The sequence below is a fragment of the Rhinoderma darwinii genome (assembly GCF_050947455.1).
Source record: "Rhinoderma darwinii isolate aRhiDar2 chromosome 12 unlocalized genomic scaffold, aRhiDar2.hap1 SUPER_12_unloc_12, whole genome shotgun sequence".
NCBI classification, from domain to species: Eukaryota; Metazoa; Chordata; class Amphibia; order Anura; family Rhinodermatidae; genus Rhinoderma; species Rhinoderma darwinii.
The window spans coordinates 1-452500 of NW_027461865.1; the positions used below are offsets into that span (position 1 = coordinate 1).

The following is a 452500-nucleotide window of genomic DNA, read 5'->3' on the forward strand; positions in this document are numbered from 1 at the left end:
CTATACTGACTGTAAAGTGCAGCGTGCGTTACTATACTGACTGTAAAGAGCAGCATGTGTTACTATACTGACTGTAAAGTTCAGCATGTGTTACTATACTGACTGTAAAGTGCAGCGTGTGTTACTATACTGACTGTAAAGTGCAGCATGTGTTACTATACTGACTGTAAAGAGCAGCGTGCGTTACTATACTGACTGTAAAGTGCAGCGTGTGTTACTATACTGACTGTAAAGAGCAGCATGTGTTACTATACTGACTGTAAAGAGCAGCATGTGTTACTATACTGACTGTAAAGTGCAGCATGTGTTACTATACTGACTGTAAAGAGCAGCGTGCGTTACTATACTGACTGTAAAGAGCAGCGTGCGTTACTATACTGACTGTAAAGTGCCTCATGTGTTACTATACTGACTGTAAAGAGCAGCGTGTGTTACTATACTGAATGTAAAGTGCCGCATGTGTTACTATACTGACTGTAAAGAGCAGCGTGTGTTACTATACTGAATGTAAAGTGCAGCGTGTGTTACTATACTGACTGTAAAGTGCAGCGTGCGTTACTATACTGACTGTAAAGTGCAGCATGTGTTACTATACTGACTGTAAAGAGCAGCGTGTGTTACTATACTGACTGTAAAGTGCAGCGTGTGTTACTATACTGACTGTAAAGAGCAGCGTGCGTTACTATACTGTCTGTAAAGTGCAGCATGTGTTACTATACTGACTGTAAAGTGCAGCGTGCGTTACTATACTGACTGTAAAGTGCAGCGTGCGTTACTATACTGACTGTAAAGTGCCGCATGTGTTACTATACTGACTGTAAAGAGCAGCATGTGTTACTATACTGACTGTAAAGTGCAGCGTGTGTTACTATACTGACTGTAAAGTGCAGCATGCGTTACTATACTGACTGTAAAGTGCAGCGTGTGTTACTATACTGACTGTAAAGTGCAGCATGCGTTACTATACTGACTGTAAAGTACAGCGTTCGTTACTATACTGACTGTAAAGTGCAGCGTGTGTTACTATACTGACTGTAAAGAGCAGCGTGCGTTACTATACTGTCTGTAAAGTGCAGCATGTGTTACTATACTGACTGTAAAGTGCCGCATGTGTTACTATACTGACTGTAAAGTGCAGCGTGTGTTACTATACTGACTGTAAAGTGCAGCGTGTGTTACTATACTGACTGTAAAGTGCCGCATGTGTTACTATACTGACTGTAAAGTGCAGCGTGTGTTACTATACTGACTGTAAAGTGCCGCATGTGTTACTATACTGACTGTAAAGTGCAGCGTGTGTTACTATACTGACTGTAAAGTGCAGCGTGCGTTACTATACTGACTGTAAAGTGCAGCGTGCGTTACTATACTGACTGTAAAGTGCAGCGTGCGTTACTATACTGACTGTAAAGTGCAGCATGTGTTACTATACTGACTGTAAAGTGCAGCATGTGTTACTATACTGACTGTAAAGTGCAGCGTGCGTTACTATACTGACTGTAAAGTGCAGCGTGCGTTACTATACTGACTGTAAAGTGCAGCGTGCGTTACTATACTGACTGTAAAGTGCAGCGTGTGTTACTATACTGACTGTAAAGTGCAGCATGTGTTACTACACTGACTGTAAAGTGCAGCATGTGTTACTACACTGACTGTAAAGTGCAGCGTGCGTTACTATACTGACTGTAAAGTGCAGCATGTGTTACTATACTGACTGTAAAGTGCAGCATGTGTTACTATACTGACTGTAAAGTGCAGCATGTGTTACTATACTGACTGTAAAGTGCAGCATGCGTTACTATACTGACTGTAAAGTGCAGCGTGCGTTACTATACTGACTGTAAAGTGCAGCGTGCGTTACTATACTGACTGTAAAGTGCAGCATGTGTTACTATACTGACTGTAAAGTGCCGCGTGTGTTACTATACTGACTGTAAAGTGCAGCGTGTGTTACTATACTGACTGTAAAGTGCCGCATGTGTTACTATACTGACTGTAAAGAGCCGCATGTGTTACTATACTGACTGTAAAGTGCCGCATGTGTTCCTATACTGACTGTAAAGTGCAGCGTGTGTTACTATACTGACTGTAAAGTGCCGCATGTGTTACTATCCTGACTGTAAAGTGCAGCATGTGTTACTATACTGACTGTAAAGTGCAGCATGTGTTACTATACTGACTGTAAAGTGCAGCATGTGTTACTATACTGACTGTAAAGTGCAGCGTGCGTTACTATACTGACTGTAAAGTGCCGCGTGTGTTACTATACTGACTGTAAAGTGCCGCGTGTGTTACTATACTGACTGTAAAGTGCAGCGTGCGTTACTATACTGACTGTAAAGTGCCGCATGCGTTACTATACTGACTGTAAAGTGCGGCGTGCGTTACTATACTGACTGTAAAGTGCAGCGTGCGTTACTATACTGACTGTAAAGAGCAGCGTGAGTTACTATACTGACTGTAAAGTGCAGCGTGCGTTACTATACTGACTGTAAAGTGCCGCATGTGTTACTATACTGACTGTAAAGTGCCGCATGTGTTACTATACTGACTGTAAAGTGCAGCATGCGTTACTATACTGACTGTAAAGTGCAGCGTGCGTTACTATACTGACTGTAAAGAGCAGCGTGCGTTACTATACTGACTGTAAAGTGCAGCGTGCGTTACTATACTGACTGTAAAGTGCCGCGTGTGTTACTATACTGACTGTAAAGTGCAGCGTGTGTTACTATACTGACTGTAAAGTGCAGCGTGCGTTACTATACTGACTGTAAAGTGCAGCATGTGTTACTATACTGACTGTAAAGTGCAGCGTGCGTTACTATACTGACTGTAAAGTGCAGCGTGTGTTACTATACTGACTGTAAAGAGCAGCGTGCGTTACTATACTGACTGTAAAGTGCAGCATGTGTTACTATACTGACTGTAAAGTGCAGCGTGCGTTACTATACTGACTGTAAAGTGCAGCGTGTGTTACTATACTGACTGTAAAGAGCAGCGTGTGTTACTATACTGACTGTAAAGTGCAGCGTGCGTTACTATACTGACTGTAAAGTGCCGCATGCGTTACTATACTGACTGTAAAGAGCAGCATGTGTTACTATACTGACTGTAAAGTGCCGCGTGTGTTACTATACTGACTGTAAAGTGCAGCGTGCGTTACTATACTGACTGTAAAGTGCAGCATGCGTTACTATACTGACTGTAAAGTGCCGCATGCGTTACTATACTGACTGTAAAGTGCAGCGTGCGTTACTATACTGACTGTAAAGAGCAGCGTGTGTTACTATACTGACTGTAAAGAGCAGCGTGCGTTACTATACTGACTGTAAAGTGCAGCGTGCGTTACTATACTGACTGTAAAGTGCAGCGTGCGTTACTATACTGACTGTAAAGTGCAGCGTGCGTTACTATACTGACTGTAAAGTGCAGCGTGTGTTACTATACTGACTGTAAAGTGCAGCGTGTGTTACTATACTGACTGTAAAGTGCAGCGTGCGCTACTATACTGACTGTAAAGTGCAGCGTGCGTTACTATACTGACTGTAAAGAGCAGCGTGCGTTACTATACTGACTGTAAAGTGCAGCGTGTTACTATAATGACTGTAAAGTGCCGCGTGTGTTACTATACTGACTGTAAAGTGCAGCATGTGTTACTATACTGACTGTAAAGTGCAGCGTGTGTTACTATACTGACTGTAAAGTGCAGCGTGTGTTACTATACTGACTGTAAAGAGCAGCATGTGTTACTATACTGACTGTAAAGTGCAGCGTGTGTTACTATACTGACTGTAAAGTGCAGCATGTGTTACTATACTGACTGTAAAGTGCCGCATGTGTTACTATACTGACTGTAAAGAGCAGCTTGTATTACTATACTGACTGTAAAGAGCACCATGTGTTACTATACTGACTGTAAAGAGCAGCATGTGTTACTATACTGACTGTAAAGTGCAGCATGTGTTACTATACAGACTGTAAAGAGCAGCATGTGTTACTATACTGACTGTAAAGAGCAGCTTGTGTTACTATACTGACTGTAAAGTGCAGCGTGTGTTACTATACTGACTTTAAAGAGCAGCGTGTGTTACTATACTGACTGTAAAGTGCAGCGTGTGTTACTATACTGACTGTAAAGTGCAGCGTGCGTTACTATACTGACTGTAAAGTGCCGCATGTGTTACTATACTGACTGTAAAGTGCAGCGTGTGTTACTATACTGACTGTAAAGTGCAGCGTGCGTTACTATACTGACTGTAAAGTGCAGCGTGCGTTACTATACTGACTGTAAAGAGCAGCGTGCGTTACTATACTGACTGTAAAGTGCAGCGTGCGTTACTATACTGACTGTAAAGTGCAGCGTGTGTTACTATACTGACTGTAAAGTGCAGCGTGTGTTACTATACTGACTGTAAAGTGCCGCATGTGTTACTATACTGACTGTAAAGTGCCGCATGTGTTACTATACTGACTGTAAAGAGCAGCATGTGTTACTATACTGACTGTAAAGAGCAGCGTGCGTTACTATACTGACTGTAAAGTGCCGCATGTGTTACTATACTGACTGTAAAGTGCCGCATGTGTTACTATACTGACTGTAAAGAGCAGCATGTGTTACTATACTGACTGTAAAGTGCAGCGTGCGTTACTATACTGACTGTAAAGTGCAGCGTGTGTTACTATACTGACTGTAAAGAGCAGCGTGTGTTACTATACTGACTGTAAAGAGCAGCGTGTGTTACTATACTGACTGTAAAGTGCAGCATGTGTTACTATACTGACTGTAAAGTGCAGCGTGCGTTACTATACTGACTGTAAAGTGCAGCATGTGTTACTATACTGACTGTAAAGTGCAGCGTGCGTTACTATACTGACTGTAAAGAGCAGCATGCGTTACTATACTGACTGTAAAGTGCAGCGTGTGTTACTATACTGACTGTAAAGTGCAGCATGTGTTACTATACTGACTGTAAAGTGCAGCGTGCGTTACTATACTGACTGTAAAGTGCAGCGTGCGTTACTATACTGACTGTAAAGAGCAGCGTGCGTTACTATACTGACTGTAAAGTGCAGCGTGTGTTACTATACTGACTGTAAAGTGCAGCGTGTGTTACTATACTGACTGTAAAGTGCAGCGTGCGTTACTATACTGACTGTAAAGTGCAGCGTGCGTTACTATACTGACTGTAAAGTGCAGCGTGCGTTACTATACTGACTGTAAAGTGCAGCGTGCGTTACTATACTGACTGTAAAGTGCAGCGTGCGTTACTATACTGACTGTAAAGTGCAGCGTGTGTTACTATACTGACTGTAAAGTGCAGCATGTGTTACTATACTGACTGTAAAGTGCAGCGTGCGTTACTATACTGACTGTAAAGTGCAGCGTGCGTTACTATACTGACTGTAAAGTGCCGCATGTGTTACTATACTGACTGTAAAGTGCAGCATGTGTTACTATACTGACTGTAAAGTGCAGCATGCGTTACTATACTGACTGTAAAGTGCAGCGTGCGTTACTATACTGACTGTAAAGTGCAGCATGCGTTACTATACTGACTGTAAAGAGCAGCATGTGTTACTATACTGACTGTAAAGTGCAGCGTGCGTTACTATACTGACTGTAAAGTGCAGCGTGTGTTACTATACTGACTGTAAAGTGCAGCATGTGTTACTACACTGACTGTAAAGTGCAGCATGTGTTACTACACTGACTGTAAAGTGCAGCATGCGTTACTATACTGACTGTAAAGTGCAGCATGTGTTACTATACTGACTGTAAAGTGCAGCATGCGTTACTATACTGACTGTAAAGAGCAGCATGTGTTACTATACTGACTGTAAAGTGCAGCGTGCGTTACTATACTGACTGTAAAGTGCAGCGTGTGTTACTATACTGACTGTAAAGTGCAGCATGTGTTACTACACTGACTGTAAAGTGCAGCATGTGTTACTACACTGACTGTAAAGTGCAGCGTGCGTTACTATACTGACTGTAAAGTGCAGCATGTGTTACTATACTGACTGTAAAGTGCAGCATGTGTTACTATACTGACTGTAAAGTGCAGCATGTGTTACTATACTGACTGTAAAGTGCAGCATGCGTTACTATACTGACTGTAAAGTGCAGCGTGCGTTACTATACTGACTGTAAAGTGCAGCGTGCGTTACTATACTGACTGTAAAGTGCAGCATGTGTTACTATACTGACTGTAAAGTGCCGCGTGTGTTACTATACTGACTGTAAAGTGCAGCGTGTGTTACTATACTGACTGTAAAGTGCCGCATGTGTTACTATACTGACTGTAAAGAGCCGCATGTGTTACTATACTGACTGTAAAGTGCCGCATGTGTTCCTATACTGACTGTAAAGTGCAGCGTGTGTTACTATACTGACTGTAAAGTGCCGCGTGTGTTACTATCCTGACTGTAAAGTGCAGCATGTGTTACTATACTGACTGTAAAGTGCAGCATGTGTTACTATACTGACTGTAAAGTGCAGCATGTGTTACTATACTGACTGTAAAGTGCAGCGTGCGTTACTATACTGACTGTAAAGTGCCGCGTGTGTTACTATACTGACTGTAAAGTGCCGCGTGTGTTACTATACTGACTGTAAAGTGCAGCGTGCGTTACTATACTGACTGTAAAGTGCCGCATGCGTTACTATACTGACTGTAAAGTGCGGCGTGCGTTACTATACTGACTGTAAAGTGCAGCGTGCGTTACTATACTGACTGTAAAGAGCAGCGTGAGTTACTATACTGACTGTAAAGTGCAGCGTGCGTTACTATACTGACTGTAAAGTGGCGCATGTGTTACTATACTGACTGTAAAGTGCCGCATGTGTTACTATACTGACTGTAAAGTGCAGCATGCGTTACTATACTGACTGTAAAGTGCAGCGTGCGTTACTATACTGACTGTAAAGAGCAGCGTGCGTTACTATACTGACTGTAAAGTGCAGCGTGCGTTACTATACTGACTGTAAAGTGCCGCGTGTGTTACAATACTGACTGTAAAGTGCAGCGTGTGTTACTATACTGACTGTAAAGAGCAGCGTGCGTTACTATACTGACTGTAAAGTGCAGCATGTGTTACTATACTGACTGTAAAGTGCAGCGTGCGTTACTATACTGACTGTAAAGTGTAGCGTGTGTTACTATACTGACTGTAAAGAGCAGCGTGTGTTACTATACTGACTGTAAAGTGCAGCGTGTGTTACTATACTGACTGTAAAGAGCAGCATGTGTTACTATACTGACTGTAAAGTGCCGCGTGTGTTACTATACTGACTGTAAAGTGCAGCGTGCGTTACTATACTGACTGTAAAGTGTAGCGTGTGTTACTATACTGACTGTAAAGAGCAGCGTGTGTTACTATACTGACTGTAAAGTGCAGCATGTGTTACTATACTGACTGTAAAGAGCAGCATGTGTTACTATACTGACTGTAAAGTGCCGCGTGTGTTACTATACTGACTGTAAAGTGCAGCGTGCGTTACTATACTGACTGTAAAGTGCAGCATGCGTTACTATACTGACTGTAAAGTGCCGCATGCGTTACTATACTGACTGTAAAGTGCAGCGTGTGTTACTATACTGACTGTAAAGAGCAGCGTGTGTTACTATACTGACTGTAAAGAGCAGCGTGCGTTACTATACTGACTGTAAAGTGCAGCATGTGTTACTATACTGACTGTAAAGTGCAGCATGTGTTACTATACTGACTGTAAAGTGCAGCATGTGTTACTATACTGACTGTAAAGTGCAGCGTGTGTTACTATACTGACTGTAAAGTGCAGCGTGTGTTACTATACTGACTGTAAAGTGCAGCGTGCGTTACTATACTGACTGTAAAGTGCAGCGTGCGTTACTATACTGACTGTAAAGTGCAGCGTGTGTTACTATACTGACTGTAAAGAGCAGCGTGTGTTACTATACTGACTGTAAAGTGCAGCGTGTGTTACTATACTGACTGTAAAGTGCAGCGTGCGTTACTATACTGACTGTAAAGAGCAGCGTGCGTTACTATACTGACTGTAAAGTGCAGCGTGCGTTACTATACTGACTGTAAAGTGCAGCGTGTGTTACTATACTGACTGTAAAGTGCAGCGTGTGTTACTATACTGACTGTAAAGTGCAGCGTGCGCTACTATACTGACTGTAAAGTGCAGCGTGCGTTACTATACTGACTGTAAAGAGCAGCGTGCGTTACTATACTGACTGTAAAGTGCAGCGTGTTACTATAATGACTGTAAAATGCCGCGTGTGTTACTATACTGACTGTAAAGTGCAGCATGTGTTACTATACTGACTGTAAAGTGCAGCGTGTGTTACTATACTGACTGTAAAGTGCAGCGTGTGTTACTATACTGACTGTAAAGAGCAGCATGTGTTACTATACTGACTGTAAAGTGCAGCGTGTGTTACTATACTGACTGTAAAGTGCAGCATGTGTTACTATACTGACTGTAAAGTGCCGCATGTGTTACTATACTGACTGTAAAGAGCAGCTTGTGTTACTATACTGACTGTAAAGAGCACCATGTGTTACTATACTGACTGTAAAGAGCAGCATGTGTTACTATACTGACTGTAAAGTGCAGCATGTGTTACTATACTGACTGTAAAGAGCAGCATGTGTTACTATACTGACTGTAAAGAGCAGCTTGTGTTACTATACTGACTGTAAAGAGCACCATGTGTTACTATACTGACTGTAAAGTGCAGCATGCGTTACTATACTGACTGTAAAGTGCAGCGTGTGTTACTATACTGACTGTAAAGTGCAGCGTGCGTTACTATACTGACTGTAAAGTGCTGCATGTGTTACTATACTGACTGTAAAGTGCAGCATGTGTTACTATACTGACTGTAAAGTGCAGCGTGTGTTACTATACTGACTTTAAAGAGCAGCGTATGTTACTATACTGACTGTAAAGTGCAGCGTGTGTTACTATACTGACTGTAAAGTGCAGCGTGTGTTACTATACTGACTGTAAAGAGCAGCATGTGTTACTATACTGACTGTAAAGTGCAGCGTGTGTTACTATACTGACTGTAAAGTGCAGCATGTGTTACTATACTGACTGTAAAGTGCCGCATGTGTTACTATACTGACTGTAAAGAGCAGCTTGTGTTACTATACTGACTGTAAAGAGCACCATGTGTTACTATACTGACTGTAAAGAGCAGCATGTGTTACTATACTGACTGTAAAGTGCAGCATGTGTTACTATACTGACTGTAAAGAGCAGCATGTGTTACTATACTGACTGTAAAGAGCAGCTTGTGTTACTATACTGACTGTAAAGAGCACCATGTGTTACTATACTGACTGTAAAGTGCAGCATGCGTTACTATACTGACTGTAAAGTGCAGCGTGTGTTACTATACTGACTGTAAAGTGCAGCGTGCGTTACTATACTGACTGTAAAGTGCTGCATGTGTTACTATACTGACTGTAAAGTGCAGCATGTGTTACTATACTGACTGTAAAGTGCAGCGTGTGTTACTATACTGACTTTAAAGAGCAGCGTATGTTACTATACTGACTGTAAAGTGCAGCGTGTGTTACTATACTGACTGTAAAGTGCAGCGTGCGTTACTATACTGACTGTAAAGTGCAGCGTGTGTTACTATACTGACTGTAAAGTGCAGCGTGTGTTACTATACTGACTGTAAAGTGCAGCGTGCGTTACTATACTGACTGTAAAGAGCAGCGTGCGTTACTATACTGACTGTAAAGTGCAGCGTGCGTTACTATACTGACTGTAAAGTGCAGCGTGTGTTACTATACTGACTGTAAAGTGCAGCGTGTGTTACTATACTGACTGTAAAGTGCCGCATGTGTTACTATACTGACTGTAAAGTGCAGCGTGCGTTACTATACTAACTGTAAAGTGCCGCATGTGTTACTATACTGACTGTAAAGTGCCGCATGTGTTACTATACTGACTGTAAAGTGCAGCATGTGTTACTATACTGACTGTAAAGTGCAGCATGCGTTACTATACTGACTGTAAAGTGCAGCGTGCGTTACTATACTGACTGTAAAGTGCAGCGTGCGTTACTATACTGACTGTAAAGTGCAGCATGTGTTACTATACTGACTGTAAAGTGCAGCATGTGTTACTATACTGACTGTAAAGTGCAGCATGCGTTACTATACTGACTGTAAAGTGCAGCGTGCGTTACTATACTGACTGTAAAGTGCAGCGTGCGTTACTATACTGACTGTAAAGTGCAGCGTGTGTTACTATACTGACTGTAAAGTGCAGCGTGTGTTACTATACTGACTGTAAAGTGCAGCATGTGTTACTATACTGACTGTAAAGTGCAGCATGCGTTACTATACTGACTGTAAAGTGCAGCGTGCGTTACTATACTGACTGTAAAGTGCAGCGTGCGTTACTATACTGACTGTAAAGTGCAGCGTGTGTTACTATACTGACTGTAAAGTGCCGCGTGTGTTACTATACTGACTGTAAAGTGCAGCGTGTGTTACTATACTGACTGTAAAGTGCCGCATGTGTTACTATACTGACTGTAAAGAGCCGCATGTGTTACTATACTGACTGTAAAGTGCCGCATGTGTTCCTATACTGACTGTAAAGTGCAGCGTGTGTTACTATACTGACTGTAAAGTGCCGCATGTGTTACTATCCTGACTGTAAAGTGCAGCATGTGTTACTATACTGACTGTAAAGTGCAGCATGTGTTACTATACTGACTGTAAAGTGCAGCATGTGTTACTATACTGACTGTAAAGTGCAGCGTGCGTTACTATACTGACTGTAAAGTGCCGCGTGTGTTACTATACTGACTGTAAAGTGCCGCGTGTGTTACTATACTGACTGTAAAGTGCAGCGTGCGTTACTATACTGACTGTAAAGTGCCGCATGCGTTACTATACTGACTGTAAAGTGCGGCGTGCGTTACTATACTGACTGTAAAGTGCAGCGTGCGTTACTATACTGACTGTAAAGAGCAGCGTGAGTTACTATACTGACTGTAAAGTGCAGCGTGCGTTACTATACTGACTGTAAAGTGCCGCATGTGTTACTATACTGACTGTAAAGTGCCGCATGTGTTACTATACTGACTGTAAAGTGCAGCATGCGTTACTATACTGACTGTAAAGTGCAGCGTGCGTTACTATACTGACTGTAAAGAGCAGCGTGCGTTACTATACTGACTGTAAAGTGCAGCGTGCGTTACTATACTGACTGTAAAGTGCCGCGTGTGTTACTATACTGACTGTAAAGTGCAGCGTGTGTTACTATACTGACTGTAAAGTGCAGCGTGCGTTACTATACTGACTGTAAAGTGCAGCGTGTGTTACTATACTGACTGTAAAGTGCAGCGTGCGTTACTATACTGACTGTAAAGTGCAGCGTGTGTTACTATACTGACTGTAAAGAGCAGCGTGCGTTACTATACTGACTGTAAAGTGCAGCATGTGTTACTATACTGACTGTAAAGTGCAGCGTGCGTTACTATACTGACTGTAAAGTGCAGCGTGTGTTACTATACTGACTGTAAAGAGCAGCGTGTGTTACTATACTGACTGTAAAGTGCAGCGTGCGTTACTATACTGACTGTAAAGTGCCGCATGCGTTACTATACTGACTGTAAAGAGCAGCATGTGTTACTATACTGACTGTAAAGTGCCGCGTGTGTTACTATACTGACTGTAAAGTGCAGCGTGCGTTACTATACTGACTGTAAAGTGCAGCATGCGTTACTATACTGACTGTAAAGTGCCGCATGCGTTACTATACTGACTGTAAAGTGCAGCGTGCGTTACTATACTGACTGTAAAGAGCAGCGTGTGTTACTATACTGACTGTAAAGAGCAGCGTGCGTTACTATACTGACTGTAAAGTGCAGCGTGCGTTACTATACTGACTGTAAAGTGCAGCGTGCGTTACTATACTGACTGTAAAGTGCAGCGTGCGTTACTATACTGACTGTAAAGAGCAGCGTGTGTTACTATACTGACTGTAAAGTGCAGCGTGTGTTACTATACTGACTGTAAAGTGCAGCGTGCGTTACTATACTGACTGTAAAGAGCAGCGTGCGTTACTATACTGACTGTAAAGTGCAGCGTGCGTTACTATACTGACTGTAAAGTGCAGCGTGTGTTACTATACTGACTGTAAAGTGCAGCGTGTGTTACTATACTGACTGTAAAGTGCAGCGTGCGCTACTATACTGACTGTAAAGTGCAGCGTGCGTTACTATACTGACTGTAAAGAGCAGCGTGCGTTACTATACTGACTGTAAAGTGCAGCGTGTTACTATAATGACTGTAAAGTGCCGCGTGTGTTACTATACTGACTGTAAAGTGCAGCATGTGTTACTATACTGACTGTAAAGTGCAGCGTGTGTTACTATACTGACTGTAAAGTGCAGCGTGTGTTACTATACTGACTGTAAAGAGCAGCATGTGTTACTATACTGACTGTAAAGTGCAGCGTGTGTTACTATACTGACTGTAAAGTGCAGCATGTGTTACTATACTGACTGTAAAGTGCCGCATGTGTTACTATACTGACTGTAAAGAGCAGCTTGTATTACTATACTGACTGTAAAGAGCACCATGTGTTACTATACTGACTGTAAAGAGCAGCATGTGTTACTATACTGACTGTAAAGTGCAGCATGTGTTACTATACAGACTGTAAAGAGCAGCATGTGTTACTATACTGACTGTAAAGTGCAGCATGTGTTACTATACTGACTGTAAAGAGCAGCGTGTGTTACTATACTGACTGTAAAGTGCAGCATGTGTTACTATACTGACTGTAAAGTGCAGCATGTGTTACTATACAGACTGTAAAGAGCAGCATGTGTTACTATACTGACTGTAAAGAGCAGCTTGTGTTACTATACTGACTGTAAATAGCACCATGTGTTACTATACTGACTGTAAAGTGCAGCGTGCGTTACTATACTGACTGTAAAGTGCAGCGTGTGTTACTATACTGACTGTAAAGTGCCGCATGTGTTACTATACTGACTGTAAAGTGCAGCATGTGTTACTATACTGACTGTAAAGTGCAGCGTGTGTTACTATACTGACTTTAAAGAGCAGCGTGTGTTACTATACTGACTGTAAAGTGCAGCATGTGTTACTATACTGACTGTAAAGTGCCGCGTGCGTTACTATACTGACTGTAAAGTGCCACATGTGTTACTATACTGACTGTAAAGTGCCGCATGCATTACTATACTGACTGTAAAAAAAAAAAAGTGACGCCACTCTTCAAATGCCCATTTAATGGCTAAGCGTTCGCGGTTGCCAACGTCATAGTTTCTCTCAGAGGAGGAGAACTTCCTGGAGAAGTAGGCACAGGGACAGAGATGGGTAAGGGACCTGGTACCCTGGGACAAGCCAGCATCCAATCCCACCTCGGAGGCGTCAACCTCCACGATGAATGGCTCCATTTGGTTAGGCTGAATCAGCACTGGGACAGAGACAAAGCACCTCTTAAGGACCTCAAAAGCCTGGACCGCCTCTGGAGACCAGTGGAGGAGATCAGCACGGACCTTTACGAGTGAGGTCCGTTAGAGGCTTAGCGATGACCGAGAAGTTAGCAATAAATCTCCTGTAATAATTAGCAAACCCCAGGAAGCACTGTAATGCCTTCAGGGAGGCAGGTTGGACCCATTCCGCCACAGCCTGAACCTTGGCAGGGTCCATGCGGAATTCATGAGGAGTGAGGATTTGACTCAAAAATGGTATCTCCTGCACCCCAAAACACCCATTTTTCGGTTTTAGCAAAGCGTTTGTTTTCCCGAAGGGCCTGGAGCACCTTCCTGACATGCTCAAAGTGGGAGGACCAGTGCTTGGAAAACACAAGTATGTCATCAAGGTACACTACAAGAAATACCCCCAGGTATTGTCTTAAAATCTAATTTATGAAATTGTGGAAGACCGCGGGAGCATTACACAACCCAAATGGCATGACGACGTATTCTAAATGACCTTCTGCCGTGTTAAACGTAGTCTTCCACTCATCCTCCTCTCTGATGCGGATAAGGTTATAAGCCCCCCGAAGATCAAACTTAGAGAACCAATGGGAATCAAAGGACGGGGATACTTGTTCCTTACAGTGACCTTATTCAAGTTTCAGTAATCGATGCACGGCCTAAGACCACCATCCTTCTTCCCTATGAAGAAGAAGCCAGCACCTACCGGAGAAGTAGAGGGGCGAATGTAACCCTTGGCCAGGCATTCTGGGATATACTCTCTCATGGCCTCACGTTCGGGACAAGAGAGATTAAATATCCTACCCTTAGGGAGCTTAGCTCCTGGTACCAAATCGATTGCGCAATCGTATTCTCTATGAGGAGGTAACACTTCGGAGGCCTTTTTAGAAAAAACATCAGCGAAGTCCTGAATAAACTCAGGTAGAGTGTTCACCTCCTCAGGGAGAGAAATAAAATTAACAGAAAAACATGACGTCATGCATTCATTACCCCATTTGGTAAGATCCCCAGTATTCCAGTTAAACGTGGGATTATGCATCTGCAACCAGGGAAGGCCTAAAACCAAATCAGACGATAATCCCTGCATCACCAGTACAGAGCACTGCTCCAAATGCATGGAGCCAACAATGAGTTAAAAAACAGGGGTATGCTGCGTAAAATAACCATTAGCAAGTGGAGTGGAGTCGATACCCACTACCGGGACAGGTTTAGGCAAATCAATCAATGGCATAGCTAGAAACATAGCAAATTCCACAGACATAATATTATCAGAAGACACTAAATCCACGATGGCACTGCCGGTAGCAGACCTACCCTCAAAAGAGACCTGAAAGGGAAGCAAGATCTTTTAAGGTTTCATATTTACGGGAAATACCTGTTCGCCCAAGTGACCTCCCCGATGGTAACTTAGGCGCGGAAGTTCTTCCGGCTGCTTATTCTTACGCCTAGGACAGTTGTTCACTTGATGCTTGTCATCCCTACAGTAGAAGCAGAGACCATTCTTCCTGCGGAGCTCTCTACGTTGTTGGGGAGACACGGAGGCCCCGAGTTGCATTGGTTCATCCGAGTTTTCCGTGGAAGAACGAAGCAACGGAACCTCGGGAGCCATAATGGGGGAGGCAGAGGAGAAAGCACAAAAACGTTCAAGTCGTCGTTCCCTGAGACGTCGGTCAAGACGTACCGCTAAAGCCATAACCTGATCTAGGGAGTCAGAAGAGGGATAGCTAACTAACAGGTCTTTCAGGGCGTTCGACAGACCCAATCTAAACTGGCACCTCAAGGCAGGGTCATTCCACCGAGAAGCTACACACCACTTTCTAAAGTCAGAGCAGTACTCCTCAATGGGTGTCTTACCCTGACGTAAGGTCACCAGCTGACTCTCGGCAAAATCAGTCTTGTCAGTCTCGTCATAGATGAGCCCGAGAGCAGAAAAAAAAAGAATCAACAGAGGAAAGTTCAGGGGCGTCAGGAGCCAAGGAGAAGGCCCATTCTTGGGGCCCGTCCTGGAGCCGGGACATAATTATACCCACTTGCTGGCTCTCAGAACCTGAGGAGTGGTGTAAAGGATCTGCCAGGTACTACGTCTGTGTATACTCCCGGGATTAATCAGTCGACACCTGAGGCCAGACCTCTTAGACTGACACCGGCTCCCACCAACCAGGGTGGCAGGCTCAGGAGTGGGAGAGCCTATCGCGGCCTGGTCAGTCGGAGTTAGCTCCGCCCCCTGTCCATTTATACCTGCCGTGTTCTCTTCCTCAGTGCTTGTTATTCTTCTTGGATTCCTGGCCCCACTGCTGCCTTGCTCCAGCCTGCTTCTGCCGTGCTTCTGCCTTGCTTCAGTTCTGCTTATCCTGCTTCGCTTTGCCCCTGGCTTGCTTCCTGCTCCGTGCTCTCGTTGGTATACTCCACTACATCCTGATCCTGACTGACTCATTCACCGCTCCGTTTCCTCGCGGCGTTCCGTGGGCTACTGCCCCTTCCCTTGCGTGTTCCCTGTTTGTACTCCCTTGCACTTAGACAGCGTAGGGACCGCCGCCAAGTTGTACCCCGTCGCCTAGGGCGGGTCGTTGCAAGTAGGCAGGGACAGGGCGGTGGGTAGATTAGGGCTCACTTGTTCCCTTCACCTCCTTCCTGCCATTACATAATAACAAGCCAACACGCTTCCTGAGTTTGTTCAGGACTTCGCTGATGTGTTTTCTAAGGAGGCCTCCGAGGTGTTGCCCCCTCATAGAGATTACGATTGCGCCATCGATCTGGTGCCAAGCTTCCTAAGGGTAGGATATTTAATCTTTCATGTCCTGAACGTGAAGCTATGAGGGAGTATATCCAAGAATGCCTGGCCAAGGGTTTCATTCGCCCCTCGACTTCTCCTGTAGGTGCTGGCTTCTTCTTCGTGGGGAAGAAGGATGGTGGTCTTAGGCCGTGCATTGATTATCGGAACATGAAGAAGGTCACCGTAAGGAACCAGTATCCCCTTCCTTTGATTCCGGATCTTTTTAATCAGGTTCAGGGGGCCCAATGGTTTTCTAAGTTCGATCTACGGGGGGCATATAACCTTATCCGCATCAAAGAGGGGGATGAGTGGAAAACTGCGTTCAATACACCCGAAGGTCATTTCGAATACCTGGTCATGCCCTTTGGGTTGTGTAATGCCCCTGCCGTCTTCCAGAATTTTATTAATGAAATTCTGAGAAATTACCTGGGTAATTTTCTTGTAGTGTACCTTGATGACATACTGGTGTTTTCCAAGGACTGGTCCTCCCACGTGGAGCATGTCAGGAAGGTCCTCCAGGTCCTCCGGGAAAATAATCTGTTTGCGAAGACCGAAAAATGTGTGTTTGGGGTACAGGAGATACCATTTTTAGGTCAAATCCTCACTCCTCATGAATTCCGCATGGACCCTGCCAAGGTTCAGGCTGTGGCGGAATGGGTCCAACCTGCCTCCCTGAAGGCGCTACAGTGTTTTTTGGGGTTCGCTAACTATTACAGGAGATTTATTGCCAACTTCTCGGTCTTCGCTAAGCCTCTTACGGACCTTACTCGCAAGGGTGCTGATGTCCTCCATTGGCCCCCTGAGGCCGTCCAGGCTTTTGAGACCCTCAAGAAGTGCTTTATCTCGGCCCCCGTGCTGGTTCAGCCCAACCAAAGGGAGCCATTTATTGTGGAGGTTGACGCATCCGAGGTGGGAGTGGGGGCCGTCTTGTCCCAGGGTACCAGCTCCCTCACCCATCTCCGCCCCTGTGCTTACTTCTCTAGGAAGTTTTCGCCCACGGAGAGTAACTATGATATTGGCAACCGCGAACTTTTAGCCATTAAATGGGCTTTTGAAGAGTGGCGTCACTTCCTGGAGGGGGCCAGACACCAGGTAACGGTCCTTACAGACCACAAGAATTTGGTTTTCCTAGAATCTGCCCGGAGGCTTAATCCTAGACAAGCTCGTTGGGCACTATTCTTTACCAGATTTAATTTCTTGGTTACCTATAGGGCTGGGTCCAAAAATATTAAGGCTGATGCACTGTCACGTAGTTTCATGGCCAATCCTCCTTCCAAGAAGGATCCTGCTTGTATTTTACCCCCTGGTATAATCGTTTCTGCCACTGATTCTGATTTAGCTTCTGACATCGCGCCTGATCAAGGTTCAGCTCCCGGGAACCTCCCTGGGGACAAACTGTTTGTCCCCCTGCAATACCGGCTAAGGGTACTCAGGGAAAACCATGACTCCGCACTATCTGGTCATCCTGGCATCTTGGGTACCAAACACCTCATTACCAGAAACTATTGGTGGCCTGGGTTGCCTAAAGACGTTAGGGCTTACGTCGCCGCTTGTGAGGTTTGTGCTAGGTCCAAGACCCCTAGGTCCCGACCTGCGGGCTTACTACGTTCCTTGCCCATTCCCCAGAGACCTTGGACCCATATCTCCATGGATTTTATCACCGATTTACCTCCATCTCAGGGCAAGTCGGTGGTGTGGGTGGTAGTAGACCGCTTCAGCAAGATGTGCCACTTTGTGCCCCTTAAGAAACTACCTAACGCCAAGACGTTAGCTTCTTTGTTTGTTAAACACATTCTGCGTCTCCATGGGGCCCCAGTCAATATCGTTTCTGACAGAGGGGTACAATTTGTTTCCTTATTTTGGAGAGCTTTTTGTAAAAAGTTGGAGATTGATCTGTCCTTCTCCTCCGCCTTCCATCCCGAAACTAATGGCCAAACAGAAAGGACTAACCAATCCCTGGAACAATATTTAAGGTGTTTCATCTCTGACTGTCAATTTGATTGGGTCTCATTCCTTCCCCTTGCCGAATTTTCCCTGAATAACCGGGTCAGTAACTCGTCAGGGGTCTCCCCGTTTTTCTGTAATTTCGGGTTTAACCCAAGGTTCTCCTCCGTTTCTCCTGGTTGTTCCAATAATCCCGAGGTAGGGGACGTTCATCGGGAACTGTGCACAGTCTGGGCCCAGGTTCAGAAGAACCTAGAGGCGTCCCAGAGCGTACAAAAGATTCAGGCTGATAGTAGACGTTCTGCTAACCCCCGGTTTGTCGTCGGGGATCTGGTCTGGTTGTCGTCCAGGAACTTGCGCCTTAAGGTCCCGTCCAGGAAGTTTGCTCCCCGATTTATTGGACCTTATAAGATCATTGAAGTCCTCAACCCTGTATCCTTCCGTCTGGAGCTGCCCCCATCCTTTCGCATACATGACGTCTTCCATGCCTCCCTCCTTAAACGCTGCTCCCCGTCCTGGTCCCCCTCGAGGAAACCTCCTGTTCCCATTCTCACCCCTGAGGGGGTGGAATTCGAGGTGGCCAAGATTATGGACAGTAGGATGATCCAGGGCTCCCTCCAGTACCTGGTCCATTGGAGAGGATACGGGCCGGAGGAGAGGACTTGGGTACCTGCTCGTGATGTTCACGCTGGGGTATTGATCAGGAGGTTCCACCTTCTCTTCCCCACTAAACCGGGTCCTCTTAGTAAGGGTCCGGTGGCCCCTCATAAAAGGGGGAGTACTGTAAAGGATCTGCCAGGTACTACGTCTGTGTATACTCCCGGGATTAATCAGTCGACACCTGAGGCCAGACCTCTTAGACTGACACCGGCTCCCACCAACCAGGGTGGCAGGCTCAGGAGTGGGAGAGCCTATCGCGGCCTGGTCAGTCGGAGTTAGCTCCGCCCCCTGTCCATTTATACCTGCCGTGTTCTCTTCCTCAGTGCTTGTTATTCTTCTTGGATTCCTGGCCCCACTGCTGCCTTGCTCCAGCCTGCTTCTGCCGTGCTTCTGCCTTGCTTCAGTTCCGCTTATCCTGCTTCGCTTTGCCCCTGGCTTGCTTCCTGCTCCGTGCTCTCGTTGGTATACTCCACTACATCCTGATCCTGACTGACTCATTCACCGCTCCGTTTCCTCGCGGCGTTCCGTGGGCTACTGCCCCTTCCCTTGCGTGTTCCCTGTTTGTACTCCCTTGCACTTAGACAGCGTAGGGACCGCCGCCAAGTTGTACCCCGTCGCCTAGGGCGGGTCGTTGCAAGTAGGCAGGGACAGGGCGGTGGGTAGATTAGGGCTCACTTGTTCCCTTCACCTCCTTCCTGCCATTACAAGTGGGGCCCTAGACGGAAATAGAGCCTACAACTCTCCCGAAAGGAGAAAAAAGTGAGGTAGGGCACTACCAGGGTAGCATCACGCTGGTTGCCCCTCTGAGCCAGGGCTTGGACCTGTAGGGAGAGGCCCTGCATTTGCTGAGCCAGGGTCTCAAGAGGGTCCATAGTTGTGTCAGGGACCAGTTTAGAAAAGGTATATGGGCCTGTGATTATGTAATGACGGGGTAGGGAGACAGACAGGTGAGCCCTAATCTACCCGCCACTCAGTCCCTGCCTACTTGCAGGGCCCGTCCTAGGCGACGTCGTACAACTGGGCGACGGTCCCTACGCTCAATATGTGCATGTCAGACAAACAGACAAGGGTACACAGAAGCTAAGGGAAATGGGGCAGCTGCCCACGGCAATACCAAGAGCAACAGGCGTAGTGAACGAGCCGAGTCAAACCAGTAGTGTAAGGGGTACCAAACGCAGAGCATGAGTGTAGTCAGTAAAGCCAGGGTCAAAATGAAGCAAGGTCAATAATAATAGCAGGAGCAGCAGAGCCAGGAAACAGGAAAGAATCACAGGCAAAGACAAGCAAGAAATGAAGGTATAAATAGACCGAGGGCGGGAGCTAGAACCGTCTGGCCAGGCTGTGATAGGTTCTCCCACTTCTAAGCCTACCAGAGTGGTAGCAGATCGAGTCACTCTATCAGACCTAGGAGCAGGTGCAGACTGATTAACCACGAGCGTCGACACAGAAGCTGTGTCTGGCAGATCCTTTACACCACGTTCCTGTGACCCAATGTGCCACATCACAGCGTATTCAAATCATGGAAGCGTCCGGTCTACATGACTACCGACCGTCATGGTGTGCAAACCTTAGATCAAAATTTCGACATATTACTAAGTAACTCTAAAGGTGGGAGCATTCCTTTCTACAAACCAATTACCTCTGATCATAACCTTGATGAGCGGCGGCTGCCCAATTTATTTTACTTTTGTGGCCAGGGCCCTGACAGTAGTACCAGCGGTACTACCCTGATGGCAGGCCTGTTTGCAGGGGTACTAGCCAACTACGTCACAGATAACCCAAGTTTCAAGACCATGCAAAGTTATGGATTTTTGGCATCCCATGGAATTGGAATATGGGAACAATAGGGAATTCTATCAGTAGGTATTCTTCCTGTTTCTTGGCTAATACTCCTAATCCAATTCCTTCTTCTAGCAGATTTTTTAAAGATTCTTTACATGCGGTGCTTGGATTCGCCACAAGTTGGCAATATTTCGATTCATTGTCTAAAATGGTATGAACGTGTCTGGGATATAAACAGGAATGTAGAACAACTCCTGCTCCGTAAGATTTGGAGGACACAGTTATACGCTGGATATATGGTGAGCACCTCTGTGTTTTCACCGTTAGCCCTTATGTGTATATAATGAACCTTTTAGAAGGTTCATCTTTACCCGCTAAGGTGGAAGGGTTGGTTCCAACGCCTAGTTATGGTGGTGTCTGAGGAAATAAAGGTCCTTTTAGACGTCCCGATACTGACCATGAAAACCAGCGCCAATCGACGATGCAGCGTGTCACAAGGAGCAATCATCGGTAATGTATGGGGGCCAACAATCGTTACTACACCAGACCCCGCACCGATCTGCCAGTCCAGCTGCCTCCGGGCTCCGGACAACACTGCCGGAAGCAAATGGCTCTGATCACTGCATAGCGGCCGTTCGGCAGAACTGCAGCTTGGCCTCTATTCTTTGACAGGAGCCATCTGCTTCCGGCAGTGTTGTCCGGTGCCCGGAGGCAGCTGGAGTGGCGGATCGGTGCGGGGTCCAGGTGTCGGACACGCACCGATCATATACTGATGACCTATACAGTGGATAGGTCATCAGTTGTCAGAACGTGGAAAACCCCTTTAAAGGGAAGGCGTCACGGAATTTTTTTTTTTATTATATAATATTGCTTTTAGTATTTCATTAAAATAAATTGTATTTATTTGTGTTTTTGTGTTGTACTTTTTTCTTTCTTTTACTTCTCTATGGGGCTGCCATTTTTTTTTTCATCTCTGTATCTGTCCATTAACGACGCATACAGAGATGGAATACGGCACATACATCCCCATAGAGAATGAGAACGGGAGCCGTTCCATTCACTATAGCGTTGCCGTCTGTGTGGGAACGGCGCATGCGCCGCTCCCACACAGACCAAAAGGAAGGTCTTTGGTAGAGCGACATCCGGCGCCATTTTCATGTGGACCGGAAGCCACGGCCGTACAGTAAGATGATGACTTCCAGTCGCGGCTTCCGGCCATATGTTGAAGGCAGCGCAGACGCAAGGACTAGGAGCGGCAGGGCGGAGGCGGCAGGAGTAGGTAAGTTATGTTTGTGTATGTGATGTGTGTGTATGTTAATGTTATACTGTCTAATGATCACTGTATCTAATCCTCCTACACTGTGCATTCGCTCAGAAAATGGCGGCACACAGTGTAGGAGGTTTGAACATTCAACCACCTCCTATCTCCTGGCACTAGTCAGGATAAAGGAGGGGGGATTCTGGGAGGACACTAGAGGGAGTGTGTCTACTACAAATTTGCAGCATAAGGCAAAGAGGTTGCTTTACCACATGCCAATGCTGCAATTTTGGGAATTGCTCCCTCTAGTGACCAGCACATGGAAATGTTATAAATTAGAACCTAATTTATAATATTTCCTGACTTGTGAAAAAATAAAAAAAATTAAAACAATGTGTAATCATTTATATATTAACTGTTTAACTGAAAAAAAAAAAACCAATTCTAGCGACACATTCCCTTTAATACTGGAGTTTCATACACCAGTCCTATTAAACAGTTTGCTGGAGTAAGATGCAACACATTTATTAACAGGCGAACTACTCTTAATAAATGTGTCGCATCTTTTAGCTGCAACGCGGCCTGTCATCAGTACTTTCTACATGCTGCGGCCTGCTGTAAGAGTCTGAGGGAATCCGGGAGGGAGAAACGGAGTGGTGAGGTAAGTACATTTTTAAAATGTATTTTATTGTCTGATTGGGGGGGCATACAGTCTGATTGGTGGGGAGGTATGGGTCTGGCACGGACCTTTGCCTTGTTACGCCCCCCAGAGATAAATCTGGGCTGCACTATACATATAGATTTCTGCTATAATTTACATCAGTTACTGGCGTAAATTATAGTAAAATTGTTGGCCATTTCTGCTAAGCCCTGCCCATTTTTTGCCCCCAAAAATGTTGACATTTGCGCATTTTGTGGATTTTCTACGCTAGTAAACTGTTGTAGAAAGGTTAATATATTCCCCCAAAGGCTACAGACCGTTTTACAATATCTTAATGTAATCGATGTGTGCAGCAACGCTTGTTGTCTCCATTCTATGTCAGTGTGGGAAGTAGATGTCCGGCCTTATGATTTTGTGATATGTGATAGACCCAAAATCCCAAGCACGAAACCATAGAAAGCACAGGCCGAACGGACTCTGCCACAATGGAGGGTAGGCCAGACATGACGGGGATAGGAGGGAGGATCGTGTCACAGCCAAAGGGGAGAGTTAGTGGAGGGGGATGGTCTAGGAGAGGGAGGGGATCCGGTGAGGGTTAGCCGGAAGTGCGCTGACTTCCTGGTCTTTTGGTCAGGAGCAGCGCACGGAGTAAGACATCCATCCACGCATCTCCCATCCGGCGGCCACCTTACCTCATGTCAGCGCAGCACTTCATTGAGCAGATGCGGGCGGCGGCTGCTGCATTCGGCCCCGCCTGTTTGGAGGAACAAGCTGCAGCGGTGGCCAACGCTCCGGTACCTTCGGCAGTCTCTCCCTCGCGCCGGGTCCGGCGCTCGCGTCCTCCAGAAAGGCTGAGCCTCGATGTGGCTCGTCGAACTCGGCGCCACAGAGGGAGCCCTGCGAGGGAACCTCCGGCTCGGGCGTCTGGCAGCACAGATACTGCAGCCGGTGCCAGGGTCGGAAGGAATCCCACTTCGCAGCGGAGTCCAGCGGAAGTGGGGTGGGTGCAGCCTCTACTTCCGGTCACGCCTCCACTCGCCAGTTCTACGCCGGGTTCCATGGTTCGGACGGCTGCCCCTTGGTATGTCCCGGCTGGGGGTGGAGCCCCACGGCGATCCGGTGGAAGCAAGGGACCTGCATTGGGCCGCAGGCCTAGTTCGTCTGTTTCGAGGGTGACTTCCGGGCAGCGAGCTGCCGGCCCTCTGGTGCCGGTCGACTACCAGAGAGAGAGCTTGGGAGCCCGCCCCTCACCCACCTCGGTTCCGGCCGTTGAGCACGCCTGTGCGTTCTGCCATGGAAATGGGACCAGAGCTGCCGAAGACCTTGAGGATGGGGAGCTTCGTGGACAGGACGGTCCAGCTGATGGGTCCACAGCACCTATGCAGCTCGGTGAGTCGTTTTCACCATCTTTACCTTTTCCTGCTATACTTATGTCTCCTGTTTCGGGGGAGGGTTCCGCAGTTGAGGAGCGGTTATGTGATGTGGGGTCTGGGTTTGGGAATGTTGGGGGTGGGGGGGAAAGTCTGCGAGAGTTGGTTGGTTGCGTCAAGGAATTGTTAGGCCGGCTCGACGGGACGGGGGTCACCGAGCCCCCTTCGCGGTCTCCTGTGGCGGCATGGGTGGGGGCTGGTAGGGTAGGGTTTAATGCCCCGGCGGCGGTCGCTGCGAGTGTAGGAGCAAATACGGAATCGGTGGCGGTGTCTGTTCAGACCGACTCGGCGGCGGCGGTTGATGGTGTTCGGTTGGACGATAAAGCCAGGGGGAGGTTTATGTGTGTTTTGAAGGACCTTTGGGGGCACACTTGAAGCAGGAAGTTCGGGAAAAAATTTGGAAGGACGAGTACGTGGAAATTTTTTCATTGTTGCCCCTGGAAAAATTTAATCTGGAGAAGGGGAAGCGAGATGAGAGTAAGAAGGAGGAGGAGGAAAAGCGTTGTTACCGCCTTATCCCTAAGACATTTGTTAACTGGTTGCAAGAGTTCGCCATTTTGGCCAGTGTTATTGGTGAAAAGGCTCCGGAATATTGCTCCCCCCTGTTTTGCTATATGGATGCCATCGGGGAAGCACATAGGGTATATGGGGGGGTAGCTTGGCTACGTTATGACAAGCAGTTTAGACAACGGAAGGCGGTTCGGCCCAATATTAGGTGGAACCACGGGGATATTGCCCTCTGGTTACGGGCCAATCCTTTCCCGGGAGCGGGGGGGGGGGCAGCAGGCCAATCTGGTCAATCCAGCTCAGGGGGCAACGCAAAGCTCGAGCTGTGCTGGCAATACAATGAGGGGCAGTGTAAATTCGGTGCAGGTTGCAAGTTCAAGCACCTTTGTGCCCAATGCAATGGGGCGTCCCACGGGGCATCTAAATGCTTGCGCAAGGGAAAATGAGGTGGGGGTGGGGGTTTTAACGCCAGTCATGGGGGTAACGCCAGTGAAGCTGGAAAGGATAGTCAGGTTTCTAAATAGTTATCCGGACAGGGCCAGTGCGCAGTTGTTGTTTGATGATTTTAATGTGGGTTTTTGTATCCCCTCCCCTCCTCACAGGGTCCCCTTTTCCATAAAAAATCTGAAGTCAGCTTACCAGCATCCTGACGTGGTTAGGGAGAAATTGGCAAAAGAGGTGGATTTGGGGCGCATGGCGGGGCCCTTTAGTTCTCTCCCCATCCCGGGTTTGGTCGTCTCCCCGCTGGGGGTTGTCCCGAAGAAGGAGGCGAACAAATACCGTTTGATTCACCATTTGTCTTATCCTAAGGGCTTGTCGGTTAATGACGGGATAGATCGGGATCTTTGCTCGGTCGTGTATACGTCATTCGACGCGGCGGTGCAGTGGGTGCGTTTCCATGGTAGGGGGGCGTTAATGTTCAAGACGGATGTCGAGGCGGCTTTTCGGCTGTTGCCGGTGCATGCGGATAGTCAGCGTTTACTGGGGTGTTTTGGGGGGGGGGGCGGTTTTTATTTGGATCAGTGTCTCCCCTTGGGTTGTTCCATTTCTTGTGCGTACTTTGAGGCGTTTAGCTCATTTTTGGAATGGGTGGTCAAATCTGTGGCGGGGGTGGATTCGATCATTCATTATTTCGATGATTTCTTGTGCGCAACGATCTTGGGGCCCGCCCGTTCCGTGAGTTGGTTCGGGACATAAAACACGATCTGTTGCACCTGTGGTCATTGTACCCGAACTTGATGACGGTGTGGTCGGATATTGTGCCTAGAAAATCCTGGCGTTTGGCACGGTCGGTGGAGCGGATCAACAAAGCCAGGATAAAAGTTAACAGGGCGGTGTCTGCATTTGTTGCGCGGAATGGCGGCATATGTGTTCGGCACTGGGACTTGGAAGCTCGAGTTGGAGCGTATTGGAGTGTAGATGGTGTTCACCTGAATGATGTGGGAATGGATTTGTGGTGCTTGGGCTTGCAGGATGGCATTGGGAGGGCTATTTTGTTGTGGTGGGACTCTCAGGCTTGAGGGGGTCAAGGCCTGTTCGCTGTGGCTGGGGAGTCCTTGGAGTTAGACAAAAAATGTTAAAGCTGATGCTCTGTCGCGTAGTTTCATGGCCAGCCCCTCTCTTGAGGAGGATTCCGCTTGTATTTTGCCGCCAGGTATAATCATATCCTCTGTGGATTCAGACTTCGTCTCCGAAATTGCGGCTGATCAAGCTTCTGCTCCCGAGAACCTTCCTGAGAACAATCTATTTGTTCCCCTGCAATTCCGGCTAAGGTTGCTCAGGGAGAACCATGACTCCGCACTATCTGGCCATCCAGGCATCCTGGGTACCAAGCACCTCATTTCTAGAACCTATTGGTGGCCTGGGTTGCTTAAAGACGTTAAGGCCTACGTCGCCGCTTGTGAAATTTGTACTAGGTCCAAGACTCCCAGGTCCCGACCTGCGGGTTTACTATGTTCTTTGCCCATTCCCCATAGACCTTGGACCCATATCTCCATGGATTTTATCACCGATCTGCCTCCGTCCCAAGGCACGTCGGTGGTGTGGGTTGTAGGAGACCGCTTCAGTAAGATGTGCCACTTTGCACCCATCAAGAAACTACCCAATGCCAAGACGTTAGCTACCTTGTTTGTCAAACACATCCTGCGTCTCCATGGGGTTCCGGTCAATATTGTTTCTGACAGAGGGGTACAATTTGTTTCATTGTTTTGGAGAGGTTTCTGTAAGAAGCTGGAGATTGATCTGTCCTTTTCCTCGGCCTTCCATCCTGAAACTAATGGCCAAACTGAGAGGACTAATCAGTCTGTGGAACTATACTAAAGATGTTTTATCTCAAACTTTCAAGATGATTGGGTCTCCTTCATTCCCCTCGCCGAATTTTCCCTTAATAACCGGGTCAGTAGCTCGTCGGGGGTTTCCCCCTTCTTCTGTAATTTTGGGCTTAATCCACGGTTCTCCTCCGTTTCAACTGGTGGTTCCAACAATACCGAGGTAGATGTCGTTCATCGGGAACTGTGCACAGTCTGGGCCCAGGTTCAGAAGAACCTTGAGGCGTCCCAGATCATCAAAAATACTCAGGCAGATAAAAGACGTTCTACTAACCCTCTGCTTGTGGTCGGGGATCTGGTGTGGCTGTCTTCTAAAAATTTGCGCCTTAAAGTTCCGTCCAAGAAGTTTGCTCCCCGGTATATAGGGCCATACAAAATTATTGAGGTCCTCAACCCTTTCTCCTTCCGGCTGGAGTTACCCCCGTCTTTTCAGATACACAACGTGTTCCTTGCCTCCCTCTTGAAAAGCTGCTCCCCGTCCTTGGCTACATCGAGGAAACCTCCGGTCCCTGTTCTCACTCCGGATGGGGTAGAATTCGAGGTAGCCAAGATTGTGGACAGCAGGATGGTCCAAGGCTCCCTCCAGTACCTGGTCCATTGGAGAGGATACGGGCCTGAGGAGAGGACTTGGGTACCCGCCCGGGATGTTCACGCCGGTATATTGCTCAGCAAGTTCCAATTTCGGTTCCCCAACAAGCCAGGCCCACCTAGGAAGAGTCCAGTGGCCCCTCATAAAAAGGGGGGTACTGTAAAGGGTTTGCCAGACACAGGTTCTGTGTCGACGCCCGGGGTTAATCAGCCTTCATCAGCTCCAAGGTCTGCTCGAGTGGCGCGATCTGTTACCACTCAGGCTGGCAGGCTGAGGAGAGGGAGAACCTATCAAAGCCTGGCCTGACGGTTCTATCTCCTGCCCTTGGTCTATTTTTACCCTCACTTGCAGCATGTTCCTTGCCTGTGATTGTCTGGTTTCCTGGCTCTGCGATTCTTGCTACTTACCTTATTGACCGCTGTTACTTATTGATCCTGGCTTGACTGACTATTCTCCTGCTCTGATTTGCTACTTCGTACTCTCCTGGTTTGTCTCGGCTCGTTCACCACTGCCTGTTGCGCACGGTGTTTCCGTGGGCAACTGCCCCTACCTCCCCCTTTTTCTTCTGTGTGCCCTTGTCTTGTGTTGTCTGTCTTGCACTTATTGAGCGTAGGGACCGTCGCCCAGTTGTACACCGTCACTTAGGACGGGCCGTGCAAATAGGCAGGGACTGAGTTTCGGGTAGATTAGGGCTCACCTGTCTGTCTCCCTACCCCGTTTCATTACACTATGACACCTGATAGCTCTGCTACTTGATAGGAGACAGCGGCTCAGCAGACAGTATCACATATAATATGCTTAGATACAACGGCTTAGCAGACAGTATCACACATGCTAGGCCCAATTAGAAGGTTAATTGTGAAAACATTTCTTATGGTGTTTTTCGATAAAGGTCACTTGAACTGGTATCATTTAAACAGTTAACCGATGAATGGCGCTGTTTATGTGGAATTTACCCTGCGGACTAATGTACCATATAATGTATTAAATTATTTTTTTTAAAAACCTACATTTTGTGGGGTGAATTGAAAAAAAACCTGTAATTCCGCCACTTCTGTTTTGATTTTACAGTGTTCATCGGACGGCATGAATTGCATGATAACTTGATTCTGCGGGTCGCTACGATTATGTCGATACCAAATTTATATAGTTTTATTTTTTACAAAATAATTTGTTTTTGTGACGCTGCATTCGAAGATGAACTGCATAGCTTTTCAATGCAACAGCACTTCATAGGGCGGGAAGGGGTTAAAACCCACTCTCTGAAGCCCCCCTTCAAGATACATTTCAACTAATCTGGTCCCCATGGCAGAATCTGTCTTTCCATCTGGCACCTCCAGCAGACTCCTTTCAGTCTAGTTTGGTTTCTTTTACCTCAGAGTTCCTCTTTTTACCTTTTTTTAATTTCTTCTTTCCCTCTCCCCTTCTTCTCCTTCTCCCCCCACTTTTTTTGAACTATTTCTAACAGGAGCTGTGCACGATTAGAAAAATATGTCTGCTTTCTTCCAAAAACAGCACCACACCTATCCACAGGTTGTATCTGGTATTGCAGGTTTGCTCCATTGAAGTGAATGGTAATGAGCTGTAGTACCACACACAACCTATGGACAGGTGTGGTGCTGGTTTTTGGAGAAAGCAGACAAGTTATCTCATCCTGGACAACCCTTTGTCATGGATAGTTATTGTGCGGAGATGCTCCCTGCATTATCCCTTTTCCTTTATGGCCGCTGATATGTTCTATTCAGCTTTATGGCCTCGGTGGTAAGTACACTGCCAGTCATTAAAGGGTTAACACTTCAGACCACTGTGGGTGACGTCACAATGTATGAGTTGTGCAGTGGTAATAAACTCCTGTAGTAATGATGATGAAGGTGCTGATGTCATAAATACAAATGTTTATGACATAAAGAAGATTCCATATTAGAAGGTTTTACTGCCACATTCAGCGCCATATTGGATGTGACTGAGGACCTTGAGCTTGACTTCCCCACCAATACCGACCTGATGTAATTTGGAGGTTCTAGCAGGGAAACCCTTCACCCCAGACCACTTCTTCATCACAGTGATGCCATCCTGTTAATACGGGTTGTCTGTAATAGAGGGGGGTTTCCAGCAGGAGATCCCCCTCTATTAGCCGGAGCGGAGACAGGTGCTACAAGGAGGCATCTGGAGGACCCGTCTCATCCGTGGATCGACCATTCATTTTAATGGGTGCCCAGGAAGAGAGACATCCGCCTAGCCAACCAGATCAGCCGATTTATGTGTTTTATGTCGTTCGTTCGTTCGTTCGTTCGTTCGTTCGTTCGTTCGTTCGTTCGTTCGTTCGTTCGTTCGTTCGTTCGTTCGTTCATTTGTAATGTCTTTCCTTGAAAATCTGAGAAAACGTACAAATTCTGTTACAAATGATATTTTGGCACCTTCTAAGCCCAGAGGAAGGGCAATCCTCCAGCCATGGTTTCCCTAGAGGTTTCCCCCACAGGGGGTTTTTCCTTTCCTGCGTGCTGGAGGGTGACTCTTCGTGAGTCGGAGGTTTGCCATTTTGGGTTTGGTCATATAATATAATAAAAGTTTTGACCATTTAACACCCAATTATAATGTTTTGTGTCTTTATTTTGCATTCTTTGGTTTGGTGATTGGGATTCTGGGTCTATCACATATCACAAAATCATAAGGCCGGACATCTACTTCCCACACTGACATAGAATGGAGACAACAAGCGTTGCTGCACAATTAAGTGTACACATCCTTACATCAAGATATTGTATTACGGTCTGTAGCCTTTGGGGGAATATATTAACCTTTCTACAACAGTTTACTAGCGTAGAAAATTCACAAAATGCGCAAATGTTGACATTTTTGGGGGCAAAAAATGGCCGGGGCTTCGCAGAAATGGCCAACAATTTTACTATAATTTACGCCAGTAACTGATGTCAATTATAGCAGAAATCTATATGTATAATGCGGCCCAGATTTATCTCTGGGGGGCGTAACAAGGCAAATGTCCGTGCCAGACCCATACCTCCCCCCCAATCAGACTGTATGCCCCCCCCAATCAGACAATAAAATACATTTTAAAAATGTACTTTAAATGTACAGCAGGCCGCAGCACGTAGAAAGTACTGATGACAGGCCGCATTGCAACTAAAAGATGCGACACATTTATTAAGAGTCATTCGCATGTTAATAAATGTGTTGCATCTTACTCCAGCAAACTGTTTAATAGGACTGGTGTATGAAACGCCAGTATTAAAGGGAATGCGTTGCTAGAAATAATGACAAATAGCTGCCCCCATACAGTTTAATGCCCCCTTAGCTACCTCTAGTACAAGTGCACACATATAAAGCGCCAGTGCCCATATAGATAGTGTCACACACAGTGCCCATGTAGATGGTGCCACCCCCCTCCCCCAGGGATTCCACTCCAGGAGGAGCCCCTGCCGTCACTGTCCATATATGGACAGTGACGTAATAGGAGCAGAATCCCTGTTCAGAGCGTCGGCCACGCTGTGGCCAGGGATTGCACTCCAGGAGGAGCCCTTGATGTAACTGTACGTATATGGACAGTGACATCAGGGGTTCCGCCTAGGAGCGGAATCCCCGGCCAGACCATCAGCAATGCAAAGGCAGTGGATTCCGCTCCATGAGTAGTCCCCGACGTCAATGTACATATATGGATAGTGAGATAAGGGGCTCCGCACTTAAAGTAGCGCTGTGCCCGGGAATTCCTCAGCGAGTGGTACTAATACAGAAGCAGGGAGCTGACGATCGCTTACATTAGCATTGGATTCAACTGTATCTGCATCCTGAGGACGCAGATACAGTTGACACCAAAACATACCACCGGCCGCTTGGGACAGCGTAACACCGCCCTGAATCCTGGACTGTCCCGCTGTATCCGGGACGGTTAGGAGGTATGCAGTAATTAGGACTATGCACATGCGCAGATTCCACAGTAAATTCTTGTTCATGAGCCTGCAAAAGAGTTGCTGCTCAGTTTGCCATTAGGGTGATGACTGACAGATAAGGCCTCATTCACATCTGCACTATTGTCTCTGGTAAAATCACGGAAAGCCAATGGAATCCACTAAAGTCAATGGGTTCTGTTGGCAGGTGGCGGTGTCCGTTGTGCGACTGAACCGTTGCTTCCGTTATTCCTTTGTTCTGCACCACTGACGGAGCAGAACAACGAAACACACCAACGCAGGTGTGAACAGGGCCTTAGAGAGATAACTGAATACAGCAGCTGGCCATAAACTGAAATACACTGCAGGTACAGAAGACAAATGGTAGACCAATTAGAAATGTGATTTATTTTGCACAATACATACAAGGCAATTTAAAAAATACAGTGCAAAGGTGTACATAGCCTTTACGCAATCAGGAGGCATATTTTCAGATTCTGCTGGACTTCTCCCATATACCGGCGTTTCAGGCATCCTATTGGTCCACGGTGTCCTCAATGCCCACCCCATTTACTTCTTGTTTAGCCACAATGCCCGCACGCCACAGCAAGCTGACAGTGCCCGCCCTAATGGTATATACAGGGGTGATGGAGATTTTATACCGAGATAATGGTGGGCTGGTACATACACGGATAATGGTGGTTATATATGGGGATGATGGCTGGTATATACAGGGATGATGAGAGTCCCTTATATAACCCCCATTTTCCCTGTATATTACCCCCAAAAGGAGAGATCAGCAGCACATCGCAGTTCAAAACTCATGGAAAACTATTTTATGTTTCACCCATCCCACCCATCGCTGGATGTGGGTATACTAGGACACATGACTAATATGATAATATTTTAATATAGAATTGTACATCCTAGTATAATAGCTAAAGAAAATTAACTTATGAGGCTTAGAGTTAGTTATATGTCAAAATTTTGATCTAAGGTATGCGCACCGTGACGGGCGGTAGTCATGTAGACTGAACGCTTCCATGATTTGAATACGCTGTGACGTGGCACATTGGGCCACGTGAACGTGGTATACAGGTTACATCAACACTTTCATGACGTATCTTGTGGTTCGCGCTTGGGCATTGGAGATGAAAAAGACTGGAAGTCAACATGGCGTTCTGGGCCGGATGAAGAAGAAAAGAGAACATGAATGACTCCAATCTGAGAAGATGTCACCTGTGAGTCACTGAATTTCACTGCACTGTATTCACTTACACTACCGTTCAAAAGTTTAGGGTCACCCAGACAATTTTGTGTTTTCCATGGAAACTCACACTTATATTTATCAAATGAGTTGCAAAATGACTAGAAATTATACAAGGTTAGAAATAATGATTTTTATTTGAAATAATAATTTTCTCCTTCAAACTTTGTTTTAGTCAAGGAATGCTCCATTTGCAGCAATTACAGCATTGCAGACCTTTGGCATTCTAGCTGTTAATTTGCTGAGGTAATCGGGAGAAATTTCACCCCATGCTTCCAGAAGCCCCTCCCACAAGTTGGATTGGCTTGATGGGCACTTCTTGCGTACCATACGGTCAAGCTGCTCCCACAACAGCTCTATGGGGTTGAGATCTGGTGACTGCGCTGGCCACTCCATTACAGATAGAATACCAGCTGCCTGCTTCTTCCCTAAATAGTTCTTGCATAATTTGGAGGTGTGCTTTGGGTCATTGTCCTGTTGTAGGATGAAATTGGCTCCAATCAAGCGCTGTCCACAGGGTATGGCATGGTGTTGCAAAATGGAGTGATAGCCTTCCTTATTCAAAATCCCTTTTACCTTGTACAAATCTCCCACTTTACCAGCACCAAAGCAACCCCAGACCATCACATTACATCCACCATGCTTGACAGATGGCGTCAGGCACTCTTCCAGCATCTTTTCAGTTGTTCTGCGTCTCACAAATGTTCTTCTGTGTGATCCAAACACCTCAAACTTCGATTCGTCTGTCCATAACACTTTTTTCCAATCTTCCTCTGTCCAATGTCTGTGTGCTTTTGCCCATATTAATCTTTTCCTTTTATTAGCCAGTCTCAGATATGGCTTTTTCTTTGCCACTCTGCCCTGAAGGCCAGCATCCCGGAGTCGCCTCTTCACTGTAGACGTTGACACTGGCGTTTTGCGGGTACTATTTAATGAAGCTGCCAGTTGAGGACCTGTGAGGCGTCTATTTCTCAAACTAGAGACTCTAATGTACTTGTCTTGTTGCTCAGTTGTGCAGCGGGGCCTCCCACTTCTCTATCTACTCTGGTTAGAGCCTATTTGTGCTGTCCTCTGAAGGGAGTAGTACACGCCGTTGTAGGAAATCTGCAGTTTCTTGGCAATTTCTCGCAAGGAATAGCGTTAATTTCTAAGAACAAGAATAGACTGTCGAGTTTCACATGAAAGCTCTATTTTTCTAGCCATTTGGAGAGTTTAATCGAACCCACAAATGTAATGCTCCAGATTCTCAACTAGCTCAAAGGAAGGTCAGTTTTATGGCTCCTCTAAACAGCAAAACTGTTTACAGCGGTGCTAACATAATTGCACAAGGGTTTTCAAGTGTTTTCTAATCATCCATTAGCCTTCTAACACAGTTAGCAAACACAATGTACCATTAGAACACTGGAGTGATGGTTGCTGGAAATGGGCCTCTATACACCTATGTAGATATTGCATTAAAAACCAGACGTTTACAGCTAGAATAGTCATTTACCACATTAACAATGGATAGAGTGGATTTCTGATTAATTTAATGTTATCTTCATTGAAAAAAAACTGCTTTTCTTTCAAAAATAAGGAAATTTCTAAGTGACCCTAAACTTTTGAACGGTAGTGTATATGGTCTGCAGAATGCCTGTGTAGGACTGATATCTGTCACTATATGGTGGGAATATTGGTCTTTGTTTTACTACACACGTTTTTAGTACACAATTAAGAGTGTTCACATTATTTCTATATAGTGGAAGTGTAGACCCCCAAGAATTATTTCCTTTGGTGGGTCCAAGGTACCTCAGTCAGACACTGAGTGTACACATCCTTGCATTAAAATATTGTATTACTGTCTGTAGCCTTAGAGGAGAATTTATTAATCTTGCTAAGCCGGTTATCTGTGTCACGGACACAGGGTTTGTGAACCCACTAGGCAGCTCCGCCGTAGCGGGGAGGCAGCTGACCAGGTCACAGTCTAAGCAGAAGTAAATGGCAGACAGTAATGCTTGGGTACCTGTAATAGTCCTGGCGGGGGCTGTGGCTTCAGCACGGATGGAGGCAGGTGCGGCAAGTGGCGCCAGACGTGGCGGGCAGTATTCGATGAAGCGGTAGACACTTGACGTGGCAGATGACACTTGACGTGGCAGATGACACTTGACGTGGCAGATGGCACTTGACGTGGCAGATGGCACTTGACGTGGCAGAAGACACTTGACGTGGCAGATGGCACTTGACGTGGCAGATGGCACTTGAACGCGGGTAGGCACAGGAACAATACGGAATACAGGAACGGTAACAGGGCACGGGTAACAGCTGGAACGGGAGACACTAAGGGACCATTTGCGAGACAGACTGGGAAAGACTAACAACGCTCAGGCAAGGATTAAAAGGCCAGGGGCCTTCTTATAGACCAGGAAATCGTGGCAGTTGATGGTGATGACGATTTCCTAATTGCGCGCGCTGGCCCTTTAAGGCCGGGGGCGAGCGTGCGCGCGCACCCTACGGGACCCAGCCGAATGGAGCGGAAGTGAGCGCTGGCATCTCCTAGGAGGTCGACGGAGGCCAGCGCTCACAGATCCATGGCTGCGGGCGTCGGGAGGTGAGTAAACACCGATGGCCCGCGGCCAGGGGCGCTACAGTATCCCCCCTCTTACGCCCCCTCTTCTTGGGGCCAGAGTGAGAGAGGAACTTTTTAATAAGAGTAGGGGCGCTGAGGTTCTCTTCTCTTGGTATCTGCCTTTCGCTTCATGCGATCGACCGCCAGCAAAATAGAGGACCGGGTCTGTTGCCAGATTTGCAGGAAGTCCCCATATGCAGAGTCAGCAGCGGGTACCTGAGATGAAGTTGATACAGGAAGAGGAACTCTGGGATGTTGACTGTACACGATGTGAAACGGAGTGGAAGTGGTGGACTCACTTGTGTGGTTGTTGTATGAAAACTCGGCCCATGGAAGGAGCTGTACCCAGTTATCGTGCTGTGAAGAGATGAAGTGGCGGAGATAATTTTCCATGATCTGGTTGATCCTCTCAACTTGTCCATTGGACTGGGGGTGATAGGCAGAGGAAAAGTCCAAACTCACATCCAGGAGTTTACAGAGGGCTCTCCAGAATTTAGAGGTAAACTGAACCCCCTGGTCAGACACAATGTGAAGAGGCAAGCCATGCAAGCGGAAGATGTGCTGAATGAAGAGACTTGCCAGTCGAGCAGAGGGTAGGCCGGTCAGCGGGATAAAATATGCCATCTTAGAGAACCGGTCCACCACCACCCAGATGGAGTTGCATCCTGCTGAGAGAGCAAGGTCCGTGACGAAGTCCATAGCGATGTGCTGCCAGGGGGCACTGGGTACAGGCAGGGGTTGAAGCAGGCCGGCAGGCTTGCTGTGAGTCACTTTGTTAGAGGCACACACCGTGCAATAAGAGACAAAGTCCAGAACATCCTTAGGTAGCGTGGGCCACCAGAAGTGACGAGTGATCAGGTCTTGGGTTTTACGGACACCGGCGTGCCCAGCTAGTTTAGAACTGTGTCCCCAGCAGAGAATTCTTTTTCTGTCTGCCAACCGAACAAAAGTTCTCCCCGGAGGGATATTTCTAAGCTGCAGAGGATTGGCGGTGACAACGCAGGACGGGTCTGTGATCGTCTGAAGGGACTCCACCGTGTCTACCGTCTCAAATGATCTGGACAGGGCATCGGCCTTCACATTCTTGTCAGCGGGACGGTAGTGGAGCAGAAATTGGAAACGGGTGAAGAACAGTGACCACCTGGCTTGACGAGGATTCAGTCTTTGAGCGGACTGAAGGTAAGTAAGATTCTTCTGGTCGGTGAAGATCAGGATGGGGTGAGTAGCGCCCTCCAGAAGATGTCTCCACTCCTCCAGGGCCAATTTGATAGCCAGTAACTCCCGATCTCCAATGGAATAATTGCGCTCAGCAGAGGAAAACAGTCTTGAGTAGTAGCCACATACTACTGCCTTTCCTTTGGAGCTCCTCTGGAACAGAAGTGCGCCTGCACCAACAGAGGAAGCGTCCACTTCCAGTGAGAACTGCCGAGACACGTCAGGGTGATGGAGGATCGAAGCTGAAGTGAAGGCTTTCTTGAGGCTAATGAATGCGGACTCTGCCTCTGGAGTCCATACCTTGGCGTTCACACCCTTCTTGGTAAGGGTAGAGATGGGGGCCGTCAGAGAAGAAAAGTTCGGAATAAACTGCCGGTAGAAATTGGCGAAACCCAGGAACCACTGTATGGCCCTTAGGCCTTGAGGACGTGGCCATTCCAGGACAGACTTTAACTTCTCAGGGTCCATCTTAAGGCCTTGATCCGAGATGACATAGCCCAGGAAGGGCAAAGACCTCTTTTCAAAGGTGCATTTCTCTAACTTGGCATACAAGCGATTCTCTCTTAGTCGCAGAAGAACTTGACGAACATGCCTCCGATTGGTCATCAGATCTGGGGAGAAGATTAGAATATCATCGAGATAAACTACAACACACATATAGAGGAGATCTCGGAAGATGTCATTACTCCTGAAATACTGCGGGAGCGTTACACAGTCCGAAGGGCATTACTAGGTATTCGTAGTGCCCATCGCGGGTGTTAAACGCCGTCTTCCATTCGTCACGCCGTCGAATCCGGATTAGATTATAGGCCCCCTGCAGATCTAGCTTGGAAAAAATTTTGGCTCCTCGTATGTGATCAAACAGCTCAGAAATGAGTGGCAACAGGTATTTGTTCTTGACCGTGATCTGATTGAGACCACGGTAGTCAATGCAGGGTCGGAGAGATCCATCTCTCTTTTTAGCGAAGAAGAATCCTGCCCCGGCCGGGGAGGAAGATTTCCGAATAAAACCCCTCTCCAAGTTCTCCTTGATATAGGCTGACATCGATAAAGTCTCTGGCAAGGAGAGAGGATATACTCGTCCACGGGGAAGAGAAGCATTGGGAACCAGTTCAATGGGACAGTCATAATTCCGATGTGGAGGCAACGTCTCAGCCTCTCGTTTGCAAAAGACATCCGCAAAACTGGCATACTGAGAAGGTAGATCGGAGAGTGACTGAGGCAGAGGGGGCACAACAGAACGGACTTGTGACAGGCAATGGCTATGGCATCTGGAACCCCATTGAAGAACTTCTCCAGAACTCCAGTCGAGTGTCGGGGTGTGTAGACGGAGCCATGGCAGACCCAGCAGGATAGGATTGATAGCCTTGGGTAGTACCAGGAAGGAGATCTGTTCTGAGTCAAGAGCTCCGACCCGTAATGTCAACGGCTCAGTGATGAGCATGATCGGATCAGGAAAGGGTAGACCATTCACAGAAGCAACTGCCAGGGGTCTCTCCAGACGGACTGTGGGTAGTTGAAACCGATCCACTAGATCCTGGTGGATAAAATTAGCAGCCACTCCAGAGTCAAGATAGGCGGTGGAAGGATGTGATGTCTGTCCGGTGACGATGGCCACAGGTATCGATAATTTGGAAGAGGTTTTAACGTTTGGAGACGTTCCACCTAGAGTTGCCTCTCCAACCAACCCTAGGTACTGGAGTTTGCCGGTTTCTGTGGGCATTGGCGCACAAAATTACCCTTGAGGCCGCAATACATGCAAAGTCCAGAGGAGCGTCTGCGCTGCTTCTCCTGTTCAGATAACCGGACTGTCTACCTGCATGGGTTCCTCAGGTAGCGCACTAGGAGTGGACAATAGTGGTCTCTGGGCAGGGGGTGCTGGTCTGTGGGCCCGGCTCTCCTAACGAACCTCTTGAGAGCGCTCCCAGATTCTCATATCAACCCGGGTGGCTAACAGGATAAGGGCATCCAAGGTAGAAGGAAGGTCGCGGGCTGCCCGTTCGTCCTTGATGTGAGAGGACAGTCCCTGCCAGAAGGTCGCCACCAGTGCCTCATTATTCCATGCCAGCTCGGCTGCTAGGGTACGGAAGGAGATCGCATACTCCCCTACTGTGGAGCCTTCTTGCTTGAGGGTCAACAGAGTGGCTGCGGCAGAGGATGTTCGACCCGGCTCCTAAAACACGGTACGAAAGGACTGCAGGAACAAGGCTAGGTCCGAGGATACAGGTCCCTGTTGCTCCAAGATTGGGTTCGCCCATGCGAGGGCCTTGCCAGCGAGGAGGGAGATAATGAACGCTACTTTAGCCTCCTCGGAGGGGAAGAGATGAGGCCGTAGCCTAAAATGCACCGTGCATTGATTAAGAAATCCTCTGCATGCTCTGGGGTCACCGTCGTAGCGAGGAGGAAGAGGCAGAGGAACTGAGGAACCGGAACAAACAGGGGGAGCAACAGGCAGTGGCAACAGCCTCTGGAGGAAGAACCGGGGGTGGAACAGCGAGTAGATCCAGGCGGACCAGAATAGAATTCACCGCCTCAAGGAGTTGATCCTGACGAGTGCGTAGGTCATGCATCTCTGTCTGAATCTTCTGTACTGGGGTCTTGGGCTGACCAGCGGGTTCCATGGCCTGAGCGTACTGTCACGGACACTGGGTTTGTGGACCCACTAGGCCGCTCCGCCGTAGCGGGGAGGCAGCTGACCAGGTCACAGTCTATGTGAAAGTAAGATGGCAGACAGTAATGCTTAGGTACCTGAAATAGTCCGGGCGGTGGCTGTGGCTTCAGCACGGATGGAGGCAGGTGCGGAAAGTGGCGCCAGACGTGGCGGGCAGTATCCGATGAGCAGATGGCACTTGACGCGGCAGAAGACACTTGACGTGGCAGATGGCACTTGACGTGGCAGATGCCACTTGACATGGCAGTTGGCACTTGACGTGGCAGATGACACTTGAACACGGGTAGGCACAGGAACAATGCGGAATACAGGAATGGTAACAGGGCATGGGTAACAGCGGGAACGGGAGACACTAAGGGACCATTTGCGAGACAGACTGGGAAAGACTAACAACGCTCAGGCAAGGATCAGAAGGGCTGGGGCATTCTTATAGAGCAGGAAGTCATGTGGGTTAATGATCATTGTTTTCATCCATGGCTGCGGGCGTCGGGGGGTGAGTGAACCCGACGGCCCGCGGCCATGGGCGCTACACCAGGTCAACACCTTGAACTCTTTGTCATGTTCCTCACATCAGTCCTGAACAATTTTTGCAGTGTGGCGGGGGCATTATCCTGCTGTAAGACAGCACTGGCATTAGAGAATACCTTTACCATGAAGAGGTGGATTTGTCTGTAGCAATGTTTAGGTAGGTGGTCTGTGTCAAAAAACAGTATGGGAATATCAAAATAACCACCATAAGTTCCCCATAGAAAATTGTGCCATAATCTGTCAAATCAGATGAAATTCTAGTGTTGGGTCCCAGTGACTCCAACTGAGGGGCTTGCATTTAAAAAAAAAAAAAATCATTATTAGTTTTTAGCATTGGATAAAGCAAAGGAGAAACAACAGGAACCTCTCAGAGAGCGGCGCTGTGCTCCGTATACTGCAGGAGCAGTAGTACAGCGAGTACATAGTGTACAGCGGGGCCGATCACATGACGAAGAGTCGTGTCGTCACCAAATAAGACTGTACAACTAGACTTCCGGTTCCTCATCAGCGCTATACAAATCTATGAAAATCTCAGAAACAGCACCAAGGCGGACGGGAATGTATATTAGCGAGTTTACTCACATGTAGCATCTATGGCCGCGGGCCGTCGGTTCCACTCACCTCCTGACGCCCACAGCCATGGATCTGTGAGCGCTGGTCCCCATCTCACTTCCGCTCCGGTCCGCCAGGGTGACGAATGGAAGACGGCATTTAACACCCGTCACGGGCACTATGAATACGTAGTGATGCCCTTCGGACTGTGTAACGCTCCTGCAGTGTTTCAGGAACTCGTTAATGATATCTTCCGAGATCTCTATAGCTGTGTTGTTGTTTATCTCGATGATATTTTGATTTTCTCCCCAGATCCGACGACTCATCGCAGGCATGTCCGTCAAGTTCTACTATGATTAAGGGAGAATCATTTATACGCCAAGCTGGAGAAGTGCGTCTTTGAGAGGAGTTCTCTGCACTTCCTGGGCTACATCATATCGGATCAAGGTCTCAAGATGGATCCTGAGAAAGTGAGAGCTGTCCTGGAGTGGCCACGTCCTCAAGGTCTGAGGTCCATACAGCGTTTCCTGGGATTTGCCAATTTCTACCGGCAGTTTATCCCAAACATCTCATCACTGACATCTCCTATTTCCACCCTTACCAAGAACGGTGTGAACGCCAGTGTGTGGACCCCAGAGGCAGAGTCCACATTTTTTAGTCTCAAAAAAGCCTTTACTTCTGCCTCGATCCTCTATCATCCTGACGTATATATACAGTTTTCTTTGGAGGTGGACGCCTCTTATGTTGGTGCAGGCGCACTTCTGTTCCAGAGGAGCCCCAAAGGAAAGGCAGTAGTATGTGGCTACTACTCGAGACTTTTTTCTTCTGCAGAGCGCATTTACTCTGTTGGGGATCAGGAGCTACTGGCCATCAAATTGGCTCTGGAGAAGTAGAGCCATCTGCTGGAGGGCGCAGCTCACCCCATCCTAATCTACACCGACCACATGAACCTCACCTACCTTCAGTCCGCTCAACGACTAAATCCCTGTCACGCAGAGTGGCCGCTGACAGGAATGTGAGGGCCGATGCCCTGTCCAGGTCATTTGAAACGGATGACACGGAGTCTCTTCAAACTATCATAGACCTGTCCTGCATTATCACTGCCAATCCTTTGCAGGTTAGAGACATCCCTCCGGGGAGGACTTTTGTTTGATTAGCAGGCAGGAGAAGAATTCTCCGATGGGGACACAGTTCTAAACTGGCTGGGCACCCTGGTGTTCGTAAAACCCGAGACCTGATTGCTCGTCACTTTTGGTGGCCCACGCTGCCCAAGGATGTTGTCGACTTTGTCTCTTCTTTCACGGTGTGTGCTTCTAACAAGGTTACTAACTCCAAGCCTGCCGGCCTCCATCAACCTGTGCCTATACCCAATGCCACCTTGCAGCACATTGTGATGGACTTTGTCACTGACCTTCCTCCCTCAGCAGGATGCAACACTGTCTGGGTGGTGGTGGACCGGTTCTCGAAGATGGCACATTTTATCCCGCTGACCGGCCTACCTTCTGTTCCCCGAATGGCGAATCTCTTCATCCAGCACATCTACCGCTTGCATGGCTTGCCCTTCACATTGTGTCCGATCGGGGGTTTCAGTTTACCTCGAGGTTCTGGAGGGCTCTCTGTAAACTCCTGGATGTGATATTGGACTTTTCCACAGCCTATCATCCCCAGTCCAATGGGAAAGTCGAGAGGATCAACCAGATCATAGAGAATTATCTCCGTCACTTCATTTCCTTACAGCATGATAACTGGGTACAGCTTCTTCCATGGGCCGAGTTCTCGTACAACAACCACACAAGCGAGTCCACCACTTCAACTCCGTTTTACATTGTATACGGTCAACATCCTAGAGTCCCTCTTCCAGTGTCTACTACTTCTCAGGTACCCGCTGCTGACTCTGTATTTGGGGACTTCCCGTAAATCTGGCAACAGACCCAGGTATGAAGCGAAAAGCGGATACAAGAAGAGAGCTGCCGCAGTATCTTCCAGGTACCAAAGTCTGGCTGTCCTCATGGAACATTCGTTTGAGGGTGCCTTCATACAAGTTTGCTCCCAGGTTTCTCGGTCCTTTTGAGATTCGGCAACAGATTAACCCTGTCTCCTATAAACTGCGGCTGCCTCCTACCATCAGAATCCCCAACTCCTTTCATGTGTCCCTCCTGAAACCAGTGGTCCTGAACTGCTACAGCAAGACTTCCTGTTCCACAACTGCTCCCAGCGGTTCTTCTGATGTGTTCGAGGTGAGGGAGATCCTGGACTGCAAGAGGGTAGGAGGAAGGACTTTCTATTTGGTGGACTAGAGAGGGTTTGGTCCTGAGGAGAGGTCCTGGGAGCCGGAGGAGAACCTTGATGCCTCTGCTCTTGTTAAGAAGTTCCTCTCTCGCTCTAGTCCCAAGAAGAGGGGGCGTAAGAGGGGGGGATACTGTAGCGTCCAGGGCCATCGGGTCCACTCACCTGACGCCCGCAGCCATGGATCTGTGAGCGCTGGTTCCCATCTCCTTCCCAGGAGACGCCAGCGCTCACTTCTGGTACGATCTGCTCTGTCCCGTAGGGTGCGCGCGCACGCTCGTGCCCGCTCTTAAAGGGCCAGCGCACGCACATGTAGGAAATCACCATCATCAACACACATGATTTCCTGGACTATAAGAAGGGCCCAACCCATCTGATCCTTGCCTGAGCATTGTTAGTATACCCCAAGTCTGTCTTTCAAATGGTCCCTTACTGTTTCCCGTTCCAGTTGTTCCCGTGCCCTGTTACCCGTTCCTGTATCCCGTACTGTCTTCTTGTTCCTGTGCCTACTAGTTGGAGTCGTGTCTACTGCACCTGTGTCATCCGCCACGTCCTGTGTTAAATACCTCCATCCGTGCCAGAGCTGCGGCCACTGTCTGGACTATCCGGTTACCCTTGTGCGGGACTATGTATTTCTGGGGTTCCCTGTTGTTTGGCCAGCTGCCTCGCTGCTATGGCGGTGCGGCCTGGTGGGTCCACATACCCACAAACCGTGACATCACATAATGCAGTTAGAACACTGCTAATAACTTTTAGTCCCCGCATAACCCCTTTAAGATGCATTGTGTACAAGCAGTGAATCCACCGCACCTGGCCACGTTTTAACCTCCTTATTCTCTCTCCTCCTCTTGTAGGTGTTGGTCCTGAGCCTGGTACTTGGAACCACCATGATTTTCTTAGTGACCCGTATCTACTAATGTCTGGGGACTGGTACGTCATTCTATTTTATCCTAATACTAGATGTATACTGTGATAATACATCACCTGTAGTGTTACTGTCAAATCTTCCCCCTGTACATGGACATAACTATAGCCCTAGTAGCCATAGAAGCTGCTATGGGGCTCTGATGCTGAGGGGGGCACCTTTGGTTGCCAAAACTTCATTAGTTTTTGTAAGGGAAGATCTGCTTTATAGCAGCATAACCCTTCAATGCTGCCTAGCCCCTTCCACGACAACCAACGTGTATATATACGGTGTAGGCCAGGAGGGAAGTATGGAGTGGTGTCACTGACTGAGGTCACTCCATAATTTGCTGGTGTTGGTTGTATGTTACAACTGAAAGTTCACTGCGACGAGCGAAATCGTAGATTACTACGATCCCACTCGTTTAACCCCTTAGATGCTGAGGTCAATAGTAACTGCGGTAACTAAGCCATTAGAAAGATGGGGGTGGCCATCTCTGACAGCCCATTGCCCCCCTGCGATTGCGGGGTGCCGATGGTTGTCATTGCAGCTTGGAGGACTAATGTAGGCCCTCAGGTCTGCCATCTTTGCACCCCTGGCAAGGCTTAATAAGAGCAGGTAAAGAACACGATATACTGCAATACATTAGTATTGCAGTATATCATGCAAGCGATCCAATGATTGCTGGTTTAAGTCCCCTAGAGGGCAAGTAAAGAAAGTAAAATACAGTTAAATTAAGTTTATATATATATATATATATATATATATATATATATATATATATATTTATATATAAAGTTAAAATATTTAAAGTTTAAAAAAAAGCAATGTAAAAAAAGTAAATTAACATAACTTGTATTGCCACGTCCGTAAAAGTCAGAGATATAACAGTATAACATTATTTAACCCACATGGTGAATGCATTAAAACAAACAAAAAATGTCAAGGGCAGAATCACTGTTTTTTGGTCATCTCATCTCCCACAAACAATGGAATAAAAGATGATCAAAAAGTCTCATGAACCAATAAAAACGACAGCTCGTGCCACAAAAAAACAAGCCCTCACACGGCTGCAGCGACGGAAAGAAAACAAAACGTATGGCTCTCAGATAATGGCGAAACAAAACCGCGCGGTGATCTCCATAAAAACTAAACCCAAAAAACAATGGAGAAATCTGCTTTTTTCCTATTTCACCCCACAAAGAAAGTTCTTTCAGTTTCCCATTTCATTAGTACAATAAATGGTGCCATGAAAAACTACAACTCGTCCTGCAAAAATCAAGCCCTCATATGGATATATCAACAGAAAAATAAAAAAGTTGTGGCTTTTGGAAGGTGAGGAGGAAAGAACAAAAATAAAAAAATTCAAAATGGCTGCGGCAGGAAGTGGTTAAGGTCTGATCCCCACAATTGTATTATGGCTCATTGCAGGAGGTGTATATTTAGGGCTTACTAACGGGATTGTATCTTGGCATTTGAGATCAGAAAAATAAAGTAATGGGGGGCTCATTTTTTACTTTGCTAGAGCACGCCCTATCTATCTGCCTCTCACATATCCGTCTCATTTATATGCGAAGTTCTGCAGCTTTTTCTATCACTATGTAGTTGGCTTTGTGAAATTTTATTTTTGTGCTGATTTGGGTTGAAAGCTAAAATTAAAAAGTTATTTTCAGTCAGTTGGTTTGGTGTAAATGTCTGTCACAATACGGCCCTCATCCAGTGTCATTTGTACATCCAGATAGTGCAGCTTAATGTCGCTGATTGTGACCCCCAGCGATCAGATTTAATCTGTGATGGAACTTGAGAAGTGTTGAATTCCCCTGCAGCGCCACTACAGGAGAAACTAAGCATTACACAGTGAAATCAATAAGAGACTTGTCCTTTCTTAACTTAGAATTCCCCAATAGGGTATTTACAATGGGTTTCTTATACCAGACAACCTCTTTAGGTTATAAAGGATTCTTATTTACTCCAGAACCATCTAGTTTTAGAAAAATAAAGTTACATTTCCACCTCTCCATGGTGGTAATCTGTTACTAAGACTTTTACTTAGATGAATTGTGTGCTACAACATTTACTAAACAATTATAGAGAAACATTTACTAAACAAATATTAGAGATTTTCAGCTGCAATATGTAAATATAAAAAAATGTAATATATATTTATTTATTTATTTGGAGGCTTTCCTGCAGTGATTGGTATAATGCAGAGCAGGGGACCGTTTATGACATACCGTAAGCATTATGACATCACTGCAGGCAGTGATGTCATCAGAACAATGGAGGGTGTGGCATCTATAGCAGTGACATCACAATGGCGTGAAGTTCTAAGTACCCCAAGCGCGGTCACATCAGTGCCATATCTCGAGTTGATGCTGATGCTGAAACTTCACTTGGTTTTTCAAAGAGCGAATTTGTGCTACAAAGCGACTACTACATCATCTGTTCAGAGCACTTAAACACCAGTGCAACTTCTGAACATCGTGGTAGATTCCCTCTTATTTGAGGAATCCCGTTTTTCCATTGTTCCTGAATTTAAACATCAAGCCGCCTGCTACAAGGAACAATGAGTTACCGAGAACTCTTGCAGCTTGCAATAGACGAAAGTTCCCGGATAAATCAAGGTAAGTGGAACTTGTTATATCAGATACATTTAGACTAGTTTCACACAAACGTGTCCGTTTTGCGTCCGCAAAAAATGCACCATTTTTCAGTTGCAAAAAGGGATGATTATTGGCTTTCGGACCAAGGGCGGCAGTATTTCTGAAACAGCGCAGTTTGTGAACTGTTCGCGTGCTGCTGTGGTGACAGTGTATCGTGAGTGGACAAATGGCACCATTGGGAATAACGGACATGGAAACTGCAGAGCACCACGTGCCATGTATTTGAGAGGTGAACGTTGGCTACCAGACGTGTGTCTAATACAACAGTTCAGCGAACCCGACTGCGTATGGGGCTCCGAACCCGACGGATGGTCACTGCTCCTATGTAACAAAGGTGCATCAGAGAAAATGGCTTCAATTTGCACGGCAGTATTGGTCTCAGAGCACCGATGATTGGCAAAGGGTTGTCTTCTCCCATAAATCACGTTTTCTGCTTCATCGAAAGGATGGACTTTACAACCATTGCTGGAAAAAGCTGGCGGCGACGTCAGCGTCTGGGGTATTTTTCCATGGTATTCTCTGGGCCACTCATCTTTATGGAAGGCTCTGAACCGATTTAGATATGAATCCATCGTTACAGATCATATCCACCATACATGCTGATTGTCTTCCCTGGAGCAAATGGAAACTTAAAGCAAGACAATGCGACATGTCACACGACTATAAATGCCCGACAGTGGTTGGAAGAGCACGACCAAGACTTCCAAGTACTTCCCTGGCCCCCTATTTCTCCAGACTTGAACCCAATTGAGCATCTGTGGGACCACGCCAATCGTGTTGTTCGCTTTATGGATCCTCCCCCACGCACCCTCCAGTAAATGTGGGATGTATGGAGTCAGCGAGGCTCCACATATGAGACCACTGACCAGCACCTTATTGAGTCACTCCCAGCCCGTCTACTGCTGTCCGTGCTGCACACGCCGGTTACTCTGGATATTAGTAGTAGTTATAATAATGTGACTCGACTGTGTATATATTCATAGTATCAAAACGGTTGTCCAAGATTAGAAAAACATGGGAGCTTTCCTCTAGAAAGAAGGCCACGCGAGTCCATAGGAAATGTCTGGTATTGATCTTTTTTCACATTTTTTCTGTACATAATTAATATATGTTATACACATTGTTTCACATCTAGGCATTGCTGATGGAAGATTAAGATCTGGACATAGAAGGCGTCAGAGTGTGGAGCAGGATGAAGACCATGACAATGTCCCCGACAGGAGACGAAGACGTGGTCAAGTTCCACCGCGCCGTAGGTTGCAGCAAGAAGGAGCGGACAGAAGCCGGTCCCCATTACGACCTGAGCCAATAGAACAGTCTGAAACGACAAGTGGCCGTCGTATTAATAGTGAGACCGAGCTCAGAATTCCTGGAGAATCCCAGCCTGCGTCTACTCCATCAACTACTCAGGAGAGATCCGAAAGGCTGGAGGAACCAACACAAGACCCCAGCACCAGTGAGCCGCTACCAAACCTGCAGCCGTCCAGAGAAGGAAGCAGATCTCCTCAGCAAACATCTAACAGGCTGGTGGAGCCAACACCAAGCACCAGTCAGCTGCTTCCCAACCAACAGTCGACAACAGAGACCACAGACAGCAGACCTGTGCAGAGAAGACAACGTCGGCGAGGCAGGAGAGGCAGGCAGATTGATAGACTCCCATCTCGAACCTTTACTGAAAACGAAGACATCCAGTCCTGCACTATATGCCTAGAGGACTATGAGATTGGAGAGCAAGTCACCGTTCTGCCATGTTCTCACATATTCCATCTGCCTTGTATTGCACATTGGATCCCGACAAATCCATGCTGTCCCTTGTGCCGCGTCCATGCCTTTCAAAGAAAGAGGAGGAGATAAGTACCAACAGCTGTGGTACAGAAGAAACACCAGCAGTACAGGTATGATCACTGACATCTATAGTATTTTTGTGAAATCATGGCTGGAGCTTCGGCACCAGTATATTGCTGAGTGATTATCGTCTGGTCTGATTATTTTTTGTTTTGTCTACAGTACCACCTAGTCTTCTTCATCATCTTCACCTTGGACGCCAGAATCTCAATCTGCACAGAGACCTAATAATAAAAGATCCCTGATGCCGTTTCCCAGAATCCATTTATGTGATACTGGAATTTCCCTTCGGGGATTAATAAAGTTATCTTATCTTATTTTATGCCTGGGACTCCCTTCTATCTTGGATATTTCATATTCCATCTCGGTTGGATTGGCGTTTCGACTACTACTACATTTTGGCCTAAGACTTACATTACGCCTTAAAACTGGTGAGAATGGTGGCGTTCCCATGTTTACATAGGAGCAATGTAGGCCCCAAGATTACAATATTTAGGGTGATTGATATATATTGTAAAAATAAAAAGCACAGAAAAATTACTCTTTTTTTAGGGTATGTTCACAAAAGAAGTGCAAGTCACTTCTTGGGCCACTTTTGGAGCCGTTTTTCCTAGACAATATTGAAAACAGCTCCAAAAACGGCCGTAAATAAACGCTGAAAACCTTGAAAACAGCTCTGTATTTTCAGATATTTTTGAGTTTGCGTGTGAACATACCCTAATTTCCATCAATGTACAAATGAATAGAAATGAATTACTAACATATACACCATCCAGACATAACATTAAAACCACCTGCCTTGTGTAGTCCTCCTCGTGCTGCCATAATAGCTCTGACCCGTTGGGACATGGATTTCAGAAGATCTTTAAAAGTGTCCTGTGGTATCTGGCACCAAGACGTTAGCAGATCCTTTAACCCCTTCCTGCTCCTTGACGTTCTATTCCATCATGTTATGGCAACAGGAGGCCTAACAATGGCCTCCGGGTTTGTCATCTACGGAAGCCTAGTTTGTCCTGCCTTAGGTTTGCTGTCAGTGAGTAACTGACAGCACTTTTACACTGCACTACGCATGTAGTGCAGTGTATTAGAATAGCGATCAGGGATTCCTGACTTCAAGTCACCTAGATAGACAAAAAAAAAACAGTTGTATAAAAAACCTTTTTTCAATATTAAGTCCTTTATTTAAAAAAACAAATTGTTAATTAATAACTATTTTGTGTGGTATAACCATCTGCCTTACACCACATTTTCTGTAATTTTTTCTGTTTTTCACTGAATGTATCAACCAAATTTTACCACTAACATAAAGTTCAATGTGTCACCAGAAAACAGTCTCAGAATCACTTGGATAAATAAAGGCATTCCAAAGTTATTACCACATAAAGTGACACATGTCAGATTAGACAAATGGGCTCTGAGCCTTAAAGGGAATGTGTTGCCAGCAAAACATGTATTTTTTTTTTTTAGATAAACAATTAGTGCATAGGTGATTAAACATTGTTCTAATTTTTTTTATTTTTTTCACGAGTCAGGAAATATTATAAATTAGATTCTAATTTATAATATTTCCCATTGCTGGTCACTAAATGGAGCCATTCCCAAAATTGCAGCATTGCATGTGGTAAAGCAACCACATTGCTTTTTGCTGCAAAATTGGGAAAAACTCACTCGCTCTAGTGAGCTCTCAGAATCCCCCCCCCCTTTATCCTGGCTAGTGCCGGGAGAAATGAGGGGTTTGAACGGTCTAACCTCCTACACTGTGTGTCACCATTTTTTGCGCTAACACACAGTGTAGTAGGTTTACATACAGTAGTAAACACACACTAAAACACGTACATACACAGAAATCACTTACCTGCTCCAGTCGCCGCCGCTCCCTCCGGTCCGTCCTCTCCGTCTGCTGCCGCTGCTCCATGTGCACAAGTCCGGAAGCCGCGACCGGAACTAGTAATCTTACTGTCCGGCCGCGACTTCCGGTCCACAGTAAAATGGCGCCGGACGGCGCGCATTTCAACTTGGACTGTGTGGGAGCGGCGCATGCGCCGTTCACACAGACGGCGTACACCATAGTGACTGCGAACGGGCCCCGTTCGCAGTCCCTATGGGACTGGAGCTGCCGTATATTACATGTCTGTATGTGTCGTTAATCGGCACATACAGAAATGGAGTAAAAAATGGCAGCCCCCATAGGGAAGAAAAAGTGTAAAAATAAAAAAAAAGTGAAACACAAACACACAAATAAATATAAAAGTTTTTAATAAAAGACTAAAATCAAACTGATGTTAGAAATTTTTTTTTTGGTGACACTGTTCCTTTAAGGCCCAACCTAGGCTTCGTCATTAAGGGGTTAAGTCCTGTAAATTGTGAGTAGGGGTCTCCATGGATTGGATTTGTTTTTCCAGCACATCTCATAGATGATCGATTGAATTAAGAATATGGAGGCCAGGTCAACACCTTGAACTCTTTGTCATGTTCCTCACATCAGTCCTGAACGATTTTTGCAGTGTGGCGGGGGCATTATCCTGCTGTAAGACAGCACTGGCATTAGAGAATACCTTTACCATGAAGAGGTGGATTTGTCTGTAGCAATGTTTAGGTAGGTGGTCTGTGTCAGAAAACAGCATGGGAATATCAAAATAACCACCATAAGTTCCCCATAGAAAATTGTGCCATAATCTGTCAAATCAGATGAAATTCTAGTGTTGGGTCCCAGTGACTCCAACTGAGGGGCTTGCATTTATAAAAAAAAAAAAATCATTATTAGTTTTTAGCATTGGATAAAGCAAAGGAAAAACAACAGGAACCTCTCAGAGGAACCTCTCAGAGAGCGGCGCTGTGCTCCGTATACTGCAGGAGCAGTAGTACAGCGAGTACATAGAGTACAGCGGGGCCGATCACATGACGAAGAGTCGTGTCGTCACCAAAGAAGACTGTACAACTAGACTTCCGGTTCCTCATCAGCGCTATACAAATCTATGAAAATCTCAGAAACAGCACCAAGGGGGACGGGAATGTATATTAGCGAGTTTACTCACATGTAGCATCTATGGCCGCGGGCCGTCGGTTCCACTCACCTCCTGACGCCCACAGCCATGGATCTGTGAGTGCTGGTCCCCATCTCACTTCCGCTCCGGTCCACCAGGGTGACGAATGGAAGACGGCATTTAACACCCGTGACGGGCACTATGAATACGTAGTGATGCCCTTCGGACTGTGTAACGCTCCTGCAGTGTTTCAGGAACTCGTTAATGATATCTTCCGAGATCTCCTCTATATCTGTGTTGTTGTTTATCTCGATGATATTTTGATTTTCTCCCCAGATCCGACGACTCATCGGAGGCATGTCCGTCAAGTTCTACTACGATTAAGGGAGAATCATTTATAGCCAAGCTGGAGAAGTGCGTCTTTGAGAGGAGTTCTCTGCACTTCCTGGGCTACATCATATCGGATCAAGGTCTCAAGATGGATCCTGAGAAAGTGAGAGCTGTCCTGGAGTGGCCACGTCCTCAAGGTCTGAGGTCCATACAGCGTTTCCTGGGATTTGCCAATTTCTACCGGCAGTTTATCCCAAACGTCTCATCACTGACATCTCCTATTTCCAGCCTTACCAAGAACGGTGTGAACGCCAAGGTGTGGACCCCAGAGGCAGAGTCCACATTTTTTAGTCTCAAAAAAGCCTTTACTTCTGCCTCGATCCTCTATCATCCTGACGTATATATACAGTTTTCTTTGGAGGTGGACGCCTCTTATGTTGGTGCAGGCGCACTTCTGTTCTAGAGGAGCCCCAAAGGAAAGGCAGTAGTATGTGGCTACTACTCAAGACTTTTTTCTTCTGCAGAGCGCATTTACTCTGCTGGGGATCAGAATCTACTGGCCATCAAATTGGCTCTGGAGAAGTGGAGACATCTGCTGGAGGGCGCAGCTCACCCCATCCTAATCTACACGACCACATGAACCTCACCTACCTTCAGTCCGCTCAACGACTAAATCCCTGTCAAGCCAGGTGGCCGCTGTTCTTCACCCGTTTACAATTTGTGCTCCACTACCGTCCCGCTGACAAGAATGTGAGGGCCGATGCCCTGTCCAGGTCATTTGAAACGAATAACACGGTGGAGTCTCTTCAAACTATCATAGACCCGTCCTGCATTATCACTGCCAATCCTTTGCAGGTTAGAGACATCCCTCCGGGGAGGACTTTTGTTCGATTAGCAGGCAGGAGAAGAATTCTCCGATGGGGACACAGTTCTAAACTGGCTGGGCACCCTGGTGTTCGTAAAACCCGAGACCTGATTGCTCGTCACTTTTGGTGGCCCACGCTGCCCAAGGATGTTGTGGACTTTGTCTCTTCTTGCACGGTGTGTGCTTCTAACAAGGTTACTAACTCCAAGCCTGCCGGCCTCCATCAACCTGTGCCTATACCCAATGCCACCTTGCAGCACATTGTGATGGACTTTGTCACTGACCTTCCTCCCTCAGCAGGATGCAACACTGTCTGGGTGGTGGTGGACCGGTTCTCGAAGATGGCACAATTTATCCCGCTGACCGGCCTACCTTCTGTTCCCCGAATGGCGAATCTCTTCATCCAGCACATCTACCGCTTGCATGGCTTGCCATTCACATTGTGTCCAATCGGGGGTTTCAGTTTACCTCGAGGATCTGGGCTCTCTGTAAACTCCTGGATGTGATATTGGACTTTTCCACAGCCTATCACCCCCGGTCCAATGGGCAAGTCGAGAGGATCAACCAGATCATGGAGAATTATCTCCGTCACTTCATTTCCTTACAGCATGATAACTGGGTACAGCTTCTTCCATGGGCCGAGTTCTCGTACAACAACCACACAAGCGAGTCCACCACTTCCACTCCGTTTTACATTGTATACGGTCAACATCCTAGAGTCCCTCTTCCAGTGTCTACTACTTCTCAGGTACTCGCTGCTGACTCTGCATTTGGGGACTTCCTGTAAATTTGGCAACAGATCCGGGCATGAAGCGAAAAGCGGATGCAAGAAGAGAGCCGCCGCAGTATCTTCCAGGTACCAAAGTCTGGTTGTCCTCATGGAACATTCGTTTGAGGGTGCCTTCATACAAGTTTGCTCCCAGGTTTCTCGGTCCTTTTGAGATTCGGCAACAGATTAACCCTGTCTCCTATAAACTGCGGCTGCCTCCTACCCTCAGAATCCCCAACTCCTTTCATGTGTCCCTCCTGAAACCAGTGGTCCTGACTGTAAAGTGCAGCATGTGTTACTATACTGACTGTAAAGTGCAGCATGCGTTACTATACTGACTGTAAAGTGCAGCGTGCGTTACTATACTGACTGTAAAGTGCAGCGTGCGTTACTATACTGACTGTAAAGTGCAGCATGTGTTACTATACTGACTGTAAAGTGCCGCGTGTGCTACTATACTGACTGTAAAGTGCAGCGTGTGTTACTATACTGACTGTAAAGAGCAGCATGTGTTACTATACTGACTGTAAAGTGCCGCATGTGTTACTATACTGACTGTAAAGAGCCGCATGTGTTCCTATACTGACTGTAAAGTGCAGCGTGTGTTACTATACTGACTGTAAAGTGCAGCATGTGTTACTATACTGACTGTAAAGTGCCGCATGTGTTCCTATACTGACTGTAAAGTGCAGCGTGTGTTACTATACTGACTGTAAAGTGCAGCATGTGTTACTATACTGACTGTAAAGTGCAGCATGTGTTACTATACTGACTGTAAAGTGCAGTGTGCGTTACTATACTGACTGTAAAGTGCAGCGTGCGTTACTATACTGACTGTAAAGTGCCGCGTGTGTTACTATACTGACTGTAAAGTGCAGCATGTGTTACTATACTGACTGTAAAGTGCAGCATGTGTTACTATACTGACTGTAAAGTGCAGCATGTGTTACTATACTGACTGTAAAGTGCAGTGTGCGTTACTATACTGACTGTAAAGTGCAGCGTGCGTTACTATACTGACTGTAAAGTGCCGCATGTGTTACTATACTGACTGTAAAGTGCAGCATGTGTTACTATACTGACTGTAAAGTGCAGCATGTGTTACTATACTGACTGTAAAGTGCAGCATGTGTTACTATACTGACTGTAAAGTGCAGTGTGCGTTACTATACTGACTGTAAAGTGCAGCGTGCGTTACTATACTGACTGTAAAGTGCCGCGTGTGTTACTATGCTGACTGTAAAGTGCAGCGTGTGTTACTATACTGACTGTAAAGTGCAGCGTGCGTTACTATACTGACTGTAAAGTGCCGCGTGCGTTACTATACTGACTGTAAAGTGCGGCGTGCGTTACTATACTGACTGTAAAGTGCAGCGTGCGTTACTATACTGACTGTAAAGAGCAGCGTGAGTTACTATACTGACTGTAAAGTGCAGCGTGCGTTACTATACTGACTGTAAAGTGCCGCATGTGTTACTATACTGACTGTAAAGAGCAGCGTGCGTTACTATACTGACTGTAAAGTGCAGCATGTGTTACTATACTGACTGTAAAGTGCTGCATGTGTTACTATGCTGACTGTAAAGTGCAGCATGTGTTACTATACTGACTGTAAAGTGCAGCGTGCGTTACTATACTGACTGTAAAGTGCAGCGTGTGTTACTATACTGACTGTAAAGAGCAGCATGTGTTACTATACTGACTGTAAAGTGCAGCGTGCGTTACTATACTGACTGTAAAGTGCAGCGTGCGTTACTATACTGACTGTAAAGTGCAGCATGTGTTACTATACTGACTGTAAAGTGCAGCATGTATTACTATACTGACTGTAAAGTGCAGCGTGTGTTACTATACTGACTGTAAAGTGCCGCATGTGTTACTATACTGACTGTAAAGTGCAGCGTGCGTTACTATACTGACTGTAAAGTGCAGCATGTGTTACTATACTGACTGTAAAGTGCAGCATGTGTTACTATACTGACTGTAAAGTGCAGCGTGCGTTACTATACTGACTGTAAAGTGCAGTGTGCGTTACTATACTGACTGTAAAGTGCCGCATGTGTTCCTATACTGACTGTAAAGTGCAGCATGTATTACTATACTGACTGTAAAGTGCAGCGTGTGTTACTATACTGACTGTAAAGTGCAGCGTGCGTTACTATACTGACTGTAAAGTGCAGCATGTGTTACTATACTGACTGTAAAGTGCAGCATGTGTTACTATACTGACTGTAAAGAGCAGCGTGTGTTACTATACTGACTGTAAAGTGCAGCGTGTGTTACTATACTGACTGTAAAGTGCAGCGTGCGTTACTATACTGACTGTAAAGTGCCGCGTGTGTTCCTATACTGACTGTAAAGTGCAGCGTGTGTTACTATACTGACTGTAAAGTGCAGCATGTGTTACTATACTGACTGTAAAGTGCAGCATGTGTTACTATACTGACTGTAAAGTGCAGCATGTGTTACTATACTGACTGTAAAGTGCAGCATGCGTTACTATACTGACTGTAAAGTGCAGCGTGCGTTACTATACTGACTGTAAAGTGCAGCGTGTGTTACTATACTGACTGTAAAGTGCAGCGTGCGTTACTATACTGACTGTAAAGTGCAGCGTGCGTTACTATACTGATTGTAAAGTGCCGCGTGTGTTACTATACTGACTGTAAAGTGCAGCGTGTGTTACTATACTGACTGTAAAGTGCAGCGTGCGTTACTATACTGACTGTAAAGTGCCGCATGCGTTACTATACTGACTGTAAAGTGCGGCGTGCGTTACTATACTGACTGTAAAGTGCAGCGTACGTTACTATACTGACTGTAAAGAGCAGCGTGAGTTACTATACTGACTGTAAAGTGCAGCGTGCGTTACTATACTGACTGTAAAGTGCAGCATGCGTTACTATACTGACTGTAAAGTGCAGCGTGCGTTACTATACTGACTGTAAAGAGCAGAGTGCGTTACTATACTGACTGTAAAGTGCAGTGTGCGTTACTATACTGACTGTAAAGTGCCGCATGTGTTCCTATACTGACTGTAAAGTGCAGCGTGTGTTACTATACTGACTGTAAAGTGCAGCATGTGTTACTATACTGACTGTAAAGTGCAGCATGTGTTACTATACTGACTGTAAAGTGCCGCATGTGTTACTATACTGACTGTAAAGAGCCGCATGTGTTACTATACTGACTGTAAAGTGCCGCATGTGTTCCTATACTGACTGTAAAGTGCAGCGTGTGTTACTATACTGACTGTAAAGTGCCGCATGTGTTACTATACTGACTGTAAAGTGCAGCATGTGTTACTATACTGACTGTAAAGTGCAGCATGTGTTACTATACTGACTGTAAAGTGCAGCATGTGTTACTATACTGACTGTAAAGTGCAGCGTGCGTTACTATACTGACTGTAAAGTGCTGCATGTGTTACTATACTGACTGTAAAGTGCAGCGTGTGTTACTATACTGACTGTAAAGTGCAGCGTGCGTTACTATACTGACTGTAAAGTGCCGCATGTGTTACTATACTGACTGTAAAGTGCAGCGTGCGTTACTATACTGACTGTAAAGTGCAGCGTGCGTTACTATACTGACTGTAAAGTGCAGCATGTGTTACTATACTGACTGTAAAGTGCAGCATGTATTACTATACTGACTGTAAAGTGCAGCGTGCGTTACTATACTGACTGTAAAGTGCAGCGTGTGTTACTATACTGACTGTAAAGAGCAGCGTGTGTTACTATACTGACTGTAAAGTGCAGCGTGCGTTACTATACTGACTGTAAAGTGCAGCATGTGTTACTATACTGACTGTAAAGAGCAGCGTGTGTTACTATACTGACTGTAAAGAGCAGCATGTGTTACTATACTGACTGTAAAGTGCAGCATGTGTTACTATACTGACTGTAAAGAGCAGCGTGTGTTACTATACTGACTGTAAAGTGCAGCGTGTGTTACTATACTGACTGTAAAGAGCAGCATGTGTTACTATACTGACTGTAAAGAGCAGCGTGTGTTACTATACTGACTGTAAAGAGCAGCATGTGTTACTATACTGACTGTAAAGAGCAGCGTGTGTTACTATACTGACTGTAAAGTGCAGCATGTGTTACTATACTGACTGTAAAGTGCAGCATGTGTTACTATACTGACTGTAAAGTGCAGCATGTGTTACTATACTGACTGTAAAGTGCAGCATGCGTTACTATACTGACTGTAAAGTGCAGCGTGCGTTACTATACTGACTGTAAAGTGCAGCGTGTGTTACTATACTGACTGTAAAGTGCAGCGTGCGTTACTATACTGACTGTAAAGTGCAGCGTGCGTTACTATACTGATTGTAAAGTGCCGCGTGTGTTACTATACTGACTGTAAAGTGCAGCGTGTGTTACTATACTGACTGTAAAGTGCAGCGTGCGTTACTATACTGACTGTAAAGTGCCGCATGCGTTACTATACTGACTGTAAAGTGCGGCGTGCGTTACTATACTGACTGTAAAGTGCAGCGTACGTTACTATACTGACTGTAAAGAGCAGCGTGAGTTACTATACTGACTGTAAAGTGCAGCGTGCGTTACTATACTGACTGTAAAGTGCAGCATGCGTTACTATACTGACTGTAAAGTGCAGCGTGCGTTACTATACTGACTGTAAAGAGCAGCGTGCGTTACTATACTGACTGTAAAGTGCAGTGTGCGTTACTATACTGACTGTAAAGTGCCGCATGTGTTCCTATACTGACTGTAAAGTGCAGCGTGTGTTACTATACTGACTGTAAAGTGCAGCATGTGTTACTATACTGACTGTAAAGTGCAGCATGTGTTACTATACTGACTGTAAAGTGCAGCATGTGTTACTATACTGACTGTAAAGTGCAGCATGTGTTACTATACTGACTGTAAAGTGCAGCGTGCGTTACTATACTGACTGTAAAGTGCAGCGTGCGTTACTATACTGACTGTAAAGTGCCGCGTGTGTTACTATGCTGACTGTAAAGTGCAGCGTGTGTTACTATACTGACTGTAAAGTGCAGCGTGCGTTACTATACTGACTGTAAAGTGCCGCATGCGTTACTATACTGACTGTAAAGTGCGGCGTGCGTTACTATACTGACTGTAAAGTGCAGCGTGCGTTACTATACTGACTGTAAAGTGCAGCGTGTGTTACTATACTGACTGTAAAGTGCCGCATGTGTTACTATACTGACTGTAAAGTGCAGCGTGCGTTACTATACTGACTGTAAAGTGCAGCATGTGTTACTATACTGACTGTAAAGTGCAGCATGTGTTACTATACTGACTGTAAAGTGCAGCGTGCGTTACTATACTGACTGTAAAGTGCAGCGTGCGTTACTATACTGACTGTAAAGTGCAGCGTGTGTTACTATACTGACTGTAAAGTGCAGCATGTGTTACTATACTGACTGTAAAGTGCAGCATGTGTTACTATACTGACTGTAAAGTGCAGCATGTGTTACTATACTGACTGTAAAGTGCAGCATGTGTTACTATACTGACTGTAAAGTGCAGCGTGCGTTACTATACTGACTGTAAAGTGCAGCGTGTGTTACTATACTGACTGTAAAGTGCAGCATGTGTTACTATACTGACTGTAAAGTGCCACGTGTGTTACTATACTGACTGTAAAGTGCAGCGTGCGTTACTATACTGACTGTAAAGTGCCGCATGCGTTACTATACTGACTGTAAAGTGCGGCGTGCGTTACTATACTGACTGTAAAGTGCAGCGTGCGTTACTATACTGACTGTAAAGAGCAGCGTGAGTTACTATACTGACTGTAAAGTGCAGCGTGCGTTACTATACTGACTGTAAAGTGCCGCATGTGTTACTATACTGACTGTAAAGTGCCGCATGTGTTACTATACTGACTGTAAAGTGCAGCATGCGTTACTATACTGACTGTAAAGTGCAGCGTGCGTTACTATACTGACTGTAAAGAGCAGCGTGCGTTACTATACTGACTGTAAAGTGCAGCATGTGTTACTATACTGACTGTAAAGTGCAGCATGCGTTACTATACTGACTGTAAAGTGCAGCGTGCGTTACTATACTGACTGTAAAGTGCAGCGTGCGTTACTATACTGACTGTAAAGTGCAGCATGTGTTACTATACTGACTGTAAAGTGCTGCATGTGTTACTATACTGACTGTAAAGTGCAGCGTGCGTTACTATACTGACTGTAAAGTGCCGCGTGTGCTACTATACTGACTGTAAAGTGCAGCGTGTGTTACTATACTGACTGTAAAGAGCAGCATGTGTTACTATACTGACTGTAAAGTGCCGCATGTGTTACTATACTGACTGTAAAGAGCCGCATGTGTTACTATACTGACTGTAAAGTGCCGCATGTGTTCCTATACTGACTGTAAAGTGCAGCGTGTGTTACTATACTGACTGTAAAGTGCCGCATGTGTTACTATACTGACTGTAAAGTGCAGCATGTGTTACTATACTGACTGTAAAGTGCAGCATGTGTTACTATACTGACTGTAAAGTGCAGCATGTGTTACTATACTGACTGTAAAGTGCAGCGTGCGTTACTATACTGACTGTAAAGTGCAGCGTGCGTTACTATACTGACTGTAAAGTGCCGCGTGTTACTATGCTGACTGTAAAGTGCAGCGTGTGTTACTATACTGACTGTAAAGTGCAGCGTGCGTTACTATACTGACTGTAAAGTGCCGCATGCGTTACTATACTGACTGTAAAGTGCGGCGTGCGTTACTATACTGACTGTAAAGTGCAGCGTGCGTTACTATACTGACTGTAAAGAGCAGCGTGAGTTACTATACTGACTGTAAAGTGCAGCGTGCGTTACTATACTGACTGTAAAGTGCCGCATGTGTTACTATACTGACTGTAAAGTGCCGCATGTGTTACTATACTGACTGTAAAGTGCAGCATGTGTTACTATACTGACTGTAAAGTGCAGCGTGCGTTACTATACTGACTGTAAAGTGCAGCATGTGTTACTATACTGACTGTAAAGTGCAGCATGTGTTACTATACTGACTGTAAAGTGCAGCGTGCGTTACTATACTGACTGTAAAGTGCAGTGTGCGTTACTATACTGACTGTAAAGTGCCGCGTGTGTTCCTATACTGACTGTAAAGTGCAGCATGTGTTCCTATACTGACTGTAAAGTGCAGCGTGTGTTACTATACTGACTGTAAAGTGCAGCGTGTGTTACTATACTGACTGTAAAGTGCAGCATGTGTTACTATACTGACTGTAAAGTGCAGCATGTGTTACTATACTGACTGTAAAGTGCAGCGTGTGTTACTATACTGACTGTAAAGTGCAGCATGTGTTACTATACTGACTGTAAAGTGCAGCATGTGTTACTATACTGACTGTAAAGTGCAGCATGTGTTACTATACTGACTGTAAAGTGCAGCGTGCGTTACTATACTGACTGTAAAGTGCAGCGTGCGTTACTATACTGACTGTAAAGTGCCGCGTGTTACTATGCTGACTGTAAAGTGCAGCGTGTGTTACTATACTGACTGTAAAGTGCAGCGTGCGTTACTATACTGACTGTAAAGTGCCGCATGCGTTACTATACTGACTGTAAAGTGCGGCGTGCGTTACTATACTGACTGTAAAGTGCAGCGTGCGTTACTATACTGACTGTAAAGAGCAGCGTGAGTTACTATACTGACTGTAAAGTGCAGCGTGCGTTACTATACTGACTGTAAAGTGCCGCATGTGTTACTATACTGACTGTAAAGTGCCGCATGTGTTACTATACTGACTGTAAAGTGCAGCATGTGTTACTATACTGACTGTAAAGTGCAGCATGTGTTACTATACTGACTGTAAAGTGCAGCGTGCGTTACTATACTGACTGTAAAGTGCAGTGTGCGTTACTATACTGACTGTAAAGTGCCGCATGTGTTCCTATACTGACTGTAAAGTGCAGCGTGTGTTACTATACTGACTGTAAAGTGCAGCATGTGTTACTATACTGACTGTAAAGTGCAGCATGTGTTACTATACTGACTGTAAAGTGCAGCATGTGTTACTATACTGACTGTAAAGTGCAGCATGTGTTACTATACTGACTGTAAAGTGCAGCGTGCGTTACTATACTGACTGTAAAGTGCAGCGTGCGTTACTATACTGACTGTAAAGTGCAGCATGTGTTACTATACTGACTGTAAAGTGCCACGTGTGTTACTATACTGACTGTAAAGTGCAGCGTGCGTTACTATACTGACTGTAAAGTGCCGCATGCGTTACTATACTGACTGTAAAGTGCGGCGTGCGTTACTATACTGACTGTAAAGTGCAGCGTGCGTTACTATACTGACTGTAAAGAGCAGCGTGAGTTACTATACTGACTGTAAAGTGCAGCGTGCGTTACTATACTGACTGTAAAGTGCAGCGTGTGTTACTATACTGACTGTAAAGTGCCACATGTGTTACTATACTGACTGTAAAGAGCAGCGTGTGTTACTATACTGACTGTAAAGTGCCGCATGTGTTACTATACTGACTGTAAAGTGCAGCATGTGTTACTATACTGACTGTAAAGAGCAGCGTGTGTTACTATACTGACTGTAAAGTGCCGCATGTGTTACTATACTGACTGTAAAGTGCCGCATGTGTTACTATACTGACTGTAAAGTGCAGCATGCGTTACTATACTGACTGTAAAGTGCAGCGTGTGTTACTATACTGACTGTAAAGAGCAGCGTGCGTTACTATACTGACTGTAAAGTGCAGCATGTGTTACTATACTGACTGTAAAGTGCAGCATGCGTTACTATACTGACTGTAAAGTGCAGCGTGCGTTACTATACTGACTGTAAAGTGCAGCGTGCGTTACTATACTGACTGTAAAGTGCAGCATGTGTTACTATACTGACTGTAAAGTGCCGCGTGTGCTACTATACTGACTGTAAAGTGCAGCGTGTGTTACTATACTGACTGTAAAGAGCAGCATGTGTTACTTTACTGACTGTAAAGTGCCGCATGTGTTACTATACTGACTGTAAAGAGCCGCATGTGTTACTATACTGACTGTAAAGTGCCGCATGTGTTCCTATACTGACTGTAAAGTGCAGCGTGTGTTACTATACTGACTGTAAAGTGCCGCATGTGTTACTATACTGACTGTAAAGTGCAGCATGTGTTACTATACTGACTGTAAAGTGCAGCATGTGTTACTATACTGACTGTAAAGTGCAGCATGTGTTACTATACTGACTGTAAAGTGCAGCGTGCGTTACTATACTGACTGTAAAGTGCAGCGTGCGTTATTATACTGACTGTAAAGTGCCGCGTGTTACTATGCTGACTGTAAAGTGCAGCGTGTGTTACTATACTGACTGTAAAGTGCAGCGTGCGTTACTATACTGACTGTAAAGTGCCGCATGTGTTACTATACTGACTGTAAAGAGCAGCATGTGTTACTATACTGACTGTAAAGTGCCGCATGCGTTACTATACTGACTGTAAAGTGCGGCGTGCGTTACTATACTGACTGTAAAGTGCAGCGTGCGTTACTATACTGACTGTAAAGAGCAGCGTGAGTTACTATACTGACTGTAAAGTGCAGCGTGCGTTACTATACTGACTGTAAAGTGCCGCATGTGTTACTATACTGACTGTAAAGTGCCGCATGTGTTACTATACTGACTGTAAAGTGCAGCATGCGTTACTATACTGACTGTAAAGTGCAGCGTGCGTTACTATACTGACTGTAAAGAGCAGCGTGCGTTACTATACTGACTGTAAAGTGCAGCGTGCGTTACTATACTGACTGTAAAGTGCTGCGTGTGTTACTATACTGACTGTAAAGTGCAGCGTGTGTTACTATACTGACTGTAAAGAGCAGCGTGCGTTACTATACTGACTGTAAAGTGCAGCATGTGTTACTATACTGACTGTAAAGTGCTGCATGTGTTACTATACTGACTGTAAAGTGCAGCATGTGTTACTATACTGACTGTAAAGTGCAGCGTGCGTTACTATACTGACTGTAAAGTGCAGCATGTGTTACTATACTGACTGTAAAGTGCAGCATGTGTTACTATACTGACTGTAAAGTGCAGCGTGCGTTACTATACTGACTGTAAAGTGCAGTGTGCGTTACTATACTGACTGTAAAGTGCCGCGTGTGTTCCTATACTGACTGTAAAGTGCAGCATGTGTTCCTATACTGACTGTAAAGTGCAGCGTGTGTTACTATACTGACTGTAAAGTGCAGCATGTGTTACTATACTGACTGTAAAGTGCAGCATGTGTTACTATACTGACTGTAAAGTGCAGCATGTGTTACTATACTGACTGTAAAGTGCAGCGTGTGTTACTATACTGACTGTAAAGTGCAGCATGTGTTACTATACTGACTGTAAAGTGCAGCATGTGTTACTATACTGACTGTAAAGTGCAGCATGCGTTACTATACTGACTGTAAAGTGCAGCGTGCGTTACTATACTGACTGTAAAGTGCAGCGTGTGTTACTATACTGACTGTAAAGTGCAGCATGTGTTACTATACTGACTGTAAAGTGCAGCGTGTGTTACTATACTGACTGTAAAGTGCAGCGTGCGTTACTATACTGACTGTAAAGTGCAGCGTGTGTTACTATACTGACTGTAAAGTGCAGCATGCGTTACTATACTGACTGTAAAGTGCAGCATGTGTTACTATACTGACTGTAAAGTGCAGCATGTGTTACTATACTGACTGTAAAGTGCCGCGTGTGTTACTATACTGACTGTAAAGTGCAGCGTGCGTTACTATACTGACTGTAAAGAGCAGCGTGCGTTACTATACTGACTGTAAAGTGCCGCATGTGTTACTATACTGACTGTAAAGTGCCGCATGTGTTACTATACTGACTGTAAAGTGCCGCATGTGTTCCTATACTGACTGTAAAGTGCAGCGTGTGTTACTATACTGACTGTAAAGTGCCGCATGTGTTACTATACTGACTGTAAAGAGCAGCATGTGTTACTATACTGACTGTAAAGAGCAGCGTGCGTTACTATACTGACTGTAAAGTGCAGCGTGCGTTACTATACTGACTGTAAAGTGCAGCGTGCGTTACTATACTGACTGTAAAGTGCAGCGTGCGTTACTATACTGACTGTAAAGTGCAGCATGCGTTACTATACTGACTGTAAAGAGCAGCATGTGTTACTATACTGACTGTAAAGTGCCGCGTGCGTTACTATACTGACTGTAAAGAGCAGCTTGTGTTACTATACTGACTGTAAAGTGCAGCATGTGTTACTATACTGACTGTAAAGTGCAGCATGTGTTACTATACTGACTGTAAAGTGCAGCATGCGTTACTATACTGACTGTAAAGTGCAGCGTGCGTTACTATACTGACTGTAAAGTGCAGCGTGCGTTACTATACTGACTGTAAAGTGCAGCGTGTGTTACTATACTGACTGTAAAGTGCCGCGTGTGTTACTATACTGACTGTAAAGTGCAGCGTGTGTTACTATACTGACTGTAAAGAGCAGCATGTGTTACTATACTGACTGTAAAGTGCAGCATGTGTTACTATACTGACTGTAAAGAGCAGCGTGCGTTACTATACTGACTGTAAAGTGCAGCGTGCGTTACTATACTGACTGTAAAGTGCAGCGTGTGTTACTATACTGACTGTAAAGTGCAGCGTGTGTTACTATACTGACTGTAAAGTGCAGCATGTGTTACTATACTGACTGTAAAGAGCAGCGTGCGTTACTATACTGACTGTAAAGAGCAGCGTGCGTTACTATACTGACTGTAAAGTGCAGCGTGTGTTACTATACTGACTGTAAAGTGCAGCATGTGTTACTATACTGACTGTAAAGAGCAGCATGTGTTACTATACTGACTGTAAAGTGCCGCGTGCGTTACTATACTGACTGTAAAGTGCAGCGTGCGTTACTATACTGACTGTAAAGAGCAGCATGTGTTACTATACTGACTGTAAAGTGCAGCGTGTGTTACTATACTGACTGTAAAGTGCAGCATGTGTTACTATACTGACTGTAAAGAGCAGCATGTGTTACTATACTGACTGTGAAGTGCCGCATGTGTTACTATACTGACTGTAAAGTGCAGCATGCGTTACTATACTGACTGTAAAGTGCAGCGTGCGTTACTATACTGACTGTAAAGAGCAGCATGTGTTACTATACTGACTGTAAAGTGCAGCGTGCGTTACTATACTGACTGTAAAGTGCTGCATGTGTTACTATACTGACTGTAAAGTGCAGCGTGTGTTACTATACTGACTGTAAAGTGCAGCGTGCGTTACTATACTGACTGTAAAGTGCAGCGTGTGTTACTATACTGACTGTAAAGAGCAGCGTGCGTTACTATACTGACTGTAAAGTGCAGCGTGTGTTACTATACTGACTGTAAAGAGCAGCGTGCGTTACTATACTGACTGTAAAGAGCAGCGTGCGTTACTATACTGACTGTAAAGTGCAGCATGTGTTACTATACTGACTGTAAAGAGCAGCATGTGTTACTATACTGACTGTAAAGTGCCGCGTGCGTTACTATACTGACTGTAAAGTGCCGCATATGTTACTATACTGACTGTAAAGTGCAGCATGCGTTACTATACTGACTGTAAAGTGCAGCGTGCGTTACTATACTGACTGTAAAGTGCAGCGTGTGTTACTATACTGACTGTAAAGTGCCGCATGTGTTACTATACTGACTGTAAAGAGCAGCATGCGTTACTATACTGACTGTAAAGTGCAGCGTGCGTTACTATACTGACTGTAAAGTGCAGCGTGTGTTACTATACTGACTGTAAAGTGCCGCATATGTTACTATACTGACTGTAAAGTGCAGCGTGTGTTACTATACTGACTGTAAAGTGCAGCGTGTGTTACTATACTGACTGTAAAGAGCAGCATGTGTTACTATACTGACTGTAAAGTGCAGCGTGTGTTACTATACTGACTGTAAAGTGCAGCGTGCGTTACTATACTGACTGTAAAGTGCCGCGTGTGTTACTATACTGACTGTAAAGTGCAGCGTGCGTTACTATACTGACTGTAAAGTGCAGCATGTGTTACTATACTGACTGTAAAGTGCAGCGTGTGTTACTATACTGACTGTAAAGTGCAGCATGCGTTACTATACTGACTGTAAAGTGCAGCGTGTGTTACTATACTGACTGTAAAGTGCAGCGTGCATTACTATACTGACTGTAAAGAGCAGCATGTGTTACTATACTGACTGTAAAGTGCAGCATGTATTACTATACTGACTGTAAAGTGCAGCGTGCGTTATTATACTGACTGTAAAGTGCCGCGTGTGTTACTATACTGACTGTAAAGTGCAGCGTGCGTTACTATACTGACTGTAAAGTGCAGCATGTGTTACTATACTGACTGTAAAGAGCAGCATGTGTTACTATACTGACTGTAAAGTGCAGCGTGTGTTACTATACTGACTGTAAAGTGCAGCGTGCGTTACTATACTGACTGTAAAGTGCAGCGTGCGTTACTATACTGACTGTAAAGAGCAGCATGTGTTACTATACTGACTGTAAAGTGCAGCATGTATTACTATACTGACTGTAAAGTGCAGCGTGCGTTATTATACTGACTGTAAAGTGCAGCGTGTGTTACTATACTGACTGTAAAGTGCAGCATGTGTTACTATACTGACTGTAAAGTGCCGCGTGTGTTACTATACTGACTGTAAAGTGCAGCGTGCGTTACTATACTGACTGTAAAGTGCAGCGTGTGTTACTATACTGACTGTAAAGTGCAGCATGTGTTACTATACTGACTGTAAAGTGCCGCGTGTGTTACTATACTGACTGTAAAGAGCAGCATGTGTTACTATACTGACTGTAAAGTGCAGCGTGTGTTACTATACTGACTGTAAAGTGCAGTGTGCGTTACTATACTGACTGTAAAGTGCAGCATGTGTTACTATACTGACTGTAAAGTGCAGTGTGTGTTACTATACTGACTGTAAAGTGCAGCATGTGTTACTATACTGACTGTAAAGAGCAGCATGTGTTACTATACTGACTGTAAAGTGCAGCGTGTGTTACTATACTGACTGTAAAGTGCAGCATGTGTTACTATACTGACTGTAAAGTGCCGCGTGTGTTACTATACTGACTGTAAAGTGCAGCATGTGTTACTATACTGACTGTAAAGTGCAGTGTGCGTTACTATACTGACTGTAAAGTGCAGCATGTGTTACTATACTGACTGTAAAGTGCCGCATGTGTTACTATACTGACTGTAAAGTGCAGTGTGTGTTACTATACTGACTGTAAAGTGCAGTGTGCGTTACTATACTGACTGTAAAGTGCAGCATGTGTTACTATACTGACTGTAAAGTGCAGCGTGCGTTACTATACTGACTGTAAAGTGCAGCGTGTGTTACTATACTGACTGTAAAGTGCCGCATGTGTTACTATACTGACTGTAAAGAGCAGCATGCGTTACTATACTGACTGTAAAGTGCAGCGTGCGTTACTATACTGACTGTAAAGTGCAGCGTGTGTTACTATACTGACTGTAAAGTGCCGCATGTGTTACTATACTGACTGTAAAGAGCAGCATGCGTTACTATACTGACTGTAAAGTGCAGCGTGCGTTACTATACTGACTGTAAAGTGCAGCGTGTGTTACTATACTGACTGTAAAGTGCAGCGTGTGTTACTATACTGACTGTAAAGTGCAGCGTGTGTTACTATACTGACTGTAAAGAGCAGCGTGCGTTACTATTCTGACTGTAAAGTGCCGCGTGTGTTACTATACTGACTGTAAAGTGCAGCGTGCGTTACTATACTGACTGTAAAGTGCAGCATGTGTTACTATACTGACTGTAAAGTGCAGCGTGTGTTACTATACTGACTGTAAAGTGCAGCGTGCGTTACTATACTGACTGTAAAGTGCAGCGTGCGTTACTATACTGACTGTAAAGTGCAGCATGTGTTACTATACTGACTGTAAAGAGCAGCATGTGTTACTATACTGACTGTAAAGTGCAGCGTGTGTTACTATACTGACTGTAAAGTGCCGCGTGTGTTACTATACTGACTGTAAAGAGCAGCATGTGTTACTATACTGACTGTAAAGTGCAGCATGTGTTACTATACTGACTGTAAAGAGCAGCATGTGTTACTATACTGACTGTAAAGAGCAGCGTGCGTTACTATACTGACTGTAAAGTGCAGCGTGCGTTACTATACTGACTGTAAAGTGCAGCGTGTGTTACTATACTGACTGTAAAGAGCAGCGTGTGTTACTATACTGACTGTAAAGTGCAGCGTGTGTTACTATACTGACTGTAAAGAGCAGCATGTGTTACTATACTGACTGTAAAGTGCAGCATGTATTACTATACTGACTGTAAAGTGCAGCGTGCGTTATTATACTGACTGTAAAGTGCAGCATGTGTTACTATACTGACTGTAAAGTGCAGCGTGTGTTACTATACTGACTGTAAAGTGCAGCGTGTGTTACTATACTGACTGTAAAGTGCAGCATGTGTTACTATACTGACTGTAAAGTGCCGCGTGTGTTACTATACTGACTGTAAAGTGCAGCGTGCGTTACTATACTGACTGTAAAGTGCAGCATGTGTTACTATACTGACTGTAAAGTGCAGCATGTGTTACTATACTGACTGTAAAGTGCCGCGTGTGTTACTATACTGACTGTAAAGTGCAGCGTTTGTTACTATACTGACTGTAAAGAGCAGCATGTGTTACTATACTGACTGTAAAGTGCCGCGTGTGTTACTATACTGACTGTAAAGTGCCGCATGTGTTACTATACTGACTGTAAAGAGCCGCATGTGTTACTATACTGACTGTAAAGTGCCACATGTGTTCCTATACTGACTGTAAAGTGCAGCGTGTGTTACTATACTGACTGTAAAGTGCCGCATGTGTTACTATACTGACTGTAAAGTGCCGCATGTGTTACTATACTGACTGTAAAGTGCAGCATGTGTTACTATACTGACTGTAAAGTGCAGCATGTGTTACTATACTGACTGTAAAGTGCAGCATGTGTTACTATACTGACTGTAAAGTGCAGCGTGCGTTACTATACTGACTGTAAAGCGCAGCGTGCGTTACTATACTGATTGTAAAGTGCCTCGTGCGTTACTATACTGACTGTAAAGTGCAGCGTGTGTTACTATACTGACTGTAAAGTGCAGCGTGCGTTACTATACTGACTGTAAAGTGGCGCATGCGTTACTATACTGACTGTAAAGAGCAGCGTGTGTTACTATACTGACTGTAAAGTGCAGCGTGCATTACTATACTGACTGTAAAGAGCAGCGTGTGTTACTATACTGACTGTAAAGTGCCGCATGTGTTACTATACTGACTGTAAAGTGCAGCATGTGTTACTATACTGACTGTAAAGTGCCGCATGTGTTACTATACTGACTGTAAAGTGCGGCGTGCGTTACTATACTGACTGTAAAGTGCAGCGTGCGTTACTATACTGACTGTAAAGAGCAGCGTGAGTTACTATACTGACTGTAAAGTGCAGCGTGCGTTACTATACTGACTGTAAAGTGCCGCATGTGTTACTATACTGACTGTAAAGTGCCGCATGTGTTACTATACTGACTGTAAAGTGCAGCATGCGTTACTATACTGACTGTAAAGTGCAGCGTGCGTTACTATACTGACTGTAAAGAGCAGCGTGCGTTACTATACTGACTGTAAAGTGCAGCGTGCGTTACTATACTGACTGTAAAGTGCCGCGTGTGTTACTATACTGACTGTAAAGTGCAGCGTGTGTTACTATACTGACTGTAAAGAGAGGCATGTGTTACTATACTGACTGTAAAGTGCAGCGTGTGTTACTATACTGACTGTAAAGTGCAGCATGTGTTACTATACTGACAGTAAAGAGCAGCATGTGTTACTATACTGACTGTAAAGAGCAGCGTGTGTTACTATACTGACTGTAAAGTGCAGCATGCGTTACTATACTGACTGTAAAGAGCAGCGTGCGTTACTATACTGACTGTAAAGAGCAGCATGCGTTACTATACTGACTGTAAAGTGCAGCGTGCGTTACTATACTGACTGTAAAGAGCAGCGTGCGTTACTATACTGACTGTAAAGTGCAGCGTGTGTTACTATACTGACTGTAAAGTGCAGCGTGTGTTACTATACTGACTGTAAAGTGCAGCATGTGTTACTATACTGACTGTAAAGTTCAGCATGTGTTACTATACTGACTGTAAAGTGCCGCATGTGTTACTATACTGACTGTAAAGTGCAGCGTGCGTTACTATACTGACTGTAAAGAGCAGCGTGTGTTACTATACTGACTGTAAAGTGCAGCGTGCGTTACTATACTGACTGTAAAGAGCAGTGTGCGTTACTATACTGACTGTAAAGTGCAGCGTGCGTTGCTATACTGACTGTAAAGAGCTGCGTGCGTTACTATACTGACTGTAAAGTGCAGCGTGCGTTACTATACTGACTGTAAAGAGCAGCGTGTGTTACTATACTGACTGTAAAGTGCAGCATGTGTTACTATACTGACTGTAAAGTGCAGCGTGCGTTACTATACTGACTGTAAAGAGCAGCGTGCGTTACTATACTGACTGTAAAATGCAGCATGTGTTACTATACTGACTGTAAAGTGCAGCGTGCGTTACTATACTGACTGTAAAGAGCTGCGTGCGTTACTATACTGACTGTAAAGTGCAGCGTGTGTTACTATACTGACTGTAAAGAGCAGCGTGCGTTACTATACTGACTGTAAAGAGCAGCGTGTGTTACTATACTGACTGTAAAGAGCAGCGTGTGTTACTATACTGACTGTAAAGTGCAGCGTGTGTTACTATACTGACTGTAAAGTGCAGCATGTGTTACTATACTGACTGTAAAATGCAGCGTGCGTTACTATACTGACTGTAAAGAGCAGCGTGCGTTACTATACTGACTGTAAAGTGCAGCGTGTGTTACTATATTGACTGTAAAGTGCAGCGTGTGTTACTATACTGACTGTAAAGTGCAGCGTGCGTTACTATACTGACTGTAAAGTGCAGCGTGCGTTACTATACTGACTGTAAAGTGCAGCGTGTGTTACTATACTGACTGTAAAGAGCAGCGTGTGTTACTATACTGACTGTAAAGTGCAGCGTGCGTTACTATACTGACTGTAAAGTGCAGCATGTGTTACTATACTGACTGTAAAATGCAGCGTGCGTTACTATACTGACTGTAAAGAGCAGCGTGCGTTACTATACTGACTGTAAAGTGCAGCGTGTGTTACTATACTGACTGTAAAGTGCAGCGTGTGTTACTATACTGACTGTAAAGTGCAGCGTGCGTTACTATACTGACTGTAAAGAGCAGCTTGCGTTACTATACTGACTGTAAAGTGCAGCGTGTGTTACTATACTGACTGTAAAGTGCAGCGTGTGTTACTATACTGACTGTAAAGTGCAGCGTGTGTTACTATACTGACTGTAAAGTGCAGCGTGTGTTACTATATTGACTGTAAAGTGCAGCGTGTGTTACTATACTGACTGTAAAGTGCAGCGTGCGTTACTATACTGACTGTAAAGTGCAGCGTGCGTTACTATACTGACTGTAAAGAGCAGCGTGTGTTACTATACTGACTGTAAAGTGCAGCATGTGTTACTATACTGACTGTAAAGTGCAGCATGTATTACTATACTGACTGTAAAGTGCAGCGTGCGTTACTATACTGACTGTAAAGTGCAGCATGTGTTACTATACTGACTGTAAAGTGCAGCGTGCGTTACTATACTGACTGTAAAGTGCAGTGTGCGTTACTATACTGACTGTAAAGTGCCGCATGTGTTACTATACTGACTGTAAAGTGCAGCATGTGTTACTATACTGACTGTAAAGTGCAGCATGTGTTACTATACTGACTGTAAAGTGCAGCATGCGTTACTATACTGACTGTAAAGTGCAGCATGTGTTACTATACTGACTGTAAAGTGCAGCATGTGTTACTATACTGACTGTAAAGTGCCGCATGTGTTACTATACTGACTGTAAAGTGCCGCATGTGTTCCTATACTGACTGTAAAGTGCAGCGTGTGTTACTATACTGACTGTAAAGTGCCGCATGTGTTCCTATACTGACTGTAAAGTGCAGCGTGTGTTACTATACTGACTGTAAAGTGCAGCATGTGTTACTATACTGACTGTAAAGTGCAGCATGTGTTACTATACTGACTGTAAAGTGCAGTGTGCGTTACTATACTGACTGTAAAGTGCAGCGTGCGTTACTATACTGACTGTAAAGTGCCGCGTGTGTTACTATACTGACTGTAAAGTGCAGCATGTGTTACTATACTGACTGTAAAGTGCAGCATGTGTTACTATACTGACTGTAAAGTGCAGCATGTGTTACTATACTGACTGTAAAGTGCAGTGTGCGTTACTATACTGACTGTAAAGTGCAGCGTGCGTTACTATACTGACTGTAAAGTGCCGCATGTGTTACTATACTGACTGTAAAGTGCAGCATGTGTTACTATACTGACTGTAAAGTGCAGCATGTGTTACTATACTGACTGTAAAGTGCAGCATGTGTTACTATACTGACTGTAAAGTGCAGTGTGCGTTACTATACTGACTGTAAAGTGCAGCGTGCGTTACTATACTGACTGTAAAGTGCCGCGTGTGTTACTATGCTGACTGTAAAGTGCAGCGTGTGTTACTATACTGACTGTAAAGTGCCGCGTGCGTTACTATACTGACTGTAAAGTGCCGCGTGCGTTACTATACTGACTGTAAAGTGCGGCGTGCGTTACTATACTGACTGTAAAGTGCAGCGTGCGTTACTATACTGACTGTAAAGAGCAGCGTGAGTTACTATACTGACTGTAAAGTGCAGCGTGCGTTACTATACTGACTGTAAAGTGCCGCATGTGTTACTATACTGACTGTAAAGAGCAGCGTGCGTTACTATACTGACTGTAAAGTGCAGCATGTGTTACTATACTGACTGTAAAGTGCTGCATGTGTTACTATACTGACTGTAAAGTGCAGCATGTGTTACTATACTGACTGTAAAGTGCAGCGTGCGTTACTATACTGACTGTAAAGTGCAGCATGTGTTACTATACTGACTGTAAAGTGCAGCATGTGTTACTATACTGACTGTAAAGTGCAGCATGTGTTACTATACTGACTGTAAAGTGCAGCATGTGTTACTATACTGACTGTAAAGTGCAGCGTGCGTTACTATACTGACTGTAAAGTGCAGCATGTGTTACTATACTGACTGTAAAGTGCAGCGTGCGTTACTATACTGACTGTAAAGAGCAGCGTGTGTTACTATACTGACTGTAAAGTGCAGCATGTGTTACTATACTGACTGTAAAGTGCAGCATGTATTACTATACTGACTGTAAAGTGCAGCGTGTGTTACTATACTGACTGTAAAGTGCCGCATGTGTTACTATACTGACTGTAAAGTGCAGCGTGCGTTACTATACTGACTGTAAAGTGCAGCATGTGTTACTATACTGACTGTAAAGTGCAGCATGTGTTACTATACTGACTGTAAAGTGCAGCATGTGTTACTATACTGACTGTAAAGTGCAGCATGCGTTACTATACTGACTGTAAAGTGCAGCATGTGTTACTATACTGACTGTAAAGTGCAGCATGTGTTACTATACTGACTGTAAAGTGCCGCATGTGTTACTATACTGACTGTAAAGTGCCGCATGTGTTCCTATACTGACTGTAAAGTGCAGCGTGTGTTACTATACTGACTGTAAAGTGCCGCATGTGTTCCTATACTGACTGTAAAGTGCAGCGTGTGTTACTATACTGACTGTAAAGTGCAGCATGTGTTACTATACTGACTGTAAAGTGCAGCATGTGTTACTATACTGACTGTAAAGTGCAGTGTGCGTTACTATACTGACTGTAAAGTGCAGCGTGCGTTACTATACTGACTGTAAAGTGCCGCGTGTGTTACTATGCTGACTGTAAAGTGCAGCGTGTGTTACTATACTGACTGTAAAGTGCAGCGTGCGTTACTATACTGACTGTAAAGTGCCGCGTGCGTTACTATACTGACTGTAAAGTGCGGCGTGCGTTACTATACTGACTGTAAAGTGCCGCATGTGTTACTATACTGACTGTAAAGAGCAGCGTGCGTTACTATACTGACTGTAAAGTGCAGCATGTGTTACTATACTGACTGTAAAGTGCTGCATGTGTTACTATACTGACTGTAAAGTGCAGCATGTGTTACTATACTGACTGTAAAGTGCAGCGTGCGTTACTATACTGACTGTAAAGTGCAGCGTGTGTTACTATACTGACTGTAAAGAGCAGCATGTGTTACTATACTGACTGTAAAGTGCCGCATGTGTTACTATACTGACTGTAAAGTGCAGCATGTGTTACTATACTGACTGTAAAGTGCAGCATGTGTTACTATACTGACTGTAAAGTGCAGCATGTGTTACTATACTGACTGTAAAGTGCAGCGTGCGTTACTATACTGACTGTAAAGTGCAGCATGTGTTACTATACTGACTGTAAAGTGCAGCATGTGTTACTATACTGACTGTAAAGTGCAGCGTGCGTTACTATACTGACTGTAAAGTGCAGTGTGCGTTACTATACTGACTGTAAAGTGCCGCATGTGTTCCTATACTGACTGTAAAGTGCCGCATGTGTTACTATACTGACTGTAAAGTGCAGCATGTGTTACTATACTGACTGTAAAGTGCAGCATGTGTTACTATACTGACTGTAAAGTGCAGCATGTGTTACTATACTGACTGTAAAGTGCAGTGTGCGTTACTATACTGACTGTAAAGTGCAGCGTGCGTTACTATACTGACTGTAAAGTGCCGCGTGTGTTACTATGCTGACTGTAAAGTGCAGCGTGTGTTACTATACTGACTGTAAAGTGCAGCGTGCGTTACTATACTGACTGTAAAGTGCCGCGTGCGTTACTATACTGACTGTAAAGTGCGGCGTGCGTTACTATACTGACTGTAAAGTGCAGCGTGCGTTACTATACTGACTGTAAAGAGCAGCGTGAGTTACTATACTGACTGTAAAGTGCAGCATGTGTTACTATACTGACTGTAAAGTGCAGCGTGCGTTACTATACTGACTGTAAAGTGCAGCATGTATTACTATACTGACTGTAAAGTGCAGCGTGTGTTACTATACTGACTGTAAAGTGCCGCATGTGTTACTATACTGACTGTAAAGTGCAGCGTGCGTTACTATACTGACTGTAAAGTGCAGCATGTGTTACTATACTGACTGTAAAGTGCAGCATGTGTTACTATACTGACTGTAAAGTGCAGCGTGCGTTACTATACTGACTGTAAAGTGCAGTGTGCGTTACTATACTGACTGTAAAGTGCCGCATGTGTTCCTATACTGACTGTAAAGTGCAGCATGTATTACTATACTGACTGTAAAGTGCAGCGTGTGTTACTATACTGACTGTAAAGTGCCGCATGTGTTACTATACTGACTGTAAAGTGCAGCGTGCGTTACTATACTGACTGTAAAGTGCAGCATGTGTTACTATACTGACTGTAAAGTGCAGCATGTGTTACTATACTGACTGTAAAGTGCAGCGTGCGTTACTATACTGACTGTAAAGTGCAGTGTGCGTTACTATACTGACTGTAAAGTGCAGCATGTGTTACTATACTGACTGTAAAGTGCAGCGTGCGTTACTATACTGACTGTAAAGTGCAGCGTGTGTTACTATACTGACTGTAAAGTGCAGCATGTGTTACTATACTGACTGTAAAGTGCAGCGTGCGTTACTATACTGACTGTAAAGTGCAGCATGTGTTACTATACTGACTGTAAAGTGCTGCATGTGTTACTATACTGACTGTAAAGTGCAGCATGTGTTACTATACTGACTGTAAAGTGCAGCATGTGTTACTATACTGACTGTAAAGTGCAGCGTGTGTTACTATACTGACTGTAAAGTGCAGCATGTGTTACTATACTGACTGTAAAGTGCAGCATGTGTTACTATACTGACTGTAAAGTGCAGCATGTGTTACTATACTGACTGTAAAGTGCAGCATGTGTTACTATACTGACTGTAAAGTGCAGCGTGCGTTACTATACTGACTGTAAAGTGCAGCGTGTGTTACTATACTGACTGTAAAATGCCGCGTGTGTTACTATGCTGACTGTAAAGTGTAGCGTGTGTTACTATACTGACTGTAAAGTGCAGCGTGCGTTACTATACTGACTGTAAAGTGCCGCATGCGTTACTATACTGACTGTAAAGTGCAGTGTGCGTTACTATACTGACTGTAAAGTGCAGCATGTGTTACTATACTGACTGTAAAGTGCAGCGTGTGTTACTATACTGACTGTAAAGTGCCGCATGTGTTACTATACTGACTGTAAAGTGCAGCGTGCGTTACTATACTGACTGTAAAGTGCAGCATGTGTTACTATACTGACTGTAAAGTGCAGCATGTGTTACTATACTGACTGTAAAGTGCAGCGTGCGTTACTATACTGACTGTAAAGTGCAGTGTGCGTTACTATACTGACTGTAAAGTGCAGCATGTGTTACTATACTGACTGTAAAGTGCAGCGTGCGTTACTATACTGACTGTAAAGTGCAGCGTGTGTTACTATACTGACTGTAAAGAGCAGCATGTGTTACTATACTGACTGTAAAGTGCAGCATGTGTTACTATACTGACTGTAAAGTGCAGCGTGTGTTACTATACTGACTGTAAAGTGCAGCATGTGTTACTATACTGACTGTAAAGAGCAGCATGTGTTACTATACTGACTGTAAAGTGCAGCATGTGTTACTATACTGACTGTAAAGTGCAGCGTGTGTTACTATACTGACTGTAAAGTGCAGCATGTGTTACTATACTGACTGTAAAGTGCAGCATGTGTTACTATACTGACTGTAAAGTGCAGCATGTGTTACTATACTGACTGTAAAGTGCAGCATGTGTTACTATACTGACTGTAAAGTGCAGCGTGCGTTACTATACTGACTGTAAAGTGCAGCGTGTGTTACTATACTGACTGTAAAGTGCCGCGTGTGTTACTATGCTGACTGTAAAGTGTAGCGTGTGTTACTATACTGACTGTAAAGTGCAGCGTGCGTTACTATACTGACTGTAAAGTGCCGCATGCGTTACTATACTGACTGTAAAGTGCGGCGTGCGTTACTATACTGACTGTAAAGTGCAGCGTGCGTTATTATACTGACTGTAAAGTGCAGCGTGTGTTACTATACTGACTGTAAAGAGCCGCATGTGTTACTATACTGACTGTAAAGTGCAGCGTGCGTTACTATACTGACTGTAAAGTGCAGCGTGTGTTACTATACTGACTGTAAAGTGGCGCATGTGTTACTATACTGACTGTAAAGTGCAGCGTGCGTTACTATACTGACTGTAAAGTGCAGCATGTGTTACTATACTGACTGTAAAGTGCAGCATGTGTTACTATACTGACTGTAAAGTGCAGCGTGTGTTACTATACTGACTGTAAAGTGCCGCATGTGTTCCTATACTGACTGTAAAGTGCAGCGTGTGTTACTATACTGACTGTAAAGTGCAGCATGTGTTACTATACTGACTGTAAAGTGCAGCATGTGTTACTATACTGACTGTAAAGTGCAGCGTGCGTTACTATACTGACTGTAAAGTGCAGCGTGTGTTACTATACTGACTGTAAAGTGCCGCGTGTGTTACTATGCTGACTGTAAAGTGTAGCGTGTGTTACTATACTGACTGTAAAGTGCAGCGTGCGTTACTATACTGACTGTAAAGTGCCGCATGCGTTACTATACTGACTGTAAAGTGCAGTGTGCGTTACTATACTGACTGTAAAGTGCAGCATGTGTTACTATACTGACTGTAAAGTGCAGCGTGTGTTACTATACTGACTGTAAAGTGCCGCATGTGTTACTATACTGACTGTAAAGTGCAGCGTGCGTTACTATACTGACTGTAAAGTGCAGCATGTGTTACTATACTGACTGTAAAGTGCAGCATGTGTTACTATACTGACTGTAAAGTGCAGCGTGCGTTACTATACTGACTGTAAAGTGCAGTGTGCGTTACTATACTGACTGTAAAGTGCAGCATGTGTTACTATACTGACTGTAAAGTGCAGCGTGCGTTACTATACTGACTGTAAAGTGCAGCGTGTGTTACTATACTGACTGTAAAGTGCAGCATGTGTTACTATACTGACTGTAAAGTGCAGCGTGTGTTACTATACTGACTGTAAAGTGCAGCATGTGTTACTATACTGACTGTAAAGTGCAGCATGTGTTACTATACTGACTGTAAAGTGCAGCATGTGTTACTATACTGACTGTAAAGTGCAGCATGTGTTACTATACTGACTGTAAAGTGCAGCGTGCGTTACTATACTGACTGTAAAGTGCAGCATGTGTTACTATACTGACTGTAAAGTGCAGCATGTGTTACTATACTGACTGTAAAGTGCAGCATGTGTTACTATACTGACTGTAAAGTGCAGCATGTGTTACTATACTGACTGTAAAGTGCAGCGTGTGTTACTATACTGACTGTAAAGTGCCGCGTGTGTTACTATGCTGACTGTAAAGTGTAGCGTGTGTTACTATACTGACTGTAAAGTGCAGCGTGCGTTACTATACTGACTGTAAAGTGCCGCATGCGTTACTATACTGACTGTAAAGTGCGGCGTGCGTTACTATACTGACTGTAAAGTGCAGCGTGCGTTATTATACTGACTGTAAAGTGCAGCGTGTGTTACTATACTGACTGTAAAGAGCCGCATGTGTTACTATACTGACTGTAAAGTGCAGCGTGCGTTACTATACTGACTGTAAAGTGCAGCGTGTGTTACTATACTGACTGTAAAGTGGCGCATGTGTTACTATACTGACTGTAAAGTGCAGCGTGCGTTACTATACTGACTGTAAAGTGCAGCATGTGTTACTATACTGACTGTAAAGTGCAGCATGTGTTACTATACTGACTGTAAAGTGCAGCATGTGTTACTATACTGACTGTAAAGTGCAGCGTGTGTTACTATACTGACTGTAAAGTGCCGCATGTGTTCCTATACTGACTGTAAAGTGCAGCGTGTGTTACTATACTGACTGTAAAGTGCAGCATGTGTTACTATACTGACTGTAAAGTGCAGCATGTGTTACTATACTGACTGTAAAGTGCAGCGTGCGTTACTATACTGACTGTAAAGTGCAGCGTGCGTTACTATACTGACTGTAAAGTGCAGCGTGCGTTACTATACTGACTGTAAAGTGCAGCGTGCGTTACTATACTGACTGTAAAGTGCAGCGTGCGTTACTATACTGACTGTAAAGTGCAGCATGTGTTACTATACTGACTGTAAAGTGCAGCATGTGTTACTATACTGACTGTAAAGTGCAGCGTGCGTTACTATACTGACTGTAAAGTGCCGCATGTGTTCCTATACTGACTGTAAAGTGCAGCATGTGTTCCTATACTGACTGTAAAGTGCAGCGTGTGTTACTATACTGACTGTAAAGTGCAGCATGTGTTACTATACTGACTGTAAAGTGCAGCATGTGTTACTATACTGACTGTAAAGTGCAGCATGTGTTACTATACTGACTGTAAAGTGCAGCATGCGTTACTATACTGACTGTAAAGTGCAGCGTGTGTTACTATACTGACTGTAAAGTGCAGCATGTGTTACTATACTGACTGTAAAGTGCAGCGTGTGTTACTATACTGACTGTAAAGTGCAGCGTGCGTTACTATACTGACTGTAAAGTGCAGCGTGTGTTACTATACTGACTGTAAAGTGCAGTGTGCGTTACTATACTGACTGTAAAGTGCCGCATGTGTTACTATACTGACTGTAAAGTGCAGCATGTGTTACTATACTGACTGTAAAGTGCAGCATGTGTTACTATACTGACTGTAAAGTGCAGCATGTGTTACTATACTGACTGTAAAGTGCCGCGTGTGTTACTATACTGACTGTAAAGTGCAGCGTGCGTTACTATACTGACTGTAAAGAGCAGCGTGTGTTACTATACTGACTGTAAAGTGCAGCATGTGTTACTATACTGACTGTAAAGTGCAGCATGTATTACTATACTGACTGTAAAGTGCAGCGTGCGTTACTATACTGACTGTAAAGTGCAGCATGTGTTACTATACTGACTGTAAAGTGCAGCGTGCGTTACTATACTGACTGTAAAGTGCAGCGTGTGTTACTATACTGACTGTAAAGTGCAGTGTGCGTTACTATACTGACTGTAAAGTGCCGCATGTGTTACTATACTGACTGTAAAGTGCAGCATGTGTTACTATACTGACTGTAAAGTGCAGCATGTGTTACTATACTGACTGTAAAGTGCAGCATGCGTTACTATACTGACTGTAAAGTGCAGCATGTGTTACTATACTGACTGTAAAGTGCAGCATGTGTTACTATACTGACTGTAAAGTGCCGCATGTGTTACTATACTGACTGTAAAGTGCTGCATGTGTTCCTATACTGACTGTAAAGTGCAGCGTGTGTTACTATACTGACTGTAAAGTGCCGCATGTGTTCCTATACTGACTGTAAAGTGCAGCGTGTGTTACTATACTGACTGTAAAGTGCAGCATGTGTTACTATACTGACTGTAAAGTGCAGCATGTGTTACTATACTGACTGTAAAGTGCAGTGTGCGTTACTATACTGACTGTAAAGTGCAGCGTGCGTTACTATACTGACTGTAAAGTGCCGCGTGTGTTACTATACTGACTGTAAAGTGCAGCATGTGTTACTATACTGACTGTAAAGTGCAGCATGTGTTACTATACTGACTGTAAAGTGCAGCATGTGTTACTATACTGACTGTAAAGTGCAGTGTGCGTTACTATACTGACTGTAAAGTGCAGCGTGCGTTACTATACTGACTGTAAAGTGCCGCATGTGTTACTATACTGACTGTAAAGTGCAGCATGTGTTACTATACTGACTGTAAAGTGCAGCATGTGTTACTATACTGACTGTAAAGTGCAGCATGTGTTACTATACTGACTGTAAAGTGCAGTGTGCGTTACTATACTGACTGTAAAGTGCAGCGTGCGTTACTATACTGACTGTAAAGTGGCGCGTGTGTTACTATGCTGACTGTAAAGTGCAGCGTGTGTTACTATACTGACTGTAAAGTGCAGCGTGCGTTACTATACTGACTGTAAAGTGCCGCGTGCGTTACTATACTGACTGTAAAGTGCGGCGTGCGTTACTATACTGACTGTAAAGTGCAGCGTGCGTTACTATACTGACTGTAAAGAGCAGCGTGAGTTACTATACTGACTGTAAAGTGCAGCGTGCGTTACTATACTGACTGTAAAGTGCCGCATGTGTTACTATACTGACTGTAAAGAGCAGCGTGCGTTACTATACTGACTGTAAAGTGCAGCATGTGTTACTATACTGACTGTAAAGTGCTGCATGTGTTACTATACTGACTGTAAAGTGCAGCATGTGTTACTATACTGACTGTAAAGTGCAGCGTGCGTTACTATACTGACTGTAAAGAGCAGCATGTGTTACTATACTGACTGTAAAGTGCAGCGTGTGTTACTATACTGACTGTAAAGAGCAGCATGTGTTACTATACTGACTGTAAAGTGCAGTGTGCGTTACTATACTGACTGTAAAGTGCAGCGTGCGTTACTATACTGACTGTAAAGTGCAGCATGTGTTACTATACTGACTGTAAAGTGCAGCATGTATTACTATACTGACTGTAAAGTGCAGCGTGTGTTACTATACTGACTGTAAAGTGCCGCATGTGTTACTATACTGACTGTAAATTGCAGCGTGCGTTACTATACTGACTGTAAAGTGCAGCATGTGTTACTATACTGACTGTAAAGTGCAGCATGTGTTACTATACTGACTGTAAAGTGCAGCGTGCGTTACTATACTGACTGTAAAGTGCAGTGTGCGTTACTATACTGACTGTAAAGAGCAGCATGTGTTACTATACTGACTGTAAAGTGCAGCGTGCGTTACTATACTGACTGTAAAGTGCAGCATGTGTTACTATACTGACTGTAAAGTGCCGCATGTGTTACTATACTGACTGTAAAGTGCCGCATGTGTTCCTATACTGACTGTAAAGTGCAGCATGTATTACTATACTGACTGTAAAGTGCAGCGTGTGTTACTATACTGACTGTAAAGTGCCGCATGTGTTACTATACTGACTGTAAAGTGCAGCGTGCGTTACTATACTGACTGTAAAGTGCAGCATGTGTTACTATACTGACTGTAAAGTGCAGCATGTGTTACTATACTGACTGTAAAGTGCAGCGTGCGTTACTATACTGACTGTAAAGTGCAGTGTGCGTTACTATACTGACTGTAAAGTGCAGCATGTGTTACTATACTGACTGTAAAGTGCAGCGTGCGTTACTATACTGACTGTAAAGTGCAGCGTGTGTTACTATACTGACTGTAAAGTGCAGCATGTGTTACTATACTGACTGTAAAGTGCAGCGTGTGTTACTATACTGACTGTAAAGTGCAGCATGTGTTACTATACTGACTGTAAAGTGCAGCATGTGTTACTATACTGACTGTAAAGTGCAGCATGTGTTACTATACTGACTGTAAAGTGCAGCATGTGTTACTATACTGACTGTAAAGTGCAGCGTGCGTTACTATACTGACTGTAAAGTGCAGCGTGCGTTACTATACTGACTGTAAAGTGCCGCGTGTGTTACTATGCTGACTGTAAAGTGTAGCGTGTGTTACTATACTGACTGTAAAGTGCAGCGTGCGTTACTATACTGACTGTAAAGTGCCGCATGCGTTACTATACTGACTGTAAAGTGCGGCGTGCGTTACTATACTGACTGTAAAGTGCAGCGTGCGTTATTATACTGACTGTAAAGTGCAGCGTGTGTTACTATACTGACTGTAAAGAGCCGCATGTGTTACTATACTGACTGTAAAGTGCAGCGTGCGTTACTATACTGACTGTAAAGTGCAGCGTGTGTTACTATACTGACTGTAAAGTGCCGCATGTGTTACTATACTGACTGTAAAGTGCAGCGTGCGTTACTATACTGACTGTAAAGTGCAGCATGTGTTACTATACTGACTGTAAAGTGCAGCATGTGTTACTATACTGACTGTAAAGTGCAGCGTGCGTTACTATACTGACTGTAAAGTGCCGCATGTGTTCCTATACTGACTGTAAAGTGCAGCGTGTGTTACTATACTGACTGTAAAGTGCCGCATGTGTTACTATACTGACTGTAAAGTGCAGCATGTGTTACTATACTGACTGTAAAGTGCAGCATGTGTTACTATACTGACTGTAAAGTGCAGCGTGCGTTACTATACTGACTGTAAAGTGCAGCATGTGTTACTATACTGACTGTAAAGTGCCGCATGTGTTACTATACTGACTGTAAAGTGCAGCGTGCGTTACTATACTGACTGTAAAGTGCAGCGTGCGTTACTATACTGACTGTAAAGTGCAGCATGTGTTACTATACTGACTGTAAAGTGCAGCATGTATTACTATACTGACTGTAAAGTGCAGCGTGCGTTACTATACTGACTGTAAAGTGCAGCGTGTGTTACTATACTGACTGTAAAGAGCAGCGTGTGTTACTATACTGACTGTAAAGTGCAGCGTGCGTTACTATACTGACTGTAAAGTGCAGCATGTGTTACTATACTGACTGTAAAGAGCAGCGTGTGTTACTATACTGACTGTAAAGAGCAGCATGTGTTACTATACTGAATGTAAAGTGCAGCGTGCGTTACTATACTGACTGTAAAGTGCAGCATGTGTTACTATACTGACTGTAAAGAGCAGCGTGTGTTACTATACTGACTGTAAAGTGCAGCGTGTGTTACTATACTGACTGTAAAGAGCAGCGTGTGTTACTATACTGACTGTAAAGTGCAGCGTGCGTTACTATACTGACTGTAAAGTGCAGCATGTGTTACTATACTGACTGTAAAGAGCAGCGTGTGTTACTATACTGACTGTAAAGAGCAGCGTGTGTTACTATACTGACTGTAAAGTGCAGCGTGTGTTACTATACTGACTGTAAAGTGCAGCGTGCGTTACTATACTGACTGTAAAGTGCCGCGTGTGTTCCTATACTGACTGTAAAGTGCAGCGTGTGTTACTATACTGACTGTAAAGTGCAGCATGTGTTACTATACTGACTGTAAAGTGCAGCATGTGTTACTATACTGACTGTAAAGTGCAGCATGTGTTACTATACTGACTGTAAAGTGCAGCATGCGTTACTATACTGACTGTAAAGTGCAGCGTGCGTTACTATACTGACTGTAAAGTGCAGCGTGTGTTACTATACTGACTGTAAAGTGCAGCGTGCGTTACTATACTGACTGTAAAGTGCAGCGTGCGTTACTATACTGATTGTAAAGTGCCGCGTGTGTTACTATACTGACTGTAAAGTGCAGCGTGTGTTACTATACTGACTGTAAAGTGCAGCGTGCGTTACTATACTGACTGTAAAGTGCCGCATGCGTTACTATACTGACTGTAAAGTGCGGCGTGCGTTACTATACTGACTGTAAAGTGCAGCGTACGTTACTATACTGACTGTAAAGAGCAGCGTGAGTTACTATACTGACTGTAAAGTGCAGCGTGCGTTACTATACTGACTGTAAAGTGCAGCATGCGTTACTATACTGACTGTAAAGTGCAGCGTGCGTTACTATACTGACTGTAAAGAGCAGAGTGCGTTACTATACTGACTGTAAAGTGCAGTGTGCGTTACTATACTGACTGTAAAGTGCCGCATGTGTTCCTATACTGACTGTAAAGTGCAGCGTGTGTTACTATACTGACTGTAAAGTGCAGCATGTGTTACTATACTGACTGTAAAGTGCAGCATGTGTTACTATACTGACTGTAAAGTGCCGCATGTGTTACTATACTGACTGTAAAGAGCCGCATGTGTTACTATACTGACTGTAAAGTGCCGCATGTGTTCCTATACTGACTGTAAAGTGCAGCGTGTTACTATACTGACTGTAAAGTGCCGCATGTGTTACTATACTGACTGTAAAGTGCAGCATGTGTTACTATACTGACTGTAAAGTGCAGCATGTGTTACTATACTGACTGTAAAGTGCAGCATGTGTTACTATACTGACTGTAAAGTGCAGCGTGCGTTACTATACTGACTGTAAAGTGCTGCATGTGTTACTATACTGACTGTAAAGTGCAGCGTGTGTTACTATACTGACTGTAAAGTGCAGCGTGCGTTACTATACTGACTGTAAAGTGCCGCATGTGTTACTATACTGACTGTAAAGTGCAGCGTGCGTTACTATACTGACTGTAAAGTGCAGCGTGCGTTACTATACTGACTGTAAAGTGCAGCGTGCGTTACTATACTGACTGTAAAGTGCAGCATGTATTACTATACTGACTGTAAAGTGCAGCGTGCGTTACTATACTGACTGTAAAGTGCAGCGTGTGTTACTATACTGACTGTAAAGAGCAGCGTGTGTTACTATACTGACTGTAAAGTGCAGCGTGCGTTACTATACTGACTGTAAAGTGCAGCATGTGTTACTATACTGACTGTAAAGAGCAGCGTGTGTTACTATACTGACTGTAAAGTGCAGCATGTGTTACTATACTGACTGTAAAGTGCAGCATGTGTTACTATACTGACTGTAAAGAGCAGCGTGTGTTACTATACTGACTGTAAAGTGCAGCGTGTGTTACTATACTGACTGTAAAGAGCAGCATGTGTTACTATACTGACTGTAAAGAGCAGCGTGTGTTACTATACTGACTGTAAAGAGCAGCATGTGTTACTATACTGACTGTAAAGAGCAGCGTGTGTTACTATACTGACTGTAAAGTGCAGCATGTGTTACTATACTGACTGTAAAGTGCAGCATGTGTTACTATACTGACTGTAAAGTGCAGCATGTGTTACTATACTGACTGTAAAGTGCAGCATGCGTTACTATACTGACTGTAAAGTGCAGCGTGCGTTACTATACTGACTGTAAAGTGCAGCGTGTGTTACTATACTGACTGTAAAGTGCAGCGTGCGTTACTATACTGACTGTAAAGTGCAGCGTGCGTTACTATACTGATTGTAAAGTGCCGCGTGTGTTACTATACTGACTGTAAAGTGCAGCGTGTGTTACTATACTGACTGTAAAGTGCAGCGTGCGTTACTATACTGACTGTAAAGTGCCGCATGCGTTACTATACTGACTGTAAAGTGCGGCGTGTGTTACTATACTGACTGTAAAGTGCAGCATGTGTTACTATACTGACTGTAAAGTGCAGCGTGTGTTACTATACTGACTGTAAAGTGCAGCGTGCGTTACTATACTGACTGTAAAGTGCAGCGTGTGTTACTATACTGACTGTAAAGTGCAGTGTGCGTTACTATACTGACTGTAAAGTGCCGCATGTGTTACTATACTGACTGTAAAGTGCAGCGTGTGTTACTATACTGACTGTAAAGTGCAGTGTGCGTTACTATACTGACTGTAAAGTGCCGCATGTGTTACTATACTGACTGTAAAGTGCAGCGTGTGTTACTATACTGACTGTAAAGTGCAGCATGTGTTACTATACTGACTGTAAAGTGCAGCGTGTGTTACTATACTGACTGTAAAGTGCAGCGTGCGTTACTATACTGACTGTAAAGTGCAGCGTGTGTTACTATACTGACTGTAAAGTGCAGTGTGCGTTACTATACTGACTGTAAAGTGCCGCATGTGTTACTATACTGACTGTAAAGTGCAGCATGTGTTACTATACTGACTGTAAAGTGCAGCATGTGTTACTATACTGACTGTAAAGTGCAGCATGTGTTACTATACTGACTGTAAAGTGCCGCGTGTGTTACTATACTGACTGTAAAGTGCAGCGTGCGTTACTATACTGACTGTAAAGAGCAGCGTGTGTTACTATACTGACTGTAAAGTGCAGCATGTGTTACTATACTGACTGTAAAGTGCAGCATGTATTACTATACTGACTGTAAAGTGCAGCGTGCGTTACTATACTGACTGTAAAGTGCAGCATGTGTTACTATACTGACTGTAAAGTGCAGCGTGCGTTACTATACTGACTGTAAAGTGCAGCGTGTGTTACTATACTGACTGTAAAGTGCAGTGTGCGTTACTATACTGACTGTAAAGTGCCGCATGTGTTACTATACTGACTGTAAAGTGCAGCATGTGTTACTATACTGACTGTAAAGTGCAGCATGTGTTACTATACTGACTGTAAAGTGCAGCATGCGTTACTATACTGACTGTAAAGTGCAGCATGTGTTACTATACTGACTGTAAAGTGCAGCATGTGTTACTATACTGACTGTAAAGTGCCGCATGTGTTACTATACTGACTGTAAAGTGCTGCATGTGTTCCTATACTGACTGTAAAGTGCAGCGTGTGTTACTATACTGACTGTAAAGTGCCGCATGTGTTCCTATACTGACTGTAAAGTGCAGCGTGTGTTACTATACTGACTGTAAAGTGCAGCATGTGTTACTATACTGACTGTAAAGTGCAGCATGTGTTACTATACTGACTGTAAAGTGCAGTGTGCGTTACTATACTGACTGTAAAGTGCAGCGTGCGTTACTATACTGACTGTAAAGTGCCGCGTGTGTTACTATACTGACTGTAAAGTGCAGCATGTGTTACTATACTGACTGTAAAGTGCAGCATGTGTTACTATACTGACTGTAAAGTGCAGCATGTGTTACTATACTGACTGTAAAGTGCAGTGTGCGTTACTATACTGACTGTAAAGTGCAGCGTGCGTTACTATACTGACTGTAAAGTGCCGCATGTGTTACTATACTGACTGTAAAGTGCAGCATGTGTTACTATACTGACTGTAAAGTGCAGCATGTGTTACTATACTGACTGTAAAGTGCAGCATGTGTTACTATACTGACTGTAAAGTGCAGTGTGCGTTACTATACTGACTGTAAAGTGCAGCGTGCGTTACTATACTGACTGTAAAGTGGCGCGTGTGTTACTATGCTGACTGTAAAGTGCAGCGTGTGTTACTATACTGACTGTAAAGTGCAGCGTGCGTTACTATACTGACTGTAAAGTGCCGCGTGCGTTACTATACTGACTGTAAAGTGCGGCGTGCGTTACTATACTGACTGTAAAGTGCAGCGTGCGTTACTATACTGACTGTAAAGAGCAGCGTGAGTTACTATACTGACTGTAAAGTGCAGCGTGCGTTACTATACTGACTGTAAAGTGCCGCATGTGTTACTATACTGACTGTAAAGAGCAGCGTGCGTTACTATACTGACTGTAAAGTGCAGCATGTGTTACTATACTGACTGTAAAGTGCTGCATGTGTTACTATACTGACTGTAAAGTGCAGCATGTGTTACTATACTGACTGTAAAGTGCAGCGTGCGTTACTATACTGACTGTAAAGAGCAGCATGTGTTACTATACTGACTGTAAAGTGCAGCGTGTGTTACTATACTGACTGTAAAGAGCAGCATGTGTTACTATACTGACTGTAAAGTGCAGTGTGCGTTACTATACTGACTGTAAAGTGCAGCGTGCGTTACTATACTGACTGTAAAGTGCAGCATGTGTTACTATACTGACTGTAAAGTGCAGCATGTATTACTATACTGACTGTAAAGTGCAGCGTGTGTTACTATACTGACTGTAAAGTGCCGCATGTGTTACTATACTGACTGTAAATTGCAGCGTGCGTTACTATACTGACTGTAAAGTGCAGCATGTGTTACTATACTGACTGTAAAGTGCAGCATGTGTTACTATACTGACTGTAAAGTGCAGCGTGCGTTACTATACTGACTGTAAAGTGCAGTGTGCGTTACTATACTGACTGTAAAGTGCCGCATGTGTTCCTATACTGACTGTAAAGTGCAGCATGTATTACTATACTGACTGTAAAGTGCAGCGTGTGTTACTATACTGACTGTAAAGTGCCGCATGTGTTACTATACTGACTGTAAAGTGCAGCGTGCGTTACTATACTGACTGTAAAGTGCAGCATGTGTTACTATACTGACTGTAAAGTGCAGCATGTGTTACTATACTGACTGTAAAGTGCAGCGTGCGTTACTATACTGACTGTAAAGTGCAGTGTGCGTTACTATACTGACTGTAAAGTGCAGCATGTGTTACTATACTGACTGTAAAGTGCAGCGTGCGTTACTATACTGACTGTAAAGTGCAGCGTGTGTTACTATACTGACTGTAAAGTGCAGCATGTGTTACTATACTGACTGTAAAGTGCAGCGTGTGTTACTATACTGACTGTAAAGTGCAGCATGTGTTACTATACTGACTGTAAAGTGCAGCATGTGTTACTATACTGACTGTAAAGTGCAGCATGTGTTACTATACTGACTGTAAAGTGCAGCATGTGTTACTATACTGACTGTAAAGTGCAGCGTGCGTTACTATACTGACTGTAAAGTGCAGCGTGCGTTACTATACTGACTGTAAAGTGCCGCGTGTGTTACTATGCTGACTGTAAAGTGTAGCGTGTGTTACTATACTGACTGTAAAGTGCAGCGTGCGTTACTATACTGACTGTAAAGTGCCGCATGCGTTACTATACTGACTGTAAAGTGCGGCGTGCGTTACTATACTGACTGTAAAGTGCAGCGTGCGTTATTATACTGACTGTAAAGTGCAGCGTGTGTTACTATACTGACTGTAAAGAGCCGCATGTGTTACTATACTGACTGTAAAGTGCAGCGTGCGTTACTATACTGACTGTAAAGTGCAGCGTGTGTTACTATACTGACTGTAAAGTGCCGCATGTGTTACTATACTGACTGTAAAGTGCAGCGTGCGTTACTATACTGACTGTAAAGTGCAGCATGTGTTACTATACTGACTGTAAAGTGCAGCATGTGTTACTATACTGACTGTAAAGTGCAGCGTGCGTTACTATACTGACTGTAAAGTGCCGCATGTGTTCCTATACTGACTGTAAAGTGCAGCGTGTGTTACTATACTGACTGTAAAGTGCCGCATGTGTTACTATACTGACTGTAAAGTGCAGCATGTGTTACTATACTGACTGTAAAGTGCAGCATGTGTTACTATACTGACTGTAAAGTGCAGCGTGCGTTACTATACTGACTGTAAAGTGCAGCATGTGTTACTATACTGACTGTAAAGTGCCGCATGTGTTACTATACTGACTGTAAAGTGCAGCGTGCGTTACTATACTGACTGTAAAGTGCAGCGTGCGTTACTATACTGACTGTAAAGTGCAGCATGTGTTACTATACTGACTGTAAAGTGCAGCATGTATTACTATACTGACTGTAAAGTGCAGCGTGCGTTACTATACTGACTGTAAAGTGCAGCGTGTGTTACTATACTGACTGTAAAGAGCAGCGTGTGTTACTATACTGACTGTAAAGTGCAGCGTGCGTTACTATACTGACTGTAAAGTGCAGCATGTGTTACTATACTGACTGTAAAGAGCAGCGTGTGTTACTATACTGACTGTAAAGAGCAGCATGTGTTACTATACTGAATGTAAAGTGCAGCGTGCGTTACTATACTGACTGTAAAGTGCAGCATGTGTTACTATACTGACTGTAAAGAGCAGCGTGTGTTACTATACTGACTGTAAAGTGCAGCGTGTGTTACTATACTGACTGTAAAGAGCAGCGTGTGTTACTATACTGACTGTAAAGTGCAGCGTGCGTTACTATACTGACTGTAAAGTGCAGCATGTGTTACTATACTGACTGTAAAGAGCAGCGTGTGTTACTATACTGACTGTAAAGAGCAGCGTGTGTTACTATACTGACTGTAAAGTGCAGCGTGTGTTACTATACTGACTGTAAAGTGCAGCGTGCGTTACTATACTGACTGTAAAGTGCCGCGTGTGTTCCTATACTGACTGTAAAGTGCAGCGTGTGTTACTATACTGACTGTAAAGTGCAGCATGTGTTACTATACTGACTGTAAAGTGCAGCATGTGTTACTATACTGACTGTAAAGTGCAGCATGTGTTACTATACTGACTGTAAAGTGCAGCATGCGTTACTATACTGACTGTAAAGTGCAGCGTGCGTTACTATACTGACTGTAAAGTGCAGCGTGTGTTACTATACTGACTGTAAAGTGCAGCGTGCGTTACTATACTGACTGTAAAGTGCAGCGTGCGTTACTATACTGATTGTAAAGTGCCGCGTGTGTTACTATACTGACTGTAAAGTGCAGCGTGTGTTACTATACTGACTGTAAAGTGCAGCGTGCGTTACTATACTGACTGTAAAGTGCCGCATGCGTTACTATACTGACTGTAAAGTGCGGCGTGCGTTACTATACTGACTGTAAAGTGCAGCGTACGTTACTATACTGACTGTAAAGAGCAGCGTGAGTTACTATACTGACTGTAAAGTGCAGCGTGCGTTACTATACTGACTGTAAAGTGCAGCATGCGTTACTATACTGACTGTAAAGTGCAGCGTGCGTTACTATACTGACTGTAAAGAGCAGAGTGCGTTACTATACTGACTGTAAAGTGCAGTGTGCGTTACTATACTGACTGTAAAGTGCCGCATGTGTTCCTATACTGACTGTAAAGTGCAGCGTGTGTTACTATACTGACTGTAAAGTGCAGCATGTGTTACTATACTGACTGTAAAGTGCAGCATGTGTTACTATACTGACTGTAAAGTGCCGCATGTGTTACTATACTGACTGTAAAGAGCCGCATGTGTTACTATACTGACTGTAAAGTGCCGCATGTGTTCCTATACTGACTGTAAAGTGCAGCGTGTTACTATACTGACTGTAAAGTGCCGCATGTGTTACTATACTGACTGTAAAGTGCAGCATGTGTTACTATACTGACTGTAAAGTGCAGCATGTGTTACTATACTGACTGTAAAGTGCAGCATGTGTTACTATACTGACTGTAAAGTGCAGCGTGCGTTACTATACTGACTGTAAAGTGCCGCATGTGTTACTATACTGACTGTAAAGTGCAGCGTGCGTTACTATACTGACTGTAAAGTGCAGCGTGCGTTACTATACTGACTGTAAAGTGCAGCGTGCGTTACTATACTGACTGTAAAGTGCAGCATGTATTACTATACTGACTGTAAAGTGCAGCGTGCGTTACTATACTGACTGTAAAGTGCAGCGTGTGTTACTATACTGACTGTAAAGAGCAGCGTGTGTTACTATACTGACTGTAAAGTGCAGCGTGCGTTACTATACTGACTGTAAAGTGCAGCATGTGTTACTATACTGACTGTAAAGAGCAGCGTGTGTTACTATACTGACTGTAAAGTGCAGCATGTGTTACTATACTGACTGTAAAGTGCAGCATGTGTTACTATACTGACTGTAAAGAGCAGCGTGTGTTACTATACTGACTGTAAAGTGCAGCGTGTGTTACTATACTGACTGTAAAGAGCAGCATGTGTTACTATACTGACTGTAAAGAGCAGCGTGTGTTACTATACTGACTGTAAAGAGCAGCATGTGTTACTATACTGACTGTAAAGAGCAGCGTGTGTTACTATACTGACTGTAAAGTGCAGCATGTGTTACTATACTGACTGTAAAGTGCAGCATGTGTTACTATACTGACTGTAAAGTGCAGCATGCGTTACTATACTGACTGTAAAGTGCAGCGTGCGTTACTATACTGACTGTAAAGTGCAGCGTGTGTTACTATACTGACTGTAAAGTGCAGCGTGCGTTACTATACTGACTGTAAAGTGCAGCGTGCGTTACTATACTGATTGTAAAGTGCCGCGTGTGTTACTATACTGACTGTAAAGTGCAGCGTGTGTTACTATACTGACTGTAAAGTGCAGCGTGCGTTACTATACTGACTGTAAAGTGCCGCATGCGTTACTATACTGACTGTAAAGTGCGGCGTGCGTTACTATACTGACTGTAAAGTGCAGCGTACGTTACTATACTGACTGTAAAGAGCAGCGTGAGTTACTATACTGACTGTAAAGTGCAGCGTGCGTTACTATACTGACTGTAAAGTGCAGCATGCGTTACTATACTGACTGTAAAGTGCAGCGTGCGTTACTATACTGACTGTAAAGAGCAGCGTGCGTTACTATACTGACTGTAAAGTGCAGTGTGCGTTACTATACTGACTGTAAAGTGCCGCATGTGTTCCTATACTGACTGTAAAGTGCAGCGTGTCTTACTATACTGACTGTAAAGTGCAGCATGTGTTACTATACTGACTGTAAAGTGCAGCATGTGTTACTATACTGACTGTAAAGTGCAGCATGTGTTACTATACTGACTGTAAAGTGCAGCATGTGTTACTATACTGACTGTAAAGTGCAGCGTGCGTTACTATACTGACTGTAAAGTGCAGCGTGCGTTACTATACTGACTGTAAAGTGCAGCATGTGTTACTATACTGACTGTAAAGTGCAGCATGTGTTACTATACTGACTGTAAAGTGCAGCATGTGTTACTATACTGACTGTAAAGTGCAGCGTGTGTTACTATACTGACTGTAAAGTGCAGCGTGCGTTACTATACTGACTGTAAAGTGCAGCATGTGTTACTATACTGACTGTAAAGTGCCGCATGCGTTACTATACTGACTGTAAAGTGCGGCGTGCGTTACTATACTGACTGTAAAGTGCAGCGTGCGTTACTATACTGACTGTAAAGTGCAGCGTGTGTTACTATACTGACTGTAAAGTGCCGCATGTGTTACTATACTGACTGTAAAGTGCAGCGTGCGTTACTATACTGACTGTAAAGTGCAGCATGTGTTACTATACTGACTGTAAAGTGCAGCATGTGTTACTATACTGACTGTAAAGTGCAGCGTGTGTTACTATACTGACTGTAAAGAGCAGCATGTGTTACTATACTGACTGTAAAGAGCAGTGTGCGTTACTATACTGACTGTAAAGTGCCGCATGTGTTCCTATACTGACTGTAAAGAGCAGCGTGTGTTACTATACTGACTGTAAAGTGCAGCATGTGTTACTATACTGACTGTAAAGTGCAGCATGTGTTACTATACTGACTGTAAAGTGCAGCATGTGTTACTATACTGACTGTAAAGTGCAGCATGTGTTACTATACTGACTGTAAAGTGCAGCATGTGTTACTATACTGACTGTAAAGTGCAGCGTGCGTTACTATACTGACTGTAAAGTGCAGCGTGCGTTACTATACTGACTGTAAAGTGCAGCATGTGTTACTATACTGACTGTAAAGTGCCACGTGTGTTACTATACTGACTGTAAAGTGCAGCGTGCGTTACTATACTGACTGTAAAGTGCCGCATGCGTTACTATACTGACTGTAAAGTGCGGCGTGCGTTACTATACTGACTGTAAAGTGCAGCGTGCGTTACTATACTGACTGTAAAGAGCAGCGTGTGTTACTATACTGACTGTAAAGTGCCGCATGTGTTACTATACTGACTGTAAAGTGCAGCGTGCGTTACTATACTGACTGTAAAGTGCCGCATGTGTTACTATACTGACTGTAAAGTGCCGCATGTGTTACTATACTGACTGTAAAGTGCAGCATGCGTTACTATACTGACTGTAAAGTGCAGCGTGCGTTACTATACTGACTGTAAAGAGCAGCGTGCGTTACTATACTGACTGTAAAGTGCAGCATGTGTTACTATACTGACTGTAAAGTGCAGCATGCGTTACTATACTGACTGTAAAGTGCAGCGTGCGTTACTATACTGACTGTAAAGTGCAGCGTGCGTTACTATACTGACTGTAAAGTGCAGCATGTGTTACTATACTGACTGTAAAGTGCCGCGTGTGCTACTATACTGACTGTAAAGTGCAGCGTGTGTTACTATACTGACTGTAAAGAGCAGCATGTGTTACTATACTGACTGTAAAGTGCCGCATGTGTTACTATACTGACTGTAAAGAGCCGCATGTGTTACTATACTGACTGTAAAGTGCCGCATGTGTTCCTATACTGACTGTAAAGTGCAGCGTGTGTTACTATACTGACTGTAAAGTGCCGCATGTGTTACTATACTGACTGTAAAGTGCAGCGTGCGTTACTATACTGACTGTAAAGTGCCGCATGCGTTACTATACTGACTGTAAAGTGCGGCGTGCGTTACTATACTGACTGTAAAGTGCAGCGTGCGTTACTATACTGACTGTAAAGAGCAGCGTGAGTTACTATACTGACTGTAAAGTGCAGCGTGCGTTACTATACTGACTGTAAAGTGCAGCGTGCGTTACTATACTGACTGTAAAGAGCAGCGTGAGTTACTATACTGACTGTAAAGTGCAGCATGTGTTACTATACTGACTGTAAAGTGCAGCATGTGTTACTATACTGACTGTAAAGTGCAGCGTGCGTTACTATACTGACTGTAAAGTGCAGCGTGCGTTACTATACTGACTGTAAAGTGCCGCGTGTTACTATGCTGACTGTAAAGTGCAGCGTGTGTTACTATACTGACTGTAAAGTGCAGCGTGCGTTACTATACTGACTGTAAAGTGCCGCATGCGTTACTATACTGACTGTAAAGTGCGGCGTGCGTTACTATACTGACTGTAAAGTGCAGCGTGCGTTACTATACTGACTGTAAAGAGCAGCGTGAGTTACTATACTGACTGTAAAGTGCAGCGTGCGTTACTATACTGACTGTAAAGTGCCGCATGTGTTACTATACTGACTGTAAAGTGCCGCATGTGTTACTATACTGACTGTAAAGTGCAGCATGCGTTACTATACTGACTGTAAAGTGCAGCGTGCGTTACTATACTGACTGTAAAGAGCAGCGTGCGTTACTATACTGACTGTAAAGTGCTGCGTGTGTTACTATACTGACTGTAAAGTGCAGCGTGTGTTACTATACTGACTGTAAAGAGCAGCGTGCGTTACTATACTGACTGTAAAGTGCTGCATGTGTTACTATACTGACTGTAAAGTGCAGCATGTGTTACTATACTGACTGTAAAGTGCAGCGTGCGTTACTATACTGACTGTAAAGTGCAGCATGTGTTACTATACTGACTGTAAAGTGCAGCATGTGTTACTATACTGACTGTAAAGTGCAGCGTGTGTTACTATGCTGACTGTAAAGTGCAGCGTGTGTTACTATACTGACTGTAAAGTGCAGCGTGCGTTACTATACTGACTGTAAAGTGCCGCATGCGTTACTATACTGACTGTAAAGTGCGGCGTGCGTTACTATACTGACTGTAAAGTGCAGCGTGCGTTACTATACTGACTGTAAAGAGCAGCGTGAGTTACTATACTGACTGTAAAGTGCAGCGTGCGTTACTATACTGACTGTAAAGTGCCGCATGTGTTACTATACTGACTGTAAAGTGCCGCATGTGTTACTATACTGACTGTAAAGTGCAGCATGCGTTACTATACTGACTGTAAAGTGCAGCGTGCGTTACTATACTGACTGTAAAGAGCAGCGTGCGTTACTATACTGACTGTAAAGTGCTGCGTGTGTTACTATACTGACTGTAAAGTGCAGCGTGTGTTACTATACTGACTGTAAAGAGCAGCGTGCGTTACTATACTGACTGTAAAGTGCTGCATGTGTTACTATACTGACTGTAAAGTGCAGCATGTGTTACTATACTGACTGTAAAGTGCAGCGTGCGTTACTATACTGACTGTAAAGTGCAGCATGTGTTACTATACTGACTGTAAAGTGCAGCATGTGTTACTATACTGACTGTAAAGTGCAGCGTGCGTTGCTATACTGACTGTAAAGTGCAGCGTGCGTTACTATACTGACTGTAAAGTGCAGCATGTGTTACTATACTGACTGTAAAGTGCAGCGTGCGTTACTATACTGACTGTAAAGTGCAGCGTGCGTTACTATACTGACTGTAAAGTGCAGCGTGCGTTACTATACTGACTGTAAAGTGCCGCATGTGTTCCTATACTGACTGTAAAGTGCAGCATGTGTTCCTATACTGACTGTAAAGTGCAGCGTGTGTTACTATACTGACTGTAAAGTGCAGCATGTGTTACTATACTGACTGTAAAGTGCAGCATGTGTTACTATACTGACTGTAAAGTGCAGCATGTGTTACTATACTGACTGTAAAGTGCAGCATGCGTTACTATACTGACTGTAAAGTGCAGCGTGTGTTACTATACTGACTGTAAAGTGCAGCATGTGTTACTATACTGACTGTAAAGTGCAGCGTGTGTTACTATACTGACTGTAAAGTGCAGCGTGCGTTACTATACTGACTGTAAAGTGCAGCGTGTGTTACTATACTGACTGTAAAGTGCAGCATGCGTTACTATACTGACTGTAAAGTGCAGCATGTGTTACTATACTGACTGTAAAGTGCAGCATGTGTTACTATACTGACTGTAAAGTGCAGCGTGCGTTACTATACTGACTGTAAAGAGCAGCGTGAGTTACTATACTGACTGTAAAGTGCAGCGTGCGTTACTATACTGACTGTAAAGTGCCGCATGTGTTACTATACTGACTGTAAAGTGCCGCATGTGTTACTATACTGACTGTAAAGTGCAGCGTGCGTTACTATACTGACTGTAAAGAGCAGCGTGCGTTACTATACTGACTGTAAAGTGCAGCATGTGTTACTATACTGACTGTAAAGTGCAGCGTGCGTTACTATACTGACTGTAAAGAGCAGCGTGCGTTACTATACTGACTGTAAAGTGCAGCATGTGTTACTATACTGACTGTAAAGTGCAGCATGCGTTACTATACTGACTGTAAAGTGCCGCATGTGTTACTATACTGACTGTAAAGTGCAGCGTGCGTTACTATACTGACTGTAAAGTGCAGCGTGCGTTACTATACTGACTGTAAAGTGCAGCATGTGTTACTATACTGACTGTAAAGTGCAGCATGTATTACTATACTGACTGTAAAGTGCAGCGTGCGTTACTATACTGACTGTAAAGTGCAGCGTGTGTTACTATACTGACTGTAAAGAGCAGCGTGTGTTACTATACTGACTGTAAAGTGCAGCGTGCGTTACTATACTGACTGTAAAGTGCAGCATGTGTTACTATACTGACTGTAAAGAGCAGCGTGTGTTACTATACTGACTGTAAAGAGCAGCATGTGTTACTATACTGACTGTAAAGTGCAGCGTGCGTTACTATACTGACTGTAAAGTGCAGCATGTGTTACTATACTGACTGTAAAGAGCAGCGTGTGTTACTATACTGACTGTAAAGTGCAGCGTGTGTTACTATACTGACTGTAAAGAGCAGCGTGTGTTACTATACTGACTGTAAAGTGCAGCGTGCGTTACTATACTGACTGTAAAGTGCCGCATGTGTTACTATACTGACTGTAAAGTGCCGCGTGTGCTACTATACTGACTGTAAAGTGCAGCGTGCGTTACTATACTGACTGTAAAGTGCAGCATGTGTTACTATACTGACTGTAAAGTGCCGCGTGTGCTACTATACTGACTGTAAAGTGCAGCGTGTGTTACTATACTGACTGTAAAGAGCAGCATGTGTTACTATACTGACTGTAAAGTGCCGCATGTGTTACTATACTGACTGTAAAGAGCCGCATGTGTTACTATACTGACTGTAAAGTGCAGCGTGCGTTACTATACTGACTGTAAAGTGCAGCATGCGTTACTATACTGACTGTAAAGTGCAGCGTGCGTTACTATACTGACTGTAAAGAGCAGAGTGCGTTACTATACTGACTGTAAAGTGCAGTGTGCGTTACTATACTGACTGTAAAGTGCCGCATGTGTTCCTATACTGACTGTAAAGTGCAGCGTGTGTTACTATACTGACTGTAAAGTGCAGCATGTGTTACTATACTGACTGTAAAGTGCAGCATGTGTTACTATACTGACTGTAAAGTGCCGCATGTGTTACTATACTGACTGTAAAGAGCCGCATGTGTTACTATACTGACTGTAAAGTGCCGCATGTGTTCCTATACTGACTGTAAAGTGCAGCGTGTTACTATACTGACTGTAAAGTGCCGCATGTGTTACTATACTGACTGTAAAGTGCAGCATGTGTTACTATACTGACTGTAAAGTGCAGCATGTGTTACTATACTGACTGTAAAGTGCAGCATGTGTTACTATACTGACTGTAAAGTGCAGCGTGCGTTACTATACTGACTGTAAAGTGCTGCATGTGTTACTATACTGACTGTAAAGTGCAGCGTGTGTTACTATACTGACTGTAAAGTGCAGCGTGCGTTACTATACTGACTGTAAAGTGCCGCATGTGTTACTATACTGACTGTAAAGTGCAGCGTGCGTTACTATACTGACTGTAAAGTGCAGCGTGCGTTACTATACTGACTGTAAAGTGCAGCGTGCGTTACTATACTGACTGTAAAGTGCAGCATGTATTACTATACTGACTGTAAAGTGCAGCGTGCGTTACTATACTGACTGTAAAGTGCAGCGTGTGTTACTATACTGACTGTAAAGAGCAGCGTGTGTTACTATACTGACTGTAAAGTGCAGCGTGCGTTACTATACTGACTGTAAAGTGCAGCATGTGTTACTATACTGACTGTAAAGAGCAGCGTGTGTTACTATACTGACTGTAAAGTGCAGCATGTGTTACTATACTGACTGTAAAGTGCAGCATGTGTTACTATACTGACTGTAAAGAGCAGCGTGTGTTACTATACTGACTGTAAAGTGCAGCGTGTGTTACTATACTGACTGTAAAGAGCAGCATGTGTTACTATACTGACTGTAAAGAGCAGCGTGTGTTACTATACTGACTGTAAAGAGCAGCATGTGTTACTATACTGACTGTAAAGAGCAGCGTGTGTTACTATACTGACTGTAAAGTGCAGCATGTGTTACTATACTGACTGTAAAGTGCAGCATGTGTTACTATACTGACTGTAAAGTGCAGCATGTGTTACTATACTGACTGTAAAGTGCAGCATGCGTTACTATACTGACTGTAAAGTGCAGCGTGCGTTACTATACTGACTGTAAAGTGCAGCGTGTGTTACTATACTGACTGTAAAGTGCAGCGTGCGTTACTATACTGACTGTAAAGTGCAGCGTGCGTTACTATACTGATTGTAAAGTGCCGCGTGTGTTACTATACTGACTGTAAAGTGCAGCGTGTGTTACTATACTGACTGTAAAGTGCAGCGTGCGTTACTATACTGACTGTAAAGTGCCGCATGCGTTACTATACTGACTGTAAAGTGCGGCGTGCGTTACTATACTGACTGTAAAGTGCAGCGTACGTTACTATACTGACTGTAAAGAGCAGCGTGAGTTACTATACTGACTGTAAAGTGCAGCGTGCGTTACTATACTGACTGTAAAGTGCAGCATGCGTTACTATACTGACTGTAAAGTGCAGCGTGCGTTACTATACTGACTGTAAAGAGCAGCGTGCGTTACTATACTGACTGTAAAGTGCAGTGTGCGTTACTATACTGACTGTAAAGTGCCGCATGTGTTCCTATACTGACTGTAAAGTGCAGCGTGTGTTACTATACTGACTGTAAAGTGCAGCATGTGTTACTATACTGACTGTAAAGTGCAGCATGTGTTACTATACTGACTGTAAAGTGCAGCATGTGTTACTATACTGACTGTAAAGTGCAGCATGTGTTACTATACTGACTGTAAAGTGCAGCGTGCGTTACTATACTGACTGTAAAGTGCAGCGTGCGTTACTATACTGACTGTAAAGTGCAGCATGTGTTACTATACTGACTGTAAAGTGCAGCATGTGTTACTATACTGACTGTAAAGTGCAGCATGTGTTACTATACTGACTGTAAAGTGCAGCGTGTGTTACTATACTGACTGTAAAGTGCAGCGTGCGTTACTATACTGACTGTAAAGTGCAGCATGTGTTACTATACTGACTGTAAAGTGCCGCATGCGTTACTATACTGACTGTAAAGTGCGGCGTGCGTTACTATACTGACTGTAAAGTGCAGCGTGCGTTACTATACTGACTGTAAAGTGCAGCGTGTGTTACTATACTGACTGTAAAGTGCCGCATGTGTTACTATACTGACTGTAAAGTGCAGCGTGCGTTACTATACTGACTGTAAAGTGCAGCATGTGTTACTATACTGACTGTAAAGTGCAGCATGTGTTACTATACTGACTGTAAAGTGCAGCGTGTGTTACTATACTGACTGTAAAGAGCAGCATGTGTTACTATACTGACTGTAAAGAGCAGTGTGCGTTACTATACTGACTGTAAAGTGCCGCATGTGTTCCTATACTGACTGTAAAGAGCAGCGTGTGTTACTATACTGACTGTAAAGTGCAGCATGTGTTACTATACTGACTGTAAAGTGCAGCATGTGTTACTATACTGACTGTAAAGTGCAGCATGTGTTACTATACTGACTGTAAAGTGCAGCATGTGTTACTATACTGACTGTAAAGTGCAGCATGTGTTACTATACTGACTGTAAAGTGCAGCGTGCGTTACTATACTGACTGTAAAGTGCAGCGTGCGTTACTATACTGACTGTAAAGTGCAGCATGTGTTACTATACTGACTGTAAAGTGCCACGTGTGTTACTATACTGACTGTAAAGTGCAGCGTGCGTTACTATACTGACTGTAAAGTGCCGCATGCGTTACTATACTGACTGTAAAGTGCGGCGTGCGTTACTATACTGACTGTAAAGTGCAGCGTGCGTTACTATACTGACTGTAAAGAGCAGCGTGTGTTACTATACTGACTGTAAAGTGCCGCATGTGTTACTATACTGACTGTAAAGTGCAGCGTGCGTTACTATACTGACTGTAAAGTGCCGCATGTGTTACTATACTGACTGTAAAGTGCCGCATGTGTTACTATACTGACTGTAAAGTGCAGCATGCGTTACTATACTGACTGTAAAGTGCAGCGTGCGTTACTATACTGACTGTAAAGAGCAGCGTGCGTTACTATACTGACTGTAAAGTGCAGCATGTGTTACTATACTGACTGTAAAGTGCAGCATGCGTTACTATACTGACTGTAAAGTGCAGCGTGCGTTACTATACTGACTGTAAAGTGCAGCGTGCGTTACTATACTGACTGTAAAGTGCAGCATGTGTTACTATACTGACTGTAAAGTGCCGCGTGTGCTACTATACTGACTGTAAAGTGCAGCGTGTGTTACTATACTGACTGTAAAGAGCAGCATGTGTTACTATACTGACTGTAAAGTGCCGCATGTGTTACTATACTGACTGTAAAGAGCCGCATGTGTTACTATACTGACTGTAAAGTGCCGCATGTGTTCCTATACTGACTGTAAAGTGCAGCGTGTGTTACTATACTGACTGTAAAGTGCCGCATGTGTTACTATACTGACTGTAAAGTGCAGCGTGCGTTACTATACTGACTGTAAAGTGCCGCATGCGTTACTATACTGACTGTAAAGTGCGGCGTGCGTTACTATACTGACTGTAAAGTGCAGCGTGCGTTACTATACTGACTGTAAAGAGCAGCGTGAGTTACTATACTGACTGTAAAGTGCAGCGTGCGTTACTATACTGACTGTAAAGTGCAGCGTGCGTTACTATACTGACTGTAAAGAGCAGCGTGAGTTACTATACTGACTGTAAAGTGCAGCATGTGTTACTATACTGACTGTAAAGTGCAGCATGTGTTACTATACTGACTGTAAAGAGCAGCGTGCGTTACTATACTGACTGTAAAGAGCAGCGTGCGTTACTATACTGACTGTAAAGTGCAGCGTGCGTTACTATACTGACTGTAAAGTGCAGCGTGCGTTACTATACTGACTGTAAAGTGCAGCATGTGTTACTATACTGACTGTAAAGTGCAGCGTGCGTTACTATACTGACTGTAAAGTGCAGCGTGCGTTACTATACTGACTGTAAAGTGCCGCGTGTTACTATGCTGACTGTAAAGTGCAGCGTGTGTTACTATACTGACTGTAAAGTGCAGCGTGCGTTACTATACTGACTGTAAAGTGCCGCATGCGTTACTATACTGACTGTAAAGTGCGGCGTGCGTTACTATACTGACTGTAAAGTGCAGCGTGCGTTACTATACTGACTGTAAAGAGCAGCGTGAGTTACTATACTGACTGTAAAGTGCAGCGTGCGTTACTATACTGACTGTAAAGTGCCGCATGTGTTACTATACTGACTGTAAAGTGCCGCATGTGTTACTATACTGACTGTAAAGTGCAGCATGCGTTACTATACTGACTGTAAAGTGCAGCGTGCGTTACTATACTGACTGTAAAGAGCAGCGTGCGTTACTATACTGACTGTAAAGTGCTGCGTGTGTTACTATACTGACTGTAAAGAGCAGCATGTGTTACTATACTGACTGTAAAGTGCTGCGTGTGTTACTATACTGACTGTAAAGAGCAGCGTGTGTTACTATACTGACTGTAAAGTGCCGCATGTGTTACTATACTGACTGTAAAGTGCAGCGTGCGTTACTATACTGACTGTAAAGTGCAGCATGTGTTACTATACTGACTGTAAAGTGCAGCGTGTGTTACTATACTGACTGTAAAGAGCAGCGTGCGTTACTATACTGACTGTAAAGTGCTGCATGTGTTACTATACTGACTGTAAAGTGCAGCATGTGTTACTATACTGACTGTAAAGTGCAGCGTGCGTTACTATACTGACTGTAAAGTGCAGCATGTGTTACTATACTGACTGTAAAGTGCAGCATGTGTTACTATACTGACTGTAAAGTGCAGCGTGTGTTACTATGCTGACTGTAAAGTGCAGCGTGTGTTACTATACTGACTGTAAAGTGCAGCGTGCGTTACTATACTGACTGTAAAGTGCCGCATGCGTTACTATACTGACTGTAAAGTGCGGCGTGCGTTACTATACTGACTGTAAAGTGCAGCGTGCGTTACTATACTGACTGTAAAGAGCAGCGTGAGTTACTATACTGACTGTAAAGTGCAGCGTGCGTTACTATACTGACTGTAAAGTGCCGCATGTGTTACTATACTGACTGTAAAGTGCCGCATGTGTTACTATACTGACTGTAAAGTGCAGCATGCGTTACTATACTGACTGTAAAGTGCAGCGTGCGTTACTATACTGACTGTAAAGAGCAGCGTGCGTTACTATACTGACTGTAAAGTGCTGCGTGTGTTACTATACTGACTGTAAAGTGCAGCGTGTGTTACTATACTGACTGTAAAGAGCAGCGTGCGTTACTATACTGACTGTAAAGTGCTGCATGTGTTACTATACTGACTGTAAAGTGCAGCATGTGTTACTATACTGACTGTAAAGTGCAGCGTGCGTTACTATACTGACTGTAAAGTGCAGCATGTGTTACTATACTGACTGTAAAGTGCAGCATGTGTTACTATACTGACTGTAAAGTGCAGCGTGCGTTACTATACTGACTGTAAAGTGCAGCGTGCGTTACTATACTGACTGTAAAGTGCAGCATGTGTTACTATACTGACTGTAAAGTGCAGCGTGCGTTACTATACTGACTGTAAAGTGCAGCGTGCGTTACTATACTGACTGTAAAGTGCAGCGTGCGTTACTATACTGACTGTAAAGTGCCGCATGTGTTCCTATACTGACTGTAAAGTGCAGCATGTGTTCCTATACTGACTGTAAAGTGCAGCGTGTGTTACTATACTGACTGTAAAGTGCAGCATGTGTTACTATACTGACTGTAAAGTGCAGCATGTGTTACTATACTGACTGTAAAGTGCAGCATGTGTTACTATACTGACTGTAAAGTGCAGCATGCGTTACTATACTGACTGTAAAGTGCAGCGTGTGTTACTATACTGACTGTAAAGTGCAGCATGTGTTACTATACTGACTGTAAAGTGCAGCGTGTGTTACTATACTGACTGTAAAGTGCAGCGTGCGTTACTATACTGACTGTAAAGTGCAGCGTGTGTTACTATACTGACTGTAAAGTGCAGCATGCGTTACTATACTGACTGTAAAGTGCAGCATGTGTTACTATACTGACTGTAAAGTGCAGCATGTGTTACTATACTGACTGTAAAGTGCAGCGTGCGTTACTATACTGACTGTAAAGAGCAGCGTGAGTTACTATACTGACTGTAAAGTGCAGCGTGCGTTACTATACTGACTGTAAAGTGCCGCATGTGTTACTATACTGACTGTAAAGTGCCGCATGTGTTACTATACTGACTGTAAAGTGCAGCGTGCGTTACTATACTGACTGTAAAGAGCAGCGTGCGTTACTATACTGACTGTAAAGTGCAGCATGTGTTACTATACTGACTGTAAAGTGCAGCGTGCGTTACTATACTGACTGTAAAGAGCAGCGTGCGTTACTATACTGACTGTAAAGTGCAGCATGTGTTACTATACTGACTGTAAAGTGCAGCATGCGTTACTATACTGACTGTAAAGTGCCGCATGTGTTACTATACTGACTGTAAAGTGCAGCGTGCGTTACTATACTGACTGTAAAGTGCAGCGTGCGTTACTATACTGACTGTAAAGTGCAGCATGTGTTACTATACTGACTGTAAAGTGCAGCATGTATTACTATACTGACTGTAAAGTGCAGCGTGCGTTACTATACTGACTGTAAAGTGCAGCGTGTGTTACTATACTGACTGTAAAGAGCAGCGTGTGTTACTATACTGACTGTAAAGTGCAGCGTGCGTTACTATACTGACTGTAAAGTGCAGCATGTGTTACTATACTGACTGTAAAGAGCAGCGTGTGTTACTATACTGACTGTAAAGAGCAGCATGTGTTACTATACTGACTGTAAAGTGCAGCGTGCGTTACTATACTGACTGTAAAGTGCAGCATGTGTTACTATACTGACTGTAAAGAGCAGCGTGTGTTACTATACTGACTGTAAAGTGCAGCGTGTGTTACTATACTGACTGTAAAGAGCAGCGTGTGTTACTATACTGACTGTAAAGTGCAGCGTGCGTTACTATACTGACTGTAAAGTGCCGCATGTGTTACTATACTGACTGTAAAGTGCCGCGTGTGCTACTATACTGACTGTAAAGTGCAGCGTGCGTTACTATACTGACTGTAAAGTGCAGCATGTGTTACTATACTGACTGTAAAGTGCCGCGTGTGCTACTATACTGACTGTAAAGTGCAGCGTGTGTTACTATACTGACTGTAAAGAGCAGCATGTGTTACTATACTGACTGTAAAGTGCCGCATGTGTTACTATACTGACTGTAAAGAGCCGCATGTGTTACTATACTGACTGTAAAGTGCCGCATGTGTTCCTATACTGACTGTAAAGTGCAGCGTGTGTTACTATACTGACTGTAAAGTGCAGCATGTGTTACTATACTGACTGTAAAGTGCAGCATGTGTTACTATACTGACTGTAAAGTGCAGTGTGCGTTACTATACTGACTGTAAAGTGCAGCGTGCGTTACTATACTGACTGTAAAGTGCCGCGTGTGTTACTATACTGACTGTAAAGTGCAGCATGTGTTACTATACTGACTGTAAAGTGCAGCATGTGTTACTATACTGACTGTAAAGTGCAGCATGTGTTACTATACTGACTGTAAAGTGCAGTGTGCGTTACTATACTGACTGTAAAGTGCAGCGTGCGTTACTATACTGACTGTAAAGTGCCGCATGTGTTACTATACTGACTGTAAAGTGCAGCATGTGTTACTATACTGACTGTAAAGTGCAGCATGTGTTACTATACTGACTGTAAAGTGCAGCATGTGTTACTATACTGACTGTAAAGTGCAGTGTGCGTTACTATACTGACTGTAAAGTGCAGCGTGCGTTACTATACTGACTGTAAAGTGCCGCGTGTGTTACTATGCTGACTGTAAAGTGCAGCGTGTGTTACTATACTGACTGTAAAGTGCAGCGTGCGTTACTATACTGACTGTAAAGAGCAGCGTGAGTTACTATACTGACTGTAAAGTGCCGCGTGCGTTACTATACTGACTGTAAAGTGCGGCGTGCGTTACTATACTGACTGTAAAGTGCAGCATGTGTTACTATACTGACTGTAAAGAGCAGCGTGAGTTACTATACTGACTGTAAAGTGCAGCGTGCGTTACTATACTGACTGTAAAGTGCCGCATGTGTTACTATACTGACTGTAAAGTGCAGCATGCGTTACTATACTGACTGTAAAGTGCAGCGTGCGTTACTATACTGACTGTAAAGAGCAGCGTGCGTTACTATACTGACTGTAAAGTGCAGCGTGCGTTACTATACTGACTGTAAAGAGCAGAGTGCGTTACTATACTGACTGTAAAGTGCAGTGTGCGTTACTATACTGACTGTAAAGTGCCGCATGTGTTCCTATACTGACTGTAAAGTGCAGCGTGTGTTACTATACTGACTGTAAAGTGCAGCATGTGTTACTATACTGACTGTAAAGTGCAGCATGTGTTACTATACTGACTGTAAAGTGCCGCATGTGTTACTATACTGACTGTAAAGAGCCGCATGTGTTACTATACTGACTGTAAAGTGCCGCATGTGTTCCTATACTGACTGTAAAGTGCAGCGTGTTACTATACTGACTGTAAAGTGCCGCATGTGTTACTATACTGACTGTAAAGTGCAGCATGTGTTACTATACTGACTGTAAAGTGCAGCATGTGTTACTATACTGACTGTAAAGTGCAGCATGTGTTACTATACTGACTGTAAAGTGCAGCGTGCGTTACTATACTGACTGTAAAGTGCTGCATGTGTTACTATACTGACTGTAAAGTGCAGCGTGTGTTACTATACTGACTGTAAAGTGCAGCGTGCGTTACTATACTGACTGTAAAGTGCCGCATGTGTTACTATACTGACTGTAAAGTGCAGCGTGCGTTACTATACTGACTGTAAAGTGCAGCGTGCGTTACTATACTGACTGTAAAGTGCAGCGTGCGTTACTATACTGACTGTAAAGTGCAGCATGTATTACTATACTGACTGTAAAGTGCAGCGTGCGTTACTATACTGACTGTAAAGTGCAGCGTGTGTTACTATACTGACTGTAAAGAGCAGCGTGTGTTACTATACTGACTGTAAAGTGCAGCGTGCGTTACTATACTGACTGTAAAGTGCAGCATGTGTTACTATACTGACTGTAAAGAGCAGCGTGTGTTACTATACTGACTGTAAAGTGCAGCATGTGTTACTATACTGACTGTAAAGTGCAGCATGTGTTACTATACTGACTGTAAAGAGCAGCGTGTGTTACTATACTGACTGTAAAGTGCAGCGTGTGTTACTATACTGACTGTAAAGAGCAGCATGTGTTACTATACTGACTGTAAAGAGCAGCGTGTGTTACTATACTGACTGTAAAGAGCAGCATGTGTTACTATACTGACTGTAAAGAGCAGCGTGTGTTACTATACTGACTGTAAAGTGCAGCATGTGTTACTATACTGACTGTAAAGTGCAGCATGTGTTACTATACTGACTGTAAAGTGCAGCATGTGTTACTATACTGACTGTAAAGTGCAGCATGCGTTACTATACTGACTGTAAAGTGCAGCGTGCGTTACTATACTGACTGTAAAGTGCAGCGTGTGTTACTATACTGACTGTAAAGTGCAGCGTGCGTTACTATACTGACTGTAAAGTGCAGCGTGCGTTACTATACTGATTGTAAAGTGCCGCGTGTGTTACTATACTGACTGTAAAGTGCAGCGTGTGTTACTATACTGACTGTAAAGTGCAGCGTGCGTTACTATACTGACTGTAAAGTGCCGCATGCGTTACTATACTGACTGTAAAGTGCGGCGTGCGTTACTATACTGACTGTAAAGTGCAGCGTACGTTACTATACTGACTGTAAAGAGCAGCGTGAGTTACTATACTGACTGTAAAGTGCAGCGTGCGTTACTATACTGACTGTAAAGTGCAGCATGCGTTACTATACTGACTGTAAAGTGCAGCGTGCGTTACTATACTGACTGTAAAGAGCAGCGTGCGTTACTATACTGACTGTAAAGTGCAGTGTGCGTTACTATACTGACTGTAAAGTGCCGCATGTGTTCCTATACTGACTGTAAAGTGCAGCGTGTGTTACTATACTGACTGTAAAGTGCAGCATGTGTTACTATACTGACTGTAAAGTGCAGCATGTGTTACTATACTGACTGTAAAGTGCAGCATGTGTTACTATACTGACTGTAAAGTGCAGCATGTGTTACTATACTGACTGTAAAGTGCAGCGTGCGTTACTATACTGACTGTAAAGTGCAGCGTGCGTTACTATACTGACTGTAAAGTGCAGCATGTGTTACTATACTGACTGTAAAGTGCAGCATGTGTTACTATACTGACTGTAAAGTGCAGCATGTGTTACTATACTGACTGTAAAGTGCAGCGTGTGTTACTATACTGACTGTAAAGTGCAGCGTGCGTTACTATACTGACTGTAAAGTGCAGCATGTGTTACTATACTGACTGTAAAGTGCCGCATGCGTTACTATACTGACTGTAAAGTGCGGCGTGCGTTACTATACTGACTGTAAAGTGCAGCGTGCGTTACTATACTGACTGTAAAGTGCAGCGTGTGTTACTATACTGACTGTAAAGTGCCGCATGTGTTACTATACTGACTGTAAAGTGCAGCGTGCGTTACTATACTGACTGTAAAGTGCAGCATGTGTTACTATACTGACTGTAAAGTGCAGCATGTGTTACTATACTGACTGTAAAGTGCAGCGTGTGTTACTATACTGACTGTAAAGAGCAGCATGTGTTACTATACTGACTGTAAAGAGCAGTGTGCGTTACTATACTGACTGTAAAGTGCCGCATGTGTTCCTATACTGACTGTAAAGAGCAGCGTGTGTTACTATACTGACTGTAAAGTGCAGCATGTGTTACTATACTGACTGTAAAGTGCAGCATGTGTTACTATACTGACTGTAAAGTGCAGCATGTGTTACTATACTGACTGTAAAGTGCAGCATGTGTTACTATACTGACTGTAAAGTGCAGCATGTGTTACTATACTGACTGTAAAGTGCAGCGTGCGTTACTATACTGACTGTAAAGTGCAGCGTGCGTTACTATACTGACTGTAAAGTGCAGCATGTGTTACTATACTGACTGTAAAGTGCCACGTGTGTTACTATACTGACTGTAAAGTGCAGCGTGCGTTACTATACTGACTGTAAAGTGCCGCATGCGTTACTATACTGACTGTAAAGTGCGGCGTGCGTTACTATACTGACTGTAAAGTGCAGCGTGCGTTACTATACTGACTGTAAAGAGCAGCGTGTGTTACTATACTGACTGTAAAGTGCCGCATGTGTTACTATACTGACTGTAAAGTGCAGCGTGCGTTACTATACTGACTGTAAAGTGCCGCATGTGTTACTATACTGACTGTAAAGTGCCGCATGTGTTACTATACTGACTGTAAAGTGCAGCATGCGTTACTATACTGACTGTAAAGTGCAGCGTGCGTTACTATACTGACTGTAAAGAGCAGCGTGCGTTACTATACTGACTGTAAAGTGCAGCATGTGTTACTATACTGACTGTAAAGTGCAGCATGCGTTACTATACTGACTGTAAAGTGCAGCGTGCGTTACTATACTGACTGTAAAGTGCAGCGTGCGTTACTATACTGACTGTAAAGTGCAGCATGTGTTACTATACTGACTGTAAAGTGCCGCGTGTGCTACTATACTGACTGTAAAGTGCAGCGTGTGTTACTATACTGACTGTAAAGAGCAGCATGTGTTACTATACTGACTGTAAAGTGCCGCATGTGTTACTATACTGACTGTAAAGAGCCGCATGTGTTACTATACTGACTGTAAAGTGCCGCATGTGTTCCTATACTGACTGTAAAGTGCAGCGTGTGTTACTATACTGACTGTAAAGTGCCGCATGTGTTACTATACTGACTGTAAAGTGCAGCGTGCGTTACTATACTGACTGTAAAGTGCCGCATGCGTTACTATACTGACTGTAAAGTGCGGCGTGCGTTACTATACTGACTGTAAAGTGCAGCGTGCGTTACTATACTGACTGTAAAGAGCAGCGTGAGTTACTATACTGACTGTAAAGTGCAGCGTGCGTTACTATACTGACTGTAAAGTGCAGCGTGCGTTACTATACTGACTGTAAAGAGCAGCGTGAGTTACTATACTGACTGTAAAGTGCAGCATGTGTTACTATACTGACTGTAAAGTGCAGCATGTGTTACTATACTGACTGTAAAGAGCAGCGTGCGTTACTATACTGACTGTAAAGAGCAGCGTGCGTTACTATACTGACTGTAAAGTGCAGCGTGCGTTACTATACTGACTGTAAAGTGCAGCGTGCGTTACTATACTGACTGTAAAGTGCAGCATGTGTTACTATACTGACTGTAAAGTGCAGCGTGCGTTACTATACTGACTGTAAAGTGCAGCGTGCGTTACTATACTGACTGTAAAGTGCCGCGTGTTACTATGCTGACTGTAAAGTGCTGCGTGTGTTACTATACTGACTGTAAAGTGCAGCGTGCGTTACTATACTGACTGTAAAGTGCCGCATGCGTTACTATACTGACTGTAAAGTGCGGCGTGCGTTACTATACTGACTGTAAAGTGCAGCGTGCGTTACTATACTGACTGTAAAGAGCAGCGTGAGTTACTATACTGACTGTAAAGTGCAGCGTGCGTTACTATACTGACTGTAAAGTGCCGCATGTGTTACTATACTGACTGTAAAGTGCCGCATGTGTTACTATACTGACTGTAAAGTGCAGCATGCGTTACTATACTGACTGTAAAGTGCAGCGTGCGTTACTATACTGACTGTAAAGAGCAGCGTGCGTTACTATACTGACTGTAAAGTGCTGCGTGTGTTACTATACTGACTGTAAAGAGCAGCATGTGTTACTATACTGACTGTAAAGTGCTGCGTGTGTTACTATACTGACTGTAAAGAGCAGCGTGTGTTACTATACTGACTGTAAAGTGCCGCATGTGTTACTATACTGACTGTAAAGTGCAGCGTGCGTTACTATACTGACTGTAAAGTGCAGCATGTGTTACTATACTGACTGTAAAGTGCAGCGTGTGTTACTATACTGACTGTAAAGAGCAGCGTGCGTTACTATACTGACTGTAAAGTGCTGCATGTGTTACTATACTGACTGTAAAGTGCAGCATGTGTTACTATACTGACTGTAAAGTGCAGCGTGCGTTACTATACTGACTGTAAAGTGCAGCATGTGTTACTATACTGACTGTAAAGTGCAGCATGTGTTACTATACTGACTGTAAAGTGCAGCGTGTGTTACTATGCTGACTGTAAAGTGCAGCGTGTGTTACTATACTGACTGTAAAGTGCAGCGTGCGTTACTATACTGACTGTAAAGTGCCGCATGCGTTACTATACTGACTGTAAAGTGCGGCGTGCGTTACTATACTGACTGTAAAGTGCAGCGTGCGTTACTATACTGACTGTAAAGAGCAGCGTGAGTTACTATACTGACTGTAAAGTGCAGCGTGCGTTACTATACTGACTGTAAAGTGCCGCATGTGTTACTATACTGACTGTAAAGTGCCGCATGTGTTACTATACTGACTGTAAAGTGCAGCATGCGTTACTATACTGACTGTAAAGTGCAGCGTGCGTTACTATACTGACTGTAAAGAGCAGCGTGCGTTACTATACTGACTGTAAAGTGCTGCGTGTGTTACTATACTGACTGTAAAGTGCAGCGTGTGTTACTATACTGACTGTAAAGAGCAGCGTGCGTTACTATACTGACTGTAAAGTGCTGCATGTGTTACTATACTGACTGTAAAGTGCAGCATGTGTTACTATACTGACTGTAAAGTGCAGCGTGCGTTACTATACTGACTGTAAAGTGCAGCATGTGTTACTATACTGACTGTAAAGTGCAGCATGTGTTACTATACTGACTGTAAAGTGCAGCGTGCGTTACTATACTGACTGTAAAGTGCAGCGTGCGTTACTATACTGACTGTAAAGTGCAGCATGTGTTACTATACTGACTGTAAAGTGCAGCGTGCGTTACTATACTGACTGTAAAGTGCAGCGTGCGTTACTATACTGACTGTAAAGTGCAGCGTGCGTTACTATACTGACTGTAAAGTGCCGCATGTGTTCCTATACTGACTGTAAAGTGCAGCATGTGTTCCTATACTGACTGTAAAGTGCAGCGTGTGTTACTATACTGACTGTAAAGTGCAGCATGTGTTACTATACTGACTGTAAAGTGCAGCATGTGTTACTATACTGACTGTAAAGTGCAGCATGTGTTACTATACTGACTGTAAAGTGCAGCATGCGTTACTATACTGACTGTAAAGTGCAGCGTGTGTTACTATACTGACTGTAAAGTGCAGCATGTGTTACTATACTGACTGTAAAGTGCAGCGTGTGTTACTATACTGACTGTAAAGTGCAGCGTGCGTTACTATACTGACTGTAAAGTGCAGCGTGTGTTACTATACTGACTGTAAAGTGCAGCATGCGTTACTATACTGACTGTAAAGTGCAGCATGTGTTACTATACTGACTGTAAAGTGCAGCATGTGTTACTATACTGACTGTAAAGTGCAGCGTGCGTTACTATACTGACTGTAAAGAGCAGCGTGAGTTACTATACTGACTGTAAAGTGCAGCGTGCGTTACTATACTGACTGTAAAGTGCCGCATGTGTTACTATACTGACTGTAAAGTGCCGCATGTGTTACTATACTGACTGTAAAGTGCAGCGTGCGTTACTATACTGACTGTAAAGAGCAGCGTGCGTTACTATACTGACTGTAAAGTGCAGCATGTGTTACTATACTGACTGTAAAGTGCAGCGTGCGTTACTATACTGACTGTAAAGAGCAGCGTGCGTTACTATACTGACTGTAAAGTGCAGCATGTGTTACTATACTGACTGTAAAGTGCAGCATGCGTTACTATACTGACTGTAAAGTGCCGCATGTGTTACTATACTGACTGTAAAGTGCAGCGTGCGTTACTATACTGACTGTAAAGTGCAGCGTGCGTTACTATACTGACTGTAAAGTGCAGCATGTGTTACTATACTGACTGTAAAGTGCAGCATGTATTACTATACTGACTGTAAAGTGCAGCGTGCGTTACTATACTGACTGTAAAGTGCAGCGTGTGTTACTATACTGACTGTAAAGAGCAGCGTGTGTTACTATACTGACTGTAAAGTGCAGCGTGCGTTACTATACTGACTGTAAAGTGCAGCATGTGTTACTATACTGACTGTAAAGAGCAGCGTGTGTTACTATACTGACTGTAAAGAGCAGCATGTGTTACTATACTGACTGTAAAGTGCAGCGTGCGTTACTATACTGACTGTAAAGTGCAGCATGTGTTACTATACTGACTGTAAAGAGCAGCGTGTGTTACTATACTGACTGTAAAGTGCAGCGTGTGTTACTATACTGACTGTAAAGAGCAGCGTGTGTTACTATACTGACTGTAAAGTGCAGCGTGCGTTACTATACTGACTGTAAAGTGCCGCATGTGTTACTATACTGACTGTAAAGTGCCGCGTGTGCTACTATACTGACTGTAAAGTGCAGCGTGCGTTACTATACTGACTGTAAAGTGCAGCATGTGTTACTATACTGACTGTAAAGTGCCGCGTGTGCTACTATACTGACTGTAAAGTGCAGCGTGTGTTACTATACTGACTGTAAAGAGCAGCATGTGTTACTATACTGACTGTAAAGTGCCGCATGTGTTACTATACTGACTGTAAAGAGCCGCATGTGTTACTATACTGACTGTAAAGTGCCGCATGTGTTCCTATACTGACTGTAAAGTGCAGCGTGTGTTACTATACTGACTGTAAAGTGCAGCATGTGTTACTATACTGACTGTAAAGTGCAGCATGTGTTACTATACTGACTGTAAAGTGCAGTGTGCGTTACTATACTGACTGTAAAGTGCAGCGTGCGTTACTATACTGACTGTAAAGTGCCGCGTGTGTTACTATACTGACTGTAAAGTGCAGCATGTGTTACTATACTGACTGTAAAGTGCAGCATGTGTTACTATACTGACTGTAAAGTGCAGCATGTGTTACTATACTGACTGTAAAGTGCAGTGTGCGTTACTATACTGACTGTAAAGTGCAGCGTGCGTTACTATACTGACTGTAAAGTGCCGCATGTGTTACTATACTGACTGTAAAGTGCAGCATGTGTTACTATACTGACTGTAAAGTGCAGCATGTGTTACTATACTGACTGTAAAGTGCAGCATGTGTTACTATACTGACTGTAAAGTGCAGTGTGCGTTACTATACTGACTGTAAAGTGCAGCGTGCGTTACTATACTGACTGTAAAGTGCCGCGTGTGTTACTATGCTGACTGTAAAGTGCAGCGTGTGTTACTATACTGACTGTAAAGTGCAGCGTGCGTTACTATACTGACTGTAAAGAGCAGCGTGAGTTACTATACTGACTGTAAAGTGCCGCGTGCGTTACTATACTGACTGTAAAGTGCGGCGTGCGTTACTATACTGACTGTAAAGTGCAGCATGTGTTACTATACTGACTGTAAAGAGCAGCGTGAGTTACTATACTGACTGTAAAGTGCAGCGTGCGTTACTATACTGACTGTAAAGTGCCGCATGTGTTACTATACTGACTGTAAAGTGCAGCATGCGTTACTATACTGACTGTAAAGTGCAGCGTGCGTTACTATACTGACTGTAAAGAGCAGCGTGCGTTACTATACTGACTGTAAAGTGCAGCGTGCGTTACTATACTGACTGTAAAGTGCCGCGTGTGTTACTATACTGACTGTAAAGTGCAGCGTGTGTTACTATACTGACTGTAAAGTGCCGCATGTGTTACTATACTGACTGTAAAGAGCAGCGTGCGTTACTATACTGACTGTAAAGTGCAGCATGTGTTACTATACTGACTGTAAAGTGCTGCATGTGTTACTATACTGACTGTAAAGTGCAGCATGTGTTACTATACTGACTGTAAAGTGCAGCGTGCGTTACTATACTGACTGTAAAGAGCAGCGTGTGTTACTATACTGACTGTAAAGAGTAGCATGTGTTACTATACTGACTGTAAAGTGCAGCGTGCGTTACTATACTGACTGTAAAGTGCAGCGTGCGTTACTATACTGACTGTAAAGTGCAGCATGTGTTACTATACTGACTGTAAAGTGCAGCATGTATTACTATACTGACTGTAAAGTGCCGCGTGCGTTACTATACTGACTGTAAAGTGCGGCGTGCGTTACTATACTGACTGTAAAGTGCAGCATGTGTTACTATACTGACTGTAAAGTGCAGCGTGCGTTACTATACTGACTGTAAAGTGCCGCGTGTGTTACTATGCTGACTGTAAAGTGTAGCGTGTGTTACTATACTGACTGTAAAGTGCAGCATGTGTTACTATACTGACTGTAAAGTGCAGCATGTGTTACTATACTGACTGTAAAGTGCAGCGTGCGTTACTATACTGACTGTAAAGTGCAGCGTGCGTTACTATACTGACTGTAAAGTGCCGCGTGTTACTATGCTGACTGTAAAGTGCAGCGTGTGTTACTATACTGACTGTAAAGTGCAGCGTGCGTTACTATACTGACTGTAAAGTGCCGCATGCGTTACTATACTGACTGTAAAGTGCGGCGTGCGTTACTATACTGACTGTAAAGTGCAGCATGTGTTACTATACTGACTGTAAAGTGCAGCGTGCGTTACTATACTGACTGTAAAGTGCCGCGTGTGTTACTATGCTGACTGTAAAGTGTAGCGTGTGTTACTATACTGACTGTAAAGTGCAGCGTGCGTTACTATACTGACTGTAAAGTGCAGCATGTGTTACTATACTGACTGTAAAGTGCCGCGTGTGCTACTATACTGACTGTAAAGTGCAGCGTGTGTTACTATACTGACTGTAAAGAGCAGCATGTGTTACTATACTGACTGTAAAGTGCCGCATGTGTTACTATACTGACTGTAAAGAGCCGCATGTGTTACTATACTGACTGTAAAGTGCCGCATGTGTTACTATACTGACTGTAAAGTGCCGCATGTGTTACTATACTGACTGTAAAGTGCAGCATGTGTTACTATACTGACTGTAAAGTGCAGCATGTGTTACTATACTGACTGTAAAGTGCAGCATGTGTTACTATACTGACTGTAAAGTGCAGCGTGCGTTACTATACTGACTGTAAAGTGCAGCGTGCGTTACTATACTGACTGTAAAGTGCCGCGTGTTACTATGCTGACTGTAAAGTGCAGCGTGTGTTACTATACTGACTGTAAAGTGCAGCGTGCGTTACTATACTGACTGTAAAGTGCCGCATGTGTTACTATACTGACTGTAAAGAGCAGCATGTGTTACTATACTGACTGTAAAGTGCCGCATGCGTTACTATACTGACTGTAAAGTGCGGCGTGCGTTACTATACTGACTGTAAAGTGCAGCGTGCGTTACTATACTGACTGTAAAGAGCAGCGTGAGTTACTATACTGACTGTAAAGTGCAGCGTGCGTTACTATACTGACTGTAAAGTGCCGCATGTGTTACTATACTGACTGTAAAGTGCCGCATGTGTTACTATACTGACTGTAAAGTGCAGCATGCGTTACTATACTGACTGTAAAGTGCAGCGTGCGTTACTATACTGACTGTAAAGAGCAGCGTGCGTTACTATACTGACTGTAAAGTGCAGCGTGCGTTACTATACTGACTGTAAAGTGCTGCGTGTGTTACTATACTGACTGTAAAGTGCAGCGTGTGTTACTATACTGACTGTAAAGAGCAGCGTGCGTTACTATACTGACTGTAAAGTGCAGCATGTGTTACTATACTGACTGTAAAGTGCTGCATGTGTTACTATACTGACTGTAAAGTGCAGCATGTGTTACTATACTGACTGTAAAGTGCAGCGTGCGTTACTATACTGACTGTAAAGTGCAGCATGTGTTACTATACTGACTGTAAAGTGCAGCATGTGTTACTATACTGACTGTAAAGTGCAGCGTGCGTTACTATACTGACTGTAAAGTGCAGTGTGCGTTACTATACTGACTGTAAAGTGCCGCATGTGTTCCTATACTGACTGTAAAGTGCAGCATGTGTTCCTATACTGACTGTAAAGTGCAGCGTGTGTTACTATACTGACTGTAAAGTGCAGCATGTGTTACTATACTGACTGTAAAGTGCAGCATGTGTTACTATACTGACTGTAAAGTGCAGCATGTGTTACTATACTGACTGTAAAGTGCAGCGTGTGTTACTATACTGACTGTAAAGTGCAGCATGTGTTACTATACTGACTGTAAAGTGCAGCATGTGTTACTATACTGACTGTAAAGTGCAGCATGCGTTACTATACTGACTGTAAAGTGCAGCGTGCGTTACTATACTGACTGTAAAGTGCAGCGTGTGTTACTATACTGACTGTAAAGTGCAGCATGTGTTACTATACTGACTGTAAAGTGCAGCGTGTGTTACTATACTGACTGTAAAGTGCAGCGTGCGTTACTATACTGACTGTAAAGTGCAGCGTGTGTTACTATACTGACTGTAAAGTGCAGCATGCGTTACTATACTGACTGTAAAGTGCAGCATGTGTTACTATACTGACTGTAAAGTGCAGCATGTGTTACTATACTGACTGTAAAGTGCCGCGTGTGTTACTATACTGACTGTAAAGTGCAGCGTGCGTTACTATACTGACTGTAAAGAGCAGCGTGCGTTACTATACTGACTGTAAAGTGCCGCATGTGTTACTATACTGATTGTAAAGTGCCGCATGTGTTCCTATACTGACTGTAAAGTGCAGCGTGTGTTACTATACTGACTGTAAAGTGCCGCATGTGTTACTATACTGACTGTAAAGTGCAGCATGTGTTACTATACTGACTGTAAAGTGCAGCATGTGTTACTATACTGACTGTAAAGTGCAGCATGTGTTACTATACTGACTGTAAAGTGCAGCGTGCGTTACTATACTGACTGTAAAGTGCCGCATGTGTTACTATACTGACTGTAAAGTGCAGCGTGCGTTACTATACTGACTGTAAAGTGCAGCGTGCGTTACTATACTGACTGTAAAGTGCAGCATGTGTTACTATACTGACTGTAAAGTGCAGCATGTATTACTATACTGACTGTAAAGTGCAGCGTGCGTTACTATACTGACTGTAAAGTGCAGCGTGTGTTACTATACTGACTGTAAAGAGCAGCGTGTGTTACTATACTGACTGTAAAGTGCAGCGTGCGTTACTATACTGACTGTAAAGTGCAGCATGTGTTACTATACTGACTGTAAAGAGCAGCGTGTGTTACTATACTGACTGTAAAGAGCAGCATGTGTTACTATACTGACTGTAAAGTGCAGCGTGCGTTACTATACTGACTGTAAAGTGCAGCGTGTGTTACTATACTGACTGTAAACAGCAGCGTGTGTTACTATACTGACTGTAAAGTGCAGCGTGCGTTACTATACTGACTGTAAAGTGCAGCATGTGTTACTATACTGACTGTAAAGAGCAGCGTGTGTTACTATACTGACTGTAAAGAGCAGCGTGTGTTACTATACTGACTGTAAAGTGCAGCGTGCGTTACTATACTGACTGTAAAGTGCAGCGTGTGTTACTATACTGACTGTAAAGAGCAGCGTGTGTTACTATACTGACTGTAAAGTGCAGCGTGCGTTACTATACTGACTGTAAAGTGCAGCATGTGTTACTATACTGACTGTAAAGAGCAGCGTGTGTTACTATACTGACTGTAAAGTGCAGCGTGTGTTACTATACTGACTGTAAAGAGCAGCGTGTGTTACTATACTGACTGTAAAGTGCAGCGTGCGTTACTATACTGACTGTAAAGTGCAGCATGTGTTACTATACTGACTGTAAAGAGCAGCGTGTGTTACTATACTGACTGTAAAGAGCAGCGTGTGTTACTATACTGACTGTAAAGTGCAGCGTGCGTTACTATACTGACTGTAAAGTGCCGCGTGTGTTCCTATACTGACTGTAAAGTGCAGCGTGTGTTACTATACTGACTGTAAAGTGCAGCATGTGTTACTATACTGACTGTAAAGTGCAGCATGTGTTACTATACTGACTGTAAAGTGCAGCATGTGTTACTATACTGACTGTAAAGTGCAGCATGCGTTACTATACTGACTGTAAAGTGCAGCGTGCGTTACTATACTGACTGTAAAGTGCAGCGTGTGTTACTATACTGACTGTAAAGTGCAGCGTGCGTTACTATACTGACTGTAAAGTGCAGCGTGCGTTACTATACTGATTGTAAAGTGCCGCGTGTGTTACTATACTGACTGTAAAGTGCAGCGTGTGTTACTATACTGACTGTAAAGTGCAGCGTGCGTTACTATACTGACTGTAAAGTGCCGCATGCGTTACTATACTGACTGTAAAGTGCGGCGTGCGTTACTATACTGACTGTAAAGTGCAGCGTACGTTACTATACTGATTGTAAAGAGCAGCGTGAGTTACTATACTGACTGTAAAGTGCAGCGTGCGTTACTATACTGACTGTAAAGTGCAGCGTGCGTTACTATACTGACTGTAAAGAGCAGCGTGAGTTACTATACTGACTGTAAAGAGCAGCGTGCGTTACTATACTGACTGTAAAGTGCAGCGTGCGTTACTATACTGACTGTAAAGTGCCGCGTGTGTTACTATACTGACTGTAAAGTGCAGCATGTGTTACTATACTGACTGTAAAGTGCAGCATGTGTTACTATACTGACTGTAAAGTGCAGCGTGCGTTACTATACTGACTGTAAAGTGCCGCATGTGTTACTATACTGACTGTAAAGAGCAGCATGTGTTACTATACTGACTGTAAAGTGCCGCGTGCGTTACTATACTGACTGTAAAGTGCAGCATGCGTTACTATACTGACTGTAAAGTGCCGCATGCGTTACTATACTGACTGTAAAGTGCAGCGTGCGTTACTATACTGACTGTAAAGAGCAGCGTGCGTTACTATACTGACTGTAAAGTGCAGCGTGCGTTACTATACTGACTGTAAAGTGCAGCGTGTGTTACTATACTGACTGTAAAGTGCCGCATGTGTTACTATACTGACTGTAAAGTGCAGCATGCGTTACTATACTGACTGTAAAGAGCAGCGTGTGTTACTATACTGACTGTAAAGTGCAGCATGTGTTACTATACTGACTGTAAAGTGCAGCATGTGTTACTATACTGACTGTAAAGTGCAGCATGTGTTACTATACTGACTGTAAAGTGCAGCGTGTGTTACTATACTGACTGTAAAGTGCAGCGTGCGTTACTATACTGACTGTAAAGTGCAGCGTGCGTTACTATACTGACTGTAAAGTGCAGCGTGCGTTACTATACTGACTGTAAAGTGCAGCGTGTGTTACTATACTGACTGTAAAGTGCCGCATGTGTTCCTATACTGACTGTAAAGTGCAGCATGTGTTACTATACTGACTGTAAAGTGCAGCATGTGTTACTATACTGACTGTAAAGTGCAGTGTGCGTTACTATACTGACTGTAAAGTGCCGCATGTGTTCCTATACTGACTGTAAAGTGCAGCGTGTGTTACTATACTGACTGTAAAGTGCAGCATGCGTTACTATACTGACTGTAAAGTGCAGTGTGCGTTACTATACTGACTGTAAAGTGCAGCGTGTGTTACTATACTGACTGTAAAGTGCAGCATGTGTTACTATACTGACTGTAAAGTGCCGCGTGTGTTACTATACTGACTGTAAAGTGCAGCGTGTGTTACTATACTGACTGTAAAGTGCAGCATGTGTTACTATACTGACTGTAAAGAGCCGCATGTGTTACTATACTGACTGTAAAGTGCCGCATGTGTTCCTATACTGACTGTAAAGTGCAGCGTGTGTTACTATACTGACTGTAAAGTGCCGCATGTGTTACTATACTGACTGTAAAGTGCAGCATGCGTTACTATACTGACTGTAAAGTGCAGCGTGCGTTACTATACTGACTGTAAAGTGCCGCGTGTGTTACTATACTGACTGTAAAGTGCAGCGTGCGTTACTATACTGACTGTAAAGTGCAGCATGTGTTACTATACTGACTGTAAAGTGCAGCGTGCGTTACTATACTGATTGTAAAGTGCCGCGTGTGTTACTATACTGACTGTAAAGTGCCGCATGTGTTACTATACTGACTGTAAAGTGCAGCGTGCGTTACTATACTGACTGTAAAGTGCCGCATGCGTTACTATACTGACTGTAAAGTGCGGCGTGCGTTACTATACTGACTGTAAAGTGCAGCGTGCGTTACTATACTGACTGTAAAGTGCCGCGTGTGTTACTATACTGACTGTAAAGTGCAGCGTGTGTTACTATACTGACTGTAAAGTGCAGCGTGCGTTACTATACTGACTGTAAAGTGCCGCGTGTGTTACTATACTGACTGTAAAGTGCAGCGTGTGTTACTATACTGACTGTAAAGAGCAGCATGCGTTACTATACTGACTGTAAAGTGCAGCATGTGTTACTATACTGACTGTAAAGAGCAGCATGCGTTACTATACTGACTGTAAAGTGCAGCGTGCGTTACTATACTGACTGTAAAGTGCAGCGTGCGTTACTATACTGACTGTAAAGTGCAGCGTGTGTTACTATACTGACTGTAAAGTGCAGCATGTGTTACTATACTGACTGTAAAGTGCCGCATGTGTTACTATACTGACTGTAAAGAGCAGCATGTGTTACTATACTGACTGTAAAGTGCCGCGTGTGTTACTATACTGACTGTAAAGAGCAGCATGTGTTACTATACTGACTGTAAAGTGCCGCGTGTGTTACTATACTGACTGTAAAGTGCAGCATGCGTTACTATACTGACTGTAAAGTGCCGCGTGTGTTACTATACTGACTGTAAAGAGCAGCATGTGTTACTATACTGACTGTAAAGTGCAGCTTGCGTTACTATACTGACTGTAAAGAGCAGCGTGCGTTACTATACTGACTGTAAAGTGCAGCGTGCGTTACTATACTGACTGTAAAGTGCAGCGTGTGTTACTATACTGACTGTAAAGTGCAGCATGTGTTACTATACTGACTGTAAAGTGCAGCGTGCGTTACTATACTGACTGTAAAGTGCAGCGTGCGTTACTATACTGACTGTAAAGTGCAGCGTGCGTTACTATACTGACTGTAAAGTGCCGCGTGCGTTACTATACTGACTGTAAAGTGCAGCGTGTGTTACTATACTGACTGTAAAGAGCAGCATGTGTTACTATACTGACTGTAAAGAGCAGCATTCGTTACTATACTGACTGTAAAGTGCAGCGTGCGTTACTATACTGACTGTAAAGAGCAGCGTGCGTTACTATACTGACTGTAAAGTGCAGCGTGTGTTACTATAATGACTGTAAAGTGCAGCGTGCGTTACTATACTGACTGTAAAGTGCAGCGTGCGTTACTATACTGACTGTAAAGAGCAGCATGCGTTACTATACTGACTGTAAAGAGCAGCGTGCGTTACTATACTGACTGTAAAGTGCAGCGTGCGTTACTATACTGACTGTAAAGTGCAGCGTGTGTTACTATACTGACTGTAAAGTGCAGCATGTGTTACTATACTGACTGTAAAGTTCAGCATGTGTTACTATACTGACTGTAAAGTGCCGCATGCGTTACTATACTGACTGTAAAGTGCAGCGTGCGTTACTATACTGACTGTAAAGAGCAGCATGCGTTACTATACTGACTGTAAAGTGCAGCGTGCGTTACTATACTGACTGTAAAGAGCAGCGTGCGTTACTATACTGACTGTAAAGTGCAGCATGTGTTACTATACTGACTGTAAAGTGCAGCATGTGTTACTATACTGACTGTAAAGTGCAGCATGTGTTACTATACTGACTGTAAAGTGCAGCATGTGTTACTATACTGACTGTAAAGTGCAGCGTGCGTTACTATACTGACTGTAAAGTGCCGCGTGTGTTACTATACTGACTGTAAAGTGCCGCGTGTGTTACTATACTGACTGTAAAGTGCAGCGTGCGTTACTATACTGACTGTAAAGTGCCGCATGCGTTACTATACTGACTGTAAAGTGCGGCGTGCGTTACTATACTGACTGTAAAGTGCAGCGTGCGTTACTATACTGACTGTAAAGAGCAGCGTGAGTTACTATACTGACTGTAAAGTGCAGCGTGCGTTACTATACTGACTGTAAAGTGCCGCATGTGTTACTATACTGACTGTAAAGTGCCGCATGTGTTACTATACTGACTGTAAAGTGCAGCATGCGTTACTATACTGACTGTAAAGTGCAGCGTGCGTTACTATACTGACTGTAAAGAGCAGCGTGCGTTACTATACTGACTGTAAAGTGCAGCGTGCGTTACTATACTGACTGTAAAGTGCCGCGTGTGTTACTATACTGACTGTAAAGTGCAGCGTGTGTTACTATACTGACTGTAAAGTGCAGCGTGCGTTACTATACTGACTGTAAAGTGCAGCATGTGTTACTATACTGACTGTAAAGTGCAGCGTGCGTTACTATACTGACTGTAAAGTGCAGCGTGTGTTACTATACTGACTGTAAAGAGCAGCGTGCGTTACTATACTGACTGTAAAGTGCAGCATGTGTTACTATACTGACTGTAAAGTGCAGCGTGCGTTACTATACTGACTGTAAAGTGCAGCGTGTGTTACTATACTGACTGTAAAGAGCAGCGTGTGTTACTATACTGACTGTAAAGTGCAGCGTGCGTTACTATACTGACTGTAAAGTGCCGCATGCGTTACTATACTGACTGTAAAGAGCAGCATGTGTTACTATACTGACTGTAAAGTGCCGCGTGTGTTACTATACTGACTGTAAAGTGCAGCGTGCGTTACTATACTGACTGTAAAGTGCAGCATGCGTTACTATACTGACTGTAAAGTGCAGCGTGCGTTACTATACTGACTGTAAAGAGCAGCGTGTGTTACTATACTGACTGTAAAGAGCAGCGTGCGTTACTATACTGACTGTAAAGTGCAGCGTGCGTTACTATACTGACTGTAAAGTGCAGCGTGCGTTACTATACTGACTGTAAAGTGCAGCGTGCGTTACTATACTGACTGTAAAGAGCAGCGTGTGTTACTATACTGACTGTAAAGTGCAGCGTGTGTTACTATACTGACTGTAAAGTGCAGCGTGCGTTACTATACTGACTGTAAAGAGCAGCGTGCGTTACTATACTGACTGTAAAGTGCAGCGTGCGTTACTATACTGACTGTAAAGTGCAGCGTGTGTTACTATACTGACTGTAAAGTGCAGCGTGTGTTACTATACTGACTGTAAAGTGCAGCGTGCGCTACTATACTGACTGTAAAGTGCAGCGTGCGTTACTATACTGACTGTAAAGAGCAGCGTGCGTTACTATACTGACTGTAAAGTGCAGCGTGTTACTATAATGACTGTAAAGTGCCGCGTGTGTTACTATACTGACTGTAAAGTGCAGCATGTGTTACTATACTGACTGTAAAGTGCAGCGTGTGTTACTATACTGACTGTAAAGTGCAGCGTGTGTTACTATACTGACTGTAAAGAGCAGCATGTGTTACTATACTGACTGTAAAGTGCAGCGTGTGTTACTATACTGACTGTAAAGTGCAGCATGTGTTACTATACTGACTGTAAAGTGCCGCATGTGTTACTATACTGACTGTAAAGAGCAGCTTGTATTACTATACTGACTGTAAAGAGCACCATGTGTTACTATACTGACTGTAAAGAGCAGCATGTGTTACTATACTGACTGTAAAGTGCAGCATGTGTTACTATACAGACTGTAAAGAGCAGCATGTGTTACTATACTGACTGTAAAGAGCAGCTTGTGTTACTATACTGACTGTAAATAGCACCATGTGTTACTATACTGACTGTAAAGTGCAGCGTGCGTTACTATACTGACTGTAAAGTGCAGCGTGTGTTACTATACTGACTGTAAAGTGCCGCATGTGTTACTATACTGACTGTAAACTGCAGAGTGTGTTACTATACTGACTTTAAAGAGCAGCGTGTGTTACTATACTGACTGTAAAGTGCAGCGTGTGTTACTATACTGACTGTAAAGTGCAGCGTGCGTTACTATACTGACTGTAAAGTGCCGCATGTGTTACTATACTGACTGTAAAGTGCAGCGTGTGTTACTATACTGACTGTAAAGTGCAGCGTGCGTTACTATACTGACTGTAAAGTGCAGCGTGCGTTACTATACTGACTGTAAAGAGCAGCGTGCGTTACTATACTGACTGTAAAGTGCAGCGTGCGTTACTATACTGACTGTAAAGTGCAGCGTGTGTTACTATACTGACTGTAAAGTGCAGCGTGTGTTACTATACTGACTGTAAAGTGCCGCATGTGTTACTATACTGACTGTAAAGTGCCGCATGTGTTACTATACTGACTGTAAAGAGCAGCATGTGTTACTATACTGACTGTAAAGAGCAGCGTGCGTTACTATACTGACTGTAAAGTGCCGCATGTGTTACTATACTGACTGTAAAGTGCCGCATGTGTTACTATACTGACTGTAAAGAGCAGCATGTGTTACTATACTGACTGTAAAGTGCAGCGTGCGTTACTATACTGACTGTAAAGAGCAGCGTGTGTTACTATACTGACTGTAAAGAGCAGCGTGTGTTACTATACTGACTGTAAAGAGCAGCGTGTGTTACTATACTGACTGTAAAGAGCAGCGTGTGTTACTATACTGACTGTAAAGAGCAGCGTGTGTTACTATACTGACTGTAAAGTGCAGCATGTGTTACTATACTGACTGTAAAGTGCAGCGTGCGTTACTATACTGACTGTAAAGTGCAGCGTGCGTTACTATACTGACTGTAAAGAGCAGCGTGCGTTACTATACTGACTGTAAAGTGCAGCGTGCGTTACTATACTGACTGTAAAGTGCAGCGTGTGTTACTATACTGACTGTAAAGTGCAGCGTGTGTTACTATACTGACTGTAAAGTGCCGCATGTGTTACTATACTGACTGTAAAGTGCCGCATGTGTTACTATACTGACTGTAAAGAGCAGCATGTGTTACTATACTGACTGTAAAGAGCAGCGTGCGTTACTATACTGACTGTAAAGTGCCGCATGTGTTACTATACTGACTGTAAAGTGCCGCATGTGTTACTATACTGACTGTAAAGAGCAGCATGTGTTACTATACTGACTGTAAAGTGCAGCGTGCGTTACTATACTGACTGTAAAGAGCAGCGTGTGTTACTATACTGACTGTAAAGAGCAGCGTGTGTTACTATACTGACTGTAAAGTGCAGCGTGTGTTACTATACTGACTGTAAAGAGCAGCGTGTGTTACTATACTGACTGTAAAGAGCAGCGTGTGTTACTATACTGACTGTAAAGTGCAGCATGTGTTACTATACTGACTGTAAAGTGCAGCGTGCGTTACTATACTGACTGTAAAGTGCAGCATGTGTTACTATACTGACTGTAAAGTGCAGCGTGCGTTACTATACTGACTGTAAAGAGCAGCATGCGTTACTATACTGACTGTAAAGTGCAGCGTGCGTTACTATACTGACTGTAAAGTGCAGCGTGTGTTACTATACTGACTGTAAAGTGCAGCATGTGTTACTATACTGACTGTAAAGTGCAGCGTGCGTTACTATACTGACTGTAAAGTGCAGCGTGCGTTACTATACTGACTGTAAAGTGCAGCGTGCGTTACTATACTGACTGTAAAGTGCAGCGTGCGTTACTATACTGACTGTAAAGTGCAGCGTGCGTTACTATACTGACTGTAAAGTGCAGCATGTGTTACTATACTGACTGTAAAGTGCAGCATGTGTTACTATACTGACTGTAAAGTGCAGCGTGCGTTACTATACTGACTGTAAAGAGCAGCATGTGTTACTATACTGACTGTAAAGTGCAGCGTGCGTTACTATACTGACTGTAAAGTGCAGCGTGTGTTACTATACTGACTGTAAAGTGCAGCATGTGTTACTACACTGACTGTAAAGTGCAGCATGTGTTACTACACTGACTGTAAAGTGCAGCGTGCGTTACTATACTGACTGTAAAGTGCAGCATGTGTTACTATACTGACTGTAAAGTGCAGCATGTGTTACTATACTGACTGTAAAGTGCAGCATGTGTTACTATACTGACTGTAAAGTGCAGCATGCGTTACTATACTGACTGTAAAGTGCAGCGTGCGTTACTATACTGACTGTAAAGTGCAGCGTGCGTTACTATACTGACTGTAAAGTGCAGCATGTGTTACTATACTGACTGTAAAGTGCCGCGTGTGTTACTATACTGACTGTAAAGTGCAGCGTGTGTTACTATACTGACTGTAAAGTGCCGCATGTGTTACTATACTGACTGTAAAGAGCCGCATGTGTTACTATACTGACTGTAAAGTGCCGCATGTGTTCCTATACTGACTGTAAAGTGCAGCGTGTGTTACTATACTGACTGTAAAGTGCCGCATGTGTTACTATCCTGACTGTAAAGTGCAGCATGTGTTACTATACTGACTGTAAAGTGCAGCATGTGTTACTATACTGACTGTAAAGTGCAGCATGTGTTACTATACTGACTGTAAAGTGCAGCGTGCGTTACTATACTGACTGTAAAGTGCCGCGTGTGTTACTATACTGACTGTAAAGTGCCGCGTGTGTTACTATACTGACTGTAAAGTGCAGCGTGCGTTACTATACTGACTGTAAAGTGCCGCATGCGTTACTATACTGACTGTAAAGTGCGGCGTGCGTTACTATACTGACTGTAAAGTGCAGCGTGCGTTACTATACTGACTGTAAAGAGCAGCGTGAGTTACTATACTGACTGTAAAGTGCCGCATGTGTTACTATACTGACTGTAAAGTGCCGCATGTGTTACTATACTGACTGTAAAGTGCAGCATGCGTTACTATACTGACTGTAAAGTGCAGCGTGCGTTACTATACTGACTGTAAAGAGCAGCGTGCGTTACTATACTGACTGTAAAGTGCAGCGTGCGTTACTATACTGACTGTAAAGTGCCGCGTGTGTTACTATACTGACTGTAAAGTGCAGCGTGTGTTACTATACTGACTGTAAAGAGCAGCGTGCGTTACTATACTGACTGTAAAGTGCAGCATGTGTTACTATACTGACTGTAAAGTGCAGCGTGCGTTACTATACTGACTGTAAAGTGCAGCGTGTGTTACTATACTGACTGTAAAGAGCAGCGTGTGTTACTATACTGACTGTAAAGTGCAGCGTGCGTTACTATACTGACTGTAAAGTGCCGCATGTGTTACTATACTGACTGTAAAGAGCAGCATGTGTTACTATACTGACTGTAAAGTGCCGCGTGTGTTACTATACTGACTGTAAAGTGCAGCGTGCGTTACTATACTGACTGTAAAGTGCAGCATGCGTTACTATACTGACTGTAAAGTGCCGCATGCGTTACTATACTGACTGTAAAGTGCAGCGTGTGTTACTATACTGACTGTAAAGAGCAGCGTGTGTTACTATACTGACTGTAAAGAGCAGCGTGCGTTACTATACTGACTGTAAAGTGCAGCGTGCGTTACTATACTGACTGTAAAGTGCAGCGTGCGTTACTATACTGACTGTAAAGTGCAGCGTGTGTTACTATACTGACTGTAAAGTGCAGCATGTGTTACTATACTGACTGTAAAGTGCAGCGTGTGTTACTATACTGACTGTAAAGTGCCGCATGTGTTACTATACTGACTGTAAAGTGGCGCATGTGTTACTATACTGACTGTAAAGAGCAGTGTGCGTTACTATACTGACTGTAAAGAGCAGCATGCGTTACTATACTGACTGTAAAGTGCAGCATGTGTTACTATACTGACTGTAAAGAGCAGCGTGCGTTACTATACTGACTGTAAAGTGCAGCGTGTGTTACTATACTGACTGTAAAGTGCAGCGTGTGTTACTATACTGACTGTAAAGAGCAGCGTGTGTTACTATACTGACTGTAAAGAGCAGCGTGTGTTACTATACTGACTGTAAAGAGCAGCGTGCGTTACTATACTGACTGTAAAGTGCAGCGTGCGTTACTATACTGACTGTAAAGTGCAGCGTGCGTTACTATACTGACTGTAAAGAGCAGCGTGCGTTACTATACTGACTGTAAAGTGCAGCGTGTGTTACTATACTGACTGTAAAGTGCAGCGTGTGTTACTATACTGACTGTAAAGTGCAGCGTGCGCTACTATACTGACTGTAAAGTGCAGCGTGCGTTACTATACTGACTGTAAAGAGCAGCTGTATTACTATACTGACTGTAAAGTGCAGCTGTTACTATACTGACTGTAAAGAGCAGCGTGCGTTACTATACTGACTGTAAAGTGCAGCGTGTTACTATAATGACTGTAAAGTGCCGCGTGTGTTACTATACTGACTGTAAAGTGCAGCATGTGTTACTATACTGACTGTAAAGTGCAGCGTGTGTTACTATACTGACTGTAAAGTGCAGCGTGTGTTACTATACTGACTGTAAAGTGCCGCGTGTGTTACTATACTGACTGTAAAGTGCAGCATGTGTTACTATACTGACTGTAAAGTGCAGCGTGTGTTACTATACTGACTGTAAAGAGCAGCATGTGTTACTATACTGACTGTAAAGTGCAGCGTGTGTTACTATACTGACTGTAAAGTGCAGCATGTGTTACTATACTGACTGTAAAGTGCCGCATGTGTTACTATACTGACTGTAAAGAGCAGCTTGTGTTACTATACTGACTGTAAAGAGCACCATGTGTTACTATACTGACTGTAAAGAGCAGCATGTGTTACTATACTGACTGTAAAGTGCAGCATGTGTTACTATACTGACTGTAAAGAGCAGCATGTGTTACTATACTGACTGTAAAGAGCAGCTTGTGTTACTATACTGACTGTAAAGAGCACCATGTGTTACTATACTGACTGTAAAGTGCAGCATGCGTTACTATACTGACTGTAAAGTGCAGCGTGTGTTACTATACTGACTGTAAAGTGCCGCATGTGTTACTATACTGACTGTAAAGTGCAGCATGTGTTACTATACTGACTGTAAAGTGCAGCGTGTGTTACTATACTGACTTTAAAGAGCAGCGTATGTTACTATACTGACTGTAAAGTGCAGCATGTGTTACTATACTGACTGTAAAGTGCAGCATGTGTTACTATACTGACTGTAAAGTGCAGCGTGTGTTACTATACTGACTGTAAAGTGCAGCGTGCGTTACTATACTGACTGTAAAGTGCCGCATGTGTTACTATACTGACTGTAAAGTGCCGCATGTGTTACTATACTGACTGTAAAGTGCAGCATGCGTTACTATACTGACTGTAAAGTGCAGCGTGCGTTACTATACTGACTGTAAAGAGCAGCGTGCGTTACTATACTGACTGTAAAGTGCAGCGTGCGTTACTATACTGACTGTAAAGTGCCGCGTGTGTTACTATACTGACTGTAAAGTGCAGCGTGTGTTACTATACTGACTGTAAAGAGCAGCGTGCGTTACTATACTGACTGTAAAGTGCAGCATGTGTTACTATACTGACTGTAAAGTGCAGCGTGCGTTACTATACTGACTGTAAAGTGCAGCGTGTGTTACTATACTGACTGTAAAGAGCAGCGTGTGTTACTATACTGACTGTAAAGTGCAGCGTGCGTTACTATACTGACTGTAAAGTGCCGCATGTGTTACTATACTGACTGTAAAGAGCAGCATGTGTTACTATACTGACTGTAAAGTGCCGCGTGTGTTACTATACTGACTGTAAAGTGCAGCGTGCGTTACTATACTGACTGTAAAGTGCAGCATGCGTTACTATACTGACTGTAAAGTGCCGCATGCGTTACTATACTGACTGTAAAGTGCAGCGTGTGTTACTATACTGACTGTAAAGAGCAGCGTGTGTTACTATACTGACTGTAAAGAGCAGCGTGCGTTACTATACTGACTGTAAAGTGCAGCGTGCGTTACTATACTGACTGTAAAGTGCAGCGTGCGTTACTATACTGACTGTAAAGTGCAGCGTGCGTTACTATACTGACTGTAAAGTGCAGCGTGCGTTACTATACTGACTGTAAAGTGCAGCGTGTGTTACTATACTGACTGTAAAGTGCAGCATGTGTTACTATACTGACTGTAAAGTGCAGCGTGTGTTACTATACTGACTGTAAAGTGCCGCATGTGTTACTATACTGACTGTAAAGTGGCGCATGTGTTACTATACTGACTGTAAAGAGCAGTGTGCGTTACTATACTGACTGTAAAGAGCAGCATGCGTTACTATACTGACTGTAAAGTGCAGCATGTGTTACTATACTGACTGTAAAGAGCAGCGTGCGTTACTATACTGACTGTAAAGTGCAGCGTGTGTTACTATACTGACTGTAAAGTGCAGCGTGTGTTACTATACTGACTGTAAAGTGCAGCGTGTGTTACTATACTGACTGTAAAGTGCAGCGTGCGTTACTATACTGACTGTAAAGTGCCGCATGTGTTACTATACTGACTGTAAAGTGCCGCATGTGTTACTATACTGACTGTAAAGTGCAGCATGCGTTACTATACTGACTGTAAAGTGCAGCGTGCGTTACTATACTGACTGTAAAGAGCAGCGTGCGTTACTATACTGACTGTAAAGTGCAGCGTGCGTTACTATACTGACTGTAAAGTGCCGCGTGTGTTACTATACTGACTGTAAAGTGCAGCGTGTGTTACTATACTGACTGTAAAGAGCAGCGTGCGTTACTATACTGACTGTAAAGTGCAGCATGTGTTACTATACTGACTGTAAAGTGCAGCGTGCGTTACTATACTGACTGTAAAGTGCAGCGTGTGTTACTATACTGACTGTAAAGAGCAGCGTGTGTTACTATACTGACTGTAAAGTGCAGCGTGCGTTACTATACTGACTGTAAAGTGCCGCATGTGTTACTATACTGACTGTAAAGAGCAGCATGTGTTACTATACTGACTGTAAAGTGCCGCGTGTGTTACTATACTGACTGTAAAGTGCAGCGTGCGTTACTATACTGACTGTAAAGTGCAGCATGCGTTACTATACTGACTGTAAAGTGCCGCATGCGTTACTATACTGACTGTAAAGTGCAGCGTGTGTTACTATACTGACTGTAAAGAGCAGCGTGTGTTACTATACTGACTGTAAAGAGCAGCGTGCGTTACTATACTGACTGTAAAGTGCAGCGTGCGTTACTATACTGACTGTAAAGTGCAGCGTGCGTTACTATACTGACTGTAAAGAGCAGCGTGTGTTACTATACTGACTGTAAAGTGCAGCGTGTGTTACTATACTGACTGTAAAGTGCAGCATGTGTTACTATACTGACTGTAAAGTGCAGCGTGTGTTACTATACTGACTGTAAAGTGCCGCATGTGTTACTATACTGACTGTAAAGTGGCGCATGTGTTACTATACTAACTGTAAAGAGCAGTGTGCGTTACTATACTGACTGTAAAGAGCAGCATGCGTTACTATACTGACTGTAAAGTGCAGCATGTGTTACTATACTGACTGTAAAGAGCAGCGTGCGTTACTATACTGACTGTAAAGTGCAGCGTGTGTTACTATACTGACTGTAAAGTGCAGCGTGTGTTACTATACTGACTGTAAAGAGCAGCGTGTGTTACTATACTGACTGTAAAGAGCAGCGTGTGTTACTATACTGACTGTAAAGAGCAGCGTGCGTTACTATACTGACTGTAAAGTGCAGCGTGCGTTACTATACTGACTGTAAAGTGCAGCGTGCGTTACTATACTGACTGTAAAGAGCAGCGTGCGTTACTATACTGACTGTAAAGTGCAGCGTGCGTTACTATACTGACTGTAAAGTGCAGCGTGTGTTACTATACTGACTGTAAAGTGCAGCGTGTGTTACTATACTGACTGTAAAGTGCAGCGTGCGCTACTATACTGACTGTAAAGTGCAGCGTGCGTTACTATACTGACTGTAAAGAGCAGCGTGCGTTACTATACTGACTGTAAAGTGCAGCGTGTTACTATAATGACTGTAAAGTGCCGCGTGTGTTACTATACTGACTGTAAAGTGCAGCATGTGTTACTATACTGACTGTAAAGTGCAGCGTGTGTTACTATACTGACTGTAAAGTGCAGCGTGTGTTACTATACTGACTGTAAAGTGCCGCGTGTGTTACTATACTGACTGTAAAGTGCAGCATGTGTTACTATACTGACTGTAAAGTGCAGCGTGTGTTACTATACTGACTGTAAAGAGCAGCATGTGTTACTATACTGACTGTAAAGTGCAGCGTGTGTTACTATACTGACTGTAAAGTGCAGCATGTGTTACTATACTGACTGTAAAGTGCCGCATGTGTTACTATACTGACTGTAAAGAGCAGCTTGTGTTACTATACTGACTGTAAAGAGCACCATGTGTTACTATACTGACTGTAAAGAGCAGCATGTGTTACTATACTGACTGTAAAGTGCAGCATGTGTTACTATACTGACTGTAAAGAGCAGCATGTGTTACTATACTGACTGTAAAGAGCAGCTTGTGTTACTATACTGACTGTAAAGAGCACCATGTGTTACTATACTGACTGTAAAGTGCAGCATGCGTTACTATACTGACTGTAAAGTGCAGCGTGTGTTACTATACTGACTGTAAAGTGCCGCATGTGTTACTATACTGACTGTAAAGTGCAGCATGTGTTACTATACTGACTGTAAAGTGCAGCGTGTGTTACTATACTGACTTTAAAGAGCAGCGTATGTTACTATACTGACTGTAAAGTGCAGCATGTGTTACTATACTGACTGTAAAGTGCAGCATGTGTTACTATACTGACTGTAAAGTGCAGCGTGTGTTACTATACTGACTGTAAAGTGCAGCGTGCGTTACTATACTGACTGTAAAGTGCCGCATGTGTTACTATACTGACTGTAAAGTGCCGCATGTGTTACTATACTGACTGTAAAGTGCAGCATGCGTTACTATACTGACTGTAAAGTGCAGCGTGCGTTACTATACTGACTGTAAAGAGCAGCGTGCGTTACTATACTGACTGTAAAGTGCAGCGTGCGTTACTATACTGACTGTAAAGTGCCGCGTGTGTTACTATACTGACTGTAAAGTGCAGCGTGTGTTACTATACTGACTGTAAAGAGCAGCGTGCGTTACTATACTGACTGTAAAGTGCAGCATGTGTTACTATACTGACTGTAAAGTGCAGCGTGCGTTACTATACTGACTGTAAAGTGCAGCGTGTGTTACTATACTGACTGTAAAGAGCAGCGTGTGTTACTATACTGACTGTAAAGTGCAGCGTGCGTTACTATACTGACTGTAAAGTGCCGCATGTGTTACTATACTGACTGTAAAGAGCAGCATGTGTTACTATACTGACTGTAAAGTGCCGCGTGTGTTACTATACTGACTGTAAAGTGCAGCGTGCGTTACTATACTGACTGTAAAGTGCAGCATGCGTTACTATACTGACTGTAAAGTGCCGCATGCGTTACTATACTGACTGTAAAGTGCAGCGTGTGTTACTATACTGACTGTAAAGAGCAGCGTGTGTTACTATACTGACTGTAAAGAGCAGCGTGCGTTACTATACTGACTGTAAAGTGCAGCGTGCGTTACTATACTGACTGTAAAGTGCAGCGTGCGTTACTATACTGACTGTAAAGTGCAGCGTGCGTTACTATACTGACTGTAAAGTGCAGCGTGCGTTACTATACTGACTGTAAAGTGCAGCGTGTGTTACTATACTGACTGTAAAGTGCAGCATGTGTTACTATACTGACTGTAAAGTGCAGCGTGTGTTACTATACTGACTGTAAAGTGCCGCATGTGTTACTATACTGACTGTAAAGTGGCGCATGTGTTACTATACTGACTGTAAAGAGCAGTGTGCGTTACTATACTGACTGTAAAGAGCAGCATGCGTTACTATACTGACTGTAAAGTGCAGCATGTGTTACTATACTGACTGTAAAGAGCAGCGTGCGTTACTATACTGACTGTAAAGTGCAGCGTGTGTTACTATACTGACTGTAAAGTGCAGCGTGTGTTACTATACTGACTGTAAAGAGCAGCGTGTGTTACTATACTGACTGTAAAGTGCAGCGTGTGTTACTATACTGACTGTAAAGAGCAGCATGTGTTACTATACTGACTGTAAAGTGCAGCGTGCGTTACTATACTGACTGTAAAGAGCAGCATGTGTTACTATACTGACTGTAAAGTGCAGCGTGTGTTACTATACTGACTGTAAAGAGCAGCGTGTGTTACTATACTGACTGTAAAGAGCAGCGTGCGTTACTATACTGACTGTAAAGTGCAGCGTGCGTTACTATACTGACTGTAAAGTGCAGCGTGCGTTACTATACTGACTGTAAAGAGCAGCGTGCGTTACTATACTGACTGTAAAGTGCAGCGTGCGTTACTATACTGACTGTAAAGTGCAGCGTGTGTTACTATACTGACTGTAAAGTGCAGCGTGTGTTACTATACTGACTGTAAAGTGCAGCGTGCGCTACTATACTGACTGTAAAGTGCAGCGTGCGTTACTATACTGACTGTAAAGAGCAGCGTGCGTTACTATACTGACTGTAAAGTGCAGCGTGTTACTATAATGACTGTAAAGTGCCGCGTGTGTTACTATACTGACTGTAAAGTGCAGCATGTGTTACTATACTGACTGTAAAGTGCAGCGTGTGTTACTATACTGACTGTAAAGTGCAGCGTGTGTTACTATACTGACTGTAAAGTGCCGCGTGTGTTACTATACTGACTGTAAAGTGCAGCATGTGTTACTATACTGACTGTAAAGTGCAGCGTGTGTTACTATACTGACTGTAAAGAGCAGCATGTGTTACTATACTGACTGTAAAGTGCAGCGTGTGTTACTATACTGACTGTAAAGTGCAGCATGTGTTACTATACTGACTGTAAAGTGCCGCATGTGTTACTATACTGACTGTAAAGAGCAGCTTGTGTTACTATACTGACTGTAAAGAGCACCATGTGTTACTATACTGACTGTAAAGAGCAGCATGTGTTACTATACTGACTGTAAAGTGCAGCATGTGTTACTATACTGACTGTAAAGAGCAGCATGTGTTACTATACTGACTGTAAAGAGCAGCTTGTGTTACTATACTGACTGTAAAGAGCACCATGTGTTACTATACTGACTGTAAAGTGCAGCATGCGTTACTATACTGACTGTAAAGTGCAGCGTGTGTTACTATACTGACTGTAAAGTGCCGCATGTGTTACTATACTGACTGTAAAGTGCAGCATGTGTTACTATACTGACTGTAAAGTGCAGCGTGCGTTACTATACTGACTGTAAAGTGCAGCGTGCATTACTATACTGACTGTAAAGTGCAGCGTGTGTTACTATACTGACTGTAAAGTGCAGCGTGTGTTACTATACTGACTTTAAAGAGCAGCGTATGTTACTATACTGACTGTAAAGTGCAGCGTGTGTTACTATACTGACTGTAAAGTGCAGCGTGCGTTACTATACTGACTGTAAAGTGCCGCATGTGTTACTATACTGACTGTAAAGTGCAGCGTGTGTTACTATACTGACTGTAAAGTGCAGCGTGTGTTACTATACTGACTGTAAAGTGCAGCGTGCGTTACTATACTGACTGTAAAGAGCAGCGTGCGTTACTATACTGACTGTAAAGTGCAGCGTGCGTTACTATACTGACTGTAAAGTGCAGCGTGTGTTACTATACTGACTGTAAAGTGCAGCGTGTGTTACTATACTGACTGTAAAGTGCCGCATGTGTTACTATACTGACTGTAAAGTGCCGCATGTGTTACTATACTGACTGTAAAGAGCAGCATGTGTTACTATACTGACTGTAAAGAGCAGCGTGCGTTACTATATTGACTGTAAAGTGCAGCGTGCGTTACTATACTGACTGTAAAGAGCAGCATGTGTTACTATACTGACTGTAAAGAGCAGCATGTGTTACTATACTGACTGTAAAGAGCAGCATGTGTTACTATACTGACTGTAAAGTGCAGTGTGCGTTACTATACTGACTGTAAAGAGCAGCATGCGTTACTATACTGACTGTAAAGTGCAGCGTGCGTTACTATACTGACTGTAAAGAGCAGCGTGCGTTACTATACTGACTGTAAAGTGCAGCGTGCGTTACTATACTGACTGTAAAGAGCAGCATGTGTTACTATACTGACTGTAAAGTGCAGCGTGCGTTACTATACTGACTGTAAAGTGCAGCGTGCGTTACTATACTGACTGTAAAGAGCAGCGTGTGTTACTATACTGACTGTAAAGAGCAGCGTGCGTTACTATACTGACTGTAAAGTGCAGCGTGCGTTACTATACTGACTGTAAAGTGCAGCGTGTGTTACTATACTGACTGTAAAGTGCAGCGTGTGTTACTATACTGACTGTAAAGAGCAGCGTGCGTTACTATACTGACTGTAAAGTGCAGCGTGTGTTACTATACTGACTGTAAAGTGCAGCTTGTGTTACTATACTGACTGTAAAGTGCAGCGTGCGTTACTATACTGACTGTAAAGAGTAGCGTGTGTTACTATACTGACTGTAAAGTGCAGCGTGTGTTACTATACTGACTGTAAAGTGCAGCATGTGTTACTATACTGACTGTAAAGAGCAGCGTGTGTTACTATACTGACTGTAAAGTGCAGCATGTGTTACTATACTGACTGTAAAGTGCCGCATGTGTTACTATACTGACTGTAAAGTGCAGCATGTGTTACTATACTGACTGTAAAGTGCAGCATGTGTTACTATACTGACTGTAAAGTGCAGCGTGTGTTACTATACTGACTGTAAAGTGCAGCATGTGTTACTATACTGACTGTAAAGTGCCGCCTGTGTTACTATACTGACTGTAAAGTGCAGCGTGCGTTACTATACTGACTGTAAAGTGCAGCATGTGTTACTATACTGACTGTAAAGTGCCGCATGTGTTACTATACTGACTGTAAAGTGCAGCGTGTGTTACTATACTGACTGTAAAGTGCAGCATGTGTTACTATACTGACTGTAAAGTGCCGCGTGCGTTACTATACTGACTGTAAAGTGCCACATGTGTTACTATACTGACTGTAAAGTGCCGCATGCATTACTATACTGACTGTAAAAAAAAAAAAGTGACGCCACTCTTCAAATGCCCATTTAATGGCTAAGCGTTCGCGGTTGCCAACGTCATAGTTTCTCTCAGAGGAGGAGAACTTCCTGGAGAAGTAGGCACAGGGACAGAGATGGGTAAGGGACCTGGTACCCTGGGACAAGCCAGCATCCAATCCCACCTCGGAGGCGTCAACCTCCACGATGAATGGCTCCATTTGGTTAGGCTGAATCAGCACTGGGACAGAGACAAAGCACCTCTTAAGGACCTCAAAAGCCTGGACCGCCTCTGGAGACCAGTGGAGGAGATCAGCACGGACCTTTACGAGTGAGGTCCGTTAGAGGCTTAGCGATGACCGAGAAGTTAGCAATAAATCTCCTGTAATAATTAGCAAACCCCAGGAAGCACTGTAATGCCTTCAGGGAGGCAGGTTGGACCCATTCCGCCACAGCCTGAACCTTGGCAGGGTCCATGCGGAATTCATGAGGAGTGAGGATTTGACTCAAAAATGGTATCTCCTGCACCCCAAAACACCCATTTTTCGGTTTTAGCAAAGCGTTTGTTTTCCCGAAGGGCCTGGAGCACCTTCCTGACATGCTCAAAGTGGGAGGACCAGTGCTTGGAAAACACAAGTATGTCATCAAGGTACACTACAAGAAATACCCCCAGGTATTGTCTTAAAATCTAATTTATGAAATTGTGGAAGACCGCGGGAGCATTACACAACCCAAATGGCATGACGACGTATTCTAAATGACCTTCTGCCGTGTTAAACGTAGTCTTCCACTCATCCTCCTCTCTGATGCGGATAAGGTTATAAGCCCCCCGAAGATCAAACTTAGAGAACCAATGGGAATCAAAGGACGGGGATACTTGTTCCTTACAGTGACCTTATTCAAGTTTCAGTAATCGATGCACGGCCTAAGACCACCATCCTTCTTCCCTATGAAGAAGAAGCCAGCACCTACCGGAGAAGTAGAGGGGCGAATGTAACCCTTGGCCAGGCATTCTGGGATATACTCTCTCATGGCCTCACGTTCGGGACAAGAGAGATTAAATATCCTACCCTTAGGGAGCTTAGCTCCTGGTACCAAATCGATTGCGCAATCGTATTCTCTATGAGGAGGTAACACTTCGGAGGCCTTTTTAGAAAAAACATCAGCGAAGTCCTGAATAAACTCAGGTAGAGTGTTCACCTCCTCAGGGAGAGAAATAAAATTAACAGAAAAACATGACGTCATGCATTCATTACCCCATTTGGTAAGATCCCCAGTATTCCAGTTAAACGTGGGATTATGCATCTGCAACCAGGGAAGGCCTAAAACCAAATCAGACGATAATCCCTGCATCACCAGTACAGAGCACTGCTCCAAATGCATGGAGCCAACAATGAGTTAAAAAACAGGGGTATGCTGCGTAAAATAACCATTAGCAAGTGGAGTGGAGTCGATACCCACTACCGGGACAGGTTTAGGCAAATCAATCAATGGCATAGCTAGAAACATAGCAAATTCCACAGACATAATATTATCAGAAGACACTAAATCCACGATGGCACTGCCGGTAGCAGACCTACCCTCAAAAGAGACCTGAAAGGGAAGCAAGATCTTTTAAGGTTTCATATTTACGGGAAATACCTGTTCGCCCAAGTGACCTCCCCGATGGTAACTTAGGCGCGGAAGTTCTTCCGGCTGCTTATTCTTACGCCTAGGACAGTTGTTCACTTGATGCTTGTCATCCCTACAGTAGAAGCAGAGACCATTCTTCCTGCGGAGCTCTCTACGTTGTTGGGGAGACACGGAGGCCCCGAGTTGCATTGGTTCATCCGAGTTTTCCGTGGAAGAACGAAGCAACGGAACCTCGGGAGCCATAATGGGGGAGGCAGAGGAGAAAGCACAAAAACGTTCAAGTCGTCGTTCCCTGAGACGTCGGTCAAGACGTACCGCTAAAGCCATAACCTGATCTAGGGAGTCAGAAGAGGGATAGCTAACTAACAGGTCTTTCAGGGCGTTCGACAGACCCAATCTAAACTGGCACCTCAAGGCAGGGTCATTCCACCGAGAAGCTACACACCACTTTCTAAAGTCAGAGCAGTACTCCTCAATGGGTGTCTTACCCTGACGTAAGGTCACCAGCTGACTCTCGGCAAAATCAGTCTTGTCAGTCTCGTCATAGATGAGCCCGAGAGCAGAAAAAAAAAGAATCAACAGAGGAAAGTTCAGGGGCGTCAGGAGCCAAGGAGAAGGCCCATTCTTGGGGCCCGTCCTGGAGCCGGGACATAATTATACCCACTTGCTGGCTCTCAGAACCTGAGGAGTGGTGTAAAGGATCTGCCAGGTACTACGTCTGTGTATACTCCCGGGATTAATCAGTCGACACCTGAGGCCAGACCTCTTAGACTGACACCGGCTCCCACCAACCAGGGTGGCAGGCTCAGGAGTGGGAGAGCCTATCGCGGCCTGGTCAGTCGGAGTTAGCTCCGCCCCCTGTCCATTTATACCTGCCGTGTTCTCTTCCTCAGTGCTTGTTATTCTTCTTGGATTCCTGGCCCCACTGCTGCCTTGCTCCAGCCTGCTTCTGCCGTGCTTCTGCCTTGCTTCAGTTCTGCTTATCCTGCTTCGCTTTGCCCCTGGCTTGCTTCCTGCTCCGTGCTCTCGTTGGTATACTCCACTACATCCTGATCCTGACTGACTCATTCACCGCTCCGTTTCCTCGCGGCGTTCCGTGGGCTACTGCCCCTTCCCTTGCGTGTTCCCTGTTTGTACTCCCTTGCACTTAGACAGCGTAGGGACCGCCGCCAAGTTGTACCCCGTCGCCTAGGGCGGGTCGTTGCAAGTAGGCAGGGACAGGGCGGTGGGTAGATTAGGGCTCACTTGTTCCCTTCACCTCCTTCCTGCCATTACATAATAACAAGCCAACACGCTTCCTGAGTTTGTTCAGGACTTCGCTGATGTGTTTTCTAAGGAGGCCTCCGAGGTGTTGCCCCCTCATAGAGATTACGATTGCGCCATCGATCTGGTGCCAAGCTTCCTAAGGGTAGGATATTTAATCTTTCATGTCCTGAACGTGAAGCTATGAGGGAGTATATCCAAGAATGCCTGGCCAAGGGTTTCATTCGCCCCTCGACTTCTCCTGTAGGTGCTGGCTTCTTCTTCGTGGGGAAGAAGGATGGTGGTCTTAGGCCGTGCATTGATTATCGGAACATGAAGAAGGTCACCGTAAGGAACCAGTATCCCCTTCCTTTGATTCCGGATCTTTTTAATCAGGTTCAGGGGGCCCAATGGTTTTCTAAGTTCGATCTACGGGGGGCATATAACCTTATCCGCATCAAAGAGGGGGATGAGTGGAAAACTGCGTTCAATACACCCGAAGGTCATTTCGAATACCTGGTCATGCCCTTTGGGTTGTGTAATGCCCCTGCCGTCTTCCAGAATTTTATTAATGAAATTCTGAGAAATTACCTGGGTAATTTTCTTGTAGTGTACCTTGATGACATACTGGTGTTTTCCAAGGACTGGTCCTCCCACGTGGAGCATGTCAGGAAGGTCCTCCAGGTCCTCCGGGAAAATAATCTGTTTGCGAAGACCGAAAAATGTGTGTTTGGGGTACAGGAGATACCATTTTTAGGTCAAATCCTCACTCCTCATGAATTCCGCATGGACCCTGCCAAGGTTCAGGCTGTGGCGGAATGGGTCCAACCTGCCTCCCTGAAGGCGCTACAGTGTTTTTTGGGGTTCGCTAACTATTACAGGAGATTTATTGCCAACTTCTCGGTCTTCGCTAAGCCTCTTACGGACCGTACTCGCAAGGGTGCTGATGTCCTCCATTGGCCCCCTGAGGCCGTCCAGGCTTTTGAGACCCTCAAGAAGTGCTTTATCTCGGCCCCCGTGCTGGTTCAGCCCAACCAAAGGGAGCCATTTATTGTGGAGGTTGACGCATCCGAGGTGGGAGTGGGGGCCGTCTTGTCCCAGGGTACCAGCTCCCTCACCCATCTCCGCCCCTGTGCTTACTTCTCTAGGAAGTTTTCGCCCACGGAGAGTAACTATGATATTGGCAACCGCGAACTTTTAGCCATTAAATGGGCTTTTGAAGAGTGGCGTCACTTCCTGGAGGGGGCCAGACACCAGGTAACGGTCCTTACAGACCACAAGAATTTGGTTTTCCTAGAATCTGCCCGGAGGCTTAATCCTAGACAAGCTCGTTGGGCACTATTCTTTACCAGATTTAATTTCTTGGTTACCTATAGGGCTGGGTCCAAAAATATTAAGGCTGATGCACTGTCACGTAGTTTCATGGCCAATCCTCCTTCCAAGAAGGATCCTGCTTGTATTTTACCCCCTGGTATAATCGTTTCTGCCACTGATTCTGATTTAGCTTCTGACATCGCGCCTGATCAAGGTTCAGCTCCCGGGAACCTCCCTGGGGACAAACTGTTTGTCCCCCTGCAATACCGGCTAAGGGTACTCAGGGAAAACCATGACTCCGCACTATCTGGTCATCCTGGCATCTTGGGTACCAAACACCTCATTACCAGAAACTATTGGTGGCCTGGGTTGCCTAAAGACGTTAGGGCTTACGTCGCCGCTTGTGAGGTTTGTGCTAGGTCCAAGACCCCTAGGTCCCGACCTGCGGGCTTACTACGTTCCTTGCCCATTCCCCAGAGACCTTGGACCCATATCTCCATGGATTTTATCACCGATTTACCTCCATCTCAGGGCAAGTCGGTGGTGTGGGTGGTAGTAGACCGCTTCAGCAAGATGTGCCACTTTGTGCCCCTTAAGAAACTACCTAACGCCAAGACGTTAGCTTCTTTGTTTGTTAAACACATTCTGCGTCTCCATGGGGCCCCAGTCAATATCGTTTCTGACAGAGGGGTACAATTTGTTTCCTTATTTTGGAGAGCTTTTTGTAAAAAGTTGGAGATTGATCTGTCCTTCTCCTCCGCCTTCCATCCCGAAACTAATGGCCAAACAGAAAGGACTAACCAATCCCTGGAACAATATTTAAGGTGTTTCATCTCTGACTGTCAATTTGATTGGGTCTCATTCCTTCCCCTTGCCGAATTTTCCCTGAATAACCGGGTCAGTAACTCGTCAGGGGTCTCCCCGTTTTTCTGTAATTTCGGGTTTAACCCAAGGTTCTCCTCCGTTTCTCCTGGTTGTTCCAATAATCCCGAGGTAGGGGACGTTCATCGGGAACTGTGCACAGTCTGGGCCCAGGTTCAGAAGAACCTAGAGGCGTCCCAGAGCGTACAAAAGATTCAGGCTGATAGTAGACGTTCTGCTAACCCCCGGTTTGTCGTCGGGGATCTGGTCTGGTTGTCGTCCAGGAACTTGCGCCTTAAGGTCCCGTCCAGGAAGTTTGCTCCCCGATTTATTGGACCTTATAAGATCATTGAAGTCCTCAACCCTGTATCCTTCCGTCTGGAGCTGCCCCCATCCTTTCGCATACATGACGTCTTCCATGCCTCCCTCCTTAAACGCTGCTCCCCGTCCTGGTCCCCCTCGAGGAAACCTCCTGTTCCCATTCTCACCCCTGAGGGGGTGGAATTCGAGGTGGCCAAGATTATGGACAGTAGGATGATCCAGGGCTCCCTCCAGTACCTGGTCCATTGGAGAGGATACGGGCCGGAGGAGAGGACTTGGGTACCTGCTCGTGATGTTCACGCTGGGGTATTGATCAGGAGGTTCCACCTTCACTTCCCCACTAAACCGGGTCCTCTTAGTAAGGGTCCGGTGGCCCCTCATAAAAGGGGGAGTACTGTAAAGGATCTGCCAGGTACTACGTCTGTGTATACTCCCGGGATTAATCAGTCGACACCTGAGGCCAGACCTCTTAGACTGACACCGGCTCCCACCAACCAGGGTGGCAGGCTCAGGAGTGGGAGAGCCTATCGCGGCCTGGTCAGTCGGAGTTAGCTCCGCCCCCTGTCCATTTATACCTGCCGTGTTCTCTTCCTCAGTGCTTGTTATTCTTCTTGGATTCCTGGCCCCACTGCTGCCTTGCTCCAGCCTGCTTCTGCCGTGCTTCTGCCTTGCTTCAGTTCCGCTTATCCTGCTTCGCTTTGCCCCTGGCTTGCTTCCTGCTCCGTGCTCTCGTTGGTATACTCCACTACATCCTGATCCTGACTGACTCATTCACCGCTCCGTTTCCTCGCGGCGTTCCGTGGGCTACTGCCCCTTCCCTTGCGTGTTCCCTGTTTGTACTCCCTTGCACTTAGACAGCGTAGGGACCGCCGCCAAGTTGTACCCCGTCGCCTAGGGCGGGTCGTTGCAAGTAGGCAGGGACAGGGCGGTGGGTAGATTAGGGCTCACTTGTTCCCTTCACCTCCTTCCTGCCATTACAAGTGGGGCCCTAGACGGAAATAGAGCCTACAACTCTCCCGAAAGGAGAAAAAAGTGAGGTAGGGCACTACCAGGGTAGCATCACGCTGGTTGCCCCTCTGAGCCAGGGCTTGGACCTGTAGGGAGAGGCCCTGCATTTGCTGAGCCAGGGTCTCAAGAGGGTCCATAGTTGTGTCAGGGACCAGTTTAGAAAAGGTATATGGGCCTGTGATTATGTAATGACGGGGTAGGGAGACAGACAGGTGAGCCCTAATCTACCCGCCACTCAGTCCCTGCCTACTTGCAGGGCCCGTCCTAGGCGACGTCGTACAACTGGGCGACGGTCCCTACGCTCAATATGTGCATGTCAGACAAACAGACAAGGGTACACAGAAGCTAAGGGAAATGGGGCAGCTGCCCACGGCAATACCAAGAGCAACAGGCGTAGTGAACGAGCCGAGTCAAACCAGTAGTGTAAGGGGTACCAAACGCAGAGCATGAGTGTAGTCAGTAAAGCCAGGGTCAAAATGAAGCAAGGTCAATAATAATAGCAGGAGCAGCAGAGCCAGGAAACAGGAAAGAATCACAGGCAAAGACAAGCAAGAAATGAAGGTATAAATAGACCGAGGGCGGGAGCTAGAACCGTCTGGCCAGGCTGTGATAGGTTCTCCCACTTCTAAGCCTACCAGAGTGGTAGCAGATCGAGTCACTCTATCAGACCTAGGAGCAGGTGCAGACTGATTAACCACGAGCGTCGACACAGAAGCTGTGTCTGGCAGATCCTTTACACCACGTTCCTGTGACCCAATGTGCCACATCACAGCGTATTCAAATCATGGAAGCGTCCGGTCTACATGACTACCGACCGTCATGGTGTGCAAACCTTAGATCAAAATTTCGACATATTACTAAGTAACTCTAAAGGTGGGAGCATTCCTTTCTACAAACCAATTACCTCTGATCATAACCTTGATGAGCGGCGGCTGCCCAATTTATTTTACTTTTGTGGCCAGGGCCCTGACAGTAGTACCAGCGGTACTACCCTGATGGCAGGCCTGTTTGCAGGGGTACTAGCCAACTACGTCACAGATAACCCAAGTTTCAAGACCATGCAAAGTTATGGATTTTTGGCATCCCATGGAATTGGAATATGGGAACAATAGGGAATTCTATCAGTAGGTATTCTTCCTGTTTCTTGGCTAATACTCCTAATCCAATTCCTTCTTCTAGCAGATTTTTTAAAGATTCTTTACATGCGGTGCTTGGATTCGCCACAAGTTGGCAATATTTCGATTCATTGTCTAAAATGGTATGAACGTGTCTGGGATATAAACAGGAATGTAGAACAACTCCTGCTCCGTAAGATTTGGAGGACACAGTTATACGCTGGATATATGGTGAGCACCTCTGTGTTTTCACCGTTAGCCCTTATGTGTATATAATGAACCTTTTAGAAGGTTCATCTTTACCCGCTAAGGTGGAAGGGTTGGTTCCAACGCCTAGTTATGGTGGTGTCTGAGGAAATAAAGGTCCTTTTAGACGTCCCGATACTGACCATGAAAACCAGCGCCAATCGACGATGCAGCGTGTCACAAGGAGCAATCATCGGTAATGTATGGGGGCCAACAATCGTTACTACACCAGACCCCGCACCGATCTGCCAGTCCAGCTGCCTCCGGGCTCCGGACAACACTGCCGGAAGCAAATGGCTCTGATCACTGCATAGCGGCCGTTCGGCAGAACTGCAGCTTGGCCTCTATTCTTTGACAGGAGCCATCTGCTTCCGGCAGTGTTGTCCGGTGCCCGGAGGCAGCTGGAGTGGCGGATCGGTGCGGGGTCCAGGTGTCGGACACGCACCGATCATATACTGATGACCTATACAGTGGATAGGTCATCAGTTGTCAGAACGTGGAAAACCCCTTTAAAGGGAAGGCGTCACGGAATTTTTTTTTTTATTATATAATATTGCTTTTAGTATTTCATTAAAATAAATTGTATTTATTTGTGTTTTTGTGTTGTACTTTTTTCTTTCTTTTACTTCTCTATGGGGCTGCCATTTTTTTTTTCATCTCTGTATCTGTCCATTAACGACGCATACAGAGATGGAATACGGCACATACATCCCCATAGAGAATGAGAACGGGAGCCGTTCCATTCACTATAGCGTTGCCGTCTGTGTGGGAACGGCGCATGCGCCGCTCCCACACAGACCAAAAGGAAGGTCTTTGGTAGAGCGACATCCGGCGCCATTTTCATGTGGACCGGAAGCCACGGCCGTACAGTAAGATGATGACTTCCAGTCGCGGCTTCCGGCCATATGTTGAAGGCAGCGCAGACGCAAGGACTAGGAGCGGCAGGGCGGAGGCGGCAGGAGTAGGTAAGTTATGTTTGTGTATGTGATGTGTGTGTATGTTAATGTTATACTGTCTAATGATCACTGTATCTAATCCTCCTACACTGTGCATTCGCTCAGAAAATGGCGGCACACAGTGTAGGAGGTTTGAACATTCAACCACCTCCTATCTCCTGGCACTAGTCAGGATAAAGGAGGGGGGATTCTGGGAGGACACTAGAGGGAGTGTGTCTACTACAAATTTGCAGCATAAGGCAAAGAGGTTGCTTTACCACATGCCAATGCTGCAATTTTGGGAATTGCTCCCTCTAGTGACCAGCACATGGAAATGTTATAAATTAGAACCTAATTTATAATATTTCCTGACTTGTGAAAAAATAAAAAAAATTAAAACAATGTGTAATCATTTATATATTAACTGTTTAACTGAAAAAAAAAAAAACAATTCTAGCGACACATTCCCTTTAATACTGGAGTTTCATACACCAGTCCTATTAAACAGTTTGCTGGAGTAAGATGCAACACATTTATTAACAGGCGAACTACTCTTAATAAATGTGTCGCATCTTTTAGCTGCAACGCGGCCTGTCATCAGTACTTTCTACATGCTGCGGCCTGCTGTAAGAGTCTGAGGGAATCCGGGAGGGAGAAACGGAGTGGTGAGGTAAGTACATTTTTAAAATGTATTTTATTGTCTGATTGGGGGGGCATACAGTCTGATTGGTGGGGAGGTATGGGTCTGGCACGGACCTTTCCTTGTTACGCCCCCCAGAGATAAATCTGGGCTGCACTATACATATAGATTTCTGCTATAATTTACATCAGTTACTGGCGTAAATTATAGTAAAATTGTTGGCCATTTCTGCTAAGCCCTGCCCATTTTTTGCCCCCAAAAATGTTGACATTTGCGCATTTTGTGGATTTTCTACGCTAGTAAACTGTTGTAGAAAGGTTAATATATTCCCCCAAAGGCTACAGACCGTTTTACAATATCTTAATGTAATCGATGTGTGCAGCAACGCTTGTTGTCTCCATTCTATGTCAGTGTGGGAAGTAGATGTCCGGCCTTATGATTTTGTGATATGTGATAGACCCAAAATCCCAAGCACGAAACCATAGAAAGCACAGGCCGAACGGACTCTGCCACAATGGAGGGTAGGCCAGACATGACGGGGATAGGAGGGAGGATCGTGTCACAGCCAAAGGGGAGAGTTAGTGGAGGGGGATGGTCTAGGAGAGGGAGGGGATCCGGTGAGGGTTAGCCGGAAGTGCGCTGACTTCCTGGTCTTTTGGTCAGGAGCAGCGCACGGAGTAAGACATCCATCCACGCATCTCCCATCCGGCGGCCACCTTACCTCATGTCAGCGCAGCACTTCATTGAGCAGATGCGGGCGGCGGCTGCTGCATTCGGCCCCGCCTGTTTGGAGGAACAAGCTGCAGCGGTGGCCAACGCTCCGGTACCTTCGGCAGTCTCTCCCTCGCGCCGGGTCCGGCGCTCGCGTCCTCCAGAAAGGCTGAGCCTCGATGTGGCTCGTCGAACTCGGCGCCACAGAGGGAGCCCTGCGAGGGAACCTCCGGCTCGGGCGTCTGGCAGCACAGATACTGCAGCCGGTGCCAGGGTCGGAAGGAATCCCACTTCGCAGCGGAGTCCAGCGGAAGTGGGGTGGGTGCAGCCTCTACTTCCGGTCACGCCTCCACTCGCCAGTTCTACGCCGGGTTCCATGGTTCGGACGGCTGCCCCTTGGTATGTCCCGGCTGGGGGTGGAGCCCCACGGCGATCCGGTGGAAGCAAGGGACCTGCATTGGGCCGCAGGCCTAGTTCGTCTGTTTCGAGGGTGACTTCCGGGCAGCTAGCTGCCGGCCCTCTGGTGCCGGTCGACTACCAGAGAGAGAGCTTGGGAGCCCGCCCCTCACCCACCTCGGTTCGGGCCGTTGAGCACGCCTGTGCGTTCTGCCATGGAAATGGGACCAGAGCTGCCGAAGACCTTGAGGATGGGGAGCTTCGTGGACAGGACGGTCCAGCTGATGGGTCCACAGCACCTATGCAGCTCGGTGAGTCGTTTTCACCATCTTTACCTTTTCCTGCTATACTTATGTCTCCTGTTTCGGGGGAGGGTTCCGCAGTTGAGGAGCGGTTATGTGATGTGGGGTCTGGGTTTGGGAATGTTGGGGGTGGGGGGGAAAGTCTGCGAGAGTTGGTTGGTTGCGTCAAGGAATTGTTAGGCCGGCTCGACGGGACGGGGGTCACCGAGCCCCCTTCGCGGTCTCCTGTGGCGGCATGGGTGTGGGCTGGTAGGGTAGGGTTTAATGCCCCGGCGGCGGTCGCTGCGAGTGTAGGAGCAAATACGGAATCGGTGGCGGTGTCTGTTCAGACCGACTCGGCGGCGGCGGTTGATGGTGTTCGGTTGGACGATAAAGCCAGGGGGAGGTTTATGTGTGTTTTGAAGGACCTTTGGGGGCACACTTGAAACAGGAAGTTCGGGAAAAAATTTGGAAGGACGAGTACGTGGAAATTTTTTCATTGTTGCCCCTGGAAAAATTTAATCTGGAGAAGGGGAAGCGAGATGAGAGTAAGAAGGAGGAGGAGGAAAAGCGTTGTTACCGCCTTATCCCTAAGACATTTGTTAACTGGTTGCAAGAGTTCGCCATTTTGGCCAGTGTTATTGGTGAAAAGGCTCCGGAATATTGCTCCCCCCTGTTTTGCTATATGGATGCCATCGGGGAAGCACATAGGGTATATGGGGGGGTAGCTTGGCTACGTTATGACAAGCAGTTTAGACAACGGAAGGCGGTTCGGCCCAATATTAGGTGGAACCACGGGGATATTGCCCTCTGGTTACGGGCCAATCCTTTCCCGGGAGCGGGGGGGGGGGGCAGCAGGCCAATCTGGTCAATCCAGCTCAGGGGGCAACGCAAAGCTCGAGCTGTGCTGGCAATACAATGAGGGGCAGTGTAAATTCGGTGCAGGTTGCAAGTTCAAGCACCTTTGTGCCCAATGCAATGGGGCGTCCCACGGGGCATCTAAATGCTTGCGCAAGGGAAAATGAGGTGGGGGTGGGGGTTTTAACGCCAGTCATGGGGGTAACGCCAGTGAAGCTGGAAAGGATAGTCAGGTTTCTAAATAGTTATCCGGACAGGGCCAGTGCGCAGTTGTTGTTTGATGGTTTTAATGTGGGTTTTTGTATCCCCTCCCCTCCTCACAGGGTCCCCTTTTCCATAAAAAATCTGAAGTCAGCTTACCAGCATCCTGACGTGGTTAGGGAGAAATTGGCAAAAGAGGTGGATTTGGGGCGCATGGCGGGGCCCTTTAGTTCTCTCCCCATCCCGGGTTTGGTCGTCTCCCCGCTGGGGGTTGTCCCGAAGAAGGAGGCGAACAAATACCGTTTGATTCACCATTTGTCTTATCCTAAGGGCTTGTCGGTTAATGACGGGATAGATCGGGATCTTTGCTCGGTCGTGTATACGTCATTCGACGCGGCGGTGCAGTGGGTGCGTTTCCATGGTAGGGGGGCGTTAATGTTCAAGACGGATGTCGAGGCGGCTTTTCGGCTGTTGCCGGTGCATGCGGATAGTCAGCGTTTACTGGGGTGTTTTTGGGGGGGGGGCGGTTTTTATTTGGATCAGTGTCTCCCCTTGGGTTGTTCCATTTCTTGTGCGTACTTTGAGGCGTTTAGCTAATTTTTGGAATGGGTGGTCAAATCTGTGGCGGGGGTGGATTCGATCATTCATTATTTCGATGATTTCTTGTGCGCAACGATCTTGGGGCCCGCCCGTTCCGTGAGTTGGTTCGGGACATAAAACACGATCTGTTGCACCTGTGGTCATTGTACCCGAACTTGATGACGGTGTGGTCGGATATTGTGCCTAGAAAATCCTGGCGCTTGGCACGGTCGGTGGAGCGGATCAACAAAGCCAGGATAAAAGTTAACAGGGCGGTGTCTGCATTTGTTGCGCGGAATGGCGGCATATGTGTTCGGCACTGGGACTTGGAAGCTGGAGTTGGAGCGTATTGGAGTGTAGATGGTGTTCACCTGAATGATGTGGGAATGGATTTGTGGTGCTTGGGCTTGCAGGATGGCATTGGGAGGGCTATTTTGTTGTGGCGGGACTCTCAGGCTTGAGGGGGTCAAGGCCTGTTCGCTGTGGCTGGGGAGTCCTTGGAGTTAGACAAAAAATGTTAAAGCTGATGCTCTGTCGCGTAGTTTCATGGCCAGCCCCTCTCTTGAGGAGGATTCCGCTTGTATTTTGCCGCCAGGTATAATCATATCCTCTGTGGATTCAGACTTCGTCTCCGAAATTGCGGCTGATCAAGCTTCTGCTCCCGAGAACCTTCCTGAGAACAATCTATTTGTTCCCCTGCAATTCCGGCTAAGGTTGCTCAGGGAGAACCATGACTCCGCACTATCTGGCCATCCAGGCATCCTGGGTACCAAGCACCTCATTTCTAGAACCTATTGGTGGCCTGGGTTGCTTAAAGACGTTAAGGCCTACGTCGCCGCTTGTGAAATTTGTACTAGGTCCAAGACTCCCAGGTCCCGACCTGCGGGTTTACTATGTTCTTTGCCCATTCCCCATAGACCTTGGACCCATATCTCCATGGATTTTATCACCGATCTGCCTCCGTCCCAAGGCACGTCGGTGGTGTGGGTTGTAGGAGACCGCTTCAGTAAGATGTGCCACTTTGCACCCATCAAGAAACTACCCAATGCCAAGACGTTAGCTACCTTGTTTGTCAAACACATCCTGCGTCTCCATGGGGTTCCGGTCAATATTGTTTCTGACAGAGGGGTACAATTTGTTTCATTGTTTTGGAGAGGTTTCTGTAAGAAGCTGGAGATTGATCTGTCCTTTTCCTCGGCCTTCCATCCTGAAACTAATGGCCAAACTGAGAGGACTAATCAGTCTGTGGAACTATACTAAAGATGTTTTATCTCAAACTTTCAAGATGATTGGGTCTCCTTCATTCCCCTCGCCGAATTTTCCCTTAATAACCGGGTCAGTAGCTCGTCGGGGGTTTCCCCCTTCTTCTGTAATTTTGGGCTTAATCCACGGTTCTCCTCCGTTTCAACTGGTGGTTCCAACAATACCGAGGTAGATGTCGTTCATCGGGAACTGTGCACAGTCTGGGCCCAGGTTCAGAAGAACCTTGAGGCGTCCCAGATCATCAAAAATACTCAGGCAGATAAAAGACGTTCTACTAACCCTCTGCTTGTGGTCGGGGATCTGGTGTGGCTGTCTTCTAAAAATTTGCGCCTTAAAGTTCCGTCCAAGAAGTTTGCTCCCCGGTATATAGGGCCATACAAAATTATTGAGGTCCTCAACCCTTTCTCCTTCCGGCTGGAGTTACCCCCGTCTTTTCAGATACACAACGTGTTCCTTGCCTCCCTCTTGAAAAGCTGCTCCCCGTCCTTGGCTACATCGAGGAAACCTCCGGTCCCTGTTCTCACTCCGGATGGGGTAGAATTCGAGGTAGCCAAGATTGTGGACAGCAGGATGGTCCAAGGCTCCCTCCAGTACCTGGTCCATTGGAGAGGATACGGGCCTGAGGAGAGGACTTGGGTACCCGCCCGGGATGTTCACGCCGGTATATTGCTCAGCAAGTTCCAATTTCGGTTCCCCAACAAGCCAGGCCCACCTAGGAAGAGTCCAGTGGCCCCTCATAAAAAGGGGGGTACTGTAAAGGGTTTGCCAGACACAGGTTCTGTGTCGACGCCCGGGGTTAATCAGCCTTCATCAGCTCCAAGGTCTGCTCGAGTGGCGCGATCTGTTACCACTCAGGCTGGCAGGCTGAGGAGAGGGAGAACCTATCAAAGCCTGGCCTGACGGTTCTATCTCCTGCCCTTGGTCTATTTTTACCCTCACTTGCAGCATGTTCCTTGCCTGTGATTGTCTGGTTTCCTGGCTCTGCGATTCTTGCTACTTACCTTATTGACCGCTGTTACTTATTGATCCTGGCTTGACTGACTATTCTCCTGCTCTGATTTGCTACTTCGTACTCTCCTGGTTTGTCTCGGCTCGTTCACCACTGCCTGTTGCGCACGGTGTTTCCGTGGGCAACTGCCCCTACCTCCCCCTTTTTCTTCTGTGTGCCCTTGTCTTGTGTTGTCTGTCTTGCACTTATTGAGCGTAGGGACCGTCGCCCAGTTGTACACCGTCACTTAGGACGGGCCGTGCAAATAGGCAGGGACTGAGTTTCGGGTAGATTAGGGCTCACCTGTCTGTCTCCCTACCCCGTTTCATTACACTATGACACCTGATAGCTCTGCTACTTGATAGGAGACAGCGGCTCAGCAGACAGTATCACATATAATATGCTTAGATACAACGGCTTAGCAGACAGTATCACACATGCTAGGCCCAATTAGAAGGTTAATTGTGAAAACATTTCTTATGGTGTTTTTCGATAAAGGTCACTTGAACTGGTATCATTTAAACAGTTAACCGATGAATGGCGCTGTTTATGTGGAATTTACCCTGCGGACTAATGTACCATATAATGTATTAAATTATTTTTTTTAAAAACCTACATTTTGTGGGGTGAATTGAAAAAAAACCTGTAATTCCGCCACTTCTGTTTTGATTTTACAGTGTTCATCGGACGGCATGAATTGCATGATAACTTGATTCTGCGGGTCGCTACGATTATGTCGATACCAAATTTATATAGTTTTATTTTTTACAAAATAATTTGTTTTTGTGACGCTGCATTCGAAGATGAACTGCATAGCTTTTCAATGCAACAGCACTTCATAGGGCGGGAAGGGGTTAAAACCCACTCTCTGAAGCCCCCCTTCAAGATACATTTCAACTAATCTGGTCCCCATGGCAGAATCTGTCTTTCCATCTGGCACCTCCAGCAGACTCCTTTCAGTCTAGTTTGGTTTCTTTTACCTCAGAGTTCCTCTTTTTACCTTTTTTTAATTTCTTCTTTCCCTCTCCCCTTCTCCTCCTTCTCCCCCCTTTTTTTGAACTATTTCTAACAGGAGCTGTGCACGATTAGAAAAATATGTCTGCTTTCTTCCAAAAACAGCACCACACCTATCCACAGGTTGTATCTGGTATTGCAGGTTTGCTCCATTGAAGTGAATGGTAATGAGCTGTAGTACCACACACAACCTATGGACAGGTGTGGTGCTGGTTTTTGGAGAAAGCAGACAAGTTATCTCATCCTGGACAACCCTTTGTCATGGATAGTTATTGTGCGGAGATGCTCCCTGCATTATCCCTTTTCCTTTATGGCCGCTGATATGTTCTATTCAGCTTTATGGCCTCTGTGGTAAGTACACTGCCAGTCATTAAAGGGTTAACACTTCAGACCACTGTGGGTGACGTCACAATGTATGAGTTGTGCAGTGGTAATAAACTCCTGTAGTAATGATGATGAAGGTGCTGATGTCATAAATACAAATGTTTATGACATAAAGAAGATTCCATATTAGAAGGTTTTACTGCCACATTCAGCGCCATATTGGATGTGACTGAGGACCTTGAGCTTGACTTCCCCACCAATACCGACCTGATGTAATTTGGAGGTTCTAGCAGGGAAACCCTTCACCCCAGACCACTTCTTCATCACAGTGATGCCATCCTGTTAATACGGGTTGTCTGTAATAGAGGGGGGTTTCCAGCAGGAGATCCCCCTCTATTAGCCGGAGCGGAGACAGGTGCTACAAGGAGGCATCTGGAGGACCCGTCTCATCCGTGGATCGACCATTCATTTTAATGGGTGCCCAGGAAGAGAGACATCCGCCTAGCCAACCAGATCAGCCGATTTATGTGTTTTATGTCGTTCGTTCGTTCGTTCGTTCGTTCGTTCGTTCGTTCGTTCGTTCGTTCGTTCGTTCGTTCGTTCGTTCGTTCGTTCGTTCGTTCGTTCGTTCGTTCGTTCGTTCATTTGTAATGTCTTTCCTTGAAAATCTGAGAAAACGTACAAATTCTGTTACAAATGATATTTTGGCACCTTCTAAGCCCAGAGGAAGGGCAATCCTCCAGCCATGGTTTCCCTAGAGGTTTCCCCCACAGGGGGTTTTTCCTTTCCTGCGTGCTGGAGGGTGACTCTTCGTGAGTCGGAGGTTTGCCATTTTGGGTTTGGTCATATAATATAATAAAAGTTTTGACCATTTAACACCCAATTATAATGTTTTGTGTCTTTATTTTGCATTCTTTGGTTTGGTGATTGGGATTCTGGGTCTATCACATATCACAAAATCATAAGGCCGGACATCTACTTCCCACACTGACATAGAATGGAGACAACAAGCGTTGCTGCACAATTAAGTGTACACATCCTTACATCAAGATATTGTATTACGGTCTGTAGCCTTTGGGGGAATATATTAACCTTTCTACAACAGTTTACTAGCGTAGAAAATTCACAAAATGCGCAAATGTTGACATTTTTGGGGGCAAAAAATGGCCGGGGCTTCGCAGAAATGGCCAACAATTTTACTATAATTTACGCCAGTAACTGATGTCAATTATAGCAGAAATCTATATGTATAATGCGGCCCAGATTTATCTCTGGGGGGCGTAACAAGGCAAATGTCCGTGCCAGACCCATACCTCCCCCCCAATCAGACTGTATGCCCCCCCCAATCAGACAATAAAATACATTTTAAAAATGTACTTTAAATGTACAGCAGGCCGCAGCACGTAGAAAGTACTGATGACAGGCCGCATTGCAACTAAAAGATGCGACACATTTATTAAGAGTCATTCGCATGTTAATAAATGTGTTGCATCTTACTCCAGCAAACTGTTTAATAGGACTGGTGTATGAAACGCCAGTATTAAAGGGAATGCGTTGCTAGAAATAATGACAAATAGCTGCCCCCATACAGTTTAATGCCCCCTTAGCTACCTCTAGTACAAGTGCACACATATAAAGCGCCAGTGCCCATATAGATAGTGTCACACACAGTGCCCATGTAGATGGTGCCACCCCCCTCCCCCAGGGATTCCACTCCAGGAGGAGCCCCTGCCGTCACTGTCCATATATGGACAGTGACGTAATAGGAGCAGAATCCCTGTTCAGAGCGTCGGCCACGCTGTGGCCAGGGATTGCACTCCAGGAGGAGCCCTTGATGTAACTGTACGTATATGGACAGTGACATCAGGGGTTCCGCCTAGGAGCGGAATCCCCGGCCAGACCATCAGCAATGCAAAGGCAGTGGATTCCGCTCCATGAGTAGTCCCCGACGTCAATGTACATATATGGATAGTGAGATAAGGGGCTCCGCACTTAAAGTAGCGCTGTGCCCGGGAATTCCTCAGCGAGTGGTACTAATACAGAAGCAGGGAGCTGACGATCGCTTACATTAGCATTGGATTCAACTGTATCTGCATCCTGAGGACGCAGATACAGTTGACACCAAAACATACCACCGGCCGCTTGGGACAGCGTAACACCGCCCTGAATCCTGGACTGTCCCGCTGTATCCGGGACGGTTAGGAGGTATGCAGTAATTAGGACTATGCACATGCGCAGATTCCACAGTAAATTCTTGTTCATGAGCCTGCAAAAGAGTTGCTGCTCAGTTTGCCATTAGGGTGATGACTGACAGATAAGGCCTCATTCACATCTGCACTATTGTCTCTGGTAAAATCACGGAAAGCCAATGGAATCCACTAAAGTCAATGGGTTCTGTTGGCAGGTGGCGGTGTCCGTTGTGCGACTGAACCGTTGCTTCCGTTATTCCTTTGTTCTGCACCACTGACGGAGCAGAACAACGAAACACACCAACGCAGGTGTGAACAGGGCCTTAGAGAGATAACTGAATACAGCAGCTGGCCATAAACTGAAATACACTGCAGGTACAGAAGACAAATGGTAGACCAATTAGAAATGTGATTTATTTTGCACAATACATACAAGGCAATTTAAAAAATACAGTGCAAAGGTGTACATAGCCTTTACGCAATCAGGAGGCATATTTTCAGATTCTGCTGGACTTCTCCCATATACCGGCGTTTCAGGCATCCTATTGGTCCACGGTGTCCTCAATGCCCACCCCATTTACTTCTTGTTTAGCCACAATGCCCGCACGCCACAGCAAGCTGACAGTGCCCGCCCTAATGGTATATACAGGGGTGATGGAGATTTTATACCGAGATAATGGTGGGCTGGTACATACACGGATAATGGTGGTTATATATGGGGATGATGGCTGGTATATACAGGGATGATGAGAGTCCCTTATATAACCCCCATTTTCCCTGTATATTACCCCCAAAAGGAGAGATCAGCAGCACATCGCAGTTCAAAACTCATGGAAAACTATTTTATGTTTCACCCATCCCACCCATCGCTGGATGTGGGTATACTAGGACACATGACTAATATGATAATATTTTAATATAGAATTGTACATCCTAGTATAATAGCTAAAGAAAATTAACTTATGAGGCTTAGAGTTAGTTATATGTCAAAATTTTGATCTAAGGTATGCGCACCGTGACGGGCGGTAGTCATGTAGACTGAACGCTTCCATGATTTGAATACGCTGTGACGTGGCACAGATAGAATACCAGCTGCCTGCTTCTTCCCTAAATAGTTCTTGCATAATTTGGAGGTGTGCTTTGGGTCATTGTCCTGTTGTAGGATGAAATTGGCTCCAATCAAGCGCTGTCCACAGGGTATGGCATGGTGTTGCAAAATGGAGTGATAGCCTTCCTTATTCAAAATCCCTTTTACCTTGTACAAATCTCCCACTTTACCAGCACCAAAGCAACCCCAGACCATCACATTACATCCACCATGCTTGACAGATGGCGTCAGGCACTCTTCCAGCATCTTTTCAGTTGTTCTGCGTCTCACAAATGTTCTTCTGTGTGATCCAAACACCTCAAACTTCGATTCGTCTGTCCATAACACTTTTTTCCAATCTTCCTCTGTCCAATGTCTGTGTGCTTTTGCCCATATTAATCTTTTCCTTTTATTAGCCAGTCTCAGATATGGCTTTTTCTTTGCCACTCTGCCCTGAAGGCCAGCATCCCGGAGTCGCCTCTTCACTGTAGACGTTGACACTGGCGTTTTGCGGGTACTATTTAATGAAGCTGCCAGTTGAGGACCTGTGAGGCGTCTATTTCTCAAACTAGAGACTCTAATGTACTTGTCTTGTTGCTCAGTTGTGCAGCGGGGCCTCCCACTTCTCTATCTACTCTGGTTAGAGCCTATTTGTGCTGTCCTCTGAAGGGAGTAGTACACGCCGTTGTAGGAAATCTGCAGTTTCTTGGCAATTTCTCGCAAGGAATAGCGTTAATTTCTAAGAACAAGAATAGACTGTCGAGTTTCACATGAAAGCTCTATTTTTCTAGCCATTTGGAGAGTTTAATCGAACCCACAAATGTAATGCTCCAGATTCTCAACTAGCTCAAAGGAAGGTCAGTTTTATGGCTCCTCTAAACAGCAAAACTGTTTACAGCGGTGCTAACATAATTGCACAAGGGTTTTCAAGTGTTTTCTAATCATCCATTAGCCTTCTAACACAGTTAGCAAACACAATGTACCATTAGAACACTGGAGTGATGGTTGCTGGAAATGGGCCTCTATACACCTATGTAGATATTGCATTAAAAACCAGACGTTTACAGCTAGAATAGTCATTTACCACATTAACAATGGATAGAGTGGATTTCTGATTAATTTAATGTTATCTTCATTGAAAAAAAACTGCTTTTCTTTCAAAAATAAGGAAATTTCTAAGTGACCCTAAACTTTTGAACGGTAGTGTATATGGTCTGCAGAATGCCTGTGTAGGACTGATATCTGTCACTATATGGTGGGAATATTGGTCTTTGTTTTACTACACACGTTTTTAGTACACAATTAAGAGTGTTCACATTATTTCTATATAGTGGAAGTGTAGACCCCCAAGAATTATTTCCTTTGGTGGGTCCAAGGTACCTCAGTCAGACACTGAGTGTACACATCCTTGCATTAAAATATTGTATTACTGTCTGTAGCCTTAGAGGAGAATTTATTAATCTTGCTAAGCCGGTTATCTGTGTCACGGACACAGGGTTTGTGAACCCACTAGGCAGCTCCGCCGTAGCGGGGAGGCAGCTGACCAGGTCACAGTCTAAGCAGAAGTAAATGGCAGACAGTAATGCTTGGGTACCTGTAATAGTCCTGGCGGGGGCTGTGGCTTCAGCACGGATGGAGGCAGGTGCGGCAAGTGGCGCCAGACGTGGCGGGCAGTATTCGATGAAGCGGTAGACACTTGACGTGGCAGATGACACTTGACGTGGCAGATGACACTTGACGTGGCAGATGGCACTTGACGTGGCAGATGGCACTTGACGTGGCAGAAGACACTTGACGTGGCAGATGGCACTTGACGTGGCAGATGGCACTTGAACGCGGGTAGGCACAGGAACAATACGGAATACAGGAACGGTAACAGGGCACGGGTAACAGCTGGAACGGGAGACACTAAGGGACCATTTGCGAGACAGACTGGGAAAGACTAACAACGCTCAGGCAAGGATTAAAAGGCCAGGGGCCTTCTTATAGACCAGGAAATCGTGGCAGTTGATGGTGATGACGATTTCCTAATTGCGCGCGCTGGCCCTTTAAGGCCGGGGGCGAGCGTGCGCGCGCACCCTACGGGACCCAGCCGAATGGAGCGGAAGTGAGCGCTGGCATCTCCTAGGAGGTCGACGGAGGCCAGCGCTCACAGATCCATGGCTGCGGGCGTCGGGAGGTGAGTAAACACCGATGGCCCGCGGCCAGGGGCGCTACAGTATCCCCCCTCTTACGCCCCCTCTTCTTGGGGCCAGAGTGAGAGAGGAACTTTTTAATAAGAGTAGGGGCGCTGAGGTTCTCTTCTCTTGGTATCTGCCTTTCGCTTCATGCGATCGACCGCCAGCAAAATAGAGGACCGGGTCTGTTGCCAGATTTGCAGGAAGTCCCCATATGCAGAGTCAGCAGCGGGTACCTGAGATGAAGTTGATACAGGAAGAGGAACTCTGGGATGTTGACTGTACACGATGTGAAACGGAGTGGAAGTGGTGGACTCACTTGTGTGGTTGTTGTATGAAAACTCGGCCCATGGAAGGAGCTGTACCCAGTTATCGTGCTGTGAAGAGATGAAGTGGCGGAGATAATTTTCCATGATCTGGTTGATCCTCTCAACTTGTCCATTGGACTGGGGGTGATAGGCAGAGGAAAAGTCCAAACTCACATCCAGGAGTTTACAGAGGGCTCTCCAGAATTTAGAGGTAAACTGAACCCCCTGGTCAGACACAATGTGAAGAGGCAAGCCATGCAAGCGGAAGATGTGCTGAATGAAGAGACTTGCCAGTCGAGCAGAGGGTAGGCCGGTCAGCGGGATAAAATATGCCATCTTAGAGAACCGGTCCACCACCACCCAGATGGAGTTGCATCCTGCTGAGAGAGCAAGGTCCGTGACGAAGTCCATAGCGATGTGCTGCCAGGGGGCACTGGGTACAGGCAGGGGTTGAAGCAGGCCGGCAGGCTTGCTGTGAGTCACTTTGTTAGAGGCACACACCGTGCAATAAGAGACAAAGTCCAGAACATCCTTAGGTAGCGTGGGCCACCAGAAGTGACGAGTGATCAGGTCTTGGGTTTTACGGACACCGGCGTGCCCAGCTAGTTTAGAACTGTGTCCCCAGCAGAGAATTCTTTTTCTGTCTGCCAACCGAACAAAAGTTCTCCCCGGAGGGATATTTCTAAGCTGCAGAGGATTGGCGGTGACAACGCAGGACGGGTCTGTGATCGTCTGAAGGGACTCCACCGTGTCTACCGTCTCAAATGATCTGGACAGGGCATCGGCCCTCACATTCTTGTCAGCGGGACGGTAGTGGAGCAGAAATTGGAAACGGGTGAAGAACAGTGACCACCTGGCTTGACGAGGATTCAGTCTTTGAGCGGACTGAAGGTAAGTAAGATTCTTCTGGTCGGTGAAGATCAGGATGGGGTGAGTAGCGCCCTCCAGAAGATGTCTCCACTCCTCCAGGGCCAATTTGATAGCCAGTAACTCCCGATCTCCAATGGAATAATTGCGCTCAGCAGAGGAAAACAGTCTTGAGTAGTAGCCACATACTACTGCCTTTCCTTTGGAGCTCCTCTGGAACAGAAGTGCGCCTGCACCAACAGAGGAAGCGTCCACTTCCAGTGAGAACTGCCGAGACACGTCAGGGTGATGGAGGATCGAAGCTGAAGTGAAGGCTTTCTTGAGGCTAATGAATGCGGACTCTGCCTCTGGAGTCCATACCTTGGCGTTCACACCCTTCTTGGTAAGGGTAGAGATGGGGGCCGTCAGAGAAGAAAAGTTCGGAATAAACTGCCGGTAGAAATTGGCGAAACCCAGGAACCACTGTATGGCCCTTAGGCCTTGAGGACGTGGCCATTCCAGGACAGACTTTAACTTCTCAGGGTCCATCTTAAGGCCTTGATCCGAGATGACATAGCCCAGGAAGGGCAAAGACCTCTTTTCAAAGGTGCATTTCTCTAACTTGGCATACAAGCGATTCTCTCTTAGTCGCAGAAGAACTTGACGAACATGCCTCCGATTGGTCATCAGATCTGGGGAGAAGATTAGAATATCATCGAGATAAACTACAACACACATATAGAGGAGATCTCGGAAGATGTCATTACTCCTGAAATACTGCGGGAGCGTTACACAGTCCGAAGGGCATTACTAGGTATTCGTAGTGCCCATCGCGGGTGTTAAACGCCGTCTTCCATTCGTCACGCCGTCGAATCCGGATTAGATTATAGGCCCCCTGCAGATCTAGCTTGGAAAAAATTTTGGCTCCTCGTATGTGATCAAACAGCTCAGAAATGAGTGGCAACAGGTATTTGTTCTTGACCGTGATCTGATTGAGACCACGGTAGTCAATGCAGGGTCGGAGAGATCCATCTCTCTTTTTAGCGAAGAAGAATCCTGCCCCGGCCGGGGAGGAAGATTTCCGAATAAAACCCCTCTCCAAGTTCTCCTTGATATAGGCTGACATCGATAAAGTCTCTGGCAAGGAGAGAGGATATACTCGTCCACGGGGAAGAGAAGCATTGGGAACCAGTTCAATGGGACAGTCATAATTCCGATGTGGAGGCAACGTCTCAGCCTCTCGTTTGCAAAAGACATCCGCAAAACTGGCATACTGAGAAGGTAGATCGGAGAGTGACTGAGGCAGAGGGGGCACAACAGAACGGACTTGTGACAGGCAATGGCTATGGCATCTGGAACCCCATTGAAGAACTTCTCCAGAACTCCAGTCGAGTGTCGGGGTGTGTAGACGGAGCCATGGCAGACCCAGCAGGATAGGATTGATAGCCTTGGGTAGTACCAGGAAGGAGATCTGTTCTGAGTCAAGAGCTCCGACCCGTAATGTCAACGGCTCAGTGATGAGCATGATCGGATCAGGAAAGGGTAGACCATTCACAGAAGCAACTGCCAGGGGTCTCTCCAGACGGACTGTGGGTAGTTGAAACCGATCCACTAGATCCTGGTGGATAAAATTAGCAGCCACTCCAGAGTCAAGATAGGCGGTGGAAGGATGTGATGTCTGTCCGGTGACGATGGCCACAGGTATCGATAATTTGGAAGAGGTTTTAACGTTTGGAGACGTTCCACCTAGAGTTGCCTCTCCAACCAACCCTAGGTACTGGAGTTTGCCGGTTTCTGTGGGCATTGGCGCACAAAATTACCCTTGAGGCCGCAATACATGCAAAGTCCAGAGGAGCGTCTGCGCTGCTTCTCCTGTTCAGATAACCGGACTGTCTACCTGCATGGGTTCCTCAGGTAGCGCACTAGGAGTGGACAATAGTGGTCTCTGGGCAGGGGGTGCTGGTCTGTGGGCCCGGCTCTCCTAACGAACCTCTTGAGAGCGCTCCCAGATTCTCATATCAACCCGGGTGGCTAACAGGATAAGGGCATCCAAGGTAGAAGGAAGGTCGCGGGCTGCCCGTTCGTCCTTGATGTGAGAGGACAGTCCCTGCCAGAAGGTCGCCACCAGTGCCTCATTATTCCATGCCAGCTCGGCTGCTAGGGTACGGAAGGAGATCGCATACTCCCCTACTGTGGAGCCTTCTTGCTTGAGGGTCAACAGAGTGGCTGCGGCAGAGGATGTTCGACCCGGCTCCTCGAACACGGTACGAAAGGACTGCAGGAACAAGGCTAGGTCCGAGGATACAGGTCCCTGTTGCTCCAAGATTGGGTTCGCCCATGCGAGGGCCTTGCCAGCGAGGAGGGAGATAATGAACGCTACTTTAGCCTCCTCGGAGGGGAAGAGATGAGGCCGTAGCCTAAAATGCACCGTGCATTGATTAAGAAATCCTCTGCATGCTCTGGGGTCACCGTCGTAGCGAGGAGGAAGAGGCAGAGGAACTGAGGAACCGGAACAAACAGGGGGAGCAACAGGCAGTGGCAACAGCCTCTGGAGGAAGAACCGGGGGTGGAACAGCGAGTAGATCCAGGCGGACCAGAATAGAATTCACCGCCTCAAGGAGTTGATCCTGACGAGTGCGTAGGTCATGCATCTCTGTCTGAATCTTCTGTACTGGGGTCTTGGGCTGACCAGCGGGTTCCATGGCCTGAGCGTACTGTCACGGACACTGGGTTTGTGGACCCACTAGGCCGCTCCGCCGTAGCGGGGAGGCAGCTGACCAGGTCACAGTCTATGTGAAAGTAAGATGGCAGACAGTAATGCTTAGGTACCTGAAATAGTCCGGGCGGTGGCTGTGGCTTCAGCACGGATGGAGGCAGGTGCGGAAAGTGGCGCCAGACGTGGCGGGCAGTATCCGATGAGCAGATGGCACTTGACGCGGCAGAAGACACTTGACGTGGCAGATGGCACTTGACGTGGCAGATGCCACTTGACATGGCAGTTGGCACTTGACGTGGCAGATGACACTTGAACACGGGTAGGCACAGGAACAATGCGGAATACAGGAATGGTAACAGGGCATGGGTAACAGCGGGAACGGGAGACACTAAGGGACCATTTGCGAGACAGACTGGGAAAGACTAACAACGCTCAGGCAAGGATCAGAAGGGCTGGGGCATTCTTATAGAGCAGGAAGTCATGTGGGTTAATGATCATTGTTTTCATCCATGGCTGCGGGCGTCGGGGGGTGAGTGAACCCGACGGCCCGCGGCCATGGGCGCTACACCAGGTCAACACCTTGAACTCTTTGTCATGTTCCTCACATCAGTCCTGAACAATTTTTGCAGTGTGGCGGGGGCATTATCCTGCTGTAAGACAGCACTGGCATTAGAGAATACCTTTACCATGAAGAGGTGGATTTGTCTGTAGCAATGTTTAGGTAGGTGGTCTGTGTCAAAAAACAGTATGGGAATATCAAAATAACCACCATAAGTTCCCCATAGAAAATTGTGCCATAATCTGTCAAATCAGATGAAATTCTAGTGTTGGGTCCCAGTGACTCCAACTGAGGGGCTTGCATTTAAAAAAAAAAAAAATCATTATTAGTTTTTAGCATTGGATAAAGCAAAGGAGAAACAACAGGAACCTCTCAGAGGAACCTCTCAGAGAGCGGCGCTGTGCTCCGTATACTGCAGGAGCAGTAGTACAGCGAGTACATAGTGTACAGCGGGGCCGATCACATGACGAAGAGTCGTGTCGTCACCAAATAAGACTGTACAACTAGACTTCCGGTTCCTCATCAGCGCTATACAAATCTATGAAAATCTCAGAAACAGCACCAAGGCGGACGGGAATGTATATTAGCGAGTTTACTCACATGTAGCATCTATGGCCGCGGGCCGTCGGTTCCACTCACCTCCTGACGCCCACAGCCATGGATCTGTGAGCGCTGGTCCCCATCTCACTTCCGCTCCGGTCCGCCAGGGTGACGAATGGAAGACGGCATTTAACACCCGTCACGGGCACTATGAATACGTAGTGATGCCCTTCGGACTGTGTAACGCTCCTGCAGTGTTTCAGGAACTCGTTAATGATATCTTCCGAGATCTCTATAGCTGTGTTGTTGTTTATCTCGATGATATTTTGATTTTCTCCCCAGATCCGACGACTCATCGCAGGCATGTCCGTCAAGTTCTACTACGATTAAGGGAGAATCATTTATACGCCAAGCTGGAGAAGTGCGTCTTTGAGAGGAGTTCTCTGCACTTCCTGGGCTACATCATATCGGATCAAGGTCTCAAGATGGATCCTGAGAAAGTGAGAGCTGTCCTGGAGTGGCCACGTCCTCAAGGTCTGAGGTCCATACAGCGTTTCCTGGGATTTGCCAATTTCTACCGGCAGTTTATCCCAAACATCTCATCACTGACATCTCCTATTTCCACCCTTACCAAGAACGGTGTGAACGCCAATGTGTGGACCCCAGAGGCAGAGTCCACATTTTTTAGTCTCAAAAAAGCCTTTACTTCTGCCTCGATCCTCTATCATCCTGACGTATATATACAGTTTTCTTTGGAGGTGGACGCCTCTTATGTTGGTGCAGGCGCACTTCTGTTCCAGAGGAGCCCCAAAGGAAAGGCAGTAGTATGTGGCTACTACTCGAGACTTTTTTCTTCTGCAGAGCGCATTTACTCTGTTGGGGATCAGGAGCTACTGGCCATCAAATTGGCTCTGGAGAAGTAGAGCCATCTGCTGGAGGGCGCAGCTCACCCCATCCTAATCTACACCGACCACATGAACCTCACCTACCTTCAGTCCGCTCAACGACTAAATCCCTGTCACGCAGAGTGGCCGCTGACAGGAATGTGAGGGCCGATGCCCTGTCCAGGTCATTTGAAACGGATGACACGGAGTCTCTTCAAACTATCATAGACCTGTCCTGCATTATCACTGCCAATCCTTTGCAGGTTAGAGACATCCCTCCGGGGAGGACTTTTGTTTGATTAGCAGGCAGGAGAAGAATTCTCCGATGGGGACACAGTTCTAAACTGGCTGGGCACCCTGGTGTTCGTAAAACCCGAGACCTGATTGCTCGTCACTTTTGGTGGCCCACGCTGCCCAAGGATGTTGTCGACTTTGTCTCTTCTTTCACGGTGTGTGCTTCTAACAAGGTTACTAACTCCAAGCCTGCCGGCCTCCATCAACCTGTGCCTATACCCAATGCCACCTTGCAGCACATTGTGATGGACTTTGTCACTGACCTTCCTCCCTCAGCAGGATGCAACACTGTCTGGGTGGTGGTGGACCGGTTCTCGAAGATGGCACATTTTATCCCGCTGACCGGCCTACCTTCTGTTCCCCGAATGGCGAATCTCTTCATCCAGCACATCTACCGCTTGCATGGCTTGCCCTTCACATTGTGTCCGATCGGGGGTTTCAGTTTACCTCGAGGTTCTGGAGGGCTCTCTGTAAACTCCTGGATGTGATATTGGACTTTTCCACAGCCTATCATCCCCAGTCCAATGGGAAAGTCGAGAGGATCAACCAGATCATAGAGAATTATCTCCGTCACTTCATTTCCTTACAGCATGATAACTGGGTACAGCTTCTTCCATGGGCCGAGTTCTCGTACAACAACCACACAAGCGAGTCCACCACTTCAACTCCGTTTTACATTGTATACGGTCAACATCCTAGAGTCCCTCTTCCAGTGTCTACTACTTCTCAGGTACCCGCTGCTGACTCTGTATTTGGGGACTTCCCGTAAATCTGGCAACAGACCCAGGTATGAAGCGAAAAGCGGATACAAGAAGAGAGCTGCCGCAGTATCTTCCAGGTACCAAAGTCTGGCTGTCCTCATGGAACATTCGTTTGAGGGTGCCTTCATACAAGTTTGCTCCCAGGTTTCTCGGTCCTTTTGAGATTCGGCAACAGATTAACCCTGTCTCCTATAAACTGCGGCTGCCTCCTACCATCAGAATCCCCAACTCCTTTCATGTGTCCCTCCTGAAACCAGTGGTCCTGAACTGCTACAGCAAGACTTCCTGTTCCACAACTGCTCCCAGCGGTTCTTCTGATGTGTTCGAGGTGAGGGAGATCCTGGACTGCAAGAGGGTAGGAGGAAGGACTTTCTATTTGGTGGACTAGAGAGGGTTTGGTCCTGAGGAGAGGTCCTGGGAGCCGGAGGAGAACCTTGATGCCTCTGCTCTTGTTAAGAAGTTCCTCTCTCGCTCTAGTCCCAAGAAGAGGGGGCGTAAGAGGGGGGGATACTGTAGCGTCCAGGGCCATCGGGTCCACTCACCTGACGCCCGCAGCCATGGATCTGTGAGCGCTGGTTCCCATCTCCTTCCCAGGAGACGCCAGCGCTCACTTCTGGTACGATCTGCTCTGTCCCGTAGGGTGCGCGCGCACGCTCGTGCCCGCTCTTAAAGGGCCAGCGCACGCACATGTAGGAAATCACCATCATCAACACACATGATTTCCTGGACTATAAGAAGGGCCCAACCCATCTGATCCTTGCCTGAGCATTGTTAGTATACCCCAAGTCTGTCTTTCAAATGGTCCCTTACTGTTTCCCGTTCCAGTTGTTCCCGTGCCCTGTTACCCGTTCCTGTATCCCGTACTGTCTTCTTGTTCCTGTGCCTACTAGTTGGAGTCGTGTCTACTGCACCTGTGTCATCCGCCACGTCCTGTGTTAAATACCTCCATCCGTGCCAGAGCTGCGGCCACTGTCTGGACTATCCGGTTACCCTTGTGCGGGACTATGTATTTCTGGGGTTCCCTGTTGTTTGGCCAGCTGCCTCGCTGCTATGGCGGTGCGGCCTGGTGGGTCCACATACCCACAAACCGTGACATCACATAATGCAGTTAGAACACTGCTAATAACTTTTAGTCCCCGCATAACCCCTTTAAGATGCATTGTGTACAAGCAGTGAATCCACCGCACCTGGCCACGTTTTAACCTCCTTATTCTCTCTCCTCCTCTTGTAGGTGTTGGTCCTGAGCCTGGTACTTGGAACCACCATGATTTTCTTAGTGACCCGTATCTACTAATGTCTGGGGACTGGTACGTCATTCTATTTTATCCTAATACTAGATGTATACTGTGATAATACATCACCTGTAGTGTTACTGTCAAATCTTCCCCCTGTACATGGACATAACTATAGCCCTAGTAGCCATAGAAGCTGCTATGGGGCTCTGATGCTGAGGGGGGCACCTTTGGTTGCCAAAACTTCATTAGTTTTTGTAAGGGAAGATCTGCTTTATAGCAGCATAACCCTTCAATGCTGCCTAGCCCCTTCCACGACAACCAACGTGTATATATACGGTGTAGGCCAGGAGGGAAGTATGGAGTGGTGTCACTGACTGAGGTCACTCCATAATTTGCTGGTGTTGGTTGTATGTTACAACTGAAAGTTCACTGCGACGAGCGAAATCGTAGATTACTACGATCCCACTCGTTTAACCCCTTAGATGCTGAGGTCAATAGTAACTGCGGTAACTAAGCCATTAGAAAGATGGGGGTGGCCATCTCTGACAGCCCATTGCCCCCCTGCGATTGCGGGGTGCCGATGGTTGTCATTGCAGCTTGGAGGACTAATGTAGGCCCTCAGGTCTGCCATCTTTGCACCCCTGGCAAGGCTTAATAAGAGCAGGTAAAGAACACGATATACTGCAATACATTAGTATTGCAGTATATCATGCAAGCGATCCAATGATTGCTGGTTTAAGTCCCCTAGAGGGCAAGTAAAGAAAGTAAAATACAGTTAAATTAAGTTTATATATATATATATATATATATATATATATATATATATATATATATATATATATATATATTTATATTTATATATAAAGTTAAAATATTTAAAGTTTAAAAAAAAGCAATGTAAAAAAAGTAAATTAACATAACTTGTATTGCCACGTCCGTAAAAGTCAGAGATATAACAGTATAACATTATTTAACCCACATGGTGAATGCATTAAAACAAACAAAAAATGTCAAGGGCAGAATCACTGTTTTTTGGTCATCTCATCTCCCACAAACAATGGAATAAAAGATGATCAAAAAGTCTCATGAACCAATAAAAACGACAGCTCGTGCCACAAAAAAACAAGCCCTCACACGGCTGCAGCGACGGAAAGAAAACAAAACGTATGGCTCTCAGATAATGGCGAAACAAAACCGCGCGGTGATCTCCATAAAAACTAAACCCAAAAAACAATGGAGAAATCTGCTTTTTTCCTATTTCACCCCACAAAGAAAGTTCTTTCAGTTTCCCATTTCATTAGTACAATAAATGGTGCCATGAAAAACTACAACTCGTCCTGCAAAAATCAAGCCCTCATATGGATATATCAACAGAAAAATAAAAAAGTTGTGGCTTTTGGAAGGTGAGGAGGAAAGAACAAAAATAAAAAAATTCAAAATGGCTGCGGCAGGAAGTGGTTAAGGTCTGATCCCCACAATTGTATTATGGCTCATTGCAGGAGGTGTATATTTAGGGCTTACTAACGGGATTGTATCTTGGCATTTGAGATCAGAAAAATAAAGTAATGGGGGGCTCATTTTTTACTTTGCTAGAGCACGCCCTATCTATCTGCCTCTCACATATCCGTCTCATTTATATGCGAAGTTCTGCAGCTTTTTCTATCACTATGTAGTTGGCTTTGTGAAATTTTATTTTTGTGCTGATTTGGGTTGAAAGCTAAAATTAAAAAGTTATTTTCAGTCAGTTGGTTTGGTGTAAATGTCTGTCACAATACGGCCCTCATCCAGTGTCATTTGTACATCCAGATAGTGCAGCTTAATGTCGCTGATTGTGACCCCCAGCGATCAGATTTAATCTGTGATGGAACTTGAGAAGTGTTGAATTCCCCTGCAGCGCCACTACAGGAGAAACTAAGCATTACACAGTGAAATCAATAAGAGACTTGTCCTTTCTTAACTTAGAATTCCCCAATAGGGTATTTACAATGGGTTTCTTATACCAGACAACCTCTTTAGGTTATAAAGGATTCTTATTTACTCCAGAACCATCTAGTTTTAGAAAAATAAAGTTACATTTCCACCTCTCCATGGTGGTAATCTGTTACTAAGACTTTTACTTAGATGAATTGTGTGCTACAACATTTACTAAACAATTATAGAGAAACATTTACTAAACAAATATTAGAGATTTTCAGCTGTTATATGTAAATATAAAAAAATGTAATATATATTTATTTATTTATTTATTTGGAGGCTTTGCTGCAGTGATTGGTATAATGCAGAGCAGGGGACCGTTTATGACATACCGTAAGCATTATGACATCACTGCAGGCAGTGATGTCATCAGAACAATGGAGGGTGTGGCATCTATAGCAGTGACATCACAATGGCGTGAAGTTCTAAGGACCCCAAGCGCGGTCACATCAGTGCCATATCTCGAGTTGATGCTGATGCTGAAACTTCACTTGGTTTTTCAAAGAGCGAATTTGTGCTACAAAGCGACTACTACATCATCTGTTCAGAGCACTTAAACACCAGTGCAACTTCTGAACATCGTGGTAGATTCCCTCTTATTTGAGGAATCCCGTTTTTCCATTGTTCCTGAATTTAAACATCAAGCCGCCTGCTACAAGGAACAATGAGTTACCGAGAACTCTTGCAGCTTGCAATAGACGAAAGTTCCCGGATAAATCAAGGTAAGTGGAACTTGTTATATCAGATACATTTAGACTAGTTTCACACAAACGTGTCCGTTTTGCGTCCGCAAAAAATGCACCATTTTTCAGTTGCAAAAAGGGATGATTATTGGCTTTCGGACCAAGGGCGGCAGTATTTCTGAAACAGCGCAGTTTGTGAACTGTTCGCGTGCTGCTGTGGTGACAGTGTATCGTGAGTGGACAAATGGCACCATTGGGAATAACGGACATGGAAACTGCAGAGCACCACGTGCCATGTATTTGAGAGGTGAACGTTGGCTACCAGACGTGTGTCTAATACAACAGTTCAGCGAACCCGACTGCGTATGGGGCTCCGAACCCGACGGATGGTCACTGCTCCTATGTAACAAAGGTGCATCAGAGAAAATGGCTTCAATTTGCACGGCAGTATTGGTCTCAGAGCACCGATGATTGGCAAAGGGTTGTCTTCTCCCATAAATCACGTTTTCTGCTTCATCGAAAGGATGGACTTTACAACCATTGCTGGAAAAAGCTGGCGGCGACGTCAGCGTCTGGGGTATTTTTCCATGGTATTCTCTGGGCCACTCATCTTTATGGAAGGCTCTGAACCGATTTAGATATGAATCCATTGTTACAGATCACATCCACCATACATGCTGATTGTCTTCCCTGGAGCAAATGGAAACTTAAAGCAAGACAATGCGACATGTCACACGACTATAAATGCCCGACAGTGGTTGGAAGAGCACGACCAAGACTTCCAAGTACTTCCCTGGCCCCCTATTTCTCCAGACTTGAACCCAATTGAGCATCTGTGGGACCACGCCAATCGTGTTGTTCGCTTTATGGATCCTCCCCCACGCACCCTCCAGTAAATGTGGGATGTATGGAGTCAGCGAGGCTCCACATATGAGACCACTGACCAGCACCTTATTGAGTCACTCCCAGCCCGTCTACTGCTGTCCGTGCTGCACACGCCGGTTACTCTGGATATTAGTAGTAGTTATAATAATGTGACTCGACTGTGTATATATTCATAGTATCAAAACGGTTGTCCAAGATTAGAAAAACATGGGAGCTTTCCTCTAGAAAGAAGGCCACGCGAGTCCATAGGAAATGTCTGGTATTGATCTTTTTTCACATTTTTTCTGTACATAATTAATATATGTTATACACATTGTTTCACATCTAGGCATTGCTGATGGAAGATTAAGATCTGGACATAGAAGGCGTCAGAGTGTGGAGCAGGATGAAGACCATGACAATGTCCCCGACAGGAGACGAAGACGTGGTCAAGTTCCACCGCGCCGTAGGTTGCAGCAAGAAGGAGCGGACAGAAGCCGGTCCCCATTACGACCTGAGCCAATAGAACAGTCTGAAACGACAAGTGGCCGTCGTATTAATAGTGAGACCGAGCTCAGAATTCCTGGAGAATCCCAGCCTGGGTCTACTCCATCAACTACTCAGGAGAGATCCGAAAGGCTGGAGGAACCAACACAAGACCCCAGCACCAGTGAGCCGCTACCAAACCTGCAGCCGTCCAGAGAAGGAAGCAGATCTCCTCAGCAAACATCTAACAGGCTGGTGGAGCCAACACCAAGCACCAGTCAGCTGCTTCCCAACCAACAGTCGACAACAGAGACCACAGACAGCAGACCTGTGCAGAGAAGACAACGTCGGCGAGGCAGGAGAGGCAGGCAGATTGATAGACTCCCATCTCGAACCTTTACTGAAAACGAAGACATCCAGTCCTGCACTATATGCCTAGAGGACTATGAGATTGGAGAGCAAGTCACCGTTCTGCCATGTTCTCACATATTCCATCTGCCTTGTATTGCACATTGGATCCCGACAAATCCATGCTGTCCCTTGTGCCGCGTCCATGCCTTTCAAAGAAAGAGGAGGAGATAAGTACCAACAGCTGTGGTACAGAAGAAACACCAGCAGTACAGGTATGATCACTGACATCTATAGTATTTTTGTGAAATCATGGCTGGAGCTTCGGCACCAGTATATTGCTGAGTGATTATCGTCTGGTCTGATTATTTTTTGTTTTGTCTACAGTACCACCTAGTCTTCTTCATCATCTTCACCTTGGACGCCAGAATCTCAATCTGCACAGAGACCTAATAATAAAAGATCCCTGATGCCGTTTCCCAGAATCCATTTATGTGATACTGGAATTTCCCTTCGGGGATTAATAAAGTTATCTTATCTTATTTTATGCCTGGGACTCCCTTCTATCTTGGATATTTCATATTCCATCTCGGTTGGATTGGCGTTTCGACTACTACTACATTTTGGCCTAAGACTTACATTACGCCTTAAAACTGGTGAGAATGGTGGCGTTCCCATGTTTACATAGGAGCAATGTAGGCCCCAAGATTACAATATTTAGGGTGATTGATATATATTGTAAAAATAAAAAGCACAGAAAAATTACTCTTTTTTTAGGGTATGTTCACAAAAGAAGTGCAAGTCACTTCTTGGGCCACTTTTGGAGCCGTTTTTCCTAGACAATATTGAAAACAGCTCCAAAAACGGCCGTAAATAAACGCTGAAAACCTTGAAAACAGCTCTGTATTTTCAGATATTTTTGAGTTTGCGTGTGAACATACCCTAATTTCCATCAATGTACAAATGAATAGAAATGAATTACTAACATATACACCATCCAGACATAACATTAAAACCACCTGCCTTGTGTAGTCCTCCTCGTGCTGCCATAATAGCTCTGACCCGTTGGGACATGGATTTCAGAAGATCTTTAAAAGTGTCCTGTGGTATCTGGCACCAAGACGTTAGCAGATCCTTTAACCCCTTCCTGCTCCTTGACGTTCTATTCCATCATGTTATGGCAACAGGAGGCCTAACAATGGCCTCCGGGTTTGTCATCTACGGAAGCCTAGTTTGTCCTGCCTTAGGTTTGCTGTCAGTGAGTAACTGACAGCACTTTTACACTGCACTACGCATGTAGTGCAGTGTATTAGAATAGCGATCAGGGATTCCTGACTTCAAGTCACCTAGATAGACAAAAAAAAAACAGTTGTATAAAAAACCTTTTTTCAATATTAAGTCCTTTATTTAAAAAAACAAATTGTTAATTAATAACTATTTTGTGTGGTATAACCATCTGCCTTACACCACATTTTCTGTAATTTTTTCTGTTTTTCACTGAATGTATCAACCAAATTTTACCACTAACATAAAGTTCAATGTGTCACCAGAAAACAGTCTCAGAATCACTTGGATAAATAAAGGCATTCCAAAGTTATTACCACATAAAGTGACACATGTCAGATTAGACAAATGGGCTCTGAGCCTTAAAGGGAATGTGTTGCCAGCAAAACATGTATTTTTTTTTTTTAGATAAACAATTAGTGCATAGGTGATTAAACATTGTTCTAATTTTTTTTATTTTTTTCACGAGTCAGGAAATATTATAAATTAGATTCTAATTTATAATATTTCCCATTGCTGGTCACTAAATGGAGCCATTCCCAAAATTGCAGCATTGCATGTGGTAAAGCAACCACATTGCTTTTTGCTGCAAAATTGGGAAAAACTCACTCGCTCTAGTGAGCTCTCAGAATCCCCCCCCCCTTTATCCTGGCTAGTGCCGGGAGAAATGAGGGGTTTGAACGGTCTAACCTCCTACACTGTGTGTCACCATTTTTTGCGCTAACACACAGTGTAGTAGGTTTACATACAGTAGTAAACACACACTAAAACACGTACATACACAGAAATCACTTACCTGCTCCAGTCGCCGCCGCTCCCTCCGGTCCGTCCTCTCCGTCTGCTGCCGCTGCTCCATGTGCACAAGTCCGGAAGCCGCGACCGGAACTAGTAATCTTACTGTCCGGCCGCGACTTCCGGTCCACAGTAAAATGGCGCCGGACGGCGCGCATTTCAACTTGGACTGTGTGGGAGCGGCGCATGCGCCGTTCACACAGACGGCGTACACCATAGTGACTGCGAACGGGCCCCGTTCGCAGTCCCTATGGGACTGGAGCTGCCGTATATTACATGTCTGTATGTGTCGTTAATCGGCACATACAGAAATGGAGTAAAAAATGGCAGCCCCCATAGGGAAGAAAAAGTGTAAAAATAAAAAAAAAGTGAAACACAAACACACAAATAAATATAAAAGTTTTTAATAAAAGACTAAAATCAAACTGATGTTAGAAATTTTTTTTTTGGTGACACTGTTCCTTTAAGGCCCAACCTAGGCTTCGTCATTAAGGGGTTAAGTCCTGTAAATTGTGAGTAGGGGTCTCCATGGATTGGATTTGTTTTTCCAGCACATCTCATAGATGATCGATTGAATTAAGAATATGGAGGCCAGGTCAACACCTTGAACTCTTTGTCATGTTCCTCACATCAGTCCTGAACGATTTTTGCAGTGTGGCGGGGGCATTATCCTGCTGTAAGACAGCACTGGCATTAGAGAATACCTTTACCATGAAGAGGTGGATTTGTCTGTAGCAATGTTTAGGTAGGTGGTCTGTGTCAGAAAACAGCATGGGAATATCAAAATAACCACCATAAGTTCCCCATAGAAAATTGTGCCATAATCTGTCAAATCAGATGAAATTCTAGTGTTGGGTCCCAGTGACTCCAACTGAGGGGCTTGCATTTATAAAAAAAAAAAAATCATTATTAGTTTTTAGCATTGGATAAAGCAAAGGAAAAACAACAGGAACCTCTCAGAGGAACCTCTCAGAGAGCGGCGCTGTGCTCCGTATACTGCAGGAGCAGTAGTACAGCGAGTACATAGAGTACAGCGGGGCCGATCACATGACGAAGAGTCGTGTCGTCACCAAAGAAGACTGTACAACTAGACTTCCGGTTCCTCATCAGCGCTATACAAATCTATGAAAATCTCAGAAACAGCACCAAGGGGGACGGGAATGTATATTAGCGAGTTTACTCACATGTAGCATCTATGGCCGCGGGCCGTCGGTTCCACTCACCTCCTGACGCCCACAGCCATGGATCTGTGAGTGCTGGTCCCCATCTCACTTCCGCTCCGGTCCACCAGGGTGACGAATGGAAGACGGCATTTAACACCCGTGACGGGCACTATGAATACGTAGTGATGCCCTTCGGACTGTGTAACGCTCCTGCAGTGTTTCAGGAACTCGTTAATGATATCTTCCGAGATCTCCTCTATATCTGTGTTGTTGTTTATCTCGATGATATTTTGATTTTCTCCCCAGATCCGACGACTCATCGGAGGCATGTCCGTCAAGTTCTACTACGATTAAGGGAGAATCATTTATAGCCAAGCTGGAGAAGTGCGTCTTTGAGAGGAGTTCTCTGCACTTCCTGGGCTACATCATATCGGATCAAGGTCTCAAGATGGATCCTGAGAAAGTGAGAGCTGTCCTGGAGTGGCCACGTCCTCAAGGTCTGAGGTCCATACAGCGTTTCCTGGGATTTGCCAATTTCTACCGGCAGTTTATCCCAAACGTCTCATCACTGACATCTCCTATTTCCAGCCTTACCAAGAACGGTGTGAACGCCAAGGTGTGGACCCCAGAGGCAGAGTCCACATTTTTTAGTCTCAAAAAAGCCTTTACTTCTGCCTCGATCCTCTATCATCCTGACGTATATATACAGTTTTCTTTGGAGGTGGACGCCTCTTATGTTGGTGCAGGCGCACTTCTGTTCTAGAGGAGCCCCAAAGGAAAGGCAGTAGTATGTGGCTACTACTCAAGACTTTTTTCTTCTGCAGAGCGCATTTACTCTGCTGGGGATCAGAATCTACTGGCCATCAAATTGGCTCTGGAGAAGTGGAGACATCTGCTGGAGGGCGCAGCTCACCCCATCCTAATCTACACGACCACATGAACCTCACCTACCTTCAGTCCGCTCAACGACTAAATCCCTGTCAAGCCAGGTGGCCGCTGTTCTTCACCCGTTTACAATTTGTGCTCCACTACCGTCCCGCTGACAAGAATGTGAGGGCCGATGCCCTGTCCAGGTCATTTGAAACGAATAACACGGTGGAGTCTCTTCAAACTATCATAGACCCGTCCTGCATTATCACTGCCAATCCTTTGCAGGTTAGAGACATCCCTCCGGGGAGGACTTTTGTTCGATTAGCAGGCAGGAGAAGAATTCTCCGATGGGGACACAGTTCTAAACTGGCTGGGCACCCTGGTGTTCGTAAAACCCGAGACCTGATTGCTCGTCACTTTTGGTGGCCCACGCTGCCCAAGGATGTTGTGGACTTTGTCTCTTCTTGCACGGTGTGTGCTTCTAACAAGGTTACTAACTCCAAGCCTGCCGGCCTCCATCAACCTGTGCCTATACCCAATGCCACCTTGCAGCACATTGTGATGGACTTTGTCACTGACCTTCCTCCCTCAGCAGGATGCAACACTGTCTGGGTGGTGGTGGACCGGTTCTCGAAGATGGCACAATTTATCCCGCTGACCGGCCTACCTTCTGTTCCCCGAATGGCGAATCTCTTCATCCAGCACATCTACCGCTTGCATGGCTTGCCATTCACATTGTGTCCAATCGGGGGTTTCAGTTTACCTCGAGGTTCTGGGCTCTCTGTAAACTCCTGGATGTGATATTGGACTTTTCCACAGCCTATCACCCCCGGTCCAATGGGCAAGTCGAGAGGATCAACCAGATCATGGAGAATTATCTCCGTCACTTCATTTCCTTACAGCATGATAACTGGGTACAGCTTCTTCCATGGGCCGAGTTCTCGTACAACAACCACACAAGCGAGTCCACCACTTCCACTCCGTTTTACATTGTATACGGTCAACATCCTAGAGTCCCTCTTCCAGTGTCTACTACTTCTCAGGTACCCGCTGCTGACTCTGCATTTGGGGACTTCCTGTAAATTTGGCAACAGATCCGGGCATGAAGCGAAAAGCGGATGCAAGAAGAGAGCTGCCGCAGTATCTTCCAGGTACCAAAGTCTGGTTGTCCTCATGGAACATTCGTTTGAGGGTGCCTTCATACAAGTTTGCTCCCAGGTTTCTCGGTCCTTTTGAGATTCGGCAACAGATTAACCCTGTCTCCTATAAACTGCGGCTGCCTCCTACCCTCAGAATCCCCAACTCCTTTCATGTGTCCCTCCTGAAACCAGTGGTCCTGAACTGCTACAGCAAGACTTCCTGTTCCACAACTGCTCCCAGCGGTTCTTCTGATGTGTTTGAGGTGAGGGAGATCCTGGACTGCAAGAGGGTAGGAGGAAGGACTTTCTATTTGGTGGACTGGAGAGGCTTTAGTCCTGAGTAGAGGTCCTGGGAGCCGGAGGAGAACCTTGATGCCTCTGCTCTTGTTAAGAAGTTCCTCTTGCTCTAGTCCCAAGAAGAGGGGGCGTAAGAGGGGGGAATACTGTAGCGTCCAGGGCCATCGGGTCCACTCACCTGACGCCCGCAGCCATGGATCTGTGAGCGCTGGTTCCCATCTCCTTCCCAGGAGACGCCAGCGCTCACTTCTGCTACGATCTGCTCTGTCCCGTAGGGTGCGCGCGCACGCTCGTGCCCTCTCTTAAAGGGCCAGCTCACGCACATGTAGGAAATCACCATCATCAACACACATGTTTTCCTGGACTATAAGAAGGGCCCAACCCATCTGATCCTTGCCTGAGCATTGTTAGTATACCCCAAGTCTGTCTTTCACTTCAGAGACTGTGCACGCGTGATCGGGTGCACACAGCTCTATGCCCTGGCTGTTGCTAACAGCCATGGGCACTGGGCAGAATGTCAGGGGTCAATCTTTTGGCCCCTGAACATGTGATCGCTGTGACAACCAATCACAGCGATCACATGCATTTCTGCATAGAAAACAGTGTGCACTCGATCGCGTGCACACAGCCCTGTGCCCACGCTGTTACCAACAGCTCTGGGCACTGGGCAGAGTATCCGGGACCAATCTGATGGTCCCTGAACATGTGGTCACTGTGAAAACCTATCACAGCGACCACATTTGTTTTATTTTGACTTTTCTGGCAGTAAATCTCCTGCCTCTTTTCTTCTCCTCAAACATTGTTTCAGTTTGAGGAGAAGAAGAGACTCGGGAGAATTGCTGCCAGAAGAATACTGTGAAAAAAAAATACAGTTACACTCATAAAACATTCTCTGTATAGATAGATTTCTATCTATCTATACAATCTATCTATCCATCTATCTTTTTTTCTATCTACCTTTCTTTTATTCTATTAGAATAGGCAGGTAGGGAGTATATAATTATATATATATCCACATATATATAATATATATAGCAATAGCGGTTTATTTTTTTGTTAGCGGTAGTGTAGATATATATAGCAGTTAGTTTGTGTGTTTTATAAAAAAAATAAAAAAAAATTTGTTTAGTTAGTGTTAGTGTTAGTTACGTTATTCGTTATGGCGAGGAAGTTGTTTAGCGCCGAGGAGGCATACGCCATGCTGTGGTCTGAGTCGGAGACCGCATCAGAGATGGCGTCCGAGATGGAACCTGTTTTAGGCAGTGACGATGACAGCGTCACTTCAGGTTCATCTTCAGGGGACGTTGTCCCTGATGCAGTTGAAACTGCAGAACATGAAAGCGCAGGGCCAAGTAGCGCTGTAGCATGGGACAGCCTTGTCCCTCCAGTCCAGGCTCTTGTATGGGCACCTGCCCCATCTTTTGGGCCTAGAATCCATGGATTTACTGCCACTCCTGGCATAACCGTGGACAATACAAATTTTGTCCAAATGGATTACTTCCATTTATTTATAACGGACGACATCCTAAATCAGATTGTCCACGAAACAAATTTATATGCCACTCAATATATAAGCCAGAAACCTTCATCCACCCATTCCAGAGATTGGACGCCAACCAATTTGCAGGAATTAAAAAAAATTTTTGGGGCTCACCCTAAATATGGGTATTGTCAAAAAGCCCTCCATTAGGTCTTACTGGTCAACAAGACCCGCCCAAGCCACCCCAGTGTATTCTGCAGTAATGCCCAGGTCTCGTTATGAGACAATAATGAGGTTCCTCCACTTCAATGACAACGCACAGGCCCCCCCAAGTACCGATGCAAACCGGGATCGGTTGTTCAAAATAAGACCGCTAATAAATTCCCTGAATAATTTATTTCTGCAACTCTACACCCCTGAGCAGAATGTAAGTGTGGACGAATCCCTCCTCAACTTTCATGGCAGACTTAGCTTTCGCCAATATCTACCTTCCAAAAGGGCAAGATATGGCGTTAAGCTCTACAAACTGTGTGAAAGCAGGTCAGGATATACCACCGCCTTCAGGATTTATGAAGGGCGGGACCGCACAATAAATGTTCCTGGATGCCCCCCTGATCTTTCCACCAGCAGTAAGATCGTGTGTGAGATAATGCAGCCTCTGCTTCACAAGGGGTACCACCTGTACTGTGATAATTTTTATTCCAGTGTGCCCGTTTAGGCATTTACATGCTGCAAGGACTGGGGCATGTGGTACCATGCGCAAAAACAGAATTGGTTTTCCACAGCAATTAGTGGGGAAGCGCATGGTAAAGGGGGACTCCTGTGCTTATGCATCCGAGGAATTGCTGGCGGTCAAGTTCAGGGATCGCAAAGATGTGTATGTGCGAAGCACGATTCATACCGCAGGAACAGTGGCAGTGAGGGAAAGAGGGGCAACATCGGACAAGCACAAACCAGTGATCGGGTCCGAATATAACAAGTACATGGGGGGGTGGATTTAAGCGACCAGGTTTTACAGCCCTATTTAGTAAAACGCCAAACTAAAACCTGGTACAAAAAAGTGGCCATTTATCTGTTACAGGTGGCAAATCCACAACTCATCTGCGCTCTACAAAAAAAACAGAGGCAGAGACACATACCTGGATTTCCAGGAAAAAATTATTGAAGGCCTCATATTTGATGTTCAGGACACCCGAGAATGCCCCCAGTCTGAGGATGTCACGCGGCTGACTGAAAGACACTTCATCAGTTGGATTCCCCCAACACCAACCAGAAGCAACCCCCAGAAAAAGTGCCGCGTCTGCAGAAAAGACGGGCACCGCAAAGATTCCCGATATTTCTGTCCCTCATGTCCCTCACAACCAGGCCTGTGCATTGAGCCATGTTTTAAAAAATACCACACTGTTCTGCATTATTAGATTTTAGTTAATTCGTTGAAAATATATTTGCCCTACATTACGTTTTTATTTTTCCCCTGATTTTACTCCAAGGGTGGGGGGTGGATGTCATGTTTGATGTTCTCTAAAGTTCATCTGCTGGAGAGCTCCATTTGCATAAACCTGCAATTTCTTATTTTAGAAAACCCCAAAAAATAAATTCCCATTCTACCCCTAGATGAATATTTTGGGATTTCGGCTTCAAGAGCAGATATTTTGGACGTGTTATAGAAACTCTGTTGAGTTTTGTAAAACCAGCTTTGAAAAAAAGTGATTTGTGAAATAAGCTTCTTCTATCGTCCGCCCTCCTACTTCTCTATGTGATAATAAGGCCCACATATTTGGTATCCCCATGCACGGGAGAAGTGGAACAATGTGAAAGGAGATTAATTTTGTCCGTGGTCCATACCGTGTGTGAAAAATGCTGGTATAAACTGACGCAATTGCTAAATTCTTGCATTTTTTTCCAATTTTGCCCACTTTAGAGAAAGAAATAAAAATGATATATACTGACAAATGCCACTAAAACAAAGCCCTATCTGTCCTTTAAAAAGAGTGTAAAATTCAAAGATGAACTTTATTCACCTGCAGAGTTATAGTCATCTAAAGAAGCGCAAAGCAAAATTGTTAAATTTGCTCTGGTCATTTAGCTGTAAAACAGCCTAGTCCTTAACCGGTTAAAGGTCTGTGTCCATACATACTGACAGTTTCCAATCATCGCTGACTGTATAAGACTGTGTTAGAACATGTCACGACCTGTGGGTATGTGGACCCGCTATGCCGCACCGCCATAGTGGAGTTGTAGCTGGCCAAACAACAGGTTACCATGTCTATACAAAATCCAAGCCAGGGGAACCTGCAATAATCACCTATTGGTACATTCAGGAAAGTTTATGTCAACCTATATGTATAGTTATAGAATCGTAAACCATAAAGGGACAAAAACATATATAAAGCAAGTATATCTTGGTGTATTGACCCCGATATTTGAGCAAGAAACACCTACAAGGTATGGGGTACAATTAACACACAGTAGTCTCATATAGAAAAATACAATCTTTATTCAAAATACATAAACAATAAAAATGAGTCATGCAAAGCATGAACAGGACGTCCCTCTGTGCAGAGAGCAAAATGTAAGCACTTGGTAACCGGCATGGGTATTGAGAGATACAATCCAACACTCAAAGTACTGGATGTCAGGCGCACATGTCAAAATGATCCAGCTGATCAGCATGTGAACGGCAGTACAGCAATCATATATATGCAGGTGACTGGGTATAATGGTCAGTGCGTAGTAACAGAACATAGACAAGCAAGATCAAGAGATGAGTAAACAAGTAACCTACCCATGTGGCTCACTTAGCACAACCAGAGACGTCACATCCCACGCGCGTTTCGGCAAAATGCCTTCGTCCGGGGGTGGCGTCTCTCCAGTGGGACCCTCCATTTACATGCACAGCATCCAATCAGGCATGATAGGGGCGTTACTCATCCAGGCAATGTGTTAGCTCGTACTGGTGTCATGCGCCAGGTCTAAAGATGGCCGACGGCACACTCCTGGCCACGCGCCATCCAGGTGGGCGGGGGATCGATGACGGCTGACGTCGCGAGGCCCCGCCCACTGGGATATAGACGCACGAGCCACGAGATAGCCCAGTCACTCCCCCTGGCGTAAGCGCACAGCTGTACATGCCTGGATATATAGGTGGGTATGGATACAGATTAGCCTGACTGGACGATGTCGCAACAAAAGACATAGTATTGATTTATACATTGGATGAAGTACCAAACTGACAGTATGGCGATGGCGTTATGAACTATAATTCTATCATCGATCATGGTTATATGTCAAGCACATCATTGAGAAATAAATGCATAAAAATAAATAGATTAAAAATATATTTATATTATGTATGATGGTGATATGAAATAAAGTGACCCGAAATTGGTAAAACATTATATGTTGTATGTTTTTATGTGTGATAAAAAAGTGAGTAGAACCTATGTATAAAATTGGTTATGTGAATTCATATAGTATAAGTGTACACAAAACTATGTATATACAAAAAAATATAACTATATATCATGAAAAATATAAAATCTATATATATTAAGTGACATGTATAGATATGCATATTTAGACATATAAATAAATATGCAAGTGCAAAAACGAATAAAAATATAAATAGAAGAGAAATGACATTAGTGAAGAAAAAAGTATACGTACATGGTACAGAAAGATATTCCAAACATGACTGTGTGTGTGAATAAAAGGTGAAAAGCATGTAACCAATGTGGAAACAAAGAATAATAGAAATATATACAACAGATGCATAAAATATACGCATGTATAAGCTATATATAATAAAAATGGTCATAAAATACATTTAGTGCATTTAATCAAATAAATGTATATTTCTATGCAATCATATAACCAAAATGGATCAATATGCATATTATTGTTATATGAGTCATTATTCGCTATATTAGCCACATGTCTTCATATAAATATTCGTACTTCCGAGGTCACCCAATAAAGTAGCGACACAACTATCTGTAGAGAAACTGAAAAATGGAGGGCAAATTAATAACAATACAAATTAAAATAAAATATATACAACGTACATTTATGTTATAAAGAGTGACCCACTGGAGGTCAATGGTCAGAGAAATGGAGCAAAATTCACATTTTCATTTAGTCCAAGTGGACGCAGAGTCCCCAGAGTCCAGATCCACTTTGATTCACACTGAGCCAGTTTTTTTTATATATCGCCTTTACGAATATTTGGTTCGATGCAATCAATGCCCCTAACTTTCAATTTCGTCGGGTCACATGCATGGTGTGTCTTAAAGTGTCTGGCTACAGCTTTTAAAGTTTCTAATGTTTCAATGGCCCCCGCTCCCATGATGTCTCTTACATGTTCTCTAACCCGGATCTTAAATTCTCTGGAGGTGAGACCAATATATATTTTGGGGCATGGCATGTAGCATAGTAAACTACTGCTTTTGTTGAACACGAAATTGAATGCGTAATGGTAAAGGTTTTCTTACCTGCTGAATCAGAAAAAGAGGTCGCCCTCTCAATGTTGGGGCACGCAACACAACTTCCACATGCTCTAAGAGCCCCATTTTGGGCCCCTAGTACCAAATGGGAACTTCAAGTCATTACGTTGATAGCAGCTCTTGACAAGATAGTCTTTGAGGTTTTGTGATCGTCTCGCAGAGATACTTGGGTACTTGGTGATATATTTTTCTATTGTGGGGTCTGTGAGTAAAATGGGCCAAAATAGTTTAATTATTCCCTTCATTTGAAACCAGCGTGATTGGTAGTTTGTTGTAAATCTTACCTGTACTTCAGACTGGCTTTTCGGTTTAGGGAATAAAAGATTCTCTCTCGGAGTACTTTTGGCACGATAGTACGCTTTTTTGATCAATCTTTTGCTATATCCGCGGGCCAGAAAACGATTAGTGAGGTCATAGGCTTGTTTTTCAAAGACCTCAGTAGAGGAACAAATCCTTCTGATCCTCAAGAATTGGCCTGTTGGTACTGCCCGTATAGTCTGTTTGGGGTGAGAAGAAGAAGCATGAAGAAAAGAGTTTACCGCAGTGGTTTTACGGAATACATCAGTTTGGAGGAAACCATTAGAGTCCCGTAATAGTTTAATGTCCAAAAATTCTGCTTGATGTTTATCAGAATCATAGGTTAACTTGATATTGAAGTCATTTTTGTTCAAGTCATGTATAAAAGTCGCAAGTGATGCCGGCGTATCTTTCCAGATGAGCAGGATGTCATCAATATACCGGGCCCAAAATATGACCTGGTCCATTGAGACACCCTGCCCACCCTGGAAAAGATCCCTCTCCCACAGCCCGAGGAACAAATTGGCATATGAGGGTGCACAGGCCGCCCCCATTGCCGTTCCCTGGAGCCGTTAAAAATGAAAAAGTTGTGAATAAGGGCGAATTCAAGTAAGGTAAGTATAAACTTAGAGAAATTAGTTTCCATGTTTCCTGTGTTGAGAAAGAATTCAGCTGCTTTGAGTACGTCAGCATGACGTATACTGGTGTATAGCGACTCAACGTCGCAAAGTGACTAACAACATATCATCCTCTATTGATTCTGTCAACCCATTGCAGAAGATCTGCTGTGTCTCGTACGTATGATGGTAAGCACTCGACAAATCCCTTTAAATTATAGTCAATAAATTTACAGGTTTTTTCTGTCATATTACCCCTACCTGATATGATGGGCCTTCCTGGAGGAATCTTAGAGTCTTTATGGACTTTAGGTAGTAAGTAGAGGGTTTGGATTGTCGGTTCAACTGGTGTAAGTGCTTCGTAAAGCTCCTTTGTGATGGTGTTGTCAAATAGGGCTTTATTCAATATTTTTAGAGAAAATACAGAGAGACCTACAAAACTATTATAATCCCCAGACCTCCCTAAACAAAAACAGACCCCTAAATAAATACAGACCCTAGACCAAACCCCTAAATAATTACAGAACCCAGACCAGACCCCTAAATAAATACAGACCAAAGACTAGAGCACTAAATGAATAGACCCCAGACCAGACCCCTAAATAAATACAGACCCCAGATCAGACCCCTAAATAAATGCAGACCCCAGACCAGACCCCTAAATAAATACAGACCCCAGATCAGACCCCTAAATAAATGCAGACCCCAGACCAGACCCCTAAATAAATACAGACCCCAGACTAGACCCCTAAATAAATACAGACCCCAGAACAGACCCCTAAATCCATGCAAATCACAAACCAGACCCCTAAATAATTACAGACCCCAGATCAGACCCCTAAATAAATACAGACCCCAGACCGGAACCCTAAATAAATACAGACCCCAGACTAGACCCCTAAATAAATGCAGACCCCAGACCGGACCCCTAAATAAATACAGACCCCAGACTAGACCCCTTAATAAATACAGACCCCAGACACCCAAATTAATGCAGAACCCAGACCGGACCCCTAAATAAATACAGACCCCAGACTAGACCCCTAAATAAATGCAGACCCCAGACCAGACCCCTAAATAAATACAGACCACAGACCAGACCCCTAAATGAATGCAGACCACAGACCAGACCCCTAAATATTTACAGACCCCAGACCAGACACCTAAATCAATGCCGACCACAGACCAGACCCCTAAATAAATACAGATACAAGACTAGACCTCTAAATGAATACAGACCCCAGACCAGACCCCTAAATAAATACAGAACCCAGACCAGACCCCTAAATAAATACAGACACCAGACCAGACCCCTAAATCAATGCAGACCACAGACCGGACCCCTAAATAAATACAGACCCCAGATCAGACCCCTAAATAAATGCAGACCCCAGACCAGACCCCTAAATAAATACAGACCCCAGATCAGACCCCTAAATAAATGCAGACCCCAGACCAGACCCCTAAATAAATACAGACCCCAGACTAGACCCCTAAATAAATACAGACCCCAGAACAGACCCCTAAATCCATGCAAATCACAAACCAGACCCCTAAATAATTACAGACCCCAGATCAGACCCCTAAATAAATACAGACCCCAGACCGGAACCCTAAATAAATACAGACCCCAGACTAGACCCCTAAATAAATGCAGACCCCAGACCGGACCCCTAAATAAATACAGACCCCAGACTAGACCCCTTAATAAATACAGACCCCAGACACCCAAATTAATGCAGAACCCAGACCGGACCCCTAAATAAATACAGACCCCAGACTAGACCCCTAAATAAATGCAGACCCCAGACCAGACCCCTAAATAAATACAGACCACAGACCAGACCCCTAAATGAATGCAGACCACAGACCAGACCCCTAAATATTTACAGACCCCAGACCAGACACCTAAATCAATGCCGACCACAGACCAGACCCCTAAATAAATACAGATACAAGACTAGACCTCTAAATGAATACAGACCCCAGACCAGACCCCTAAATAAATACAGAACCCAGACCAGACCCCTAAATAAATACAGACACCAGACCAGACCCCTAAATCAATGCAGACCACAGACCGGACCCCTAAATAAATACAGACCCCAGACTAGACCCCTAAATAAATACAGACCCCAGACCAGACCCCTAAATAAATACAGACCCCAGACCAGACCCCTAAATCCATGCAAATCACAAACCAGACCCCTAAATAATTACAGACCCCAGATCAGACCCCTAAATAAATACAGACCCCAGACCGGACCCCTAAATAAATACAGACCAAAGACTAGACCCCTAAATAAATGCAGACCCCAGACCAGACCCCTAAATAAATACAGACCCCAGACTAGACCCCTAAATAATTACAGACCCCAGACCAGACCCCTAAATCCATGCAAATCACAAACCAGACCCCTAAATAATTACAGACCCCAAATCAGACCCCTAAATAAATACAGACCCCAGACCGGAACCCTAAATAAATACAGACCCCAGACTAGACCCCTAAATAAATGCAGACCCCAGACCAGACCCCTAAATAAATACAGACCCCAGACTAGACCCCTTAATAAATACAGACCCCAGACACCCAAATTAATGCAGAACACAGACCGGACCCCTAAATAAATACAGACCCCAGACTAGACCCCTAAATAAATGCAGACCCCAGACCAGACTTCTAAATAAATACAGACCACAGACCAGACCCCTAAATTAATGCAGACCACAGACCAGACCCCTAAATATTTACAGACCCCAGACCAGACACCTAAATCAATGCCGACCACAGACCAGACCCCTAAATAAATACAGATACAAGACTAGACCTCTAAATGAATACAGACCCCAGACCAGACCCCTAAATAAATACAGAACCCAGACCAGACCCCTAAATAAATACAGACACCAGACCAGACCCCTAAATCAATGCAGACCACAGACCGGACCCCTAAATAAATACAGACCCCAGACTAGACCCCTAAATAAATACAGACCCCAGACCAGACCCCTAAATAAATACAGACCCCAGACCAGACCCGTAAATCCATGCAAATCACAAACCAGACCCCTAAATAATTACAGACCCCAGATCAGACCCCTAAATAAATACAGACCCCAGACCGGACCCCTAAATAAATACAGACCCCAGACTGGACCCCTAAATAAATACAGACCCCAGACTAGACCCCTAAATAAATGCAGACCCCAGACCGGACCCCTAAATAAATACAGACCCCAGACTAGACCCCTTAATAAATACAGACCCCAGACCAGACACCAAAATTAATGCAGAACCCAGACCAGACCCCTAAATAAATGCAGACCCCAGACCAGACCCCTAAATAAATACAGGCCCCAGACTAGACCCCTAAATAAATGCAGACCCCAGACCAGACCCCTAAATAATTACAGACCCCAGACCAGACCCCTAAATGAATGCAGACCACAGACCGGACCCCTAAATAAATACAGACCCCAGACTAGACCCCTAAATAAATACAGACCCCAGACCAAACCCCTAAATAAATACAGACCCCAGACCAGACCCCTAAATGAATGCAGACCACAGACTAGAACCCAAAATAAATGCAGACCCCAGACCAGACCGCTAAATAAATACAGACCCCAGACTAGAACCCAAAATAAATGCAGACCCCAGACCAGACCCCTAAATAAATACAGACCCCAGACCAGACCCCTAAATGAATGCAGACCACAGACCAGACCCCTAAATATTTACAGACCCCAGACCGGACACCTAAATCAATGCCGACCACAGACCGGACCCCTAAATAAATGAAGACCCCAGACCAGACCCATAAAAAAATACAGACCCCAGACTAGACCCCTTAATAAATACAGACCCCAGACTAGACCCCTAAATAAATACAGACCCCAGACCGGACCCCTAAATAAATACAGATCCCAGACTAGTGCCCTTAATAAATACAGACCCCAGACCGGACCCCTAAATAAATACAGACCCCAGACTAGACACCTAAATAAATACAGACCCCAGACCGGACCGCTAAATAAATACAGACCCCAGACTAGTGCCCTTAATAAATACAGACCCCAGACCAGACACCCAAATTAATGCAGAACCCAGACCGGACCCCTAAATAAATACAGACCCCAGACTAGACCCCTTAATAAATACAGACCCCAGACCAGACACCCAAATTAATGCAGAACCCAGACCGGACCCCTAAATAAATACAGACCCCAGACTAGACCCCTAAATAAATGCAGACCCCAGACCAGACCCCTAAATAAATACAGACCCCAGACCAGACACCTAAATCAATGCCGACCACAGACCGGACCCCTAAATAAATGAAGACCCCAGACCAGACCCATAAAAAAAATACAGACCCCAGACTAGACCCCTTAATAAATACAGACCCCAGAGTAGACCCCTAAATAAATACAGACCCCAGACCGGACCCCTAAATAAATGCAGACCCCAAACTAGACCCCTAAATAAATGCAGACACCAGACCCCTAAATAAACACAGACCGCAGACCGGACCGCTAAATAAATATAGACCCCAGACTAGACCCCTAAATAAATACAGACCCCAGACCGGACCCCTAAATAAATGCAGACCCCAAACTAGACCCCTAAATAAATGCAGAGACCAGACCCCTAAATAAACACAGACCGCAGACCGGACCCCTAAATAAATACAGACCCCAGAGTAGACCCCTAAATAAATTCAGACCCCAGACCAGACCCCTAAATTAATACAGACCCCAGACCAGACCCCTAAATGAATGCAGACCACAGACCAGACCCCTAAATATTTACAGACCCCAGACCAGACACCTAAATCAATGCCGACCACAGACCGGACCCCTAAATAAATGAAGACCCCAGACCAGACCCATAAAAAAAATACAGACCCCAGATTAGACCCCTTAATAAATACAGACCCCAGACTAGACCCCTAAATAAATACAGACCCCAGACCAGACCCCTAAATAAATGCAGACCCCAAACTAGACCCCTAAATAAATACAGACCCCAGACCGGACCGCTAAATAAATACAGACCCCAGACTAGGCCCCTAAATCAATGCAGACCCCAGACCAGACCCCTAAATAAATACAGACCCCAGAACGGACCCCTAAATAAATACAGACCCCAGACCAGACCCCTAAATAAATACAGACCCCAGAGTAGACCCCTAAATAAATTCAGACCCCAGACCAGACCCCTAAATAAATACAGACCCCAGACCAGACCCCTAAATGAATGCAGACCACAGACCAGACCCCTAAATATTTACAGACCCCAGACCAGACACCTAAATCAATGCCGACCACAGACCGGACCCCTAAATAAATGAAGACCCCAGACCAGACCCATAAAAAAAATACAGACCCCAGATTAGACCCCTTAATAAATACAGACCCCAGACTAGACCCCTAAATAAATACAGACCCCAGACCAGACCCCTAAATAAATGCAGACCCCAAACTAGACCCCTAAATAAATACAGACCCCAGACCGGACCGCTAAATAAATACAGACCCCAGACTAGGCCCCTAAATCAATGCAGACCCCAGACCAGACCCCTAAATAAATACAGACCCCAGAACGGACCCCTAAATAAATACAGACCCCAGACCAGACCCCTAAATAAATACAGACCCCAGAGTAGACCCCTAAATAAATTCAGACCCCAGACCAGACCCCTAAATAAATACAGACCCCAGACCAGACCCCTAAATGAATGCAGACCACAGACCAGACCCCTAAATATTTACAGACCCCAGACCAGACACCTAAATCAATGCCGACCACAGACCGGACCCCTAAATAAATGAAGACCCCAGACCAGACCCATAAAAAAAATACAGACCCCAGATTAGACCCCTTAATAAATACAGACCCCAGACTAGACCCCTAAATAAATACAGACCCCAGACCAGACCCCTAAATAAATGCAGACCCCAAACTAGACCCCTAAATAAATACAGACCCCAGACCGGACCGCTAAATAAATACAGACCCCAGACTAGGCCCCTAAATCAATGCAGACCCCAGACCAGACCCCTAAATAAATACAGACCCCAGAACGGACCCCTAAATAAATACAGACCCCAGACCAGACCCCTAAATAAATACAGACCCCAGACTAGACCCCTTAATAAATACAGACCCCAGACCAGACACCCAAATTAATGCAGAACTCAGACCGGACCCCTAAATAAATACAGACCCCAGACTAGACCCCTAAATAAATGCAGACCCCAGACCAGACCCCTAAATAAATACAGACTCCAAACCAGACCCCTAAATAAATGCAGACCCCAGACTAGACCCCTAAATGAATGCAGACCACAGACCAGACCCCTAAATATTTACAGACCCCAGACCAGACACCTAAATCAATGCCGACCACAGACCGGACCCCTAAATAAATGAAGACCCCAGACCAGACCCATAAAAAAAATACAGACCCCAGACTAGACCCCTTAATAAATACAGACACCAGACCCCTAAATAAATACAGACCCCAGACCGGACCCCTAAATAAATGCAGACCCCAAACTAGACCCCTAAATAAATGCAGACCCCATACCAGACCCCTAAATAAACACAGACCCCAGATTAGTGCCCTTAATAAATACAAACCCCAGACCAGACCCCTAAATAAATACAGACCCCAGACCGGACCCCGAAATACAGACCCCAGACTAGACCCCTAAATAAATGCAGACCCCAGACCAGACCCCTAAATAAATACAGACCAAAGACTAGACCCATAAATGAATACAGACCCCAGACCGGAACCCTAAATAAATGCAGACCCCAAACTAGACCCCTAAATAAATGCAGACCCCAGACCAGACCCCTAAATAAACACAGACCGCAGACCGGACCGCTAAATAAATACAGACCCCAGACCAGACCCCTAAATAAATACAGACCAAAGACTAGACCCCTAAATGAATACAGACCCCAGACCAGACCCCTAAATCAATGCAGACCACACCCCTAAATAATTACAGAGCCCAGACCAGACCCCTAAATAAATACAGACCCTAGACCAGACCCCTAAATAAATGCAGACCCCAGACCAGACCCCTAAATAAATACAGACTCCAAACCAGACCCCTAAATAAATGCAGACCCCAGACTAGACCCCTAAATGAATGCAGACCACAGACCAGACCCCTAAATATTTACAGACCCCAGACCAGACACCTAAATCAATGCCGACCACAGACCGGACCCCTAAATAAATGAAGACCCCAGACCAGACCCATAAAAAAAATACAGACCCCAGACTAGACCCCTTAATAAATACAGACCCCAGACCAGACCCCTAAATAAATACAGACCCCAGCCCGGACCCCTAAATAAATGCAGACCCCAAACTAGACCCCTAAATAAATGCAGACCCCAGACCAGACCCCTAAATAAACACAGACCCCAGATTAGTGCCCTTAATAAATACAAACCCCAGACCAGACCCCTAAGTTAATGCAGACCCCAGACCGGACCCCTAAATAAATACAGACCCCAGACCGGACCCCGAAATACAGACCCCAGACTAGACCCCTAAATAAATGCAGACCCCAGACCAGACCCCTAAATAAATACAGACCAAAGACTAGACCCATAAATGAATACAGACCCCAGACCGGACCCCTAAATAAATGCAGACCCCAAACTAGACCCCTAAATAAATGCAGACCCCAGACCAGACCCCTAAATAAACACAGACCGCAGACCGGACCGCTAAATAAATACAGACCCCAGACCAGACCCCTAAATAAATACAGACCAAAGACTAGACCCCTAAATGAATACAGACCCCAGACCAGACCCCTAAATCAATGCAGACCACACCCCTAAATAATTACAGAGCCCAGACCAGACCCCTAAATAAATACAGACCCTAGACCAGACCCCTAAATAAATGCAGACCACAGACCAGGCCCCTAAATAAATACAGACCCCAGACCAGACCCCTAAATGAATACAGACCCCAGACCAGACCCTTAAATAAATGCAGACCCCAGACTAGACCCCTAAATCAATGGAGACCCCAGACCAGACCCCTAAATATAAACCCAGATTCTATATTTGTTTGGAGTCTTACTGGTGTTTCCGTTTATAATGTGGGGGTACATGTAAGCGGGGCAGAGTATATAAGGGGCATAGTCAGGGGGTATAATAATGGGGTAATAATAAAATAATCCATAGATGTGTGTTACGCTGTGACACAATCCTTTCTGCACAGGCCGGTGTCGCACTGATATATGGCGTCCTTTCTTATCCCCCTTTTGGTCCACACTCCGCACCTTTGCAGTTTGGGGAATTTTGCTGTGAAGTGTTGTCCTGGTATAATACGGGCACCCTCGCTTCCAGCGGATATGTTTGGGCTCTCCCCTTCCTGGTTCCCTAATTTTAGGTCCTTGATAAATCGCCTCTTGAAACAGAAGAAATGTTCCCCTCGGGCACAACTGCATATTTTTTTATTTCCTGACTTATTGGAGCCTTAACTAATTTTATTTTTTCATAGACGTAGTGATATGAGGGCTGTTTTGTTGCGGGACGAGCTGTAGCGATTATTGGTACCATTTTGGGGTACATGCGACTTTTTGATCACCTTTTATCCTATTTTTTGGGAGGCCAGGTAAACAAAAAAACGCAATTCTGGCACAGCTTATTTAGTTTTTTTCATACAGTGTTCACCATGCGTTATAAACTACATGTTACCTTTATTCTGCGGGTCAGTACGATTCCGGCGATACCTCATTTATAGAACTTTTTTATGTTTTACAACTTTTTGCACAATAAAATTACTTTTGTAAAAAGAATGTATTTTTTCTGTCGCCAAGTTGTGAGAACCATAACGTTTTAATATTTTTGTCGCCGGAGCTGTATGAGGGCTTGTTTTTTTCGGGACGAGCTATAGTTTTTATAGGTACCATTTTTGGATACGTGCGACTTTTTGATCACTTTTTATTCCAATATTTGTAGGGCAAAGTGACCAAAAAACAGAAACTCAGGTATAGTTTTTTACGGGTTTTTTTACGCTGTTCACCGCGTGCAATAAATAATATAATATTTTGATACCTCAGGTCGTTACGGTCGCGGCGATGCCAAATACGTATGGTTTATTTATTTTTTTCAATAATAAAGGACTTGATAAGAGAAAAAGGGCAATTGTGTTTTATTTTATTACTTGAAACTTTTATTGTTTTCAAACTTTTATTTTTTTCACTTTCTTTTACACTTTTTTATACTTTCTTTTACACTTTTTTCACGTTCCACTAGGGGACTTGAAGTTCCAACTGTCTGATGTTTCTTCTAATACATTGAACTACCTACGTAGTGCAATGTATTAGACAGCAAGCCGATTAGGCTTCCCCTTCTGGCGGGGCCTAATCGGCTTCCGTAATGGCAGAGCAGGGGGATACCAAATTTATATAGTTTTATTTTTTACTAAATAATTTGTTTTTGTGACGCTGCATTCGAAGATGAACTGCATAGTTTTTCAATGCAACAGCACTTCATAGGGCAGGAAGGGGTTAAAACCCACTCTCTGAAGCCCCCCTTCAAGATACATTTCAACTAATCTGGTCCCCATGGCAGAAATCTGTCTTTCCATCTGGCACCTCCAGCAGACTCCTTTCAGTCTAGTTTGATTTCTTTTACCTCTGAGTTCCTCTTTTTCCCTTTTTTTAATTTCTTCTTTCCCTCTCCCCTTCTTCTCCTTCTCCCCCCACTTTTTTTGAACTATTTCTAACAGGAGCTGTGCACGATTAGAAAAATATGGCTGCTTTCTTCCAAATACAGCACCACACCTATCCACAGGTTGTATCTGGTATTGCAGGTTAGCTCCATTGAAGTGAATGGTAATGAGCTGTAGTACCACACACAACCTATGGACAGGTGTGGTGCTGGTTTTTGGAGAAAGCAGACAAGTTCTCTCATCCTGGACAACCCTTTGTCATGGATAGTTCTTGTGCGGAGATGCTCCCTGCATTATCCCTTTTCCTTTATGGCCGCTGATATGTTCTATTCAGCTTTATGGCCTCTGTGGTAAGTACACTGCCAGTCATTAAAGGGTTAACACTTCAGACCACTGTGGGTGACGTCACAATGTATGAGTTGTGCAGTGGTAATAAATTCCTGTAGTAATGATGATGAAGGTGCTGATGTCATAAATACAAATGTTTATGACATAAAGAAGATTCCATATTAGAAGGTTTTACTGCCACGTTCAGCGCCATATTGGATGGGACTGAGGACCTTGAGCTTGACTTCCCCACCAATACCGACCTGATGTAATTTGGAGGTTCTAGCAGGGAAACCCTTCACCCCAGACCACTTCTTCATCACAGTGATGCCATCCTCTTCATACGGGTTGTCTGTAATAGAGGGGGGTTTCCAGCAGGAGATCCCCCTCTATTAGCCAGAGCGGAGACAGGTGCTACAAGGAGGCATCTGGAGGACCCGTCTCATCCGTGGATCACCCATTCATTTTAATGGGTGCCCAGGAAGAGAGACATCCGCCTAGCCAACCAGATCAGCCGATTTATGTGTTTTATGTCGTTCGTTCATTGTATTGTCTTTCCTTGAAAATCTGAGAAAACGTACAAATTCTGTTACAAATGATATTTTGGCACCTTCTAAGCCCAGAGGAAGGGCAATCCTCCAGCCATGGTTTCCCTAGAGGTTTCCCCCACAGGGGGTTTTTCCTTTCCTGCGTGCTGGAGGGTGACTCTTCGTGAGTGGGAGGTTTGCCATTTTGGGTTTGGTCATATAATATAATAAAAGTTTTGACCATTTAACACCCAATTATAATGTTTTGTGTCTTTATTTTGCATTCTTTGGTTTGGTGATTGGGATTCTGGGTCTATCACATATCACAAAATCATAAGGCCGGACATCTACTTCCCACACTGACATAGAATGGAGACAACAAGCGTTGCTGCACAATTAAGTGTACACATCCTTACATTAAGATATTGTATTACGGTCTGTAGCCTTTGGGGGGAATATATTAACCTTTCTACAACAGTTTACTAGCGTAGAAAATTCACAAAATGCGCAAATGTCTTTATGTATTTATACGAGAACATATATGGTAGGGCAGATAACTAAGAGTTCATTTGACAATGTGGTTGAAAAAGTGATCGTCGTGACTAGAGATTACCCCCAGTCTATAAATTAAATGTAGGGTTCACAGAAAAGCCGCAAAAGTAAATCCCTCATTCAGACCACCAGGGCTAAGGGATCCCAGACGGTGGATCCAACGTGCCTCCTCCTGTAGTAGCTTGCGGTCCAAGTTTCCTGCTTGCTCTGTTGAGCCAGTGATTGCTAGTGCCGTCCGTCTGTCAACAGAGGAGGAGGCTTGGCCCTCTACTCCTCTCATAATAGGTCATAGACTGATTGGAGACACGTGTGCAGAGACTTGCAGTGAATATATAATTAGGCTGACTCCGCCGCTCGCTGTCATTGGCCCCGATACCCCTGAAGACGCTACATCGTAGCGAAACATGTCGGGGGGGCTTCTACCATCATTTTAATAATTGTCCTATTGCAACTTTAGAATTTAACTATCAATTTACTGGATGGAGTGCTCTGTGGTTGTGGCACTTAACCCTTTCTAATACAGAGTTTCTACGTCTGGCACTATGCTGACAGTTGTCAGAAATGGACTTTAACTTTTAAACTCTATGTAGTCTGTTCTTTTCAAATCTAATAAAGACTTTTTTATTTGATTTTTCATAATAGTTGGAAAACAGGGCATCTTTTTGCCGGTAGGCAACCGCTTTTGAATTTAACTGTTTGACGCCCACCAACTATTGAGGTCCTGCTCCTTGTATTCATCACATCATAGTTACTCTCAGTGGGCGAGAACTTCCTGGAGAAGTAGGCACAGGTACGGAGAAGGGTGAGGGACCTGGTACCCTGGGACAAGACAGCACCCATTCCCACCTCGGAGGCATCAACCTCCACGATGAATGGCTCCATTTGGTTAGGCTGAATCAGCACTGGGGCAGAGATAAAGCACTTCTTAAGGATCTCAAAAGCCTGGACCACCTCCGGAAACCAGTGGAGGAGATCAGCACCTTTGCGAGTAAGATCCGTAAGAGGCTTAGCAATGACCGAGAAGTTACCAATAAATCTCCTGTAATAATTAGCAAACCCCTGGAAGCATTGTAACGCCTTTAGGGAGGCAGGTGGACCCGTTCAGCCACAGCCTGGATCTAGGCAGGGTCCATGCGGAATTCATGAGGAGTGAGGATTTGACCCAAAAATGGTATCTCCTGCACCCCAAATACACATTTTTCGGATTTAGCAAAGAGTTTGTTTTCCCGAAGGGCCTGGAGCACCTTCCTGACATGCTCAATGTGGGAGGACCAGTCCTTGGAAAACACAAGTATGTCATCAAGGTACACTACAAGAAATACCCCCAGGTAGTCTCTTAAAATCTAATTTATGAAATTCTGGAGGGCCGCAGGAGCATTACACAACCCAAAGGGCATCACGAGGTATTCGAAATGACCTTCCAGTCTTCCACTCATCCCCTGCTCTGATTCGGATAAGGTTATAAGCCCCCGAAGATCAAACTTCGAGAACCATTGGGCCCCCTGAACCTGATTGAAGAGATCAGGAATCAAAGGAAGGGGATACTGGTTCCTTACAGTGACCTTATTCAAGTTTCAGTAATCGATGCACGGCCTAAGACCACCATCCTTCTTCCCTACGTAGAAGAAGCCAGCACCTACCGGAGAAGTAGAGGGGTGAATCTAACCCTTGGCCAGGCTTTCCTGGATATATTCTCTCATGGCTTCACGTTCGGGACAAGAGAGACTAAATATCCTACCCTTAGGAAGCTTAGCTCCTGGTACCAAATAGATTGCACAATCGTATTCTCTATAAGGAGGTAACACTTCGGAGGCCTTTTTAGAAAAAACATCAGCGAAGTCCTGAATAAACTCAGGTAGAGTGTTCACCTCCTCAGGGAGCGAAATAAAATTAACAGAAAAACTGGACGTCATGCATTCATTACCCCATTTGGTAAGATCCCCAGTATTCCAGTTAAACGTGGGATTATGCAACTGCAACCAGGGAAGGCCTAAAACCAAATCGGACGATAATCCCTGCATCACCAACACAGAACACTGCTCCAAATGAATGAGCCCACAATGAGTTCAAAAACAGGGGTATGCTGCGTAAAAAACCCATTAGCAAGTGGAGTGGAGTCTATACCCACTTCCGGGACAGGTTTAGGCAAATCAATCAATGGCATAGCTAGAGACATAGCAAATTCCACAGACATAATATTAGCAGAAGACCCTGAATCCACGAAGGCACTGCCGGTAGCAGACCTACCACCATAAGAGACCTGAAAGGGAAGCAAGATCTTATTAGGTTTCATATTTACGGGAAATACCTGTGCGCCCAAGCGACCTCCCTGATGGTCACTTAGGCGCGGAAGTTTTCCGGCTGCTTATTCTTACGCCTAGGATAGTTGTTCACTTGATGCTTGTCATCCCCACAGTAGAAGCAGAGACCATTCTTCCTTCTGAGCTCTCTACGTTGTTGGGGAGACACGAAGGCCCCAAGTTGCATTGGTTCATCCGAGTTTTCCGTGGAAGAACGAAGCAATGGAACCTCGGGAGCCATCATGGGGGAGCCATAGGGGAAGGCACAAAAACGTTCAAGTCATCGTTCCCTGAGACGTCGGTCAAGACGTACCGCTAAAGCCATAACCTGATCTAGAGAGTCAGAAGAGGGATAGCTAACTAACAGGTCTTTCAGGGCGTTCGACAGACCCAATCTAAACAGGCACCTCAAGGCAGGGTCATTCCACCGAGAACCTACACACCACTTCCTAAAGTCAGAACAGTACTCCTCAACGGGTCTCTTACCCTGACGTAAGGTCACCAGCTGACTCTCGGCAAAGGCAGTCTTGTCAGTCTCGTCATAGATGAGCCCGAGAGCAGAAAAAAAAAGGTCAACAGAGGAAAGTTTAGGGGCGTCAGGAGCCAAGGAGAAGGCCCATTCTTGGGGGCTGTCCTGGAGCCGGGACATAATTATACCCACTCGCTGGCTCTCAGAACCTGAGGAGTGGGGCCTTAGACGGAAATAGAGCCTACAACTCTCCCGAAAGGAGAAAAAAAGTCTTCCGGTCCCCTGAAAACCGGTCAGACAACTTGAGGTGGGGTTCAAGAGGTGAGGTGGAGGGCACTACCTGGTTAGCATCACGCTGGTTGCACCTCTGAGCCAGGGCTTGGACCTGTAGGGAGAGAAACTGAATTTGCTGAGCCATGGTCTCAATTGGGTCCATAGTTGTGTAGGAACCAAGGTAGAAAAGGTATATGGGCCTGTGATTATGTAATGTCGGGGTTGGAAGACAGACAGGTGTGCCCTAATCTACCCTCCACTCAGTCCCTGCCTACTTGCAGGGCCCGTCCTAGGCGACGGCGTACAACTGGGCGACGGTCCCTACGCTCAATATGTGCATGACAGACAAACAGACAGGGGTACACAGAAGCTAAGGGAAACAGGGCAGTTGACCACGGCAACACCGTGAGCAACAAGAGTAGTGAACGAGCCGAGTCAAACCAGGAGTGTACGAGGTACCAAACGCAGAGCAGGAGCATAGTCAGTAAAGCCAGGGTCAATATGAAGCAGAGGTCAATAGTAGGAACAGCAGAGCCAGGAAGCAAGAGAATCACAGGCAAAGAACAAGCAGCAAATGAAGGTATAAATAGACCGAGGGCGGGAGCTAGAACCGTCTGGCTAGGCTGTGATAGGTTCTCCCACTCCTCAGCCTACAAGCCTGAGTGGTAGCAGATCAAGTCACTCTATCAGACCTAGGAACAGATACAGGACAACCTAACCAAAAACCTCGCACCAAAGAAATGGCATGTAATGGGGTCCCCTATAGCAATAAAACCTAAAAACGAACCAGATGGGACATATCCCTAAAGAAAATATTGTACTCAATATAAAAAGCACAAAAAATATCTTTATTAAATATAATGACAAAATAGCACAGTAATAGAAAAAGAGAAATAATACAGCATATACGGAGATATATACAGCAGGGTCAGATAGAAAAGACCAAGACAAACAGAATCAACCATGTACTAATGATCGCTCACACGCTCAAATAATATTCAATAATGACACAAGCCCAGGGGTGTATGATGTAAATCCCACATGTAGCCAAAACAGTGTGAAGGTGGCCTGTATAATATCAAAGCCTATACAAATAGGAAAGGGCAGAATAGCTTATGGCAATGTCCATATAATGATAATACGTCAGAGCCAACACAAAAAAGGTGCAGCTAAATAGATATACATAAAATAATGCGTAAAAGGACAGAGCAGTATAGCTAAATAGATATACAATACCGCTGGGTAGAAATCAGCACAAGAAAAGAGTGTGGCTGTTGACGTATATCAATAGATAGTGTAGCTAAAATAGCCATAGAGAAATGCAGCTGCCATAGTTAAACAGTGTAGCCCAAAGATCAGTGCAAGTTTAGCAAAAATACAGACACATACCCTGAGACATGTTGAGAGAGCGTGGAGGATCAGAAGAACTGGGTGAACAAGCGCCTCGACGCGCGTTTCGCCCGATAGACCGGCTTCGTCAGGAGGCTAATTTAAAATGGTACTCCAGGGTTATAAATAAAGAGCATAAAATTAGGCTCACCTGTGATGAGCGCAAATCGGCGCTCGGAACACACGCCCAGTGACGCCCACATCACGGGACGCGCCGCGCGTCAGATGGAGAAGACGCCGCATGGTGAAAATCACCATAGCGACGTAAGACGCTAAGCGGCACTCCCGGATGTAGGCCACACTGCGCATGCGCAACCGAGCGTCTGTGCGGACACCACAGGGGAGACAACAGAAGACAGAACTAACACAATGGCAGTTTAGGAGTGGGACGTAACTACGAGAATGGGATACATACAGCGGAATCTAGTGATAGAGGTTAGATGCAGATAGAGCAGGATATATAAAAAATAAAAATAATGAAATAAGATAAGAAAAACAAGAAAAACAGAGGAAGTGTACTATTAACAGGACTGTGCACAAAAAGAAAAAATAATAATAATAATAGAAAGATGAAAAAATAAATAAGCTATAATCCAATAGATATAGGAACCAAGTGAAGAAAAGAAAGGGCATGTTGATATGAATAATGAATATAATATATAATATGAAAAGTGATATACATTAATGTGGATAGGCAATTCCTAAACATCCTATAAGAGTGAATATATATATTATAAAAAATAAATAAATAAATAAATAATAAAATAGTGACAAGTGAGTGCATATATATATATATAAATACATATTCATGAAACAAAAAGTGGAATACATCAAAATATGTGTTTAAAATAAATCTACTCCATCCCATATAACCCATTATATACAGCAAATAGAAAGCCGACAATGTGAAACCCAAAATATAGTACAATGAAATCCACAGTGTCGGCAATAAATACACACATATAGATACATTAGTGGATGTACAAAATGCTGCAACATCAAATATACAATAAATAAAAATAGAGTACTATACAATGTATATTAGAAAAATACATAGTTATTATATCGTAAGTTGAAAAACGCAGCAATTGCTCCAGAAATTTAGAAACATATACACATTGACAGAAAAAATACAACAAATGTACAATACCCAGAATTACAATATGTGTATAACTTCTCCACTTCTGGTTTGCGGTAAAGGCCAGACACGATCATCGTAGATATGTAGAGGAATAAACCCACTCACTGGACAAGATAAACTGCAATATACAAAAGTAGATATAAAACACAAGAAAAAAACCCTAGAGAAAATAAAATTCACGCATGGTTAGAATTTACAAAAAAGGCCTGAAACTAGTGGCTTCGTTTAAGCCAGATGGAGCTACAGTATTAAGTAACGTGATCCACTTCATCTCTTTTCTCAATAACGCCACACGTACATCGCCACATCTACAACCCAAAGAGATCTTATCAATTCCACGTACCTCAAACCCCCTTGGATTACAGGAGTGGAACTCGCGAAAATGCCGTGCAACAGGCTGGAGTTTGTCAATATCCACGACATTGAGTGCCGATTTGATCTTACTCACGTGTTCCAGCACCCGCACCTTCAATTGCCTGGTAGTCATACCAACATAAATGAGCCCACACGGACAGGTAGCAAAGTACACCACAGCTACGGTATTGCACGTGATGTGGTAGACAATTTTATAATCTTTCCTTCCGCTTGAGCTATAAAAGTTAGAGGTACGTAGAATGTATTTACAGGCAGAACAATGACCGCAGTTATACGAGCCCCAGGGAGGGCCTCTACTCCCAAACGGGTTGGGCGCAGCACTAGGAATATAGTGACTCGCAGTCAGAAGGTCCTTAAGATTTCTAGACCGCCTCCAAGTAATGGAGGGGTAACTGGGTAAGACCCCTGCCAAGTCGCGATCAGTGAGGAGGACCCGCCAGTGCTTTTGCAAAATATCACGAATCTCAGTCCAATGAGGGTTGAAAGTGGTGATAAATCTGACATTCTGATCTATTTTGTGTCTCTTGGGTCTACTCACCAGAAGTCCATCGCGAGTTGAATTTTTAGCTCTTAGGTAGCCTTTCTTAATGACCCTCTGACTGTACCCACGACTCTTGAATCTTGCTGTAAGGTCCAAAGCTTGACGCTCAAAGTTGCTGTCACTGGAGCAGATACGCTTTGCCCTCAAAAACTGGCCCACGGGTATAGATGTTGTAACCTTCGGGTAGTGGGCAGACGTGGCATGGAGGAGGGCATTTGTGGAAGTTTTTTTCCTGAAAATATCGGTAGAAATAAAACCGCTATTATCTCTGCAAATCTTGATATCCAGAAAGTCAACGCATGTCAAGCTAAACTTCCATGTCAATTTGATGTTGATATCATTCCTGTTAAGGGAATCAAGGAAAGATTCCAAGCTAGACGTGGAGCCTTGCCAGATGAATAGAATATCATCTATATACCGTGACCACAGGAGCACTGAATCATGACCCGGAATCTGCTGCACAGTCTCCCACTCCCACAGCCCCAGGAACAGATTAGTATATGAGGGTGCACAAGTGGCCCCCATTGCTGTGCCCTGGAGCTGTAGGAAGAGACGGTCCTTGAATACAAAAAAATTATGTGTTAGTGCAAAGTCGAGAAGGCATAGAATAAACTCAACAAGATCCGGGTCATGATTAGTCATCTGTAAAAAATGTCTAGATGCTCGGATCCCGTGGTCATGGCATATAGATGTATACAGGGACTCCACGTCACATGTGACAAGAAGCATGTCATCCTCAAGATACAGCCCATCAAGACGTTGTAACATATCCGTGGTATCCCTGATGTATGACGGCAGGGTTTCCACACATTTCTGTAGATAAAAATCCACGAATATGCAGATGTTCTCACATAGGCCACCAATCCCTGACACTATTGGGCGCCCGGGAGGGCAGATGACATTTTTGTGCACTTTAGGCAGTAAATAAAAAGTGGGCTTGATGGGAAAGTCCACGGAAAGACCATCTCTTAATTTGGAGTTGATAATATTGGAATCCACACCTTGTTGCAATAAACTATCTAGTTCTGCTTTAAAGGCTAGCGTAGGATCTGATGGTAACCTACGATAACAATGGCTCATGTCTAGTTGACGAAAGGCCTCACATTCATACATCTGTGCCGGCCATAATACAACATTGCCCCCCTTATCAGCTGGTTTAATAATAACGTCCCTAAGTTTTCTAAGTTCCAGAATAGCTTGCCTCTCCTTATAGTTAAGATTACATGATGTACTAGACTCGGAAATACTTTCCAAATCCTTCTTGACTAATTTGAAAAAAATATCCACTGAGGGGCATAAGGTGAAAGGGGGGAAATGTTGAGAGCGGCGGCACAGATGCATGGGAAGTCTGGGATCAGTGTGAGCCTCCTGTTCCTCTAGAAGTGATAGAAGGGCATCAAATGCCTGTTTCTCTGCCGGAGAACCCATGGCAGCACTATAATCCCTTCTACCAAAATGTTTTTTAAAAAGTAGTTTTCTAGAGAAAAGAGCCAAATCCTTGATGGTGGTAAAAAGATCAAATTTACCTGTGGGGGAAAAAAGACAGACCCTTTTGCAGAACATTTATTTGGGAGGACGACAGAATATGGGAAGAGAGGTTAATTACCTTTAGAGCCTCCTGTTTCTCTTGTCCCTGTTGAATACCCCTCTGGTCTTTCTTTTGACTGCCGGTGTTCTGGGGTCGAACAGGGGGTCTCCATCTCCTGTGGCCTGAGGTTTGTCTAAAAAACCGCCACATTCTTCTTCAGATACAAGAGAGGCAGAGGAGACAGAACGGGACAGGGACCAAGCCCTTTTGGTATGCCAACGATAGATTTTATTTGACTGGAAATCACTCAAATCGCGCTGAAATTTTCTGGTTTTGAGATCTTGTATCTCTCTCTCCCACTTTTTCAGCTCCTCCTCCAATGCCTTATCAAAAGTGCCAAGCTCTTCTGTACTAAGAGATTGATGTATCTTTTCCTTAAAGGAACAGTGTCATCACAAATTATTTTTTTATATGTTAAAGATGTTAGTGCTTTATTAAAAACGTTTATATTCATTTGTGTGTTTGTGTTTTACGTTTTCTTATTTTTACACTTTTTCTTCCCTATGGGGGCTGCCATTTTTTGTTCCATTTCTGTGTGTGTCGATTAACGACACATACAGACATGGAATACGGCAGCCACAGTCCCATAGGGACTGCGAACGGCTCCCGTCCCATTGACTGCAGTGTACGGCGTCTGTGTGGGAACTGCGCATGCGCCGCTCCCACACAGTCCTATTCGAAATTGGCGCCGTCCGGAATTTCCTGTGGACCGGAAGTCGCGGCCGGACAGTAATATTACTACTTCCGGTCGCGGCTTCCGGATTTGTGCACTTGCACCAGCGGCAGCAAACGGAGCGGACGGGCCGGAGGGAGCCGCGGCGGCAGGAGCAGGTAAGAGATTTCAATGTATGTTCGTGTTTGTGTGTGTTTACTACTGTATGTAAACCTACTACACTGTGGGTTAGCTCAAAAAATGGCGACACACAGTGTAGGAGGTTACATCGTTCAAACCCCTCGTTTATCCCGGCACTAGCCAGGATAAAGGAGGGGGGGATGCTGAGAGCTCACTAGAGCGAGGGCTTTTAACCCAATGTTGCAATGCTGCAATTTTGGGAACAGCTCCATCTAGTGACCAAAAATGGGTAGTATTATAAATTAGAAATAATTTATAATATTTCCTGGACTCGTGCAAAAAAATAAAAAAAATTTGAACAATGTTTAATCACCCACACACTAAATGTTTAATTTTTAAAAAAAAAACATGTTTTTCTGGCAACACATTCCCTTTAAGGGAATCAATATACTTTTCCAGAGAGTCGAGGGTTCTACGATCTGCCCCAATGAGCAGCTCAATAAGCGTGCGCGAACATTTAGTAAGGGAATCTTCCCATTTCGCAACAAAAGAAGGATCCTCCGTATCCAAAGTGGGGAACACCTGCAGGTGTAGGCCGCGAGGTATAATATCTTTCTGCAGATAATTTTCCAAGGCTGCCTTGTTCCACCAAACTTTGGTGCGTTTTTTGAGAAGATCACGTATTTTAAGTTTCAAGCCCTTAATGTTACTACTTTCTGTAGTCACTGCTGAATTCTCTCCGAATATGGTACCAAGTTGTGTAATCCAATCCTTATCTCTTTTCCTGAAATCCATAAATCCTGAGGTATATTCTGTAAACACAGACAAGAATAGTCAAGACAACCTAACCAAAAACCTCGCACCAAAGAAATGGCATGTAATGGGGTCCCCTATAGCAATAAAACCTAAAAACGAACCAGATGGGACATATCCCTAAAGAAAATATTGTACTCAATATAAAAAGCACAAAAAATATCTTTATTAAATATAATGACAAAATAGCACAGTAATAGAAAAAGAGAAATAATACAGCATATACGGAGACATATACAGCAGGGTCAGATAGAAAAGACCAAGACAAACAGAATCAACCATGTACTAATGATCGCTCACACGCTCAAATAATATTCAATAATGACACAAGCCCAGGGGTGTATGATGTAAATCCCACATGTAGCCAAAACAGTGTGAAGGTGGCCTGTATAATATCAAAGCCTATACAAATAGGAAAGGGCAGAATAGCTTATGGCAATGTCCATATAATGATAATACGTCAGAGCCAACACAAAAAAGGTGCAGCTAAATAGATATACATAAAATAATGCGTAAAAGGACAGCGCAGTATAGCTAAATAGATATACAATACTGCTGGGTAGAAATCAGCACAAGAAAAGAGTGTGGCTGTTGACGTATATCAATAGATAGTGTAGCTAAAATAGCCATAGAGAAATGCAGCTGCCATAGTTAAACAGTGTAGCCCAAAGATCAGTGCAAGTTTAGCAAAAATACAGACACATACCCTGAGACATGTTGAGAGAGCGTGGAGGATCAGAAGAACTGGGTGAACAAGCGCCTCGACGCGCGTTTCGCCCGATAGACCGGCTTCGTCAGGAGGCTAATTTAAAATGGTACTCCAGGGTTATAAATAAAGAGCATAAAATTAGGCTCACCTGTGATGAGCGCAAATCGGCGCTCGGAACACACGCCCAGTGACGCCCACATCACGGGACGCGCCGCGCGTCAGATGGAGAAGACGCCGCATGGTGAAAATCACCATAGCGACGTAAGACGCTAAGCGGCACTCCCGGATGTAGGCCACACTGCGCATGCGCAACAGAGCGTCTGTGCGGACACCACAGGGGAGACAACAGAAAACAGAAGACAGAACTAACACAATGGCAGTTTAGTACATGGTTGATTCTGTTTGTCTTGGTCTTTTCTATCTGACCCTGCTGTATATATCTCCGTATATGCTGTATTATTTCTCTTTTTCTATTACTAGGAACAGATACAGACTGATTAACCACGGGCGTCGACACAGAAGCTGTGTCTGGCAGATCCTTTACAACAAGACTCTGGTTACTATGTGTACCATTGAACACCAGACTCTAGACACTATATATACAGCTGATCATCAGACTCTGGAAACTATATGTATCACTGACCACCAGACTCTGGATGCTATATGTATAACTGATCACCAGACTCTGGATGCTATATGTATAACTGACCACCAGACTCTGGATGCTATATGTATCACTGACCACCAGACTCTGGACACTGTATATACAACTGACCATCAGACTCTGATATATATATATATATATATATATATATATATATATATATTCAAACAGAGAAAGCAGCAGCACTCAATCTCAGTAAGAGAAAGCTTACATATGTGAACGGGTGCCAGCAAGCAGTCCAGATCCTAGGACTGTATCAATATTCAGGAGAAATAAATCTTGCAGCACTCCAACAGGGTGAATGAAAAAAAACGGTGATTTATTCAAGCCAACATACAGAGGTGCGACGTTTCAGTCCAACATTAGGACTTTTTTCGAGCATAATGGTGTGTACAACAGTCATGGTTTCTATAGTGTGCATCAAATACAAGCAATCAAGCTCATTACAATAGTATCACAAATACAAACAGCATTTAGTTACGTGTAAAACAAAAGTTACGGTATCAAAAAATAAAACATTGATACAGAAAGTGACAAGTGACATATTTAATAACATCTAAAAACGTCTATATATTAGAACGACTTAATATAGACCTAATTACAATGTAATCAAATATTCCACAAGATGTGTATCAAGTTACGGCTGTCAGACCACTGACCAATCAAAAGACTGATATTTAATTTATGCAAAGTGCTGGTATGTGTTTGACTCAAGTCCTCCCTATCAGGCATTTATTGTTAGCAGGTGCGCATGCGTCAGGCTGACAGCACCAGCAAGTCACGTCTATAGGAAGTTGCCTGGTTACAGGTAATCAACAAACTCCTGACGCCATTGTGCACACATTCCACTAGCGAGAACCGGAAAGAAGTTCCGCAACACGTTGCCAAGTGACAGGTAACAATCAATATTATTGTAAATAGCTTATCAAGCAAAATGTTTCACAAATACATATAGACACAAAATACATCAAACCACGGAATGACAGAATTGATAAATATTCAGGACATATATATGTCCGAAGATGTCCAGGATCAGCATCAAGAGAAGGTAAAACACCTGTATATACAAATGTATATGTATGAGAGGGAAGCAGCAAGAAAACCAAGTGCAGCAAATAAATCCATTCCTAAAAATGTCATAGAAATTCTATATAGTCGATGGCAGTTATAAGGTATATTAAACTGCGGATAAAGGACTCACACGAAAGGGGAGGGATCAGGGTCCCAGTTATGTGCTCCATGAAAAGCTACACCAAGGTTAGTAGAGCGACAGTATCCCACTCCCGTGTGCCAAGTCCAACCACAATAACCAGCAATCATGGATCCAACCCATGAGAACTCCACAGTAGCTTATTACATCAGTCAGTTTATACACTAATATTTACATTATTGCTGCGCCCCTTTCACATACATTGAAAGAAATATTTTCCAAAACATTAATACATGAAAACTATTCACAGGACATCAAAATATGAATATCCAATTTCCATCTTCCATTTATTCTTGGTCAATTTTGTATCTTGTGGTCTGAAGTGGTCTACATTCACCTTATGATCTAAAATAGAAAAATAAAGTGTCAAAGATCAAGGTATATATATATACATCTCATATAACAAAATACAAAACCAAAAAAAGAATAATAGACAAAAGCAGAACATTGCTAGAGGATGAATGCAGATGTCAGAGATGAGTCTCAGAGAGTAGCCCTAGCGACATTCAATTCAACATTCAGACCTTTCCGTCTCAATGTTTCCAAAAGGAAAATCCCCTTTGATTGACATTTATGTAGTAATACATTCCTATCACCCCCACTCTGGGGAAGTGGAATATGTTCCAAAATCAGACATTTTAAATCTCTTTCGGTATGTCCTAGTTCAAAAAAATGTTTCGCGCATGGCAAATCTCCTTTATGTTTCCTAATGGAATACCGATGGTTATTCAACCTAGTTTTGAAGTCGCAGGTGGTTTCACCAACATATAATAACTGGCAGGGGCACCATAACACGTCAATGATCCAATCAGAATCGCACGTAAAGTGCTGTCTAATGTTGTACTTTCTGTGTGTTTGAGGGAGCTCAAATACATTGCCCCTACACATGAGTGGACAATTGATCCATTTATAGCAGGGCACCCGTTCACATGTGTAAGCTTTCTCTTACTGAGATTGAGTGCTGCTGCTTTCTCTGTTTGAATATATTTGGATCTACTCAGCTGGCACCTTATTCCACTTTTTCTATTGCTGATACCATGGAACAAAATCGGTACTTTGCAGGATATGCCTTCAGCCAACTCTACTGTTTTTACGGAGGAGGACATTGCTAGAATTTTGAATGGAGCAGAAGGGGATGTCTCTTTCTTGAGTGTACCATCATTACCAGATGTAAAAAGAAATTTGGAGTTTGAATCAAAAAAGTTGATCAATGTGGAATTGCATCTCCTTACACTTGGTCAATATTACAAAAACAAGATGATTCCACGTGGTATGCGTCCCCATTTGAAGCCTACAATGCATACTCAACATGATGAATTCCGTATCAAACATGAGCAATTATCAACTAGGTACGCTTTGGATATCATTTTATTGAATATGGATTTTTTACAGAGAGATCTCATTTGGGTAAAGGCTAAAGTAAAGGAATTGGAGAATGTATTACAGTCGCTAGTGTCTGCTGAGGATTTTAGTCTACATATTGAGAAATTACATACTACATTGAGTAAAGCTAGATTGGAGACAGAAACCACCAAGAAAAGAAAATGGTATAGAGACCAACTTGATTATAAGACTGGACACGTTTATTCATGGGACAACTCTAATGATCGTATGGTGGGACTACCAAGGAGGGAACATAAAAATCGGGATATATACAGGAACATCAATGGTGAAGATCGACCTCTTGATCAGACCCAGAGTAACAGCTCAAGCCATACAGATTTTTTAGGAGTCGACAATATGGAAATCAGAAACGAAAACCCACCAGGAGAGCGGGACATAAGAGGCGCCGACGATCTACGGTCTAGTACATATGGTAATACTTTGAAACATCCTAATATTACTACACTTGATTATCTGCATTGGATGAGCTGGTCCATAGCCTCGACCTCACCATTAAACCCGCCGACAAAGGGGGTGCGGTTGTGGTTATGGACTCCAAATCCTAAATTGCTGAAGCTCATAGACAATTGAATGACACTAAGGTCTATAGACTATTAAGTTATGACCCTAGATTTGATATAGAGAGGAGAATTAAAAACTTATTTAGGGGTCTGGGGTCAGTATTTATTTAGGGTTCTGGTCTGGGGTCTGTATTTATTTAGGGGTCTGGTCTGGGGTCTGTATTTATTTAGGGGTCTGGTCTGTGGTCTCCATTGATTTAGGGTTCTGGTCTGGCGTCTGCATTTATTTAGGTGTCTGGTCTGGGGTCTGTATTTATTTAGGGTACTGGTCTGTGGTCTTAATTGATTTAGTGGTCTGGTCTGGTGTCTGCATTTATTTAGGGTTCTAGTCTGGGGTCTATTTATTTAGGGGTCCAGTCTGGGGTCTGTATTTATTTAGGGGTCTGGTCTGTGGTCTGTATTTATTTAGGGAAGTGGTCTGGGGTCTGTATTTATTTAGGGGTCTGGTCTGGGGTCTGTATTTATTTAGGGGTCTGTTCTGGGGTCTGTAGTTATTTAGGGGTCTGGTCTGGGGTCTGTATTTAGTTAGGGGTCTATTTATTTAGGGGTCCACTCTGTGGTCTGTATTTATTTACGGGTCTAGTCTTGGGTCTGTATTTATTTAGGGGTCTGGTCTAAGGTCTGCATTTATTTAGGGGTCTGGTCTGGGGTCTGTATTTATTTAGGGGTCCGGTCTGGGGTCTGCATTAATTTAGGGGTTGGGTCTGGGATCTGTATTTATTAAGGGGTCTGGTCTGGGGTCTGTATTCATTTAGTGCTCTATTCCTGGGTCTGTATTTATTTAGGGGTCTGGTCTAGGGTTTGCATTTATTTAGGGGTCTGGTCTGGCGTCTGCATTTATTTAAGGGTCTAGTCTTGGGTCTGTATTTAGGTGTCCGGTCTGGGGTCTGTATTTATTTAGGGGTCCGGTCTGGTGTCTGCATTAACTTAGGGTCTGGTCTGGCGTCTGTATTTATTTATACAGACCCCAGACCAGACCCCTAAATAAATACAGACCCCAAACCAGACACCTAAATAAATGCAGACCCCAGACCAGACCCCTAAATCAATGGAGACCACAGACCAGTCCCCTAAATAAATACAGACCCCAGACCGGACCCCTAAATAAATACAGACCCCAGACCGGACACCTAAATACAGACCCAAGACTAGACCCCTAAATAAATACAGACCCCAGACCAGACCGCTAAATAAATGCAGACCCCCAGACCAGACCCCTAAATGAATACAGACTCCCAGACCAGACCCCTAAAAAATACAGACCCCAGACTAGACGCCTAAATAAATTCAGACCCCTGACCGGACCCCTAAATAAATACAGACCCCAGACTGGACCCCTAAATAAATACAGACCCCAGACTAGACCCCTAAATAAATGCAGACCCCTGACCGGACACCTAAAAAAATACAGACCCCAGACTAGACCCCTTAATAAATACAGACCCCAGACCAGACCCCCAAATTAATGCAGACCATGTACCGGACGCCTAAATAAATACAGACCCAAGACCAGACCCCTAAATAAATGCAGACCCCCAGACCAGACCCCTAAATAAATACAGACCCCAGACCAGACCCCTAAATAACTACAGACCCCAGACCAGACCCCTAAATAAATACAGACCCCAGACCAGACACCTAAATAAATGCAGACCCCAGACCAGACCCCTAAATCAATGGAGACCACAGACCAGTCCCCTAAATAAATACAGACCCCAGACCGGACCCCTAAATAAATACAGACCCCAGACCGGACACCTAAATACAGACCCAAGACTAGACCCTTAAATAAATGCAGACCCCAGACTAGACCCCTAAATAAATACAGACCCCAGACCAGACCGCTAAATAAATGCAGACCCCCAGACCAGACCCCTAAATGAATACAGACTCCCAGACCAGTCCGCTAAAAAATACAGACCCCAGACTAGACCCCTAAATAAATTTTGTTTGTGCAGGCGCACTTCTGTTCCAGAGGAGCTCCAAAGGAAAGGCAGTAGTATGTGGCTACTACTCAAGACTGTTTTCCTCTGCTGAGCGCAATTATTCCATTGGAGATCGGGAGCTACTGGCTATCAAATTGGCCCTGGAGGAGTGGAGACATCTTCTGGAGGGCGCTGCTCACCCCATCCTGATCTTCACTGACCACAAGAATCTCACTTACCTTCAGTCTGCACAAAGACTGAATCCTCGTCAAGCCAGGTGGTCACCCATTTCCAATTTCTACTCCACTAACGTCCCGCTGACAAGAACGTGAGGGCCGATGCCCTGTCCAGATCATTTGAAACGGAAGACACGGTGGAGTCCCTTCAGACGATCATAGACCCATCCTGCATTGTCACCGCCAATCCTCTGCAGCTTAGAAATATCCCTCCAGGGAGAACTTTTGTTCGGTTGGCAGACAGAAAAAGAATTCTCCGCTGGGGACACAGTTCTAAACTAGCTGGGCACGCCGGTGTCCGTAAGACCCAAGACCTGATCGCTCGTCCCTTCTGGTGGCCCACGCTACCTAAGGATGTTCTGGACTTTGTCTCTGCTTGCACGGTGTGTGCCTCTAACAAAGTGGCTCACAGCAAGCCTGCCGGCCTGCTTCAACCCCTGCCTGTACCCAGTGCCCCCTGGCAGCACATCGCTATGGACTTTGTCACGGACCTTCCTCTCTCAGCAGGATGCAACACCATCTGGGTGGTGGTGGACCGGTTCTCTAAGATGGCACATTTTATCCCGCTGACCGGCCTACCCTCTGCTCCTCGACTGGCAATTTCCTTCATTCAGCACATCTTCCGCTTGCATGGCATGCCTCTTCACATTGTGTCCGACCGGGGGGTTCAGTTTACCTCCAAGTTCTGGAGAGCCCTCTGTAAACTCCTGGATGTGAGTTTGGACTTTTCCTCTGCCTATCACCCCCAGTCCAATGGGCAAGTTGAGAGGATCAACCAGATCATGGAAAATTATCTCCGCAACTTCATCTCTTCACAGCACGATAACTGGGTACAACTTCTTCCATGGGATGAGTTTTCATATAATAACCACACAAGTGAGTCCACCACTTCCACTCCGTTTCACATCGTGTACAGTCAACATCCCAGAGTTCCTCTTCCAGTGTCGACTTCATCTCAGGTACCCGCTGCTGACTCTGCATATGGGGACTTCCTGCAAATCTGGCAACAGACCCGGTCCTCTATTTTGCTGGCGGTAGACCGCATGAAGCGTAAGGCAGATACCAAAAGAAGAGAGCCGCCTCAGTATCTTCCAGGGACTAAAGTCTGGCTGTCCTCTCGAAACATTCACTTGAGGGTGCCTTCATACAAGTTTGCTCCCAGGTTCCTTGGTCCCTTCGAGATCCTGCAACAAATTAACCCTGTTTCCTATAAGCTGCAGCTGCCCCCTACCCTCAGAATCCCTAACTCCTTCCATGTGTCCCTCCTGAAACCTGTGGTCCTGAACCGCTACAGCAAGACCTCTAGTTCCACAGTTGCTTCCAGCGGCCCTTCTGATGTATTCGAGGTAAAGGAGATCCTGGACCGCAAGAGGGTAGGAGGAAGGACTTTCTATCTGGTGGACTGGAGAGGGTTTGGTCCTGAGGAGAGGTCCTGGGAGCCAGAAGAGAACCTCAGCGCCCCTACTCTTATTAAAAAGTTCCTCTCTCACTCTGGCACCAAGAAGAGGGGGCGTAAGAGGGGTGGATACTGTAGCGCCCATGGCCGCGGGCCGTCGAGTTCACTCACCTCCCGATGCCCGCAGCCATGGATCTGTGAGCGCTGGCCTCCGTCTCCCTCCTAGGAGAGGCCAGCGCTCGCTTCCGCTCCGTCCGGCTGGGTCCCGTAAGGGCCAGCGCGCGCACATGAAAACAATGATCATTAACCCACATGACTTCCTGCTCTATAAGAATGCCCCAGCCCTTCTGATCCTTGCCTGAGCGTTGTTAGTCTTTCCCAGTCTGTCTTGCAAATGGTCCCTTAGTGTCTCCCGTTCCCGCTGTTACCCATGCCCTATTACCGTTCCTGTATTCCGCATTGTTCCTGTGCCTACCCGTGTTCAAGTGTCATCTGCCACGTCAAGTGCCATCTGCCACGTCAAGTGCCATCTGCCACATCAAGTGCCATCTGCCACATCAAGTGTCTTCTGCCACGTCAAGTGCCATCTGCTCATCGGATACTGCCCGCCACGTCTGGCGCCACTTTCCGCACCTGCCTCCATCCGTGCTGAAGCCACAGCCACCGCCCGGACTATTTCAGGTAGCTAAGCATTACTGTCTGCCATCTTACTTTCACATAGACTGTGACCTGGTCAGCTGCCTCCCCGCTACGGTGGAGCGGCCTAGTGCGTCCACAAACCCAGTGTCCGTGACAGCTGGCCTCCATATTCTTAATTCAATCGATCATCTGATAGATGTGCTGGAAAAACAAATCCAATCCATGGAGACCCCTACTCACAACTTACAGGACTTAACCCCTTAATGACGAAGCCTAGGTTGGGCCTTAAGGCTCAGAGCCCATTTGTCTAATCTGACATTTTCTAAGGGGAGACATTTCCTCAAGCTGTTGCAGGAAAATTTTATAGGCCAGTTTGTGGAAGACCCTACTAGAGGTGAAGCTCTGTTGGATCTGGTCATTTCTAATAATGCAGAGCTTGTTGGGAACGTCAATGTTCGTGAAAACCTCGGTAACAGTGATCACAATATAGTTACATTTTACCTATACTGTAAAAAACAAACACAGGCTGGGAGGGCAAAAACATTTAATTTTAAGAAAGCCAATTTCCCCAGGATGAAGGCGGCAATTCAGGATATAGACTGGGAAGAACTAATGTCAAATAATGGGACAAATGATAAATGGGAGATTTTCAAATCTACTTTGGGTTATTATAGTGCAAAATTTATTCCTATAGGTAACAAGTATAAACGACTAAAATTAAATCCCACATGGCTTACACCTTCTGTGAAAGGGGCAATACACGACAAAAAAAGGGCATTTAAAAAATACAAATCTGAGGGTACGTCTGAAGCCTTTGTAAAATATAAAGAGCTTAATAAAATCTGTAAAAATGTAATAAAATTAGCAAAAATACAAAATGAAAGGCAGGTGGCCAAGGATAGTAGAACAAATCCCAAAAAATTCTTCAAGTATATAAATGCTAAAAAGCCAAAATCTGAACATGTAGGACCCCTAGATAGTGGTAATGGGGAGTTGGTCATAGAAGATCAAGAGAAGGCAGAGTTACTGAATGGGTTCTTTTGCTCTGTATATACAACAGAAGAAAGAGCAGCTGATGTAGCCGGTGCCAGTGCTGTTAATATATCAGTTGATATATTGAATTGGATGAATGTAGATATTGTCCAAGCTAAATTAAATAAAATAAATGTGCACAAGGCCCCGGACCAGATGGGATACACGCTAGAATTCTTAAAGAGCTTAGTTCAGTTATTTCTGTCCCCCTTTTCATAATATTCAGAGAATCTCTAGTGACTGGAATAGTGCCAAGGGACTGGCGCAGGGCAAATGTGGTGCCTATTTTCAAAAAGGGCTCTAGGTCTTCCCCGGGTAATTATAGACCAGTAAGCTTAACATCCATCGTGGGGAAAATGTTTGAGGGGCTATTGAGGGACTATATACAGGATTATGTGACAATAAATAGTATTATAAGTGACAGCCAGCACGGTTTTACTAAGGACAGAAGTTGTCAAACTAACCTAATCTGTTTTTATGAAGAGGTGAGCAGAAGTCTAGACAGAGGGGCCGCTGTGGATATAGTGTTTATATGAAGAGGTGAGCAGAAGCCTAGACAGAGGGGCCGCTGTGGATATAGTGATTATATGAAGAGGTGAGCAGAAGTCTAGACAGAGGGGCTGCTGTGGATTTAGTGTTTTTGGACTTTGCAAAGGCATTTGACACTGTCCCCCATAGACGCCTAATGGGTAAATTAAGGACTATAGGTTTAGAAAATATAGTTTGTAATTGGATTGAGAATTGGCTCAAGGACCGTATCCAGAGAGTTGTGGTCAATGATTCCTACTCTGAATGGTCCCCGGTAATAAGTGGTGTACCCCAGGGTTCAGTGCTGGGACCACTATTATTCAACTTATTTATTAATGATATAGAGGATGGGATTAATAGCACTATTTCTATTTTTGCAGATGACACCAAGCTATATAATATAGTTCAGTCTATGGAAGATGTTCATGAATTGCAGGCAGATTTAAACAAACTAAGTGTTTGGGCGTCCACTTGGCAGATGAAGTTTAATGTAGATAAATGTAAAGTTATGCATCTGGGTACGAACAACCTGCATGCATCATATGTCCTAGGGGGAGCTACACTGGGGGAGTCACTTGTTGAGAAGGATCTGGGTGTACTTGTAAATCATAAACTCAATAACAGCATGCAGTGTCAATCAGCTGCTTCAAAGGCCAGCAGGATATTGTCGTGTATTAAAAGAGACATGGACTCGCGGGACAGGGATGTAATATTACCACTTTACAAAGCATTAGTGAGGCCTCATCTAGAATATGCAGTTCAGTTCTGGGCTCCAGTTCATAGAAAGGATGCCCTGGAGTTGGAAAAAATACAAAGAAGAGCAACAAAGCTAATTAGGGGCATGGAGAATTTAAGTTATGAGGAAAGATTAAAAGAATTAAACCTATTTAGCCTTGAAAAAAGACGACTAAGGGGGGACATGATTAATTTATATAAATATATTAATGGCACATACAAAAAATATGGTGAAATTCTGTTCCATGTAAAACCCCCTCAAAAAACAAGGGGACACTCCCTCCGTCTGGAGAATCTATGGAATAGCCTACCGCAGGAGCTGGTCACTGCAGGGACAGTAGATGGCTTTAAAAAAGGGTTAGATAATTTCCTAGAACAAAAAAGTATTAGCTCCTATGTGTAGAAATTTTTCCTTCCCTTTTCCCGTCCCTTGGTTGAACTTGATGGACATGTGTCTTTTTTCAGCCGTACTAACTATGTAACTATGTAACTATGACATGTGCCACTTTATGTGGTAATAATAACTTTGGAATGCCTTTATTTATCCAAGTGATTCTGAGACTGTTTTCTGGTGACACATTGAACTTTATGTTAGTGGTAAAATTTGGTTGATACATTCAGTGAAAAACAGAAAAAATTACAGAAAATGTGGTGTAAGGCAGATGGTTATAACACACAAAATAGTTATTAGTTAACAATTTGTTTTTTTAAATAAAGGACTTAATATTGAAAAAAGTTTTTTTATACAAGTGTTTTTTTTTTGTCTCACTAGGTGACTTGAAGTCAGGAATCCCTGATCGCTATTCTAATACACTGCACTACATGCGTAGTGCAGTGTAAAAGTGTTGTCAGTTACTCACTGACAGCAAACCTAAGGCAGGACAAACTAGGCTTCCGTAGATGACAAACCCGGAGGCCATTGTTAGGCCTCCTGTTGCCATAACATGATGGAATAGAACGTCAAGGAGCAGGAAGGGGTTAAAGGATCTGCTAACGTCTTGGTGCCAGATACCACAGGACACTTTTAAAGATCTTCTGAAATCCATGTCCCAACGGGTCAGAGCTATTATGGCAGCACGAGGAGGACTACACAAGGCAGGTGGTTTTAATGTTATGTCTGGATGGTGTATATGTTAGTAATTAATTTCTATTCATTTGTACATTGATGGAAATTAGGGTATGTTCACGCGCAAACTCAAAAATATCTGAAAATACAGAGCTGTTTTCAAGGTTTTCAGCGTTTTTTACGGCCGTTTTTGGAGCTGTTTTCAATATTGTCTAGGAAAAACGGCTCCAAAAGCGGCCCATAAGTGACTTGCACTTCTTTTGTGAACATACCCTAAAAAAAGAGTATTTTTTCTGTGATTTTTATTTTTACAATATATATCAATCACCCTAAATATTGTAATCTTGGGGCCTACATTGCTCCTATGTAAACATGGGAACGCCACCATTCTCACCAGTTTTAAGGCGTAATGTAAGTCTTAGGCCAAAATGTAGTAGTAGTCGAAACGCCAATCCAACCGAGATGGAATATGAAATATCCAAAATAGAAGGGAGTCCCAGGCATAAAATAAGATAAGATAACTTTATTAATCCCCGAAGGGAAATTCCAGTATCACATAAATGGATTCTGGGAAACGGCATCAGGGATCTTTTATTATTAGGTCTCTGTGCAGATTGAGATTCTGGCGTCCAAGGTGAAGATGATGAAGAAGACTAGGTGGTACTGTAGACAAAACAAAAAATAATCAGACCAGACGATAATCACTCAGCAATATACTGGTGCCGAAGCTCCAGCCATGATTTCACAAAAATACTATAGATGTCAGTGATCATACCTGTACTGCTGGTGTTTCTTCTGCACCACAGCTGTTGGTACTTATCTCCTCCTCTTTCTTTGAAAGGCATGGACGCGGCACAAGGGACAGCGTGGATTTGTCGGGATCCAATGTGCAATACAAGGCAGATGGAATATGTGAGAACATGGCAGAACGGTGACTTGCTCTCCAATCTCATAGTCCTCTAGGCATATAGTGCAGGACTGGATGTCTTCGTTTTCAGTAAAGGTTCGAGATGGGAGTCTATCAATCTGCCTGCCTCTCCTGCCTCGCCGACGTTGTCTTCTCTGCACAGGTCTGCTGTCTGTGGTCTCTGTTGTCGACTGTTGGTTGGGAAGCAGCTGACTGGTGCTTGGTGTTGGCTCCACCAGCCTGTTAGATGTTTGCTGAGGAGATCTGCTTCCTTCTCTGGACGGCTGCAGGTTTGGTAGCGGCTCACTGGTGCTGGGCTCTTGTGTTGGTTCCTCCAGCCTTTCGGATCTCTCCTGAGTAGTTGATGGAGTAGACCCAGGCCGGGATTCAACAGGAATTCTGAGCTCGGTCTCACTATTAATACGACGGCCAATTGTCGTTTCAGACTGTTCTATTGGCTCAGGTCGTAAAGGGGACCGGCTTCTGTCCGCTCCGTCTTGCTGCAACCTACGGCGCGGTGGAACTTGACCACGTCTTCGTCTCCTGTCGGGGACATTGTCATGGTCTTCATCCTGTTCCACACTCTGACGCCTTCTATGTCCAGATCTTAATCTTCCATCAGCAATGCCTAGATGTGAAACAATGTGTATAACATATATTAATTATGTACAGAAAAAATGGGAAAAAAGATCAATACCAGACATTTCCTATGGACTCGCGTGGCCTTCTTTCTAGAGGAAAGCTCCCATGTCTTTCTAATCTTGGACAACCGTTTTAATACTATGAATATATACACAGTCGAGTCACATTATTATAACTACTACTAATATCCAGAGTAACCGGCGTGTGCAGCACGGACAGCAGTAGACGGGCTGGGAGTGACTCAATAAGGTGCTGGTAAGTGGTCTCATATGTGGAGCCTCGCTGACTCCATACATCCCACATTTACTGGAGGGTGCGTGGGGGAGGATCCATAAAGCGAACAACACGATTGACGTGGTCCCACAGATGCTCAATTGGGTTCAAGTCTGGAGAAATAGGGGGCCAGGGAAGTACTTGGAAGTCTTGCTCGTGCTCTTCCAACCACTGTCGGGCATTTATAGTCGTGTGACATGTCGCATTGTCTTGCTTTAAGATTCCATTTGCTCCAGGGAAGACAATCAGCATGTATGGTGGATGTGATCTGTAACGATGGATTCATATCTAAATCGGTTCAGAGCCTTCCATATGGATGAGTGGCCCAGAGAATGCCATGGAAAAATACCCCAGGCGCTGACGTCGCCGCCAGCTTTTTCCAGCAATGGTTGTAAAGTCCATCCTTTCGATGAAGCAGAAAACTTGATTTATCGGAGAAGACAACCCTTTGCCAATCATCGGTGCTCTGAGACCAATACTGCCGTGCAAATTGAAGCCATTTTCTCTGATGCACCTTTGTTACATAGGAGCAGTGACCATCCGTCGGGTTCGGAGCCCCATACGCAGTCGGGTTCGCTGAACTGTTGTATTAGACATACGTCTGGTAGCCAACGTTCACCTCTCAAATACATGGCACGTGGTGCTCTGCAGTTTCCATGTCCGTTATTCCCAATGATGCCATTTGTCCACTCACGATACACTGTCACCACAGCAGCACGCGAACAGTTCACAAACTGCGCTGTTTGAGAAATACCGCCGCCCTTGGTCCGAAAGCCAATAATCATCCCTTTTTGCAACTGAAAAACGGTGCATTTTTTGCGGACGCAAAACGGACACGTTTGTGTGAAACTAGCCTAAATGTATCTGATATAACAAGTTCCACTTACCTTGATTTATCCGGGAACTTTCGTCTATTGCAAGCTGCAAGAGTTCTCGGTAACTCATTGTTCCTTGTTGCAGGCGGCTTGATGTTTAAATTCAGGAACAATGGAAAAACGGGATTCCTCAAATAAGAGGGAATCTACCACGATGTTCAGAAGTTGCACTGGTGTTTAAGTGCCCTGAACAGATGATGTAGTAGTCGCTTTGTAGCACAAATTTGCTCTTTGAAAAACCAAGTGAAGTTTCAGCATCAGCATCAACTCGAGATATGGCACTGATGTGACCGCGCTTGGGGTCCTTAGAACTTCACGCCATTGTGATGTCACTGCTATAGATGCCACACCCTCCATTGTTCTGATGACATCACTGCCTGCAGTGATGTCATAATGCTTACGGTATGTCATAAACGGTCCCCTGCTCTGCATTATACCAATCACTGCAGCAAAGCCTCCAAATAAAAAAATAAATATATATTACATTTTTTTATATTTACATATTGCAGCTGAAAATCTCTAATATTTGTTTAGTAAATGTTTCTCTATAATTGTTTAGTAAATGTTGTAGCACACAATTCATCTAAGTAAAAGTCTTAGTAAGTCTTAGAGACTTAGTCTTAGTAAGTCTTAGTCTCAGTGTAATTTGTACTTCCAGATAGTGCAGCTTAATTTCGCTGATTGTGACCCCAGTGATCAGATTTAATCTGTGATGGAACTTGAGAAGTGTTGAATTCCCCTGCAGCGCCACCACAGGAGAAACTAAGCATTACACAGTGAAATCAATAAGAGACTTGTCCTTTCTTAACTTAGAATTCCCCAATAGGGTATTTACAATGGGTTTCTTATACCAGACAACCTCTTTAGGTTATAAAGGATTCTTATTTACTCCAGAACCATCTAGTTTTAGAAAAATAAAGTTACATTTCCACCTCTCCATTGTGGTAATCTGTTACTAAGACTTTTACTTAGATGAATTGTGTGCTACAACATTTACTAAACAATTATAGAGAAACATTTACTAAACAAATATTAGAGATTTTCAGCTGCAATATGTAAATATAAAAAAATTTAATATATATTTATGTTTTTTATTTGGAGGCTTTGCTGCAGTGATTGGTATAATGCAGAGCAGGGGACCGTTTATGACATACCGTAAGCATTATGACATCACTGCAGGCAGTGATGTCATCAGAACAATGGAGGGTGTGGCATCTATAGCAGTGACATCACAATGGCGTGAAGTTCTAAGGACCCCAAGCGCGGTCACATCAGTGCCATATCTCGAGTTGATGCTGATGCTGAAACTTCACTTGGTTTTTCAAAGAGCGAATTTGTGCTACAAAGCGACTACTACATCATCTGTTCAGGGCACTTAAACACCAGTGCAACTTCTGAACATCGTGGTAGATTCCCTCTTATTTGAGGAATCCCGTTTTTCCATTGTTCCTGAATTTAAACATCAAGCCGCCTGCTACAAGGAACAATGAGTTACCGAGAACTCTTGCAGCTTGCAATAGACGAAAGTTCCCGGATAAATCAAGGTAAGTGGAACTAGTTATATCAGATACATTTAGACTAGTTTCACACAAACGTGTCCGTTTTGCGTCCGCAAAAAATGCACCGTTTTTCAGTTGCAAAAAGGGATGATTATTGGCTTTCGGACCAAGGGCGGCGGTATTTCTCAAACAGCGCAGTTTGTGAACTGTTCGCGTGCTGCTGTGGTGACAGTGTATCGTGAGTGGACAAATGGCATCATTGGGAATAACGGACATGGAAACTGCAGAGCACCACGTGCCATGTATTTGAGAGGTGAACGTTGGCTACCAGACGTGTGTCTAATACAACAGTTCAGCGAACCCGACTGCGTATGGGGCTCCGAACCCGACGGATGGTCACTGCTCCTATGTAACAAAGGTGCATCAGAAAAAATGGCTTCAATTTGCACGGCAGTATTGGTCTCAGAGCACCGATGATTGGCAAAGGGTTGTCTTCTCCGATAAATCACGTTTTTTGCTTCATCGAAAGGATGGACTTTACAACCATTGCTGGAAAAAGCTGGCGGCGACGTCAGCGCCTGGGGTATTTTTCCATGGCATTCTTCTGGGCCACTCATCCATATGGAAGGCTCTGAACCGATTTAGATATGAATCCATCGTTACAGATCACATCCACCATACATGCTGATTGTCTTCCCTGGAGCAAATGGAATCTTAAAGCAAGACAATGCGACATGTCACACGACTATAAATGCCCGACAGTGGTTGGAAGAGCACGACCAAGACTTCCAAGTACTTCCCTGGCCCCCTATTTCTCCAGACTTGAACCCAATTGAGCATCTGTGGGACCACGTCAATCGTGTTGTTCGCTTTATGGATCCTCCCCCACGCACCCTCCAGTAAATGTGGGATGTATGGAGTCAGCGAGGCTCCACATATGAGACCACTGACCAGCACCTTATTGAGTCACTCCCAGCCCGTCTACTGCTGTCCGTGCTGCACACGCCGGTTACTCTGGATATTAGTAGTAGCTATAATAATGTGACTCGACTGTGTATATATTCATAGTATCAAAACGGTTGTCCAAGATAAGAAAAACATGGGAGCTTTCCTCTAGAAAGAAGGCCACGCGAGTCCATAGGAAATGTCTGGTATTGATCTTTTTTCCCATTTTTTCTGTACATAATTAATATATGTTATACACATTGTTTCACATCTAGGCATTGCTGATGGAAGATTAAGATCTGGACATAGAAGGCGTCAGAGTGTGGAGCAGGATGAAGACCATGACAATGTCCCTGACAGGAGACGAAGACGTGGTCAAGTTCCACCGCGCCGTAGGTTGCAGCAAGACGGAGCGGACAGAAGCCGGTCCCCATTACGATCTGAGCCAATAGAACAGTCTGAAACGACAAGTGGCCGTCGTATTAATAGTGCGACCGAGCTCAGAATTTCTGGAGAATCCCAGCCTGCGTCTACTCCATCAACTACTCAGGAGAGATCCGAAAGGCTGGAGGAACCAACACAAGACCCCAGCACCAGTGAGCCGCTACCAAACCTGCAGCCATCCAGAGAAGGAAGCAGATCTCCTCAGCAAACATCTAACAGGCTGGTGGAGCCAACACCAAGCACCAGTCAGCTGCTTCCCAACCAACAGTCGACAACAGAGACCACAGACAGCAGACCTGTGCAGAGAAGACAACGTCGGCGAGGCAGGAGAGGCAGGCAGATTGATAGACTCCCATCTCGAACTTTTACTGAAAACGAAGACATCCAGTCCTGCACTATATGCCTAGAGGACTATGAGATTGGAGAGCAAGTCACCGTTCTGCCATGTTCTCACATATTCCATCTGCCTTGTATTGCACATTGGATCCCGACAAATCCACGCTGTCCCTTGTGCCGCGTCCATGCCTTTCAAAGAAAGAGCAGGAGATAAGTACCAACAGCTGTGGTACAGAAGAAACACCAGCAGTACAGATATGATCACTGACATCTATAGTATTTTTGTGAAATCATGGCTGGAGCTTCGGCACCAGTATATTGCTGAGTGATTATCGTCTGGTCTGATTATTTTTTGTTTTGTCTACAGTACCACCTAGTCTTCTTCATCATCTTCACCTTGGACGCCAGAATCTCAATCTGCACAGAGACCTAATAATAAAAGATCCCTGATGCCGTTTCCCAGAATCCATTTATGTGATACTGGAATTTCCCTTCGGGGATTAATAAAGTTATCTTATCTTATTTTATGCCTGGGACTCCCTTCTATCTTGGATATTTCATATTCCATCTCGGTTGGATTGGCGTTTCGACTACTACTACATTTTGGCCTAAGACTTACATTACGCCTTAAAACTGGTGAGAATGGTGGTGTTCCCATGTTTACATAGGAGCAATGTAGGCCCCAAGATTACAATATTTAGGGTGATTGATATATATTGTAAAAATAAAAAGCACAGAAAAATTACTCTTTTTTTAGGGTATGTTCACAAAAGAAGTGCAAGTCACTTCTTGGGCCGCTTTTGGAGCCGTTTTTCCTAGACAATATTGAAAACAGCTCCAAAAACGGCCGTAAAAAAACGCTGAATACCTTGAAAACAGCTCTGTATTTTCAGATATTTTTGAGTTTGCGTGTGAACATACCCTAATTTCCATCAATGTACAAATTAATAGAAATTAATTACTAACATATACACCATCCAGACATAACATTAAAACCACCTGCCTTGTGTAGTCCTCCTCGTGCTGCCATAATAGCTCTGACCCGTTGGGACATGGATTTCAGAAGATCTTTAAAAGTGTTCTGTGGTATCTGGCACCAAGACGTTAGCAGATCCTTTAACCCCTTCCTGCTCCTTGACGTTCTATTCCATCATGTTATGGCAACAGGAGGCCTAACAATGGCCTCCGGGTTTGTCATCTACGGAAGTCTAGTTTGTCCTGCCTTAGGTTTGCTGTCAGTGTATTAGAATAGCGATCAGGGATTCCTGACTTCAAGTCACCTAGTGAGACAAAAAAAAAACAGTTGTAAAAAAAACAACTTTTTTCAATATTAAGTCCTTTATTTAAAAAAACAAATTGTTAATTAATAACTATTTAGTGTGGTATAACCATCTGCCTTACACCACATTTTCTGTAATTTTTTGTTTTTCACTGAATGTATCAACCAAATTTTACCACTAACATAAAGTTCAATGTGTCACCAGAAAACAGTCTCAGAATCACTTGGATAAATAAAGGCATTCCAAAGTTATTACCACATAAAGTGACACATGTCATAGTTACATAGTTACATAGTTAGTACGGCTGAAAAAGACACATGTCCATCAAGTTCAACCAAGGGACGGGAAAAGGGAAGGAAAAAATTTCTACACGTAGGAGCTAATACTTTTTTGTTCTAGGAAATTATCTAACCCTTTTTTAAAGCCATCTACTGTCCCTGCAGTGACCAGCTCCTGCGGTAGGCTATTCCATAGATTCACAGCTCTCACAGTAAAGAAGGCTTGTCGCCTCTGCAGGTTGAACCTTTTTTTCTCCAGACGGAGGGAGTGCCCCCTTGTTTTTTGAGGGGGTTTTACATGGAACAGAATTTCACCATATTTTTTGTATGTGCCATTAATATATTTATATAAATTAATCATGTCCCCCCTTAGTCGTCTTTTTTCAAGGCTAAATAGGTTTAATTCTTTTAATCTTTCCTCATAACTTAAATTCTCCATGCCCCTAATTAGCTTCGTTGCTCTTCTTTGTATTTTTTCCAACTCCAGGGCATCCTTTCTATGAACTGGAGCCCAGAACTGAACTGCATATTCTAGATGAGGCCTCACTAATGCTTTGTAAAGTGGCAATATTACATCCCTGTCCCGTGAGTCCATGCCTCTTTTAATACACGACAATATCCTGCTGGCCTTTGAAGCAGCTGATTGACACTGCATGCTGTTATTTAGTTTATGATTTACAAGTACACCCAGATCCTTCTCATCAAGTGACTCCCCCAGTGTAGCTCCCCCTAGGACATATGATGCTTGCAGGTTGTTCGTACCCAGATGCATAACTTTACATTTATCTACATTAAACTTCATCTGCCAAGTGGATGCCCAAACACTTAGTTTGTTTAAATCTGCCTGCAATTCATGAACATCTTCCATATACTGAACTATATTACATAGCTTGGTGTCATCTGCAAACATAGAAATAGTGCTATTAATCCCCTGCTCTATATCATTAATAAATAAGTTGAATAATAGTGGTCACAGCACTGAACCCTGGGGTACACCACTTATAACCGGGGACCATTCAGAGAAGGAATCATTGACCACAACTCTCTGGATAAGGTCCTTGAGCCAATTCTCAATCCAATTACAAACTATATTTTCTAAACCTATAGTCCTTAATTTACCCATTAGGCGTCTATGGGGGACAGTGTCAAATGCCTTTGCAAAGTCCAAAAACACTAAATCCACAGCGGCCCCTGTGTCTAGGCTTCTGCTCACCTCTTCATATAAACACTATATCCACAGCGGCCCCTCTGTCTAGGCTTCTGCTCACCTCTTCATATAAACACTATATCCACAGTGGCCCCTGTGTCTAGACTTCTGCTCACCTCTTCATAAAAACAGATTAGGTTAGTTTGACAACTTCTGTCCTTAGTAAAACCGTGCTGGCTGTCACTTATAATGCTATTTTTTGTCACATAATCCTGTATATAGTCCCTCAATAGCCCCTCAAACATTTTCCCCACGATGGATGTTAAGCTTACTGGTCTATAATTACCCGGGGAAGACCTAGAGCCCTTTTTGAAAATAGGCACCACATTTGCGCTGCACCAGTCCCTTGGCACTATACCAGTCACTAGAGATTCTCTGAATATTATGAAAAGGGGGACAGAAATAACTGAACTAAGCTCTTTAAGAATTCTAGGGTGTATCCCATCTGGTCCCGGGGCCTTGTGCACATTTATTTTATTTAATTTAGCTTGGACCATCTCTACATTCATCCAATTCCGTATATCAACTGATATATTAACAGCACTGGCAGCGGCTACATCAGCTGCTCTTTCTTCAGTTGTATATACAGAGCTAAAGAACCCATTTAGTAACTCTGCCTTCTCTTGATCCCCTGTGATCAACTCCCCATTACCATTATCTAGGGGTCCTACATGTTCAGACCTTGGCTTTTTAGCATTTATATACTTGAAGAATTTTTTGGGATTTGTTTTACTATCCTTGGCCACCTGCCTTTCATTTTGTATTTTTGCTAATTTTATTACATTTTTACAGATTTTATTAAGCTCTTTATATTTTACAAAGGCTTCAGACGTACCCTCAGATTTGTATTTTTTAAATGCCCTTTTTTTGTCATGTATTGCCCCTTTCACAGAAGGTGTAAGCCATGTGGGGTTTAATTTGAGTCGTTTATACTTGTTACCTATAGGAATACATTTTGCACTATAATAACCCAAAGTAGATTTGAAAATCTCCCATTTATCATTTGTCCCATTATTTGACATTAGTTCTTCCCAGTCTATATCCTGAATTGCCGCCTTCATCCTGGGGAAATTGGCTTTCTTAAAATTAAATGTTTTTGCCCTCCCAGCCTGTGTTTGTTTTTTACAGTATAGGTAAATGTAACTATATTGTGATCACTGTTACCGAGGTTTTCACGAACATTGACGTTCCCAACAAGATCTGCATTATTAGAAATGACCAGATCCAACAGAGCTTCACCTCTAGTTGGGTCTTCCACAAACTGGCCCATAAAATTTTCCTGCAACAGGTTGAGAAAATGTCTCCCCTTAGATAATGTCAGATTAGACAAATGGGCTCTGAGCCTTAAGGCCCAACCTAGGCTTCGTCATTAAGGGGTTAAGTCCTGTAAGTTGTGAGTAGGGGTCTCCATGGATTGGATTTGTTTTTCCAGCACATCTCACAGATGATTGATTGAATTAAGAATATGGAGGCCAGGTCAACACCTTGAACTCTTTGCCATGTTCCTCACATCAGTCCTGAACGATTTTTGCAGTGTGGCTGGGGCATTATCCTGCTGTAAGACAGCACTGACATTAAAGAATACCTTTACCATGAAGAGGTGGATTTGTCTGTAGCAATGTTTAGGTAGGTGGTCTGTGACAAAAAACAGTATGGGAATATCAAAATAACCACCATAAATTCCCCATAGAAAATTGTGCCATAATCTGTCAAATCAGATGAAATTCTAGTGTTGGGTCCCAGTGACTCCAACTGAGGGGCTTGCATTTAAAAAAAATCATTATTAGTTTTTAGCATTGGATAAAGCAAAGGAGAAACAACAGGAACCTCTCAGAGGAACCTCTCAGAGAGCGGCGCTGTGCTCCGTATACTGCACGAGCAGTAGTACAGCGAGTACATAGAGTACAGCGGGGCCGATCATATGACGAAGAGTCGTGTCGTCACCAAAGAAGACTGTACAACTAGACTTCCGGTTCCTCATCAGCGCTATAAAAATCTATGAAAATCTCAGAAACAGCACCAAGGGGGACGGGAATGTATATTAGCGAGTTTACTCACATGTAGCATCTATGGCCAGGGGCCGTCGGTTCCACTCACCTCCTGACGCCCACAGCCATGGATCTGTGAGCGCTGGTCCCCATCTCACTTCCGCTCCGGTCCGCCAGTGTGACGAATGGAAGACAGCATTTAACACCCGTGACGGGCACTACAAATACGTAGTGATGCCCTTCGGACTGTGTAACGCTCCCGCAGTGTTTCAGGAACTCGTTAATGATATCTTCCGAGATCTCCTCTATATCTGTGTTGTTGTTTATCTCGATGATATTTTGATTTTCTCCCCAAGCTGATATTTATACGCCAAGCTGGAGAAGTGCGTCTTTGAGAGGAGTTCTCTGCACTTCCTGGGCTACATCATATCGGATCAAGGTCTCAAGATGGATCCTGAGAAAGTGAGAGCTGTCCTGGAGTGGCCACGTCCTCAAGGTCTGAGGTCCATACAGCGTTTCCTGGGATTTGCCAATTTCTACCGGCAGTTTATCCCAAACGTCTCATCGCTGACATCTCCTATTTCCACCCTTACCAAGAACGATGTGAACGCCAAGGTGTGGACCCCAGAGGCAGAGTCCACATTTTTTAGTCTCAAAAAAGCCTTTACTTCTGCCTCAATCCTCTATCATCCTGACGTATATATACAGTTTTCTTTGGAGGTGGACGCCTTTTATGTTGGTGCAGGCGCACTTCTGTTCCAGAGGAGCCCCAAAGGAAAGGCAGTAGTATGTGGCTACTACTCGAGACTTTTTTCTTCTGCAGAGCGCATTTACTCTGTTGGGGATCAGGAGCTACTGGCCATCAAATTGGCTCTGGAGAAGTAGAGCCATCTGCTGGAGGGCGCAGCTCACCCCATCCTAATCTACACCGACCACATGAACCTCACCTACCTTCAGTCCGCTCAACGACTAAATCCCTGTCACGCAGAGTGGCCGCTGACAGGAATGTGAGGGCCGATGCCCTGTCCAGGTCATTTGAAACGGATAACACGGTGGAGTCTCTTCAAACTATTATAGACCTGTCCTGCATTATCACTGCCAATCCTTTGCAGGTTAGAGACATCCCTCCGGGGAGGACTTTTGTTCGATTAGCAGGCAGGAGAAGAATTCTCCGATGGGGACACAGTTCTAAACTGGCTGGGCACCCTGGTGTTTGTAAAACCCGAGACCTGATTGCTCGTCACTTTTGGTGGCCCACGCTGCCCAAGGATGTTGTGGACTTTGTCTCTTCTTGCACGGTGTGTGCTTCTAACAAGGTTACTAATTCCAAGCCTGCCGGCCTCCATCAACCTGTGCCTATACCCAATGCCACCTTGCAGCACATTGTGATGGACTTTGTCACTGACCTTCCTCCCTCAGCAGGATGCAACACTGTCTGGGTGGTGGTGGACCGGTTCTCGAAGATGGCACAATTTATCCCGCTGACCGGCCTACCTTCTGTTCCCCGAATGGCGAATCTCTTCATCCAGCACATCTACCGCTTGCATGGCTTGCCCTTCACATTGTGTCTGATCGGGGGTTTCAGTTTACCTCGAGGTTCTGGAGGGCTCTCTGTAAACTCCTGGATGTGATATTGGACTTTTCCACAGCCTATCACCCCCGGTCCAATGGGCAAGTCGAGAGGATCAACCAGATCATGGAGAATTATCTCCGTCACTTCATTTCCTTACAGCATGATAACTGGGTACAGCTTCTTCCTTGAGCCGAGTTCTCGTACAACAACCACACAAGCGAGTCCACCACTTCCACTCCGTTTTACATTGTATACGGTCAACATCCTAGAGTCCCTCTTCCAGTGTCTACTACTTCTCAGGTACCCGCTGCTGACTCTGCATTTGGGGACTTCCTGTAAATTTGGCAACAGATCCGGGCATGAAGCGAAAAGCGGATACAAGAAGAGAGCCGCCGCAGTATCTTCCAAGTACCAAAGTCTGGCTGTCCTCATGGAACATTCGTTTGAGGGTGCCTTCATACAAGTTTGCTCCCAGGTTTCTCTGTCCTTTTGAGATTCGGCAACAGATTAACCCTGTCTCCTATAAACTGCTGCTGCCTCCTACCCTCAGAATCCCCAACTCCTTTCATGTGTCCCTCCTGAAACCAGTGGTCCTGAACTGCTACAGCAAGACTTCCTGTTCCACAACTGCTCCCAGCGGTTCTTCTGATGTGTTCGAGGTGAGGGAGATCCTGGACTGCAAGAGGGTAGGAGGAAGGACTTTCTATTTGGTGGACTGGAGAGGCTTTAGTCCTGAGGAGAGGTCCTGGGAGCCGGAGGAGAACCTTGATGCCTCTGCTCTTAAAAAGCTCCTCTCGCTCTAGTCCCAAGAAGAGGGGGCGTAAGAGGGGGGATACTGTAGCGTCCAGGGCCATCGGGTCCACTCACCTGACGCCCGCAGCCATGGATCTGTGAGCGCTGGTTCTCATCTCCTTCCCAGGAGACGCCAGCGCTCACTTCTGCTACGATCTGCTCTGTCCCGTAGGGTGCGCGCGCACGCTCGTGCCCTCTCTTAAAGGGCCAGCGCACGCACATGTAGGAAATCACCATCATCAACACACATGATTTCCTGGACTATAAGAAGGGCCCAACCCATCTGATCCTTGCCTGAGCATTGTTAGTATACCCCAAGTCTGTCTTTCACTTCAGAGACTGTGCATGCGTGCACACAGCTCTATGCCCTGGCTGTTGCTAACAGCCATGGGCACTGGGCAGAATGTCAGGGGTCAATCTTTTGGCCCCTGAACATGTGATCGCTGTGACAACCAATCACAGCGATCACATGCATTTCTGCATAGAAAACAGTGTGCACTCGATCGCGTGCACACAGCCCTGTGCCCACGCTGTTACCAACAGCTCTGGGCACTGGGCAGAGTATCAGGGACCAATCTGATGGTCCCTGAACATGTGGTCACTGTGAAAACCTATCACAGCGACCACATTTGTTTTATTTTGACTTTTCTGGCAGTAAATCTCCTGCCTCTTTTCTTCTCCTCAAACATTGTTTCAGTTTGAGGAGAAGAAGAGACTCGGGAGAATTGCTGCCAGAAGAATACAGTTACAGTTACAAAAAAATACAGTTAGACTCATAAAACATTCTCTGTATAGATAGATTTCTATCTATCTATACAATCTATCTATCCATCTATCTTTTTTTCTATCTACCTTTCTTTCTTTTATTCTATTAGAATAGGCAGGTAGGGAGTATATAATTATATATATATCCACATATATATATAATATATATAGCAATAGCGATTTATTTTTTGTTAGCGGTAGTGTAGATATATATAGCAGTTACAGAACCGATAAAAACACAGGGACATATACAAAAACACCGAAAAAGGCCATACTTACAAATGGACACAGCCAGGCCAGAAATGCTGATGAAAGGGCGAGCAGGTGCTTTAAATAATAATAGCCACTCCCACTAGTCTTGAGGGGAGTGGTGTGTGGTGCATGGGATGTGTAGTAAGAAATAATAAATGAATAGTGTGTGTGCAAGTGTAATACTATAAGTGAAATATAGGGGGCAGTAATAAATGAAGTGCCTCAATAGAAATAAATGGATAATGGGGTGCAAGTGAGTGAAACATGGAGGGATAGTGTGTACGTCATGAGGCACAACGTGTATAGCCAGGTAGAAGCCTATTTGTGACGCCTTGATAATTCATAGAGCGGGCTACCCTGCTTGCTATGCCAAACAACAACACACCATGCTCTCCCAGCATCAAAGACCCGGCTGTGTCCAAGAGAAGCGAATATACATAATAATGAAAAATACCTGGGGTATTGGTAATCATTTTGGCCAAAAGGACGCAAGCTCGCAATCCACGACAAGGATCCCCAGACTTGCGAGTTCATTTATTATTTCTTACTACACATCCCATGCACCACACACCACTCCCCTCAAGACTAGTGGGAGTGGCTATTATTATTTAAAGCACCTGCTCGCCCTTTCATCAGCATTTCTGGCCTGGCTGTGTCCATTTGTAAGTATGGCCTTTTTCGGTGTTTTTATATATAGCAGTTAGTTTGTGTGTTTTATAGAAAAAAAAATAATAATTTGTTTAGTTAGTGTTAGTTACGTTATGGCGAGGAAGTTGTTTAGCGCCAAGGAGGCATACGCCATGCTGTGGTCTGAGTCGGAGACCGCATCAGAGATGGCGTCCGAGATGGAACCTGTTTTAGGTAGTGACGATGACAGCGTCACTTCAGGTTCATCTTCAGGGAACGTTGTCCCTGATGCAGTTGAAACTCCAGAACATGAAAGCGCAGGGCCAAGTAGCGCTGTAGCACAGGACAGCCTGGTCCCTTCAGTCCAGGCTCTTGTATGGGCACCTGCCCCATCTTTTGGGCCTAGAATCCACGGATTTACTGCCACTCCTGGCATAACCGTGGACAATACAAATTTTGTCCAAATGGATTACTTCCATTTATTTATAACCGACGACATCCTAAATCAGATTGTCCACGAAACAAATTTATATGCCACGCAATATATAAGGCAGAAACCTTCATCCACCCATGCCAGAGATTGGACGCCCACCAATTAGCAGGAATTAAAAAAATTTTTGGGGCTCACCCTAAATATGGGTATTGTCAAAAAGCCCTCCATTAGGTCTTACTGGTCAACAAGACCCGCCCAAGCCACCCCAGTATATTCTGCAGTAATGCCCAGGTCTCGTTATGAGACAATAATGAGGTTCCTCCACTTCAATGACAACGCACAGGCCCCCCCAAGTACCGATGCAAACCGGGATCGGTTGTTCAAAATAAGACCGCTAGTAAATTCCCTGAATAATTTATTTCTGCAACTCTACACCCCTGAGCAGAATGTAAGTGTGGACGAATCCCTCCTCAACTTTCATGGCAGACTTAGCTTTCGCCAATATCTACCTTCCAAAAGGGCAAGATATGGCGTTAAGCTCTACAAACTGTGTGAAAGCGGGTCAGGATATACCACCGCCTTCAGGATTTATGAAGTGCGGGACCGCTCAATAAATGTTCCTGGATGCCCCCCTGATCTTTCCACCAGCAGTAAGATCGTGTGGGAGATAATGCAGCCTCTGCTTCACCAGGGGTACCACCTGTACTGTGATCATTTTTATTCCAGTGTGCCCGTTTAGGCATTTGCATGCTGCAAGGACTGGGGCATGTGGTACCATGCGCAAAAACAGAATTGGTTTTCCACAGCAATTAGTGGGGAAGCGCATGGTAAAGGGGGTCTCCTGTGCTTATGCATCTGAAGAATTGCTGGCGGTCAATTTCAGGGATCGCAAAGATGTGTATGTGCTAAGCACGATTCATACCGCAGGAACAGTGGCAGTGAGGGAAAGAGGGGCAACATCGGACAAGCACAAACCAGTGATCGGGTCCGAATATAACAAGTACATGGGGGGGTGGATTTAAGCGACCAGGTTTTACAGCCCTATTTAGTAAAACGCCAAACTAAAACCTGGTACAAAAAAGTGGCCATTTATCTGTTACAGGTGGCAAATCCACAACTCATTTGTGCTCTACAAAAAAAACAGAGGCAGAGACACATACCTGGATTTCCAGGAGAAAATTATTGAGGGCCTCATTTTTGATGTTCAGGACACCCGAGAATGCCCCCAGTCTGAGGATGTCACGCGACTGACTGAAAGACACTTCATCAGTCGGATTCCCCCAACACCAACCAGAAGCAACCCCCAGAAAAAGTGCCGCGTCTGCAGAAAAGACCGGCACCGCAAAGATTCCCGATATTTCTGTCCCTCATGTCCCTTACAACCAGGCCTGTGCATTGAGCCATGTTTTAAAAAATACCACACTGTTCTGCATTATTAGATTTTAGTTAATTCGTTGAAAATATATTTGCCCTACATTACGTTTTTATTTTTCCCCTGATTTTACTCCAAGGCTGGGGGAGGGAATGGGTGGGGGGTGGATGTCATGTTTGCATGTTCTCTAAAGTTCATCTGCTGGAGAGCTCCATTTGCATAAACCTGCAATTTCTTATTTTAGAAAACCCAAAAAAATAAATTCCCATTCTACCCCTAGATGAATATTTTGGGATTTCTGCTTCAAGAGCAGATATTTTGGACGTGTTATAGAAACTCTGTTGAGTTTTGTAAAACCAGCTTTGAAAAAAAGTTATTTGTGAAATAATCTTCTTCTATCGTCCGCCCTCCTACTTCTCTATGTGATAATAAGACACACATATTTGGTATCCCCATGCACAGGAGAAGTGGCAGAAAGTGAAAGGAGATTATTTTTGTCCGTGGTCTATGCCGTGTGTGAAAAATGCTGGTATAAACTGACGTATTTGCTAAAAAATTGCTAATTTTATTTTGATCCATCTTATTCAAGAAACTTTCAGAAGAAAACTGGACAGTCTAAAAATATGATAAACCCCTTGAAGGAAACCTTGTGGGGTCTACTTGTGTGAATGAAGTCATTTATGGGGTGATTCTAATGTTTCAGCAGCATTAGGCCCCCCAGAAAACAGTATGCGGCTATAAAGTCAAGTGCAGAATTCCTGGACCAAAAAGCCTCCTTTTATGCCAAGCCCTGGCACATGCCCGCACAGTGAATAAGGCACACATATTTGGTATCCCCATGCACAGGAGAAGTGGCAGAATGTGAAAGGAGATTAATTTTGTCTGTGGTTCATTTTGTGTGGGAAAAAGCTATCATAAACTGACGCAATTGCTAAATTCTTGCATTTTTTTCCAATTTTGCCCACTTTAGAGAAAGAAATAAAAATGATATATACTGACAAATGCCACTAAAACAAAGCCCTATCTGTCCTTTAAGAAGAGTGTAAAATTCAAAGATGAACTTTATTCACCTGCAGAGTTATAGTCATCTAAAGAAGCGCAAAGCAAAATTGTCAAATTTGCTCTGGTCATTTAGCTGTAAAACAGCCTAGTCCTTAACCGGTTAAAGGTCTGTGTCCATACATACTGACAGTTTCCAATCATCGCTGACGAAATGCCTTCGTCCGGGGGTGGCGTCTCTCCAGTGGGACCCTCCATTTACATGCACAGCATTCAATCAGGCATGATAGGGGCGTTACTCATCCAGGCAATGTGTTAGCTCGTACTGGCGTCATGCGCCAGGTCTAAAGATGGCCGACGGCACACTCCTGGCCACGCGTCATCCAGGCGGGCGGGGGATCGACGACGTCTGACGTCGCGAAGCCCCGCCCACTGGGATATAGACGCACGAGCAACGAGATAGCCCAGTCACTCCCCCTGGCGTAAGCGCACAGCTGTACATGCCTGGATATATAGGTGGGTATGGATACAGATTAGCCTGACTGGACGATGTCGCAACAAAAGACATAGTATTGATTTATACATTGGATGAAGTACCAAACTGACAGTATGGCGATGGCGTTATGAACTATAATTCTATCATCGGTCATGGTTATATGTCAAGCACATCATTGAGAAATAAATGCATAAAAATAAATAGAGTGAAAATATATATATATTATGTATGATGGTGATATGAAATAAAGTGACCCGAAATTGGTAAAACATTATATGTTGTATGTTTTTATGTGTGATAAAAAAGTGAGTAGAACCTATGTATAAAATTGGTTATGTGAATTCATATAGTATAAGTGTACACAAAACTATGTATATACAAAAAAATATAACTATATATCATGAAAAATAAAAAATATATATATATTAAGTGACATGTATAGATATGCATATTTAGACATATAAATAAATATGCAAGTGCAAAAACGAATAAAAATATAAATAGAAGAGAAATGACATTAGTGAAGAAAAAAGTATACGTACATGGTACAGAAACATATTCCAAACATGACTGTGTGTGTGACTAAAAGGTGAAAAGCGTGTAACCAATGTGGAAACAAAGAATAATAGAAATATATACAACAGATGCATAAAATATACGCATGTATAAGCTATATATAATAAAAATGGTCATAAAATACATTTAGTGCATTTAATAAAATAAATGTATATTTCTATGCAATCATATAACCAAAATGGATCAATATGCATATTATTGTTATATGAGTCATTATTCGCTATATTAGCCACATGTCTTCATATAAATATTCCTACTTCCGAGGTCACCCAATAAAGTAGCGACACAACTATCTGTAGAGAAACTGAAAAATGGAGGGCAAATTAATAACAATACAAATTAAAATAAAATATATACAACGTACATTTATGTTATAAAGAGTGACCCACTGGAGGTCAATGGTCAGAGAAATGGAGCAAAATTCACATTTTCATTTAGTCCAAGTGGACGCAGAGTCCCCAGAGTCCAGATCCACTTTGATTCACACTGAGCCAGTTTTTTTTTATATATCACCTTTACGAATATTTGGTTCGATGCAATCAATGCCCCTAACTTTCAATTTCGTCGGGTCACATGCATGGTGTGTCTTAAAGTGTGTCTACAGCTTTTAAAGTTTCTAATGTTTCAATGGCCCCCGCTCCCATGATGTCTCTTACATGTTCTCTAACCCGGATCTTAAATTCTCTGGATGTGAGACCAATATATATTTTGGGGTATGGGCATGTAGCATAGTAAACTACTGCTTTTGTTGAACACGAAATTGAATGCGTAATGGTAAAGGTTTTCTTACCTGCTGAATAAGAAAAAGAGGTCGCCCTCTCAATGTTGGGGCACGCAACACAACTTCCACATGCTCTACAGCCCCATTTTGGGTACCAAATGGGAACTTCAAGTCATTACGTTGATAGTAGCTCTTGACAAGATAGTCTTTGAGGTTTTGTGATCGTCTCGCAGAGATACTTGGGTACTTGGTGATATCTTTTTCTATTGTGGGGTCTGTGAGTAAAATGGGCCAAAATTGTTTAATTATTCCCTTCATTTGAAACCAGCGTGATTGGTAGTTTGTTGTAAATCTTACCTGTACTTCAGACTGGCTTTTCGGTTTAGGGAATAAAAGATTCTCTCTCGGAGTACTTTTGGCACGATAGTACGCTTTTTTGATCGATCTTTTGCTATATCCGCGGGCCAGAAAACGATTAGTGAGGTCATAGGCTTGTTTTTCAAAGACCTCTATAGAGAAACAAATCCTTCTGATCCTGAAGAATTGGCCTGTTGGTACTGCCCATATAGTCTGTTTGGGGTGAGAAGAAGAAGCATGAAGAAAAGAGTTTACCGCAGTGGTTTTACGGAATACATCAGTTTGGAGGAAACCATTAGAGTCCCGTAATAGTTTAATGTCCAAAAATTCTGCTTGATGTTTATTAGAATGATAGGTTAACTTGATATTGAAGTCATTTTTGTTCAAGTCATGTATAAAAGTGGCAAGTGATGCCGGCGTATCTTTCCAGATGAGCAGGATGTCATCAATGTATCGGGACAAAAAAATATGACCTGGTCCATTGAGACACCCTGCCCACCCTGGAAAAGATCCCTCTCCCACAGCCCGAGGAACAAATTGGCATATGAGGGTGCACAGGCCGCCCCCATTGCCGTTCCCTGGAGCTGTAGGTAGAAAGACCAGTTAAAAATGAAAAAGTTGTGAATAAGGGCGAATTCAAGTAAGGTAAGTATAAACTTAGAGAAATTAGTTTCCATGTTTCCTGTGTTGAGAAAGAATTCAGCTGCTTTGAGTCCGTCAGCATGACGTATACTGGTGTATAGCGACTCAACGTCGCAAGTGACTGACAACATATCATCCTCTATATTGATTCCGTCAACCCTTTGCAGAAGATCTGCTGTGTCTCGTACGTATGATGGTAAGCACTCGACAAATCCCTTTAAATTATAGTCAATAAAGTTACAGTTTTTTTCTGTCATATTACCCCTACCTGATATGATGGGCCTTCCTGGAGGAATCTTAGAGTCTTTATGGACTTTAGGTAGTAAGTAGAGGGTTTGGATTGTCGGTTCAACTGGTGTAAGTGCTTTGTAAAGCTCCTTTGTGATGGTGTTGTCAAATAGGGCTTTATTCAATATTTTTAGAGTAAATACAGATAGACCTACAAAATTATTATAATCCCCAGACCTCCCTAAACAAAAACAGACCCCTAAATAATTACAGACCCCAGATCAGACCCCTAAAGAAATGCAGACCCCAGACCAGACCCCTAAATAAATACAGACCCCAGACCAGACCGCTAAATAAATGCAGACCCCAGACCAGACCCCTAAATAAATGCAGACCCCAGACCAGACCCCTAAATAAATACAGACCAAAGACTAGACCCCTAAATGAATACAGACCCCAGACCAGACCCCTAAATAAATACAGACCCCAGACTACACCCCTATATAAATACTGACCCAAGAATATGCCCCTAAATCAATGCAGACCGCAGAACAGACCCCTAAACAAATACAGACCCCAGACTGGACCCCTAAATAAATGCAGACCCCTGACTAGACCTCTAAATAAATGCAGACCCCAGACTAGACCCCTAAATAAATACAGACCCCAGACCAGACTCCTAAATAAATACAGACCCCAGACTAGACCCCTAAATAAATGCAGACCCCAGACTAGACACCTAAATCAATGGAGACCCCAGACCAGACACCTAAATCAATGTAGACCACAGACCAGACCACTAAATAATTACAGACCCCAGACCATATCCCTAAATGAATTCAGACTACAGACCTAACCCCTAAATAAATACAGACCCCAGACTAGACCTCTAAATAAATGCAGACCCCTAAATAAATACAGACCCCAGACCCCTAACAAAATACAGACCCCAGACCAGACCCCTAAATAAATACAGACCCCAGACTAGACCCCTTAATAAATACAGACCCCTAAATATAAACCCAGATTCTATATTTGTTTGGAGTCTTACTGGTGTTTCCGTTTATAATGTGGGGGTACATGTAAGCGGGGCGGAGTATATAAGGGGCATAGTCAGGGGGTATAATAATGGGGTAAAAAAAATAATAAATAATCCATAGATGTGTGTTACGCTGTGACACAATCCTTTCTGCACAGGCCGGTGTCGCACTGATAAATGGCGTCCTTTCTTATCCCCCGTTTGGTCCACACTCCGCACCTTTGCAGTTTGGGGAGTTTTGCTGTGAAGTGTTGTCCTGGTATAATACGGGCACCCTCGCTTCCAGCAGATATGTTTGGGCTCTCCCCTTCCTGGTTCCCTAATTTTAGAACCTTAATAATTCGCCACTTGAAACAGAAGAAATGTTCCCCTCGGGCACAACTGCATATTTTTTTATTTCCTGGCTTATTGGAGTCATAACTAATTTTATTTTTCATAGACGTAGTGGTATGAGGGCTGGTTTGTTGCGGGACGAGCTGTAGCGATTATTGGTACCATTTTGGGGTACATGCGACTTTTTGATCACCTTTTATCCTATTTTTTGGGAGGCCAGGTAAACAAAAAAACGCAATTCTGGCACAGATTTTTTAGTTTTTTTCATACAGTGTTCACCACGCGTTATAAACTACATGTTACCTTTATTCTGCGGGTCAGTACGATTCCGGCAATACCTAATTTATAGAACTTTTTTATGTTTTACAACTTTTTGCACAATAAAATTACTTTTGTAAAAAGAATGTATTTTTTCTGTCGCCAAGTTGTGAGAACCATAACGTTTTAATATTTTTGTCGCCGGAGCTGTACGAGGGCTTGTTTTTTGCGGGACGAGCTATAGTTTTTATAGGTACTATTTTTGGATACGGGCGAATTTTTGATCACTTTTTTATTCCAATATTTGTAGGGCAAAGTGACCAAAAAACAGAAACTCTGGTATAGTTTTTTACGGGTTTTTTTTTACGCTGTTCACCGCGTGCAATAAATAATATAATATTTTGATACCTCAGGTCGTTAGGGTCGCGGCGATGCCAAATACATATGGTTTATTATTTTTTTTCAATAATAAAGGACTTGATAAGAGAAAAAGGGCAATTGTGTTTTATTTTATTACTTGAAACTTTTATTGTTTTCAAACTTTTATTTTTTTCACTTTCTTTTACACTTTTTCATACTTTCTTTTACACTTTTTTTCAAGTCTCACTAGGGGACTTGAAGTTCCAACTGTCTGATGTTTTTTTTCTAATACATTGAACTACCTACGTAGTGCAATGTATTAGATCTGTCAGTTATTCACTGACAGCAAGCCAATTAGGCTTCCCCTTCTGGCGGGGCCTAATCGGCTTCCGTAATTGCAGAGCAGGAGGCCACTGTGTCTCCTGTTGCCATAGCAGCAGTCGCCAGTCCTGATTGCCTGTCAGAGCTGGTGATCTGCTAGTAACCACTACGATGCAGCAATCGCTTTCGATTGCTGCATCGAAGGGGTTAATGGCAGGGATCGGAGCTAGCTCCGGTTCCTGCCATTACAGGTGGATGTCCGCTGTAACATACAGCTGACTTCCACCACTGATGACGACGGATCAGCTCCTGAGCCGGCGCCATCTTGCCGGTGGCTACGGAAGCCAATCAGGCTCCGACGCCGGGCGGATCTTGACCGGCTTCCGTGCTAGGCAGACCGTAAGGCCAGTATTAGGCCTCCGGATGCCATTGCAGCCACCGGAACCCCGGCAATTTCATTGCTGGGGTTCCGATGAGCTGCAAACACCTTAAGTGCAGCACTCGCGTTTGAGCGCTGCACTTAAGGGGTTAATGGCGGGGATCAAAGCTAATTTCAGTCCCCGCCATTACAGCCGGATGTCAGCTGTAAGATACAGCTGAGATCCGGTGATGATGGCACAGACTCAGATTCAGAGACGGTGCCAAACATTTGGCGTATGGATACGGCAATTTGCGGGAAGTCATAGCTTTCCATGGCGTACCCATACGGCAAATGTCGGGAAGGGGTTAATGTAAGGATGTGTACACTTAATTGTGCAGCAACGCTTGTTGTCTCCATTCTATGTCAGTGTGGGAAGTAGATGTCCGGCCTTATGATTTTGTGATATGTGATAGACCCAGAATCCCAATCACCAAACCAAAGAATGCAAAATAAAGACACAAAACATTATAATTGGGTGTTAAATGATCAAAACTTTTATTATATTATATGACCAAACCCAAAATGGCAAACCTCCGACTCACGAAGAGTCACCCTCCAGCACGCAGGAAAGGAAAAACCCCCTGTGGGGGAAACCTCTAGGGAAACCATGGCTGGAGGATTGCCCTTCCTCTGGGCTTAGAAGGTGCCAAAATATCATTTGTAGCAGAATTTGTACGTTTTCTCAGATTTTCAAGGAAAGACAATACAATGAACGAACAACATAAAACACATAAATCGGCTGATCTGGTTGGCTAGGCGGATGTCTCTCTACCTGGGCACTCATTAAAATAAATGGGCGATCCACGGATGAGACGGGTCCTCCAGATGCCTCCTTGTAGCACCTGTCTCTGCTCTGGCTAATAGAGGGGGATCTCCTGCTGGAATCCCCCCTCTATTACAGACAACCCGTATGAAGAGGATGGCATCACTGTGATGAAGAAGTGGTCTGGGGTGAAGGGTTTCCCTGCTAGAACCTCCAAATTACATCAGGTCGGTATTGGTGGGGAAGTCAAGCTCAAGGTCCTCAGTCCCATCCAATATGGCGCTGAATGTGGCAGTAAAACCTTCTAATATGGAATCTTCTTTATGTCATAAACATTTGTATTTATGACATCAGCACCTTCATCATCATTACTACAGGAATTTATTACCACTGCACAACTCATACATTGTGACGTCACCCACAGTGGTCTGAAGTGTTAACCCTTTAATGACTGGCAGTGTACTTACCACAGAGGCCATAAAGCTGAATAGAACATATCAGCGTCCATAAAGGAAAAGGGATAATGCAGGGAGCATCTCCGCACAAGAACTATCCATGACAAAGGGTTGTCCAGGATAAGATAACTTGTCTGCTTTCTCCAAAAACCAGCACCACACCTGTCCATAGGTTGTGTGTGGTACTACAGCTCATTACCATTCACTTCAATGGAGCAAACCTGCAATACCAGATACAACCTGTGGATAGGTGTGGTGCTGTTTTTGGAAGAAAGCAGACATATTTTTCTAATCGTGCACAGCTCCTGTTAGAAATAGTTCAAAAAAAGTGGGGGGAGAAGGAGAAGAAGGGGAGAGGGAAAGAAGAAATTAAAAAAAGGGAAAAAGGGGAACTCTGAGGTAAAAGAAATCAAACTAGACTGAAAGGAGTCTGCTGGAGGTGCCAGATGGAAAGACAGATTCTGCCATGGGGACCAGATTAGTTGAAATGTATCTTGAAGGGGGGCTTCAGAGAGTGGGTTTTAACCCCTTCCCGCCCTATGAAGTGCTGTTGCATTGAAAAACTATGCAGTTCATCTTCGAATGCAGCGTCACAAAAACAAATTATTTTGTAAAAAATAAAACTATATAAATTTGGTATCGCCATAATCGTAGTGACCCGCAGAATCAAGTTATCATGCAATTCATGCCGCCCGATGAACACTGTAAAATCAAAACAGAAATGGCGGAATTACAGGTTTTTTTTCAATTCACCCCACAAAATGTAGGTTTTTAAAAAAAAAAAATTAATACATTATATGGTACATTAGTCCGCAGGGTAAATTCCACATAAACAGCGCCATTCATCGGTTAACTGTTTAAATGATACCAGCTCAAGTGACCTTTATCGAGAAACACCATAAGAAATGTTTTCACAATTAACCTTCTAATTGGGCCTAGCATGTGTGGTACTGTCTGCTAAGCCGTTGTATCTAAGCATATTATATGTGATACTGTCTGCTGAGCCGCTGTCTCCTATCAAGTAGCAGAGCTATCAGGTGTCATAGTGTAATGAAACGGGGTAGGGAGACAGACAGGTGAGCCCTAATCTACCCGAAACTCAGTCCCTGCCTACTTGCACGGCCCGTCCTAAGTGACGGCGTACAACTGGGCGATGGTCGATACGCTCAATAAGTGCAAGACAGACAACACAAGACAAGGGCACACAGAAGATAAAGGGGGAGGTAGGGGCAGTTGCCCACGGCAACACCGTGCGCAACAGGCAGTGGTGAACGAGCCGAGACAAACCAGGAGAGTACGAAGTAGCAAATCAGAGCAGGAGAATAGTCAGTCAAGCCAGGGTCAATAAGTAACAGCGGTCAATAAGGTAAGTAGCAAGAATCGCAGAGCCAGGAAACCAGACAATCACAGGCAAGGAACATGCTGCAAGTGAGGGTAAAAATAGACCAAGGGCAGGAGCTAGAACCGTCAGGCCAGGCTTTGATAGGTTCTCCCTCTCCTCAGCCTGCCAGCCTGAGTGGTAACAGATCGCGTCACTCGAGCAGACCTTGGAGCTGATGAAGGCTGATTAACCCCGGGCGTCGACACAGAACCTGTGTCTGGCAAACCCTTTACAGTACCCCCCTTTTTATGAGGGGCCACTGGACCCTTCCTAGGTGGGCCTGGCTTGTTGGGGAACCGAAATTGGAACTTGCTGAGCAATATACCGGCGTGAACATCCCGGGCGGGTACCCAAGTCCTCTCCTCAGCCCCGTATCCTCTCCAATGGACCAGGTACTGGAGGGAGCCTTGGACCATCCTGCTGTCCACAATCTTGGCTACCTCGAATTCTACCCCATCCGGAGTGAGAACAGGAACCGGAGGTTTCCTCGATGTAGCCAAGGACGGGGAGCAGCTTTTCAAGAGGGAGGCAAGGAAAACGTTGTGTATCTGAAAAGACGGGGGTAACTCCAGCCGGAAGGTGACAGGGTTGAGGACCTCAATAATTTTGTATGGCCCTATATACCAGGGAGCAAACTTCTTGGACGGAACTTTAAGGCGCAAATTTTTAGAAGACAGCCACACCAGATCCCCGACCACAAGCAGAGGGTTAGTTGAACGTCTTTTATCTGCCTGAGTCTTTTTGATGATCTGGGACGCCTCAAGGTTCTTCTGAACCTAGGCCCAGACTGTGCACAGTTCCCGATGAACGACATCTACCTCGGTATTGTTGGAACCACCAGGTGAAACGGAGGAGAACCGTGGATTAAGCCCAAAATTACAGAAGAAGGGGGAAACCCCCGACGAGCTACTGACCCGGTTATTAAGGGAAAATTCGGCGAGGGGAATGAAGGAGACCCAATAATCTTGAAAGTTTGAGATAAAACAACTTTAGTATAGTTCCACAGACTGATTAGTCCTCTCAGTTTGGCCATTAGTTTCAGGATGGAAGGCCGAGGAAAAGGACAGATCAATCTCCAGCTTCTTACAGAAAGCTCTCCAAAACAATGAAACAAATTGTACCCCTCTGTCAGAAACAATATTGACCGGAACCCCATGACGCAGGATGTGTTTGACAAACAAGGTAGCTAACGTCTTGGCATTGGGTAGTTTCTTGAGGGGTGCAAAGTGGCACATCTTACTGAAGCGGTCTCCTACAACCCACACCACCGACGTGCCTTGGGACGGAGGCAGATCGGTGATAAAATCCATGGAGATATGGGTCCAAGTCTCTGGGGAATGGGCAAAGAACTTAGTAAACCCGCAGGTCGGGACCTGGGAGTCTTGGACCTAGTACAAATTTCACAAGCGGCGACGTAGGCCTTAACGTCTTTAAGCAACCCAGGCCACCAATAGGTTCTAGAAATGAGGTGCTTGGTACCCAGGATGCCTGGATGGCCAGATAGTGCGGAGTCGTGGTTCTCCCTGAGCAACCTTAGCCGGAATTGCAGGGGAACAAATAGCTTGTTCTCAGGAAGGTTCTCGGGAGCAGAAGCTTGATCAGCCGCAATTTCGGAGACTAAGTCTGAATCCACAGAGGATATGATTATACCTGGGGGCAAAATACAAGCGGAATCCTCCTCAAGAGAGGGGCTGGCCATGAAACTACGCGACAGAGCATCAGCTTTAACATTTTTTGTCTAACTCCAAGGACTTCCCAGCTACAGCGAACAGGCCTTGACCCCCTCAAGCCTGAGAGTCCCGCCACAACAAAATAGCCCTCCCAATGCCATCCTGCAAGCCCAAGCACCACAAATCCATTCCCACATCCATTCCCACATCATTCAGGTGAACACCATCTGCACTCCAATACGCTCCAACTCCAGCTTCCAAGTCCCAGTGCACATATGCCGCCATTCCGCGCAACAAATGCAGACACCGCCCTGTTAACTTTTATCCAGGCTTTGTTGATCCGCTCCACCGACCGTGCCAAACGCCAGGATTTTCTAGGCACAATATCCGACCACACCGTCATCAAGTTCGGGTACAACGACCACAGATGCAACAGATCGTGTTTTATGTCCCGAACCAACTCACGGAACGGGCGGGCCCAAGATCGTTGCGCACAAGAAATCATCTAAATAATGAATGATCGAATCCACCCCCGCCACAGATTTGACCACCCATTCCAAAAATGAGCTAAACACCTCAAAGTACGCACAAGAAATGGAACAACCCAAGGGGAGACACTGATCCACATAAAAACCGCCCCCCCCCCAAAAAACACCCCAGTAAACGCTGACTATCCGCATGCACCGGCAACAGCCGAAAAGCCGCCTCGACATCCGTCTTGAACATTAACGCCCCCTACCATGGAAACGCACCCACTGCACCGCCGCGTCGAATGACATATACAAGACCGAGCAAAGATCCCGATCTATCCCGTCATTAACCGACAAGCCCTTAGGATAAGACAAATAGTGAATCAAACGGTATTTGTTCGCCTCCTTCTTCGGGACAACCCCCAGCGGGGAGACGACCAAACCCGGGATGGGGAGAGAACTCAAGGGCCCCGCCATGCGCCCCAAATCCACCTCTTTTGCCAATTTCTCCCTAACCACGTCAGGATGCTGGTAAGCTGACTTCAGATTTTTTATGGAAAAGGGGACCCTGTGAGGAGGGGAGGGGATACAAAAACCCACATTAAAACCATCAAACCACAACTGCGCACTGGCCCTGTCCGGATAACTATTTAGAAACCTGACTATCCTTTCCAGCTTCACTGGCGTTACCCCCATGACTGGCGTTAAAACCCCCACCCCCACCTCATTTTCCCTTGTGCAAGCATTTGGATGCCCCGTGGGACGCCCCATTGCATTGAGCACAAAGGTGCTTGAACTTGCAACCTGCACCGAATTTACACTGCCCCTCATTGTATTGCCAGCACAGCTCGAGCTTTGCGTTGCCCCCTGAGCTGGATTGACCAGATTGGCCTGCTGCCCCCCCCCCCCCGCTCCCGGGAAAGGATTGGCCCGTAACCAGAGGGCAATATCCTCGTGGTCCCACCTAATATTGGGCCGAACCGCCTTCCGTTGTCTAAACTGCTTGTCATAACGTAGCCAAGCTACCCCCCCATATACCCTATGTGCTTCCCCGATGGCATCCATATAGCAAAACAGGGGGGAGCAATATTCCGGAGCCTTTTCACCAATAACACTGGCCAAAATGGCGAACTCTTGCAACCAGTTAACAAATGTCTTAGGGATAAGGAGGTAACAACGCTTTTCCTCCTCCTCCTTCTTACTCTCATCTCGCTTCCCCTTCTCCAGATTAAATTTTTCCAGGGGCAACAATGAAAAAATTTCCACGTACTCGTCCTTCCAAATTTTTTCCCAAACTTCCTGCTTCAAGTGTGCCCCCAAAGGTCCTTCAAAACACACATAAACCTCCACCCTGGCTTTATCGTCCAACCGAACACCATCAACCGCCGCCGCCGAGTCGGTCTGAACAGACACCGCCACCGATTCCGTATTTGCTCCTACACTCGCAGCGACCGCCGCCGGGGCATTAAACCCTACCCTACCAGCCCCCACCCATGCCGCCACAGGAGACCGCGAAGGGGGCTCGGTGACCCCCGTCCCGTCGAGCCGGCCTAACAATTCCTTGACGCAACCAACCAACTCTCGCAGACTTTCCCCCCCACCCCCAACATTCCCAAACCCAGACCCCACATCACATAACCGCTCCTCAACCGCGGAACCCTCCCCCGAAACAGGAGACATAAGTATAGCAGGAAAAGGTAAAGATGGTGAAAACGACTCACCGAGCTGCACAGGTGCTGTGGACCCATCAGCTGGACCGTCCTGTCCACGAAGCTCCCCATCCTCAAGGTCTTCGGCAGATCTGGTCCCAGTTCCATGGCAGAACGCACAGGCGTGCTCAACGGCCGGAACCGAGGTGGGTGAGGGGCGGGCTCCCAAGCTCTCTCTCTGGTAGTCGACCGACACCAGAGGGCCGGCAGCTCGCTGCCCGGAAGTCACCCTCGAAACAGACGACCTAGGCCTGCGGCCCAATGCAGGTCCCTTGCTTCCACCGGATCGCCGTGGGGCTCCACACCCAGCCGGCACATCACCAGGGGCAGCCGTCCGAACCATGGAACCCGGCGTAGAACTGGCGAGTGGAGGGGTGATCGGAAGTAGAGGCTGCACCCACCCCACTTCCGCTGGACTCCACTGCGAAGTGGGATTCCTTCCGACCCTGGCACCGGCTGCAGTATCTGTGCTGCCAGACGCCCCAGCCGGAGGTTCCCTCACAGGGCTCCCTCTGTGGCGCCGAGTTCGACAAGCCACATCGAGGCTCAGCCTTTCTGGAGGACGCGAGCGCCGGACCCGGCGCGAGGGAGAGACAGCCGAAGGTACCGGAGCGTTGGCCACCGCTGCAGCTTGTTCCTCCAACCAGGCGGGGCCGAATGCAGCAGCCGCCGCCCGCATCTGCTCAATGAAGTGCTGCGCTGAAATGAGGTAAGGTGGCCGCCGGATGGGAGATGCGTGGATGGATGTCTTACTCCGTGCGCTGCTCCCGACCAAAAGACCGGGAAGTCAGCGCACTTCCGGCTAACCCTCACCGGATCCCCTCCCTCTCCTAGACCATCCCCCTCCACTAACTCTCCCCTTTGGCTGTGACACGATCCTCCCTCCTATCCCCGTCATGTCTGGCCTACCCTCCATTGTGGCAGAGACCGTCCGGCCTGTGCTTTCTATGGTTTTGTGCTTGGGATTTTGGGTCTATCACATATCACAAAATCATAAGGCCGGACATCTACTTCCCACACTGACATAGAATGGAGACAACAAGCGTTGCTGCACACATCGATTACATTAAGATATTGTATTACGGTCTGTAGCCTTTGGGGGAATATATTAACCTTTCTACAACAGTTTACTAGCGTAGAAAATCCACAAAATGCGCAAATGTCAAAATTTTTGGGGGCAACAAATGGGCAGGGCTTAGCAGAAATGGCCAACAATTTTACTATAATTTACGCCAGTAACTGATGTAAATTATAGCAGAAATCTATATGTATAGTGCGGCCCAGATTTATCTCTGGGGGGCGTAACAAGGCAAAGGTCCGTGCCAGACCCATACCTCCCCACCAATCAGACTGTATGCCCCCCCAATCAGACAATAAAATACATTTTAAAAATGTACTTACCTCACCACTCCGTTTCTCCCTCCCGGATTCCCTCAGACTCTTACAGCAGGCCGCAGCATGTAGAAAGTACTGATGACAGGCCGCGTTGCAGCTAAAAGATGCGACACATTTATTAAGAGTAGTTCGCCTGTTAATAAATGTGTTGCATCTTACTCCAGCAAACTGTTTAATAGGACTGGTGTATGAAACGCCAGTATTAAAGGGAATGTGTCGCTAGAATTGTTTTTAGGGGACTGAGTGGCACTGAGTGGCGGGTAGATTAGGGCTCACCTGTCTGTCTCCCTACCCCGTCATTACATAATCACAGGCCCATATACCTTTTCTAAACTGGTCCCTGACACAACTATGGACCCTCTTGAGACCCTGGCTCAGCAAATGCAGGGCCTCTCCCTACAGGTCCAAGCCCTGGCTCAGAGGGGCAACCAGCGTGATGCTACCCTGGTAGTGCCCTACCTCACTTTTTTCTCCTTTCGGGAGAGTTGTAGGCTCTATTTCCGTCTAAGGCCCCACTCCTCAGGTTCTGAGAGCCAGCAAGTGGGTATAATTATGTCCCGGCTCCAGGACGGGCCCCAAGAATGGGCCTTCTCCTTGGCTCCTGACGCCCCTGAACTTTCCTCTGTTGATCTTTTTTTTTCTGCTCTCGGGCTCATCTATGACGAGACTGACAAGACTGCTTTTGCCGAGAGTCAGCTGGTGACCTTACGTCAGGGTAAGACACCCATTGAGGAGTACTGTTCTGACTTTAGAAAGTGGTGTGTAGCTTCTCGGTGGAATGACCCTGCCTTGAGGTGCCAGTTTAGATTGGGTCTGTCGAACGCCCTCAAAGACCTGTTAGTTAGCTATCCCTCTTCTGACTCCCTAGATCAGGTTATGGCTTTAGCGGTATGTCTTGACCGACGTCTCAGGGAACGACGACTTGAACGTTTTTGTGCTTTCTCCTCTGCCTCCCCCATGATGGCTCCCGAGGTTCCGTTGCTTCGTTCTTCCACGGAAAACTCGGATGAACCAATGCAACTCGGGGCCTCCGTGTCTCCCCAACAACGTAGAGAGCTCCGCAGGAAGAATGGTCTCTGCTTCTACTGTAGGGATGACAAGCATCAAGTGAACAACTGTCCTAGGCGTAAGAATAAGCAGCCGGAAGAACTTCCGCGCCTAAGTGACCATCGGGGAGGTCACTTGGGCGCACAGGTATTTCCCGTAAATATGAAACCTTAAAAGATCTTGCTTCCCTTTCAGGTCTCTTTTGAGGGTAGGTCTGCTACCGGCAGTGCCATCGTGGATTTAGCGTCTTCTGATATTATGTCTGTGGAATTTGCTATGTTTCTAGCTATGCCATTGATTGATTTGCCTAAACCTGTCCCGGTAGTGGGTATCGACTCCACTATAACCAGCCCGATACAACACAGCAGCAGCAGCCATGCATTACAAGGGTGGGAAGGTCCACTGTTTTTGGCCCTTCCCAGCCTCATAATACCAGCCTACGGCCGCCCCAGTGCCCGACCATCACAACAGATGGTCGGGTACTGGATTGTACCAAGCTCTTCCCGGCACCCCTGTAATAACGGGTGTTTTTACGGTCGTGTGCATGAGGCCCCGTAATGACGGGTGGCTACATGTGTGCACCCGTCATTACGGCAGCGTTGCTAGGCGACGTCAGTAAATAGTCACTCTTCAGGGTGCTGAAAGAGTTAACTGATCGGCAGTAACTGTTTCAGCACCCTGGACAGTGACTACCGATCACAGTACCTGTTCATACTTACCGGGAACTCCCTGCTTCCTCCAGTCCGGTCTCCTGGCCGTTGCCTTGGTGACGCGTCCCTCTCGACATCCGGCCCGACATTCCTTGATGACGATGCAGCCCATGTGAGCGCTGCAGCCAATCACAGGCTGCAGAGGCCTCTGCAGCCAATCACAGGCTGAAGAGGCCTCTGCAGCCAATCATAGGCTGCCGCGTCAGAAAAGAAGGTCGGACTGGAGGAAGAAGAGGGACTCGTCACCAAGACAACGACCGGGTACGTATGAAATGCTTTTTATTTTATTTTTAATCAGCAGCCTCTTTTCTCTATCAGTGATTGATAGAGATAAGTGGCTGCCGATTTGTATAATATTTTTGACCGGGTTCGGTCAAAACGCATTCGCTGCGAACCGAACTTTTCCGGAAGTTCGGACCGAAACCGAGTTCGGTTGTCCCGGTTCGCTCATCTCTACAAATTTATATAGTTTTATTTTTTACAAAATAATTTGTTTTTGTGACGCTGCATTCGAAGATGAACTGCATAGTTTTTCAATGCAACAGCACTTCATAGGGCGGGAAGGGGTTAAAACCCACTCTCTGAAGCCCCCCTTCAAGATACATTTCAACTAATCTGGTCCCCATGGCAGAAATCTGTCTTTCCATCTGGCACCTCCGGCAGACTCCTTTCAGTCTAGTTTGGTTTCTTTTACCTCAGAGTTCCTCTTTTTCCCTTTTTTTAATTTCTTCTTTCCCTCTCCCCTTCTTCTCCTTCTCCCCCCACTTTTTTTGAACTATTTCTAACAGGAGCTGTGCAGGATTAGAAAAATATGTCTGCTTTCTTCCAAATACAGCACCACACCTATCCACAGGTTGTATCTGGTATTGCAGGTTAGCTCCATTGAAGTGAATGGTAATGAGCTGTAGTACCACACACAACCTATGGACAGGTGTGGTGCTGGTTTTTGGAGAAAGCAGACAAGTTCTCTCATCCTGGACAACCCTTTGTCATGGATAGTTCTTGTGCGGAGATGCTCCCTGCATTATCCCTTTTCCTTTATGGCCGCTGATATGTTCTATTCAGCTTTATGGCCTCTGTGGTAAGTACACTGCCAGTCAGTAAAGGGTTAACACTTCAGACCACTGTGGGTGACGTCACAATGTATGAGTTGTGCAGTGGTAATAAACTCCTGTAGTAATGATGATGAAGGTGCTGATGTCATAAATACAAATGTTTATGACATAAAGAAGATTCCATATTAGAAGGTTTTACTGCCACATTCAGCGCCATATTGGATGGGACTGAGGACCTTGAGCTTGACTTCCCCACCAATACCGACCTGATGTAATTTGGAGGTTCTAGCAGGGAAACCCTTCACCCCAGACCACTTCTTCATCACAGTGATGCCATCCTCTTCATACGGGTTGTCTGTAATAGAGGGGGGTTTCCAGCAGGAGATCCCCCTCTATTAGCCGGAGCGGAGACAGGTGCTACAAGGAGGCATCTGGAGGACCCGTCTCATCCGTGGATCGCCCATTCATTTTAATGGGTGCCCAGGAAGAGAGACATCCGCCTAGCCAACCAGATCAGCCGATTTATGTGTTTTATGTCGTTCGTTCATTGTATTGTCTTTCCTTGAAAATCTGAGAAAACGTACAAATTCTGTTACAAATGATATTTTGGCCCCTTCTAAGCCCAGAGGAAGGGCAATCCTCCAGCCATGGTTTCCCTAGAGGTTTCCCCCACAGGGGGTTTTTCCTTTCCTGCGTGCTGGAGGGTGACTCTTCGTGAGTCGGAGGTTTGCCATTTTGGGTTTGGTCATATAATATAATAAAAGTTTTGACCATTTAACACCCAATTAGAATGTTTTGTGTCTTTATTTTGCATTCTTTGGTTTGGTGATTGGGATTCTGGGTCTATCACATATCACAAAATCATAAGGCTGGACATCTACTTCCCACACTGACATAGAATGGAGACAACAAGCGTTGCTGCACAATTAAGTGTACACATCCTTACATTAACCCCTTCCCGACATTTGCCGTATGGGTACGCCATGGAAAGCTATGACTTCCCGCAAATTGCCGTATCCAAACGCCAAATGTTTGGCACCGGCTCAAAAGCTGAGTCGGTGCCATCATCGCCGGATCTCAGCTGTATCTTACAGCTGACATCCGGCTGTAATGGCAGGGACTGAAATTAGCTTTGATCCCCGCCAGATCTAATACATTGCACTACGTAGGTAGTGAAATGTATTAGAAAAAAATCATCAGACAGTTGGAACTTCAAGTCCCCTAGTGGAACTTGGAAAAAGTGTAAAAAAAAGTATAAAAAAGGTGTAAAAAAAAAGTAAAAAAAATAACAGTTTGATAACAATAATATTTTCTGCGTCCTATTAATTTCAATTGGAGCTCAGAGGTGGAAACCACTTGTAGAACATCAGCCCCCCACTCACAGTGAAATAACCATCAGTGGTATCCGCCCTGGAAACCACAGGGAATTCCACCTGAAAAACCGCACCAAATTTTAGTGCAGTTTTTCGGGCGGTATATCTCCTGCGGAAAGACCGCAGAAATCATTTTAAAAAAGCTTATACTTACCATAGTCATAGCGACGCGTATTCTGTTCTGAGCGCAGCCTGGCCTCCTGTGATGATGCTGTAGTACATGTGACCGCTGCAGCCTTTGATTGGCTGCAGCAGTCACATGGGATGGTATCATCATCCCCTGAGGCCAGACTGCGCTCAGTACAGAATATGCGTCGCTATGACTATGGCCGGGAGTAAGTATAAGCTTTTGTTTTTTCTCATTATACAATCAGGGCCGGGTCTAGGTTTATGTGAGCTATTTGGTGACACAGACTTAGTAGACCCCTTTGCGGGGGAACTCACGGGGGCAGTAAAATGGTAGAAAACGTCACTTTGTGCCTCCATATAGACGTTAGGACCTACTTATGCCCCCACATAGAAGTTAGGCCCCCAGTTTGTACCCCAAAAAAATTTGTGCCCTCTGTAGATAGTGGTAGTGCCACACAGCCCCCCTCCCTGGTTGTGCCACACAGCCCCCCTCCCTGGTTGTGCCACACAGCCCCCCTCCCTGGTTGTGCCACACAGCCCACCTCCCTGGTTGTGCCACACAGCCCCCTCCCTGGTAGTGCCACACAGCCCCCTCCTCCCTGGTAGTGCCACACAGCCCCCTCCCTGGTAGTGCCACACAGCCCCCCTCCCTGGTTGTGCCACACAACCCCCTCCTCCATGGTAGTGCCACACAACCCCCTCCCTGGTAGTGCCACACAGCGCCCTCCTCCCTGGTAGTGGCACACAACCCCCTCCTCCCTGGTAGTGCCACACAGCCACCCTCCCTGGTGGTACCACACAGCCTCCCGCCCCCCCCCCCCGGTAGGTAGCGATTTTGGTTTCCCTCTAGGAGTGGAATTCCAGCCAGAGTATATGCAGAGCTAAAGAACCCGTTTAGTAACACTGCCTTCTCTTGATCCCCTGTGACCAACTCCCCATTACCACTATTTAGGGGTCCTACATGTTCAGACCTTGGCTTTTTTTCATTTACATACTTGAAGATTTTTTGCAGATTTGATTTACTATCATTGGCCACCTGCCTTTCATTTTGCATTTTTGCTGATTTTATTACCTTTTTACAGATTTTATTAAGCTCTTTATCATTCTAGGCCAAATGGGCAACTATCTTTTAATAGACACTTACCATCTCTCCTTGCTCACTGTTACTGTATAGGGTGTGATTTCTGACCCTGATCTTCCAGGACGACACCATCTCCATTAACCATAACTGGGTGAACGGGTGTAACGTGTCCTTCATGTGGAGCCTCCTGCAGGCCAATCTGAGCGCTGTACAGAGGGAGATCAGTGAGTGGCGGGAGACCATGGACGGCTGGGAGCATCACTGTCAGGTGACATTATTATATATCGTATACATTCTGAGCATGGCCAGTGGGGGCGGGGCCTGTCTCTGGCAGACTAATTGGGGGCGGGGTCTTTTCATTTGATGGAGGACCCAGTTGAGTCGAGGTCTATCCCTGGAGGGCCCAGTGGGGGAGAGACCTGTCCCCGGAGGTCCTAGTGGAGTGTCCCCGGAGGACCTAGCGAAAGACTGCAGCACCGAGCAGGCCGGCCTCCTGGGATTACATCTCATCCCTGGAGACCGCTGTAGCCTGGACTGGCAGAGCGGTGGTCACATGGGATGAAGTGTTCTCCAAGAAGGACGTCGTCATGCAGGCCAGCCTCCTGGGATGACGTTTCATCTATGTGATCGCCGCTACAGCCTGTGATTGGCTGAAGAGGATAATCGCTGGCAGTGGCGGATCCCCAAATGGGCGTTTCAGGCGGTCGGCCGGGGCCCAAGACTTGCAGGGGGCCCATGCACACAAGTGAAACAAAACTCTCCAGGGCTGCTGCTGCCGGCCGCATTCTAGAGATCATCGGTCCCACGTGCTGATGAAGAGGCGGGGGGAATGTGCAGGGGGAGTCAATTGCGGCCAGGGAACAGGGGCACAGCACATCAGCTGTAGAGAGCAGACTGTCAGAGATTGTGATGGGCAGGTGCTGGAGTCTCCCTGACAGTCTGCTCCTCTGTGCTGCTGTACATTGTCCCTCCTGTCTAAACCTCCAGCAGCTGCCTGATAACGGCAAAACTGAAACTAGAGGGTGTAGGACCTGTGGTGACATCACAGTCACATGATTAAGGTCCTGGAGGCTGCCAGAGACAAGCACCGCAGAGGAAGAGACTGTGGTAAGTAAGTGTGTGTGAGTGTGTTAATGTATGTCTATGTAGTGTGTGCTGTGTATATAGTGTCTATAATGTAAGTCTATATAGTGTGTGCTGTGTATATAGTGTCTATAATGTAAGTCTATGTAGTGTGTGCTGTGTATATAGTGTGTGCTGTGTATATAGTGTGTGCTGTGTATATAGTGTCTATAATGTAAGTCTATAGTGTGTGCTGTGTATATAGTGTCTATAATGTAAGTCTATGTAGTGTGTGCTGTGTATATAGTGTGTGCTGTGTATATAGTGTCTATAATGTAAGTCTATATAGTGTGTGCTGTGTATATAGTGTCTATAATGTAAGTCTATATAGTGTGTGCTGTGTATATAGTGTCTATAATGTAAGTCTATGTAGTGTGTGCTGTGTATATAGTGTCTATAATGTAAGTCTATGTAGTGTGTGCTGTGTATATAGTGTCTATAATGTAAGTCTATGTAGTGTGGGCTGTGTATATAGTGTCTATAATGTAAGTCTATGTAGTGTGTGCTGTGTATATAGTGTCTATAATGTAAGTCTATATAGTGTGTGCTGTGTATATAGTGTCTATAATGTAAGTCTATATAGTGTGTGCTGTGTATATAGTGTCTATAATGTAAGTCTATATAGTGTGTGCTGTGTATATAGTGTCTATAATGTAAGTCTATATAGTGTGTGCTGTGTATATAGTGTCTATAATGTAAGTCTATGTAGTGTGTGCTGTGTATATAGTGTCTATAATGTAAGTCTATGTAGTGTGTGCTGTGTATATAGTGTCTATAATGTAAGTCTATATAGTGTGTGCTGTGTATATAGTGTCTATAATGTAAGTCTATGTAGTGTGTGCTGTGTATATAGTGTCTATAATGTAAGTCTATGTAGTGTGTGCTGTGTATATAGTGTCTATAATGTAAGTCTATATAGTGTGTGCTGCGTATATAGTGTGTGCTGTGTATATAGTGTCTATAATGTAAGTCTATGTAGTGTGTGCTGTGTATATAGTGTCTATAATGTAAGTCTATGTAGTGTGTGCTGTGTATATAGTGTCTATAATGTAAGTCTATGTAGTGTGTGCTGGGTATATAGTGTGTGCTGTGTATATAGTGTCTATAATGTAAGTCTATGTAGTGTGTGCTGTGTATATAGTGTCTATAATGTAAGTCTATGTAGTGTGTGCTGTGTATATAGTGTGTGCTGTGTATATAGTGTATATAGTGTGTGCTGTGTATATAGTGTCTATAATGTAAGTCTATGTAGTGTGTGCTGTGTATATAGTGTCTATAATGTAAGTCTATATAGTGTGTGCTGTGTATATCGTGTGTGCTGTGTATATAGTGTCTATAATGTAAGTCTATGTAGTGTGTGCTGTGTATATAGTGTCTATAATGTAAGTCTATATAGTGTTTGCTGTGTATATAGTGTCTATAATGTAAGTATATATAGTGTGTGCTGTGTATATAGTGTCTATGATGTAAGTCTATGTAGTGTGTGCTGTGTATATAGTGTCTATAATGTAAGTCTATATAGTGTGTGCTGTGTATATAGTGTGTGCTGTGTATATAGTGTCTATAATGTAAGTCTATGTAGTGTGTGCTGTGTATATAGCGTCTATAATGTAAGTCTATGTAGTGTGTCCTGTGTATATAGTGTCTATAATGTAATTCTATATAGTGTGTGCTGTGTATATAGTGTCTATAATGTAAGTCTATGTAGTGTGTGCTGTGTATATAGTGTCTATAATGTAAGTCTATATAGTGTGTTCTGTGTATATAGTGTGTGCTGTGTATATAGTGCCTATAATGTAAGTCTATATAGTGTGTGCTGTGTATATAGTGTCTATAATGTAAGTCTATATAGTGTGTGCTGTGTATATAGTGTCTATAATGTAAGTCCATATAGTGTGTGCTGTGTCTATAGTGTCTATAATGTATGTCTATATAGTGTGTGCTGTGTATATAGTATCTATAATGTAAGTCTATATAGTGTGTGCTGTGTATATAGTGTGTGCTGTGTATATAGTGTCTATAATGTAAGTCTATATAGTGTGTGCTGTGTATATAGTGTGTGCTGTGTATATAGTGTCTATAATGTAAGTCTATATAGTGTGTGCTGTGTATATAGTGTCTATAATGTAAGTCTATGTAGTGTGTGCTGTGTATATAGTGTGTGCTGTGTATATAGTGTCTATAATGTAAGTCTATGTAGTGTGTGCTGTGTATATAGTGTGTGCTGTGTATATAGTGTCTATAATGTAAGTCTATGTAGTGTGTGCTGTGTATATAGTGTCTATAATGTAAGTCTATGTAGTGTGTGCTGTGTATATAGTGTGTGCTGTGTATATAGTGTATATAGTGTGTGCTGTGTATATAGTGTGTGCTGTGTATATAGTGTCTATAATGTAAGTCTATGTAGTGTGTGCTGTGTATATAGTGTCTATAATGTAAGTCTATATAGTGTGTGCTGTGTATATCGTGTGTGCTGTGTGTATATAGTGTCTATAATGTAAGTCTATGTAGTGTGTGCTGTGTATATAGTGTGTGCTGTGTATATAGTGTCTATAATGTAAGTATATATAGTGTGTGCTGTGTATATAGTGTCTATAATGTAAGTCTATGTAGTGTGTGCTGTGTATATAGTGTCTATAATGTAAGTCTATGTAGTGTGTGCTGTGTATATAGTGTCTATAATGTAAGTCTATGTAGTGTGTGCTGTGTATATAGTGTCTATAATGTAAGTCTATATAGTGTGTGCTGTGTATATAGTGTCTATAATGTAAGTCTATATAGTGTGTGCTGTGTATATAGTGTCTATGATGTAAGTCTATGTAGTGTGTGCTGTGTATATAGTGTCTATAATGTAAGTCTATATAGTGTGTGCTGTGTATATAGTGTGTGCTGTGTATATAGTGTCTATAATGTAAGTCTATGTAGTGTGTGCTGTGTATATAGTGTCTATAATGTAAGTCTATGTAGTGTGTCCTGTGTATATAGTGTCTATAATGTAATTCTATATAGTGTGTGCTGTGTATATAGTGTATATAATGTAAGTCTATGTAGTGTGTGCTGTGTATATAGTGTGTGCTGTGTATAGAGTGTATATAGTGTGTGCTGTGTATATAGTGTCTATAATGTAAGTCTATGTAGTGTGTGCTGTGTATATAGTGTCTATAATGTAAGTCTATATAGTGTGTGCTGTGTATATCGTGTGTGCTGTGTATATAGTGTCTATAATGTAAGTCTATGTAGTGTGTGCTGTGTATATAGTGTCTATAATGTAAGTATATATAGTGTGTGCTGTGTATATAGTGTCTATAATGTAAGTCTATGTAGTGTGTGCTGTGTATATAGTGTCTATAATGTAAGTCTATGTAGTGTGTGCTGTGTATATAGTGTCTATAATGTAAGTCTATATAGTGTTTGCTGTGTATATAGTGTCTATAATGTAAGTATATATAGTGTGTGCTGTGTATATAGTGTCTATGATGTAAGTCTATGTAGTGTGTGCTGTGTATATAGTGTCTATAATGTAAGTCTATATAGTGTGTGCTGTGTATATAGTGTGTGCTGTGTATATAGTGTCTATAATGTAAGTCTATGTAGTGTGTGCTGTGTATATAGCGTCTATAATGTAAGTCTATGTAGTGTGTCCTGTGTATATAGTGTCTATAATGTAATTCTATATAGTGTGTGCTGTGTATATAGTGTCTATAATGTAAGTCTATGTAGTGTGTGCTGTGTATATAGTGTGTGCTGTGTATATAGTGTCTATAATGTAAGTCTATGTAGTGTGTGCTGTGCATATAGTGTCTATAATGTAAGTCTATATAGTGTGTTCTGTGTATATAGTGTGTGCTGTGTATATAGTGCCTATAATGTAAGTCTATATAGTGTGTGCTGTGTATATAGTGTCTATAATGTAAGTCTATATAGTGTGTGCTTTGTATATAGTGTCTATAATGTAAGTCCATATAGTGTGTGCTGTGTCTATAGTGTCTATAATGTATGTCTATATAGTGTGTGCTGTGTATATAGTATCTATAATGTAAGTCTATATAGTGTGTGCTGTGTATATAGTGTGTGCTGTGTATATAGTGTCTATAATGTAAGTCTATATAGTGTGTGCTGTGTATATAGTGTGTGCTGTGTATATAGTGTCTATAATGTAAGTCTATATAGTGTGTGCTGTGTATATAGTGTCTATAATGTAAGTCTATGTAGTGTGTGCTGTGTATATAGTGTGTGCTGTGTATATAGTGTCTATAATGTAAGTCTATGTAGTGTGTGCTGTGTATATAGTGTGTGCTGTGTATATAGTGTCTATAATGTAAGTCTATGTAGTGTGTGCTGTGTATATAGTGTCTATAATGTAAGTCTATGTAGTGTGTGCTGTGTATATAGTGTGTGCTGTGTATATAGTGTATATAGTGTGTGCTGTGTATATAGTGTGTGCTGTGTATATAGTGTCTATAATGTAAGTCTATGTAGTGTGTGCTGTGTATATAGTGTCTATAATGTAAGTCTATATAGTGTGTGCTGTGTATATCGTGTGTGCTGTGTATATAGTGTCTATAATGTAAGTCTATGTAGTGTGTGCTGTGTATATAGTGTGTGCTGTGTATATAGTGTCTATAATGTAAGTATATATAGTGTGTGCTGTGTATATAGTGTCTATAATGTAAGTCTATGTAGTGTGTGCTGTGTATATAGTGTCTATAATGTAAGTCTATGTAGTGTGTGCTGTGTATATAGTGTCTATAATGTAAGTCTATGTAGTGTGTGCTGTGTATATAGTGTCTATAATGTAAGTCTATATAGTGTGTGCTGTGTATATAGTGTCTATAATGTAAGTCTATATAGTGTGTGCTGTGTATATATTGTCTATGATGTAAGTCTATGTAGTGTGTGCTGTGTATATAGTGTCTATAATGTAAGTCTATATAGTGTGTGCTGTGTATATAGTGTGTGCTGTGTATATAGTGTCTATAATGTAAGTCTATGTAGTGTGTGCTGTGTATATAGTGTCTATAATGTAAGTCTATGTAGTGTGTCCTGTGTATATAGTGTCTATAATGTAATTCTATATAGTGTGTGCTGTGTATATAGTGTCTATAATGTAAGTCTATGTAGTGTGTGCTGTGTATATAGTGTGTGCTGTGTATATAGTGTCTATAATGTAAGTCTATATAGTGTGTGCTGTGTATATAGTGTGTGCTGTGTATATAGTGTCTATAATGTAAGTCTATGTAGTGTGTGCTGTGTATATAGTGTCTATAATGTAAGTCTATATAGTGTGTGCTGTGTATATAGTGTCTATAATGTAAGTCTATATAGTGTGTGCTGTGTATATAGTGTCTATAATGTAAGTCTATGTAGTGTGTGCTGTGTATATAGTGTCTATAATGTAAGTCTATGTAGTGTGTGCTGTGTCTATAATGTAAGTCTATATAGTGTGTGCTGTGTATATAGTGTCTATAATGTAAGTCTATGTAGTGTGTGCTGTGTATATAGTGTCTATAATGTAAGTCTATATAGTGTGTGCTGTGTATATAGTGTCTATAATGTAAGTCTATATAGTGTGTGCTGTGTATATAGTGTCTATAATGTAAGTCTATATAGTGTGTGCTGTGTATATAGTGTCTATAATGTAAGTCTATATAGTGTGTGCTGTGTATATAGTGTCTATAATGTAAGTCTATAGTGTGTGCTGTGTATATAGTGTCTATATAGTGTGTACTGTGTATATAGTGTCTATATAGTGTGTGCTGTGTATATAGTGTCTATAATGTAAGTCTATATAGTGTGTGCTGTTTATATAGTGTGTGCTGTGTATATAGTGTCTATAATGTAAGTCTACGTAGTGTGTGCTGTGTATATAGTGTCTATAATGTAAGTCTATATAGTGTGTGCTGTGTATATAGTGTCTATAATGTAAGTCTATGTAGTGTGTGCTGTGTATATAGTGTCTATAATGTAAGTCTATGTAGTGTGTGCTGTGTATATAGTGTATAATGTAAGTCTATGTAGTGTGTGCTGTGTATATAGTGTCTATAATGTAAGTCTATGTAGTGTGTGTGTTTATGTGTGTGTTTGTCATAATGTAAGTCTATATACTGTGTGCTGTGTATATAGTGTGTGCTGTGTATATAGTGTCTATAATGTAAGTCTATGTAGTGTGTGCTGTGTATATAGTGTCTATAATGTAAGTCTATATAGTGTGTGCTGTGTATATAGTGTCTATAATGTAAGTCTATGTAGTGTGTGCTGTGTATATAGTGTCTATAATGTAAGTCTATATAGTGTGTGCTGTGTATATAGTGTCTATAATGTAAGTCTATGTAGTGTGTTCTGTGTATATAGTGTATATAATGTAAGTCTATGTAGTGTGTGCTGTGTATATAGTGTCTATAATGTAAGTCTATATAGTGTGTGCTGTGTATATAGTGTCTATAATGTAAGTCTATGTAGTGTGTGCTGTGTATATAGTGTCTATAATGTAAGTCTATATAGTGTGTGCTGTGTATATAGTGTCTATAATGTAAGTCTATGTAGTGTGTGCTGTGTATATAGTGTCTATAATGTAAGTCTATATAGTGTGTGCTGTGTATATAGTGTCTATAATGTAAGTCTATGTAGTGTGTGTGTGTGTGTCATAATGTAAGTCTATATAGTGTGTGCTGTGTATATAGTGTCTATAATGTAAGTCTATGTAGTGTGTGCTGTGTATATAGTGTCTATAATGTAAGTCTATGTAGTGTGTGCTGTGTATATAGTGTGTGATGTGTATATAGTGTCTATAATGTAAGTCTATGTAGTGTGTGCTGTGTATATAGTGTCTATAATGTAAGTCTATGTAGTGTGTGCTGTGTATATAGTGTCTATAATGTAAGTCTATGTAGTGTGTGCTGTGTATATAGTGTCTATAATGTAAGTCTATGTAGTGTGTGCTGTGTATATAGTGTCTATAATGTAAGTCTATGTAGTGTGTGCTGGGTATATAGTGTCTATAATGTAAGTCTATATAGTGTGTGCTGTGTTTATAGTGTCTATAATGTAAGTCTATATAGTGTGTGCGTGTAGTGTGTGTGGTTTGAATATATAGTGTGTGGTGTTAGTGTGAATTGTATATAGGGTGTTTAATCTCACATTTTTTGTGTGTGAAATAATTTCCCACCCATAGAGCCCTCTGCAGTAAGTCAGATGCTCAGAACCCCCCCCCCCCCCCCTGCAGTATAATCTCCCCCATGGAGCCCTCAGTAGTTTTTATACTGCAGGGGGGGGGGGGCAGAGCGTTTGATTGACTGTTCAGGGTTCTATAGGGGAATAACTCCTTCCCCCCCCAAGAGCCATAAGGGCGGATTTACACGAACGTGTAATACGTCCGTGCAACGCGCGTGCTTTTCACGCGCGTCGCACGGACCTATGCTAGTCTATGGGGCAGTGCAGACTGTCAGTGATTTTTGCGCAGCTTGAGTCCGCTGCGTAAAACTGACATGTCCTATATTTCTGCGTTTTTTGCGCATCACGCACCCATTGAAGTCAATGGGTGTGTGAAAATCACGCATGCCACACGGAGGCACCTCCGTGGGACGTGCGTGATTTGCTCAACAGCAGTAAAACTGTGATTGCAAACAGAAAAGCACCAGGTGCTACAAACATACAAACAGAGTGTCATAATGATGGCGGCTGCGCGAAAGGCACGCAGCCGCGCATCATATGGTGATGACACACGGAGCTGTTAAGTGTCTTTTGCGCGCGCAAAACGGCGTATTTTTTGCGTGCGCAAAACGCACATGCTCGTGTAAATCTGCCCTAAGTGTCAGACGCTTAGACCCTCCCATAGGGCACTCAGCAGTCAGTCAGATGCACTGGGGAGGGGTGTCTGACTGCTTAAAGGGTAACTAATGAAACTTTTTAAAAAAAATTACATGTCATAGTGACATGTCAAATGTTCTAATCGGTGGGGGTCCGGGCACTGAGACCCCACCAATCGCTGAAACAAAGCGCTCAGGTGAGTGATGTGCCACTTTGTTTCTGATCGTCTTTCCTCTGATAGCCGAGCATGCGGTGTACGGGCACAACAGAAAGTCTATGAGTCCGTACACCGCGCCGAGGAAAGACAATCAGAAATGAAGTGGAACAGCGCTCACCCGGGCACTCCTGCTGCTTTGTTTTAGTGATCGGTGGTGGTCTCAATGCTGGGACCCCCATCAATCAAAACTTCTGACATATCACTCTCACTATGACACGCCAAATGTTTTTTAAAAGTTTAGTTACCTCTTGGGGACTGAATTTATTGGTTTGAGTTAATGTATGGGCCTGGGTCTTAATTTGCTTAGGGGTCTGGGGTATAAGACAATTTATGGTGTTTATTTCTGAATTTTTATGTTGCTATAGATGCTGAAAATGGCTACAGAATCGAGGGGAAAAGATTTCTCATCAGGAAACTCTGCAATCATCAGGAGAAGTCGCCATAACGGTCTGTGTCAGATGGAGAAGAAAAGAGAACGACCCATCAGTGAAGACATCTCCTGTGAGTCATTGCATTTATCTGTCCCCTCTCCTGACATGCCTGTTATCGGAAATCCTTGTATTCCACATAAAGTCTTTGTGTACCCAGGACTAATAGACAAATGCGTGTTACCATTCCCCTTGTCAGGAGGAAGTGTCCCACACAGTGTGATAATGTCAGCGATGGTTGGAGACTGTCAGTGTGTAGGGACACAGCCCTTTGACAAGGGGAATCGTAACACTCATTTGTCAATGCTCACACAGAAAGGTGGTGTTTAATATAGACATGGTGTGGCAGGGCGGTGGTGGAGAAGGGGGCCCAAGCTTGAGGAACAGCCCAGGGCCCATGGTTTACTTAATCCGCCACTGATCGCTGGAGGATAAAACACAGACTCCTAGATACGTTTGGGATCGCTGCGAATGCGCCACAAAAAAACGGAACTGCTATTTGATGCGTGATTTACATCCCCTTTGAATTCAATGGGGAAATCCCGCAACATATAATCAGTGTTTACGTAAAGACAATTGACATGCTGCGAAATGAAATTCCGCATCGCAGGTGAATTTGAGCGTATTTTTCTACTCAGTATTTACACAGCGTGTGGATGAGATTTGTTTTACCTCATCCACTTTGCTGCTGCTGTATTTGTTGCGGATTTTTTGCAAAGAAATCAGTTGTGGAAAGTCCGCCGTATTTACGCAGCGTGTGAACTGGCCCTAAAAGTGAGCGTGATCTCACGTAGCAGCTAAGGGACAATCCTGATAATCAGGTTAGGAGCAGCTTCTCTGACGTTGTTGGCTGTTCATAAGGCTAAGCCGTCTGCCATGGGAAGAAGTGAAAGCCGACAAGAAGGAGCGCCTATGACTTGCGAGTCAAATGATAACCTTAGGAACAGCCAACAACCTCAGAGAAAGTGCCACTAAGCCGTCTGCCACGAGTCCCAGGGGCGTAGTTAAGGTCTTAAAACAACAGGGGCAATAGCCTCAACATATATGCCCCATAAAAAATGTGTGTGTGTGTGTGTGTGTATGTGTGTGTATGTGTGTGTGTGTGTGTGTGTGTGTGTGTACACCGTGTTCCAAATTATTATGCACATTGGATTTAAGTGTCATAAACATTTAATTATTAGTTTTTCAATGAAACTCATGGATGGTCTTGTGTGTTAGGCGGGATTCACACGACCGGGTCGCGTCCGAGTGCCGGCCGGTAAAATCGGCCATTCTGCCCGGCCGGTTTGCATAAAGTTAAGCATCCGTGCCGGGCCGGGCAGATCCGGACAGTGACATCATCGGCAACTCCTGAAGGGGAATCCCCATGTGTTCGGGGATTCCGCTTCAGGAGTTTCCCCTGATGTCACTGCCCAGATATGGACAGAGACATCAAGCGCTCTGTCCAGGAGCGGAATCCCCGAACACACGGGGATTCCGCTCCTTCAAGGAGCTAAAGTGCGGCTAGCACATAGCAGAGCGGGGAGATACCTCCCCGCTCTGCTATAGTGGCGTCGCTACAGTAGTAGCAGCAGCAGCAGCTGCTGCAGCTGCTAGCGGCGCCATCAAAGATGTCGCCGGGCCAGGGCGCTTTTAACAAGCAGGAGAAGGGAGCCAGCGCAGCGCTCCCTCCACCTGCTGTACACCCCGGCCCTGCCACACCGTGTACAGCGATGCCATTCGTCAGAATGGCGTCAACTCCTCCTCCTCACATGCACTCTGCGCTGTGAGGAGGAGGAGATAGAGCGCAAGAGCCGGAAAACCCGGCCGTCACTCGGGACACATCCCGGTGATGGCCGGGTATTACCCGGCCCCATAGACTTCTATGGGAGCCGGGCGGCCGGGTACCCGGGCGAAAATAGAGCATGTTCTATTTTTTGACGGGCGGTTTTGCCGGCCGTCAAAAAATCGGCCGTGTGAATAGCCCCATTAGGGGTCTATTATTCCTAATGCAGCCGGGTGCCGGCCGATTTATGAACGGCCGGCACCCGGCCGGGAAACCCTGCCGTGTGAATGAGGCCTTAGGGCTCTTTGGATCATTGTAATCAATCTCAGACACCTGTGATAATTAGTTTGCCAGGTGTGCCCAATCAAAGGAAAACTACTTAAGAAGGATGTTCCACATTATTAAGCAGGCCACAGGTTTCAAGCAATATGGGAAAGAAAAAGGATCTCTCTGCTGCCGAAAAGCGTGAAATAGTGCAATACCGTGGACAAGGAATGAAAACATTGGATATTTCAAGAAAACTTAAGCTTGATCATCGTACTGTAAAAAGATTTGTGGCTGATTCAGAGCACAGACGGGTTTGTTCAGATAAAGGCATAATGAGGAAGGTTTCTGCCAGACAAATGAATAGGATTAGGAGAGCAGCTGCTAAAATGCCATTGCAAAGCAGCAAACAGGTATTTGAAGCCGCTGGTGCCTCTGGAGTCCCGCGAACCTCAAGGTGTAGGATCCTCCAGAGGTTTGCAAGTGTGCATAAAGCTATTATTCGGCCACCCCTAAACAATGCTCACAAGCAGAAACCGTTGCAGTGGGCTCAGAAATACATGAAGACTAATTTTCAAACCGTGTTGTTTACTGACGAGTGCCCTGCAACCCTGGATGGTCCAGATGGATGGAGTAGTGGATGGTTGGTGAATGGCCACCATGTCCGAACAAGGCTGCAACGTCAGCAAGGAGGTGGCGGAGTCATGTTTTGGGCTGGAATCATGGGGAGAGAGCTGGTAGGCCCGTTTAGGGTCCCTGACGGTGTGAAAATGACCTCTGCAAAGTACGTAGAGTTTATGACTGACCACTTTCTTCTGTGGTACAAAAAGAAGAACCGTGCCTTCCGTAGCAAAATTATCTTCATGCATGAACATGCACCATCTCATGCTGCAAAGAATACCTCTGTGTCATTGGCTGCTATGGGCATAAAAGGAGAGAAACTTATTGTGTCGCCCCCATGTTCCCCTGACCTCAACCCTATTGAGAACCTTTGGAGCATCCTCAAGCAAAATATCTATGAGGGTGGGAGGCAGTTCACATTAAAACAGAAGCTCTGGGAGGCGATTCTGACATCCTGCAAAGATATTCAAGCAGAAACTGTCCAAATACTCACAAATTCAATGGATGCAAGAATTGTGAAGGTGATATCAGAGAAGGGGTCCTATGTTACCATGTAACTTGGCCTGTTAAGTTTTTTTTATTGAAAGAGCTTTTGATTTCTATAAATATGACCTCCTGATGCTGCAAATTCAACAAATGACCATTTTAGTCTCTTTACAACTTTTAAAATGTTTTGATCTCTGTTGTGCATAATAATGTGAAACAAAAAATTCAGTTATCATTAGGATATTTGTTCAATAAAATTAGCATTATACTCCAACGGCTGATGCTTGAAGATTATACTGACTGTCATTTGCATCGACTATTTAGGAAAATCAGTGAAAAATAACATTTGCGTAATAATTTGGAATACAGTGTAGATCGAAATCCGGAGCATTAACCGGTCACTGCCGGCTCCGTGGTTTCCTTCACTGTAATTGACATCAGCACCAAAACCAGTTAATGTGTATAACGTACAAACGTGAGCGCCACACTTTCTGTATCACACCCCCGGTAATGGAGGGGGGGCAGACATCTTGGCTGTATGGGGCCCAGACATTCCTGATGGTGGCCCTGGCAGTTATGATCCGGTAGAGCTGGTTGTCACCCGGGCCGCTTCATTCCACTGTATGGCTTTGGACTTCTCAAGTTTGTCCTGCAAAAAATACAAAAAGTTATTTTGTGTTACTGCATTACAAAGACTTTGTGCAAATTAGAAAAGAAAAAACAGCAGTAAAGTCAGTAAACGGTCCTCGTGCTGTGAGGTTGTTCGGCTGCTCATTCAGTCTGTTTCTGGTTTGGCAGCCGAATGGTGGCCATTTTGGCCTAAAAGGGCAAATTTGCTGCTCTGGAGACTGGGAAAACCGGACAGTGAGAACCCCAATGTTAACTGAAATAGCAGCATATTGGTTGTCGCACAGTTTTTCCAGGTAATGGAAACCTAAAAATATAAATTCAGAACTTTTCGGTTATCTGATGTATATGGCTTGGCTTCAAGGGATTCTTTACTTTTTTCGGGGGTTCTCCAGACAATCACTACATTTTAGAAAGGGTCCCTTGACATTAAGCTGATTACAAAGTGTCCCCCTGAAGGGACCCCCAGCGATCAGCTGTGATCAGTAGGGAAACCTGGCAGTAAGTGTTCAATTTCCTTGCAGCACCACCGCAGGAGAAATTAGGCATTACACAGTGTCCATTCATAGCAATATGGTGTCTGCGTAATACAAGACAGGTCCACCAAAAAGAGAGAGATGTTCTTTGTAACCGCTCTCCACTCTGGCCGAGAGATGAACCTGAAAATGAAAATGAATGTTCTTGAATGAATTATACATGGGCGGCTCAGCCTGCCAGAGCGTGTCTCTCTTTTGGGTCATAGAGTGGCATCAAGGCATATGATATCCATAATGCTAAATAGGTGAGACAAACCCTTTAATCTCTTCTGCTGCCTATTATAATAGTAAATGAATAAGGCTGCATGAGTGATATCACGTCTGTAGGGTCCAGCTGCATGGTTGTCAGCCACGTCTGTAGGGTCCAGGTGCATGTTTGTCAGCCACGTCTGTAGGGTCCAGGTGCATGTTTGTCAGCCACGTCTGTAGGGCCCATGTGCATGGTTGTCAGCCACGTCTGTAGGGTCCAGGTAAATGGTTGTCAGCCACATCTGTAGGGTCCAGGTGCATGGTTGTCAGCCACCTCTGTAAGGTCCAGGTGCATGGTTGTCAGCCACGTTTGTAGGGTCCAGGTGCATGAGTGATATCACGTCTGTAGGGTCCAGGTGCATGGTTGTCAGCCACGTCTGTAGAGTCCAGGTGCATGGTTGTCAGCCGCGTCTGTAGGGTCCAGGTGCATGGTTGTCAGCCGCGTCTGTAGGGTCCAGGTGCATGGTTGTCAGCCGCGTCTGTAGGGTCCAGGTGCATGGTTGTCAGCTGCGTCTGTAGGGTCCAGGTGCATGGTTGTCAGCCACGTCTGTAAGGTCAAGGTGCATGGTTGTCAGCCACATTTGTAGGGTCCAGGTGCATGGTTGTCAGCCGCGTCTGTAGGGTCCAGGTGCATGGTTGTCAGCCGCGTCTGTAGGGTCCAGGTGCATGGTTGTCAGCTGCGTCTGTAGGGTCCAGGTGCATGGTTGTCAGCCACGTCTGTAAGGTCCAGGTGCATGGTTGTCAGCCACATTTGTAGGGTCCAGGTGTATGGTTGTCAGCCGCGTCTGTAGGGTCCAGGTGCATGGTTGTCAGCCGCGTCTGTAGAGTCCAGGTGCATGAGTGATATCACGTCTGTAGGGTCCAGGTGCATGGTTGTCAGCCGCGTCTGTAGGGTCCAGGTGCATGGTTGTCAGCCACGTCTGTAGGGTTCAGGTGCATGATTGTCAGCCACATCTGTAGGGTCCAGGTGCATGGTTGTCAGCCACGTCTGTAGGGTCCAGGTGCATGATTGTCAGCCGGGTCTGTAGGGTCCAGGTGCATGGTTGTCAGCCACGTCTGTAGGGTACATGTGCATGGTTGTCAGCCATGTCTGTAGGGTCCAGGTGCATGGTTGACAGCCACGTCTGTAGGGTCCAGGTGCATGGTTGTCAGCCACATCTGTAGGGTTCAGGTGCATGAGTGATATCACGTCTGTAGGGTCCAGGTGCATGGTTGTCAGCCACGTCTGTAGGGTTCAGGTGCATGATTGTCAGCCACGTCTGTAGGGTCCAGGTGCAGGGTTGTCAGCCACGTCTGTAGGGTCCAGGTGCATGGTTGTCAGCCATGTCTGTAGGGTCCAGGTGCATGGTTGACAGCCACGTCTGTAGGGTCCAGGTGCATGGTTGTCAGCCACATCTGTAGAGTCCAGGTGCATGGTTTCAGCCACGTCTGTAGGGTCCAGGTGCATGGTTGTCAGCCACTTCTGGAGGGTCCAGGTGCATGGTTGTCAGCCACGTCTGTAGAGTCCAGGTGCATGGTTGTCAGCCACGTCTGTAGGGTCCAGGTGCATGGTTGTCAGCCACGTCTGTAGGGTCCAGGTGCATGGTTGTCAGCCACGTCTGTAGAGTCCAGGTGCATGGTTGTCAGTCACGTCTGTAGGGTCCAGGTGCATGGTTGTCAGCCATATCTGTAGGGTCCAGGTGCATGAGTGATATCACGTCTGTAGGGTCCAGGTGCATGGTTGTCAGCCACGTCTGTAGGGTTCAGGTGCATGATTGTCAGCCACGTCTGTAGGGTCCAGGTGCAGGGTTGTCAGCCTGGTCTGTAGGGTCCTGGTGCTTGGTTGTCAGCCACGTCTGGAGGGTCCAGGTGCATGGTTGTCAGCCACGTCTGTAGGGTCCAGGTGCATGGTTGTCAGCCACGTCTGTAGGGTCAGGTGTATGGTTGTCAGCCAAAACAACAAAAAACACTCCTGCCAAACCAGTTACCCCTTTGCCTTTGCCAAATCCCATTTACATGGGTGAAAATGAGAAAAAAAACAGTAAAACCCAGAACAATTATTTTGTATAAAAGAGGAAAGCAGAAGTTCCAGCCGTTATTCCAGCCTGTAGTGAAACTTGTAAACACAGAAAAAGGCCATACTTACAAATGGACACAGCCAGGTCAGAAAAAGCTGATGAAGGAGAGTGAGCAGGTGCTTTAAATAAAAATAGCCACTCCCACTAGTCTTGAGGGGAGTGGTGTGTGGTGCATGGGATGTGTAGTAAGAAATAATAAATGAATAGTGTGTGTGCAAGTGTAATACTATAAGTGAAGTATAGGGGGCAGTAATGAGAAGTGCCTCAATAGAAATAAGTGGATAATGGGGTGCAAGTGAGTGAAACATGGAGGGATAGTGTGTACGTCATGAGGCACAACGTGTATAGCCAGGTAGAAGCCTATTTGTGACGCCTTGATAGTTCATAGAGCGGGCTACCCTGCATGCTATGCCAAACAACAACCCACCATGCTCTCCCAGCATCAAAGACCCGGCTGTGTCCAAGAGAAGCGAATATACGTAATAATGAAAAATACCTGGGGTATTAGTGATCATTCTGGCCAAAAGGACGCAAGCTCGCAATCCACGACAAGGATCCCCAGACTTGCGAGTCCCTAACTGGAACTGAATGTTCCTGATGCACAGACAAAACAGACATATACAAAAACACCGAAAAAGGTCATACTAATGATTACTAATACCCCAGGTATTTTTCATTATTACGTATATTCGCTTCTCTTGGACACAGCCGGGTCTTTGATGCTGGGAGAGCATGGTGGGTTGTTGTTTGGCATAGCATGCAGGGTAGCCCGCTCTATGAACTATCAAGGCGTCACAAATAGGCTTCTACCTGGCTATACACGTTGTGCCTCATGACGTACACACTATCCCTCCATGTTTCACACACTTGCACCCCATTATCCATTTTATTTCTATTGAGGCACTTTACTCATTACTGCCCCCTATATTTCACTCATAGTATTACACTTGCACACACACTATTCATTTATTATTTCTTACTACACATCCCATGCACCACACACACCACTCCCCTCAAGATCTGTAGTGAAACTTGTGTCTGGTCATTCCGGGGGTTCAGTGGGGTGATAACTTATTACTGGGAGTTTATACAGTGGACAAATATCGGAGGCAGAACCTCAGGGCCAGTGGCGTAGCTACCACTATAGCAGCCGTAGCGGCTGCTGCGGGGCCCGCGGCATGAGGGGGCCCGTGTCGCCCGCCGGCACGGGCCGCCACCATGGCCGGAGGCTCCACTATCAGCCGCTATGGCTGCTACAGCGCGGCGCCACTAAACACTACGGCAGAGCAGGGAGGTATCTCCCCGCTCTGCCATTAAACAAAAGACATGTATCTCCTAGCCACAGGATATCCACAGGACAGGGGATACATGTGTGATCGCTGGCAGCGATAGGGAGAACGGGGGACTGAAAGTCCCCTGAAGTTCTCCTTTACAAACCTCGGACTTCCGGGGTCTGTGTCGGCAGCTCCGTAGAAATGAATGGAGCGCCGTTCGCGCTTGTGCGCATGCGTGACCAGCTCTCCTTTCATTTTTATTGAGCTGCGCAGTCAGAGGTTAGTCATGGAGAACTTCAGGGGACTTCCAGTCCCCCGTTCTCCCTATCGCTGCCAGCGATCACACATGTATCCCCTATCCTGTGGATAGCGGATACATATCTTTTGTAGGACACACTGTAGGTCACTTTTTTTGGGGGGTTGGGGACGCTGTATGGCGTTCCCAACAGGGGGGGGCTGTATGGCGTTCCCTACAGGGGGGGCTGTATGGCGTTCCCTACAGGGGGGGCTGTATGGCGTTCCCTACAGGGGGGGCTGTATGGCGTTATCTACAGAGGGGGCTGTATGGCGCTATCTACAGGGGGGGTCTGTATGGCATTCCCTACAGGGAGGGGGCTGTATGGCGTTCCCTACAGGGGGTGGCTTATGGCGTTCCCTACAGGGGTGGCTGTATGGTGTTCCCTACAGGGGGGGGCTGTGTGGCGTTCCCTACAGGGGGGTGCTGTATGGTTTTCCCTACAGGGGGGGGGGCTGTATGGCGTTAGCGCCATATAGTCCCATCTGTAGAGAACGCCATACAGCCCCCTCTGTAGATAACGCCACACAGCCCCCCCTGTAGATAGTGCAATACAGCCCCCTCTGTAGATAGCGCCATACACCCCCCCTGTAGATAGTGCAATACAGCCCCCTCTGTAGATAGCGCCGTACACCCCCCTGTAGATAGCGCGATACAGCCCCCTCTGTAGATAACGCCATACAGCCCCCCCTGTAGATAGCGCCATACAGCCCCCCTGCAGATACCGCCATACAGTCCCCCCTGTAGATAGCGCCATACAGCCCCCTCTGTAGATAACGCCATACAGCCCCCTCTGTAGATAGCGCCATACAGCCCCCTCTGTAGATAGCGCCATACAGCCCCCTCTGTAGATAGTGCCATACATCCCCCTCTGTAGATATTGCCATACAGCCCCCTTTGTAGATAACGCCATACACCCCCTTCTGTAGATAGCGCCATACAGCCTCCCCTGCAGATAGCGCCATACAGCCCCCTCTGTAGATAGCGCCATACAGCCCCCTCTGTAGATAACGCCATACAGCACCCTCTGTACATAACGCCATCCAGCCCCCCCCTGTAGATAACGCCATACAGCCCCCTCTGTAGATATCGCCATCCAGCACCCTCTGTAGATAACGCCATACAGATATGGGGTTGTGCTGTAGCTCCTTGCACCGCCGGGCAGCTGGGGTGCTGCTGTGAATGGGGTCATGTTGCAGCTCCTTGCACCGCCGGGCAGCTGGGGTGATGCTGTGAACGGGGTCGTGCTGCAGCTCCTTGCACTGCCGGGCAGCTGGGGTGCTGCTGTGAATGGGGTCGTGCTGCAGCTCCTTGCACCGCCGGGCAGCTGGGGGGATGCTGTGAACGGGGTCGTGCTGCAGCTCCTTGCACCGCCGGGCTGCTGGGATGCTGCTGTGAATGGGGTCATGTTGCAGCTCCTTGCACCGCCGGGCAGCTGGGGTGCTGCTGTGAATGGGGTCGTGCTGCAGCTTCTTGCACCGCTGGGCAGCTGGGGTGATGCTGTGAACGGGGTCGTGCTGCAGCTCCTTGCACCGCCGGGCAGCTGGGGTGATGCTGTGAATGGGGTCGTGCTGCAGCTCCTTGCACCGCCGGGCAGCTGGGGTGCTGGTGCGCAGGGAAACACAGTAAAGGGGACACAGGGTTATATCAGCACTGCGGCCCCTTCATTCTCTGGTCGGGGACCCAGAGGCTGGATCCCCATCAATCATAAAGTAATGGCATAGGCCATCGATCGAGTGGGGGGGGGGGGGTGCTCTTGTAAAATAACATACAATGTATGATCATACCCTTACCCCCACAAACATGGGCCTATAATCCCCCTCTTACAGTGTACAGGCCTAATACCACCCCCACATACAACTCCCATGTCACACAAAGCCTATATAGTCCCCAGCACACAGTATCCTCTCATCCCTCCCCCCCCCAATAAAGTGCAGAGCATCTGAAACAATGTCCCCCTACCTTCCCCCACAACACATGACCCTGCATCAGACATTCACCAGCCCACAGATGTGCAGCAGATTGTCCCAGTGTCTCCAGGATGCAGATAGGGCAGGGTCCTACATCCTCCTGCTGCTGGTGTTTTTCATTCATTGACAGGAAGCAGTGGATGTTATCAGGTTGACTCCCCCTCCACATACGCTGATGCAGCCAGAGAGCCCTCCCCCTCCATGTCCTGCAATGGTCAGTGTGAGGTCAGAGCTTCCCTTTTGCTGATTGGTGGAGCACTTGTCAGCTGACAGGCCCTTCTACCAATCACAGCTTCTGCTCAGTAAAAGAAGCTCTTATCTCCGTCTCTAGCAGCTGATTAGAGCATGAAGCAATGTCAGAGCGGCCCCCGAGCAGCTGCATGAGGCGTCTTACCCCGGAGCACTGTGCGGCTGGGGAGGAAGTGGAGAGCAGCTGCACGAGGCGTCTTACCCCGGAGAACTGTGCGGCTGGGGAGGAAGAGGAGAGCAGCTGCATAAGGCGTCTTACCCCGGAGCACTGTGCGGCTGGGGAGGAAGAGGAGAGCAGCTGCATGAGGAGTCTTACCCCGGAGCACTGTGCGGCCGGGGAGGAAGAGGAGAGCAGCTGCATGAGGCGTCTTACCCTGGAGCACTGTGCTGCTGGGGAGGAAGAGGAGAGCAGCTGCATGAGGTGTCTTACCCCGGAGCACTGTGCTGCTGGGTAGGAAGAGGAGAGCAGCTGCATGAGGAGTCTTACCCTGGAGCACTGTGTGGCTGGGGAGGAAGAGGAGAGCAGCTTCATGAGGCGTCTTACCCCGGATCACTGTGCGGCTGGGGAGGAAGAGAGCAGCTGCATGAGGTGTCTTACCCCGGAGCACTGTGCGGCTGGGGAGGAAGAGGAGAGCAGCTGCATGAGGCGTCTTACCACGGAGCACTGTGCGGCTGGGGAGGAAGAGGAGAGCAGCTGCATGAGGCGTCTTACCCCGGAGCACTGTGCTGCTGGGGAGGAAGAGGAGAGCAGCTGCATGAGGCGTCTTACCCCGGAGCACTGTGCGGCCGGGGAGGAAGAGGAGAGCAGCTGCATGAGGCGTCTTACCCCGGAGCACTGTGCGGCTGGGGAGGAAGAGGAGAGCAGCTGCATGAGGCGTCTTACCCCGGAGCACTGTGCGGCTGGAGAGGAAGAGGAGAGCAGCTGCATGAGGCGTCTTACCCCGGAGCACTGTGCTGCTGGGGAGGAAGAGGAGAGCATCTGCATGAGGCGTCTTACCCCGGGGGCTATATGGCACTGTCTAAAGGAGGGGGCTGCATAGCACTGTCTACAGGGGGGGCTGTATGGCACTATTTACAGGGGGGCCAAACCTACAAGGCCAGGCTGAAGGAGGGGGCGCCGCAGAGCAGCTGTATCAAAACAGATGATCGCTACTACAGCCACCCAGCATACAGGGATCAGCTGTTTTGATGGGGCTGCTCTTTGGCGCCCCCCTTCCGCTCAGGCTTTTCCATTCCCATGGAACCCCCATCCCCCCCCTCTCGCGGCACCGCTCCCCCGTCACCCCCCCTCGCGGGACTGACCACCCCTCTCGCGGCACCTCTCCCCCACGCCACTCGCGGCACCGACGCCACCCCTCCCACCCCTAACTTCTCCCTCTCCTGGCAGGCTATCAGGGAGGGAAAACACACAATTTTTTTTTTCTTAAATATATATATATTTCTTTTTATCTATGTATTATCTAGGGGTATAGTGAGCATTTTGAACCCACAGGTTTTTTTGCAGAAATTATTGGAATTAGGCCGTGAAAATTAAAATCTACATGTTTGCAAAGAAAATGTAGGTTTAGCTCATTTGTTTTCATTATCACAAGGACTAAAGGAGAAAAAGCACCCCAACATTTGTAGAGCAGTTTCTCTTGAGTAAGGCCCCATGCACACGAACGTAAAAACGCCCGTAATTACAGGCGGTAATTACGGGCCCATAGACTTCTATTGGCCATGGGTACCTTCCCGTTTGTTTACGGGAAGGTGTCCATGCCGTTTAAAAATATGGAACATGTCCTATTTCAGGCCGTAATTACGACACCGGCAGGCCCATAGAAGACTATGGGGCTCCCGTAATTACGGGTGGCTACGTGTGTGCACCCGTAATTACGGGAGCGTTGCTAGGCGACATCAGGGGATAGTCACTGTCCAGGGTGTTGAAAAAATTAACTGATCGGCAGTAACTCTTTCAGCACCCGGGACAGTGACTACCGCTTGGGTTAATAGTATTAAAAGTTAACTTACCCAGAACTCCCTGCTTCTTCCTCCATTCCGGCCTCCCGGGATGACGTTTCATCCCATGTGACCGCTGCAGCCAATCACAGGCCAATCACAGGCTGCAGTGGACAAAGGACCCGTATTTACGCCAGTAATTACGGGAGGAAAAAAATATGCTCGTGTGCATGGGGCCTAAAACAATACCCCACATGTGGTCATAAACGGCTGTTTGGACACACGGCAGGGCTTAGAAGGGAAAGAGCGCCATTTGGCTTTTGGAGCTCAAATTTAGCAGGAATGGTTTGCGAAGGCCACGTCGGATTTGCAAAGCCCCTGAGGAGAAAAAGCAGTGGAAACCCCCACAAGTGACCCCATTTTGGAAACTACACCCCATAAGGAAATGATCTAGGGGTATAGTGAGCATTTTGACGCCACAGGTTTTTTGCATAAATTATTGGAATTAGGTGGTGAAAATGAAAATCTATATGTTTGCAAAGAAAATGTAGGTTTAGCTAATTTGTTTTCATTCCCACATGACTAAAGGAGAAAAAGCACCCCAACATTTGTAGAGCAGTTCCTCCCGAGTAAAACAATACCCCACGTGTGGTCATAAACGGCTGTTTGAACACACGGCAGGGCTCAGAAAGGAAAGAGCGCCATTTGGAGTTCAAATTTAGCTGGAATGGTTTGCAGAGGCCATGTCACATTTGCAAAGCCCCTGAGTGGCCAAAACAGTTGAAACCCCCCAAAAGTTACTCCATTTGGGAAACTACACCCCTCAAGGAATTTATCTAGGGGTATAGTGAGCATTTAAAAAAAAATGTGTCATTTAAAAATCCATGGATGTGTGATAAACTTTGAAGCACTCCTTTATGCACAGGCCAGATATGTCGGGGCAGGTTTCACAATGATAAGTTGTGTCTCGTCTTCTCCCCCTTTTGTAACACACTTTGCACCTTTTTTGTCTCCTTCCCTTTTTACCAGTGGAGGGGATTCCTCCAGGAAAGTGTTGCCCTGGTACAATACGTGGACCATCGCTTCTAGAAGTACTGGGGCTCTCCCCTTCCTGGTCCCCAAATACAAGGGCCTTGATCAGCACCTCTTGAAAATTAAGGAATGTCCCTGTGTTTTCCGCATGGCACTGTACGGCTTCAGTACTTGATCAGAAAGATCACCCCCTCCCATGTACTTATTGTAGCCGAGGATGCAGTCTGGCTTGGGGGTCATTGTGGTGGTACCTTGGACAGGGACAGGGGTTCTGCCGCTACCGTGCATTGTGGTCAACATAAGGACGTCCCTCTTGTCCTTATACTTGTCCAGCAACATGTTCTCGCTATTTAGCGACCTGCTTTCTCCTTCTCTTAGGGGTTGCCCAATCAGATTTTTAGAGAGGCCTCTCTGGTTTTTGCGCACGGTGCCGCATGCTGCAGGACTTCTGGTGGAGAGGCAGTTAAATAGTGGGACGCTGGTATAGAAGTTATCCACGTAAAGGGGGTAACCCTGGTCCAGCAGTGGGTGCACCAAGTCCCACACTATTTTCCCACTAACCCCCAGGACAGGGGGGCATTCTGGGGGTTCTATCCTGGCGTCCTTCCCTTCATAAACCCTAAACCTGTAGGTGCACACTGAGCTGCTCCCGCACAGCTTCTACATTTTAATTCCATACCTCGCCCTCTTGCTTGGCAGGTATTGGCGGAAATTTAGTCTCCCCTTAAAATGTAAAAAGGACTCGTCTATTGCTATGTTCTTTTCGGGGGTGTACACTTCCTGAAATTTGGTGCAGAAATAATCAATCATTGGCCTGATCTTGAATAGGCGGTCGTATGTGGGGTCATCACGGGGCGGGCACTGTGCATTATCCTTATAATACAAAAATGTCAGAATTATTTCAAAACGTGCCCGGGTCATTGCCATGCGGTATAATGGGGTGCTGTATAAACTGTCCGCACTCCAGTATTGCCTAATCGCTGGCTTTTTTACTAGGCCCATATGTAGGACAAGGCCCCAAAATTTAATAATCTCCGCTGCCTCTATGGGGGTCCACCTAGCAAATGATGACGTGGGGTTTTGGGCTAAAAATTGCCGGGCGTATAAATTTGTCTGGGCTGCCATTAAATTAACAAAATCCTCAGAGAAAAAGAGCTTGAAATAGTCCATTTCTGTGAGGCCTACAGTCTCTAACCGAATTCCTGAGCTCCCTGTGAAATCCGGAATGTGAGGCTCATAATTATCAGGGGGTGGGTTCCACAGGGTATCACTCATTTGTGGGTTTGCCTCAGCTGATGTCCTGGGGCGTCTTTGCGGGGGTTCCTCATCACTGGATGAGGATGATGATGATGAGGAGGTCAATAGGAATGGGGCAATTTCCTCTTCTCCCGCGCTGGCTGATTCAGTGTCAGGACCAGGATGGCGGATGCCTCTTCTGCTGAATAGACCCATTGAGATGAATGGGACATTTTTATTAGGGGGGTATGTAGTGCTTCAACACGTGTAATACTCCATTTATATTTATAGAGGTGGTTGTGTATGTTGTGCTTTTACACGTGTATATGACATTTATAGGAAAACAAAAAGAACTATAAGAAAAATTTAGGAGAAAGAAATTGACTGTACGTTCAATATAGAACTGTGAAAAAACTTGAGCTACAACTGTGTCGCTGCGCTATCAAAAATGTAGTGACCGAACTTCAGTTACAAAAAAGCTGAATGTCCGTCAGTAAACAGACGCTGACGAGAAGCTGTAGATTTACTCAAACTGTATAAATAACATAGAGCTATAACTTCTGCTATATATTTATTTTACAAAACGGACATCAGTAAACGTCCGCTACTCTAACGCCCTAACGCTACCCTGCGTAAACAAATGACCACTGAGGCTGATTATTAGACTCAGCACTCAGTGGCCCCAGGGCGCACCCAAAAAAAAAGGTGCAGTAAAAAAAAGGCCACAAAATAAAAACCCTGCACCTATAATTGATCCGATCAGTGATGACGGTCACTGATCAGCGCTCAGCGGCACAGGAAGCACACAGTAAATTGGTGCGGGTAGAAAAAGATGAAAAAAACGTAGCGTCAAAAAAAATGACCACAGATGCTGATGAGTGATGGCGGTCACTGATCAGCACTCAGTGGCCGCAGGATGCACACAGGGAGGTGCAAAAAATAAAAAAAAGTCCTGTGCCAAATATTGGCGGTCAGTGATGGTGGTCACTGATCCACACTCAGCGGCCACAGGACGTAACAAGGGAAAGAGGGGGAGGGGGAAGGGTACAGGGATAAGAAGTTTAGGAAAAAAACAAGTGCTGCTAAAAAAAATAAATCAGCAGCAGCACAGATGATGATGACGAAGGTTCACTCTGCAGCAGGAAGCAGTCAGATGAAGACGTCACAGCAGGATGGCAGCACAGAAGGCCTCAGATTCGGTAAGTATGGCTCACAGATGGTCACACCAGCTCTGCTCACCGTTCCTAACCGGAATGAGGTGGGCAGAGCTGGTGGAGGGTGTTTCAAACACTCGCCATGGCTGCGATTGGTCAATCGGTGCAGACCAACCAATCGTAGCGATCGGGGGGATGGCATCCCTGCCACCTCGTCATCGCTACATGGCAGGGACTGGTGCTGTCCTAGGCAGCACCAATCACCACCATATCACTGTGCCCTGTGGCACAGTGATTGGTGAAAGCCGCAAACGGCCGCAATTGGCCGCTCTGAATTGACCGGCCAATTGCAGCGATCGCCGATGAGGGGCGGTTGAGCCACCCCCCTAGCCCTCGCGTAAAGATGGTCTGCTGTTATGAACAGCAGCCATCTTTACTTTGTAACTTTTATTTTTTCCACTGTAACCCCTTCTTCATTTGGCGTATGGATACGGCAATTTGCGGGAAGTCATGGCTTTCCATGACGTATCTATACGGCAAATGTCGGGAAGGGGTTAAACCACTAGCCGTGATCATATAAGCTACAGTGGCATCACCACGGGTATGCTAAAGCACCACGCCTCCCAGGGTCCGTCCCTTAGAGAAGCCCATGGATTTTTAATTGACATATTTTTTTAAATGCTCACTATACCCCTACTATACCCCTAGATAAATTCCTTGAGGGGTGTAGTTTCCCAAATGGAGTCACTTTTGGGGGGTTTCCACTGTTTTGGCCACTCAGGGGCTTTGCAAATGTGACATGGCCTCTGCAAACCATTCCAGCTAAATTTGAACTCCAAATGGCGCTCTTTCCCTTCTGAACCCTGCCGTGTGTCCAAACAGCCGTTTATGACCACGTGTGCCCCTGAACACTAGACTCTGGATATTATATATATACCACTGAACACCAGACTCTGCATACTATATGTACCACTGACCACCAGACTATGGATACTATATGTACCACTGACCACTAGACTCTGGATACTATATATACCACTGACCAGAAGACTCTGGATACTAAATGTACGACTGACCACCAGACTCTGGATACTATATATACCACTGACCACCAGACTCTGAATACTATATTTACTCACTGGCCACCAGACTGTGGATACTATATGTACCACTGACCACTAGACTCTGGATACTATATGTACCACTGACCACCAGACTCTGGATACTATATGTACCACTGACCACTAGACTCTGGATACTATATATACCACTGACCACAAGACTCTGGATACTAAATGTACGACTGACCACCAGACTCTGGATACTATATATACCACTGACCACCAGACTCTGAATACTATATTTACTCACTGGCCACCAGACTGTGGATACTATATGTACCACTGACCACTAGACTCTGGATACTATATGTACCACTGACCACCAGACTCTGGATACTATATGTACCACTGACCACTAGACTCTGGATACTATATATACCACTGACCACAAGACTCTGGATACTGAATGTACGACTGACCACCAGACTCTGGATACTATATATACCACTGACCACCAGACTCTGAATACTATATTTACTCACTGGCCACCAGACTGTGGATACTATATGTACCACTGACCACTAGTCTCTGGATATTATATGTACCACTGACTACTGGAAACCACATGTAAGTGGATAAGGGTTAGTTCACCACCACTGCATTAGGGATCGGAGGCGGCTGTATGACAATATGGACTAGTGATGAGGCCGGTCAGAGTTTGTGTTTAGTCAGTATTCACCTTAGTCGGCAGAGTCACAGGTGGAGTGAAACTCGTGGGATGATGGGGGTGATGGACGGCACATTGAGAGGCGTCATCCTCATGTTCCATTGGTGTCAGTGCTGCAGGTTTCTTCCAGCGACATAACATATATGATCCCCGTATGGTAAGTTCTTTCTTACGTTTTTTCCTATATGACATTTTATGGCCTGTCACATAAAGGTGAGGTACCCACCAGGGCCGTATTTACCATTAGATACCTGCGGGCACCAGATCACTGTAGTACTACCGGTAATGAATCCTCTTCCTGTGTGTTTTCCGATTTTATGTAACTAAAGCTTAATCGCTGTATAAATGAAAAGTTCTACAACTTCCTAATCTACTTTATGTTTCTTAGCTGAGAGCAGGACTAGCGATGTACAGGTTCACTGCATCTGAATGTGAGCAAGAGTGTCCTCATTCACTGACAGCAAACAGATCTTGAAAATGGTGAGTAATTGAAACATAAATGATATTATAAAGTTGTAGAACTTCTCATGTATACAGGAATAAAGTATTTATTATATGGGGGCATGGCTGTAAATATGCCCCCGGATATGACGACTCCTTGTATAGACCAGTCCTATTGGATCTCTCGGTGTGGACGTCTCTGCAGGGGATTTTTCTTCTTCATGAATGTTGATCTCTGGTGTGAAGGATCTGGTAACAGGAGCATCCATGAGGTGAGGGCCCTGACTGTAGGGGGCAGCATTGTAGCCGATCCTCCATCCCACACTGTGCCCCATTCAGTGTATCCCGTTTAGATAATCCTCCACAATCTAAATAGCCTGTACTTCAGCTCTCTCCTGCACTGATACATTGTAACAAACTCTCACTTATCATTATATAACCAATAAAGCTGTTTTCTGGTTTGGAAACCCCATTTTCAAATGCCCTATTAGGGAATTTTGGGGTAATAGTGTGGGTTCCCCCGTTCAGGACCCTGATTAATTATCCAGAATGGAGAGGGGCTACAAACATCATCTCCTGCTCAGGAGGATCATCACATCCATGTATTACATGCACAGCCCGGTGATTATAGAACTGTGTAATACTTTAATTCCCCTTTAGAGATGCTGTAGGGAAATTAAACTCTTGCAGCAAGTTCCCCCACAGATTACTGGACCCCTCTAGCAAAACGGTATTTTAAAAACCGGACAACCCCTGTAAGGCTCTGTTCACACCACATTTGGGCTTTAAATCTGACATACTTCTGACATGTCATAGTGACATAGTGACACGTCAGAAGATTGGATTGGTGGGGGTCCGAGCACTGAGACCCCCACCAATCACTAGAATGAAGCAGCTGAAGCCCCCGTGTGAGCGCTCAGTCGCTTCGTGTTTGTTCGGCTTTTTCCAGAAATAAATGTATCGGTGAACGGACTCAATAGAAAGTCTATGAGCCGATACATTTTTCCGGAAAAAGCTGAACAGACAGGAAGCGGCTGAGCGCTCACACGAGACCTTCAGCTGCTTCGTTCTAGTGATTGGTGGGGGTCTCAGAGCTCGGACAACATAAACTACACAGAAGTCCAATGGGAATAAAAACAAGCACAAAGATGTAGGGGGTAAAAGGAAAGTTTTATTTACAGATAAGGGAAGGTTATATTTTATTATTAGGAGATTATTCTAGAAGTATTAAGACTACTATTATTATATACTGTGTATATGTATGTGTCATCTATTTATCTATTATACTAAACCTATCTAAAGGCCGTGTTGATCCAGAGGAAGGCGAAAACCCCCTGTGAGGAATGAGCCAATTGTCCTCATATTAGGGGGGGAAATTCCTTCCTGACCCCAAATATGGCGATCGGCATAAATCCCAGGATCAAAGGCTGAAGTGTAACGTGTAATATGGGGAAAGACTAGGGGAAAATTATTCATTTTTTATATTATTATTTTTAATGAACTGCTGTATTTATTTATGTGTAAACTATAAATTGTATTAAATTAAGATTTTTTTTAAATTATTTTCTATATTTATATTATGTCACTTATGTGTGTTACTACTTATTACTCTATCATCCTAAACCTATTTAAGGCCGTGTTGATCAAGAGGAAGGCGAAAACCCCCTGTGAGGAATGAGCCAATTGTCCTCATATTAAGGGGGGAAAATTCCTTCCTGACCCCAAATATGGCGATCAGAATAATCCCAGGATCAAAGGCTAAAGTCTAATCTAAATGTACTATGTGTCTATATGCGGGTGTCTATACTTATCATGTAGTGTGGTGTCTATACTTATTATATAGTGGGGTGATGTGAGTGATGTGGGTGATGTGGGTGATGTGGGTGCATTACTTACCTGGCCTGTGCTGAGGTGAGATCAGGTATAATGGCCGCTCCGGCCCCAGGACTACAACATGCGGCTATTATTCCTGATCTCCCCAGATGGAAACTAAGCACAGGCCGCTCCTGGGGGGTGTAGAGGATCTTCAGGCTGGAGTGATGTCAGATGCCTGCCCGGGATTGGAGGATGGCAAGTCAAGGCTCTGGTGCAGCAGCAAGATGGCAGAGGTGTGGCATGAAGATGGTAAGGAGAGAGATGATGGTCTGGGCAGCCGAGGTAACATACAGCAGCAGAGACTTGAGGCGCGGGTCAGGAGGCATGAAGTTCTGGGCCCTTGTCCTGAGATCTTATTGGTTCCAGCTTGGTGACATGAAGCTGAACCCGGCCAAGGGGTGAAGGGCTTTGTTATTCTCTGGCCACTTCAGATGTTGGTTCTCCAGAACGGGCACAAATGGTGTAAATGGTGGCTGTGCCCTCCTCTCCTGCAGTTCCTCCCAGCCGATGGTGGAGAAGAATGGATGCTCTCTGATGTTCCCGCACACACCGAGGCGCCTCTTAGAATTTTTACGGACCAGTCTCTTGGTCAGATGTTTCACGTCAGGATTAAGCCAAGTTGGAAATTTAGGCTTCGCGGTGGTGATGGCTTTGATAGCCATTTGCCTGACGGGGCCGTTGTAAAATGGGGAGCGTCCTGCTGCCATCCTGGACACCACAATCCCCAGGCTCCACCAGTCAACTGCGGTGCCGTATTTTTTTCTAAGAAGCACCTCGGGGGCCATGTAATGCAACGTTCCCGTCACTCCACGGATCTTATTGGAGGCGGTGACGCCATCTTGGGCCAATCCCAGGTCGATGATACGGACGTGGCCATCTGCATCCAACATTATATTCTCCGGCTTTAGATCTCTGCAAAGAAATAAGACGAGAGAATGACAAATCCGCCCAGTGATCCAGGAGACGGGGGATGGGTCATTTCACCACCAAGCAGAATAGCCATTCAGGAGTGTAGGAAAGCTGGGTGCACTGTTTCCAGCATGTAAAGGAGAATGAAAGAAGGGGGAAGTTCTGCTTACCGGTGGACGATGTTGTGTCCATGGAGGAACTGGAGGCCACATATCATCTCTGCTGTGTAGAATCTGATGGGGAGAACAGAGCGGAGTCTCAATGTCATGAAATCTTCCTCTATCAATTCCCTAATATCATGTTATGATGGAGTGTGTGCGGTCTCTAGCAGAGAGGAGGCGCTGATTATGGCAGCCTGTATTCTGCATTCTCTGTATTATCCTTCATCTGACCTCCCCCCTCATCTTTTCTTCTTTCCACCCCCCTAAGTCTCCTGATTATTTACTCGCCTTACGTTGCCGATGTTCAAGCAGCCGCACATCCTGATCAAAGCCTCCAGGCTGCCACCGGACAGATACTCCGTGATAAAAAATGCCCGCTCCTCAGATTGATGTGCGGCATAGAGGTGGCATAGGAACGGGCAGTGTCTGGCCGCTAGGAGTATCCGCCGCTCTCTCATAATTTCGTCCGTATTGTCCCGTTTGGTGATCATTTTTACGGCCATGTAGGTGTTTCGGCCGGGGACTGATGCCAGGACCACCTGAGGAAAACAAATGGAGATTCCTCATGAGAAGAAGAAGGAACAGGGGTGGACAGAGAGGTGGGTCAGTCGGGTAGTGCCCAGGACTCTACAGCAGAACAAAGCTGAGCTCCCAGCATAATGCAGTGTCTGCTGTTGGGTCCTGTATGGAGAGGTCTTCACGCCTTACCCACATTTGACATAATTATCTTAGTTGGTGGGGGTAGTATGGAGCAGGATCATACGCTATAATAGCGACCGTGGCATCTAAACAGTTAAATAGAGGTAAGCTCCCGCTGTCACCCCATCACCCCTACCCGCAGCGCGATCACAGTGTGTAGATAGTTGTCATGGCAGCCAGGGGGCCTAATGGAGACCCCAAGGTCTGCCAACTTGGTCCTCCTACTAAGCTTAATAGGGGGAGGCTAAAAGAACAATTCAAGCGATACATAAATATTGCAGTCAAAATAAATAAATAAACTTTTTTCTGTTTCGTTTTGTTTAGCTCCTCGAAAAATGGAATAAAAAGTTAAAAAGTGATTAAAAGTTTTATGTAACCCAAAATAGTACCAATAAACAGTACAGCTCGCCCCACAAAAAAGAAGTCCTCACACCGCCCCATCAACAGGAAAATAAAAAAAATTCTGGGTTTCAGAATATGGAGACACACCAAATTAATTTCTTTACAAATTGTTTTTATTGGATAAAAAGTATAAAAAATAAACCAATATAATTTTGGTATCCCCGTTATTGTACTGACCCGCAGAATAAAGGTAACGTGTCATTTTTACCACTTAGTTAACACCATAAAAGCCAAATTATTAAACCAATGGAGGAATTGCTGTTTTTTTTTTTTTTGCTATTTCACCTAAAAAAAAACAGCCTTTTACAATGTTCCCAGTAAATGATATGGAACATTGAATGGAGCCATTAAAAACGACAACTCGTGCCCCCAAAAATCAAAATCTCTCATATGTCGACAGAAAAATACTAAAATGAAAAACTAAAGTAGTGGTTATGGGGGCAGGAATACTTCTGGATGTCCTATTAGGCATCCCATAGGAGAACACTACACCCATCATCCATCTAGCATAACATGGTGACAACAGAGAACAATTGATGGAGATAAAAGGTCAACTTTAGGTTTACCACCCTATAAAATGAAATATTTAGATATTCTACTCACTTTGCCAAAGCTGCCCCTACCCAGGACCTGGTGGATGGTGAAGCGGCTGATGGTAAGCCTGGCATAGGGGCTGGATGTTCCAGGGTCTTGGCTGCTCCCAGGTCTTGGCTCCTCATCCTCCAATCCTCTGTCCTTGGCTCCTCTCCTCTTCTTCGTCATCTTCTTGAATCCGGTGACGCTGTCCTCCTCCCTCTTCCTCTTCTCCTCTTCTCGCTTCTCTTCGTCTTCTCCATGTCCATTGGACGCCATTTTCACCAATATCGTCCTACCTGTAGACTTCAGTCCGATCGCTGCCGTCGACAGTTGAAAGTAAACGGCAGTTGGTCGTGTGCAGGTCACGTGATGTCAGAGGTCATGGAATCCTCAGGTGGCACCTGCCTGGCAGTAACCTGCTCTGCTATGTCTGATGTGGGCATCATGAGTGCCAGTCTAGTGTCCAGAGCTGTGTTTCCCAACCAGGGTTTCTTATGGCCTGGTCAGGGGTCTGCAGAACACAGTAGCAATACATGCCACTCCTACAGTAGAGATAAACAACGGTTATTTGCTCAGGTTATTGGCAAAACCCTTTTCATCCACAATATAGAATCTGGGTTTATATTTAGGGGTCTGTATTTATTTAGGGGTCTGGTCTGGGGTCTGTATTTATTTAGGGGTCTGGGGTCTGTATTTATTTAGGGGTCTAGTCTGGGGTCTGTATTTATTTAGGAGACTGGTATGTGGTCTCCATTGATTAGGGGTCTGGTCTGGGGTCTGCATTTATTTAGGGGCCTGGTCTGGGGTCTGTATTTATTCAGGGGTCTGGTCTGGGGTCTGTATTTATTTAGGGGTCTGGTCTGGGGTCTGTATTTATTTAGGGGTCTGGTCTGGGGGTCTGCATTTTTTTAGGGGTCTTTTCTGGGGTCTGTATTTATTTAGGGGTGTGGTCTGGGGACTGCATTTATTTAGGGGTCTAGTCTTGGGTCTGTATTTAGGTGTCCGGTCTGGGGTCTGTATTTATTTAGGGGTCCGTTCTGGGGTCTGTATTTAGGGGTTTGGTCTGGGGTCTGTATTTATTTAGGGGTCTGGTCAGGGGTCTGTAATTATTTAGTGGTCTGGTCTGTGGCCTGCATTGATTTAGGGGTCTGGTCTGGGGTCTGTATTTATTTAGTAGTCTAGTCTGTATTTATTTAGGGAAGTGGTCTGGGGTCTGTATTTATTTAGGGGTCGGGTCTGGGGTCTGTAGTTATTTAGGGGTCTGGTCTGGGGTCTGTATTTAGTTAGGGGTCTATTTATTTAGGGGTCCAGTCTGTGGTCTGTATTTATTTATGGGTCTGGTCTGGGGTCTGTAATTATTTAGGGGTCTGGTCTGGGGTCTGTAATTATTTAGGGGTCTGGTCAGGGGTCTGTAATTATTTAGTGGTCTGGTCTGTGGCCTGCATTAATTTAGGGGTCTGGTCTGGGGTCTGTATTTATTTAGTAGTCTAGTCTAGGGTCTGTATTTATTTAGTGGTCCGGTCTGGGGTCAGCATTTATTTAGGGGTCTGGTCTGGGGTCTGCATTTATTTAGGGTTCTAGTCTGGGGTCTATTTATTTAGGGGTCCAGTCTGGGGTCTGTATTTAGGGGTCTGGTCTGGGGTCTGTATTTATTTAGGGGTCTGGTCTGTGATCTGTATTTATTTAGGGAAGTGGTCTGGGGTCTGTATTTATTTAGGGGTCGGGTCTGGGGTCTGTAGTTATTTAGGGGTCTGGTCTGGGGTCTGTATTTAGTTAGGGGTCTATTTATTTAGGGGTCCAGTCTGTGGTCTGTATTTATTTATGGGTCTGGTCTGGGGTCTGTAATTATTTAGGGGTCTGGTCTGGGGTCTGTAATTATTTAGGGGTCTGGTCTGGGGTCTGTATTTATTTAGGGGTTTGGTCTGGGGTCTGCATTTATTTAGGGGTCTGGTCTGGGATCTGTATTTATTAAGGGGTCTGATCTGGGGTCTGTATTTATTTAGGTGTCTGGTCTGGGGTCTGCATTTATTTAGTGCTCTAGTCTTGGGTCTGTATTTATTTAGGCGTCCGGTACATGGTCTGCATTAATTTGGGGGTCCAGTCTGGGGTCTGCATTTATTTAGGGGTCCGGTCAGGGGTCTGAATTTATTTAGGCGTCTGGTCTGGAGTCTGTAATTATTTGGGGGTCTGGTCTGTGGTCTGTAATTATTTAGGCGTCTGGTCTGGAGTCTGTAATTATTTGGGGGTCTGGTCTGGGGTCTGCATTTATTTAGTGCTCTAGTCTTGGGTCTGTATTTATTTAGGCGTCCGGTACATGGTCTGCATTAATTTGGGGGTCTGGTCTGGGGTCTGTATTTATTTAGGGGTCCAGTCTGGGGTCTGCATTTATTTAGGGGTCCGGTCAGGGGTCTGTATTTATTTAGGGGTCTGGTCTGGGGTCTGTATTTATTTAGGGGTCTGGTGTGGGGTCTGTATTTATTTAGGGGACTGGTCTGTGGTCTCCATTGATATAGGGGTCTGGTCTGGGGTCTGCATTTATTTAGGTGTCTGGTCTGGGGTCTGTATTTATTTAGGGGTCTGGTCTGGGGTCTGTATTTATTTATGGGTTTGTTCTGGGGTCTGTATTTATTTAGGGATCTAGTCTGTGGTCTGTATTTATTTAGTGGTCTAGTCTGGGGTCTGTATTCATTTAGGGTTCCGGTCTGGGGTCTGAATTAATTTGGGGGTCTGGTCTGGGGTCTGTTTTTATTTAGGGGTCTGGTCTAGGGTCTGCATTTATTTATGGGTCTAGTCTGTGGTCTGTATTTATTTAGGGATCTAGTCTGTGGTCTGTATTTATTTAGTGGTCTAGTCTGGGGTCTGTATTCATTTAGGGTTCCGGTCTGGGGTCTGAATTAATTTGGGGGTCTGGTCTGGGGTCTGTTTTTATTTAGGGGTCTGGTCTAGGGTCTGCATTTATTTATGGGTCTAGTCTGTGGTCTGTATTTATTTAGGGATCTAGTCTGTGGTCTGTATTTATTTAGTGGTCTAGTCTGGGGTCTGTATTCATTTAGGGTTCCGGTCTGGGGTCTGAATTAATTTGGGGGTCTGGTCTGGGGTCTGTATTTATTTAGGGGTCTGGTCTGAGTTCTGTATTCTTTTAGTACTCTTTTCCTGGGTCTGTATTTATTTAGGGGTCTGGTCTAGGGTCTGCATTTATTTAGGGGTCCGGTCTGGGGTCTGCATTAATTTGGGGGTCTGGTCTGGGGTCTGTATTTATTTAGGGGTCTGGTCTAGGGTCTGCATTGATTTAGGGGTCTGGTACATGGTCTGCATTAATTTAGGGGTCCAGTCTGGGGTTTGTATTTATTTAGGGGTCCGGTCTGGGGTCTGAATTTATTTAGGCGTCTGGTCTGGGGTCTGTAATTATTTAGGGGTCTGTATTCATTTAGGGGTCTGGTCTGGGGTCTGTATTTATTTAGGAGTCTGGTCTGGGGTCTGCATTCATTTAGGAGTCTGGTCTGGGGTCTGTATTTATTTAGGAGTCTAGTCTGGGGTCTGTATTTATTTAGGCGTCAGGTACGTGGTCTGCATTAATTTGGGGGTCTGGTCTGGGGTCTGTATTTATTAAGGGGTCTAGTCTGGGGTCTGTTTTTATTTAGGGGTCTGGTCTGGGGTCTGAATTTATTTAGGGGTCTGGTCTGAAGTCATTAAATATTTAGGGGTCTGTGGTCTGCATTGATTTAGGGGTCTTGTCTGGGGTCTGTATTCATTTAGGGGTCTGGTCTTGGGTCTGTATTTATTTAGTGGACCGGTCTAGGGTCTGCATTTATTTAGGGATCTAGTCTGGGGTCTGCATTCATTTAGGGGTCTACTCTGGGCTCTGCATTTATTTAGGGGTGTGGTCTGGGGTCTGTATTTATTTAGGGGTCCGGTCTGGGGTCTGCATTAATTTGGGGGTCTGGTCTGGGGTCTGTATTTATTTAGGGGTCTGGTCTAGGGTCTGCATTGATTTAGGGGTCTGGTACATGGTCTGCATTAATTTAGGGGTCCAGTCTGGGGTTTGTATTTATTTAGGGGTCCGGTCTGGGGTCTGAATTTATTTAGGCGTCTGGTCTGGGGTCTGTAATTATTTAGGGGTCTGTATTCATTTAGGGGTCTGGTCTGGGGTCTGTATTTATTTAGGAGTCTGGTCTGGGGTCTGCATTCATTTAGGAGTCTGGTCTGGGGTCTGTATTTATTTAGGAGTCTAGTCTGGGGTCTGTATTTATTTAGGCGTTCGGTCTGGGGTCTGTAATTATTTAGGGGTCTGTATTCATTTAGGTGTCTGGTCTGGGGTCTGTATTTATTTAGGAGTCTGGTCTGGGGTCTGCATTCATTTAGGAGTCTGGTCTGGGGTCTGAATTTATTTAGGGGTCTGGTCTGGGGTCTGTATTTATTTAGGGGTCTGGTTTGGGGTCTTTATTCATTTAGGGGTCTAGTCTTGGGTCTGTATTTATTTAGGGGTCTGGTCTGTAGTCTGCATTAATTTTATGGGTCTGGTTTGGGGTCTGTATTCATTTAGGGGTTCAGTCTGTGGTCTGTATTTATTTAGGAGTCTGGTCTGGGGTCTGTATTCATTTAGTGCTCTAGTCTTGGGGCTGTATTTATTAAGGGGTCTGGTCTAGGGTCTGCATTTATTAAGTGGTCTAGTCTGGGTTCTGTATTTATTTAGGGGTCCGCATTTATTTAGGGGTCTGGTCCATGGTCTATTTATTTAGTGGTCTGGTCTGGGGTCTGCATTTATTTAGGGGTCTAGTCTGGGGTCTAATTTATTTAGGGGTCTGTTCTGGGGTCTGTATTCATTACGGGTCTAGTCTGTGGTCTGCATTCATTTAGGGGTGTGCTCTGGGGTCTGTATTTATTTAGGGGTCTGGTTTGGGTTCTGTATTCATTTAGTGCTCTAGTCTTGGGTCTGTATTTATTTAGGGATCTTGTCTGGGGTCTGTATTTAGGTGTCGGGTCTAAGGACTGCATATATTTAGGGGTGTGGTCTGGGGTCTGCATTTATTTAGGGGTCTAGTCTGAGGTCTGTATTTATTTAGTGGTCCGGTCTGTGGTCTGTATTCATTTAGCGGTCTGGTCTTGGGTCTGTATTTATTTAGGGGTCTGGTCTAGGGTCTGCATTTATTTAGGGGTCTAGTCTTGGGTCTGTATTTAGGGGTCTGGTCTAGGGTCTGCATTTATTTAGGGGTCCGGTCTGGGGTCTGTATTTATTTAGGGGTCTGGTTTGGGGTCTGTATTAATTTAGGGGTCTGGTCTAGGGTCTGCATTTATTTAGGGGTCTTGTCTAGGGTCTGTATTCATTTTGGGGTCCAGTCTGGGGTCTGTATTTATTTAGGTGTAGGTCTGGGGTCTGTATTCATTTAGGGGTCAGGTCTGTGGTCTGTAATTATTTTGGGGTCTGGTCTGGGGTCTGTATTTATTTAGGGGTCTGGTCTAAGGTCTGCATTTATTTAGGAGTGCGGTCTGGGGTCTGTATTTATTTAGAGGTCTAGTCTGGGGTCTGCATTTATTTAAGGGTCTAGTCTGGTCTGTATTTATTTAGGGGTCTGGTTTGGGGTCTGTATTAATTTAGGTGTCCGGTCTGGAGTCTGCACTAATTTGGGGGTCTAGTATGGGGTCTGTATTTATTTAGGGGTCTGGTCTGGGGTCTGCATTTATTTAGGGGTCTGGTCTGGGGTTTGAATTTTATTAGGGTTCCGGTCAGGGGTCTGCATTTTTTAGGGGTCTAGTCTGGGGTCTGTATTTATTTAGGGGTCCGGTCTGAGGTCTGCATTAATTTGGGGGTCTAGTCTGGGGTCTATTTATTTAGAGGTCTAGTCTGCGGTCTGAATTTTATTAGGGGTCCGGTCAGGGGTCTGCATTTATTTAGGGGTCTAGTCTGGGGTCTGTATTTATTTAGAGGTCCAGTCTGGGGTCTGCATTTATTTTGGTGCCTGGTCTGTGGTCTGCATTGATTTAGGGGTCTGGTCTGGGGTCTGTATTTATTTAGGGGTCTGGTCTGGGGTCTGTATTTATTTAGGGGTCTAGTATTGGGTCTGCATTTATTTAGGGGTCTAGTATTGGGTCTGCATTTATTTAGGGGTCTGGTCTGGGGTTTGAATTTTATTAGGGGTCTTGTCAGGGGTCTGCATTTATTTAGTGGTCTAGTCTGGGGTCTGTATTTATTTAGGGGTCCGGTCTGAGGTCTGCATTAATTTGGGGGTCTAGTCTGGGGTCTATTTATTTAGAGGTCTAGTCTGCGGTCTGAATTTTATTAGGGGTCCGGTCAGGGGTCTGCATTTATTTAGGGGTCTAGTCTGGGGTCTGTATTTATTTAGGGGTCCAGTCTGGGGTCTGCATTTATTTTGGTACCTGGTCTGTGGTCTGCATTGATTTAGGGGTCTGGTCTGGGGTCTGTATTTATTTAGCGGTCTTGTCAGGGGTCTGCATTCATTTAGGGTTCTAGTCTTGGGTCTGTATTTATTTAGGGGTCTGGTTTGGGGTCTGTATTAATTTAGGGGTCTAGTCTTGGGTCTGTATTTATTTAGGGGTCTGGTCTGGGGTCTGTATTTATTTAGAGATCTAGTCTGGGGTCTGCATTTATTTAGGGATTTAGTCTGGGGTCTGTATTTATTTAGTGGTCCGGTCTGTGGTCTGTATTTATTTAGGGGTCTGGTCTGGGGTCTGCATTAATTTAGGAGTCTGCTCTGGGGTCTATATTTATTTAGGGGTCTGGTTTGGTGTCTGTATTTATTTAGGGGTCTAGTCTTGGGTCTGTATTTATTTAGGGGTCTGGTCTGGGGTCTGTATTTATTTAGGGGTCTGGTCTGGTGTCTGTATTTATTTAGGGGTTCGGTCTGGGGTCTGCATTTATTTAGGCGTCTGGGGTCTGTATTTATTTAGGGGTCTAGTCTTGGGTCTGTATTTATTTAGGGGTCTGGTCTGTGGTCTGCATTAATTTAGGGGTCTGCTCTGGGGTCTGTATTTATTTAGGGGTCTGGTTTGGGGTCTGTATTAAATTACGTGTCTAGTCTGGGGTCTGTATTTATTTAGGGGTTCAGTCTGGGGTCTGTGTTTATTTAGGGGTCCAGTCTGGGGTCTGAATTTATTTAGGGGTCTGGTCTGGGGTCTGTAAATATTTAGGGGTCTGGTCTGTGGTCTGCATTGATTTAGGGGTCTAGTCTGGGGTCTGTATTTATTTAGGGGTCCGGTCTGGGGTCTGCATTAATTTGGGGGTCTAGTCTGGGGTCTGTATTTATTTTGGGGTCCAGTCTGGGGTCTGTATTTATTTAGGGGTCTGTAATTATTTTGGTGCCTGGTCTGTGGTCTGCATTGATTTAGGGGTCTGGTCTGGGGTCTGTATTTATTTAGGGGTCTGGTCTGGTGTCTGCATTTATTTAGGGATCTAGTCTGGGGTCTGTATTTAGGGGTCTGGTCTAAGGACTGCATATATATGGGGTGTGGTCTGGGGTCTGTATTTATTTAGAGATCTAGTCTGGGGTCTGCATTTATTTAGGGATTTAGTCTGGGGTCTGTATTTATTTAGTGGTCCGGTCTGTGGTCTGTATTTATTTAGGGGTCTGGTTTGGGGTTTGTATTCATTTAGGGGTCTAGTCTGGGGTCTGTATTTATTTAGTGGTCCGGTCTGTGGTCTGTATTCATTTTGGGGTCCAGTCTGGTGTCTGTATTTATTATAGGTGTAGGTCTGGGGTCTGTATTCATTTAGGGGTCAGGTCTGTGGTCTGTATTTATTTAGGGGTCTTGTCTAAGGTCTGCATTTATTTAGGGGTGTGGTCTGTGGTCTGTATTTATTTAGAGGTCTAGTCTGGGGTCTGTATTTATTTAGGGGTCCGGTCTGTGGTCTGTATTTATTTAGGGGTCTGGTCTGTAGTCTGCATTAATTTAGGGGACTGGTTTGGGGTCTGTATTCATTTAGGGGTCTAGTCTGGGGTCTGTATTCATTTAGGTGTCCGGTCTGGGGTCTGCACTAATTTGGGGGTCTAGTATGGGGTCTGTATTTATTTAGGGGTCTAGTCTGGGGTCTGAATTTATTTAGGGGTCTGGTCTGGGGTCATTAAATATTTAGGGGTCTGGTCTGGGGTCTGTATTTATTTAGGTGTCTAGTCTTGGGTCTGTATTTATTTAGGGGTCTGGTCTGGGATCTGCATTTATTTAGGGGTCTGGTCTGGGGTCTGTATTTATTTAGGTATCTAATCTGGGGTCTGCATTCATTTAGGGGTCTACTCTGGGGTCTGTATTTAGGGGTCTGGTCTAAGGACTGCATTTATTTAGGGGTGTGGTCTGGGGTCTGTATTTATTTAGGTGTCTAGTCTGGGGTCTGTATTTATTTAGGGGTCCGGTCCGGGGTCTATTTATTTAGGGGTCTTGTCTGGGGTCTGTATTCATTTAGGGGTCTAGTCTGGGGTCTGCATTCATTTAGGGGTCTTTTCTGTGGTCTGTATTTATTTAGGGGTCTGGTCTTGGGTCTGTTCATTTAGGGGTCTAGTCTTGGGTCTGTATTTATTTAGGGGTCTGGTCTGGGGTCTGTATTTATTAAGGGGTCTGGTCTGGGGTCTGTAAATATTTAGGGGTCCGGTCTGAGGTCTGCATTTATTTAGGAGTCTGGTCTGGGGTCTGCATTGATTTAGGGGTCTGCTCTGTGGTCTGTATTAATTTAGGGGGTCTAGTCTTGGGTCTGTATTTAGGGGTCTGGTCTGGGGTCTGTATTTATTTAGGGGTCTGGTCTGGGGTCTGCATTAATTTAGGAGTCTGCTCTGGGGTCTGAAATTATTTAGGGGTCTGGTTTGGTGTCTGTATTTATTTAGGGGTCTAGTCTTGGGTCTGTATTTATTTAGGGGTCTGGTCTGGGGTCTGTATTTATTTAGGGGTCTGGTCTGGTGTCTGTATTTATTTAGGGGTTCGGTCTGGGGTCTGCATTTATTTAGGCGTCTGGTCTGGGGTCTGTATTTATTTAGGGGTCTAGTCTTGGGTCTGTATTTATTTAGGGGTCTGGTCTGTGGTCTGCATTAATTTAGGGGTCTGCTCTGGGGACTGTATTTATTTAGGGTTCTGGTTTGGGGTCTGTATTTATTTAGGGGTTCAGTCTGGGGTCTCTATTTATTTAGGGGTCTGGTCTGGGGTCTGTAAATATTTAGGGGTCTGGTCTGTGGTCTGCATTGATTTAGGGGTCTAGTCTGGGGTCTGTATTTATTTAGGGGTCCGGTCTGGGGTCTGCATTAATTTGGGGGTCTAGTCTGGGGTCTATTTATTTAGGGGTCTAGTCTGGGGTCTGAATTTTATTAGGGGTCCGGTCAGGGGTCTGCATTTATTTAGGGGTCTAGTCTGGGGTCTGTATTTATTTAGGGGTCCAGTCTGGGGTCTGTATTTATTTAGGGGTCTGGTTTGGGGTCTGTAATTATTTTGGTGCCTGGTCTGTGGTCTGCATTGATTTAGGGGTCTGGTCTGGGGTCTGTATTTATTTAGGGGTCTGGTCTGGGGTCTGTATTCATTTAGGGATCTAGTCTTGGTTCTGTATTTATTTAGGTGTCTGGTCTGGGGGCTGTATTTATTTAGGGGTCCGGTCTGGGGTCTGTATTTATTTAGGGGTCTGGTCTGGGGTCTGTATTCATTTAGGGGTCTAGTCTAGGGTCTGTATTTGTTTAGGGGTCTAGTCTTGGATCTGTATTTATTTAGGGGTCCAGTCTGGGGTCTGTATTTATTTAGGGGTCCGGTCTGGGGTCTGAATTTATTTAGGCATCTGGTCTGGGGTCTGTAATTATTTTGGGGTCTGGTCTGTGGTCTGCATTGATTTAGAGGTCTGGTCTGGGGTCTGTATTTATTTAGGGGTCTGGTCTGGTGTCTGCATTTATTTAGGGATCTAGTCTGGGGTCTGTATTTATTTAGAGATTTAGTCTGGGGTCTGTATTTATTTAGTGGTCCGGTCTGTGGTCTGTATTTATTTAGGGGTCTGGTTTGGGGTCTGTATTCATTTAGGGGTCTAGTCTGGGGTCTGTATTTATTTAGTATTCCGGTCTGTGGTCTGTATTCATTTTGGGGTCCAGTCTGGGGTCTGTATTTATTTAGGTGTAGGTCTGGGGTCTGTATTCATTTAGGGGTCAGGTCTGTGGTCTGTAATTATTTTGGGGTCTGGTCTGGGGTCTTTATTTATTTAGGGGTCTGGTCTAAGGTCTGCATTTATTTTTAGGGGTGTGGTCTGGGGTCTGTATTTATTTAGAGGTCTAGTCTGGGGTCTGCATTTATTTAAGGGTCTAGTCTGGGGTCTGTATTTATTTAGGGGTCCGGTCTGTGGTCTGTATTTATTTAGGGGTCTGGTCTGTAGTCTGCATTAATTTAGGGGACTGGTTTGGGGTCTGTATTCATTTAGGGGTCTAGTCTGGGGTCTGTATTCATTTTGGTGTCCGGTCTGGGGTCTGCACTAATTTGGGGGTCTAGTATGGGGTCTGTATTTATTTAGGGGTCTGGTCTGGGGTCTGAATTTATTTAGGGGTCTGGTCTGGGGTCATTAAATATTTAGGGGTCTGGTCTGGGGTCTGTATTTATTTAGGGGTCTAGTCTTGGGTCTGTATTTATTTAGGGGTCTGGTCTGGGATCTGCATTTATTTTGGGGTCTTGTCTGGGGTCTGTATTTATTTAGGTATCTAATCTGGGGTCTGCATTCATTTAGGGGTCTACTCTGGGGTCTGTATTTAGGGGTCTGGTCTAAGGACTGCATTTATTTAGGGGTGTGGTCTGGGGTCTGTATTTATTTAGAGATCTAGTCCCGGGTCTGCATTTATTTAGGGGTCTAGTCTGGGGTCTGTATTTATTTAGGGGTTCGGTCCGGGGTCTATTTATTTAGGGGTCTTGTCTGGGGTCTGCATTCATTTAGGGGTCTAGTCTGGGGTCTGCATTCATTTAGGGGTCTTTTCTGTGGTCTGTATTTATTTAGGGGTCTGGTCTGGGGTCTGTATTTATTTATGGGTCTAGTCTGGGGTCTGTATTCATTTAGGGGTCTAGTCTGGGGTCTGTATTTATTTAGGGGTCTAGTCTGGGGTCTGTATTCATTTAGGGGTCTAGTCTTGTGTCTGCATTTATTTAGGGGTCTTGTCTGGGGTCTGTATTTATTTAGGGGTCTGCATTGATTTAGGTGTCTGGTCTGGGGTCTGTTCATTTAGGGGTCTAGTCTTGGATCTGTATTTATTTTGGGGTCTGGTCTAGGGTCTGTATTTATTTAGGGGTCCGGTCTGGGGTCTGCATTTATTTAGGCGTCTGGTCTGAGGTCTGCATTTATTTAGGCATCTGGTCTGGGGTCTGTATTTATTTAGGGGTGTGCTCTTGGGTCTGTATTCATTTAGGGGTCTAGTCTGGGGTCTGTATTCATTTTGGTGTCCGGTCTGGGGTCTGCACTAATTTGGGGGTCTAGTATGGGGTCTGTATTTATTTAGGGGTCTGGTCTGGGGTCTGAATTTATTTAGGGGTCTGGTCTGGGGTCATTAAATATTTAGGGGTCTGGTCTGGGGTCTGTATTTATTTAGGGGTCTAGTCTTGGGTCTGTATTTATTTAGGGGTCTGGTCTGGGATCTGCATTTATTTTGGGGTCTGGTCTGGGGTCTGTATTTATTTAGGTATCTAATCTGGGGTCTGCATTCATTTAGGGGTCTACTCTGGGGTCTGTATTTAGGGGTCTGGTCTAAGGACTGCATTTATTTAGGGGTGTGGTCTGGGGTCTGTATTTATTTAGAGATCTAGTCTGGGGTTTGCATTTATTTAGGGGTCTAGTCTGGGGTCTGTATTTATTTAGGGGTCCGGTCCGGGGTCTATTTATTTAGGGGTCTTGTCTGGGGTCTGTATTCATTTAGGGGTCTAGTCTGGGGTCTGCATTCATTTAGGGGTCTTTTCTGTGGTCTGTATTTATTTAGGGGTCTGGTCTGGGGTCTGTATTTATTTATGGGTCTAGTCTGGGGTCTGTATTCATTTAGGGGTCTAGTCTGGGGTCTGTATTTATTTAGGGGTCTAGTCTGGGGTCTGTATTCATTTAGGGGTCTAGTCTTGGGTCTGCATTTATTTAGGGGTCTTGTCTGGGGTCTGTATTTATTTAGGGGACTGGTCTGGGGTCTGCATTGATTTAGGTGTCTGGTCTGGGGTCTGTTCATTTAGGGGTCTAGTCTTGGGTCTGTATTTATTTTGGGGTCTGGTCTAGGGTCTGTATTTATTTAGGGGTCCGGTCTGGGGTCTGCATTTATTTAGGCGTCTGGTCTGGGGTCTGCATTTATTTAGGCATCTGGTCTGGGGTCTGTATTTATTTAGGGGTCTGCTCTTGGGTCTGTATTTATTTAGGGGTCTGGTTTGGTGTCTGTATTCAATTAGGGGTCTAGTCTGGGGTCTGTATTTATTTAGGGGTTCAGTCTGGGGTCTGTATTTATTTAGGGGTCTGGTCTGGTGTCTGCATTTATTTAGGGATCTAGTCTGGGGTCTGTATTTAGGGGTCTGGTCTAAGGACTGCATATATTTAGGGGTGTGGTCTGGGGTCTGTATTTATTTAGCTGTCTGGTTTGGGGTCTGCATTTATTTAGGGGTCTAGTCTGGGGTCTATATTTATTTAGGGGTCTGGTCTGGGGTCTGTATTCATTTAGGGGTCTAGTCTTGGGTCTGTATTTATTTAGGAGTCTGGTGTCAGTATTTATTTAGGGGTCTGGTCTGTGGTCTGCATTGATCTAGGGGTCTGCTCTGTGGTTTGTATTTATTTAGGGGTCTGGTTTAGGGTCTGTATTCATTTAGGGGTCTAGTCTTGGGTCTGTATTCATTTAGGGGTCTAGTCTGTGGTCTGCATTAATTTAGGAGTCTGCTCTGGGGTCTGTATTTATTTAGGGTTCTGGTTTAGGGTCTGTATTCATTTAGGGGTCTAGTCTGGGGTCTGTATTTATTTAGGTGTCCAGTCTGGGGTCTGTATTTATTTAGGGGTCCAGTCTGGGGTCTGGATTTATTTAGGGTTCTGGTCTGGGGTCTGTAAATATTTAGGGGTCTGGTCTGGAGTCTGTATTTATTTAGGGGTCTGGTCTGTGGTCTGCATTGATTTAGGGGTCTGCTCTGGGGTCTGTATTTATTTAGGGGTCTAGTTTGGGGTCTGTAATTATTTTGGGGTCTGGTCTGTGGTCTGCATTGAATTAGGGATCTGGTCTGGGGTCTGTATTTATTTAGGCGTCTGGTCTGGGGTCTGTATTCATTTAGGGGTCTAGTCTTGGGTCTGTATTTATTTAGGAGTCTGGTCTGGGGGTCTGTATTTATTTAGGGGTCTGGTCTGTGGTCTGCATTGATTTAGGGGTCTGCTCTGGGGTCTGTATTTATTTAGGGGTCTGGTTTGGGGTCTGTAATTATTTTGGGGTCTGGTCTGTGGTCTGTATTGAATTAGGGGTCTGGTCTGGGGTCTGTATTCATTTAGGGGTCTAGTCTTGGGTCTGTATTTATTTAGGAGTATGGTCTGGGGTCTGTATTTATTTAGGGGTCTAGTCTGGGGTCTGTATTTATTTAGTATTCCGGTCTGTGGTCTGTATTCATTTTGGGGTCCAGTCTGGGGTCTGTATTTATTTAGGTGTAGGTCTGGGGTCTGTATTCATTTAGGGGTCAGGTCTGTGGTCTGTAATTATTTTGGGGTCTGGTCTGGGGTCTTTATTTATTTAGGGGTCTGGTCTAAGGTCTGCATTTATTTTTAGGGGTGTGGTCTGGGGTCTGTATTTATTTAGAGGTCTAGTCTGGGGTCTGCATTTATTTAAGGGTCTAGTCTGGGGTCTGTATTTATTTAGGGGTCCGGTCTGTGGTCTGTATTTATTTAGGGGTCTGGTCTGTAGTCTGCATTAATTTAGGGGACTGGTTTGGGGTCTGTATTCATTTAGGGGTCTAGTCTGGGGTCTGTATTCATTTTGGTGTCCGGTCTGGGGTCTGCACTAATTTGGGGGTCTAGTATGGGGTCTGTATTTATTTAGGGGTCTGGTCTGGGGTCTGAATTTATTTAGGGGTCTGGTCTGGGGTCATTAAATATTTAGGGGTCTGGTCTGGGGTCTGTATTTATTTAGGGGTCTAGTCTTGGGTCTGTATTTATTTAGGGGTCTGGTCTGGGATCTGCATTTATTTTGGGGTCTGGTCTGGGGTCTGTATTTATTTAGGTATCTAATCTGGGGTCTGCATTCATTTAGGGGTCTACTCTGGGGTCTGTATTTAGGGGTCTGGTCTAAGGACTGCATTTATTTAGGGGTGTGGTCTGGGGTCTGTATTTATTTAGAGATCTAGTCTGGGGTCTGCATTTATTTAGGGGTCTAGTCTGGGGTCTGTATTTATTTAGGGGTCCGGTCCGGGGTCTATTTATTTAGGGGTCTTGTCTGGGGTCTGCATTCATTTAGGGGTCTAGTCTGGGGTCTGCATTCATTTAGGGGTCTTTTCTGTGGTCTGTATTTATTTAGGGGTCTGGTCTGGGGTCTGTATTTATTTATGGGTCTAGTCTGGGGTCTGTATTCATTTAGGGGTCTAGTCTGGGGTCTGTATTTATTTAGGGGTCTAGTCTGGGGTCTGTATTCATTTAGGGGTCTAGTCTTGTGTCTGCATTTATTTAGGGGTCTTGTCTGGGGTCTGTATTTATTTAGGGGTCTGCATTGATTTAGGTGTCTGGTCTGGGGTCTGTTCATTTAGGGGTCTAGTCTTGGATCTGTATTTATTTTGGGGTCTGGTCTAGGGTCTGTATTTATTTAGGGGTCCGGTCTGGGGTCTGCATTTATTTAGGCGTCTGGTCTGAGGTCTGCATTTATTTAGGCATCTGGTCTGGGGTCTGTATTTATTTAGGGGTCTGGTCTGGGGTCTGCATTTATTTAGGGGTGTGCTCTTGGGTCTGTATTCATTTAGGGGTCTAGTCTGGGGTCTGTATTCATTTTGGTGTCCGGTCTGGGGTCTGCACTAATTTGGGGGTCTAGTATGGGGTCTGTATTTATTTAGGGGTCTGGTCTGGGGTCTGAATTTATTTAGGGGTCTGGTTTGGGGTCTGTATTTATTTAGGGGTCTAGTCTTGGGTCTGTATTTATTTAGGGGTCTGGTCTGGGATCTGCATTTATTATGGGGTCTGGTCTGGGGTCTGTATTTATTTAGGTATCTAATCTGGGGTCTGCATTCATTTAGGGGTCTACTCTAGGGTCTGTATTTAGGGGTCTGGTCTAAGGACTGCATTTATTTAGGGGTGTGGTCTGGGGTCTGTATTTATTTAGAGATCTAGTCTGGGGTTTGCATTTATTTAGGGGTCTAGTCTGGGGTCTGTATTTATTTAGGGGTCCGGTCCGGGGTCTATTTATTTAGGGGTCTTGTCTGGGGTCTGTATTCATTTAGGGGTCTAGTCTGGGGTCTGCATTCATTTAGGGGTCTTTTCTGTGGTCTGTATTTATTTAGGGGTCTGGTCTGGGGTCTGTATTTATTTATGGGTCTAGTCTGGGGTCTGTATTCATTTAGGGGTCTAGTCTGGGGTCTGTATTTATTTAGGGGTCTAGTCTGGGGTCTGTATTCATTTAGGGGTCTAGTCTTGGGTCTGCATTTATTTAGGGGTCTTGTCTGGGGTCTGTATTTATTTAGGGGACTGGTCTGGGGTCTGCATTGATTTAGGTGTCTGGTCTGGGGTCTGTTCATTTAGGGGTCTAGTCTTGGGTCTGTATTTATTTTGGGGTCTGGTCTAGGGTCTGTATTTATTTAGGGGTCCGGTCTGGGGTCTGCATTTATTTAGGCGTCTGGTCTGGGGTCTGCATTTATTTAGGCATCTGGTCTGGGGTCTGTATTTATTTAGGGGTCTGCTCTTGGGTCTGTATTTATTTAGGGGTCTGGTTTGGTGTCTGTATTCAATTAGGGGTCTAGTCTGGGGTCTGTATTTATTTAGGGGTTCAGTCTGGGGTCTGTATTTATTTAGGGGTCTGGTCTGGTGTCTGCATTTATTTAGGGATCTAGTCTGGGGTCTGTATTTAGGGGTCTGGTCTAAGGACTGCATATATTTAGGGGTGTGGTCTGGGGTCTGTATTTATTTAGCTGTCTGGTTTGGGGTCTGCATTTATTTAGGGGTCTAGTCTGGGGTCTATATTTATTTAGGGGTCTGGTCTGGGGTCTGTATTCATTTAGGGGTCTAGTCTTGGGTCTGTATTTATTTAGGAGTCTGGTGTCAGTATTTATTTAGGGGTCTGGTCTGTGGTCTGCATTGATCTAGGGGTCTGCTCTGTGGTTTGTATTTATTTAGGGGTCTGGTTTAGGGTCTGTATTCATTTAGGGGTCTAGTCTTGGGTCTGTATTCATTTAGGGGTCTAGTCTGTGGTCTGCATTAATTTAGGAGTCTGCTCTGGGGTCTGTATTTATTTAGGGTTCTGGTTTAGGGTCTGTATTCATTTAGGGGTCTAGTCTGGGGTCTGTATTTATTTAGGTGTCCAGTCTGGGGTCTGTATTTATTTAGGGGTCCAGTCTGGGGTCTGGATTTATTTAGGGTTCTGGTCTGGGGTCTGTAAATATTTAGGGGTCTGGTCTGGAGTCTGTATTTATTTAGGGGTCTGGTCTGTGGTCTGCATTGATTTAGGGGTCTGCTCTGGGGTCTGTATTTATTTAGGGGTCTAGTTTGGGGTCTGTAATTATTTTGGGGTCTGGTCTGTGGTCTGCATTGAATTAGGGATCTGGTCTGGGGTCTGTATTTATTTAGGCGTCTGGTCTGGGGTCTGTATTCATTTAGGGGTCTAGTCTTGGGTCTGTATTTATTTAGGAGTCTGGTCTGGGGTCTGTATTTATTTAGGGGTCTGGTCTGTGGTCTGCATTGATTTAGGGGTCTGCTCTGGGGTCTGTATTTATTTAGGGGTCTGGTTTGGGGTCTGTAATTATTTTGGGGTCTGGTCTGTGGTCTGTATTGAATTAGGGGTCTGGTCTGGGGTCTGTATTCATTTAGGGGTCTAGTCTTGGGTCTGTATTTATTTAGGAGTATGGTCTGGGGTCTGTATTTATTTAGGGGTCTAGTCTTGGGTCTGTATTTATTTAGGGGTCTGGTCTGGGGAGTGCTTTTTTATTTAGGGGTCCGGTCTGCGGTCTGCATTTATTTAGGAGTCTGGTCTGGGGTCTGTATTTATTTAGGGGTCTAGTCTTGGGTCTGTATTTATTTAGGGGTCTGGTCTGTGGTCTGTATTAATTAAGGGGTCTGGTCTAGGGTCTGCATTTATTTAGGGGTCTGGTCTGGGGTCTGTATTTAGTTAGGGGTCTGGTCTGTGGTCTGTGTTTATTTAGGGGTCTAGTCTTGGATCTGTATTTATTTAGGGGTCTGGTCTGGGATCTGTATTTATTTAGGGGTCCGTTCTTGGTCTGTATTTTTTTAGGGGTCCGGTCTGGGGTCTGCATTTATTTAGGAGTCTGGTCTGGGGTCTGCATTTATTTAGGGGTCTAGTCTGGGGTCTGTATTTATTTAGGGGTTCAGTCTGGGGTCTGTATTTATTTAGGGGTCCGGTCTGGGGTCTGAATTTATTTAGGCGTCTGGTCTGGGGTCTGTAATTATTTTGGGGTCTGGTCTGTGGTCTGCATTGATTTAGGAGTCTGGTCTGGGGTCTGTATTTTTTTTAGGGGTCAGGTCTCGGGTCTTTATTCATTTAGGAGTCTGGTCTGGGGTCTGCATTTATTTAGGGGTCTGGTCTGGGGTCTGTATTTATTTAGGGGTCTGGTCTTGGGTCTGCATTGATCTAGGGGTTTGCTCTGGGGTCTATTTATTTAGGGGTCTGGTTTGGGGTCTGTAATTATTTTGGTGTCTGGTCTGTTGTCTGCATTGATTTAGGGGTCTGGTCTGGGGTTTGTATTCATTTAGGGGTCTAGTCTTGGGTCTGTATTTATTTAGGAGTCTGGTCTGCGGTCTGTATTTATTTAGGGGTCCGATCTGGGGTCTGCATTTATTTAGGAGTCTGGTCTAGGGTCAGAATTTATTTAGGGGTCTGGTCTGTTTTCTGCTTTGATTTAGGGGTCTGCTCTGTGGTCTGTATTTATTTAGGGGTCTGGTTTGGGGTCTGTATTCATTTAGGGGTCTAGTCTTGGGTCTGCATTAATTTATGAGTCTGCTCTGGGGTCTGTATTTATTTAGGGGTCTGGTTTGGGGTCTGTATTCATTTAGGGGTCTAGTCTGGGGTCTGTATTTATTTAGGGGTCTGGTCTGGGGTCTTTATTTATTTAGGTGTCCGGTCTGGGGTCTGGATTTATTTAGGGGTCCGGTCTGGGGTCTGGATTTATTTAGGGGTCTGGTCTGTGGTCTATATTTATTTAGGGGTCTGTGGTCTGCATTGATTTAGGGGTCTGGTCTGGGGTCTGTAATTATTTAGTGGTCTGGTCTGTGGTCTGCATTGATTTAGGGGTCTGGTCTGGGGGTCTGTATTTATTTAGGGGTCTGGTCTGGGGTCTGTATTTATTTAGGGGTCCAGTCTGGGGTCTGCATTTATTTAGGGGTCTAGTCTGGGGTCTGTATTTTTTTAGGGGTCCACTCTGTGGTCTGTATTTTATTAGGGGTCCGGTTTGGAGTCTTTATTCATTTAGGGGTCTGGTCTGGGGTCTGTAATTATTTAGTGGTTTGGTCTGTGGTCTGCATTGTTTTAGGGGTCTGTAATTATTTAGGGGTCTGGTCTGTGGTCTGTATTTATTTAGGGGTCTGGTCTGGGGTCTGTATTTATTTAGGGGTCTGGTCTGGGGTCTGTATTCATTTAGGGGTCTAGTCTAGGGTCTGTATTTATTTAGGGGTCTAGTCTGGGGTCTGTATTTATTTAGGGGTCTGGTCTGGGTCTGTATTTATTTAGGGGACTGGTCTGTGGTCTCCATTGATTTAGGAGTCTAGTCTGGGGTCTGTATTTATTTAGGGGTCCGGTCTGAGGTCTGCATTTATTTAGGGGTCCAGTCTGGGGTCTGTTTTTATTTAGGGGTCTGATCTGGAGGTCTGTATTTATTTAGTGGTCTGGTCTGTGGTCTGTATTTATTTAGGGAACTGGTCTGGGGTCTGTATTTATTTAGGGGTCTGGTCTGGGGTCTGTATTTATTTAGGGGTGTAGTCTTGGGTCTATATTTATTTAGGGGTCCGTTCTGGAGGACTAATCAGTCTCTAGAACAATATTTAAGGTGTTTTATCTCTGACTGTCAATATGATTGGGTCTCCTTCATTTCCCTCGCCAAATTTTCCCTTAATAACCGGGTCAGTAACTCATCAGGGGTCTCCACATTTTTCTGTAATTTTGGGTTTAATCCACGGTTCTCCTCTGTTTCACCTGGTGGTTCCAACAATCCCGAGGTAGATCTCGTTCATCGGGAACTGTCCACAGTCTGGGTCCAGGTTCAGAAGAAACTAGAGGCGTCCCAGAGCATACAAAAGCAAAGCACCACACACTTTTCAAAAAAGTGCCAAAGGCAGCGTAAACCGACCAAAAGCTTTCCCGCAAATTGCGACTTTTGGGACTTTTCTATGCCAGATAAGCAGCTTAGCAAGGTTAATAAATTCTCCTCTAAGGCTACAGACAGTAATACAATATCTTAATGCAAGGATGTGTACACTCTGTGTCTGACTGAGGTACCTTGGACCCACCAAAGGAAATAATTCTTGGGGGTCTACACTTCCACTATATAGAAATAATGTGAACACTCTTAATTGTGTACTAAAAACGTGTGTAGTAAAACAAAGACCAATATTCCCACCATATAGTGACAGATATCAGTCCTACACAGGCATTCTGCAGACCATATACACTACCGTTCAAAAGTTTAGGGTCACTTAGAAATTTCCTTATTTTTGAAAGAAAAGCACAGTTTTTTTTCAATGAAGATAACATTAAATTAATCAGAAATACACTCTATCCATTGTTAATGTGGTAAATGACTATTCTAGCTGCAAACGTCTGGTTTTTAATGCAATATCTACATAGGTGTATAGAGGCCAATTTCCAGCAACCATCACTCCAGTGTTCTAATGGTACATTGTGTTTGCTAACTGTGTTAGAAGGCTAATGGATGATTACAAAACACTTGAAAACCCTTGTGCAATTATGTTAGCACCTGTAAAGGATGTGCCAGGCACAGCGGGGTTAACGCCCATAGGTAATCAGTCGGCACCTGAGTCTATGTCTCTGAGACTGACTCCAGCTTCCACCACTCAGGCTGGCAGGCTTAGGAGTGGGAGAGCCTATCGCAGCCTGGCCAGACTCCGCTAGCTCCCGCCCTCTGTCTATTTATACCTGCCTTTCCTGTTCCTCCTTTGCTTGTGATTCTTCTCGTGTGGTTTCCTGGCCCAGCTACAGCTCCTGACTATTTGATCCTGCTCCATACTGACCCTGGCTTACTAACTACTCTCCTGCTCTGCGTTTGGTACCTCGTACACTCCTGGTTTGACTCGGCTCGTTCACCTCTCTTGTTGCTCACGGTGTTGCCGTGGGCAACTGCCCCATTTCCCTTAGCTTTGTGTACCCTTGTCTGTTTGTCTCGTGCACTTACTGAGCGTAGGGACCGCCGCCCAGTTGTACCCCGTCGCCTAGGGCGGGTCGTTGCAAGTAGGCAGGGACAGAGTGGCAGGTAGATTAGGGCTCACTTGTCCGTTTCCCTACCCCTATCATTACAGCACCGCTGTAAACATTTTTGCTGTTTAGAGGAGCCATACAACTGACCTTCCTTTGAGCTAGTTGAGAATCTGGAGCATTACATTTGTGGGTTCGATTAAACTCTCCAAATGGCTAGAAAAATAGAGCTTTCATGTGAAACTCGACAGTCTATTCTTGTTCTTAGAAATGAAGGCTATTCCATGCGAGAAATTGCCAAGAAACTGCAGATTTGCTACAACGGTGTGTACTACTCCCTTCAGAGGACAGCACAAACAGGCTCTAACCAGAGTAGAAAGGGAAGTGGGAGGCCCCGCTGCACAACTGAGCAACAAGACAAGTACATTAGAGTCTCTAGTTTGAGAAATAGACGCCTAACAGGTCCTCAACTGGCAGCTTCATTAAATAGTACCCACAAAACGCCAGTGTCAACGTCTACAGTGAAGAGGCGACTCCAGGATGCTGGCCTTCAGGGCAGAGTGGCAAAGAAAAAGCCATATCTGAGACTGGCTAATAAAAGGAAAAGATTAATATGGGCAAAAGCTCAGACATTGGACAGAGGAAGATTGGAAAAAAGTGTTATGGACAGACGAATCGAAGTTTGAGGTGTTTGGATCACACAGAAGAACATTTGTGAGACGCAGAAAACTGAAAAGATGCTGGAAGAGTGCCTGACGCCATCTGTCAAGCATGGTGGAGGTAATGTGATGGTCTGGGGTTGCTTTGGTGCTGGTAAAGTGGGACATTTGTACAAGGTAAAAGGGATTTTGAATAAGGAAGGCTATCACTCCATTTTGCAACACCATGCCATACCCTGTGGACAGCGCTTGATTGGAGCCAATTTCATCCTACAACAGGACAATGACCAAAAGCACACCTCCAAATGATGCAAGAACTATTTAGGGAAGAAGCCGGCAGCTGGTATTCTATCTGTAATGGAGTGGCCAGCGCAGTCACCAGATCTCAGCATTATACTAGGATGCACAATTCTATATTAAAATATTATCATATTAGTCATGTGTCCTAGTATACCCACATCCAGCGATGGGTGGGATGGGTGAAACATAAAATAGTTTTCCATGAGTTTTGGACTGCGATGTGCTGCTGATCTCTCCTTTTGGGGGTAATATACAGGGAATATGGGGGTTACAGTGGAGGAAATAAGTATTTGATCCCTTGCTGATTTTGTAAGTTTGCCCACTGTCAAAGTCATGAACAGTCTAGAATTTTTAGGCTAGGTTAATTTTACCAGTGAGAGATAGATTATATTAAAAAAAAAAAAAGAAAATCACATTGTCAAAATTATATATATTTATTTGCATTGTGCACAGAGAAATAAGTATTTGATCCCCTACCAAACATTAAGAGTTCAGCCTCCTCCAGACCAGTTACACGCTCCAAATCAACTTGGTGCCTGCATTAAAGACAGCTGTCTTAAATGGTCACCTGTATAAAAGTTTCCTGTCCACAGACTCAATTAATCAGTCTGACTCTAACCTCTACAACATGGGCAAGACCAAAGAGCTTTCTAAGGATGTCAGGGACAAGATCATAGACCTGCACAAGGCTGGAATGGGCTACAAAACCATAAGTAAGACGCTGGGTGAGAAGGAGACAACTGTTGGTGCAATAGTAAGAAAATGGAAGACATACAAAATGACTGTCAATCGACATCGATCTGGGGCTCCATGCAAAATCTCACCTCGTGGGGTATCCTTTATCCTGAGGAAGGTGAGAGCTCAGCCGAAAACTACATGGGGGGAACTTGTTAATCATCTCAAGGCAGCTGGGACCACAGTCACCAAGAAAACCATTGGTAACACATTACGCCGTAATGGATCAAAATCCTGCAGTGCCCGCAAGGTCCCCTTGCTCAAGAAGGCACATGTACAGGCCCATCTGAAGTTTGCAAATGAACATCTGGATGATTCTGAGAGTGATTGGGAGAAGGTGCAGTGGTCAGATGAGACAAAAATTGAGCTCTATGGCATTAACTCAACTCGCCGTTTTTGGAGGAAGAGAAATGCTGCCTATGACCCAAAGAACACCGTCCCTACTGTCAAGCATGGAGGTGGAAACATTATGTTTTGGGGGTGTTTCTCTGCTAAGGGCACAGGACTACTTCACCGCATCAATGGGAGAATGGATGGAGCCATGTACCGTCAAATCCTGAGTGACAACCTCCTTCCCTCCACCAGGACATTAAAAATGGCTCGTGGCTGGGTCTTCCAGCACGACAATTACACGAAACATACAGCCAAGGCAACAAAGGAGTGGCTCAAAAAGAAGCACATTAAGGTCATGGAGTGGCCAAGTCAGTCTCCAGACCTTAATCCCATCGAAAACTTATGGAGGGAGCTGAAGATACGAGTTGCCAAGCGACAGCCTCGAAATCTTAATGATTTACAGATGATCTGCAAAGAGGAGTGGGCCAAAATTCCATCTAACGTGTGCAAACCTCATCATCAACTACTAAAAACGTCTGACTGCTGTGCTTGCCAACAAGGGTTTTGCCACCAAGTATTAAGTCTTGTTTGCCAAAGGGATCAAATACTTATTTCTCTGTGCACAATGCAAATAAATATATATAATTTTGACAATGTGAATTATTTTTATTTTTTTTATATAATCTATCTCTCACTGGTAAAATTAACCTAGCCTAAAAATTCTAGACTGTTCATGTCTTTGACAGTGGGCAAACTTACAAAATCAGCAAGGGATCAAATACTTATTTCCTTCACTGTATATAAGGGACTCTCATCATCCCTGTATATACCAGCCATCATCCCCATATATAACCACCATTATCCGTGTATGTACCAGCCCACCTTTATCTCGGTATAAAATCTCCATCACCCCTGTATATACCATTAGGGCGGGCACTGTCAGCTTGCTGTGGCGTGCGGGCATTGTGGCTAAACAAGAAGTAAATGGGGTGGGCATTGAGGACACCGTGGACCAATAGGATGCCTGAAACGCCGGTATATGGGAAAAGTCCAGCAGAATCTGAAAATATGCCTCCTGATTGCTTAAAGGCTATGTACACCTTTGCACTGTTTTTTTTAAATTGCCTTGTATGTATTGTACAAAATAAATCACATTTCTAATTGGTCTACCATTTGTCTTCTGTACCTGCAGAGTATTTCAGTTTATGGCCAGCTGCTGTATTCAGTTATCTCTCTAAGGCCCTGTTCACACCTGCGTTGGGGCCGTGATTTTACAAGAGACAATAGTGCAGATGTGAACGAGGCCTTATCCGTCAGTCATCACCCTAATGGCAAACTGAGCAGCTCCTCTTTTGCAGGCTCATGAACAAGCATTTACTGTGGAATCTGCGCATGTGCATGGTCCTAATTACTGCATACCTCCTAACCGTCCCGGATACAGCGGGACAGTCCAGGATTCCGGGCGGTGTTACAATGTCCCAAGCGGCCGGTGGTATGTCTTGGTGTCAACTGTATTTGCGTCCTAAGGATGCAGATCCAGTTGAATCCGATGCTAATGTAAGGGATCGTCAGCTCCCTGCTTCTGTATTAGTACCACTCGCCGAGGAATTCCCGGGCACAGCACTACTTTAAGTGCGGAGCCCCTTATCTCACTATTCATATATGTACATTGACGTCGGGGACTACTCCTGGAGCGGAATCCACTGCCTTTGCATTGCTGATGGTCTGGCCGGGGATTCCGCTCCTAGGCGGAACCCCTGATGTCACTGTCCATATATGTACAGTTACATCAAGGGCTCCTCCTGGAGTGCAATCCCTGGCCACAGCGTGGCCGACGCTCTGGACAGGGATTCTGCTCCTATAGGGAATGCCTTACGTCACTGTCCATGTTATGGACAGTGACGGCAGGGGCTCCTCCTGGAGTGGAATCACTGGGGGGGGCACCATCTACATGGGCACTGTGTGTGACACTATCTATATGGGCACTGGCGCTTTATATGTGTGCACTGGTACTAGAGGTAGCTAAGGGGGCATTAAACTGTATGGGGGCAGCTATTTGTCATAATTTCTAGCAACGCATTCCCTTTAATACTGGCGTTTCATACACCAGTCCTATTAAACAGTTTGCTGGAGTAAGATGCAACACATTTATTAACAGGCGAATGACTCTTAATAAATGTGTCGCATCTTTTAGTTGCAGTGAGGCCTGTCATCAGTACTTTCTACGTGCTGCGGCCTGCTGTACATTTAAAGTACATTTTTTAAATGTATTTTATTGTCTGATTGGGGGGGGCATACAGTCTGATTGGGGGGGGAGGTATGGGTCTGGCATGGACCTTTGCCTTGTTATGCCCCCCAGAGATAAATCTGGGCCGCATTATACATATAGATTTCTGCTATAATTGACATCAGTTACTGGCGTAAATTATAGTAAAATTGTTGGCCATTTCTGCTATGCCCCGCTCATTTTTTGCCCCCAAAAATGACGACATTTGCGCATTTTGTGAATTTTCTACGCTAGTAAACTGTTGTAGAAAGGTTAATATATTCCCCCAAAGGCTACAGACCGTAATACAATATCTTAATGTAAGGATGTGTACACTTAATTGTGCAGCAACGCTTGTTGTCTCCATTCTATGTCAGTGTGGGAAGTAGATGTCCGGCCTTATGATTTTGTGATATGTGATAGACCCAGAATCCCAATCACCAAACCAAAGAATGCAAAATAAAGACACAAAACATTATAATTGGGTGTTAAATGGTCAAAACTTTTATTATATTATATGACCAAACCCAAAATGGCAAACCTCCGACTCACGAAGAGTCACCCTCCAGCACGCAGGAAAGGAAAAACCCCCTGTGGGGGAAACCTCTAGGGAAACCATGGCTGGAGGATTGCCCTTCCTCTGGGCTTAGAAGGTGCCAAAATATCATTTGTAACAGAATTTGTAAGTTTTCTCAGATTTTCAAGGAAAGACAATACAATGAACGAACGACATAAAACACATAAATCGGCTGATCTGGTTGGCTAGGCGGATGTCTCTCTACCTGGGCACCCATTAAAATGAATGGGCGATCCACGGATGAGACGGGCCCTCCAGATGCCTCCTTGTAGCACCTGTCTCCGCTCTGGCTAATAGAGGGGGATCTCCTGCTGGAAACCCCCCTCTATTACAGACAACCCGTATGAAGAGGATGGCATCACTGTGATGAAGAAGTGGTCTGGGGTGAAGGGTTTCCCTGCTAGAACCTCCAAATTACATCAGGTCGGTATTGGTGGGGAAGTCAAGCTCAAGGTCCTCAGTCCCATCCAATATGGCGCTGAATGTGGCAGTAAAACCTTCTAATATGGAATCTTCTTTATGTCATAAACATTTGTATTTATGACATCAGCACCTTCATCATCATTACTACAGGAGTTTATTACCACTGCACAACTCATACATTGTGACGTCACCCACAGTGGTCTGAAGTGTTAACCCTTTAATGACTGGCAGTGTACTTACCACAGAGGCCATAAAGCTGAATAGAACATATCAGCGGCCATAAAGGAAAAGGGATAATGCAGGGAGCATCTCCGCACAAGAACTATCCATGACAAAGGGTTGTCCAGGATGAGATAACTTGTCTGCTTTCTCCAAAAACCAGCACCACACCTGTCCATAGGTTGTGTGTGGTACTACAGCTCATTACCATTCACTTCAATGGAGCAAACCTGCAATACCAGATACAACCTACAACCTGTGGATAGGTGTGGTGCTGTATTTGGAAGAAAGCAGCCATATTTTTCTAATCCTGCACAGCCCCTGTTAGAAATAGTTCTAAAAAAGTGGGGGGAGAAGGAGAAGAAGGGGAGAGGGAAAGAAGAAATTAAAAAAAGGTAAAAAGAGGAACTCTGAGGTAAAATAAATCAAACTAGACTGAAAGGAGTCTGCTGGAGGTGCCAGATGGAAAGACAGATTGCTGCCATGGGGACCAGATTAGTAGCAAATCAGAGCAGGAGAATAGTCAGTCAAGCCAGGGTCAATAAGTAACAGCGGTCAATAAGGTAAATAGCAAGAATCGCAGAGCCAGAAAACCAGACAATCACAGGCAAGGAACATGCTGCAAGTGAGGGCAAAAATAGACCAAGGGCGGGAGCTAGAACCGTCAGGCCAGGCTGTGATAGGTTCTCCCTCTCCTCAGCCTGCCAGCCTGAGTGGTAACAGATCGCGTCACTCTAGCAGACCTTGGAGCTGATGAAGGCTGATTAACCATTGGCGTCGACATAGAGCCTGTGTCTGGCAAACCCTTTACAGTACCTCCCCTTTTATGAGGGGCCACTGGACCCTTTCTACGTGGGCCTGGCTTGTTGGGGAACCGAAGATGGAACTTCCTGAGCAATATACCGGCGTGAACATCCCGGGCGGGTACCCAAGTCCTCTCCTCAGGCCCGTATCCTCTTCAATGGACCAGGTACTGGAGGGAGCCTTGGACCATCCTGCTGTCCACAATCTTGGCTACCTCGAATTCTACCCCATACGGAGTGAAAACAGGGACCGGAGGTTTCCTCGATAAAGCCAAGGACGGGGAGCAGCTTTTCAAGAGGGAGGCATGGAACACGTTGTGTATCTGAATAGACGGGGGTAACTCCAGCCGGAAGGATACAGGGTTGAGGACCTCAATGATTTTGTACGGCCCTATATACCGGGGAGCAAACTTCTTGGACGGAACTTTAAGGCGCAAATTTTTAGAAGACAGCCACACCAGATCCCCGACCACAAACAGAGGGTTAGTTGAACGTCTTTTATCTGCCTGAGTCTTTTGGATGCTCTGGGACGCCTCAAGGTTCTTCTGAACCTGGGCCCAGACTGTGCACAGTTCCCGATGAACGACATCTACCTCGGGATTGTTGGAACCACCAGGTGAAACGGAGGAGAACCGTGGATTAAACACAAAATTACAGAAGAAGGGGGAAACCCCCGACAAGTTACTGACCCGGTTATTAAGGGAAAATTCAGCGAGGGGAATGAAGGAGACCCAATCATCTTGACAGTCTGAGATAAAACACCTTAAAGGAACAGTGTCATCACAAATTATTTTTTTATATGTTAAAGATGTTAGTGCTTTATTAAAAACGTTTATATTCATTTGTGTGTTTTGTGTTTTACTTTTTCTTATTTTTACACTTTTTCTTCCCTATGGGGGCTGCCATTTTTTGTTCCATTTCTGTTCCGACACATACAGACATGGAATACGGCAGCCACAGTCCCATAGGGACTGCGAACGGCTCCCGTCCCATTGACTGCAGTGTACGGCGTCTGTGTGGGAACTGCGCATGCGCCGCTCCCACACAGTCCTATTCGAAATTGGCGCCGTCCGGCGCCATTTTCCTGTGGACCGGAAGTCGCGGCCGGACAGTAATATTACTACTTCCGGTCGCGGCTTCCGGATTTGTGCACTTGCACCAGCGGCAGCAAACGGAGCGGACGGGCCAGAGGGAGCCGCGGCGGCAGGAGCAGGTAAGAGATTTCAATGTATGTTCGTGTTTGTGTGTGTTTACTACTGTATGTAAACCTACTACACTGTGGGTTAGCTCAAAAAATGGCGACACACGGTGTAGGAGGTTACATCGTTCAAACCCCTCGTTTATCCCGGCACTAGCCAGGATAAAGGAGGGAGTGCTGAGAGCTCACTAGAGCGAGGGCTTTTAACCCAATGTTGCAATGCTGCAATTTTGGGAACAGCTCCATCTAGTGACCAAAAATGGGTAGTATTATAAATTAGAAATAATTTATAATATTTCCTGGACTCGTGCAAAAAAATAAAAAAAATTTGAACAATGTTTAATCACCCACACACTAAATGTTTAATTTTTTAAAAAAAAACATGTTTTTCTGGCAACACATTCCCTTTAAGTATTGTTCTAGAGACTGATTAGTCCTCTCAGTTTGGCCACTAGTTTCAGGATGGTAGACCGAGGAAAAGGACAGATCAATCTCCAGCTTCTTAAAGAAATCTCTCCAAAACAATGAAACAAATTGTACCCCTCTGTCAGAAACAATATTGACCGGAACCTCATTGAGACGCAGGATGTGTTTGACAAACAAGGTAGCTAACGTCTTGGCATTGGGTAGTTTCTTGAGAGGCACAAAGTGGCACATCTTACTGAAGCGGTCTACTACAACCCACACCACCGACTTGCCTTGAGATGGAGTCAAATCGGTGATAAAATCCATGGAGATATGGGTCCAAGGTCTCTGGGGAATGGGCAAAGAACGTAGTAAGCCCGCTGGTCGGGACCTGGGAGTCTTGGACTTAGCACAAACCTCACAAGCGGCGACGTAGGCCTTAACGTCTTTAGGCAACCCAGGCCACCAATAGTTTCTGGCAATGAGGTGCTTGGTACCCAGGATGCCTGGATGACCAGATAGTGCGGAGTCATGATTTTCCCTAAGTACCCTTAGCCGGAATTGCAGGGGAACAAACAGCTTGTTCTCAGGAAGTCTCCCGGGAGCTGAACCTTGATCAGCAGCAATTTCAGAGACTAAATCAGAATCAATAGAGGAAATGATTATACCTGGAGGCAAAATACAAGCAGGATCTTCCTCCGAAGGAGGGCTGGCCAAGAAGCTACGCGACAGTGCATCAGCCTTAATATTTTTAGACCCAGCCCTATAGGTAACCAAAAAATGTAATCTGGTAAAAAATAACGCCCATCGAGCTTGTCTCGGGTTTAGCCTCCGGGCCGATTCTAGGAAAACCAGATTCTTGTGGTCGGTAAGGACCGTTACCTGGTGCCTAGCCCCCTCCAGGAAGAGGCGCCACTCTTCAAATGCCCATTTAATGGCTAAGAGTTTGCGGTTGCCAATGTCATAGTTACTCTCAGTGGGCGAAAACTTCCTGGAGAAGTAGGCACAGGGATGGAGATGGGTGAGGGTCCTGGTACCCTGGGACATGACAGCCCCCACTCCCACCTCGGACGCGTCAACCTCCATGATAAATGGCTCCATTTGGTTGGGCTGAACCAACTCCGGGGCCGAGATAAAGCACTTCTTAAGGGCCTCAAAAGCCTGGACAGCCTCAGGAGGCCAGTGGAGGAGATCAGCACCCTTGCGAGATAGGTCCATAAGAGGCTTAGCGATGACCGAGAAGTTAGCAATAAATCTCCTGTAATAATTAGCGAACCCCAAGAAGCACTGTAACGCCTTCAGGGAGGCAGGTTGGACCCATTCCGCCACAGCCTGGACCTTGGCGGGGTCCATGCGGAATTCATGAGGAGTGAGGATTTGACCCAAAAATTGTATCTCCTGCACCCCAAACACACATTTTTCAGTCTTCAGTTTGTTTTCCCGAAGGACCTGGAGCACCTTCCTGACATGCTCAATGTGGGAGGACCAGTCCTTGGAAAACACAAGTATGTCATCAAGGTACACTACAAGAAATACCCCCAGGTAATCTCTTAAAATCTCATTTATGAAATTCTGGAAGACCGCGGGAGCATTACACAACCCAAAGGGCATGACGAGGTATTTGAAATGACCTTCGGGCGTGTTAAACGCAGTCTTCCACTCATCCCCCTCTTTGATGCGGATAAGGTTATACTCCCCCCGTAGATTAAACTTAGAGAACCATTGGGCCCCCTGAACCTGATTAAAGAGATCAGGAATCAAAGGAAGGGGATACTGGTTCCTTACAGTGACCTTATTCAAGTTACGGTAGTCAATGCATGGCCTAAGACCACCATCCTTCTTCCCTACGAAGAAGAAGCCAGCACCTACCGGAGAAGTAGAGGGGCGAATGTAACCCTTGGCCAGGCATTCCTGGATATACTTTCTCATGGCTTCACGTTCGGGACAAGAGAGATTAAATATCCTACCCTTAGGTAGCTTAGCTCCTGGTACCAAATCGATAGCGTAATCGTATTCTCTATGAGGAGGTAACACTTCGGAGGCCTCCTTAGAGAAAACATCAGAGAAGTCCTGAACAAACTCAGGTAGCGTGTTCACCTCCTCAGGGGGAGAAATAGAATTAACAGAAAAACATGACGTCAAACATTCATTACCCCATTTGGTAAGATCCCCAGTATTCCAGTCAAACGTGGGATTATGAAACTACAACCAGGGAAGGCCTAAAACCAAATCAGACGATAATCCCTGCATCAACAGTACAGAGTACTGCTCCAAATGCATGGAGCCAACAAAGAGTTCAAAAACAGGGGTATGCTGTGTAAAATAACCATTAGCAAGTGGAGTGGAGTGGAGTCGATACCCACTACCGGGACAGGTTTAGGCAAATCAATCAATGGCATAGCTAGAAACATAGCAAATTCCACAGACATAATATTATCAGAAGACACTAAAACCACGATGGCACTGCCGGTAGCAGACCTGCCCTCAAAAGAGACCTGAAAGGGAAGCAAGATCTTTTTAGGTTTCATATTTACGGGAAATACCTGTGCGCACAAGTGACCTCCCCGATGGTCACTTAGGCGCGGAAGTTCTTCCGGCTGCTTATTCTTACGCCTAGGGCAGTTGTTCACTTGATGCTTGTCATCCCTACAGTAGAAGCAGAGACCATTCTTCCTGCGGAGCTCTCTACGTTGTTGGGGAGACACGGAGGCCCCGAGTTGCATTGGTTCATCCGAGTTTTCCGTGGAAGAACGAAGCAACAGAACCTCAGGAGCCATCATGGGGGAGGCTGAGGAGAAAGCACAAAAACGTTCAAGTCGTCGTTCCCTGAGACGTCGGTCAAGACGTACCGCTAAAGCCATAACCTGATCTAGGGAGTCAGAAGAGGGATAGCTAACTAACAGGTCTTTCAGGGCGTTCGACAGACCCAATCTAAACTAGCACCTCAAGGCAGGGTCATTCCACCGAGAAGCTACACACCACTTTCTAAAGTCAGAACAGTACTCCTCAACGGGTGTCTTACCCTGACGTAAGGTCACCAGCTGACTCTCGGCAAAAGCAGTCTTGTCAGTCTTGTCATATATGAGCCCGAGAGCAGAAAAAAAAAGATCAACAGAGGAAAGTTCAGGGGCGTCAGGAGCCAAGGAGAAGGCCCATTCTTGGGGCCCGTCCTGGAGCCGGGACATAATTATACCCACTCGCTGGCTCTCAGTACCTGAGGAGTGGGGCCTTAGATGGAAATAGAGCCTACAACTCTCCCGAAAGGAGAAAAAAGTGAGGTGGGGCACTACCAGGGTAGCATCATGCTGGTTGCACCTCTGAGCCAGGGCTTGGATCTGTAGGGAGAGGCCCTGCATTTGCTGAGCCAGGGTCTCAAGGGGATCCATAGTTGTGTCAGGGACCAGTTTAGAAAAGGTATATGGGCCTGTGATTATGTAATGACTGGGTAGGGAGACAGACAGGTGAGCCCTAATCTACCTGCCACTCAGTCCCTGCCTACTTCCACGGCCCGTCCTAGGCGACGGTGTACAACTGGGCGACGGTCCCTATGCTCAATATGTGCACAACAGACAAACAGACAAGGGTACACAGAAGCTAAGGGAAATGGGGCAGTTTCCCATGGCAACACCAAGAGCAACATGCGTAGTGAACGAGCCGAGTCAAACCAGGAGTGTACGGGGTACCAAACGCAGAGCATGAGTGTAGTCAGTAAAGCCAGGGTCAAAATGAAGCAAGGTCAATAATAATAGCAGGAGCAGCAGAGCCAGGAAACAGGAAAGAATCACAGGGAAAGACAAGCAGGAAATGAAGGTATAAATAGACCGAGGGCGGGAGCTAGAACCGTCTGGCCAGGCTGTGATAGGTTCTCCCACTTCTGAGCCTACCAGAGTGGTAGCAAATCGAGTCACTCTATGAGACCTAGGAGCAGGTGCAGACTGATTAACCACGGGCGTCGACACAGAAGCTGTGTCTGGCAGATCCTTTACACCACGTTCCTGTGACCCAATGTGCCACGTCACAGCGTATTCAAATCATGGAAGCGTCCGGTCTACATGACTACCGACCGTCATGGTGTGCAAACCTTAGATCAAAATTTCGACATATAACTAACTAACTCTAAACCTCATAAGGTAATTTTCTTTAGCTATTATACCAGGATGAAGGCGGAGGAGTAGGCTAAGAGAACGGAAAGTGGACGAGGCGGGAGTTGGGCCAGAGTGAATATGACGCTTGACTGGGGTCTGGGGAGGGGAAGGGGAGAGAGACAGGTGGGAAGGTGGGGCAGAGGGGCAACATAAAAAAAAATAATTAAACTGAAACTTCTGCTTTAAAACAGTCACTCACCAAGTTGCAGAGCCGGCCGCTGCTTCTGGCCCCTGCATGGGTCCCATTCCTTTCTACAAACCAATTACCTCTGATCATAACCTTGATGAGCGGCGGCTGCCCACTTTATTTTACTTTTGTGGCCAGGCCCCTGACAGTAGTACCAGCGGTACTACCCTGATGGCAGGCCTGTTTGCAGAGGTACTAGCCAACTACGTCACAGATAACCCAAGTTTCAAGACCATGCAAAGTTATGGATTTTTGGCATCCCATGGAATATGGGAACAATAGGGAATTCTATCAGTAAGTATTCTGCCTGTTTCTTGGCTAATACTCCTAATCCAATTCCTTCTTCTAGCAGATTTTTTAAAGATTCTTTACATGCAGTGCTTGGTTTCGCCACAAGTTTGCGATATGTCGATTCATTGTCTAAAATGGTATGAACGTGTCTGAGATATAAACAGGAATCTAGAACAAATCCTGCTCCGTAAGATTTGGAGGACACAGTTATACGCTGGATATATGGTGAGCACCTCTGTGTTTTCACCTTTAGCCCTTATGTGTATATAATGAACCTTTTAGCATGTACATCTTTACCCGCTAAGGTGGAAGGGTTGGTTCCAATGCCTAGTTATGGTGGTGTCTGAGGAAATAAAGGTCCTTTTAGACGTCCCGATACTGACCATGAAAACCAGCGCCAATCGACGATACAGCGTGTCACAAGGAGCAATCATTGGTAATGTATGGGGGCCAACAATCGTTACTACATCAGACCCCGCACTGATCTGCCAGTCCAGCTGCCTCCGGGCTCTGGACAACACTGCCGGAAGCAAATGGCTCCGATCACTGCATAGCGGCCGTTCGGCAGAACTGCAGCTTGGCCTCTATTCTTTGACAGGAGCCATCTGCTTCCGGCAGTGTTGTCCGGTGCCCGGAGGCAGCTGGAGTGACGAATCGGTGCGGGGTCCAGGTGTCGAACACGCACCGATCATATACTGATGACCTATCCAGTGGATAGGTCATCAGTTGTCAGAACGTGGAAAACCCCTTTAAAGGGAAGGCGTCACGGAATTTTTTTTTTTTATATAATATTGCTTTTAGTATGTCATTAAAATAAATTGTATTTATTTGTGTTTTTGTGTTGTACTTTTTTCTTTCTTTTACTTCTCTATGGGGGCTGCCATTTTTTTTTTCATCTCTGTATCTGTCCATTAACGACGCATACAGAGATGGAATACGGCACATACATCCCCATAGAGAATGAGAACGGGAGCCGTTCCATTCACTATAGCGTACACCGTCTGTGTGGGAACGGCGCATGCGCCGCTCCCACACAGACCAGAAGGAAGGTCTTTGGTAGAGCGACATCCGGCACCATTTTCATGTGGACCGGAAACCACGGCCGTACAGTAAGATGATGACTTCCCGTCGCGGCTTCTGGCCATATGTTGAAGGCAGCGCAGACGCAAGGACTAGGAGCGGCAGGGCGGAGGCGGCAGGAGTAGGTAAGTTATGTTTGTGTATGTGATGTGTGTGTATGTTAATGTTATACTGTCTAATGATCACTGTATCTAATCCTCCTACACTGTGCATTCGCTCAGAAAATGGCGGCACACAGTGTAGGAGGTGTGAACATTCAACCACCTCCTTTCTCCTGGCACTAGCCAGGATAAAGGAGGGGGGATTCTGGGAGGACACTAGCGCGAGTGTGTCTACTACAAATTTGCAGCATAAGTGTAATGACGGGGGTAGGGAAACGGACAAGTGAGCCCTAATCTACCCGCCACTCTGTCCCTGCCTACTTGCAACGACCCGCCCTAGGCGACGGGGTACAACTGGACGGCGGTCCCTACGCTCAGTAAGTGCACGAGACAAACAGACAAGGGTACACAAAGCTAAGGGAAAAGGGGCAGTTGCCCACGGCAACACCGTGAGCAACAAGAGTGGTGAACGAGCCGAGTCAAACCAGGAGAGAACGAGGTACCAAACGCAGAGCAGGAGAGTAGTCAGTAAGCCAGGGTCAGTATAGAACAGGATCAAATAGCAGAATCTGTAGCTGGGCCAGGAAACCACACGAGAAGAAATCACAAGCAAAGGAGGAACAGGAAAGGCAGGTATAAATAGACAGAGGGCGGGAGCTAGCTGAGTCTGGCCAGGCTGCGATAGGCTCTCCCACTCCTAAGCCTGCCATCCTGAGTGGTGGAAGATGGAGTCAGTCTCAGAGACATAGACTCAGGTGCAGACTGATTACCTATGGGCGTATACACAGAAGTTGTGCCTGGCAGATCCTTTACAATAAGGCAATGAGGTTGCTTTACCACATGCCAATGCTGCAATTTTGGGAATTGCTCCCTCTAGTGACCAGCACATGGAAATGTTATAAATTTGAATCTAATTTATAATATTTCCTGACTTGTGAAAAAATTAAAAAAATTAAAACAATGTGTAATCATTTATATATTAACTGTTTAACTGAAAAAAAATTTATAATTTATAGCGACACATTCCCTTTAATACTGGCGTTTCATACACCAGTCCTATTAAACAGTTTGCTGGAGTAAGATGCAACACATTTATTAACAGGCGAACGACTCTTAATAAATGTGTCGCATCTTTTAGCTGCAACGCGGCCTGTCATCAGTACTTTCTACGTGCTGCGGCCTGCTGTAAGAGCCTGAGGGAATCCGGGAGGGAGAAACGGAGTGGTGAGGTAAGTACATTTTTAAAATGTATTTTATTGTCTGATTGGGGGGGGCATACAGTCTTATTGGGGGTATGGGTATGGGTCTGTTGACATTTGCGCATTTTGTGAATTTTCTACGCTAGTAAAGTGTTGTAGAAAGGTTAATATATTCCCCCAAAGGCTACAGACTGTAATACAATATCTTAATGTAATCGATGTGTGCAGCAACGCTTGTTGTCTCCATTCTATGTCAGTGTGGGAAGTAGATGTCCGGCCTTATGATTTTGTGATATGTGATAGACCCAAAATCCCAAGCACGAAACCATAGAAAGCACTGGCCGGACGGACTCTGCCACAGTGGTGGGTAGGCCAGACATGACGGGGATAGGAGGGAGGATGGTGTCACAGCCAAAGGGGAGAGTTAGTGGAGGGGGATGGTCTAGGAGAGGGAGGGGATCCGGTGAGGGTTAGCCGGAAGTGCGCTGACTTCCCGGTCTTTTGGTCGGGAGCAGCGCACGGAGTAAGACATCCATCCACGTATCTCCCATCCGGCGGCCATCTTACCGCATGTCAGCGCATCACTTCATTGAGCAGATGCGGGCGGCGGCTGCTGCATTCGGCCCCGCCTGGTTGGAGGAACAAGCTGCAGCGGTGGCCAACGCTCCGGTACCTTTGGCTGTCTCTCCTTCGCGCCGCGTCCGGTGCTCGTGTCCTCCAGAAAGGCTGAGCCCCGTTGTGGCTCGTCGAACTCGGTGCCACAGAGGGAGCCCTGTGAGGGAACCTCCGGCTCGGGCGTCTGGCAGCACAGATACTGCAGCCGGTGCCAGGGTCGGAAGGAATCCCACTTCGCAGCGGAGTCCAGCGGAAGTGGGGTGGGTGCGGCCTCTACTTCCGGTCACCACTCCACTCGCCAGTTCTACGCCGGGTTCCATGGTTCGGACGGCTGCCCCTGGTGATGTGGCGGCTGGGGGTGGAGCCCCACGGCGATCCGGAGGAAGCAAGGGACCTGCATTGGGCCGCAGGCCTAGGTCGTCTGTTTCGAGGGTGACTTCCGGGCAGCGAGCTGCCGGCCCTCTGGTGCCGGTCGACTACGAGAGAGAGAGCTTGGGAGCCCGCCCCTCACCCACTTCGGTACCGGCCGTTGAGCACGCCTGTGCATGCTGCCATGGATCTGGCACCAGATCTGCCGAAGACCTTGAGGATGGGGAGCTTCGTGGACAGGATGGTCCAGCTGATGGGTCCACAGCACCTGTGCAGCTCGGTGAGTCGTTTTCACCATCTTTACCTTTTCCTGCTATACTTATGTCTCCTGTTTCGGGGGAGGGTTCCGCGGTTGAGGAGCGGGTATGTGATGTGGGGTCTGGGTTTGGGAATGTTGGGGGTGGGGGGGAAAGTCTGCGATAGTTGGTCGTTTGCGTCAAGGAATTGTTAGGCCGGCTCGACGGGACTGGGGTCACCGAGCCCCCTTCGCGGTCTCCTGTGGCGGCATGGGTTGGGGCTGGTGGGGTAGGGTTTAATGCCCCGGCGGCGGTCGCCTCGAGTGTAGGAGCAAATACGGAATCGGTGGCGGTGTCTGTTCAGACCGACTCGGCGGCGGCGGTTGATGGTGTTCGGTTGGACGATAAAGCCAGGGGGGAGGTTTATGTGTGTTTTGAAGGACCTTTGGGGGCACACTTGAAGCAGCAAGTTCGGAAAAAAATTTGGAAGGACGAGTACGTGGAAATTTTTTCATTTTTGCCCCTGGAAAAATTTAATCTGGAAAAGGGGAAGTGAGATGAGAGTAAGAAGGAGGAGGAGGAAAAGCGTTGTTACCGCCTTATCCCTAAGACATTTGTTAACTGGTTGCAAGAGTTCGCCATTTTGGCCAGTGTTATTGGTGAAAAGGCTCCGGAACATTGCTCCCCCCTGTTTTGCTATATGGATGCCATCGGGCAAGCCCATAGGGTATATGCGGGGGGCTAGATTGGCTACGTTATGACAAGCAGTTTAGACAACGAAAGGCGGTTCGGCCCAATATTAGGTCGGACCACGGGGATATTGCCCTCTGGTCATGGGTAACGGCTCCAGTTCGACCGGGCCAGTCCTTTCCCGGGAGCGGGGGGGGGGGGGCAGCAGGCCAATCTGGTCAATCCAGCTCAGGGGGCAACGCAAAGCTCGGGCTGTGCTGGCAATACAATGAGGGGCAGTGTAAATTCGGTGCAGGTTGCAAGTTCAAGCACCTTTGTGCTCAATGCAATGGGGCGTCCCACTGGGCATCTAAATGCTTGCGCAAGGGAAAACGAGGTGGGGGTGGGGGTTTTAACACCAGTCATGGGGGTGACGCCAGTGAAGCTGGAAAGGATGGTCAGGTTTCTAAATAGTTATCCGGACAGGGCCAGTGCGCAGTTGTTGTTTGATGGTTTTAATGTGGGTTTTTGTATCCCCTCCCCTCCTCACAGGGTCCCCTTTTCCATAAAAAAATCTGAAGTGAGCTTACCAGCATCCTGACGTGGTTAGGGAGAAATTGGCGTCGCCGCTTGTGAAATTTGTGCTAGGTCCAAGACTCCCAGGTCTCGACCTGCGGGCTTACTATGTTCTTTGCCCATTCCCCAGAGACCTTGGACCCATATCTCCATGGATTTTATCACCGATCTGCCTCCGTCCCAAGGCACGTCGGTGGTGTGGGTTGTAGGAGACCGCTTCAGTAAGATGTGCCACTTTGCACCCCTCAAGAAACTACCCAATGCCAAGACGTTAGCTACCTTGTTTGTCAAACACATCCTGCGTCTCCATCGGGTTCCGGTCAATATTGTTTCTGACAGAGGGGTACAATTTGTTTCATTGTTTTGGAGAGCTTTCTGTAAGAAGCTGGAGATTGATCTCTCCTTTTCCTCGGCCTTCCATCCTGAAACTAATGGCCAAACTGAGAGGACTAATCAGTCTCTAGAACAATACTTAAGGTGTTTTATCTCAGACTGTCAAGATGATTGGGTCTCCTTCATTCCCCTCGCCGAATTTTCCCTTAAAAACCAGGTCAGTAGCTCGTCAGGAGTTTCCACCTTCTTCTGTAATTTTGGGTTTAATCCACGGTTCTCCTCCGTTTCACCTGGTGGTTCCAACAATACCGAGGTAGATGTCGTTCATCGGGAACTGTGCACAGTCTGGGCGCAGGTTCAGAAGAACCTTGAGGTGTCCCAGAGCATCAAAAAGACTAAGGCAGATAAAAGACGTTCAACTAACCCTCTGTTTGTGGTCGGGGATCTGGTGTGGCTGTCTTCTAAAAATTTGCGCCTTAAAGTTCCGTCCAAGAAGTTTGCTCCCCGGTATATAGGGCCGTACAAAATTATTGAGGTCCTCAACCCTGTCTCCTTCCGGCTGGAGTTACCCCCGTCTTTTCAGATACACAACGTGTACCATGCCTCCCTCTTGAAAAGCTGCTCCCCGTCCTTGGCTACATCGAGGAAACCTCCGGTCCCTGTTCTCACTCCGGATGGGGTAGAATTCGAGGTAGCCAAGATTGTGGACAGCAGGATGGTCCAAGGCTCCCTTTAGTACCTGGTCCATTGGAGAGGATACGGGCCTGAGGACAGGACTTGGGTACCCGCCCGGGATGTTCACGCCGATATATTGCTCAGCAAGTTCCATCTTCGGTTCCCCAACAAGCCAGGCCCACCTAGGAAGGGTCCAGTGGCCCCTCATAAAAAGGGGGGTACTGTAAAAGGTTTGCCAGACACAGGTTCTGTGTCGATGCCCGGGGTTAATCAGCCTTCATCAGCTCCAAGGTCTGCTCGAGTGACGCGATCTCTTACCACTCAGGCTGGCAGGCTGAGGAGAGGGAGAACCTATCACAGCCTGGCCTGACGGTTCTAGTTTCCGCCCTTGGTCTATTTTTGCCCTCACTTGCAGCATGTTCCTTGCCTGTGATTGTCTGGTTTCCTGGCTCTGCGATTCTTGCTATTTACCTTATTGACCGCTGTTACTTATTGACCCTGGCTTGACTGACTATTCTCCTGCTCTGATTTGCTACGTCGTACTCTCCTGGTTTGTCTCGGCTCGTTCACCACTGCCTGTTGCTCACAGTGTTTCCGTGGGCAACTGCCCCTACCTCCCCCTTTATCTTCTGTGTGCCCTTGTCTTGTGTTGTCTGCCTTGCACTTATTGAGCGTAGGGACCGTCGCCCAGTTGTACGCCGTCACTTAGGACGGGCCGTGCAAGTAGGCAGGGACTGAGTTTCGGGTAGATTAGGGCTCACCTGTCTGTCTCCCTACCCCGTTTCATTACACTATGACACCTGATAGCTCTGCTACTTGATAGGAGACAGTGGCTCAGCAGACAGTATCACATATAATATGCTTAGATACAATGGCTCAGCAGACAGTATCACACATGCTAGGCCCAATTAGAAGGTTAATTGTGAAAACCTTTCTTATGGTGTTTCTCGATAAAGGTCACTTGAACTGGTATCATTTAAACAGTTAACCGATGAATGGCGCTGTTTATGTGGAATTTACCCTGCGGCCTAATGTACCATATAATGTATTAAAATTATTTTTTTTAAAAACCTACATTTTGTGGGGTGAATTGAAAAAAAACCTGTAATTCCGCCATTTGTGTTTTGATTTTACAGTGTTCATCGGGCGGCATGAATTGCATGATAACTTGATTCTGCGGGTCGTTACGATTATGGCGATACCAAATTTATATAGTTTTATTTTTTACTAAATAATTTGTTTTTGTGACGCTGCATTCGAAGATGAACTGCATAGTTTTTCAATGCAACAGAACTTCATAGGGCGGGAAGGGGTTAAAACCCACTCTCTGAAGCCCCCCTTCATGATACATTTCAACTAATCTGGTCCCCATGGCAGAAATCTGTCTTTCCATCTGGCACCTCCAGCAGACTCCTTTCAGTCTAGTTTGATTTCTTTTACCTCAGAGTTCCTGTTTTTCCCTTTTTTTAATTTCTTCTTTCCCTCTCCCCTTCTTCTCCTTCTCCCCCCACTTTTTTTGAACTATTTCTAACAGGAGCTGTGCAGGATTAGAAAAATATGTCTGCTTTCTTCCAAATACAGCACCACACCTATCCACAGGTTGTATCTGGTATTGCAGGTTAGCTCCATTGAAGTGAATGGTAATGAGCTGTAGTACCACACACAACCTATGGACAGGTGTGGTGCTGGTTTTTGGAGAAAGCAGACAAGTTCTCTCATCCTGGACAGCCCTTTGTCATGGATAGTTCTTGTGCGGAGATGCTCCCTGCATTATCCCTTTTCCTTTATGGCCGCTGATATGTTCTATTCAGCTTTATGGCCTCTGTGGTAAGTACACTGCCAGTCATTAAAGGGTTAACACTTCAGACCACTGTGGGTGACGTCACAATGTATGAGTTGTGCAGTGGTAATAAACTCCTGTAGTAATGATGATGAAGGTGCTGATGTCATAAATACAAATGTTTATGACATAAAGAAGATTCCATATTAGAAGGTTTTACTGCCACATTCAGCGCCATATTGGATGGGACTGAGGACCTTGAGCTTGACTTCCCCACCAATACCGACCTGATGTAATTTGGAGGTTCTAGCAGGGAAACCCTTCACCCCAGACCACTTCTTCATCACAGTGATGCCATCCTCTTCATACGGGTTGTCTGTAATAGAGGGGGGTTTCCAGCAGGAGATCCCCCTCTATTAGCCGGAGCGGAGACAGGTACTACAAGGAGGCATCTGGAGGACCCGTCTCATCCGTGGATCGCCCATTCATTTTAATGGGTGCCCAGGAAGAGAGACATCCGCCTAGCCAACCAGATCAGCCGATTTATGTGTTTTATGTCGTTCGTTCATTGTATTGTCTTTCCTTGAAAATCTGAGAAAACGTACAAATTCTGTTACAAATGATATTTTGGCACCTTCTAAGCCCAGAGGAAGGGCAATCCTCCAGCCATGGTTTCCCTAGAGGTTTCCTCCACAGGGGGTTTTTCCTTTCCTGCGTGCTGGAGGGTGACTCTTCGTGAGTCGGAGGTTTGCCATTTTGGGTTTGGTCATATAATATAATAAAAGTTTTGACCATTTAACACCCAATTATAATGTTTTGTGTCTTTATTTTGCATTCTTTGGTTTGGTGATTGGGATTCTGGGTCTATCACATATCACAAAATCATAAGGCCGGACATCTACTTCCCACACTGACATAGAATGGAGACAACAAGCGTTGCTGCACAATTAAGTGTACACATCCTTACATTAAGATATTGTATTACGGTCTGTAGCCTTTGGGGGGAATATATTAACCTTTCTACAACAGTTTACTAGCGTAGAAAATTCACAAAATGCGCAAATGTCGACATTTTTGGGGGCAAATAATGAGCGGGGCATAGCAGAAATGGCCAACAATTTTACTATAATTTACGCCAGTAACTGATGTCAATTATAGCAGAAATCTATATGTATAGTGCGACCCAGATTTATCTCTGGGGGGCGTAACAAGGCAAATGTCCGTGCCAGACCCATACCTCCCCCCAATCAGACTGTATGCCCCCCCCCAATCAGACAATAAAATACATTTTAAAAATGTACTTTAAATGTACAGCAGGCCGCAGCACCTAGAAAGTACTGATGACAGGCCGCACTGCAACTAAAAGATGCGACACATTTATTAAGAGTCATTCGCCTGTTAATAAATGTGTTGCATCTTACTCCAGCAAACTGTTTAATAGGACTGGTGTATGAAACGCCAGTATTAAAGGGAATGCGTTGCTAGAAATTATGACAAATAGCTGCCCCCATACAGTTTAATGCCCCTTTAGCTACCTCTAGTACCAGTGCACACATATAAAGCGCCAGTGCCCATATAGATAGTGTCACACACAGTTCCCATGTAGATGGTGCCCACCCCCCCAGGGATTCCACTCCAGGAGGAGCCCCTGCCGTCACTGTCCATATATGGACAGTGACGTAAGGCATTCCCTATAGGAGCAGGCTGTGGCCAGGGATTGCACTCCAGGAGGAGCCCTTGATGTAACTGTACATATATGGACAGTGACATCAGCGGTTCCACCTAGGAGCGGAATCCCCGGCCAGACCATCGGCAATGTATATATATGGATAGTGAGATAAGGGGCTCCGCACTTAAAGTAGCGCTGTGCCCGGGAATTCCTCGGCGAGTGGTACTAATACAGAAGCAGGGAGCTGACGATCCCTTACATTAGCATTGGATTCAACTGTATCTGCATCCTGAGGACGCAGATACAGTTGACACCAAGACATACCACCGGCCGCTTGGTACAGCGTAACACCGCCCGGAATCCTGGACTGTCCCGCTGTATCCGGGACGGTTAGGAGGTATGCAGTAACTAGGACCATGCACATGCGTAGATTACACAGTAAATGCTTGTTCATGAGCCTGCAAAAGAGGAGCTGCTCAGTTTGCCATTAGGGTGATGACTGACAGATAAGGCCTCGTTCACATCTGCACTATTGTCTCTGGTAAAATCACGGCCAATGGAAATCCACTAATGTCAATGGGTTCTGTCGGCAGGTGGCGGTGTCCGTTGTGCGACTGAACCGTTGCTTCCGTTATTCCTTTGTTCTGCACCACTGACGGAGAGAACAACAAAACACACCAACGCAGGTGTGAACAGGGCCTAAGAGAGATAACTGAATACAGCAGCTGACCATAAACTGAAATACACTGCAGGTACAGAAGACAAATGGTAGACCAATTAGAAATGTGATTTATATTGTACAATACATACAAGACAATTTAAAAAAAAACAGTGCAAAGGTGTACATAGCCTTTAAGCAATCAGGAGGCATATTTTCAGATTCTGCTGGACTTCTCCCATATACCGGCGTTTCAGGCATCCTATTGGTCCACGGTGTCCTCAATGCCCACCCCATTTACTTCTTGTTTAGCCACAATGCCCGCACGCCACAGCAAGCTGACAGTGCCCGCCCTAATGGTATATACAGGGGTGATGGAGATTTTATACCGAGATAATGGTGGGCTGGTACATACACGGATAATGGTGGTTATATATGGGGATGATGGCTGGTATATACAGGGATGATGAGAGTCCCTTATATAACCCCCATATTCCCTGTATATTACCCCCAAAAGGATAGATCAGCAGCACATCGCAGTCCAAAACTCATGGAAAACTATTTTATGTTTCACCCATCCCACCCATCGCTGGATGTGGGTATACTAGGACACATGACTAATATGATAATATTTTAATATAGAATTGTACATCCTAGTATAATAGCTAAAGAAAATTAACTTATGAGGTTTAGAGTTAGTTTTATGTCAAAATTTTGATCTAAGGTATGCGCACCGTGACGGGCGGTAGTCATGTAGACTGAACGCTTCCATGATTTGAATACGCTGTGACGTGGCACATTGGGCCACGTGAACGTGGTATACAGGTTACATCAACACTTTCATGATGTATCTTGTGGTTCGCGCTTGGGCATTGGAGATGAAAAAGACTGGAAGTCAACATGGCGTTCTGGGCCGGATGAAGAAGAAAAGAGAACATGAATGACTCCAATCTGAGAAGATGTCACCTGTGAGTCACTGAATTTCACTGCACTGTATTCACTTACACTACCGTTCAAAAGTTTAGGGTCACCCAGACAATTTTGTGTTTTCCATGAAAACTCACACTTATATTTATCAAATGAGTTGCAAAATGACTAGAAAATATAGTCAAGACATTGACAAGGTTAGAAATAATGATTTTTATTTGAAATAATAATTTTCTCCTTCAAACTTTGCTTTTGTCAAAGAATGCTCCATTTGCAGCAATTACAGCATTTCAGACCTTTGGCATTCTAGCTGTTAATTTGCTGAGGTAATCGGGAGAAATTTCACCCCATGCTTCCAGAAGCCCCTCCCACAAGTTGGATTGGCTTGATGGGCACTTCTTGCGTACCATACGGTCAAGCTGCTCCCACAACAGCTCTATGGGGTTGAGATCTGGTGACTGTGCTGGCCACTCCATTACAGATAGAATACCAGCTGCCTGCTTCTTCCCTAAATAGTTCTTGCATCATTTGGAGGTGTGCTTTGGGTCATTGTCCTGTTGTAGGATGAAATTGGCTCCAATCAAGCGCTGTCCACAGGGTATGGCATGGTGTTGCAAAATGGAGTGATAGCCTTCCTTATTCAAAATCCCTTTTACCTTGTACAAATCTCCCACTTTACCAGCACCAAAGCAACCCCAGACCATCACATTACCTCCACCATGCTTGACAGATGACGTCAAGCACTCTTCCAGCATCTTTTCAGTTGTTCTGCGTCTCACAAATGTTCTTCTGTGTGATCCAAACACCTCAAACTTCGATTAGTCTGTCCATAACACTTTTTTCCAATCTTCCTCTGTCCAATAACCTAAACAACAACCTCACACCAGTAATGGCGTGTACTGGGGTCCCTTTAAATGTATAGACCTAAAAACGAACCAAAAATGGGACACAACCCTAAAGCAAGTAATGTACTCAAAAGATAAAAGTACAAAAAATCTTTATTAAATATAATAACAATGACAAATAATGGGAAAAGAGATCTGATACAATAAACACGGAGACATGTACAACAGGGTCAGGTGAAAAAGACCAGAACCAACAGAATCAACCGTCCACTAGAGACCTAACACACGCTCAATTAGGGTATGTTCACACGGCCTATTTACGGACGTAAATCGGGCGTTTTTGCCCCGAATTACGCCCGAAAATAGCGCCTCAATAGCGCTGACAAACATCTGCCCATTGAAAGCAATGGGCAGACGTTTGTCTGTTCACACGAGGCGTATATTTACGCGCCGCTGTCAAATGACGGCGCGTAAATAGACGCCCGCGTAGAAGAAGTGACCTGTCACTTCTTTGGCCGTAATTGGAGCCGCTATTCATTGACTCCAATGAATAGCAGCGCTAATTACGGCCGTAATTGACGCGGCGTTCAAGCGCCTGCACATGCCGGTACGGCTGAAATTACGGGGATGTTTTCAGGCTGAAACATCCCCGTAATTTCAGCCGTTACGGACCCCCGCCGTGTGAACATACCCTTATAGGTAAGTAATTGGTAAACCCGGGGGTATGGGGAGGTAAGTCCCATACATAGTGCCATGTAATCAGCTAGATGAGCAGTGTGTAAAGTATGTCAGTATACGTAGCCTGCACAATAAGTGGTGCATGTAATAATACGTGCACAATCTGTACAATATAATCAGTAGTACGTAAAAAATTATTACTAGAAAACATATGCAGACAGTATAAAGGCTCAAGTAGCCAAGAAAAATATGGCTGGCTGAAATAGCATAATATTGTGGAGGCTACAAAGGGCTGAAAAAACCTGTGCACATACCCAGAGACATGATGAGGAGCGTGGAGGATCGATGGAGTGGATGGGTGAATAAACGCCTCAAGATTTTTTGTACTTTTATCTTTTGAGTACATTACTTGCTTTAGGGTTGTGTCCCATTTTTGGTTCGTTTTTAGGTCTATTCCTCTGTCCAATGTCTGTGAGCTTTTGCCCATATTAATCTTTTCCTTTTTTTTAGCCAGTCTCAGATATGGCTTTTTCTTTTCCACTCTGCCCTGAAGGCCAGCATCCCGGAGTCGCCTCTTCACTGTAGACGTTGACACTGCCGTTTTGCAGGTACTATTTAATGAAGCTGCCAGTTGAGGACCTGTGAGGCGTCTATTTCTCAAACTAGAGACTCTAATGTACTTGACTTGTTGCTCAGTTGTGCAGCGGGGCCTCCCACTTCTCTTTCTACTCTGGTTAGAGCCTGTTTGTGCTGTCCTCTGAAGGGAGTAGTACACACCGTTGTAGGAAATCTGCAGTTTCTTGGCAATTTCTCGCATGGAATAGCCTTCATTTCTAAGAACAAGAATAGACTGTCGAGTTTCACATGAAAGCTCTATTTTTCTAGCCATTTGGAGAGTTTTATCGAACCCACAAATGTAATGCTCCAGATTCTCAACTAGCTCAAAGGAAGGTCAGTTTTATGGCTCCTCTAAACAGCAAAACTGTTTACAGCGGTGCTAACATAATTGCACAAGGGTTTTCAAGTGTTTTCTAATCATCCATTAGCCTTCTAACACAGTTAGCAAACACAATGTACCATTAGAACACTGGAGTGATGGTTGCTGGAAATGGGCCTCTATACACCTATGTAGATATTGCATTAAAACCAGACGTTTACAGCTAGAATAGTCATTTACCACATTAACAATGGATAGAGTGTATTTCTGATTAATTGAATGTTATCTTCATTGGAAAAAAACTGTGCTTTTCTTTCAAAAATAAGGAAATTTCTAAGTGACCCTAAACTTTTGAACGGTAGTATATATGGTCTGCAGAATGCCTGTGTAGGACTGATATCTGTCACTATATGGTGGGAATATTGGTCTTTGTTTTACTACACACGTTTTTAGTACACAATTAAGAGTGTTCACATTATTTCTATATAGTGGAAGTGTAGACCCCCAAGAATTATTTCCTTTGGTGGGTCCAAGGTACCTCAGTCAGACACTGAGTGTACACATCCTTGCATTAAAATATTGTATTACTGTCTGTAGCCTTAGAGGAGAATTTATTAACCATGCTAAGCCGCTTATCTGGCATAGAAAAGTCCCAAAAGTCGCAATTTGCGGGAAAGTTTTTGGTCAGTTTACGCTGCCTTTGGCACTTTTTTGAAAAGTGTGTGGTGCTTTGCTTTTGTATGCTCTGGGACGCCTCTAGTTTCTTCTGAACCTGGGCTCAGACTGTGAACAGTTCCCGATGAACGAGATCTACCTCGGGATTGTTGGAACCACCAGATGAAACAGAGGAGAACCGTGGATTAAACCCAAAATTACAGAAAAATGGGGAGACCCCTGATGAGTTACTGACCCGGTTATTAAGGGAAAATTATTTAGCCTATTTACCCCAGACTAGACCCCTAAATCAATGGAGACCCCAGACCAGACCCCTAAATAAATACAGACCCAGACTAGACCCCTAAATAAATGCAGACCTCAGACCGGACCCCTAGATAAATACAGACCCCAGACTAGACCCCTAAATCAATGGAGACCCCAGATCAGACCCCTAAATAAATACAGACCCAGACTAGACCCCTAAATAAATGTAGACCCCAGACCAGACCCCTAAATAAACACAGACCGCAGACCAGACCCCTAAATAAATGCAGACCCAAGACCAGACCCCTAAATAAATACAGACCCCAGACCAGACCCATAAATAAATGCAGACCCCAGACCAGACCCGTAAATACAGACCCCAGACCAGACCCCTAAATAAATACAGACCCAAGACTAGACCCCTAAATAAATACAGACCCCTAAATAAATACAGACCCCAGACCAGAATCCTAATTAAATACAGACCCCAGACCACACCCCTAAATAAATACAGACCCAAGACTAGACCCCTAATTAAATACAGACCCCAGAGCAGATCCCTAAATAAATACAGACCCAACACTAGACCCCTAAATGAATACAGACCTCAGACCAGACCCCTAATTAAATACAGACCCCAGACCACACCCCCAAATGAATACAGACCTCAGACCAGACCCCTAAATAAATAGACCCCAGAGCAGACCCCTAAATCAATGCAGACCCCAGACCAGACCCCTAAATAAATACAGACACCAGAACAGACTCCTAAATAAATACAGACCCCAGACTAGACCCCTAAATAAATGCAGACCCCAGAATAGTCCCCTAAATAAATGCAGACCCCAGACCAGACCCCTAAATAAACACAGACCGCAGACCAGACGCCTAAATAAATACAGACCCCAGAGCAGCCCCCTAAGTCAATGCAGACCACAGACCAGATCCCTAAATAAATACAGACCCAGACTAGACCCCTAAATAAATGCAGACCCCAGACTAGACCCCTAAATAAATGCAGACCCCAGACCAGACCCCAAAATAAATACAGACCCCAGACCAGACCCCTAAATAAATGCAGACCCCAGTCTAGACCCCTAAATAAATACAGACCCCAGACCAGAACCGTAAATAAATGCAGACCCCAGACCAGACCCCTAAATACAGACCCCAGAGTAGACCCCTAAATGAATGCAGACCCCAGACTAGATCCCTAAATAAATACAGACTCCAGACTAGACCCCAAAATAAATGCAGACCACAGACCAGACCCCTAAATAATTACAGACCCCAGACCAGACCCCTAAATAAATACAGACCCCAGACCAGACCCCTAAATAAATACAGACCACAGACCGGACCCCTAAATAAATACAGACCCAAGACTAGACCCCTAAATGAATACAGACCCCAGACCAGAATCCTAATTAAATACAGACCCCAGCCTAGACCCCTAAATGAATACAGACCCCAGACTAGACCCCTTAATAAATACAGACCACAGAGCAGACCCCTAAATCAAAGCAGACCACAGACCAGACCATTAAAAAAATACTGACACTAGACCAGACTCCTAAATAAATGCAGACCCCAGATCGGACCCCTAAATAAATACAGACCCCAGACCAGACTCCTAAATAGATACAGACCCAAGACTAGACCCCTAAATGAATACAGACCCCAGACTAGACCCCAAAATAAATACAGACATCAGACCAGACTCCTAAATAAATACAGACCCCAGACTAGACCCCTAAATAAATGTAAACCCCAGACAAGACCCCTAAATAAACACAGACCCCAGACCAGACCCCTAAATAAATGCAGACCCCAGACCAGACCCCTAAATAAATGCAGACCCCAGACTAGACCCCTAAATGCAGACCCCAGACCAGACCCCTAAATAAATGTAAACCCCAGACCAGACCCCTAAATAAATGCAGACCCCAGACCAGACCCCTAAATAAATGTAAACCCCAGACCAGACCCCTAAATAAATACAGACCCCAAACCAGACCCCTAAATAAATGTAAACCCCAGACAAGACGCCTAAAAAAATACAGACCCAAGACTAGACCCTAAATGAATACAGACCCCAGACCGGACCCCTAAATGAATACAGACTCCAGACTAGACCCCTTAATAAATAAGGAACCCAGACCAGACCCTCAAATTAATGCAGACCCCAGACCGAACCCCTAAATAAATACAGACCCCAGACTAGATCCCTAAATAAATGCAGACCCCAGACTAGACCCCTAAATAAATGCAGACCCTAGACCAGACCCATAAATAAATACAGACCCAAGACTAGAGCAATAAATGAATACATAACTCAGACCAGACCCCTAAATAAATATAGAACCCAGACCAGACCCCTAAATATTTACAGACCCCAGACCAGACCCCTAAATAAATCCAGACCCCAGACCGGACCCCTAAATAAATACAGACCCCCAGACTGGACCCCTAAATAAATACAGAGCACAGACTAGACCCCTAAATTAATGCAGACCACAGACCAGACCCCTAAACAAATACAGACCCAAGACTAGACCCCTAAATGAATACAGACCCCAAACCAGACCCCTAAATAAATACAGACCACAGAGCAGACCCCTAAATCAAAGCAGACAACAGACCAGTCCCCTAAATAAATACAGACCCCAGACCAAACCCCTAAATAAATGCAGACCCTAGACCAGACCCATAAATAAATACAGACCCAAGACTAGAGCAATAATGAATACATAACTCAGACCAGACCCCTAAATAAATATAGACCCCAGACCAGACCCCTAAATCAATGCAGACCCCAGTCCAGGCCCCTAAATATTTACAGACCCCAGACCAGACCCCTAAATAAATCCAAGACCCCAGACCGGACACCTAAATAAATACAGACCCCCAGACTGGACCCCTAAATAAATACAGAGCACAGACTAGACCCCTAAATGAATACAGACCCCAAACCAGACCCCTAAATGAATACAGACCCCAGAGCAGACTACTAAATTAATGCAGACCACACCCCTAAACAAATACAGACCCAAGACTAGACCCCTAAATGAATACAGACCCCAAACCAGACCCCTAAATGAATACAGACCCCAGAGCAGACTACTAAATTAATGCAGACCACACCCCTAAACAAATACAGACCCAAGACTAGACCCCTAAATGAATACAGACCCCAAACCAGACCCCTAAATAAATACAGACCACAGACCAGACCCCTAAATAAATACTGACACTAGACCAGACTCCTAAATAAATGCAGACCCCAGATCGGACCCCTAAATAAATACAGACCCCAGACCAGACTCCTAAATAAATACAGATCCAAGACTAGACCCTTAAATGAATACAGACCCCAGACCAGACCCCTAAATAAATACAGACACCAGACCAGACTCCTAAATAAATGCAGACCCCAGACTAGACCCCTAAATAAATACAGACCCCAGACTAGACCCCTAAATAATTACAGACCCCAGACCAGTCCCCTAAATAAATGCAGACCCCAGACCAGACCCCTAAATAAATGCAGACCCCAGACTAGACCCCTAAATGCAGACCCCAGACCAGACCCATAAATAAATGCAGACCCCAGACCAGACCCCTAAATAAACGTAAACCCCAGACCAGACCCCTAAATAAATGTAAACCCCAGACCAGACCCCTAAAAAAATACAGACCCAAGACTAGACCCCTAAATGAATACAGACCAAAGACCTGACCCCTAAATAAATACAGACCCCAGACCCCTAAATAAATGCAGACCCCAGACCAGACCCCTAAATAAATGCAGACCCCAGACTAGACCCCTAAATGCAGACCACAGACCAGACCCCTAAATAAATACAGACCCCAGACTAGACCCCTAAATGAATACAGACCCCAAACCAGACCCCTAAATAAATACAGACCCCGGAGCAGACCCCTAAATAAATACAGACCCCAGACCAGACCCCTAAATCAATACAGAACACAGACCAGTCCCCCAAATAAATGAAGACCCCAGACTAGACCTCTAAATAAATACAGACCCCAGACCACACCCCTAAATAAATACAGACCCCAGAGTAGACCCCTAAATGAATACAGACCCCAGACCAGACCCCTAAATAAATACAGACCCCAGAGTAGACGCCTAAATGAATGCAGACCCCAGACTAGATCCCTAAATAAATACAGACCCCAGACCAGACCCCTAAATAAATACAGACCCCAGACTAGACCCCTAAATAAATGCAGACCCCAGACTGGACCCCTAAATATATACAGACCCCAGACTAGACCCCTAAATAAATGCAGACCCCTGACCAGACCCCTAAAAAAATACAGACAAAGACCGGACCCCTAAATAAATACAGATCCCAGACCAGACCCCTAAATAAATACAGATCCAGGACTAGACCCCTAAATAAATGCACACCCCAGACCAGACTCCTAAATAAATACAGACCACAGACCAGACCCCAAAATAATTACAGACCCCAGACCAGACGCCTAAATAAATACAGACCCCAGACCGGACCCCTAAATAAATACAGACCCCAGACTGGACCCCTAAATATATACAGACCACAGACTAGACCCCTAAATGAATACAGAACCCAGACCAGACCCCTAAATAAATATAGACCCCAGACCAGACCCCTAAATCAATGCAGACCACAGACCAGACCCCTAAATATTTACAGACCCCAGACCAGACCCCTAAATAAATCCAGACCCCAGACCGGACCCCTAAATAAATACAGACCCCCAGACTGGACCCCTAAATAAATACAGACCCCAGACTAGACCCCTAAATGAATACAGACCCCAAACCAGACCCCTAAATAAATACAGACCCCAGACCAGACCCCTAAATCAATACAGACCCCAAACCAGACCCCTAAATAAATTCTGACCCTAGACCAGACCCCTTAATAAACACAGACCACAGACCAGACCCCTAACTAAATACAGACCCCAAACCAGACCCCTAAATAAATGCAGACCCCAGACTAGACCTCTAAATAAATACAGACCCCAGACCACACCCCTAAATAAATACAGACCCCAGAGTAGACCCCTAAATGAATACAGACCCAAGACCAGACCCCTAAATAAATACAGACCCCAGAGTAGACGCCTAAATGAATGCAGACCCCAGACTAAATCCCAAAATAAATACAGACACCAGACCCCTAAATAAATACAGACCCCAGACCAGACCCCTAAATAAATACAGATCACAGCCCGGACCGCTAAACAAATACAGACCCCAGACTAGACCCCTAAATAAATACAGACCCCAGAACAGACCCCTAAATGAATACAGACCCCCAGACTGGACCCCTAAATAAATACAGACCCCAGACTAGACCCCTAAATGAATACAGACCCCAAACCAGACCCCTAAATAAATACAGACCCCAGACCAGACCCCTAAATCAATACAGACCCCAAACCAGACCCCTAAATAAATTCTGACCCTAGACCAGACCCCTTAATAAACACAGACCACAGACCAGACCCCTAAATAAATACAGACCCCAAACCAGACCCCTAAATGAATACAGACCCCAGACCAGACCCCTAAATAAATACAGACCCCAGAGTAGACGCCTAAATGAATGCAGACCCCAGACTAGATAACTAAATAAATACAGACCCCAGACCAGACCCCTAAATAAATACAGACCCCAGACCAGACCCCTAAATAAATACAGACCACAGACCAGACCCCTAAATCAATGCAGACCACAGACCAGACCCCTAAATATTTAATGACCCCAGACCAGACCCCTAAATAAATTCAGACCCCAGACCAGACCCCTAAATAAATACAGACCCCAGACCAGACCCCTTAATAAATACAGACCCCAGACCAGACCCCTAAATAAATACAGACCCAAGACTAGAGCACTAAATAAATGCAGACGCCAGACTAGACCCCTAAATAAATACAGACCCCAGACTAGACCCCTTAATAAATACAGACCCCAGACCAGACCCCTAAATAAATACAGACCCAAGACTAGAGCACTAAATAAATGCAGACGCCAGACTAGACCCATAAATAAATACAGACCACAGACCAGACTCCTAAATAAATGCAGACCTTAGACCAGACCCCTAAATAAATACAGACCCAAGACTAGACCCCTAAATAAATACAGACCCCAGACCAGACCCCTAAATAAATACAGACCCCAGACCAGACCCCTAAATAAATACAGACCCAAGACAAGACCCCTAAATCAATGCAGATCACAGACCAGACCCCTAAATAAATACAGACCCAAGACTAGAACCCTAAATGTATACAGACCCCAGACCAGACCCCTATATGAATACAGACCCCAGACCAGACCCCTAAATAAATGCAGACCCCAGACCAGACCCCTAAATAAATACAGACCCCAGACCAGACCCCTTAATAATCACAGACCAGACCCCTAACTAAATACAGACCCCAGACCAGACCCCTAAATAATTACAGACCCCAGACCAGACCCCTAAATAATTACAGTCCTCAGACCAGACTATACTGACTGTAAAGTGCAGCGTGCGTTACTATACTGACTGTAAAGTGCAGCGTGTGTTACTATACTGACTGTAAAGTGCAGCGTGCGTTACTATACTGACTGTAAAGTGCAGCGTGTTACTATACTGACTGTAAAGTGCAGCGTGTGTTACTATACTGACTGTAAAGAGCCGCATGTGTTACTATTCTGACTGTAAAGTGCAGCGTGTGTTACTATACTGACTGTAAAGTGCAGCGTGTGTTACTATACTGACTGTAAAGTGCAGCGTGTGTTACTATACTGACTGTAAAGTGCAGCATGTGTTACTATACTGACTGTAAAGTGCAGCGTGTGTTACTATACTGACTGTAAAGTGCAGCATGTGTTACTATACTGACTGTAAAGTGCCGCATGTGTTACTATACTGACTGTAAAGTGCAGCGTGTGTTACTATACTGACTGCAAAGAACAGCGTGTGTTACTATACTGACTGTAAAGAGCAGCGTGTGTTACTATACTGACTGTAAAGAGCAGCGTGTGTTACTATACTGACTGTAAAGTGCAGCGTGTGTTACTATACTGACTGCAAAGAACAGCGTGTGTTACTATACTGACTGTAAAGTGCAGCATGCGTTACTATACTGACTGTAAAGAGCAGCATGTGTTACTATACTGACTGTAAAGTGCTGCATGCGTTACTATACTGACTGTAAAGTGCAGCGTGCGTTACTATACTGACTGTAAAGTGCTGCATGCGTTACTATACTGACTGTAAAGTGCAGCGTGCGTTACTATACTGACTGTAAAGAGCAGCATGTGTTACTATACTGACTGTAAAGTGCAGTATGTGTTACTATACTGACTGTAAAGTGCTGCATGCGTTACTATACTGACTGTAAAGTGCAGCGTGCGTTACTATACTGACTGTAAAGTGCAGCATGTGTTACTATACTGACTGTAAAGTGCAGCGTGTGTTACTATACTGACTGTAAAGAGCAGCGTGCGTTACTATACTGACTGTCAAGTGCAGCATGTGTTACTATACTGACTGTAAAGTGCAGCGCGCGTTACTATACTGACTGTAAAGAGCAGCGTGCGTTACTATACTGACTGTAAAGTGCAGCGTGTGTTACTATACTGACTGTAAAGAGCCGCATGTGTTACTATACTGACTGTAAAGTGCAGCATGTGTTACTATACTGACTGTAAAGTGCAGCATGTGTTACTATACTGACTGTAAAGAGCCGCATGTGTTACTATACTGACTGTAAAGTGCAGCATGTGTTACTATACTGACTGTAAAGAGCAGCATGTGTTACTATACTGACTGTAAAGAGCAGCATGTGTTACTATACTGACTGTAAAGTGCAGCATGCGTTACTATACTGACTGTAAAGAGCAGCATGTGTTACTATACTGACTGTAAAGTGCCGCATGTGTTACTATACTGACTGTAAAGTGCAGCGTTCGTTACTATACTGACTGTAAAGTGCCGTGTGCGTTACTATACTGACTGTAAAGTGCCGTGTGTGTTACTATACTGACTATAAAGTGCAGCATGTGTTACTATACTGACTGTAAAGTGCCGTGTGTGTTACTATACTGACTATAAAGTGCCGCATGTGTTACTATACTGACTGTAAAGTGCCGTGTGTGTTACTATACTGACTGTAAAGTGCCGCATGTGTTACTATACTGACTGTAAAGTGCAGCATGTGTTACTATACTGACTGTAAAGTGCAGCGTGTGTTACTATACTGACTGTAAAGTGCAGCGTGTGTTACTATACTGACTGTAAAGTGCAGCGTGTGTTACTATACTGACTGTAAAGAGCAGCGTGCGTTACTATACTGACTGTAAAGTGCCGCATGTGTTATTCTACTGATTGTAAAGTGCAGCATGTGTTACTATACTGACTGTAAAGTGCCGCATGTGTTATTCTACTGATTGTAAAGTGCCGCATGTGTTACTATACTGACTGTAAAGTGCAGCATGTGTTACTATACTGACTGTAAAGTGCAGCGTGTGTTACTATACTGACTGTAAAGAGCAGCGTGTGTTACTATACTGACTGTAAAGAGCAGCGTGCGTTACTATACTGACTGTAAAGTGCAGCATGTGTTACTATACTGACTGTAAAAAGCAGCGTGCGTTACTATACTGACTGTAAAGTGCAGCATGTGTTACTATACTGACTGTAAAGTGCAGCGTGTGTTACTATACTGACTGTAAAGAGCAGCATGCGTTACTATACTGACTGTAAAGTGCAGCATGCGTTACTATACTGACTGTAAAGTGCAGCATGTGTTACTATACTGACTGTAAAGTGCCGCGTGTGTTACTATACTGACTGTAAAGTGCAGCGTGTGTTACTATACTGACTGTAAAGTGCAGCATGTGTTACTATACTGACTGTAAAGTGCAGCATGTGTTACTATACTGACTGTAAAGTGCAGCATGTGTTACTATACTGACTGTAAAGTGCAGCGTGTGTTACTATACTGACTGTAAAGTGCAGCATGTGTTACTATACTGACTGTAAAGTGCCGCATGTGTTACTATACTGACTGTAAAGTGCAGCGTGTGTTACTATACTGACTGTAAAGTGCAGCATGTGTTACTATACTGACTGTAAAGTGCAGCACGTGTTACTATACTGACTGTAAAGTGCAGCACGTGTTACTATACTGACTGTAAAGTGCAGCGTGTGTTACTATACTGACTGTAAAGTGCAGCGTGTGTTACTATACTGACTGTAAAGTGCCGCGTGTGTTACTATACTGACTGTAAAGAGCAGCGTGTGTTACTATACTGACTGTAAAGTGCCGCGTGCGTTACTATACTGACTGTAAAGAGCAGCATGCGTTACTATACTGACTGTAAAGTGCAGCATGTGTTACTATACTGACTGTAAAGTGCCGCGTGTGTTACTATACTGACTGTAAAGAGCAGCGTGTGTTACTATACTGACTGTAAAGAGCAGCATGCGTTACTATACTGACTGTAAAGAGCAGCGTGTGTTACTATACTGACTGTAAAGTGCAGCGTGTGTTACTGTACTGACTGTAAAGTGCAGCATGTGTTACTATACTGACTGTAAAGTGCAGCGTGTGTTACTATACTGACTGTAAAGTGCAGCGTGTGTTCCTATACTGACTGTAAAGTGCAGCGTGTGTTACTATACTGACTGTAAAGTGCAGCGTGTGTTACTATACTGACTGTAAAGAGCAGCGTGCGTTACTATACTGACTGTAAAGTGCAGCGTGCGTTACTATACTGACTGTAAAGAGCAGCATGTGTTACTATACTGACTGTAAAGAGCAGCATGTGTTACTATACTGACTGTAAAGAGCAGCGTGTGTTACTATACTGACTGTAAAGAGCAGCGTGTGTTACTATACTGACTGTAAAGAGCAGCATGTGTTACTATACTGACTGTAAAGTGCAGCATGTGTTACTATACTGACTGTAAAGAGCAGCATGTGTTACTATACTGACTGTAAAGTGCAGCGTGCGTTACTATACTGACTGTAAAGAGCAGCATGTGTTACTATACTGACTGTAAAGTGCAGCGTGCGTTACTATACTGACTGTAAAGAGCAGCATGCGTTACTATACTGACTGTAAAGTACAGCGCGTGTTTCTATACTGACTGTAAAGTGCCGCGTGTGTTACTATACTGACTGTAAAGTGCAGTGTGCGTTACTATACTGACTGTAAAGTGCAGCGTGCGTTACTATACTGACTGTAAAGTGCAGCGTGTGTTACTATACTGACTGTAAAGTGCAGCGTGTGTTACTATACTGACTGTAAAGTGCAGCGTGTGTTACTATACTGACTGTAAAGTGCAGCATGTGTTACTATACTGACTGTAAAGTGCAGCGTGTGTTACTATACTGACTGTAAAGTGCAGCATGTGTTACTATACTGACTGTAAAGTGCAGCGTGTGTTACTATACTGACTGTAAAGTGCAGCGTGTGTTACTATACTGACTGTTAAGTGCAGCGTGTGTTACTATACTGACTGTAAAGTGCCGCGTGTGTTACTATACTGACTGTAAAGAGCAGCGTGTGTTACTATACTGACTGTAAAGAGCAGCATGTGTTACTATACTGACTGTAAAGTGCAGCATGTGTTACTATACTGACTGTAAAGTGCAGCGTGTGTTACTATACTGACTGTAAAGAGCAGCGTGCGTTACTATACTGACTGTAAAGTGCCGCATGTGTTACTATACTGACTGTAAAGAGCAGCATGTGTTACTATACTGACTGTAAAGTGCAGCGTGTGTTACTGTACTGACTGTAAAGTGCAGCGTGCGTTACTATACTGACTGTAAAGTGCAGCGTGCGTTACTATACTGACTGTAAAGTGCAGCATGTATTACTATACTGACTGTAAAGAGCAGCATGTGTTACTATACTGACTGTAAAGAGCAGCATGTGTTACTATACTGACTGTAAAGTGCAGCATGTGTTACTATACTGACTGTAAAGAGCAGCGTGCGTTACTATACTGACTGTAAAGTGCAGCATGCGTTACTATACTGACTGTAAAGTACAGCGTTCGTTACTATACTGACTGTAAAGTGCTGCATGTGTTACTATACTGACTGTAAAGTGCAGCGTGTGTTACTATACTGACTGTAAAGTGCAGCGTGCGTTACTATACTGACTGTAAACAGCAGCATGTGTTACTATACTGACTGTAAAGTGCAGCATGTGTTACTATACTGACTGTAAAGTGCAGCATGTGTTACTATACTGACTGTAAAGTGCCGCATGCATTACTATACTGATTGTAAAGTGCAGCGTGTGTTACTATACTGACTGTAAAGTGCAGCGTGCATTACTATACTGACTGTAAAGTGCAGCGTTCGTTACTATACTGACTGTAAAGTGCAGCGTGTGTTACTATACTGACTGTAAAGTGCAGCGTGTGTTACTGTACTGACTGTAAAGTGCAGCATGTGTTACTATACTGACTGTAAAGAGCAGCGTGCGTTACTATACTGACTGTAAAGTGCAGCATGTGTTACTATACTGACTGTAAAGTGCCGCATGCGTTACTATACTGATTGTAAAGTGCAGCGTGTGTTACTATACTGACTGTAAAGTGCCGCATGTGTTACTATACTGACTGTAAAGTGCCGCATGTGTTACTATACTGACTGTAAAGTGCTGCATGTGCTACTATACTGACTGTAAAGTGCCGCATGTGTTACTATACTGACTGTAAAGTGCAGCGTGCGTTACTATACTGACTGTAAAATGCAGCGTGCGTTACTATACTGACTGTAAAGTGCAGCGTGTGTTACTATACTGACTGTAAAGTGCAGCGTGCGTTACTATACTGACTGTAAAGTGCCGCATGTGTTACTATACTGACTGTAAAGTGCAGCGTGCGTTACTATACTGACTGTAAAGTGCAGTGTGTGTTACTATACTGACTGTAAACTGCAGCGTGCGTTACTATACTGACTGTAAAGTGCAGCGTGTGTTACTATACTGACTGTAAAGAGCAGCGTGTGTTACTATACTGACTGTAAAGTGCAGCGTGCGTTACTATACTGACTTTAAAGTGCCGCATGTGTTACTATACTGACTGTAAAGTGCAGCGTGCGTTACTATACTGACTGTAAAGTGCAGCATGTGTTACTATACTGACTGTAAAGTGCAGCGTGTGTTACTATACTGACTGTAAAGTGCAGCATGTGTTACTATACTGACTGTAAAGAGCAGCGTGCGTTACTATACTGACTGTAAAGTGCAGCGTGTGTTACTATACTGACTGTAAAGAGCAGCGTGTGTTACTATACTGACTGTAAAGAGCAGCATGTGTTACTATACTGACTGTAAAGAGCAGCATGTGTTACTATACTGACTGTAAAGAGCAGCGTGCGTTACTATACTGACTGTAAAGAGCAGCATGTGTTACTATACTGAATGTAAAGAGCAGCGTGTGTTACTATACTGACTGTAAAGAGCAGCGTGCGTTACTATACTGACTGTAAAGAGCAGCATGTGTTACTATACTGACTGTAAAGAGCAGCGTGTGTTACTATACTGACTGTAAAGAGCAGCGTGCGTTACTATACTGACTGTAAAGAGCACCATGTGTTACTATACTGACTGTAAAGTGCAGCGTGTGTTACTATACTGAATGTAAAGTGCCGCATGTGTTACTATACTGACTGTAAAGAGCAGCGTGTGTTACTATACTGAATGTAAAGTGCAGCGTGTGTTACTATACTGACTGTAAAGTGCAGCGTGCGTTACTATACTGACTGTAAAGTGCAGCATGTGTTACTATACTGACTGTAAAGTGCAGCGTGCGTTACTATACTGACTGTAAAGTGCAGCGTGTGTTACTATACTGACTGTAAAGAGCAGCGTGTGTTACTATACTGAATGTAAAGTGCCGCATGTGTTACTATACTGACTGTAAAGTGCAGCATGTGTTACTATACTGACTGTAAAAAGCAGCGTGTGTTACTATACTGAATGTAAAGTGCAGCGTGTGTTACTATACTGACTGTAAAGTGCAGCGTGCGTTACTATACTGACTGTAAAGTGCAGCATGTGTTACTATACTGACTGTAAAGTGCAGCGTGCGTTACTATACTGACTGTAAAGTGCAGCGTGTGTTACTATACTGACTGTAAAGAGCAGCATGTGTTACTATACTGACTGTAAAGAGCAGCGTGCGTTACTATACTGACTGTAAAGAGCAGCGTGCGTTACTATACTGACTGTAAAGTGCAGCATGTGTTACTATACTGACTGTAAAGTGCCGCATGTGTTACTATACTGACTGTAAAGTGCAGCGTGTGTTACTATACTGACTGTAAAGTGCAGCGTGTGTTACTATACTGACTGTAAAGAGCAGCATGTGTTACTATACTGACTGTAAAGAGCAGCATGTGTTACTATACTGACTGTAAAGAGCAGCATGTGTTACTATACTGACTGTAAAGTGCAGCATGTGTTACTATACTGACTGTAAAGTGCCGCATGCGTTACTATACTGATTGTAAAGTGCAGCGTGTGTTACTATACTGACTGTAAAGTGCCGCATGTGTTACTATACTGACTGTAAAGTGCCGCATGTGTTACTATACTGACTGTAAAGTGCTGCATGTGCTACTATACTGACTGTAAAGTGCCGCATGTGTTACTATACTGACTGTAAAGTGCAGCGTGCGTTACTATACTGACTGTAAAATGCAGCGTGCGTTACTATACTGACTGTAAAGTGCCGCGTGTGTTACTATACTGACTGTAAAGTGCAGCGTGTGTTACTATACTGACTGTAAAGTGCAGCGTGCGTTACTATACTGACTGTAAAGTGCAGCGTGCGTTACTATACTGACTGTAAAGTGCAGCGTGTGTTACTTTACTGACTGTAAAGAGCAGCATGTGTTACTATACTGACTGAAAAGAGCAGCGTGTGTTACTATACTGACTGTAAAGTGCAGCGTGTGTTACTATACTGACTGTAAAGTGCAGCGTGCGTTACTATACTGACTGTAAAGTGCCGCATGTGTTACTATACTGACTGTAAAGTGCAGCGTGCGTTACTATACTGACTGTAAAGTGCAGCATGTGTTACTATACTGACTGTAAAGTGCAGCGTGTGTTACTATACTGACTGTAAAGTGCAGCATGTGTTACTATACTGACTGTAAAGAGCAGCGTGCGTTACTATACTGACTGTAAAGTGCAGCGTGTGTTACTATACTGACTGTAAAGAGCAGCATGTGTTACTATACTGACTGTAAAGAGCAGCATGTGTTACTATACTGACTGTAAAGAGCAGCATGTGTTACTATACTGACTGTAAAGAGCAGCGTGCGTTACTATACTGACTGTAAAGAGCAGCGTGCGTTACTATACTGACTGTAAAGTGCCTCATGTGTTACTATACTGACTGTAAAGAGCAGCGTGTGTTACTATACTGAATGTAAAGTGCCGCATGTGTTACTATACTGACTGTAAAGAGCAGCGTGTGTTACTATACTGAATGTAAAGTGCAGCGTGTGTTACTATACTGACTGTAAAGTGCAGCGTGCGTTACTATACTGACTGTAAAGTGCAGCATGTGTTACTATACTGACTGTAAAGAGCAGCGTGTGTTACTATACTGACTGTAAAGTGCAGCGTGTGTTACTATACTGACTGTAAAGAGCAGCGTGCGTTACTATACTGTCTGTAAAGTGCAGCATGTGTTACTATACTGACTGTAAAGTGCCGCATGTGTTACTATACTGACTGTAAAGTGCAGCGTGTGTTACTATACTGACTGTAAAGTGCAGCGTGTGTTACTATACTGACTGTAAAGTGCAGCGTGCGTTACTATACTGACTGTAAAGAGCAGCGTGTGTTACTATACTGACTGTAAAGTGCAGCGTGCGTTACTATACTGACTGTAAAGTGCAGCGTGCGTTACTATACTGACTGTAAAGTGCAGCGTGTGTTACTATACTGACTGTAAAGAGCAGCATGTGTTACTATACTGACTGTAAAGTGCAGCGTGTGTTACTATACTGACTGTAAAGTGCAGCGTGTGTTACTATACTGACTGTAAAGTGCCGCATGTGTTACTATACTGACTGTAAAGAGCAGCATGTGTTACTATACTGACTGTAAAGTGCAGCGTGCGTTACTATACTGACTGTAAAGTGCCGCATGTGTTACTATACTGACTGTAAAGTGCTGCATGTGTTACTATACTGACTGTAAAGTGCAGCATGTGTTACTATACTGACTGTAAAGTGCCGCATGTGTTACTATACTGACTGTAAAGTGCAGCGTGCGTTACTATACTGACTGTAAAGTGCAGCATGTGTTACTATACTGACTGTAAAGTGCAGCGTGCGTTACTATACTGACTGTAAAGAGCAGCGTGCGTTACTATACTGACTGTAAAGAGCCGCATGTGTTACTATACTGACTGTAAAGTGCAGCATGTGTTACTATACTGACTGTAAAGTGCCGCATGTGTTACTATACTGACTGTAAAGTTCCGCATGTGTTACTATACTGACTGTAAAGTGCAGCGTGCGTTACTATACTGACTGTAAAGAGCAGCATGTGTTACTATACTGACTGTAAAGTGCAGCATGTGTTACTATACTGACTGTAAAGTGCAGCGTGTGTTACTATACTGACTGTAAAGTGCAGCGTGCGTTACTATACTGACTGTAAAGAGCAGCGTGCGTTACTATACTAACTGTAAAGAGCCGCATGTGTTACTATACAAGACTGTAAAGTGCAGCATGTGTTACTATACTGACTGTAAAGTGCTGCATGTGTTACTATACTGACTGTAAAGTGCTGCATGTGTTACTATACTGACTGTAAAGTTCCGCATGTGTTACTATACTGACTGTAAAGTGCAGCGTGCGTTACTATACTGACTGTAAAGAGCAGCATGTGTTACTATACTGACTCTGAAGTGCAGCGTGTGTTACTATACTGACTGTAAAGTGCAGCGTGTGTTACTATACTGACTGTAAAGTGCCGCATGTGTTACTATACTGACTGTAAAGTGCCGCATGCGTTACTATACTGACTGTAAAGTGCAGCATGTGTTACTATACTGACTGTAAAGTGCCGCATGCGTTACTATACTTACTGTAAAGTGCCGCGTGTGTTACTATACTGACTGTAAAGTGCAGCATGTGTTACTATACTAACTGTAAAGTGCAGCATGTGTTACTATACTAACTGTAAAGAGCAGCATGCGTTACTATACTGACTGTAAAGTGCAGCGTGCGTTACTATACTGACTGTAAAGTGCAGCGTGTGTTACAATACTGACTGTAAAGTGCCGCATGTGTTACTATACTAACTGTAAAGAGCAGCATGCGTTACTATACTGACTGTAAAGTGCAGCGTGTGTTACTATACTGACTGTAAAGTGCCACGCGTGTTACTATACTGACTGTAAAGTGCAGCGTGTGTTACTATACTGACTGTAAAGTGCAGCGTGTGTTACTATACTGACTGTAAAGTGCCGCATGTATTACTATACTGACTGTAAAGAGCAGCATGCGTTACTATACTGACTGTAAAGTGCAGCATGTGTTACTATACTGACTGTAAAGAGCAGCGTGTGTTACTATACTGACTGTAAAGTGCCGCATGTATTACTATACTGACTGTAAAGAGCAGCATGTGTTACTATACTGACTGTAAAGTGCAGCGTGTGTTACTATACTGACTGTAAAGTGCAGCATGTGTTACTATACTGACTGTAAAGTGCAGCATGTGTTACTATACTGACTGTAAAGTGCAGCATGCGTTACTATACTGACTGTAAAGAGCAGCGTGTGTTACTATACCGACTGTAAAGTGCAGCGTGCGTTACTATACTGACTGTAAAGTGCAGCGTGTGTTACTATACTGACTGTAAAGTGCAGCATGCGTTACTATACTGACTGTAAAGAGCAGCGTGTGTTACTATACTGACTGTAAAGTGCAGCATGTGTTACTATACTGACTGTAAAGTGCAGCGTGTGTTACTATACTGACTGTAAAGTGCAGCATGTGTTACTATACTGACTGTAAAGTGCAGCGTGTGTTACTATACTGACTGTAAAGTGCCGCATGTGTTACTATACTGACTGTAAAGTGCAGCGTGTGTTACTATACTGACTGTAAAGTGCCGCATGTGTTACTATACTGACTGTAAAGTGCAGCGTGTGTTACTATACTGACTGTAAAGTGCAGCGTGTGTTACTATACTGACTGTAAAGTGCAGCGTGCGTTACTATACTGACTAAAGAGCAGCGTGTGTTACTATACTGACTGTAAAGAGCAGCGTGCGTTACTATACTGACTGTAAAGTGCAGCGTGTGTTACTATACTGACTGTAAAGTGCAGCGTGTGTTACTATACTGACTGTAAAGAGCAGCGTGTGTTACTATACTGACTGTAAAGAGCAGCATGTGTTACTATACTGACTGTAAAGTGCAGCGTGCGTTACTATACTGACTGTAAAGTGCAGCATGTGTTACTATACTGACTGTAAAGTGCCGCATGTGTTACTATACTGACTGTAAAGTGCAGCATGCGTTACTATACTGACTGTAAAGTGCAGCGTGTGTTACTATACTGACTGTAAAGTGCAGCGTGTGTTACTATACTGACTGTAAAGTGCAGCATGTGTTACTATACTGACTGTAAAGTGCAGCGTGCATTACTATACTGACTGTAAAGTGCAGCATGTGTTACTATACTGACTGTAAAGTGCAGCGTGCGTTACTATACTGACTGTAAAGTGCAGTGTGCTTTACTATACTGACTGTAAAGTGCCGCATGTGTTACTATACTGACTGTAAAGTGCAGCGTGCGTTACTATACTGACTGTAAAGTGCAGCATGTGTTACTATACTGACTGTAAAGTACCGCATGCGTTACTATACTGACTGTAAAGTGCAGCGTGCATTACTATACTGACTGTAAAGTGCAGCGTGTGTTACTATACTGACTGTAAAGTGCAGCGTGTGTTACTATACTGACTGTAAAGTGCAGCATGTGTTACTATACTGACTGTAAAGTGCAGCGTGTGTTACTATACTGACTGTAAAGTGCAGCATGTGTTACTATACTGACTGTAAAGTGCAGCATGCGTTACTATACTGACTGTAAAGTGCCGCATGTGTTACTATACTGACTGTAAAGTGCAGCGTGCGTTACTATACTGACTGTAAAGTGCAGCATGTGTTACTATACTGACTGTAAAGTGCAGCATGTGTTACTATACTGACTGTAACGTGCAGCGTGCGTTACTATACTGACTGTAAAGAGCAGTGTGCGTTACTATACTGACTGTAAAGTGCAGCGTGTGTTACTATACTGGCTGTAAAGTGCAGCGTGTGTTACTATACTGACTGTAAAGTGCAGCGTGTGTTACTATACTGACTGTAAAGTGCCGCGTGCGTTACTATACTGACTGTAAAGTGCAGCATGTGTTACTATACTGACTGTAAAGTGCAGCGTGTGTTACTATACTGACTGTAAAGTGCAGCGTGTGTTACTATACTGACTGTAAAGTGCAGCGTGCGTTACTATACTGACTGTAAAGTGCAGCATGCGTTACTATACTGACTGTAAAGTGCAGCGTGTGTTACTATACTGACTGTAAAGTGCAGTGTGTGTTACTATACTGACTGTAAAGTGCAGCGTGTGTTACTATACTGACTGTAAAGTGCAGCATGTGTTCCTATACTGACTGTAAAGTGCAGCGTGCGTTACTATACTGACTGTAAAGAGCAGCATGTGTTACTATACTGACTGTAAAGTGCAGCATGTGTTACTATACTGACTGTAAAGAGCAGCGTGTGTTACTATACTGACTGTAAAGTGCAGCGTGTGTTACTATACTGACTGTAAAGTGCAGCATGTGTTACTATACTGACTGTAAAGAGCAGCGTGTGTTACTATACTGACTGTAAAGTGCAGCGTGTGTTACTATACTGACTGTAAAGTGCAGCACGTGTTACTATACTGACTGTAAAGTGCAGCATGTGTTACTATACTGACTGTAAAGTGCAGCGTGTGTTACTATACTGACTGTAAAGTGCAGCATGTGTTACTATACTGACTGTAAAGTGCAGCATGTGTTACTATACTGACTGTAAAGTGCAGCGTGCGTTACTATACTGACTGTAAAGTGCAGCGTGTGTTACTATACTGACTGTAAAGTGCAGCGTGTGTTACTATACTGACTGTAAAGAGCAGCGTGTGTTACTATACTGACTGTAAAGTGCAGCGTGTGTTACTATACTGACTGTAAAGTGCCGCATGTGTTACTATACTGACTGTAAAGTGCCGCATGTGTTACTATACGGACTGTAAAGTGCCGCATGTGTTACTATACTGACTGTAAAGTGCCGCATGTGTTACTATACTGACTGTAAAGTGCCGCATGTGTTACTATACTGACTGTAAAGTGCCGCATGTGTTACTATACTGACTGTAAAGTGCAGCATGTGTTACTATACTGACTGTAAAGTGCAGCATGTGTTACTATACTGACTGTAAAGTGCCGCATGTGTTACTATACTGACTGTAAAGTGCAGCGTGTGTTACTATACTGACTGTAAAGTGCAGCGTGTGTTACTATACTGACTGTAAAGTGCAGTGTGCGTTACTATACTGACTGTAAAGTGCAGCGTGTGTTACTATACTGACTGTAAAGTGCCGCATGTGTTACTATACTGACTGTAAAGAGCAGCGTGCGTTACTATACTGACTGTAAAGTGCAGCGTGCGTTACTATACTGACTGTAAAGTGCAGCGTGTGTTACTATACTGACTGTAAAGTGCAGCATGTGTTACTATACTGACTGTAAAGAGCAGCGTGTGTTACTATACTGACTGTAAAGTGCAGCATGTGTTACTATACTGACTGTAAAGTGCAGCGTGCGTTACTATACTGACTGTAAAGTGCAGCGTGTGTTACTATACTGACTGTAAAGTGCAGTGTGTGTTACTATACTGACTGTAAAGAGCAGCATGTGTTACTATACTGACTGTAAAGTGCAGCGTGTGTTACTATACTGACTGTAAAGTGCAGCATGTGTTACTATACTGACTGTAAAGTGCCGCATGTGTTACTATACTGACTGTAAAGTGCAGCATGTGTTACTATACTGACTGTAAAGTGCAGCATGTGTTACTATACTGACTGTAAAGTGCCGCATGTGTTACTATACTGACTGTAAAGTGCAGCATGTGTTACTATACTGACTGTAAAGTGCAGCATGTGTTACTATACTGACTGTAAAGTGCCGCATGTGTTACTTTACTGACTGTAAAGTGCCGCATGTGTTACTATACTGACTGTAAAGTGCTGCATGTGTTACTATACTGACTGTAAAGTGCAGCGTGTGTTACTATACTGACTGTAAAGTGCAGCGTGTGTTACTATACTGACTGTAAAGTGCAGCGTGTGTTACTATACTGACTGTAAAGTGCAGCGTGCGTTACTATACTGACTGTAAAGTGCAGCGTGTGTTACTATACTGACTGTAAAGTGCAGCATGTGTTACTATACTGACTGTAAAGAGCAGCATGTGTTCCTATACTGACTGTAAAGTGCAGCGTGTGTTACTATACTGACTGTAAAGTGCAGCATGTTACTATACTGACTGTAAAGTGCAGCGTGCGTTACTATACTGACTGTAAAGAGCAGTGTGCGTTACTATACTGACTGTAAAGTGCCGCATGTGTTACTATACTGACTGTAAAGTGCAGCATGTGTTACTATACTGACTGTAAAGTGCATCGTGTGTTACTATACTGACTGTAAAGTGCAGCATGTGTTACTATACTGACTGTAAAGTGACGCATGTGTTACTATACTGACTGTAGAGGGCAGCATGTGTTACTATACTGACTGTAAAGTGCAGCGTGCGTTACTATACTGACTGTAAAGTGCAGCGTGTGTTACTATATTGACTGTAAAGTGCAGCGTGTGTTACTATACTGACTGTAAATTGCAGCATGCGTTACTATACTGACTGTAAAGTGCAGCGTGTGTTACTATACCGACTGTAAAGAGCAGCATGTGTTACTATACTGACTGTAAAGAGCAGCATGCGTTACTATACTGACTGTAAAGTGCCGCATGTGTTACTATACTGACTGTAAAGTGCAGCATTTGTTACTATACTGACTGTAAAGTGCAGCGTGTGTTACTATACTGACTGTAAAGAGCAGCGTGTGTTACTATACTGACTGTAAAGTGGCGCATGTGTTACTATACTGACTGTAAAGTGCAGCATGTGTTACTATACTGACTGTAAAGTGCCGCATGTGTTACTATACTGACTGTAAAATGCAGCGTGTGTTACTATACTGACTGTAAAGTGCAGCGTGTGTTACTATACTGACTGTAAAGTGCTGCGTGTGTTACTATACTGACTGTAAAGTGCAGCGTGTGTTACTATACTGACTGTAAAGTGACGCATGTGTTACTATACTGACTGTAAAGTGCAGCGTGTGTTACTTTACTGACTGTAAAGTGCAGCATGTGTTACTATACTGACTGTAAAGTGACGCATGTGTTACTATACTGACTGTAAAGTGCCGCATGTGTTACTATACTGACTGTAAAGTGCAGCGTGTGTTACTATACTGACTGTAAAGTGCAGCGTGTGTTACTATACTGACTGTAAAGTGCAGCGTGTGTTACTATACTGACTGTAAAGTGCAGCGTGCGTTACTATACTGACTGTAAAGTGCAGCGTGTGTTACTATACTGACTGTAAAGTGCAGCATGTGTTACTATACTGACTGTAAAGTGCAGCATGTGTTACTATACTGACTGTAAAGAGCAGCATGTGTTCCTATACTGACTGTAAAGTGCAGCGTGTGTTACTATACTGACTGTAAAGTGCAGCATGTGTTACTATACTGACTGTAAAGTGCAGTGTGCGTTACTATACTGACTGTAAAGAGCAGTGTGCGTTACTATACTGACTGTAAAGTGCCGCATGTGTTACTATACTGACTGTAAAGTGCAGCATGTGTTACTATACTGACTGTAAAGTGCAGCATGTGTTACTATACTGACTGTAAAGTGCATCGTGTGTTACTATACTGACTGTAAAGTGCAGCATGTGTTACTATACTGACTGTAAAGTGACGCATGTGTTACTATACTGACTGTAAAGTGCAGCATGTGTTACTATACTGACTGTAAAGTGCAGCGTGCGTTACTATACTGACTGTAAAGTGCAGCGTGTGTTACTATACTGACTGTAAAGTGCAGCCTGTGTTACTATACTGACTGTAAAGTGCAGCGTGTGTTACTATACTGACTGTAAATTGCAGCATGCGTTACTATACTGACTGTAAAGTGCAGCGTGTGTTACTATACCGACTGTAAAGAGCAGCATGTGTTACTATACTGACTGTAAAGAGCAGCATGCGTTACTATACTGACTGTAAAGTGCCGCATGTGTTACTATACTGACTGTAAAGTGCAGCATTTGTTACTATACTGACTGTAAAGTGCAGCGTGTGTTACTATACTGACTGTAAAGAGCAGCTTGTGTTACTATACTGACTGTAAAGTGCCGCATGTGTTACTATACTGACTGTAAAGAGCAGCATGCGTTACAATACTGACTGTAAAGTGTAGCGTGTGTTACTATACTGACTGTAAAGTGCAGCGTGTGTTACTATACTGACTGTAAAGTGCCGCATGTGTTACTATACTGACTGTAAAGTGACGCATGTGTTACTATACTGACTGTAAAGTGCAGCGTGTGTTACTATACTGACTGTAAAGTGCAGCATGTGTTACTATACTGACTGTAAAGTGACGCATGTGTTACTATACTGACTGTAAAGTGCAGCATGTGTTACTATACTGACTGTAAAGTGCAGCGTGTGTTACTATACTGACTGTAAAGAGCAGCGTGTGTTACTATACTGACTGTAAAGAGCAGCATGTGTTACTATACTGACTGTAAAGTGCAGCGTGCGTTACTATACTGACTGTAAAGTGCAGCGTGCGTTACTATACTGACTGTAAAGTGCAGCATGTGTTACTATACTGACTGTAAAGTGCAGCGTGTGTTACTATACTGACTGTAAAGTGCAGCGTGTGTTACTTGACCTGCCTAAGTAGAGTCGTGTGTTAACGAACCTTCACTTACCCCATCCTATCCCCCCACCCCCACCTTTAGGAAAGACATGTGACACCGAGGTTGGATGTGAAATGGGCACAGCAGCCGTTTATTAATTTTACAGTTTTATAAAAACAATTTAAATCCGAAACCTTCGGATAACTAGTTAGGAATCCACCAGAGAATTCCTTCTAATAATTCACATGACCCAACATGGGTCAGAAACGTAAATAACAATTTAACGTTAACATTAACCCGAGCAGGGGAAGTCCTTGAAGCCCTTTCAGATATTCCTTTTTTAAGAACACACCGAGTTAGCCATCTGCAAACCACTAATTACCTCCAGCCGTAAACCAGCTCGGAAGCACCGTTCACCTCTGCAGATGGCTCCAACCACTAGAAGTCCACTTCAAGGGGATAACACCCGATGAAGCCCTCAAGTGATATACCGACCACTAGAAGTCCACTTCAAAGGGATAACACCCGATGAAGCCTTCAAGTGATATACCTTCTACCAGAAGACCACTTCAAAGGGATAACACCCGATGAAGTCTTCAACCATGTACCTTTTTTGGGGGACGCATACCCCCGATGCGACCCCCCCACCATTTTGTACTGACTGGCCTCAAGGACTCCCCCCGCCAGCTGCCATGACAACAGAACCTACTCCGGAAAAAAGGAAAAAACATGTTAAATAAGCACACAAATAAAACACAACACTCATATACGGACGTACGCAAAGACCCACCACGTAACAAACCAAGGGCGGGAGGGTGGGAGCTTGTCCTTACTGTGCTACTCCTCCCGCTGCTTCCGGCTCAATGCCGAAAACAGCGGGAAGCGCAGCAACGGCCCCCTGACTCCTCCCTGACCCCCCCCAACTCTCCCTCACTTGTTAACCCTTTCCCTACCAGGGAGGTCATGGGGGCTTCCCCTTCAGCCCTGCAGGCTCCGTCCAGCCCCTTCTTGACCTGCCTAAGTAGAGTCGTGTGTTAACGAACCTTCCCTTACCCCATCCTATCCCCCCACCCCCACCTTTAGGAAAGACACGTGACACCGAGGTTGGATGTGAAATGGCCACAGCAGCCGTTTATTAATTTTACAGTTTTATAAAAACAATTTAAATCCGAAACCTTCGGATAACTAGTTAGGAATCCACCAGAGAATTCCTTCTAATAATTCACATGACCCAACATGGGTCAGAAACGTAAATAACAATTTAACGTTAACATTAACCCGAGCAGGGGAAGTCCTTGAAGCCCTTTCAGATATTCCTTTTTTAAGAACACACCGAGTTCGCCATCTGCAAACCACTAATTACCTCCAGCCGTAAACCAGCTCGGAAGCACCGTTCACCTCTGCAGATGGCTCCAACCACTAGAAGTCCACTTCAAGGGGATAACACCCGATGAAGCCCTCAAGTGATATACCGACCACTAGAAGTCCACTTCAAAGGGATAACACCCGATGAAGCCTTCAAGTGATATACCTTCTACCAGAAGACCACTTCAAAGGGATAACACCCGATGAAGTCTTCAACCATGTACCTTTTTTGGGGGACGCATACCCCCGATGCGACCCCCCCACCATTTTGTACTGACTGGCCTCAAGGACTCCCCCCGCCACAGCGAAACAGGCCTTGACCACCTTAAGCCTGTGAGTTCCTCCACACCACCACCGCCCTTTCTATGCCTTCTGCTATCGCCAAGCTCCAAAGATCAATGCCAACCTCGGTCAGATGAACACCGTCACTCCTCCAGAAATTCCCCACTCCTGACTCCAAATCCCTGTGCCTCACGCAAATGCCCCCGCTTTTTGCCACAAAACGGGACACCGCCCGATTAACTTTAATGCGAGCCTTATTGACTCTCTCCACAGATCTAGCCAACCGCCAATGTTTCCTTGGGACTATGTCCGACCACACTATCACCAACTTGGGATAAGAAACCCACAAACACAACATATCGTGTTTGATATCCCGCACCAACTCACGAAAGGGGCGGACTCCTAAGTCATTCCCACCCACGTGCAGCACTAAAACCTCCGGAACCCTATCAAGCCGAGCATATGTCTGGAATTCCGCCAACACCCTGCTCCACGACATACCTCTAAATCCCAGCCAATGCACAACCGCATCCTGTCGCGAAATGCGCAACTGGCGACCATCCGGGCGGACGTCTGCCCTCAAAGCCCCCCAGTGCACGTAAGAATGACCCATCAACCACACCAAACACGGAGGCGAATCTGAAACGGAAAAAACAATTAGGCACCACCATATAACATTTTAAAGCGTTAACAGCAAACCTCATAACATATGGGGGCGGACATAGGACTTAAACCTGTTGGACTCCCAACGACCAATACGCCGCACCCCCTCATCATCCAACCCCCAGCGCCCCGCTTCTGTTGCTGCGCCAATCCTGAAGGAATGAGATGAATATGAGCCTGCCGCAACACCAACCGCCGTCAAACATTTTTTAAATACAGCTCCAAACTGAAACCTGGACAAAAACGACCCGTCCACATGACGTAACAAAGGCAAATCTGGAGACCCCCTTTTTGGCGTAAAACCCTGCATGCACTCTACTGGGCACATAACCGACCCCGGGAGGGCGAACAAAACTATCAGCTTACCCTTCCCTACTTGGTCAGTTTTTGACCGACGCAACCATACCTCCAGCCGATCTGCGAATAGGCTCACCTCCCCAGATCTCAGCCCCCCTGCCTGTTTGGTACTTGGCGACACCAACTCACCTATTCTAAATGCCCCAAAGAACGCTAACGAAAAAGCTAACCGAAACAAATCCATTTCGTCTGCAGAACGACAGACTGATGCTAATGAACCGCCCAACGAGCTAAGCAAAGCAAACGACACAGGCCTTCTACTATCCGCCTCCACCCTACCTCGGCGCAACCCCTTCAAAGCCTGCGACACCAGAAATTCCTTCGATACATCCTGAAAGCCCCGCAACTTAAACCCAAACGCCACCGCAGATATGAACCGGTTCACCTTTGCCACTGAAAACCCCGCCTCCCAGGCGTCCCCTAACCAGTACAAAAGTGCCACCAACCTGTCTCTATCCGTATTGACGTCACCCAAATATCTTACTCACTCCTCCCACTGCCTCCAACAAGCAGCATAAGCACTCCACGTCGTGCGCGCCAAAGACCTTTGTAACAGTTGTTCTACGGGACCGATACCAGATCCCAAAGATGTTCCGGACAAGCCAAACCGAGACGTTCCGCTCCCGGTGCCAATTGCCGAAACCGGTCCCACTGCGAGCGAGAAAGAGCATCAGCGATACAATTCCGTACTCCCGGGACATGCACCGCCACCACCCACGCGTTCAACGACAAACACACCAACACTAAATGTCGCAACAATTGAACTACCGGAGGAGAGGACGCCGTGATATTATTAATGGCCAGCACCACCCCCATGTTGTCGCAGTAAAAACGGACCTTCTTATCCCTGAGCCTGTCCCCCCAAATGGTAGCCGCCACCACGATGGGAAACAGCTCGAGCAGGGCCAGATTCCGCGTGAGTCCACTGGACACCCAACTAGCCGGCCATTGACCTGCGCACCACGGATCTCCCCCGTAAGCTCCAAAACCGCCCGCCCCAGCCGCATCCGTAAAAATATTCAAATCACTCGTATCCTGCGCTGGGGCCATCCATAGCGAGCGACCATTGTACTGGCCCAAGAAGTCATCCCAAACCTGAAGATCAGCTCGGTGCTCCTCCTTGAGCCGCACAAAATGATGCGGCGCACGCACTCCCGCCGTTGCCGCCGCCAACCTCCTACCAAACACCCTCCCCATCGGCATAATCCGGCAGGCGAAATTCAACTTCCCCAGCAACGACTGAATCTCCCGCAGCGTCATTTTCTTCAGTCTACAAGCCCGCCGTACCTCCAGCCTCAAAGCACCCAACTTATCCGCAGGGAGACGACACTCCATTGCCACGAGTCTATTTCAATTCCCAAAAAACAAATCGTCGCTACCGGGCCCTCCGTTTTTTCTGGCGCCAAAGGAATCCCAAAATCCCTCGCCACCTTCTGTAGTGCATGAAGCAAATTACCGCAAACCGGCGAACCCCCCGGGCCAACGCACAAAAAATCATCTAAGCAATGGATCAACGAGTCGACCCCTGATACTCCCCTCGTTACCCACTCTACGAAGCTACTAAACGCCTCGAAGTATGCACAAGAAAGGGAACACCCCATCGGAAGGCACCGATCCACGTAAAAAGCCCCATCCCAAAAACAACCCAACAGCCGTTGGCTTTCTGGATGAACAGGCAACAACCTGAACGCCGCCTCGATGTCGGTTTTTGCTAGCAGCGCACCTGGACCCGCAGCCCGCACTAAACCCACCGCCTTATCGAATGAGGTATAGACTACGGAGCACAACTCGTGATCAATCCCGTCATTTACCGACGAACCCTTGGGATACGATAAATGTTGAATCAAACGAAATTTTCCGGGCTCGCGTTTAGGGACAATACCCAACGGGGACACAACTAAATCTTTTACAGGCGACTCAACAAACGGCCCCGACATGCGGCCCAACGAAACTTCTTTTAACAACTTTTCCGACACGACTTTTGCATGCAAGTAAGCCGATTTTAAATTCCTCCGCGTAACCGGAACCTCATAAGGAGGCGGAGGAATAACAAAACCAACACGAAACCCTTCGGAAAGCAACTTAGCCGCCGCCCTATCCGGATACTCATTTAGATAAGGGGCCATCTTTTCCACCCTCACCGGCGACACCCCCTTGACCAGCCGCGGAGGGCTTGTTCCCTGACCACTTTTTCCGCAGAAATTTTGCCGCCCCGTGTGATGCACCATTACACTCGGAACACACGTGCTTCAACTTGCACGTGGCCCCGAACTTACACTGGCCTTCATTAAATTGCCAGCAAAAACCCACCTTTCCCCCGCCGCTTTGTCCAACCTGACTAGACTGGCCTCCCTGGCCGGCGCTCCCGGGAAAGGACTGCCTAACCGGAGCCGTAACCCGTAACCAGAGAGCAATATCCTTCTGGTCCCACCGAATCGCCGGCCGAACCGCTTTCCGCTGACGGAATTGCTCATCGTATCGCAGCCACGCCTGACCCCCATACGCCCTATGAGCCTCCCCAATGGCATCAAAATAACAAAACAACGCCGAACAATTTTCCGGCGCCTTTTCCCCTATCACACTAGCCAATATGGCGAACGCCTGCGACCAATTAACGAACGTCTGCGGGATAAGCCTATACCGCCGCCGTTCCTCCTCGTCCTTTTTACTCTCGTCCCGCTTGCTCTTATCCAAATTAAATTTAGCGAGCGGCAAGAGAGAAAAAATCTCAACATATTCGTCCTTCCAGATCCGCTCGCGCACCTCCTGCTTTAAATGCGCCCCCAACGGACCTTCGAAACAAACGTACACCTCCCCCCGAGCACGGTCATCAATACGCACCCGATCGCCATCCTTTTGTGCCTCGGTCTGTACCGACACCGCGACCGCCTCCCTAACCGCCAGCACGGGCCGCGCCTGTACCAATCCCACGTCCCTGGGGCCCTCCCACACTACCGCCGGGGACACTTCCGTAACTACCGGCGCCGCCGCCCTATCTAGGCGCCCGACCAGCTCCCTCAAGCAACCCACTAAATCTGCCAGACCCGCGCCATCGCGCCCGCCCGCGCCACTACCGGCAACCGATGCGACGCTAGCAGCCCCCCCACCGACACCCGACATAAAAATCGCTGGATATGACAATGATGGAGTTACACACTCACCGGGCCGCACAGGCGCTGTGTTCCCGTCAGCCGGACCATCCTGACCTCGACGATACACGTCCAGTTCACCTTCCTCCAGCTCATCTCTCGCAGACGACTGGCCATCCCACCGACATCTTCGGATCGGAGATGATGACGCGCTGACCGATGGGCCGGCAACCTGCCGCCCGACCGATGGAACCCAGACTTCCGACCGGACCTGTTGCCTCGACGTCGCTGCAGATCTAGGCGTCCGTCTCGATGATCCTGAAGAAGCCTGCCCCCTGGCCGGAACATCACCAGGCGGGGCGGCCGTACCTCGTCCTCCAAATCTTCCATCCGATGGTGGAGGGGTGACAGGGAGCCCGGCCTGCGACTCCCTGCTCACCGCCGGACCCCGTCGCGGCTTGGGATTCCTGCCAGGATGCAGGGCCTGGGAAGGGGCGGTCCCCCCAGCTGCCTGGCCTGCAGCGTCCGAGATCGGGCTCCCTCTGCGACGCCGTGTCCGCGGGACTGCCTCAGGACTGAGGCGCTCTGGAGGTCGAGACCGCCGGGAGGGACGGGTCGACCCGGCCTGCGTCGCCGTCACCCCCGGCAACGCTCTCTGCCTGCTCCGGACAGGAGCAGTTGTTGCCGACTCCCCCCCGCCGCCATGCTAGGAAGGGGGCCGGGGGAGGGGAGCCTGTCTCCTGCAACAGACCCCGAACGCCGGGCCTGACGTGGCAACACAGCGTCCGGGATCCTCGCTAATGCAGCCACGGTCTCCTCCAGCCATCCGGGACCGTGGTGCACAGCAGCAGCACGCAGCTGCTCTAACAAAACTGCCTCTGCCATAATGTAAGAGCGCGGGCAACGGGGAGCTTGTCCTTACTGTGCTACTCCTCCCGCTGCTTCCGGCTCAATGCCGAAAACAGCGGGAAGCGCAGCAACGGCCCCCTGACTCCTCCCTGACCCCCCCCAACTCTCCCTCACTTGTTAACCCTTTCCCTACCAGGGAGGTCATGGGGGCTTCCCCTTCAGCCCTGCAGGCTCCGTCCAGCCCCTTCTATACTGACTGTAAAGTGCAGCGTGCGTTACTATACTGACTGTAAAGTGCAGCGTGTGTTACTATACTGACTGTAAAGAGCAGCGTCGTTACTATACTGACTGTAAAGAGCAGCATGTGTTACTATACTGACTGTAAAGAGCAGCATGCGTTACTATACTGACTGTAAAGAGCAGCATGTGTTACTATACTGACTGTAAAGTGCAGCATGTGTTACTATACTGACTGTAAAGTGCAGCATGTGTTACTATACTGACTGTAAAGTGCAGCGTGCGTTACTATACTGACTGTAAAGTACAGCGTGCGTTACTATACTGACTGTAAAGTGCAGCGTGTGTTACTATACTGACTGTAAAGTGCCGCATGTGTTACTATACTGACTGTAAAGTGCAGCATGTGTTACTATACTGACTGTAAAGTGCCGCATGTGTTACTATACTGACTGTAAAGTGCCGCATGTGTTACTATACTGACTGTAAAGTGCAGCATGTGTTACTATACTGACTGTAAAGTGCAGCGTGTGTTACTATACTGACTGTAAAGTGCAGCATGTGTTACTATACTGACTGTAAAGTGCAGCATGCGTTACTATACTGACTGTAAAGTGCAGCATGTGTTACTATACTGACTGTAAAGTGCAGCGTGCATTACTATACTGACTGTAAAGAGCAGCGTGTGTTACTATACTGACTGTAAAGTGCAGCATGTGTTACTATACTGACTGTAAAGTGCAGCATGTGTTACTATACTGACTGTAAAGAGCAGCATGTGTTACTATACTGACTGTAAAGTGCAGCATGTGTTACTATACTGACTGTAAAGAGCAGCGTGTGTTACTATACTGACTGTAAAGTACAGCGTGCGTTACTATACTGACTGTAAAGTGCCGCATGTGTTACTATACTGACTGTAAAGTGCCGCGTGTGTTACTATACTGACTGTAAAGTGCAGCGTGTGTTACTATACTGACTGTAAAGTGCAGCGTGCGTTACTATACTGACTGTAAAGAGCAGCGTGTGTTACTATACTGACTGTAAAGAGCAGCGTGTGTTACTATACTGACTGTAAAGAGCAGCATGTGTTACTATACTGACTGTAAAGTGCAGCATGTGTTACTATACTGACTGTAAAGTGCCGCATGTGTTACTATACTGACTGTAAAGAGCAGCATGTGTTACTATACTGACTGTAAAGTGCAGCATGTGTTACTATACTGACTGTAAAGTGCAGCGTGTGTTACTATACTGACTGTAAAGTGCAGCGTGTGTTACTATACTGACTGTAAAGTGCAGCGTGCGTTACTATACTGACTGTAAAGTGCAGCGTGCGTTACTATACTGACTGTAAAGTGCCGCGTGTGTTACTATAATGACTGTAAAGTGCCGCATGTGTTACTATACTGACTGTAAAGTGCAGCATGTGTTACTATACTGACTGTAAAGTGCCGCGTGTGTTACTATAATGACTGTAAAGTGCCGCATGTGTTACTATACTGACTGTAAAGAGCAGCGTGTGTTACTATACTGACTGTAAAGTGCAGCATGTGTTACTATACTGACTGTAAAGTGCCGCATGTGTTACTATACTGACTGTAAAGTGCCGCATGTGTTACTATACTGACTGTAAAGTGCAGCGTGTGTTACTATACTGACTGTAAAGTGCAGCATGTGTTACTATACTGACTGTAAAGTGCAGCATGTGTTACTATACTGACTGTAAAGAGCAGCATGTGTTACTATACTGACTGTAAAGTGCCGCATGTGTTACTATACTGACTGTAAAGAGAAGCATGTGTTACTATACTGACTGTAAAGTGCCGCATGTGTTACTATACTGACTGTAAAGTGCAGCATGTGTTACTATACTGACTGTAAAGAGCAGCATGTGTTACTATACTGACTGTAAAGAGCAGCATGCGTTACTATACTGACTGTAAAGTGCCGCATGTGTTACTATACTGACTGTAAAGAGCAGCATGTGTTACTATACTGACTGTAAAGAGCAGCATGCGTTACTATACTGACTGTAAAGTGCCACATGTGTTACTATACTGACTGTAAAGAGCAGCATGTGTTACTATACTGACTGTAAAGTGCCGCATGTGTTACTATACTGACTGTAAAGTGCAGCATGTGTTACTATACTGACTGTAAAGAGCAGCATGTGTTACTATACTGACTGTAAAGTGCAGCATGTGTTACTATACTGACTGTAAAGAGCAGCATGTGTTACTATACTGACTGTAAAGAGCAGCATGCGTTACTATACTGACTGTAAAGTGCCGCATGTGTTACTATACTGACTGTAAAGTGCCGCATGTGTTACTATACTGACTGTAAAGTGCCGCATGTGTTACTATACTGACTGTAAAGAGCAGCATGCGTTACTATACTGACTGTAAAGTGCCGCATGTGTTACTATACTGACTGTAAAGTGCCGCATGTGTTACTATACTGACTGTAAAGAGCAGCATGTGTTACTATACTGACTGTAAAGAGCAGCATGCGTTACTATACTGACTGTAAAGTGCCACATGTGTTACTATACTGACTGTAAAGAGCAGCATGTGTTACTATACTGACTGTAAAGTGCCGCATGTGTTACTATACTGACTGTAAAGAGCAGCATGTGTTACTATACTGACTGTAAAGAGCAGCATGCGTTACTATACTGACTGTAAAGTGCCGCATGTGTTACTATACTGACTGTAAAGTGCTGCATGTGTTACTATACTGACTGTAAAGTGCTGCATGCGTTACTATACTGACTGTAAAGTGCAGCGTGCGTTACTATACTGACTGTAAAGTGCCACATGTGTTACTATACTGACTGTAAAGAGCAGCATGTGTTACTATACTGACTGTAAAGTGCCGCATGTGTTACTATACTGACTGTAAAGTGCAGCATGTGTTACTATACTGACTGTAAAGAGCAGCATGTGTTACTATACTGACTGTAAAGTGCAGCATGTGTTACTATACTGACTGTAAAGAGCAGCATGTGTTACTATACTGACTGTAAAGAGCAGCATGCGTTACTATACTGACTGTAAAGTGCCGCATGTGTTACTATACTGACTGTAAAGTGCCGCATGTGTTACTATACTGACTGTAAAGTGCCGCATGTGTTACTATACTGACTGTAAAGAGCAGCATGCGTTACTATACTGACTGTAAAGTGCCGCATGTGTTACTATACTGACTGTAAAGTGCCGCATGTGTTACTATACTGACTGTAAAGAGCAGCATGTGTTACTATACTGACTGTAAAGAGCAGCATGCGTTACTATACTGACTGTAAAGTGCCACATGTGTTACTATACTGACTGTAAAGAGCAGCATGTGTTACTATACTGACTGTAAAGTGCCGCATGTGTTACTATACTGACTGTAAAGAGCAGCATGTGTTACTATACTGACTGTAAAGAGCAGCATGCGTTACTATACTGACTGTAAAGTGCCGCATGTGTTACTATACTGACTGTAAAGTGCTGCATGTGTTACTATACTGACTGTAAAGTGCTGCATGCGTTACTATACTGACTGTAAAGAGCAGCATGTGTTACTATACTGACTGTAAAGTGCCGCATGTGTTACTATACTGACTGTAAAGAGCCATTAAAGGAGCCCTGACACAAGTTTGAACACTGACATTGTTCTTTCATTTTTGTGTTTGAATTTTGGATACACGTTGCCCTGGTCATTTTACTAGTATTTATAGCTGGGGCAATATAGGGATATTTACTACACAATTGCCTGTAGCATTATGAGACCTTGCAGTTCATAACAATGATGTTCAATAAGAGCCTGTTCACATCACCGTTCGATTCCGTTCCATTCCGTAGTCGACTCCGCTATTGATTCCGTCGGAAAACCGGAAACCAGCCGGAATGGTGACGAACGGAAGCCATTAGCGATGTTTCCATCAACATTGAGATCAATGGTGACTGAAATGGAAGCTGTGCTGTCACTTTCACTTTCCGTTGCGGGGTTCACCTGACAGAACCTCGGAACGGAAGCGAACGGTGATGTGAACAGGCCCTAATGTATTTTTTTGTTCACACAGCTTTAATTTTTTTGTTTCGTTTTACAAGTTGTTTCTTACTTACAATTTATTTTTATTTATTTTTTTTGTGTGGGGGGGGGGGGGGGCGCCATTTCCATTTTCGCCTCAGGCAGCAAAAAAGCTAGAATCGGCCCTGGGGATGATGATACCATCCCATGTGACTGCTGCAGCCAATCAAAGGCTGCAGCGGTCACATGTACTACAGCATCATCACAGGAGGCCAGGCTGCGCTCAGAACAGAATACGCGTCGCTATGACTATGGTAAGTATAAGCTTTTTTAAAATGATTTCTGCGGTCTTTCCGCAGGAGATATACCGCCCAAAAAACGGCACTAAAATTTGGTGCGGTTTTTCAGGTGGAATTCCCTGTGGTTTCCAGGGCGGATACTCCTGATGGTTATTTCACTGTGAGTGGGGGGCTGATGTTCTACAAGTGGTTTCCACCTCTGAGCTCCAATTGAAATTAATAGGATGCAGAAAATATTATTGTTATCAAACTTTTATTTTTTTTACTTTTTTTTTTACACTTTTTTTATACTTTCTTTTACACTTTTTCCAAGTTCCACTAGGGGGCTTGAAGTTCCAACTGTCTGATGATTTTTTTCTAATACATTTCACTACCTACGTAGTGCAATGTATTAGATCTGGCGGGGATCAAAGCTAATTTCAGTCCCTGCCATTACAGCCGGATGTCAGCTGTAAGATACAGCTGAGATCCCGGTGATGATGGCACCGACTCAGCTTCTGAGCCGGTGCCAAACATTTGGCGTATGGGTACGGCAAGATGTGGGAAGTCATAGCTTTCCATGGCGTACCCATACGGCAAATGTCGGGAAGGGGTTAATGTAAGGATGTGTACACTTAATTGTGCAGCAACGCTTGTTGTCTCCATTCTATGTCAGTGTGGGAAGTAGATGTCCGGCATTATGATTTTGTGATATGTGATAGACCCAGAATCCCAATCACCAAACCAAAGAATGCAAAATAAAGACACAAAACATTATAATTGGGTGTTAAATGGTCAAAACTTTTATTATATTATATGACCAAACCCAAAATGGCAAACCTCCGACTCACGAAGAGTCACCCTCCAGCACGCAGGAAAGGAAAAACCCCCTGTGGGGGAAACCTCTAGGGAAACCATGGCTGGAGGATTGCCCTTCCTCTGGGCTTAGAAGGCGCCAAAATATCATTTGTAGCAGAATTTGTACGTTTTCTCAGATTTTCAAGGAAAGACATTACAATGAACGAACGACATAAAACACATAAATCGGCTGATCTGGTTGGCTAGGCGGATGTCTCTCTTCCTGGGCACCCATTAACATGAATGGGCGATCCACGGATGAGACGGGTCCTCCAGATGCCTCCTTGTAGCACCTGTCTCCGCTCTGGCTAATAGAGGGGGATCTCCTGCTGGAAACCCCCTCTATTACAGACAACCCGTATAAAGAGGATGGCATCACTGTGATGAAGAAGTGGTCTGGGGTGAAGGGTTTCCCTGCTAGAACCTCCAAATTACATCAGGTCGGTATTGGTGGGGAAGTCAAGCTCAAGGTCCTCAGTCCCATCCAATATGGCGCTGAACGTGGCAGTAAAACCTTCTAATATGGAATCTTCTTTATGTCATAAACATTTGTATTTATGACATCAGCACCTTCATCATCATTACTACAGGAGTTTATTACCACTGCACAACTCATACATTGTGACGTCACCCACAGTGGTCTGAAGTGTTAACCCTTTAATGACTGGCAGTGTACTTACCACAGAGGCCATAAAGCTGAATAGAACATATCAGCGGCCATAAAGGAAAAGGGATAATGCAGGGAGCATCTCCGCACAAGAACTATCCATGACAAAGGGTTGTCCAGGATGAGAGAACTTGTCTGCTTTCTCCAAAAACCAGCACCACACCTGTCCATAGGTTGTGTGTGGTACTACAGCTCATTACCATTCACTTCAATGGAGCAAACCTGCAATACCAGATACAACCTGTGGATAGGTGTGGTGCTGTTTTTGGAAGAAAGCAGACATATTTTTCTAATCCTGCACAGCTCCTGTTAGAAATAGTTCAAAAAAAGTGGGGGGAGAAGGAGGAGAAGGGGAGAGGGAAAGAAGAAATTAAAAAAAGGGAAAAAGAGGAACTCTGAGGTAAAAGAAATCAAACTAGACTGAAAGGAGTCTGCTGGAGGTGCCAGATGGAAAGACAGATTCTGCCATGGGGACCAGATTAGTTGAAATGTATCTTGAAGGGGGGCTTCAGAGAGTGGGTTTTAACCCCTTCCCGCCCTATGAAGTGCTGTTGCATTGAAAAACTATGCAGTTCATCTTCGAATGCAGCGTCACAAAAACAAATTATTTTGTAAAAAATAAAACTATATAAATTTGTAGAGATGAGCGAACCGGGACAACCGAACCCGGTTTCGGTCCGAACTTCCGGAAAAGTTCGGTTCGCAGCGAATCCGAACTTCACCGGGTTCGGCCGAACCCGTTTTGACCGAACCCGGTCAAAAATATTATACAAGGGCGTGGCTTGGCGGTCGATCCGAATGGCCGCGTGAGTACTGAGCTCCTGCACCAGAATCTACAAAAAAGCTACTAAAGCCTCAGAACCAGCACAACTTCTGGCCGAAATCAGCTCCCCACACAGACCGGAGCACTAACCCGACATGCCGAGACGCCGGAGGCCCGTTCCGAGACCTACCAAGCTCACGGACTTCTTCCCGCCACGGCAGGCAGAAGAAATCCAAGATGGAGGAGACTCGTGCTCCTTGGCGGGCTCCCTTACCTCCGAACCACCTTCACACTCACCGCATTGCCTCCATAAGGCCACAGCTACTCAGAGGAGAAGTGCCTCGGTCCCGATGACAGCTCCTCCACTCACTGCAGCAAAGACGAGGAAATAGATACAGGGTTTCCCAGCTTCAGCCCTCGCTCATTCAGGAAGACGGGGGCGCCATCTCCAATCGTCTGCACTTACCTCTGCATCTCCGTCGCCGCCATTGCCGAGCTCTAGGAGTTCGTCCCAAGAGAGGCAGAAACGATTCTCTCCGGCACCACTAGCGACTCAGGTAGGAGATTGTATAACCCTTGGGGGCCCTTTGTCAGAGGGAAACAACTTAGATGATATGCCCTCCTCAGCTAATTTGGTCACAGAGCTGGCAATGAAGACCATGCTTCAGGCTCTTAGCACCTCTCTGCAAGCAGGATTTGCTAAAATGTTACATCCCTTGTCATCAGCAATACAAGATGTAGAACTGAGAGTTCAACATGCTGAATCCAAACTAAGTGATTTTGTTGTGTCTCATAATGAGGTGATTGATGCACACTACGGCCTAGAAGCAGAAGTTACTCAGTTAAAAGCAAAAATGGCTGACCTAGAGGACAGATCCCGTAGAAACAATATTAAGATCAGAGGGATCCCTGAAGAGGTCGCTGCGCCAGATCTGCTTAAATTTGCACAAGAATTTATTAAAACCATGCTTCCTGGATGTTCCCCAAGGGATATTATTATAGACCGAATTCATAGACTTCCAAAACCAAAACATCTTGCGGACGAAATACCACGTGATGTAATAGCCCGTATTCATTTCTATCATATCAAGGAACAATTGATGTCATCGCTCAAGAAAAAAGAGGATACGCCACCACAATACAGTATGATATCCATTTTTACAGATCTCTCAGCGGCGACGATGCAGTTACGAAAATGTTTGGCCCCTATAACAAATGCCCTACGGGGCAACAAGATCTTATACCGCTGGGGATTCCCGGTCCGCCTAATTATTCATAGGAACAATTCTTTACACGTGATCCGAAGCATCTCGGAGGGAGTGGAATTGCTGAAAGCTTGGGACATAACGATACAGATACAAGAACAACCATCTAACCACCCCCCCCAAAGAATAAGAGATGAATGGCAGATGGTGGATCATCGGAAGCAACGCAAAAGATGAAAGAATCGATATGTGTCTTCTTCTCTCCCCTACCTCGGCTGGTCGAAGACGTGACGGAATATTCTTCATCGAAGGCTTAACCGAAGCTTAGCTAATATTGGTGTAGTTGCGGTCATGTTGGCCCGACATCAAGCTGACTGTCTTTGCCCCTTTTCTGATGAACAGTTTTATCTGTTCATGGTTTGTGCTAGATTTATATAGAATCTATTGTTCTTTGTTTATTTCTTTTTTATATTCTTGTGCTAGCAGCAGAGAAACCTATTGTGAATATGATCGGCAGAAAATTAATGAGCTGAACACACAATATACAGGTAAGGGGGAAACAAAATTATTACCTCCTCAGATAAGACAACACACAGCTTCTCTTTATAGGTACAATGGTTATTAAATTAGCCTCACTTAACGTTAACGGTCTTAACAGCCCGCATAAAAGAGCACATATGTGGCAAGAAGCAAAATCTATAGTATGTGATATTCTATGTGCCCAAGAAACACATTTATTACAAACAGATGCGAATCGCATCAATCACCATTTATTTCCTCATACATTCCAAGCACATTACACGGCCAAGTCCAGGGGAGTTTTAATAGCTATAAAAAACTCTGTAGCTTTCCAAAAGATTCAGGCCCATATTGACCCAAATGGTAGATACATTATATTAATCTGCATGATTAACAACGTAACTTATACAATTGTAAACGTTTATGCTCCCAATCGTCACCAAATTCGTTTCCTTCATAAAATATTCCGAATAGTGAACAAATTTCGCCAGGGAAGGGTGGTAATCTGTGGAGACTTTAACGCTATAGCTGATGTCTCTCTGGACACCACGAATCCCACGCGGCAATCTCAGGCTCAACTTGGACCTTTGGTATTAAAACAAGAACTATACGATGTGTGGCGGGCTCAACATAGCACAGAGAAGGATTACTCTTTCTACTCCACAACCCATAATAGCTACTCCCGCATAGATATGTTTCTAGTGGACAAAGAATTGCTCTTTTCTACTACAAAATCTTCTATAGAGACCATTAAATGGTCGGACCATGCGGTAATAACCTTGACAATTGAGGAAAGTAATATAGCTAACTCTACCTACCTCTGGAGATGTAACCCTTTTTTACTGTCCCATTCGGAACATAAACAAACTATTGCTAGTGACCTTCGGGAATACTTCCAACAAAACGACAATTCCCAGATTAATGATTTTACCCTATGGAATGCCCACAAAGCCTTTATTAGAGGCACTCTCATTCGCTTGGGACATATAGTTAAAAAACAGAAAATGGCCTTAATCTCTTCCCTTACAGCAGAAATTCACCACATGGAAACCCAAAATAAAATTAGGCAGACGCCACAACACGCTGAAAAGCTTTTCACTCTCCGACAACGCCTTAGATGCAGTTTACTCTCAGATTACGAGAAGAACCTCAAAAAAACCAAAGCGAGGTATTACTCACAGAACAATAAGGCCGGCAAGCTGCTGGCAGCTAGACTGAAGGCGCAATACCAAAAAGCCAAGATCCCATATCTGACAGATCCCCTCACCCAAATGAAAATAACACACCCCACAGACATTGCTAATCAATTTCGAGCTTTCTATGCTTCTTTATATAATTTGGAAAAAGACCCTTTCTCCCCACATCCGTCGGAAGTAGACATCCAAGCCTTCTTGCAAAAAATAAATCTACCTCATCTTTCTGAGACCCAATTGGCTAGTTTAAATGCACCGTTCTTAGAAAAGGAAATTTCTGATGTTCTTAAACTAATGCCCAACGGCAAATCCCCTGGCCCAGATGGACTTACCAATATGTACTATAAATCACTACAGGAAACATTATTGCCGTATATGTGTAGATTCTTTCAGAAAGCAATGGACTCTGGATCTTTGCCAGCCGAAAACCAAGCTGCCTTAATCGTCACCATTCCGAAACCAGGGAAAACTATAGATGCCCCTCAAAACTTTCGTCCTATCTCACTATTGAATGTAGACGTTAAAATATACGCAAAAATACTAGCTACGAGATTGGCCCCCCTACTACCCACACTGATCAAGGAAGATCAAGCAGGATTCATAAAGGGTAGACAGGCCTCAGACAATACTCGTAGAGTGCTAGGGATCCTACACATTATAGAACAATCAGAGATACCTTCGGTAATGCTAGCCCTAGACGCTGAAAAAGCGTTTGATCGTATCCATTGGGGGTATGCCTTTTCCACGTTGGGAAAGATGGGGTTCAAAGGCTGTATAATTGATGCGATCAAAGCTCTATATTCGTGCCCGTCAGCCCAAGTATATACTAACGGAGTGCTGTCTGATACTTTCCAAATTACAAACGGTACTAGACAAGGTTGCCCTCTATCCCCCCTGGTGTTTATACTATCTATGGAACCCCTAGCCCACATTCTACGAACACACACAAATATTCATGGTATATGTATTGATAACCAAATTCATACAATCTCCTTATATGCAGATGACATTATACTTTCCTTAGCCTCCCCAGAGGATTCCTTAGAAGCCACCTTAGATTGCATTCAGAAATTTGGACAAGTCTCACTATACAAATTAAATACCCAGAAGTCTCAAATATTACCACTAAACATTTCTCCCTCTGTACTCCATTTCCTTAAGTATAGATATCCATTTGACTGGAGAGATAAAGGCATCACATACCTGGGTATAACTCTAACAAAATCCCACAAGTCGTTATACAGATCTAACTATGAGCCCCTTTTACAAACAATCCAGGTTGAAATGGCTAGATTGCATAAATTTGAAGTGTCTTGGATAGGCAGGATTGCAGCCTTTAAAATGTTATTATTGCCTAAACTGTTATACCTGTTTAGAACGGTCCCAATAGCCGTTCCAAAATCCTTCTTTAAATGTATCCAACAAGCTATCATGAAATTTATTTGGTCTTTTCGCAAGCCACGTGTTGCAACACATATTTTGACCAGGGATAGAAGATCAGGGGGATTGGGTATACCAGATATTTATGCCTATTATGCTTCCACTTTGGTGGCACTTTTCAGTCCGGGTTGGGCGGCTGATCGCTCAGTGCCTTGGGTTCAAATAGAAACATCATATGTATATCCTTCTAGCTTGAAAGCCCTCATGTTTCTCGAGTTTTGGAACATAGCCACGCCTTCACAAGTATCCCCATTCACTAAAGCAGCCTTAGGATGTTGGTCCTATATACAACAACACTCCACTAATCGTACGCCTCTTACCAACTCACAAATTCCTTTAGAAGTATTGGAATTGGCCATTCCTCATTTAAATTTAAACAAATGGAAGTTGGGGGGAATCACCCAAATATCGCAGTTGTACTGTAATGATGTATTGAGCTCCTTTGAATATTTAAAGCTCTCATACTCCCTTCCAAGAAGCGATTTTTATAAATATCTACAGGTCAGACACTTTATATCAACCTTAAAAAATTTACATCCTATCTGTAATGTAAAACTTTTTAGCTTGCTGGCCAAACATACTAAGATACTTAAAGGGGTTTATGATACACTGTCAGGGCACACTGACTTTCGTAAAACTCACAATGTTTTATTATGGGAGCGGATGTTGGGTAAAACTTTTGGAGAGGAAGAATGGAGGAAAGCATATAACCAAATCCACAGGTCGTTGCAATGCAGCTCCCAGGTAGAAGCAGCTTTGAAAACCCATCTACAATGGTACTACACCCCGGATAAATTACATATCATGTTCCCAGATGTTTCAGAAACATGTTGGAGGAGTTGTGGCAATAGAGGCACGCTATTACATGTATTATGGGAATGTCCAGTAATACTAAGCTATTGGAAAGAGGTATTTGCTTTACTAGAGTCCTTGTTTGGAACACGGATTCCTGTATCCCCTCAATTAGCCCTACTGTTCTTAAATATGGAAGACATCCCTCCGAAAGATAGAATACTGTCATGTAAAATATTGGCTATGGCGAAGCTAGTTGTATCTAGGCATTGGAAGAGTGCTGATACACCCACTCAGGCGGAATTGTTGTTACTAATCAATTCTTCTTATGCTTATGAGAGAATAATTGCATATGGCAATCTTAGTTTTCCTAAATTTTCCAACGTCTGGAATTGCTGGATAACCAGCCCTCTATGCCACCAAATATAGCTCTTACACAAGCAACTAATACCATATTATTATTATCATTCTTCTTCATAAGAGACCTTTTGAAGATATACAAGCTGCTAGCGATGTTGTTGTTTTGTTATATTGTTGTACTGTTATACTATCTTACCGACACAAAGCTGTCACGATGAATAAGATGCTGTAATTTTGCTATATATATTTAACATGCTGCGACATGTAAATGATGCATCTACTCTTTCTGAAAAAATTAATAAAAATGATTGAACAGAAAAATATTATACAAATCGGCAGCCACTTGTCTCTATCAATCACTGATAGAGAAAAGAGGCTGCTGATTAAAAATAAAATAAAAAGCATTTCATACGTACCTGGTCGTTGTCTTGGTGACGAGTCCCTCTTCTTCCTCCAGTCCGACCTTCTTTTCTGACGCGGCAGCCTGTGATTGGCTGCAGAGGCCTCTGTAGCCTGTGATTGGCTGCAGAGGCCTCTGCAGCCCGTGATTGGCTGCAGCGCTCACATGGGCTGCATCATCATCAAGGAATGTCGGGCCGGATGTCGAGAGGGACGCGTCACCAAGGCAACGGCCAGGAGACCGGACTGGAGGAAGCAGGGAGTTCCCGGTAAGTATGAACAGGTACTGTGATCGGTAGTCACTGTCCAGGGTGCTGAAACAGTTACTGCCGATCAGTTAACTCTTTCAGCACCCTGAAGAGTGACTATTTACTGACGTCGCCTAGCAACGCTGCCGTAATGACGGGTGCACACATGTAGCCACCCGTCATTACAGGGCCTCATGCACACGACCGTAAAAACACCCGTTATTACGGGTCGTAATTACGACCCGAAATAGCGGGCCCATAGACTTCTGTTAGCCACGGGTACCTCCCCGTTTTCTCACGGGAAGATGCCCGTGCCGTTAAAAAGATAGAACATGTTCTATTTTTTTATTTTACGGGCCGTGCTCGTAATTACGACTCGTAATTACGAGCACGGCCGGCCACGGGCAGCCGGCCGCTTTTGTGAGCCGTGCTGTCATTATAAGGGTATGTTCACACGACAGCGTCCGTTACGGCTGAAATTACGGGGATGTTTCCGCCTGAAAACATCCCCATAATTTCAGCCGTAACGGCATATGCAGGCGCTTGAACGCAGCGTCCATTACGGACGTAATTGGCGCTATTTTTCATTGGAGTCAATGAATAACGGATCCAATTACGGCCAAAGAAGTTACAGGTCACTTCTTTGACAGCGGCGCGTAAATTACGCCTCGTGTGAACAGACAAATGTCTGCCCATTGATCACAGCAGCACAGAATCTGCACGCTCCTCTAATGAAATACTCTGTGCTGCTGTGAACTCTGCTCTTACCATTACGTAGCTCAGTCTGTTACCTCTCCTCCATCCTCAATAACACCTTCACATGATTTGCAAGTCACCACCCCGCACAAGATCCGCACGCTCATCTCCTGAAATACTCTGTGCTGCTGTGAACTCTGCTCTTACCATTACGTGGTGACTTGCCAATCATGTGAAGGTGTTCTTGAGGACAGGAGTGGAGGAGAGGTAACAGACTGAGAGCTACGTAATGGTAAGAGCAGAGTTCACAGCAGCACAGAATATTTCAGGAGAGGAGCGTGCAGATTCTGTGCTGTTGTGAACTTTGCTCTTACCATTACGTAGCTCAGTCTGTTACCTCTCCTCCACTCCTGTCCTCAATAACACCTTCACATGATTGGCAAGTCACCACCCCGCACAAGATCCGCACGCTCATCTCCTGAAATACTCTGTGCTGCTGTGAACTCTGCTCTGACCATTACGTGGTGACTTGCCAATCATGTGAAGGTGTTCTTGAGGACAGGAGTGGAGGAGAGGTAACAGACTGAGCTACGTAATGGTAAGAGCAGAGTTCATAGCAGCACTGAATCTGCACGCTCATCTCCTGAAATACTCTGTGCTGCCTTAAACTCTATGGACAGGACAGGATCCTGTTTCTTTTAAATGCTGCACTATAGCGCAGCCTTATATAGTGGATCGAGCGGGTTCCACAGCAGCATTTAAAAGAAACAGTGTGTGTGTTTGTGTATGTGTGTGTTTGTGTATATATGTGTGTTTGGGTAAGTGTCTTTGTCTGTTTTTGTTTTTATATGTGTGTTTGTGTATATATGGGTGTGTTTGTGTATATGTGTTTGTGTATATGTTTGTGTATATGTGTGTGTGTGTGTGTATATATGGGTGTATTTGTGTATATGTTTGTGTGTAGATGTTTGTGTGTGTTTGTATATGTGTGTGTGTTTATGTGTGTGTGTTTGTGTATATATGGGTGTGTTTGTGTATATGTGTATATGTGTGTGTTTGGGTATGTGTGTTTTTGTTTGTATATGTGTGAGTTCGTGTATATGTGTGTGTGTGTGTTTGTCTGTTTATGTGTGTGTGTGTGTGTTTGTGTATGTGTTTGTGTATGGTTGTGTGTGTGTGTGTGTTTGTCTGTTTATGTGTGTGTGTGTGTGTGTGTGTGTGTGTGTGTGTGTGTGTATATCTTGTTGTGTTTGTGTATATATGTGAGTGTTTGTGTATGGTTGTTTGTGTGTGTGTGTGCGTGTATATATGTGTGTAGGTGAGTAGAAGTATTGGTATTGTTCACATTGATAACTGTTTTTTTATGTTGTTGCAGATTTTGATGTACCGATTGGACTACGTCTTCGATTCGTTGGACTACTGCGTAGATCTACGTTTTTTCAAATTTTAATAAAATGGTTAACGAGGGTTTTGTTGTGGATTTCTTATTTCAATAAAAAAGAATTGTCTTTGTGTTTTTTTTTAAACTTTATTAGTGCCTAGATAATGGCAGTTGGCTGATTGACAGCGTCCATTATTAAGGCGGGGCTTAGTGTTAGCCGGTGCAGAGGCTAGCACTAACCACCCATTATTACCCCGGTACCCACCACCACCAGGGGTGCCGGGAAGAGCCAGGTACGATCCAGTACCCGACCATCTGTTGTGATGGTCGGGTACTGGGGCGGCCGTAGGCTGGTATTATGAGGCTGGGAAGGGCCAAAAACAGTGGACCTTCCCACCCTTGTAATGCTAGGCTGCTGCTGCTGTGTTGTATCGGGCTGGTTATAAAAATGGGGGGGACCCCCACGTCGTTTTTTGTTTTTTTCAATTTAACAATAGACGGGTCCCCCACATTTTTAATAACCAGCCATATACAAGGCCGCAGCAGTCTGGCATTACATGGGTGGGAAGTGCCACTGGTTTTGTCCATTCCCAGGCTAATAACACTGTTGTATGTGGCTGGTTATGATAAATTGGGTGGAACCCCATGTCTTTTTAAAAAAAATATTAAAATAAATCAATAATTAAAAAAAATGACGTGGGGTCCCCCCCACTTTTATAACCAGCCAGATACAACACAGCAGCAGCAGCCTAGCATTACAAGGGTGGGAAGGTCCACTGTTTTTGGCCCTTCCCAGCCTCATAATACCAGCCTGTGGCCGCCCCAGAGCCCGGCCATCACAACAGATGGTCGGGTACTGGATCGTAACTGGCTCTTCCCGGCACCCCTGGTGGTGGTGGGTACCGGGGTAATAATGGTGGTTAGTGTTAGCCTCTGCACCGGCTAACACTAAGCCTCCCCTTAGTAATGGATGTTGTCACTCAGACAGCGGCCATTACTAAAGTGGTAGTAATAAAATTTGAAAAGAAAAAGACAAAGATATAGATAAAATATTTTATTGAAATAAAGCACCCCCAACACAACCCTCATTAACCATTTTATTGTAGGAAAAAAAAAGTCCTCTAAGTAGTCCTCGAAACCGACGTAGTCCAAACACCAAAACTGTAAAAAAAATTTAAAAAAAATTAAATAAAACATGTCGTAGGCTTAGATTTAGTTTCATGTGTGATACTGACTGTTATACCATGTATAGAAGCCTGCCGCGAAGTTGACTTAGATACAGGGCTCCAGCAGACAGTATCATACATGGCCATACAGACATATATACAAACAAACATACATGCAAACATACATACATACATATATACAAACATGCAAATATATACATGCAAATATACATACACACATGCACATATATACATACATGCCAACATAAATGCACATATATACATACATACATGACAACATACATACATACATACAAACTCTTTGCTAAAACCGAAAAATGGGTGTTTGGGGTGCAGGAGATACCATTTTTGGGTCAAATCCTCACGCCTTCCATCCTGAAACTAATGGCCAAACTGAGAGGACTAATCAGTCTGTGAAACTATACTTAAGGTGTTTTATCTCAGACTGTCAAGATGATTGGGTCTCCTTCATTCCCCTCGCCAAATTTTCCCTTAAAAACCGGGTCAGTAGCTCGTCGGGGGTTTCCCCCTTCTTCTGTAATTTTGGGTTTAATCCACGGTTCTCCTCCGTTTCACCTGGTGGTTCCAACAATACCGAGGTAGATGTCGTTCATCGGGAACTGTGCACAGTCTGGGCCCAGGTTCAGAAGAACCTTGAGGCGTCCCAGAGCATCAAAAAGACTCAGGCAGATAAAAGACGTTCAACTAACCCTCTGTTTGTGGTCGGGGATCTGGTGTGGCTCTCTTCTAAAAATTTGCGCCTTAAAGTTCCGTCCAAGAAGTTTGCTCCCCGGTATATAGGGCCGCACAAAATTATTGAGGTCCTCAACCCTGTCTCCTTCCGGCTGGAGCTACCCCCGTCTTTTCAGATACACAACGTGTTCCATGCCTCCCTCTTGAAAAGCTGCTCCCCGTCCTTGGCTACATCGAGGAAACCTCCGGTCCCTGTTTTCACTCCGGATGGGGTAGAATTCGAGGTAGCCAAGATTGTGGACAGCAGGATTGTCCAAGGCTCCCTCCAGTACCTGGTCCATTGGAGAGGATACGGGCCTGAGGAGAGGACTTGGGTACCCGCCCAGGATGTTCACGCCGGTATATTGCTCAGCAAGTTCCATCTTCGGTTAACCAACAAGCCAGGCCCACCTAGGAAGGGTCCAGTGGCCCCTCATAAAAAGGGGGGTACTGTAAAGGGTTTGCCAGACACAGGTTCTGTGTCGATGCCCGGGGTTAATCAGCCTTCATCAGCTCCAAGGTCTGCTCGAGTGATGCGATCTCTTACTACTCAGGCTGGCAGGCTGAGGAGAGGGAGAACCTATCACAGCCTGGCCTGACGGTTGTAGCTCCCTCCCTTGGTCTATTTTTACCCTCACTTGCAGCATGTTCCTTGCCTGTGATATTCTGGTTTCCTGGCTCTGCGCTTCTTGCTATTTACCTTAGTGACCGCTGTTACTTATTAACCCTGGCTTGACTGACTATTCTCCTGCTCTGATTTGCTACTTCGTACTCTCCTGGTTTGTCTCGGCTCGTTCACCACTGCCTGTTGCGCACGGTGTTTCCGTGGGCAACTGCCCCTACCTCCCCCTTTATCTTCTGTGTGCCCTTGTCTTGTGTTGTCTGTCTTGCACTTATTGAGCATAGGGACCGTCGCCCAATTGTATGCCAACTCTTAGGACGGGCCGTGCAAGTAGGCAGGGACTGAGTTTCGGGTAGATTAGGGCTCACCTGTCTGTCTCCCTACCCCGTTTCATTACACTATGGCACCTGATAGCTCTGCTACTTGATAGGAGACAGCGGCTCAGCAGACAGTATCACATATAATATGCTTAGATACAACGGCTTAGCAGACAGTACCACACATGCTAGGCCCAATTAGAAGGTTAATTGTGAAAAAATTTCTTATGGTGTTTTTCGATAAAGGTCACTTGAACTGGTATCATTTAAACAGTTAACCGATGAATGGCGCTGTTTATGTGTAATTTACCCTGCGGACTAATGTACCATATAATGTATTACATTTTTATTTTTTTTTAAAAACCTACATTTTGTGGGGTGAATTGAAAAAAACCTGTAATTCCGCCATTTCTGTTTTGATTTTACAGTGTTCATCGGGCGGCATGAATTGCATGATAACTTGATTCTGCGGGTCGTTACGATTATGGCGATACCAAATTTATATAGTTTTATTTTTTACAAAATAATTTGTTTTTGTGACGCTGCATTCGAAGATGAACTGCATAGTTTTTCAATGCAACAGCACTTCATAGGGTGGGAAGGGGTTAAAACCCACTCTCTGAAGCCCCCCTTCAAGATACATTTCAACTAATCTGGTCCCCATGGCAGAAATCTGTCTTTCCATCTGGCACCTCCAGCAGACTCCTTTCAGTCTAGTTTGATTTCTTTTACCTCAGAGTTCCTCTTTTTACCTTTTTTTAATTTCTTCTTTCCCTCTCCCCTTCTTCTCCTTCTCCCCCCACTTTTTTAGAACTATTTCTAACAGGAGCTGTGCAGGTTTAGAAAAATATGTCTGCTTTCTTCCAAAAACAGCACCACACCTATCCACAGGTTGTATCTGGTATTGCAGGTTTGCTCCATTGAAGTGAATGGTAATGAGCTGTAGTACCACACACAACCTATGGACAGGTGTGGTGCTGGTTTTTGGAGAAAGCAGACAAGTTATCTCATCCTGGACAACCCTTTGTCATGGATAGTTCTTGTGCGGAGATGCTCCCTGCATTATCCCTTTTCCTTTATGGCCTCTGATATGTTCTATTCAGCTTTATGGCCTCTGTGTTAAGTACACTGCCAGTCAGTAAAGGGTTAACACTTCAGACCACTGTGGGTGACGTCACAATGTATGAGTTGTGCAGTGGTAATAAACTCCTGTAGTAATGATGATGAAGGTGCTGATGTCATAAATACAAATGTTTATGACATAAAGAAGATTCCATATTAGAAGGTTTTACTGCCACATTCAGCGCCATATTGGATGGGACTGAGGACCTTGAGCTTGACTTCCCCACCAATACCGACCTGATGTAATTTGGAGGTTCTAGCAGGGAAACCCTTCACCCCAGACCACTTCTTCATCACAGTCATGCCATCCTCTTCATACGGGTTGTCTGTAATAGAGGGGGGTTTCCAGCAGGAGATCCCCCTCTATTAGCCGGAGCGGAGACAGGTGCTACAAGGAAGTATCTGGAGGACCCGTCTCATCCGTGGATCGCCCATTCATTTTAATGGGTGCCCAGGAAGAGAGACATCCGCCTAGCCAACCAGATCAGCCGATTTATGTGTTTTATGTTGTTCGTTCATTGTATTGTCTTTCCTTGAAAATCTGAGAAAACGTACAAATTCTGTTACAAATGATATTTTGGCACCTTCTAAGCCCAGAGGAAGGGCAATCCTCCAGCCATGGTTTCCCTAGAGGTTTCCCCCACAGGGGGTTTTTCCTTTCCTGCGTGCTGGAGGGTGACTCTTCGTGAGTCGGAGGTTTGCCATTTTGGGTTTGGTCATATAATATAATAAAAGTTTTGACCATTTAACACCCAATTATAATGTTTTGTGTCTTTATTTTGCATTCTTTGGTTTGGTGATTGGGATTCTGGGTCTATCACATATCACAAAATCATAAGGCCGGACATCTACTTCCCACACTGACATAGAATGGAGACAACAAGCGTTGCTGCACAATTAAGTGTACACATCCTTACATTAAGATATTGTATTACGGTCTGTAGCCTTTGGGGGAATATATTAACCTTTCTACAACAGTTTACTAGCGTAGAAAATTCACAAAATGCGCAAATGTCGACATTTTTGGGGGCAAAAAATGGGCGGGGCTTAGCAGAAATGGCCAACAATTTTACTATAATTTACGCCAGTAACTGATGTCAATTATAGCAGAAATCTATATGTATAATGCGGCCCAGATTTATCTCTGGGGGGCGTAACAAGGCAAATGTACAGCAGGCCGCAGCACGTAGAAAGTACTGATGACAGGCCGCGTTGCAACTAAAAGATGCGACACATTTATTAAGAGTCATTCGCCTTCGCCTGTTAATAAATGTGTTGCATCTTACTCCAGCAAACTGTTTAATAGGACTGGTGTATGAAACACCAGTATTAAAGGGAATGCGTTGCTAGAAATTATGACAAATAGCTGCCCCCATACAGTTTAATGCCCCCTTAGCTACCTCTAGTACCAGTGCACACATATAAAGCGCCAGTGCCCATATAGATAGTGTCACACACAGTGCCCATGTAGATGGTGCCACCCCCCTCCCCCAGGGATTCCACTCCAGGAGGAGCCCCTGCCATCACTGTCCATATATGGACAGTGACGTAAGGCATTCCCTATAGGAGCAGAATCCCTGTCCAGAGCGTCGGCCACGCTGTGGCCAGGGATTGCACTCCAGGAGGAGCCCTTGATGTTACTGTACATATATGGACAGTGACATCAGGGGTTCCGCCTAGGAGCGGAATCCCCGGCCAGACCATCAGCAATGCAAAGGCAGTGGATTCCGCTCCAGGAGTAGTCCCCGACGTCAATGTACATATATGAATAGTGAGATAAGGGGCTCCGCACTTAAAGTAGCGCTGTGCCCGGGAATTCCTCGGTGAGTGGTACTAATACAGAAGCAGGGAGCTGACGATCCCTTACATTAGCATCGGATTCAACTGGATCTGCATCCTGAGGACGCAGATACAGTTGACACCAAGACATACCACCGGCCGCTTGGGACAGCGTAAGGGCATGACCACACATGGCGGAATTCCTCCGCAACTGTCCGCATCGATGCCGCACAGAATCTGCGTTGCAGATTCTGCAGCGGATCTGCACAAAATGTGCAGTACATTGATGCGGACTAGCTGCTGCAGACTGCGGGAAAAGTGCTTCCCTTCTCCCTATCAGTGCAGGATAGAGAGAAGGGACAGCACTTTCCCTAGTGAAAGTAAACGATTTTCATACTTACCGGCCGTTGTCTTGGTGACGCGTCCCTCTTTCGGCATCCAGCCCGACCTCCCTGGATGACGCGCCAGTCCATGTGACCGCTGCAGCCTGTGCTTGGCCTGTGATTGGCTGCAGCCGTCACTTACACTGAAACGTCATCCTGGGAGGCCGGACTGGAGACAGACGAAGGGAGTTCTCGGTAAGTATGAACTTATATGTTTTTTTACAGATACATGTATATTGGGATCGGTAGTCACTGTCCCGGGTGCAGAAACAGTTACTGCCGATCGCTTAACTCTTTCAGCACCCTGGACAGTGACTATTTACAGACGTCTCCTAGCAACGCTCCCGTCATTACGGGAGCCCCATTGACTTCCTCAGTCTGGCTGTAGACCTAGAAATACCTAGGTCCAGCCAGAATGAAGAAATGTCAAGTTAAAAAAGCAAGACGCATCCGCAGCACACATGACATGTGCATGACAGCTGCGGACTTCATTGCGGAACTTAGAATCTCCATTGAAGTCAATGGAGAAATTCCGCCATGAGTCCGCCACTGCTCCGCAACAGACAGAGCATGCTGCGGACACCAAATTCCGCTCCGCAGCCTATGCTCCGCAGCGGAATTGTACGCATCGTGTAAACGAACACTGCTAAATTAAAGTGAAAGTCAATGGAGAAACGGCTCCGCTGCGGATTAACGCTGCGGAGTGTCCGCAGCGGAATTTAAGTGGAATTCCGCCATGTGTGAACCCGCCCTAACACCGCCCGGAATCCTGGACTGTCCCGCTGTATCCGGGACGGTCAGGAGGTATGCAGTAATTAGGACCATGCACATGCGCAGATTCCACAGTAAATGCTTGTTCATGAGCCTGCAAAAGAGGAGCTGCTCAGTTTGCCATTAGGGTGATGACTGACGGATAAGGCCTCGTTCACATCTGCAGTATTGTCTCTGGTAAAATCACGGCCCCCCTCCTGACGGAAAGCCAATGGAATCCACTAAAGTCAATGGGTTCTGTCAGCAGGTGGCGGTGTCCGTTGTGCGACTGAACCGTTGCTTCCATTATTCCTTTGTTCTGCACCACTGACGGAGCAGAACAACGAAATACACCAACGCAGGTGTGAACAGGGCCTTAGAGAGATAACTGAATACAGCAGCTGGCCATAAACTGAAATACTCTGCAGGTACAGAAGACAAATGGTAGACCAATTAGAAATGTGATTTATATTGTACAATACATACAAGGCAATTTAAAAAAAAAAACAGTGCAAAGGTGTACATAGCCTTTAAGCAATCAGGAGGCATATTTTCAGGTTCTGCTGGACTTCTCCCATATACCGGCGTTTCAGGCATCCTATTGGTCCACGGTGTCCTCAATGCCCACCCCATTTAGTTCTTGTTTAGCCACAATGCCCGCACGCCACAGCAAGCTGACAGTGCCCGCCCTAATGGTATATACAGGGGTGATGGAGATTTTATACCGAGATAATGGTGGGCTGGTACATACACGGATAATGGTGGTTATATATGGGGATGATGGCTGGTATATACAGGGATGATGAGAGTCCCTTATATAACCCCCATATTCCCTGTATATTACCCCCAAAAGGAGAGATCAGCAGCACATCGCAGTCCAAAACTCATGGAAAACTATTTTATGTTTCACCCATCCCACCCATCGCTGGATGTGGGTATACTAGGACACATGACTAATATGATAATATTTTAATTAAGAATTGTACATCCTAGTACAATAGCTAAAGAAAATTAACTTATGAGGTTTAGAGTTAGTTATATGTCAAAATTTTGATCTAAGGTATGCGCACCGTGACGGGCAGTAGTCATGTAGACTGAACGCTTCCATGATTTGAATACGCTGTGACGTGGCACATTGGGTCACGTGAACGTGGTATACAGGTTACATCAACACTTTCATGACGTATCTTGTGGTTCGCGCTTGGGCATTAGAGATGAAAAAGACTGGAAGTCAACATGGCGTTCTGGGCCGGATGAAGAAGAAAAGAGAACATGAATGACTCCAATCTGAGAAGATGTCCCCTGTGAGTCACTGAATTTCACTGCACTGTATTCACTTACACTACCGTTCAAAAGTTTAGGGTCACCCAGACAATTTTGTGTTTTCCATGAAAACTCACACTTATATTTATCAAATGAGTTGCAAAATGACTAGAAAATTTAGTCAAGACATTGACAAGGTTAGAAATAATGATTTTTATTTGAAATAATAATTTTCTCCTTCAAACTTTGCTTTAGTCAAAGAATGCTCCATTTGCAGCAATTACAGCATTGCAGACCTTTGGCATTCTAGCTGTTAATTTGCTGAGGTAATCGGGAGAAATTTCACCCCATGCTTCCAGAAGCCCCTCCCACAAGTTGGATTGGCTTGATGGGCACTTCTTGCGTACCATACGGTCAAGCTGCTCCCACAACAGCTCTATGGGGTTGAGATCTGGTGACTGCGCTGGCCACTCCATTACAGATAGAATACCAGCTACCGGCTTCTTCCCTAAATAGTTCTTGCATAATTTGGAGGTGTGCTTTGTGTCATTGTCCTGTTGTAGTATGAAATTGGCTCCAATCAAGTGCTGTCCACATGGTATGGAATGGTGTTGCAAAATGGAGTGATAGCCTTCCTTATTCAAAGTCCCTTTTACCTTGTACAAATCTCCCACTTTACCAGCACCAAAGCAACCCCAGACCATCACATTACCTCCACCATGCTTGACAGATGACGTCAGGCACTCTTCCAGCATCTTTTCAGTTGTTCATAAGAGGCTGGACGCAGCACGAAGGGCTTCAGAGGGAAACCTCCATGACAAGACATAGTAGGGAAAGGGTTAATTTAGTGTGAGAAGGAGGGAGTAGTAGGGGGAGGTAGAAGAGGGGTAGGGAGGAGTCAGGGGACGTTACCAGTCTTCCCGCTGTTTTCGGCATTGAGCCGGAAGCAGCGGGAGGAAGAACAAGCAAAAGTGACAAGCTCCCTCTGCTACCGCGCTTACTTCTTACCTGGCCATGTCGGAGGTCGGCATGTTAGAGCAGCTGCGTGCGGCAGCTGCATTCCACCGTCCCGGGTGGTTGGAGGAGACCGTGGCTGCACTGTCCAGGATCCCGGAGGCTAACTCGCCTCCACGCCAGGTCCGGCGCTCAGGGTCAGTAGCTCTGAGGGACAGGCTCCCCTCCCCCGGCCCCCTCCCTAGTGCTAGTACTGTGGCGGCGGGGGGGGGGGGGGAGTTGGCAACCCGTGATCCTGCTCGTATGAAGCAGAGAGCGTCGTCGGGGGCGGCGGTGGCTCAGGCCGGTTCTCCCCGTCGCTCCCGGCGGTCCCGCCCACCAGAACACCTCAGCCCAGAGGTAGTCACGGCGTCGCAGGGGGAGCCCTTCAAAGGACGCTGCAGGCCAGGCAGCTGGGAGGGCCGCCTCTTCCCAGGCCCTGCGTCCTGGCAGGAATCCCCAGCCGCGACAAGGTCCGGCGGTACACAGGGGGTCGCAGGCCGGGCTCCCTGTCACCCCTCCTCCATCGGACGTAATATCCAGAGAGCAGCCCACGGCCGCCCCGCATGGTGATGTTCCGGCCAGGGGGCAGGCTTCCTTGAGACCTTCAGGGAGGACGCCTAGATCATCAGCGGAGACGAGGCAACAGGTCCGGTCGGAAGTCTGGGTCCCTGCGGTCGGGCGGCAGGTGGCCGGCCCATCTGTCAGCATGTTGTTGTCCCCGTGTAGGAGATGTCGGTGGGATGGCCAGTCGTCGGCGAGAGAGGATCTGGAGGATGGCGAATTGGACGATTTTCGGCGAGGTCAGGATTTTCCGGCTGACGGGAACACAGCGCCTGGGCAGCCCGGTGAGTACGTAACTCCTTCTTTGCCGTATCCAGCGATTTTTATGTCGGGTGTTGGGGGGGGCAGCAAGCACGGCATCGGCTGCCGGTAGCGGCGCGGTCGGGCGTGACGGCGCTGGCTTAGCGGATTTAGTGTGTTGCTTGCGGGAGTTGGTCGGGTGCTTAGAGAGGGCTGCGGCGCCTGTAGCTACGGCGGGGTCCCCGGCGGTAGTTTGGGAAGGTCCTCGTGAGGTTGGAGTGTTACAGTCGCGTCCCGGGGGTTGTGGAAGGGTTGGCGGCGTCTAAGGAAGCGGTCGCGGTGTCCGTTCAGACTGAGGCGCAAAAAGATGGTGATCGGGTGCGGCTTGACGATCGTGCTCGTGGCGAGGTGTATGTATGCTTCGAGGGTCCGTTAGGGGCACACCTAAAACAGGAGGTCCGCGAGCTGATCTGGAAGGACGAGTACGTGGAGATTTTTTCTCTTCTGCCGCTTGCAAAATTCAATTTGGATAAAGGCAAGCGGGACGAGAGTAAGAAGGAGGAAGAGGAACGTAGGCGGTATAGGCTTATCCCGCAGACGTTCGTCAATTGGTCGCAAGCGTTTGCCATTTTAGCCAGCGTGATCGGAGAGAAGGTGCCTGAAGATTGCTCGGCGTTATTTTGCTATTTTGATGCCATTGGGGAGGCTCATAGGGCATACGGGGGTCAGGCGTGGTTGCGGTACGATGAGCAATTTCGCCAGCGAAAGGCGGTTCGGCCGGCGATTCGGTAGGACCAGAAGGATGTTGCGCTTTGGTTGAGGGTGACGGCTCCGGTGAAGCAGTCCTTTCCCGGGAGCATTGGCCAAGGAGGTCAGTCTAGCCAGGCCGGGCAAGGTTCAGGGGCAAAACTGGGATTCTGCTGTCAATTTAATGATGGCCAGTGTAAGTTCGGGGCCACATGTAAGTTCAAGCACGTGTGTTCAGAATGTAATGGTTCATCCCACGGGGCTGCCAAGTGTATGTGGAAGAAGCGGTCAGGGAACCAGTCCTCCTCGGCTGGTCAAGGGGTTGTCGCCGGTGAGGGTGGAAAGGATGGTCCCGTATCTAAATGAGTATCCAGATAGGGTTGCGGCCAAGTTAATTTATGAAGGGTTTCGTGTTGGTTTCGTTATACCTCCGCCTCCTTATGAGGTTCTGGTGACGCGGCGCCAGGGCCGCCATCAGGGGGGTATTAGGGGTAGTGGTGTGAGGGGCCCGGCCAAACCTAATTGAAAGGGGGGCCCGGCAACTGCCTCGACATTCTTTTGGTAGGAAAAAACGGGCCCCTGCAATGGGGCCCGTTTTTTTCACCAAAAGAATGTCGAGAGCTGCTGCTGCTGCTGCGGGCCCCCTCCCCTCGTCATGGGGGGCCGTCAAACCGTCCGCCCGCGCGCGCGCACCCGATCGCGCGCACAATGAAACTCCCGCGCGTGCGCACTCGCGAGCGCGCATCCACGAACGGCCGCACTGGAGACCGCCCGCGCGCGCACCCGCGATCGGCCGCGCGCGCACCCGCGAACGAAGCGCGCGCACCCGCGACCGGCCGCGCGCGCAGCCGCGGACACACATGGACAAAACTTACCTGGAGCCTGGCTGGAGGTGAAGGACTGGACGTCTGGACCGAAGACCTCCCCTGGAAGACATCGCCGGAAGAGGACTGGAGTGGGAGCAGCTCTTCTGACACAGTGAGTAAATTATCTCAAAGTGTTGTTTATGTATGGCCCTGTTCACACAGTATTTTGCAGGCAAAAAAAAATCTGCCTCAAAATTCCTTAAAGAATTTTGAGGCAGATTTTGACCTGCCCACACTATCTTGCCGCGTTTTTTTGCTGCGTTTTTTGCTCGCGGCGATTGAGGACAGCAGACAAAAAACGCAGTGAAAAATGCATTTTCTGCCTCCCATTGATTTAGATGGGAGGTCAGAGGCGGAACCGCAGCATGAAAGGACGTGCTGCTTTTTCTTTTTTCCGCGACTGGCTCCCATTGATTTCAGATTAAATCAATGGGAGGCGGTTTTGGAAGTTTTTTGGTGCTGATTCTGACGCAGTGTCCGAGTCAATATCAAGGCCCAAAAACTCTGTGAACTGGGCCTTATTGTTAGGGCTTATTCAGACGAACGTGTAATACGTCCGTGAAACGTGTGTGATTTTCACGCGCCTTGCACGGACCTATGTTACTCTATGGTGCCGTGCGGACTGTCAGTGATTTTCACGCAGCGTGTGTCCGTGTGTCCGTTGCGTAAAACTCACGACATGTCCTATATTGGTGCATTGTTCGCGCATCACGCACCCATTGAAGTCAATGGGTGCGTGAAATTCACGGCCAGCACTTCCGCAGCCGTATAAACTATGAATGAAATTAGAAAAGCACCACGTGCTACAAACATACAAACAGAGTGTCATAATGATGGCGGCTGCGCGAAAATCACGCAGCCGCGCATCATACGCTGCTGACACACGGAGCTGTTATGGACCTTTTGCATGCGCAAAACGCCACGTTTTTTGCGCGTGCAAAAAGCACACGCTCGTGTGAATCCGGCCTTAGGGTAGGAACACACTAGGCATGAACACTGCGGATTTTATGCAACACATTTTATTGTGGATAATCCGTAGCGTATCACAGTCGCAGCAGAGGGGGTGAGATATGAACAAATCTCATCCACACGCTGCAAAAATAATGGACCTGCAGTGTGACTTTTTGGCTTTTTAAGTCGCATGTCAATGTATTCTGTGGAATCGCCGCTCCTCTGTTGCGGAAATGCTGCGGTTCTGCCGCAAAAATCACACAAGAGAAGAAAAAAAAGGTACTTTTTTAAATTGAAAAAGTTTAGACTTGCCCCGGCCGTAGTTCTGGTGACGCGATCCTCTATTCTTAGCGTAGCCCCGCCTCCTGTCATGACGTTTCATCCCATGTGACTGATGCAGCGGTCACATGGTCTACAGCGTCATCCCAGGAGGCGGGGCTACGTTCAGAAGAGAGAGATGCGTCACCAGGACTACGGCCCTGGCAAGTCTAAACTTTTTTTCCCTGCAGGATTCCCGCAGCGGACATGCCTCACGAAACCTGCGCCGCTATTTGGTGCGGTTTTGCTGGCAGAATTCCCTGCGGCCTCCGGGGCGGATAAGCTGTGGAGTTTTACTCAGCATATCCGCCTAGTGTGTCCCTTATGATGTCGCTCCTGGAGCTGCTGCCGGTCTCTAAATAGGCAGTTGGTCCAGTAGAATTTGGAATTATTTTTTTTTGTGAACCAGCTTAAAAAAATACAAAACTTTTGTGTTAGGGCCTGTTCACATCACTGTTCGCTTCCGCTCCGGGGTTCCGTCTGAGGTTTCTGTCGGGTGAACCCCGCAACGGAAAGTGAAAGTGATAACATGATAGCACAGCTTCCGTTTCCATCACCATTAGCGCAGTCGACTGCGCTATTCCGTCCGAAAACCAGCCGGAATGGTGACGAACCACCGCTCCGGGGTTCCGTCTGAGGTTTCTGTCGGGTGAACCCCGCAACGGAAAGTGAAAGTGACAGCACAGCTTCCGTTTCAGTCACCATTGATCTCAATGGTGACGGAAACATCGCTAATGGTTTCCGTTCGTCACCATTCCGGCTGGTTTTCGGACGGAATTAATAGCGCAGTCGACTGCGCTAATGGTGATGGAAACGGAAGCTGTGCTATCACTTTCACTTTCCATTGCGGGGTTCACCCGACAGAAACCTCAGAAGGAACCCCGGAGCGGAAGCGAACAGTGATGTGAACAAACCCTAACACAAAAGTTTTGTATTTTTTTAAGCTGGTTCACAAAAAAAAATAATTCCAAATTCTACTGGACCAACTGCCTATTTAGAGACCGGCAGCAGCTCCAGGAGCGACATCATAAGGGACACACTAGGTGGATATGCTGAGTAAAACTACACAGCTTATCCCGGGAGCCGCAGGGAATTCCGCCAGAAAAACCGCACCAAATAGTGGCGCAGGTTTGGTGAGGCATGTCCGCTGCGGGAATCCTGCAGGGAAAAAAAAGTTTAGACTTACCCCGGCCGTAGTTTAGGTGATGCATCTCTCTCTTCTGAATGTAGCCCCGCCTCCTGGGATGACGCTGTAGACCATGTGACCGCTGCAGTCACATGGGATGAAACGTCATGACAGGAGGCCGGGCTGCGCTAAGAATAGAGGATCGCGTCACCAGGACTACGGCCGGGGCAAGTCTAAACATTTTTTATAAATTTAAAAAAGTGCCTTTTTTTTTTTTTTCTCATTTGTGATTTTTGCGGCAGAACCGCAGCATTTCTGCAACAGAGGAGCGGCGATCCCACAGAATACATTGACTGCGACTTAAAAAGCCAAAAAGCCACACTGCAGGTCCATTATTTTTGCAGCGTGTGGATGAGATTTGTTCATATCTCATCCTCTCTGCTGCGACTGTAATACGCTGCGGATTTTCCACAATCAAATGTGTTGCATAAAATCCGCAGTGTTCATGCCTAGTGTGTTCCTACCCTAAGGCCGGATTTACACAAGCGTGTGCTTTTTGCGCGCGCAAAAACGTGGCGTTTTGCGCTTGCAAAAGGTCCATAACAGCTCCGTGTGGCAGCAGCGTATGATGCGTGGCTGCGTGATTTTCGCGCAGCCGCCATCATTATGACACTCTGTTTGTATGTTTGTAGCACGTGGTGCTTTTCTGTTTTCATTCATAGTTTATACGGCTGCGGAAGTGCTGGGCGTGATTTTCACGCACCCATTGACTTCAATGGGTGCGTGATGCGCGAACAATGCACAAATATCGGACATGTCGTGAGTTTTACGCAGCGGACTCGCGCTGCGTGAAAATCACTGACAGTCCGCACGGCACCATAGAGTAACATAGGTCCGTGCAAGGCGCGTGAAAATCACACACGTTTCACGGACGTATTACACGTTCGTCTGAATAAGCCCTAACAATAAGGCCCAGTTCAGAGTTTTTGGGCCTTGATATTGACTCGGACACTGCGTCAGAATCAGCACCAAAAAACTTCCAAAACCGCCTCCCATTGATTTAATCTGAAATCAATGGGAGCCAGTCGCGGAAAAAAGAAAAAGCAGCACATCCTTTCTTGCCGCGGTTCTGCCTCTGACCTGCCATCGAAATCAATGGGAGGCAGAAAATGCATTTTTCGCTGCGTTTTCTGTCTGCTGTCCTCAATCGCCGCAGGCAAAAAACGCGGCAAGATAGTGTGGGCAGGTCAAAATCTGCCTCAAAATTCGGTGCGCGGTTCCAGGCGGTCGCCGGTGCGCATGCGCGGGAGTTTGCGGGTGCGCGTGATCGGTCGCACGGGCGGCGGTGTTTGACGGCCCGCATGCTACCCAGGGCCGCCATCAGGGGGGGTATTAGGGGTACTGATGTGAGAGGCCCGGCCAAACCTAATTGAAAGGGGGGCCCGCAGCTCATGACATTCTTTTGGTGAAAAAAACGGGCCCCATTGCAGGGGCCAGGTTTTTTTCTACCAAAGGCAAGTCGCGGCAGTTTGCCGGGCCCCCCTTTCAATTAGGTTTGGCCGGGCCTCTCACATCAGTACCCATAATACCCCCCCTGATGGCGACCCTGGGTACCATGATATAGTACTGGACGGAGTACCGTTAACAGGCGGTGCCACGGTAGGGGGGCCCAGAAAATGTAGCTGTAGGGGGCCCTGAAATTCCTGATGGCGGCCCTGCGCGGCGCAATCTTAAGTCGGCTTACTTGCATGCCGAGATCGTGTCGGAAAAACTGTTAAAAGAAGTTTCGTTGGGGCGCATGGCGGGGCCGTTTGTTGATCCGCCAATAAATGATTTAGTGGTGTCCCCATTGGGTATTGTGCCAAAGCGGGAGCCCCAAAAATTTCGTTTAATTCAGCATTTATCCTTTCCCAAGGGTTCGTCGGTGAATGATGGGATTGATCATGAGTTGTTCTCTGTAGTGTACACATCATTTGACAAGGCGGTGGGGCTAGTTCGCGCAGCGGGGCCCGGCGCGTTGTTAGCAAAAACCGACATTGAGGCGGCTTTCCGGTTGTTGCCGGTTCATCCAGAGAGCCAACGGCTGTTGGGTTGTTTTTGGAATGGGGCTTTTTATGTGGATAGGTATCTTCCTATGGGGTGTTCCCTTTCTTGCGCATATTTCGAGGCATTTAGTAGCTTCGTGGAATGGGTGACGAAGGGCGTAGCCGGGGTTGACTCTTTGATACATTACCTGGATGATTTTTTGTGCGTCGGCCCGGGGGGTTCGCCTATTTGCGGTAATTTGCTGCATTCATTGCAGAAGGTTGCGAAGGATTTTGGGATTCCCTTGGCGCCGGAAAAGACTGAGGGCCCGGTCTCTACCATTTGTTTTTTGGGAATTGAAATTGATTCGGTGGCAATGGAGTGTCGACTTCCTGTGGATAAATTAAGGTCATTGAGTCAGGAGGTACGGCGGGCTTGTAGGTTGAAGAAGATGACGTTGCGCGATCTCCAGTCTCTGCTGGGGAAGTTGAATTTCGCTTGCCGGATTATGCCGATGGGGAGAGTTTTTAGTAGACGTTTGGCGGCAGCAACGGCGGGGGTTCGGGCGCCACATCATTTTGTGCGGCTCAGGGAGGAGCATCGGGCTGATCTTCAGTTTTGGGATGATTTTCTTGGTCAGTATAATGGTTGCTCTCTATGGATGGCTCCAGCGCAGGATACGAGTGATTTCAATTTTTTTACGGATGCGGCTGGGGCAGGTGGTTTTGGTGCGTACGGGGGTGGTCCTTGGTGTGCAGGTAACTGGCCGGCTAGCTGGGTGTCCAGCGGACACACGCGGAATCTGGCCCTGCTCGAGCTGTTCCCTATCGTGGTTGCGGCAACCATTTGGGGGGACAAAGGCTCAGGGACAAGAAGGTCAGTTTTTACTGCGACAACATGGAGGTGGTGCTGGCCATTAATAACATCACCGCATCCTCTCCTTCAGTAGTTCAATTGTTGCGACATTTAGTTTTGGTGTGCTTGTCGTTGAACGCGTGGGTGGTCGCGGTGCATGTGCCGGGGGTACGGAATTGTATCGCTGATGCTCTTTCTCGCTCGCAGTGGGATCGATTTCGTCAATTGGCACCGGGAGCGGAGCACCTCGGTTTGGCTTGTCCGGAACATCTCTGGGATCTGGTTTCGGTCCCGTAGAACGATTGGTTGAAAGGTCATTGGCACGTACGACATGGAGTGCTTATTCTGCTTGTTGGAAGCAGTGGGAGGAGTGGGTAAGAGAGTTGGGTAACGTCAGCCCGGATCAAGACAGGTTGGTGGCACTTTTGTATTGGTTGGGGGACGCTTGGGAGGCGGGGTTTTCCCTGGCTAAGGTCAATCGTTTCGTTTCTGCACTGGCTTTTGGTTTTAAGTTGCAGGGTTTTCGGGATGTGTCTAAGGAATTTTTAGTAGGACAAGCTTTAAAGGGTCTGCGTCGAGGTAGGGTCGAAGCAGATCGTAGACAGCCCGTGTCTTTTGCTCTCCTCGGTTCTTTGGGCATATCGCTAGTGTCTGTCTGTCGTTCTTCGTCCGAGGTTGAGTTATTTCAGTTAGCATTTTCCTTAGCGTTTTTTGGCGCACTTCGAATTGGCAAGCTGGTTTCACCTAGTACCAAGCGGGCAGGGGGGTTGAGACTGGAGGAGGTGGGTCTATATGGGGATAGACTCGAGTTGTGGTTGCGGCGGTCAAAAACTGATCAAACGGGCAGAGGAAAGCGCATAGCTTTGTTTGCCCTCCCGGGATCGGCGATGTGTCCGGTCGCCTGTATGCATGCTTTTAAACCACAGGTGGGGTCGCCCGTGTTGCCGTTGCTACGTCACGAGAATGGGTCATTTTTGTCCAGATATCAATTTGGCGCAGTATTTAAGAAATGCTTGGTGGCGGTCGGAGTCGCTGCAGGCCCTTACTGATCTCACTCCTTTAGGATTGGCGCAGCAACCGAAGCGGGGCGCTGGGGGTTGGACGACGAGGGGGTGCGGCACATTGGCCGTTGGGAGTCCAACAGGTTTAGGTCCTACGTGCGCCCTCATTTGTTATGAGTCATGTTGTTATTTGTTGTTAAAAGTGTGTGTGCTGTATTTTTTCGTTTCAGATCAGCTCCCGTGCCTTGTGTGGTTGTTAGGACACTTTTACATGCATTGAGGGGCCTTGAGGGCGGACGTCCGCCCTGACGGCCGTCAGCTGCGCATTCCGCAGCAGGACGCGGTTTTGCATTGGCTGGGATTTAGAGGTATGTTGTGGAGACGGGTTTTAGCAGAGTTTCAGACATACTCTCGGCTGGATAAGGTTCCGGAAGTCCTGGTATTGCACGTGGGGGGAAATGATTTGGGGGTTCGCCCTTTTCGGGAGTTGGTGTGGGATATCAAACATGATATGTTGTGTTTGTGGGCATCTTATCCCGGCCTAGTGATAGTTTGGTCGGACATAGTTCCAAGGAAGCATTGGCGGCTGGCTAGGTCGGTGGATTAATAAGGCTCGCATAAAAGTGAATCGGGCAGTGTCCCGTTTTGTGGCCAAGAATGGGGGCATTTGTGTGCGGCACAGGGATTTGGAGTCAGGAGTAGGTAATTACTGGAGGAGTGATGGGGTGCATCTGACCAAGGTTGGGATTGATTTGTGGAGCCTGGCACTAGCAGAAGGAATTGAAAGGGCGTTGGTGGTGTGGCGGAACTCACAGGCTTAAGGTGGTCAAGGCCTGTTTCGCTGTGGCGGGGGGAGTCCTTGAGGTTGATCAGTACGAAATGGTGGGGGGGTCGCATTGGGGGTATGCGTCCCCCAAAAAAGGTACATGGTTTGAAGACTTCATAGGGTATTATCCCTTTCAAGTGGTCTTCTGGTGGTTGGAGCCATCTGCAGAGGTGAGCGGTGCCTCCGAGCTGGTTTACGGCTGGAGGTAAATTGTTGGTGGTGGTTGCAGATGGCTAACTCGAGGTAAAACATTTCTAAAAATGGCTTCAAGGACTTCCCCTGCTCGGATTAATGTTAATGTTAATTGTTATTTATGATACTGACCCATGTTGGGTCATGTGAATTATAGGAGGAATTCTCTGGTTGGATTCCTAATTAGTTATCCGAATTCTGTGGCCATTTCACATTCAACCTCGGTTGTCACGTGTCTTTTCTTAGAGGTAGGGGTGATAAAAGAAAGGATAAGTAGAAGGTTCAATAACACACGACTCTACTTAGGCAAGTCATGCGTCTCACAAATGTTCTTCTGTGTGATCCAAACACCTCAAACTTCGATTCGTCTGTCCATAACACTTTTTTCCAATCTTCCTCTGTCCAATGTCTGTGTGCTTTTGCCCATATTAATCTTTTCCTTTTATTAGCCAGTCTCAGATAAGGCTTTTTCTTTGCCACTCTGCCCTGAAGGCCAGCATCCCGGAGTCACCTCTTCACTGTAGACGTTGACACTGGCGTTTTGCGGGTACTATTTAATGAAGCTGCCAGTTGAGGGCCCGTGAGGCGTCTATTTCTCAAACTAGAGACTCTAATGTACTTGTCTTGTTGCTCAGTTGTGCAGCGGGGCCTCCCACTTCTCTTTCTACTCTGGTTAGAGCCTGTTTGTGCTGTCCTCTGAAGGGAGTAGTACACACCGTTGTAGGAAATCTGCAGTTTCTTGGCAATTTCTCGCATGGAATAGCCTTCATTTCTAAGAACAAGAATAGACTGTCGAGTTTCACATGAAAGCTCTATTTTTCTAGCCATTTTGAGAGTTTAATCGAACCCACAAATGTGATGCTCCAGATTCTCAACTAGCTCAAAGGAAGGTCAGTTTTATGGCTCCTCTAAACAGCAAAACTGTTTACAGCGGTGCTAACATAATTGCACAAGGGTTTTCAAGTGTTTTCTAATCATCCATTAGCCTTCTAACACAGTTAGCAAACACAATGCACCATTAGAACACTGGAGTGATGGTTGCTGGAAATGGGCCTCTATACACCTATGTAGATATTGCATTAAAAACCAGATGTTTGCAGCTAGAATAGTCATTTACCACATTAACAATGTATAGAGTGTATTTCTGATTAATTTAATGTTATCTTCATTGAAAAAAACTGTGCTTTTCTTTCAAAAATAAGGAAATTTCTAAGTGACCCTAAACTTTTGAACGGTAGTGTATATGGTCTGCAGAATGCCTGTGTAGGACTGATATCTGTCACTATATGGTGGGAATATTGGTCTTTGTTTTACTACACACGTTTTTAGTACACAATTAAGAGTGTTCACATTATTTCTATATAGTGGAAGTGTAGACCCCCAAGAATTATTTCCTTTGGTAGGTCCAAGGTACCTCAGTCAGACACTGAGTGTACACATCCTTGCATTAAAATATTGTATTACTGTCTGTAGCCTTAGAGGAGAATTTATTAACCTTGCTAAGCCGCTTATCTGGGATAGAAAAGTCCCAAAAGTCGCAATTTGCGGGAACGTTTTTGGTCAGTTTACGCTGCCTTTGGCACTTTTTTGAAAAGTGTGTGGTGCTTTGCTTTTGTATGCTCTGGGACGCCTCTAGTTTCTTCTGAACCTGGGCCCAGACTGTGGACAGTTCCCGATGAACGAGATCTACCTCGGGATTGTTGGAACCACCAGGTGAAACAGAGGAGAACCGTGGATTAAACCCAAAATTACAGAAAAATGGGGAGACCTCTGATGAGTGACTGACCCGGTTATTAAGGGAAAATTTGGCGAGGGAAATGAAGGAGACCCAATCATATTGACAGTCAGAGATAAAACACCTTAAATATTGTTCTAGAGACTGATTAGTCCTCCAGAACGGACCCCTAAATAAATATAGACCCAAGACTAGACCCCTAAATAAATACAGACCCCAGACCAGTTCCCTAAATAAATACAGACCACAGACCAGACCCCTAAATAAATACAGATCCAAGACTAGACCCCTAAATAAATACAGACCCAAGACTAGACCCCTAAATAAATACAGACCCAGACCAGACCCCTAAATAAATGCAGACCCCAGACCAGACCCCTAAATAAATACAGACCCCAGACCAGACCCCTAAATAATTACAGACCCCAGACCAGACCCCTAAATAAATACAGACCCCAGACCAGACTCCTAAATAAATACAGACGCTAGACCGGACCCCTAAATAAATACAGACCCCAGACCAGACCTCTAAATAAATACAGACCCCAGACCAGACCCCTAAATAAATACAGACCCCAGACCAGACCACTAAATAAATGCAGACCCCAGACCAGACCCCTAAATAAATACAGACCCCAGACCAGACTCCTAAATAAATACAGATGCTAGACCGGACCCCTAAATAAATACAGACCCCAGACCAGACCTCTAAATAAATACAGACCCCAGACCAGACCCCTAAATAAATACAGACCCCAGACCAGACCCCTAAATACATACAGACCCCAGACCAGACCACTAAATAAATACAGGCCCCAGACCGGACCCCTAAATAATTACAGACCCCTAAAACAATCCGATAGAATACCAACAGACAGAATTCAATAAAAAATAGTGCTCAAAGAGGTAATAGGTAATAAACTGTAAAGCATCGTTGCTGACTATATTACATGCACTATATTGAATCCTGAGTGAAAACCAAGATATACTTGGTGCATCGATCAACAATTTACATGAGATTAAACCAAGAAAATATGATCGACTTCAGCACACGATATTTGAAAAAATATACAAATTTTTATTAAATTACATACATGAGACAATTAAAAAGTAGAACAGGGGATGAGTCACACAACAAAAGACGTCAAAATCAGTGAAAAACCGGGTAAGAGTATAATGTCACTGTGTACATGTTACGTTATAACAGCAGAAGTGAAACATGCATATGATAAGATCGAGAAGTGATATTCAATTGAAATCAGGGCTGATTAGGGCCAAGTATGTCCAAAGATGACAAAAATATAGTCGTAATAAAATATAGTACTGGTAATGGAAGCGATATCTATGTAAGAGCAAAAAGTAAGTACGAATCGCAGATGTACAGCAGTACCATATCTCAGATAGATTGAAGTCAGTGGATGATCAAGAATAATAAGCAATCAGGGCCGATTGGGGCCAAGTATGTCCAAAGACGACAAGAAATATAGTCGTAAGAAAATATAGTACTGGTAATGGAAGCGATATCTATGTAAGAGCAAAAAGTAAGTACGAATCGCAGATGTACAGCAGTACCATATCTCAGATAGATTGAAGTCAGTGGATGATCAAGAATAATAAGCAATCAGGGCCGATTGGGGCCAAGTATGTCCAAAGACGACAAGAAATATAGTCGTAAGAAAATATAGTACTGGTAACCCTAAAACAATGCAGACCACAGACCAGACCACTAAATAATTACAGACCCCAGACCAGACCCCTAAATGAATTCAGACTACAGACCGGACCCCTAATAAAATACAGACCCCAGAGTGGACCCCTAAATAAATACAGACCCCGAGCTAGACCCCTAAATAAATGCAGACCCCAGACTGGACCCCTAAATAAATACAGACCCCAGACCAGACCCCTAAATGAATTCAGACTACAGACCGGACCCCTAATAAAATACAGACCCCAGAGTGGACCCCTAAATAAATACAGACCCCGAGCTAGACCCCTAAATAAATGCAGACCCCAGACTGGACCCCTAAATAAATACAGACCCCAGACCAGACCCTTAAATCAATGCAGACCACAGACCAGACCCCTAAATAATTACAGACCCCTAAAACAATGCAGACCACAGACCAGACCACTAAATAATTACAGACCCCAGAAGAGACCCCTAAATGAATTCAGACTACAGACCGGACCCTTAAATCACACAGACCTCAGACTGGACCCCTAAAAAAATACAGACCACAGACTGGACCCCTAAATAAATACAGACCCCAGACTAGACCCCTAAAAGAATACAGACCCCAGACTAGACCCCTAAAAGAATACAGACCCCAGACTAGACCCCTAAAAGAATACAGACCCCAGACCAGACCCCTAAATAAATACAGACCCCAGACCAGACACCTAAATAGATTCAGACCCCAGACCGGACCGCTAAATAAATACAAACCCCAGACTAGACCCCTAAATGAATACAGACTCCAAACCAGACCCCTAAATAAATAGACCCCAGAGCAGAGCACTAAATCAATGGAGACCACAGACCAGACCCCTAAATAATTACAGACCCCAGACCCGACCCCTAAATATTTACAAACCCCAGACCAGACACCTAAATAAATTCAGACCCCAGACCGGACCCCTAAATAAATACACACCCCAGACTGGACCCCTAAATAAATACAGACCCCAGACTAGACCCCTAAATGAATACAGACTCCAAACCAGACCCCTAAATAAATAGACCCCAGAGCAGAGCACTAAATCAATGGAGACCACAGACCAGACCCCTAAATAATTACAGACCCCAGACCCGACCCCTAAATATTTACAAACCCCAGACCAGACACCTAAATAAATTCAGACCCCAGACCGGACCCCTAAATAAATACACACCCCAGACTGGACTCCTAAATAAATACAGACCCCAGACTAGACCCCTAAATGAATACAGACTCCAAACCAGACCCCTAAATAAATAGACCCCAGAGCAGAGCACTAAATCAATGGAGACCACAGACCAGACCCCTAAATAATTACAGACCCCAGACCCGACCCCTAAATATTTACAAACCCCAGACCAGACACCTAAATAAATTCAGACCCCAGACCGGACCCCTAAATAAATACACACCCCAGACTGGACCCCTAAATAAATACAGACCCCAGACTAGACCCCTAAATGAATACAGACTCCAAACCAGACCCCTAAATAAATACAGACCCCAGACCAGACCCCTAAATAAATACAGACCCCAGACTAGACCCCTAAATAAATGCAGACCCCAGAGCAGACCCCTAAATAAATACAGACCCCAGACCAGACCCCTAAATCAATGAAGACCACAGACCAGTCCCCTAAATAAATACAGACCCCAGACTAGACCCCTAAATAAATACAGACCCCATACGGAACCCCTAAATAAATACAGACTCCAAACCAGACCCCTAAATAAATACAGACCCCAGACCGGACCCCTAAATAAATACAGACCCCTAAATATAAACCCAGATTCTATATTGTGGATGAAAAGGGTTTTGCCAATAACCTGAGCAAATAACCGTTGTTTATCTCTACTGTAGGAGTGGCATGTATTGCTACTGTGTTCTGCAGACCCCTGACCAGGCCATAAGAAACCCTGGTTGGGAAACACAGCTCTGGACACTAGACTGGCACTCATGATGCCCACATCAGACATGGCAGAGCAGGTTACTGCCAGGCAGGTGCCACCTGAGGATTCCATGACCTCTGACATCACGTGACCTGCACACGACCAACTGCCGTTTACTTTCAACTGTCGACGGCAGCGATCGGACTGAAGTCTACAGGTAGGAAGATATTGGTGAAAATGGCGTCCAATGGACATGGAGAAGACGGCGAGAAGAGAGAAGAGGAGAAGAGGAAGAGGGAGGAGGACAGCGTCACCGGATTCAAGAAGAAGAGGAGAGGAGCCAAGGACAGAGGATTGGAGGATGAGGAGCCAAGACCTGGGAGCAGCCAAGACCCTGGAACATCCAGCCCCTATGCCAGGCTTACCATCAGCCGCTTCACCATCCACCAGGTCCTGGGTAGGGGCAGCTTTGGCAAAGTGAGTATAATATCGAAATATTTCATTTTATAGGGTGGTAAACCTAAAGTTGACCTTTTATCTCCATCAATTGTTCTCTGTTGTCACCATGTTATGCTGGATGGATGATGGGTGTAGTGTTCTCCTATGGGATGCCTAATAGGACATCCAGAAGTATTCCTGCCCCCATAACCACTACTTTAGTTTTTCATTTTAGTATTTTTCTGTCGACATATGAGAGATTTTGATTTTTGGGGGCACGAGTTGTCGTTTTTAATGGCTCCATTCAATGTTCCATATCATTTACTGGGAACATTGTAAAAGGCTGTTTTTTTTTAGGTGAAATAGCAAAAAAAAACAAAACAGCAATTCCTCCATTGGTTTAATAATTTGGCTTTTATGGTGTTAACTAAGTGGTAAAAATGACACGTTACCTTTATTCTGCGGGTCAGTACAATAACGGGGATACCAAAATTATATTGGTTTATTTTTTATACTTTTTATCCAATAAAAACAATTTGTAAAAACATTAATTTGTTGTGTCTCCATATTCTGAAACCCCGAATTTTTTTTATTTTTCTGTTGATGGGGCGGTGTGAGGACTTCTTTTTTGTGGGGCGAGCTGTACTGTTTATTGGTACTATTTTGGGTTACATAAAACTTTTAATCACTTTTTAACTTTTTATTCCATTTTTCGAGGAGCTAAACAAAACGAAATAGAAAAAAGTTTATTTCTTTATTTTGACTGCAATATTTATGTATCGCTTGAATTGTTCTTTTAGCCTCCCCCTATTAAGCTTAGTAGGAGGACCAAGTTGGCAGACCTTGGGGTCTTCATTAGGCCCCCTGGCTGCCATGACAACTATCTACACACTGTGATCGCGTTGCGGGTAGGGGTTATGGGGTGACAGCGGGAGCTTACCTCTATTTAACTGTTTAGATGCCACGGTCGCTATTATAGCGTATGATCCTGCTCCTTACTACCCCCACCAACTAAGATAATTATGTCAAATGTGGGTTAGGCGTGAAGACCTCTCCATACAGGGCCCAACAGCAGACACTGCATTATGCTGGGAGCTCAGCTTTGTTCTGCTGTAGAGTCCTGGGCACTACTCGACTGACCCACCTCTCTGTCCACCTCTGTTCCTTCTTCTTCTCATGAGGAATCTCCATTTGTTTTCCTCAGGTGGTCCTGGCATCAGTCCCCGGCCGAAACACCTACATGGCCGTAAAAATGATCACCAAACGGGACAATACGGACGAAATTATGAGAGAGCGGCGGATACTCCTAGCGGCCAGACACTGCCCGTTCCTATGCCACCTCTATGCCGCACATCAATCTGAGGAGCGGGCATTTTTTATCACGGAGTATCTGTCCGGTGGCAGCCTGGAGGCTTTGATCAGGATGTGCGGCTGCTTGAACATCGGCAACGTAAGGCGAGTAAATAATCAGGAGACTGAGGGGGGTGGAAAGAAGAAAAGGTGAGGGGGGAGGTCAGATGAAGGATAATACAGAGAATGCAGAATACAGGCTGCCATAATCAGCGCCTCCTCTCTGCTAGAGACCGCACACACTCCATCATAACATGATATTAGGGAATTGATAGAGGAAGATTTCATGACATTGAGACTCCACTCTGTTCTCCCCATCAGATTCTACACAGCAGAGATGATATGTGGCCTCCAGTTCCTCCATGGACACAACATCGTCCACCGGTAAGCAGAACTTCCCCCTTCTTTCATTCTCCTTTACATGCTGGAAACAGTGCACCCAGCTTTCCTACACTCCTGAATGGCTATTCTGCTTGGTGGTGCAATGACCCATCCCCCGTCTCCTGGATCACTGGGCGGATTTGTCATTCTCTCGTCTTATTTCTTTGCAGAGATCTAAAGCCGGAGAATATAATGTTGGATGCAGATGGCCACGTCCGTATCATCGACCTGGGATTGGCCCAAGATGGCGTCACCGCCTCCAATAAGATCCGTGGAGTGTCGGGAACGTTGCATTACATGGCCCCCGAGGTGCTTCTTAGAAAAAAATACGGCTCCGCAGTTGACTGGTGGAGCCTGGGGATTGTGGTGTCCAGGATGGCAGCAGGACGCTCCCCATTTTACAACGGCCCCGTCAGGCAAATGGCTATCAAAGCCATCACCACCGCGAAGCCTAAATTTCCAACTTGGCTTAATCCTGACGTGAAACATCTGACCAAGAGACTGGTCCGTAAAAATTCTAAGAGGCGCCTCGGTGTGTGCGGGAACATCAGAGAGCATCCATTCTTCTCCACCATCGGCTGGGAGGAACTGCAGGAGAGGAGGGCACAGCCACCATTTACACCATTTGTGCCCGTTCTGGAGAACCAACATCTGAAGTGGCCAGAGAATAACAAAGCCCTTCACCCCTTGGCCGGGTTCAGCTTCATGTCACCAAGCTGGACCCGATAAGATCTCAGGACAAGGGCCCAGAACTTCATGCCTCCTGACCCGCGCCTCAAGTCTCTGCTGCTGTATGTCACCTCGGCTGCCCAGACCATCATCTCTCTCCTTACCATCTTCATGCCACACCTCTGCCATCTTGCTGCTGCACCAGAGCCTTGACTTGCCATCCTCCAATCCCAGGCAGGCATCTGACATCACTCCAGCCTGAAGATCCTCTACACCCCCCAGGAGCGGCCTGTGCTTAGTTTCCATCTGGGGAGATCAGGAATAATAGCCGCATGTTGTAGTCCTGGGGCCGGAGCGGCCATTATACCTGATCTCACCTCAGCACAGGCCAGGTAAGTAATGCACCCACATCACCCACATCACTCACATCACCCACATCACCCCACTATATAATAAGTATAGACACCACACTACATGATAAGTATAGACACCCGCATATAGACACATAGTACATTTAGATTAGACTTTAGCCTTTGATCCTGGGATTATTCTGATCGCCATATTTGGGGTCAGGAAGGAATTTTCCCCCCTTAATATGAGGACAATTGGCTCATTCCTCAAAGGGGGTTTTCGCCTTCCTCTGGATCAACACGGCCTTAAATAGGTTTAGGATGATAGAGTAATAAGTAGTAACACACATAAGTAACATAATATAAATATAGAAAATAATTAAAAATAAATCTTAATTTAATACAATTTATAGTTTACACATAAATAAATACAGCAGTTCATTAAAAATAATAATAAATAAATGAATAATTTTCCCCTAGTCTTTCCCCATATTACACATGTTACACTTCAGCCTTTGATCCTGGGATTATTCTGATCGCCATATTTGGGGTCAGGAAGGAATTTTCCCCCCTAATATGAGGACAATTGGCTCATTCCTCACAGGGGGTTTTCGCCTTCTTCTGGATCACCACGGCCTTTAGATAGGTTTAGTATAATAGATAAATAGATGACACATACATATACACAGTATATAATAATAGTAGTCTTAATACTTCTAGAATAATCTCCTAATAATAAAATATAACCTTCCCTTATCTGTAAATAAAACTTTCCTTTTACCCCCTACATCTTTGTGCTTGTTTTTATTCCCATTGGACTTCTGTGTAGTAAATGTTGTGCGAGCTCTGAGACCCCCACCAATCACTAGAACGAAGCAGCTGAAGGTCTCGTGTGAGCGCTCAGCCGCTTCCTGTCTGTTCGGCTTTTTCCGGAAAAATGTATCGGCTCATAGACTTTCTATTGAGTCCGTTCACCGATACATTTATTTCTGGAAAAAGCCGAACAAACACGAAGCGACTGAGCGCTCACACGGGGGCTTCAGCTGCTTCATTCTAGTGATTGGTGGGGGTCTCAGTGCTCGGACCCCCACCAATCCAATCTTCTGACGTGTCACTATGTCACTATGACATGTCAGAAGTTTGTCAAACGTTTAGCTACACTTTAAAGGTATATGTCAGATTTAAAGCCCAAATGTGGTGTGAACAGAGCCTTACAGGGGTTGTCCGGTTTTTACAATACCGTTTTGCTAGAGGGGTCCAGTAATCTGTGGGGGAACTTGCTGCAAGAGTTTAATTTCCCTACAGCATCTCTAAAGGGGAAGTAAAGTATTACACAGTTCTATAATCACCGGGCTGGGCATGTAATACATGGATGTGATGGTCCTCCTGAGCAGGAGATGATGTTTGTTGCCCCTCTCCATTCTGGATAATTAATCAGGGTCCTGAACGGGGGAACCCACACTATTACCCCAAAATTCCCTAATAGGGCATTTGAAAATGGGTTTTCCAAACCAGAAAACAGCTTTAATGGTTATATAATGATAAGTGAGAGTTTGTTACAATGTATCAGTGCAGGAGAGAGCTGAAGTACAGGCTATTTAGATTGTGGAGGATTATCTAAACGGGATACACTGAATGGGGCACAGTGGGGGATGGAGGATCGGCTACAATGCTGCCCCCTACAGTCAGGGCCCTCACCTCATGGATGCTCCTGTTACCAGATCCTTCACACCAGAGATCAACATTCATGAAGAAGAAAAATCCCCTGCAGAGACGTCCACACCGAGAGATCCAATAGGACTGGTCTATACAAGGAGTCGTCATATCCGGGGGCATATTTACAGCCATGCCCCCGTATAATAAATACTTTATTCCTGTATACATGAGAAGTTCTACAACTTTATAATATCATTTATGTTTCAATTACTCACCATTTTCAAGATCTGTTTGCTGTCAGTGAATGAGGACACTCTTGCTTACATTCAGATGCAGTGAACCTGTACATCGCTAGTCCTGCTCTCAGCTAAGAAACATAAAGTAGATTAGGAAGTTGTAGAACTTTTCATTTATACAGCGATTAAGCTTTAGTTACATAAAATCGGAAAACACACAGGAAGAGGATTCATTATCGGTAGTACTACAGTGATCTGGTGCCCGCAGGTATCTAATGGTAAATACGGCCCTGGTCAGTGGCGTAACTTCCGCCGTAGCAGCAGTAGTGGCTGCTACGGGGCCCGTGGCATGAGGGGGCCCGTGTCGCCCGCCGGCACGGGCCCCCACCATGGCCGGAGGCTCCGCTAGCAGCCGCTATGGCTGCTACAGCGAGACGCCACTGAACAGTACGGCAGAGCAGGGAGGTATCTCCCCGCTCTGCCATTAAACAAAAGACATGTATCCCCTAGCCACAGGATATCCACAGGATAGGGGATACATGCGTGATCGCTGGCAGCGATAGGGATAACGGGGGACTGAAAGTCCCCTGAAGTTCTCCATCACAAACCTCGGACTTCCGGGGTCTGTGTCAGCAGTTCCGGAGAAATGAATGGAGCACCGGTCCCGCTTGTGCGCATGCGTGACAAGCGCTCCTTTAATTTTTAGTGAGCTGCGCAGACGCGGGAAGTCAGAGGTTAGTCATGGAGAACTTCAGGGGGACTTTCAGTCCCCCGTTCTCCCTATCGCTGCTGTGGATAGGGGATACATGTCTTTTATTAGGACACACTGTAGGTCGCATTTTTTTAGGAGGGGGGACGCTGTATGGCGTTCCCTACAGGGGGGAGACGCTGTATGGCGTTCCCTACAGGGGGGGGGCTGTCTAGCGTTCCCTACAGGGGGGGGGCTGTATGGCGTTCCCTAAGGGAGGACGCAATATGGTATTCCCTACCGGGGGGACGACGCTGTATGGCGTTCCCTACAGGGGAGACGACGCTGTAGGGCGTTCCCTACAGGGGGGGACGTTGTATGGCGTTCCCTACAGGGGGGACGCTGTATGGCGTTCCCTACAGGGGGGCTGTATGGCGTTCCCTACAGGGAAGGCTGTATGGTGTTCCCTACAGACCCCCCCCTGTAGGGAAAGCCATACAGACTCCATGTAGGTAACACCATACAGTCCCCCCTGTAGATAACGCCAGACAGCCCCCTCTGTAGGGAACGCCATACAGCCCCCCCGTAGATAATGCCATACAGTCCCCCTGTAGATAACGCCATACAGCCCCCCTATAGATAGCACCATACAGCCCCTCTGTAGATAGCGCCATACAGCCTCCCCCTGTAGATAGTGCCATACAGCCCCCCCTGTAGGGAACGCCATACAGTCCCCCCCTGTAGGGAATGCCATACAGTCCCCCCCCTGTAGGGAACGCCATACACCCCCCCCTGTAGGGAACGCCATACAGTCCGCCCGTAGATAACGCCATACAGCCCCCCGTAGATAACGCCATACAGCCCCCTCTGTAGATAGCGCCATACAGCCCCCTCTGTAGATATCTACAAAGGGGGCTGTATGGCGTTATCTACAGGGGGGCTGTATGGCGTTATCAAAAGGGGGGTTTGTAAAAAAGGCACTATCTACAAGGGGGGGGGGGTTGTGTGACACCCAGGGGAGGGGGGGCCCCAGTCAAAAGTTTGCTATGGGGCCCAGTCTTTCCTAGTTACGCCCGTGGCCCTGTTGGTTACCTCACCTTTATGTGTCTATATGTGACAGGCCATAAAATGTCATATAGGAAAAAACGTAAGAAAGAACTTACCATACGGGGATCATATATGTTATGTCACTGGAAGAAACCTGCAGCACCAACACCAATGGAACATGAGGATGACGCCACTCAATGTGCTGTCCATCACCCCCATCGCCCCACGCGTTTCACTCCACCTGTGACTCTGCCGACTAACGTAAATACTGACTAAACACAAACTCTGACCGGCCTCATCACTAGTCTCTATTGTCATACAGCCGCCTCCGATAGAGAATTTACCCTCATCCAGTGCTGGTGAACTAACCCCAATCTACTTACATGTGGTTTCCAATAGTCAGTGGTACATATAGTATCCAAAGTCTGGTGGCCAGTGGTACATAAAGTATCCACAGTCTGGTGGTCAGAGGTACATATAATATCCAGAGTCTGGTGGTCAGTGGTATATACAGTATACAAAGTCTGGATACTATATGGACCACGAACCACAAGACTCTGTATACTGTATATATCACTGACCACAAGACTATGGATACTATATGTACCGCTGACCATCAGACTCTGGATACTATGACTCTGGATACTATATGTACCACTGACCAATAGACTCTGGATACTATGACTCTGGATACCATATGTACCACTGACCAACAGACTCTGGATACTATATATACCACTGACCACCAGACTCTGGATACTATATGGACCACGAACCACCAGACTCTGTATACTGTATATATCACGGATTACAAGACTCTGGATACTATATGTACCGTTGACCATCAGACTCTGGATACTATGACTCTGGATACTATATGTACCACTGACCAACAGACTCTGGATACTATATGGACCACGAACCACCAGAGTCTGTTGGTCAGTGGTACATATAGTATCCAGCGTCATAGTATCCAGAGTCTGATGGTCAGCGGTACATATAGTATCCAGAGTCTTGTGATCAGTGATATATACAGTATACAGAGTCTGGTGGTTCGTGGTCCATATAGTATCCAGAGTCTCGTGGTCAGTGGTACATATAGTTTCCAGAGTCTGGTGGTCAGTGGTATATATGGTATCCAGAGTCTGGTGTCAATGGTATATATATATATATATATATATATATATATATATATAGTGTTCAGAGTCTTGTGGTCAGTGATACATATCACATCCAGAGTCTGGTGGTCAGTGATACATATAGCATCCAGAGTCTGGTGATCAGTTATACATATAGCATCCATAGTCTGGTGGTCAGTGATACATATAGTTTCCAGAGTCTGATGGTCAGTTGTATATATAGTGTCCAGAGTCTGGTAGTCAATGGTACACATAGTATCAAGAGTCTTGTTGTAAAGGATCTGCCAGACACAGCTTGTGTCGACGCCCGTGGTTAATCAGTCTGCATCTGTTCCTAGGTCTGATAGAGTGACTTGATCTGCTACCACTCAGGCTGGTAGGCTGAGGAGTGGGAGAACCTATCACAGCCTGGCCAGACGGTTCTAGCTCCCGCCCTTATTTATACCTTCATTTGCTGCTTGTCCTTTGCCTGTGATTCTCTCTTGTTTCCTGGCTCTGCTGTTCCTGCTATTACTATTGACCTCTGCTTCATATTGACCCTGGCTTTACTGACTCAGCTCCTGCTCTGTGTTTGTGTAATGACGGGGTAGGGAGACAGACAGGTGAGCCCTAATCTACCCGCCACTCAGTCCCTGCCTACTTGCAACGACCCGTCCTAGGCAACGGGGTACAACTGGGCGACAGTCCCTACGCTCAGTAAGTGCACGACAGACAAACAGACAAGGGTACACAGAAGCTAGGGAAACGGAGCAGCTGCCCACGGAGACACCGTGAGCAACGAGAGAAGTGAACGAGCCGAGTCAAAGCAGGAGTGCACGAGATGCAAAACGCTGAGCAGGAGAGTGGTCAGTAAGCCAAGGTCAATAACAAGAAGAGGATCAGTAGTTCAAGCAGCAGCAGCAGAGCCAGGAAACAAGCAGAGCAGAATCACAGGCAAAGGAGGGACAGGAAAGGCAGGTATAAATAGACAGTGGGCGGGAGCTAGCTCCGTCTGGCCAGGCTGTGATAGGCTCTCCCACTCCTAAGCCTGCCATCCTGAGTGGTGGAAGATGGAGTCAGTCTCACAGACATAGGAGCAGGTGCAGACTGATTACCCACAGGCGTCGACACAGAAGTTGTGTCTGGCAGATCCTTTACAGTTTGGTACCTTGTACACTCCTGGTTTGACTCGGCTCGTTCACTACTCTTGTTGCTCACGGTGTTGCCATGGGCAACTGCCCCATTTCCCTTAGCTTCTGTGTACCCCTGGATGTTTGTCTGTCGTGCACATATTGAGCGTAGGGACCGTCGCCCAGTTGTACGCCGTCGCCTAGGACGGGCCATGCAAGTAGGCAGGGACTGAGTGGCTGGTAGATTAGGGCTCACCTGTCTGTCTCCCTTCCCCGACATTACATAATCACCGGCCCATATACCTTTTCTACCTTGGTTCCTACACAACTATGGACCCCCTTGAGACCCTGGCTCAGCAAATGCAGGGTCTCTCCCTACAGGTCCAAGACCTGGCTCAGAGGTGCAACCAGCGTGATGCTAACCAGGTAGTGCCCTCCACCTCACCTCTTGAACCCCACCTAAAGTTGTCTGACCGTTTCTCAGGGGACCGGAAGACTTTTTTTCTCCTTTCGGGAGAGTTGTAGGCTCTATTTCCGTCTAAGGCCCCACTCCTCAGGTTCTGAGAGCCAGCGAGTGGGTATAATTATATCCCGGCTCCAGGACTGCCCCGAAGAATGGGCCTTCTCCTTGGCTCCTGACGCCCCTGAACTTTCCTCTGTTGACCTTATTTTTTCTGCTCTCGGGCTCATCTATGACGAGACTGACAAGACTGCCTTTGCCGAGAGTCAGTTGGTGACCTTACGTCAGGGTAAGAGACCCGTTGAGGAGTACTGTTCTGACTTTAGGAAGTGGTGTGTAGCTTCTCGGTGGAATGACCCTACCTTGAGGTGCCAGTTTAGATTGGGTCTGTCGAACACCCTGAAAGACCTGTTAGTTAGCTATCCCTCTTCTGACTCTCTAGATCAGGTTATGGCTTTAGCGGAATGTCTTGACCGACGTCTCAGGGAACGACGACTTGAACGTTTTTGTGCCTTCCCCTCTGGCTCCCCCAAGATGGCTCCCGAGGTTCCATTGCTTCGTTCTTCCACGGAAAACTCGGATGAACCAATGCAACTCGGGGCCTCCGTGTCTTCCCAACAACGTAGAGAGCTCCGCAGGAAGAATAGTCTCTGCTTGTACTGTGGGGATGATATATTTAAATAGGTATTACCCTCTTACAATTTTATATATAATATGCTAGAGTAATTCACACTAGGTGTACACCACCAATTGTCGATATATGAAAAAGGAACGGGGAGTGGGAAAAGTAGTGTGTTTTGTAATTGCAAAAAAATAAAAAATACTTTATTATTAAATTTATATTAAAACAATGTTAGATGAAAAATGATGTTGCGCCAAAGTCCCCTAAATTGGCGCACTATGACAAATTATGTCTGATTTAGATTGCTCCGGATTGTAAAGAATATATATGTGTCTAACCTCCCCCTTATTTAGTAATAGAGAGGAAACTATAATAGTCCCTAAACCAGAAATTGGGTTGTTAAATAATTGCAAATAACTGTCCCCCTCAGTGTCAATGATGAGACAGTCTGATTGCACATAAACCCAGAGGTTCCTTCAACGGGCTGATAGTGAAGCCCAGCGGTGGAGAAACCCCTGTATTAATGTGACTGTAATGGGTTACATGTACATGTGTCTTATATGAATAGACACAGCACAGCAGAGTTGCAACTGCTGCATACTAGGAACTGAACAGGAGAAGGGAATAGACTGGGCCACAGTGTGTAACGGGCGGCGGGTCCGCTGAATTGCCTTGGTAGTGATCTAAAGTATCTGTAAAATTCCTATCAGGCAGTATAATCACTTCCCCCCAGCTGATGTATACTAACAACCTAGCTGTCAGGGTTTACAACAATTTATGTGGGCTAGCAAATAGGCTGCGGTCAGCTGAGTATTTATGACTGCACACAGCAGCAAAGAAGCCCCCGTCAAAGACAAACACTGTGTGTGTGTTGTCTTATTTGTCAAAGCTCGATGTAGCAGAGCCGTTACTGCTACATTCAGGTCTCCAGCCCTGCAAGGAGACCTGACAGGCCAGCCACGCTCCCGGGCAAACGATCACACAGGCAGCGTGCCTGGACTGCGTTCTCCAGCTCCACACAACAGTGAGTACTCTGCCTGACAGGCAGTAAGGATATTGTACCACTGTTTGTTTGTCTGTGCAAGATAAGGCTGCCTGGTGAGTCGCGTATATGTGGGGAGGGCTGCAGGGAGCCGAGCTGCTGTCAGCTGTTTGAGTACGATCCTGTCTCAAACTTAGCTCAGCTCCGTGCACTCATGCACAAAGAGCTGCTCAGGCAGCCCGGCGTGCAGTATTGCCGTGCTTGTTCCCTAACTGTAGCAGATATTCTGCTGATTTGAACATTAAACTGCTATTAGCAGTACGGAGCAAAGTGTTTGGCATCTAACATTGGTGATATTTAAAAGACACCCGACGCGCGTTTCGCCGGTACTTCCGGCTTCTTCCAGGGGTGGCAGCCGCCGGAATCAAAGGCCAGATATGCTAAGAGTTCCTGATTGACAGGAATAGTAACCAATCAAAACAATTTGAGAATGGAAACAAAGTAATGGTGCAACGTGATACCTCTGGTTAGTTCCAGCAATGTATCCATGTTAAAATAAGGTGCATTCACAAGCTAAAATCAAGAGAACACACGATTTCTCAGATACTGACACTGACCTAACTGAGGCCTCTGGGTCCGATACAGAGACCAGAAATTATGATCAGGACAAGGGTCAGGCCAACTCCCCGAGGAGACACCCAGCTTTAGGGAGTGATCACAATACCGTCCCGGAAGTCCCTTTTTTACGGGACAGAGGGAGATGGGGCTTCAGAGGGTCCCAGAGGGGGAAGGGGAAGAGAAAAGACCAACAGAGAAGATGACCCTACAAATGACCGATTCTCTGGGAGATTCTATGAGAGTGATCAATTTATCGCAGCACTCTCTTACTGACATACAATCACAAGTCTTGCAGAGGGGCCTCAATTTTTGTCTTACGACAAGACTTAATAAATTCACAGTGATTAAAGATCTGCACCTTTTCGGTAGGAAACTGATATTTAAAAAGATTTTTTCACAAAGAGACATTCAACCCAGTAGCCCTGTAGAAGAATTGATAACACAATTTCCAGATTTGTTGGACCTTACAGGTCAGGAGGCGGCAACTCTGGGAGATCTTGAATCACTTTTATCAGAGAATATGACCGATGGAGATACAAACACACTGGAACGCCAGAGTAGAAAACATCTTAAAGCAAAATCAACTACTATGCCTCCTCTGGACACTTTATCAACAGAAATTGTACTTGAAGCATAAGTCAAACCATCAGGTATGACATAGTATATCAGAAAACCAAAAATATACCTGATGTAACAAATAACACCACGTAGGCAAAAATAAAATATGTAATTACATATTTTATTTTTGCCTACGTGGTGTTATTTGTTACATCAGGTATATTTTTGGTCCTCTGGACACTTGCCCAGCGGTTAAAGTTTTTCTAGACTTGGTGGGTCAAGATATTGTGTCATTCCCATACCATAGGATAGAGAACAATATTACTGAAGTGGAACGTCAGGCATTACAAGAACTCCGATTGTGGCAGGACGTTGTCTTTAAACAATCGGATAAGGGGGGAAACATTGTTATCTGGCCCAAGGAACAATATATACGTGAAGCAAGGAGGCAGCTTCTTGATAAACAGTGCTATAAACCGTTATGGGGGGATCCGACAGCTCAATTCTTGAGTGAATACAATGCACTGATTTCAGAAGCTCTCTCATTGGGAGCGATCACCCCCAATGAGAAAAGTTTTTTATCTGTCAAGGGCCCCAGGGTTTCCACTTTTTATATGCTCCCAAAGGTCCACAAAAACCTTAAGAACCCCCCAGGTAGGCCTATTGTCTCTGGTGTGGGAAATCTCACGCAGAAGTGTAACAAGTGGCTCGACAATGAACTCGGTGATATTGTGTTGAACTTACCTTCCCACACCAGAGACACCATGCAAATATTGAAAGAGTTGGATGGAATCAGTCTTAACCAGGACGAAATTCTGGTAACCTGTGACGTGGAAAGTCTGTACACCAGCATTAATCACTCCAGGGGCTGTTCAGCGGTAGACTATTATCTATCTAGAGACCCGAGTCTGAACCCTGTGAGGAAGGACTTTATTCTTAAAGCACTGAGATTTATCCTTACACGAAACTATTTCATATTTGATGGGCGGTTTTACCTGCAAATCAGGGGCACGGCGATGGGAGCAGCTGTGGCCCCCACATTTGCTAACATTTATCTTGGCTGGTGGGAGGAGGTAATTGTTTTTTGTGATGAGCAAAAAATCTTGACAGATAACGTCTGTCTCTGGAGGCGTTTTATTGACGACATATTCGTCATTTGGGGGGGCTCTGTCCTTGAATTGGAGAATCTCATTGAGAAATTGAATGACAATGATTTTAATCTGAAATTGACCCTTGACTATAACCCACAGTCGATCCCATTTTTAGATGTTCTCATCTACACAGATCCAGAGAGAAATCTCCACACGGATCTTTATAGAAAGGTGACTGCCACCAACAGCTTATTAGCTGCCGAAAGTGCACACTCAAGAAACACAATTAGGGCAATATCGAAGGGGGAGTTCTTGAGATTGAGACGCAATTGCTCGACATTTGTTGATTTCAAGAAACGAGCAGTTGAATTGAGGGCTAGGCTGCAGGCGAGACACTACTCCAATCGCAATATCAAAGAGGCCTATAACATAGCACTGAGAACCAACCGTGAAGAATTGCTCATTTCTAAAAAGACACGAGCCAAGACAGCTATCAAAACCTCTGAAACCCCCATGCAGCCTAGATTCATCACTGACTATCATGCAGACTGGGATAGCATGATGCAGATTATAAACAAACACTGGCATGTACTTAAATCTGATCCTAATCTAAACACAATCTTGGGTGAGAGGGCCCTTTCAGGTTATCGCAAAGGAACCAGCATTTCGAACATTTTGGTTGCAAGTCACTTTACGCGGGGTGACGGTACTAAGAGGGCCCAGATTATGGGGTTTTTCCCTTGTAAGTTATGTAAAGCATGTAGAATCCTGACTACAACCAAGCAATTCACTGATGGATTTGGGGTGTTGTATAAGATCAAAGAACATATGAACTGTAACTCCGAAGGAGTCGTGTATTGTCTGGAGTGCCCCTGCGGTTTGAGATACGTGGGTAAAACGACCAGAGCACTCAAAATCCGTATTGGAGAACATGTCAGGTCAATTATAAACTATGACAAAGGTGAGAAGGATTGTAAACTCCAGAAGAAAATATTCACACCTACTCCAATCGCCAAACATTTTAAAGAGAGACATAATCTAGAGTGGCAGACTCTGAAAGGTTGGGGCATCTGTAAACTCAACATGGGCATCAGAGGGGGCAACCTTGATGAGGCCCTTCTGAGGAGAGAAAGTGAGTGGATATTCCGTATGAACTCCGTTAAACCGTTCGGCATGAACGAAAGTTTCAATTTTGGTTGTTTTCTTTGAACCTGGAACTAACTAAGGTCTCACATTACCAGTTTATCGTGCCTGATATTCAAAATTTCTATCTCTGACACACTTACTGAGCAATCATTGCCAATGCAGTACTGTGTATCTACGAGGTTAACCTCTTTTGTTACATTTACATTTATATCTCTGCCTCTGCAGGACAATGCTATATGTGCATTTATTATGTAGCAGAATGTCCTGATATGACTGCAATTTAAAAAAGAAAAAAGTTTTTTGTTATAAAGAAAGAAAGGAAAGATTTTTTTAGCTGCAATCTGATGCATCTTGAGCCTAGCCAGTGTTATTTTAACATGGATACATTGCTGGAACTAACCAGAGGTATCACGTTGCACCATTACTTTGTTTCCATTCTCAAATTGTTTTGATTGGTTACTATTCCTGTCAATCAGGAACTCTTAGCATATCTGGCCTTTGATTCCGGCGGCTGCCACCCCTGGAAGAAGCCGGAAGTACCGGCGAAACGCGCGTCGGGTGTCTTTTAAATATCACCAATGTTAGATGCCAAACACTTTGCTCCGTACTGCTAATAGCAGTTTAATGTTCAAATCAGCAGAATATCTGCTACAGTTAGGGAACAAGCACGGCAATACTGCACGCCGGGCTGCCTGAGCAGCTCTTTGTGCATGAGTGCACGGAGCTGAGCTAAGTTTGAGACAGGATCGTACTCAAACAGCTGACAGCAGCTCGGCTCCCTCCAGCCCTCCCCACATATACGCGACTCACCAGGCAGCCTTATCTTGCACAGACAAACAAACAGTGGTACAATATCCTTACTGCCTGTTAGGCAGAGTACTCACTGTTGTGTGGAGCTGGAGAACGCAGTCCAGGCGCGCTGCCTGTGTGATCGTTTGCCCGGGAGCGTGGCTGGCCTGTCAGGTCTCCTTGCAGGGCTGGAGACCTGAATGTAGCAGTAACGGCTCTGCTACATCGAGCTTTGACAAATAAGACAACCAGTGGCGGATTATCATATGGGCGATTCGGGCGGCCGCCCGGGGCCCGAGGCTCCCAGGGGGCCCATGGCAGCCCGAACCGCACATCATTTTGCAAACCTATTCAGCGCGCTAGCGCTGCTACAAGCCGAAGATGAGGAGGGGAGGAGCAGAGAATTGGCCGGGATCCAGGGGTAGGACACGCCTCCCTGACAAGTGCGGGCGCCGCCATTGAGTAACAGAACAGCGACGGACGGCTGTTCTGTTACTCCAAAGCTGCAAGAAGAGCCGGGCGGGCGGTCACCGGCGCTGAGGTCAGTACAGGCTTATCCTCCTGCCCAACTGGTTCCCGACCGCTGGCTGTATTTTTACGGCCAGCGGTCAGGGACGGGTCCTTAAAACCCGAGCCATAGACTTTCTACGGCTCGGGTTTTAACTTGCTGCCCGCGCGATCGGGCAGCTGAATGTCGGGTCTCCGGCTGTCAGTGACTGCCGGGGACCCTGAGGAGAAGACAGAAGCAGCTATTCTGCTTCTGTCTTCTCCGATGTCTTACACAGCGTTCAATGAACGCTGTGTATAGGAATAGAGACAGCAGCAGCGGCGCTGTCTCTATTCCTCCCGGTGATCATGTGACTGGTCACATGATCGCCGGGTGCCGTTAGTGGCAGACTGTTGCTGGGTCTAACTAGACCCAGCACAGCCCTATTAGTGACAATCGTCACTATGAGAGGGCTGATTTTCCCTGTAACTGGGGCTGCTGTGCAGCTCCAGTTACAGTGGAAAAACATGGTGTAAAAGAAAGAAAAAGTATATATAAAGTTCCCCAAAGGTCTTTTTTGACCTTTGGGGGACAGACCACAGTAATAAAAAAATAATAAAGTAAAGTGCAAAAAAAAATTAAATAATAAATACACATAAAATACCCACCCCCAAAAAAAACGTTCCCCCCGCCAATCATTGTTGTAACGCTAGCGCTGACCCAATTACCCTAATATAGACATGTAATATATTAAAATTTACGGTAAACAATGGCGATCACAAATAAAAGGTCTATTTTAGGGTAAAACTATGTTGTTACCAAAAAAAATAGCTGAAACGTAAAAAAGCTTATTTTTTTTACTATTATTTTCAAACTTTATGAATAAAAATTCTAAAATAGCAAAAAAGGTGTGTATAAAAACGATAAAAAACGAAACCTGCATTGTCTATGGAAAAAACGTCGCAAAAATCACGTCGTTTTAATTTATTTTTTATAAAAATGTGTGTTTGGTGCAACTTTGTAATTACGTTTTATTAAAAAATATTTTCACTTTTTGAGATACAGCTGCTTTGTATCCTGTATCCGTCAGGTCAGCAGGACTGACGGGATCAGTGACACGGGCCCTGCGCTAAATTATAATCTTAGATGTGATAGATTTGAGGTGGATCCTGCGTGTCACTGATCCTGTCAGTCCTGCTGACCTGACGGATACAGGATACAAAGCAGCTGTATCTCAAAAAGTAAAAATATTTTTTAATAAAATCAATCAATCACACACATACTAATATATATATATATATAAAAAATTATGATATAAAGTTTTTAAATGTGTACATAACATTGTGGCACTATATACAAGGGGGAGCGCTGTGAGGCACTATATACAAGGGGGAGCGCTGTGTGCCACTATATACAAGGGGGAGCGCTGTGTGCCACTATATACAAGGGGGAGCGCTGTGTGCCACTATATACAAGGGGAGTGCTGTGTGGCACTACATACAAGGGGGGGGCGCTGTGTGGCACTATATACAAGGGGGAGCGCTGTGTAGCACTATATACAAGGGGGGGCTGTGTAGTGCTATCCACAGTGGTATGTGTGTGGCGCTCTTTATAGGGGGGGGGGCTTTTTGGTGCTATTTACAAGAGGGGGAGGGCTGTGTGGCGCTCTCTACAGGGGGCTGTATGGCACTATCTATATGGGGCTGTGTGTAACGCTCTCTACGGGGGGAATGTGTGATATATAGAGGGGGCTGTGTATGGCGATATCTATGGGGGTGTGTAATATCTACAGGGGCTGTGTGTGGCACTATGTACAGGGGGCTGTGTGTGGCACTATGTACAGGGGGCTGTGTGTGTATGTGGCGTTTTACAGTGTGTGGTATTATATTCAGGCACGCAGTGTTTAGTGCTATTATATTTAGGGGCACAGTATGTGGCACCATAATAACTTTATTTTCGTTTATAGGTGTGGAAATGTTGGAAAAGTGAGGAGACGTCTGAGTGGCAAATTCTGCAGAAATGAGTCATGGCCGGGAGAAGTCGTCATGAGCGCTGGACCGGATGGAGAAGAAAAGAGGAAGAAAACTACTAGAATCTGAGACGTCGTCACCTGTGAGTCACTAGATTTATAGAGAATCTGTCACCTCTCCTGACATGTTTATTATAGGAATCCTTGTATTTCACAAAAAGTCTTTCTGTAGTCCAGGACTGATAGACAATTCCCCTTGTCAGGAGGATGTGTCCCTGCACAGTGTGATACTCTCAGTATGTATGGACACAGCCCTGTGACAAGGGAAATCGTAACACTGTTAATGCTTGCCCAGAAAGGTAGTGTTAAAAATAGTTACGGCGCGGCAGGGCGGCGGTGAGGAAGGGGGGCCCAAGTTTGGGTAACAGCCCAGGGCCCATGGTCTACTTAATCCGCCACTGAAGACAACACACACAGTGTTTGTCTTTGACGGGGGCTTCTTTGCTGCTGTGTGCAGTCATAAATACTCAGCTGACCGCAGCCTATTTGCTAGCCCACATAAATTGTTGTAAACCCTGACAGCTAGGTTGTTAGTATACATCAGCTGGGGGGAAGTGATTATACTGCCTGATAGGAATTTTACAGATACTTTAGATCACTACCAAGGCAATTCAGCGGACCCGCCGCCCGTTACACACTGTGGCCCAGTCTATTCCCTTCTCCTGTTCAGTTCCTAGTATGCAGCAGTTGCAACTCTGCTGTGCTGTGTCTATTCATATAAGACACATGTACATGTAACCCATTACAGTCACATTAATACAGGGGTTTCTCCACCGCTGGGCTTCACTATCAGCCCGTTGAAGGAACCTCTGGGTTTATGTGCAATCAGACTGTCTCATCATTGACACTGAGGGGGACAGTTATTTGCAATTATTTAACAACCCAATTTCTGGTTTAGGGACTATTATAGTTTCCTCTCTATTACTAAATAAGGGGGAGGTTAGACACATATATATTCTTTACAATCCGGAGCAATCTAAATCAGACATAATTTGTCATAGTGCGCCAATTTAGGGGACTTTGGCGCAACATCATTTTTCATCTAACATTGTTTTAATATAAATTTAATAATAAAGTATTTTTTATTTTTTTGCAATTACAAAACACACTACTTTTCCCACTCCCCGTTCCTTTTTCATATATCGACAATTGGTGGTGTACACCTAGTGTGAATTACTCTAGCATATTATATATAAAATTGTAAGAGGGTAATACCTATTTAAATATATCATCCCCACAGTACAAGCAGAGACTATTCTTCCTGCGGAGCTCTCTACGTTGTTGGGAAGACACGGAGGCCCCGAGTTGCATTGGTTCATCCGAGTTTTCCGTGGAAGAACGAAGCAATGGAACCTCGGGAGCCATCATGGGGGAGCCAGAGGGGAAGGCACAAAAACGTTCAAGTCGTCGTTCCCTGAGACGTCGGTCAAGACATTCCGCTAAAGCCATAACCTGATCTAGAGAGTCAGAAGAGGGATAGCTAACTAACAGGTCTTTCAGGGTGTTCGACAGACCCAATCTAAACTGGCACCTCAAGGTAGGGTCATTCCACCGAGAAGCTACACACCACTTCCTAAAGTCAGAACAGTACTCCTCAACGGGTCTCTTACCCTGACGTAAGGTCACCAACTGACTCTCGGCAAAGGCAGTCTTGTCAGTCTCGTCATAGATGAGCCCGAGAGCAGAAAAAATAAGGTCAACAGAGGAAAGTTCAGGGGCGTCAGGAGCCAAGGAGAAGGCCCATTCTTCGGGGCAGTCCTGGAGCCGGGATATAATTATACCCACTCGCTGGCTCTCAGAACCTGAGGAGTGGGGCCTTAGACGGAAATAGAGCCTACAACTCTCCCGAAAGGAGAAAAAAAGTCTTCCGGTCCCCTGAGAAACGGTCAGACAACTTTAGGTGGGGTTCAAGAGGTGAGGTGGAGGGCACTACCTGGTTAGCATCACGCTGGTTGCACCACTGAGCCAGGTCTTGGACCTGTAGGGAGAGACCCTGCATTTGCTGAGCCAGGGTCTCAAGGGGGTCCATAGTTGTGTAGGAACCAAGGTAGAAAAGGTATATGGGCCGGTGATTATGTAATGTCGGGGAAGGGAGACAGACAGGTGAGCCCTAATCTACCAGCCACTCAGTCCCTGCCTACTTGCATGGCCTGTCCTAGGCGACGGCGTACAACTGGGCGACGGTCCCTACGCTCAATATGTGCACGACAGACAAACATCCAGGGGTACACAGAAGCTAAGGGAAATGGGGCAGTTGCCCATGGCAACACCGTGAGCAACAAGAGTAGTGAACGAGCCGAGTCAAACCAGGAGTGTACAAGGTACCAAACTGTAAAGGATCTGCCAGACACAACTTCTGTGTCGACGCCTGTGGGTAATCAGTCTGCACCTGCTCCTATGTCTGTGAGACTGACTCCATCTTCCACCACTCAGGATGGCAGGCTTAGGAGTGGGAGAGCCTATCACAGCCTGGCCAGACGGAGCTAGCTCCCGCCCACTGTCTATTTATACCTGCCTTTCCTGTTCCTCCTTTGCCTGTGATTCTGCTCTGCTTGTTTCCTGGCTCTGCTGCTGCTGCTTGAACTACTGATCCTCTTCTTGTTATTGACCTTGGCTTACTGACCACTCTCCTGCTCAGCGTTTTGCATCTCGTGCACTCCTGCTTTGACTCGGCTCGTTCACTTCTCTCGTTGCTCACGGTGTCTCCGTGGGCAGCTGCTCCGTTTCCCTAGCTTCTGTGTACCCTTGTCTGTTTGTCTGTCGTGCACTTACTGAGCGTAGGGACTGTCGCCCAGTTGTACCCCGTTGCAATTTTGTTCTGTCATTATTAAGTTTTTTACTCACTCATAATTTTTTCACCTTCGATGCCAAATATTATCATCAGATAAAAGGCACAGCCATGGGCACCGTTTGTGCACCTACTTACGCCAACCTATTTCTTGGTTGGTGGGAAGACATTATCGTTTTTTCTGACGATCTTCTTTCTTTCACGTCACATATCTTATTTTGGGGAAGATACATTGACGACATTCTCATCCTGTGGGATGGGGATGTCAACACCTTTACTGACTTCATGTCTATGCTCAACAACAATTCTATCGGCATGAAATTCACCTACGATATAAATGACCGGGTGATTGATTTTCTTGACCTTAAGATCTCTTTGGACCCTGGTGGGGGTGTCCAAACTGATATATTCCGTAAAGCCACAGCTACTAATAGTTTCTTGCACTGGGATAGCCATCACCCTCCTGCCCTTAAAAGAGGGATACCTATTGGTCAATACCTGCGTGCCAAGCGTAATTGCTCTGATGAGCTATCTTTTCAGAGAGAGTGCGACGGACTCTATCAAAAATTTCAGGCACGAGGGTATCCAAAAAAAAAAAAAAAAATGGTTGCATAGGGCTTATGCTAGAGCTAGGGCGTCTCATAGATCTGACTTACTCTCTGACAGAGGTGCCAAATCTGCATTGCCAACATCGTCTACTGCCATCCGTTGCATTGGCACTTTTGATGTGTGTTCCTCCCAGGTGGTTGGGGTTTTGAAAAGACACTGGTCCATCCTCACTGCTGACCCTGATTTAAAAAGTGTCATTCCTGCTAACCCCGCTATCACCTACCGTAGAGGGAAGAATCTACGCGACCTTCTGGTACATAGTCACTATTCGTCAACTTCTTCCAATACCTCATCCACTTGGTTAAAATCACCTGTCACAGGTTTTCATCCCTGTGGTAGGTGCTCCTTTTGCCCTGTGATGCCCAGGGTAAAGAGCTTCACTAATCCTGTGGATGGGAGGTCGTATGACATCAAGCAGTTTCTTAACTGTCAAAGTACTGGCGTTGTGTATCTAGCCAGATGTTCCTGCCCGAAGCTATATGTCGGTAAGACTCTGCAGGAATTAAGGAGGAGAGTATCTAGACACCTAAGTACCATAAATCTTAAGGAGGATACCACCCTCTCTAGACACATGCATAGGTTTCATCCCGATGGCCCCAAGTCGCTCCAATTTTGGGCCATTGTACAGCTAAGGTTGGGACCTAGGGCTGGTAACCTGGATCGTAGGCTCCTACAGGAGGAAGCACGATGGATCCACCGTCTTGGCTCTATGACTCCTCAGGGACTTAACGAGGGGTTCACATATAGTGCTTTTCTGTGATTGTGTTGTCCCCTTCCCTGCATTCCGTATGGACGTCTCTATCTATTTTTTATTTTAATAATGTATGATGCGTTGGCTTCTGGCATTTTTTAACCGCTGTATACTTATCCATCTGGCCTCTCCTAACGGAGTAGGTGTGTTTCTGATATATTGGCTATTTTAATTACTGTCCTAACATTTGACCATGTATATTCTTTCAGTATGGCGGCGTTTATTATCTGTTGTACTGTAATGGATTTCTTTCATGGTGCTGTACTGGTGAAGATGGGGGTTTTTTTCTGTGTGCGGCTTCATATTTGGGCCATGTGTGCAGGCATCTGCTGCCTTACCAGAGTGGGGGGCAGATGTTGTGCTCTTTGTGCTGGTTGTAATAAGGAGGGACACCTACAATGTTTGCGCATATTTGACATTGTCCCTGCAGTCTGGGTATAATTCTGTTTTCATATTTGACATTGTCCCTGCAGTCTGGGTATAATTCTGTTTTCATGGCTCAGGTACTTTATTCTTAATAACTACTGTGAGATTGGTTGTGCGTCCGCTGTCACATTTTGACGGGTGGATGCACATCAATCCCTGCACTGAGTCCAGGGGGACGCCGAGTGCCTGTGTCCTCCCTGTACTCGGTGTATTCTCTAAGTTCTTATCTTGCCCTACTGCGCAGATGCAGTCACTCTGCCCTGAATCGGTGTTGGTGTCAGGTTTGACATCACCTCATGTGCTAAGTCCAGATGGACATCTATTGCGCCTGCGCTGACCTGTCATTTTTTCTCCCGACTCGGCATTACTCTAAGTGCTTTCCCTGCGCTACTGCGCAGGCGCCCACATTCTTTGCATTCTCCCTCCCTACTCGGCATTGGGGGATTTGTGGTGCCTGTCGGCTGTTCTCTGCACTAAGTTCGGCCTGGCTTTCATAGCGCCTGCGCCGATCTTTTATGCCCCGCTATGTTCTTGTTCTGTCCTGCCTTGTTCTAAGTCCCTCAGCTGCTCTACTGCGCAGACGTGCCGTTTCATAACTATCTCGGCACTTCTGTCTATACTACTGCGCAGCTCGCCGGCTGTCATAGGCTGCTTCATACATGGCCCACAATTGGCTGTTCACTCTTCCCTGCTGCTCTGGTTGTCTGCCTTCGCCCGATTGGCGGCCATCCACACACCCACCTCACGTCATCCTATACTCCCATAAGAGGAGCAGTTTTCTCGCGGCGCCGCCATTAGCCCCATGTACCCCTGAGGACGCTACTAGTTAGCGAAACATGTCGGGGGGGCTCTAAGTGTTTTTAATTCCTGCCTAACCGAATCTATTGCCCTACTTTAAGTGTGGCACGCTGCCTCCTGACTGACTGTCAGCCGGCATTCATTCCTGGCTGTCTAATACCTTGCTGGCTCCTCCAGCTGGTTGCCTTCACTATAACTTCGGTCCTCGGCAGTGATAATTTTAAACTGTTATACGTGGTCTGTTTTGTGCTATACGTAGCTTAATAAAATTTGATAATAAAATTTATTTTCTATCAACTTTTGGGTGGTCAGGAAAATGGTTCTGTCTGCCTGCAGGCATTCCCTCTATTGACTTTATGTAATGTACCTGCTGACTACCCAGGGTCAAAATCTGTTCTTTTGCCGTTGCCTAGGACGGGTCGTTGCAAGTAGGCAGGGACTGAGTGGCGGGTAGATTAGGGCTCACCTGTCTGTCTCCCTACCCCGTCATTACACAAACACAGAGCAGGAGCTGAGTCAGTAAAGCCAGGGTCAATATGAAGCAGAGGTCAATAGTAATAGCAGGAACAGCAGAGCCAGGAAACAAGAGAGAATCACAGGCAAAGGACAAGCAGCAAATGAAGGTATAAATAAGGGCGGGAGCTAGAACCGTCTGGCCAGGCTGTGATAGGTTCTCCCACTCCTCAGCCTACCAGCCTGAGTGGTAGCAGATCAAGTCACTCTATCAGACCTAGGAACAGATGCAGACTGATTAACCACGGGCGTCGACACAAGCTGTGTCTGGCAGATCCTTTACAACAAGACTCTTGATACTATGTGTACCATTGACTACCAGACTCTGGACACTATATATACAACTGACCATCAGACTCTGGAAACTATATGTATCACTGACCACCAGACTATGGATGCTATATGTATAACTGATCACCAGACTCTGGATGCTATATGTATCACTGACCACCAGACTCTGGATGTGATATGTATCACTGACCACAAGACTCTGAACACTATATATATATATATATATACCATTGACACCAGACTCTGGATACCATATATACCACTGACCACCAGACTCTGGAAACTATATGTACCACTGACCACGAGACTCTGGATACTATATGGACCACGAACCACCAGACTCTGTATACTGTATATATCACTGATCACAAGACTCTGGATACTATATGTACCGCTGACCATCAGACTCTGGATACTATGACGCTGGATACTATATGTACCACTGACCAACAGACTCTGGTGGTTCGTGGTCCATATAGTATCCAGAGTCTGTTGGTCAGTGGTACATATAGTATCCAGAGTCATAGTATCCAGAGTCTGATGGTCAACGGTACATATAGTATCCAGAGTCTTGTAATCAGTGATATATACAGTATACAGAGTCTGGTGGTTCGTGGTCCATATAGTATCCAGAGTCTGGTGGTCAGTGGTATATATAGTATCCAGAGTCTGTTGGTCAGTGGTACATATGGTATCCAGAGTCATAGTATCCAGAGTCTAATGGTCAGTGGTACATATAGTATCCAGAGTCATAGTATCCAGAGTCTGATGGTCAGCGGTACATATAGTATCCATAGTCTTGTGGTCAGTGATATATACAGTATACAGAGTCTTGTGGTTCGTGGTCCATATAGTATCCAGACTTTGTATACTGTATATACCACTGACCACCAGACTCTGGATATTATATGTACCTCTGACCACCAGACTGTGGATACTTTATGTACCACTGGCCACCAGACTTTGGATACTATATGTACCACTGACTATTGGAAACCACATGTAAGTAGATTGGGGTTAGTTCACCAGCACTGGATGAGGGTAAATTCTCTATCAGAGGCGGCTGTATGACAATAGAGACTAGTGATGAGGCCGGTCAGAGTTTGTGTTTAGTCAGTATTTACGTTAGTCGGCAGAGTCACAGGTGGAGTGAAACGCGTGGGGCGATGGGGGTGATGGACAGCACATTGAGTGGCGTCATCCTCATGTTCCATTGGTGTCGGTGCTGCAGGTTTCTTCCAGCGACATAACAGATATGATCCCCGTATGGTAAGTTCTTTCTTACGTTTTTTCCTATATGACATTTTATGGCCTGTCACATATAGACACATAAAGGTGAGGTAACCAACAGGGCCACGGGCGTAACTAGGAAAGACTGGGCCCCATAGCAAACTTTTGACTGGGGCCCCCCCTCCCCTGGGTGTCACACAACCCCCCCCCCTTGTAGATAGTGCCTTTTTTACAAACCCCCCTTTTGATAACGCCATACAGCCCCCCTGTAGATAACGCCATATAGCCCCCTTTGTAGATATCTACAGAGGGGGCTGTATGGCGCTATCTACAGAGGGGGCTGTATGGCGTTATCTACGGGGGGCTGTATGGCGTTATCTACGGGCGGACTGTATGGCGTTCCCTACAGGGGGGGGTGTATGGCGTTCCCTACAGGGGGGGGACTGTATGGCATTCCCTACAGGGGGGGACTGTATGGCGTTCCCTACAGGGGGGGCTGTATGGCACTATCTACAGGGGGAGGCTGTATGGCGCTATCTACAGAGGGGCTGTATGGTGCTATCTATAGGGGGGCTGTATGGCGTTATCTACAGGGGGACTGTATGGCGTTATCTACGGGGGGGCTGTATGGCGTTCCCTACAGAGGGGGCTGTCTGGCGTTATCTACAGGGGGGACTGTATGGTGTTACCTACATGGAGTCTGTATGGCTTTCCCTACAGGGGGGGGTCTGTAGGGAACACCATACAGCCTTCCCTGTAGGGAACGCCATACAGCCCCCCTGTAGGGAACGCCATACAGCGTCCCCCCTGTAGGGAACGCCATACAACGTCCCCCCCTGTAGGGAACGCCCTACAGCGTCGTCTCCCCTGTAGGGAACGCCATACAGCATCGTCCCCCCGGTAGGGAATGCCATATTGCGTCCTCCCTTAGGGAACGCCATACAGCCCCCCCCCTGTAGGGAACGCTATACAGCCCCCCCCTGTAGGGAACGCCATACAGCGTCTCCCCCCTGTAGGGAACGCCATACAGCGTCCCCCCTCCTAAAAAAATGCGACCTACAGTGTGTCCTAATAAAAGACATGTATCCCCTATCCACAGCAGCGATAGGGAGAACGGGGGACTGAAAGTCAACCTGAAGTTCTCCATGACTAACCTCTGACTTCCCGCGTCTGCGCAGCTCACTAAAAATGAAAGGAGCGCTTGTCACGCATGCGCACAAGCGGGACCGGTGCTCCATTCATTTCTCCGGAACTGCTGACACAGACCCCGGAAGTCCGAGGTTTGTGATGGAGAACTTCAGGGGACTTTCAGTCCCCCGTTATCCCTATCGCTGCCAGCGATCACGCATGTATCCCCTTGACCTGCCTAGGTAGAGTCGTGTGTTAACCTTAGACCATACTATCCCCTCCACCCCCACTTAGTAAAGACACATGACACCGAGGTTGGATGTGAAATGGCCACAGCAGCCGTTTATTAATTTCACAGTTTTATAAAAACAATTTAAATCCGAAACATTCGGATAACTAGTTAGGAATCCACCAGAGAATTCCTCCTAATAATTCACATGACCCAACATGGGTCAGAATCATAAATAACAATTAAACGTTAACATTAACCCGAGCAGAGGAAGTCCTTGAAGCCCCTTCAGATGTTCCTTATTAAGAACACACCGAATTAGCCATCTGCAAACCACCAATTACCTCCAGCCGTAAACCAGCTCGGAAGCACCGTTCACCTCTGCAGATGGCTCCAACCACTAGAAGTCCACTTCAAGGGGATAACACCCGATGAAGCCCTCAAGTGATATACCGACCACTAGAAGTCCACTTCAAAGGGATAACACCCGATGAAGCCTTCAAGTGATATACCTTCTACCAGAAGACCACTTCAAAGGGATAACACCCGATGAAGTCTTCAACCATGTACCTTTTTTGGGGGACGCATACCCCCGATGCGACCCCCCCACCATTTTGTACTGACTGGCCTCAAGGACTCCCCCCGCCAGCTGCCATGACAACAGAACCTACTCCGGAAAAAAGAAAAACATGTTAAATAAGCACACAAATAAAACACAACGCTCATAGACGGACGTACATAAGACCTAAGGAGTAACAAACCAAGGGTGGGAGGGTGGGAGCTTACTTGCTTCTATGTTACCCCTCCCGCTGCTTCCGGCTCAATGCCGAGAAACAGCGGGAAGCGCAGTAACGGCCCCCCGTCCCCCTTAACTCCTCCCCGTCCCTCCTTCAGCTCCTTCCAACTCTCCCTCACCTAATTAACCCTTTCCCTACCAGGACGGTCATGTCGGCTTCCCTTCACCCTGCGGCTGCGTCCAGCCTCTTCTTGACCTGCCTAGGTAGAGTCGTGTGTTAACCTTAGACCATACTATCCCCTCCACCCCCACTTAGTAAAGACACATGACACCGAGGTTGGATGTGAAATGGCCACAGCAGCCGTTTATTAATTTCACAGTTTTATAAAAACAATTTAAATCCGAAACATTCGGATAACTAGTTAGGAATCCACCAGAGAATTCCTCCTAATAATTCACATGACCCAACATGGGTCAGAATCATAAATAACAATTAAACGTTAACATTAACCCGAGCAGAGGAAGTCCTTGAAGCCCCTTCAGATGTTCCTTATTAAGAACACACCGAATTAGCCATCTGCAAACCACCAATTACCTCCAGCCGTAAACCAGCTCGGAAGCACCGTTCACCTCTGCAGATGGCTCCAACCACTAGAAGTCCACTTCAAGGGGATAACACCCGATGAAGCCCTCAAGTGATATACCGACCACTAGAAGTCCACTTCAAAGGGATAACACCCGATGAAGCCTTCAAGTGATATACCTTCTACCAGAAGACCACTTCAAAGGGATAACACCCGATGAAGTCTTCAACCATGTACCTTTTTTGGGGGACGCATACCCCCGATGCGACCCCCCCACCATTTTGTACTGACTGGCCTCAAGGACTCCCCCCGCCACAGCGGAACAGGCCTTGACCCCCTTAAGCCTGTGAGTTCCTCCACACCACCACTGCCCTTTCTATGCCTTCTGCTATCGCCAAGCTCCAAAGATCAATGCCAACCTCGGTCAGATGAACCCCGTCACTTCTCCAGAAATTCCCCACTCCTGACTCCAAATCCCTATGCCTTACGCAAATGCCCCCGTTCTTTGCCACAAAACGGGACACCGCCCGGTTAACCTTTATGCGAGCCTTATTGACTCTCTCCACCGATCTAGCTAACCGCCAATGCTTTCTTGGGACTATGTCCGACCACACTAACACCAACTTGGGATAAGATACCCACAAACACAACATATCATGTTTGATATCCCGCACCAACTCACGAAAAGGGCGGAATCCTAAGTCATTCCCACCCACGTGCAGCACTAAAACCTCCGGAACCCTATCAAGCCGCGCATATGTCTGGAATTCCGCCAACACCCTGTTCCATGACATACCTCTAAAACCCAGCCAATGCACAACCGCATCCTGTCGCGGAATGCGCAACTGGCGACCATCCGGGCGGACGTCCGCCCTCAAAGCCCCCCAGTGCACGTACGAATGACCCATCAACCACACCAGACAAGGAGGCGAATCTGAAACGGAAAAAACAATTAGGCACCACCAATATAACATTTGTAAAGCGTACACAACCCCAATCATAACATATGGGGGCGGACATAGGACTTAAACCTTTTTGACTCCCAACGCCCAATACGCCTCACCCCTTCATCATCCAACCCCCAGCGCCCCGCTTCTGTTGCTGCGCCAATCCTGAAGGAATGAGATGAATATGAGCCTGCCGCAACACCAACCGCCGTCAAACATTTTTTAAATACAGCTCCAAACTGAAACCTGGACAAAAACGACCCGTCCACATGACGTAACAAAGGCAAATCTGGAGACCCCCTGTTTTGCGTAAAACCCCGCATGCACTCTACTGGGCACATAACTGACCCCGGGAGGGCGAACAAAACTATCAGTTTTCCCTTCCCTACTTGGTCAGTTTTTGACCGACGCAACCATACCTCCAGCCGATCTGCGAATAGGCTCACCTCCCCAGATCTCAGCCCCCCTGCCTGTTTGGTACTTGGCGACACCAACTCACCTATTCTAAATGCTCCAAAAAACGCTAACGAAAAAGCCAATCGAAACAAATCCATTTCATCTGAAGAACGACATACCGATGCTAATGAACCGCCCAACGAGTTAAGCAAAGCAAACGACACCGGCCTTCTACTATCTGCCTCCACCCTACCTCGACGCAACCTCTTCAAAGCCTGCGATACCAGAAATTCCTTCGATACATCCCGAAAGCCCCGCAGCTTAAACCCAAACGCCACCGCAGATATGAACCGGTTCACCTTCGCTACTGAAAACCCCGCCTCCCAGGCGTCCCCTAACCAGTACAAAAGTGCCACCAACCTGTCTCTATCCGTATTGACGTCACCCAACTCTCTTACCCACTCCTCCCACTGCCTCCAACAAGCAGCATACGCACTCCACGTCGCGCGCGCCAAAGACATTTTTAACAGCTGCTCTACGGGACCGATACCAGATCCCAAAGATGCTCCGGACACGCCAACCCGAGACGTTCCGCTCCCGGTGCCAATTGCCGAAACCGGTCCCACTGCGAGCGAGAAAGAGCATCAGCGATACAATTCTGAACACCCGGGACATGCACCGCCACCACCCACGCGTTCAATGACAAACACACCAACACTAAATGTCGCAACAATTGAACTACCGGAGGAGAGGACGCTGTGATGTTATTAATGGCAAGCACCACCCCCATGTTGTCGCAGTAAAAACGGACCTTCTTATCCCTGAGCCTGTCCCCCCAAATGGTAGCCGCCACCACGATGGGAAACAGCTCGAGCAGGGCCAGATTCCGCGTGAGTCCACTGGACACCCAGCTAGCCGGCCATTGACCCGCGCACCACGGACCTCCCCCGTAAGCTCCAAAACCGCCCACCCCAGCCGCATCCGTAAAAATATTCAAATCACTCGTATCCTGCGCAGGAGCCATCCATAGCGAGCGACCATTGTACTGGCCCAAGAAGTCATCCCAAACCTGAAGATCAGCTCGGTGCTCCTCCTTGAGCCGCACAAAATGATGCGGCGCGCGCACTCCCGCCGTTGCCGCCGCCAACCTCCTACCAAACACCCTCCCCATCGGCATAATCCGGCAGGCGAAATTCAACTTCCCCAGCAGCGACTGAAGCTCCCTCAGCGCCATTTTCCTCATTCTACAAGCCCGTCGAACCTCCAGCCTCAAAGCACCCAACTTATCCGCCGGGAGCCGACACTCCATTGCCACCGAGTCAATTTCGATTCCCAAGAAACAAATCGTCGCTACCGGGCCCTCCGTTTTTTCCGGCGCCAAAGGGATCCCAAAATCCCTCGCCACCTTCTGTAGTGCATGAAGCAAATTACCGCAAACCGGCGAACCCCCCGGGCCAACGCACAAAAAATCATCTAAGTAATGGATCAACGAATCGACCCCGGATACTCCCCTCGTTACCCACTCCACGAAGCTACTAAACGCCTCGAAGTATGCACAAGAAAGAGAACACCCCATCGGAAGGCACCGATCCACGTAAAAGGCCCCATTCCAAAAACAACCCAAAAGCCGTTGGCTTTCAGGATGGACCGGCAACAACCTGAACGCCGCCTCGATGTCGGTTTTTGCTAGCAGCGCCCCCGGACCCGCAGCCCGCACTAACCCCACCGCCTTATCGAATGAGGTATAAACTACGGAACACAACTCGTGATCAATCCCGTCATTTACCGACGAACCTTTGGGATACGATAAATGTTGAATCAAACGAAACTTTCCGGACTCGCGTTTAGGGACAATACCCAAAGGGGACACAACTAAATCTTTTACCGGTGACTCAACAAATGGCCCCGACATGCGCCCCAACGAAACTTCTTTTAACAACTTTTCCGACACGACTTCCGCATGCAAGTAAGCCGATTTTAAATTCCTTCGCGTAACCGGAACCTCATAAGGAGGCGGAGGAATAACAAAACCAACACGAAACCCTTCATAAAGCAACTTAGCTGCCGCCCTATCCGGATACTCACTTAGATAAGGGGCCATCCTTTCCACCCTCACCGGCGACACCCCCTTGACCAGCCCCGTGCTGGTTCCCTGACCTCTTTTTTCGCAGACATTTTGCCGCCCCGTGTGATGCACCATTACACTCGGAGCACACGTGCTTGAACTTGCACGTGGCCCCGAACTTGCACTGACCTTCATTGAATTGCCAGCAAAACCCCGCCTTTCCCCCGCCGCTTTGTCCACTCTGACTAGACTGGCCTCCCTGGCCACCGCTCCCGAGAAAGGGCTGCCTAACCGGAGCCGTAACCCGTAACCAGAGAGCAATATCCTTCTGGTCCCACCGAATCGCCGGCCGAACCGCCTTCCGCTGACGGAATTGCTCATCATATCGCAGCCACGCCTGACCCCCATACGCCCTATGAGCCTCCCCAATGGCATCAAAATAACAAAACAACGCCGAACAATTTTCCGGCGCCTTTTCCCCTATCACACTCGCCAATATGGCGAACGCCTGCGACCAATTAACGAACGTCTGCGGGATAAGCCTATACCGCTGCCGTTCCTCCTCGTCCTTTTTACTCTCATCCCGCTTGCTCTTATCCAAATTAAATTTAGCCAGCGGCAAGAGAGAAAAAATTTCAACATATTCGTCTTTCCAGATCCGATCACGCACCTCCTGCTTTAAATGCGCCCCCAACGGACCCTCAAAACAAACATACACCTCCCCCCGAGCACGATCGTCCATACGCACTCGATCGCCGTCCTTCTGTGCCTCGGTCTGTACCGACACCGCGACCGCCTCTCTAACCGCCACCACAGGATGCGCCTGTAACGATCCCACGTCCCTGGGGCCTTCCCAAACTACCGCAGGAGACACTTCCGTTACTACCGGCGCCGCGGCCCTATCCAGGCGCCCCACCAGCTCCCGTAAGCAACCCACTAAGTCTGCCAAACCCGCTCCGTCGCGTCCGCCCGCGCCACTACCGGCCCCCGATGCAATGCTAGCAGCCCCCCCGCCGACACCCGACATAAAAATCGCTGGATAAGACAATGATGGAGTTATACACTCACCGGGCTGCACAGGCGCTGTGTTCCCGTCAGCCGGACCATCCTGACCTCGACGATACACGTCCAGTTCACCTTCCTCCAGTTCTTCTCTCGCCGACGACTGTCCCTCCCAACGACATCTTCGGAACGGGGATGAGGACGCGCTGACCGATGGGCCGGCAACCTGCCGCCCGACCGCCGGGACCCAGACTTCCGACCGGACCTGTTGCCTCGACGTCGCTGCAGATCTAGGCGTCCGTCTAGACGATCCTGACGAAGCCTGCCCCCTGGCCGGAACATCACCATGCGGGGCGGCCGTACCTTGTCCTCCAAATCTTCCATCTGATGGGGGAGGGGTGACAGGGAGCCCAGCCTGCGACTCCCTGCTTACCGCCGGACCCCGTCGCGGCCTGGGATTCCTGCCAGGACGCAGGGCCTGGGAAGGGGCGGTCCTCCCAGCTGCCTGGCCTGCAGCGTCCGGGATCGGGCTCCCTCTGCGACGCCGTGTCCGCGGGACTACCTCCGGACTGAGGCGCTCTGGAGGTCGGGACCGCCGAGAGGGACGGGTCGACCCAGCCTGCGTCGCCGTCACCCCTGGCACCGCTCTCTGCCTGCCCAGCGCAGGAGCGGTTGTTGCCGACTCCCCCCCCGCCGCCATAGCCATGCTCGTAAGGGGGCCGGGGGAGGGGAGCCTGTCCTTTTCAACAGACCCCGAACGCCGTGCCCGACGTGGCGAAACGGCGTCCGGGATCCTCGTTATTGCAGCCACGGTCTCCTCTAGCCATCCGGGACCGTGGTGCACAGCAGCGGCACGCAGCCGCTCTAACATGAGGGCTTCTGCCATCACTAAAAGCACGGGCAACGGGGAGCTTACTTGCTTCTATGTTACCCCTCCCGCTGCTTCCGGCTCAATGCCGAGAAACAGCGGGAAGCACAGTAACGGCCCCCTGTCCCCCTTAACTCCTCTCCGTCCCTCCTTCAGCTCCTTCCAACTCTCCCTCACCTAATTAACCCTTTCCCTACCAGGACGGTCATGTCGGCTTCCCTTCACCCTGCGGCTGCGTCCAGCCTCTTCTATCCTGTGGATATCCTGTGGCTAGGGGATACATGTCTTTTGTTTAATGGCAGAGCGGGGAGATACCTCCCTGCTCTGCCGTACTGTTCAGTGGCGTCTCGCTGTAGCAGCCATAGCGGCTGCTAGCGGAGCCTCCGGCCATGGTGGGGGGCCCGTGCCGGCGGGCGACACGGGCCCCCTCATGCCACGGGCCCCGTAGCAGCCACTACTGCTGCTACGGCGGAAGTTACGCCACTGACCAGGGCCGTATTTACCATTAGATACCTGCGGGCACCAGATCACTGTAGTACTACCGATAATGAATCCTCTTCCTGTGTGTTTTCCGATTTTATGTAACTAAAGCTTAATCGCTGTATAAATGAAAAGTTCTACAACTTCCTAATCTACTTTATGTTTCTTAGCTGAGAGCAGGACTAGCGATGTACAGGTTCACTGCATCTGAATGTAAGCAAGAGTGTCCTCATTCACTGACACCAAACAGATCTTGAAAATGGTGAGTAATTGAAACATAAATGATATTATAAAGTTGTAGAACTTCTCATGTATACAGGAATAAAGTATTTATTATACGGGGGCATGGCTGTAAATATGCCCCCGGATATGACGACTCCTTGTATAGACCAGTCCTATTGGATCTCTCGGTGTGGACGTCTCTGCAGGGGATTTTTCTTCTTCATGAATGTTGATCTCTGGTGTGAAGGATCTGGTAACAGGAGCATCCATGAGGTGAGGGCCCTGACTGTAGGGGGCAGCATTGTAGCCGATCCTCCATCCTCCACTGTGCCCCATTCAGTGTATCCCTTTTAGATAATCCTCCACAATCTAAATAGCCTGTACTTCAGCTCTCTCCTGCACTGATACATTGTAACAAACTCTCACTTATCATTATATAACCATTAAAGCTGTTTTCTGGTTTGGAAAACCCATTTTCAAATGCCCTATTAGGGAATTTTGGGGTAATAGTGTGGGTTCCCCCGTTCAGGACCCTGATTAATTATCCAGAATGGAGAGGGGCAACAAACATCATCTCCTGCTCAGGAGGACCATCACATCCATGTATTACATGCCCAGCCCGGTGATTATAGAACTGTGTAATACTTTACTTCCCCTTTAGAGATGCTGTAGGGAAATTAAACTCTTGCAGCAAGTTCCCCCACAGATTACTGGACCCCTCTAGCAAAACGGTATTGTAAAAACCTGACAACCCCTGTAAGGCTCTGTTCACACCACATTTGGGCTTTAAATCTGACATATACCTTTAAAGTGTAGCTAAACGTTTGACAAACTTCTGACATGTCATAGTGACATAGTGACACGTCAGAAGATTGGATTGGTGGGGGTCCGAGCACTGAGACCCCCACCAATCACTAGAATGAAGCAGCTGAAGCCCCCGTGTGAGCGCTCAGCCGCTTCGTGTTTGTTCGGCTTTTTCCAGAAATAAATGTATCGGTGAACGGACTCAATAGAAAGTCTATGAGCCGATACATTTTTCCGGAAAAAGCTGAACAGACAGGAAGCGGCTGAGCGCTCACACGAGACCTTCAGCTGCTTCGTTCTAGTGATTGGTGGGGGTCTCAGAGCTCGGACAACATTTACTACACAGAAGTCCAATGGGAATAAAGACAAGCACAAAGATGTAGGGGATAAAAGGAAAGTTTTATTTACAGATAAGGGAAGGTTATATTTTATTATTAGGAGATTATTCTAGAAGTATTAAGACTACTATTATTATATACTGTGTATATGTATGTGTCATCTATTTATCTATTATACTAAACCTATCTAAAGGCCGTGTTGATCCAGAGGAAGGCGAAAACCCCCTGTGAGGAATGAGCCAATTGTCCTCATATTAGGGGGGAAAATTCCTTCCTGACCCCAAATATGGCGATCGGCATAAATCCCAGGATCAGAGGCTGAAGTGTAACATGTGTAATATGGGGAAAGACTAGGGGAAAATTACTCATTTTTTTTTATTATTAGTTTTAATGAACTACTGTATTTATTTATGTGTAAACTATAAATTGTATTAAATTAAGATTTATTTTTAATTATTTTCTATATTTATATTATGTTACTTATGTGTGTTACTACTTATTACTCTATCATCCTAAACCTATTTAAGGCCGTGGTGATCCAGAGGAAGGCGAAAACCCCCTTTGAGGAATGAGCCAATTGTCCTCATATTAAGGGGGGAAAATTCCTTCCTGACCCCAAATATGGCGATCAGAATAATCCCAGGATCAAAGGCTAAAGTCTAATCTAAATGTACTATGCGTCTATATGCGGGTGGCTATACTTATCATGTAGTGTGGTGTCTATACTTATTATATAGTGGGGTGATGTGGGTGATGTGAGTGATGTGGGTGATGTGGGTGATGTGGGTGCATTACTTACCTGGCCTGTGCTGAGGTGAGATCAGGTATAATGGCCGCTCCGGCCCCAGGACTACAACATGCGGCTATTATTCCTGATCTCCCCAGATGGAAACTAAGCACAGGCCGCTCCTGGGGGGTGTAGAGGATCTTCAGGCTGGAGTGATGTCAGATGCCTGCCCGGGATTGGAGGATGGCAAGTCAAGGCTCTGGTGCAGCAGCAAGATGGCAGAGGTGTGGCATGAAGATGGTAAGGAGAGAGATGATGGTCTGGGCAGCCGAGGTGACATACAGCAGCAGAGACTTGAGGCGCGGGTCAGGAGGCATGAAGTTCTGGGCCCTTGTCCTGAGATCTTATCGGGTCCAGCTTGGTGACATGAAGCTGAACCCGGCCAAGGGGTGAAGGGCTTTGTTATTCTCTGGCCACTTCAGATGTTGGTTCTCCAGAACGGGCACAAATGGTGTAAATGGTGGCTGTGCCCTCCTCTCCTGCAGTTCCTCCCAGCCGATGGTGGAGAAGAATGGATGCTCTCTGATGTTCCCGCACACACCGAGGCGCCTCTTAGAATTTTTACGGACCAGTCTCTTGGTCAGATGTTTCACGTCAGGATTAAGCCAAGTTGGAAATTTAGGCTTCGCGGTGGTGATGGCTTTGATAGCCATTTGCCTGACGGGGCCGTTGTAAAATGGGGAGCGTCCTGCTGCCATCCTGGACACCACAATCCCCAGGCTCCACCAGTCAACTGCGGTGCCGTATTTTTTTCTAAGAAGCACCTCGGGGGCCATGTAATGCAACGTTCCCGTCACTCCACGGATCTTATTGGAGGCGGTGACGCCATCTTGGGCCAATCCCAGGTCGATGATACGGACGTGGCCATCTGCATCCAACATTATATTCTCCGGCTTTAGATCTCTGCAAAGAAATAAGACGAGAGAATGACAAATCCGCCCAGTGATCCAGGAGACGGGGGATGGGTCATTGCACCACCAAGCAGAATAGCCATTCAGGAGTGTAGGAAAGCTGGGTGCAGTGTTTCCAGCATGTAAAGGAGAATGAAAGAAGGGGGAAGTTCTGCTTACCGGTGGACGATGTTGTGTCCATGGAGGAACTGGAGGCCACATATCATCTCTGCTGTGTAGAATCTGATGGGGAGAACAGAGCGGAGTCTCAATGTCATGAAATCTTCCTCTATCAATTCCCTAATATCATGTTATGATGGAGTGTGTGCGGTCTCTAGCAGAGAGGAGGCGCTGATAATGGCAGCCTGTATTCTGCATTCTCTGTATTATCCTTCATCTGACCTCCCCCCTCACCTTTTCTTCTTTCCACCCCCCTCAGTCTCCTGATTATTTACTCGCCTTACGTTGCCGATGTTCAAGCAGCCGCACATCCTGATCAAAGCCTCCAGGCTGCCACCGGACAGATACTCCGTGATAAAAAATGCCCGCTCCTCAGATTGATGTGCGGCATAGAGGTGGCATAGGAACGGGCAGTGTCTGGCCGCTAGGAGTATCCGCCGCTCTCTCATAATTTCGTCCGTATTGTCCCGTTTGGTGATCATTTTTACGGCCATGTAGGTGTTTCGGCCGGGGACTGATGCCAGGACCACCTGAGGAAAACAAATGGAGATTCCTCATGAGAAGAAGAAGGAACAGGGGTGGACAGAGAGGTGGGTCAGTCGGGTAGTGCCCAGGACTCTACAGCAGAACAAAGCTGAGCTCCCAGCATAATGCAGTGTCTGCTGTTGGGTCCTGTATGGAGAGGTCTTCACGCCTTACCCACATTTGACATAATTATCTTAGTTGGTGGGGGTAGTATGGAGCAGGATCATACGCTATAATAGCGACCGTGGCATCTAAACAGTTAAATAGAGGTAAGCTCCCGCTGTCACCCCATCACCCCTACCCGTAACGCGATCACAGTGTGTAGATAGTTGTCATGGCAGCCAGGGGGCCTAATGAAGACCCCAAGGTCTGCCAACTTGGTCCTCCTACTAAGCTTAATAGGAGGAGGCTAAAAGAACAATTCAAGCGATACATAAATATTGCAGTCAAAATAAATAAATAAACTTTTTTCTATTTCGTTTTGTTTAGCTCCTCGAAAAATGGAATAAAAAGTTAAAAAGTGAGTAAAAGTTTTATGTAACCCAAAATAGTACCAATAAACAGTACAGCTCGCCCCACAAAAAACAAGTCCTCACACCGCCCCATCAACAGAAAAATAAAAAAAATTCGGAGTTTCAGAATATGGAGACACAACAAATTAATGTTTTTACAAAATGTTTTTATTGGATAAAAAGTATAAAAAATAAACCAATATAATTTTGGTATCCCGTTATTGTACTGACCCGCAGAATAAAGGTAACATGTCATTTTTACCACTTAGTTAACTCCATAAAAGCCAAATTATTAAACCAATGGAGGGATTGCTGTTTTGTTTTTTTTTGCTATTTCACCTAAAAAAAAACAGACTTTTACAATGTTCCCAGTAAATGATATGGTACATTGAATGGAGCCATTAAAAACGACAACTCGTGCCCCCAAAAATCAAAATCTCTCATATGTCGACAGAAAAATACTAAAATGAAAAACTAAAGTAGTGGTTATGGGGGCAGGAATACTTCTGGATGTCCTATTAGGCATCCCATAGGAGATCACTACACCCATCATCCATCCAGCATAGCATGGTGACAACAGAGAACAATTGATGGAGATAAAAGGTCAACTTTAGGTTTACCACCCTATAAAATGAAATATTTCGATATTATACTCACTTTGCCAAAGCTGCCCCTACCCAGGACCTGGTGGATGGTGAAGCGGCTGATGGTAAGCCTGGCATAGGGGCTGGATGTTCCAGGGTCTTGGCTGCTCCCAGGTCTTGGCTCCTCATCCTCCAATCCTCTGTCCTTGGCTCCTCTCCTCTTCTTCTTGAATCCGGTGACGCTGTCCTCCTCCCTCTTCCTCTTCTCCTCTTCTATCTTCTCACCGTCTTCTCCATGTCCATTGGACGCCATTTTCACCAATATCTTCCTACCTGTAGACTTCAGTCCGATCGCTGCCGTCGACAGTTGAAAGTAAACGGCAGTTGGTCGTGTGCAGGTCACGTGATGTCAGAGGTCATGGAATCCTCAGGTGGCACCTGCCTGGCAGTAACCTGCTCTGCCATGTCTGATGTGGGCATCATGAGTGCCAGTCTAGTGTCCAGAGCTGTGTTTCCCAACCAGGGTTTCTTATGGCCTGGTCAGGGGCCTGCAGAACACAGTAGCAATACATGCCACTCCTACAGTAGAGATAAACAACGGTTATTTGCTCAGGTTATTGGCAAAACCCTTTTCATCCACAATATAGAATCTGGGTTTATATTTAGGGGTCTGTATTTATTTAGGGGTCTGGTCTGAGGTCTGTATTTATTTAGGGGTCTAGTCTGTAGTCTGTATTTATTTAGGGGTTCCGTATGGGGTCTGTATTTATTTAGGTGTCTAGTCTGGGGTCTGTATTTATTTAGGGGTCTGGTCTGGGGTCTGTATTCATTTAGGGGTCTAGTCTGGGGTCTGTATTTATTTAGAGGTCTGGGGTCTGTATTTATTTAGGGGTCTGGTCTGGGGTCTGTATTCATTTAGGGGTCTAGTCTGGGGTCTGTATTTATTTAGAGGTCTGGGGTCTGTATTTATTTAGGGGTCTGGTCTGGGGTCTGCATTTATTTAGGGGTCTGGTCTGGGGTCTGTATTTATTTAGGAGACTGGTATGTGGTCTCCATTGATTTAGGGGTCTGGTATGGGGTCTGTATTTATTGTGGGGCCTGGTCTGGTGTCTGTATTTATTCAGGGGTCTGGTCTGGGGTCTGTATTTATTTAGGGGTCTGGTGTGGGGTCTGTATTTATTTAGGGGTCTTGTCTGTGGTCTGTGTTTATTTAGGGGCCTAGTCTGGGGTCTGTATTTATTTAGGGGTCTGGTCTGGGGTCTGAATTTATTTAGGGGTCTGGTCTGGGGTCTGAATTTATTTAGGGGTCTAGTCTGTGGTTTGCATTAATTTGGGGGTCTGGTCGGGGGTCTGTATTTATTAAGGGGTCTACTCTGGGGTCTTTATTTTTTTAGGGGTCCGGTCAGTGGTCTGCATTTATTTAGGGGTATAGTCTGGGGTCTGTATTTATTTAGGGGTCTAGTCTTGTGTCTGTATTTATTTAGGGGTCTGGTCTGGGGTCTGCATTTATTGAGGATTCTAGTCTGGGGTCTGTATTTATTTAGGGGTCTGGTCTGGGGTCTGAATTCATTTAGGGGTCTAGTCTTGGGTCTGTATTTATTTAGCGGTCTGGTCTATGGTCTGCATTTATTTAGCGGTCTGGTCTGGGGTCTGTATTTATTTAGGGGTCTAGTCTTGGGTCTGTATTTAGGTGTCCGGTCTGGGGTCTGTATTTATTTAGGGGTCCGGTCTGGGGTCTGCATTAACTTAGGTGTCTGGTCTGGCGTCTGTATTTATTAAGGCATCTAGTCTGGGGTCTGTATTTATTTAGGGGTCCGTTCTGGGGTCTGTATTTATTTAGGGGTCTGGTCTGGGGTCTGTATTTATTTAGGGGTCTGGTCTGGGGTCTGTATTCATTTAGGGGTCTAGTCTAGGGTCTGTATTTATTTAGTGGTCCGGTCTGGGGTCGGCATTTATTTAGGGATCTGGTCTGTGGTCTGCATTGATTTAGGGGTCTGGTCCGGTGTCTGCATTAATTTAGGGGCCTAGTCTGGGGTCTGTATTTATTTAGGGGTCTGGTCTGGGGTCTGCATTGATTTAGGGCTCTGCTCTGGGGTCTATTTATTTAGGGGTCCAGTCTGGGGTCTGAATTTATTTAGGTGTTCTGTCTGGGGTCTGTAAATATTTATGGGTCTAATTTTGGGTCTGTAATTATTTAGGGGTCTGGTCTGGGGTCTGTATTTGATTTAGGGATCTGGTCTGTGGTCTGCATTGATTTAGGGCTCTGCTCTGGGGTCTATTTATTTAGGAGTCTGGTCTGGGGTCTGTATTTATTTAGGGGTCTGCTCTGGGGTCTGTATTTATTTAGGGGTCTGGTTTGGGGTCTGTATTCATTTAGGGGTCTGGTCTGGGGTCTGTATTTATTAAGGGGTCTAGTCTGGGGTCTGTATTTATTTTAGGGGTCCGGTCTGGGGTCTGCATTTATTTACGGCTCTAGTCTAAGGTCTGTATTTATTTAGGGGTCCAGTCTGGGGTCTGTATGATTTAGGGGTCCGGTCTGTAGTCTGAATTCATTTAGGGGTCTGGTCTGGGGTCTGTAATTATTTAGTGGTCTGGTCTGTGGTCTGCATTGTTTTAGGGGTCTGTAATTATTTAGGGGTCTGGTCTGTGGTCTGCATTGATTTAAGGGTCTAGTCTAGGGTCTGTATTTATTTAGGGGTCTGGTCTGGGGTCTGTATTTATTTAGGGGTCTGGTCTGGGTCTGTATTTATTTAGGGGACTGGTCTGTGGTCTCCATTGATTTAGGGGTCTAGTCTGGGGTCTGTTATTTATTTAGGGGTCTGGTCTGGGGTCTGTATTTATTTAGGGGTCCGGTCTGAGGTCTGCATTTATTTAGGGGTCTGGTCTGGGTCTGTATTTATTTAGGGGACTGGTCTGTGGTCTCCATTGATTTAGGGGTCTAGTCTGGGGTCTGTTATTTATTTAGGGGTCTGGTCTGGGGTCTGTATTTATTTAGGGGTCCGGTCTGAGGTCTGCATTTATTTAGGGGTCTGGTCTGTGGTCTGTATTTATTTAGGGAAGTGGTCTGGGGTCTGTATTTATTTAGGGGTCTGGTCTGGGGTCTGTATTTATATAGGGGTCGGGTCTGGGGTCCGTAATTATTTAGGGGTCTGGTCTGGGGTCTGTAATTATTTAGGGGTCTGGTCTGGGGTCTGTATTTATTTACGGGTCTGGTCTGGGGTCTGTATTTATTAAGGGGTCTGGTCTGTGGTCTGCATTGATTTAGAGGTCTGGTCTGGGGTCTGTATTCATTTAGGGGTCTGGTCTGTGGTCTGCATTGATTTAGGGGTCTGGTTTGTGGTCTGTATTTATTTAGGGGTCTGGTTTGGGGTCTGTAATTATTTTGGGGTCTGGTTTGGAGTCTGTATTTATGTAGGGGTCTGGTCTGTGGTCTGCATTGATTTAGGGCTCTGCTCTGGGGTCTATTTATTTAGGGGTCTGGTTTGGGGTGTGTATTCATTTAGGGATCTAGTCTTGGGTCTGTATTTATTTAGGGGTCTGGTCTGTGGTCTCCATTGATTTAGGGGTCTGGTCTGGGGTCTGCATTTATTTAGGTGTCAGGTCTGGGGTCTGTATTTATTTAGGGTTCTGGTCTGGGGTCTGTATTTATTTAGGGGTCTAGTCTTGGGTCTGTATTTAGGTGTCCGGTCTGGGGTCTGTATTTATTTAGGGGTCCGGTCTGTAGTCTGAATTCATTTAGGGGTCTGGTCTGGGGTCTGTAATTATTTAGTTGTCTGGTCTGTGGTCTGCATTTATTTAGGGTTCTGGTCTGGGGTGTGCATTTATTTAGGGGTCCAGGCTGGGGTCTGTATTTATTTAGGGGTCTGGTCTGGGGTCTGTATTTAAGGGTCTGGTCTGGGGTCTGCATTTATTTATGGGTCTGGTCTGGGGTCTGTATTTATTTAGGGGTCTAGTCTGGGGTCTGCATTTATTTAGGGGTCTGGTCTGGGGTCTGTATTTATTTAGGGGTCGGGTCTGGGGTCTGTAATTATTTAGGGGTCTGGTCTGGGGTCTGTAATTATTTAGGGGTCTAGTCTGGGCTCTGCATTTATTTAGGGATCTGGTCTGTGGTCTGCATTGATTTAGGGGTTTGGTCTGAGGTCTGTATTTATTTAGGGGTCTGGTCTGGGGTCTGTATTTATTTAGGGGTCCGGTCTGGGGTCTGCATTAATTTAGGGGTCTGGTCTGGGGTCTGTATTTATTTAGGGGTCGGGTCTGTAATTATTTAGGGGTCTGGTCTGGGGTCTGTAATTATTTAGGGGTCCGGTCTCGGGTCTGCATTAATTTAGGGGTCTGGTCTGGGGTCTGTATTTATTATGAGTCTCTGGTCTGCATTGATTTAGGGGTCTGGTCTGGGGTCTGCATTTATTTAGGACTTTGGTCTGGGGTCTGTATTTATTTAGGGATCTGGTCTGGGGTCTGTATTTATTTAGGGGACTGGTCTGTGGTCTTCATTGATTTAGGGTTCTGGTCTGGGGTCTGTATTTATTTAGGGGACTGGTCTGTGGTCTTCATTGATTTAGGGGTCTGGTCTGGGGTCTGTATTTATTTAGGGGTCTGGTCTGTGGTCTGCATTGATTTAGGGCTCTGCTCTGGGGTCTATTTATTTAGGGGTCTGGTTTGGGGTCTGTATTCATTTAGGGGTCTAGTCTGGGGTCTGTATTTATTTAGGGGTCTGGTCTGGAGGTTTGTATTTATTTAGGGGTCTGGTCTGTGGTCTGCATTGATTTAGGGGTCTGCTCTGGGGTCTGTATTTATTTAGGGGTCTGGTCTGGGGTCTGTATTCATTTAGGGGTCTGGTCTAGGGTCTGTATTTATTTAGGGGTCTGGTCTGGGGTCTGTATTTATTTAGGGGTCTAGTCTGGGGTCTGTATTTATTTAGGGGTCCAGTCTGGGGTGTGTATTTATTTAGGGGTCCGGTCTGGGGTCTGAATTTATTTAGGTGTCTGGTCTGGGGTTTGTAAATATTTAGGGGTCGGGTCTGGGGTCTGTAATTATTTAGGGGTCTGGTCTGTGGTCTCCATTGATTTAGTGCTCTGCTCTGGGGTCTATTTATTTAGGGGTCTGGTTTGGAGTCTGTATTCATTTAGGGGTCTAGTCTGGGGTTTGTATTTATTTAGCGGTCCGGTCTGGGGTCTGAATCTATTTAGGTGTCTGGTCTGGGGTCTGTATTTATTTAGGGGTCTGGTCTGGGGTCTGTATTCTTTTAGGGGTCTAGTCTGGGGTCTGTATTCTTTTAGGGGTCTAGTCTGGGGTCTGTATTCTTTTAGGGGTCTAGTCTGGGGTCTGTATTTATTTAGGGGTCCAGTCTGTGGTCTGTATTTTTTTAGGGGTCCAGTCTGATGTCTGTGTGATTTAGGGGTCCGGTCTGTAGTCTGAATTCATTTAGGGGTCTCTTCTGGGGTCTGTAATTATTTAGTGGTCTGGTCTGTGGTCTGCATTGTTTTAGGGGTCTGTAATTATTTAGGGGTCTGGTCTGTGGTCTGCATTGATTTAAGGGTCTGGTCTGGGGTCTGTATTTATTTAGGGGTCCAGTCTGGGGTCTGCATTTATTTTGGGGTCTAGTCTGGGGTCTGTATTTATTTAGGGGTCCACTCTGGGGTCTGTATTTTATTAGGGGTCCGGTCTGTAGTCTGAATTCATTTAGGGGTCTGGTCTGGGGTCTGTATTTATTTAGGGGTCCAGTCTGGGGTCTGCATTTATTTAGGGGTCTAGCTCGGGGTCTGTATTTATTTAGGGGTCCACTCTGGGGTCTGTATTTTATTAGGGGTCCGGTCTGTAGTCTGAATTCATTTAGGGGTCTGGTCTGGGGTCTGTATTTATTTAGGGGTCCAGTCTGGGGTCTGCATTTATTTAGGGGTCTAGCTCGGGGTCTGTATTTATTTAGGGGTCCACTCTGGGGTCTGTATTTTATTAGGGGTCCGGTCTGTAGTCTGAATTCATTTAGGGGTCTGGTCTGGGGTCTGTAATTATTTAGTGGTCTGGTCTGTGGTCTGCATTGTTTTAGGGTTACCAGTACTATATTTTCTTACGACTATATTTCTTGTCGTCTTTGGACATACTTGGCCCCAATCGGCCCTGATTGCTTATTATTCTTGATCATCCACTGACTTCAATCTATCTGAGATATGGTACTGCTGTACATCTGCGATTCGTACTTACTTTTTGCTCTTACATAGATATCGCTTCCATTACCAGTACTATATTTTCTTACGACTATATTTCTTGTCGTCTTTGGACATACTTGGCCCCAATCGGCCCTGATTGCTTATTATTCTTGATCATCCACTGACTTCAATCTATCTGAGATATGGTACTGCTGTACATCTGCGATTCGTACTTACTTTTTGCTCTTACATAGATATCGCTTCCATTACCAGTACTATATTTTCTTACGACTATATTTCTTGTCGTCTTTGGACATACTTGGCCCCAATCGGCCCTGATTGCTTATTATTCTTGATCATCCACTGACTTCAATCTATCTGAGATATGGTACTGCTGTACATCTGCGATTCGTACTTACTTTTTGCTCTTACATAGATATCGCTTCCATTACCAGTACTATATTTTATTACGACTATATTTTTGTCATCTTTGGACATACTTGGCCCTAATCAGCCCTGATTTCAATTGAATATCACTTCTCGATCTTATCATATGCATGTTTCACTTCTGCTGTTATAACGTAACATGTACACAGTGACATTATACTCTTACCCGGTTTTTCACTGATTTTGACGTCTTTTGTTGTGTGACTCATCCCCTGTTCTACTTTTTAATTGTCTCATGTATGTAATTTAATAAAAATTTGTATATTTTTTCAAATATCGTGTGCTGAAGTCGATCATATTTTCTTGGTTTAATCTCATGTAAATTGTTGATCGATGCACCAAGTATATCTTGGTTTTCACTCAGGATTCAATATAGTGCATGTAATATAGTCAGCAACGATGCTTTACAGTTTATTACCTATTACCTCTTTGAGCACTATTTTTTATTGAATTCTGTCTGTTGGTATTCTATCGGATTGTTTTAGGGGTCTGTAATTATTTAGGGGTCCGGTCTGGGGCCTGTATTTATTTAGGGGTCTGGTCTGGGGTCTGCATTTATTTAGGGGTCTGGTCTGGGGTCTGTATTTATTTAGGGGTCTGGTCTGGGGTCTGTATTTATTTAGAGGTCTGGTCTGGGGTCTGTATTTATTTAGGGGTCTGGTCTGTGGTCTGTATTTATTTAGAGGTCTGGTCTGGGGTCTGTATTTATTTAGGGATCTAGTCTGGGGTCTGCATTTATTTAGGGGTCTGGTCTGGGGTCTGTATTTATTTAGGGGTCTGGTCTGGGGTCTGTATTTATTTAGAGGTCTGGTCTGGGGTCTGTATTTATTTAGGGGTCTGGTCTGGGGTCTGCATTTATTTAGGGGTCTGGTCTGGGTCTGTTATTTATTTAGGGATCTGGTCTGGGGTCTCCATTGATTTAGGGGTCTAGTCTGGGGTCTGTATTTATTTAGGGGTCCGGTCTGAGGTCTGCATTTATTTAGGGATATAGGCTGGGGTCTATAATTATTTAGGGGTCTGGTCTGGGGTCTGTATTTTTTTAGGGGTCCAGTCTTGGGTCTGTATTTATTTAGGGGTCTGGTCTGTGGTCTGTATTTATTTAGGGAACTGGTCTGGGGGTCTGTATTTATTTAGGGGTCCGGTCTGGGGTCTGTATTTATTTAGGGGTCTAGTCTTGGGTCTGTATTTATTTAGGGGTCTAGTCTTGGGTCTGTATTTATTTAGGGGTCTGGTCTGTGGTCTGTATTTATTTAGGGAACTGGTCTGGGGTCTGTATTTATTTAGGGGTCTAGTCTTGGGTCTATATTTATTTAGGGGTCCGTTCTGGAGGACTAATCAGTCTCTAGAACAATATTTAATGTGTTTTATCTCTGACTGTCAATATGATTGGGTCTCCTTCATTTCCCTCGCCAAATTTTCCCTTAATAACCGGGTCAGTCACTCATCAGGGGTCTCCCCATTTTTCTGTAATTTTGGGTTTAATCCACGGTTCTCCTCTGTTTCACCTGGTGGTTCCAACAATCCCGAGGTAGATCTCGTTCATCGGGAACTGTCCACAGTCTGGGCCCAGGTTCAGAAGAAACTAGAGGCGTCCCAGAGCATACAAAAGCAAAGCGCCACACACTTTTCAAAAAAGTGCCAAAGGCAGCGTAAACTGACCAAAAACGTTCCTGCAAATTGCGACTTTTCTTTGCCAGATAAGCGGCTTAGCAAAGTTAATAAATTCTCCTCTAAGGCTACAGACAGTAATACAATATCTTAATGCAAGGATGTGTACACTCAGTGTCTGACTGAGGACCTTGGACCCACCAAAGGAAATAATTCTTGGGGGTCTACACTTCAAATATATAGAAATAATGTGAACACTCTTAATTGTGTACTAAAAACGTGTGTAGTAAAACAAAGACCAATATTCCCACCATATAGTGACAGATATCAGTCCTACACAGGCATTCTGCAGACCATATACACTACCGTTCAAAAGTTTAGCGTCACTTAGAAATTTCCTTATTTTTGAAAGAAAAGCAGTTTTTTCCAATGAAGATAACATTCAATTAATCAGAAATACACTCTATCCATTGTTAATGTGGTAAATGACTATTCTAGCTGTAAACGTCTGGTTTTAATGCAATATCTACATAGGTGTATAGAGGCCCATTTCCAGCAACCATCACTCCAGTGTTCTAATGGTACATTGTGTTTGCTAACTGTGTTAGAAGGCTAATGGATGATTAGAAAACACTTGAAAACCCTTGTGCAATTATGTTAGCACCGCTGTAAACAGTTTTGCTGTTTAGAGGAGCCATAAAACTGACCTTCCTTTGAGCTAGTTGAGAATTTGGAGCATTACATTTGTGGGTTCGATTAAACTCTCAAAATGGCTAGAAAAAGAGAGTTTTCATGTGAAACTCGACAGTCTATTCTTGCTCTTAGAAATGAAGGCTATTCCATGCGAGAAATTGCCAAGAAACTGCAGATTTCCTACAACGGTGTGTACTACTCCCTTCAGAGGACAGCACAAACAGGCTCTAACCAGAGTAGAAAGAGAAGTGGGAGGCCCCGCTGCACAACTGAGCAACAAGACAAGACATTAGAGTCTCTAGTTTGAGATATAGACGCCTAACAGGTCCTCAACTGGCAGCTTCATTAAATAGTACCTGCAAAACGGCAGTGTCAACGTCTACAGTGAAGAGGCGACTCCGCGATGCTGGCCTTCAGGGCAGAGTGGCAAAGAAAAAGCCATATCTGAGACTGGATAATAAAAGGAAAAGATTAATATGGGCAAAAGCTCAGACATTGGACAGAGGAAGATTGGAAAAAAGTGTTATGGACAGACGGATCGAAGTTTGAGGTGTTTGGATCACACAGAAGAACATTTGTGAGACGCAGAAAAACGGAAAAGATGCTGAAAGAGTGTCTGACGCCATCTGTCAAGCATGGTGGAGGTCATGTGATGGTCTGGGGTTGCTTTGGTGCTGGTAAAGTGGGAGATTTGTACAAGGTAAAAGGGGTTTTGAATAAGGAAGGCTATCACTCCATTTTGCAACACCATGCCATACCCTGTGGACAGCGCTTGATTGGAGCCAATTTCATCCTACAACAGGACAATGACCCAAAGCACCTCCAAATTATGCAAGAATTATTTAGGGAAGAAGCCGGCAGCTGGTATTCTATCTGTAATGGAGTGGCCAGCGCAGTCACCAGATCTCAACCCCATAGAGCTGTTGTGGGAGCAGCTTGACCGTATGGTACGCAAGAAGTGCCCATCAAGCCAATCCAACTTGTGGGAGGGGCTTCTGGAAGCATGGGGTGAAATTTCTCCCGATTACCTCAGCAAATTAACAGCTCGAATGCCAAAGGTCTGCAATGCTGTAATTGCTGCAAATGGAACATTCCAAGACCAAAGCAAAGTTTGAAGGAGAAAATTATTATTTCAAATAAAAATCATTATTTCTAACCTTGTCAATGTCTTGACTATATTTTCTAGTCATTTTGCAACTCATTTGATAAATATAAGTGTGAGTTTTCATGGAAAACACAAAATTGTCTGGGTGACCCTAAACTTTTGAACGGTAGTGTAAGTGAATACAGTGCAGTGAAATTCAGTGACTCACAGGTGACATCTTCTCAGATTGGAGTCGTTCATGTTCTCTTTTCTTCTTCATCCGGCCCAGAACGCCATGTTGACTTCCAGTCTTTTTCATCTCCAATGCCCAAGCGCGAACCACAAGATACGTCATGAAAGTGTTGATGTAACCTGTATACAATGTTCACGTGACCCAATGTGCCACGTCACAGCGTATTCAAATCATGGAAGCGTTCAGTCTACATGACTACCGCCCATCACGGTGCACATACCTTAGATCAAAATTTTGACATATAACTAACTCTAAACCTCATAAGTTAATTTTCTTTAGCTATTATACTAGGATGTACAATTCTATATTAAAATATTATCATATTAGTCATGTGTCCTAGTATACCCACATCCAGCGATGGGTGGGATGGGTGAAACATAAAATAGTTTTCCATGAGTTTTGGACTGCGATGTGCTGCTGATGTCTCCTTTTGGGGGTAATATACAGGGAATATGGGGGTTATATAAGGGACTCTCATCATCCCTGTATATACCAGCCATCATCCCCATATATAACCACCATTATCCGTGTATGTACCAGCCCACCATTATCTCGGTATAAAATCTCCATCACCCCTGTATATACCATTAGGGCGGGCACTGTCAGCTTGCTGTGGCGTGC

At 45.4% G+C, this 452500-nt stretch overlaps 5 protein-coding genes and 2 long non-coding RNA genes across 12 annotated transcripts; 3 read left to right on the forward strand and 4 right to left on the reverse strand.

Annotated features, from left to right (window-relative positions):
• The first annotated feature begins 43305 nt into the window (after positions 1–43305).
• Positions 43306–48117, forward strand: LOC142698118 (uncharacterized). Its single transcript, XR_012865693.1, has 3 exons — positions 43306–43383; positions 47156–47915; positions 48028–48117. It is a non-coding gene; the product is annotated as an uncharacterized LOC142698118 (long non-coding RNA).
• A 4574-nt stretch (positions 48118–52691) lies between these two features.
• On the forward strand, positions 52692–407095 carry LOC142698116 (protein kinase C delta type-like). 4 transcript variants are annotated; one of them, XR_012865691.1, is made up of 6 exons: positions 52692–52900; positions 168435–168510; positions 254719–254893; positions 264136–264271; positions 404763–405292; positions 405460–407095. XR_012865691.1 is itself a non-coding variant. In XM_075847799.1 (5 exons), the coding sequence occupies exons 4-5, from the start codon at positions 405195–405197 to the stop codon at positions 406016–406018; spliced, it is 657 nt and encodes a 218-aa protein (XP_075703914.1). In that variant the 5' UTR covers positions 255637–255732; positions 264136–264271; positions 282128–282219; positions 404763–405194; the 3' UTR covers positions 406019–407095. The 4 variants fall into 4 exon arrangements, 1 of the variants encoding a protein (XP_075703914.1); XR_012865692.1 differs by lacking the exons at positions 404763–405292; positions 405460–407095 and adding exons at positions 282128–282219; positions 378910–378986; XM_075847799.1 differs by lacking the exons at positions 52692–52900; positions 168435–168510; positions 254719–254893 and adding exons at positions 255637–255732; positions 282128–282219.
• LOC142698119 (uncharacterized) lies at positions 218722–221165 on the reverse strand. The gene is made up of 3 exons (XM_075847800.1): positions 220858–221165; positions 218924–219683; positions 218722–218811 (listed from the first exon to the last, which is right to left on the reverse strand). The coding sequence occupies exons 1-2, from the start codon at positions 220913–220915 to the stop codon at positions 218965–218967; spliced, it is 777 nt and encodes a 258-aa protein (XP_075703915.1). The 5' UTR covers positions 220916–221165; the 3' UTR covers positions 218722–218811; positions 218924–218964.
• LOC142698120 (uncharacterized) lies at positions 222136–224525 on the forward strand. The gene is made up of 2 exons (XM_075847801.1): positions 222136–222389; positions 223565–224525. The coding sequence occupies exons 1-2, from the start codon at positions 222332–222334 to the stop codon at positions 224281–224283; spliced, it is 777 nt and encodes a 258-aa protein (XP_075703916.1). The 5' UTR covers positions 222136–222331; the 3' UTR covers positions 224284–224525.
• LOC142698121 (uncharacterized) lies at positions 236899–238161 on the reverse strand. The gene is made up of 3 exons (XR_012865694.1): positions 237786–238161; positions 237498–237703; positions 236899–237011 (listed from the first exon to the last, which is right to left on the reverse strand). It is a non-coding gene; the product is annotated as an uncharacterized LOC142698121 (long non-coding RNA).
• LOC142698114 (protein kinase C delta type-like) lies at positions 283339–317957 on the reverse strand. Of its 2 annotated transcripts, none has more exons than XM_075847796.1 (3): positions 317780–317957; positions 285135–285664; positions 283339–284967 (listed from the first exon to the last, which is right to left on the reverse strand). In XM_075847796.1, exons 2-3 carry the CDS (start codon positions 285230–285232, stop codon positions 284409–284411), a joined length of 657 nt encoding a protein of 218 aa, XP_075703911.1. In that variant the 5' UTR covers positions 285233–285664; positions 317780–317957; the 3' UTR covers positions 283339–284408. The 2 variants fall into 2 exon arrangements, with proteins under 2 accessions (XP_075703911.1, XP_075703912.1); XM_075847797.1 differs by lacking the exon at positions 317780–317957 and adding an exon at positions 286830–287296.
• Positions 407096–439421: 32326 nt separating the features above from the next.
• Positions 439422–442216, reverse strand: LOC142698115 (protein kinase C-like 1). 2 transcript variants are annotated; one of them, XR_012865689.1, is made up of 3 exons: positions 441722–442216; positions 440028–440557; positions 439422–439860 (listed from the first exon to the last, which is right to left on the reverse strand). XR_012865689.1 is itself a non-coding variant. In XM_075847798.1 (2 exons), the coding sequence occupies exons 1-2, from the start codon at positions 441959–441961 to the stop codon at positions 440258–440260; spliced, it is 540 nt and encodes a 179-aa protein (XP_075703913.1). In that variant the 5' UTR covers positions 441962–442216; the 3' UTR covers positions 439422–440257. The 2 variants fall into 2 exon arrangements, 1 of the variants encoding a protein (XP_075703913.1); XM_075847798.1 differs by having other exon boundaries at positions 439422–440557.
• Positions 442217–452500: the final 10284 nt, after the last annotated feature.

What these genes read in the sequence shown, in the direction of transcription:
- LOC142698119 (XM_075847800.1), bottom strand. Translation starts at nt 220,915, where the DNA reads ATGAGTTACCGAGAACTCTTGCAGCTTGCAATAGACGAAAGTTCCCGG. An exon ending in AAGTTCCCGGATAAATCAAG is followed by an intron (nt 219,684 to 220,857) that starts GTAAGTGGAACT and finishes TTTCACATCTAG; the next exon opens with GCATTGCTGATGGAAGATTA.
- LOC142698120 (XM_075847801.1), top strand. Translation starts at nt 222,332, where the DNA reads ATGAGTTACCGAGAACTCTTGCAGCTTGCAATAGACGAAAGTTCCCGG. An exon ending in AAGTTCCCGGATAAATCAAG is followed by an intron (nt 222,390 to 223,564) that starts GTAAGTGGAACT and finishes TTTCACATCTAG; the next exon opens with GCATTGCTGATGGAAGATTA.
- LOC142698114 (XM_075847796.1), bottom strand. Translation starts at nt 285,232, where the DNA reads ATGACATTGAGACTCCGCTCTGTTCTCCCCATCAGATTCTACACAGCA. An exon ending in GGACACAACATCGTCCACCG is followed by an intron (nt 284,968 to 285,134) that starts GTAAGCAGAACT and finishes ATTTCTTTGCAG; the next exon opens with AGATCTAAAGCCGGAGAATA.
- LOC142698116 (XM_075847799.1), top strand. Translation starts at nt 405,195, where the DNA reads ATGACATTGAGACTCCACTCTGTTCTCCCCATCAGATTCTACACAGCA. An exon ending in GGACACAACATCGTCCACCG is followed by an intron (nt 405,293 to 405,459) that starts GTAAGCAGAACT and finishes ATTTCTTTGCAG; the next exon opens with AGATCTAAAGCCGGAGAATA.
- LOC142698115 (XM_075847798.1), bottom strand. Translation starts at nt 441,961, where the DNA reads ATGGCGTCCAATGGACATGGAGAAGACGGTGAGAAGATAGAAGAGGAG. An exon ending in GTAGGGGCAGCTTTGGCAAA is followed by an intron (nt 440,558 to 441,721) that starts GTGAGTATAATA and finishes TGTTTTCCTCAG; the next exon opens with GTGGTCCTGGCATCAGTCCC.